The following is a 500,580-nucleotide window of genomic DNA, read 5'->3' on the forward strand; positions in this document are numbered from 1 at the left end:
GACGCCAGTATATAAAACATAAAATACGTTGGTAGCCCCCCCCCCCGCCCGCGGCCGATTCCAGCTCAGCAGCTGTCACCGGCTGCTCCCCTGTCACGGCACTGGGTGATGGTCTGAGCGGGGCGGCGCCCGCCTCCCCCGCCGCCTGCTGCGCCTTGGTACGCCCCAAGGGGCCGCGGTGCGCGCCGGGAGCGGGAACTGGGGCCGGGGCCGGGGCCGGGGCCGGGGCCGGGGCGGGCGGCTGTGGCGTGGCGGGGGGCAGCGGGGAAGGCCCGTACACCGGCACTGCCGGTGCTTCCCTCCCTCACCTTACCGCCCGCCATGGCCCTCAATAAGTCCATGCACGCGCGCAACCGGTACAAGGACAAACCGCCCGACTTTGCCTACCTGGCCGCCAAGTACCCCGCCTTCCAGCAGCACGTGCACACCACCCTTGCCGGCAGGGTGAGGTAGGGCCCGCGCGGCGGCCGGTGGAGGCGGGGGGACGGACGGACGTGTCGTGAGGTCTGGCGGGGTAGGCTAGGCCAGGCCAGGCCGCCTCCGGGGGCTGCGCGGTGGTTCCCGCCGCCTCCCGAGTGCCGTGTGCCTGTGTATCTGTGTGCGTCTGTGTCCGCCCCCGGGGTGTGGCGAGCGAGGGGGCGCTGGCACCCATAACCCTCCCTTTTACTTTTCAGCCTAAATTTCAAGGACCCTGAGGCGGTGAGAGCTCTGACGTGTACCCTCCTGAAGGAGGATTTTGGGCTTACGATTGACATCCCCGTGGAAAGGCTTATTCCTACCGTTCCCTTGAGGCTGAACTACATCCACTGGGTGGAGGATCTCATAGGCCACCAGGATGCTGAGAAGCAAGTCCTTAGGCGAGGCATCGACATAGGTACTTGGAAAGGCAAAACGTTCAATTCGGTATTTATTGTCAGTGAAACTAGCTGATAAAATTCGTTACGTGTCCATAGAGAAACGTGAAGTTTGAGAAACAAAAAAAATCTGTAATGTGCTCACCATGGTATTTCATTCGGCTTCTTGATGGGTAGGGTTTCTCTGCATCAATGCAAGAACAACTGTAGTAGGCAATAATTTGGCTTTTTTGTGGCCTTGGATTCTCTTGAGTGCAGCTCTGCGTGATATACAAAAATTTGCTGCTAGTAATGCAGGCATAAATGTCATTCTAAAGGAGATAATAAAAAAGGCATTCCTTCCCAATCTTCTAACTAACGAATTCTGATATATTAGTAGTCTGTTAATTTTGCTTTTGGATGTCTGCACAAGAGAGTTTGTGAATTGTATAGCAATATTTTCTAGCGTTCCTTTTAATAAAGTTTTTTCTGTGGTGTCAGGTGTGTTTGACGGATGGATGATCTGTCTTTTTTAAGCTTTGATTTTCATAAAGGCAGATACTTTCACAAGCTAGATTGTACAAGAGGCTTAATTAGAAGAAAAGGCCAATGCTAGCAAAGCTGCCCTTTGGTTGTAGATGGTCAAAGATTTCCTGTATATTGTCGAAAACAAAATATTTTTTAAACTGGACTAAGCATCCAGAGATTGATGATATTGTCCAGTGCATATGCCTAGGAGCATTGCAGCTTGTTCAATTTCAATATCTGGATTATTGGACAATATCTGGATAATATCTTGGTGAAGCAGTAGATTAAAGTAAACAGTTATTCAGTAGAGATGTGAATTTATAAGATGTACACTGCTGCACATAATTTGGTTTTCATTAGAAATAAAAAAGGCAATCTCTGTAGAAACAAAGAATTATATTCACATACAGATAATAAAATTGGCATTTGGATTCCAAATCTTTGGTGATTCGATATGATGATCTTTAAAAAGTACCTGTGATGGTACATTTGAATTTAGTTCACCTCTTTATTTTTGAGAATAGAATCTTCCTTTATGATTTCAAAGGCTTGCTCTGAAGATTGTTTTGTGCTGAAGCAAACTTATAATGAAATTGAGAGAAGCTGGAATTTCCTTTCTGACTTGTGTTTTAATGCTTGTCATTGAAACTTTAAAGTTACTGACTTCAAAGCTTGGGTTCGTTCGGTAGTCTCAGTTACCATGCCAGTTTTTTCACTACTGTTTTCTTGGTGTTTGCTAGCATGATTTTTTTTTTCCCAATCGAATTTTTCATCTGAAATTTACTGACTTGCATTTTTAGCTGAATATGTGATGGATACAAGGTTTATATCATCAGGAGGTATGTGCACAGCTGCTTTCATTGCGTAACGTTTAAACTTGTTAGCCAGCTTATGTGCGTTTGATATGAGATTACATTTTCAAAAACCATTTTGAAGAACTTCATCATGGTAGGTGTCTAGGTAGAAGAGACAGATCCTTTAAGTCCTCCAAATATTGAAAAACCTTCACTTCGAATTTGCAGTGAGCACTGATGTTCCAACTCTGGGAAAGCAGTAAGTCATCTAAGAGAAACATTACAGGAGTGCTGGAAATAAGTGCATGCTTTTGCATACTGGCAGACATTGTTATTTGTGTTTCAGTAAGTCAGTGTAACAGTAGACTCTCCATGTATCTCTGAATTCAAGTTTTGTGGTGGTGAGATATCTTTCCCTTTCTTGTATCCATTCACTTTAATCCTAAATTTCACTATCATTTGGTGATCTGATCACCTAGATATGCCATAATTACGAGAAAGAATTATTTTGTGCTAGCATATATTTCTCTTTGTTAGCAAGTTTTTATCCATCTGGCTATCTTTTTTAGATACCTTAACTGAAACCTCTGTTTCTGTGATCGTTTTGGGCATTAGGGAAAGACAGACTGATGGAACAGAAATGGTTTTGTTTGTGGGGTGTTTGTTTGTTTGTGGTTTTTTTTTTGTTGTTGTTGCTGTATGCGTTAAAGTAAATTATTTGTGGTAGATAAAAGACAAATGCAGGAGAAAAATATATTTGTGGTAGGGTTTTTTTTTAGTAAAACCAGAATATATTTGGCTTTCATTATATAAATTAGTCACTGTCATATGGAAAAAAAAAGCTTAAATGTTGTTAATTTACCAGAAAATGTATTCCAGATTATTAAATTCTTTATTTTATTAGAAGTCCACGTTTGACAATGCTGTATTTCAAATTAAGAAAATAAAGGTCACCTAAGAACTGAGTTGTAGATGATCAGTAATCAATGTTTTCTTGAAATTAGTTCTTTGTCTTGTAAAAAGTACATAGTTAACAGCCACACTGCTTACACTACCAGAGACTTGTTTTGCCTTTCTCATGGCTTTTCACTTCTGCAGGGACAGGGGCATCATGCATATACCCATTACTTGGAGCAACGTTGAATGGCTGGTACTTTCTTGCAACCGAAGTGGATGATATGTGCTTCAATTATGCCAAGAAGAATGTGGAACAGAATAACTTGTCTGATCTTATAAAAGGTATGAGGTAATAAGATATTTAATAGCATACAAATGTTGTGATGTATTTTTGCTATGTTCAGTGGCATATCAGAATCAGTATACCTGCCAAATACATGCTCAGTTGTTTTTACTGAAGCAGAATGTTTACTAAGGTCTGCGCATGCTAAGAACGGGATGTGTGGATAGAGGACTACTCATCTGTACAAAAATCTAAAAGTCAAACTTCCCCCGAGTTGTTTTCCTCTCTCCATTATTTTTTTTTTTTTGTCTGTTACTGAAGTTATTTCTTAGAGTTATGTCTTAGCAGCAGAAACAGCAAGAACTCTAGAAGACCTGGAGTGTTCTCAGGTAATTTGCATGACACTGCTACATATTTGTGTCTTGTACAGACAGTGTCCTTCGTCCTCATTTCTGAATTAGGTCCTAACAGTGCCTGTGTATGCCAGACTTGGTCTGTGGAGGATCTTGGAAAATTTTCTGTGGGAACTCAGTATATGCTAAAAAGCAGGTCTGTTATTCAGCTCTGAAATAAAAACTTAACTTCTGCTGGATTTTGGAAGTATCCTTTTCGCCAAAGTGGTCTGTCTTCCACATCAGTTTTGAGGATCCAGAACTTGACGTGAAGAACAATGACAGTTTTCTGTTACTCCTGTGATCGTTGGGATATTTAGTGGTGTGGTGGTGTTTCATTATACTGGAAAAACCTCTGGCAAAGGAAGATGCCTCATGTGAAACTGTAGTGCCAAATGTGATAAACTGGAGTAAATGACTGACTGCTGGTGGGCAGAGCCATGGGCAAGGGAGTACCACTTGTGGTACCTGTAGCCAGAGGCTACCTGGGAATGATCCATCCTACCACTTTTTAACTCCAGGCCTGAGTTGTTTAGCTAGAGCTGAGTATGCTCCTGTAGCTAGTAGCTTGTGTAGCAAGGCATTTTGGAGTCAGATTAGAAATCCTTCTGTACCTCTGGTTTTTTAAATTAAAAAAAAAACATTATTTTTGTTGTGGTCTAAGAGTCTGTCTTGAAATTTTTGCCAAATAGCTTCATTTGGAGATCATGTTGGAATCTAGCCTTTGTTGTTCTAACTTCAATGGAAAAACGAATCAGTAATAGTCAGCAAAAATGTGGTGATGATTTACTAATTGCATCATAGCTTCTTTCTTCCCAGAGAAAAATGAAGTAATGTTTTCTGGCTGAACGTGAAATACTGTTTGCAGTAACCTTCTTTCAAAGGGAGTCTCTTCTATATGTGCAGAACAGAAGCTGATAAACCTCGAGATTGACTGTAAATGCTAAAAAAATTACATGGTGTTCTGAGTTGTGCATCTCTCTTACTGGAATGGGAAAATGGCCAGAATTTGTCTGCTGGTATTGAAAAAAAAAATAAAAAATCAGCACCCTGATGTAATGGTAGGCTAAGAGATTTTCAACAGCTTGGGCTCTGGAAGTTTTCAAACTACTTGCAAGGTAATTTAGGATTGCTCTGTGACATGATTATTACATTGTTTGCTTCCTGTTTGTTCTATTTGCTTTCTCATTTCCAGATAAAATCACATACTGTTAATTAAACAACTTGCTATGTAGGTGGAATGCGGTTCAACAGTGCTATGTCATTTAACAAGTTCTTTGATGTCATCTTCTAAGTAACTTTACAGTAATTTTAGAAAGTATGTACAATAGACTATGTGTTACTGCTCAGATGAATATAATCTTTTTGCAGGGTTCTGCTCATCTTAGCCCCATTGTCTGCTTTCTCTACTGTAAAAACTAATTCTGTTGTTTTACCTCTTTTTTTCTTTTTTTTTTCTCCTCCATAAAATTGGAAAGGGTATTGCTAACAAGAAAGGCAGTGAGATACTCTGATAAGTGTGGGCCGGGTATTTCAAAGCATTTATATAAGTAAATGTCTCCTCTGCGTGCAATAGCAGCTGCTATGTTAGACCTCAGTGCCAGAAACATGCACGGTGCAGCTTCTGGAGATGTGATTTCTTGGAAGACTGTAACCATCAGTCCAACTTATATGATGCCTATCTGAAGAACTTTTGGCTTCGACTATGATGTGTAATTGTAATTAGTAATTTGTACTTAGTAATCTGTAGTTAGTAATTACTAATTTTATTAGTTTACCATTTTTAATGTTACAAGGGGAGCAGGGGAACAGACATCTACAGAGATAAGAAAGCATTACACTTTAATGTCAGCAATTTTAAATGTGAACAACTTAATATAAAGAGAAATGCTAAGTGTTTAATTTAGAAATTTAAGCTTACGAAACAGGGAACAATGTGTTAATATATTTTTAAAATGAACTATCTGTCTATTCTCATAACATCTAAAATTTGTTTATCTCTTGACTATAAATTTCTGTACTGTGAAATGCTTGTGACTTACAGGACTGCGGCCTTAAAGTTAGTGGGTGTTCTAGGTATTATTCTTGCTATATATAACCTGAGCTTTGGCAGTTGCCTGCTACCATAACAATTTTGTGTTCTTAGGATGATGATAAACTGTAGTAGTAAATGTTAGGAGGAGAGGCATGCCTTCTGCCTCCATTCTAATTATACCTTCATTCTATGCATTATCTGTGAATTGCAGAACTGGTAAAGTCTGCAAGAAGTCCTGCTTGTAATAAGCTTTATACATGCTTTAACTGGACTTCATCCATATTGAAGTTCCTGCTCTTGGGCTGGAGTTCCTGCGGTCCTCCAAAGATGCGTGACAGGACTTGACCACAATTTCCAAGGGAATTACATAGTCTTTGGGGAAAGACAGTGGAGATCTATGTTGAATGTTTGCCTTAATCCTTGTGATGGGTAACAATAAGTTGGTGGACCCTAGTAAGCAGAAGGCTTGTCCAGAAGGGAATTCTAATATTTTTCTTCCGTTGTGATTCTTCTAAATTGTATAAGGCTACAGTTCCTGTGCAGGATGCATAGTATTGCTAACACACAAATTCTGTTTTACTATAAGATTAGATTTAAAGCTGATCTTGGGGTAGTGTAATTTCTGTGAAGATAGATTTATCTTAGTCTTTCTCTTTCTTAGCTTTACACTCTAGAAAGGCCAAACGGTACATTTTCTTGAGTACAATTCTAGAATTCCCTATCTTTAAAAAAATTGTTTAGGCTGGGATTTCTTTTATCTCTGAGGAGCCTGTGGGGTGATTAACTGACACTTTTTTTAATTTTTGGAAGGGCTTAAAGTGAATTTGTAGTTGCATCAGGGAACTCAGTATAACTCAAGCAGTTCCTATTGTTTTAAACAGACTCATGTAATTCAACTACTGTGTATAAACATACAAGCTGTTCGTATGCTAATCCTTAACCTAAAGCTTTATGTACATGCTGATATTTGTTACTTTTTTTTGTACAAGATATTGTTTAGAAAGTACAGTTTTAATACAATATATTGTTTCAAGAAAAACTGAAATGCAAATGGCATGCTAGATAAAATACGAAGTTTCTAACTGACCAAATTCCTGTTTTCTATTAGTGGTTAAGGTACCACAGAAGACTCTGCTAATGGATGCACTGAAAGAAGAATCTGAGATAATTTACGATTTCTGCATGTGCAACCCCCCCTTTTTTGCCAACCAGTTGGAAGCGAAGGTAAGCTAATGAACTACATGTTGTATGTACTTAAGTGTTCAGTGAGTGGGAGGTTAGCAACAATTTAACCTCTTCCCTTGGGGAAGATTGAGTGGAAAATCCCAAATCATTATGCAACAGCATTTAAGTCTTGGCCCTCCCCACTCCTGGTCTTAAAGGAGTTTTTCAAAACTTAACTGTTACCCTTCCTAAAGGGGAGGATGACCTGTAGAATTTTTTCACAAGTTCTTACTATCTTAAAGAATTAGGTTGGAAGTAGACAGCAGACAAATCTGAAATCAAGTGCCCGCTGCATAACAGTGGTACAGAGGAATTAGTTTCTGGCATTGTGCCTGTATTTTTCATTTCCGTAGTGACGTAGGCAATATCATACAGCTCAGAACAGTTCTTGCAATGCCTGCTGAATGCAGTCAGAAACTTGACTCTTTAATACAGGGCAGTAGAAAAAAGACTTAAGTGTTGAAATTAAACACTGTAGATTGTAATTGTGTTGATACACGTAAACAGCATGTCTTACCACAAACTTCATATTGGCAGGATACTGATGTGTGACAAGTAACTTACCTAGGTTTGAGATTGTATGGAGTTCACTCAGTTATGCTTATTTTGAATGTATATTTTTTTATTATCCACGGTTGTGATGAGAGAGGAGAGATGAGATGATAACTAGAGGTGGTGACACTTGCTACCCACTAAAGATTGAGGCAGAAAGCAGTGTACAATTTATATTGTATATTTAAGCACATGTATATGTACAATACAAGCAGCCTAAGATTTCATTAAAAGTTAATTTCAAATGTTCTTTTTTTATCCAGGGAGTAAATTCTCGAAATCCACGGCGTCCCCCTCCCAGTTCTGTAAATACAGGGGGGATCACAGAAATCATGGCCGAGGGGGGAGAACTAGAATTTGTCAAAAGAATTATTCATGATAGTCTACAACTTAAAAAGAGGTTACGGTAAGTGATTTGTTCCAGTTAAATAAAAAAACCCCACCAACCCACCTTCTATCTTCTTTGGCAGAAATCATGTGAAATTATATTTTAAGTAAGGAATATAGCTGTGGTCCAGTAGTATCTGTTTTATTTGTTTAATGATATATACACATCAGTAGTTAGTCTCAGTTTATGTAAAATTAGTTGTTCCTGAGCATCAAACAAGTACAATTCATCGTTGGGGGTATTTAAAGGCAGAAAGCAAAAAAAGCCTGTACCAGTGACACTGCTGCTTGCAGCTAAATTAGCACACATACTGGCTAAATACAGTCAGTGTTGATTATTAAGTGGATCTCAGATGGAAATATTTATGACACTGACTAGATATCTGTTCATTATCTATAAGTTTCTCTCTTTTCCTGGCCAAATTTTGCTAACTTGCAGCTTTGCCTGCTAAAGGGCGCTGTTGTACTGAACGCTATCTTGGGTAAACGTAAGCTACAGCAAAAACCATAGCAAGACCTTTTGAGCAAGACAAACAGATGGCACATCTTCAGTTTTTTTGACTATCAGATTTACACTCCCCCAGTGCTGTATGTTATTCCTCTAGCTCTTCTGGAAGATTCCTTCAGGTTTTTTTTTTAATATCCTTCTAAATTCTAAAATACAGCTGCCAAAATTTCGTATGTGTTACTACTGCAGCTTCATCAGTGCCCTAAGCAAAGGATATACAGCCTGCCGTATGGCCTGCCTTTTATACGTTCAAGAAGTGTTTTGTTTTTGTTTTGTTTAGACCTTCTAGGCAGAGCATCGCATTAGAATCTCATCTTCATCTCTCTAATAGCAAATTTTTTATTTAGAATGTTCGTTTTCTAGTAATGGGCCTGAAAAAATGAAGAATATATTCAGTTTTTTTGAAGAATAAGACAAAGCAAAACTGCATTTGGTTCTAAAATATAGTGATTTTTCAAAACTGAACATAAGCTGAAACAGTTGTCCTAAGTTCAGTCAGTGATACAATGGATGAGGGGAGGCAAAAAAAAAAAAATAATCTAAGCAGATGTCCTTCTTTCCCCTCTATGTGACCCTAATAAACTCCTCACTAACAGAGAAGGTAAGAAGATGACTTAGCTGAGGATGCAGGTAAGGAAGTGACTGAGCTGTTTTGAAGCTTTCTTTTGAGCATCATGGCTAGCAGGTCAGAGAGGAGGTGATGGGGTATATGTTTATATTTTAAATATTCTTCCACTTGCAAATGCTTATCTTTCTGCTTTGTACGTATTCGTTCTGATTCATAGTGGTTTTACTCCACCAGTGTAGTTTCTACAGGAGCATGTGGTGTATTCTACAAAATACTGTGGTCTGGGAAGCACATGTATACAGTTCAGCACTTGGTTGGTTCTGTAAGGTGGCGGCAGAGGATGCATCTGTCATGACTTCTGGAAACACAATAGCAACATTGTTTCTGGTTCTACCTGGCATGTGTAGATCCAGGAGAATCTTGCTGTTGGTAAGCTGCTGTTTGAGGACCTTGAAAGGAGTAGCAAATGTAGTAGGGAACTGACTGATGTTACTCTCAAAGCAAGAAGTCTTTGCCTTGAAAAGGTGATGTGGAATTATGAGGAATGCATCGTTCCTGTATTGCTCCTCTTGGCAACACCACTCCTCTAGGAAGGAGGAGGGTATCTCTTGATCTGATACATTGATAGTGTAAAGCATAGAACATACCCACATGCTAACTGTGTGTCATATTTAGGAAAAATAAGCTCTGTGTGTTTGGGGGGTAGGAGTGGTCCAGTTTGTGTGTTTGAATAAACTACCACAGAGAATCTGTTACAGAAAGAACAGTTTACTTAAAACACTATTTCCTATTTTGTTAGAGATAAGGTTTGGCAACTGTACCAAAGGGTGTGAGTAATGAACCATTAGTAGATGGAGACTCCTTTGGGCCAGGAGATGATCTCAACTTATTTACCCCCCTCCCTACTTCAGTTAGGAGCCGCAGCTTCAGTATTTTATAATATTGGGAAAGGTGGGTGGTTTAGTTGTGCTAGAAACTTTGGGGTTTAATTTAAGTATTGCTGCATTAAATTCTGTATATAGTATTATGCAAGAAGTCAAATGAAGTAATCGTCCCTTAATACCACTATTGTTTGTTGTGGGTTTTTTTTTTTAGTTTACAGTATATTTAATTTGTATATGTAAGCAATTTAAAGTGCTTGCCTTCAATTTAGATGCATAGTCTTGAGGAAACTGTCCCTTGATAACTGGGAACTACCAATTTTCATGCTTCAATACGTTATATTTATGAATAACCTTTTTGGATCCAGTCATCAAAAAAGTATGGAAGAGGGAATTGTAGGGCTTGATTAGTAATTTAATTGAAGAACAGAGATGTAATGTTTGGAGATATTGAAGATGTGGAGCTGGGTGGAAGGATAAGCTCCACCAGAAGTCGGAAAATAAATTTCATTCCTTTTTTCCCCCTGTTGGTTTCTTCATGGAATACGGATTAGGTGATGGAAACCTGGATCACGAGTTACGAATGAGCAGAAGTGGTAGTCAGCAGGGCTGCTTCTGAGGCACAGATCTGTGTTAATAGTTGAATATTCCTTTTTATTCTGATGTGTTCTTGAAAGAAAGTGGAGAAATTGAAGAAAATTATTTTAAGGGGTAACATCTTCCACGTAACGGAAGTCACTCTTTGAAATGGGGTTCTTGGTTGTTTAGGCACTGTTTCAATAATAGACTTAATGTATGTCCTAAGAAGTTGAAAAGATTCCCCTGTCCAGTCTGTCTTTGGGCCTTCAGTTCCAATTCACGTTGTACTATGTCCTAGTCTCTGTTTAAGAGTGTGATTATTTTGTTGTTTTGTTTTTAAATCTATTGTTCTTGCAGGTTTCTGATCCAAGTAGTTCTTTCTGGAGGTTGCCATTTCCAGTTGACCTGCATTTGTAAAATGCTTTGTTAATGTGTTGTTTTCAGGTGGTACAGTTGCATGTTGGGGAAGAAATGCAGTTTAGCACCATTGAAAGAGGAACTTCGCATCCAGGGGGTGAGTTTGTATATAGTCCCTGTATATCCTGTATATGTTCTATATCATATGTACTATGTTCTGATGCATGTGAGTAATTATTATTGAATTATTTTACCAAGTTTTTATTTACAAGAAGAAACTGCAGTTTTCTTGTAAAAAGGGAAGCACTCAAAGCAGTTGAGATTTAATTATTGTAGATTCAAAGCTGATAGGTAAGTAGCGCATATCTTCTCCAGTTTTTTGTCTGTATCACGTGTAGAAGCATGTCTTCGTCCATTCTAGAACACACAGGGTTTCTGCTTTAAAATAGCCTTAACAGGGCGCTCTTTTAAAAAAAAAAATAGTAGTCTTCTTTCCTCTTAGCTGACATGAAATCTATCAATTTGGTTGATAAAAGAAGTTGTAAAATGAATTAAATGGCAGCATTTTTATTTTTTGTGTTCAGTTCTGGCACCAAGTAAAAATCAAACCTTGTGCTACTGTTCTCATGCAGGAAGGCTGTGCAAAGGACTTTTTTATGGCTTTCTGGAGGAAGCATAGTCGTCTTGCATTTCCATACAAAGAAAGTGATTGAGAGATCTGTCCTTGTATATAGTGGAGAGGTGAAGGAAAGAGAACGCATGGTGAAATCCGTTCCCAGAAAGATGAACTACAAGCCATAGGGAATCCTTAAACTCAATGCCAAAAGCAGATGCTAAGCTAGGCACCAAATTTCAAGTATCTGACTTTATTCCCTATCCTTGAACTGTTGCACCTCAGTCTTAAAAAGTGAGAGAAATCCTTGCAAACCTTGCATAGAAAAGCTGAGTTTTCCTTTTGTATTTTTCTTGGAGTTACCAATTTAATTTTGTTCAGGATTGTAATCTTTGTTGTAAATAGCTGGGAAGATGTTCATTGTAACCAAGCGCAGGCTGTGTTGTGGTTCAGGTTAGGATTCAGCATCAATGTTCCAAAAAGTCCACTCATTGGTCAAACTGTCTTGCTGTATTTATTGGAAATTTTTATAAAATTAGGAGTCCAAAGGCAGGAAAAGTTCTAGGACAGAGACACCTTTTCATCTCTCTTCTTGAAGGCATTTCTCAAAAGTAAGAAATTTTTTTTTTTCTTCTGTGCAGACCTGGGGCTTACGCTCTGGAGCTGATAATCCAGAACGAGGTGGGATGGTCAATATTTATCCTTGCTAGTATCTAGCACATTCTCCATACCATACATAAATGCCCTACAGCATCTATGTGTGGAAAGACTAGTTAACAGAATCACTGGATCTGAGTTTTATATCTAAAGGCAGTATAAGTTCAGACTTGATTTTTTTGGGACAAAGATAGAAAAGTGTTTCTGGGCACATTTCTGCTGTCTGCAGATAGGTGAGTGGCTTAGCTTCCCAGCCCTTTGTTGCCTTTGTTGTTTTGTGTTCCTTTGCAGTGGCAATGGGTTCAGTGTTCAAATGTGTAACAGGAGCAGGTTCTGAACAAGGAGAAAGGATGTGTGTTCTGCAGAATCTGAATGCAGCTGTGTGCTGTAGGTGTGCTGGATTGCTGCACAAAAAGGGTCACGTTGTGCATTGCTGAACTTGAAGCTCTGAAAGGGCATAGACGTGGCAGGACAGATATGGGAAATCCTAGGCATGGGGTCCAGGCTTGGCACTGACCAGCTTCAAGTGGCCCTGACATCCATGAGCCGTGTCAGAATCTCCATTTCTGTCACAAAAAAATAACTCTATGCTAACTTCGTAAAGTTTTTAAATTTGAAAACATGTGCAGTAAACCAATGTTGTTTATTAATATGAAATGAAGTTTTGTATTACTCCTTCGCATAGGTTCCTAAAGTTACTCATACTGAATTCTGTCAAGGACGCACCATGAGGTGGGCACTGGCATGGAGTTTCTATGATGATGTACAAGTACCTGTAAGTAGCTTAATTTTGGTTTACTTGCGATTATCTGTGCCTCTTGTTTGAGGAGGGGCCTAATGAGCTGTAACTGCTGTGAAACAAACTGTTCGCCTTCAGACTGGAACATGAGATGTGTGGGGCTGTATGGACAGTGGGATTTCCTAACTGGCTGCCAGTCTGTTAGCAGTTGTTCCATGTGATTCAGAAATGACCTGTGTTCAGGGAGGAAAAAAGAAGGCCGTGTAGGAACTTCCTGTGGGTTTCAGTGAAAGTAAGGGTTGCTTGTACTGTACTTCAAATAGCAATTTAGTAGTATTAAAAATATGGTAAGTTTGGGGCTAGATTTGAACTTTAAGCTTCCTACTGAGAACTTGTTTTTAATTCACCGTGTAGATTCTATTACCAAATAGATATGAACATGTCTAGCTCAGACTTGCCTATGTGAATGTATGTGGAGCTTGCTAACATTAACTAATGTGAACCAATTGATTTTTTTGATCCAGATGTAAATCTACTGTAAGATAGGTATAGTCAATAACCAGCCCTACAGAAGATGCAAGTAAACCTCCAGTGAACTTGGATCAAAATGTGGGTAACTTGTGGGCACTTGACCTCTTTTCCTAAGAGCAGCCACGCTTTCTCGGCACACAGAGAGCTAGTAGTTTGAAGGAACCAGCGAAGCTTTTTGCCTAATGTCTGAAGATAAACTCCTTCTGTCCATCAGGCTGGCACAAAGTGCATGATCCTGTCAGCTGTTTTCAGTCTACAACTCTTTGGAGTGAAGTGAAACTTGGGTCATGTCAATGACTGTTTAGTGGCTTACATTATACTCTTAACCCCTGTGTCCTCTGAGTACAAAAGTCATCCCAATAATACCGCATATCTTTGTAATTTTTTTTTCTGTCTTCTAGTCACCTCCATCTAAAAGAAGAAAATTAGAAAAACCCCGAAAACCAATTACATTTATGGTCTTGGCTTCTACAGTCAAAGAGTTAGCCACCAAAGCTACAGCTATGGGCTGGGATGCTGTAGAAGCTATTGCTGTGGTTAGAGCCTGGGTAGAGAAGATTCTTACTGATCTAAAGGTACAGTATTAAGTACTATACATTAAAACAACATCCTATTTGAAAACATAACTGTGAGAGGATAGCATGAAGTTCTGCTGTTTTCTGCAACAGGTTCAGCATAAGCGTGTTCCCTGTGGAAAGGATGAAGTTAGCCTGTTTGTCACTGCCATTGAAAACTCCTGGATTCATCTGAGGAGAAAGAAAAGAGAGAGAATAAGGCAATTAAGAGAACTTCCTCGAGCTTCTGAAGATACTCTGCAAGCAATGGAAGAGGGGAAAAACAGTCAGAAGAGTGTGAGCAACAATTCGGACTGTGAAAACCCCAAGACTGAAGACTCTGAAATGGGGTTTATGGCACCTGACGAGGATGTTCACTTGACCGCAGGTGACGAGATAACAGAAGAATCTGCTGCCAAAGAAGAACCCAGTGAGCACGTGAAGGAGGAGGAGACAGAAGCAAAGCAGGCAGAAATGTCACTTGGCAAAGGTTCCAGTAATGCAAAGAAGGAACCTTGCCCTTCAGAGGAAGCTAGCAATCTGACAGTTGAAAAAGAACAAAGTCCCAGAGAAACTAGTAGATGTTTTCTCTTCAAGTGTTTAATGAATGTGAAGAAAGAAGGAAATGATGTATTAGTAGAAATGCACTGGGTTGAAGGGCAGAACAGAGACTTGATGAACCAGCTGTGTACATACTTACGGAACCAAATTCTTCGACTGGTTGCTAGTTAGCCCTTTTTCCTACTTTTGGTAATGTTGGTCCTCAAGTTTTGTAAGCTATTTTTAATGGATTAAAATTTTCAGTCAGCAAAACCTGTTTTTTCCCTTCGAAAAAAAATGAGTGAAATGGAGATTAAAGTCCCCTTTAATATTTTAAAAAGCTTCTTCAAAGCTGCAAGGAGTACATGAAGTGTACTTCATTGGACGTCAACTGTTGGGGAAGTAATAGATTTTGTGCTGAAGTTGTAAAACTACACGTTAAAGTGAAACATGTCTATGCTGTGAACGTTTCAAATATCAACAGTGCTTATTCTGCTCTTTTTTCTGGTGCAATAGAATTATATATTGTTACTAAGTAGAAATCTTTACTGAAATATTTTCTTCAATATTTTTTCAGTACTAATGCAGGAAATGGTTAGTCTGCTGTGGGAATTCTTTTTTGCGGCAAGGAGTCTTCAACTAAAGATTTAACTATGCCTCTCTTCCCTTTGATGCATTTAGCCTTTGGTCTTCAGAGTGGCAAGATGGATACATCCTCTAAGTGTCAATTCATTAAAATAATCGCTTTAGAAAACCTGCGTATTGTACTTTTCTGGTGCTTGGGCTTTGAAACACAGAAGAGCCTCCTGTTAGCATCTGGTTTTGTTAACTTTGTTTTAACAACAAAATAAGCTTTTTTGAGCTCCTTGGTTTAAAGAGGATTTAACTGCGTTGACTGTTCCATTAGACTGTTCCTTACTGTGATTCAATTATAATTGTCTGAAATGACAGCAGTATTCTTAAAGGATTTTTCTTCCATTTAATCTCAAGAGATTGCTTTAATGACAGGATTGAGAGCACATGCTCATCTTTGTGGGCCAGAAATCCCTTATGCAGGACAAAGATGGGTAAAGAAGCTTTACAGTTGTCTTCCTTCACAACAGCCTAAAGAGGGCTGTTGCTTCCACACCTGACTCACTAGTCCTTTTTACCACCATCTGTTTCCCCAGTGTTTCTGGGCCAGTGACCTGTCCCTGTGAGAAGAGGGGCTGAGGGACACAGGTCTTGGGTGCCTCAGAGAGGGTGTGCGTATGTGTTTGAGCTTATGAGTGCTGGTAATGTTTCACAGGAAGTCAGCCTCCCAAGCTGTGATCCATTTCTCTGTAGAGATCTACAGAACATGGAGAAAAAGTTTTTCTGAGTGGAGCGTGTGTACGTGTGTTACCCAAAATAGCAGATGCACTCCTGATGGACAGAAGGAAGTACTGTGTATGTTCGTGCTACTGGAACCACTTTGAATATTCAGCCTTAGTGGTCAAGATTTCTGGAAAGATCAGTGTGTTTTCTTATGTTGAAATTAAAAGCAACTTAGAAAAGCCTTGATTTTCCCCCTCTCTTGTTCACTGTTGCGTATCATGCTTCTGAGTACTTCTGTGGGTGATGGACAAAGACTTGCCTTTTTTGAGCGTTGCAGAAATTTGCACAGAACTGCTTCCAATATTCATGCCAGTGGGGAGAGATGAGACTAGCCCTACTCTTTTAGACTCTGAAGAGGTTATTTTGGCTAGCTGAGGTATGAAAAAAAGAAAGCAAGGGCGTTTGTCCTTTTTGCGGTTCCCTGATATCATTTTAGTCCGTCTCTCTGCAAGGTCAAAGCAGCTCCACAAGGTAAGGCTGTGTGCTTGTGGCCTGCTTGTTTTGCAAAGCAGGCTGCATTACGTGTCTTCATTCATGGCCTGTCTTTCCCCTGTACAACATGAATAACAGGCGCTCCTGAGCGTTCCTTAACAGCCAGATATTTTTACAAAAACCAGTAGCCTGTGATTTGGATGACTTCTAAAAGTTCAAATGCAGTCTTGGCATTTTTATTTAAAACAAATGGTTTGACAGAGGTGAGTGTGGCACTCAGAAAGCTAATCCTGTGTCGGGAAAGAACAGCAATTGAAAATTGTGATCGGTAATTGCAGAAGCAGCAATTCCTAAAGAGCTTTCAGTCAGACGGGCATGCAGCCTGGCCGGAGGTCTCGGGCGTGTCGGGCTGTCGCGGGTATCCGCCTTGCTGTGGGAACGTCCTCCCCGCCTGGAGCACCGGGAGGCGCCACCGCCCCTGCCCTTTCTCCGGTATGGAGGCGGCTCGGGGGCGGAGAGGCGCGGAAGAGCCGCCCAGTGCCCGCTCGGGGCGGCGCCGGCCTTTGAATGGCGCGGCGGGAAGATGGCGGCGTCACCCCTAACGGTGCCGCCACAGCCTCGGCAGCGGGACTCCGCAGCGGCGGCTTGGGCGGGCCGGGAAAGGCTACCCCACTCGGCTCCGTCGCTCCTCGCCGGGCTGTGCTGAGCCCCCCGCCTGGCCTCGACCTCTCCCTCCGCGGCAGCGGGAGCCCCGGCACCGGCTCGGCAGGTACCGGCGCAGGAAAGCGCGGCCCTTTCTCCCCTCCCCTCCTCTTCCTCTTCCTCGGTCCCGCCACGCAACGCGGGGGGTCGGGGCGCGCAGGGTGAGTGGGAGCGGGGCTGCCGAGGGCGCGATGGAGCTGCCGCTGCGGCCCCTGCCTGCTGCTGACCCGGGAGGCAACATGGCGCTGAGGCGCCTCCCGCCACCGCCGGAGGGCCCAGGGTGGTGCTGGAAGGGGTCGGGTGCAGGACCTTTGCCCTGGGGACACCGGCTGCCTTCGGGCGGAGGTACCGGCTCTTGGTCCATCCCTTTCCTCTTTGGGGAAGAGTGGCTGGAAAGCTGCCCAGCGGAGAAGGACCTTGGGGGTGCTGGTTGACAGCCGGCTGAACGTGAGCCAGCAGTGTGCCCAGGTGGCCAAGAAGGCCAACAGCATCCTGGTTTCTATGAGCAATAGCATGGCCAGCAGGAGCAGGGAAGTGACTGTCCAACTGTACTTGGCACTGGTGAGGCCACACCTCAAATACTGTGTTCAGTTTTGGGCCCCTCAGTACAAGAAGGACATTGAGGTGCTGGAGCATGCCCAGAGAAGGGCAACGAAGCTGGTGAAGGGTCTGGAGAACAAGTCTTCTGAGGAGCGGCTGAGGGAACTGGGGTTGCTTCGCCTGGAGAAGAGGAGGCTGAGGGGGAGACCTTATTGCGCTCTCTCCCCAGCTACCTGAAAGGAGGTTGTAGTGAGGTGGGCGTTGGTCTCTTCTCCAGATTAACAGTGATAGGATAAGGGGAAACGGCTTCAAGCTGCATGAGGGGAGGTTTAGATTGGATATTAGGGGAAATGTCTTTACTGCAAGAGTGGTCAGGCATTGGAACAGGCTGCCCAGAGAGGTGGTGGAGTCACCATCCCTGGAGGTGTTAAAAAAATGTGTAGATGTGGCACTTCAGGGCATGGTTTAGGAGGCATGGTGGTGTTGGGTTGGTGGTTAGACTTGATGATCCTAGATGTCTTTTCCAACCTTAATGATTCTGTTATTCCCTTGAGGGCATTGACTGTAGCTGAGGTACGTGTTTATGTTGAGGGTGGTAGCGTACAAATAGGCATTGAAGGGTCTTCCTGCCCTATTCACTGTTTAGTTGAGGAAGGTAAGGAAATTTATATTCTGGGCATGCTTCTGAAGTTGGGCTTGTTTCACTGTACGCCACTGAACAGTGGGTCTTATTCTTGACTTGGCCTCTAGGTGATACCATAATACAGCAATCAGTATAGTCTGTATTCTTTGGTACATGAGGCGAGGTTTGCCTACCTTATTGAATTGTTTCAAGAATACAGTAAGCTGATAAAATGTATTGCATCTAGAGGCATGAGTTTAAGTGGTCCTGGTTGGTGCCCTGGCACCTGCAGATGCAGGGGAGTGTAGTAGTTTTTTTTAATATGACATCTTGACTCTTTCATAGATATATATTTCATGGCAAGATGTCATATAAAGTGGTCCTGCTGCCAGCTAGGACTACCTGAAGTGATGCTTCTAGGTGCAATACATTTTACCAGCTTATTGTGCTCTTGATTCAAGGGAAAAACAAAGATGTATACAGCATTAAGATGTATATAACCTCTGAAATCGAGATGTTTACATAACATCTTGTAATGTCATCTCTTTTGCAGTTTTTCTGTAACTCTTAACATTTACATCTCTCAGCCTCTTCTCTAGTCATGTTGCATCTTCTCCCTGTATTGATTATGTTCTGCAATATACAGTTTTGTCAGTTTCTGCAAATGGAGCTGAGCAAGGCAACATATGTATTTCCCCAGTACAGCTCCTCAGTGATGATTCAGTAAGTGGCACTCCTGTGTCCAACTGCCCCCATGTTCTGGAAGCATTTTCTTTCAGAGAAATCTAATGCCCAATGCTTTTAACCAACAATGTGTATCTTCGTCATTTTTACTGTTTCTTAGAATTTTTCTAGCAGGTAAAAAAGAGGTTAGTGGTGTACTTGTTTACGAAACCCTGAGGCACAAGTTTTCAAACTCATGTCCATTGTTGTTCTACAGGTATTTTTCAAGCAGCAGAATCATGTAATCCTTTATTCATTCCATCTTTTCCATGTAGTTCATTGGTTTTAACATTAGGAAAGAAGCTTGAGATCCCATTATGTAGGTTATTTTTTCTTTCTATGTTTCCAAATCCTAATTCTGCCATATTAGTTACATTTTAGGATAGACAAATATGGTGTTCTCTAAATTCCCCTTGGGAAGCCTGTTCTGCTTTGTGGCATACTGCTGTTCTCTCCTGATGGTGCTCAACTTAGTGTTTAGTATTTGGATGGTACTTTGATTATACACAGTGGAACAAATCTTTCAGAGCTATGTCACCTTTTTTATATATCTGCATGGGGGAAAATGATCTTGCACCAGTGACAGCGAGGTTGGGGTTAAGCTCAAGAGGGCAATTGGAATTTTTAGTGTATTGAGAGTAAAAATACTGGCTGCTTAGGCACACTAGTATTTGAGATCTAGGCTGCCCTTATGCTGTCAACGATGGTGGGAGATTTCTTTCAGCAGTTTTTGAATGCGCCAGTAGAAGAATGGGTACAGTAGAGTCAATACACACAATTACTTGTTTTTCATCTTGATTTGACAAGATCTTTCACAAAATGCTGTTATGGGAACTATATAGTCATGGGTGATAGGGGAGACATTACTGTGGATCAGAAACCTGTTTTCTGTCTCAGGTGAGGAAAGGGACAAAAAGTTTGAGTTTTCTTAATGATTTGGAAAAAGGGAGGAGGAGGGGAGGGAGGAGGCAATATCTGTAGCAGGCACAAAATCATTTAGGGTTACGAAGACAAGAAATATGAAGCAAGGAACTTAAGATAGAGGAAGTGGCAATGTGGTGAAGATAGTAATCAGTGTTGATAAGCTGAAGTGACATGCATTGTGCAGAGTAGCTTGAGCTGCTTGTTTGGTGTACATTGGTTTTTTTTTAATTCATCCATAAAGCAAGAAAAAAAGACTGGGCAGCTCTGTAATCTGTAAGGATTACTGAAGTCTCTGTAGCAATAATTTAAAAAAGAAATAGTCTGGATAAGGATGAGATGGCAAATAGGTTGTAATGCTGTTGTATTAATTAGTGCTGAAACTCTCTGTTTGAGTGTGTATTTGGTAATGGCACTGTGTCTCAAAAGCAAATATCAGAGCGAGAGTTTAGTGAAGAAATTATTTGGATGTGGAAAACCTTATAGGAGGAAAAATTTGAAAAGATGTCAGGAGGTAAGATGAATGGTGAAACATCTGTAGGAAGATAGTTTCTTGTTACCTTTTCTCATAATACAGGAGCTTGTAGAGAATTTCGACTTTTAGGTATGTAACCTAAGTGACCTCAGATTCAAGGACCTTGATCTTTTTTTTTTTTTTTTTAATTTTCTCCTCCCAAAGGGCAACATCAGCAGGTAAATGTTCCTGAAGATCAAGCAGACAAGTTGCTCCTTGCAAGCTGGGGTCTTCCCAAGGCAGTTCTGGAGAAATACCACAGTCTGGGAGTAGTACGGATGTTTGAATGGCAAGCAGAATGCCTAATGCTTGGACAAGTTCTGGAAGGGAAGAACCTAGTTTACTCAGGTATGCAAACATCTGACAAAATCAGTCCCCCCTAACTTTCCCAGTGCCGTTTACATGTTAGTGCTGAAGGGTGCTGATCTGGCAGATAAGAAGGTCAAGATTCTCTGTTTCTTTGGAAAGACCCAATTAAGATCCGTTGCATCACTGTACCTCAGACCTGGCTTGATAGACTCCTTTCCAGATATGAGAACAGATTTTTCCCCCCTCATTTTTTCTCCTCATGTTTGTTTAGAAACTGATCATTAGGAGTCAGTTAACGATGACTCACTTTTTTTTTTTTTTCTTCTAATTACAGACTGTGTCAATCAGGAACTGAATGATAACAGCAATGTTAGATATAAATACTTCTGAAAATTTTATTTACTATCTAATTTTTTCAGTCCCTTTATTGTTTCTCTTTACCTCGTGTATGGAAGGAGGGGTGCAGAAGGAGAAGTAGCACTGGTGGACTAGAAATCTGTAGGAAATGGCAACTTGGGTTTCTGCTCTCCATGAGCAGAAGGTCCCAGAGCAGCACTTGGAGGATGAAGAACTTAGAAGAGGGGTGGGTGATTTTCTTTGGCTTGGATTTGAGTTTTGTTTACTTGGTTCCAGAAGATTTTGGGCCTGATTGCTGGGTAATGGCTGTCCCCCGGTATGTGGCATCTCCTCCACAGTTTTCTGTAGTTGTTAGTTGGCAAACAGCAGTGCTTGTCAGTGAGGAGGGGTTAATATAGTTATGGCCTAAGTCAGTAAGGCAGTAGCTGAGGTCTCCTGTCCAACTGAGACACTATAGTGGGTTTATTTTTTGTTTTGCTGGGTTTTTTCCCCCACTTACCTCTGAGCTGTTGTTGCTTCTGGAGCAGAGAGGAGAAACAAGCCTTCGTGGCAAGACGGAGGAAGCTAGAAGAGAAATACTTTGCAGTCCTTTTGACCCTTTGGCTGTGGGAGAGGGGCATCAGCTGAAGAGTCCTGCCCCAAGATCTCCAGTAACTCTTTCCAATGGTAGCTTTATGATATTTGTTCCTTAGGTTGCTTTTTTTAAACTTCAAAAGTTATTAAAAAAAGCCCCAACTTTTTTTTTTTCAGCTCCTACCAGTGCTGGAAAGACTCTTGTTGCAGAATTGCTTATTTTGAAGCGAGTCCTGGAGACTCGTAAGAAAGCTCTTCTCATCCTTCCCTTTGTCTCCGTGGCCAAGGAGAAAAAATGTTATCTGCAGGTAAGTAGCATTCAAGGTTGTAGTTGTTGGGTCGTATTTTTTAAATGGAAGGTTTTGAATGGATTTGAGGGGGAAAAAATGCAGAGTTGTTTCAGAAAGGATTTGTATATAATTTAAAATTTCCTCTTGTTCTATGTTGGAGATAAAAAAAAGAAAGTTTTAGCCAAAAAGAAAAACTTGGAGAAAATGTAAGGAGTTGATTAAAACATTTTATTTCAGCTTTGACTTTTATAGCATTTTTACTTGCATTTATTCACACATATTATAATATACAAACTTTAAAGGAATTTTCTAATTAGAGATTTTGTCTGAAAAACTACAAAGGGAAGGCAGAAACGTTATCTGAAAGGAACTTTTTATTTTAGCTTTCCTTGGGGTGTTCCACCAGAATTTTTTGCCTTTGATTTCACTTTGACTTTGCTAAAAATATGTTCTGGCAGAATGTGGTTATGGCTTAACTTCCTCACCCTAGCTATTTAAAAACAAAATTACAGTGGGAACAGTCTTTTTAAAATAAAAACATTTTTTTCTTGAAAGACTTTCATATAAAATATTGTTTCTATTAACCAATATGTCAAAGTAACAACAATTACTAAAACCAAATTAAAAACCAGCAGGCATTTTTGTTACAGTTTCTGACATTTAAGGTGTTTTGCGTGTTAGTAAACTGAGATGGTATCTTAACATTTCCTAGCAATTTGCAAGGTTAGGAACAGAGTTCAAAAGCTACTTTGTGGTGATAGATAATGAAGATACGCTTTTGCTTTAATCTTGTAAAGCTGCTGGATTATCAATGCTGTGTTCTACTACTCCTGGCCTAAGGTTTGGCTGTAGCTGCACATACTTGAAATCATACGGTATCCCACCCATCCAGTTCAAACATTTGTACCTTTTGTGAATGCAGCGTGTAATGTGCCAAAGCTTTGGCACTGCAGTAATAAGCCATGGAAGAAAAAAAGTTGTTGCTTCTTGACTTTCACCTGGGAGATGTGATGTCTTTGTGTTTGGGTTCCCGCATTTGGCTTTTGTCCCTGCTTTCTCAGGAGCAAGGCTTCTTTGTACATAACCCGCTGGTATTATAAACTGTTGCACTGTGTGTTCTCTAACCTTCTTAATAGTAAATGTTTTCATACAAAACAGTGGTCCCCATCTCTTACTCAGTTATATATACTTTATCCTGCAATGTGTACTGTGTGGATTCTGCTGTGGACATAAAAAATGACAGTGGGGAAAAAAAAACCTAGCAGTAACTGGCTGAGCTATGGCTTTAATCTGATTAGTTGGCATTATAAGCACTAGAAATCGTGGTTGTAGGATGCAGGACTTCATGTGATTCCAGCAGGCATTGGTCAGAATTCAGAATTGTAACTTTGGCATGACATGCTGTATTCTTGAAAAACAGGCCCTGTTTCAGGAGGTGGATGTGAGAGTCGAAGGCTACATGGGAAGCGTGTCTTGTGCCGGATGTTTCTCTGCCGTGGATGTTGCTGTCTGCACCATTGAGAAAGCCAACAGTCTAATCAATAGACTAATACAAGAAAACAAAATGGACTCACTGGGTAAAATACTAAGGCTTGACCATTGTGGGGATAAGGTTTATTACACACTCTGAGTACATGTGACATTATGAGTATATGTGACATTGTATTTGTTCAGTTCTGTATATGACAGACATGCCATATAGAAAAACGGAGGAATTTTTCTTCTTTCAGAGCACCTCTGATTTGGATTTAGGCACGTAGTCAGGACTGTTCTGCATAGCTCAGCGGCTGGGGAGTGAGTAGGTAGAAGCTGCAGGTTTAGTTTGTCTGACGTGGATGACAATCCATGGACAGCGATTAACTGCAATAAGCAGTGACTCCCATAGGTAGAAAATGTTTTCCAATTAATGAAATTGAATTAAAGGTCTGGGATATGCTTGAGTTCAAGAACGTGGGTATGTACATTCGTTTGTTTGGGACAGACTGGGGCATCCATGGTTTATCTTCACTTAGCTCAAGGAAGAGGAAGAATTGTGTTTGGTGCTCATCTGGGTCCAGATAAGTGGAATAAATACATAGAGCTCCTCTGGGTAGGCATGGTGACTAGAGGAGCTGTGACATTCATTCCTCTCTTATACTTTGCTCAAAAGCCTTCTGTCCTTGTAACGTAGACTTCTAGGTCACCGTGGCCCTGATGGCCACTAGATAATGGTAGTATTCTTTTAGTGTCTGGGAGGAGATACAAAACCTGAAGAAGCCCTATGTTTCTAGTGCATACTGGGAGAGCACTGTGTTTTCCTAGTCCAGTCAGAAGTTTGTTCTTCTCTTTGTTTCCCTGCTCAGTATTTTTATTTTTTTGTCAGTTCTGTTTTATACAGTAATCCCTCCCATCTTCACTCTGGCCTGTAACATAGCTGGTTGCTATTTTAAGAATACAAAAATTGGAAAATTAGATGAGTATCAAACTGCTCTGAGACCTCCACCTATGAAACTGCTGTTCCATGTGCATCTGGTGTCATAATATTCTGCAGCATTGCATACCAGGAGAGTTTTTTTTAAAGATGAGAGATGAGAGAGAATAAGGGAAATAAAGCCTTGCAAGTTTTGTCAGTGTGAGATTGTGGGATAACACATTCACACCTAGATCAATAGGGGCTGGATCACCACGAATGCTTTGGGCTGCCAGTGGGCTGGAAGATGAGTGGATGACTGTGGTTGTGCAGCATTTTAAGCTTATTTGAATGGAGGCTTCTGCCATCCAGCCTGATTCTTGAATGTATATCTTCATCCCTTCCCTTGCAAGAGAACTGGTGGCTATGCAGTTAGTTATTTCAATATATGGCTACTTAGTTTAGGTTTTTTTTTGTTTGTTTTAAATAGGGTTAGTTTGATCCTAGGCCACCACACCGTACCAGCGTTAAGACTGTACTGGCACTGTACTGCCAGTATAAGGCAGCGAGTTGGGTTGTGGTGTCCATATTTATGTGGATGTGAGTGTCTGGGAAACCCACTCAGTATACTAAAATGTATTGTTTAATGATAACATCTTTCAGAAGCTAGAGATATGCCAAATCCCTTTGGTTGGTACCTCCATTCCATCCCGACGTTTTGTTGTGCTCTCCATGATGAATGTACCTGAGAAGAGTCATATAACAAGCCAACTGATTACAAGATTTGAGTTTGAATATGTGTCCTCAACAGTGATACCTCCTTAAAGCATGATGTTTTTCTTTCACCATTTGAAAACACCTCTGCTGCAACCTCCCATTTCCCTTGTACCCCAGTATGACCGTATAACTGAAATAAGGGTAAATATTTTTTTTCTTTAGATGCTTATTTTAAATTAATTTTTAAATTAAATTGGAATTTTAAAATGATCTTTAAAGTAATACATTGACAAATTTTCTATTTGGAGATAAATTTTCATAAAGGCTGCAAAATACAGCCACAAGCTGAAAATGCCAGTTTAACTGTCACCTAAAGCAATTTTGCCTGAAACTGCAAGATTGTACCTTGTCTTCTAATTAATTCTAAATTTAGATGAGTTTGTAACAAAGTTGTTTTATCTTTTGAAATGAGTTACTGGGAGATGACTGCAGTTCTGGCTGGATTCCATCTCAGGCTTGAGCTGTTCCTTTTGTTGATGTCAACCCCCTGCTGATAGCTCACGTTGCTTTTGGAAATTGTTGAGAGAAGCTCAAATCCTCTGTCTGGCAGAGCTCCCTTTGCTGTATGAAGCAGTTAAAAGCAGTTTTGTGTTGCTAATTATTATATAATGTATGTCAGTTTTGAACATCCAGGTACACATACACAGGAGATGATGTTCTTGTTGTTCAGCCTCCTGACACTGATGCTAAAGAAATTTTTAGGAAAGCGGATTAGAGAAGAATCTGTGGCATTCTTGAAGTGTCAGCAGGGAATGGATTTGTAATGTGCTGTTGTGATACTTAACTTCCTTCTTATGTTAATTTAAACTTTAAATTAGAAATTACTAGTTTGTGTTTTTAAAAAATAATCAAATTGTCCCTGCCTGTCATTCAGATCTTTTTAGTTTTAAACAGGATGTGGACTTAAAGCAGTCTAGTTATTCTACAGTAAACATGTATGATAGCTCTTGGGTACTTTTTATTAGTTTTTTTCAGCAGTCTTCTTGGGACACACGTAATTTGCAGAGAGAAAGAGGAGACCAAGGTTAGCCTGATTTTCAGTAGCAATGCAGTATGATGAAATTCTGTCTGCACTTAAACTCCTGAGCTTGAGGTTGAGTAGAAAATACCATTGCATGCTGGTACCTGTAGTCTTCCTTGGCTGTGATTCCATTTTAAGATGAGGATCGCTTTGTGAAAAATACTGGTTGCCTGATTGCTTCTACTGCATTATCCTAGTGGGTGTGTTTTGAGAACTGCCTGAGTAGACAAGAGAGCACCATGCATGTGTGACAGCTGGGTCTCACCAGCTTGCAGACTGCCAGGGTAACACAGTACCCAGGTTTAGCATGGGTCTCAATATTATAGCCAAGAAACAGTAGGAGGTATAGAACAAGTGGCCCATACAACAAATAGCGCCATTTCCTGTGCTTTGGCCTGTAGGTACCACTAGTGTTTTGTGCGTCACTTCAGGAAGCAAAATGTGCTGCTTCTTGGCACAAAGACTGGAAAGGCAACTATTATGCATTTTAGTTTGGTAGATACCTGATTACACTGTTCTGTCTCAGCTGCTGGAAGAATTCAGGCAGACCTTTGTATGGGGAAGCAGGAAGAAGCTGCTTCTGGTAGCTGAATAAATATCTGTTTGGTGACCAGTGAATTACCATTTTCCACAAGTGAGCGCAGAATAGAGGAAGTACAGGAAGACAGAGGAGCTGTATGGGTGGGAGTTTGTGAGAGGCTGATGAGCAGTGCAGCACTCTTTTCTAACTTAAATGGCTTGAAAGAGAAGGGGGGAGAAAACAGACGGAGAGAGAAGGAACATACGTAGGAAGGAGAGAAAAAACTGAGAGGGAAAAATAACATTGAAACAGATAATATAAGGTCACATTTGCCCTTAAGCTCCTGCTATTTTAGCTGCACCAGGAAGATATTACATAGCTGCACCAAAGATGTGAAAAAAGTTCCACAGCAGCAGAAGTAATGAAGCTTGGTGTCCTCTGTGTCCTGCTTTTTCTTCTTCTTTTTTTTTTTTTTTTTTAAACCTTCCTTCAGCCTCTTCCATGTCCCTGTGACCCTGTCAGCTGGCCAGAAGGGGTACATACTGCTGTTGGTTGGGATGCGTGCAGGAGTCGAGCTGCATGGCTGAGTTGTAGTGGCTCAGTTTTCTCCTCAGGGGAAGACCCTAATCTGGTCTGTTGTCTCCAGATGCTGATATTCAGAAAGCTTTTTAGACATCAGACATTTTTTTAGACATGTTGCAGGAAACGGTTAAAAGGCTGAGAATTATCAGTGGGCTGAGGCAAAGATAGATAGGTGGTTTCAGAATCATGTTCCTGTAGTGGACACAACTAAGAATGAGGTACCTTGGACCCTGGTGACCCACAAAAAGCAGGGCTTCACTTCAGTCTCCACCTTCCAGCGTCAATACCAACAACAAATACGAAGCTTTAACAGCTGTAGGCACGCATAAGCAAGGTCTGCAAGGTTCAATTGTACCAGCAGCAGAGTGGATATCGTAAAAAGAAGAGATGAGTGCTCATTGTGGGTGTCTCTCTGTTAAAAGGCACTGAAGTGCGTGTCTGCCAACCTGAAAGGGAGTCACGAGACATTTGCTCCCTTCTGGGAACTAAGATCTAAGATCACTGAGAGGTGCTACGCCCTGTCAAGAGCACAGGTTTACTATCCGCTGTTACTCTTCCACATGGGCACAAATGATGCTATAAGCCAGAGCCTGGGAAGAACCAAGGAAGACTATTAAGCCCTGGGGGAGCAAGTGAAAAATATTGGTGCCCAAGTCATCTTCTCCTCTATTTTACCAGTTGGAGAAAAAGGGGCAGCCAATAGCAGATGAATAATGCAAATCAACTCTTGGCTACGTGGCTGGTGCTGTCGTGAGGGTTTTGGCTTTTATGACAATGAGAGTTTCCCCAGGAACCACAGCCTGTTAGGGAGGGATGGAATCTACCTGTCTAGAAAGGGCAAGTGAATCTCTGGCAGCAGGCTGGCTCACTTGGTGAGGGGGGCTTTAAACTGAAGGACAACAGGGGGCAGGGTCCAAAGTGGCAATGCTAATGCTGTCACATCCAACGGGGGAATTAGCCAGGCTAACCAGAGCAGTGACAAAGGTGCCTCAGCTGCCTTGGGAGATGACAATCAGAAGAACAACCACCTCAAGGGTGTGCATGGGTATAGCGGGTCCTCATGCACCCCTCCAGGGGAAACCTGTGAGCTCAGTTACCTCTGAAATGCCTGTACACCAACATGCACAGCATGGGGAATAAACAAGAGGATCTAGACATCTGTGTGCAGTCTCAGGGCCACAGTCTGACTGCAGTTTAGGAAACATGGTGGGGTAGCTCGCATGACTGGAACGCTGTCATGGATGGCTATGTACTTTTTAGGAAAGACAGGCCAGCAAGTCAAGGTGGGGGAGTTGCTGTTTATGTGAGGGAGCAACTGGAATGTATTGAGCTCTGCCTAGGGGCAGAGGAAGAACGAGTCGAGAGCTTATGGGTAAAAACTAAGGACTGGGGGTAGCCTTGGCTGCAGTGATCATGAGATGGTGGAGTTCAGGATCCTGTGTGGTAGAAGCAGGGCAACAAGTAGGATTACAACCGCAGACTTCAGGAGAGCTAACTTTGGCCTACTCAAAGACCTGCTTGGAGGAATCCCACGGGTTAGGGCTTTAGAAGGTAGGGGGGCCCAAGAGAACTGGTCAATATTCAAGTACCACTTCCTCCAAGCTCAAGATGGGCACATCCCCATGAGGAAGAAGTCAAGGACAGGAGCCAGGAGACCTGCATGGATGAGCAAAGACCTAGAAAAACTCAAATGGAAGAAGGAGGTTCACAGTATGTGGAAAAGGGACTGGCTACTTGGGAGGAATACAGGAACGTTGCCAGGGTATGCAGAGATGCAACGAGGAAGACCAAGGCCCACTTGGAACTAAATCTGGCAAGGGATGTCAAGGATAATGAGAAGGGCTTCTTCAAATACATCAGCAGTAAAAGAAAGATTGGGGAAACTGTGGGCCTGCTGCTGGACGAGGTGGGTGCCCTGGTGACACAGGATGTAGAGAAGGCAGGTTTACTGAATGCCTTCTTTGCTTGAGTCTTTTCTGCTTTGGCTGGCCCTCAAGCATCCCAGCCCCCAGAGGTGAGAGAGAGAATCTGGAGAAAGGTAGACTTTCCTTTGGTTAAGGAGGATTGGGTCAGAGATCACTGGGGCAAACTGGATCTTCACAAATCCACGGGCCCCAGTGGGTCCCCCAGCACCTCATGGGTGCTGAGGGAGCTGGTGGATGCTGTTGTTAAGCCACTCTCCATCATCTTTGAAAGGTCATGGAGAAGAGGAGAGGTGAGGTGCCTGAGGACTGGAGGGTAGCCAATGTCACTCCAGTCTTCAAAAAAGGCAGGAAGGAGGACCCAGGAAACTATAGGCCAGTCAGCCTCACCTCCATCCCTGGAAAGGTGATGGAACAGTTCATTCCGGAGGTTCATCTCCAGGCATGTAGAGGAAAAGAAGGTTATCAGAAGTAGCCAACATGGATTCGCCAAAGGGAGATCGGGCCTGGCCAAGCCGATAGCCTTCTGTGATGGTGTAACTGGCTGGACCGATGAAGGGAGAGCAGTGGATGTTGTTTACCTTGACTTCAGCAAGGCTTTTGACCCCATCTCCCATAACATCCTCATAGGTAAGCTTAGGAAGTGTGGATTAGTTGAGTGGACAGTGAGGTGGATTGAGAAGTTGTGCAGTGGCAGAGCTCAGAAGGGCCATGATCAAGGGGGCAGAGTCTGTTTGGAGGCCTGTAACTAGTGGTGTCTGTGCTGGGTCCAGTCCTGCTCAACATATTCATCAATGACCTGGACCTCACCATTAATACCAAGCTGGGAGTAGTGGCTGATACTCCAGAAGGCTGTGCCTCCATTCAGCTAGACCTGGACAGATTAGATTGCTGGGCCGGGGGGAACCTAATGAAATTCAAGAAAAGCAAGTATGCGGTCCTGTACCTGGGGAGGAACAACCCCATGCACCAGGACAGGTTGGGGGTTGACCTGCTGGAAAGCAGCTCTGCTGAGAAGGACCTGGGAGTGCTGGTGGACAGCAAGGAGACTCTGAGCCAGCACTGTGCCCTTGTGGCCAAGAAGGCCAACAGTATCCTGGGGTGCATTAAAAGGAGTGTGGCCAGTAGATCGAGAGAGGTTATTCTCCCCCCCTACTCCACCCTAGTGAGGCCACATCTGGAGTACTCTGTGCAGTTCTGGGCCCCCCAGATTAAGAATAACAGGGAACTGCTCGAGCAAGTCCAGTGGGGAGCTACCAAGATGACCAGGGGACTGGAGCATCTCCCTTATGAGGAAAGGCTGAAAGACCTGGGTTTGTTCATCCTGGAGAAGAGAAGACTGAGAGGGAATCTTACCAATACTTGTAACTCTCTAAAGGGTGAGTGCCAAGAAGATGGGGCCAGACTCCTGCCCAACAACAGGACAAGGGGCAGTGGGCACAAATTGGAACATGGGAAATTCCACGTGAACATGAGGAAAAACTTCTTTCCTGTGAGGGTGACAGAGCAGTGGAACAGGCTGCCCAGAGAGGCTGTGGAGTCTCCTTCCCTGGAGACATTCAAAACCCGCCTGGACGCGTTCCTGTGTCCCTGCTCAAGCAGGGGGCTTGGACAAGATGATCTCCAGAGGTCCCTTCCAACCCCTACCATTCTGTGATTCTGTGATTATTCTTTTCAGTATTTCTACACATCTTACAAATTTGATGGCTAACAGAATAAAAAGTCATCTGCAGGAGGTAGGATGACAACAGAGCAGTCATGTAAGGATTTTTTTCATTAGAAAGTCAAAGGTCAATAGCAATGCTCATTCAGGTTTGGTTAGTGAGCAAAGATATAATAGGAAGCAGTGTGTAATTACATCTGCTCTAGGTTTTTTTCCCAGACATTTCTATATTATTATGGAATAATGTTTTTAACTAAGACAATGATATCAACAAAGCTTTTGACTAGCTCATTTGGGTGCTGGATGTGCCTTTCCAGATATTCTGAAGCCTGTTTCATTCAGTATAGATGCTGCAATACTGTTTTGTGTTGTGGCCAGACTACCACCTCAACCTATATATTTTAATTTTTTTTAAAAGCTGATTGTATGTGTGTGAGGTTGTGGGGGTGTGACATGTTATGATTTTTCTCTCTTAGAAGAATCAGTGACAGAAGGAAGCCATAGCTGTAGCTGTGTGGAAGAACAGCTGGATTTGTGAATATAAATTGCAGTTCATCATGTGGAATATGAAGGGATCAAGGCTATCTGTTCTTAGTTTGGAGTTTTGTTGGATGTAACCTGACTGCTTCTCTTTCTCAGGAGCGGTGGTTGTGGATGAGTTGCACATGCTGGGAGACTCACATCGAGGATATCTGCTGGAACTCCTTCTGACCAAAATTAGATATGTTACAGAGAAGGCTGCAAAACGGTGGGTAGACAGGATGTCTGTCTTTTAATGATAAATTATGGACGACTCTAAATATCTTGTTCTCTGGGTGATTGGAAATGTATGTTAGCTCCAGGGTTTTTATAAAAGCGTTGACCTAGACTATTTTGGTTATTAACGTCTCAACATACCACCTCTCAGGGGCCTGCCATTGCAGTCAAAACCTCTTTTCCTCATGGTTTTCAATTTGTGTGCTACCATGGGACTCATTGTCTCGGGAAAAGAAATAAGGCTGAAGTTTTCATTTACTTTTTTAGCCTATTTAAATTTTTTTATAAACTTGCTTTCTTTTAATGTTTTTTGCTAGCAGACTCTCACAGCTTAATTTTTCAGTGTTTTGTGGAACAGGGTATTTATCCTACTGAAACGTTTGGGTATTGTGAAAGAGTGGGCATGCTGTTAACTTGTCAGTGGTGAATTGATTGGAAGACTTAAGAGGATGTGCCAGTATTCTGCTTAGTTAGCATTGCTCAGGGTGATCTGTGGTTTTGCTTGTAACACGCAATAGCCTAGTGGTTGCATGGTTTCTTGCCTTTAGCAGAACTGATTGGACACAGGAACAGCTTTAGAGGCTTTTAAGAATTCAGTATCTAGATCCTCAGCACCAAACTGTCCAGCTGCTCCATAGTGCCTGGTCACAAAGGCAAATGGAGGAAACGGTGTTATCGGTTGTCTTAATCTTTACTGGTGGTGCTGAGAGAATAGTCAAAATCAACTGTTCCCTTAGCACCAAAAGCCAGATTTTGCCAGTTTTCTCTGCTGCTTCCTGACTTGTGAGTCATACCAGGGCTGGGCTAAGCACAGACTACCTATTTAGTTCTGCGGGAACTGCCATTTCTACATTGGCTCTCCACCACACATTTTAGCTAGTATTTCCCATATTCATTTCCAGGATCCAGCAATGTTCTGGGTCTTATCACCTCTGACTTTTTCTCCTACTGTCCCCATAAGTCCTGGAAGCCAGTACACTTCAGAGCAGTATGAATAGCTTTGCTACTCCTTTTACCTTGTCTTGTCATGTAGTTGCAGCACAAATGCAGGACTGCTCTTTTGCTTTCCTCCCTTGCTTTTAAGAAGAGGGAAGGAGAAAACATTCCTTAGGGAAAAAAGGACAGATGCATCAAGGAATATTCCCGGGTAGAAACATTACTTCAGTCTTCACCATATATGTACTGGGGCCCAGATCCTTAATGCCTCCATTATGGTCAAGTTGACAGAGGTTCCCCATACCACTTACTGACATGAAGGAGGTGGCCATTGTTTTTGTTGTGATTGTGATTCCTGGAGTTGAAGGCTGCTTTTTCTCTCAAACATCCTCCCAAGTCTGTGGTGCTTTTTCTTCTTTTCATTTAATGCGAGCCACTTTATCCAAATCCTTTAAAAACTATCCAGCCTGACCTATTATCAGAATAAGCAGTGCTTTTAAGAGCTTTTTAAGTGGTATGGGGGGTGTCCCACTGAAGTATAAGGCTGTGTCTTTGCATCAAGAGAATGTTCTCTGATGGCTGTTGCAAACGTGGATGCCCTTGCTTCTCCATGAGGCTTTTGCAGACCCAGCCAAAATTCTGCAGAAGATTTTTACCGTCCCCAGTCAAAGAGAGTGTTGTGGAACTGGTAGGTTTTTAATCTTTGAAGGTCAAAAGTTGCCTCAGGGAGGAAAATCTGCAACCTAGATGGGGAAGCTGTACTGGCAAATTCTTGAAGAGCTTGGATAAGAGAGTCTGCCTCTCCACAGCTTCCTTTTTTCTGTCTTGTCAATGACAGCCCTTTTTTACTCCTGGGTAGTCTTGTTTCCTCTGTGTTGTCTTTGCTGGGATTACAAGTACCTTCCAAGAAGATTCAGGCTCTTTCTGAGCTCACATTAATTTGTCAGGCCTTTCTCTTTTTTAAAGTCTCAATTTATGGCTCAGTGCAATGCAAATGAGTAGTTTTTAAATGTAGGATTAGGAGCATAAAAAAGCCCCCTATTTTGTAGATGTAAAAGCTTGAATTAAAATATACATTTGGGTATCTAAATTAATAGTTTGTGTTTTCAAGTCTGTTAAGAGTCCATTACTTCTCTCTACCTTTACTGGAGGCTGCTGTTCAGCACTTTGAGAACTGAAGCTGCTTTTTTCTTTGCTGAACTAAGGACTTTGGTTCCCGACTCTACTAAGACCTTAGTCTAGTATTATTTGTCCTGAAATTGAAACAAATGGAAGTGTTTTAATTAAGACATTTAAACTTAGAAAGATCACAGTGGAGACGTAACCATTTCTTTATTTGCATGTTTTTGTTAATGGCAAGGGAATAGTTGATTATTTGTTTTCAGTTTCTCCAAATATGCGGATTATGGCTGTGGTTACCTGAAGAAGCTTAATGTTTAGGTTCAAAATATTTAAGAAATTGAATTATCTTGTTATCAATGCATGAACTGACATTGTGTTTGCTAAAAGTAGAGTATGGCTAGTTTCTTTTTCAAGAAGTTGAAGAAAATAGCTTTGCACTTCAGACCCTGGAAGGGGGTAGATTGAGTTAGTTTTTCTGAATGCTGTTTTCCAGAACAGTAGCCTGTGTTGTCACTAACTTTCTTTTTCCTTTAACCACTTCCAGAGGAGCGAAGATGACCGGTCCCGGTTTTGGTGGGATACAGATACTAGGCATGAGTGCTACCCTCCCTAACTTGGGACTCCTAGCCTCATGGTTAGATGCAGATCTATACTGTACGGATTTTCGCCCTGTGCCCCTCAAGGAGAGGTTAAAAATTGGCAGCAACATTTATGACTCCTCCATGAATTTAGTGCGAGAATTCCAGCCCAAGCTTCAACTGAAGGTAAAAAAACTCTGAGCAGTGGCTTTGGGATAACACCTTTTGTATGGCTGAAGTTAAAAAGACAGCTACTGGTATGTTTTTGTTTGGTTTGGTGTTTTTTGTTTTTTTAATTTTTTTAATAGATTACATTCCTGACTTCGTTGTTTATTTCATAGGTTGTATGCTCAAGCTAAGGACAAATTTTTTTTTGTCTTCTACTGATTTAAACAAAACCCAAAACACTCACACTTGTGAAGTTTTTTAAGACAAAGTTGACTTTGCAGCTATCTTGTTTCTGAGCACTTGACAGATATAAAGAGTTTCATTCTCCCCTTACCCACCACCCTATCTTGTGTCCTGGAATCTACTTCACTTTCATAAATGAAGGTAAATATTTCCTGGTCAGGCCAAGGAATTTGCATTCATCATTGGGAGAATATATTCTCATTAAAATCTGGTATTGAACCTGCTTATGTTAAGCTGCTAAATTATTGCATTTTGTCAATGATTAGAAGGCAGATGCCCATCCTGATTCTTCTGAATCTGTTTCCAGCATTTAGTCCTTCTGTGCACTTGAAAAGGATATGAAAAGTTGAGACTGATGTACTGTAATGATTTGGAAGAACCAAATGGGTAGAGATGGGAAATTTGCACTTCCCACCTTGTAGGTTCCTTTTCTATGAAGTCTTTGAAGGGTGGATTCTCTCCCTGATCCTTTCAACTACTAGTGTAGTAGTTGGATAATATGGGTTGAATGCAAGCAATATTTTGGAATGTTTTCCACCCAGTTCTCGTGTGAAAATATCCTGTTGTCAGTAGCATGGTGGCACAGCAAAGTAAAAGGATCCTAGAAACAAAAGGAAATGTTTGTGATAAGAATATCTGGAAGCTTGCTTTTATGTGCTTCTATTGAGAAGGTGATTTTGCATCTTCTTTTCTGGATATTTTTTGAAGTAGGTGCGTTGGCTAGGTACTAAATTAAGTGAGAGAAAGAGCTAAACTAGGCTTATGGCTCAGCAGTTTAAGGGAGTGGCTTATTTTATAAGACCAGGTGATCCTCTTGGGCTTGAAACCTATCACTGGATCTTCAGACTTCTCTTCTGTGACTCAAACTGGACTAGAAAAGGGAACTTGATGACCTCACCACTTTTGCTGAATTTGGCTGAATCCTTACTGAGCTTTTGACATGCATATGCAGTTCCTGTCATTGCTCCCCTGTTTTCATTTGCATTTCAGTACTTTTTATTTCTCACTGTACACCTACCATTTCTCTCTTTCACCTTTGGCCTGCTTGCTGGAAGAGAATCTGGCTTAGCCAAGCAAAACAGATCAGTTGCAGGAACTCTCTTAGGATCTTAAAACCAAAAAGACAAGCTGTAAACAGTAGGGTTTTGCATGCATATCCATATAAGTATCCATAAAAGCCTTCTGCTGTGCTCTGAATGCTTGCAGTCTTTGGTCAGCAGTGCTTGCTGGGTGCACCTTATTGAGGCTGCTCAGACTACTACATCTCACGCTTTTAGTTCAGACATCCTAGCTGATAAGTCATCCTTAGTTGCTGTAGAGGGATGTTTTCCCTTGGGGCTCTTCCTAGTTCTTCCCCACTGCTGTTAGCCACAACATGGAAGTTGTGATAATTTTCTTGTGCACTGTGACCTTCGTTCAGAAACAGATTTATGAAAGCAAGATGTAAAACTTCAGATTTAGTCATGGGGAGGTCTTAGGCTGTCCTCAACAATGTGGTCATACTAGAGCTTGGACTTCTAAAGCAAGACAGAAACTAAGATAACAGTTCTTCATCTTCTTTGTTTGCTTCTCTTTCTGACTTGAAGTAGAAAATTCCTACTGTGACACAGAAGGATGACAGCATTTACAAATTTTGTCTCAATCCAGGGAGATGAAGACCATGTTGTGAGCCTGTGTTATGAGACTGTTTGTGATGGCCATTCAGTCCTGATTTTCTGTCCATCCAAGAACTGGTGTGAGAAGCTGGCAGACATCATTGCCAGGGAATTCTACAGTTTGCAACAGGCTAAGAGTAAGAGAAAAGTAGTTAATTGAAGACTGTAGCATGCACAATGCCTTTACTGAAAATTAATTTTAGTAGAAACTATAAAAATATTTTCCCTCTCAAGGTTCTGCAAAAAACTCAGCCCTTTCCCCAGTTGCTGTGGACAGAGAAGAGATCGATGAAGTCCTGGATCAGCTAAAGCGTTCTGTCTCAGGCCTGGACTCTGTGCTCCAACGTACTTTGCCATGGGGAGTAGCATTTCATCATGCAGGTATTTCTGAACATCTTGGTCTGGAATTCTGTAATGGTCAAGTCATAAAGGCTCTTTTTTGCTGTAGTTACCAGCAATTTACCAGTTGCTTTTTGAAGCCTTCTGTAGTTTATGACTGAATTAAAGTGCTTCAAGAATCTCACAGTTAGAGGTAATCTTGAAATTCTTTTATTGTGGCTGAACACTTTAATACACTAACTGTTATGATAATCTTCTCTCTATTGTGTTGGATTACAGCAACTTCTTAAATACAACTTAATTTTTTTGTGAAATGCCTGAAAAATTAGCTGATTTGCAGCCCTAGCATTTTCAAGTTATCCCCAAAGCTGTCAAAGTATTTCAGGGCAATTTTCCTCAACTTAATTCCGAAATAGATGAGTAAATAGAAGAAGTATAACAATGAAAATAAAATAAAAGGAGCTTGTGCCACGAACGCTGCTGGCTATATCTTTTATTTCTTTCCTAAGTAGGTAATAGTGTATGTCACCTGTTGATCCACTGAGAGAAAGGACTGACTCTGGAAGAGAAAACAGTAGCTATGGCATTGAATATGTAGGGGAAATAATTCCAAATCCTTATAGAGTGAGGATTTCCTTCTGAAGAATAAAATTGGCCTGAAACCCTCAAGGAAATGTAGAAAAATGCATATTATACCTTTAACCTAGAATGGAAATAATGAAGAAAGATTCCAGGGTCAGGAAGGCAAGTGACTAAATCCTGGTTCCCTACTGTGTGTGTTACATCCAGTTTTCTTCTTTTTATTTTTTTCCTTTGTTTACTTATTTACTTGCAGTGCATGTAGATCTGTAGTAAATAGCTGTTCATCTTGCCACAATGCATACAAGTGCCTTAGAAAAGCTAGTTTATTATTACTGTCAACTGAAGAATGAAAACATAATGGTGACATTTTGCTTCACTTATGGTTTGAAAAAAAAACCAAATTAACTGATGTAATGTTGCAACTCTGGTTCCTAACAGTGAATGGCGAATGTCCATTAAATTTGTTCTTCCCCTTGCTTGACAGTAATATTATTAGCTCTTAAATGCAGTCTCACCACTACTGGGTTTGCTAAAAGTCATCTCTCCTCAGGTCTTACTTTTGATGAACGGGACATCATTGAAGGAGCCTTTCGCCAGGGCTTTATTAGAGTCCTAGCAGCAACCTCCACGCTCTCATCTGGAGTGAATTTGCCTGCACGCCGAGTAATTATACGAACTCCCATGTTTGGTGGCAAACTGCTGGACATTCTCACTTACAAGCAGATGGCTGGAAGGGCTGGCAGGAAAGGAGTAGACACAGAGGGTAAGCAGAGACTTTATTAACATTCTCTAAGAATGGTGTTAACCTGATTAAATCCAGGGCAGTGCTTTGCAATTAGTGACTAATCATGATGAATTCCTTTGGTATTCAGTGTGATTAAGTTAATCAAGATGAATTTGTTTGGTATTAATGGAGTAAAAATTGTAATTCCCAGGGGATTCTTCTCTGCATGGGACTTACTTTGGTATTTACATGTCAGTTACTTCAGGAACAGGCTATTTTCTCCTTTGAACTCTTGTTAGCTTCTAGGGCTGTATTTGTTTGCCTTAATTTTGTAATCCATGGTCAGTTTTCTAAAGTGTTTACAGTTTCAGTGAGAAAATTTACAGTAAACTCTCATTGGAGAGGCCTAAAGCGTAAGAAATGCATTTGAAGTCTACAACCCTGATTTGACAAACTTCTTCTGTTGTCTGAAGTTCTGATTTGGATTTATTAAACTTCCACTAAACTTAGCCATAACTTTTATGGATCTTGAATGTAGTAATGCAACAGAGAGACAGGGAAATACAAACAGTAGTTCATAGGTAATATGTTGTCTTCATACATACAGTGGCACTGATTGATGTTCGACAAAATAATCCTGCCTGTTATTTTAATTTGCAATGAAAATTTATCTTCATGGATGATATTTGGAAAAATTGTATTATACAAGTATAAAAACAATAGCAAATAAGTTCAACAGAAGCGGGATGTGGGATTTGCCATACTGATGGTTTGATTGGTGCTTGCTGGAACCCTACGTAAGCAGACTGTTCTTACATTTAACTTTCTATTTTTGCCAGAGTAGCATAGCAACAGAGCATTTTACGACCTACATCTCTGTGAGCTATCCCTATGTGTTAAAGAAAAGGGCAGCTGCATGCTGTATTTTGAAGTTTTCCAGACTTTGTCACTTAAGTGTAGCTGGCAGGTGAAAAATTATATTATTTCTTCAAGTTTCATTTTCTTTTTTTTCCCCTCCAAGTTACAATAATTAGTACCCTTTTTTGACATTCTGATGTGACTGGTTTTTTTGCACAGTAAGCAGTTGATTTTATGCTGATGAGCTTCATGAATGTACCATTTTTTTCCACTCCACAGAGTCTTTTGGATGAGAACATAAAGCTACATTACCAGCTGCTACTTTTTCACAGAGCAGGGAGACTGGAGGACAGCAACTTCAGCTGAAAAAAAAGCCTTATGTGGATAGGAAATTCAGCTGACAGAAGATAAATGCTGTTGGGTTGATTTCCTCCCTTCCCCCTTCCCCCAACATTGCAGTGTTGGATTATCTCAGGTTTTGGTTTTTTAAATTTTTTTCCTGATTTGATGGAGATTTCAAAGCATCATTTTAGAAAATGAAATTGTATTATTCTTGCATTCATCAAAACTGTCATGTTCCCAAAGTGAAATAGGTAAAGCTGTTCAATATTGCTGAACAAAACCTAGAAATTTAATAGGGCCTTTTTTGCTTTTAGAGGAGTTTTATGCCTAGATAGCTAGAGTCTTCCGGTGTTTGTGTAGTCTGATGCTAACCTACATTTCCCCTCTCACTTAGTTCCTTTTTTTTCTTTTGGTTGTTTCCCCCCCCAGTTAGGTTGCAGTTATTGACTTTAAGTTTTCAGTGGCATCTTGGGAAAAGGTTTCCCCCAAGTCTTGAATGACTGTCAGATAATGTAGAGCCAAGTGGATACCCATCTTCTGTTAGATTTATCACACTGAAGAGTCAAAGTTTTCAGAGGGATTCGTAGGTCACATCAGAACCCAAATACAAAAATGAGTGAATGTTCTTTCCTGCTAAAATCAAAATAAGCTTTGCTTTCACAAAACAATGCTTACAGGCAGTTTATCTTCTGTACTCTCAGCTCTGGCAAAAGTACATGTTCAACAGATGCCTAAAGTTTCACACATCCTCAGAACATGTCTTTCATCTTGTAATTCATTTATGTAATCATGTTTAAGCTGTATTCAGTTACGCACCTACACTGCATTTGTAGTATTTATTCTGCTCATTAAATTTAAGTGCAGTTGGGTTTTCATTACCTCTGAATTTGCTAGTTACTCTAGCATTACCGCAGCTACAGTTTTATCATAACTTAACATTTCCAGGATCTTACTAAGATACCCACTAGAAAAATTACCTCAGTGTCCAGACTATGTGCACTTAAATCTTAACAGGTTATCATAAACCTATCATGATAGTTACTGTCCAGCTAATCCAAATCTAACGCTCTCTTAGTCAAAGGCAAGGTTGTCCTACCCATAGTTCATTTATCGTGTGTCAACTGGCAAAGCTTCTAACTAGCTAGGTCTCCCAGGGACATAGTTTCTCTGTAATGGCTGTGTTGAAAAAATCTCCTTTATGTGAGCACTGCATTTTTAATGGGTAGTCTGTACTATTATCTCAGTAAAGGAATTGGCTCATTATTTTTATTTTTGTTTCATGGCTCTGGGACCTTTTTTGTCTCCCACAGAATTTCAGTTATTAGGGCTTAACTGAAAAATGTCTGATAAAAAATTTTAAGTTAAGGTATATTTAGATGTACTTTCAGTGGAAACCATTCAGAATACTTAAGATTTTGTGTGTGTGTGTGTGTGTATGCATACGTGAAAGTTCAGAAAATGCAGTTACTTAGATTAACAACTCTGGATTCCTGAAGTACTTTGGTATCTGTGTTATTTCATTTCAGGAGTGGAAGCTGGTTGACTTAACACAAACTGCCAAAGTGCTGTGCATCCTTTAGGTTTTCTTCTTGCTTTCGAGAATCTTTTCAGCAGAAGAGAAATTGGTACCACTATATATGAAAGTTCCAGTCAATTCCAGAACAAGAAGCAAGAGTGGTTTAGCAGCAAAGCAGATGCAGAGAGGCTGTGGAAGCTCCTTAGCTGATCTGGCAAGACCCTGACCAGCTTAATGTAACTTTGAAGTTTATCCTGCTCCCAGCTTTTAGTTCTTAAGTATTATGCATCTGTGGAGTTCTTGCATAGAAAGGGATATACACTGTTCAAGGTTGCAAAGGTTTTTCTCCTTTTTATTTTTGTTTTATTCAGCTTTTCCAAAAATATACCCATGGTTTTCCATTCCAACAATATGTATGAACTGTATGTAGGTATGACAGTGCTAAGATGCAAAACTAAGGTCATTAATGGTTTTCTGTTTGTTTGTTTGTTTTCTTTTCTTATAGGTGAGAGCATTTTAGTTTGCAAGCCCTCAGAAAGATCAAAAGGAACTGCTCTACTTCAGGGATCTCTCAAGCCTGTTTGCAGTTGTTTGCTTAGAAGAGAAGGGGAGGGTGTTGCTTCTAGTATGAAAAGAGCAATACTTGAGGTACAGGACATGAGGAGAGGAATTAGAACTGTGCTTGCACTCTTGTAATTGTAGGATCGTTTCTTTTGTGACACCACCAAATGTTCTCTGTGCACTTTCTTCTGTTTCTTATCTTGTCAACTCAAGCAGCTTCAGAAGAAAATTACTTGGGTCTGCCAGCTTGCTTCAGTATTTAGCATTTTGTTTGGTATGTTTCAGTCTCTGCTTGCTGCAGATCAGGATGTGGGCACTGTCAAATAAGTGTTACAAAGCTTTGCTTTTGCATTTAGATATACTCAAACTGCAGGCATAAGTAAGACTAATTCTTCAACTTCATGTGTGACCTGACACTCTTAACTAGGAGATGCTTGTACATTACTGACTCCAGAGGGTTTGTAGACTGAATTAGGCCATAATGACATATGTAGAACCTTGTAGAGTCCCTTATTTCCCCACCTCAATTTATCGACCTCTTTTGCACAGAAATGATTGAAATTTTGTAAATACATTTTTGGTGAACAAACAGGTGTGGTACCCCATTTGCTCCTTCTAGCCTGCCCTCCTCTGTAGGGCTCCTACAGGAGTAAAAAGGACCAGAAGTGTGTTATTCCACATAGGCGAGCTTATCTCCTTTTCCAAAGTTGCTTTTCGGGTTGAACTGGGCTCAGACTTTTTAAATGCAGTTCGTTTGCTGAACTATTCCTTCTGTCATTTGTCAAAACTGCTGTGATACTTAGCACTTGGTTGTGGTTCCATAGGTTTTGAATTTTTAGCAGATCAACGGAATTTCTAAATGCATTTTCCTACATAAGAGCTATCTGAAAGATGGAGATTCCTTTCTGGTGGTGTTGCTTTATTAAATGAAAAAAAATCCATTGAAACCATGAAACAAAGTTTTAGCTAAACACCTTGCTATCTCAAGGAAGACACATGCATGGAAATGACTCACAAGGAAAAAGCAGTTATGTGAAAAACAAAACTAAAGCAAAATCCAAGGGGGAAAAAATCACAGTCAATGAGGAAAACAATGATGAGGTGTAGCATTCACATTTGTTAAGAGAAAACTTCAGTATGCTGAAGAGCCTTAGAAGAACTCCTCCTTCCTGGTTTGCTTTTTTGTCTTCGGAAAATTGCAGGTTGTGTTCTAACCTTTTAAAAGTATTTCACAATGTTGGCTAAGCAAAATGCCTAGGGCTAGTCTCTAATCTGAATTGCTGCTATGTGTATGTCCACTATCAAAACAAGATTTTAAAGTTAATTCTTTCCTGTAGCTTAGTCCTCTTACTTCTACCTGAAGTGTCTCATTTCTTGCCAAGAAAAGGCCTTAAAGGTTGGCAGTTGCTTTGCCTCATGTTCCACACTCGTACTCACTCTTTGAAACTTAGATATCTGATGGATGAGTCTCTTTGATTCTCTGATGAGATATTCCATCCTACTGCTTCTCCGGCAACATGAACAAATACTTTTCTTCAACAGATCATAGTTGGGGGAGTGGCCAACACTCCGGATGATGTGCAGACCTACGCTTCTTGCACCCTTCTTGCAGCCAGCTTGAAAGAAAGCAAGTGGGGAAATGAGAAAGCACAAGACAAAGCACAGTATGGACCCATCGAGGCTTGTGTGGCATGGCTGCTGGAAAACGAATTCATTCAGGTCTTGGACTCCAGCAATGACGTGAAAGGTAACATTGGTGTTCTTTCCAGTGATTACAGTTAGTGGTTTTGAATCAGTGAATCTTTTGCAGCTGGGTAGATGTTCAGTGTAACTTTATAATGAGGATTTCTGTGCATTTTTGTTTTTATTTTGTTTTTATTTTATCATGTGTATCAATCTTTATACCTGCTTTAGCATCTGTTGCGTGCATGTGTTCTTCTTGGAAAGCCTTTCTCTGCACATCGCTTCTAAGACTCATGCATCCTAGTCTACAAGTTCTCAAAATATATTTAAGCAAGGCATACTTTGACTACAGGATTTGTCCACATTAACTGTAGACTATGATTTTTATCTTTCTGGAGAACCACCAGTACATTCTAAGAGAGTCTCTTCTAGAACTGCTTGGTGTACATGATTGCACTTTTCCCTGATTTGGCTATTTTCTTAAAATGGCTAAGGATTGAGACTCCTACAGTAATAGCAAGAATCCCCATTATGGGTTAATTTACAGATGATAAGAGATATTTGGTGTTCCTAAGAAAGAAATATGTAAAATGATAACTCCTAGGCAGGATGGCAGATGGCATTCCAGTGTTTTTGGTTCAAATAGCTATCACAACTGTTAGTCCAAGTAGTTAGAGAGATCCAAGCTTGTGATCTGACCTCTGAAAAAGGCTAGTTTAAACTTAAGCAAGTCTAAACCTTTTATTGTTTCCATTTTCCTGTCTTCAGAATGGAGAAATATGCTATTTCTTCTTGAAAAAGCAGTTGGGAAAAGTTAGCGGAATTGATATCTATAAAATAAGTTGCAACTTGAAAATGAGATATAAGCTTGCTCTTAAATGTTTCTCTCTGTGTGTGTGTTTTTTTGTTGTTTTGTTTTTCGTTTGGGTTTTGTTTTTTTTTTTAACAGCAAAGGTTTATCATCCAACACATCTTGGCTCAGCTACCCTTTCTTCTTCTCTTTCACCAATGGAAGCCATGGAAATCTTTGCTGACCTGCAGCGAGCTATGAAAAGCTTTGTTCTGGAGAATGATCTGCATATTGTCTATTTGGTAGGTTCCTCATTCTGTGTTTTGTATTTTGTACTGCCAAAGCTAAGGAAAGGAGAGAAAGCACAGTGCAGAGTTCTTGAAGGCACCATGAATGTAGGGGGTATTTTTGTGCTTTGGTTAGCTCATCCTTCACAAAGAAAAGTTTCTAAACTGAATGTTCTTCAGAACTCATCTGTTCCCATAGTGTCTATTGTGTAGGCAGGTGCTGCATGTCCATCTAACCCCATTTTTATCACTCCTGACTTTGAAAGATTTCAGGGCTTTATTAAGTTTTGGTGGAGGATAATGGTAATTTTTCTGAGACACTTGGAGCTGATGAAACAAATTGGTTTTGTTGTGTGTTTGGGATCAGCAGGCTGAATCTCAGATTACTTTTGGAGCCTCAGAAAACTTTTGGGTGTTTACCTTCTGTTTTGCCTACAAAAAGCCTCAGAGAACTACGCTGCTTTCTTCCTATGAGTGGGACTTTGTTTGGTCCTGTAACAGAGAAATTTATCTCTGATTTACTTTACTTGCCTGGTGATACTGCCAGGGCTAAAGGGAGGAGTGTGATAAAACTTTTGTGGGGAAAGTGTCCCAAAGTTTGCCAAGATTTATGTGCACATACACTTAAAAAGCTAAGCAATGCTATTTAACACATTGGGAGAGGAAGCCATGAACCTGTGAAGACTAATGAGGAAACAAGATGGAGTTGCAGTGAACATCTTAGGATTCATGACTGCCAGAGGCCCATCATGCAATCATCATCCTAAATTTGACAGTTATCTTTAGCCTCCTTAAGTATAAAGTGTTTTCTTTTTACCAGTCTGATAAATCTAAGGCAAAATTTGGGCATCGTGCCTGAAAAAAAATGTTCACTCCAAGGAGAATATGCTTGCAGTTACAGGAGCTGTTGAGTTAAGGGACAGGGTGAGGCAAGAGATTGAGGGTGCCTGTCTCTCCTTGCTGCTGTGTTCATTAACCTAGTTATCGGCTGATACTGATAGACTTCTTTTTTGTCTGTTTGGATCTACTACTGCCTCATATGTACCCATATCTCTGTTTTAGAGGACCTTATTATATTTTGTTCTCTTTCTACTAGGCAACGTGGATGGTAGATTACACCAAATAGGGCAGGAGTGTTGATCTGCTTGAGGGTAGGAAGGGTCTACAGAGGAATATGGACAGGCTGGATCGATGGGCCGAGATCAATTGTATAAAGTTTAACAAGGCTAAGTGCCAGGTCCTGCATTTGGGTCACAACAACCCCATGCAACACTACAGGCTTGTGGAAGAGTGGCTGGAAAGCTGCCCAGCGGTGTTGGTTGACAGCCAGCTGAACATGAGCCAGCAGTGTGCCCAGGTGGCCAAGAAGGCCAACAGCATCCTGGTTTCTATGAGCAATAGCATGGCCAGCAGGAGTAGGGAAGTGATCATGGCCTTGTACTCAGCACTGGTGAGGCCACACCTCGAATACTGTGTTCAGTTTTGGGCCCCTCAGTACAAGAAGGACATTGAGGTGCTGGAGCGTGTCCAGAGAAGGGCAACGAAGCTGGTGAAGGGTCTGGAGAACAAGTCTTCTGAGGAGCGGCTGAGGGAACTGGGGTTGCTTCGCCTGGAGAAGAGGAGGCTGAGGGGGAGACCTTATTGCGCTCTCTCCCCAGCTACCTGAAAGGAGGTTGTAGTGAGGTGGGCGTTGGTCTCTTCTCCAGATTAACAGTGATAGGATAAGGGGAAATGGCTTCAAGCTGCATGAGGGGAGGTTTAGATTGGATATTAGGAAAAATGTCTGTACTGCAAGAGTGGTCAGGCACTGGAACAGGCTGCCCAAAGAGGTGGTGGAGTCACCATCCCTGGAGGTGTTCAAAAAAACGTGTAGATGTGGCACTTCAGGGCATGGTTTAGGAGGCATGGTGGTGTTGGGTTGGTGGTTAGACTTGATGATCCTAGAGGTCTTTTCCAAAGTTAATGATTCTATGATTTTGTTTTGTGTCATGCACTAGTGAATTTTTTTCCCTGTTTGAATCTCCAAAACAGGAAAAAAACAAACCCAAAAACCCAAACCAGAAAAAAAAAAAAGGACTAATTTTGTTCGTGTTCTGGGGTGAGATAATGCTTGCAATATAGTTTTTTACCCTGTACATTTTAATTGCAGCAGCTTGTCTAATGTTATTGTAACTCAAATACACTGTTGAACAAAATGTTCTTGAGATTCTCTTCTATTAAGCCACCCTAAAACACTTTCTTGCAAGTCTGTTAATTTTCAAGGCCAATGGCTTGTTTAGTTGTGTGTGTGGGTTTTTTTCGGGTTTTTTTTTTTGTTTTTGTTTTTTTTTTTTAGAAAATTGTTCTCCATGCGTTCCTTATGGGCTACAGGGAAATTACATGCTATAATGCTTTTTAATTCTCTTAGGTTTGAATCTTATTCGTACAAATACGAGCCTGAATTCTAGGACCTTGTATTTTAGGAAAGTTGATTAAAACAAATAAGTATTTTCTAGGGTAGGAAAATAGTTTTCTTTAAAGAAAAAAAAAAAACCAACCAAAAGACAATCCCCCACCTTAATAACTCTTGTTTTTCTCAGCAGATGAAGGGGGTGTGGATGATTTACAACTACGTAGGCACGTAGTATTCTGTGTTATGTTAAATGCTTCCTAACAACTGTTAGTTATTTCAAATTAATTGGTCTTGCAGTATATCGATAGAAATATAAAGACATTTTGTCTCCTCATACTGAAACTGACTCTGTGCTGACTGAATGATCACAGAATTAGTTTTCTGTCTAAAAGTGTGTGAATGCTGTGATAGCTTTTTTGTTAGTGTTAATAAAAGCTGAGATTTCTTGCACTCCAGGTAAATGAAAGCTTCAGCAAGTTCTGGCAAAATCTATGTTCCGTCCTGCTTTATCGGCTGCTGTTGCAGTGGTTAGTATAGTTGCTAGTGGTTTTAAGAGGCTGGTAGATATCTGTCAGTTTTGTTTAAAAAAAGAATAAAGTTCTGTTTTGTTAAAGGAGAATAAAGATGCAGCTTAAAAATCTTGGAGTGGCTTGGATTTAGGGAGAAATATGACAAAGACTGCAAACTGTTTAATCATTGGAGTACCTGTATGAGTCAGATCTCATCAGTACAGATATTAAAAAAACTAGGTTAGAAGAGCTTTTACTTTCTTCAGGGTACATGGTTATGACTCAGTGCCTCAGAGTAGTGTGTAGGATGCTCTAACCACATTCCCTAGGCTGTATTTTTGTTTACTCAGAGCTCTATTCTAATTGTGTCTCTGAAATAGTTTTTTTGCATTCTCTTATTTTCTTTAGGTCACCCCAGTATATGACCAGTGGACCGCAATTGATTGGTACCAGTTTTTCTGCTTATGGGAGAAGCTGCCAGCCTCAATGAAACGTGTGGCTGAGCTGGTGGGGATTGAAGAAAGCTTTCTAGCTCGCTCTGTAAAGGGCAGAATCATAGCTAAGACAGAGAAACAGCACAGACAAATGGCCATCCACAAAAGGTAGCCACAAATGGGTGTGAGTGTGTGAAGACTAGAGGCTATAACATGTGGAGGGGACAGGCTCTGTGTCTGTTTTCTGCGTCTGTCTCTCTGGAACCTGGACATGACCTACTCTGGATTGAGAACACTGCTGGCACAAGACATTTGTGCAGATTTTTTTGGAAGCCATCTTCCCTGTTTCTTTTGTGTTCTGTGCTATAGTGCCATTCTGTCCTATGCTATCACAGTGCATTTTGCCATGTACACTTACGTGTCCTGGATTATGATTTTATTTCCATGCGTACTTTTTCTACAGGTTTTTCACCAGTCTTGCCCTTGCGGATTTAATCAGTGAGGTTCCCTTGAAGGATATGACCAAGAAATATGGCTGTAGTCGTGGCCAGCTTCAGTCCTTACAGCAGGCTGCTGCCACCTATGCAGGTGAGTTGTCTGGGCTAAAAACTCCCAGGAGTCTTAGGCTAGTCTGTTTTCTTTCCTTCCTGATGTGGGGATGAGATAGCCACAGTGTGGTACTAACAACAAACAGTCTTGTAAAACCACTTCCAGCTTTATAGCTTAATCTGTGGTTGCCCTTGCTTTGAGATGGAACCACAGAGTGTGCTGTGGGAAGGGGCCAGCTGAGTGGCATCAAGCAGTGCTGTAGCATGCTGAGGTCTGTGGAAATCATCTGTGTACTGTGTAGGAATAGAGTTTGTTCAATACTAAGTATGGAAATTAAGTACAAGTCTGTTCTGAAGCTTTGCTCTATCAGAACAGAGTACCTTTCAGAGTGGGTCAAGTTTGGGGTCTCTAAGACTTAGCATGGCTTTCTCCTGATTGCTGAATTAATTGGCCAGAAAGTGTAACCAGATATTTATACCAGATAACCAGAGGTCAGATAGCTGTCACCTTTAACTTCCTTAAGAGGGCTGTGTAGGAGTAGAAGTAACAGCCCACCATGTGACTGAGGTATTTTTTTTCTATTGCCTGAGTCCTCCATTACTGCATAAGTGGATCTTCAATTTTTAAGACAGTTTTAGCTCAACTTGCAAAAACCTATGTGTGGGTTGCAGCATGAGTCAAAGCCCCAAAATGAAAAGGTCATGCCAACTGATGCAGAGTAGTTTAAATTAATTCTGGTAGTATAAATAACTTTTTGTTGTAGCAGTTTCATAATTCTCTGTTCCCAGTGTTAATAATTTTCAGCAATCAGGTAGATTAGTGCAGGAACAGAAGTAATTTGGGAAGTAAAATGAACTGTTGACATGACATATAGTTAAGAGATATGATAAAAGTTGTATTCTATAATCACTATAATAATAGTGAGGGATGCCATGTCTTTCAGTTATTTTCATATTCTGTAGATGTAGTGTGTGAGTAATAAACTATCTTTTCCGTGCTCTTTTCCTCCTCCCCTGTGCTGGGGACTGCAGTTGTAACCTTTATCACAGGCACTGCTACCTCCCATGGTACTCTCAGTAACTCAAGTTCTACAGGCCAAGTTCTGACTTTGTGGACATCAGTGTCGTCTTTCCTCAAAGACCTGTGGCTTCCCTTAGTGCCTCTCATCACTGTTTTTTCAGTTGTCTTTTCTTCAGTGTGTTTGGTTCATAGGAATCCTGTTACAGGATATGCATGTGCTTCACACTTCCAAAATTAGCATCTTCGGAAAAGCAGTTGTCATTCAGAATTTCTACCTCACTTGATAAACTAGTTAATTCTAGATTAAGCTGGGTTCTGTGAGACCAGCTCCTAATCATAATATCCATGAGTTAGTTTCTGTAAGTAAGGGGAAGGTGAGAAATGTAAAGTGAATGCCTATTCAAATGAGGGGGGAAAAATGGATCCAGCTTTGTAGAACTGGAGCTGCAGTTGAGACATTGATGTAACTTCTGTGTTACAGGAATGGTAACGATTTTCTGTAATCGACTGGGTTGGCACAACATGGAGCTGTTGCTCTCTCAGTTTCAGAGCCGCCTCACTTTTGGGGTTCATAGGGAGCTTTGTGACCTGGTACGAGTGTCTCTGCTGAATGCACAGCGTGCTAGGATGCTTTACAATGCTGGCTTTGTCACTGTGGCTGATCTTGCTAAAGCCAGTCCTGATGATGTGGCAACTGCTCTGAAGAATTCAGTACCATTCAAAAGGTGAGAAATCAGTTAGTCCAGAAGTCAAGAAAAGGATTTTGTTTGTAAGGTGAAGGATTACAGGACGAAACCTGTAATTAAATATGGCAGCCTTTTGGGACTTGGTGCAAATGTTAATTAAAAATAACTTGTAGGTTGCTGTGACTGATCACAGTCATTCAGTGATTATTTTGAAATTAATAGAAGTATCTTTTATTTGCAGCATAAGTTTGAGACACCTACATTTTCTTCTTGTTCCTCTTTTCAGTGCACTGTTTAGTCCTGAGTGAATTGTTAATGCTTTGTGCAGACCTTTTGCTGCCCCTAAAAGGCAGCTCCACCATATGATCAAATGAGTTGATGACTTATTACTGTATATCATTTGAGATTCTCTTGTGATTTTCATGTTAGTGAAATGACAAGCTTCCTAATCACATACCTATTGGACTGTGCCATGATACCTGTCTGGTTCATGCTCCTGAAGTTTCCTTTCTTTGGAAAGCAGTGCATGGAGGAAGATTGATTCAGACCTGAGTCTTGCCCTAGGAGGGAGTTGGGACTCATCTGGGGTACATGTTTGGACACAGAAACCTGGGAGTGCTTCTGGGGTATGCAGCAGCCAGTAATATCTTTCATCAACATCAATTCACATACAGAAAACTGAAACAGTTATTTCCTATTAAATGCATTGTATTTTGGATATAGTGCTTCTGTGAAGCTAGGAAGCTGTGAAGCTAATTGAAATGAGAGCAGACCAGAATAGTGCCAGCTCCTTATGTCATTTTTTATTTTCTGCATGAATATTTACATCTGTCTGTTACCTTTCCCATAGTGTTCGTAGGGCTGTGGATGAAGATGAAGAATCAGCAGAGGAGCGTCGGACTGTGCGTAGCATCTGGATGACTGGAATGAAAGGCTTAACTGAAGGAGAAGCAGCTTCCCTCATTGTGGAGGAAGCCAGGGGACTTCTCCAGCAAGACTTGGCACTGATGGGAGTGCAGTGGAACCCAGGGTCTTTTCTTGAGTCTGAAACATCCTCTATGATCAGCAGTGAGTCAGAACTGGAAGACAGATTACATAGATCTAATGGAGAGCAGTCTTCTGAGTCTTCTAGGGTGTTAAACAAAAAAGAGTGCGGAGTTCAACACCGTAATTGTTTTGGTTCTCAGACTGGAAACTTACCAAATATTAAAAAGGGATATAAAAGGCAGTTAAGCAGTAGTACAGAAAACTCCAGCTTTGAGTGTGAAGTCCCAGGCAGGAGATGGGCTCGAGCAGAGGAAGGCAATGATGATATTGTGTGCAGTGCTAGAAAACAGCCAAAGATGTCCAGAGATAATGAAAGTGTAGGAGGAGCTTCTCTGGTCAAAACCAAGATGGATTCCAGGAGAGCAGTTCCAGAGCTCCCTACTGAACAAGGAAAACCACCAACATTGAGAACAAAGTCTTCAGCCTCTAGATTGGTAAAAAGTACAGACATGCATTTAAAGCGGACTAGGAACAAAAATACTGCTTCAAAACTGCAGAGGTCACTTCTTGAAGATTCAAATATGCTTAGCATAGACATACAAAAGCCACCTGCATTTCACCCCATCATCTCTAAAGATATATCTTTTTCAGACCAAAATAATGTGGAATTTATGAAAACAGGGCCTGTAACTCATAAAGTCTCAAATTCTGTACAGATAGGGGAAATTAATCTTGGGAAGAAAGATAAAGTGGAAGGGTTATTTACAGAGTCTACCACCACTAATGAAGGTATGCCTAAGGGGAGAGCATGTTTTCAGGCACCCATTACATTGCAGGGTACTGCACGCATCAGTGTGGAGACACATAATATTGTAGAAAGTCTAGTGAGACCTGCTAGTGCTAGGACACAGGGAAATGAAAGTACTGATGATAAGCAGAATAAAATGAATAAAATGCAAACAGATGCTAGCTGTGCTGAGGTGATGATTGGTAAGAAGGTGGCTTTAGATGCAGATCACTGTAATGTAACTGCTAGCTGCTCTGGAAGTGGACATGTCCATAGTGGCAGCAGGATACGGAAGCCTGTGCATTTTTGTCCTGGTGAGGATAAATCCTGCCATATTCAAATTCAGAATGGTGGCAAAAATGGGAGTGAAAAGCCCAATGGTATGTTGTTAAAAGCTGGAGCACTACAGAAAGCCAACAGTCATCCTCAGGATTTTCTGAAAGACTCTCTAGTAAAATCTAGAGGTGTTTGCAGTGCAGATGATGTTCAGAATGGTCCATCCTCTGGTGTGTTTTCTGAATCTAGAGACTTTCAGGACAGCTTCCAGTTGGATACTCAAACTGAGATGATAATAAAACAGGAGGGAGCTGCTGGAATCACAGGACAGCAGGGAATACAGGTTTCAGAGCTGGCAGCAATACCACCACATGAAATCTCCAAGAAACCAAGCACTTCACAAACTGAGAATTCTACTGATGAGAGGCTGGCTGCAACAGTTAGGAAACTGGGCTTAGCAAGTCTTATCACAACAAATAACATTACAAAAGACACAGCTCATCACTGCAGTAATAAAGTTTTGGAGTCTGGAGGCCTTAATTTACAGCCAGTAGTGAAGGAAATAGAATCTGCACCTTGCCTTAAAGAAAGCGATTTCTCAGTGACCGACTCCCAGCTACATAGTTTTCTACAAGATTACCAGACCCAAAATTCAGTGAAAGGGGAGAGTGTGTCTAAAGAGCTTGATAAAGTAACCTCCCCTTTTGGCAGGGAGCACATTGTACAAGTAGAATGCCACCCTGACCCCGAAACAAGCCTGAATATGAGTGATAGCTTGCTGTTTGATGATAGCTTCAGTAATGTCAGTGACCTTTCAGCTGTTCACATCACAGAAGCTGACAGAAAGGACCCTGTGGAGAAGCAAGAGGCTTTGCTTCCTCCAGATGGTCTTTTGCAGAACCTAAGACCTGTTCAGAATAAATTTGTCAGTGGCAACCAGAAAGAGTGTGAGGATCCTGCGCAGCCAAATGATGTGTCTCTAGCATGCTCTGATCTAATAGCCGAAGTTTTAGATCATGCAAATTCTCCGTCTTTTCTGGAAGATCTTCCTTCCACATTTCATGGTCAGCCAGGATTAGGAAACCCAGTGATTTGTTACAGTGACTCCAGACCAAAGGATTTAGTAGGAGAACAAGGTGAAAAGCTCCAGAAAAGCCAGCAAGCTTTAGACAAGAAAACCCATCCAGTGGTGTGGACTGAACACTCGTTTGAACTAAGCCCAGGATTGCAGGATGTATTAGACAAATGGCCTAGTCCCTCAGTCATTGAACCAGTTTCAGTAAGCTCCTGTTTGAAAGGAGAGTTAGTTGCTCCTATTGTTAATCAAGATCCAGATCCAGTTTTTGAATCTGCTTGTTGTCAGTCAGAGCCTTTGCCCACTTGCCAGGATTTAAAAAGCTCTTTCAAGGTTAAAGAAAACAAAACGGAAAACTTGGGTCTTCAGAAAACAGACTGCATAATACTTCCACTCAAGGGAAGCAACAGAACATCCTCTCCTCCACCAGATAGTAATAATGAGTTTATTCCTCCAACACACCCCAAAGAGCTTTTTCCAGAGAGTTCTGCTTCTCTCACTGTGAAATCTGCAAGGAAGACACGAGTCGCCTGCTTGAATGATGGGCAGCTGATTCAGCCACAGCAGAACAGTGAGGGCAATGCAAAGCAGCAGGTAAAAGCACTCCAGGTCAACCTTGAGAGTGTAGACCCAATTGAGACTGATGAGATACAAGATGATTCCACTATAGACCAAGGCTTTTCACTGCAGCTATCTCAGGATGTTCCTTTAAGTGCTGAAAGTTTCACTATTATTGATGTAGCAAGCGACAAAGCACTTTTCCAGACTTTTGTGGCAGAATGGAATGAGAAAAGCAGATTCTCCATCTCAGTGGCATGCGAAAGAACAAAATGTCTCTTGTCTCCCAAATCAACGATTGGTGGCAAATTAAAAAAAGGTCAGTTCCATGTTCCAGCGCATTGTTTTGTGAGCAGCAGGATGGCATCTTCAGCTTAAAGCAGGAGTGGAGAAGGAAAGGGTTTGCAAAAAAGGAGGAAAATTACTGATACTGATTGAATATTGTCAGTCTCAGTAAAGCAAAGGAGCTGAGTGGTAGTAGAAGATGGAGAATTGGTGTCAAGCATTTCACTGGTAGGTCTTTGGTGATAGTAACAAAGTGTTAGCAGCTTGTTTGTATGTGAGAGCATCTAAATAGTCTTAATGTTTCATTGTGTATCTAATTTTGAAATGGATCTGTGTTGTGCAGTCCCTTTATTGTGCATATCTTTCCATGTCATAAACAAGTTTTAGCATATTTTAAAACGAATACTATATTTAACAGTAAATTGCACAGACTGTTCAGGGTCACCACTGAGCACTGTTACTTGTGGGACTACCTCTGAACTGTTGAATATTTTTGAGTTTGCAAACAATAAACTTGGTTCAGTATATGCGTGTGTGAAGTTCAGATTAGTCTTTGGATTGTTGCAATATTGCTTCATTTTGTTCCACAGAAATATTCATGTGCTGTAGTTTGCTGCTGCTGCTGCATAAACATACCTTTCCTTTAAAATAACAAGATTAAGCAGAGTTAGATTCTTTGCTGTCATATTGCCATTACAACAACAACAAAATTTCTTAACTATCAAAATACTTCTTTTGACAGACAAATGTGAAATGTTTTTCAAAGGGAAAGGAGGGGGTACATTTCTGTCTCAACTCTTGAAGAGGTTGCTAGGAAAGGCCACAGTTTTGCAGGGATGCTGTATGGGTAGTTGTTTCTGTTAAGAGAAAATTTTGCTATTCTAAACATGCTGTGGTTTTTCTTTTTTTCCAAAAGAAACAGATTTTTCTCCTTGCAGATAAAAATGGAGGTATATCTTCACTTTTAAGAAATTTAGGCTCAACTCTATGTATTAATATTTTCAGGATGCAAACTCTTCTGTATTTATGGATTCCATTTTATAACTGTAACTTAAAAATTATTCCTTTAGTAAGTTCTCCTCAGTGGATGCAAGTTAAAGATGATGGATTTCCTGTCCAAGGCTCTGAAGACATCTTGGTAGTTGGACTGGCAGTATGTTGGGGTGGAAAAGATGCCTACTATATCTCTTTGCAGCAGATACAAGACCAGACTGGTAAGTGAGTGGACAGGCTGTGCTGTGTTACATGACACTGCATTTCACGAAAGTACCTTCAGCAGATAGGTTTTTGGAAGTGTTTTGAGTGTCCCAAATCCAGCTCAGTTGTGTGATAGAGTGATTTAGCCATATTATTCAGCAGTCTTAAGTGTTGAACACCCTTGAACATGTTGATCTGGATACATCTATGCTGCTATATAATAAAGGCAGGTAGTGGGCTCCAAGCACTGGACTGCTTAGCATGCATATTGCTAAAATGTTAGCTTACTCCCATGTTCTCTTCAGCTTATTTGCTTTTATCTTTCAACTTCTTCCAGTTGCTCTCCAGAGAAATCTGACACTTGAATGCTGAACATAACCCAGTCTGTGCTATGTGGGCTTAAGCCTAGGGTTTGCTTCCTGGCTGTCCTTTGTTTAGTAGTACAGACACAGCATACTGCTTTTGGGAGCCTTGTCTGGTTTGACAAGATATATAATATTTGTATAGATTTATCGTTATTTGTTCACAGTCCAACTGTAGTTTTAGTGCTTTAGTTGACTGCATGTGAGACTTTTCTCTTGCCTTTCTTATCACACATTGGGTAGAAATATGACTTTTGCTTGTATCTCCTGTCTTAGAAATCAATGCGAGTTTGGCACCACCACCTTTGGACAAAAACCTATCTGTAACAGAGAGACTGTATCATCTGCAGCTGTACCTGCAGAAGAAGCCCAAGCAGGAGCGCTCACTTGTCATGTATAACTTCATTCAGCACTACAAGACTCTGGTGATGGCTTGTGGCATCTCCTTGGAAGGAAGTTTTGAGGACCCAAAGGTTTGCAGGATTAAGAAATTTAGCTTGGTTAAAACTACTAGTTTAAACACACCGGTGGAAAGGCAGGAGTACCTTCTGGTGCTTTCTTTCTGTTATTTAGATTTTAATACACACACCTATCGGGGGTTTAGTGAAACTTTCTTCCAGTGAGAAATGTAGAACAGTATTTAGAGGAGGCTTCTTTTGCTATGTGTGTTCATGGTGCCTGCAAGAGAAACAGCACGTTCAGTGATAGGGTAACATGCTGATCTTTCACACCTGACTGCTTGGGTGCAGAGGATGAGTTTATATTTCTCCCCTGTTCCAGTGGACAGGGCTGAACTCTTGTTGCTATAAGAAGCCTGGGACTAAAATATCCGAAGTGCTTCTGGTCAGATTATTGATTTGGAGAGAAGAAGGCTTTGTAAGCAAAAGATTTACCTGCTATGTGGATGGGCCACCTTGCTACTGCTATGTTCTAAAAACAAAACAAAGTTTACATGTAATTTTGAAAGGTTCAGGTACAATTTGTAACTCAAACAAAACACTAGAAAGAGGTAAAAGCGCCTTCTGGTCCTTGTTAGGAAAAGCTCTAGATGCATAGAAATTTCTGGTGTTGATTTTTAAAGCTTGCATCGCACCTGGGCTGAATAGCATCATGGCAATATTAAAGTCTGCAAGTAAGTAGCTGAGCTGTTCAACACAAGGACAAACTTAGTTTTTCATACCAATAACATAGTTTTAGGATAAAATTGAAGAGCAATAAAAGTAGACCCTTTCCCTGCACTGTTCCATGTATTAAATGGAGTCACACTCATATTTGTTCGTTTTAGTGATGCAATAAATATGTACATGCATACACTCACATTCTCACCCCCACACACCTGTGCATATACATGTAGTTTTTACCTTTTGCTTGCAAGGTAGGGTCAATGCAGAAACCTGTGTTTCATCCTATTTTGACACAAGAAATTGAAATATAGCTATAAGCAAAACTGCTTTGAAGACGGTGGGAGGTATGATGCTTACCAAGAATAACATTTGCCTTGCAGAATTCTTGGTACTAGTGCTGATGTGCAAAAAATAGGAGAGCTCAGCTTGACTAATACTCTAGATCAATAGCAAGTTCAGATTTTTACAAAGTCAGTTTTCAGATTAAACATGTTTTGATCCTAATTTTCAACTTTAATCCCCTTTGTGCTAGGTTTTAATAAATGAAAAAGCCTGAGGGCAGCACTTTGAGATGTATTTAGTTGATAGAGGGTAAGGTTTTCAAATGTGCAGAGTTAGCTTTGAGTGAGAATGAAACTTTTCAGTGACTTATGCCTTCTTGAAGGTTCAATCTGAAATCATGTAATTTTCCCCCAAATTATTCCAGTCTGCCTGCCAAATCAAGGAAAATAATCTGCATTATAATCTTGCATTATTAACTCCAGTTAAATATTTACATTGTATTATGACTAAAATGGAAAAAAGGTCTCATGGAGGTTTCCCTTTTTTAAGGTTGCATGTTGGCTGCTTGATTCTGGCTCTAAGGAACGTACACTTCACAACATGGTGACTAACTTTCTCCCTAGTGAGCTACCTCTACTGGAAGGGGTAGGCACTGGTCAAGGGGTACAGAGCCTGGGGCTTAGTGCCAGTGGAGATCATTCTGGGCGGTACAGAGCAGCAATAGAGTCTGTGCTCATCTTCAATGTCATGAACCAACTCCATAATGAATTACAGAAGGAAAATCTGACAGGTAAGGATAGTTCCTCCACTTGGGGGCAAAGATGGAGAGTAAAGATAGCTGTGTTACCATAGGCTGAATTATCAGTGGAGAAGAGAGGAGATTTGGAAATTCTTATCTAAGTGTATTCTGTGGCAAAATGCTGATTTGTTAAAAGAGGGAACTTCCCTTGGAGTACCTCTGTTTTGTCAAAAAAAAAAAGCCTTAAATTTTAAATGAAAATATAATTTTTATATGCCAAATATCCACCAGTTCCATTGGTTAAGGTAATAGGGAGCCTGTTTTAAGTCTCTGAATCAGGCAGACCTTTAGCTCCCAGGTGAGTACCCTGGCCTTTCTGAGGGGGCTTGTGGGTCTGTCTATGGTTTCTCATGAACATTTTCAAAAGTTTTTGTATTTCCTTGTCAGAAGCAATCCTCAGATGTTTTCTGAAGGAGTTTTCTTGCTCTTTGGCCTGCCCATGTAGCATTGTTTGCCACATATGTGTTGTGCCCATGAAACTTTTTGTGATCCCATAGTGAATGATTTGCACAAATATTTGCTGAGTGCTTGTCTCTTTAAAAACAAGCAAACAAAAAAAACAAAACCCCAAAGCATATACCTATTGGTGAGCTTTGTGATTGTTTCCCCTAAATTTTACCCAATGCTTAAGATTAAGGTCCAGCCTCACTGAAGTCTATTATTGCAAGTTTGTTTATGATTGTGAGAACTAAACCTTAGAACTTTTTTCAAAGATGTGAGTGGTGGAATGGAAGCATATGAAGTTAGAAAGCTTTACATTAAGCATCTCTGTGGTTTATAAAATGTTAATGTACAAAGACGTGTCTTTTTTAGGAAAAAAAAATTGGCAGAAGTTGTTAGTCTCTTAAATACTTTTCTGATAAAAAGTTCTGGAATAATTCTTATTATAAAATATTTCTTACTATGCAATATTCCAGAAACAAAAATATTTAAACTCTATATATGTTAAAAGATTTCAGTGTGTCAGGACATTCAGGGTTTTAAAAACTGAGGATTCCCCAGGGTTTTTTTTTATTAATCTGTTGATCTGCACTTGATCTATTTTTGATGTTATCAAATATTTTCTTGGGTTTTTTTCTTACTACAGAAGTATTTGCTAAAGTGGAGATGCCCACCCATTATTGCTTGGCTCTGCTGGAGCTGAATGGCATTGGTTTTAGCACAGCAGCATATGAAACCCAGAAACAGGTCATGCAAGCTAAACTGAGCAACATTGAGACCAAGGCATATCAGCTGGCAGGCCACAGCTTCTCCTTGACCAGCCCTGATGACATTGCAGAGGTATGTGAGGGTTACAGTGGGACGGGGAGAACGTTCTCAGATGTTAGCCTCGAGAGACTTTTGCTTAGACTTAAGGAAAAGCTGTCCTGGGCAGACTGCATATGAAGAAAACACAAATTGAACCCTGCTCAGAGTTGATTTGTCTTTACGCTCATTATGAGCTTGCTGCCCACAAGGTGCTGTGTGTGTCATGCTTGTTACTGATCATTCTGATTTCTGCTAACTGCTGCAGAAAGAAGGAAGGTAGGAGTGGAAATAAGCATGTTGGAAATAAAAATCAAGTGGAAATAAGCATGTTGTTTGTATAGGACCTTGGCTTCTCATGGTGCACAAGGCGGTCTGCCAGTACAATGGCTTTTGGAATATTTTGGATGAACAGTGTGGGACTAGAGAAGGGTTTTGCAATATGTGCAATATTCTGCAGATGAGGTGTGATGTGGTATCATGGAGTCTGTGTCTCAAAAATAGTTGTACTGAATAAGTTGCATTGTTGCCCTTGTCCCTGTACAGGCATGAAGGAAGAGGAAAGCCTGCTTTAAAAGTTTTGAATCAGCTACTGTCTGTTTTTAAGAGCCTGATAGAACAGATTTTGTTTTTTAAAGCCTAAGAAAGAGGTTTCTATGTAAATTAGCAATACTTCTATTCCTGAAGAACTTTACTATATATTTTTAATGTATGTTACATGGAATCATAGGAATAGATTATAATTGCTGTGCATACTTTTTTCCCACTTTTGTTTCCTCTCTATATACTAGTTTCTTGTTGAGGGGCTATACCTTATATGGAAGTCGTCAAAATTTGCAAGCCATCTGCAGCCATCACTAGGAGAAGTTCCACAGAAATATTCCTCCTCTTTTGCAAATGCAAAAGTTTTGCTCAGTAACAGTGGTCTGAGTTAGAACTCCTGAAATAATATGCTGCCATGGAAAAGGGGAAGGAAAGGTTTTGTTGTTTGTTTGTGGGGTTTTGTTTTGTTTTGTTTTTTTTAAATGCTCTTCTCTGAACTACAGAAGCTTGTTTCTCATGTGGAAATTTTGTTAGGAATCATTTAAAGTATCTTGTATGGGCTAGTAGAGCCTTACCTTTCTAATTTTGTGTCAGTAAAACTTTTGCACTAGATAAACGTGTGTGAGAAAAGCTTCTGTTCCCTTCTGCCAACTTTGAAATGAAACAGAATAGCTGTTCGATAGTGTGTTATGCTACATAAAAACATAAATTGAAAAATGAAGAGCTATGTTGTATCTGTCAACAAGTAAGCATACATGTACTTTTCCAGATCTTGGCAATTCTTTCAAAAAACCTAATATTCTGGCTAATCTATAAAAGCTATTTGTGACCACCTCCTGTGTCATTCATGTTGCTCTGAAGCCTGCTCCCTCATAACGTTTCTTTTTTTCACAAATGTTGTTCTCACTTTTAGTCATTTTAACATCACGTTTTATTACAGTTGACTGTCAGCAGTAACCTCACTTACTGGTTGGAGTTAATTACCTTTTCTAAAAACATACCTCTGAACTTAAACTTATAGTGTTTAGAAAATGAGATTTTTCGGTTGCATTTTGTAGTTAATTAAAATGAGGAGGGATGACTTTGATAACAGAGATCTTTAATCAGCTTTTTAATTACCTGAAGCATTTGTACTATCCTTTGGTTGGAAAAAGCTGTTTAAGTGCTCAGTCGCTTTTTGTTTTCTTCTGGGAGTAGCATGCAGAAACTAATTTGAAATGCTGGCTTTTTCAGGTTTTGTTCCTGGAGCTGAAGTTGCCACGAAATGGAGATGTGAAAGTTCAAGGGAACAAGAAAACTCTGGGTTACACCAGAAGATCAATTGCTAAAGGGGACAGGGTTAGGTTGAGCAAGCAGTTTAGTACAACCAAGGTACAGTAAAGTCTGGTTCTAGTCTGAAAGTGACTTCACACATCTGCTGCTTGGATACATTGTAGTTAGGTGTGCTGACTTAAATGAAAGTAAATTTTAACTGCCTTTTGCTCCTCCAGTTACCACTGGAAATTCATACTGGATACTGTCTTCTCTGTTAGCAGAGTTGTTAGCTCCTCCTACTCTCCTAAAGCCTGAGTGTAGTGAGGACATGACCATAAATAGCAGGCTTCAATAAGAATAAATCGGGCAGATTTTGAATTCCCAAGCCACGTATAAGACCAAAATAGCACAATAATTTTGTAATGCCAATAGTAGAATAATTTTTCAATATCAGCTTGAAAGGTACTTAAATACCATGGTGATTAAATACAATATTTTCTCTGTCTGGTACTACCATATCTGTATTTTGTGCTTCAGAGAATTTGTCTTCAGAATGGCTGATATATCAAAAGCTTGTATATATGTGAAGGCTATTGACATGCTTGCTGGTTGATAAATATTGGGGAGCTGCATTAATACCAACTGCTGCAGGCTGATGGTTGCTCTTGCCAGACAAGTGATATTAGCAGATATAGATGTTCCCTGTTTTCAGGACTCATTAATCTGTGTTATTTTACTAGTTTCCCCTCGTTCAGTGTAGTCAGTGTTTGGAAGACAAGTATTGATTTCCGAAACTCAAGCGGCAGTGAAGAATTGAGTGCAGTGGTGGTGGCAGAACAGGGAGCAAGAAGTAAAGTGAGGATTTCCTCCTTTTGTAATGTGGAAGGATGAGGCTGCAGCCACCTGCTGCATACAAAAAAATATAATTTTGAGAAACATTTGCATACCACTGTCTTTTGAAATTTGTGTTAGTCCCTTCATATTTCTGATTTAAGTGAAAGGATCTGTTTGCTAGCAATCAGTTTTGTCTTTCAAGGAGCATGGTCAAGGGAGTCATTTTATGTGTTCCTAGTGTTCGGATAGAAGAGAGCAGGGAGAAAAATATGCAAGATGATGGGGGAGGAGCATTCATGCTGGGCAAGAGGAGATAACATAGGGGACCTCTGGCAAGTGATGCTTTATTTGATCATTTCAGGTGATTTATTGGTTGGTGCAGACTAAGTGTGGTGGTGAGGATGCAAAAGACCAAAGAGAAGTGATTGCCTTCTTGTGTGTAATAAAACTGCAGCTGCGTCTCATGGTGCTTTGATTGCCCAGGTGTAGGTGGTATAAGTGGAGGGGATATCTGTTTAATTTTAAGGCAGTGACACTGGAAGCTCACTGTGGGTGGAGGAGTCACTTTTTTTTTCTGCAGAATTGCAAAAACTTTATTTATAAAGGTTTTAAGGCAGTTAACTACAGTTGTGCCCCTTTCACTCCACAAGGATGTTTTGGAGAAATTAAAGACACTTCACCCATTGCCAGGGCTGATACTGGAATGGAGGAGGATCAACAATGCCATTACTAAAGTGGTGTTTCCACTACAGAGGGAAAAGCGATTGAATTCTGCACTGGGAATGGAAAGGATATATCCAGTGTCACAGACCCACACAGCTACAGGTAAAGAAATGTGTGCAAAATCCTCAGTTCTTTTTTTTTTTTTTTTTTTTCCCCTTCTTTGTGGGGCTTTGTGTCTGCAGCTTTTCTATGGGGAAAAGATAAGAAATCAAGCCTGTGCTCTACTTCAACCAAATGAAAATACTGAAATACCTATTTCACATGAATCTGCCCTAAAAGTCTAGATGTATTAAGATAGCCTTTGTGTTCGCAGAGGAGTATTATTAATTTCTTGCACATATTAGCATGTAAATCTCTGACCCCAAAACAAGCTCTGGATTTGGGAGTTTCTTATTAGTGGTACAGAATGTCTCAAGCCCATTCAACCCAAATTAATTTTCCTTTTCTCCAGTTTTCTTGGTTCACATGTCCTGACCCACCCTCCGGCCCCTTCTTTTTTGGAGATGCAGATGTGTGTTCAGCTGTGTTAAATTAGAGAGGCTCCTTTTGGACCCTTACTTAGTTCTGCCTTCTCTTCCTTCTCAGGACGAATAACTTTCACAGACCCAAATATCCAGAATGTGCCAAGAGATTTTGAGATTGAAATGCCAACCGTGGTTGAAGAAAGCCCACCCTCCCGAGCCCATGGAAATGTTAATTCTCATGCTGTTTTGGGGGGCAGGTAGGAGGATCTTGGCAAAGCTTCCGCCTACTCTTCTGCTCTTAATGTGGTCGAGTTGTCAAATGTCTCTTTTCTGACTTCACCTGTGGCTGCTGTCATGTCAGTGGGACTTGTTACTCAGTGTTTCTCTTAGAGTTTCAGGGAAACAGATACCTAAAAATCAGTGACACATGAAAGACCTGATAATACTAACAGCAGGTGGCTCCATGTAGCTTTTTGAAATTCTTTATGGAACCCTACAGTGAGATTAGCATTGTGCTCCCAACTGTTGGATGAGTGTGAAAAGTAACTAAACTGAAGTTAGGATCTGGTTTGATTTTGAGAGCTGCTCTTAAAGAGGCTAGGATATTGTGGAAGAAGTAGAAGAAAGTTCATCTGTTTTATGCTGTGCAGCTCCCTGTGTAAGGGAACATCAGTGAACATATTTTTAATTTTTTGTTAATAAATTCATTTGTGATAATGATCCTGCAAAAGCTACCAGGTAGCAGAAAAATATTTAGAAATCTGGTTTCTGTTAATCAAATGCCCTATTTTGGCAGCATTAGGTGCCAGTGCCTAAACAGTTGCATGGAAGTCTACTGAAATATTGAGGTGGCTCTTTTAACAGCTAGCTTGTAAGCTTTGGCGGTTTTCTGTCCTTTCAGTTTCTCTTTCCATTCAGGTTCTTGTCCCACACGCGTCACCTGAGTGACTTTTATAAACTTTTTTTTCCCATAGCAAGATATGAGAACTTTCAGAAGTTTTTTGGCCCTTCCATCTGTCATTTCCTACCATCATGTGTCTAACAGCCTTGTGCCTTGAGTAGATGATGGGAAGAGAGTCCAGGAGTAGAAGGATCCTGTCCACCTCTCTTCAGGGGAAGAACCAGGCCTAGGTATGGAGGCAGAAATGTCATTCTGAGAAATAACTCTGGCAGCGCTCAGGCTTGCAGCAACTTTGCAGGACAGTTGGAGAGCGGGCTGGGTTCTTAAGAGTCTTCCTGGTAGAGAAGCAGCCCACCAAAGGAATGGAGTGTGTGCTGAACTTTGAGAGAGATCAGCTTCTCAGGCTGACTTCTGAGACTGTGTTTCTTAGTTAAGCAGCCACTGTGTTAGGAAGATGAGCAATCCTAAAGGCACAGAGATGACTGCTGGCACAAAAGAAGCTGTCATGCATTCTAAGTCTGATAGACCTTAAAAACTTCTGTCCAAACTGTCTTCTATCTTAGGTATTACTATTACTACTCCTTCCTCTTTTTGTAACAAGCTTCTGACCAAAGGATTATAGCTAAACTAGGTCATGGTATAAAGCCCTTAGTCATTCAACTAAATTGGGAACCTCTGCTGGACAATGTGATTCTCTACCGTTCCCATATGTTGTCCCTCGCCTTTACTTCTTTGGAAAATTTATTGCTGTCATTTTTGTGCTATCTTTCATCTCCTTGATCCCTACCATCCCTGAAATGACAAGTTATAAGAAGAAGAGGGAGTGCACAAGGGAAGAGAGCATGATGTCTTTTCTGTGCTTTGCTTTGCCGAAACTAGCCTTGATCTCAGAGATACCTTTTCATTCTGATAAAGAAATTGCACGGATCCCTGACCCAGACATCGAGGGCTTGTACTGTGACTGCACTTCCAGCAAAGAATCCAATGGGCTGTCTGGTAGACTGGTGCTGATGGGTGTAGGAGATGTGAAGGGTGTCACAGCTGTGCACTGTTCAGTGGGTGTGGGAACAGGAGAGCTGAGCAAGCCCTCGGAGGTTGCAGAGCACCTGGTGCCACTGTAGACTTCTGGCCTCCTGGAAAAAGAAAATCTGGTTGCTTTGAAGCAATTTTTTGCTCAGTCTATAGTGAGGAAACCTGCAGCTTCTGCAACTTCTCCGCTTTTACAGGCTTACTTGTGTGTGCACACGCAGACAAAAAGGCTGATGTTGTGGAGGAAATCTTTTCTGTCTCTACTAGGTATGGGCTGGTGTATGCATTCTGCATACGAGAGAAGACTTGGCATTCAGGGTGGGATGTTGATTGAATTTTTAGGATTCCTATAGGACTCATTTGCTATCTTTCTGGAATGCACCCATCACAGATCTGGGGCCTTTCATCTTACCTGTTTTGGAGTGGATTTATCCAATTTCTGGACCAAACCCTGGATTTACTACGAAGATTTGTCCCTAAATCTGTTCAGAGTCAGTAAATGCCTTCAGGTGTACATACGGCCTCTGTCCAATTCCCCCATTGTCAAATTTAGGTATGGATTGTCCAGAAGAGTGGAAGAGTTGCTACTATCTTACTTGTTTTTACTGATGCCATCTTTGTGGCAAAAATTATTTGCATCTTTAAATGATTTAGAAATCAGTGAAGAACAATCATTCTTCGTCTCCACAGATGCAGAAAGCGTTCCAGTATTTTGCCTAATAACCTAAAGGTTCAGGCTGAAGACAGATCCGAAGAAAGAGGAATACCATTTTCTGTTAGTATGAGGCATGCCTTTGTTCCCTTCTCAGGTAATGCCCAGATCCTGCTCTGTGCCAACTAATTGTTAAGAATATGGTTAACAAAAAATCCTAGATCTAATGAAGAGCTAATTAATGACAGTATATATCTGACTGAGCAGCCTACTTGGAGAACTAATGCAGTAGTTAGCATGCCCACAAAATTATTCACAAGACTCTAAAGGATAGTGTTTCAACTGGGGAAAGCATTCAAATTCAAGTGTTCACACCTTCATTTCCTCTTTAAGAACACATTTTTTTAGAGATCTATACTTAGGCAGCTCTTAATACAGAAATTGCACTCTATCTAGTGTTATTTCTATCCAAATGTCAGTTCTCACACTGCCTGCCCTGGCTCAGTACAAGTCTGCTGGTCTGATCTCTGTGCCAATCGTTCCTATCAGGTGCTAGACTTTTACACAGACACCGGGACAGTTACTTGTCTGTGTGTTTTCGATGGATTCTAGAGGTAGGAGCTGAATGGAAAGCAAGCAGGCCTGAGCATTGGGGAAACAGGCAAGAATTTGTCTGATTTAATTTCTACTGTTTATTGGCACAACCTTTGGCAGTGGCAGAACCAATCCCTAAAGATATTAGCAAGAAAACAGAGACTGAGATTGCATAGAAAATTGGAAAACAGTGGAAAACTTGCAGAGCAGAAGGTGCAAGGACAACTTCAGTCCTTGCTGGAATGTTGGTTGGAATGTTGTTGCAGTAATTTAAGAAATAATGATTTCTGCTACCTTGTTGACTTCAGGTGGCTTAATCTTGGCTGCTGATTACTCTCAGCTTGAACTCAGAGTCCTTGCTCATTTGTCTTGTGACCGTCGACTCGTTCAAGCCTTGAACAGGGGTACTGATGTCTTTAAGAACATTGCAGCAGAATGGAAAATGATTGATCCTGAAGCTGTTGGAGATAAGACCAGGCAACAAGCTAAACAGGTAATTTTTAGGAAAAAAAAATCAGCAGCAGCCTTCTGTGCAGGAAAGTTCAGTGTTCAAAACATCAAGGAGTCCCAATAGTGTGGTTTTCTGTTTGGGTTCGGCTGTGATCGTTCAGTAGTCAGTTTGCATGTCCTCCCGCTCTCAGTACATTTCCTCTGGAGCTGTCTGGGTTTTGGGGGATGAGCGTGGAGAAAAGCAGCATGAATGGCTCGGACTCAAAGGTAGTTTTTCCTCTTGAATGCTTGCCCTTGTTCCCATACACTTGTCTTCCAGTGAATCACATTTTGTTCTGGCTCTGCTTTCTGTGCATGACTTACCATATGGCTGCGGTTCTTCACATTGTCCTCTGGCAGATTTGCTATGGAATCATCTATGGAATAGGAGCAAAATCTTTAGGCGAGCAGATGGGGATTGAAGAAAATGAAGCTGCCAATTACATTGAATCCTTCACATCAAGATACACAGGTTTGGATATGGCTGTTTGGGAGCCGTGTGGTGGTGGTGGTTGTTGTTTTTAATCCCTCTCTCCATGTCTTTTCCAATCCTACATTTGTCTCAGCCCTCAAAGACTCCTATCTCTTTTGAAAAAGCTTTTAATTTTGAAACGTCCAGTGCATGAACACAGCAGTTTGATACTCCATAATGTTTTACTCTACACGCTGGTTTTATTCATCTTTAGGACCTTGTTTTTCGCTTATTACATTAATTATTTTGTTGGTTTTTTAATGAATCAATAAGCCCTGGGGATTCACTTTAAAGCTCCTAACTTTCTGAATGAGAAACACTATTTTCCTTATTAAAACACACAGCTTTAAAGGATATGCAAGACAACTTTAGACCACACTTCTTACAATTTTTAAATATAACCATTTCTCTCTTCTGTTCTTGCCTTCTGTTTTTATTGCATTTTAAACTGTTTTACACGTATCCCTTACATTTTTACCCAGCTGCTCAGAGCAGCTCTCCCGTATTCTGTAAAAAGGCATTGTTGCATTTCTAAGCAGCATGTTAATTTTTAGGAAAGCTGTAGAAAGAGTAGAGCTGCACGCAGAAAATGAATGGAGGGCAAATGGGGTGAGAGAGAGCTGGCTCTAATCATAAACCTTTGAAATGAGCTGGAAAATTTTGTTGTGAAGATTCAGGGTTTGTTTCTTTAGGAGACAGATGCTGAGAAATGGTGTCCTATTAAGAGTCTGTTTAGTCTCTAGTAATTTCTGGTTAGTATCTCCTTCGTGACCGTTAGAAATTACTTCTTGCTTCTTTCTTCTTGGTACACGTGCATACATACAAACTCCGCAATGTATACCTTATATTGTAACTTCACTTCTTATGAGTTTTCACTTAGAGGTAGTGCCAGGCTGGCATGTTAAATTCCATACCTAATGAATTGACTAATGTTGTCAATCTTGATCCTGAATAGCTCCTTTTATGTTTTACATTTTGTAAACCTTGGAAAAACACTGAAGTTAACTTTTCCCACTTTAGTGCAGTTGTTCCCTAACTTGTCATGAAGGGGACTCTTCCCTGTCTCACCTTTCTTTGACCTAAGTTTTTTTAACACCTTTGGTGGATTCACTTCTTCCCCTGCAAAGTGCAGGTGGGTGAGTTCCTTTCATCCTAGAATCTGAAGTGACACGGTCTGAAGTCAGGCAGCCCGAGGCATCAAGGGCTCTGACTTCTGCTTTCTACTTACTCCCTTCCTACTACTTGTCTTTCCAGTGTTGGTCCAGGTCCTGACCTCTCCATTTTCAATAATACACATATGATCCTATGTGCCTGGGCACTGTGCAGAATGGACTTCCTACCTCCTTGTGCACAGCCAGATATCCTGATACTATGCGCTCTCTTCCACTTCAAAAGTCTTAATAGGTTTCCCAGCAGAGCTGCAAATAGGCTGAGTGATCATGTGCCCTTGTACACTGACAGGGTCTAGGAAATTTAAAGAATTACCTTTGTGCTGCTTGGGTGTCCCAGACTGCTTTCTGTGACCCCAGTAAGAAATCAACATGGGACTTTAGCTGTGTTAGGGAAAACTTTTGCTTTCCTTTCACAGGGGTTCAGAAATTCTGGAGGGAGACAGTGAAGAACTGCAGGAGAGATGGGTTTGTGCAGACCATCCTGGGAAGACGGAGATACCTGCCAGCAATCAAAGATCCAAACCCCTACAGTAAAGCTCAGGTACATTAATTGCAGTTTCTGAGCCATCTTGGTCATGACCTTCCACTTCTCAGTTAGTTGCTCCCTCAGTTGTTCTCTGGATAACAGAGCTTTTGTCATGGTCTGCTTGATGTAAGTCTTCTGTGACTGGGTGTACAGCTGTTACCACTGTGCTGACGTCACTCCAGAACTCCCACGTTGGAACTGGAGTGAGTAATTTATTGAAATAAGTGGTCATGATTTTAAAAAGCCTCCACACAGTGATGTGCTTTAACTCTTCAGACCAAGTTGCTCGCACTCAGCAGTCTTTGTATATTATACACTGTCAGTACTTGAACAAGAAAGGGCATTTAAGTCCTGTATTTTGGGGTATTTGCTCTTATTTCCCCTCAAAGTAAAATAGCTTAAACTTGTTAGATAAATATTTACTTAATATATGCCTTTTTACTGGCATTATTTTTTTTTTCAAGGTCTGTGACAGATGTGTCAGAAATTACTACTTCAGTAGGAGAGAATTGATTCCCTGGGAAGATGTTGGTGCATTTCTGTGGGGAGGAAGCGTTTTACTTCTCAGTAGGAAGCTGGATCGGGTCATGTGGAATTAAAGACTAGAGTGGAAGAGGGAGGAGGTGGGGGAGTTTGCACTCGAAGTAGTTGAAAGGAAAACAAGGAGACTTTCAAAAAACTTTTTTTTTTTTAGATTATTTGCCTAATCTGAAGGATTCTTCAGCATGAAGCTTTGTAGGTGCACCTTCTGTACAACTTAAAAAAAATATTAAAGATCAGTTAATGAATTATCTTTCATTTCAGCTTCCTTATAACCTTTTGCACACATTTCAGCTCTAATCAAAGAGACAAGAACCTTTGAATACAATTTCTTGTCTGAGGAGGAGGTTAGTAGAGAGGTTGCTTATGTTGGGGAAAAAAAAATGACATTGTGTCATAGTGTGGTCCCATGTGGATTTGCATAGCTGCAATGCTCTGGCAGCAGACCAGATTATTATTCCGTAAAGTCCAGCCTCTTGCCTTTTGGTTATCTATTCCTGATGGTTTTGAAGATAGGCAGAAGTGTCTCATGATACTTGGATTAACTGTGAGATTCTTCTGCTCCTTATGAAACTGATACCATGTGTATATGCTTCTCCCTCTTGTGGCTTGTGCCTCTTGCAGGCTATTCCTCTTGATATTAATTAATTTTAAATTTGTGGAAATCCTGCTCTTCTCAGTCAACCTGGAGAAATTTCATGTCTGAAGCTGGTCTACAGTGTCTCCTTCTTTCAGGCAGATAAACTCTTTAGCTGGAGGTTTTACTATGTCTGTATTTGGCCATGTGTTTATTATTTCTAATGAAGTATGTGTGACATGCTGGATTTAATTTATTTTTTGGGTGGGTTTTGAGAACAGCTATCTCTGTTTAGGCAGAGCGACAGGCTGTGAATACAACTGTTCAGGGATCTGCTGCAGACATTGTCAAAACAGCCACAGTGAACATTCAGAGACGCCTGGAAGCTTTCCCCGCTGTGATCAAGTCCCACGGGCATCTGGAGAGCTCCCTCCAGAGAGGTAAGACTGGTATGCTCACCTCTTACTTGCACACTAGAGAAAACTTCTGCTGTTACTAATTTTTTTAAAAAAATTGCCTGTTAAAAAAAAAACAACAACAAAGTTAGGGCCTTTGGGCTAGGGATGGGGGACATTTTATTTCCTGACAGCAGTTAAGTCTGTGTTTAATGGGCAAAAGTAGTCATAAGGAAGGAGAGAGAATGTCTGCTCAATGAACAAAAAAAGCAAATGCTGTCATTAGATCAGAAACCCCAATTGCCTCAAACCAGATCTTGCAAAGGTTGCAGTGGGAGTTCATGTGATATGGTCTATGATGCCACCACAGAATCATTCAGAAGTAGGAAGGAGAAACTGAGCAGATACTCTGGCTCCGAAGGCAGTGAAAAGAGAGAGTGGAACAACTTCTAGTTTAAAAATACATTTTTTGGTTAAAACTAAGTCTGGAATTTGTTGACTGGAATTTGATGTACAGAGGCCCCACAAGACTATTATATGAAGCACTTAGCAGCGTAAATTTCTTCTGGCTGCAGAGAGCAAAGCTGTGCTGGGGTATTCATTCCCAGAGGAGTGCTATTTTTTAGCATCATGTAGACAGTGTTTTGTTCATCAGTCGTATATTTTTAGAAAGACAACTTAAGTGGAGTGCTGTATTTCTTTGATAGTTCTTATGCTTCAACCTGAAACATGAAGCTGTCTTAATATGAAGAGTCTGATTTGTAGGACTGAGAAGGAAAGCTAAATAATTAATTGCCAAACCTCTAAAAATATGTCAGGGAGTCTTATTTTAGAGAGACGAGGTTCAGAGGTCTGCTCTGAGTAGAAGGCATGTGCTTGGGAGAACTTCCCACCCCTTTCCAGGAGCAGCAGCTGCTGACCTTTGGCCAACATAATTGTAGGAAGGCGAGTAGATGCGTTTGTGATGGTGTTTCCTCTTTTGATACTGGCTGTTTCAAGAACTGCAAGAAGTTCTCTTTCAGAAAGTTATAAATGCCTGTGCCATCAGAGAAGCATCCTGCATCATGTGGCTTCTTCAGCATTGCTGCTTCAGTGTGAGGCTTGTGTGAGGAACTGGTGATGCTGTGAAACCCTTCCTGTAGTTGTGAACTGGGGTCCTCCTGCTAGCTAACCTGAGAAATAAATAACTTTTAGGTCTGTGTGTGTGAGCTTGTGTTTGATTTTTTTGTTTGTTGTTTTTTTTTTTTTTTTTTAAAAAAAAAGCTTTTACCATGGAACTGTTTGTTCTGTTTTATTTTTGTCAGGCAAGGCCTAGCAGGATCCTTTTTTTGTCAGCCGCTTACTTGTTTATTCAAAAACTGCTCTTTTTTTTCCCTTCCCTTTTTTTAATCAGGACTAGTAGCTACAGTTTCAGAAAACTGCATTTGGGAGGAGGCTTACTGCCTTTTTAGACTAGCCAATAAAATGATTTTGGAAGAGAGAATGTTGTAAACCAACTTCTGATTAAACTTGACATGGTTTTATTTAAAATTTACTTTTAAAACAGATGGTTCAGGAGATGCAACTGTCCCTTGTTTCTGTTCTGATTCATATCTTTATAACGTAAGGCTGAAATGTTTATATCTAAAATGCTTTTCATTAACGTTTTTCCCTCAGTAGCTGAACAAATATTGGTAGAATAGTAATGTTTTGTGGTTTTATCTGTAGGCATGGGCTTTTTAATTTTAAAGTTCCTCATGTTCTTTTTCTCAGTGTTAGGAATGTGTGAGGGCTTTTTAATTACAGGAAATGTGCCTTTGCGTAATGGTATCTAATGAACTGTGCTCTTCACCTCTGTAGGGAGGCTAGAGAGGAAGAGAAGCAGAGGGTTGTTACATCCCATCAGCGGAGGTTTCTTTATCCTCCAACTCCATGATGAGCTCCTTTACGAAGTTGCGGAGGATGATGCCATCCAGGTAGAGCTGTACAGTTGCGTTTTCAGCTGTCTACTGCATTGTGATGTTTCAAACAAGCCTTCCTTTCTAGGGGCTCAGCTTTTCTTCCCTGCATCCTCTCTTGCCGTGTGCTAAAAGGTCTGTGAAAACAATGTTATATTGGATGAAAAATGATGTTTATATTCTTGATCCCTTTCTTTTCAGACTCAAGCCACCCCCATGGCTGAAGTTCTTTGCTGTTTATAACAGCAGTTTGCAGAACATCTCTGCAAGACTTGATGAGTGAAAGTAGCTTAATATTGTTGACAGATGTAGGGGGAAGATTTTCCTCATTTGGAGGTGGTTTTGCCTCCTTGTTTACACTCGTGTCTTCCGGTGTTACAGCTGTGGTTTGTGCTCTGTGTAGGGAAAGGAGGATTCTGTGCTTTGGTACTTGTTTCCTCATTCCCTACCTACCTGCCTGTCTAGTAGGAGCGTTGTGGTGCTGTTTAGCAGCACGGTAGGTAGAAGAAACGTGCTGCGTGGACTTAAGGTACCTGTCATGTGCATATGTGTCTCTGTGTGTGCTTTTCCACTGCGCAGGTGCTCCCGTGTGTCTGGGCTTTGCGCTGTCTGTGCGACAGCTTTCAGTATCAAGCGTTTTAGCTGTATGTTGGCAGTGCAGTGTTTTGCCAAATCCTGAGCTCAAACGCAGGAAGGCTCCCAGGGTGTGCTTCCTGGGGATGTCTTTCTCCCACTTCTGTTCTGTGCATACACATCTTCGATGACAAAAGGACACTTCCTGCTGGCAAGCAGTAACTCCTAGTCTGAGAGAGCTTTCACCAGTACTGACAGTATTGGGGAGGGAGGGGTTTTTTCCATCTTGCTGGCACTAAAGCCATGTATTTCTTGGCTGCAACAGCAATTTTTATTCAGACAAGTTAGTTTGGTCACATGCTTGATGCTGGCTTTATCTTATTTTCAGCTGCTGAAGTGCAGAAAAGACAACTAAAAATACCTTTCCGTATACTGAGGAATCTGTGTTCCAGTCAGAGAATCCTTACAAATGATTTGTAAGAGAAACAACGCTAGTGATCATCCTGTTTGTATTTGCAGTCTATCAGTGAGCTAGCTTGCCTCTTTTAAAAGACCACTTTGTGCTAAAGGTGTGAAATGCCCGGGGCATTAAGGCTTTCCTGGTCTGTGCAGAATGTCAAAGTGAAGGTAGGGAGCTTTCAGAGCTTATCACAACAGCAAGACTGTGATAATATTGCCAAAGATGGTAGAAGGAGGCTTGACCTTTTCTCTGAAGAGCAATGAGGAGTCAGGCAGGAACATAAAGGTATGGACTAGATTAGGAATCAAAGGCTAGAGGCTTTTAAACTGCTTGCTTGTTCCCAGTGTCATTGGATTTATGTTTTTAAGATAGCCAGTATTCCTCCAAGTGAGTTTTAGCTGACCATTGAGAACCCCAGAAATGGTGCGGTTTGCTTAAGGTACAGGAAATTCAGAGCCCAAAGCCCCCAGGTCAGGGTGTCTCATCCCATCAGCTCCCCCAGGAGCCTCACGCAGGTTTTTTGTGTCTCCCCTGCAGCTGCTGTCCCTTGTTCTAGGTGCAGTGGCCCTCATCTGATGTTCCTCGCTGGTGGTGTGTGCTGGGACTGTGAGCGTTCTCGGAGAACCTGCCTCTGCACGGCTCATGTTTCTTTTGAAATACTGGGCCCCAAGCTTGATCAAGGCTGCAGTGGTTTGAACAGACTGGAAAATCAATCTGTGCCACACAAGCAACATTTTCTATGTTCCACAACTGCCTTTGCTTTCCTTCTCACAACAGTGTGCTTTGCTTAAGCCCTGTCCAGTTTTTAATCTCTGATAACCCCTTTTTTTTCTCCTGTCCAGGCAGTTATTTTTCATCCTATTTTTGAACAACAGATTATTTCTATCCTAGTTCCCCATCCTGCTTCTTTCTACTCTGTACTTGCCTGTGCTGAATTGCATCCTATTTCAAAGCGTTTTTTCTAGGTTATCAGGATCATTTTGGAATGTGGTATGTGAGGGCGTAGAATTTTGGAAGGCAAATCCCCACCTAGTTCTTGATGCTGTTGTAAACTCTTGTGCCCTCGTCTCTTCGAATTCCCTCCTCCATTCCCCAGTGAAAATCGTGGAGGAATTTCCGCTGTGGGTACCTGGGAGGGAATTAAGAAAAGGCATGGAAGGGTCAGAAAGGTTGAATAGTTCCTATGCTTGACATACTATGTCAGGCCTCTATCTGAGATGGGGGATTGCAATAATTTCAAAACCTCTTTTCATTCTGCTGTGGAAAGGTCTGTGGGATGGGTGTGGATTGAAAGATTCATTTGAATAAGCAATCAGGATGGGCTGGACTCCGTGTGGGTCTTGGGGTAGGAAAGACAGTCCTTTTATCCAGGGCAAGTATTTACAGTCAGGAAAAAAAAATCCAGTCTCTTACAATCCAAAAAGTCACTGGCAAAAATATCTTCTGGTCCCCTAACTGTGTACATAAATGAGTGTTTTCTTAGCAATACCTTTGGAGGGCAGCAGATGTTGGAGCTGCCTCAACAAAATAGTGAGGGGGGAACTTGGGCGGTATTTCTAGCACCTGCATTGAATGCGATCTGCTTTCCCAGAGGTCTGTAGTCTGTGTTTCACAGAGTGCCTCTCACGCCAACACAACAAGGAGGAACACGGTTCTTTGCCTCTGGTGTATTTGGTTCGTGTCTTGCTTTCAGTACATGGAAGTTTTCAGAACAGACTCCACAAAACAGAATTATGCAGCTGGGTGAAAGAGGAAACTCTGCAGGACTCCCAAGTGTTTAATGGAGACTTAAACTTGCCTCTTTTCTAAGTAGTCTTAAACGGTGTGGAACCAGTCACAACTCTGTGCTGCATAAAATGTTACTGGCTTTATACAGTTTCTCCATTCATAAACACTGATCAGGATTAAAATGTTTGGTCGTATTCCCATCAGCGGTAAGTTGGCGCAAATAAACGTGGGGGAGGACTCCAGGAGTCCGGCCACCCCGGCTATGGGCCGACAAGCAGAGCGCTGAAGTTATGGGTACATCTGATGTCTTGTGTTTTCTTGTAGGTCGCTCAGATTGTCAAGCACGAGATGGAAAACGCCATCAAACTCTCGGTAAAACTGAATGTTAAAGTGAAAATCGGACCTAGCTGGGGAGACCTGCGGGACCTGGAGCTCTGACGTGAAATGCGGCTTTCTCGCCGCGTTGGTGAGCTGGAAGGTGCCGTGGACGGGGCAGGGCAAGGGCCAGCATACTTGCGGGCAGCGACAGGCCTGCGCGCGGTGCGCTCCTCCCATATTGGGTTGTGGGCGGACGTCGTTGCAAACTGCCTTCTGAAACGCGTGGTGGAAGCGGGACCCAGTTCACCAAGCCAAACCCTTCAGAGGTCAAACAGCGCGGTGAAGCATGTTTACAGAACTATGAAGTTATTAATTGCTAAAAGCACAGTATTTAAATGAATTCTGTTAAAATATGCTTGATCTCATAATTTAAAGCAAAACCTCAAAGCCTAATGAATTTATTACATATGAAATGAGCTGGATTATTATTAAAACAAGGCACAAAGATAATTTGGCAGTTCTTGTGTGTAATTGTCTATAGGACAATAAAAAAGCCATCGTGTTTGCACTTAACGTTGAATGTTGCAGTCCTCTGCTAGGATTTTTCTGTACTGAATTCTGTTGATGATATCCAGGTGCCAAAATGGCTTTACAGCTGGATGGATTTCTCACTGCACAGCTGTGCAGTGTTCACAGTGGGTGGAAACGATGCTTGGTTGGCCTCTGACTTCTAGGAAAGCATTTTGGGGACCGGCTGTCATAATTCATCCTACCTTGGAAACTGGCCTTGAGGGGGAGACCATTTGGACTCTTATAGTTAACATAAAATCACCAGCAAAAACATTCCGTTTTAAAGAAAATTCAAAGAAATAAAGAAAATTGGTGTATTGGTTAGACACTTAACAACAATTCCTATTTTTGTGAAGAAAAAAAATCTCAGTCTGGCCAGCTGAAGCGACAGCCTTGCTGGGGCTTGAGGTCTGGTGCGTTAGAGAGGTGTTGCTGAATGGTGGTAGGTGTCCTGCGGCTCTTCATTCAGAGACCCAGCTCCTAGGAAAGCCTCATACCCTGCCTGTTGGTAGCCTCACTAAAAACTGCTCGGATTTCTGCTGTGCTTTGCCGCAGTGTCTTTGACTCCTTCTCTGTGATCAGGCAGGAAGTTTTTTCTGGGAGTTTGGGCTTGTCAGGCTGAGCTGGTGCTGAGACTGACTCAGGGCAGCTGCCGGGATCATACGCTTCAAAGTTGGGGGCAAGGAAGGAGCTCTCAGGGAATTAATCTGCCACTGTTTGGTGTTACTCTCCTTGCTAATACCTTCTGGACTGGCTAAACCTCACCTCACGTGGTTTTGTTTCCCTTCCAGGTGGTTGCAGTGGTCATACAGGTTCAGCTGTTTTTGTTAACTTTGTAAAATGCCTGACCTTGGATTCTGTTATTTACATCGTGTGGCTGCACGAGAGAGAGGACAGGTGCCTCCCGTCGTCTTCTTTCTGCGTCTAATTATTTTATCATGTCTTTTCTTCTGCAGTTCCTCCCTAATGTAAACATCTCCATCTTTCCGTTCTTGCTCCCTTTGGGAAATTTTCAAACCCCCAATTATTCTTTCATTCCTGAGCTTCTGCCAGATCGTTTTTAAGAAGTGCACTTTTGAAGTTGCCTTTATAGGCTGACCTGGGAGGATGCATACTCGGCTTTCAGCAGCCTGGCAGAATGTTTGAGCTTGTTAATATGAAATGCGGCGCTTTTGGCCTGGCCGTTACCCTGACATCAGAAGTACCTGGCACTGAGGTTTCCAGAACGTGGTGAGTTTTAGAAGATGTTAACGGGGCCTGTGCACGAAAGGCCGCGTCCTGGACTCTGATCCACCACCTGCCCGTTGTGCAGTGAAAGGGGCACATGGTATCGAGGCAAAGCCCTGGCCGATGGTGCCTTGACTGCCCTTCCCAGCACCGACTTGGCCTTCTTTCCTGTTTTGGGTTTCACTTTACGTTGAGACTTTTTGTTTCCTTCCTGCCCGCTCTGTGGTTTTCTTCCACATCTGTCATTTGATGGCTGAGGTCTTTATCCACAGCATTCAGCTGATGATAGACAGTCGTTTCTTTTCTTACCTTATTAAAGCTTTTGGTATTAACAGAGCTGAGCCTCGGCACCCTGGTGTCCGACCATTTGTGTGCTCTGCCTGTTAAGATGCTGGGTTGGACTCATTATCAATTCACAGGGCCTAATGATTTCCTGTCCCTTGGTGTCATGCGGTGACACACCTGTGCTGTATTTCAGGCCTCACCGGAGCTGCTGTAATTCGAGTTCCTTGTTCTTTGGCACATTACAATGTTTTCCTCCTGCGTACCGTCTTTAGAATTTCAGGAGGATGGATCGTGCGTGTATTTCCCAACAAGCCTTCCGCGCAGGGGTGATGCTAGTCAATAAAGTGATTGACACAGAACGAAACTTATTTTGCTAAACAAACTCAACGAGTTAATTTCAATTAAGCAGTAATTTGGAGCAAATGAGAAGATAAAAGGTGGCCGCTGCTCTGTGGGCGAGGCGGCTGTGGTGTTTGAGCCACGATATTAGAACTGGCTCTGAGCTGTTGCCTCATTGCAGCTATTTACATTCCTTAATTCTGACTAGGCTTTAACTATTAGTGGGACTCAGCAGGGGAAGCAGAAGGGGACTTAGGTGAGGGAAGCAGAGGCACTGCTTAGAACGGCGCGGAAGAGGGTCCAAAGTCAGTAGAAGGAGGTTGGCTGCTCGCATTACTTATGTATTTTCACCTGGGGGCCCCCTCCCTCTGCGCTGCCCTCGCCCGCTGCTGCACCAGCAGGGGGTCTCTGGCTGCCAGAGGAATTGGGTTGGGACCCACTCCTGACAAATAGCTGCGGTCATCAGGAACACAGTGTTCTCACACATGAGCCTGCGTGACCCAGCTCCTCGCAGGTGAGGAGAGCCCCTCCCCTTCGGCGGCCGAGCAGCCGTGTTCCCTTCGGTTCAGACCTCCCTTCTTGTCAAAATGACTCAGATTTCCATTCAGCCTGCTACTGGTACGGGACAGGGCTTCCCCAGACTCGGCAGCAGGAACTCCTGCCGTTGATGTTCAATATGGCTACTCAGTCCTTTTCCTCATGTGCAGAGCACAAGCTTGTTCTGCCTTGTCTTTCTGCTGCAGCTTTCCTTCTCTCCCTGCCTACTGAAAGTGCTCTGTGCGCTTTCCTGTAGCTGGGCAGCGGTGGGAGGGGGGCAGGTGACAACTGATGGCACACACCTCATCTGATCTGGTTTGGGCCTTGTGCCTTCTCCCATGCCACTTGTATTGCTTTAAGGACAGAGTTGAGATTTTCCTGCTATTATTTTCATATAAACCTGTAGCTGAAAAGAGGGAGCTGGACGCTCAGTAGCATTGGCTGATGCTTGAGCCTCTCCTGGCAGAGCAACTCAATCATGTTGTTGGTAAGTGCTCTTAAATGAGCTTGCTTCTGCCCTCCTTGAGAGTTCAGCTTGTAGGTGACTGCTTGTACCCTGAAGTGGGAGTGATGTGAAGGATGCTCTCAGCCAGCTGACAAGTCCAGGTAGCGGGGCCACGGTTCCTGGGGGGCTGCCAGCAGGAGTACAAGCACAACGCAAGCTCCCTGTAGTAAAGCAGAGGAACATTAGCTGGGGTCGAGGTTCTGTCCTCGAGTGAGCTGCCAGCGGCGGGGAGGCGGCCATCCCCCACCCTGGCAACAACCATGGCTGTGTTTTTCCGTACTCCTGAGGGAGCGAGCAGCGTGAACTCCATCCAAAGGCTTTATATAAGCTACGTGCCTTAGAAATACTATAAAGAATCTAGGAGCAGAGGTTGGGGGGAAAAAAAAATAGAGATCAACACCAAATAATATCAATTCTTTCCTTTATTTTCCTTCCCTTTTTTTTGATCTTTTTTTTTTTTTTTTTTTTTGGTTGGTACTGCGGGCTCCAAACAGCCTCGGTTAAAGATGACATCATTTTCCTTAGGCTAGTTGTGGAAACAGGCCATGGTTAGCGCAGGATCGTGTGGGTCGTCCATCCCCTCCCCCCCCCAGATTAGCCTTCATTCTGAGAGGCAGGTAATGACTCGTTAACAAACACCACACGTAGTCTGGCCACACTTCTGAATATTGGTTGCTATTTAAAAAAGTACAACGTTTGATTCTGTTGATTTAATCACAAAACAAAACACAGGAATGGAAACACTCATTTACATGACTATTGCTTATACACCTAAGATGATGAGTTGACTACAAATGGCCACACGTAGGCCCTTAATGAGAGAGAGTGTGTTCTTAGACCATACCAAGGCAAAACAACCATTCAAGGCTGAACTAACGATGCTGTGCTTGAATTCACCTTTAGGTCATGGAAAAGGACCTGGGGGGGGCTTTAAGGGGCATGATTAAATCTGGCTTTTTACCTCTGTTACAATACACAGTTTATAAATGGCGGGGGGGTGGTGGTGGTGTGTGGGGGTGTCCTGAGGCTGAACACAGCTTTTACATAAGCTGCAATGTTTTCTTCTCTTCTTAAATCGCACACTAAAAAAAACACATAACATTTTTGCATGCACGTCTTCAATACACTGCACACACGGTGGTGTGCAAGGGCTCCTGCAAAAGGCTACATAAACTCAGAGAATTTCTGTATGCTGTGACAGTTTTATATAATGTGTAGTAAATACTAGTGAAGTTCTGTTAAATATTTGTGTAAGAAGCGGTATTCTGGTAATGTAGGGGATGGCTAATTAATGTAAATAGCTGAACTGTAGAACTGTAAAAAAAAAATAATTTAGAAAACAGGTAATTATACAACCCAAAACCTGATTCTCATTTTCCTTTATCTTGTCTTTTAATTCAAGAGTTGACGCTTAAGTTAAGACTCTAGGAATGGCTTTTCTTCTGTTTTTTAATAAAATAGCTCGTACTTCATTGAAGACATGCCAACTTTGAAACTATAGAAATAATGTAATTTCATTTATTTTCTCTGCAAACTCTGTCTATCTACAGCTCCAGGCATAAGCTTAAACGCACCTGGTCAAGCCCGGGGAGGGGTGGGGGTGTTGCTGCTGGAAGTGCTGTGTGTCTGGTTTTGGACGTGGCGCGATGGAGAGGTCTCCTCTCTCTCTTGAGATAGAGTTGTTCTCCTGTAAAGAAGAAGGTGAGGGACCGGGCATCTAAGGGAACAAGAAGCATTTTTGAATTGAACAAATATTTCCAGCCAATCTGGTCTATTGTAACCGAGGACTGTGAGGGTGAGGATGCCTCTAAGTAAGTTCAGGCTTTTGCTTGAGGCGGTGCTGTCTTAGGGGGAAAGGTGAAAGCACGTGATTTCAGCATCCAGCGACAGCTGCTGTCCTCAGTTTTCTCACAGCCAGCCAGGTCAGGTGCTGTGCTCGTTGCTCGGCGTGCAGCATCTCTGTTCCTTTCGCTAACCACCTGTGGTAGCGGTCAGGTCGGGCCTTTCAGAAAAATCCCACACTCCCCCTCATTTCACAATAAATCAACCAGGCAAAAGTTCTTCCTCCCACATTGACGTTTTTAAGTGAAGGTTTGTTTTGGTTTTTTTTCCCTCCACATACATGGTAGATCTCGATAGAAAGCATTTAACAGTGTGCACTAACAAACTTATACAACATATACATTACATATATATATTTTTATATATAGAATGTTCTATATACAAACATATACAACTTTTTAGATCTCTACAGACTACAAGAAAATTGATAATTATTGTCACAAGTGGTGAACTTAACACAACAGAAAGAGTAATTTGTAACTGCCTGGAAATATGTGAAATACCTAAGAGTGGAAAGGAAGGTACAGCTGTGACCTGGTGGGGAGTCCTAGAGAAAAGTTGCTTACACGTTTAAGTATGAAAAATTGTATGTTTGAGGGATGCTAGATGCTCATTTTTGTCTTGCATAAAAATGCAACTGGAATCTACTGGCAGGCTTGGGGTTCTTCCCCCTACCCCGGTGTTAAGCTAGAGACCGCTGGCAAAGTCAGCCAGGCATTGTGTAAAAGACTTGTTGAAGCCCCTTTTCTCTCTGGGCGTGCTGGCATGATTAGCAAATAATAAAAGTTGCTCTTAAATTTTTACATTTGATCCTCAAACGAGCCAGCGGCCCGCTCCAGCTCCAGCCTGAGCACACTTTCACTGAGAGCACGGTAATGGGGATCTTTGCAGTATCAGTGACCTGCGGGAGGTACAGCAGAAAACTCAGGTGGAACTGGGTAGCTTCCGTGCCATTGGAGTGACCCAACCGCGGCCTGAGCACCACGTGCTACTGCTCACCCAGACTGTGTTCTTAAAAGGCTGACTGTGTTACACCAGTTTATAGTGGAAACCGGCCTCGCGGGTGTGCAAGCGCCACACGGGACCGGGTGATGGCCTTCCCATCTGCGCCAGGGCAAGCGTAGAGCTGGGTACAGAACAAACGCTGGTGGGGCGGCCCTGGCTTGGTGTCAGTGAAGACGGCTTAGCTTCGCTGTGAAAGCAGAGAAGGCAGGAAGAATACGGGCTAGAAAGCTGGTTGGAGCGTTTGAATGATCTGCTGCCCCAAAGGATGTTGTTGCCCAGAGACTAGTGGTTTTGGATTGGAGGCCAGAGCACAGGCAGCGTGAATATACATTTAAACAGAAGGCAGAACTGCTGTAATGTTGGTCTCGTTTATTTCTCAATCTAGATGCCTGGGTACAGCGATGCTTTCCCTCACACGCACAGGGGCTGCTGGGAGGAATTCCCCAACCCAGTTCATACTGGCATCAGAGTGGTGAGTTTGCTGTTTACACACCCAGAGAGGCAGACAGCCACTCTGGTCACAGACAACGCCGAGCCCTTAACTCTCCGCAGAACACTAGGCAGTGCTTGGGCTTTGACCTTTTGCCCAGTAACGTTCTACAGTTCTCACCATTACAGCGCAGTTTCTCCTGTGACAGAGAGGAACTTTGGGTCTCCTTCTGCAATTGAGTGACACTTGTCAGGGTGTCATTTTGATTTTGCCCACAGAGACATGTAGAAGAATGTAAAGCACAAAATTCCTGTTGTGCTACAAGGCTAATTTGAAGCTTAATGCCTCAGATCTGTTCCAACCCTTTAACTTGTGCAGCTGGGATGACAGCGCAATTTCCTGGACTCCATTTTATTATAAGAAAATGAAGGATATGGGAAAGGCATCGCTAGGAGAGATCATCAGAACACTGGGGTGAGATAAACGCCAGTGAAGTTAAGATCAAGTCAGGAGGGTGACGCTGCCGGTCTGCATCAGTGTCCGTCAGGACACCTTGAAGGGACAGAGGATGTCTCTCTTCTCATATAGAAAAGTTTTAAATGCTGTTCTTCCTCACTTTCCTTTTCTAATCTGAAATTACGTCCAGGCACATGAAAAGAAGCCTTTGGTGCCCTGTTTCCAAGCCAATCTTGGAAAAATTTCTAACTTAACAGTTGACCTGTGTGGTGTGGAGGCTCCTGCAGGCTACTGAGACTGCAGCACACCCATGGACTAGGGCTCTATTCGATAAGACAGGTAACAGGTTCTACTTACTGTTCTCTTCTGTAGCTGCAGGTTGGAGAGTTTTCTGCAGCGTTCACTGTAGAAACCAAACAAGCTGCTTTGAAGCAGAAGCAAATTACTTTTAGCAGCATGAGAGCAGAAAAATGAATTGCGACGCACCCGGGGTGCCATTTTATATATGTGCCAATTCAGCATTGTATGTTGACCCTTGTTTTTCGTGCTCCTCTCCTGGCCCATCGTTTAGTCTTGCTGCTGTGCTCTCTCTCCCCCAGCTTTAGGGGGCTACTGTGCAGTTTCCTTAGCATAATTTCAACTGACCGCTTGAGAAAAATCGTGGCTCTGCAAGCTGCTAAGCAGCTTCTGTGAGCAGAACTTGACAGGACTCCCCAACTCGTAGCCCTGGGCTTTCCCATCTTGCCTTTCCTAACTTGAAGAAGCGCTTTCCTAAGCTGGTTTTCTATTCCTGCTACTGAGAAATAAGGCAACAGAGTGATAGAGACACCACAGGGATGAAAAATGTCACAGCCCCCTTCAAGGACAACTGAGATTAATCTAGAGCACGCTTGTAAAAGTGCAGAGAAGGATGACATGTCGTGTGCTCTGAATTGGAAATAAGCCATCTATGCTCATGTTTTCATGGCATTTCAGATAGGGCCTGTCTAGCTACTTGAAAAATCTGTAAGTTTGGGGCATTTTGGGATTTTGAAGTTAGTTATTCTTCTGGTAGGAATGTAACAGCAAGGTTGTTTGAGGGAAATAAATGGCAGATAAGAAAGTGCAGCTCAACTAATTTTTATGTTGAGAACAGTAGCAAACATGCTTGAAATGTACTGGCTTTTTGTAATGTCACTTTTAAAAAATAAAGATTTTTACCATTTAAGGTTTTTTTTTTTTTTGCTCAGAATAGAAATAAATCCCATTTTTCTTCGGTCACAACATGCTTTCTTTTTCTCTTTTTTTCTTAAGATGTCAATTAGTCATGCAAAGTTTTATAAGTGCATTAACATTCGAGTTTGTACAGAATATTTTTAACCAGACGCACTCCCCACAGTTCGTACCTACAGCTTCTGAAAAACTACATGCCACAGTGATGGTTGAGTTCCTTTTGGAAAAAAAACTTGGCTACTGCATGAGCCAGCCAGTGGAGTAAGACCCACATGGTTCTAGCTTCCGTCTCACGGTCTGTAAAATTTCTCCTTGACTCCCACTGCGATGACTCCAATAACAGTAACAGGAAAACATCTTCTAGGAGAAAAAAACTGTCTCTGGCCAGTGACTGGTGGATTGGGGAATGAATGTTGCTTCCCTGAACCGTGCTCTTAACAAAGCCACAAGCAGCGGCTCCGGAAGTCTAAAACTGGTACCACTTTTTGTCCTTGTATTTCAGCATCACCTACAGAAATGGGAAACAAACAAATGGGTATAAACCACAGCTCTGCAGGTGAGGTATCGCACATGACTTAGGCCCATTAACTGTCACAAACTTTGTAAGTAAAAAAGGAGGAGCGATGCAGTGTCATCAGGTCTTGAGTCCACAGAGACCTTCTATTTAAGTTCATAATTGTTATATTAAAAAAAAAAAAGTTACCCACTATTGCTGTTCACGAAAAGATTTTTCCTGAGGATCTTTAACTACTTTTCTTCTGCAAAAAGTAGAGAGGTATGGGAATAACCAGGAACTTGGTTTTTTACTCCTACAGAAAGAAGCTTATCTATGGAGCAGAGTAGATACACCCTGAGTATATAAACCTTTTGCATTTCAGGGCATATTATTTCTGCATATTTTTGCCTCACACTTACTTACAAAAACCAGTAAAAATGTAACATTCTTGTCCAGAGATGTGGTGCATGTTAAATGAAAAACATGCATTTTTGGGGAAGCATTCTTTAATGTTTTCTCTCCAAGGAAAATCACTTTAGTTGATTCCTAGCTTTAACAGCGTGGGATGGAAGAGCTCGAAGCACAGAAGCCGTCTATTCCAGGCAAGCCCTGTTCTATATAACTATACCCCAGTGTTGTACTAGAAACGTTCTCTTCTTCCCAATAAGATCTGTAAAGGTTCCTGTATACACATCCACCTACCTGTTTCCTGCCCTACTGCATAGTGCAGCACATCTAAGTAAGTTGCTTAAAAAAAATCATAATAAATTAGCAAGAAAGGCGAGAGATGAGAAGGGCCGTGTCCTAAATTCAGCGGCTAACAACGGGTGCTCCCTTATGAAAGCATGAAAGGAAGGGGTGTGCAACCCAAGTTTACTTTCAGCATTCTCCTTGTTTGGGGGCAGGAAAAAATGGTGTGTCGGTTACCACGAGTACACCTGAAACTACATGATGGGGTGATTGGGGAGCACCGCGTTTGACTTTCCCAAAGGGAAGCAAGGGCTCAGCTGCAGCGTTGGCAGGTCCTTGCTGTGGGTGGGTGGTGACAGGGCCCCTACCTCATGTGCATGCTTGGAAAACGCCTCTGCGCTGGCCATCATGCTCGCAGTCTTCTCATCCAGCTCTCCCAGTTTCTGTCCTCTCTCATCAAGGGCAATGCGTGCACGAGTCAAGTCCCCAATGACTCCTCCTGCGGCTCCTCTCACCCCTTCGATTCCACCCGATCCAGGGATGTGCTGGGCAAGGCTGCGAGAGGCTTTTCCTGCTGTGGCCTCACCAACTGCGAAGGAGAAATGGACAAATGGACAGGAATGAGTTCCCAGCTGTGGCTCTGTCAGTGCTTCTCATCCTCAAGCTGCAGCCTCCCCGCAGTGATCCCATTTGATATGCAGGTGGCATGTGTGGAAGACTCTGGTCTGTGTGACAGAGCAGTCATGGGCCCCACCACTCAGCTGCCTCCAAGAAGCTGCCAAAGGTGAAGGAATCATGGGAAGGCAACTGAGGACCCTCCCCTCTCATGAGATGGCATCTTTATTTTTTCATCAATGATCTAAATCTTGTGTACCACTCCATTCCTAGATGGCAAGGGCAGGGGATCCCTACGAATTAATTTCTGAAAAAAAAACCCGCCCAATAAATTACTTACAAAGCTCCTCTCTGTCAAAGGCTTGCCCACTTCCTCCAAAAAGTCCTTTGAGAAAGCCTCTGTTTTGGGCTTCTGGTGTTTCCACAGGAGTAAACAAATCCCCAAGCATGTCCTAGCAAAGTCAGACAAAGTCCATATGAAAAATTAGTGAGGTAAAAGCAGTTCTATGTGTTTTCTTTATTTGCATTAACAAGCGACATGCACTGGCTCTAATCAACTTGTCTGAAAAGAGGCTGTTGGGTGAACAGTAGTCAGTACTTAACATTTGTGTTTCACGACAAGCAAATACTTGGCCTAACTAGAGTCAGTCATGCTTTCAAAGGGACTTGGTTTGTCACTGCCCAGTCTTATGTTCATTACCACAGAGAAAAGAAATTATAAGCAGTACAGAGTGAAAATGCCAATGATAAGAGACCACATTTTGCTTAGAAAAAGCAGAGGCGACACTCTAATTGAGTAAAAATTTGTTGTGAATTACATGTTTTGCTTTAGTGATTATCCAGGCAAGCAGGGCACAGTCACTCTGTTTTCTCTTTACGGCGTACCTGAGTTCAGTGCTTTCTAGCTGTTCAGAGAGTTTGGCTGGTCGTTCTTTGTTTTGTTTTTGTGGGATTTTGGTTTGGTTCGTTTTTGGTTGGTTGGTTGGTTTTTTTGTTTTGATTTTTTTTTTTTTAAGCAAAATCCCATCACCTCCCATACTACCTCCCCCTGCCCTGTTACCGAGCATGTTGGCGGTGCCATCAGTAGTGCTAAATAATCACAGCTGCTAAAGGCACTGTCATGGTGCCAGATCTTGGAGCAGTCAACCCAAACAAATGTCAGGCTCAGATTTATTTGCAGCAGTACTAGGGTAAGTGGGCTCTCCGGAATAAAACTGATAAAGAAAGCATGCCGGCCCATTAGTGTTTGAAACCAGCGAGGCTGTGTGCACCGAGAACAGCTGCTGCCCTGTTGCTCAGCTCTGTGTTTGCTCATCCAAGCCTCAACAGGCAGATACAGCTGTTGTGCTGCCCAGCGCCCTCGGCTCCTAGGAGGCTGAGTGCTAGGACAGGGCTGTGACTCACACCTCCTGCTCCTCTGCACAGTCACCTGCTCTGGGGAAAAAAATTACTGCAGCCCTTTGAGCCTAAGTGGAGGCTCTGATGCAGCCTGGCTTTGTTTTCCTAAGCAGCAGGTGATACTGGGTCATCTGCTTTTTCTACACATAGAATGACTGTGCCAGCCTTTTACTGTCTTCTTTGCATAAAAGCCAAGATATAAGCAGCCCCAGTCCGGCAGTACAGAGAAGCAAGGGCTGTATTTCCCCTTGGTTGGCTGTTGTATGATGCCATTAAGGTTAATTTTATTTAAAAAACCAAAAAAATCTAGCTTGTAACAGCCTCTCACTATAGGTCCGTATTCTAAGGTATATTGATAAAATCTTTTCATCATTTTAAAATTGGTTCCCTGTAAAATAATCTCTTCTCCAAAGTGCAAAAGCTTGCGTGCAGTGCTCACCCCTCACGGTGCTTTTTCAGACTTGAGACAGACACTGCTGTGATGGGAGTTGAGCAGCTCAGCGCATGTTCTTCCCTGGGGCATAACGATTCCCGGCAGGACCATTTCTTTCATATTTCTAGCCTAGTTCACTGCTAATTATATAACCTAGAACTTATCCCTCCTCTTTTATTCCCTTTTATTACTCATGTTTCTCCCTGTAACCTCTCACAATTTGTCCTCTTCACTAAATGACATTTTAATTTGCATTTTCATTGTAAAAAAAACCCAACCCAACCCAAATCTAACATTGTAAAGAGCTTTTGCTCAAAATAATTTATTTTAATTAAACCATTTCTATGTAGCTACTGTATTTTAATGTACAATGGGAGATTCTTTCCTTATGTGGAAGAAGGGGAGTACCAATTACAGGAGCAAAACCAATGGTAAATAATTAAAAAATGTATTAAAACAGAGCGTAGTTTTTGATACAAACCACACTGTTTTGTCTCATGCTCCCGCCTATCTACTGAAAGCTGCAGGTATTAAGGTATTTTTAGACTTAAAATAAAAAAAAACAATAAAAATAGGGAAAAGAATTAATATTTTCACTGAGGCAGTTGGACACACGCTGGCACCAACTGCTGTAGCGGCTATCCATTTTAGCTTCCCCTTCTTTCCCTTCAGTCATTTTTAACAGTTGGTCTTTCCTACGGTAGGCCTTTGAGCAAAGCAGGCTGTGCAGGGTCCCGTCTGGGCACAAACCTGCCTCTGTACGGAGCCAGCAGAGATGGCAATTACGTGCGGGCAGGCTGTAGGCTCGGGCCAGCCATTAGGGCACAGGAGCAAGGTGACAGCATCATGAAAAAGTCCAAACAGTGACAGAGCTGCTGACCTCTCTGCTACTTTGGCAGCATTCAGCCAGGGCAAGTGGAGAGGAACACAGCCGTCCTGCTCCTGCAGCACAGCCTTCGCTTCAGCTACTGAAAATCTAGCAGTGAACACGTGGCAATTTACATCTGGTGAGTCAGGCCACAGGCCCTAAGTACAAAGGCACCGAAGTAAGAGTTTAAGCCCTACCTGCAGATTGTCACACATCTCCTGGCTGTACGTCAGGCGCTGGATCTCTGTGGGAGAGCTGAGATACAAAGCTTGCCCTTCATTAGTGAAACAAAAGGTCCGCGCTATCCTCATGTCTGTGACAGGCAAATAGTTGATGTCCAGCAGTGGGCGAAGGCTGGGCAAGCTGAAGAGAAGCAGATACCCAGGTTAGTCACCAGCTGCCACACACGGTACACCTGCTCTGTGTGGCTGCATTTTAAACCAACACTTAAGTTTATGCTTTTCATAACTGGAATAGCTAAAGTGCAGCTCTAAGCTCAAAAATTCTGCCACAAGCACGTTACCTTCCCGTCATACTTTGTTTCCCTGCATGGAGAAGTTTCAGCTGCCTTGCCGCAATGACCCTTGGGCTACTGCATCTGTCTGGATTTGGGATGTGCACGTGACATGGTACGGCTTGTGCCACGTGGCTGGGCAGTTTGCAGAGTAAGGCCCGCCACCACTTATCCCATGGGCAGCTGCGGGAAATGGCATGGCAGGACCCTACTCGCACCCTACAGACAAAGGCTCCAGCATCAGCTTTGCTGTCCTCCAGCTTCTCCCAGTTCATTGTTTTGGACAGCACTTTCCAAAATTTAAATGGCCTGGCTGAGGAAAGTGGGTGTGGCAAGGCGAGGGCACGACTACAGGGCTGCTGCACAGTCAGGTCAATGGTGGAGATGACAGGGAAGGGAAACCAGGTGCTCCGAGCGGAAAATCTTCTGAAATGGCAAGAGTGGGACTTTCTGCTTCACACTGGATAAACAGTACCCTTTCTATGCCTGACGTTTCCTATACTCGTCTCTACCTGACTTACCATAACAAAGCAAAACTAGCAGGCTCTTCTTTTATGACAGTTAAAAATCAAGAGCCACCAATTGTTATGGGTGGGGATTACTATGAAATAAAGGAGTTTGCTTTGCTGTGCAGCTGCCTTAACTCCCCACGTGGAGACAGGCCAAGGCACAGGTATAGCAGTGGGCAATGCAGGGCATTAAACGCACCCACCAGGGCATTAATGCAGAGCATCAGACGCTCTGGAGCAACACAAGCGGAAGATGACGACGGCACTGTGCCACCTCTTTGCTTAGTTTTGCCACAAGATTAGTGAGATAAGTACCTCAGTGTCATGATGTGCCCATTGGCACAAAAGCACGCCAGACAGACGCTGTTACAGAGGGTGACCACATCTGCTCGCAATAAAAAGGACGTTTCGGTGATGTTGTGGACATAAAGACATGTTTGGGAAGGCAACGAGAAGACTTTGGCTTGTTTTTCTGAACAAATGACTGCAAATTGATGATCACCCATATCCTGGGAGGAAGAAGGGGAATGCATGACAAGTTTCCTTTTTCTTGTTTTTTCACTGTCGTCAGCACTGTGTGGGTCCCTCCATACTTCATACGGTGGGTGTGTCAGTGTCCCCACGCAGTCCAAGCACGCGAAGGTCAGCACGGCTCCTTTCAGTGTCAGAACTGTGCCTGCAAAATGTAATTTCCTCTCACTGGCACTGGCACCACAATGAAACTTGTTGTCAGTACTGTGAATGCGTGCAGCAGAGCTGACGTTCAGCTTTTGTGAACAGAGCGAACAGGTTAATCTAGCTAAGGTGACAAGTATTCCTTGCTCACTTCTTCCTGACTGCACAAGAAAGTGAACAAACAGGCTGCCAGTACTGAAAAGGTCTTAGGCAGCCTAAATCAAATAATCTACACAATACATGCATTGAATTCCAGAAAGACAGGCTGTTGTTTAACTCTACATTATACTAGTAGGGTATTCATTCCCCAGCAGTAAAATTGCTCTCCTCAGTCTGGTAACCTTCTGGCATTGTTTTTTTAAACAAACCGGGGGTGGGAAACCTCTACTTCTGTGCATCTTCTGACTTTTGTCACTATTTGACTTTAAACATACTAAGAGCACACTGCCTCTCCTCAGACCTGACCTCTCTCAGCCCTCTGTTCTCTCTGCTACACCATCTGTCACTCACTCGGCCAAGGATCTTTCCTGGTACATCAACCTGCCAACATTTTTGTTTCCTTTCCTGAACTTCCTTCTGCTTCACTGCAGCTTTCTGATAGTAAGACAGCCAAGCTGTTCACAGCATCCCAGATAGTATTGCTTTAGAGTAATTTCACAATACGAAGGAACTCTGCTAATTTCCCTTTCCTTACAGGAAATGTTACTTTGCCCATGACACAAGGTAATCTTCGTCAATAACACAACCAAAGCAACTCAATTCATGAAGCTGCGGGTCTCTCACAAGCATCTTCATTTACCTGTGTGCCCTCTATGTAGCGAGTGACCATTGCTCGACACATGTATTGAGAAATTTCTGCCCAAAAAGGCCATACAAAATCATGCAGTTATTGCCCGTGTTGTACCAAGACAAACAATAAACTGGAAAAGAGCTGCACTCTTACCGCTTGGTGACACCATGACTGGCTCTGACTGCCGCAAATCATCACTGGCAGGCAGATTAAGGGAGAGGATCAAGACCATACCGAGGCCTGTTCCAACCCAGAGACAGGGAGAGACAGCGGAGTCATTCTTTCGGGCAAAGGACTCCATGAAGTACAAAGCTGTAATTGCCTCCTTTGAGTCCCTGTCGATACTGGACACGCTGGAGCTTCGGGAACGGCTGAAGGAGTTTTCCCTATTTTCTGCATAAATAAATACAAGCAAACAAGCATAAGCTGGCAATCCTAGAGCAGGCACAAGCCTGCAGCAAATACAAACTTCCTGTAGAGTATAGAGAACACAGGGTTTTCGTAACCTGAGCAAATGTTCTGGTACCACCATGATACCAGCTTGCTGCCAGTGTATAAATAAGTGTGGAAAATGCTGTCAGACCTCATCAGTTAGATCTGCATTAGAAATAGCTGCTTATTATGGAGATTAGCATAGACTAATTAGAATTTACAACAGTCTTAGCTCAAAGGACTTGTTCTAAATAGCACGAAATAATTTTAGATCCATATGTTACCAATGCATTTAAAACTAACCCATGTATCTCATGGCTGCAGCACACAGAAGGAGACGCCATTACCAACTTCAGAACACGTGTTCTTTGCTCTGCTCTTGTTCCCCTCGCTGGGACGTTCTAGCACTGGGTTCACAGCCATCGTTTATTGTCAAACTATTAATAACTGCCCTCTAGGGAAAAGACACCCATTGCCAAACTGATCCCAGCATCCAAAACGTCTCAGGGTACAAATCAGCTCTGGCTTCCCAGGGAGCGAAGTGAAAAACCTGCTCTGTGCCCCTGGCAACCACCGCATAGTGAGCCGGCACTGTTCATATTTCCGCCTAAACTTTAGCAGGCAACAGTGAGAGCCAGCTGGAGACAGAGCTGTATTGTCCTCACTGCAAATGCACAGGTACAGAGACACCCTTGAGCTTTTCAGAGAGAAGTACCAATGAACAGGGCCTGACTGCTGGAGGGCTAAGGATCTCTGCTTTGCTTTGCCTAGTGCCAGGCAGGAAGCACAAAGCTGTGCAAGGGAGCTCCTGGCATTAGCAGGAACTGTCGGTGGCAACACGCTGGAGGCTACAAAGCACACTGAGGCTAAAAAGTTAGTGAAGAGTAAAGGAGCCAGAGGGAAGAAGAGAGTAGGGCTGGCTGCTAGCGCAGTCTTTGCAAAACCATTTGTGCCAGTGCTGCTGTCTACCAATCTGGAGTCAAAGATGGGGCTAGATCATTGGAAACCTCTCATGCTCTTCTGCAACAGCAACAACTAGAGGACCAGGACATTCTGGAGATGGAGAAATAGTTGAAGCTATGGTATGAAATTTTTCTTCTTATAGTTCTCAAGAAAAAGCTGTCTCTTCGGAGCCAGTAGAAATGTCGAAAAAGAGGAATACTTCCTGCCATGGTTGAAGAATAAAATTAGAAAAGGGCTTTCTCACATACTGCAACTAAAATTGGCCTAAGCCTCACGGTTGCTGCTCTCCACCAGAAGGAGCAGTTTTGCTGGTGAATCTCTTCTCCAGACAACATATTGCAGCATTGTATTCCCCTACCCAGACTCAGCGCAAACTGCTGAGTGCAAACACTCTCTTGAGGGAAAGACTGGAGAGAACCACGACAAAGTGCTGCTGGAACCACGGCAAGCATTACTACATATGCTACCTGAAAAGCTGGCACAAAGCGATGGGGGCAGATTCTCCCGCTGCTCTTTCACACTTGCCCCAGCTTCTGTCCTTTGAGGGCATCCGTAACTTGTCCAACAAGAGCTTCACAGGATAGCCATCCCTGGCACTTCAGTCCCACTCTCATGGCAGAGAAACTTACATCTACTTCACTTCCAAGCACTGCCTTTTCCTCACCCCGTTTCACCTTCTTCATGCAGGCACTGTTGCAGCTCTCTAGTTCTGGCTCAGTACTGCTAAATGTATCTGCATAAAACTGGGATTGTTTATTCATGTGCAAACACAGCTTCTAATACCTTGAGAATTAGTGCCTCCCATAACCCCAAGCACTTTGTAGTTTTGCAGTGGACTGGTTGGCCCAGCTCCTTCCTAAGCACAGTGACAGCTGCTGGGTAAAGAAGGGGAAGACAGCAGTTTCAAGACAGACATCATCAGGGCTCCACATATGTATATATAATTCCCCCCCTCCAAAGGGTACCTAATATTTAAAAAATATTTTTTAAAATGTTATTGTGTAATTAATTTTCTCTTTAACAGGTGTATCAGTATCAAAGCCACATAAAATTCAAATATGGTGGTGCTCAAACTAAGAAAGATGTTAAAAGGACAAATGCAGTTAGTGTAGGCGACATACACGGAACTTAAAATATATGATGTGCCATTTGCATGTGTCATCAAGCTTTCTCCCTCCCTAAATTAACAAGAAATGTTCCTCACTCCTGTGCAGTACAGTTAACTAATACATCTTTGCAGAACTGACACTAACAGATGTAATCTTAGGGACACTTTTGGGAACATGCTGTGCCATTTTCTATTAAACACACTGCTCAAACTGAAATTCTAAAGACCAGCATGACACATGTCAAAATTTGATGTCATTAAACAGACCTGAACAGCAAACCGAAACCTATGAAAGGCTGCGATCACCATGGGACTTTATTGACTAGCTCTAAGGAAGGTAGAAATCTCTCCTCTTCCTAGATTTTGGGATAAAATTTAGTTTAGACCTATTCCCTGGAACTCCTTTTTTGAAGAGATTATACCCCAAATTCTCTATTTAGAAATAACTCTGTTGTATCCTAGAGAAACATAAAAGCACTCTATCTGGGAAATTTTAAAAACTTGTCATATCCTTTCCCAGCATGATTGCTGTTTTAAAATGATGTCCCATCTTCTAAAAGTTGTCCTGTATGAACACTGCCAATCTGTAGTAATCCTTAACCCAACTGCCATATTTGGGGTTTTCTCTTGTATTTTCCTTTTCTTACTGCATTATGGATGTAGCAAGAATGTCAGCTACCACATCTTTCTGCATGAGTCTGAACCAGGAGCACTTGCAGGTACTCCCTGTAACCTAGGTCAAAGTTTATTTGGACTTGCTGCTTCAGTAAGAGGACAGAACGTTCATATGTGAAAGGCAGATACTCTTCTGCTCCTCAGTTCTCTTTCCCTCTTCTCCTCCTCTGCAGAACATCCTGCTATATAACACTTTCTCATAAAAGTGCTCCTGCCTCTAAATTGCGTCCTGCTTTGAGGGAGTCCAGTATTCCCTTTTCCCCGAGAGGCACATATCCAACACCCAGGATCTCTCTGCTCCCACCTAGCTGTCTCTCTGAGGCATCCATGCACTTTTTCCTCCCCTTCCTCTTGCAGACATTAATTTTTTGGCTTTCCTTTTTTCCAGATAGGTCTCCAGGCTGTTCCTGCAGCTAGTAGCAGAGGAGCTGAGAGCACCATGAGAGGGGTCCAGTGTCCTCTGAGAGGTAATGACTGACTCATTTGGGAGATGCTGCTATTACTTTAGACTATAAGCAGCTCTGAACAAAAGCATTATTATCTGCAGTCAGTGCATTTCAAAGAGCTGCATTCCATGGGTTAAGGCCACACAACATAAACATCACCATCACTACTCCCCTAAAAGCAGTCCTGCTTTCTTCAAAATGTTTTCATTTAGCTCTGTCCTATGCATGGTTTGGGTTAGTGAGATGCAGATGGACACTCAGGAACCACCTTCCTCCACAACACTGGACCGATTGTTAAATTCCAGCTATGAGCAGCAGCATACAAACAGAAGGCTCCTGATTTAAAAGTAACTGCAAAACCTCTAACTTGCTATCCACCTCACTGACAGAAACACACAGGACACTTCAACTCACATGCTAGGATAAAAACGAAGCCAGTGTTTTTGAGTCTTACCTTTGTTCATCCATGTGTGAGCAGTATAGTGACGCTCGTCGTGTGAGAATGTACTGATTCCATGTAATTGCTGAAGCATTGCCCGTCTGGAAATGTAACCTACTGCCACAAAATTGCATGCATTGCAAAAGGACAAGAACAATTGAGCCAACCGTCATCATGACATTTATATGAAAGCAGCCCTGAGCAGTTATTGTCCTAGCTCTTTTCTTGCACAACAAAGCTGTCCCGGTGCAGTGCACTGGTGTCTAGGAGAAGATTTAATTTGGAGTTTGGGGGTTTTCTGAGAATGAAAAAAGGTAATTTGAGTAAATGGTTCCATGTATTTCAACTTTCACCTTTACAAGGCACTTGCAGAGATTTTTTTTTTTAAAAAAAACTTCCTTTTGTTCAGTGAAAATAGAACTGGAATTTCCTTACTATCCCATGGAATTAAAGAAAAAAGGAGGGTGGATACTAATGAAAATATTTATGCCACTGACTTGTACATCTTCAGGGAAATGTTCTGACTTCTCTAGTCTCAGCTGCAGCAAAGGCTTTGTAAGGGGAACACATCCTCACATCTCTACCAAGAAACTGCCATTGTGATTAGTCTCAAATAATGGATTTAGCACTAACACAGAAGCATAAAGTCATTTTCTTCTTGAAGTTCGGAATCATTAAAGTATAAGGATCACTTGTTATGAGGAATGAAAGAATACTACCAGTGGCAAAGATAAACATTTTCACTGCAAGTGTTTACATTCATTACTGGAGAGTTTTGCAACTGACTGTTAGTGTCTTGGATGCTACTTATAGTCCTTTCCTGGTTTTAACGTATCAAGTAATCGATCTGCTCATGAAACATACAAAAATTGACCATTTTTGATATGGAAATTGCTATATTCTGGAAACAAAGTTAAATGGTTTATATTCTCCTCAGTTGGAGATTTCTGAAAGTTTTAATCCCAAATAAGCAGACCTAACAGAAGCTAGTGAAACTATTAAAACATTTGCCAGTTTAAGGATCATCATCTTAAAATTTTAAGAGAAATCTGTCACTTTTAAAATTATATAGTCAGGAAAGCATGCAAAGCTTGAATGCCAGTGTAAACATACAGTAAAGGAATTATACTTCAAACATGAATTTGCATACAGTAACATCGCAGAGACACAGAGACCGGACCATATTACTGGCGGCAATGCTTCAGCAACACAGAGGAGGAAGGGGCAGGAAGTAACGCTGCAGGGTTTTCACACATTTAAGAACACTGCACGATTACTTGGCTAAAAACACCTTCAAACACATTGTAATAGCACCACTCTAAAGCGGCATTCCACATAAAGCAGTTCACTAGAAAGCAGCAGAAGTTGTCTTAAGCACAAACAATGCGATAATAATCTGGAATTCTACTGTGAATGATTTCCTACCAGATCAGCTCAAACAAGTTTCCCTAAAACTATGTTGAAAAGCCCTTGAATATACTGCTTGCAGAGCACTCAAACCAGGGTGGCTATGTCGCGCTTACACGGAGCTCACGCCTGTGGGATGCTTGACCTTCCCTGGAAAAAGTTCTGAACTGTATTGCCCTGAGTTGCTACAGTTATAGCAGCGTGACCTGAATGGCTTCAGACTTATACAAGACTGATGTAAATGATGGCAAATAAAGGCCTGAAAGAGAAAATAGATTCAAGTCCCCAGACTTGGATCTTTATTTTGATATTTGCAGAATATGGAAAAGTTCAGGCTTAGGTTTTCGTTCAGCATGTTTTAAAAACAGAGGGGAACTATTAGGGCAGAACTATTCTTCATATTGAAAGCGAAGTAGAAATAAGCATTTTTATGGAAAGATAAAAATGCAAGAGGTGTTTACAGTAAGAAATCTATCAAACTCCCATATTGTTTTGTGAATCACTTCCCTTTACTTACACAAGTAAACTGTTTTCACCTTCAGATTGCTAAGAGCTCAATTTGGATTTAGGTTATAAATTTGGACATATGTTCTTGAATCAAAGATATCACAATTCTCTAATTGCCAACCTAAAATAGCCATTCTGCTGAAGCATTTTTCATAACATTGATGGTTTGGGAAAGAATGGTATGTGTGTAACTTTCATATGTGGAAGTACCCAAGAATAAGGAGGAGACAAAAGGCATTATAGAAGAAAAACCTTGGGTTCATTCAATGACAAAGTCAAAATAGTTAATGTTATAATGAAGCAAGTGAAAGCATTTTAAAGGACACTTTTTGTAGCCTCTCATAGAGCCTCTGCTTGTGTAACTGGAGTGTAGTTAGAAAAGCTTTGCGTTAAAAAAACCCTTTGGAACAGCTATTGTCACATAACTTGAACAATCTCAGAATACTCCTATACTCTCCCCTAGTTCTCTACTCACAACAGCCCACCACCTATTCCATTCTGCCACAGAAGTACCAGGAACCACCCAATGGTGTGTTCTGCTTCCAAAAATTTTCCAAAGATTATATCAGATGTAGAAACTGTAGAAATTGTTTACGTTGATCTGAAGTGATTTCTAGTGAGAAGAAAAATGCTGTAGTTGAGCATGCAGTGCAAAACACACCCTCCAAATTCAACAAGCCTGGAGAACAGTGTGAAATTAGCTTAACTTGGAATCAAATAATCATTTAAATTAGAACTGACTAGATATTCAGTGAATGCAAGAAGAATTGAATTTTCATTTAGCTGGTTGTTTTAAAAACAAGGAAAATTTCCAGCTTCTTGTTAGAAAACAAGTGGATCCTAACATCCTACTAGAACCTGACAGAAAATGTCCTCCAAGGAAAAACTGAACATGAACTCCGTCTAGCCCAATAGAGTTGGAATTTAGACACCAGCAGCTCATGTGCATCCATGCAAGGCTCTTCTCCATTTCTTCCCAGGCCTTTCCTGGTCATAAGACATGCTCTTTCACAAGGCACCTCAGTCTTTGGACCACCTCCCCCCACTGCTTTTTCCAGGGACATAGGGCATTCCAAGTTCTGTTGTGACCAGGGTTAGGTAGACACACACTTTAACTCCACTTAAACCTCTGACGGAAATGAGTGGCTAGATCCAATAAAGATTATGATTCAGTCTAAATGACAACAGCTCCATGGCTTTTTGCAGTCTGGTGACTGTAGCACTGAACAGAAAGCTGGAGGTTGTAAGCTGGTGACATGAATCAGTCTAAAAGGACTGACTCCATCCATCCATGCCTTCTGCATTTGTGGCCACAAGGTATTATGACGAACATGACTCCCCTGGAAGCTGAGCCCTTGATGGCTACAATGCTTAGCTGAGAGGCTGAGCCTAAGGCTTCTGGCCCTTCTAGTCTGGTTTTTTATTTACTGTGGACCTAATATAAAACAGGAATGTGTTCTGGGGAACTTGAACACCATTGTACGGTGTAGAAACTGGGCTCCCTCTTGCCATAACCATCTACTTTTTATGCATGTCCTCTACCAGACCTCCTGGGCAAGTGGCATGCCCCATCTATTTGGTTAGGACATCCCCTCTCAGAAGCACCCTCTCTCAGACTGCATCCTAAAGGGATGGACTGAGGCTGAATTGTCTCCTTTACTCTCAGGACCAAGTTGCCATTATTTTTGATGTGTCTGTATCACAGGTAGACTGCACTTTACCCCTTGCTTACCTTTAAAATCTCTCTACATCTCCTTTCTAAAAGGAAGTAGGAAAATAAAAGTTTTTGGTTTTATTTTATCTGCAGTAGAAAACAAGCACACACACTCTTGTCTCCACCATAACTGAAAAAGAACTTAGCACTATGGCCGAGTCACTTCTGGAAACAATTATATTCCCCATGAATAATCTATGGATCTTATAGTTCAATGTTCAAACTGGATACTTTGAAACAGATGTGAAAACCTTAGAGAAGATTATGGCATATCCTTCCTTGGAACACTTGCTTTTTTGGTGCCAAATGTTTTAGTACAGCCATTCAAAATTTGCTATTCAGAAATCTTTGAGTTTGCAGTGCCCATTAGACCAGAAGTGCTGTGATTTTGCTCAATACAGGAAAAAATAATTCCAGCTTCCTAATAACTTGTTTTTTATTTGAATAAAGCTTTCTGCAGTAAGGAACAGACTTTCTACATATAGAACAGGTCCTGTATGCAACATGCTTACCTGCTTCTCTGCACAGAAAAGAAATATGACAAACTGAGCGGTTAGTGGAGACTGTAGCTTACCATAGCGTCCTAAGTTATTTCCTATTATACTATTCTTACTGTTACTAATTACAATGATGTAAAGTAACTTAAAATTCTAACAAAATTGAAACAATTTACAAGCAGAACCCACACCAGAATCCCCTCACTGAGAAATAAAAAAATTTCAAGCCAAGGTCTTTTCCATCTGCTCTGAAAGCCTAGATGTGAAAAGCCATGGCACTTCAGGGCTTTGTGAAGTGTGGTCCCATGACTGCTGTAACAGGTCCAGCGGATCAGGTAAGTGTCAGTTGGCTGGCTGCCTGGGCAAGGAAGTTTACCAGAAATCATCCGCTCTGCAATATGGAGAGGCATGGCAAAGGGAATGTGTTGGAGAGCATAAGCTGTTCTGAAAACCTACCAGAGATGCAATAACCTCCTCAGAGAATCCATTTCTGTGGTTAACTACCCTTGTGATCAAAATGAATCCCCTACTGCCTCCCTGAAGTCCTGCCTCTGCCTTAGTAATTTATGTCCATTACAACCTGTCCTTTTCTCAGCAGACATGGACAGCAGATTATTCCCTTCCTGTCTGCAGTACCCTGCCATGCATTTGAATAATTTTGTGCTTTTTCTTCAATATTCTTCTAGATCAAGCAACCAGACTGTTTTTCTCTTTCCTTGGAGGCCTAGGAACCACTACCTTTTAAAACTGCAGTGATTGTCTTCTAGGCCATCATCAATTAGTTCACAACCACATGTGGGCTTCAGACCCAGTGGACCCAAGAAAAAAGGAGCCAATGACAAAAACAGAAATCTCCCTCTTCTCCCCCCACCTCACCACATGGGAGAAAACCTAATGGTCGCATTCACACACCTAGTCCAAAAAAATCCAATGTGCTATGCCTACAGCACTGCTGCAGACAGCATAACAGTATAGCCATAACTGACAAGGGAAAAACTGATATAAATGTTATAGAAGTTACATAGGAAAAACTGCAATGCACAGCACTACATCAGCTGAGCCTGATTCCTCAGGCTGTGGACTTTTTATAAGATAACCACTCCATATCATATTTCAAAGACCCTGATTACAGCATACTGGACTTAAGAGAGCAAAAGCCAGCCCTTTCCCATAGATTTACACACATATTTACAGGCTAATACTGATTAAGGTACAGATCGATCCCAAGGCTTTGGAAACCTTGTTATAGAAACAAGAGACCAAAGTAACAGGCTGACATACGTACACAGAAAATTCCTGTAAATTTTGCTGAATCTAAAAGCCAAACCAAAAGCCTCAAAATAACTCAACACTCCAGAACCCCAAAACCTAAACCAAAATCCAGCAGGAAAAAAATCCAGAAGCCTCTGCCAGGCTGTCTACAAAGTTTCACATGGTGATCCTCACAAATACTAAAGCAATGAAAGAAGTTTAAGGTATATAGTATATACCAAACACCACCCATCTCCAAAACCAATTGGACAAAAACATGCAAGAGACAAAGCAACTTATTCCCCAAACAGTTTTAGTTTTTCTATATGCAGATGCAAAAGAAAAACCTCAAGTATAAAAGTATACTGGGTCTATTAAAATGGAAATTGTATTGCACTTGCCATAGAATTTGCGATAAGGTTATTAAAGATAATGACTAAGTGTTCTTGAGTGGTTCGTTTTGCCAGCTCACAGTGACATTTCAATTCAAGTGCTCTATATAAAATTTTAACTACATAAAATCAAAAGAGTTAATCCAAAAGCTGAGATAAATGCTGAAACTGAATTATTTTAAAGAAAAGCTAAAGCACTTGCAAAGACTTTGCTCTTAGCATTCCTAGAAAATGACAATGCACAGCAAACCTTGTTAGGATTCCTTGTTCAGAGGCAAGTTTGTAGCACTGAGATCTAAATGGCCTTTCTAGTCAAGAGTGATTAAGCTGGACTACTAAAAAACTACATAGTGGGGAAAAAAAAGAAAATAATAATAAAAAAAAGACAGTTTTCTATCACTGCTGGTGGGAGAAAATAAATTCCCAAACACAACATTTCAAAGGAAAAACTCCACTCTGCCTTTACTTTATTCCAAAGACGTATGATATAACCACATATGGACATACATATACAGAATGCTCCAATTTCTGTGTGAATGCAGGCAAGGAGGAAAAAACTGGCAGCGTCTGCCAGCACAAGCTCTTGATGGCAACTAGCAAGTCATGGCAGAAATAACCTTTTGGAGAATGCAAAGTGGCTTTAAAAAAAGCAGAATGCTTGAAAAAAAAGCAGTAACCAAGAAGTATCAAACCTGAAAGACTTCTCAGAGTTAGTCATAATTTATTAAAGCAGAGAGGACTGCGTGCCAGCATATGTGGTTGTGCACACATCCATATACCCACCAGCTATACAAGTATAACCACACTGCGTTCCCTCCCACAACAATTTTATTTTTATTCTTTAACATCACTGCTTTCTTTAATTCAGTGTTTTCTTTAATCTAAAATTACAATTAAAAACTTGATTGAAATACAGATTTTGGTTTCCTATGCAGAAAAAGAGCAGATGTTTCGGGCCTGTTCATCTACACTGAAATTCTTGATCAGGCTGGGGTCCCTGCTGTTCTGATGGAAAGGGGGCTTTAATGGGTTTAACAACTCTGCAGTATTAGCTCTTAGACTGAGATGGACTGCTTTGGATCTGTGTAAAAATTTTCCTGAGTAAGAATAATTTGCATTCATGTATATTTTTTCTTGCTGTTGATATTTAAAAGCATAATGTTGACTTGATAATAAAAAAAAAAGTGTAGTTATACCCTGTGCAAGAAAGCTTTATCAAAGAAATGTAATCATTAACTCCTAAAATCTCAAAAAATTCTGGTCAAAATGGACTAGAAGAAGTTTGGAATTTAGAAGTTCAACAATGGAATTTTCTATATTTGTGGGTTTGTTTCTAATGCAAACAAATTCTTATATTATTGCAAAGAAGAAACAGCTTACTCAAAAGTATGTGAAAACAAGATTGTTTAGTATCAACAATATGCTATTGAGACCTTGTAAAATTCTAATTTCTTGCTAAAAATAGATTTAGAATATTGAGCAACTACAGAATTTATTAGTAGAGCTGTGAGAATACCGCATTTATGAAACCAAAAGATTCTACAGGACAGTATGTAACATTGTAAATAGCATAAATGTTATTTGAGAAGTGTTGTATTAAATGTCTGGCTAATTATTGACAAAAATATAACCGTAACAAGCTATTTGATCTAGAGACTAGTGGGTTTTTGGGGAAAAAAATACCAGGTTTTGGAACTGAAATAGCAGTAATATTCAGCTTGGAATAAAATCTACTTGAGTTTAAAAAGCTTTAGAGCTTTTCAAGTTTTTCCGTATTAGGTGAGGATACTAGGAAAGACATAGGCTAAACAGTAAGACTACCAATGCAAGCACAGAGACCATTCCTCTGCTAGCTATTTGGCTTTTGGATCATTCTTCTGTGAATGTGGAAGAAATATCAGCACTTTATGAAACTGAACAGTTTGCAATATTTTGACCAGCAGAAAACAAGACACCCCTCCTCCCTCCATTTTATTCCTATGATTCATCATTGCAAAGACATTCTTCAAAAAATGTTTTTCTATATCAGGAATCCTTCTGCACATACAAAGAGGTAAAAGTCAGCAAAATCTTGACAATCAGCTAACAGGAATGAATTCAGAAGAGTTTATTGTGTGAAAGTTGCTTGAAAATACACTTGATGAAAATGCTGAAAATACAGTTCCTTTGTACCAAAAGATCAGGTTTAAATAAGTGGATTTTGAAAGCCAATGTGAGAGGGGAAGACCGATTTATTTTTCTAATAGTTATCTTATGATGAGTCACCAAAATGTATTATCTTTTTAATCAAATCAATTAGAAGAGGTTGTAAAGAGCAGGAACTGGAAGCATTATTAAATAAATCTCCATGTGTTATCAGTGCCTCAGAGACAGGCTTAAGAAAATATAAGAACCATCAACCCACACACAAAGGCTTTTTTAAAAAAATGTTTATAAAGTGCTTAACACTACTGAGATAGCATTTCTAATCAAAATTCTACTCAGGTAGAATAATAAAATCCTACCAAATACTAACCTGAAATACTACCTCTCTAGCGAGGATATAAAATATATCTCTTGATTTACCACACAAGAATATATTTTTAAAAATAGTTTCTTGTGAATATATCTACTGTTTATTGCAGTATATACTCCTAAGTAGCCAATAAATTCTTAGCACAGAGAGGATTTTTACATTTTATTTTGCAACAGCCTAACCAGAAGGTTTTGATCAAAGCCAGTTCCACATTTTGGAGAGAATGCTTATTCTCAGTATATTCTTTCTCAAACCTTTCAATTTCTCATCTTCCTTCTCCCTCACCCACCTCCTCACCCCAAGCCTAAGAATCTTTCAAGGATCGCACCACCTTCCACCATATTATTTAGTATAAAGCCTTCAGAAATAAATCAAACCACTTGCCAAAACAGTATGTCTGGAAATTCAAGATGCATGAAGAATGGAGGAATATCAGTCATTCCAGACAGATCAGTCAGTAGAGCTAGAAGTCAAAAGACTAATACCACAAGTGTCTAAAAAAAGTTTAGACAAGTTGGGTAGATGGCTTTGTTTTAATGAGATAATATGAACAATCTGAAAATTATCTTAGTCTGTAGAGCTGCTGAAAGGTGAGTTGTACAGAAACCCACACACGCTAGGACAAACCCAAACTGTGCTCCATCATATTACATGTTAATACAGATTACTCTAAAGACTGTCTGGCTCTTTCTTGCAGCAGTCATTTCACTGGCCTTACTGAGAGTTGTAATACTATATAAAATCAATGATACTTTTAAATAGGGATTTTTAAAATGTTACTTACTTTAATGTACCCCACGTCCCTGAAAGGAAGTTAGATTACTATCTCTAGAAAGCGATACACTTCAATATTATAATATAATATAAAAATAATTATAATATTATAATTAGCTATGAACAATAGGAACTGAATCTTTCAGTACAAGGATATGCAGAAAGCATCATCATGCCAAATATCACTGTATTACTAAGTGTTTTGTACACAACAGCCAGTGGGACATTAGGGGGTAGTAGGTGCTGCCTGCCAGTGACCCTACTTACTCTGGGAGCATGGGAGGGAAAAAGAAAACAAGCAGCATAAAAGAATTAGGTAGGACCGTGGCCTGGTTACATACATGTAGTGCTAATATTGCCGCAGTATCTGCATACAAGAATTCCAAGAGAGTTTGGCACTACATAGGATGAAGAAAACCACACAGCAATAGAAACTACTGTGGCAGTGATATATTTTCTGCCATGAGTTATTATATGATAACAGTACTTACCATATTTGTGCGGCACATAGAAGTAGGTGAAAGGGTTACATTACTATAATCATCAATAACTAATCTGGAGCAAAAAATGGTGATTTTGCAAATGAAAACTGCTCAGATGTGCAGGAATTTATAAGCATCTTGGAGCTCTGTAAATCTGCTTTAGTACAATGTCCACAAAGGAGCCATTAATTAATGCAAGTTAAAAATTTATAGTAGGTTTATTATTTAAACAGGATTACTTCTTATAGCTGATCGCTGAAGATTACACTTTGTCATATGTTATAAGAAGCCTACAATGTGATTTAACAATTTTGCTGTTCAGCCTGTGACTTAACCTTTGAAGAGCCCACAATACTGTAACATTCTCCTAAAGGAGACTTGGTTGGATAGTCACTGAAGAAACAGCAGTGTCAGTTGAAATGTCACTACTTCCAAGCTTTTGACCCTGCTCCTCTGCAGAAGGTTAATACTTCTGTAGTAAAGTCAGAAAAATAGATCATGTGGGCACTTATAGTTTGCTTTAGTGCAAAGAAAGTTGGATAATGTAACCCCATATAAAAAGCTGTTGACACTAACTGTTTCTGTACTTAAGCAGAAAGGGACAACTCAAAGGATCCCTCTTCCACCAGTTCTGGTGTTATAGCCTCTGGTAATGGGAGGTGACTTCTACTGGAGACCTAATGGTGCAGCTGGAAGATGGTAACACCTTCAGTGAGCACAGTCATTCTGCAGAAAGCCTTTGAACGTATTTTGCTCTGTGTCGCATGGATGAATATAAGTAAATGCTGTTCTTAAATCAAATGGAAGGAGCTGCTAGAGGACACTGCAACAGACTTCAGGGTATCAACACCATTCCAGCTGAGAACTTAATGCTGGAACCCTCTGTGCCAAACTAGGATGTTTCCTTATAGGGCCTCACGCACGTAGACACTATTTTTCTGTTGTGTGATCCCCACGGTAGTCAGAAGAAAGGCCAAAAAAGAATTTGCTATTTTATGTTACCATAAAGAAAAAAAAAAATCAAAGATTCCAGCAATTTTCCACTAGTAGAAAAGGACTTTGCATGAAATTTGCATTTTAAAATACAAAATTAGACACTCTTGAGTGATATAATTCCCCTTGCTCTGTCTCCATTAATGATCAGCAAAATTAGGGAGTACTGCTTCCAGCTGTAAAGAACTTCTGTGGTGCAGACATCTTTGTAGGTGGGCAGGTTAGGATACAAATGCTCCTTGCAAGACAGAGGGCTAGGGTCATCCTGTTGTCAATTGCCTATCACTTATAGCATCATGGGGTGTCCAGGCCGTGCTACAGCCCAGACAATAGCCATGGGAGATTCTTATTTCCTAGACACTTAAAAAATTATTCTGCAACTTGATTAAAATCAAAACATGGATTTTTAAAAAAGTGTTAATTGTTAAAATTAATTATTTTAGTATTAAAGTATTAAACCCTATCATTTCTGCTGTTTAAATATTATTAATTTTTGCCTATTACTAAAATGGAATACAATGAACACTACGGTCCTACACCATTTATTTTATTCCTATACTTTTTCTGAAGCTTTTCTGCACGAACAATACATTGTTCTATTGCAGGAATGCAGGGGAGCTGGAAGCCTGGGAGACAAGGGTCAAAGACACCAATAGCAGAGTGGGAACACTATCAAGATTGAAGAAAAAACATGTCAGCTGAGTGCTTCTGCTTAAACGATCTGCAGTGAAATAGCTGGCACTGCTAAAATTAAAATGGGCTTATTCTGTGCTTTAAGCCGTGAGTGGTCCACTTTGTTTCTCTCAGTTTCATCGAGGCTCTGCACTCAGGTAGTTCACGATTTGAAGATTTTTTCAAGCATTAAAGCAAGAAACTTATTGTAAATACAAAAATTGATTAGATTATGGGCTATAATTTTACTGTAAATGGTAGCCAGGGGTTGTAGAATTTTGTAAAGTCTTCAGTACCAATAAATAAATATGTGCAAAGCCTGAACTCACATTCTAAAAATATCTTACTCATTTTCAGACTTCGTAAGGAGACACAATGAGGGTTTAAAATGTTAGCTGTCACATAACTATACATAAGCTGCTATGAACAATTGCTTTTCTGGAACAAAGCACCCAGTCCATACAGGCGAGGGGATGGCTTTAAGAGTTCGGCAATCCCTAGGCAGCACAGAGCTCAGGAGCAGGCTTGTTAGTAACAACACTAACACACAGGGGTTGTTCTAATTCTAAACAGTCAGATGAAGACGGCAGTTCAGGGCAATGACTAGGACAAGGATCATGCTAAACTTATTTGTTTTCACACCCAGTGAGAAATTCATGAATACCTAGCAATATATTAGTTGCCACCCACCTTCTGTGGTGACTGGGAGAGAAATCTCCATGCAGGCTGCAGACTGTGCTTTTCTGAAGGGGGGCCTCCCAGGCCCTCGGCGGTTTGCTTTTGAGACGTCTGCACTGGAAAGTCGTTTTCCTGAACTGCAGCTCTGGGACGTTGGACTTGTACAGTGACCATTCACATGATCTGGAAAGTGAATGCAAAAAGTTCTAGGTAAAGTGCCAGCTCCTGAAATGCAGAATGGAGGAGAGATGTACTTTCTGATATTTAAGAATGGGTTAAATAAAATCTGAGAATAACTACTTATTTGCTTTATCAACCCAGCATGTACATGTAAGATTACCTCACCATATCTTTAAGGCATACTTTGAAAAAAACCAAGGGCCATAGAACTGGTACATGTTCTCAACAGCTGCAGATCCCACAGCATTTTGTTGACCTATGTGAACAGGCAATTTATCAAAATACTGCTGGGAATACTGTCATCCCTGATGTTGTGTCTCCTAACAGATGCCAAATAAATTTGAAAATTATCTTTCCTTTTAGCCCTTATAAAGAACTGCAAGTGTAATTTACTACAGGGTAGGATTTAGAGCTAGACCCCTTCCCTACCTGGCTTGAAACTGCATGGAACAGGCATCTAACTGCCACTATTTGGGATAATTATAAAACAAGCCATTATATTGCTAAGGATTTTATTCTTTATATACCACACAGGTTTATTTTATAGCTAAGGAAACAGACTGCCGCACAACTGCTTTGTCTGCTACAGATCTAAAGATATGAGGCTAAGTCCTTGGACCCCTACTAGAGGCCATGGCCAATATGCACAGCACATGCTGCTGTCTGATGGGGTGAAAAATAAAACATGTCTGCTTTAAACTCTGCACACATTCATCTGTTCTTTGTTACTGGCAACAGATCTTTAAACCCCAACAACCTACTGATCAAGGCTTAGATCAGAGTTCAGAGTGGGTTGGACTGGACTATAAAACATTCATGCTATATTTTTCCTCCTCTCATGCTTCTTACGGCAACGTGAGAAGAATTACTGAACACAATTTTCTGCTCAACATACGAAAGGATACACACAGAAGTATAACTGAATTATTTTTGGTCAGCAGGTAATTCATACTTACTAATTTAAGTAAACAGGAGGTAATATGCCTAACAAAAATTCAGACTTATGCAAGCACACTGAATATTTCTATTCAAAAATATGGAAGCTCAATACTATAGGTAAGGAAAAGCTTGGGGTTTCTGCCTTCATTTTAAATGTCAGGTTATTTATATCTGAGAATTAGATTAGTCTTTAAGATTCTGTATGTCAGTATCATATTCAGTTAAATCCCTTTGATATACCAAGATGAATTTATTTCTTGGTTACTATGCCATGATAGCTCCACTGTACATGATGAAAAGCTATTTCTATATTCAGATGATAAAACAGATTTTTATACTGAATACAGCATATGTAGTGTGCTATTATATGTAGTCTTCCAATGCGTAAGTCATGTCCTTTCCACGTGAAAGCAGTTCAGTCTTAATGAATAAAATTGGAAATAATTGTTCAGAATTATAGTTTAGAAAGCAATTTAGTATCTGTACTACATAATGAGACAGCTCTGTAGGAGACACAACTTTCATGATTCTTACCATGTTTCTTAATACATGGCTATTAACTGAGCTAACAGCAGATATAAAACTGATGTGGATGATTCATTCAACTTATAGTTAGGGAATTTTCCAAAATATGCTGGAACTATTAATATATTTCAGTAGAAAGTCCTTTGAGATTGGGGCTTTGTTCAAGGGCACAGGCTGACTGTTCAACCTCAGCAACAGACACATCCCCATCCAGCTGCTTCCTTTCTTCAAAATTCAGTTTGTGTGGAGGAGTTTCAGCATGATATCATACAATTATCTCCAGGGGGATCCTAGGAAGTGGTGAGGAACATAACAAAGAATCATATTCTATAGAAACGTCAACAACACTTGAGAGTCCCATTCCCTGAACACTGTACAGAATGGGCACAATTAATCTAAACCCCTATTCACTATGCCAAATTTTAAGAGAAATGTGGCTGTTTCTCTTAGTATGCTTGCTTCTCTCAGTTACCTTCAAAGGCCCAAGTTAAACAAAAAACAATCAGTAGGATCTGGGCATCCAAATCCCATTAGTTGTTTTGACAATGCCTTTTCAAACAAGCAAAGCCATTTCTTGTGTAGAAAAAAAAATCAGGCCTCATCCTAGAAGCTGCCAGGATACTCCTTCAAGTACTGAAGTTGGTGACATGTTAATGAGTGCTACAGTAATGACCAGAAGAGGGATTTTAGTGATCAGCTACACACTTTTCTATATTTTAACACTGTTCTGTTCTTCTGATTAGACATGATTATTTTTTTAAACGTATGCAACAAAGAGCAATGCAGCTCTTCAAACCTTAGTAAAAACAAAAAGACACTGTACAGATAGTAATATAATGATGGGAAGTATGACTGCAACATTTTTGCTGAGAAGCTGATAAGAATAAAAATCTATGAGAAAATCCTATGTGTGTATTTAAAAATTAATTCTTCATGTTTTTATGGTATAAGCTCAGTGATACAAAATGTTTCTAAAGAAAGGTTATGTACTTTCTAAGAAAGGGTTCCTTACTGCATTGTCTGAAAAATATGAAGTGTGCAAGAAACCTGATAAGAAAAAAAAAATACTAGTTTCCTGGGGAGAAAGCACTGCACAAAAAGCCCCCTTCTTGTTTCTACCCTTTTCTACCACTGCATTTGCTGTTGCCTCCTATCCCTTCCCATGGGTGCTGCTGCCCGTGAGGTCAAGGGAATTTGCATTATACTCTCTAGTGCTCCTAGATTCCAGCAGCAAGTACCAGAGTTACTAACATACTAATGTCAGGCATCCTGGCTTAGCAGAGCTTAGCCTTGAAGCAGTCTCCAGACTGTGCAACAGCCATCCCGCTCTGCCAGGGCAGCAGCCTTTTCTCCTGTTTGTGGACAGTGAACTAAATAGTCAGGGCTCAGTCTGTAGCTATTCTGTTCATTAATTTAAAAATGTAAGGCTCATCCAAGCCATTGGAAGTAATCATAGCACATTACCCCATACTACAATATGTTAGCCCATTTTATACTGACTTAACACCGCTGATTTAATAAAACAGATAGTAATAAATTTTATCTAAGATGTATTAAAATATATAAAAGAGAAGTTCATGACATAAATTCTCTATCGCGTGCTGCTCCTACAGTGCAGGTCCTGGTTGTTTGCCTTTGTCTGGCCTCATGGCATTACCCATATGAATTAAAAATGTTTTAGCTATCCCTGTTACTGAACAGTAGCACCATCCAGTGCAGCGTGTACCCCAAAAACTGCTTAAAAAAAGAAACAGAACTGTGCTGGATGGAAGGCCAGTGTGTCACAAAAAATACCCGTGAGATGATGAGATTTAGAAGAACTGAAGAAGTAACATTAGTTACTGTGAACTTGTTGAAACTACTGAGATGCCTTCTGAGAGATGCAATGCGCAACATAACAGCAGCAAGCCTGCTGGAAAGCCTCAAATGTAATCTTATTTCTTCACAGAGTATTATACAGACAGGAAACATATTATATATACACAGGCTGATTTTAGTTTACACATAGTAATGTGTATGGTACACAACCTGCCTTGTCATACAACTGCTTTAAGCTACTTGGTGACCTCTGCAAAAAGCAGGAGGAACCAACAATTTACCAGCGAAAAAGCTGAACCCTTGTTAAAACAAAATGTATTAAAAATGTCAGTTAGAAGGGAGAAACATGTATTTGCAGCTGCTGTCTTGGAAGTTGTGTTACACTAGACATAACAAAAAAAACCCAACCATTTTTTTCAGTTCTAACAAAGGGATAAATTATCACAGAAAAACTAGCTAAAAACCAGTTCTTACTAATGATCTGAGAGAGGCTGAGAACAAAGAAGTTTAACTAATTAGAAGCATTATAACATCATTCTAATTTATAAGGAAATAATCAATAAAAGAGCAGGGAAGAGGACCAGAGAGAGATGCTTTAATATGGAGCAGAAAGAACCTGAAAAATTAATCCCAGAGGATCTCCTCAACAAATGTTGAGAAATAAAAACTCTGCTGTTGAAGGGAAGAAAAGTTTATCTGTTTCCACTGGGGGCTTTTTGTGTATTATCAATAAATTAGATTTGGGGTAATAATTATGGGTGTGACTAACCTCTTTACAGAGCAAAGAGGTACACATTTAAATCAAGTAAAAATGAGATCTCATAACTGTACAAATGGCCTGAAGAAGAGCCTCAGGTTTCCATGTAAATGAACCAAATTTGTGTCAAAGTAGTGTGATCATTCATCAGTGACAATATAGACTGACACCTTAAACTTTAACAAATTACTCTTAAAAGCAAATCCCTTACAAAGCCAGGAGCACAATTTTCTCTTGGTGCAGTTCTGTCAGCCAGGCAGGAGAGGAAGTGTGAGCCCTAGCAGAAGAGGTTAGTACAGATGTACTGCCAGCAAAAATGTATATTTACCATCATGTCTTCGTCAGTTTGAAGAGGAAGGATGAATTGCTCTATTGACATACGGCTAGTACATTTAGGTCCATGCTAGGAGTATAATGTGCTATTGTTTTACTATACTGACTGTGCAGTATAGTGGTATTCTTATTATGGTAATGAACTCCTATCACGCACTTGATCATAGATATAATTTTTTTGAAAGCAGGGTGAAGAGATATATTTTTCAGAGAAATCAAATACTGTAAAGTGGTTGAAAAGACTGTTGTCACTGACAGAGCCCCTTTTAAAACTGGTATTTTTTGCCTGCAATTATGAACAATGAAATCAAAATACAAAATAAACACCATCCAAAAAAAAGAACAGCAAAAGTATATTACTGTATGTCATAACATCACCTCTTCGTTATCATATCCGGAAAACCAAACCTGGCAGTGCAAATCTAAAAATAAATCTAGCTTTGTTCCTGAGAACAGTGGGACAACTTTGGACTACTTGGATCTAACTCTGCTCCTCTGATTCCCCTGCTGAATTTCTAGTGATCATATGACACCACACTACTGGAATGACTGTCTTAAAAAGTACACCGCACGCAGTGTGCCTCAACAGAATAATGTAATATAAATTGTTGTTATGCTTTGTACAATAAACAGGAAAACACTGACAGAAAACTTGATTTCATTCTGAAACATAAGCATGAAACATGACATATCCTGAGCTGCAAAGGACTACACTGAAACATCCAAGTAGAGTGGATGAACCATAAGACCACCTAGGATACTAGCAACTAGTCCTGAGCACCCCTTATTAGTAGGATTGCACCTGCATTTTCAAGATGGAATAATCTAGGTTTAATTCTCTGTTTTTGAAAATGAAAACTTCTTCAAGGAGGTTGGATTGGAGACATTTTTTCAACCTGAACATGGCAAAAATAAAGCATGACACACATGAGCTGGAGACTTTCTAAACAAAACACCTTTCCATCTGAAATAAAGGAACAAAATTTACGATAATTACAACAAAAGTGATTTTAGTCAATTCTAACCATATTCTTCCAGATATTCTTCCCGATTTTTCCTAAAATAACTGTTTTTAGCTACAGATAAGAACGTCTGAAGCAATTGAGCTAGCATCAATCCATAAATGCTAACATATAATTTGCCTGCAAATTCTCAACAGAAAAAGGCACAGACATGGTCAAATAAGGTATTCCAAATATAATAAATTTAACACGTAATTTTTATGCAGTAATCGATTATTTAAAAAATCTCTTTTTCCAAACTTGTTAGGATTATGTCTTGTAGATTTTTGACAGGTTTCATACCAGGTTATTACAATAAACAAACTAGTATCAATCGGTCATTCTTATTTTAATGCTGCAAACCCAGATTTCACAGTTGATAACTTCTAATTTAGAGTTCTTATATATCCCTCTGTTAGCAATTTGTTGTCAAAATAATTACACATGGAAGGATACATGGAGCCAAGAGAAGTTTGCTCCCTTTTGGGAGCTAAGATCCAAGACATCACTGAGAGGGTGCTACGCCCTGTCAAGAGCACAGGTTACTATCTGCTGTTACTCTTCCACATGGGCACAAATGATGCTATAAGCCAGAGCCTGGGAAGAACCAAGGAAGACTATTAAGCCCTGGGGGAGCAAGTGAAAAATATTGGTGCCCAAGTCATCTTCTCCTCTATTTTATCAGTTGGAGAAAAATGGACAGCCAATAACAGACGAATAATGCAAACTCTTGGCTATGTGGCTGGTGCCGTCGTGAGGGTTTTGGCTTTTACGACAATGGGACATTCCCCAGGAACCACAGCCTGTGAGGGAGGGATGGAATCCACCTGTCTAGAAAGGGCAATTGAATCTCTGGCAGCAGGCTGGCTCACTTGGTGAGGGGGGCTTTAAACTGAAAGACTTGTCATGGTTTTAGCTGGGATAAAGTTAATTTTCTTCACTGTAGCTGGCATAGTGCTGTGTTTTGGGCTTAGTATGAAAATAATGTTGATAACACACCGATGTTTTAGTTGTTCCTAGGTAGTGCTTGTACTAGTCAAGGACTTTTTTAGCTTCCCATACTCTGCAGGGTGCACAAGAAGCCAGGAGGGGAGGGGGTACAGCTAAGAGAGTGGCTTCAAACTGGCCAAAGGGATATTCCATGTCATGTAACACCATACCCAGTATGTTAACTAGGAGGAGCTGGCCAGGGGAGACAGGAAGCAATTGCAGCCCGGGGACCAGCAGCATGGTGAGTGGTTGTATCGTTTGTGTATTGGCTTTTTTCCCTTTTTCCCTTTTCCTTTTTATTATATTATCATTATTATTTTAATTACTAAACTGTTCTTATTTCAACCCACAAGTTTTTTTCTTTTGCTTTTGCTCTTCCGATTCTCTCCCCTGTACCACAGAGGTGGGGGGAGTGAGAGAGTGGCTGCGTGGTGTTCAGTTGCTGACTGGGGCTGAACCACGACAGGGGGCAGGGTCCAACGTGTCAACATTAATGCTATCACATCCAATGGGGGAATAAGCCAGGCCAACCAGAGCAGCAACAAAGGTGCCTTAACTGCCTCACAACAATTAGAAGACCAGCCCCCTCGAAGGTGTGCATGCCTATAGTGGGTGCTTGTACACCCCTCCAGGGAAACCTGCAAGCTCAATCACCTCTCTGAAATGCCTGTACACCAACACATGCAGCATGGGGAATAAACAGGAGGAACAAGACATGTGTGCGGTTGCAGAGCCACAATCTGATTGCTGTTTCAGAGACATGGTGGGATAGCTCACATGACTGGAATGCTGCCATGGATGGCTACAGGCTTTTCTGAAAACACAGGCCAGCAAAGCGAGATGGGGGATTTGCTCTTTATGTGAGGGAACAACTGGAACGTATCAAGCTCTGCCTAGGGGCCGAGATAAAACAAGTGGGTAAAAACGAAGGGGCAGGCAAATATGGGTGACACTGTTGTGGGCATTTGCTACAGGCCACCTGATGAGGAAGAGGAAGTCGAAAAGGCTTTCTGCAGACAGCTGGAAGTAGCCTCACAATCGCAGGCCCTGGTTCTCATGGGGGACTTCAGCCACCCTAATATTTGCTGGAAAAGCAACATGGCGAGGCATGCACAGTCTGCAGGAAGTTCCTGCAGAGCATCGAGGATAACTTTTTGACACAGGTGGTGGAAGAGCCAATGAGGCGAGATGTGCTGATGGACCTTATACTAACGAACAAAGAAGGTCTAGCTGAGGATGTGAGGGCTGGCGGTAGCCTTGGCTGCAGTGACCATGAGATGGTGGAGTTCAGGATCCTGTGTGGTAGAAGCAGGGCAACAAGTAGGATTACAACCCCGGACTTCATGAGAGCTAACTTTGGCCTCCTCAAAGACCTGCTTGGAGGAATCCCACGGGTTAGGGCTTTAGAAGGTAGGGGGGCCCAAGAGAACTGGTCAATATTCAAGTACCACTTCCTCCAAGCTCAAGATGGGCACATCCCCATGAGGAAGAAGTCAAGGACAGGAGCCAGGAGACCTGCATGGATGAGCAAAGACCTAGAAAAACTCAAATGGAAGAAGGAGGTTCACAGTATGTGGAAAAGGGCCTGGCTACTTGGGAGGAATATAGGAACATTGCCAGGGTATGCAGAGATGCAACGAGGAAGACCAAGGCCCACTTGGAACTAAATCTGGCAAGGGATGTCAAGGATAATGAGAAGGGCTTCTTCAAATACATCAGCAGTAAAAGAAAGATTGGGGAAACTGTGGGCCTGCTGCTGGACGAGGTGGGTGCCCTGGTGACGCAGGATGTAGAGAAGGCAGGTTTACTGAATACCTTCTTTGCTTGAGTCTTTTCTGCTTTGGCTGGCCCTCAAGCATCCCAGCCCCCAGAGGTGAGAGAGAAAATTTGGAGAAAGGTAGACTTTCCCTTGGTTAAGGAGGATTGGGTCAGAGATCACTGGGGCAAACTGGATCTTCACAAATCCACGGGCCCCAATGGGTCCCCCAGCACCTCATGGGTGCTGAGGGAGCTGGTGGATGCTGTTGCTAAGCCACTCTCCATCATCTTTGAAAGGTCATGGAGAAGAGGAGAGGTGAGGTGCCTGAGGACTGGAGGGTAGCCAATGTCACTCCAGTCTTCAAAAAAGGCAGGAAGGAGGACCCAGGAAACTATAGGCCAGTCAGCCTCACCTCCATCCCTGGAAAGGTGATGGAACAGTTCATTCCAGAAGTTCATCTCCAGGCATGTAGAGGAAAAGAAGGTTATCAGAAGTAGCCAACATGGATTCGCCAAAGGGAGATCGGGCCTGGCCAAGCCAATAGCCTTCTGTGATGGTGTGACTGGCTGGGCCGATGAAGGGAGAGCAGTGGATGTTGTTTACCTTGACTTCGGCAAGGCTTTTGACCCCATCTCCCATAACATCCTCATAGGTGATCTTAGGAAGAAAGTGGACAAGTGAGGTGGATTGAGAACTGGCTGAACAACAGAGCTCAGAAGGTTGCGATCAATGGCACAGAGTTTGGTTGGAGGCCTGGTAATCTTATGTGTAGCCCTAGATTTTGACTGCTGGAAAGCATTACAACTGATGAGTGTACAGAGACCACAGAATGGAATTATACTACATATGTGTTTGCATTGCTTGAAAGGAGTGGAAAAATTACTTACCTTTGAGAATCCTCAGTAAGAAACTCTTCCTGAAGTAGAGAACTTAGGAACAGTGAATATCTATTACATTGTGAGCCTAATAGTTGCATATAATTTTCTTATTATCAGCTCTTAAACATATCAATTATAAACTGCATATTTATAGTTTAATTTTGACAATTTTAAGCACTTACCTTTCCTTTAAACTACTTGCTTGTTAAATCTCCCATATAGATCAGGTGAGTTTGTGGTTGGTTTTGTGGTTGGTTTTGTGGTTCTTTGTTCTTTTTTTAATTTATTTTTAATCTGGAAGCATTAGAAGTCAGAACACAGCCCTTTTTTGCATTTGAACTATAACCACACAGCACATGCCTATTACGCTGTAATAGTTCCCAGCTGACCTGCTCATCAGCTCTTGTTGCTTTTTCTCATTCTGTTTTTTTGGACTGGCAGAGTGCTAATACATCCATTAACATAGGTTCTCTTTTTAAAATGTTTGACCATAAACCTTCTCTTATTTAATTAAGGAAGAAACCGGTGCTGTCATACACCTGACCTTCAGCAGATGTAGGAGACTTTTGTCTTGTAGGGTCCTAGCTACAGAATATCAAAATCCAAACCTGAAAATGTGAAATTGCAGAGACACAAAATGTTTAAAACCATTTCTGTAGAAGTATAAGCCTTTAGTCCAACCAATGTTTTTCATCTTAATAGTGGTCAAACTTGCAGCAAAAAAGGCAAACCACAGCCTCCACTGAGTCAGCGAGAGCACAGCCAGCAGCTTGAGGGATGTAATCCTTCCCCACTATTTGGTACTTGTCAGACTGCACCCCAAGCCCTGTGCTCAGTTTTTGGCTCTCCCCTACAAGATATTGACATACAGGTATGAGTTCAGCAGGGGTCCCACCAAGCTGGTAAGGGAGTTGGCACACATGATGTAAAAGGAGAGGCTGAGAACTGTGGGCAGGGGGGTAGGGTTGAGCCTTAAAAAGAGAAGACTCAGGGGAGACCTCATAATTGTCTGCAACTACCTGATCTGAGTATACAGAGGTGGTAGACCCAGACACTTCTCAGAGGTGCAGAGTAATTGGATGAGAGGCAAGGACACAACTTGGAACATGGAAAATTCTGGTTAGATATTAGGAAAAACATTTTTCCTGTGTGGATGATAAAATACCATAAGAGGTTGCCCTGAGAGGTTATGGACCCCTGTCCTTGTAGGTATTCAAGACTCAGCTGGACACTGCCCTGACCTACCTGGTCTAACTAGACCTGCTTTGAGCAGGGTGATGGCCTAGACAACCTCTAGAGGTCCCTTCCAACATTAATTATACTATGATTCTAGCTCCAAGCAGAGTTCAGATGATTCCTCAATTCAGATGGTATTTCCAGACTCAAAAGTGAACAGAAATTACCCTTCTGGAAGGAGACACACAATGGACAGTCTATAAAATCCTTTGCAAGTAAGAATACGTATTATTTTCAATGTGTATTGCCAAGTAATTAAAAAAAAAGCATTGTTAAAGTTGGACGTCTGAATTGTCTTTTCTAAAAATGTCAGACCAAGGAGGAAAGCAACTCACAGTTTCAAATTTCCTGAAATGTTCTTTGGCATTGTAAACAGAATTACAGATCCAGAGCCAGAAAAACTAGCACAGAACACTCCACTTAAAATCCACCTGTTTGTCCAATGCAGCAGCAACTTCAAAATTTTGCCAGTACCTAATATCTGCTATAAACAATATCTGGGCACTGTTTCATAGGCTTGGGAGCATCCAGGAAGTGACACTTGCTTTGCAATGAATTACAAAAGCATTGAATGGTGGATGTTTTCATATTATAATATGCATAAATCTTTAAGGAAAGAAAAATCAAAGATTCCACAAACCTCATACAAAATGCAATACAGAATTATAACCAAAGCTCCTTTGTCTGACCCCTACAATCATGTTTTATGAAGCCAGTTTTCAGAATTGAAGTTTTTTGGCCTCTGCATCAGAAGACATTTCTCAAATCCTTGAAAAAAATGGAGCTTATTTGGTACTTTGCCTAGTTTTTCATGGGTGTATAAAATGGGAGACATTAACTCTGACCTGGTAAAGAATTCATTCACAGCTTATAAATATTTCCAGAGAGCATAGGAAATTATATTAAACTTCTGAAGAACACAGCTTAGCAAGAGGAAACAAAAGATGTCTGTATCTATTTGCATTTTCTTCTGTTCTTTGACTAATAAAGTCTAGGTGATAGCATCAATTCATACAGTGAAACCATCTGTTCATAGGAATTAAATAGAAATTAGCAGTTACCGAGTATCTCTATCTTTAGTTAGGACTTCTGTCTGTCTCCCTGCGATCACCTGGAAACTTTGAAAGCTTTTAATGAAATAAGCAGAAATACTTCCTAAAAGAAAAATACAAACTGATGTTTAAAGTGGCTAGTGAAGTAAAGTTAGAAAACTCTCATATAAAAGTAGTTGCATATGTCTGGATATATCCCAGATTCTCCACTTGATTAAATTACAGTAGAATTACCCCCATAGTTAATTTCGCTGCAACAGTGCATGAAAATGTAGATGACCTTTTCAGAAAACTTTGGGAAACAGTATTAAGTGAAAAAATAAAGATATTGTCAGAGCTGCCTCCAAAGGGCAATGGGGAAACTGTACAGTATATGCAGTGTTACATTTTCCTTCTGGCCAACTCAAATAAACCTTGGGTTACTATGATCTGCAGTAGCCAAAACTATCAAAAAGTTTCAGTGTGTCCCCACATATGGCATATTCTCACACTTCTGTGTGGAGATATAGCATCCGCAGGTGACAAGTTCTTCAGCAAGGATGGATAATTATCACTACATCAAAATAAAAAGATGCTGAGGTCAACTACATTACCAGTCATACAGGGGTCAGAATGGAGTCCCAAAGCACCTTTAAGTCATGAAAATCCTGAGAAGGTTTAACTAGAACACCCTCAGTCATCAGATCACACATTATTCCCTTAAATGCTAGCAAACTACTCCCCAAGCAATTCTCAGTACTGGCAGCACCTCCACCTGGAATAGATTTAACTTCTATATAACCTTTGCTATTACAATTCAAAGCAAAGTGAGAGCAAGGACATTATATGAGCCAGATCCTAAGAAGGGAGCAGAACTGTAAGCTGCCAAATGCTAATGCATTTCCCAATTAGCTGCAGTTGGTGCTGAGAGTAGGCAATGGATCAGCACTCCGAAAATCTACGAGAGAGAGCCAATGGGATGGATGTACAATATCTTATCATTTGAAAGCGGTGACCTGAATATCTTCAAAAGAAGTATTGTTATCCCCTGAAGTATTGTTATCCCCTGAATATTCAGACTATGGGTACAATCTCAGGCAACAGCTGAACAGTGGCTAGATAATCTCTAAGAGCTGTGCCAGGGTATCCAGGACATTTTGGAGCAGAAGTAAATGAAATGCAGACATTATTCTTCACCTTCCCTCGGAACTCTCATTTAAATTTAGCTCCTTACTTTGAAAAAGAAAGGCTTTTTCCAGCCTGTTGTAAACTAAGCCATTATAATTCAGCACAGTTTTAATGGCTAGAATAATTAATGGCTAGAATCTTCTGCCCTTCTAAGACAGTCATGAAGGAGAACTGAAACAAGTTGTTTTGTTTTGTTTCAGGGTTGTTTGGTTTTTTTTAAACCTTCCTCTGCGGTTCATTAGCTATGAGTATCTACCAGCTTATACATTGAATGCTGCTTCCACATGCTTTATGCTTAGCAATCCACCAGGCTTCTTGGTAATATGAGCACAGAGTACCCAACACCTGTGGCAGTAACAACAAAAAGAATGCTCAAGTGACAATTTGGTAATACCTTTTGGTGTGTTTGAAGCTTTTGAAATTAATGGAGTTCCACTAGTTTCTGCAAGATGTTGAAACAGACCTTCTTAGACTTATTTTTAGTTTATACTTAACTTTTTCGACATTATTAAAGAACAATGAGTACAAGTAAATAGAGGAATGGTAGAAACATGACTGTTCTGAAATCAAGATCACAGTCAGAATTATTCATTCCATTAATCTTCAAACTTCCCTACATAAGTCATATATTTAAGATGGATCATCATGCCTTCTTCGCTTCTAGGATGAATTTAACTTCTACAGCTTTCCTTTTGTACACAGTTGTCCTGCTCCTCAGTCCTTGCGTGTTTGTGCGTGGGTTTTTTGTTGTTGTTATTAACCATAAATCTGCTGTCAATTTGTCAGTATATTCTAGGCAACACTTAGAGTATTGGCCAGCTCCCAGCATGATTACAGGAAAGCTGACAGAAAGGCAGGTTTTCTTCTCTGATATGCAACTTTTTTATATTATACAGTAAAGCCCTCACCAATTCTAGTTACATTGATTTTGTTCTTGCTTTTCTAAAAACCAGCCTTTTACACAAATCTATTTTCTTGTGTTATCATTCAAGATCTAAATCTGTTTCATGCTGCATGTCCTTCAAGATTACATATTTTTAATAATATTAGTAAAAAGTAGTCTGATCTGTAGAATATGGTTTAGCCTTAAGTCCTATCCTATGGCTATTTTGATACTCTAAGTTTTCACCTTCCCTCTTGATAGCTGCCCATTTATTTAGTGATAATTATTAATTTTACAGGTCTATAGCTGCCTACATCAGTCCTTTTACCTTTTTGGAGTATTATAAGTATTACAATTTTCCACTCCAGGTTATTTTTTGGTGTATTTCTAGTTTCTCAAACATCACTGGTAACGATGGAGCAAGTTATTTCAACTAAATCACTCTGTACGCTGAAATCTGCACAGTTTGGACTGAATTTCCAAGTGATTTTTCAACATTTATTTACTTAATCTTTATCAGGAGCTATTAGCAGCTTTCCAAGTTCCCCAGGCATTTTTAATGTGGAAGATATATTTATTCCTCTGACTTTCGCCTTGGGGAGCAGTGCTACGTTGGTTAATACGTGCACATGATTCCTAGTGACAGAAATTAAATTCAGCTGCATTATGCAAGGATGTGATCTAACTTTAATTTCTGTCTCTAAGACGACACTTGAAGTAATGAGGCATGGCTACATGGCATTTCCAGTCATCTTACACGAGAAACTTCCCATGAGAGCAAAACTAGAAAGAACTCCTTGAGACCAAGAATATTTAAAGGCTGTTATAAAAATCTTTTGTGTGGACCACGTATTCCAACCCTAATGCCAGCTGCAGTCCCCTTTATGAGGATATTTGAGAGGGTGTGATTTGCCTCAAACATTTTTAGGTCCCGCAAGATGTTGTAATTTCATTTTAGATTTTTTGAGGTAAAATTTCTGCTCTCACTACATATTTCCACTGAAATATTAAAGAAGAATTGAGAAAAAGCTTACAGCAAATTGTGTACTTAACAGTAGGCTGAAGTAAGTCTCAAGGAGAGGTCCGAGACACAAATGACTGGTTTCTGATCTGGCTTCTCAGAATTTCAAAGATACCATAAAATGTAGCTGTTCAGCCATCTTATCACTGTTGTGGCACGGAATTTGTACATCAAATGAAGAAAATATACTAGCGCATGCATTGGGTGTTATAGGCAGATACAAACATCACTGACAACCAGTTACAATGGCTCATTTGTGTAAAAAGTTCTGGAGCCTTTTCATGACAAAATATTACACACACAGTGTGTAATGACTGGCAAAATGTGTGTACATGAAATAAATGAATATTAAACAAGCAAAATGCTGAGAGGAGAGCTGCCAACAGAACTGTATGGGTTAATAGGTGGTTTTTAGAAAGCCTTTTCAGACAAAGCCTCCAAGGTTATTGTGTTATCTCATGAATCAGTTGGTAAAATGTTTTGCCAATGAATGTAAGGAAGTTTAAAGCTGTTGGCTTTCGCCTACCGTACCAAGATCAGTCTTAAGATCTGTTGGCAGACTTAACTTTCTTGATCCTTTAACTGAAACAACAGAAAAAGGAGAAAGGCAGTTGTTAATAAGTAAGAAAGAAAAAGGAGCGAGGGAAAACAACATGCCATCTTCTGGTTAATACCATGTTGCAAATTCGTAGCACTTTTAAAAATCAGCATATAAAGGCGGAATTGTGGTTTAAATATGTTCGTGTACACCATTCAGCAAAATAAATGTAACTGAACAAAGCAGCACTGGAAAAAACATTACTCCAGCTCTCAAGAAGTGAATGGTGCTTTACACAGCTTTGGCTGTGTACTGCAATATCTTACCTTGTGATGACAGGAATGATAAAAAAACCCCAAATGAGATTAAGGCAAATATTGCAAATGCTGGTTATGCAGCATATCACAAATATTTAAACACCTGGAAACCAATTCAATAAGAGGGTGCAATGAAATTATGAGTTCTGATGACATCATACCTCAAAATACCATAAGAAACAGAGAGGGCATATTGTACAGGTAATGGAGACAGAACACACTATTGTAGTATTACAGAAAAGAAGACAGTTGCACAGAAACGAAATGCAGCAGATTCAGGATATAATGTAGTGTTATCTAGACATCAAAATATTGCACTCAATTTACTGAAGATTTATCTGTTGTGGTCCGATTATGCAACAGAACCGTGATTTTGATTCTGTTAAAAAATATTTTCATTTCTTTACACATGAGCACATTTTAAACAATGAACACCAGAGAACTGAAATGAAGCATGTCTTGTAGCAGTCAAAACGGCATTGAATTTATTAAAAGAATGCTTTAAGAAATCTTTTTTTAATATTCAGAAGACTTAATTTCTACTATGGTTCTTTTGTTTTGCATTCATTCATTATTTCTTCCACATTGTTTTTGGCTTTTACCCCTTACCTATCCTGTCTGTTGCTAGAAGTGAAGAATGAAGTATTAGTCATCTGAAGTCCCATATGTTAAATGTCACAGTGACAGGAACACTGGGACATTCAAACATAAGGAACAAGTCCTTTTAATTTCTATTTAATAAGTTTTTAGGTCAGAAGGATGCCCAGAACAGCCACTTAAAATTGCAAGCCACAGAACCCCGAAAAAGAAATTCTGTTGCATTCTTTCGCAGTGTAATAAACTACAAAGCCTGGAATGTGGCAGAATAAAATATCAGCTGGCACCTACGTTAGATTTTTTCCTTTCTTTCCTCAGGGAAGAGTAGGGGAACCCTTCAGGCTCTCGAGCAACATTTTGGTATCGGCAGAACCAGCATAGCCCTCCCAGTAACCTGTTTCTAGCTGCCACTTTAACTGAATACTCTGAGGCAAGGCAAAAAGGTGTCTTGAGCTCAACCCAACACCAAAATATACATCACTAGCAGTACTACATGAAAATTCTCTAATTTGGACACCAAGTGTTACGCTCCTACATCCATTTTAGGCACTCACACAAAGGGCAGCTTGATTTGCAGAACAGCCTTTTAAAAACATTCCATTCATCTGAGCAGCTGTCATATACTCTTTCAGACTGTGAATGGAGTATATTGCTCCAGAAAATCAGTGCTTTGCTATAGAGAAAGAGAAAGAAGCATCACTTGTGATATAATCTCCTTTAAAGGAAAGGACAACATCTGGCCCAACCAGCCCTCTGAAAAAGGATTACCAATGCCTAAGGAAGACTGTAGGACACACTACTAACAGACTAGGATCTAGATTAGGATATTTTAGAGCTATAAAACCTAGCTGCATTTAACACCAAGGAGCTTCTTTAGTTCCATCATCATGGAGGCTTTGAGCTTTGCAGATTGGTGGTGTATCCTCTTCTATTTCTATGTTACAGGTGTTTCTGTATAACAGGAATGACATGTCTTGTGTTATGTGCCACAGCTGTTCCCAATTTGTGGTGTATGTGTCTGAACTGCAAGACTGCGCAGGCTCATACAGCACATGCAAAGTATGCACTTTTAGAGTGCTTCAGAGGAATTAGAACAGGCTTGATTTGAGAGCTGCTACAGCTGTTCACAGACAAAATATGTATACCATATTGAAAGCTGCAATCTAACATGGTTTCAGGATGCTGAAGGGACTGAGGATCAGAAGGAAGAGGAGTATACAGTCAATTAGTTAGTTTATGGGTACAGTGATAGAGTAGAGGACACGGTGAGTAAGGGGCTAAAGGACAAAGGAGACACACAACATGAGGAAGTGCAGTTGAGGAAGCCAGGACTTACTCCTACCACCATCTCCCACCACCAAATTTGGAAGATTTTGGTGTAGGACATTGTGCTAGGACACAGTGTGGACCACTGTCAATAGACTGCATCTTTGATGGTAAAAACAAAAGAAGGAGCTGGTTGCTTTCATGCTTTACTGTGATTAAAGCTCTCCATATTACTTTTTTTTTGGTAAAACTTTTTACTATTAAACTGATCAGAATGTGGATATTATTGTGTAACCTATTTTTAGTACCTAAATAATGTATATTTTACTATCTCTACATTTATTATAAAGGATGACTACGCATGTAAACCTATCTTGCTGAAAAAAAGCTTTTGAAAACCAGTTTAATTTAGGAATTGAGTATAAAGGTTCAAGAGGCTCGCAGAGTCGTCTGTTACCATTATTTGTTTGCACTCATGCTGGAGGCAGCCAGCAGAAACTGTGATGCCACAGTGCAAGGCAAGACAGCCCCTACCCAAAAGAGCTTAATGTGCAAACAGTCAAGTTATCCAACTGTGGGATGAGAAAGAGGCACAGACAGCATTAACAGGTATGGTCTGGCAGCTAGCTAAGCTGAGTACACAGGTCTCCTGATCTGACAATGTCCTGTCTCACAGCCATACTGTTCCTATAAGTCTTTCAATCAAAACACCAAGGCGCAACCAACAAACAAATGTGTGCTTGCAGCTATGACATTTGGTGGTGTGTTTCCCTCAGCTGTTACATTACTACAACACTGTAGTCAGAGAATCTAATATTATTTAAAATGAAGGTGACTTCATACAGCTCTTTTTCTATTAGGGAGCTTCTGCCTGCGTAACAGTTTGGAATATCCATCCCAGTTGCCCACTGCTAAAACATGGATTTAAGAGCCTAATATTTGGCCACCACAAGGTACACACTAAGGTCCTGGAGGTTTGGCTAATGAGGCTCAGAGCCAATGTAAAGACTGCCCTTTTCCTTTGGTGGCCTCAGGCAGAGCACCCAAGGCAGCACTTTTCCATGAGAGCTGATTTTAAGCTGAACCTAACTCTCACTCTGTCCTGAGCTACAGCTCCTGCCCTGTTGCTGCCACTCCTGTGCCTGGCTGTAGCCCTGCTGACCTGGACCTGGACTCACAGGCCGATATCCTCCCCTGTTCCTGGACCTGCCTGGCAACCACTAGGCTGCACTTTGTCCTGCTCCCTTGCTTAGCTCCTGTCTCCCTGGTCCATAGCAGCTGCCTGCCCCTGTTGGTGAGCCTTGAACACTGAGCCATACACTATGGGCTGCATGGGGGCTACCCCTACTGCTCCCCTGAGCCAAACACCACAGCCCAAACCCAAGTCCCCATTTTCTCCTCCCACCAGCTCATACTGCTCTCCGTTCCTTGGTAATCCCTAACATACACATCCCTTCTCAAGATTGTAATTCAACTAATGAGAAACCCCCTCACATATTGGAAAAAGTGATAAAATGCACGTTGCATTCCCAGTGTAGGAGCTAACCTCTCTTTAATGATTAATTTCCCTTCTGACCAGAAAACATTCTTTTTAATTTAAGTAGAAATGGTTATGCTGGCAGTGTTGTCAATAATCAAGTTTCAAAATAAATTATATTCTATGTTTTTCACACGCACAAAATGTTTCCAAGCATTCACTTCCTTGCTTGTTTTCCATGAGAATATAATTTTCAGACTGAGTCAAATCTCTTCAGCTGCTTTGCAGTTAGCCACGAGTTAAAAGAAGAGCAACTCTTAGAAATGTGAGTGTCTTCTTGAAACAAAGCTATTTAAATACATTTCATGTAGGGAAGTGGGAGCTTTGTATGGCATGGGCCTAATACCAGCAGATTTAACCAGATTAGTGGAATCAATCAGTTTAGCAGCACTTGGAAATCACAGTATATATAAAAACTCGTAATCTTGCCATTAGGGACCTGTTCTGAAGCTCATGGGAATCAGTTGTGGAAACTTTTACATAGCCTTCTCTAAGCTCTATAGTCTTAAAAAGCATGTTGGATGCAAGCCCCCAGTATGAAGGTGGTTTCTTAAGAAAAAATACAAACACACTTTCCTTTTCAAACACACATTTGAGAAATCACTCTCATACACAGGCCGATGAAATTTGTTCCTTCTGGTCTTTGAAAGAAGTCTGAACTGTCCATTGCATCTCACACAAAGTTAAATGACCTTCAATATGAAGCTGCATATAAATGGCTAAAGCAGTAAGGGATGAATATATCATACAACTATGTATATTATATTCCTAGGAGCCCCCAAATAAATTTTCTGAATGAGATGATAAAAATAAAGGTAAACTTTACTGGAATGGGTGCTGTTCTAAAATACATTATATAGTAACTAACTCTAGCATTGGGTGTAGTGCCATTTATGTTATGAGAGCTTACAAGGCCTCAGAGGTTTTTATTTTGTTTTAGAGCTACAGAGCTCTCAGGTGCTATTGTAGAGTGAATGAGTACAAAGCCCTAACTTTTGACCTCCAAATCACAAACAATCAAAATGCAGTTTGACTTTCTCCACTGAAAGAACATGGCATGCATGAGTAAGAATAAGGTATTCTGATGGTCCTGAAAAACCCTAATCTCCACTGTTCTTCATATGATCTGAGGGTTTTTTAAAGCCAATCAAATACCATTATATGGCAAGCCATGCTGCATCACTAGTCTCATGAAACAAGCTTTATATATGTTTCATTGGATTTGTACTGAATTAGAAACCAGCCCTGCACATAAAACAAGGAGTATTATTCAGCACTGACCCTTTTACTCAGTGCTCCAATGCTCATAACAGTGATAGAACAAAAATGCCTAATTCTGATTTGGGGCGGGGGTGAAGAGAAACAATAAAGCTGAATTACCAAGTTCACCTAGGCAGGCTCCACGGAAGCTCAGTCAGAGGTTAAAACATTGACAAGCAGTAGGATGTTGCAGGCAAAATAAATTTTTCAGGGAAACTGAGAGGGTTCAGGCAGGCTAAGCAATGTTCAGGATTAGACTAAGAGTTGAGGAGGCAGGAGATTTTTCAAGCTCTCCAAGAAGCCTTTATCAACACTGTTCTTATGGGCCTGGTTGGAACTGAGATCTGACTAAGCTACTAATGGTGGTCAGATGTAAAACTGTTTACGTCTACACTGGCAATTAGTGTGCTGGAGGGATTCTTCCTAGGCATTATCTTGGAGTCTCAAAGTATGCACATGAACACACATCAGTGTTATTCCTCAAATCATTCCCCTTCTGACAGAACAGAGGATGAAGTTGCTCACCAGTATGCCTTAATGTGTGTAGCGTTTGTCATGTAGACTAGTGTCCTCCAGCAGTTTGCACTTTGTGTACACATTGAACATACTCAGGACCAGTAACTGGCATGAACTTTGCCCGGTGAAGAACTGATGTTGATGTGGTCTGGCGATCGTAATGAATTGCAACAAATCAAACTCCATTCCTTCTGTCTTTGCAACCTCATCAGCTGATAATGTAGTCATACACAGTAGGACCTTTGTTGGGGAGCAGCTTGAATCTCCTGACTCAGCAGCCAAGTGTTCTTTCTGTTTCTGCTAAATTTCTGGAGGATAAAGTCTTGGCCTACCTTCAGCAAAGGAACGTGGTCACTGGTTTTACAGACACAGATATCATGGGACTCTACAGAGCACAGCACGCTTCCATTACAGAGCTTGAGAGCTATGAAATTTAGAGAGATCAAAGGCAAGACTGGAAGTAGAAGGATCCTGCCTGCCGAGTCTGTAACTATGCACATCAATCAGTTGTGTTCTGCAAGAAAAAAATGTTCGCCAGTACAAAGGCTGATGTAGCTATGAGGCTGTGATGATAAGCACAAGGTAGCTCCACTCCCAAGTTCTTGGAGGTTGCAATTTTGAGGTCAGTTACTCCAGATGATTAGACTGGATTTTGCCCAGTTTTAGAGCAGATATGCCAAAGCAAAATTATTTTAATTTTGCATCAATTAAAAGAAAATAATATCAGTCACAGTAAAAGTAACTCCTATTTTGAAAAGCAGTTAATTCTAATAACAGTTACTGCCTACAAAATTGTACCTGGTTTCACATTTTAGAGATTCAAATATAGCTTGGAAAACAACATGGAAGGGCTAAAATAGGAAACATTCATAAATATGCCATGTTTTCCCTGCTGAATGATCAAAACACAAAAGCAGAATAAATTTTGGAGCAAATGATCTTAAATTTACCTAAAATAGATATTTTTGGTCAAGAGCTGAATGAAAAATTGAAGCTAACTGCAGAAAAAGTAAGGTGCTATAGGAGTCATTCATCATTATACAACTAAGCATACACACATATGTTTACTAAGTCGGCTATCTCATAGTTTTCAGCATAAAGAAAAAGACTTTGTAGCTTGTTTGTGGAGACAAGATTGAAAAGATCAATCCCAGTGAGCTATACAATAAATAGTCTAATTATACTGAGTTATGTTATATTTTTAAAGCCCATATCATGAGTTTCTGAGGCCGAGCTCAAGAGTTTGAGCTCCTAGTATTATACCAATAATATTATAGCCTACTTCACTTTGATATTCTCATGTCAACAGAATTTGGGTTGCAAATAGTACACAGAAATACGTATTTCAAAACAACTATTTTATTTTAGTTCTTGATGTATCAGGGAAAGACTTCTATTAGCTTCAGCTCTTTGTAAATTACTAATTACTGGCCTCCATTCAAAATTAATGTGTTCTGTTATAATAAAGTAAAACATGTGAAATAATAATGGAGGATTTGAATAGCATATTTGTGGGAATTTGTTACTAGGGGGGGAAAAAAGGTATCAATACTTACCAAACTACAAGGAAAAGAAGTGTGATACGCATACCACAAGCAAAACGAATATATTACAGCTACACCTCCTTATTTCCTGTCACACTTAAAAGTCAGCTACTAGAAAACAGCTCTAAGTAATGATCTTTAAGACAGTGAACTCACATTAAAAGAGATCAATGCAGACTAGGCACTTGCAGAAAAAGTCTCTAGGAATGAGATGAACTCCACCTTCTGAAGGACTATGGGTAAAATGGGAAACATTTATAAATTTTTAAATGGCCAAGATTTCACTGCTGGGTCAAAGTGGTTGATAAACGAGTATTTTCATTTGAGGTTTTGCTTCCATTGTAAATTACGTAACAGGCACTGGGGGATTCTACTAGTTAACGTTTACCATCTCCATACCACTGTTTTTCAATTATTTTCTCTATGTGCATGTATGCATATGCATTATATATATATAAAATAAGGACTCCCTACTGGAGGAAAGAAGTCAGAAAGCCTTTTAAGAGAACACAGAAACAAGCCCCTACTAGGAGGATTTTGGAATATACCTGCACGATATTGTTAAATCAAGTATTTTCATACTCTCCACCTCAAAGGTGCAACACGTACATTTAATTTTTCTTTAAGTAAACAGACTTAGGATTTTATTGTGCTATGTAATATAAGCACTTTTCCAGCCTCTTTGGAACTGTAACTATGTACTTCACTTCTTAGGGATTAATGAAACACAGTGATGCATGACATGAATGGCTTATACAGACTGCAGGAAGAGAAGCCAATCACCTTTACCTGAAGTGGGAGACTTGCAACGCTCTAGCTCCAGGGAAACTGGACTGTCACTGAGTTCAGTCAGGCCTGAAAAAATGGAGTTAAAAAGTTAAGTTACAATCTAACAGGGCATGCTTCAACTTTCTTGGCTGATATTTTGCACTTTAAAGTCAATTTGGAGAGAGGAATGGTGTCAAATGTGAGGAAAATATCTATTTCAAATAACTGCAGTTATCAGGCTGTCACTGCAGAAATTCAGGTCTGGTTTAAAAATCACACCTCTAGTTAACTCATATTTGTTTTCTTGAGTGCCTCAGGGTAGACAAAGATTGACTTTACCTAACAAGAGAAAACAAGTAAGTATAGTTTAAAATTTATACGTCTGTGACATGAATCAAACTCATTCATCCCTGTCAAACTGATGTGGAAACAACTCTATACTTTCAACTGCTGCAGAACGCAGGGAGGAAACCTTAAAACAGGGAGAGAAGAGAAAAAAAGAAGACAAAATAAAAGACACTACTGGTGAAAGAAGAAAGTGAATACAAAAATATCAACACTACTATGCAATATTAGGAACTTTTATATGAATTCACACAAGATAGCTCATTTTAAAGGACACAGAGGCAATGATAATGCTGTCTGAATATAACACAGAATTTTTGGACAAGATACTTTATATGTTGTTTATACATATTTGTAAGGAACAGATTTGTAGCAGTCTACTGTGGAAGGCAGCAACAAGTAAAGTAATTTTAGTTTCTACTGCTTAAGCTTGGGCTTGTTTCTGTGATCAAACCAAGACCCATCTTTGGCACAGGTTGCATGTACAGGTTTAAACAAGCCTTTTGGCATGCTAGGGAGAGAAAGTCTGAGCTCATGCTATCCATTACCATGGGCTAACCATTGAGTAGGTGAACTGGGCATGGCCATACCTATTCAAATGTACCCCATGGTGCCTTATGGCCTATATCAAGTGGTTCACACTTGTTACAAGAGCTCTGACTCTCCATGCCATAGGCTACTCAGGACTGGCAGACAGCCCAACATCCATCTGCTAGCAATGTGGACTCACAGCACTCTGGTCATAAAGCCTACTCAACATTAGCCTACATTCAGATGTGCATTACTGTTGTAATAACACTGTGTTTACACAGACTCTGCATATGTTAGATCCTGAAAGTCAAACATCCTATAACGACCTTTCAATACACTTTAATCTGGCACCATGCCTCCTGCAACATGACACGTTTTAATTTTTATGGCTTTTGGACCCTCAGGCTCAGAGACCTCATCTCTAAAATTCAAATAGACCCTTGTTTTAGAAAAATTCTGCTACCACTTAGTCACCAGTGCTGTTCTCTTTGTATAAAAACTGGGATCTTAATGTAGGTACTGATATTTTTATTACAATGTAATTTTGAAGCACTCTGAGAAATGGGGAGAAACAAGCAGAATAAAAAGCTCCTACTGCTGACAAAGCTGCATGACTGCTAGAACAATTTTAAGAACACTTTGGAAAAACAGCAATATTGATTTGGTCTGCTAAGTCAGTAGAAATGACATATTTGCTCCTGACTTTTAAACAATAAAAGATCACAATCCAGATACTAATATTGAAAACCAAATGGTTCTTGAGAAACTTACTTGAATCTTTCTTTGATTCAACTTAGAATCTGCGAGAGAATTTTGTATTCCAATCCATTGTGAGTCCTGTTGCTTTTGACATTACAATAGAATTCAGGAACTGCAACCATTTCGGGACCCTCTCTCTATATAGCTTTGTTACAGCAAATCTTACTTCTGCCGACTCTGGGGTTTCTGTATGTACCTAGAGATTTGGGACATATTGCTGCAGAACTGTCTGCAAGGTACAGTGGGAGTAAGTTTGGCACTTTTGCATAGCATCAGAGACCTTGGATAAATAAAATGAAATATTAAACTGTTTCTTCTGCAAATGCAGTGTTGGAGATATTAAATTTTAACATTATGGTTATGATGCTGTGATTAATGAAATTCTTCTAAATGTTCTGTAGTTACTATAGGTGATAGTTACAATGTCAAATGCCAGGTCAGATTTTGCTTCTAAATAGAGTTTCTTTTTTCCTTTGTGAGTCCACAGAAACAGTATTACAGCTCAATATAAATTATGGTGCCACTGACTTAAGTAGAAAATGGACCAAACCACACCAGTGTCCTGAAAACCCAAGAGCAACCACCCTGAGAATACCACAAGCTCTTTATGTTTGTCAACAGTTTTCCAACTTAGAACAGTAAAGATACATGTCATGTTATGGTATTTAAAAATGGTGAATATGTGAACTTCTCTAGAAATCTAGACCTGTTGTCAAGCCACTAACACCTCTAACAGTGAGCATCAACAGATGCTTTAAAGAAAAAAAAAAAAGTGCAGTAAGTCCCCATGTCAAGTGTAAGTGGTACTCTGTGCCCGGCACAAGGGCATGGTCTTAATCTCAGACACTTAGATTTGCTTAAGCACCGCCCCTTGCAGATCTTCTCCTGCCATAAATCTTTATTCGTTAGAAATATAATGAGTCCTTCTCATTATCCATCCATATATCCAAAGTCTCTTTTAATCATACTAAGCCTTAAATCCCAAAGATGTTATATGGCAACGAGTCGCACCATCATCATTCACTGAAAAGAATATACATAAAAAATGACAAATTTTTATGTGTTACCTTTGATTCCATGAAATGTTGACTTTTGTTTCCCTTTGAGGTAAGGAAGGGAGCTCTCAACATTTTCTTTGCACTACTGCCATTTCCTTTTTAAGGAAACCAAGCTAAATCTTTTCAGTAATTTATCATGTGTAAGCATCTCCATGCAACTCAGCTTCCCTTGAATGTTTGGGAGACTATAACAGCTACCGAAGTTAGATTACAAAAATCCTTTCCATTTTGAGGTTCTGTAGGCCCAATCTGTGTCCCTAGATATTTTCGCTCTTTTTAGCAGAAAAAACCCCACCCTGGCAAATTATGAGTCCACATAGAGCAAGAAGAACATAGCAGCAAAACTAAAGGCAAATAACTGAGATTAGCAATGTAAACAACCACCTCTGAGATGTGCCCTTTGACATTATAAAGAAATTGGCTTTGATTTGAATGAATTATAAACATGTGAAAATAGTACAAGATGTAGATACCTCACATAAGGCATTAAAGCACTCTTTAAAGTGTATCCCATGGATACTTCTCAAAATTTACTGAGATTCCCATTTCCTCTTTATTAAAGGATCAAAAAATATACTGTCTAGTATGGAGTAACAACTTTTATGAACTCATAATTTAACTTAATTATTTTAAAATTTTAATTTTCTATCTCTATGATTAAACAATTCAGACTGATCATTTACTTAAAAGCACACAGATCCATCGCATCTTTGCTTATAAATCAATGCATTATAAAAATTATTGTAAATATTCACATGCTAATAAGTAAACCCAGTGTGATTTCAATCCATCATCTTCACGCTGAATTACTGTACTGTGTTTTCTTTATGTTTAAATATGATGCATTCTTTGGAAATGACAGTTAGTTCAGAATATAGCTGTTGACTTAAAACTCAACCTATATTAGCTTTTACTGTGTTGTCAGGTGTGATTTAAAGCATCAATTACTGATGTGTAATGACTCATAACACAGTTTTCTGTGTCCTCCTGTCAGACCAAGGTTACTTTTGCTCACACCCTCTCAAGGGACTGGCCTGAAGGAGGAACAAGGAGTTCTCACTGAAAAGTCTTCATTCTGAAAATTATTTTCCAACTATCAACATCCTTTGAACTTGCTGACTTTCTGGATGCTTGATAAAGACTATATTTTCTTGTTTTACCAACAGATGGTATGAATATCTAGTAGGAGATGCACATTGCTTTTGCAGGTTGGGATTTTTATATTCTGCTGCAAACACTATCTCTCTAGATGCAGTAATGTACTTGTTTTAATATCTGAATATATGCTAGCTGCCACTAGGTAATAACATGCATAACTTGATTTCAACTGAAGAACAACAAAAAAAAAAACCAAAAAAGAAAAAGAAAAACAACACAGTTCTGTGCTACTGCAGAGAGAGTTTATTTTATTTGGCTTGGCACATATTCTTGCTACAACGGAAGGTGGCTTCCAGCAGATGTTACAGCAAATGGAACAGGTCATCAACACCAGAAAGCTACCTCCAGCTCTGCATTTACCCTCATCTGAGCCTCTTGTTTTCCTCAAATTATTTCCCCTGATAGGAAAATTATGTTTCAGTCTCTTCCATTATGCATACCTATAACTGATTACATTTCTCCTTCTCATTTCTTCTGTTCTTGCTTCTCCCTTTCCACTTTCACCTCCCAAACCAGAGAATGTGCTGCCTTAATGCTCTAAGTCCACTCCAGATGCTTTTGAGTCTAGCTTACACATATATACATTGCTCTTATCAAGCTCTCTACAGATTTATTGGCTAAAATTCAAAACAATTATTCCATCACTGTGCTTTGCATATTGGATGCCAGTGACAGTGTTGATTATTGTCTTTCCTTTGGAAAAACTATCTTCTCCGAAGAATATCCATCCCAAAGAACGCTTTTTGCGGTTTGATTTTTTTTTTCTTCCCTCCTTTCCCTCTTCAGTTGCAAGGCATCCCAGACTAAAACATCAACACTTCTTTTATCTGTCCCAGTATTTGAGGAGATTCTTTCCTATAAACAGGGCAATAAATACCTTCTTTTGCCCTAATGATTCATAAATACACATCTCTAACTTGGATTCCTTCCATCCAAGTTAGAGTAGTAATCCTGCCTTTCTAAAATTTACTCACAAGTGTCCAGACACAAACTTAACATTGCCAAGATGAACTCTCTCTTTTTTTGTGTGATTAAGTCTTCTCTTTGCTCCTTCAGCACAGCTAACAGCACCACTGTCTTCTCTGACACTCTAATCCATAATATTGGTTTTATCCTTGGAGCATCATACTTTCAACTCTCAGATTCAGGCTGGATACTAGACTGTTTCTTCCTGCAAATCACTTCCAAAATGAACGACAAAAGTATAAGTATCCTGCTCATTGAAAATCTCTTATTTGGTTTCAGTGCCTGCAAGATTTATTCTCTCAGACTGATCATCATGAAATTATCTTCCTGTTTCATTACTTAATTGAATCAACTCCTGACATGTCTTCCCATTGACTTCCATTTTAATTTATATAACCCTAAAAACTTTAGACCTAATGCTTATGTTATCATGACTGCTCCTGCTTTTGCCTTAATAATACCAGCTTCAACTGCCTACTTTCCAAAACCAAATTATTTTTCTTTTCCCATCATCATTCCTTATGAGAAGAAATAAACTTGTAAGCAAAATCCTAAATCCATTCTCAGTACCCCTCTTAAAACTCGTATCTCAGATAAGACATGTAACAAAGCATAACTTGAGAATGACTTAGCAAGATATTTTAGTGTCTATGACACATTCCTGCCCTGTTCTTTATCTTATTGCCTGGCGCATCTTTCAGATCATACAGTACATACTCCTGTGTAAGTATCAAATAGCAAAAGCAACATCCAAGAAATTTCTGAGGAAAGAAATGAAGCTGTTAACGATCTTGCACAAGAGTCAGACTCATACTCTTCATTTATGATGTATGCTGAAAGATTTTGTGGACTTCTCTGATTTTAGGGTTGAAGATGGAAACAAGATAATACTTTCAGTATAATATACATTATACTACTACATAAGTAATAATAATTTCAGGTATGAAAAACTATGGTCTGTGTTTGTCATTTTGAATGAAAATGGTGGTCATTTTTGGTCTTAGAATTTATTAATTTTTTAGCAGGAGAAAACCCCCAAACCTTTGACTGCTGTCTATCCCTGGGGTTCTGTAACAGACCTGAAATAAGCAAGACCAGACTAATAAACTTTAAGATATTATACACCAAACCTTTTTATGGACTGCTGGATTTGTATCTGGACTAGTCTTTTAACTAAACAGGCCACCTTTTGTAAAGTATTATGAAATAAAATCATAGATATCAGTTGTTGAGTAATCAGTCTAGAGAGATGGAATGTAATTTCTGGTGCGAGTCTACGAATGTATTTCAGTAGCTACAGAACTCTGAATTTATGTGAGATAATAAAACAATTGCCACCCCTTTATCTTGCCTATACCAAGTATTTAATGTAAAATTGCCTATCCAGTTGTTCTGTGAAGACTACTTTAAAAAGATGAATAGGAGGCATCCTGGAGACCTAATTACATATAAGCACTGCAGTTAATTAAGATACATACAGCTCATCTGTTGAACAGTCATTTTTGCAAAATTAATTATAGCTTTGTTCATCGCATTCTGCAGTGATGAATACTAATATTTAAATTGCATATCGCTATAATTCAAAATCTAAAGATATTAAAAACATTAATTTTCATAGCTGTCTTTGATGCATGTATTTTTATACCCACTTTACATTCCCCATTAAAGATCAGAGGCATGGGATGGTTCCCCAAAGCCAAATATTTAAGTACCAAAGCAAGATCAAAACTTCAAATTTCACAGCACCCAATCCAACCGGTACTCTTTTAAGCCACATTGCTCTTCTGAAAATAGGGAAGAATTAATTAATAACTACAACCAGACAGTGCCATTGTGAAACAAGAAATGCTTCATATATAAGTAGATGTACACTGAAATGAATATAAAACCAAAGAAAAATAACTGTCATCAAGAATGTAGCATTGCCAAAAAATAATTTCTCAGGCAAATCTGCCCCATACTGAGTCACTGAGGTTTTCCCATTGACTCTTCCAGAAAAGAAAAACAGATCTGAAACATCTTTGCGATAAAGGTAATTATCAAAATTAAGCATGGTTGACATCACAAAATGTAATAAGTTTGCATGCATGCTGAATGTGTTTAAAAAAAACACATTACAAAGCACAAACATACAGGTTTAAGTCAGGCATAGTCCGGTCATTATCAAGCTATTTGCCTAACCTTTATAAAACTTACTCTGATAAGAAGTACGGATCCGTTTCGTTAAATCTGGATAAAAGTTAGACAGGCCACGCATGCAAAAGTTGTCTTTGGAACATGCCAGTACACCAGCATCAGCAGCAGGCAGAGGAAAGAGAGAAAAAACAGTCTAAAGTGAAAGGAAGTGATATCATAACCAGCATCTAGAACAGCCAAGGTGAAGAAATTTCTGCAGATACTTACCTTCCCATTGGGAGATATAACAAGAAAAATAATCAAGAAAGTAAAGGATGTAGGATGGATGGTGAGAAAGCAGCTGAGGCTTTTTTTAGATGCATAGTTTCTATGAGTAATCTAAGAGTATGTATTCCTTCTTATCAGTCACTTATACCTAGTAGGCTCCATACTAGCTACGCTACATAGCTGGAACATTGCCTTAAAGGACTGGTAAAGACTGTCACCAACAGAGAAATCCTACACAGAACAGTGCTGATAATAGCTATTTCTACATCAGCTACCTTGCACCTTTTGTACAGGGCTCTGCAACATATTGTTTATGGCTAGCTGCTCAAATTACTTTGGGAGCTGCTGTGAGGCTGGCTGAACCAGATAGAGAAGTTGGATGTAGCTTAAAGCTGCTTGTCTCTTGTCTCCTCAGCTGTGCCAAATTTACATCTTTAACACTTGGCACAGATGAGAACTAAGCTTGCCATGATTAAATGCCTAGAAAGTGAGATAAATGGTCTTTCAGGAACAGCAGTAGGCCTGAAGACTTACATTTTATTCTCTAAATATTACTTTCTGTTTGGAGTACAAACATATTCCCAATTAAAAAAACTTCCCCTTGACTCTATAGAGAAATAGGATTTGATGATTTAGTGCAGGGTCTGCTGATGAAAATGCAGACATGCTATAATCTGCTGCTTTTATAATTTTATGGTTAGATTTAAAACTCAGTATTTTCAAACAGATTTTTAAATCTAATTCTAAAACTCCACAGCTATGTAAAACACATTTCATAATTGTGTCTGACTCTAGTATATTACTATGGAATATGTAGAGCAAAAAGACTTCAAACATAGAATAACTTCTGACTTGTTTTTCCTCATACAAGTAAATTTTTGAGATAACCAAAAACATACGGTAAAATTTAGCTGCTTTGATAGACTAATATTTGTAACACACAATGCATAATAATAGCTATGACTTACAAATGTGATCCTCTCAACATCAAATTTTAAAATGGGGTACAGGTGGATTTAGTAAGTTTATATCAAAAGCTTCAATTCACTAACAAAGTGGCTAGTTTGAGCTAGTTGTGCTACCTACATAACATGTCTCTCACGTGTTACATTTCTCCAAACACAACTGCCTATTGAAATACCAATGAATAGCACCTGGGAGAAGATACAATTAAGTTTAAATTGAAGTCTTACCTATGGGTATGAACTTACTGAAAGCAGAAAGAAAATTGCATACGGCCTATGCTTCAAGTGGTGGCCAGAGAAACAATTTATTGCTCTGTTCATCACCATTTTTTAGAGACTCAGCTGAGGGAGTTACTTGCTAACCTCCATCCCAAAAGAATAAACTTTGTAAAACATTTTGTTTCTGAGAAAGTGTCAGTACCTAAAACATGTCAGGTTTCTTTTGTTAAGTTTTAGAAACTCCACTGGCCAGCAAATAGTCATGCATTTCAAAAGCACTATAAAAAGCCACAGGCAAAAAAACCAAAGAGCATGTCAGGCTCATAACCACAATAATTTATTTCCTACCTGCAGCAAACTGCTTGCTTTTGCGAGGTGAACGGGGTTGACGCTGGTATGGATCACTTGATCCATATAGGTCAAGGGTTCCCATGCTCAGCAGTACTGTCTTCTGCATGAAGTCCACAACAGCCAAACCATTGCAGTTTCCGAATGCCACTCTGAGGAAAGAAATTTTTCTCAAAGGTATTGGTAATATGTAATCAAGGGGGGCAAAAAAATTTTTTATTCATTATTATGAATTCTGCATGAACATTTTCTTCAGAAACTACTCAAAGCTTACTTTTTCTAACTCTTTTAGATTTGTAATCCTGAATCCTTAAAATTGTGTCCTGAAGCACAGTAATTGGCATTCCAGAAAGCAGGCTGCCCACTTCAATTAACTTTCTATGCCAAATGCATTGCAACAATGTCTAAATATAATTCTAGTAATACTGATGCAAATTAAGACTACAAATCTGGACATAGGTCTTAAAAAGTGGTTACACATAAATATGAAAAATACAAATATAAGTTAAAATATGAATACAAATAAATATACAAATATTTAAAATGCTAAATATAAATTATAAATGAAATATATTAAGCTGTATTGTGGACATGCCAGAATCTGAAAGATATTTATAAATTTTCTTTCCAAGTCTGTCAGCTTGGCTACATAATAGATACCTGCTAAATCATTTTCTACCCCTCTGAAATGCTTCCATGATTGACATTTTGATGGTGCTTTGAAACATGGGCAAGATCTCTCAACTAGTGTGAGATTGCCTAAGAACCTGACTGCAGTCTTGCTATAAGGAAAAACAGATGGAACAATTTATTTATTTTGTCCCTAGAAACTCCCTGATTCTGCTCTGTTGCTACTACAGATTCCCTTCTGACATGTATTTCAGAAAGAGGGAAGAAGTTGTATTGGACCAGAGCACTTTCTCTTCTCCCATAAAAATGCTTTCTGTTCATGATTTTCCCCCAACTTGGGAGGGATGGAGGTTGGGGTGGGGTGGGGGGTGGATTAGAAAATATGTCTATCTAAGAAGAAGGAAGAAAACAAAAAGACACTGAACATCTATATGTAAAACCTGGGAGAAAATCTGAAGTTAACCATAGAATATAGAAACCCATAGATCTCAGCAGATAAAAACTCACTAAAGCATTAAATGTATTTAAAATTTAATAGCAAAATAAATTCACAGGATCCATATGCCAAACCCTTGCACTGCATTGTTGGAGATTTCATTTAAGCAGAAATACTATATACTGAAGATTATTCTACTGAGGTCTCTCCTTTTCTATCAGACTGCAACTTTAACTTCCAGATTGAAAGGATTACAGGTAGAGCCACAAAGAAACTCAAAATTCCATACCATGCTCAATCATATTAGGTATCATTTCTGATCAAGTTCTGTTATTTTATGTAAAAAGTGAGTAAGGTGGTCAGTTCAAAGCCCTGCAAGATATTTAAGCGCTCATTTCACAGTAAAAGCGAGCTGTGCTCTCACCTCCACCTGACTCTTCTTAATATAGCTCCAAAATATTTTAAAGGAGATATATGAATTTGTGTGTGGAAAAACAATAGGGAAAGAGTGGAGTAATGAGATGGAGGAAGGGGAAGCAGGGTAGATAGAACATTTTCCTCCGTTGTACTTTTCCTTCTGCTTCCATTACAAAAAGGAGGTTACATACAGCAAATGGGAAAGGTAAAGAGTGAAAATGAGGTGAGTTTTTCTTATTTGTCAAACTGGCAAATTAAGGCACCATCTACAGCAGTGGCTCAAATTCTACCAGTTGTTACTACACCATGTTTTCTACCCTTGACTTAACACTGACTTTAGTACAGCATTTATGGAAATACTATGAACATAGTCTTTTTTTCCCCATTGACTCTTCACTGATCATTAACCGCTTAAGCAACTACTAATATACGCCAGTAAAGTGTGTACAAATACACTTTATTTGTCAATACTTTGTGCTTATGTGGAAAAATCATAAGGTGCACTGATGAATAAACTCATTGTTTTATTAATGTAGAGTAATATCTGTTTCAGAATTTACAATAGCCTGTTTTGCTTAATAGAAGAACAAAATAATTTTTAGAGAGTTTCCCTGGGACAAAAAAAGGAACTTGATCTGCCACATTTGCCCGAAGACCATTCTGTGTGAAGTTTAATATGTCTTCATGCTTCTTGATACAAAATTAGTATAAAATTATTTTGTTATTTGGGTTTTTAATTCTCGTATTTTGCTCTAAAGCATATGTCAGTAGGCATTGTCACAGAAAGGATACTAAAGTAAAAAAGATTATTAGTGTGAAGTGTGACAGCATTTCCTGTGTTCTTGAGTCCCTGCATTCTAGGTGGAGAATTAAAACTAAAGGAATTAAAATGACGAGTGTCAATGTCACCTGTTAATACTTTAGGCAACAAAAATTATAGCCATCTGCATTTTGAAAATTATTAACCTTAGATTTATGAATTTTGGGAAACATGAGTCACAAGAAGAGCTAGTGATCATTCACTTTATGGTCAGCAAATCCACAAAATGGATCATCACCTCCTGGTCTGTATTTTTCTAAACTCCTCTAAGTTCACACATGAGCATGGATATAATACTTCTTATACCTAAAAAATTTACTTTACCAAGAAAAATCAGAAATTGCTCATTAATATTATAATACTTCTGAGGAATTATAAAAGAATCTAGAAGACATTACTATTAACAAGGCTTAAGATAAATTGCTAACATCCAAGTCTTTATAAAATCAAATACAACGTAAGCACAATTAATTTCTCAATTTTGATTGATGAATAGATTAGTTGCTAGGAGATGTTCTATTCTGTGGGTATCTTTTCATTAAAATCTCATAAAATCCTCATCACACATTTCTTGACAATTAATATGTAGATTGGCTGAAAATTTTTATCACAAGCTGGTAATACATTTTCAGAGACTGCTTTCAGTCCAACAGAACATACTTTAAAACAAATTTCTTATTTGTATATTACCTTGTAGATCTTCAGTTGTAACTGAAGCATTTTGTAAATTTTTCTTTTCTACTTTCGTAGCACAAAGAAGGTTTTTGGTGATTCAACAGTAATAAAACAGGTTTTAATACTTCTGATTTGTAGCTCGGTACCGTTAAAAGTAAACAAAATACATTAAATAAAATTTTGCAATGTCTGAAGTCTGTTATCTTTGCTGGGGGTAAAGTTTTTTTATATCTTGCTTTACTCCTGTTTTTTATATCTTCTCAAGCTTTAAGCTGAAATGGCACAGTTTTTCCACATTTTGAGGCTAGATAACAGGAGAAAACAAAAGTATTAAAAATTCTGATGAAAGATAGGGTTGTACCTTGTCATGTCCAAGGAAAAAGTTGAGAGAGACAGGAGAGAGGGTGAGAGAAGAGACTTTGCAGAAGCAATTTAAAAAACCAGGCCTTTCTCGGGTAACTTTTGTAGAAAAGTTAAATTTATGTTATTGGGCTATTTTATTGATACATGCATTTATTTCTGAAATACTCATGTACTTAGTATATGGTGTTTTAAAGGAGGCTGTCCTGTTAAGCTATCACTGCACCTAGCAAAGAAAACAATTTAAAGCATTTGATTGAATCAGGTAAGTTTGAATCAATCAGGAAACCACTGTGAGTACTGCAACCTGTCAGAGTAGTTTACAAGTGAGAGAATTCCTGAGATTATTCCTGAAGTCTGATGTTGCCTTGAGATCTGCGACCTGCAAGAGAGCCAATTAGGCAAAACCCAAAAATTTGCACAAGTGACAAATGTATCTAGGTATGGTAAAACAAACGAAACTTCTAGACTCATGAACAGGAAACTGTCTGGAAATTCAGGCCAAAGGCTTGACAAAACAGCCCACAAACAACAATATATTTGCACGAACGTAAAGGCTCTGCATAAAATTTCCGAAGCCTCTGAAGAGAGTCAAGTGACTTACTGAAAATCAGTAGGAGTCAGACACCTAACACCCATTACAGTCCATAGTGTTTATTGGAGTAACACCTTCTATAGGGAAAACCATTTTAATGCATCTAGCCGACTCTCAGTGAGAGAAAACATTAAAAATTGGCAAATAAATTGAACCTGAGAAAAAAATACACACAGATACGCTTACTTGCATTTCCCTACAGAATTTAGCATTTAGCATTAGCCTTATTCCATTTTCAATTTCAGGTCACTGGTTCTTTTGCAAACAGAGATTAGCACAGAAATAAAAACTGCTCTTCTCAGAAGACAATTCCCAGCTAAGATACAATATCATGATATTTAACATTTAGCACTTAATCGCATCATTATTTTCTATGAAATATGTTTCACCTTGGTGATCCTTTCAAAATAACTTTAAAAATTACAGATTTGAAAGGTAATTAGATTTTATTTGAAAGGATGGACAGAATAATGGGAAAAGATTCAGTCTTTTAAATAGGAATAGTAAAAATACGGGCAAGACTGGCAGTTCAACATCTCATAATCGTTATGCAAGTCAAAATAATTTTTCCCCATGAATCTGGGTTATAGCACCTCTTGATTATATTTACTCTGACTTTAATTGTCTGCAGGAAACTTCAAAGTATAAATGGAAAATACATTATTTAGTGCAATATACAATAAATCAATGCAACCTTAATTTTGAGTTACTTACAGTCCATAAGCAGAGTTTACAGCAAGACTGGTAATCTGTTGTGGAGGCTCACCATCCACCCACACCAACTGAATAACAAGGTCTGCTTGGTATCCAGGAGGCATTCGCACAGGTCGAGTCTTAACGCTAAGAAGAGGAGGTATCAAATAAGAACAAATAAACAAACAGACTGGGCCATGAATAACAACTGCTTCTCTTGAGAAAATACTAGTGAAGCACAATCCCTTAATGAGTCCAGAGCAGCAGCAGCACTTGCAGCATACTGTGCGTATACCCATACATTGACACTAGGCATTCCAGCCAAACAGGGATATTTTGGAGGAATTCCAGGTTTTGACTTTCATTTCTCCTGTAGAAATAGATCTGAAAACTTCGTCATTCCCTACAAGAGAAACTCTGGAGAAGATGTAGGCGGGTGTCAATAAAAATAATTTTTGCTTAATCGTTTTGCTTTGATTTTCTTTTTTCAGAATATTTTCTTATGCTAGATAATGCATACTTAAAAACCATCATGAATATTTAACTTGAATGGAAAACCTAAAATACCTTCTCTGAAACTCTGAAGCAGGACATTTCTGTATTTTTGGAACCTTCTTGCTCTGAAGTAAAGCATGACAGAAAAATGGAAAGAGGCAAGAGAAGATGAGAAGATGTACCTTTCTATAGTGGTCCTCACCATTGTGCATTTAAAACTTATGGACCTGACAATTTTATTTGTCCATCTAGGGCAAACAAGTCCTGTTTTCTTCTTCGGAGTATAATCACTTACTGAATGCTTCCTACATAAAATCTGATATAATTATTAACACCTCTTCATATTCTGTTATGGCAAGTTCAGTGACTTGTGAAGCAGGTAGTGAAGGTGGAGTGTAAGAACTGAACACTTCCATGTGACTATTTTATGTGTGTTCTTGACTGGTAGAACTTAACTGGATGAAACATTGAAAGAAGATATTATGCAATATTAGCAATACTGTGAGGTATTCATGCTATTCATTAGCACAGTCACACTCTAGGTAGTAATTTATACTTAATGCCCCCTAGCCGGGCATTTTTACTGTAGCTGTAAATGGTGAGACTGCTTATATTGCACCCGTCTGCACACAGTCATAATAGGGCAGTTTATCACATAAAATCCTCTGTCTCTGTGAAAAATAGTACCCAAAGACAGACTAAGAATCAGGAGAGGAAGGAGAGCAGCTAGTTAACATAGACATAGACAACACATTCTGAAGAACTGCTATTTTTGGCACATAATATTTCTTTCTGCTGTAAGTGCTTCTCTATACAAATTTGTCTACCATAAATAACTTAGAGCAGTGTTATCCTATGTACTGGATCTTATAGAAAAGATCTTTCATGATTCTAAAGATGCAGACTATCTCCTGAACGTGACTATGATGTGAGTCAGCAAGCTTTCCAAGCATCCCTGGCCCAAACACCTGAAAAGATTATTGATGAGATTGTAAAAAAATCCAACTAATTTCTATTGCGAAGCTATTAAATAAGCACTTGTCTCAAAAGAGGATATTCAAACTTATCATTCTATAACCAGGGCTATCAGGTTTTTTGTAGCTATGCTGACCACATCTGTTGGGATGGAGGCCTTGGTGGTAAATAGGGCTACCGGCAATCTTAGAAAATTGAAATTAGATGCAGAAAACTGAAGTAAAATGAAGTAAAACATAACCATAGAATGACAACAGGCAAAAGTTCTGAACGAGGTAACTCCAGTAGCACAACTGACAATACACAAAGCAAATAGTGGTCTAATTCTGACGGAAGTTATGAAGAACCAGAGGACTGCATGATACATCTCAAGTTTTTATGGCTTGGTATAGAGAATGAGAAAAGCCTGGACATGGATGTAGGTTGTTGACCCAAACTGGAGGGGAATCCCATTGTGACAATGTGTAAATAGTGTAGATGAGCAGCACTTTAACTGCCTGGTAAGAGACAAGAAAGTAACCACCTTCATTTTCTTGCATAAGAAGCCTTGTTATCTATGGTGGGTGACAGACAGCAACAGATACAGCAACATACTACAAGTCTAGCATGCCAAAAAATGATGGGAGCCAGAAAGTGGTGCTGGCAGCAGTGAGGTAAGACTTTCTGAAGTGCGGCTTGACCAAGCCACAGTAAGCACATGGTGTAACAGAGTTGCACAAGACACCTTGTTAGAACTCATACGCAGTTATATCAAGCCTGAAGAGAGGAAGCAGCAGAAAACAGGAGCTGGTGCAAGTGAGGCACCAGCTGGTGCAGCTGGTGAAAGAGCTGAACAGTTCATTAAAAGATGTGTGATGTCTTTCACAATCCTCTGCAACTTTCTCAGGTCCTGCAGCCTCCTCAAACTCCATAGCCCTATCAGAGTATACCTATTATACCTGAGGATATGGGGTCACATATCTGGGTATCATGTGTCTCAATACCAGAGCAGAATATATGCAGCATTTCAAGATGAGGAATGAGATCTTTACTTGGATCTTCAAGACATAACCATCTCCTCTCCCCTTCATGACCCTGACCTGCTCCTACCTTTTTGCTCTGACTGCAGAATTATGTAAGTTGTGTAGCAAGGTTTTGATAGCGGGGGGGGTGGGGGGCTGCAGGGGTGGCCTCTGTGAGGAGAGGCCAGGGGCTGCCCTGTGCTGGACACAGCCCCATTATAGCTGGTTCCAGCTGGCTCTGCCACAGACCCATGGCAGGACACAGCTGAGCCCCCTAGCCAAGCTGGTGGCACCTCTGGGAAGACATATTTTAAGAAAGGGAAGAATATCCTGCCTGGGAGTAATGAGTGAGAAAAAAAATATGTGCGAAACAGCCCTGCAAGCACCAAGGTGAGAGAAGGAGGCGAGCCGGTGCTCCAGGTGTGGGAGCAGAGATTTCCCTGCAGCCCATGGAGAGGACCACAGTGGAGAGGACCATGGTGGAGCAGATATCCATACTGCAGCCCACGGAGGACCCTATAGTGGAGCAGGTGGATATTTCTTGAAGGAACTGCAGTGTGTAGAGAGCCCATGCTGGAGCAGGTTTATCCTGAAGGACTGTACCCCATGGGAGGGACCCCACACCAGAGCAGGGAAAAGCGTGAGGAGGAAGGATCAGCAGAGAGAGGCTGTGGACTGACCAGAACCTCCACTCCTCATCTACCCTGTGCTGCTTGGGATGAAAGAAGTGGAGAAGTTGGGAATGAAGGAGAGAAGGTGGGGAGGGGGGGAGGATGGGCACACACAGGTGCTTTAATTTTTGTTTTTGTTTCTTATCATCCAACTCTTATTTTAACTGGAAATAAACTAAATTACTTTTCCCAAGTTGAGTCTGTTTTGCCTGTGACAGTAATTGGTAAGTGATCTCCCTGTCTTTATCTAAATCCACCAGCTTTTCCACTTTATTTTCTTCCCCTTGTCCTGTTGAGGAAAGGGAGTGACAGAGAGCCTGGGTGGGCACCTGGCAGCTGGTCAAGATCAACCCTCCCACAGCTGTCAATAGCTTTGTAGTGTTGTTTTCTATTAACAGAAAACCTCTGCTCAAAGTTATGCACTTTCTTACCTGTTCTGCTGGCACTAAAGCTTCGCCCTTTCCTTTTGTTGATAAGATACATATCCATGAGCATTTCTGAAATGACACTATCCATAAGGTCAATGAAGCCCTGGATTACCCAGGAGTATTTGTGTTGAGAACAAAGGGCTGAACATCTGTGAACCCACGCTGCTAAGGGAGAGGGGTCTTTTGAGACTGGGGAAAACTGAAACTACAAACAAGAGTTGTATAGAATGAAGAGGTATTCTTTTCAAACAAACATCACAGCAAGCAGAAGCTGAATATTTTGTACATTTGTCCTCCAGAATATCTTTTGTGATGGGGCCCTTCCACTTCTTACGTTTGTGGATAAGCCTTTAAGAGGCATACTAGTGGTGGTGTTTCCATCTTGCATCCCATTTTCAGTTTTCAGTTCCTGCCCTTAAAAATGTTATAAAAAATATAAAACAGGTAAATGAGATCCAAGAAGCGAGACTTAAGTCTAATGCCCTTTCAGCTGGGCAGACATACTTTCCATCCATATTTTCTAATGGATAAGTGATGATGTGGGAGAACACAAGAGTCCAGCACACTGCTATGGTAAGTTCCAAGATATATCTCTCAAGGCGAGGTGTTTATCCTTTTGTTCTTCTAAACAAACTACATGAGATTGACAATGGCTGCAGAATTAATTCTCTTCTTCTAAAACATGTTTTTATCATGATATTACTTTTCCATAGTGTTTAAACCACATGCTGAAAAAAATTAGAGACCTTGAAGTGCCTTCTAAATTAACTTTCAGATTGTTGTTACCTGAGCAAAAAAAGCAAACACCTTTCTCTATTTTTTCACTGCAATTTTGAGGATCTTCTTTGGTAAGATGGATGTTATTTCACAGGGATTTTCTCTAAGCAGAGAATAAGTTGTAGTTGGTGAAAGACCAAAAGACTGGAGTAAAACAGTTTCAGATTTCACGATTCAGTTTGTCTTTCCCATGTTCCAGTGACAGCTTCCTCTTTAAGGATGTTTGAGCCATTTTCCTGGTCTCACTAACCATCTTGCTTGAACAGTAATGTTGATACTTAGTTCTTCACCTTGTTTTGGATTGCTTTTTTTGAAGTGTTTATACTATAAGCCTAAACAGATTGCAGGAGTATGCACAGAAGGATTGTAGATATTTCAGTGATTTCCTTGACATGCTTTTGTTACGCTACACTGAATTTGGTTGTTGCTAAGTTTTGTTTTTTAGTTTTCTTCATTATATAATCACAGACAGTTCTTTATAATTTTGGAGCTACTTGGAGATATTTCTTGATTGACCTAATTTTGGGATGATACTAAAGATCAGGGAACAGAGGCTTACATTCTGGGTACAGCTTTTTGATGACAGTATTTACATAAAAAATATTTATCTGGATAATCTCAAATATGTCAGTTTCTTATCTTATTATAGCTGCATATTTGATTATAAAATCTTCTGAAATAAGCAAGAACAATATTTATTCCACACTGCTGCTTGCCTCCCTTGGTAACATTTACTTTTGATTTCAGAAAAATGCCAAGCTTTCATTACTTCAGGCCCTTTAATCATTTGCTTTCTAGTACCTATTCACAGACACAAACATGTTCAGTCATTCTGTCTTTTGACTAGCAAAAATTGCATAGTGTGGAGTGTCACCCATTTGCTGTAACAAGATTTAGAAGCAGATATGAAATGGAGCCAAGATTAAAAGCTAGTCTGTATATAATATTTTATGTGGATTATCAACATAGATCAAGTTGTGCACTCACCCTCGTGTATAGGTGGCTGCAGCTTTACATTATCACTGCATCATAGATTCTGTACTTCTGCCCACCTGAATGACTTGCATATAAAATCAACAGCATCATCCAGGTCTCTATGGGTTTTCTGTGTTGCAGCACTACTTTCATCTTATCATCTTAATTCTGCTTATAATAGAAGTTTTTTGACAGAAAAGGAATGTGGACCCAGTTAGGGTTTGGGGGAAAAGTGTGGATACTCATATGCCTTTCCCTATTGAAAAGGATGAGTGTACACAGTATACTTTTATATAAATGTAAGAGGGAGTATGCCAGCAGTTCTTGTGGTATAATTACTTCAACTTTGAAAAATAATTTCTCTGTCAAAATAAGTTTATGTTTACTTTGTGTAAAATGGGACAAAACCCAGTTGGCCAGCTTAATGTGGAATTATATGGAGTTAAGCAAACTCCTAAAAACTAACCAGCAGAACCTCCACTAGTTCATTACAGCTTTTCTGCCTCCAAGACCAACAATTCCTCTCCTCCCCAGACCAAATCAAATAAGAATCGCTTCAGGGAAAATCTTAGCCACTGAAATAATAAATTCATTCTTGCTGATTTCAATGGCATAAATAGATTTCACATTGGGATTTTTTTAGTAACGTATCTCTGCCTCTGCTATTGATTTTCATGGTTTATGTTAATGACTAACTGAGGTCTGAGGTTCAGCTGCCTGACTGAATGAGTAAGACAAATGAACAGGATGTCAAAAAATACTGTTAATTTTGCAAGAACAATAGAATATTATTGTTTTTAAACACTAATGCTATTTTCAGGAGCTCAACAGCACAAAGAATCTGCAAAGTCAGGCAAAATTAATTTAAACTGCTTTTGATATAATTGAGACATTTAAAATATTTAATAATAATTAGACTGAAATAATGAATTCACTAAAATGAGAGGAATTGTTATCAGCAATGCACTATCATTGCTGGGAAATTACAGTTTATGGAGTTTTGTATGGAATTCTGTTTTGAACTATTAAAACCTGTGTTTTATCTGCCTTATTAGTAAGAACATATTAATCTACTCCAAATGGTAGCAATGTGTACTCTAGCAGACAACAATTTGCTTCTTTCTAAAGATTAAACATATGTACATTTCCACACAGTGCAACTGTTTCATAATTGTATATTTTATAGCTTGTTTCATGAGTTTGAACACAGTTTCTATCCCTTACACACCATAAAATGCATATACTTCTTTCACAAAGAAAGATTTTAGTGTTATACTAATTACTGAGGGAGGGAAAGCTTTGCACATGTCTGCTTTATGGAATTCTCTTCGCGAACTCAAAAAAAAAAAGGTTCCTTAGAAGTTCCTTAATTTATTCTGTGGCACTTGTGTTGCACTAAAAACTGTGGGTATGAGATTTACTCCTAGATCATACTGGAAAATTCCAGTCAAATCTTTCCTGTAACAGTTTATCTTCTCCATATTTACTTATATCCTTTTAAAATCTCTTGTTAATTATTTTGCCTTAATTCTTTTGTTTGTTCCATATTCAGGTTTCTTCTCATTTTGTGTTGCATACATGAAGATGATTAAAAATATTAACCTCTTTTTCTTGATAGTTAACTGATTGTTAATACAACAGATAGGAATGCTTTTTAGGAAGCTAAATCTTTGAACAATGGCACAGACTTACCTAAGACATGGGATACTATCCTTCATTGTTCCTTCACATGCTACAGTGTTGGTACTGCCTGAAAGGCTCTTTAAAGAAGGAGGCTGGGAGGAGGCATCTGGAAATGGAGGAATTATTTCTGGTTCAGGAGTAATGATATCTTCTACTTCATACTGAAGTCGTACCTCTAATGACTTAAATAAATAAAAAGCCAAGTTACAATTTAATAAAGCAAGCTGCTGAATGTTCTGTCACTTTCAAATAAATATCAGTAAGCCTTTTTTAAAGAATGACCCCCCACATTTATCATTATCATTTTCAGGCAAAGAATACTGTCATTTGTTATTTATACATCTTAACAGCAACATCATATAAGAACCATCTACCCTATGCTGATGGTGAAATACATAGTTATATTCTTCCAGCGCTGACTTTGATTCAAGCCTTTTACTTTAAGTGAAAGGCAAGAATACAACTTTCCAGCATTTATTATGAAAATAAAAGTTAATTTCACCCCCAAATAAATAATATTTTGGCATAAGAAGGCATCATTCAGGATAAATGTAATGAAATTTTTCTGCCTACTGTCTGATATCATTTTCCTAAGCAAATTCATTAAAAGAATGATCATCCACTCTGCTTACTTATTGCTAGTACAACAGAGCCTCTACAAGACAGGTTTTAGCTAGTATGCAGAAGCCTGACAGTGTGGGTAGTACTGATTGAACGAACTTCATTTGGCCATAGGTGGGGGTCAGGAAATCAAATATAACAGCACAGAGTTCCATATTCCTTAAACTGAACATGAGTTTGGAGGATTCTAGAAAGCAAAGTTCAAACCAGTTACCTGGTTGCCCTATCTAGATAGGGAAAAGGAGACCAATCAGGCCCAAACATTCTTCAAATTCTTTTTACTCATTCAGGAAACCTTAACTGAAGGATTCCAAAACACCAAAGAAACTGGACAGAGAGCTCAAATCTGTGTAAATAATCATCTCAAAGAATCACAGTAAATACTGGGCAATTCTTTCTACCTCATGAATTGTTCCACGAGATCCTTGTTTTGAAAAGAATAAAAAAACCAAGGCACAGCCCTCAAAGAGTTCTGGGGATTACTAGCTGAATAGTAATTTCAGTGCTGGTACCTTGAAGAGATCAGAAGCAATTGCAGATCTGGACACTGCAAACTCTGTCTTAGTGATCTCTCACTGAGACATCTGTACCAGAATCAAGGTGACAGTATTAAGAAAATACCTAAGTTTTATGCAAATTGGGAGATAAAGATCAGTACTAAATACTCTCCTATTTCTCAGCTATTGTGTAAAAATACCTACGTTTTCAGAAAGAAGTGATTCTGCTCAGTCAGAAAAGAAAGGGTACTTTCTCAAAATTTCACTTGTTTTCTCCTTGCAAAATCCATGGATACTTTTTGCCTGAATCATCTAAGAAACCTAAGGACAACATTTGCCTTCGAAGACTAATGAGTGAAATATTGAGTTCAGGGAAACCTTATCTCCTGGAAGTAATTGCTGCTGCCTGAAACAATTCATAATGCTGTTTAATCTTCATGCAGGACCGGAGTAACTGTCGGAGAGTGTTCTTCTGCTTGCCAGGTCAGAAGTGAAACATTCTTCTTTGGATGTTTTTCTTTGAGTCTTCCTTTTTCTACTAAAATTCATTTTGTTAAGTTCTAGCTATTGTCTATTTGCAGAGAGAAGGAAAAATTTAGGCTAATAACATGACTGAATTTTTTATACATTTCGGTCCCTGCTTTGACCGGACCTTGGAAGGGGTATAGACCTGTTGTACCAATTTCTTTTGACATGCAGTAAAGATCTTTTTGGAGAATCCCATCACTAGGTTCATCAATTCTCCTTTCTATATTCAAACTAGTGTGAACTTTTTTTCTATGGTTCTTCTCAAGAGCTTTGAAAAGGAACTTCACTGAGGAAAGACTGATCACTGAGAAAGTGATCATGTTTAATAGATACCTAGATATCCTTTTGAGACAGGATGGAGTAGATTCAGATGAGAAAGCAACAACAACAATAGCAAACGCTTTTTACATAATTGCATGGCAATGACTTCAAGGTTGGATATGAAGCCTTATTTGTCTCATGCACACTGCTTGCCTCCAGAATCTGATACAGAATGATGCAAATAATATTTCTACTGAGGAAATCCCAGGCACAGCCTATGCCTTTAAGGCATATTCAGCAGCACACTTCCCTGCTACATAGAGAAACCTTTGAGTAGCCTCTATCCTTCCCATTTACCACAGCAATAACATTACAAGACTGACATCAGCCAGTCAAACCAACACGGGGTACTTACAAAGCTGGGATTTGTAGACTGAACTCAAGGTGGGTTCAGGCTGGCTGCTAAAGAAGGGAAGACACTAAGTGCTAGAACTTGGGCTCACCTCAGGCTCAGGCAGGAAAGAAATCCTGAGACTGACCAGCTCAGTCTCAGTATAGACAAAACTAGACAGCCCAAAGTCAGGTATCTATTCCAACACAGACTCCCATATTTTTTATTACATCATTATTCCCCCCCACCCCAATTAAAAGTGAAGACTTGAATGCTTGCAGCAAAAATGTGGAAATCAAGACATGAGGCCCATCTCAGGGATGCACAAAACCCAGGGCAACTCAGTGACTATGCCACCAAGATCAGATAATTTGCAATTCAGCCACAAAAGACAAGAAAATAATGAAATTAAATTACAGGTAATAAAAGATAAGGTGCATTTGCTATGCAACAATCTCAAGTAAGAATTCAGTAAGAATACTGAAATGTAGTAATGTTAGCAGCATTACATATGAGCTGGTCAGTAACATGAAGTTACTGTTCATTAGTTTTAAAACTTTCCTGAAAAGACACTTTCAGCTAGCTTAATAATTGCCTCTGGGGGGAAAAAGTGAGAGGAAAACAACAGAACAGCTATAGGTAATGAATCTCCTTACCAGATGCCACATGGCTACAGGCCAAAAATGACACGTTTTTGCCAGGCTAGAACTACAGACTTTTGTAAAGTACATTAAAATAGTGTGAAAAGGAAAAGAACTGTAATCGGGGAAGGTGGAAAATGAAAGGGAAATTTTGGGTCAGCCCCTGGACTTGGTTGAGAGCTGGCAGATGCAAAGAAATACTTTCTGGCAAGAGAGTGTCCGGAGCTGCAAACTGTTCTCCAGCACCAGAGAACAGCAAGCCTGAAGGAGAGGCAATCATAGTTAGTTTAGCTTTGCCTTAAGACTAGTTTCCTGTTAAACTTCTTAGACTTAAGAAAGAAGACTTTACATTATAAATGCTCTTCAGCCACACTGTTAGCAGTGGTTGTGGCTCCTGTGCAAAATGCAAGGTTTAAACCAGTCACATTTGCTGTACAACAATAAGTACAAGGTGACTGCAGTGCAGTTAAAAGAACATGAACTGTATGATTCTACCTGAATAAAGTGACTGCTTAAGATATGAAGACAGAAAAAATGAGTATTTGAGCAGGATAGAGCAACAGAAAGCTTAGGGAAATATCAGGTGCTTAGCCATAAATAATCTGGCATTTAATATAGTGTCTCTTTTTAGGGAAATAAAGTCAGCATGAGCCAGAAAAAACCCCCAGTTCTTTATTTTGTTAAAGCCGCTGATAATTTTCAGTCTCCTTGTGATACAAACACTATGAACATAAAGAGATTAAATACCTGAATTATAAAGAGGATTATTGTGTACACGTACTATATACATTATCTGATAAAAATTTACAGCAGACAGTTATTTTTAAAGCAGACAAGTACAACAGAGATTTCTGTATCATAATGTCTTAAAAGCAAACCATGTCTGAAATCTGTGCTCTATGTTACTATTAAAGCAAAAAAGTAGAGTCATCTCCCCAAAATTCAGATTTTTGTTGCTAACTTAAGTAGGATCGAGATTCCACTCAAAAGGTTTGAAGTGGAATGTCCCTAAACCTATATTTATACGGCTTGATATTAATTTTATTCAAGCATATGAGCCCAAACACGGCAAGGCAATTTGATTTAGAAATTATGTTCTTTTATAAGAAAGTAAAATTCTGAAGGACTTACTGCAATTTCAGTATTTACTTCATGTTTGCTGAACCTGTAGACAACCACATATGCAGAAACTCCTGCCACACAGAAAATTCGGCTTTGGGGACACCAGTATATCATCTGAACAGCAAAAGGATCTTCTTCCACAATCTCAGCTGTTGCTTTTCCTTCTCCCAGTTTCTGTTTTTCAAAGACCTTTGATGTTTTTAATTTGTACAACATCTGTAGAGTAACTGGAATATATTAAAACGTATGAAAAATACTGACTAGCACAAAGCAAGTCAGTTACAAAATTCCTTGGTTCCCATTTTCTTTTCAGTTGTGGCATAACAAAAATCTTATGAAGGCCTAAGAGGAGAAGATGATGGGTATTATGCAATACAGATATTATTCTGGCACACAGTACTGGTAGAATATATATTTAATATTTCCAAACTGGATATTTGTCTGTGAAATACTTAGCACTTTCTGGGACAGGATGTCAAAGTGTGTGTTAACCATTATGTCCATAATTAGGCTTATACTCAATGTTATACAGAGGCTCTGATAATTCTGCTATTTTCCTAATGAGATGTGAAACTAAGATATCATTTGTCTGAGGTTATTGTCTTGCTAGAATGTAAAGACTGTCTGGCACTTAAAGAGAAAACATTAGGAAAGTATTCGGGTAGCCTGGGCAACACAAAAACTTTCTGAACAAACAGGAGTTCTAAAACGCTTTTAATTTCTTGACTATTAAGTATAGCTGCATTTATACCTGTATATAAAACCTTAATATCCAGAAGCCTTTGTCAAGACTAGAACTCCATTGCAGTGAATTCTGGAGGTAAAGGAGGGATTATAATCAACCTTATTTTGTTTTATTGACATTCCTCCCCGGTTTTTACTACTTTTACATAAATTTATCAGTGGCATTAATTAATGCACTGCATTAAAAAAAACTGCAGAAGGTCAGAAAATGTCTGTCAGGCCCAGCAACTATAATGGTGTGTATATACATAAAGGCAAGGCTGTTACATATGTTAGTGTAATAGTGGTAGATCAGTCTAGATAGCTCATGTAACAAGAGCAACAAAACAATGGAAGAATGGTGTTTTAGTTATGTAACCGGATGACGAACACAGCAAAATTACATTTTCATTTTGCAGTGCAGATATATTCCAGGAGTTTTAGCATATAACATTTTTTATATTTTTAAAAGTTTTAGGCTATAAAACACTAACAATTTTTCACAAATTACAGCTAGTGCTTCTGTAATGAATACATAATTCTTCCTGCCTTCTGTGGTGGTGGAAGAGGCCTCAGGATGCCCTTAGTCTCAGCAGCAAATCTAGAGTGGCACTTCAAATCAGGCATCATGGGTCCATGCGTACTAGGATTGGAAGAATTACAGAATCCCAGGGCACAACTACAAGGTGAGATTCTCTATGCTTCTGTGAATTACTAGGTACCATCTGCACAAGGGCAAGTAAGAAAAGGCAATGGATTTTGAGCAAAGATGCATTTGGAAAATGGCTTCAGTGGCTTAGCAATTCCCTGACTGCCATAAATCTGTGCTTTCAGATACAAAATTACACAATTAAAACATGTCTAAAAGCAAAGTATTTTGCACCTTCAAATACCAGTAGGATACGTTTGCTATGAAATCTCAAATGAAATTTGAAAATTATTTAAAAAGTTAAGACTTTGTAAATAATAAAACTTTGTAATAATTAATAATTTGTAAATAACGAGTACCAAATACGGTACCAGTTACACAGTAAATGCCTTGAAAAGTAGAATTAAGACCAGGACATCAGAGATGCACTGAAAGGACCATTACTGTTGAAGGGATTGAGAATATTCATGATCATTTAAGCTTTCACCTCTAAGAAGAATTCCTATTGCAGCATGTACATACTGATTAGTGGGTTATGTTTATATTCCCTACAAAAAGTTTTTTCCTTTCCCCACTCCTGTCAAAATGATAGAAGAAATGGCTAGCACAATTTATGCCTGTGCAGTGTATACACTAAATGCTTTGGGGTCTTTCAACAGTCTGTATTGTTTCACCCTAATTTTAACGCCAGTGTTTGCACATTCTTGTCAAGAGCGTATGTAATGAAATATGAACAAGACAAGGTCTAATGCCTCTCACTACTTCTCTAAAGAAAAGTAATTAACATATTTTTGCTCACATTATCATATTTTTGCTCACATTATCTGTGTCTTTACAGATAAACTCCTGTTGACCTCGTTAGAACTTTTTTCTTTTTGGTGTTCACCGTAACTTGAAAATGCTGGAAGATGTAAACTCTTAAGCAGCATGTATCTGTTTTCCCTCCATTTCCAAATAAACAAATTATAAAATATAAAACCAACTCCTGGTCATGTTCAGCTGACATGCCTATGTAAAGTTCCTTTGTGAAATGAGGCTTTGGAAATCCTCATTTTCCCCTTGTCCATCCAGACAAGTACAAGTATTTAGTTAAAAAAAAAAAGTAGGCAAAAAGAGAACTACAAAGTCATCAGGTTTAGCTGACATTAAAATCTTGTAAACATTCCATACATTTGGCTGGAAATGGTAGGTGGATTAATCATTACAATTCTGTGGCACAATGTGGAAGTAGCTATTAGTTTAACTATCTCATACTCCATATTCTTGGTGACCATTACAGACTGGTTATTAGGGTGAAATTAAATCTCTCTATGCCTAACATTTCATACAGAAGTTTCTTTCATGCTGTCTTTTCTTTAAGAGACTGATACCTCATAAAAGAGGTATTCTACCCAGACATCCCTGTACCATGGAAGAGAATACAAGGCAACTCTACTGCAACCTTTGCAGAGCACATTACTTGATCAAAAATATTTTAGCTTTCAACCAAAACATATTTATATTTTTAGTAAATATATTTTACTAGTAAGTACCATATATATGTTCTGTAAGGGAAAATACTGGCTTTTGATATGTGCAGTTATACCTAGAATGTACGGAACAAGTATTTTCTAAAGCTTTTTCCTGCTAGGATGAATGGAAGTGCTTTCCAATCATTTCCTGGAAGTTGAGACTGGACAAGAAAAGATTTAGGTCTTCTCCACCTTTGCCAGATCAGGCATGTATTAAGCTGTATTATTGTAGTTTTATATTTTATTTTTACTTAGCTGTAAAAAATACTATATTGTACTCAGCATAGAAGAGACATGACAGCTGGAACTGCATATTAGACCTAACTGAGCCCACATTTATACACACAACAAGATTATGTTCTAGGGTTTTTTTACCAATGCTTCAACCTTCACAGGTTTTGGTATGCTGGATCTAGAGTTTTTATTCCTCTTATAGACTCTCACTCTTTTCTCCCTAATATATCTCATTAGCAGTGTTTTTTTTCCCTAATTTAATAAACAATTGCTTAATTTCACCTCATTACTCCTAATTATATAATCCCAGCTATTACTACTCATGGTGTTAAATATAATGTTTTTTTAATATATGTGCATGTGTGATTTGTCAGCATTATATAAAAGTGAACTTTAGAAACTTACTGGCAGAAGCATCCCAAAACTTTACTGATCCATCTGCATGGCTTAAAAAAAAAATTATATGTGTTAAAACAAGATACAATTCTAAAATAACTTTTACTTTCAGTGAATGATAAATATAAGAAGAAAAACTCCTGTGGTAACTCTCCATACCTTACTGAGAATACATAAGGATATAAATACTAACTATAAGAAAATATTTTGTTATTAGTTTGATTAGGTTAATAAAATTCTTTTTTCCATGCATTTCCTGCAGAGAACTAAGGTCCCAATGAATTTTAAGACCTCAACAGCAAAAGCATAATTCCCATACTAATGACAAATTTAAGTTACAGCACTTTTGGCTTTGCAGTGGGCCAGCATCAAGCCTATACATGGCACTCTAAAAATGCCACGTATAACAAATTTTGAAAAGACAGAGACTTCATTTTGCTTAATACCTCACAGCTGTGTTGTTTATATCAACATAAAATCATCCCTGAAGTAAGGCTAGAGAAAGAAGACATTTCTGTTTAAAATGAGAGTAAGCCCTTCATCACCTTATTGCTACTATTGCACATATCGTATTTTTAAAAACAGGTGTTAAGTATCGTCAATAATTACAATTTATCAAATGTATTGATATCATCAGCATGGCTGAGACCAGAAGGAAACACAGAGGGTATCATAGCTGAATAGCTTCTGGTTTACAGCATGGCCCCTTGAAAATCCATCTGGCATTGTTCATGGGGCTTCTTCTGCAATATGAGCCTTTCTAAGCCTTTTTGCTACGTGCCTGTCTTTCCACTCACAAGGTGAAATTCATCCCAGTGCACCAGACCCTTACTAATGCTGGGGTATTAAAATGAATTCTCAATCTCCCCCCAGATACAAAGTCCCCAGAAGGCTGAAGGACAATAGCTACAGAAGACGAGCTGCTCCCCTTTTAAAAGCTATTCTCTATGCCCTTCAAGGCCAGAACATTCTCTTGCAATGGATTCTCCCTTCCAAAGACCCCACCTTATAAGTATATAGACATGCGGTCTAACACTGAGGCCTCAAATGGTGATTCTTAATAGTAGTTAATCCCCAAGCACAAAGTTCTATTTTCTAGAGCAAATGGGAATTTCTGTGGGCACTCTGCACAAGGGAAAAAACTACGTACCACAAATGAAGAGGCCAGGATATGCATACTCTGTGAAGGGTCAGCTCTTATATATAGCTAACCCATGGTCAAAAGCTGTAGACACTAACATTTTAAAAGTACCAATCCTCAGTTTCGTTCTCACCCTGTAATAATGATTTCAGGATATGTCTGAGCTCCAAGGTTCCATGCTCCACCACTGATAGGCCACTCCTAAACAAACAGCAAGAGTACAGAGATGACAACTAATTCTGATGAATCTTGCTTGCTTTATTTTTAAACTCAGCAGTAGAAAACATATTCCTCCAAAAAGCAATAAAAGTTATAAAAGGAATAAAAGTGTGTAACATTCAAGGCTTTTAAAGCTTATTAGCATTTTTGTTTTATTATCAATTAAGGCTTTTGAAACTTAATAACATTTTAATGTAATCAATTAAAGTTCTATGTTTTTATAATATTTCTGCACAACTAACACTCAACAATCCAAAACAGGACCTAGATGAAGGAGTAACAAACAGTTCTGCTAATCTTTTCAGATTGCTTGACTCTTGGAGTTTCTATAGGACACTGGATAGACTAAGAATCTATTTTGAGGATGAAGACTAATGAAGAAGCTAGCCCAGAAACAAATATCTGAGTGTGATGCCACAAGATATGAGATAAAGGAATGCAACTTTTACAGAACATACAGAATCATCATCTTTTCTCTGCCTTTTGTTTACTAATGGAGACTACTTCTGTCAATATTAACAGAAAACTGATGATGTCTGATTTGTTTACCCAATACTTTTTCTAATTTATTTATTATGATGAATTAGTTCTAGTGAAAACATAAACCAGATTAATGCTTGGAATTTATAAAATAATTGCATTTTCTCTTTTTATTCCTGCAGCTTGTCCTATTTCTAAAAGCATTACGTTGTTTGGTAGCTCAGTAAAATAATTATTAATATCACTATTTAATAAAAATCTCACAGACATGCTGACAACCCTCAACTTTCACTGGAGCTCTTCTGCTAACTTCTTTCAGTTATAACATTTACACTTTTTCCTTTGATAGAGATAACTTATCCATACAAATCTGAATTGTACACTGATGGCTTTCCTTTAACTCAGTCTGATCTGGCAGAACTCCAGCAGCCTAATGATTAAGTCCTATATAGTGGTCATAGTGCTTAAGTGATGGTGTTTCTGAGGGACAAATACCAGGCTGTAAGTTTACTGCTAAGCTGCTGGTTGAACCAACTTGGAAGTGATTATTAAAGAAGTACAAAGAAAATAATTTGGTAAGGTGTTACAAAAACATAGGTTGTTCATCTGCTTTCTTTTTTAAAATAAATATTGGTTTTGTTTACCTTATTGCTGTATCCTTGCTTTTTATGTTTTGCTCCTACAGAATAGAGTACAGGAATCAAATCTGGCGGACAGTCCGCAAAATATTCTGTGCAGGTAACAGGTGACTCATGAATGTCAATAGGATATGGATTTTCAAAGATTGGAAAACTAGTCAAGGAAGAGAATTTATTAGAAGCACTGTGACACACCAAGCCATAGAAAACATATTCTTATATTAAAGTGTATAACAGAATCTAAGTAAATTCATTACTAATAAAGTACATTTTCCCATATTTATTCAAACATGTATTGTTTTGAACGTCAACACTAATGGGTAGTTACTCAAATAAAGATATAAACATTCCACTGGTGTGACAAGAATCCTCTTGTAACATAAACACCCATTCATGTGAATAGCTCCTAAGGCTAATAGGACTGCTTGTGTGAATGAAGATTAGGAACTAATTTTTCCCGTCTCAAAATCTTATTTAATCAGAAGCAAGACATTTTCCAGAATCTTCAGGTTCATGGATATGATATATACTATGACTTGGAGAACTACTTATACAACTGTGGATTTTATAGTGAGCAGCTTGGCTTATTGGGTTTGTAGACTGCTGATTCTACAATGAACAATTACAATAACAGATGAAGTAGATGTCAGTCTATTTCTCTTGCATCAGTTTGGACAGTCTGATAAGAAGGAAGGCCTCACTTCTGGCGTATTACACAATGTTATTCGCAGTTCAGAAATGTAGAAAATTTGGTTCCGATTTCAGTTACATCCATTTTATATTGCTGAGATGATTTGAACTATTCTTAAAAGTAGGTGATATCAGAGTATGATTCACTTAAAATACTTCAAGACATTAAGGGCAAAATCTGTTCCTAGTTATACCAGTGTGAATGTGCATGTACATTACTGGTAGTGTTGGAGGCAGAAAAAAATAAATAAGAATTGGATTCTGCATTACATGACGTATAGTTCCTCTTTGATACAAACATTGATACTGATGTGAAAGAACTATCTGTCATTTAAACCAGCAACTGGATCATGAAATAATCCTGTAGATTCACTATAAATCAATGCCATTATTTATTAAGGTACTTAAATATATACTTAAGTGGTAGTCCCTGTGGAGACTAGTGATGTTAGGTATGCATGTAAGTAGTAGTTGAATCTGGTTTACAAAACATACATTCATGTCATAATTCAGCACATGGCCAAGTATTACTTAACTTCGCCGTTGAGTGAATGTTTGAGGGCTATGCTGAAGGGACCGCAGATCTAGATTAATTCCCAAACTTAAGAACGAATATTATCATAAGTTCCTGTTGATTAGCTGATCTTAGCTCTTAAGGTTGAGGCAAACATAAAGAGTGAATTATTACCAAGAGTGAATTATTTTGCACAGTGAAATGACATTGCATTATAACATTTGGATTTTTTCATCATTTGCTGGACAGTTAAGATATACAACTAACTGCATATAAGACTTCATACTTACTTGCTTTGTGTCAGGTCAACAACAATGAGATCTTTTTCCAAAAGCACAACTACAGCATAGGGTTCTTGAAATTCTGTAAGTAATCAAGTATAATGGAGTTGTAATATGGAGTTCTCCTATTAGTCAATTTAAACAAGCAAGCCATATTTATGTTCTCTAAACATTCACTGTATATTAAACAGAAGTTTTGAGGTACAAATCCTAGACATATCCACAAACTAGACATATCTGCAAACCAGGGCCAGACAGGAACTGAGAAATTACTTTTGGGCACTACTGCTGATCAACATACATAGCAGAAGTAGAATTGGCATATTATAGTATGCTGGCATGATGGTATATTGAAAGTAAAGAAACCAAATATTAATAAGTTGTGTGTATCACTGTGTTGCCAAATCCAATTATTATACAGAAAATATATTTTTGCTGTCCAGTAGTAATACTTCTACTGTGTACAACTGTTCTTCAAAAATGGATTGTGAACAGCTGGTCCAGTCCACCTGATGGTACACAATGCCCTCATTACCAAAGCAATTCCAAATAAATATTCCAAAGGAATACTGTAAGTCTACGGTGTTCAGCTCAGATACTGACATGCTTCTTCCTCCCGTACACTTTAGGAGATGATATAGTTTGGTTTTTTATTGAATGCTTTTTTATTTATGAAAAATAAACGATTAAAATGACAAATAAATGCTTCCCTTGATGCATAGGGTGCATTAGTTTACATAGGATAAAAGTTATTTTAAAAAATATAAAGGTGAAATAATGACTCTCTTTTAAACAGCAGCAAACCATTGCAGCACGTGCAAGCTCAGAGTACACTCTTCAGATGGCTCATGCCAAAAGGCTGAGTAAATTGACAGCAACTGATTTACTTTCCTTTCAGGCCAGCTACGAATGCACGTTATTTGTGGCCTGTTTTTATACAAGGCTATAAATAACACAGGTTAAGCAGGGGAAGGGGCTACAAAATCTTAGTACTAGGAAGTGTCACTGCATTTGACACAGTAAGGTCCAAACTAACTTTGATTACTGAAAATTTAATTTTTGCATGATGCTGAAACAAATATATATTTTATCTTTACTAAGTGTTCTAATATGTATTTGATTTAGCTACATATATAAGATTTATTTTACTTTTCTGCTTGAGGGCTTGAAATGCTAAACTTTCTTTTTGACTTACAGCTTTTCTTAATTTACTTTCTGGAGTTTTCTGTGAATGTACTTCACAATATGGCAGCCCCATAATATGCAGCAAAACACTTTTAACAGTTCAGTTCAGGCTGAAGTGTAAGAACTCTTTTGCAGATAAGTGATAGTTTAATCTTCAATAATTTAGCAACCTGTAGATTTTTGGCCTCATGAAAAATGTCAGAAAATATAAGCACGTATGTTTAGTTAATAGCAATATTTCCTCACACCAGCCCATGTGTTTCAAGCTTATATCTGGAGATTTATGCATGCTTTATTGTCCACTCATTACTTGCTTCCTATATTGAGAATGCAAACATGTTCCAGTTACTTTCAGTGATGCAGTTTTCTTGAGATGGAGACAACTGTGAGAATGGAAGTCCCTGGAATGGAATTAAGGTATGAGAGAAGATCACTTAATTTATATTTTTGATAACTATTTTGCTCAATAAACTCACCATTTGGATACGGGGTTTCACAAAGAGTTAAAAAATCAACTATAGGGTGATCCATTTCAAGAACTGTAATTGCTTTCCCATGCATGATTGTTAAACTTGGTCTTCGGCAAGCCTTATCATATGACAATCCACCAGAAAATATCACAAATGGTTCACTGTATTAAAAAACCCAACATAGTAATTATAGGTTTACATAGTATATACAAGTTTACATTATAGGTTTAGTACCCTTAAATAATAATAAATAGCTTTGCAAAAAGAAAGAGGGAAAGATTCTAAAAGGACTTTAACTCAAGAATGTAATATTGAGTTAATTACAGATTAAAAACATACCTGTTTTTACAGGTCTTGTACTCTACTTTAAGAATTGGTTTACAAGACTCAGGTTTTTTTCCATCTCTCTGAATTTTTCCTAAGGAAAGAAAGAAGATGAAGACTCTATTAAAGCATCCTGTAAAACGTACACATTGATGCAACTGTATAAGCAGTAAGAGAATAGAACTTTAAAGCTACAGGAGATTATGAGTATTAGCACCTAGTTCCGTAAAATTTGCAATTGTCTAATTTAATTGTATTTATTATGGCTTTATGTTTTTATTGCCACATACATCTAAAGAACCATAGACCACACTTCAAAGACATCTAAAAGGACATACTGAGAAGGATGACACTTAACTAATAATTAATGAATTTGACCAAACTTATATCTTTTTTCTGAACACATTATGACCATAAACAGCTTAATTTTTTCCAAAGTCATTCTTAGGTTGACTCAATTCCTTTTGTTGACAAAATGTTACATGGTCTGGAGGTAACTAGTTGACTGATAAAATTAAATGAAGCATACAATTGAAATTCATGGGTTCTTGGTTAATTATGCCTTAGTACTTTTTTTCCAGTCAGAAAAAAGTCACTTGTAAACCAAAAAAATAACAAGTTTGGTTTTGTTACTTTGGAAAGTCTATGCTTGCTTTTGACAACAGCCTGATTGGAGGATATAGTGTAGATGGAGCCAGACTGTTTTCAGAGGGGCACAGTGACATGATGGGAGTCAAAGGACTCAAGCTGTGACATCGGAAATTCTGCTTAGATAGTAGCAAAAAAAATTTTACCATGAGGGTCATTAAATACTGTAAGACATTGCTCAGAGAGGTTGTGCAATTTGTCATTGGAAGCGTTCAAGTGTCCAGTGTCAACTGATCTAACCAGGCATGTTCTGAGCTGGGGGTTAGACTAAATGACCTCTGAGAGGTCCCTTCTGACATAAACTACAATTCTATGACTAAAAAAGATAAAATAAAAGGAATTAGGAAATTTAAGAAAATGCTAAAACTTTTCTGCACTACATAGATCTTGCCTTCCCCTTCCTGCTCCCTCTCCACCCAGTCAGGCTTCTTGGTAATGTATTGATTTGCAATAGATTTAATACCTTTTAACCTCATTTATAAGAAGCAATGCAATATAAGTCCCAGCCATAAAAGATACAGCCATTTCTTACTACGGCTCCCTTGAATTCTTCATTGCAGTGACTTGGGAAGCCTTGTACCATATCTATAACAAGGAATACAGTGCCTTGTACAAAATGAATTACTTCTTGTGAAAATTGCACATACAAGCACATAAGTACAAAATATAAAAGAAAGAAGTGTGAAAATCCCATAGCCTGAGGGTGTCAAAGACTAGCAGTGGACTACTAAGATGAATTGGATGAAAGATGTCATTAGAGCAACATTACCTACTAAGAGGTATTTATGACACCAATTAAAAAAAGGTTTGATCGAAATTGCTCTCTAATTTTTATAATATTTTGCAGCTACTTTGCAGATTAAAATATTTATGCAAGAAGCAACTCTGGATCTGGGCTACAATAAAAAATGAAATAAACACAGATGTTAGCAAACAGCATGGCAAATATTGTAGTGCTTCTTAATCATACATTTTAACTATCAAAATTACCATGTGGAATTGTGGTCTGGAATGGTCTGTTAGGACTTTTCAGATTCCATAGGGTTAGGCTGCCATCAGAGTGACTGCACATGAACTGTTTCCCTTCATGATGCCAAGCAACAGAATGAATAGCCTACAGAAATGAAAGAAGAACTTGAGACTGAAATGGAATACAGCATTCACATTAATGATATTTTAATGTATGACTTTGGATAACATTAATCTAATGGTGTATCAACAGTTGGACTGTTCTTGTTTGTCTGAAGTCCATTACCAGCAATTTTTAGTAACCAATGGCTGTAATCTACTGCCAGTCAAGCAGCAAGAATTAATTATAAATGCTAACATAACACAGGAATGTAAGAAAGCCTGTACTCAATCAGGCCAAAATTGAAGGACAAAGGTATTAAGGTAGAGGTATAAGAGCAAGGGACATACAGTACAATCATAATATGTCTGATGGCTCTCCTTAGAAGTATTTCATCTGTCAGACATACAGGATATTCTGTGTGACGAGCTTTACAGGTAACATACAACACAGGCAGTCTTCCCTAGAAGACTATTTAGGAAAAGTAGAAATAGTACTCTGTTCTTGAAAAATTCTCCTCCTGCATACTTACATTTCAGAGCAAGTACACAGAAACCTGGGATGTTTAATATAAAAACAAAACCTCTAAAGAGGCCAGAGTTGTTTCACTGATATAGGAAATAAACAAAACCATGATGTAATATACTTTTGAAACAGATAGTGCTTCAGAGAAGAGGGATATCGCACTCCTATGTACACAATGCAAGTACCACATGATGAATGTTATGTATGCCAAAAAGGCACACTTCAAAAATTAGTAGACCATTCTTAGTATTTCATGCATAATTAGTGGAACTGACTGAAAATATCCATAATTATATCAAACTAGCTGAAAGGACAATGGGGTAAGTCCTCCATTTTCACTGGTATGTGCTGTAAACTAACAAAAGCCATTTTCTGGCAAAACAAAATATAGCTTCATTGTATACCACAGTTTCTCACATGCTCCCCTCAGAAGCACAAACTCACAGAATTTTCCCTTGAATCCATTTATCTTCCAGAAATGCTAGCTGCCAAATAGCAGAATATGTTTTTATGTAAATGTAAACAAAAAGAGACCTATTTTTGAATGCAGTTTAATAAATTTCCTTTTTGCAACCCAGGAAATGCTAAGGCCTTGCATGCACTTAAAATTGCATATGGCCATTTAACTGATTTATTCAAATCACTTTAAAATCGTGCCTGGGTATTCATAAGTCAGCATTGGAATTGTTCATATCAATTTTTCTTAAGCCAACATGAAATAAACCTAAGTGCTACTGGTCACTATTCAAAAATCCCTGTCAGTCTTCCTCTTTTAATAAGTGTATTGATTGTTATGGATGGTAATAGCTCATGGTCTGGAGGGAATATCAGAAAAAAAAAATATAAAAAGGCTGAGACTCTTTCCCAAAACTTCACTCAGCTCCTGAGGCTGGACAGCATAGCCACAAAGGAGCTTTTGCATTATGACGACCCAGATGCTTTAGCAGAAATCTGACCTGCCTTGTATATGAATGTTTTGCTAATGCACTAGTAAGCTAGTCATGCCAGTAAGACTCAACAAACGCAGCTGAACAAGGTGAACTCTAGACGCTTATCTTCAAGTGACATAACAAGTGTCACTCAAACTTCTACCTACCAGAGGAGGCTTGGCACATAATTCCTCTTAAAGACCCAGAAGATACCAAACTATAACTGAAGCACAGAAGACAACACAGAAAGATGGTTCATACAGAATCCAAAGCCATTGCCCTCAAGCAGCAAGAACCTTAGATCTGTGGGGAGCACTGCTTCACTCACAGTGAAGGCATGTCAATATTCGTGCACATTAATTCTGACATGAGGTCATTCATGCTTGCTATCATGCCAAATTTGAATCTGCTTTTGATGTGTTATCACACATCAAAACATTTCACATGGTTACTGTTGCTAACTGTGTCTGAGCAGGAGCTAGTTACTAGTGGCTGAAAATTGTACCAAGCTGCTTGTTAAACTGCCTCTCAGCTGCTAGGTGCCACTTGCCAGCTTAAACCTCCTGCTGAGTGGAGCTGAGGCAGAATGCTCCTGTCACAGACAGCTGGCATAGCAGAAACTCAAACTCACCTGTTAGACTTTGCCCCAAAGCCAAGAAATGCTTAGAATTGCTTTTGGAGGTCTCAGCTGGGAGTCACAACTAACTGAAAGGTGGTACTCAGTAAGTCCCTAATTTTCTCTATGCTAGCATATGTCTAGCATTCTGATCCACTTTGTTAGCATCCTCACAAAAAAGGAGCAGTTATTTGCAGAGAACAGGAGTTCATCACGGTGGATGACTCATGTGAATGTTCACACAGTGTATACACATAAAGCATATTACTCCAGATTGGGTATGTTTCTCCTTCTGCAATACCCACAGCGGTTGCTTACTTATTCCATCTTCCCTCATACTCAGCATGTACTAAAACTAAGTATGCCCAATACCATTTCAGTTCCTTCCCAAACACAAATCTTCTCCACTGAGAAGAACTCATGCGGACTCTAGGACCACTTTTAACCATATTTTGAACAAGCACCATACTCATCTCATCCTATTGCTTGAATCTTAAGAATCCTTTGTGTTAGGAGTACTGCAGGACCATTACAGCAAGGGCCACATCTGATTTGATACGTCCATAATGGCGTAGTGCTTGATAAAGGTAGGGAGATGTCATTTAGCAAATGTGTCTGAGAACTCTGCAGCTTTATTTTGGAGATGTGTTCTCATTAAAGATCATGACTATGCTTCAGGAAGCTCTGAATGTGCGTTGACACAACCTGTCAAACTTTTAAACAGTCTGTGTATGAAGACAGCTGGTTTTTGGGGTCTGCCAACTATCAGTAATAATTTGAGAATCCTTAAGGATCTGTAAGGTTTATGTGCTCTCTTTTTATATCAATTGATGGAAATAAACTGTTGAAGGAATTTATAAAAGGGCTTGCAAGGAAAGCCTTTTACAGAGGGCATCATATAGGATCACTGATTGAAAGGGCCTGAATATCTCATACATATAGCTACTGAGAAGATGAAAACCATCACACAAAGAAACAAATTTGCAGCTGACATCTTGAAGAGCAGACACAAGATTCTTTAGCAGCAGGTTCAAGCTCCACTCTGGGACCAGGTGTTTCACAAGCGAGAACATTGTAGTCTCTTGAGAAGCTTTGACATAGTAGAGAAGAAAAAGAAACTCCTTGTATCAGGAGTTGATGAACTGAGGCAGCCTCTAACTGGTCATCAGCAGGGCTATAAGAGAGACAGGACTACTTTTAGCTCCAGTGAGTAAACGGTTAAGTACCAGGGAGATGCTTTAAAGGGAAGATACAGGCTTACAAGAATACCAAGCAGAGAAGTTCCAGATAATGCAACCTGTACAGCCTTTTCTATCTTTGGTGAGAAACCCTCTCATTTGAAATGAGCAGACCTGTTTTATTTATGAAAGGTTCCCAGCCTTCAAGACATGAAGTATAGTATGACAAAGATGGAGTAAAGAATGAAACTGTAAATGCTGCAATTGCAGGTCTGTGAACAGGGGGCAGAGTCTTCAGTTCCACCACTTCTAAGTTATTGGGTTGTCTCAGTGAGCTGTTTATTCTAGGAGGAATGTGTCCATGACATTAAGCTGGATGGCAAGGAAAATGAAAGGGCATACTTCTGCAAGTATTGGACAGAACTTGCTAATATTGTAGGAAACAACTCACCTCACTATCATAACTTTAGCCATATTCTGAGATGTCTGCAACATATATTTTTTATCCATGTCTGCAAGTCTCGTGATGTGAAACATCACACTGGTATGACAATGCCATGCAGCCTAGAAAGGATAGGCAAGATTTCACAGAGGTAATGTTCGAGTTGGCTGAGAACTGTTATCTCTTGATGATCCTTTTCTTGCCTACTGTTCAAGTGTGCAAATAAAGACGACCTATGCCACCTGAGCTGAGTGTCCACTACTTCTAAGATCTCAATTAAAAAAATAGCACTTAACATAGTGAAAAAATTGAATGGAAGAGAACTTTTAATAATGGTTCTCACTGACAATGAAATGAAAGCATTTCTTGTGGCTATATGAAAAGAAATATCTTTAAATTAATGAGATATGAAACTATTCCTCTCCATAAAGTTGAATGTCAGCAGATACAGTTCCCATCTTGAAGAATATTTAGATTTGTAGAGAGACAATCAGTTACCAGACTCCTTTCCTCTTCTGTACCAAAAAACATCTGCTGTTAACTTCTCAATCTTGTGCTGCACAGTGACATGTTCTACAGATCTGAGTAACAGCAGAGAGCCTCCTTCTCAACAGCCAGTCCGGGGAGATTGAAATCCAATGCCGTCAAGGGTAACACAGGAGAAATCCAGTTGAGGCTTGATCCTGTGAAAGGATGAGTATTCAGATGGAGTCTTGAGGGTGCTGACATTTATTTTGAGTGACATTACCAAGCTGGACAGCTATCTGAAGATTACAGAGAAAAAAGAACCTGCCTCGGTAATGAATACTCACAGTCCATCAAGGACAAGAAAATAAGCTGTTCGTCACAGTAAACACCAAGTGCTAATGGAGAAGCCTGGTGTCAGAGGAATTTTTGATACTAAACAGAAGTATCTGCTCCACTGATAAGACAGAAAAGATTGTGCCATCTGACGATCCTTAAAGATCTCCGAAGAGGAAGTGGTGAGTTAGATGAGATTTTCAGTTCTTTCACTATCAAAATAGAATGACTACATTAGCTGCAAAACTCGTGCTAAAGAAAGCATAATGAGAGTAAGAAAAATGAGGCTGGATTAATCTCATTCAGACCCCATTCAAAGCAGCACTTCAGTATTCAATGAATAGACAAAACATTTACATTAATTTATCTGAGACGTCCCAGATACCCTGCAATTGCAACAGGCTGTCTCAGCGCCAGAACAACGATACCAAAAAATTGGTCAGACATCATGGGGCACAGAGGCGTTACACCCGTCCAGACAGAACGGTGAAGGGGAGCAGGAACAATGTTTTCTGGACTGTGATCTTAGGTGACCAATCTGTAAGAGGAGGTTTAGGTTTGAAAACTTGGGTTCATGCCAAATGCCAAGTGGCACATGCTGAACTAACCATTTGTGACTCACAAAAGCTGTATAACCCAGGATTTAAAAAGGAACCCTTTTTAGGGGTTCCCTAGAGGAATCCTAGCAGATCTGGAACATTATCAATCTGGAGCCTGAAAGTCTGGAATAAAGTACAATGGCTAGTCACACAACCCTTTTAAAGACAAAATAAGAATCTTGCAACTATTTCAGTAGACGATAGCAAGCTGTCACAAGTTGCATAAAGTGGAGTAATGACACAGCAAGCAACCGCTGAGGAAGAAAGCATATGACTGATAAAAAGGCCAAAAAGAGTTCTTGAGGACTGAAAAATGGGGAACTACTAAATTGTATGAAAAATTTTCAACACCCAACCACTTTGTCTCATCAAGAAAAAAACCCAAAACAAACAGTATTATGAAGATCCTGTTTTATGTAGTCTTATCCTGAGCACAAGAGAGGAGAGTGAGTGAACAGACTGCCCCCAGGAGACCTGTAAAAGGAAAAAGTTGTGGAGCCTTAAGTAATAAAACAGGTGCAATTTCGCAAGTGTTTGCACAGGCAGACAGTCACTTAGAGGCAATTCCGTGGGCATGTCTTGAGGCTTAAGTGCTTGGCCTGTTTAAACTCTGAATTACCCTGTCCTTTACAACATTTGCTATGTGGATGCTCAGAATCTTAACCTTGAAGCTCAGCATAGTGTTAATGTGTCCGTGAAAACAGGCCTGAAAGATTCAGGTATATTCAGATTACTTTTCAGAGTGAAAATAAATGTGTATACTCCTTAATTGTAATAAGGTGGCAAGATGAAGAAGGAAAGAGAACTACAGGAAACCAGTTACTGCCTGGATCACTTTAAAGGAAATGTCCTTTCTACCTTCCGTTGTAGTTGCATTGACATTCATCCACGGAGAACTTTACAAAAGGGCTGGCAGAACAAAGCATGTTTTTCCCTAGGGCTAGTGCTAAAATCATAACAACTACTAATATCTATTTTTGAAACAGCCTGTTTATTGATACAAGAACTGCATCTGTGGTTGATACAATCTGCTTGCAATTGGCAAGAGACAATTGTCTGAAGAAACTGTGAGAGTACAATTTTAAAAACCTTTTAATCAGATCTTGAGTACTAGGTAATACCAATAGCCCTGCAAAGTAATTTTTCATTCCAATTAATGTTCTAGTAATACTCGGTAAAGATAATTATGTAATTCCCAGTGTAGCTGTATGTCAGGTTAGCTTATTGCTACACTCTGTTCAGCGGAGGATCCTCAAACTGAAGCTGATGAACTTGTCAGAATCAAGGGGAAGGGACTCTCTGTTGTAGTACAGAAGAGCCCAGTGCATTAGAACTAGAGATTTCAAGTTTTGATTTCTATTGTCAATAACTTGTTCAAAAGCATAGCACAAACAGTATTTCCAGAATAAGCAATGCCTTAAGATAAATCTTATCTGCTTGATAACACATATGACAAACTGCTGAATAACAGTTTTTCTGAATTAACAGAAATTGCTTACCTCATCATAATAAGCTCTCAAATCAGCTCTTTTAGATCGTAAGTCCCAGAGTACAACAGTCCCATTTTCATAGCCTATCAATAGCTGGAGGAGGGAAAAAACCACAATTACAGTTTCAGATTCAAAAGGTATATAAAAATATTGAAGAACTCCATGGTTTCAAGAGATTAAAAAAAAAAATAAATAAGCACTACAAAAAGAAATGCCAAACTGATGAGCAAGATTGTAGCTTGCACTACATGTAATACCCTGCTTTCAAATTATCTGTCAGTATAAATTACTTCTCATTACTGACAATTTAAGATATGATATGGAAGAAAAAAATGTGAAATGTGCTTTATACACCATTTTTTCTTTGTTTTTTTTTTTTTCCTGCAAGATTATGTGCCTGGACAGTCTCCACAATTGTATATCTGCTGGGAAAATATGACTGCAGCATGCTCCTGTCAGCTCTTACCTTCCTTGCCCCTGGTTGGAGGGAAAACTGTTTGACACCTAAGGGATCACTTAAATAACTTCAAACCAAAGAGTAACTAGATTAAACTCATTCAACTACTTGTATTCCTTTAATTTCTGCTTTCTATTGCTTTAGAACCTTCTAAAGAACTCTCCCCTGCAGAGAGTAAATTGCTTGCTTTCCTAGAAATTGAAAATAAATTAACTGGTATGCCAATTTTTACTTCTTCTAGAAGTGTCATATCATCTTGCACACCTGAGAAATACCAACAAAGAAGATTTTCCAAAAGATGTTTTTCTTAACAATGCCTAGGAGAAAAATATGAATGAAAACAATCCTTTCTCCTTGTCTCTATTGAAAAGAACTGAATTATTGATCTGGCACTGTATTAAATACTCTTCATCTGAACACAGCTAATTTCAGATATTATGGAAGATGTGAAGTCTAGCCTGCTTAGGTATCCTGGAAATTGCTTCCCATAGAGCCTGTCTCCCTAAGAATCTATCCTGGACATGAAGACTGGGAATGACCAAACTGGCAGACTCACACATTTCTGCTATAGAATATATTATACAACAGGCAGTGATAAGTGGAGTTGCTCTTTGTCCATAAACACACAGATAAAAAAATGCAGGCAGGAATTTACAGTTTCTATATTAAGAATCTAAGAATGACAAGACTATCTCTTAGTCTGTGAAACCTTACCAGCATCTTTGCCATCACTCACTTTAGCTTGCACAAGTCATAAAAATGAAACTTGGCTGGATTGCTGAACAAAACATTACTTTGTTTCCAAGTTAAATATAATTGATACATCAATACTGGTATAAAAGAATCTGGGAATACTCTCAGTTCTACTAGATATGAGTCTTTATATTGTCAGGGGAATATCTGTTATGTAGAGATTAATTACCTAATCTGGTATTGATTTATAGTTAATATATTTAATACCTGAAGATGAACAATACCTGATTACTTAAGAATTCTGCTCTGAAAAAAATTCAAACTGTCCTGGAGAAATTCCAGAATATTTATCATTTTTGCTCTGGATGGGTCCATATGGGATTCTGTGGTGGAGTAAATGTAAAAAGACATCCTGTTCAGAAAGCATGTAGCTAACTGGATAGCACTTGTGGCAAGATGCCATATGGTATTCTGGGATAATAGATTGCCATTGAGAGAGTGAACAAAGAAGTGTCTTACGGCAACTGCTTTCACTGTTAGTGTAGTGATCCTAATTGGAAGACAATTGTATATCCAGGAGCTAGTGATCCACAAAGCAGTTAACCTGGGTAGGTGTGGGCCTGTGCTGTGCTATGTTGTGCTGCACATAGCACTTGGCTCTCAGGCCTGTGTTGTGCTGCACATATTCCTTGGCCACAAGATAAGCTTAGCTGACTAACTGTAAATAAGCCTGTAGGCAGCTCCCACTTGGTAAGGGCAATTACAGCACCTTTGCGTACTTGTCTTTACCTTAATATAAGGCGGTACATTCTCACATGAATATCCTTTTGCTTGACAGTAGAAATTACTAAATTAAAAACAAACAACAAAAAAAAGAAATCTTTTGAGATCTCTAAAGACCAAAATGCTGGCAAACCTCTTCACAGAGAGGACCAGCACAGTGTGATATGCCCTTATTGGAGGTCCACCCAATGCTGCACAAACCGGGGCTCCCACCATCTGAAGGAATGTAAGATTATCTTCTTTTTCCTTTTCATATTAACTCCAGTAAATGGTATTTTAATCATTAACATTATGGAGTCTGAGTGCCTTCCTTACTGTCATCATAACAAGCATTTGCACTACTGCATTACGGCCGGGTACCAAACCAGCTGAGTTCAGTTCATATCTGCCTGTGTTCTTCTCACCTCAGCTTTTGTACAAATATATTCAGGAAACTAAAGGAACAGAAGGGCATTAGTATGTGACCTTATTTCAGAATAAGCCCTTCTCACTGGTGAAGCAAGTTTGTCTTTTGATTTTTATCACTCTCTTTTGCAAAGATATCACTCTCCAAGTAATTACTAAAAGGTTAAATACCTCCTATCAGAGACAGCATTTCACCTGATCTATTGCTGAAATGCTTAATGCACGACAGCACTATGGAACTGCAAGATAGAAAGTGCTGAGATTTCAGGGAAGAAGTTGAAATATAAACAGATTTGCTGCATAGCTGCGAATCTCTCACTCTCTTTGCTCACATGGTAGCCATGCTGCTAAACTCCTAGAACTGGTATGACAGTAAAGTCAGAATTCCAACTGGGTGAACAGGATTAGTCTCATTGCCAGTATATTTATGATGCTCTGAACTCTGACCTGACTGGAAAGGTTCACACTCCTCTTGGCCACGGTAAGCACTTGAGAGATCTGTAGGACAAGCCCTATGTCTGTAATAGTCAGTGATTTAAAAAACAGAATATCCGTAAATGCAGTTGAAGGAGAAAACATAGAGAAAGAAGAAAAATATGTGTAAAAAGAGTCAAGGAAGTAAAACCCCAAAGATTTCTCTTCAACTTGTGTTTCCTGGAACCTTGTTTAATTACTCATGCTCAAATTAGGTTAAAGAATCATGCAGAAGGCTGGGCAGGATGTGAGGGAGGGAGGAGTCCTGGCAAGATCTTCCTTGTCTAGTGGAGTTGCTCCACATCTTGACATAACAAAGTATTCTTCATTAAATGCTTTTGATGATGGTATTTTAGGGAGATTTCTCCTTTACGATCAACTAATTGCATCCTGGTACATGCCAGCCAGCCCTTACTTGTCCTGGTAGCACAGAACAGCTGGGAGAAAATAAACAAGCTTGCCAAATGCACACTGTATTTAGGTGTTATTAGAAGATCTCAGAAACTCAGAGATAGGAAATTTATTCCACTAGCTAATAGTTCATAACATTAAACCTTTTCCTATTAAGCTTTCTCCAGTTGCTGGGAAACTACAGATCATTGCAGTTAACGTCTTCTCCTGTGTCAGCAAGAAAAATCATGTTTGCTACAGATCTGCCACTTACAAATGTCTGTGCTCTTCAGTCTATTCCTAATGTACACTTATTCATTGATTTGGCAGTTATATTTCATGGACTTAATCACTAGGTCCCCAAATTGTTCTTACGTGACACATTAAATGCCCAAATTCTCTTTGTCATCTCTCTTCCAGCCACAGCTTGCTAAGTTCATAAAAGAGACTGTCCTCAAAGTCAGCCTTGATTGTTTGCCTGGGGGGCACTCTGCAAAAATTTTGAACGGCAGAAGTCTTCTGGAATTACATCTGCTCTTCTGGCAGAGAAAAACTGATCAGTCACTGATATAAACTGGAAATTTTAGGAATTTAAAGAACTTTAAAAAGATTAATATACAGTCAGCACACCAATTTCCCTGGCTTTCAAAAAAGAGATCTTATGATTGTCCTAGATTTGGAAAGTTTTATCTGTGTTTTAGGACCTCAACCATGCAGTGCCCACAGGAGAATGCTACTTACTTCAGTAAAACATGCCCAGATCTGTAAACAACTTTGTGATATCCCAGAGAAGGATATACCACTGAAGAGTACAATACCCTTGTATTTGCAGAGTACAAGAATATCTGTATTTTGAGCAATGATTATGACTGATTTGTACCCACTATTTAATTCCCGAAGCATAGGTAAAGAACACTCTCATCTGCTGTTCCCCACGAAGTGATGTGCGGAGTCTGATTTCTCCCACCAACACCTTTTGGTGGTCTTTGGTTAACTTGAAGTTGAGGAGCTAAGCAGAGTATGTAGAAGTATCCTTAAAAAGGTCTATTACCTAAGAGCAGCTCTACTAAATTAAACAGAAGGTCTACCTATCACAGTATTTTGTACTTAAATGGCCAAGAGCAAATACCAAAGAACAATATGCGAGGAGGGCAAGTACTTATCATACTTTCACATATTCTCTCAGCCTAAGTAATTTTCTCATTCAAAGACAGCCAACTCTTCAGCTAGACTTGAGTCAGTTTAACCTCATCTTTAATAACCTTTTAGGAAAATTCAGCAAACCTCTTCAGTAACCCTCAAATTGATTTATCTTGTGCTAAATTTTCTAGTCTTCCTTGTGACCAATACACATTTTCAACACCCACAGCACCATTTGGAAAAAATTTATAGCTTCTACCCATTGCACATTTGAAGAATTACTTAATTGGCTTCTTTGGAATCTGACTTTTGTCAGCTTCATTTGATATCCTTTTAGTTTTTGTATTGAAAAAGACTATGAACTGTTTCTACCCTCTTCATAACAATTGAGATTTTCAAACTTGGAATCAAAATCAGCTCTTTTCCACACGGAATTTTCCTGTCTTAGTAGTGCCTCATGTAGAAAACCTCACCCCTTCTCTGAATTTCTTTTATTACAATTATGTTCTTTCTAAGATAGAAGGACAAAAACTATACTCAGTATTCAGAAGGCAAGTCAACCATGCATTTATGCAATAGTTCTGTTTTGTTCTCAATTCTTCTTCAGATAATGCCTGATTTTCTTTATTGGTCACTTCATTGTCAGCATTGAGCTAACATTTTCATTGAACTTTCAGTCATCACTCTAAGCTCTTGATACCAAAGAAGTAATGATCAGCTCAGACCCATTGCTTTATATGTAAAGTCAGAAATATCCCTCTTCACGTCACTTTCCATCATTTATGCTGAATACTTACGTAAGACAGCATTTAATCTGACATTTTACTGCTGAGTTTCTCAGCCTCCTAAAGTCCAGCAAACCCGATCACATCACTGCTTACTTTCTGTTCTAGATTGTTTATGACTATGCTAAATAGCAAAAGCCCCAGAAGTTGGGGGTTGTTGGTTCTTTTCCCCCTCATTTTTTCCCCATTCTGAAGAAAGATTGTTTTATCCTTCATTCTTTCAACCAAAGTTTAATGAGACTTAGTGGAAAAATTTATGTTTGGGGTTGGTTTTTTTTCTCTCCTCTTGGATTTTTTGATCTGGAGATGTCTTTCTATTTAGTGCTTGGATGTTGTCTTACATCTGTGTGTACCTTTTACTGATATCTTCCTGTAAACATCAAACACACTCACGTCCACATTCTGCAAATCTGCAAGTATTTTGTTAGCACCAATTTGTTCTTTACACCACCCTCAATCTATCAATGATACAAACAGCTGCACTGGGATGGTTTCAGTATGGCTTAGGTTTTCTACTCTTTCTTTCTCCCCATAGATGTCCAAAGTTTGTTTTTTATAGAGATCCATCTGATTTTGCTGTTGCTATTGTTGTTAGTATGCTAGTACTTCATCAGTGCCCAGATGTCTCCAATGTGCCCTCTGAGCAGCAAGCAATTTTATTTCCAAGCAAGTTCTCCTCTAACTCCCTTTCCTGAGATAATTTCATCTTCTCTCTTTCTGCTGAAGTAAAAATCTTTGAGGTTTCTGTTTGGACAGAGTCCATGACACTCCTGCAAGAGATGTTCACTCACAAGACCTTTTTTTCTTTTAGTATCATATCCCTGCACTGTGTGCTTTATGTAGGTCATCAGTAGCTTCTGTGTGGTCAGTGAACAAGAGTTACACCTCATCAATGAGCCTTTATTTTTATCAGGTATTTTGCCACAAGTAGTTAAATAGCATTTCTTGATGGCTTCTGGTTTGAGGCTAAAACACTATGCTTCATAGCATTTAATTACTTTATTTGCTGCATTCTGAGTTGCTTAATCTACTATGATTCTTCCAAAAAGTCTTAGAGATTCAATCTAACTTGTTGAAGGGCTAGCTGGCAAATGTGTGATTTGCACATGGTTAACCTTGAAATATGGACAAGTTCAAGGATGGATAATGCAAATGAAATTCAGATGTAGTCATCGGTGTTTTTCTAGGTATGCATATTAATTTCAGCCTAACGCCCCCCATATCAGTATCAGAAATTCAAACTGCTGCTAGTTTCCAATAACCATCAGCTGTTACATGAGGCACACTGTCAAATAGATAGACCATTTGTAAGATGCAGCCCTTTCTAAATAAACACTGAAATGCAATTGGCAAAAGTGATCAAAAATTATGAGATAGTTAAAAGTCACTTCCATACTGGCAAAATGCTCAAAAATTCAGTAGCAACACATAAATAAAAAAGCTGTAATAAAACTGGTATTCTGGTAACCAAATTTCACTTTGGAAAAGCTACAATGCAAATAAAGCCAACTCAGATTTTGCCTCCTGATGGTATCAATCACAACCTTAATGCTCTGACTACATGTTTTGCTTCCACCTGTTGACAGCTCTTTGCTATTCTCTGTTCACAAACAGCAGCAAGTTCCAAACATGCATTACTATCATTATTATTCTTGTGTATGAAAAAATTATTGTCTTATGAAAACTTACTATACTATAATGCCTTCATAATAGCATGTTTATCGAAGTATGGAAGTCATGATACAGTTTTTAGTCAATCCTTACCTAAGCAAAACTCAAGTTTATTTAATCAGGAATAATTTTAATAGGTTACAGGTTTCAAAGTACAGTATGTTGTCTGTATTGTAGATTTTTACTCATTAAAATTGCACAAAGAGGATTTTTTTCTTTAAAACTGTAAAATAGTAAGTGACCTTGCAAATATATGAAGAAAGCAGATGATAAATTAGTGAGTAAGCAAAAAGAAAGAGCTGTTAAGGCAAATAAAGGCTACGAAATGTTGCAATGTTTTATACCATTCATTGTACTCACTTTTCCCTCATCTCTTGGGCTGTCACTTAAATGTACAACTGGCCCAGGGTGAGTCTTTGTGGATCTGCAAGACAAAAATCAGTCCAAACCTGTGAGGTTTTTTGTATGAAGAGCTAGATGCTTACCTTAATTTCTAGGTGTGTTAACATGTACTTCCACTGGTTTAAAAGTCATTCTAAAAAGCCCAACAGGAGAAGATAACTATCTGAAAGTTACCCATACCTTTTAATGTTCTCCTCTATTTCCTTTTTGTTGTTATAGGCAAAGATTCCCCAATTGTTGATGAATCCTTTTTTTCTGTTTTTAAAAATGTCACTGTTCCTCCTGTTAGAGTAATTTTTATTCTTTCATTTCTAAGGCTTTTTGGCCTTTTCTGTTGTCAACTCCCTCTCTGCCCTCCCTCCTCAGTTGCTAATGGCTAATCTGCCAAGGATTTGCAAAGTCTTCACTCGATTCATTTCAATTACTCATAACTAGACTCACCAAGTTCCCACCTTATTAATGACAGGGCTTCAGTAATCTCACCTACACTGCTCTATCAGGTAGCTTCTTAGCATTACTGCAGTGGGGTTTCAGAAATGGGGTTTCTTGCCTTTGTCTATTCTGTAAAGCCTTATGACATCTTCAGACACAACTAAAACAGTTACACTCACAATGCATGTTCAGTCATGTTCCCCTGCCATATGGCTCATTGCATGAGTCTTCATAAGCCTCTGTAATGATTACTTATTGTTCTTGCTGTCCCCTTTCTTTTTGTGACATGTACCGACAATGGAGTATACAATCTAGTACAGGGACTGCTGCTTAAGTCATTGCTGACCAGCACCTGACAGCAAATGCAAACCATAGGAAACTGAATGGACAGATGAAGATTTTTCAACTGTCATTGTTTCTGACCAGACCTTTAGGTCCTGGCAGTCATACAGAGCAAGACGACAAGCACCAGCCCCAAAGCTATGAATACATACACAGAACAGGACTTTTCCTCCATCTAGGTTCTGGGGTCACAGAATCACAGAATGGTAGTTATTGAAAGGGACCTCTGGAGATCATCTTGTCCAGCCCCCCTGCTTGAGCAGGGACACCTACAGCAGGGTACACAGGACTGCGTCCAGGAAGGTTTTGAATGTCTCCAGGGAAGGAGACTTCACAGTCTCTCTGTGCAGCCTGTTCCACTGCTTTGTCACCCTCACAGTAAAGAAGTTTTTTCTCATATTCAGGTGGAATTTCCTGTGTTCCAATTTGTGCCCATTGCCCCTTGTCCTGTCACTGAGCACCACTGAAAAGAGCCCAGCCCTACCCTCCTGACACTCACCCTTTAGAAAGTTACAAGTATTGATAAGATCCCCCCTCAATCTTCTCTTCTCCGGGCTAAAAAACCCCAGGTCTCTCAGCCTTTCCATATAAGGGAGATGCTCCAGTCCCCTGATCAAATCTGAAGCTCTCCCCACTGGACTCTCTCCAGTAGTTCCACGTCTTTCTTGAACTGGGGAGCCCGGAACTGGAGACAGTTCTCCACATGTGGCCTCACTAGGGTGGAGTAGAGGGGGAGGATAACCTCTCTTGATCTGCTGGCCACAATCCTTTTAATGCACCCCAGGATACCGCTGGCCTTCTTGGCCACAAGGGCACAGTGCTGGCTCAGAGTCTCCTTGCTGTCCACCAGCACTCCCGGGTCCTTCTCAGCAGAGCTGCTTTCCAGCAGGTCAACCCCAACCTGTCCTGGTGCACGTGGTTGTTCTTCTCCAGGTGCAGGACCTTATACTTGCTTTTCTTGAATTTCATGAGGTTCACCCCAGCCAAGCTCTCCAGCCTGTCCAGGTCTCACTGAATGGCAGCACAGCCTTCTGGGGTATCAGGCAGTCCTCCCAGCTTGGTATCATCAGCGAACTTGCTGAGGGTACACTCTGTCTCTTCGTCCAGGTCATTGATAAATATGATGAACAGGACTGGTCCCAGCACAGACCCTTGGGGAACACCGCTAGTTACAGGCCTCCAGACAGACTCTGCCCCCTTGATCATGACCCTCTGAGCTCTGCCATTCATCCACTCCTGAATCCACCTCCCTTGTCCACTCATCTAACCCACACTTTCTTCCTAAGCTCACCTATGAGGATGTTATGGGAGACAGGCCTTGCTGAAGTCGAGGTAAACAACATCCACTACCATCTCTTCCTCTACCCAGCCAGTCACACCATCGTAGAAGGCTATCAGGCTGGCCAAGCCTGATCTCCCCTTGGTGAATCCATGGTGACTACTTCTGACAACCTTCTTTGAAGAATCCAAAGTTAGCTCTCGTGAAGTCCGGGGTTGTAATCCTACTTGTTGCCCTGCTTCTACCACACAGGATCCTGAACTCCACCATCTCATGGTCACTGCAGCCAAGGCTACCGCCAGCCCTCACATCCTCAGCTAGACCTTCTTTGTTCGTTAGTATAAGGCCCACCAGCACATCTCGCCTCATTGGCTCTTCCACCACCTGTGTCAAAAAGTTATCCTCGATGCTCTGCAGGAACTTCCTGCAGACTGTGCATGCCTCACCATGTTGCTTTTCCAGCAAATATTAGGGTGGCTGAAGTCCCCCATGAGAACCAGGGCCTGCGATTGTGAGGCTACTTCCAGCTGTCTGCAGAAAGCCTTTTCGACTTCCTCTTCCTCATCAGGTGGCCTGTAGCAAATGCCCACAACAGTGTCACCCATATTTGCCTGCCCCTTCGTTTTTACCCACTTGTTTTATCTCGGCCCCTAGGGAGAGCTTGATACGTTCCAGTTGTTCCCTCACATAAAGAGCAAATCCCCCATCTCGCTTTGCTGGCCTGTGTTTTCAGAAAAGCCTGTAGCCATCCATGGCAGCATTCCAGTCATGTGAGCTATCCCACCATGTCTCTGAAACAGTAATCAGATTGTGGCTCTGCGACCACACACATGTCTTGTTCCTCCTGTTTATTCCCCATGCTGCATGTGTTGGTGTACAGGCATTTCAGAGAGGTGACTGAGCTTGCAGGTTTCCCTGGAGGGGTGCACGAGGATCGACTACAGCCATGCACACCCTTGAGGTCATTGGTCTTCTAATTGTCATCTCGTCAGACCACATGTCCCTTGGAGTTCAGCTTAGGATCTAGTCTTGCATGGCTGGTCTTGGTTCACCAAGGGTCACCAAGAAAAGAAACATGGCAGAGATTGGCAGGGCCCGTAAAGCTAAGCATTTGTCTGGAAGCATACCCAAAAGCACCTAGGCTCCAAGTTGAAAACAATCTGTAAGAGAATTAAAGAAACAAACCAAAACAAGGTTCTCCAGCCAAACTGCTCAAAGGATTTTCTTAAATTATCAGTGTTCCTCTTCCTTTAGCTCAAATACTGTGCTATAGCAAAACTGGCCTCTGTGTTCTACCAGGTCAAACTCCAAATCAAGGCTGAGAGTGGTATGCAAAAATTCCCAGGCAACTCAAACATTAAAATGCTGTGAAGTAGTCCATATCCTCACAGACGACTCCTTCCCAAAGCAGTATGCTCCAACACTCTTGAAAGCATGCACACTTTCCTCTGGACTCTATTTTTTGCCCATACAATGTTTAAAATGTTTCAGCTATTTAGTTATTCACAATAGCTGAGCCAAAGCAGGGTGGAAGAGACCTTGTGTGATATTTACATCTGAGCTAAAGACACTGAAAAATTACGCCAGACATCCTTAGACCTTCCAAACTAAGTGTATTCCAGGCCAAAGAGATAGAAAACTTCAAGATGCCTAAAGGCCAGACAACCTTCCAAGACTATACCCCACTCCTCCACATATATATTAACATTACTGCTAGCTGCATACACAAAGCTAGTGGCAATGTGCCAAGCCCCTTGGTGAACCTTCTCCACGAGAAGATCCCATCTTCAGCTTTGGCAGATCATGTTTCCACAGATACTTGCAGCACGTTACTTTTCTACATGAGGTCTTGGTAAGCAAGGCTTCTGAAAGAGCATTTTGCAACATATCCCAGCACAGAAGTGAGATCAGCAGGAAAGCAGTGGACAGCCAGTTTGTACAGTAATATTCTATACAGACTGCCTTTAATGGTGCCAGCAGCAAGTACCCATTTGGGTTGAGACATGGCACACAACAATTTTTGCAGAGATGCAGTTAGCAGGAGACCTGGCTGTCATTCCTATTCAAGCCAGCTCCCCAGAGGGGACCCCTCAGGCTGAGCTGCTGTTTATGAGTAACCTGTACTGGAATAAAAAAAATCATTTCTATAGTAGCAGACCTTGGAGAAGGCAGCGTAGGCAGGTGGTGATGGGGAATTGAGGGGTGAGATGAGAGTATTTGCAAGCAGTGCTTAGAACCACACATGTCTTGTACATCTGTCCTCAGGGAGCAAATATGACATTTTGGGACATTCTAGGCTTTCAACAATAGGTTCACCTATTTGAACTGGTCAGAGTACATTGATGGAAAGAACTGGGTTTGTCTAGGATACATGCTGCCTATGCCATTGCAGGCAAAGAAGGAAGGAAAAGAGGATATCCATGAAGAGAAGAGCAGCATAAGAAATTTTAGTTTTTATCCAGATAAGAACCACTGACAGATGACAGAAGAGGGATCAGAGCCAAGCAACCATCAGGCATGACTAAGCTGGCAACAGACAAAATGGTGGAAGGAGCACATGCAGGCTGGCACGGCCTACTAGTTTGGCCAGTTACCCCAGCCCACTGAACCAACCAGTATGCAGATTGGGTTGCTTGGCCTCAGAAGTGTTGGTATTTGACCAGGAATAGTGGCAAAATCAGGTCAAATGGAAGGAGAAAGGGAAAGAGCATACTGTCTTTCTAAACTAAAGGTTGATCCTATCTTGGCTGCTCTTTGTAACAACCAATTTTAAAAGTCAGGAACGATTTAAATAAATCTGTGCAAACACCATTTTCTTTTTAAGATATATATGTCATTGCTTAACAAATAATGTATGCATTTGTCTTTGGGAAGAAGCAAACTCTTATATGAGCTGTAGTCACTCTACATTACATATAACTTTAGGCTAATTATACTTTCATTGTCACACAAACTAGTTGTTCCTCTGTAAATGATATAAAACTGTCTTTCACTACCAGTCGTATTTTCATCTGATGTTCTTGCAGGGACATAGCCTCAGATTTCCATGCTAAGACTTCAGCTAAAAGGGGTAACATTCACCAATCTTCACCAATAGCATATATTTTCCTACGCCCTCCACTTCTCTGCCTTGAATCTATTGTAAATGATAGTTGGAGGATCCTGGGACATTTGTATCCTGAAACAATGTAATAAAATTTCTTCTTGCTTTTCAGGATATTAGGCACCTTTTGTTTCTTTTTAGAAGTATTATATTTTTATTATTAGGTTCCTGGCTATTTCATTAGTTTTATTGAGTAAGAGCTTCATATACATTATCAGTAAAGTTGACACCAACCACAGCAGTCTGTGCACTAAATATATGAGATTTTGGTTTTTCTCATTCTTTTTCCTCTATATTTGATGTAAGCATTCTCTTAACATTTATGTTCTCCTTGGTATTTTAACAGTTTAGTTGTTTTGTATTATAACTGACCTGGTCAGGCTTCTTCCATTTTCTTGCAATTTTATTATTTTAGTCTGTCAGGTATGTCACTCTACCCAAAGACTCAATGAACCATTGTTTTACTTTCACACATACACTACCAGTCTTTGGTTCAATTCTTATTAGCTCTTTTATGTCAAATACTGGATGTAGGTGTCAAGGTGTTGGCAGTGGAGGGATACAGAAGGGTCTTTGTGAGGAGAGGCCAGGGCTGCCCCATGCCAGACATAGCCAGTTCCAACCAACCCCCTGCAGGGCATGGCTGAGCCCCACAGCCAAGGTGGTGGTGCCTCAGGGAAAACAAAATTAAGAAAGGGAAAAAAATGCTGCACAGGCAGTGAGGAAGAAAGTGTGAGAAACAGCCCTGCAAGCATCAAGGTCAGCAAAGGTGGAGGGGAGGAGGTGCTCCAAGCACCGGAGCAGACATTCCCCTGCTGCTCAGGTAAAGGACCATGCCAGAGGAGATATTTCCCCCTGCAGCCTGTGGAAGACCCCACAGTGGAGCAGGTTTATCCTGAAGGACAACAGCCTGTGGAAGGACCTGTGCTGTAGCAGGGGCAAAGTATGAGGAGGAAGGAGCAGCAGAGAGCAGCTGTAATGGACTGACCACAACCACCATTCCCCATCCCCTGCATTGTTCAGGGGAGAGGAGAGGGAGGAGGTAGGGGAGTTGGATTTGAAGGAGTGAAGTTGAGCCTAGGAAAAAACAGGGTTTGGGGGAAGGTGTTCCAGCTTTTATCTTTGTTTCTCACCATTCTACTCTATTTTAACTGGCAATAAATGACATTAGTTTTCTCCAAGTCAAGTTGGTTTTGCCCATTGATGGTAACTGGTACATCATCTCCCTGCCTTCATCTTGACCCATAAGCTTTTTCCATCTTATTTTCTTTTCCTCTCCTGTTGAGGAGGGGGAATAAGAGAGCAGCTGGGTAAGGGTCTCGCAACCAGCCACGGTCCACCCACCACAAACACCTTGATTGCTTAACAGCTGCCAGCTTTGATTATACATAGGTAAGAGGAAACAGAGAGTCTATAAAGTTTGGCAGTCGTAACACTAACTCTTTCAGAAAATGAGAAAGTATCTTTTTCAAATAATTGTATATCCTAAAACTAATTTAACATGTGCTATCGCAGGTAAGATCATACACAGGGTTCCTGGGGTGATGACAAAAGACATTCCTGAAGCATTTTGGAACTGTAGACCCTACTCCCTGGCAGTCCTGCACTGCCTTTCTGGGGCTTCAAGAAACATTGGGATTTTTATACATACCAAGTAAAGTATTTCCATCAAAACTGATTCCTCTTTGGACTAAACAACAACAAATATTGACAAGGTGCAGCACAAAGCTTTTGGTTTGGTTTGGGATGGGACATGCACAGTCCCATCTTGGGGGAACTGACTGGTGGAGTATATGCTGATACAAAATAACACCAGTTCAGATGGAACAGGGAAGAAAACTGCATGAAAGGGCCATAACTCTCCATTCTACATTGTCTTTCACTTGCTGCTCTGAACCTGCCCTATGGCTTGGTACAGAAGGAGAGACACGATAAATCTTCTCTGGCTTGCCTCTCCTAAAGTGATGTTATCTCTTTTCTAGTGCAGGACTGTGACTAGGAACCCAAAGATAGTCCTTTGCACCGTACTAAGACCAGGAATAGTCTGCCACAGGCAGATCGGTGCCTTAACTTCTTCCATCTGCTTGTTTCCTCAAGGAAAGTATGCATAAATACAAATAATAGCAATGTTTTTTTGAGCCCTAGAGAAGTGTTGCTTGTAAAAGGAATGTCAGGCATTGGGCTCTACAATCAATTTCTCCTGAGGGTAGACATCATGACTGCACTACAATTAGGATTAAATGAAGCAATTATTTAGTTAACTATATTATATGAATAATATTAGTTTACAGAAGTCATGAAACTATCAGAGCTACAGATACAGTAATTACTACTTTTATACAGTAAATTATACTGCATGAGGAAATGTCTACACACAAAAATATTTTGCCTCATGTAGCTTTAGTATATATAAAATGTTTTGTTTCCCCTCATTGCTGTTATAGTAGAGTTGTCAAGGAGATTAGAAAGTTGTATGCTGTCATTGTGGAACACCCTACAAAGAAAGAAAACCACTGTTGAACTACTTTAAAAGCAAAAGCAGAGATCCAACAGCTCCTGGAAAGGATGAAGAGGTGCTGGGAAACCAATCACATCTGAAGCTATTTTGAATAAAACACACTACTGTTGATGCCAGATACTTGTGTATAGGCATACCTGTGTACAGGCATTCCTTCAAGCTGGCTTTAGGAGACTGTGTAAAAAAATAACTAGATCCTATCCCCTGGGAAAGGGTAAAATAAGGAAGAATCAGAGGCAAAAATAAGGCATAAGTGATATATTTGAGCAGAGAATTCTTCATTCCCAAATACTAGCTGGGGTACAGCTGAGAATGACTGAGAAATTAAAAGCTCTGAAAAGACATGAAGAGGATAAAAACACAAAGCCAGGTCCATACACAGCAGAAAGAAAAAAAAAGAAGTGAAGGTCAAGTGAAAAAAATACCAGTAATGCTTTGCAGTAAAAGATTCCTGAAGCAAAAGCTACCTTCAAGTGAGCAAGAAGAAAGTGTGAGCTAATGACACAAAAGACTGAAACATTTCATAGCTTTCATTGACCTTAAAGCCCACAAAAACAGACTGCAGAATAATTGAAAAATGGAACAAAGGGTTCTCATGACAGCTGTACAGAACTAGAATTTTTTAAAGAAACTAGTGATTCTTTGAGCTGTTTTGCACTTCATCAGAAGTTATTCCTGACAGCAGCAGGTATTAATTATTTGGTATGGATTCATTTTGGGTGATGAGAGCGCTGTATGTGGTAAGACTTGACTAACTCAGAAGAACAGGACTGAAATGAAGAAAACATTAGCTGTAAAATAGGAGTCTTCAAAAAACTTGTAAGGATGGAAGCTTTTATTGAATTATTCTAAAATTAGAAAGCTTGAAAAGACATCTTCAGCAATGCAATAATTTGGACCCAGGAATATGTGGAAAATACACAGATAATATATTCCTCCCTCATTCTGGAAAGTTTTATGCACTCTAAGAAACAGAGTGACTTACATACTGTTCTAAGAACTTCAAATACCAAGACAATCTTTAAAGCAGGTGGAAGTAATGCATGACAAAATAGAATCAGATCAAGAGAAAACAATTTTCCTTTTGAAAAAAATTAGCCTGTACAATTACAGAAGCACTGTAATGATTTCTGAGAAGAATGAAAATCTGGTGGTAGAAAGTTGTAAAAGGAGTTAAGAGAGGAGAAAAAAAAGGAAAACATCTATATTAGTCATTGTTACAGAGTTGGAGATGACTGAATGTGACAGTGGTGAAAAAGCATGTGCATAAGCAGATACTTCTGTAGTGCCAGTAGTCAGACATCTCCCGCACTTCTGCCTTCCACAAAGGTGCAGCACACCATAGATTTTAAGAATTTCTTTTCATTGGTAGAGTCACAGAGAAATTGAAAAGAATGTGTAAGTTAGATACATCATTCACATACTGTGGATCAAAGCTGGAAATGGAGAAAGTAAGAATCAGTTCAACCTCAAGATGCAACTCTGAGTCTTAGACACAATTTCTAAAATGTCTAGAAGAAGGACGCCTTGCAACTTGCATTTTCTTTATACTAGAAACTATTTCCATTTGGGTGCAAGCACAGAGGAGGTAGTAGTTCCTCCTAGAATGCTACTTCTCTTGATTGCTGCTTTCCTTCACCACTGGGGAACTGCTGGCTCTGAGACACATCTAGGAAATGGGGCTGGTCAAGGAAACAGATAAGAAAGGAAACACTAAGTTATGGCTCTGTCATAACTGCATTCCAATTTGTCCAATTCTTTCATTCTCCAAATCCCACAAATTATGACAAGTTTCAGTTACTTATTCATTAGTTAGTGAGGCATTCAAACACTGGAATCTGCATGCTTGGGAAGGGGGCTTACAATGCAGATTTCTCATTTTTGGAGTTTAGTGGACTCATATCAAGATCCTCCTTCCCTTCTCAACACCAGATGACCTTCCAGAATGTATGATCCTGCAGGCTGAGAAAATTAATCTCACGATAGTTGAAATAAATGGAGACATGCTGGGCTCATTGACTAGTTTCTTCTTCCAGTCCTGTTTCCAAACATTTTGATGGAAAAAAAAAGAAACTGTTTGTGTGTTAGCAGAAAGCTGAACAGTATCATGAGCCCCAAACATCACTGGAAAAGGACTAGCTCTGCTACATGACAGAGACATGACAAGTGAAAAAGTTTTGAGTTATTCTTCATTCTTAGCTGAAAAGATGCTTCAGTGTGGTCTGAGGTAGTGACAGTGCATGAGATGATAGAAATGACTGAGACAAGAATTGCTGGAGAAAATGTTTCTGAAACTCCCCATATTCTAATGTTCTTTCTCAGCTCTGGACAAGGCCAGGTCCACTGAAACTTAGCGCACATGATTTATAAAGCAATTCTTCCTCTAACTTCTAGAATGATTTATACCTCTGTACTAAAAAACATCTCAAACAAAAAAATTTCATGTTTCCTTTGCATTATTTGTCTATTCAGGCCTTAATTTCTCGCTAATATTAGATACTGTTTAAGCAAAAGCTGGATGAGCACTCCCGTATCAGAAGACAATAGTCCCTGTGACAAAACAGGTATTGCAAATATCTTTTTGACATATCTCTCTACTATATGCTTCTGAACAGATCCTAATAAGAAAACCACTATCACTCCAAAATATAGTGCTCTACACCTCTTTCAGTATATTTTTGTACAAAAGTAGGCAACAAATTCGCAAGTGGTAAGAAGCTTTCAAGGAAAAAAAAAAACCAAAACCAAAACAAAAAACCAACGAAACACAAAAAATCAAACAAAAAGCAACTTTGTAAGTCAAAGTAGCCATGCAGGACAAAGTGACAGGATTTCTTGCATCATGTGCAAAGTGTAAAAATGTTACATCCAAACCTGTTTCTTCTTCAACTTTTTAAACTACTAAGCCTCTTCACCTCAGTCTTTCTCTGCAACACAATCAGTATTAGAAAAAAAATTCTTGCCATTTTTTGATGGGCCTCACTGACTGACAATGTTGGTTTTTTCCCTGAGGATGAGAGTTGCATTCTCTGGAACAAATGAATCTCAAGAAGCGTGATGAAACTCTTGTGGGGTTGAAACCTTGGTAAGTCCACAAACAGATTAAAATGAATTGTTGGAATATGTTTTCTCTGCTCTGGTTTTTTTTTTTTTCACCTATTTAATACCATTTATTATTTACTGAGCAACATCATCCCGACCTTAGAGGGACAAACTCAGTCTGTGATGAAAGTCTAGAATACAACTTGAAGGTGTTTTCCAAAGGGTAAAATGACAACACAGGTATTCAGGTTACCTTGGCCACAGTGTTAGCAATGTATATGGAGGCCCCTTTCAACCATGTTCTGAAAAATTGAGAACCAGAATTTTAGCTGGGGTTTGTTGGGGTTTTTTTGTACTCTCACAAAATGAACTGTAATCTGACTTTACAGTGATTTAGGTATGGTAATACAGAGTTTAACATTCCAAAGTTGAAGCATTGTAGGTCTTTAAAACATAACCAGCTCAATCTCCTATTGGTTTTCACTGTAAAGTTTTGAAGTCTTAATGACAACTGTGTTAAATCCACATTATGAAAATTCATGGAGATTTTATTAGAAGCAGGTACAAGTTGGTGAAAAAAATGAGGGATTTTGAAAGAAAGTCAAGTTATGTTGGTAGACTTAGTCTGCAATTTTAGAAACTGGATTAGAGTTGCACAAAGAGGGAAGAACTCTCCTTCAGGCTTGTTTGTGCATGATACACAAATCTGACACTCAAAATTCTATTTATAAACCCTCCATCTAAACTGAGGACTTGAATATAACAGCAGAGCAATCACTTCTTCTAGGCTTTCCTTGTGTGCTGGTTTTGGCTGAGAAGGGGTTAATTCTCCTCACTGTGGGGGTCGGCTACCTTTCCAGCTTCCCGCGCTCTGCCGCGTGGCGGGGGGGGGCTGGGAGGGGCAGGGCCATGGTGGGGGCGGCTGACCCCGACTGGCCAATGGCAGGTTCATTCCGTACCATGTGACACCATGACCAGTATATTGAGGTGGGGGCAGCTGCAGCGGCAGCGCGGAGGCGGCGCGGGCAGTTTGTTCCGGCGGTTCGTTCCCCCTCTCCCCTCCCTTCCCCCCCCCCCCCCCCCCCTCTCCCCGGGGCTTTGCGCCTCTCGTTGTTCTCCTTTACATTGTATTTCTACTGTTGTTTTCTTTTAATTTTAATTATTAAACTGTTCTTATCCCAACCCACGAGCGTTACCCTTCTGATTCTCTCCCCCATCTACCGGTGGGGAGTGAGCGAGCGGCTGTGTGGGGCTGAGCTGCCGCTAAACCACGACAGTCTTTTTGGCGCCCAACGTGGGGCTCAAGGGTTGGAGATAATAACAGCTGCTGGTCACAGCACCATGTTGTCCTTTTTGCAGTTGGTGTTACAGATTGGTGTTGATTTGTTGAGTCTGCTGTGTTCTGCTGTGATTAGTAATGTTTTGCCTACAAGATTTGTTATACAAACACTCGTTTTCAGCTTTATCTGGTATTTGGGGTTTTTGCTGAAACCGTTACTGTACTTCGGATACCGCCTTGTTGAGGCAATTAGCAACTATACCTCCTCCTCTGAGAGATTTTATATGGAGGAAATACAGAATAATACCTTTGCAACTTTGTTCTATGATGTCTGTGCCTTTGTTACAACAACGTCTTTGTATCTTGAACATCCTTGGGTGGTTAAGGTGCACTTATTGTTAGTTTTTGGGCAGGTTGTTTTGGTTTTGACTAAGCAACTTAAGAATATCACCCAGAAATCTGCCCCGAGGCTTGACAGTTACGAGTGGCAGGGCATGTGGGATAGCATGGGCAAATACCTAGGGCAGTGGGCACCCCCAGTGTTTTGGAGTTTCACCCCGAACAAGTGCAGAATCCTAAAAAACTAGTAGAATATTTGGAGAAAGTATGTTGTTACGCTGGGAACTCCAGAGAGACACAGATAACTGCAACATGCTGGGGCCTGGCCCATGCGTACCGAGCCCTGCTCAACAGCATTCAATGCCCCCAGGGGGAAGAGAATGTCTCTGGATTGAAATGCAAAGTGACTGGCGCTGTAGACAATCCAGCCCTGACGACAGGCGCTGCAGCCACTCAAACCCCCACAACAAGTACCGGAGCTAGCTCAGAAAATAAACCCGTACCAGTATCTGTTGCCCCCATACACAAGACAAAATATTGGAAGCGGACCTCAACTCGTTTAGAACGGGATGATGAAGCACCAGGGCCATCGCGGGGAGAGGAGGGAGAAGTAATAAATGAAATAGAGACCACCCGATCCCTGTCCTTAAGCGAGTTGCGAGATATGCGAAAAGATTATAGCCGTCGTTCAGGTGAGCACATTGTCACCTGGCTGCTCCGATGCTGGGATAATGGGGCCAGTAGCCTGGAACTAGAGGGAAAAGAAGCCAAACAATTGGGATCCCTTTCTGGGGAAGGGGGCGTTGACAAAGCAATAGGAAAAAAGCCACAAGCCCTCAGCCTCTGGAGGCGACTCCTGTCTGGAGTGAAGGAAAGGTATCCCTTTAAAGAAGATGTTACATATCGCCCAGGAAAATGGACAACTATGGAGAAAGGCATCCAGTATCTAAGGGAATTAGCTGTGTTTGAGGTGATTTATGGTGACCTGGACGATCAACGGTCATCCAAAGATCCAGATGAAGCCGAGCGCACACGACCCATGTGGCGGAAGTTTGTACGGAGCGCACCATCTTTGCATGCAAACTCATTGGCAGTGATGTCCTGGAAAGATGACGAGACACCAACGGTGGCAGAGGTGATAGATAGACTTGGAGATTACGACACAAATATCTCTTCCTCGCTTGTCTCTGCTGTGGAGAAACTATCCCAAGAGGTCCAGCAACTCAAAGAAGATCTGTCCTACTCCCCACCTCGACAGAGCAGTGTCTCAGCTGTTAGGAATAAGCGTCCTTTGGCTCAAAGAAGGGGATACACACCACGGGCCACCCTATGGTTCTACCTGCGTGACCACGGAGAGGACATGATGAGGTGGGATGGCAAGCCTACCTCGACCCTACAGGCACGAGTGCATGAACTGCAAGGAAGAACAGTCACTCAGGGAGGCTCTTCCAGGAAAGCTGCTGCTCCAATTTCCAGTGAACGAGTCCCCAGACAGAGGAGTAGAAGCGCAGATTTTATTTCTAAGTGTAATAGAGGGACTCCTGATTCACATTTGCAGGAAGTGAGTTGTGACTGCCATGATCAGGACTAGAGGGGCCCTGCCTCCAGCCGGGTGGAGGAAAGGGATAACCGGGCTTACTGGACTGTGTGGATCCGATGGCCTGGCACGTCCGACCCACAGGAGTATAAAGCTTTAGTGGACACCGGCGCACAGTGCACCTTAATGCCATCAAACTATATAGGGGCAGAACCCATCAGCATTGCTGGAGTGACAGGGGGATCCCAAGAGCTAACTGTATTGGAGGCCGAAGTGAGCCTAACTGGCAATGAGTGGCAGAAGCACCCCATTGTGACTGGCCCAGAGGCTCTGTGCATCCTTGGCATAGACTACCTCAGGAAAGGGTATTTCAAGGACCCAAAAGGTTACAAGTGGGCTTTTGGTGTAGCTGCCTTGGAGACGGAGGAAACTGAACAGCTGTCTACCTTGCCCGGTCTCTCAAAGGACCCTTCTGTGGTGGGGTTGCTGAAGGTCAAAGAACAACAGGTGCCAATCGCCACCACAACAGTGCACCGGCGGCAATATCGCACCAACAGAGACTCTCTGATCCCCATCCATAAACTCATTCACCAACTGAGGAGCCAAGGAGTCATCAGTAAGACCCACTCACCCTTTAACAGTCCCATATGGCCAGTCCGGAAGTCTAATGGAGAGTGGAGACTAACAGTAGACTATCGTGGCCTGAATGAAGTCACTCCACCGTTGAGTGCTGCTGTGCCAGACATGCTAGAACTTCAATACGAACTGGAGTCAAAGGCGGCCAAGTGGTATGCCACAATTGATATTGCTAATGCATTCTTCTCAATCCCTCTGGCAGCAGAGTGCAGGCCACAGTTTGCTTTCACATGGAGGGGCGTCCAGTATACCTGGAATCGACTGCCCCAGGGGTGGAAACACAGTCCTACCATTTGCCATGGACTGATTCAGACTGTAATGGAACAGGGAGAAGCTCCAGAACACCTTCAGTACATTGATGACATCATTGTGTGGGGCAGCACAGCGGAAGAAGTTTTTGAGAAAGGAGAGAAAATAGTCCAAATCCTTCTGAAAGCTGGTTTTGCCATAAAACAAAGTAAGGTGAAGGGACCTGCACGAGAAATCCAGTTCTTAGGAATCAAATGGCAAGATGGTCATCATCATATTCCAATGGATGTGATCAACAAAATAGCAGCCATGTCTCCACCAACTAGCAAAAAGGAAACACAAGCTTTCTTGGGCGTTGTGGGTTTTTGGAGAATGCATATTCCAAATTACAGTCTGATCGTAAGCCCTCTCTATCAAGTGACCCGGAAAAAGAATGATTTCAAATGGGGCCCTGAGCAACGACAAGCCTTTGAACAGATTAAACGAGAAATAGTCCATGCAGTAGCTCTTGGGCCAGTCCGGGCAGGACAAGATGTAAAAAATGTGCTCTACACTGCAGCCGGGGAGAATGGCCCTACCTGGAGCCTCTGGCAGAAAGCACCAGGGGAGACCCGGGGTCGACCCCTAGGGTTTTGGAGTCGGAGATACAGAGGGTCCGAAGCCCGCTATACTCCAACTGAAAAAGAGATATTGGCAGCATATGAAGGGGTTCGAGCTGCTTCAGAAGTGGTTGGTACTGAAGCACAGTTGCTCCTGGCACCCCGACTGCCAGTGCTGGGCTGGATGTTCAAAGGAAACATCCCCTCTACACACCATGCAACTGATGCTACGTGGAGTAAATGGGTTGCACTGATCACCCAGCGGGCTCGAGTAGGAAACCCCAGTCGCCCAGGAATCTTGGAAGTGATTATGGACTGGCCAGAAGGCAAAGATTTTGGATTATCACCAGAGGAGGAGGTGACACGTGCTGAAGAAGCCCCACTGTATAACCAACTGCCAGAAAATGAGAAGCAATACGCCCTGTTCACTGATGGGTCCTGTCGCCTTGTGGGAAAGCACCGGAGATGGAAGGCTGCTGTATGGAGTCCTACACGACAAGTAGCAGAAACTGCTGAAGGAGAAGGTGAATCGAGCCAGTTTGCAGAGGTAAAGGCCATCCAGCTGGGCTTAGACATCGCTGAACGGGAAAAGTGGCCAGTGCTCTATCTCTATACTGACTCCTGGATGGTGGCAAATGCCCTGTGGGGCTGGCTGCAGCAATGGAAGCAAAGCAACTGGCAGCGCAGAGGCAAACCCATCTGGGCTGCCGCACTGTGGCAAGATATTGCTGCCCGGGTAGAGAACCTGGTTGTAAAGGTACGTCATGTGGATGCTCACGTCCCCAAGAGTCGGGCCACTGAAGAACATCAGAACAACCAGCAGGTAGATCAGGCTGCCAAGATTGAAGTGGCTGAGGTGGATCTGGACTGGCAGCATAAGGGTGAACTATTTCTAGCTCGGTGGGCCCATGACACCTCAGGCCATCAAGGGAGAGATGCGACATACAGGTGGGCTCGTGATCGAGGGGTGGACTTGACCATGGATATTATTGCACAGGTTATCCACGAATGTGACACATGCGCTGCAGTCAAGCAAGCGAAGCGGGTAAAGCCTCTGTGGTATGGGGGGCGATGGCTGAAATATAAATATGGGGAGGCCTGGCAAATTGACTATATCACACTCCCACAGACCCGCCAAGGCAAGCGCCATGTGCTTACAATGGTAGAAACAACGACTGGCTGGCTGGAAACATATCCTGTCCCCCACGCCACTGCCCGGAACACTATCCTGGGTCTTGAGGAACAAGTCCTGTGGCGACATGGCACCCCAGAGAGAACTGAGTCAGACAACGGGACTCATTTCCGAAATAGCCTCATAGACACCTGGGCCAAAGAGCATGGCACTGAGTGGGTGTATCACATCCCCTATCACGCACCAGCCTCTGGGAAAATTGAACGGTACAATGGACTGTTAAAAACTACACTGAGAGCAATGGGGGGTGGAACATTTAAACACTGGGATACACATTTAGCAAAAGCCACGTGGTTAGTCAACACGAGGGGATCTGCCAACCGAGCTGGCCCTGCCCAGTCAGAATCCTTACGTACTGTGGAAGGGGATGGAGTCCCTGTAGTGCACACAAAAAGTATGCTGGGCAAAACAGTCTGGGTTCTTCCTGCCTCCGGCAAAGGCAAACCCATTCGTGGGATTGCTTTTGCTCGAGGACCTGGGTGCACTTGGTGGGTGATGCGGGAGGATGGAGAAATCCGATGTGTGCCTCAAGGGGATTTGATTTTGGGTGAAAACAGTCAATGAACTGCATGGCACAATGTGAACTGCTATATAATACTGTGTGTCACCTCTGTGTTGTACCAATGATATCAGAGTACGAGCCTCCCAACCCATGGAAGATCAACTATGAAACAAGCCGTGCAGCAGTGATGGAACGATGACTGACTCGGTATGCAGCAACCCAACGCCACACACCATCTCTCCCACCCGGAAAGACTGATACAACAGATGGAGCCCAGAGTCATGGACTGGGTGAACTCAATGGACATTTTAATGGACATTTTACAGGGAAGGTCCATGAACTAAGGGAATGATGTCTGTGTATTATGTTAAAGGATGGGAAGGGGAGGGGTGGTGGTTGGTATGGTTGTATTGCATCATGTGGGACCTGGGCATGGTGTAAATGGTATGGAATAAGGGGTGGAGAATGTGCTGGTTTTGGCTGAGAAGGGGTTAATTCTCCTCACTGTGGGGGTCGGCTACCTTTCCAGCTTCCCGCGCTCTGCCGCGTGGCGGGGGGGGCTGGGAGGGGCAGGGCCATGGTGGGGACGGCTGACCCCGACTGGCCAATGGCAGGTTCATTCCATACCATGTGACACCATGACCAATATATTGAGGTGGGGGCAGTTGCAGCGGCAGCGCGGAGGCGGCGCGGTGTCGGGTCGGCGGGCGGCGCGCGGCTGCGGCGCGGGCAGTTTGTTCCGGCGGTTCGTTCCCCCTCTCCCCTCCCTTCCCCCCCCCCCCCCCCCCCCCCCCCGGGGCTTTGCGCCTCTCGTTGTTCTCCTTTACATTGCATTTCTACTGTTGTTTTCTTTTAATTTTAATTATTAAACTGTTCTTATCCCAACCCACGAGCGTTACCCTTCTGATTCTCTCCCCCATCTACCGGTGGGGAGTGAGCGAGCGACTGTGTGGGGCTGAGCTGCCGCTAAACCACGACACCTTGGCAATAAGTTTGACACAAATATGCTTGCACAGAAGGTAAACCCTCTCCTTCCAAGCTTTACAGAGAGTATATTAACATCTTCAAAGTAATCACACACTCTGAAATGATATAATCTATCTCAGAATGAAAAACAATGTTATGAGCACTATTACCTCTTACATCATTTGTGGTAAGGCTGAAGCTGTTCCTGAAGTATTACATACATATGTTTTCCTATTTCGTTTAATTTTTGAAAGTACCTAATATCAACAGGCCCTGAATTACTTGGTCTCATAGCTGATCTTGCTGAGAGCGGGAAGTTGGTCTAGAAAATTCCAGAGGGGCCTTCCAACATGAACTATTGTATGATTCTATAACATTAAAATGTGAAAATTTTGTGAAGATTGTGTGAAAACAATGAGATTAAAAAACATAATCAAATAAGAATATACGCATTGCCCAAAATAAAACTGTTCTCTCAAAAATATGTCTCAGTACAATTGTAAAGGAAAGCCTACTACCATAAGCCCATCCTCATGAAGTACACTTAGAGTTAGTAACATCCCCTTTGAAAGCTAATCTAAGTGATATTTTTCCTGCAAGAAAGCAAAGTACTGGAAGATACATCATAGTTTGTTATTATCTTATGACATATTCCAGAGTTCAAATACTTTACTGAGAAAAGTCACCTAGTTTCAACTTCAGCAGTGCTATAGCATCTGTTAAAGGCAGCTGCTGTGGTGAACGTCACCATTATCCCCACCAATACAGAGAAATTGACCTGGAGACACACAGGATGCCCCATCTACCTGTGTAATACATGCAAAGACAACTTCCTCCATTCCATATCAAGAAGTACATGATGAGACTGAACGGAGATGATACAGCCTTCATAGGGCTAGCACACCGCTTACAGGGATCAAGTTATACTCGTAGGACTGATAGAACTAGAAGCAGCAATGAATGAACACCTGTACTCAACTGTCACCAAAAGAGTACATGGCAAACTAGCTTTTTAGAAGAAGCAGCTATTATGGTAACCATGCAGCATCTCCAAGTACTTGAGGTGACAAGGCCTACCTGTATTATGTTGTAATTACCTCTCTCAACTTATGGAAGAAAAATTTAGGAAAATCTAGGTAAACTCCTGCCTAGGCAATACAAAGAAGATAGGAGAAGGTGCTTGTTTGTTGTCTAGATACCTGCTAGGGAGGTAACTTCTTGCACAGCATCTACTCTAGCTCAACAACTCAGTACTGAAGCTTGTTAGTAAGCAGCCCTTACTTCCAACATACTTTTCATTAGAGAGAGGCATCATTCTATTCTGTTCTCTTTAGAAAGGTCTGTTGTGGCCATTAAAAAAGATTTATCCAAAATAATTTTGAAAGAATTAGGAAGTGAAACTTGGTGGAAGGCTTCCATTTCATAAAAAAATCTTTCAGATTTATTTCCATACAGCACAGAAACATCTTAATGTCTGGAGAAAATAAAATTTCAAATGCTCGCCAAATGAAAATGTGTTTTCTCAAAACCTCAAAGGTGGTATCTACTCAATATAGTAAATATATATATATATATATAGTAAATATATATATATACACATTTTAAAATATAGGAACCCTCTAATATGTCAACATCTCCAAAACAAAGTGAGAAAGATAAAATAACTAAGGTACTATCCACCTGAAGAACTCACCAAAATGAACATATGAATTCTGTTTTGATTAAACCACATTTTCCAGCAGTAATTTTTCAGTTAATACTCCTGAGTAGAGCTGAGCCTCTTACAGAGGCAGGACAAACAAACATTCCAAAATGGAGAACTGGACGAAAGATTTACCAGCCAACTGTCTGAATCCTGATTACCATTTGAATCCTTGTTTTTATCTCCTTTGATGATAAAATTAAATCTTTATGACTATGCCTATGAAGTTTGGTGGGGACAGAGGGGAGGAAAGAAAACGAGGCATCAGTTTTGTCAACCTGGGGACACAGTGATTAGTAAAAGTTACTAATAATAGCAGGGGGAAAAAAGGAAAAGGGAGAATTTTGGAGAAAAGTGGTTGCTATCAATGTCGTCTCTGCTTGGGACAGAGAATCAGATCCACCCCTGTAGGCCTGTAGCCCTATTTTAGATGCTGTCCTCTTGGTTCACTGAGCTTGGCGAATTTCAGTTTACTACCAGAGGTTACAGGTTCCTCACAACATGAAGCAGATGTCTCAGAAACTGCATGAAATACTAAATATTTGTCTGCAGCAGTTACTCTTGCTGAAACTTCACAGAGGAAACAGCAGAGAAATAATTTTTCATTTCTGTTGAGGCTTTACTTGCAGGAAGCATAGATTTATCCCAGGCAGATTTTTATGTAAGTGTCCTTCCATTTCATAACCATGACACAGGCACCTGTGTTAGCCTGTCAGAGAACTGTCATTTAACAGACCCTCATTACCTTTCCTATCACTTCATCAGGTTTTAATGAGCTTGATTTAACTTTGAAATGAGCCCTGTGATGAGCAGAAGGCTTGGTCTGGAGATTGCCAGTCCCTTCTCATCTAAATGGTTCCACAGTTCAATGAAGAAAAGTTCTCCATAGAGTCTTAGGGCCAATATACTCCATTATTCTCTTCATAGGATGTTTGGAGGAGATGGTGATCAAGCTACCCTCACAACAATAAGAAAATCTGAATCTGTTAGATTAATGTTTATCTGTATTTCATGGAACTTCACAGTTAAACAGATCGTCAAACAACTTTTTCTTTTATATAAAATGTAATTAAATGGTCTCTATCATGAATCTGAATTTCTAATGTCCTGTAACAAAACAGTTAATACTGTGCATGCACTCATTAAAATAAAAGGTTTTCAAAACATTTGTTAATATTTGTAAAAATAAATTATTCTAAAAATGAATCTTAAGACAGCTATGAAAATAACCACAGACACAGATGCAAAAAAGTCTGCACTCACAGTTCTATTGCCTTGTTCCACATGATAACATATCCAGAAAGAATGAAGGACTCGATATTTACAATGTGTGTATTTCCCCTCTCTGTTCCAACATAAAGCCATTTGCTCTGGAAAGGTAGATGGCAGAAAGTAATCCTGAAAAGTAAAAACAAAAGAAGTGACTGAATATTGTATCAACAAAATATTTTTAACACTTTTACAGATTAAATAATTGTTCTTTCCATTTTATAACTTGAGAAAAGCCTGCCCAACAGGGGCAGTGTTATGAAGAATGTGCAGATTTTAGGGGTCATCTCCAGAAAAATCATAAAACAGAACATGGAACAAAGCAAGGCCATGCTGCCTGCCTATATTAAGGGCAGGAAAAAAGAGCCGTATCACTTGAGCACTGAACTAAGTCATGTTATCTCCATGAGTATGTAAATTGCACTATGATAGTATCCAAGACTCTCAGGTCAGGTCAGGCTTTCTTATTTCCTTTCTTACAATAAGCAATTTTTCCAGTTCAATGAACAGAAGTTAATGGCAGGATTAATGTTTTGTACAACAGAAGCATAACACCATCATTCACACAAGAAAACATTCACTTTACTGGCTATCTGGGAGCATAGGACACTAGATAAGAGTATTACCAAGTACAGTTAAGTATTCTATCATAGACACACTGAATACTATTTACAGGGTGATGAACCAGTGCTGTATTAGCTTGGAAAGATGTCATGACAGTTAATCATGATAATATATAAAAGTTTTCACAGGTGATGAATGATTAGATTCAGGTTTCTTTGATATTATAGTTATTACATAGATACTACATACGTTCAAGCAAAACTAAATCTATAAGAAAAAAAACCATCTGCTGCTAAAATATAGTGGAACCCATGCTACCTACAGAGACTGAAACTTAATCTTGTCTTATGGTATAGCATCAGAAATTTTGTCAAAACCCAGGTATTTTACTTGGTATGCCATACATTATTATATTTATCATTCAGCTCCACGTCAGGCTATTTCTAGCTTTTATATATAAACTTAACAGTTACGCAATAATTTTTATCCTTAACACCTTCCTCTCCCACAAACATATAAACTATTTAAGAACATACATATTTCAATTTTTTATTCTTATGGTACAAAAATCTTTCTGAAGTAATTATAAAGGAGTGAGAGGGGTGCTGGCTATTGTCCAGCAATTTGGCCCTCTCAGTCATGTATTCCTCTGAGCAGAACATTTGCCGCCCTTTGAACTAAAGGAATTATTTAATATTTATACAAATTTCACATATTGTCTGTAATTGTTCCCTGTAAGATACTCTAAACAAACAAAAAGATTCCAAACAGATTCTACACAGTATTTGGATAGTTCTGCAGTTTTCCAAGTATCTAATCATGTGTCAGAACATTAATGTTGAATGCATTCAAGTGAGCAAAATTTTTTTTGGCCTTATTTATCACACTGGATTGAACACCGTTGAAATATGCAATCTTCACATTCTAATTTATGGGGAAAATTATCACTGAATCATGAATCCAGAATAAGCCTTACCCTCCACAGAAATCTTGCTTTGTTGATTCAAGTGAGACTTAAGTATTATATAGTCTATCCATCTGTATGAGGTTAAATTTTACCATTAGTTGTCTAATTTTGGCAATAATTCCAGTGCCTTTAGTGGAAAGAGAACCAAGCTTTTCAAGAGAATTGCTTTGAGAATGGGAATTACAGTTTAGTATGCATAACTGAGAACTCCTTCCAGCAGCAACTCAGTACTTATATTGTGGGTTCAGTCAGATCAACAAATATGTGAGAGAAAAAATTGCAGAGGCGTGTATGCCACCTGCATATTCCTCATGAATTAATTCCAGGAGTTAAAGATGTTAGCTTCATTGTTTTGTTCACAACAGATGCAAAGAACAATTTGCCCTTTTCACTTTGTAGTTTTACAAATGTGAAGATGGTTTTCACATTTTACCTGATCCTTCTCCTTACACTAAACAACTCAATTTCTTTTGCTTCAGACACACCATTTATGATGATAATCAGAGAATCACAGAATCACAGGTTGGAAGGGACCTCAGGGATCATCTAGTCCAACCTTTCCGGAAAGAGCACAGTTGAGGCAAGATGGCCCAGCACCCTGTCCAGACGACTCTTAAAGGTGTCCAATGTGGCCGAGTCAACCACTTCCCTGGGGAGACTATCTCAATGGCTGACTGTCCTCACTACGAAAAATTTTCCTCTGGTGTCCAATCGGAATCTCCCCAAAAGCAACTTGTGTCCATTGCCCCTTGTCCTCTCCATGTGACTCCGTGTAAAAAGGGAGTCTCCATCTTCTTTGTAGCTATCCCTTAAGTACTGGTACATGATGATGAGATCCCCTCTAAGCCTCCTTTTCTCAAGGCTGAACAAACCCAGCTCTCCCAGACTGTCCTCCTATGGCAGGCTTCCCAGTCCTTTGATTGTCTTGGTGGCCCTTCTCTGGACCCCTTCCAGCCTGTCCACAGCCTTTTTGTACAGAGGGGGCCAGAACTGTACACAGTACTCCAGGTCTGGCCTGAAAAGCACTGAGTAGAGTGGGATGATGACTTCTTTATGTCTGCTGCTGATGCCCTTTTTGATGCAACCCAGCATCCTGTCAGCCTTCTTGGCCACAGCAGCACACTGTTCGCTCATGTTGAGCTTCCTGTCCACCAGGACCCCCGGGTCCCTTTCCACAGAGCTGCTCTCCAGCCAGGTGGATCCCAGCCTGTGCTGCACTCCCGGATTATGTTTTCCCAGGTTCATGACCTTACAGTTCTCCTTGTTGAACTTCATAAGGTTCTTGTTGGCCCACTCTTCCAGCCTATCCAGATCTTCCTGCAGAGTGGCTCTCCCTTCTGGAGTGTCTACTTCCCCACTCCATTTGGTGTCATCTGCAAACTTCATCAGGCTACACTTGATCCCGTTATTTGCTGCACTCCTGGTTAGATTCATATTTAGTCTAATTTTGGTTTTTTATTTCTTGCATTTCTGCACTAACTGTACTTTTATTTCTTGCACTCCAAAACATACCCATGCTCTGTTAGGTCCCAGCCCTAGTCCCTGGTTGATAAATCCTCTTAACCACTTCACACTGATGTTCATTCAGCACTTGTTTGTAGTAAACTGTTAAATTACAGGAAGAGTAAATACTTGTGACTTTGAATGTGTTGAAAATATATCTGTCTGGTGACTGACAAATAACTCATGAATTACAATGTGAACCCTAGTTGACCTGAATGCTGCTACTCCAAATTCTTGCAGTTGTGTCATCAGACTAAGCACACTCGAGACCACCTAGGACCATATTAATTTTCATTACTCTGATAAGTCCATTCACAAGCCAGTATGGTGTACCACAAAAAACCTTGGTCTCCAAAGCACAAGACTGAATCCAATACTGTGATTACAAATAAAGTCTTGAAATGACCTCAGACACAATAAAAATCTGCTTCAGTCTGCTCTTTTTCCTTTTTGAAATTTGCTTCTGGGTTATGATCTTGGGCGTGTACTGTCACAACCACCATCAGACTAAATGGTTGTCTAATTTCCCAGCTACTTCACATCCTCCACTTGCCTGCCTTGGGTTTAAAATTTAACGAACATAATGTTTCAAGAGTAAGGTCCTACAGTAAGAGAAAAGTCTGGATATATAGTATGAAGGACCAGAAAAGAATTAGGTGTTGCTAAAGAATGAAGAAAATGACCACAAATTTTACTGGTTTTTAAGCTCAGCTATTTCCTCTTAAATAACTTCATTTTGTTTTGACACATTTATGGGACAGCTAGATAAAGTATTCTGCATGTTCTTTCTTCCACAATGAAAACTACCCTGTGAGTCTTCATCCTTTACCTGAACTGTTACACATGATCAAATACCACCTTTTACAGTATGTCAGCTTATAAGAAAGTGGTATTCCCTTAAAGACAATCCAGATAGGTAACAAGCCTATTAGACCATAGGGATTACTCAGCATTTTAATACAATATATTGATAGGCTTCACCAAACAAAGCCATATGATTTTCAGATTCTCAGAAAAGTATGCACTGTTCTGAAGTAGTTTTCCTTTACATTACATAAATCAAATGCAAACTGCTTCATGTATTATTGCCTTTTCACTTTTACAGAAAATATTAACATGACTTTGAGGCTTGAAAGCTTTGAAGCAAGACTCAGATTTTTAATGAACAACTTCAATTTCAGTAAATGCTGAAATTACCCAGTGATTTCTTCAAAAGAAAACAATGAAGTCTCATACTATAGTTTTCATTGTGGATGAAAGGTATTCCTCTATTAGTCATTTATCCCACAAGCAAATTAAGATGTCCTTCAATGCCTTTACAAAAAGCAGTCAATTAGCCAGAAAGAAAGACTATTTTTCTTCTTTAGAAGGTAGGGATGGCAGTGATTTATGCCAGTATGAAGTGCTTCTGCCAAAATTTAATCAGAGTGTCAACTGGATTGAGGTAACATGGAACCCAATTAAACAGAGACCTGAGAATTTCCCAGCGTTGATCACTTACAGAAAGTCAGCCAGAAACATGAATATTATACATGCTTCGCAGCAAACCACAATATGAATTTTACTGATCATTATGAGATATAGTAAAAAACATGGATTGATACCGAAAAAAGGTGTTCCTATGCTTCCAGAATGGTCTGGAACATTGTATCAGTTTTCCAATGTATTCAAAGCACTAAACAGGATATAGAATGTAATTTTTTTTAAAAAATTAATAGATGCCAAATAAAACACCTAAATCAGAATTTATTAAGGAAAAACTCTTTAGCAAAAGTCCTGAAAACCTTTCTAAAATTATGTAAGCAATATGGGAGATAATGAAATAAAGAGGCACTGTTAAAAAACTGAACCTCATCTTAGAAAGTAATATATTCTGACTACCAAATCTTGAAAAGGTGTATTTTTCAGAAAATCACAGCACACTACAAACGCTGACAAAAAAAAAAAATCACTGCATATTAGTGAACTACTACAATGTTAAAATAATTTAGATTGCTACATTCTTTGCAACTAGTAAAAACTCTCAGAGGGCTTAAAATCATCTTTATTACATTAATCATATTGTTCTAGAAAAAGAAAATAATTTTGAGAACATTTCCGTCTGCTTCTGCTTTGTTATTTTTCTTTTTCTATTTACAGTATGAAAAATTTTCCTGGAACACTATTCCTGGTGGAGGGTGAGGAGACCTGTGGAAGGGGGGAGAGTAAATTGCATTTTTGTCAAAATGATGAACAGTTTTTCCAATTTAATTATTTAATTGGTCATTCCTCGACACCAAAACTGCAACTAAACTTATATTTTCCCCTCCCCATCTCTTAACCTTTTGGTAATTTTGAACAAAAGTAATATGAAAAGTCCTCACTGACATAGAAAGAAGACCAGAGTCATCTAGTGTGCCTCCTTCTCCAGGAAGCAGGATGGCCTATCTGAGGGAGCTTCTGGCTAGCCAGTATTCCCAGAAAGTGCTGGACTGCTTTTCCGTCAGTTTGCAAGGGAATGTTATAGCTGAGTTTATTGCTTGAAGTCATGAAATGCACACAAGAACATCTAGACAGATATTCAAGCAAAGCAATTTGTAGCTGACTGAAGTGCTGAAATAGAAGTACAGGCTAAAGCTATAGACAATGAAGAACAGGTGTTGTCTCCAGCAGTACACACAAAAGATGTAAATTATGAGCTGTTTGGCCTCTGGAGGTATTCAGTCTTCTCCCTGGACTATATACAAACTTGGAGCTCATCAGCTAGGTAAGACATTCAAAAGACATGCACAACAGCAGCAATCCATGCAGTCTGCCATTCATATCAAGTGATGTTTTTGCAGCAGATGGTTGCACAGTTCCCCAGGTAGATGTGAGCTGGGCTTGTGCACAGTAATGGTAACAGTGTTTCACCTGCAACATGGACTATGTGAGTGATGATATGCCATTCAGTCCTAGGAAGGCAGAAATCTGAGATGAACTCTATTATTAGGATTTCGGTTTTAAGTTAAACTTTCAATTTAATTTACTTGAAGTATATTCACAGTCTCTAGGGCTGACATAAGAGTACAGCAAATACTTTAAATTACTAACTGGCATGACTAAGAGTCAAATGAAATATATAACAGTTCAGAACGTCTGGACAGTTTCTCCTTTCAGGGTCTTGGTGATACTATATCACAACATAAAACCTTCTCCTGTTTGAACTAGATTCTCCACATACCACATAAGATAATCCCAAAATTTATAATAGCCCCACACATGCAGACTGTATCAGACAATGAATGAACCAAACATGCCTTTGAGACTGATTCTTGTGGTCCACCTGTTTTAAAAGCGTGATTTAGTTTTCATTTAAATTAAGAAAAATCTCTGTTTCACATATATTTTCTGCTAGCATCATCAGTCGACACTTATTTTGAATCAAAATCAATTGGCCCTTCTTAATTTATGTTTTAATTACTTATATAGATGAAAGCGAAGAAGCGCTGAAAACTCATTGTACATGAACTGCATCAGATCCTGGTGACCGCATAACAAAGGCACGGGAGTATTAAACCCCATTGTTATTTAGGGATATCTGAACACAAGAGGAATATTAAGGTAAATTATATTCTTAAAATACTGCATGAACATTTCCATCTCTGGATTTTTTCCTGTTGAGTGTTATACAGACTGCTCAAATATTCTTTGTTGCTTTAAGACTATAGCGCATACACTACACTTAAAGTTTATGACAGGACTAGGTAGGTGAAGAATATCTAATGAATAGTGTAATAATTAGAACATAGATCTATTTTTCCATCAAATTTGTCAGGAGCTGAATGTGCTACTCAGTGAATCATCTCTAGCAATAAATTCTAGGTCATAAATGAAAGTCACAAACTATTTTCAACTAAACACTGTGAAACAGGTCATCGCTTACCTCATGTGATACTGTGCCTAATTCCTGACTAAACTATCAATACTCGCAAACAGTAAGACTACTTGAAAACATTACTTATGCTTAGTCCTCTTAGCCTGTAGTGATCAATGTTTTAAAGAAAGAGACAGTAAAATGAATCGCTTTACATGAGGCAATTCAGTACATGTTCCTCACAAAGGAATTAGAAAGAAATATGAAGTCAAAGTAGCGGTAACAGTTACTTTGTAGTGCTATACATCTGTTTGCTAATGTCCCTTTCAAGTTTGGTATCTCAGATTATTCAGTTTACCCAATCAGTTCACAAAACCATTTTATTTGTCTTTATTTTATATCACTTCAGCTATAAGTATTCATTATGGTCATTATTTGCACAACAGCGATAATTTAATCTGTGGATTGTAATGTAAGAAAATAAACATTTGCGGCTCCTCTCTTCTGCTTAACACAGGCCACAGGATTTCTTCAAATTAATTACTGCTTGAACTAGAACTTGAAGATGCCTGTCTTGATTTAAAGAATTCCAGCGATGGAAGATTCCCTACGAATGCCAAGGTACCACAAATCAGGATTCTACCTCTAAACTGGAATTTCAATATAAATATATCCTACGCAAAGTATTATTCTAGCTATTTGTGAACATGCTATATGTAACTGATACACACCCCTCCCCGTTTCTATAAATGTTACTTGGAAAAAACATTGAGAAAACATTTTGACTTTATAGTTTCATTTTAGGCAAATAGGCTTCAAGAGTGCTGATAGATACCTTACATAGTTATCTGTTTTGACAAGACAAAAATGCTTATGCAGCTATTTTGCAAATTATTTAGATGTGTCAGCTGTCTGGTAGTCCACTGCTGCTTGCAATGTGTTTAAAATACATGCATTTTTCATTATGTCCCTTACCTGAAACATTACACTTAAACAAGGTACAAGAATAAGAAAGAGGAACACAAGAAGCACAAAAAAAAAAAAAAAAAAAGTTAAAATTTTAAGTAATGCAGCTGAAAAACTATTTCTTTCAAATCATGTTTTGGTTTTGTCCCTAGCTGTGTTTCTTTTTTCTTTGGGTCTACTGGCACATTCTGAAGCACCCTGATTTTTAGAAATTAGGACTGATTATTAATCCTTCGAAGTGCTAAAAGCTAAAATATAAAGTGCAAAGCACTATCAGTAGGATATTTGGTTCCTTATTATCCTTCTTTCCTGTTAAAACAATCAGGAGTCAAAGCAGGCTGTTCCCCCATCTTCAAAAGCTAGAAGTTCCTGTGCAAAACTTATGGATAGGTAAAATAACCTTATAAGCCTAATGTTAGGCCCATTCTTGAATTATGACCTTACTATTTCAAAGGAATTTGCAATCACAAATGTGATTAATAGCTTACAGCATTCCATAAATACTTGTGTTAAGACACAAATGATTGTTAACTACACAAAACATTAGTGTAGCAACTATATGAGCATTTATAATGGGTGTTAACAAATTATTTACAAGCAGTTAACTCAAAAGAACCTAGAACAAATCAGAAGAAGCATGCTCAAAAACATATTAGATACATTACATTTTATTGTGTTAGTAAACCTGGAGATCTCCCTTGAATAGAGACTGAATTTATATATTTAGATAAAAGTTTATGAGGTATCATGAGCAATTTACAAGGACAGTTGAAGTATACAGCACGCAACAGGTTCTTTGGTTTTTACCAGCTTTATTTCTTATAACTAACCTTCTTACAACTCCATTAAAGGTCATCCTGGCTTGTTCAATATGCCATAGCACATACAAAAAGACAGCTGCACGATAGCTTCCTATAATACAAGATACATGCATTTGAATTCATACCCTTGGTAACTCAATGGCTATTTGCCTTAGCAGCAGCACTGCACCATGTTAACTGGCATTACTGGGACTCCAGAACAACTTGAAAATCACTCTTGAAATCCCAGTGTGCAAGGGGATGACAACTTTTGTAGCCTGTGCTACTAATGATTTGTTTAATCTTCAGGATGTCAGAAAGTTGCTTTCCTTCCTCTTGGACAAATGCACAGTAAAGAGACACCCTCTTTTGTCAACTCGCTTTTACAGTTTTGACTGTAAATTCATTGGGATGTCTTGCGTGTGGGAACAGGATGACTGACAATGGCAGTGGAATATTCTATCTGGCTAGATCTTTAGTATTACACAACAGTAATGCAGTAGATTGAACAGGTGTAACATGCAGGCTTAGACCCAAGAAAAAATGACAAGGAAATTACATGGAAACTTGCTTCCTAGAAAAGCATGTTGGAAGTAAACCAGCATACTTTTCACTGGCTTCCAATTTGTTTCTGATGCCAACTCAAGGTCAATAGACAACAAAAATGATAATAAAAGTTCCACAAAATCAGTGAAGTGAGCAAATTAATGAAAGAGGGTTGGCAAAGACTCCTGCTTTCATCTTTAGGGGAAAGATAACATACGTTGTTTTTCTCGTCTACTGGCTTGTGAAATCACTATTTCTTATTTGTAGTACTTCACTTGTTCTCCATTAATTTCTTTGAAGGTTAAGTAAAAATGCAGTTGTAATACCAAGCATAGTGACAGTGATGGGCAATACAGACCATAATAATAGCCACTGAGTTTCGTAGCAAAAAAAAAAAAAAACCCACCAAAAAACAAAGGATGGAAGAGGGAGATGATCTCAAAAGTTTATTTTTTTCTTTCACTGATTTTGTAGCAGCTGCATTAGAAGTCCAAAACAGGTAAAGGTAGAGTTTCTCTCATCATTTCACCCAACAGCTATAAGTCAAAAACACAGTTTCTACTTCCCAATCTCATAGTTCCAAAAGAGTAAATTGGGACTTAGCTCAAAGATGAAAGGTTGAAACTTGTCTTTTGCTATACAGCTTAATTCTACATAGCTGTTAGAAAAATAAAGATATGCTAGTGTTTCATCTCATTTGCTGCAACATACACAAATCTGTGTTTATATCATACATTCTTACTATAATGAGTTTAAAACCTATTTTATATCAATATCGATCAAGCTATTTTGAATGACACTGTACTACCAAGATAACACTGAAATACTGAAATTGACTTCAAAGTAAAAAAAATTGCTCTTTTACATGTGTATACTTTTCCTATGTATACACGCTTTTTTTCTTAACAGCTTCCATCAATTAAAATCATGTAGACTTATTGGAGACCAGCTGTTCTCATTTGTTATGCTTCAGTAGACAGGGAGTCTGTGATTAACGGTCCTTGTTTTTCTGCAATCTGTAGTCTCTCTTCTCTTCCTGCTCATGTACTGTTTAATGAGATAATCTCAACAGTGACATTACTAGCTCTATTTCTGATTTACTGGAATAATGCCCAGAGTTTATTGTGACAGAAGGAAAAGTATCCTAAATCATTGCATTGGATTCTGCTTGAAGCTGCCATGTGCCTGGGCAGGAAAGGGGTGGTGTGGTTTCCAAGCACCAGATGACTTACTGCAACACAATGGGTGCATATTCCTCGCTACTTTAATATATGACTGGAAATCTAATGTAACAAAGGTCAAAGGATAGATCTGAACAGGACTATTAAAGATGTCTCAAAACTCAAATTTGAAAACTTCCAAAAATAAACCCACAGAATTCCTGTAACTATACTGTAACTGGAGCAAGCTGAAAATTCCCACTGATAACGTAGACTGTTTCTGCTGTCTGAATGTATTTAAATTTTAAAAGACATCTTTTTTAGCTCTTGTCTAATATAAGTATGTATGATATGAAGTAGATGATGCATTTTTGTGGTACGGTATTTGACTTCTCATTTGTTATGACTAAGGCCGCAAAACACAGCTTGTTCAATGTATGGCTGTGTATATATTTTAAATTTTGCTATCCAAACCTGGTCTTAGATCAATTTGGCAACACAGCTGCTATGTGAAAACAACATAACATGTTACCCTATGTTTTCTCAAAAGAGCAGAAATCTACTGACAAACATGCTTTGTTTTCTACAAAGCATTAGAAACAAGAAGCACACTGCTTAGCATCTGAGCTAAAGTTTTGCAGCATATAGCAAAATTATGCCTGCTGCTAAGAGCTAAAGGATTTTTTCCTGAGGAAAGAAAGCAACACACAAGTTACTTAGGCAGACAATCAGAGGTGGCCAGGTGACATAAAAAATTAAATCATTCAGAACATGTTTTTCTTTCCTATTGAATTTAAACCAAAACTTCACAAAGATGTTTTGCAAAATGGAATTTCAAAAAGGTAACCGTTTTCTCATAGAAATAATAGAATAATAGAAGGAAGTACAGCCAGAGTGACACAGAGGAAGAGGCAAATGGGAAAAGAGGGCTTGTCGGGCCAGAGGGCCCTCTAATCCCTGTACCATTGTCAAGTCCTCAGGTAATTGTGCTACCTATGCATTTTTCTCCAGCATTTCTATGGGTCATAATGATTTCATATATGTATATCTGTATGCACACATACACACAGGCATATACATATATTTTAAAGTCTCATTGTGGAAATAGAAATTTTATATACAGAGCTGTGTAAAAATAGACCTTAAATATCTTAAATGGCTCTATTTGCCTTCAGATAAGTTGTTTAGCAAACAGGTATAAAACCAGATACCGTGGCATAATGCTCTGAAGGACATTTTAAATTGAAATAAAAATGAAAATAATAATATTGTCAGAACTCTGGTGGACTAAAAATTACTTCGGGGAAAGACTGAAAGTCACCATTAAAAAAAGAACAGATATTCTTAAATTCAAAGTTGGATCTGGATATAAACAGATATTATTTTAATATTCTAGAATGAAAAATATTACCAGGACTTCTGTAATTAGACGAGAGTTCATTGCATCATGTACAGATTAGAAAACAAGTATTGCTAATAATTGTAGGGTCTAGATATTCCTGAAAATGGCAACCAACAGATTTCTCTAGTGAACAGTCAATGAATCAATAAAAGATGATGTTATTTTAGAGTAATATCTATCCTAGTACAATTTAAGCATAGAGAAACAAAACTAGTTTTAAACTAGCCAGCTTAAGTTCTTGCAGAACTTCCTCTGCAGTGGCACCAAATCAGATGGCATTATAAAACCCACTCAAGAAGGTAAGCGTAAAAAAATTAAATCTGACAGAAATAACGTTAAACCATATTGTCCTTTACACTGTCGTGACTGTAATGTTATTACTAATTGCTCAAATATACTTAAAAATATACACTAACTAAGGTTCTGAGTTTCAAAAGGACAAATTCTGAAACGTTATGGTAAAATAGGGAAGGTAGGTTTACCAAAGGTAGACTATTCCAAAATATTAAAATCGTAGGAAATCTAGTGTCTGTCAAACACAGTATTTATAAAACCATCACTATAAAATTAGTTTTAATGTCTATTTTCCACTTTGTTTTACTGAAAAGGAAATATTTTACTGGATTTTGGGGAGATTCTCCAGTATTAGTTTTATAGCTGATCTTGTCATTTCATAAGTGATCTTGGTACTAATACTAATGAAACCTCTTCAGGACACAATATTACTCTGCACAAGTAGAGAACAATAAATGGAATGAAATTTAAAATACAAAGGGCATGGCCTCAAACTTCAAAGAATAAGGGTTGGAACTCATGGTACAGAAGTGATGGAGAAAGATGATTTCAATTTTGCTTGTCTTGCTTTGCTTCCACTCTTAAAGGATTGCACTGGAAAGCAGCACACTCTCTGCCGGATAGATATACATCAGTGAGGAAGTGCAATGGGTGTATTAGTCAATCACAGCAAGACCACAAGCACTGGTAAGATGAAGCCACATAAATGAAAGATGTTATTATGGTATGCATCAGTAAACATATTCCTGCCGAGATTACAAAAGAAAACGGTAATGCCAATGTCCACAGCACAGATTGGACCCTATCTAGAAGAATATGTTTCCTTGTCTAATCATCAGCTCAGTGAGAACTGATGAGAAGAAAGGCCAAAAGAAAGAGAATGAAGACACAAATTTATAAAGGCAAACACAGAATCTTGATTTTTGTAGTGAATTAAAAACCAAAAAAAGCAGGTTGTGAATGCATATGAATGAGCTGTTCAACTGCAAAGGAGAGAGACGAAATATTTAAAATGCATGACAATTGATACCAGAATATCCTAAAAAACGGGAGTGAAAGGGCCATAAAAATAAATTTAGTCTTGAAGCCGGAAGGTTTCTTGCCATCAGAAGGATGAAATTAGCATGGAGCAATTCTCCCTAAGAGGAGGAGGGCCATCCTCCATGTTAATCAACACAATTGAACTAGCTCAGCTTCAGAATAATAGATGAACAGTGTTCATACATGAAACTAATGCACACAGGCCTAAAGAACCTGGATTTCACACTGTAATCCTTGTTGGTTTTTCCTACCCCGGTTGCACTAATCTTAAACAGGAAAACTATGTAAACTGTTGTATATTTAAAGCTATACTTGCTGAAGTCTGCTCTGACCATATTAGAAAAAAATGAAGGCCTATAATAGTTTTCAGTGGTTTAGCTTGATCCTAATGTTCTTTGCAGCAGGTAGACACAGTGTCTAGTTCCCGTAGCCAAGTTATTTATTTTGCCTAAAATGTCTACTGAAGATGAACCCGGCATCTCCTATGACATAAAGAAGGAAAAGGAGGGACTAACATAAGGAACATCACCTTATCCTTCAAAAGTACTGAAGACTTATGGAGTGTTTCCAGAGGTTAAGAAGTTTTACCTATGCTTCCTATTTGTAAATGGAACAGCAAATCATATATTATCAACCATATGCTACTCTCAAGCATGTCTTTGATTTACCGTGTTATCATTAGAGCTCTCGGTATGGGGCCAAGCACTGAAACACATTACTTATATTTATATTTTCCTAAAGGCTCTTAATGCATTGTATTACATTCCAATTATGAAAATAGAGATTTAAGATGACAACTTTATGTTTTGATACAGGACAAAACCGTATAATTTGCTAAAAAGTCCTGGGCATTACACTGCAGAACAAAAACATCAGTTTGCCATTATGTCTCATTCTTCAGTGTTCCTTCTACGCTTGCTCCAAAGAGACACTTAAAGGAGCAATGAATTATCAGAGACAAGTTAATATTGTTAATGTTGCATCAGCATATCCTGGAATTATTGGAGCAGTGCTACCATATTCTGGAAGATACCTTGTCACCAAGAATGTACCATATAAAATCCCTCACAAAAGGCAAATTAGTTTAACAATGGGTCAGAAGAAGAAAAAAAATCCAGAGAAGTTGCAAACTGTGGCTACAAGAGTGCATTTTGTTAGTGGAGTATTATTCATAAACCATTCAGTGTCTTAATAATGAGTGCTACGTGATAACTGAAAGATAACCAGTGTGCTACAAATACAAACAAGATTCGTGTTTATATTTAAGAGTTCTTTGCTCCCATCTTTGCTTCCATCTATGTTGTTCCCAACATCTGAAGAAAAGAACAAACATAGTTTTGACTATTGTGGGAGAGAATATATGTATACCCTTGAGGAAATCTGACTCAAGTAGTTGCATAAACATATACATAAACACTGTTAAGAGCAGATTTTAGTCCATTATCCTGCATTCTTAAATGTCAAGAAACCGAAGCAAATTGCAAATTAAACAGTTCAACAGTACGAAGACTGGTGCACTGAGTAATAGCCAAAAACTTAAGTTGCATTCATCCATCTAACAGAATCTAACAGCTGTATGCATCAAATATTTTAAAAACTCAGAATAAACTGATTCTACATTAAAGTGAATTAATTGAAGTCAAATTAATCAAGAATCTGGACTAATTCAATGATCTTCCTCATCACAGGCAGGTAAATACATTAGAATTTTAAGTGGAAGTGCATCACATTGCATCACTTCATGAAGTAAATCTGCCAATTGTTCATCAAGGAGACACGTATACTGTTTTTGTAAATCCTCAAGAGAGACAGGCAAATAGGAAAATTTGAAGCAGCAAAGTGCTCTGTTTTCATAGGTGAACTTCATCTGAATAATTATGATTTTGGCTCTGTAAAAGCTGTCTAAATCTAAAACGAATTTAAGTTATAAATGGTATTCTTTTAAGAACTAGCCTTTGACTGTCTACACACTTCCCTGATTGCCTTTTTCAATACCTTACTGTTTTCTGAAGACATGCATCAGTATTTTAAAACCTAATCTCTGTCAACAAGCGTTTCTCCCTATTTAAGACATATCTAAATGAGCTCATTCATTGGGTCACCAACTTAAGACAAAAGAAACAATCTCTTTTCATTATGAATCTTGCCTCCCCTTAACCTCCCCCTGCAAGAGGAGAGGAGAGGATGAAAATAAAATTTTAACTGTTCCAAAAGTGAAGAAGACATTATTTTTTGAAACACAGACTTTTGAATTTGTTGAAGAAAATCAATTTTGATCTTATTGCCTTAGCAGCCTCCCAAATTCCCCTTAAACCCATTTTGCCATAAATTTCTTATAGCTAAGGCAACCATTATTTGCTGCTTCTCTGAGCATCACATAATTCATAACTTCTGTGCTCTAACACAAAAAGTATATTCTGAAAAAAAATGGAAGCTCTTTTTCAGACTTAACTCTGTTAGGCATATATACAGAGAAATGTTCCAAATTAAGGAGAGGGTTAATGAGGGTTTTAGCTTTATTTTTTTGCTACTTGCCCAGAGGCTTATGTTGAATTTTACATGCTAAATGTGTAATCAAGCTTAGAAAATTGAAAGTTAGATTATTTGAAATTAATTAATATGTACGTTAAATGAAAATATAGTAAAATTTAAGAAATTTCATTCTGGAGCCAAGTGCTTAAATACCAAAACCCCAAAAACTTAGGACAGTGCTAGAGAACCTGAGAAGAAAAAAACTGCGTACAAAGTTACTTCTTCATATTTATTGAAAACTGTACTACTTGGACAATATTACATAGCAGTGTATCAGGATATTTACCTCATCGCCTTTGATATGCTAATAAAAGTTATTCAAATGACAGTGATTGCAACATTTACTTAAAATATGCATAAAAGAACATAAAAGCATTTTTTTTTACTCACAACTTACTAGACTTTGATAAAAGGCAGTATAGCTAGCTGTGCATTTGTTACAAATAACTACATCCTCAGATCCTTTTTAAACCTCAGATCAAAAATGTCATTACACAAAATTTGTTTTTTTTGGAAAGGTTTCCAGGATTCCAAATAACTTGCTTCCAAATATTTTGCCTCATGTCTTAGGCTGTCAGAAGCAGAAGAAGATTTAGGTAAATATGATGACAAATGTTTTGCTCTTAGCAAAGCCCAAATGTGTGTGAGTTTATTTTATCAAGAAATTCTGATAAAATTCTGACCAAGATATCATGCTAGTCTCTCTGAAGAGAGATGGCAGGCGTACAGGTGAACAGACATTGCGTTCTTGTAAGTATTGACTCCTTAGGTTTTTATGGAAGGTTGCTTCCTGGGAGAGCTAGATCAAGATGTGCTGGAATAACTCCTACAATATTTAGATTTATCACTAAGAAATTGTAGATAATGTACATACCTGATCAGAATACCAAGATTCAAATATTTCAAAATAAAGTGGTGACTTACTGTCCAGAAGCAGCTAGCAAATTTACATATAATTTTTCTTTTTAATCTTCCCTCATGCAGTCCCAAACCACTTACATATTTTTGCTATAGGTTACAAACTCTTTGGAAATAGGATGTAAATTTTCTAAATTATTATGTAGTACTTCCCACAACAGAACTTGCAACTTGGTGACATTTAAGTGCAAACATTATATTTATCTGAATAATAAACGAAGAAAATAATAATTTTCAGATTTGCAGCAGCTAAGGCTTTGATGAGCCTGTTTACTTCATAGCTCTGGTAAAGTACTGATATCTTTCACCACTGCATAAGCAAATATATAAATATTTAAAAGAGGTTTCTGCACCTCAAGAAACATTGAATGTATATACTAAGAGTATTACAGTATCACTTAAACTTCCAGTCAAAACCATACTATGTATTATATTTATGTTTTCAAATTTAAAAAAAAATGCATCCCAAAGATGAAGTACAGAATAACTGTATTGCTCAAGGACTCACAAAAAACCAACTGCTGCATTTATGCACTGAACCTAATCCCTTAACAGAAACATGGAACTTTTTCTTAATATTAATGAAAGTGTAGCATTCAAGCATCATAATATTGTAGCAGATTTTATTTGGGTGACTAAATACAGATTAAAGTGCTCAGCTTCTGTTTGAGTTTGCAAATTACAAACACTCATTTAATCTATTTTCAATAGGGATTTCTACAATTTGGTACTGATAAAGTAAAACTCAGTAAAACAGCCTCTGATTCATTTCACATTTACCATAGTTTCCCAAATTCACAATTTATTTCTGCTAAACATCCAGTATTTAAAAAAAAATACAACCCTTTCAAGGTAGAGAAAGGAATTATTTCCATGGTACAGTCAGCAGAGGTACTCTGGCTAGTACTGAACAACGGATCAGCCTAAAGGGTCACAGTGCTTGTGTTTGGTGTTAAAAAAAAAAAAACCAGACACACTGCTATTCACACCAGTTCATGCAAATAGAATGTAAAATGAAAAACATTTTGACAAAACACAAACAGATTTTTTTCTAGTTCTGAGAAGGCTGCAGAAAGAGAAAGTGAACTTTTTGTTCTGTGGAAACAAGACTCAAACAATGGAAGAAAAAAATTTCAAGGCAAAACTATATCCCTCTTTAGAAAGGCAAACTAATAAGCATATATTATTAGAAATCCAGAAACGTAGAATTGGGGTTTTTTTTAAATGAGTTTTTTGTGTGTGTCATAGTCTTACCTTTCCCTGTTAAATTTCAGAGAATGTAGGATAGCTGGTCGTTTCTGTCGGAGATTCCACAAATGAAGTGCATCATCTGCACTTGCACTGACCAAAGCACCCTAGAGCAAACACAAAATATAGCACAAGCTATTACTTCTCTGCAGATTCTGTCTTATTCTTAAGTGATCCTCACTGTTAATGACCTACCTGTGGAAAACACTACAGTTTATGAAAAACGATTGCTTTCTTCTAGAAAAAATATATTCTACCAGAAATAATAGTCAATTTGAATTGATCTGGTAAACCTAAATATTTTAAATTATATAAGATCAGCCAAAGTTAAATTAGAACTCCATCAATTTAAAATGCGAATTAAAGCTTTGTACGAAGGTTATACAAGTGACCAGTCACGTGTTCCCACAAAGATTAATGAAGAGAAGGATTGACAACACTTACTTAAAATGGTGGGCATGAAGGATATACTAAAGGAAAAAGGGATTAGTGCACACACATACACACAAGTGACAGTGCCAAGCACAGTTCAGTAGTCATTTCAACAACATGAAGTTCCAAACCGCAACTGTGAAAAGAAGATGCAGATAAGAAAGAAGGGACAGGTAGCAGAGGAGAGAGGACCTGGGAAGAGATAAGAGGTACAGACAAAAGCACACGGTCTTTATCACAGGTCAGGACTACTCTGATGACTGGTTCTGCTTCTGGTGCCCCCAAAACGGGTATCTTCCAAGGTCCAGGCCTCCATCTGCCTGGACAGCTTGAAGTGAACTCATTCTACCTCCTCCCTATTATCTTTATCCTCACCATGCCATCCTCACCATTCTCACTGATGCCATGAGAATATGGACTGTAGAGGAAGCTCTCTACTGCTGCTGCAGCAGTTTACTACATTTACACCTCGGATCAGGTCTAGTACAAAGGATCTATCCCCATGTACTATTATGACAGAAAGGAACTAGATATTTCCCAAATGGAAGGCAATGCTTTATTCTGAGGAAGGGTGAGGATGTAACTAAAAGAGCAGTTCATACCAACTATGACTGGCGGATAAGCTTCTCTTTTTGCATCTTGGATTTCCCTCCTAATCCTAGCAACTGTTCTTTTCAATGTTGACATATGCAAATGAAATTTACAAAGGTGAGACTTCTCTAATACAATGTAATCCATGCTTTAATTTTCATCTCCCAAAGAGTTTGGACCAATGTCAGAGAGAATCTCCACCACAGAAATCAAATTAATCCTATGTATTAGGGGAACTGCTGGTCACCTAGTGAAAAGAAAGAACACTGATTGAAACCTTGGCCTCCCTGTTTTCATCCCTGCCTTCCACTAAAGAATCCCACTGGACTGTTCGTTTTTAATGCTTCATTTCTGCCTCCTCAGTGTCTATAGTTCACATACTTTCTCCAAACAGGTGTAGAATGAAATAAATACTTTCCAGGTTTAAAAAACCCCACAAAATTAAAATTCTTTCCTTGAGAAGCTCCAAGATCTCCATGCCTAGAAAAAGGACTTAAAACCATCAAAAGTGTTTCCTTATATCATGGGAGAAAATTAATTAAAACTGAACTACAACTAGCTTATAATTTGGCCAAGTTATGAGGTTCTAGAAAAAAACCCAGATTGATCTGCTCCAGTAAGTCTTCTTGCCTCTTACCATCTCCAGAGATCTTCTGCACAGAGCAAGCTATAGTCTGTCACTGTTGCTTCATGTTGTCTAAGCTTGATTTCGACACACCATTTACAAAGACTAAGCATGCTGGTTTGATTGATGACCCCTGCAACTGCTTTTCCTTGCTTCAAGTAGCATACCCCCAACTATTGAGCTTTCAGCCAATAACCATCAATATCTTTCCACAGAAAGGTTGAGCTCACTTATCAATCTTTATTTAAAATGGGACTGCACAGCATATTTAGTAATTTAATGGATTTTACATCTACCTGCACACATTTGTATATTGACTCCTTTTGTTCAGTACTTTATACTGATGCATATGAAGGTAGTACTTTTCTCCGCATGCAGTCCCATAAATAGTCTTCTAAAAGGCTGTATGGTGAATGTCCTCTGGATGTACGCCACTTGTTGGCACAATTTGTCAATGTGAGAAGTTATATCACTCAATTACAATACATGAATTGACTTATTGAACTAAATTTATACAGAAGAATCTGAATAAATATGTCCTTACCTCATTGATTAAGAACTGGAGCTGCAGGACTGCAGCACCACTTTCATGTTGGCAGTAGCAATCAACACCAGGCCTGCCCAATCTGTTGTCATCAAAGTCAAGGATTCTAGCTTTTCTGTTATCACCAGGAATAAAGAGGGGAAAAAAAAGAACTACCAATTAAACTCCAATTAACCTTTAATTAACCTCAATTCTTCTTGCTTTCTGTAAAACAAAAGAATTCATGCTGACATTCCACTGTTCTAATTAAAGTACCAACATCATCAGGCTGAAACGTGTGACTGTGAGTGATCTGTTCTTGCCCAGTTTTTTTTTTTCCCCTGTGCAATACAGTATATGAATTAACACAAAAATTCACCAGGATGCATTGTAAATTTCGTTTTACACATTATTGGTTCATATAACACATGAATGTATCAGATTTTTGTACTTATCAAGAGATTAGAAAATTAATAATTTTGGACTAAGGTCAGTAACACAGCTCTGTGTTACTCTTTTTTAAATCTGAGAAAATGCTTTTGAGTGAGTCATTTCACACTTACATAAAAGCTCACATGTAACTATTGCTCTGTCTCATCAACACAAGTACAATTCAGTGCCATGCAGAGTTACCCAAGTCTAGCTATGGACTACGTTCCCTAGTCCAATCCCCAGTCTGAGTGAAACCACAGCTACACTGCTTCTGTCAAGCCAGCAAGTTCCCTTAGAATGAACACTGACACTCTGCTTTGCAGCAGTATCTTGTTGTCCAGATATATCACAAATGTAGCCTTCTATCTGTTCTCTTTGGGTTTTTTCTCCGCATGCCGAATTGCCATCTTCCTAACTTAGATGATGGCCTTTCCCATCTAAGTCAAAGACTTTAACAAGAAACAGCTTTTCCAGAAAATTACTAAAGAGAAAAGGAAAAAAAAAAAAGAGGAGAGGAATATGAAATACATTTATTAATAACCATTTTGTATGAAACAGGTGAAACACCTCCAAATGTACAGAAAACACCAAGCTTATGACCAGAAACAAGATTTTTACAAGCCCTATCTACTTGTTACATATGATCATATGAGCATATTGTAAAATCCTTAACAAAAATGCCAACTGTCCACCTATACTCCAGGCAAATGTCAGAATCTTTACTTCCCCTTTCACAGGTGAAGACACTTGCAGCAAACTATTCTAAAATTTGCCTCAGGGAAGTGAACTCCATAGCTTACCAAATTTGAGGGTTAAAACTTCGAAGTATGAAGTAATTACTCTCCAAATTGTTAAACAACAGTTTAATGGAGACCACCGACTTTGAGAGACCTGAGCTCTACTCCTGAGTTTTCCAACTGGTCTACTGCATAACCTGGGGGGGGAGGAAATATCTTTTCTTCCCTGTACCTTCATTTTCTTATTTGTAAGTTGAAGATATGATTTTACAAAAAAATACAGTACCTCCTTTGACAGTGATCTCAGTGTACTGGTATCTACAGATGAAAAACTGTATATAAAACATTATAACTACATTATCGGACAGCCAGGTAGATGAAAAATGCAAGTAACACTGCTGCTTGTTCCCAAACTGTAGTCCTGAATACAATAATAACCAATAAAACAATGACAAACTGTGCATCACTTAAACAACCTATTTAAAAAGGACACTAAAGATATATGGTAGTCTAGATTACTTTTAAGGGTTGATGGTAATCCTTTGGTCCATTTTGAATGGCTGGTCTGTGGCACTCTTTTTTTATAGTGTTCTTCTCTACTCAGAGGAAGCAAGACTAGTGCCAAAACCAATCAACCAACCCTCCCACCGGGGATTTCAAACTGAGTGAGGTTTTAACAGATAAGTGTTTGCCCTTTAACTTGAGCTTTATATTCAGTATAAATACATGGCACTAGCTAATGAATGTCCTTAATGAAAATTACACTAGTATTGCCCTGATTAAGCGGCTGTCACCCTTCAGCATCAGTATCATGCTAAGTCAGTTTTCTAGGAAACATCCTAGCAAAGTAGATTATTTCATTCAGAATATCCCAAACAAACAAAACACTCTCCAATAATTCACATTCATTTGCATAAGTGTTCACCCCGAAATACTTCATAAATTACTAAAATAAGAGAGATATTGTGCCGTCTGTTTCAGTCTGGCCAATTGCCCTGAAGTAAGGACTGATGCTTAAATAGCAGCATTATCACTGAGTGATGGTGGTTTTCAAACATTCTGGGAGCTGTGGTGAGGTCCTTCCAGCAGAAGGAGCTGAAGAGATATGATGACTTGGCCCACGTTCTTGGCACTTTAGCCCATCTTCTGCAGCTTCTACGCTTTGCTGCCAAGCATGGTGGAGTACGTCGTCTCACCATATTTTTTCATACCAGTGTACTGTACCAGGACATACAGCAGAAGCAGCTATAGTACAGGCTTTGGACGGATTTTTTTTCTTCTACTTTTGCTTTTTTATTAAATAATGTCTCTGCTATTAGGGAGACTGGAATATCTCTGAATATATTAAAAGGGAGGACTAATACAGATACATCTGAATACCTCAAAGTAGACATCATGGGTTTCAAGGATAAAAGCCAGTCACTATTTGCTTTCTCTTATCAGAATGATGGAGCTCCCAGGGGCCTTCACAGATATACCAGATTATCCTAATTTATACATAAAAGGGAATAGGATGAAAACTAAGTCTGGATATCTGTTGGGATCCAGAGTGAAACAAGTAGAATCAGAATTATGTGCATCCAGCAGCAAAAGTATGACAGTAATAACATTCTAACAGAGAAATGTTCTTCCTAAAAACAACATTTAATCCTCATTTTAAGATCTGTATGGGTGGAATAGGATATTGCATATCCACTTGTATGCAACAGTTTTTCACAGAGTATTTTAACATCCTGTTATTCCAAAGCTTATCATTATTTTGGAGGAAAAAAAATCAGTTGTTTTGGTACCTAATTTTAAGTACTTGAATTCGTCTTCCAAGATGTAGTAGTCTTCCATAACAGCATAACACACTATCAACAAAGAATTTATACTCTCATGTTTTGGGCCATTCCACAGCAAGTTGAAGAAAATTTCCATTTCCCAATATTACAACCTGATTCAGATTTTCTCTCCAATTCCTTTTGGTCACCTGAATAAAGATCAGTTAGTATTTATATGATATATATTTATATGATATTCTCATGTCATATCCATACTCACTGTATCTTGAATGCCTGATGTCAGAGCTCATTCATACGTGGATATGTTTTACTGGAAACCAAAGTTGCCGGTGAGTAATTACATACATAGGAGATGTACCAACGCGCAAAGCTTCTCATTTGCACGATCTATGACTGAACTTTCCACAGCATCCCACAATTTTCTTATTCCATGACTCATTTTTAATATATGATACATAAAGATCTGATGCCTCTCGTTCTTCTCGGAGCTTAGCACTAATGAAATCCAAAGACTTGAAAGTCCTGTGTGTTTGCCGAGAACCAAAAGTGCAAATACTTTAGAATGGACTCCTGGAGTAGAGACCACTGTTACCTGCAGCAGGTGTTTAACTTCTTAGGATCAGAATGTCCAGAGGTAAGACATGCTTTTCTTCATTAAAAAGGGTGATTCTTTAGTAGTGTCAGATCCAAGTGTTTTCAGGTTACATCTTTCTGCAATAACAAGGATTGCAGTCTGATTCGTTCCTCCTTGCAAGGCAGAGGAACTGAAGACATGCTAGCATAAAGGAAGTCCTGCCAAGGCATGCCAAGCAGCTAACAAATATTCTGTCAAGTAAACACTGTTAAATTACATATGGCACCTTTTTCAAAACCAAAACTTTTCCACAGAAAAAAATGACACCAAGCTTTGCAAATAAACAACTCTAATTTTTTTTGACTACTTAACTTCTTCCACGACTAAAAACAATCTATGTACAGCAATGAACACTGAAGTAAGGGATTATAATTATTCAGCAAAAACCATTGTCTCACATCCACCATTTTATTAAAAGATATGCATGGAAAAGGGCAACACCCATTTCTAGCCTCCCCTTTAAAACATTTCGGAATTGTGGGGTGCTGCAGAAGTAGCATTGCTGCTTGAAGGATTCCTGTCATCTGATCTACACTGACTGGTACATGTTTGAGTAGGAATATGCAGCACCCTAAGAGCAGATGCTTGTGGGCTGGTGTTACTCCATTATATAAACCAACTGTAAAATTGATGTAGTATGTAACTTGAATATAGGGCAGCTTGTTCTTGCAGAAGACCTATTCCACTGAGTTGAGTGATTTATCAGTTTAAATAAATCATTAAGTAATAGAATGCTTGAATGTGTCAGCCACACCACTAACCACCTAAAAGAACCAGGTTAGTCGGTTGTATCTGTGTCACAGGATAGATTTTGTCAAAAGATAACAATTAAAAAACCATCATCTTCATCACCTAGATTTGCAGTTCTGAACACAGCTACTTTCAGTTCCTGGAATACATAGTTCTATACTTCCTTCATGGAATTTCTGTAAGTCTCACAAACATTAATTTTCTGCCTACTAAAGAGAGTGCATATTCTGGTACAAATAAATGCCAGAGTGTTAGGTTTTATACTTCAAATGGGCTTCAAACCAAGGGTTTTCTTCTCTTTCCATTAGATATTTATCTTCATTTAAACATTTCAAAGAGCAGAGAATCCATGATTTCTGAAGCGTATTGCTGCAGTATTTGGTTATCCTCACTATTAAAAATCTCATGCTATATGTAGAATCAATACATTTAGCTTCAGTTTCAAGCCTTTGGACCTCATTATGCCTTTCTATGCTAAAGTAAATAACTTTCTGTTGCATAAATTTCATAGAAGCTTTAAGGTTGGAAAAGATGTCTAAGATCATCAAGTCCAACCATCAACCCAACACCATCATGCCTCCTAAACCGTGCCATGTCTACACGTTTTTTTAACACCTCCAGGGATGGTGACTCCACCACCTCTCTGGGCAGCCTGTTCCAATGCCTGACCACTGTTGCAGGAAAGATTTTTCCTAATATCCAATCTAAACCTCCCCTGACGCAACCTGAGACCATTTCCTCTCATCCCATCACAAGTTACTTGGGAGAAGAGACCAACACTCACCTCACAACTACCTCAAAGGAGGTTGTAGTAAGAGAGGGATAAGGTCTCCCCTCAGCCTCCTCTTCTCCAGACTAAACAATCCCCATTCCCTCAGCTGCTCCTCATAAGACTTGACTTCCTGCTTTGAAACTGTGATCAAGCTGTATCTTATCCATCTTCTGCATAAATAAAAACAAAAAACCCTGAGCTCCTTTGTTCTCGTGTCACACAGCATTTTTATTAGCTCTTGACTAGTCCTTACGGGTGTTTTCTACGTTTTCGAATTTGTTCTCAACCTCTTTCAAGCATCAAAACCAGAGCCATGCATCATCTTGGTAATGGTTTCTTTAACAATATGGGAAAGTGTATACAGCATTTTACTATTCCTTAAATTTAATATAGTTTTTTAATACACGTGTGTGCAACACTTAATTACCTTAGCAAATCATATTTTGAGACTTCTCCATTGCTTTGCAAAAAATAAGCATCCCCCTACCAGGTTTCATTCTGCTAACTACATGTAGCTGAGCTCGTTGAATTCCTTAAAAAGGACATGCAACCTAATCTAGCTTTAAGTTCTTCTATTTGCTGTGGATTCACTGGACACCACTTCATTAAACAATGACTTTTAGTGCTTTTTACTTTAAACAGAAGGATTCAGTTTTACAGTGAGCTTCATTATGTCTTGAGTTCATTCAGCTCTTTATTTAAAGATCTCTTCTTTTTTCCCCTCTGCTATGAAAAGGTGAAGTACTGCTGCGCTTGGCTGCTCTCCTAGCATGCTAAACATTGTGTTTTATAAATACAGGCAAACTTTTTTGGCACCAATAAGCATAAGCTTTTGGTCTACAATGACTTTTGCTTGTTTATTTTTCTTGACATAGATTTCTCTATTCATGCATGCAAATTACAAAAGAGTCGATCTCAGGAACACTGAATATCCATTATGATATATACAGGCTGAAAAATTTGCTTTCGACAACTTTCTTCCAGATTAAAGCACTTGCAGATAGCTTGTATTTAATGGCAAGTCTCTGTATATATTGATATTGAATAGCTGAATGAATGCTAGGAAAAATATGACCATTCAAGTAAAATGCAAATTCACATCAACACTATTCACAATTTTTTGATTCCTGTGAATTTAGAAGCTATGTTATTCCCCAAAATATCTACAGAAACCACAAGCATTACCAACACTCATAGGCCTATATATTTTCATCTCTTTGTGAGACTGCCTTTCGAGATATTTGTCATTTTGGGAATCATGTGTTCCAGAAACAGAATACAAGTACAGTCACCATGTGATTGAACTCAATCAACCTTAAACCTGAAATAGCAAATTGTGAAAAGCAGAATCTCAGAGGTAATGACTCTAGCAACATTTCACAAGTAACATGTAGGTGAATAATTTAATATTCCATTTGTGTACACATATATATACATAATAATTAACAGACACCACCTAGCTCTGAATTCACCTCCAAAAAAGGAGCCATTTATTCAGTAGTCTGTAAAAGCTCCACATTTCCAGGCAGCCACCCTGAAAGCTCTATATTTTGAGGTTGTAGCAACAAACATTAGAAGTCTGCATGTACAGTGGCCTTCCTCTTCTTTTTCAGGTAGTCATAAACCACAGCAAGCTCACTGACACATACAGATAAAAATAAGAAAGGCAACCACGAGTGAAAACTCAAATCTGTAGAAGTGTATTGATTATATTCATAGGAGATGTTGTTTCAGAGAAATTTACAAATGCAGACACAAGCATAGTCGAAGGCATGACAAATGTGGGAATAGAAGGAGGACAATATCTATAAAGCTTGTTTACAAACACATCCTACAGAGAGAATACTCCTCTTGTCCTAATGTAAGCTGGAGGTTATGGAAAACTAAATGGAGCCACAAATGAAAGGGCTGTATATATTGGAACATCCTAAAGCCAGAAAGTTGCTTTAACATAACCAAGAGGCTGCACAACAACATACAGAGATACAGATAAAAAAACCCTGATAACACAACTGAATTTTATTCAATTTATTGCCTTTTAAGAGGACTATGCAAATTATACCATTTGCTAGCCCTCTGTATGCACTGGAAACAGATGATAGTCTAACAGACTCTCTCTTACAGGTAGCTTTAACTCAGCCATTTTTCATTTCTTTTTTCTCAGCCTTCAGATATTAATATTTAACACAGTATTTGCTCTGTGTGTATCTGTACACCCAGAACACACATAACGCATGCAGGTTATTGCATGTGCAATTACTGATAACAAATGCAACCATCTACAATGATTTTATACTAAAACCCACTGCGTTCACAAGTTAAGTGTAAATGTTGTGTTAGTATTTGTGTTATCCGTACTTGTATACTCTACCACCAATCTGTTGATAACAGGTTTAGAGAAGGTTTTTTGTGCTCCTCAAGCAAATAATGGAAGACTATCTATATAAACACTATGTAAGACCAACATTTAAGACTTCTGCATATTGCCCTACAGCAGATTTCTTTAAGTCATCATTGAATTTTTAGCAATTTGTAACAATGATCACAAGTTGCTGATTTTCTTCATAGCTGACAGTTACGTAGAACAATTGGTGACAACAGAAAAGTGGCACATAAGAAGTCAAAAAATGTGTCAAACTAAATGTATCTAAAAATAAACACACATTTTCCCAAATACTAATTCCTCCTGTAGTTGCTATGGAAAAGTTATGTAACTAAAATAATACATTAATCCTTCATCCATGCCATGACAAAGCTTGAGAATACACATTGCACTTTCTCTTTTAAAGAGAGACAGCAATTAGCCATTACTGTAAACCTTTAAAACAAGACTGCATGTTTTCCCAAATGCTGCTTCCAGACCCAACCACTGGAATAAAAATAAGGTGAAGAAGGTCCTCTGGCCAACTCCATAGTCTGTAGGAGATGAGAACAGATGATTAAATGATGTTCCCTTCTTATCTGAAAATGCTTCTCTATCTGTTTTGGCTAATACAGATAGGGGGAAGAAAGCCTTCTTTGTTCAGTAGTGAGAATAATTAACAGTTGCCCTGATTACTTCTGGCTAATTTTTAATGCCAGGTACTTCACAACAATTGGTCCCGTACAATTAAAGTTCTGTGTTTCATGAGCAATTATGGAGTTTGAAGACGAACGCTGCTGTGTACACTGTTGTCTTACTCCCAAGTTAGTCAAAGCAGAAGCAATCAGGAGCACATACGTGACTATTTAACATGGGCCATTTTGCCCTCAGTCCTGCCATAAGAATGTCCTGGATTTTACTCCTATCAGGTGCTAAGATCCCCCCAAACATATTTTGCTTAGGTGTATCAACATAGAACTGAAACAAAGAATGAAAAATTTCTACTGAAATGGTGAGATAATTCTATACTTCTCTGGAAAATTATGAGCATATTAGCAATGAGGCATTCAAAAGGCAGTACTTCAGGCCCAAAATAAATGCTTTCTATAATCAACCTGTTTTCTTTCAAAGTTAAATTCACAATTACATGCAGAGTCTAATAAGTCAACCTGCTAAAACAAATAAAAAAACTCCCAGTATTAATTTTAAGAAACTTAGTCCCTGAAAATCTCCAGACCACTAGCTATCAAGACAGTTAATCGGTTTTGAAAGTAAGGTGATTTTCCAATAACATCGTTAGTAGAGCTTGTATTCTGATTCACATATTTACTGTAAGAACTCAACTTTGTAAATCAAATTAAATCATCATTCTGGTAAGCTTTCTGATTATACTGGAATAAGCAGCAAAGCATACTGTGCAAATATAGCCCTGAGGCACTGAAGTAAAAGTGGACTGTTCGATGAATCATTTTCAGTCTTATTCAGCAATACATCAGAAAATTTCCATGCATAACATCACAGAACACGTTTAACTGAGAGATCTAAGTATAATTATGTATATCCTTGGAGAGGTATATTATGCAAGGACACTTTACTCGGAAAAAAATGCACTCATTCCAGTTTGTCTCCGGTACAACACAAAAAATACTTCACATTCAAAAAATTATTAAAAGGTGGCTCAATATGTTAAATTAGGCAGTAATTTCAATCCTGCCCCAGAAAAACAGACAAATTACATTTCTATAAATTTCAGCTACACTTTACTAATATTCAGCAGTTTTGCGAATCACTATACTTATTTTTGACACTTAAAGATGTTGATCTGGAATTTCACTTGTTAAGCAAGAATAGATGTGTTAAAAACACAGGAACTCACATGCTATCAATAGATGTCAAAACTGGCAGTGAAGCTATTCAAGTCTGAATAAATAAAATTGGAAAAAAGTAAGAATTTAATTGAAGAAAATTTAATTTAGTGTTTGACAAAATTTCAATGAACTATCTGGTGGGGCTTTTTTCCTAGGGTTAGTTCAATATAAATGATACTATAAATGCACCTACGCTAAAAAGCATTCCAAACGTCAGTCAGTCAACCTTAAATAGTTTTGTCTTCTATTATTGTAAAACTCATGTTTTTTTTAAGAAAAGTTTTCACAACAAATTACATGGAAGAGGCATTACTTTTTTTTCTAGTACAAGATTAAATGTTGTCTACACTTCATCAAATCTTACAATTCTCCTTAGCCACATAATTATTCTATCAGATTTTGAAATAAAGTACACTATAGACCACCGTTAATCAGCCCTTCCATTCAATTTACATGAAATAGGTAACCAGCAGCTGGTTAAAATGTATTTCAGGAAGCCCTTTTGGTGTAAACGAGTATGAACTATGATTTTGTAACTTTGAACAGACCCTTGTAGGTTGTGTTATACAAACTATGTTCATGTTTGAAGCCAGCTGCATTAAGCATTTATGTTTCATTTGCATTAAAATTTATAATCATTAGTTAACATGGGTTAAAACATGAATAAAGGTTTGAAAGCAGAGTTGGTGATGCTGCATAATTTCCAAGGAGCATTAGCCTTTTAAGCAAAGAATGATTACTTCTGGGAATAAAACAGGACATAGCAGAAATCTCTCAGGATCCCACTTGTTCCATGCCAATTACTGAAAGTCTGCATATATCAGTGAAGCAGGACACTTACTGAACTTAACATACTAATACAGTATTAGTTTCAGAATAACCCAGTTCTGGATCTTGTTGGACAAGAATCAAAAGGGATCAAAACTACTTTTACACTTTCTTGGCAATCCAAATTAAAAAGACTGAAAGCTCTGCCTCCCTCCAAAGGATTATTCATTGCACAATTTGAGAGAACTGAAACACTGCCATAGCTGAGGCTCTGCCAGGTAACTGACAGCAAGATGGTGGTAGTGGGGGTGGTGCCTTCCAATATTCCAAACCCCTTTCTACAGGATGAAGAGAGCCAGCAAAGACTGTTGAGGCTGGATGACTATCAATTCAGGCCAGTTTTACCATTGCTGTAATCTTTGGCAAGACCTACAGGTTTTGTTATCTGCTTCAGGAAGCAGATCTGCAGTAACAGCTGCAGACCCCGCATAGCACAGTATGAAACACCACGAGGGCCCTGGTCTCCTCTACTCAGGACAATGAGAAAAATGCCTTAAGCCCATCTGATTTGTGCTTCTGCAGTGAGATGTTAGGGAGGAAGCCTGCAGGGAAGTAAACTGAGTAGAGGAAGCAAGACATGGTGCGGGCCATCCATCCTGCCCACTGGAGAAGTCCCCATATGAATTTTAATTAAGCTAGGTTTCATCTAGGGAGGGACAGCTTTTACAGTCTAAACAGATCCTAAGAGCAATCTATCATACATGTATTATGAGCAAAGAGAAGCCTAGAGCAAAACATGGAGAAATCCAGCTTCACAGTGTGCAGACAGATCAATTGTGTTAGCTTCTCCCCACATTGATTTTCAGAAGTTGGAGGTATTATTCACATAGCCATATTGAAGTTTTAGTATATGAATTGTAGGTAGGATGAGGAAGGGTGACCACTGACTAGTTAAAGCCTTTGACTCTCACTAAGGTGAAAGCCAAAACCGAAATCTTTGGGAGATTAAACATCGATATGCACTTTTACATTTCATTTTGTTAAACCCTAACAAATATACTGAGCATTCAGTAACATAAAGTTATATCTGTTCTGTTCCATCCCACAACCAATAACCACATAAACTGTATTTCTTTAATCCTATATTGTCTGCAAGACTTGAAAAGCAGATTAAAATATAAAGAGTACCTCTGCACAGACACTGCTTCTGTATCTCTACATACCTGATTTGCTTTCTAACTAATGCAAATTTACTAATCTAAATGGGAAAAAAACCCATATTTTTATTTCTCCTAGCACTGTTGTTTCGCATTCAGCACCTAGATTAATCTTATGATAGATAAAAGACTACAAATACAAAAGGCTGCTATGGAGCAAAGTCTAGGGGAAGACAGAGATTTATCTCCATTTCACTTCAATGCACATAAGTATCACATTGCTTAGGACATCTGTCTAGGAAAACATTGGGGTGATTCTGAATTTGTAAATTGGACTGCCCTGTTTCAACTCTCGCCCCCTGCCCTGTGACTTAACTTACCAAAGCAAGCAGGAAATTTCCAATACTTGAAGTTCAAGAATCTTATCAACTTTCCAAAGGAATATATATTTATCGGAGAATCCTTTGTGGTACAGGACCACAACATATTTGCTAAATCAGCTCAAAAAACTTTATCAGATAGGAAAAGACAAGTGCGCACATGCACACACATACACACTGGTATAGAGAGAACTGTTTCAAAAGGCAGGGGGGTGGAGAATATGAAGACAGCTGATAAGTATTTGCAAGAGGCAGAAAACAGGATCATTCCTATAAGAAAATTGCTGACTCAGCACAGGACAATCACAATTTTGTAATGCAAAGAGTATTTAAAAATTAAAGAATGGCAGTGGAACAAAAAGCTTACTTTTGACATACTCCAGACAAAAAAGGAGAGAGAAGAAAAAAAAAAAAAAACAGAAAACCCTAAACAAAAATAAACCCCCCAGTTCTCTTCAACACAGACTTCTCATGGCTGTGAATTTTATACTTTGGAAGGACTCGGAATCTTCAAAGAGTAAGTAAACAGATTCAGAGTTTAGATTTGCACAAGGAAATGCCAGTATCCGTATAGATAAAGCAGGAACTGTACAAGAAGGTCTTCTGAGAATACTGATATATTAAAACAATCATTGACAATATGTATTCACAGCCACTGACAATGCTTGGAGGATTTCTTGTCCAAATTTGCTGATGGATCTCTCCTGAAGATGGGATATACTCACAGCCTAATATGCGATAAAAATGTAAGGCCATAGCTTGAATAAAGTTACGTAGTTTGCATATTTTACATCATAATGCTGAATTTGTAGCATGAAAAACTGAACTGATTAGTAAGTAAATGGATAGGGAAGAATGCCTCTGAAAGGGATGATGTCAAACTGACCATGTTTAAAGGTCAGTGTTCATTCTTACTGAGTCTCCCCCTCCTCTCTGCCAAAGACAGGCATCAGACCTTGAAAATGATAGCTGTCTACAACAACTACTTTCCTTTAAGTTAAGCTATGATTATCTAGAATATGTACGTTCAATACCTATACTCATTTTTCCACAAGAACATGAAAACCTAAAAAAATAGTCCTCTGCTCTTGTACCCCACAGTGAAACACTCCTTTCTAGATTCGGGTTTGCCAGTATGTTCAGATATATGAAAGAGATTAATTCTTAAACCAGATCTTAGCTATCCAACTCAGTGTCCCGCTTCTCTTGTGGCTTGATTTCAATTTTGTTTGTTTTAAAACAACCAACTGTTGAGAAAGAGCCCTAGCTCTAGCCGACGAACAAACATTTCCCATGCCAACCCTGTCAAGGAGAAAAGACCTGGCAATTCACCACACCAAAGCTTTCCCTGGGACTATGATCTGCATTTTCCTGACTACAAAGAGTTAGATGGCATCGGTTGTTCAACATGATTTCTATGATACCATAACAAAATCATGATTTTTTTTAAAAATTCAGGCATGCACACCAAAGCAGATTTTAAACCCAATTCACAAAGAAATTTATATTTCCCACAGCCTGTTCTAATCTTCAGCATTCATGTTCATTGCACACTAATCCTATGAAAGACTTACTATTAATGGTACTGAAAATGACAGTTATAGTATCAAAACTAAGTGGTCCCTCCGACATAAAAAAATAATTTATTCAACAATATTTATCAAATAGCAATTAAACTCTCTGAATGCTTTATCTACTTAATAACTCAAATATATACTATAGATTTAATACATTTTTATTTTTCAAATCAGTAAAAAGTTACAGTCTCTAAAGTTGAGCTTACTGCAGACAATAGAAAAGGTTGTCTGAAAGCTTTAGGAGGATTAATTGTTGCACCAGCAATCCACAGCACATTAGAATCAAGGGTTACAAGTCAAGCTATTCTTTTCTTTTACTTCCTCATGACAGTAAGTACTTGTAATTTTCTTTCATTTCTTCCAAATTACAACTCTGCAATAAGGGTACATACAATCTACCTGCTGATTCCAACTACAGCAGTGATTTTGTTTCATCTGGGAAGTACAAGCACTACTTCTGTTTGTAGAATATACACATTGCACAGTATTTCCCTGCTATAATTGTTTGTTAATGAATATGATCCAGAAATATAAATATGGTAAGAAATTGGTTTACAATGCTAAATTTCATATTTCCTCTATTCTGGCTATTCTGCCCCATTACTACTATAGTCTAAGGTGGCTGAAAGAGGAAAATAACTTTTGATACTTAAGAGGTTCATAGGGAAAGGTTTTTTTGTTGTTGCTGTTTCTTCTGGTTTTGGGAGGGATTGTTTTTAAGCAATACAGGTAATACCCCAAAATTTCTGTCACTTCAAGAGCATTATGCATCCTACTTTACCTAACAGGAAGTCCAGGATAATGACCCCAGCTTTAATGCACTGTTTTTAAGACCATTTCCTGTAACGGACATTATCTTTGGCTACAAACTACTCAGATGCTGGTCATAGTTGTCCCACAATGATATCCCCAGCAATACAGTTCCTCTAGCACAATGCAGGTGCCACAGCTAGAACCTGGTTTCACTGCTTTGCATCCTGCCGAAGAGAAGAAATTCATCAAATGAAGGAAACGGGGAACACCAAAGCTACTCTAATTGCTTACTAGCAAAGGCCTGGTAGAAATACAGGTGGCAAAGCATAAATCAGGCCATCTCCTCCTTTGTTGTAACCCTTGTTTGAGTCATATATCACAAATTCCAAGCTCTGCTCCAATGTGCTTTGCATGTCAAAGTGTCCTGCATTAATTTAGGTATGTTTTGACATTTTTTTTTGCAAGACAAATTATGAAACTTCAACCAGATTCATACTTAATTTGCCAAGATTCCCTCATTTTTTCTAGCACTGATTTAATTTTAGAGCACTGTGTAATATAACATGTTATAAAAGGTATGAGTAGTCAATTACTGATTGTCTAACCAAAGTTCTTACTATAACACCCTTTCATCATTAGCTCTCTTCTGCTTCCAGCTCTAATTTTACAAATTAAACTAGAATTGCTGGATTAGCATTAAAACAAACTGTAAGGAGAAAAAACCACTAGACAAAGTACAAAAAAAAGATTACTCTAGCTGATATTAGATTTTTAGAACTAAAATTCTCTGATAGTTAATGGAGAAAAGGCAAATTTTCTTGGTTGCTGAAGCATGAAAAGATCTAGTCAGACCTCTTGTATTATGTCCACAAATGCAATACTGTTTAACAGAAGTCTGTCTTCCAGAAAGGCAATAAAGTTTAAGATTCCAAGAAATGAAGATGCTACAACTTTCCCTGGTAATTAATTTTAAAGGCTAACTACACATGTTGCTAAAAATATTAAGGCTATCTGTCAGACTAATTTCAAGCCACTAATACAGTCCTCTGGTAGCTTAGAAAGCCTTTTAGGTAGTCATTTTATTCCTGTGAAAGGACATGTACAAAGCAGTAAAACCATCATTCAGTCTTCTTTTTAATAAACTAAATCAGTATGAGATCCTCAAGTCTCATTACAACATCTTCCAGCCAAATCATTTTTGTATCTCTCCTGTAAATCTATCAAGTTTTCTACAGTTGTATTTCACATTCACAAAAACAAAAAGACAAGGGAAGCAACACAGAGAGAAAACAGTGAAGGCTTCCCTAATAAGCGCTGGCTTCTTGTTACATGGACCTTGTCTAGTTTTCACAGTCTGGTAATTTATATCTCCACTACAAGAAATATCTCAACTGCTAATGCAGAATTAAACTAGCAATGTAGCAGTCAACTGCTAAAATGTCTGTACCAATAACACACAATAACAAGGCATAACCCTTACATTAAGGTACAGAATCATAACTGAAGATGTATATAATGTATTCACATCTCAAGAAAGTAAGGTATGCATTCTGCTTTGTCATGGGAAATAAATTCATTAATTTTATCCTTATCTAAATTACCAACTGCTTCATGAGAAGATAGCCTTGTCTCTGAAGATGAAGTAATCTACTGGCCTTCTTCTGCAGCCACTTAAGAGACATCTCCCAGTATTGTGATCATTAAGTCCATGGGCAGTGAATATGCCCCAGATCAGAAAAGGTAAACACAAACTCTTTGTACCTTCTTTTCAGGTAAGGATTAGACTGAGCTGTGACATGGCATAGCAGGTGCAAAGTCTTCAGTATGTAAACCACAGCTGCTACTACTCACAAAATACTGTCAGCTCCTGGGATGGTTTGGGCTGCCACCTATAATCAGACTTGTGTGCTTCCTAACCAGGAAGGCTGCCAGAAAAGTAATGGTCTGTGGCTAGTTGGTATAATCAAAGTCTCTGCTATTGTGCAGCAGGGGAAGAGGGACTGCCAGATAAATTTTTAGGACACTTTGAGAACATTTCTGTCTAGGAAACAGATTTCTCAATGTTAATTATTTTGCTGTCTCCTCCTCTCCCCTGCCCTGGCTTCTAAAACAACATGTGATTTAAAGGACAGGTAGGCCTTTCTAAATTACAGCCTGGTCTTGTGTGCTCTGTGGCTCAAAATAGCAGTTATGTCAGCTGTCAGGCTTCTATCACATTCAAAACTGGACTTCTAACTAGAGAAGAATCCCAGTATCATTTCCAGACTGAAGGTAACAAAAAACATTTACCCAGTCCTAAAGCAGGTTCTCAGAGTATGTTCATTAGCTACAGAATTAATCCATAAGATACAGCTTTCTACTGAAGTGTTTGATGGCATCATTAAAGGTATTGTATTCAATCTATAAAGCTTGGCTAATTTGAAAACTCATTAATGAAAATACTTTTAGCCTTATAGCGTAGTCAAGCACCAAGAAGCTGTTGAGGAATGTTTTCCTCAACTCTAATAGCACCTCTCATTTTGAGGGTTCATCTTTATGTAGTTCATGAATGTGATTGCGGTTTAGGAGTTCCCTTGTTTTTTTCCTTATTACTGAGGAACAAACACACTAACCCCACAATTATTATTGTATCATTAGAGAACTACATAAAATTCCTTTTGTTTCCAAGAAAGCACCAAAGCCTTTAAAAATAAACATTTTACTATACACTAAAAAATAAAACTCCCAAGCACAAAAGCGTGATTTTTCAAGAAGTGAAACATTACTAACCATTAACAACTGTGACTGATTTTTCATTAGACACAGAGTTCTCATCTAGTGCTGCTAGTTCCCTGGCTTTCACTAACAAATTAAGATAACATATAAAAACCCAATAAATAGTTTCTTGGTCTCCAGACAAAACACTTTTGATTCTCTAACTATATAGGCTGCCTTATAAAAAAAAAAAATCTGAGGAGAATTTCAGGTGAACAAAAAATAACACAGGTCATGTCAGGTAAGCAGCAGCATACAAGCTCTGCCTGGTATTTTGAAATTTAAGTATTTTCCATAGTCCTCCTAATTATCAGCAGCCCTCATAAGTATGCAAGTGTGTATGTATTCTGCAAGATAATGTCATTTGATTGTTGACCAGCACAAACACAGCATTCAGAAGAGACTGAAAAATTTTTTCATACCATACTTTTCACTGGCTGTTTTCTTCTCAAAAAAAAGCATGGTGATCAAGAAAGATCACTTTTTCAGAGTAAAACACTCTTAATCCAATAGCTAGTCCTTGTAATAACTTATGAAAAAGTACCTTTGAAATGACAGGTATGAAAGTTTGTCACCTCACACTTAAATTAGTTCTCCAAGCTCTGATGTCCGATACAGAATCTGTGCCAGGTGTGCATATTAAAAAGGTCAGTGAAACAGAAATTGACACAATGCTACTGGACTAATTTGTTTAAAAGTCTGAAACTGTAGGGAACTCAGGACAAGCCTGAAGACAACTTTGCAATCATGAAAGATAAGGAAGAGCAGGAGTTCTTCCGATCCTTCAGGCCACATTTGCATTTAGCAAGAAGATAAGGGAACAGAAGGAGGTAGCCACTGAGTAGGAACAGAAAATGTATTAAATCATGCAAAGCTACCCTTAGACTGCAGAAAAGACAGGCTTGCATTTGTGGAAAGCACAAAGCACTGCTTCAGACTTCTGTCCAGAATGGAGGGAGTGAAGACAACATAGTCTTGCCTCTGTTCTTGCAGATTTCCCATCCTGAACACAGGAGAAGCATTGCCCCTTGGCCCCATCATGATCACAAATTACAGCAGAACCTCCTACCCTTTTCTTCCCACGCAGGTGGCTCCCAGAGCTCTCTGAGGGCTCAGAATTGCTGATGTTAGGTCTTTTCAGGGCACAAACCAAAACAAGGGAAAGGAAGAAAACTCAGACCAGTTGGGAGTGAGGTAGCTCCAAATACAAGTTAACCAGAAGAAACCACCACACTGTACACCTGCAAAATAGGCACATTAACCCTATACAGTCCCTCTTTGGCACCTACAGAAGATCTTTGTCATCCACCAGAGCCACCTGTGCACCAAGCTCCTGGGAATCACAGATGCTTCTCCCACTCCCTACTCTTCCTGCTTCCCCTCACCCCCAGCTGGAAACTTCCCCTGGCTGAGAGGACTCAGCACCATACCAGTGACACAACCTTCCCACCAGGGATCTAGCCAGCAAGGAAGATAGATGGAACCACCACAAGGTAAGTGGAAGACCTCTCTTTCAGCTCTCCAATACAACCATTTACCAAAACACAGCCCAGCAAGCAAAAATGCCATCTGTTATAATTATATCTGTTGGCTTAGGAATAAAAACATGTATCTTAGACATTGCTGGTGCAACAGAATCAAAAGAGCAAGCAAACTACAGCATTCTGGTGGGGAAGATAAGCCAACCAACTAAAGGGCTGTGGCATTGTTGCTTTACTCCAAGAGGCCTCTCTTGAACTGTGGTCCCACAATGCTCTAAAATTTGAGCTGAATAGTTTGGGCATAGTACAGTTCCAAGTACTGCAAGTCCACATGCACTTTATCTCCTAGTGCAGCTAGACGATCTGCCTATTGCTACAACGTACTGCTGTGTTGCTGTCAGTCAGTACGTTTCCCATGAGGCTATAAAAGAGAAGCAAAGATACTTTCATGACAAAAAACCTGCTTGAAATTCTGACCTGCTGATACAGACTGTCTTCATAAGCTTACTTCTCTTGAACCTGTATGGGGTCTCGGCATATTTTGCACACGGAATAGAAGCTGTCATTAATAGAAGTGATATGGGGAACAGAACTCATCTACACTGTTCTTGGCAAATCCGTCACTGATTAATTAACGTGCTCCCACGAGGAGGAAGACCATACTACGCCCATGCTCTGTCTGCTGACTGGATATACTTACCTCTACACATTACATGTGTATATATCTATGAGGGTCTTGGCACTTACTGTTATCCAAAACACATATGGGACTTCTTAGAAAGTAATAATTTTTGCAGTTTGGGATCTGGAAAAAACTTGGGGAAGCATATGGTATATTTTTTATATTTTCAGGTATGTCATACAATAACACTTTCCTACAGTTATTTTTGTTGTCACATGATATTTGTATAGTATTGCACTATTCCCATGATGTTTAAAATACATCAACTTGTCACAGAGGTACACTAAACAAAGGACAAGCTCAAACAACTTTATTAGACAAAACAGCCAAAACCAGAAAAAAACCCAAAGAGAAACAGGGTTAAACTGAACTCAGTCAACCCTCCAATAACATTTAACACATAACAGGTTCGAGTTGTCAGTTGGGGTATTATTACTGCACATTTACACACAAGAATGATGGTCCAAAGTGTGCACTCACACACTCACAGAAGTAGCTCTCTTCCTTTTCTGGGTACCCAGGAGGTGTAATCGCTTGCCCGGGGTGGGTGTGGGGTGGGGGCTCACTCACAGATACATCCAGAGGCAATCACGCACCTTAAACAAGACGAGGGTACTCAGCCCCGGTAAGTTTCCTCAGGTGCCAACCCAGCCCAAGGGGAAGACACTTCAAACACAACACCACCACTCCAAGGGGGGGTCTCCAGTGGTGCCCTATTTATACCCGGGGTTGGATCTGAGCTGTGGTCATAATTGGTGATGATCTAGAGCTTCTCTGACCCAAGGCACCTCATTGTCTGTGGGCCCTTCCCTGCCTGGGGGCAAGGCAAAGCACAAAAGGCCCAAAAATTAGGCACCCAAAGCCCTGATGCCGGGGGGAGTGTACCTGCCACAAAGCTGTACAGCAATTTCTTATTTTTGGTTGGCTTTAATAAAATGTGATGCAGTAAAGCTCTGCAGACAGCTGTATGTAGTTGCATCATTACAATATTTGGGATATATATATATATATGTAAAAGCATGCTATATATTGTTAACATACTATTTTGATATCTTTATTTTATTCTATAGACTCAGAAGAATCAGATCTACTAAATATACTTATCCTTAAAAAACACCTCAGATAGTTATATTACTAAAAACTAGGATTTTTTTCCTGACCTCCATATTTTGAGGTTTTGTTTTCAACTGGCTGAGTTTCTTCCACAAAATTATCTTCTACCCTTCACAAATTATGTATGTGGAGGTAAAACAATAGGTTTCATCAAATTCTATGGATAACTATTTGATTTTAATTGCCCTTACATACATATAGCTTTCAATCTATCAAACCATATCTTATTCTATATGCAAAACGCTATTGATCATTAGAGCTTATATATATACACACAAATACATACGTACATGTAAATAAAATACATACATACACATGCATGTGTATAATGTGTCTATACATTAGAACCTCCAATTTTCAGTGAAAAATTACTTGTTGCCAGTTTCCTGTGAAAGGCTAAACTCTCATTCCCTTTAAGGCATTTGTGAGGCACCCAAAATCAGTAGAACAAGGTCTAACACATGAAATCCATACATAGTTACATAAACAAGGTAGTAAAACCTGCAGTATTTTGAAAGTTCAAGACTATTTTACGAAAAGGTATGTAAATCTAGAGAAGGAAAATATGGTGGTTGTTTATTGCTACGTGTCAGTTGGAATCTTTCATAGTTCGTTCTACAGTAATAATTTATAAGTTAATTAGTTATAAATTTTACATGGTTGTTACTATTGGTATTTGTACTTTAAAATGTGTGTTATCTTGTAATTTATATAATCACAGAAAATATTCATGGGGTTCTGTAACTGAATAAATACTACTTATTAACAAAGCCTGTAATTTATCTTTCACTATCAACTTGTACTTCCTTTTTATTTCAGAGTTTCAGTAAAATAGTTCACTGTGCATATTTCTTCAGATTGAAAAAGTGGTAATTAAACAGAAGTTATTCTTACACTGTGGGAAACTGCCATGGATCCCTAAATGGGAAACAGAAAGACTGTAGTAGAAGGAAAACAGAGTATTCAGACATTTGCAGCCCACAGAACAAATTAAGGCTACATAATGAGAGAAGGAACAGAAAACAGTCTAGATTCACCTTAGGCCTAGCCTCCCTAAAGACATTATGTTCACCAGATTTCCATGATTGCAACTATATCATAGTTTTCCTGTTGCACAATGGCTTCCAGCTCCTACTGTTTGCTGCCCATGCTGCATGCATTAGTGTAGATATACTTCAGCTGGGCTACTGATCCCACTACCATTTTTAGGGGAGAAGCCCGAATTGCTATGTGACCATTCCCAGGCACTTCATGGTTTCTAACATATCCATAACCCTTGCATCTTTGCTGCCACATGGATCTCCATCCCCTACCTCCACTGAGACAGCAGAACGAAGGACCTCACTGGCACACTGTCCCTCAAGCACTGGCATGCTGCTCAGGCTTATCTCTAGCAAGCCTGGTTTTATCCCCTTTCCCCTGCAAATCTAGTTTAAAGTTCTTTCAATGAGCCCTGCTAACTCCTGCAGAAAGGTTCTTTTCCCCTTTTGAGACAGACGTACCCCACTTAAGGACATTAGTGTCTGGTCTGGACATCAGTCTCCAATCTGAAGAATGGAGCATTGATAAAATAAATATACAATACTTCCTTTCTTTATGAGGCACACATCTAAAATCTACATTTAACTAAAAGGTTCCATACCCAGACCACCCTTCATTTCTCCTGGCCATGGGTTGTGCCACAGCATCTGCATGCTCCATTCTTCAGCCATAAGCCCATACACTTCTGTCAAAATTTGAGCCCTCACTGCCCACTCCCCACTTTCTAGTACTGTTCTGTCTACGTAAGAGGCACATCCTGTTTTGTCGGACATGCTGTCATGCACCATGACTCCCTATATAAGTCACATGTAAACAGAGCTGACAAGCTGAGACCTCATATGCTAACTTGCTCTTCCAAAACAGGTAGTGAACCCCAGACCACACACCTCCCCATTTCATTTTCTCATGGGTTGCTGTTCAGAAGATGTTTCTTCTACAGTTCTAGAAAACAAAACTAAAAGCCATCCAGCCTGGAAAAAAAAAAAACAGGTAAGCAAACCAAATTCAACATGTTCACTGCTGTATTTGGCACAAAGCCAATGTCTGCTCAACAAGTAAAGGCAACGCCTCAGTCACAGTGAAATTTATTCTTTTGTAGAGGATTAATGACGACCATGGAACATTTAAAGCTTTCACAGACCTTAAGTGAGGCTGCATGATGCATAATGCTTGTATAGACAATCTCTAGAGGCACAAAGTTTACCTTGAAAAAATGTCAATGTCATTCCCAATGATTACAGAAACTGTAGAAATTCCTAAAACATTTTGTGTTTCATTGTGTTTCATCTGACTCACCCTGCAGTAAGTTTCCAGTGCTGCTTCTCCACTTTGGAGATGCAGTAGTCACTCGATTTTTCAGAGACTCCAACCTGGAGAACAGTCAGAGACAAACAATGTCCGGCATATGAAATTCTATTTCTGAACTACTGAACCTCCATGTCAGACTGATATGTACATATATGTTGCCAGCATATAGAAGAATTTTACAGTGAAAATCCTTCCATTTACATCCCTGAGACCCTGGACACAGGATGGAAGTACAAAGAGAAGCCACTAGAAAATCCTAGAGGAGGACAAAGAAAGTCAAAAGACTTCTAAGCAATCCATGGATGTACAGTAGTTCATTTATCAGAGTCTAGCAAACACTGCCTATTCATCTTTTTATTTTCTCTTGCAACATGTGGAGACAGCAACTAACCTGAGGCAATAACTATGAAAACCTAAGCTGTGTAGACAGCCCGGAGAAAACAGACAAAATAAATACTGCCCTGGTTCTGGTTTTCAGATCCCACACCATAAACAAACACAAGCTTTGCTGGAAGGTGATCTCACTTTATATCTCCCTAATCCCTTTTCAATTGCTGCTGAATCCTTTCAATAAAACAAAAAACTTGGGAATTACATACATATACCTATATTTATACACACACAAATATACATATGCACACTTATATATATATATAAACATATATATATAAATTCAACTGACGGAACATGACTGCTATACTGGAAATCTGTACTTTCTTTAAACCTTATGTTACTCATATTATTTGGTTCAGCACTCAGAATTGGCTTCTTGAACTCAGTGAAATAAAACAGAAGCAACAATTTCTGCAGAAACCCCAGCTCAGTTTACAGCTGAAAGGACAATATTTACTCAGCCACCTCTAATAACAACCTGGCTCTAAGTCAGTGGCCTTTTGCTCAACCACTTTCTCTTTTTAGCAGTCAGCATGACCTTTGGTCACAAGAGGAACCAGATCAATATTATCAACATGAAATAATTCTTGCTGAAGCTTTTATTTCTTTTCTGTCCTTTGCTAAGCCAAGAAAGCAAGAATTGCCCCAACTCTCAAATTATGAGCCTAAGATGATGCATGTCAAGTTACATGCCTAGACAATTTAAAAAGTAATCTGATTTTTAAAGCTAAGCAAGCTCAGTTTCCCTTGTCTACTGATCTAAGAACTTCTGTATTCAGAAACTGTGTGCTCAAGTTTTACAGCAATAATAATTTGTAGACCAATTCACCTCTAAATGACACACTGATATAACTTTCATAGTTTGTAAAATTAAAAAACTGAGTGTATGTAAGGTAAAAGGAATACAAGTTCCCTGAATTCAATCCGAATCCACATTTATTATTTGGTCATCATTTGATGCACACAGAAAAATGTGTCAAATTCTTATTTAAGTAAAATGCCCAAAATCTTGCAAAAGAGAATTATTTTTTTTCTTTTTTAACTTGGAAAGCAAAGATATTATGAACAACGCTGACTATACTGATGATAGACATAGGTTTCTAATGTCTAACTGCATACACCATGCATGTAGGAGAGAAAAATACATTAAAGTATGTAAAGTATGTATTAATATATTACAGTAGTAAACCACACAGATGAAATATGATTTTTATTACAAATGGCTACACAGAATAGAAAAGTAGTATATACTTATATGCGAAGTTGTAGGAGAATATATTTATTGTAATTTTTCAGATTGTATGCAGCCAAGATATTCTTTGTAACATTAAAAAAAAAAGTAGAACTCAGAGAAAACAAATCAAGAGACTTTAAAAAGGCATCTAGTCCATTCTCTTATCCTGCACTCCTCTAACTGATGTCCAAAAATCATTGACTGGTATTCTTTGATTTCCTTACAGTACCTACTTACAAAACCTTTAAGTGATAAAAAATGCAAGTTCCTGCCACTTATTTTCTTCGGAGATCTGTCCACTTTCCAGTTTTTTCGCCATTTGAAGCAGTAAAGAAATAAAGACACTATTCAAAAGCAGCAGCTTAATTTTCTAGACTTTCAAGGTTCTGGAAACTTACAAAGGATCTTCATTTTCCATGTTACCACATCTTTTTCTCTGACAGTAAAAGTTACCTGTTTTGTCCCGCTAATACTGCAGCAGCCTACCTGTGTGGTGTGTAACGTTAGCATTGGTGAGAATATCTGCTGTGTACTCACCATAGTGATGTGAATATCTGATTATAAGTGGAAACACTGTCTATAGACCCATTTCTGTTGCTGCTGTGCTAAAGGATTCAACATTACAACACTATTGTAGGCAGACATTTTAAGCCCTTTAGACTTTTCAATCCTACCTTTGAGACAGGGTAATTAAATTTGGTCAACAAAAATCAGGACTGTGAAGCACAAGGAAATGATAAGAACAAATCAAAGGAAGAAAGGAGATGAGAATTCAGACCTTCTTGATTTCTGGTTTATTAAGAAAAGCAGCAGAGGGCAGACTGTTCTACAGATTTGGGATTCCTGAAATGTTGTGTTTTGAGAACTCATTCTAATAATATCAATGAGTTAAACTAAATAGACAAAACAAACTAATAAAATCTACACATTTTTCCCCTAGAAAGAGCAGCAATTAAAGAAAAGGCAATGTCTGCATGAGCTTTTTAAGAAGCCTGCCAAAATTCTATTCATTGTCATTCCTCAGCTATTTAATAATTCAGGCAGTACACTGCAGTCAGAATGCCCATTTGCCATTTCTGCATTTGTATAAAGCATTAGTGAGTGTTTTTTAATCATGCTGCCTATCTTTGGAACTGCCATTGCCTTTCTCATTTCACTACTTTGAGGAGAAAGACCAGTGATGGTAATTTCATGCCTTGAAGAGAAACATGCAATGCTACCTTTACATTTTGAAAAACTGTGAAAATATCCAATTTAATTTTCATCCACATACCTTTCCAATATGATGATTCATCCTCATGCTCCAGTGAGGTTAAGCTACTTCTAAATAGCTCTGCTAGTTCTATTCTGCTTTGTTTCCATTTGAATGGTTTTTCCCCCCCCTCTCATTCTTTTAGGATATCACTTTCAATAAATGGGCATCTAAATGTTAAGGTCACCACTATAGAATATTATAACAGGTTGCCTTTTGCACACGTAACTGTACATTTTGAAATGAAAAATACAGAAGTTTGAATTTATGATGGTTTTGCATGGACTAGATTGGAGGACACACAAGCACATGATGCCATGTCATATCCTTACAAACATTAATATTCAAGAAGGCTTGAGTCAAGAATGTTCATTTACATACAAGCCTTGATAGCGCCTTCCCCTTAGCTCCTGGACAACGTGGTCCATGCAGGAACTGTGCTACCAAGGCTTCTTGGAATATGCCTCAAAGTGTATAAAAACTCAGTGGATCAGCCATTTCTTTTTCTATTTTCTCCCAAGAGTTAGAGATCCAGGAGTTAGAAGCTAGAGAAGATATACAGTGACTAGATTATACAGAGCCAGCATACTTATTTAACTGGCAATGTCAGGAGTCTGAAGATCTCATAAGAGTTCTTATTAAAACCACTGAAAATACATTAGTGCAACGTTCTGGCCAGAAATTTCACAAACCGTTTGTGAGGGGGAGCAATACTTCCTCTTCACTGTGGGTGGCAGGGTGGGGAAATGGGAATCATAGATATTTAAGCAAACAAATGTCTATTGAATTAAAAAGACAAACAGAACAGGATGAGAACTCACGGATACCTGAGTAATTAAGATTACCACTCCCCCAAAATAATGCAGTCAAAAGTCTGTGTCAGAGTTTCCTTTACAGCTGTGGGTGGCTACTGATGTATATTACTGCTGTTCTGCTTCTCTGTGTAAACTCTCACCTCATTCCCTATGCTGGCTTCACGGAGTATAACTGCTGGGGAGATCAAACTGGGTCATGATGAGTACATAGGTGAAACTTAGCAGCTTCCCTTGCTCCCTAGTGGGTAGGAAGCTACTGTCCAGATGCTCATCTGAACATGGGCTGATTGCTTCACTCCTTATTCTTTAACAGATGTCACCAATGCCCTTCTTGTGTCCTCTCTTAAGATGTCCAAACATCAGCCAGAAGGTACTGCTAGTTAAGTCTACCCAGATAGAAAACTGCCATAACTAATCCAAGTTTTTTTGGCTGCAAGTACACCAAATGCATGCCACATCCCATGCCTTGGAAGCCATGTAGTAGCATTATGATAGCAGCAAGCTTGTACTAACATCAAGGAGCACTCTAAAAAGAAATTAAAAAAACACCAAACCCAAAAACCCCACCAGTGTATTCTTTGCAACATCTGAACACAGGAAAATTACTATGATAGAGGCAAGCAACAAAATAATGCTAAGAAAACTACTGCACGTATAGCTTATCCCAAACATAATCCATCAGCTAACCTTAATGGTGTTAAGGATCCTGCAGAAAAAATACTGTGTCTTCAGGTAATTAAAGATCACCTCTAGAGTATTTCCAGGAGAAAGAATTAAAATTATAATGGCAGATATAAGCATGACAATCTTTTAAACACTTGGCTTCCTGAGCTATGTTCTGTTCTTATTATCATAATAAAAAGTATTTTTCCAGTCTCTCTAACTTAAAATAAATACTTCACTGGATATCATATCACCATTAGGTAACAGATATATGAACAATGGTCAATTCATTGTACATAAACTCATTCAGCGAACCTTTAAATGTTCCCTTGAGTCAGTATAATTCTGAGTGATGCTCTGATTTATTGAAGCTTGTCTACAAGTTTGCATTCAGCAATTGTGCAATGGATTTCACTCTTAAAATGTAGGAACCTCAAGGAGTGATACTGGTTTTAAACTCTGAACTTTCTGGGCTACAGAAAAAGAAAAGGTCTAAACAGTATCTCAAAAAGCCATTCTGGAACTCTGAGTAAAAATAATCCAGCTTCATTTTGGACTGTGGTAATTTATAAATATCAAGTTATGGAGTATATTTTTGGTGTTATTAAATTTGATAATATCTTGCTCGGAAACATCAAAGGAAATAGTTTCACCTAATCAAATTATTTGCTAGCAGGATCTCTGGAATATTTTCAAAAGGCACAAATATGAACAAATTATTGGAAAATGGAATAGCCTTCATGATTCTGTGCGTGATGATTTGTTAACGATTACATTAAAAAGAAAGTAATTCATAATGAGCTTTTGAGGCAAAAAGGGGATTATTACAATGAGATGAGTTTTATCTTTCACATAACAAGAACGTGTGACCTGTGTTATGTGGTTATTGCATAATTGTGATTCAGTTTCAACGGGCGTAAGTCAGAAAGAGACTGAATATTGCTTTAAAAATGTGAACACTAAGCGCTGTTCCACAGTGCAGGTTGTGCATTCTCCTTTCTTATGCTAAGCTGCAGAATTGCCTTATAAAGCCACATTCAGACAAGGGCCTTGCATGAAGATGGTATCATTCCCTCAGTTGGAAAGAAATACATGCTTCCTACTGGCTCTTTCCTCTTCCCAAACCACAGATCCTGCTGTCATGCAAATCTTTGACGTGGAAGGTGGACAGCTATGTAAATGTGAAGTCACTTCCCCAAACAGAAAACACCTGCAATCAAATTATTTGTTTCCTTCTAGAGGTTTATCTGCATTTTTGCTTATGGAAAACTAGCCAACAGTATTGCATCAGATAAATTGGGGGTGGGGGGTGGGGGGTGGAATAGTTTATAGTTAAAAATGAATGAGATGACTACCAGACGAACCTTGCAAACCAAGAAGTGGAACACACTGCAGAATTTATACAGTCCTTTAGAGTGGATGTATTGCATATCACCAGCATGCATTGAGAAACGTACCTAAACCATAATATAGATCACTAACATAGCAAATCTTTTAACCAGTGAGGGTGACCTTCCTAAACAGATGTAAGGCAAGGATGCTGAAGTCCATTCCTCAGAGATCATTGGGTGGTCCCAAAATGCCTTTATTTATATGCACTGCTGAGATGCTAGAAACAAAGGTATCAGATAATTTCATTAGGTCCTTTCTGTCATCAGAGATATGATGCTTCTAGTAAGGCTCCAAAGAGTTGCTGAGTAGGGCAAGGTAATCCATACATTTCATTAGCAACCTGAAAGTTAAACCAGTGCTGGTAAAACCTGCAAGTAACACAAAGGGTGTTCTTTGAGAAAAAATAAAAAGGAGGAAAGTCAGCCCTGCTGAATTCCAGAGCCTGTAGCCCAGGCAAACAAAATGGAGGACTGAATCCTGAAAAGTAGTGACTAAGTAAGATTCAGAAATCACAACACACAAGCAACTCATTATGAACCTCTTCTAAAACCAAACACTACCATGGCCTTTGGATATATGACAATGAAATTAGAGACAATGTTAAAAGAGCTAATGGAATGTTGTGATATTCACAGACAAAAAGGGAAAATGAACAGAAAAGAACCAAGGGCAAAGAGAGTATATAAGCTATCAGTACAGTTTACCAAAAAGAAGACTGAGATGGTTTGCTTATTGTCTATAAATCTGCTTCATGAAGAAAATAAATTACTACTGAAGAGTTCATTAATTTGAGAAAGCCATAATAAGAAGCAATTCCTAAAAGCTGAATTAGAAAGATAAGCAAATTGGACATACGGAACAAAGTTACTATTTTTTAGATAACGAGGGTAAGATAGGAAACAAATGGAAAAGGGTGAATTGTGCATTTTATGTCTTCACATCAAGTTTTATGTCCTACTGATAAGGTAACAATAAATAAAGTATCATACGTTAATGTATTAATATGACACTTTATTGACAACATGGGAAGATAGGAAGGGCACCAAAGATCACGAAATGTATGCATAACAGATATTTTGTCTAATATATAAAATTAATATATTGGTGGCTTCAGTAATTCAGTGACCATAAAATAAAAAATTCATGCTGGACAACAGCAGCTGGCTGACAAGCCAGAGGAACACAGTCTTTAACTAAGGTGCCTGGTCCCAGGAAAAGACCTCAGTGGCTTTGCCGTAGTTGACATAACTCCTGGTTAATTAGGTAGGTACCTTTAAGTAGCCAGACTGCCTGATTCTGACAGCTGTCATCAAATGCATTTGCGTCTAGTGTTTAAATCCAAGGAAATATAAATGCAATAGATGAATGTGGAAGTAGTCCAAACTGTAAGGAGCACTTGGAAGGCAGATTACTGCATCTATTCTGCTAAGTAAAATAATACCCAGGAGCAAAGCTAGGAGCAGATTCCCTGATTGTCCATGTGATGTAATTGTTACTTAGCTCCCAGGCTCCGTTTTGAAGAGATGCATTTAGCTCACTCTGAGACCTAACCAGGGAGTGGCTCAGAGGGAGGAATATTCCAAGGAGCACTCTCCATAGACAATGTGAAAAGGCTGTGCCTGGTTTGGCTTCTTCTGCCCTATACAGTCTTTTAGGTCTGTCCACAAAGGTTTTTCATCCTCACATAGCACTGCATACATTCCTACCATACCCTGGAGCTTGTAAGACACATCCTTTGTCTCATGTTATGAAAACACTGTTCTGTAGGGCTGAAACACAGCTCTCATGTTATTTCAGAGGCTTTCAAGTGAAAAGAGAAAACAAAAGAAATAAATCTTAGGCCCACACTGGACCGAGGTCAAGTGTTACGCTGGGCAACGTCTCAGGAAACAGAAAGACCTGAATAGTTTTGAGGCAAGATACTCCATTCCTTGGAGTTCAACAAACATTCCCTCAGATGGACACATTTTTGCATTGCCCATAGATCCTCTGAGTCACCACTACTCACAACTAAAAGGAAAAAACTGAAAAAACTTTAGGTGAGGAAAATTCAAAACAGGTGAAGAGACCCATAAATAGTGACTGGGAAAAAAGACAATGAATAATCTTGTTCTGAACTTAATCTTGAACTTAAGTTCAGATAACAAAAATTTTTGCTTTAATATTAAAGCCTGTAGAGTGATGAAATGCAAGATGAACTACTACAAAAAAAATGGGTAGCTAAGAATGCTCTGCCTCTAGAGGTTAAAAAACCCCCCTAATTCTGAAGGATTTGCTTCTATGAATGTTAAAAGGGCTGTGGAATCCTTTTCCAAGACTGCAAAAACTCAGTGGGGGAACTATGTAGCTTGCACAAGCTTTTTGAAAATAATTATAGACAGCAAAAACTTTCTCTGACTCCAGGAAAATCCTGAAGTATGACAGATGTCTATCCTGAACGTGTTCTGATTCACCCCCATGTATCTCTTCTATCTTTACAGTCTAGAGGGCAACATCTGGCATACAAATTGTTCGAGGTCTTTTCTGCTTGTGCAACAGAAAACTGCTGCCTTACCTACACACATCCTACATTCTGAGGATGCAAGGGCATGTACTCAGCAAGCTCCCTGGCACAGTCACTTGAAGCATAAAATATAAGCACAACATAGGTAATTTAATACCTTTTGACTGTTTGAGTTTGGCAACCTTATAGTACTTAAGAAACAAGACTTGGATATTGCTTCAACATACAGCATTTTTTAATTTAAGCCAGTTTGGCAGTTAAAGGTCTCATAGTATTTTCTGCATTCCATGTATATTTTTCTCTGTAAATTGTTTTGTATAATGTACATGTATAGTGTACAACTGTTATGCACATATTGTTTGATTTCTACTCTTTGTTAAACTGCAAAATTATGCCTGACTGATGAAACTTACCTGTTCTTATATAAATTTAAAAATATTTTGATTGATGACTCTATTTATACATTAAAAATTTCCATCAGCAATAATGAAACTGCAACTTGGAAATACAAGGAACTGAAGCTCAAAGAGCAATATCTGGATATTATAAAACATTTTAAAACTCAGCCACTCACTGAAGAACAGATTGTTATGCATAAAATCATGCTCACAAGAGGAAAGTGTTCACTTAGAGATAGAGAACAGTGAAAGTAAAGAAAAAGGGAAAGAGCAAAGACAGAGTTGTAACACTCCACTATTCCGTGACTAGCTATCAGTAATACAATGAGATCCGACAAAATTAGCTAAAGAGAGTAAGATAAGGAATAAATTGATGCGAAAAAAACATTCTGACTACTTGAATGGCACATATCATTAAATTTCATTCTAAACAGCATCTGTCTCAGCCACTGATGGTGATTTTTTAAAAAGAACTGCACTTTATATTTCTAGCCTTCATGAAGATCATGCAGCAGCCTGTCAAAATTAAAGAGCAAATCTGCATGGCTTACTCTGCAGGATCTTTTTTCTACTATTATGGTCATCACCGACCACACAGAAGCTGTACACAATTTGTACACATGCAGCACTTGCCCTGTGGGAACCTGCTTTTAACTGATTCAGGAACGATATCAACAATGATTCACTTCTGGTAGTAGACTGCAAAATGTTGATGGTTCAATGTCCATGACGATTCCTCAAAGTACTGGGAAATGAAAGGGTAAAGGGAGAGGAGGATGGAAATTAAAGACTCAGGCAAATACTAAAATTATGGATTAAGAGTTATATTGGAGTTTTTGGATCACCTGTATTATCTGATGGGATTAAAACAATATCAGGCAAAAACATGATTAAAAATATTTATATAAATAACTGTCAAGGTTAGGAAGGGCACAGTCACGTTCTCCCATAACATCTGAAAGGGAAAGTTAAAGCTTACAGCTATGGTATCATTTAAAACTAATTAAGTAGGTAACTCATGCAGACATCACTCTTTTGAAGATGATGGCAAAAAGCTATCTGGAACTTTGTACTACTTGCATAGATATCTTTCTGAAATAAAAAAAAATCGTCAAGATGAGGTGTTATATGTGGAAATCCTGACTAAAAAGTCATCCTACATCCCAAGAGAAGCTACTGAAAACAGAGATGCTCCTCATAGAATTTCGCAGTTTTCAGTAACCAGCAGACATGTTAACAAAATCTAGACTGTTAGTTATATAATTGCACTCAATCTTTTGAAACATCTTGTATTTGGAACTCTGTGACCTGACTCCATCCTGCTTGTTTGTCTGATCCTTCTGATTTACCTTGTCTTTTTGATGGCAAACCATCTTTGCAAGATGCCTGACAAACTGAAAATCAATCTAGTTAATACCTGCAGTTCATCCATAATGTCAAATGTTAAATAGTAAAGGGCAAAATCCTATTGTGTGGTTTCATGATTGGTCTAAACAAATTTAAGTCAACACTATCAACGAAAGTGATGCTCCTGACTTTCTCATTGCTGACCTTGGCTGAACAGTCTGATCTTCCTTGTGCTGACACTATGGCTCATTCCACTGCGACACAAGCACAACAGTGAACTATTTGTGCTGGAAAGCAGCTCCACAACAAAAGACAAAACAACTCCTTCCCCCCAGAGTGTATTTCCCGGTTCCCAGATGTGGCTCACCAGGCAGTGAGAGGGAGGGCTGGGAATGCTGGTTGGTGGTGAAGGGTCCTCAGAGTAGGAACACATACAAATTAGTTTAAATCAATCGTGCAGCTGCAAGCTTCGAGACAATGTTAAATATTATATTCCAACGTTTTTGTCTTTTAGCCCTGAGGTCTTCAAATCTAAAAATAGATTTAAAAAAAAAAAGAGAAAAAAGACTTGATTTTTCTGGGCATCCTTAACAAAAAGACCTTATTAAAATAAATTGAATTACATTGGATTTGTTGGCTTGCTACTTAAGAAAAAAATCAACCCATTCTCATCTGCCTAAATAGACTAGAAACCTAACACAAAGTATACAGGTTCTAAAATATTGCTACAGCCCATTATACTTTGGTGGGTTTTCCCACTACTTCCTTTAGTATATTTAACTTCTCTTTGGCATTTCTGTTTCTAAGTTAAATTTGTTTCTGTAGATTTTGGAACCACGGTAGTATTAAATTACTACATGACAATCAAAAACGAAACTGTCATACTTAATATCGGTGTATATTAAAAAGCAAAAAGTCAGCAAGTAAAAGCAACCAGCAATTGATTCTATATTAATATTATTTCCTATTTCTAATGGTATTTTACAAAGGAAAAGACTGTAAATTAATACCTTGTCTAAAGGGAGAGTATGCAAACACAAAGCAACCTTTGATTTTTTCTTATTCCTTTCATTGTTTGCACCAGCACAGAAAAAAAGTTTTTTTGGTGAACATTTTCAACAAAGAGAGGTTTCAAGTCATTCACCCTACCGATAGAATAAAACTAATAATGTAATTAGAACTTCAAGTAAAGCTTTCGCTGAGCTCATGGATGATGGAGGGAGATCTGAAGCTTTAGGTAAATATATAACCAGTCATACAAATTTTATTTGCTGAAAAATCTTAAAAGAGAAAAAAATATCTTGAAGTGTTTAAGTCAAAAGCAACTTTATTTAGTGTGTGAGTTGGCTCTGAACACATTAAAGCAGCAAAACCAGGAGAACACCTTTTTTTGCTGCAAGGTTTTATTTTCTCCTACAACTTTCAGTTTAAGCTAATCCAAACAATTGGAATTCCAAATTTATATCAGGCATATCAAGTAGATATCTAGGAGGATGGTTTTAAATTTGAATATTCGCTGTGTCATAGTATGCTGTGGATTACATTTCAGAATTTCTTCTCTAAGGTTATTGTGATCCTGAGTTCTGAAATAGGTGGTATAAGGAAAATCCAGTTATAGGGCAAAGGAACCAGATCTCCACATTCTCTGCTAAAGTGAAACAATTTCATGATTTCAGTGGTTTTATCTGACCTTCCCTGTGGAGGTGCTAGAAAGAGACCCCCTCTCAAGTTCCCCCACAACACACAGTGGGGGCGGGGGGATGCGAAGAATAAAAAGAGGCAAATGGAGAGGATCTAATGAGAGAAAGCGGTGCTGGAAAGGACAGTCCCAGGAATTGCTGCACCACTCTTCCTTAGTACTTTGTTATCCAGTGCACGTATACAGCACAGCTCAGGATTTCCAGTTACCCAGGTGGCTCCTAGCCTTGGCAGGTGACCTTCTCTAGGAAGGTCAAATAATCAACCTCAGCTGCAATGTAAGAACTCACTAAGGCACAAATCCTTAAGACTTCCAAGAAGTATATCAAGTCCATACGATCACATTCTCAGATGAGAATGACTACAGATAAACAAGTAGATCTATTATCCAACTTGCTTTGAAAAAAATGTTTGCCTGTGGTCACAAGTCTAGAATTCATTCCCTTAAATGACTTTTTGATGTGGATTTTTAAAAATGAATCTGCATCAGAATTCTTCTAGTGCTGTTTGTAGTCTTGGGACTGCTTTTTCTCTCCACAAGCCACTTCAGTCTGATAGGTCATGCACAAGGGATGAATAAGAAATACACGATGACTACATCTTTGAAGGAAAAAAAACCCCACGCGTAGAAAAAGAGATTTCTAGCCCAACAGATTTTTTTCACATTTTAATAGCTGTAAAGGATTATTTGTCTTTAAGCATTACGAAACAAATTGCATTCAAGTGTAAAGTCACTTCATAAATAGGAAGCACAACTGTGGGAACCCAGTGAGCCGCTAACCAAGCTAACTCACATGTAAAGTGCTTCTTATGATGCATTAGATGTGTCAGCATATTTCCAGGCTGAGAATAGAATGGAATAAGCCATTTGTATTTTTTTCATGAAAATAGATTAGAATTCATATTGCACATTATTCATGCAACTAGAAAACGGCAATCTTACATGTTTTCAGTTTTATTGCTTTTCTTTGCCAAATAGACTGAAATCAATTAAGGTGACACATGAAAATCATTGCACATTACAAATTCATAACTTCTAGAGCAGAAGCAGCACTAATTGCTCAAAAGCTGTCAAACATTTATGAGTTACTGTAAAGTATGAAAAGAGTATAGCCTCTAGTTACAAAAGGACAATCATACAGTTGGCAGAGATATGACTACAACTCAGGCAGGTAATTCGCAAAGAGCTCACAAAGTTCAAGTTTTGTAATAATATTACCTGCAGCAGCACGACAATCAGTATGGGCTGAGCTCCCAACATGTACTCACGTACTTACATTCCCAGATAGAATGTGAGTTCATTCACTGAGTTCTTGCCTACCACAACAGTACCCCAAGCACCTAGCTTAGGTATGTTCACAGCTGATGGAGCCTGCAGTGATGCTATACTCCAAGAAGTTTCAAAGGTTTTATAAAGACTAGAAAAAAAACATACCTGAAAGCACAAGAGTATTTGTACAATCTCTGGAGACTTGCTGATGAATCAGAGAACTGTCCAAGTCAGATGATATTTATTCTCCTTCTACTTTCAACTGATCCAATTTCATTAAAAGAAGTTAAAAACTGTACTTTTATTTTTATTATTTTCCATTGTTAGAAATTGCTATAGCTCTCACTGGAATGTTCTTCAATTGCAAGTAGAAGAAGAAGTTGTCCCCTTACTTTATAACTGCCAAGTCTTCATGTTCTATATTTAACACAAATTATTTATTGACTCATTTTGTATACTTGCAAATACTTTGTGTTCAGCTACAAATATCAGTATATATGGTCAACATATCGTGCTGCAAACAATAGCAAAGGAAGGTCACAGCTCTGTGCAAAACCTGGCAGCTCTTGCAGATGAAGAAATAGGGTAAGTCTCACTGGGTATATTGAGAACTTCTGAGTGAAGGTCTGTAGAATGAAAGGCAATTATCAGAGCTGAGAAACTTGCAGAGGAGTAGTAACATGCAGGGGAGTGCTACGCAGGTAGGAGTAAAGGACTCCTGGGTTTGCTAAGACAGCTTTAATGTGGGTATCTGCTGATACTGAAAGGATGCAGGAAAGTGGCTGCGCATTTGTGAAATAGCAGAAATATCACATTATATGGAGAATAACTAGTATGAAGACAGTGGAACTGAATATTAGATTTTCCTGTAATAGCAGGACAGTATTCTACAGCAGAAGACTTTGGGAAGACTGTGTCCCCACCCTGAGATGATGTTGTTTCAGCTTCTCTCTCTCCTGGTTATCTCCCCTTGTCAAATCACAGTGGAATAGCCAGACGGACAGTACCAGGCTTCCAGTCCAGAAGGTATGACAAACACTACACGTGCAGAGCTACAGAAAAACACCTACTGGTTTCCTGAAGTTTTGCAGAACAGGAGAATGCAGCAGAACAGAAGCAGCATTTCAGGGTTGTAAGATGTGGAGTACCTGGTAGCTTCCTGTTATCACAGTGGCAGGGGAGGTTGCCCAAGTGATTGAAATTAGTAACAAAGCACAGTTGGAGACAAGAAAGAGGGAGAGGACTTGCCTGTGAAAGTTTTTCCTTTAATATGTGATTCACACTAAGTAGCTTGAGGACTCTAGACTGGCTACAGTAGTAGTAGCAATGTGCTACTGGAGACTGAGGTCTTCATGTATGCATTCGGAATTTCAGTGAATGTTCAATGGTTAACCCTGCCTCATCCTTCAGAGAGAAAAGACAGGGAAGAAGTGACAAAGGAGAACCTGGAAGCTTCCGACTCCCTGTTTGGGGGAAAGGTGGTAAGAGAAACAAACAATGGGATTCTACAGTATGGATGATAAGGTTGGTGGTTGCTTTAACCCCTAAGCACTAGTGATTAACATTTGCCACTGTGACTGAAACGAGTGTGAGAAATTTAAACAGAGGTTTTTAATATGCAGACTTATAGAACCTAAAAACATACAGATAGATATCAAGAGCCAGTTCTGTCTGCTTGAGACTTTGATAATCTGATACACAGTACAAACAATTTATTCACCCTTCTATTAGCCTGATAATAAATATTTTTTAGCCCTATTAATAAAGATCAACCCAGAACTGTTTTCCCTTACAGGGATACTACTATTTTTCTGTTCTGTATGTTTTGAATGACTAAGATCAAGACTGAAGTCAGGTGGTAATTTTCCTGACAGGTGGCCACACTACCCAGCATTTTCGCAGATTCACTCCCCCCCAAAATGCAAATGCAATCTGGAAGTATACAACTGCCAAGAATATCTTCTTTTCTTTTCTCTTTGTGTGTGTACTGTTTCCTTTTTCCTCCCTTCAGATAGGAACTAAAATAACACACAGTGACGCACATCTGGGCAATGAAATTTTTACAACCTCTTTTTACATTTGAGGAATGTGCATACTGAGTCTATTTATCCTGTGATTTTATATAGCATATCTGTATGTAACGGAACATTAAACAAATGCCTGTGTAAGCCATCAGAGTGCTCAAAACCTGACTCAGAACAATTTCCATGTATGCTATGTATGCCATCCAACGACAATAATATGGAATCTAAAACCTATGGATCAAGCCTCGGCAATAGTAAAGTATATAGGGAAAATAAAGTATAGGATGTAATTGGCTTATCCTTAACACATTACGCTGTTATGTTGCTATTGCAGCAGCACAATGCAAAACAATATGGGAATCAGTCCTGAATTCTTTATGATCTGGAAGACAACACCTAAGAGTATCATCAGAAACATGCACACAAGCTTTCAGGCTAAATGCCATTGAATTAAATAGCTTGTGACAGAAGTGCCAGCCAAGAAATCAAAGAATCTATGCTCTTTACCCACCTCTCATTAAACACTGGGTCAAATCACTTTACCATCGAGTGCCTCCGTTTCCTCATCAGTAACTGGGATAGCTCTACTGATATCCATTTTAATAATTTTGATACTTGGTGATTAAAGGTCTCCCTAAGAGATACTGCTGTTTCCACATACTATGGTGTTGGTTTTTTGCAGTTTTAGTTCATATCACCACAGATTACAAATATTGATTTAGAACCATTCTATTTGAAAGTCAGCACAAACCTGCAAATGTAAAATGGGAGCATTAAAAACTAATGAATTCTCTCTTCCTTTACATGCGATGCTTCTGAAGTGTTTAAACTTCCTTTTTAAAAAAACTGACTTTGATCCAGCAGGATTATATGACTCCCTGCACTTTGCTTGGTCTTACACCCATAGGCATTTCTTAATACGAGAAACAGTCTTAGTTTTAAAAGCCCCTGGATGCCCAAATTCACTTCAAGTAAAGGCTATGTTACCTATTAAACATACTGATGCCATTCTTCCTGCAGAAGGTAGGAAAAAATATTTACAATGGAGAGTTTATTATTACAAGAACAGTAGCTGGGCTAACAGTCCAAACCAATTTCTAATACAACTCTTTGCCCATTATCATAAAAAGCAAATATATGTTCTTGTTCAAAAAATTATTTTATTTTAATGAGAAAAATAAAACCTGGGGGAAAATGCAGTCAAGCTATGTGGAGGTGGGAAGTACAACATCCATCTGGAATAACCTCATTCAACTCAGAAGAGTTACTCCAGATTTACACTAGCGTTCAGAGTATTAAGAGAGGTAAAGGAAAAAAAAACAAATGTGAAATGTTTTGATCACATTGGAAATGGCAAGCTTACAAAACAATAATAACTACAGCAAAACCTGAGGAATCTCCTGGGTTACCCAGGGCTAAAGGAAGCAAACAAGAATATTAAAAAAACTTAACTGATTTAGCTTTTAACAGAGTGTATTGGTGAAGGAACTTTTACAAACGGTGAAAGAGCAAGATGTTGGCCATGTGCAATGTTGACAAATTCAACTTTAATTTCCACTCGAAGAAAAAATAAGTACAGTTGCTTACGCACATCAGGAGAATTTAAACTTACAGCAGGAATTCTAGGAAGGGATCTGTGAATCCCTGTAACTAACTGTATATAAATTGTTGATGGATACATTTGTTGCAACAGAAAAGCCCCGTGAGAGATCCTATACGCTTATGAGCTCGAAGCTGATATGAAGATTCACAGCTCAATTTCTCTTTAAAAGATAACTCTACAAGATTCTGTTGTTAAAAATACCCTGCCTAAATTTCCAGAATCATGTCTGAATAATAATTGCAGTGAGCAGTCACAACAAGAATCCAGGGCATATGTACTATGATTATGTAACCAAGATTGACTAGAACTGGGAAAAAAAAAAAAAGACAGCATCATTTCCACGGACAGCAGAAAAATACTCACTTAAATAACACTTGATAGTGTTGTACTTGCTCTTGCAGTTGGTTGATGAATAAGCCATTTTCTAAATACGCATTTAAGAAAGTTTGTAAGTGAGAACCGACAGGTTTTCCTATCTTTTTTAAATGAAGGACGCTTGCAAGAGTCTGCTTGTCCCAAAAGGTTCTGCTGGTTCTTCAAACAGCTTGAAAACACTTCGTATCAAATTCTCAAACTACCTAGTTGAAGTAAGCTTTTTTTGTTATCATCCAACATACTTATTTCACAAGCAGCAACATGGGCAGATTAAACTTGGTCTTCTATACCTTTGATACCAGAATACCAGCATTCATAGCTTCATGGCATACTGACAGTCTTTCCCTTATAATCACAGCTGGAACCATAGACAATATAAGTTCCTTCTACTCCCTACTAAGGAAGAAGAAGAGAAAGCAAAAATGAAAAATATTGAATTGAAACTTGGAGCTATGGGCCCAGACAGGCAGCGTGAATTTAAGAGCTACTTTGGCATTACCAAATCTATCAGGTACTATTTGATCTTCCAGTGTAAAGTATTATTTATTAAAAACTTGTATGAAACAAACACATGAATCTATTATGAATTAGATACTCAATGTGTCTTGCTACGATAACATGATCTACAAAAATGAGGATAACTTTAGATGTTATAATTATTATAATTATCTAATCACTGTTCAAAATAGAATTTACAAACAGTCCTTGAGCACAGACTAGAGTGCAAGATGCCTGCTTTAAATTATGTGACTAAACCATTAACCTATACAGACACAGTTGTTCTTGCTTTTCCTACAAAGTGGAACACTCTAAGGTGAAAAATAACTCACAGGTATATATGGTCTGGCAGTAAAAATGTTGTTGTGTGTAATGGGATGTGTAGGTTTAAACTTTTTGCTGAGAAAATTGAACTGACTCTCCCATATCTCAAGTCAGTATACCCACAGTACAAGTCAGTGGATACAGGATGAGCACAAACTCTTAGAAGTAGCACCCACCACTGCATTTTATGTGCAGTCTGATCTTGTACACTTGCTCTGAGAAGGTATGCCAGATCTTAATCCTTTAAAAGAGGTTGCTGGAGAAGTGTCTAGTTGATTAATCATATTAGTACTCTATCATGAGACAGATGCTGAGCTACCTGACCCTCTTAAAACTAAGGCACTACACAAACAACACTTAAAGCATCTGAGATGTTCAGAAGCTCGGCTTTAGTTTCAGATGCCTGAATTCCAATTAAATCTTGCTTAGGCATTCCAGTGCAGTTTTTGATATTACAGATTTCAATGGGGCTGTTCCTGTGAGTAAAGCAGTGTACTCAGTCAGGTCTCACAGCTTCGTGTTCTGTTATCTCCATATAGTGGTTTCATAAAATTCCCTCCCTTAACTTCTTAATTCTCCATGTAGGCAGATGTATCACTACGAATGTATATTGCTATCTCTCAAGTGCTCACATGATTTCTTAACCAAGCTCTCTCACACATAAATTGGATTACTTGGTTCCTTCAGGGAGTAAACAAACAAAATCTCTCACACCTTGAATGAGAAGTTAAACAACCCTCACTAAACTGCAATCAGAGAGAACAAACAAGTAGTCTAGAACATTAGCATAATGCAAAGAAAATATTCTTCAGTCTTAATGAATAAGTAACATGAGTAATTGCTGAAATATTGCAGAAGACAAGGAATAAAAGGATAAAATGAAACATGAAAGAATGGTGAATTTGTCAAATCATTTTGGCTTGAAAATATTGGGGAAAATATGTTGACATGTACAACTCAACTTAGTTTAGCGGTTCAGTTCATACCTGCTGGATAACTCTCTAAAACCAGGAAAGACAGAGAGTGCTCCTTATGCCCTATTTCTGTACTGGCAGTTAGGTTACTCTCCATAGTGGAATAAGACATAAATAAGTAATCTCTTCTCCGGATCTCCATGAAGTTACTTTTATCTTCGAGGAGCCTCTTATCAATACACTATAGGGAAATAAAACTTACTTTGCTTTCTTGGTTTCATGAATGGCACCTAAAAAATTTTCACTCTAGTACTTACTTAATTTTGTGTTTAAAAATGGCCAAATTCAAAGTTAAGTTTTAATTTAATTTTTATCTAAGAGACTGCATTCTTGTCCCTCTTGTGAATTTGACTAATAAGATAAAATGCTATGTGAATAATCTACTGATTAGCATGTATGACATCTGTAGAAGGAATATAGGACAATTCTAACAAAATCACATATTTTAAATGAAGTTCCTCAATAGATAAGAGTATTGATGTATTGTGTTAGACACTCCTTAGCTCGAAGCATTTAACTTAAAGTGAAATCTCTCAAACTACAAATTAAGATTAATACAACTGCTGCGAAAAAGAAAGCACTACTTGTTTGAACGTTAGTCTGAGAGGGACTTATCCCATAAACCTTTGCTTATTTAGTTACAGGCTGTCCAGGGAGCACTGCACTGGCCTTCAGTCTCTCTCTCTCAGATGACATTAGCACTTCATTGGCCATGTGATTGCACATGCCACCACTGCCCAGATAAAGTCTTTCTTATTTCTAATTTTCTTGCTCTTGCTTATACCATTTCTGAGTGGCACAATGGTACCCGCTTCCTGGCCTACTCCCCAGTACAAGTTTGGATGATATTACAGTATTATACTCTGTGTGGTGCTTCAAAAGATTAATGCAATTTAAACCTGCCTCTGCAGAAGCTATACTGGAAGTACATTTTAATGAGCCCATCCTCCTGGACTTCCTTTTCTGTGAAGGAAGATAGGCAGAACGATTTTGTGGGAGTCCTTGCCACCATGATCACTTCATGTATGACTGACTGGAGGTTCTGGTCTCAGAAAACAAGCTTGGATTTGTGGGACAGCATTATCCTCTGGATGTGAAATGATAAGCAGTTAATGCAAAACTTTCAGATGTGGAGCAGAATTGCGGAGCCCCTCTTCTGTAAGCTAGTAGCATGACTTCATCATCCTTTCATGTAGCTTTGGAACTGTTTTCAAGAATGTCAGTCACCCAGTGAAGCCTTGCAACTCCAACTCTTACTTTTTAGGTAGTTACCAGTTTGCAAAAAAGTACACCAGCAGTGATCGATTGCCTCAGATACTGTCCTTCAAACTATCTTTCTTCAAATAGTAATAGCAGGAGATAACAGCAAAATCATCTGTGTCTGACCTCTGTGTGTTCCTAAACCATGAAGCAGAGAGCCAGTTCATGAAATCCACACTTCTATCTAATGCACAACTCAGGGTTGCTATACCCAAACCTCGTGAACTACGTCCTCATGCTATGCAAGCGTTGGAAACCCACCATTGTAGACTTAGAAGCATCTTAACAGTCTTCATCAGAAATCATTGTCTGTGCCTTACCTAACTCTGGCCTAAGAGCTGACGAAGACTAATGCCTTATTTACCATCAGAGGCATGATCTTTAACACAGCTTGGGAGCTTGTCTACACCAGAATAGATGTTGCGTAATGTCCATGCTGCTGAGTCATGAGAATATGCCTTGACAACAATGGAGTCCATTTCTGGTTTGACTGGCCCTTAGGACATGCAGGCATGAAGTCAAAAGTGCTTGTCTGAGTGCAAGGGGTTATGTAAGAGACTGGAGGTTAATGTTCCCAGTTCTCTCCAAATCATAGGTGCCTGCTGTCCCTCATAAAACCTCTGCAAGCACTTAGGGCAGCCTTTCCATTGAGACAGGAACAGTAAGGACCAGTTCTTTTTGAAGCACTACCTGCTACATTCTGCAAATGATCCAGGCGCTGATGATGGGAGGATGGTACCCACCTACATGCTACTTGGCATGCTTATTGAGGGTTATGAACGTACTGTGTGACCAGAAGGGGACTGAGTGGGTTGGTAGAAATGTGCTTAGGTGGTGATGACTTCTACATACAAATTTCTAAACTACCTTTGACTTTCTTCGCACCAACACTAAAAAGGAATAGGGTCCCAAAATTTCTAGGTCACTTCCCCTCCGTGTACTCCCTCTGGATGAGGAAATTGATGCTATGCTTACATTCTTTGATGCCCCCTAAGACTTGGCTGATTCAGCTCTTCACTTTCTGACAGCTAGTGATCCACAACCTCTTTTGGACAACCTTGGTTTCTCCAGTGATGTTCTCTTTTTGATGAGTGGCTTTGAATGCTACTCTGAAGCACTCAGGAAACACCTTGGTTCTTGACTTGAACAGCTTCCTTAGAAAAATATGTCATTCAGAGGCTGCTTTGCACTGGTCAGGAGAAAGGTGGCGATTGAAAGAATATTGCTTGTTTGCTGCCACTAAAAAAAAGACAGGTCAGGGCTGAGGAATAGAAATATAAGAACTATGAGAACTGGAGCAAAACTAGGTCACAGTTAGGGAAAGAGAAGCTGAACTGGCCACGGACAAGGGAAAAGAACCTCATCAAGGAAACCTGATGAGGGAAAAGCAGCTTTTCAAGGAAACCTTCCCTTTCCCCTCTCCTCAGTGAGATCGTATTTTCTGTTTTGTCCGTCTCCCCATTTTTCAGAGCTCAGGAAAAATTACACATTTGTCCTAAACCTATACCTAAGCTTTTGGTTGAAATTGTGTGTAACTCTGTTCCATCTCATACCGAACCACCAACATGTGGTTCATGTTCCTTGCTGCAGAAGATCCTCACAGCTGGATCTCTTTGGTTCCAGAAACTTCCAAAGATCTTCCACATTGGTATTCCCCATGCAGAGACAATTATTCACAGTCATTGCAGTCTTTTTACCTCATAACAGGCGTTCAACCCTTCCCAGCTCTGTTTTGTCCATGACCTCCCTCCATAAAGAAAATATGTGCAAGAAAGGCACCTAACTTTAAGAAGTCAAGAATTTAAATAGAATGAGTGCCTGTAGCTAGACAGAAATAGGTCTCTTTTTTCACAAGGCAAAAAAGAAACCCAGGGTATTTATGTACTTTGTGGGGTTTGTTTTTTTTTTAAGATAGTAGTTTTCCTAAGTTATTTGGAGAAATATAACTTCTCTCTCCCATGAAGATAAAAGCAAAAGAAGAAAAGAGTCAAAATAAATAACTACGTGCATAGTATGACTACAAATTTCTGTGTTTTAAAGGATGTTTGCCAAATTTAGGTCATGGATATTTGTCTAAAAAAGATAATTAGTGGACTGGAAAGGAGGGCAAATTGATGTGCACTACTTCCTATGCATGACAACACTTCTGTTGATGACAGAAAGTTTTGAACAAAAAAGGTAGGGAAAGCTCTGAAGCTCACACAAAGTCTCATTAAGACACATCACTTTGAAATGGTTGACTATCACCACTAGTCATCATTTCAATATCACAGTAAGGTCTGGCTTTTTTTACTGAACTCAATAAAATTCTTGAAACATACATCCAGAAAGCATTTTTTTTCAGACAGTGATCATAAATGCAGTCATCAGCTCCAATTAAAATGCTGCCAGACCCATCCACCTGTATGCCATTTTTATGAGCATCTCCAAATATATGAAAACCTATTTTTAATTAGTAGATTTGCTTGCAGATGTCAGATTCCATTTTTACCTCCTAGATAAACACCAACTGAAAGTGAAGGAAGCTTACTACATATAAGTATAACATATTTAACCTGTTTACTTAAAAAGCATGAAAGAGGCTTGGGAGACACATGGACTCAATTTATGCATATATGCAGAGACCTACTGTGTATACATATGTGAGTACACATGTAACCAGATGCACAGTAATCTGAGTATAGAGTTAAAATTCACCAAACTGTCGCTCTGTCAGATTTATCTTACAGGTAAATTTGATTATTTTTACATATTTTACAATTTTTTTTCTTGTAGATTGACAATAAATTAATTTATGTAACAACCTATTTAGGCATCTAGGTATATAAAAATAAATATACATATGTGTTGATTCCCAGGGGAATTTTTAAAAGAACTTATGTTAGGAGCGCTGACTCTCAGTGAGGTTTATGTTCCTGAATCACTCAAGTGCGCTCTGGAAAAATCCCAAATACATTCCAGAATGAGATAAAGATGAAATGCATCATTGATGCTTGATGATTCTTCCAAGTCAAATAACAGAACTTTGGTTTTATGATCTTGTCTGTGCTTCCCCCATTCCATCTGCCCAATAAATCACATAGAGTAAACAGCATGGAACACAGTTGGCTTATTTTAAGGATAAAGATCTCCTAAAACCTTGTTTAGATTAAGAGACAGCAGTTCCAAGGAGAGTAATCTGTCACACTTTATATTTAGATGTTATGCCATCCTTCTCACAGACCAAAATCTCAAGTTATATTCTCTTTTTTTCTTTTAAAGTACATCCAACCTGATGTCAGACACTCTTTACCACACTTTAACTACTGTAAAATTCCATGCCTTCTCAGAACTCTGCAGGCAATGATTTAATTAGTGCTATTTGTTTTCTTTACCTGATTTTTTTCTAGAGCACACAAACAACCTCAGTTCTACCTCCCGGTAATACGGTCCTCCTGTGTGCATCAGCTGCTGAGGATCCATGCTTTTCAATAGGGCTATCTTAGGCTTAGATTTCACCTTCCCCTTTACTTGGGATAGTAACTCTAGAACCAAATATATGATTATTGGCTGTTTCACAGAAAGAACTGAGATAATCTTACAGAATCATAGAATCATTTAGGTTGGAAAAGACCTCTAGGATCATCAAGTCCAACTGCCAAATCCACCATTAAACCATGTCCCTAAGTGCCACATCTACATGTCTTTTAAATACCTCCAGGGATGGCAACTCTACCACCTCTCTGGGCAGCCTGTTCCAATGCTTGACCTCTCTTGCAGCAAAGACATTTTTCCTAATATCCAATCTAAACCTCCCCTGACACAACTTGAGGCCATTTCCTCTTGTCCTATCTCTAGTCACTTGGGAGAAGAGACCAACACCCACCTCGCTACAAACTCCTTTCAGGAGTTGTAGAGCACAATAAGTCTCCCCTCAGCCTCCTCTTCTCCAGGCTAAACAACACCATTTCCCTCAGCCACTCGGCATAAGACTAGTTCTCCAGACCCTTCACCAGCTTTGTTGCCCTTCTCTGGACATGCTCCAGCAACTCAATGTCCTTCTTGTAGTGAGGGGCCCAAAACTGAACACAGTACTCGAGGTGCGGCCTCACCAGTGCCAAGTACAGGGGCACGATCACTTCCCTACTCAGGCTGCCCACGCTATTCCTGATACAAGCCAGGATGCTGTTGGCCTTCTTGGCTGTCTTGAAGCCATGTTTTCTTTTTCACAAAATGTAATTAAAATAAGTATTGTTGTAATGTGTTTGATATTCAGAAATCACCCTTGCCATCAAAGTATGGGAAGAAACACATAAAACAGGCCAGAAAACTAATTCCAAATATGATCCAAAGGCAGAATCTATCTTTAGCAGAGCCTGTAGAATTTTTGTGATTTGCAAATGGATTTACATGAAGAAGATTTTTTTAAATGTAAGCAAAAGATAGGTTATCTTCCATACCACTCAAAATTGAAAGGCGTATTCTTCTTTTTGTAGCAAAGTTCATAGACAGCTGCATTCTGCCAAAGCTGAATTTCTGTGATACAATCTCATATAGTAAGACAAGTCAAGCTAAGCAGCTACACATGCCAAAAATTCTATTTCTCCTCTACCACCCTCTCTGTCCAGTCCCAACTGTGCACTCCTTCCAGCTTCCTTATGCATCATTCTGACTAGCACCAGAGGTAAATACCAGGTAATCTGGCAAAAAAAGTAACACAGCAAAAAAGAACTAGTATTTTGCCAGGTTGGTGAATTAGATTGCTTACAGAAATATCTGATAAGCACCAGAGTCCGAGCAAGGAAAGCATAAGGACAGTGCAGCTAAGTGAAAGATGGGGGCAGAGCAACACTTCCACTTCCATGTGCTAGTAAGTCAGAATAATTTTGTTTGCTTAGATATAAAATGGCTGCTATATTGTCTGCTAACATTGGAATACAGCAAGCTGTTATGTCTATCAGAAAGGCCTTGCATGTGTTGTGGATGGCTTACTTTTTTTTCTCAAGCAACAAACAGTGAATATGAAGGTTTGCACACCCCATAACCTGCATCCATGACAACATGAAGCCTGTAAGTCTAAAGAACATGCATTAATGACAACACCAGCCAACACTAAAACATGTCCAAAGACATATTACTAATTTAAGCCTGTTTGACGATGGATAAGCTTTCAGTGGCATGCAGGCCATTCTGGACCCAGTAAGTTGTCTTCCTTGCACTGGATTTAAGACAAATTTTCTCTCATTTCTTAATAAGCAAAGGTGGTAATAGTTATAGAAGAGCCTCTTTCAGAATTTCTTACTGCAGCTGACTGCCAAATAATCAGCAGCTGAATACAAAAATGTAGATGTTCTGTTCTATATGTTTGAAGTAGGTGGCTGTATTGTCTAAGCACATGTTTGATATGATGGAAGAAGTCCAAAGGAAAGGACTCAGTGACTCCAGAAAGTACCAATAATGAATTTTAACAAGAATTTTTGAGCTGAAAAAAATGACAATATAGAAATATACATTGTGAAATCTGAGAGCAACATGCCACTTCTTCTCATCTGATACTGGAATAATCATTGCTAACACTGATTTTAATCTATTTATTCAGATCAAGAATGTGACAAACCCCAGACTTATCTTTTTTCTTCTGACATGAGGAAGAGGCTTAAGTCTGATCAAGTCTCTTAACTTCTCACCCCCTTGTATGGTGATTCATAACCTTCTCTGACAGTAACCAGAGACTGCACACTTCATTGTATTATGTGTAATGTCAGAAGGTCCTCCAGACTGGGACTAAAGAAGAAGGATATGGAGATGATAAGAACAGGAATTCAATTTCATAGACCATCTGAATGTGTTTGCCTGAAGCAAGGATAGTCCAGGTAGAGTGGTATCAAGCAATGATCTGAGCAATGATCAAAGGTATGGGAGCTGAGAACAGGCTTCAAATAGGGAAAAAGTCCTCAGATGGGAAATAAAATTTGCCGTGTTTAGGACAAAGGAAAAGAATGACCAGATAGCATAGCAATTGTTTCAAGAGTGGATTTTTTGCCCTTTATTTGCAGATTTTGTTAGCTTGTGTTGGTAATAGGAAGATATTCGTTCATTGATGATTTGCAGCACACACTCATTCTGTGGGCAGGAGCATAGCTGTCCCTATGAGGATCCAGTACCCAGTAGTTATCAGTGTAGGTAAAACCTACATTGTTGTTTGAAGTTCCTCGAGAATCCCTCAGAGACTGCTAGGAGCAGTAGAGCATAGCAACAGCAATTCCCATTGCTATAGAAGCTATAGCAGTTGCATCTAAAGTAGCCTGAAAAGAAATCTAGGAGAAGACAAATTGACTGCTATACCAAAACGAACTTTCATTTATCTCTGTACTCCAATGACAACTTATGAATAATATACTCTATTTCAGACCAATTTAGCATAGTCAATTTCAGTACTGTTGCTGGATCATTTTAAATGATCACCTGAAGGTGTGATATTAAACATTCATTCGCAACACAGAGGTACGCACTTCATTTTCTTTAGAAGCGGTTTGCCTTTCAAGACCTGTTAACTTGTGACCAATAGAATTACCAATGCTTTGTGAATCTTTTAGAAAGACAAGGAAACAACAATGCCATTACATGACTTACGCTGGTCACTGGAAAACTTGTTCTACATCATTACATGAATACTAAACGTAAATTCTGTCTTGCTATGCCTTTGTGTTGCCCAGCACAGAGTCTGATCCAAGCTAGGCCCCCTTTTGGTGCTACCAGTAAACAAACAAATAATCTGGTGCATTTCTCTGCTGGTAGCCAAATAGTCTGTCCTTTCACTCCACCTACAGTACTGTTTAGAAGCACCAGCCAAAATCAATGTATGTGTGGAATGAATTCTCTTTCTGTTCCTTTACACATTCATGGCAAAATGAAATTGTGCAGCTCTGTTAAAAAGCATTTTTACAGGATACTGTGGAAGACATAAAGCCATTGAAATCTATACTCTTTCCAGTTTGCTTAAGAAAATTCCATTATGAATCATATTTTCAGATTTAATTCTAAATCTATTACATCTTGACTTGAATTTTATTGCCTGATTTCAACAATTACAAATGGTTACAGCAAGACTGGCTTAAATGAGTGGTGTTCTGTGTGTGGTCCCAGGCCCTCTTTCACTAATTACTGTTCAGCCTTGTGTACAAATGGGAAGTTAATAGCCCACAACCAGGCTTTTTACGTAGTATGTTCTGTGAACCTTTGACAGCCAAATGGAGAAGACTTAGTTAAAATGAATAAATAAATAATTCCTTTTATGCCACCCTCTGTCTTCAAAGTACAGCTTCCATTAACTCAGAGCTCAGTTAAGCAAACCAGGCTCTGTGTATCTAAGCTGAGAAGCATTTATGTTATGAGATGACATCTCTGTAAAAAAAAAAAATAATCCAATTCCCTGGTAATCTTGATGCTCTTGTTTGATTCAGATACTAGAAGTAGTAAAAAGTGTTCTGTGAATGAGGTAGGAGTTTGCTAGCAAAACTGGAGAAGAGATATTAAAGGGAAGCATGCTTTGAAAAACATTCTTCTCCCTTCTTCCTCTTCATAATCTGTTTCCACAGAAGATACATGGTGAGTTCTATATAAGGTATGGTGTATAGCTAATTTTCCACCTCGTGCTCCATTCCTGTGGCAGGGGACATGCAGGTTTAACTTAATTTTACACGAACCTGTATTAATTCAGGCTCTGTACCGGCATCCTCCTCAAAGGAGGGATTTATAAAGGTATAAGATGCCTAGCCAGCACTGCTCCTACAAAAGCCAGGTTGCTGAGATGGAAAGAAGAGGCGGGCTTGGGAGTCAACCTTCTGCAAGGTCTTCTTCCTACATCTACGTTTCCCATTAAGTTCCCAATACCCCCACTCACAGAAAATATCAATGAAGTTTCCAGAGACAAAGCTCCAGCTTTCTAACCTTGCATACCTCCCAAAAGAAGAAAGCCAGATTACTAGACTTGTGCATTCCCAGAACTGCACAAATTCAAGGGGGGTTTCCTCTTTGTAGTTGAACAGAATACATTCAGTCTACTTCATATAAGTAAATACTAAGAGTAGAACTATCAAAGCAAAGACTGTTACACAACTGGAGGTTTAGCTGAGTCTTGTGAGAAGTTCTGGACAGATAGAAAATGAGGCTTAGTAAAATGTAACTGTTCAGAACAAGAGCAGGCAAAAATGGAGAAGAAGTCTTAGTCATGTTCCATGAAGCACAGGCTGGTTCTCCAGGAGGATATTTTTCTTTACTTTGTAACCTGCCTTTGGGTTCATTAGGTTTATAGTTACCTTGGAAACAGTGGTAGCAAAAAAAAAACAAGAAAAAGATTAGACTGGTATTTTATACAGCACTGTCCCCTACTTTAAACCCAGAATTTATTTAACTACAAAAAGGTTGCAAAAAATATTGTTTTATTGCTTCCATATACTGTAACTTTTAAACCTTCCTTTAACAGTCTTCATTATTTTTTCCTTACTTTATATATATTTTCATCAAATTGGAATATATTTGAACCACGACAAACTAAGAAAATTATGCAGAGAAATATTTTGAAATACATCACATTTAAATATTCTCCTCAGATTTTTTTTTAAATCTCATTTTTCAAATTTTCATTACTTTTATATTAAAGTTATTCTGTGTAGACTTCTAACTTAAAAATCCTACTGTGTAAATATATACATTAAGTGCTGGCACTGATGTACCTTTATAATTAATGAACACTTTTAAAGTGTTTCATCATCTCCTCCAGGAAGAGATGAATTCTGCCCTACACTCACTTATTTCCCACCATTCACTTGGAAGAGTCTAAACAATATCTCATACACAGATATCTACAGTGAAGATGTCTACAGTTGGCTAGCTGCATTGCTGCAATTAATTTATTGCTAGCACAACATTCACAACTTGCACATTACCACTTTGTAGTCTACCTTTACATACTGAAAAATGTATACAATGTTAACATTCTGAAAAACAAAAATGAATTCTGCTTTATATTAACAAATATATGCCAAAACCATATGCCAAAAACGCAATAAAAATTTTTCTTTTTGGACAACTTAAAGACCTAAAGGTAATCCCTCAACAGCACATCCTTTTCCAGTCCATCTAAGTAAAGTAAAATCAAGTAGAATGTAACAACATACACTGTTACCTTACCTGAGCGCTTGTAGTAGATGATTCACAAATATATAGAAATGGCATAAATTCTGAATGAGAAAGGATACATTCGTATGGCTCCTGTTCTTGTTCCAATTGCCAGAATTTTCTGAACTGGGTCAAAAGCTAAGGCAGTGGGTAGATAAGGAAAACCATGGCGAACCGTCTGAAACAGAGCAAATGAGCAAAGTGAGTAAACTGTAACCACAGGTAACAGCAGGTATGTTTCATATTATGCACGTAGAAAGAAAATCTATATTTTGCTATATGTTGTAGTATTTGCAATACATTTCAAGAAAAGTATTTTAAAAGATGCAGTATTTTGAATACAGAGGTGAATTCTACTCATGCCAAATTCTAGATATGTTCTTTACTCAGTAAGATTTTAAATGGTTCTGTTGTAACAAAGCAGATTGCAAAGTATAAGCCAATATGCAACTGGTATATATTGCTTATATGGTATACTGAAAGATAACATCATATGCAAGGAAGCTGAACTGTAAAATGAGAAAAAAAAAAAAAAGGACATGTAATATGCTTTTAAAGCACTGTCACAAATAAGCCTAGCCTCAACAGAAAGAAATGGAACATGTCCAGGGGAAGAGATCCAATAAACCAATAAACCGAATTGAGTCTATGAGATAAAAATCCTTAATATCAAATTAAAAAAATACAAAGATGCCAGAGATGATGTTCTCAAAATGAGCAACTGAACCACTCAACCTTTCCTAATCTTTATTTATAATACTATGCTTTTAATTCTGATTTTTGCAGAGATACCTTGGGGAATAAGTGAACTGAGCATGACGCAACACATCCTTGAGTTTGAAGGCTGCCTCAAATAATATTTAAATTACCTTAACCTGGAGATTATGACAATATGACCTGCCTGATTCTTGTAAGGAAGAATTTTAACATAAGAAAAAGATTGAAAATAACTAGACTAGACTGTATAAATAAACATAAAAATGTACTATAATTCATTTCGGGGTGTGTGACCTCTTACCTAAAATTGGGTAACAAATAACATTTTTTTAGTATAACAGTATTATATAATATTGAACTCTAGGATTGACTCTTTTTTTAGTATATGGTTGGGAGTGGAGAGGAACTGCTTTGAATTGAATGAAATTTAAGTCTTTTATATTTTTTTCTTCCTTGACATTTTCTTGTCCATGAACAGCATCTGCTGAAGCATTCAGCAGACCCTATGGAACAAGTTCAACAAAAGGGATTCCTTAATTGCCAACCTGTTGAGTAAAAGGCAGCTGACGATTTCAACAGCTCTATCACTGCAACTCTTCCATTACAGCTGGAAACACTTGAACTGATATTCACAAGTAGTTTGGGAACAACCAAATGTATGTCTTTCAGCAAATAACCACTTCCTTAAAAAAAATATATCTTACTCATGTCATCTTAAATATTGCTGATAAAGGATGTCTTTTAAAAAATGACATTTAAGTATTAGTTTCTAGACTGCAGAAATCCAGAAACATATTCTACTTCAGTAAGTTGTAGAAAGTAACTCACTTTTTATGTTAATGTAGACATTTATCGAAGATCTCCACAACTCTGTTTCTGGGGGGGTTTTTTTTGTTTGGTTGGTTTTTTAACCTTCTGAACTTCTCAAGTGGTAGGATTACTCAAATATAAAACTTTTTTATTCCAACATCTAATTTGGAATGAGACTTAAATACTATAAAAATGGCTTTACCTCTCATGTCACAAAACAGTCAGAAATTATGAATTTTAGTATTTTCTAGTGCATTGAATGTTTGGCCTAACTGCATTACTAATTTTCCATTACATTTGAGCTTTCAGAATTCTTGTAAATAAATGTTCTTTCCTACCTAGAAAACCCCATATATTTCACAAATTATTATTTTACTATTAATTTTTAGAAATCCCCTCCATAATAAAGTTCGAATTTCTAGCTATCGAAGTCACAGTAAGTTTTTCTGATGTTTAGTTGTGACTGTAGCTTTCAGTACTACTTTTTAGATCTAAGAATGTAAAGATCAATATTTTTAAAGACTTGTTTGCATTCTTGCCTATCTGTTTAGCATCTGCTTTGTATTTTCAGTATTTCTGAAAGCTACAGTCAGACTTTTAATTTGGAAATTTTAATTGGGTCCTGTTATTGAGACAGAACTATGTTTTAGAAGCACAGTACATCTTTTCAGGGTCATAATTCAGCAAGAATTCTTAAACTCTAGGATTGACTCAAGTGTTATTTCTGTTTTGCAGCCATTTCCCAAATTTGAGTGTTTACACTACTTCCAATTGGGAAGCTCTTGTGTATGCAAAATTCTGCCATTTGTAGAATAAATAAAAAAAATTGTTGAAGTCTCAAGTAAAGTATGTATATTTATTAGGGCTCTTAAAAAAAAGAGCAAAACCAGTTTGGAAGGAGACCCAAGCTATACTGTATACAGTTAAGGCAGAAAAATATGTCTTTATGATTGAGATTTTGGCATGAATTAGAGCAGCCTCAGAAGTGATTCTGAAGATCAAATCTATTCAACAGAACAGGGACAAGCTGTAACAGTTCAGACCTCTAGACTCTCCTCATCAGTCTCGGTCCAACCATGCTTCTGTTTCCAAGGTCTGTGAGAAAAATCTATATGAAAAGCTAGCATTTGAAGTAGATTCTTCAATGCTGCATTGATAAAGCTAGTGTGAACATATGTGTAAGAATGAGTAATGACTCTAGAACTGTGCCTGGGGTTTCTTACAGCATCTACTAATAGAGGTGAAGAAGAGGGGAAGGCCACAAAATTAACTTGATTGTAGGGTGAGAAAAAAACGTACTTAAAACTTAATCTGAGTTGTGTCCAGTAGGAATAACGTAGATCAAAACTATCAACCGTGAGCAGAAAATACAAAACAAAGTAGATTTTTTTTTTCCAGAATGAAACTATCTCAATACCAGGCAGAAGTAGAAAAAAAAAGTACCCTAAAACTTCAGTCTGTGTTCAACAGAATATAGGACCTACCTACCCCAAACGCCCTAAAGAAGGAGGCAGGGGGAGAGAGAACGAGAGAGCAGACAGCAGATGGAGCCAGGACTGCTTTTCTCCACGTTATCCAGCTTTCTTTTATGTCTCCTTTTTTAGCATGCTGTCTCTAGAGGCAGTCTGTGCTCCCTAGGACATAGAGTTTATGTGCAATATTTGAAATAATTTATTTGAAAAAGACCAATTACAAATGCAGCTACAATTCCAGCATAAATCTTTGTTCAGCTTTGTTATTCTCGCTTAAATTATCTTTTAAATAATTTTAAGCAAATATTCTTATGGTGAATTGCAGGTATATATCATTAAAGTAATCTTTACACAACCAATTTACCTAAATTAATATAGGAAATTGATTATTTGGGCTTGCCAGCATTCTACCAATGAACATTTTAATATGCTGTACAGAACATAACAATCTCTTACTGTCTAAGATACCACGATACATTTCATTAGCTTAAAAAAAGAAAATCACACTAGTAATAATATGCAATATCCAGTATAATTGTTCACATGGTGTATAATGCAATTTTTCAGTATAAGAGCTTTTCTTAACTTTTGTTACATGGTAGTTTGTTAGACTGCAAAGACACCATTTTTTCAGTGATTTTTATACTCTCAAAATACTCCAGAAAATACACAACAAAATTTTAAACTGTGTCAATTAAGTAATACGGTTTATAGTCAAAACTGTTCCTGCTAATTTGCATAAAGATAAAATTGAAACTTTTCTACTAATATTTTGCAGATACCCTGTTTTGTGTAACACCTGACAACAAAACCAATTTACTTAGGTAAATAATTTTGAGAAAATGCCTATTTGTTAAAATTGAACTATGTAGTCTAAGCCTGTGACTCAGGATGTAGAATCTACTTCCAAATTGCAACCGACACGCCACATGCAAAAGTCTCATTGAAGCAAGTAATTTATTGGTTTACAGAGTAGAGGATGAAGTGTTGACTGAAACATATATAATTTCTTACTCAGCTATGTAGGAAATTTAAAAATGTCCATGATTACAGCTTTCACCAAGGTTGTAGTGGTAAAAATGGGTGCTTATAAAGATGAGCTGCCATGCATTATATTGCTATATGACCATGACATCCCTCATCTATAGGCTTCTGTGCCTGGAATCTCTGATCGTTAAGATTGCTTCCTCCTCAGGAAAGGTGGAAAGAGGACAAGATATCAGTAGGCTTCCAGCCTAAGAAAATTACACAGGAGGGATACACTTTTTTATTAGCTAAATTTTCATTTTTCAAATTAATATTTTTTGTAAAAAGCACAGCTTAGCTAAAACTTTCCAAAATTTCAGACCCACACCATGGATTCCATTTGGCTCTTACCCTTACATTAGGAGCCAGAGCTTCTGAGCATGTTCAAAGGATATTCTAAAAAATCCCCCTCCCCCTCCCTCCCTCCCCCCCTTAGGTACAGATACCCATGGACAGTTCTTTTACTGTGTGTAAAGCTGGAAACAGTCATATGGAAAAAGCCATCTACAAGAGGGACCCTGGAGCTACGGACTGGGAAGACTGATTTCCATCCCTGACAAGATGGTAAAATAAAGACTAACTGAACACATGGATAAAGATCATCTGCAGAACCCAGCAGGCTTTCTACAATGGGAAATCCTGTCTGACTAATTTTCTCTAATTCTATGAAGCTGTCAACATGCATATAAATAAAGGGGATATGAATATATGTAATTTTTCCAAAAGCCTTCCAATAATGTTCCACAATAATGTTATTAAAGAAACAAAATTGTCAGGGGACTGAAAAGAAGTTTTTTGTTTTGTGGACTGAAAGCTGATTAGATAACAGGGAAAAAAGGATAGGATTTAATGGATTTTTACCAGGGAGCAAACTCAGAAGTAGGGTACTCCATGGATGGGTGCTTGGACCAATTTTATTCATCGTCTTTAATGATCTATAAAAGGTAGTGAACACTGAAATCTCCTTTGGACAGTGAAAGTCAGTACCAATGGTGACCAATTCCTGAAAGACCTCATTAGCCTAAATAAGTGGGCAAGAAGGTGATAAATGAGCTTCAGTGTGGATAGGAGTAAGATAAGGCATCTAGATGGAGAAAAAGAATCTTAACCAGGCTTACACAATGCTGAATTTGGAACTAGCATTTACAACTCAGGAAAGTGATTTTGTGGGCATGGTTGGCATTCCTCTGAAGTCTTTGGTTTAAAGTGCAGCAGTAACCCAAAAAGCCAAGTAATGTTGGATATAATCAGGAAGAGCATAGAGAATAACACAGAGGGCATAATTTTGCTGCTATATAAAACATCTGTGAGCCCATTACTTGAATATTGTATGCAGCTCTAGTCTCCACAAGTGAAGATGTAGTCAAGTCAGAGCCAAGACAGGGAAGGCAACTCATGCTCAAGGTGATGGATACAAGCCTTATCAGGAAAGACTAAAAAGTGCTGCAACGTCAGTTTGGAGAGGAGAAGGCTGTGGGGGGATATGACTGAGATTTACAGACTCAAGAGAGTGGGTAAGCTAAACATGGAACTCTTTCTAAGTAAAACCACAGAGCCACTCAAAACAAGTAAAAGGTTAGTTTAAAATAGAAAAAAAAAAGAAAACATTTCTTCACACAACAGGTAATGAACTTCTGAAACCTGACACGATAGGAGGTCATGAAGGCTGACAGTATCAGCGAGTTCAAAAAGGCATTACAAATTCATGGACATTATTGATAAACGCATTCTAAAAGGACTGGCTAAAGACACACTCTCTGACATCTCCAATCCAGTGATGGTGGATGATGGGAGATTAGGAAGGGAATGGACTGCAGAAAGTCATCTAACTGCTCTGCCTAAATGACATATTCTATTGCCACTGTCAGAGACTGACTGCTGGGTGATAAGGACCATTGGTTTGTCTGAGCGGTGTATTTCTTACGAGCATATTATCTTCACCAGCAGCAGTGCATCCATGAGAGGGAGAAAAAGGAGATCAGTATTGGAGGAGAAAAACACATTAGAGAAAAAAACATGGAAAATGTGGATACACGAAGGAAAAAAGAAAAGTGTTACTGGAATATGGAATACAGAGGCAGGGAGAAGAGAGATGCACAGGAATCAATCAGATTAGTATAAAAGCTTCATAATATTTACATAGACAATTTTTGGCATAGAAGAATACTTTCAGCAATAGGCAAATTTGTTTTGTCTTTTAGTTTTTAAATTACAAAAGTTACTTTGTTATAAAAGGTCACTTAAGCTATGGTAGAATTTTGAGAAGATACTTGTCCTGGACATAAAGCAGACCTCAAACAGATACTGAAATTTTAACAGTTTAGTTTCACATATTTTATCCACTGATAATTGTATTTATATGAAAAAAAATCAGAGAGGTATGATGGACTATTTGAACTGAACTGACTTCTATATTTATACATTTTTGTACTATGAACATAGGAAACCTTTTTTCCTTTGAAAGCAGCTTACTGTACTTTAAAAAATGAAAGCATAAGGTTACAAAAAATCAGTATCAAGTCTATATTTTAGTATGTATTGTCTTCACTCTAGTATTTTTAAAAAGTCTATATGCAGACCACATGACTGTGTTTTTAAACCATGCTAGTTCTACCACACATTACATAATTTTTCTATTTCCTCATATTGCTTGGCCCTGAAAAAGAAAGTACATCCAAACGCATCTTCCAGACAATTAGTTTTAAAAATAACTAAAGAAGAAATCTTGCAGTTGTCACTAAAGTTCCTCTTTTCCTGACAAAAAAAAAATCTGCACAGAAACTTCAGAGGTGTGTTTTGCCACTGTGATTTTCAGTTCTGCAAACTGGATGTTAAAGACTATCACGTAAGGATGGTCCTATTCACATATGATTCATATTGATACAAATAGCCAAGTTAATTGAACCACAGGGAAAAATAAGGCCTTCTGAATTTCAAAAAGCATTCTCTTCATGCTTGTTCTTTGAAATATACTGTAGTGTACTAAAATACAAAATCAATACAATTCAGACAGAAAAATCCACAAATAAATAAAATGACATTGATGCCCATACTGCTTATTCCCAGTTCACAGCACAGGTGAGGTTGGAAGGGAACTCTGCAGACTGCCTAGTCCAACACCCCTGCTCAAAGCAGAGTGGCTAGATTTTAATCTTACTTGCTTGATCTATTTAAGACACTGTTGTGGCCAAGCAACTGCTTGACAACTACACCATCTTGCCACATCTACCACAGCATGGAGTTACATCATAGTAAGTTAATAAAACAAGTTCCAGGTATCCTGGATTCAGCTGGGATAGAGTTAATTATAATTTTCCTCCTCGTAGCTGGTATAGTGTTGTGTTTTGGATTTAGTATGAGAATAATGTTGATAACACACTGATGTTTTAGCTGTTGCTAAGTAGCGCTTATACTAGTCAAGGACTTCTCAGCCTTCCATGCTCAGCCATGTGCACAGGAAGCTGGGAGGGGTTACAGCCAGGACAGCTGACCCCAACTGGTCAAAGGGATATTCCATACCATATGACATCATGCTCAGTTTATAAGCTGAGGGGAGCTGGCATGGGGCAGCAATCACTGTTCAGGGTCAGGCTGGGCATTGGTCAGCAGGTGGCAAGCAATTGTATCATGCATCACTTGCTTTGTATATTATTATTATGGCTACTATTTTACTTTATTTTATTTCAATTATTAAACTGTTCTTATCTCAACCCACGAGTTTTCTCACATTTACTCTTCCGATTCTCTCCCCCATCCCACCAGGGTGGGTGGGAGGGAGTGAGGAAGCAGCTGTGCCCTGCTGAGTTGCTGGCTAGGGTTAAACCACAACAACAGGGTAATGCGTGAATATAATCATCTCAAGAGAGGTATTATCCCCTTTGGGGACATCCTAAGTTCAAGAGAAGACATCGTATGCAAAATGATTTCACCTCTTCCCTTTCCATTCTTTCCTAAAAGAACTCTACCAACTTAAAAAAAAAAAAAAAAAGACAAATCTACAAAAAGGGAGGAACATGGAGAATGCAATGAAGGAATTGCATCCTTTGTTCAGTAAATATGCTATAACAGACTTCTCCCTCTTGCCATTTAAACTGGTAAGAAGAAATAGGGCATCAACCTATAGAAAAATGCCACAGACTTTAATAAAACTGTATTTGGCCTTGGCTTTAATGTAAAAATATAAAAAACCCAACAAGTCTAAAACACTGATTTCAAAGCTCAGTTTGCCCTACCTACTCAAGTGAGACTTCTGTCCAAATGGAGAATCATTATAGTCAAAGTAATTCAAATAATAGTTCATATTGATTTTGTTGTTATTGCTGCATCATTTAACCATATTACTCTAGAACTTGAAATAGTTTAGTTCCGAATATCATCTGTCTGATAGAGATCTGTTTTATGGGTATTTACAAGAATTGTAAAATCATTCAACATATCATCTGATAGCCCTGAAAGTAAAATATTTTTGTCTTCACTATGACTGTGGATGCAGATAATAACATGACTTCATAACGTTAATGAGAAAGAAAAAAAAATCTGTTTTTATTAAAGTTACACCAGACCAGCATGGCAATAACTAATTAATTTTGCATGTCTTCCCATTTTCAGATTTTCTGGAACTTTTGTACTTTAGGCTGATTATGTCCTGTTCTTTTATGGCTGATTGTGGTTACTGTTCTGAAATAGATGTTTTGTTCGCTGCTTTCAGAATCTTTTAATTTCAAAAAAAAAAACAAAACACAAAACCAAACAGCCATCTTGAGAAATTAAAAAAAAATTTGCATGAAAATTCCAAGCTACTACAATAGAAGAAAATTTTGCTACTACGATAAAGTTCTTGAAGGTTTGGGGTTTTTTGGAAAAGCTATAGAAACACGGTGTTAAAACCCTATTTTGATATAGAGACAATCTATATTATTGTTGTATTCATGCGGAAATTTTTTCTTTTGCAACATAGTTTGGCATTCCCGTATACAAATACTATTGCCAGATTTCATTACTAGCATTTACAACATTGTTTACTCTTTGTTACTAAGTCATAATTAATCTTCTCCTACCTTCTTTCTGTATGCATATTGTATGCAACTTGAGGACTTTTTTCTTATGCTGCATTGAGAATTTAATCTGGAGATGTTGGCTAGCATCTCAACTCACATATGGTGAAGATATATTCCAAATGAAAGGGAAATATTTTGTGGCAGCTTTTTGCCCTCTGACAGCAGTGAGATTCAGATCTTGCACTTCAGTATCCCGCTCTGCATTGCCCATAATGCTACCAAGTGCGTAGCTCACAGACACAAATGAAGACACTCTATCCAAAGATCAGAAGGATCAGATCTCTGTTTACATAACTAAATGCCTGTTTTCCTGCCTTTACCTCATTCAGTGAGCATTTAAAGACATATGTAGGGACAAACAATGAATAAACTAGGGTTCTTTGGACCCAACACAATTAACTTTTATCCACAGCTACAATGGAATGTGTCTGTAATAGCAATGATGTTGGACAGGTCTAACTGAAAGCACATACCCATCCTTAAGGGATACAATAGATGGAATGGGATGAATGAAGGCAAGATGAGAATTCATTATTTATTTAGTATGACTTTTTGTGATGTCCAGTGGATAATGCAGAGATTCTCTCACAGGAACTGTTGCAAAGACGACACACATAATAGCATCCCCATCCTTCCCACATGTTGTGCACTGTTCAAATCAAATGTGATGGAGGACAGGAACAAAACAAGCAGACATTTCAAGAAAATAAAAAATGCCATAAACACTAGATTGCCACACATATAAATGTAACTAGTACTAGCTGAATAAGGGACCTGATTTCTGAGAGTTTGATCTCACAGCATTCTTAAATAGCAGATTTTTAAAATGAAATATAAGCAATTATTTTTCATTTATTAGATCCTAATTCTGAAAAAAAGACATGCTACCATATACACCTGTATCTGCACATACACCACTGAATTCACTAAGGCTACTTTTGAGTGCATGCATTCATCAACTCAAAGCCTTAAATATTAAGGGTCATTTTTCTTTTCTTCAGTACAGTATACAACTTAACTTCAAAGCAACCATAAAAAGCGTACTTCATCAGACTTTGACCCTAGCTACAGGCAACAGATTGTCTCTAGTATTTTTTACTATTCATAGTCTTTGCTGGTGATCTGTTAGGAATGGACACAGCACTGCACAAAGATAACATCTCATTACATTTGAGCATATTTACCAGCCATCTGTACCTAACAATATTGCTTTCTCTCTTCTCCACAGATGCACATTACTTATACTTCTAATCATAATCCTCTAACTTTCCCCTACAATGATCCTAACATACACTGTGACAAATTAATATATCCCTATAAGATGCTTTTAGAAACACTTTTTTCTTAGAATAGCCAATAGACCAGTACATTCATGTAGTTTAGGGTATATTAGTTCTCTACTGTTTATAAAGTGAACATACTAATACTGACTTCTCACAGAATTTTCCCACAAACCTCAAAAAGTGATCTGGGCATATACCATACACCAGGGAGCATCAGGTGTCTCAGAATAAGAGTCAGATATAAATGGAGATTCATCTAAACTAACCAAGTCAGAATGGGGTCTGTCTTAGATTTAGTCCACTTCCACTGAGGACAGCTGCATATTTTATACAATATATATATTTCTACTGGAAAAAAAAATCTCCCACCACTTCATATTTTTACCTGTGAACCTCCAAGTAATTTCTGTCAGTTCTTTAAAAAATTAAGTATGTCATTTTCTTTCAGAAATAAGTAGGGGAAAAAAGTTGCTTATAGAACCAATGTTTTACATGACAGCTCTCTGATTAGAACACTCCCTGAGATATGGCCCAACCAGGCTGAATTTCCTCCATCCTCCGAGAACAGATTCAAAATCGCTTTTCCCACTGCAATGGTGAGAAAATTTCTCATTAACTAACTGGTGGCCCACAGGTGAGGTACAGTATATCCAGCATGTCTAGTTCCCAGTAGTAGGGAATAATAGTTAAGAGGATAAACGTGATGGAACGCAAAATAAAGGAGAGACAACAGAAGAAAACTTGGGGATGGGAATTAACTTTGAGAAAAGCCCTGTGTCCCAGGTATAAACTCAGTACAGTTCTCACAGGGTGAGAGATGGCATCACCACACCAGATTGTAGGGGTCAGGCCTGTGCTATGTAAATGTGAAGTCACCAAGCTCCTCAATGTGTTCCATGGTTTTTTCACCATTTCCAGGATATCCAGGGATTTCCCATCATCAGCTCAGGGAAGGAAGACTAGAGTTCTGTTGTGATGGTCTGATCTCTGAACAAGTGCCTGTGAAAAAGTGACCCCTGAACAGAGAGAATATTAAGCTATCCTTAATATACACTTCCAGTGAGAAGCAACATCCTCTCTTTCTTGTGAGGAAAAAGTATGTCCTGAATTTCAATTCTTTATCCAAGGACTCCACATGATTGAAATTAATGAATCCTTAGATTAAAAAAACAACAACAAAAAATCCCACTTGAAATGGCACACAAAATTACAGTTTAACCTTTAGGTTGCCCTGTGTGGAGTCAGGAGTTGAACTCATTGATCCTCATGGGACCCTTCCAACTCAGGATATTCTATGAGTCTTATATTGCTAAAAATGCAAGGTCAACCACGAAAACCAGAAAAATTAGAACATACATAAACTATGATAATCTACACAACATGAATTTGTTCCCCTCTTGTAGTGATTAATTAAATTATCTTTTTCTGCCATAGAACTTTTGCCTTACTCCATGCATAGTACAGTCTGGTCTGTCCTATGGACAAAACAAAAGTAAACAATTAAAAAGCTACTGTCTGCCAAACTCGTCGTGGCACAAAATAGGAAGGAGCAAGGTACAATCCGGACAGAAAACTGCAGAAAGGGAATTCTATCAATGCCCTTATCACTTAGTTTTATAAATTATCAAACCAAGGACTGTGAATTAAGCTTTTCACATGTGGCTGCTAATCATGTTTCCATTTAGTGATTGACCAATTTAAGATAATGGAGGTTGATGATATTCATACATCTTAGGTACAATTCACAGGTCCGATGGGGAGTCATTATTCTACCTGTAGTCATTTGAGACAGAAAGAAAAATCAGAGCCGTTCTGACTTTCTAAGGTGAACATATAAATTGATGGTATGGATAACCAGCCTAAAGACTACTCTTTAGGTGTGCACAATACTTTCAACAGAATGTGAAAGTAATGGGAGGCATAATGGGAAGACATAAGTGGCATAAAAGTGTTAAATATGCTAAAAAAAAAACCAGATTCAAAGCAGGTCAAGCTGGAAACTCAAGACAGTGCACACTAAACAATCTGTCATTTGGGACTTTCTGTGCCTCAGTTCCTCATCTATACAGCAGGAATAATAATATCTCCATCTCACATAAATATTATGAAGGTCAATTCATTAATGTTTATAAAGCTTCCAAAACTACAGTGGTGAGCACTTCTATTCCAAAAGTCCATTGGGAGCTCAATATTCAGGTATGCTCTAAGTATGCAAAGAAATATTGAAGTGCTTTCCATTCAGCAACTGCTATTCGTTTCACTAAATTAGACCTATAGAAGAAATATGGGATCATGTAATTAAAGGTCATATGTGCAAGCAAACATAATTTAAGAAATTTGGAACTTTTGAGTGCTTTGTTTTGCAACCTTCAAAGTCTTAAATTGGCTTTGAAGCTTTAATTGCATGTGTTGGCCTTGAAGGGTCTGCATTAATCCATTTAGGATTAGTATTCGATTAACAAACAAACAGAGCAATGCAAAAAGGTAGGTATTTATAAGAAATAAAACGAGAGTCCAGTTATAGTACTATGGGTAGCTTAAAGTCTTCAAAGTTCTTAAAAAAAGAAGCTTTTAAAGTGTTATGCTCTTTACCACTGATGAGTCCTATTTCTAATTAATACAAACATTTTAAAAAGAAACATACCTTATGATCATCCCACATTTGATAAAATTACCATCATCTAACTATAGAAGTGCCATTTATAATGCTGTTGTTTTAAACAGAATAGAGTTTTGCATGTAACACTAGATCACAGGTCTGGTATATAGGAAAAACCCTTCACAACATTATCTCTTATTTGTCATTTAAGCATTGAACAAACTCTGAGCACTTGCAAGAGTTAATACTCACTTTAAAATGGGTTTTCTCTGAAATATAGCACCTCACACACTTTCTCCCCCCATCCCCAAATGACCTTACCAAGGAAACTCTACAGATCACCAAACAGCTCGAGCTAACTAAAACACTATGGACAGCTTATAACAAAGATGTTTGCATTTTTTTATTCTTCATAACAACAAATAGAAGTATGTGCTACTGCAGAATTGTTCTTAAACTGCTGTTCCAAAATTCACCTTCTCTCTATTATCATTGAAATGCTGTACTTGCAGTTAAAGTACCTACTTGACTGCTATCAGAGGGACTAAATGTTCATCTTCACAGGCTGACAAAATAAAGTATTACCATCTATAAACTCTGAGAATTAAAATTTAAGACCACCTTCTAGAAAATGTAGATAATTAAGGTATTTAAATTGGCTACTGATTGCATGCACCTTGAGGGCCTATTTTTGTCAAAGATAAGTAGGGTTAGGAAGGCACAACTGTAATCAGCCACGGGCTTCCATACCAATTTCAACAAAAACCTAAAACTATGCTGACCTCCATAGGTTTTGTATAAAGATTGGGTAATGTGCATACTGAAACTATGACTACACTATCAATATGAATAATACAGCAAGATTCAAAGGGATGTTTATTAAATAACAAGACTACCCAGTAATAACACTGAAGACTAGACTAGCTTTGGAGAGAATACGAATCTCATCCTTCAGGGTCTAAAGGAAGTCCATAACCATCAGCATTTGGCAAACAATTCTGTGAGAAGAAGATTAATTGTGCATTTCTTGAACCTCTTCTAGGGTACCCAGTTGCTGCCTACAGCTATAGAAAACATACTGGACTAGATTAATTGTATATATTATAAAGCACAACTGTTACTATGCTCTTAACTGAGGTCTTGATTTCAGACATTTTCTGCATGAAGTTGTCAACATCATGTTCTACAGATTTAACCCTATGATTGTTCTTCAAGAAAAGCTGAAGTAGTTCTCTATGGGAGACTTATTTTCATTGAGAATATCCACTCTATGTTCAAAAAGTGTACATATTCATTCTTATTCAGTTTTTTCCCAACTGCATCATCCCCTAACAATCAACCTTCTGCGAAAATAATAAAATCACTGTTTTCTCCTTTCATGTTCTTTCTGCTCAAAGTTCTACTCAAATAATTTACAACACCCTAACTGCAATCTTCTCACTTCCTATATTAATAGGAGATGTCTTCCCAGTGCTGTAGTTTAGTTTCTACTTGCTACAAACATAGGTAAGCCTTAAAAAATCCTTTCCAGGAAAAAAAAAAAAGATATATATACAGAGGAAAAATAGAAAGGAGCAAAATCGAGGAAACCAGGTCTGTACCTAGTTTTTGGCATGCTGCTGCTCTCACACACGTTCAATTAAAGTGAACTATAACCAATATTTTCACGATTTCCACTTGGATACCCAAACCCCAAGAGCAGCCCTAGATATAACATAAACTATACCTCAGCTTCATGTTGTCACAAAATACAGTTCTGACAAAATTTCACATTACTTAAATACTTTGAAGAGCATGCCACTGATTCATTAGTACAGCTACCAACATGTAAATTTATCATGCTTAAAAAAGGCTGTAGCTATTCCATATGTATTAGTTTCAAGAATATTTCATTTATAGTCTTTCAATACAGAAGATTATGTTAATGATTAAAATATAAATGTAAAGTAACTCATTGTGAACATCTCAGTGTAAAATGAAATATTCAATTTACTTCTATTAAGTTCTAATCTACATCTCAGAAAGACACTGTGGAAATAAGCATCCTAAAAATGTCACAAAATGGAGAGAGCACTTTCAGGTGTGTTACTAATGAAATCAGGCACATTACCAACAAAAACAGTGTTCTCATGAGGATGGGGTCTGTGTTATTAGTCAAGCAGACCTCCCACAGACTTCAGAAAGACAAATTATTTAAATAAAAACTGCAGGGTAAGGCCCTTTAATTCTTAAGTATGAGTCAGCTTTTATGTTTCATATCTAAATTAAGATTTTAGAACCAGCAAAGAAAGGAAAACCAGTTTGGGGTGCAAGTTAGACTGTGAGCCCATCTGCTTTGATCCTGCAGATCATAACAAACCAACTAAAACTGCCAGTAGCTTTACTCAGTTCTGTGTGCAGCAGGATCACAGATTATGAATCCTTAAATATGCAGCCTATATAATTTATGTAACTTCACATGAAAATACACAAATAAAATACCAGAAGCTTTACACAACAAAAGCTCGGGGAAGACAAGGCACAATATGTGTCTTGCTGTATTTTCAAACTAATCCCAATTGACTGAGGTATAAATTATGGCTCAGATTCTGCACCCTGAAGCATGCGGGATCAAAGCTGCGCCTGCGTCAAGTCCCACTGCCTTTGGTACACTTGCAGAGTACATAACGCAGGATTGGGGCCTGTGGGGTTTTGTCAGTTCTCTCAAACATGCTTGTAATGTTACTAAGCCGTAATATAGCTGATTAAGTAGAGCCTGTTGAATAAAATTGCAGAATTTTATGAACAGAAAATCACTGAGTATTTTGGAAGTTTGCTTTTAGCATACTTTTGTATCTTGAGAAGAGGAAGCTGGTATGTTATATACTATAGAGAAGACTTCTGCAGTACCATGCATTCATAAGCAAGTGCTGATGCAAGCAACCAAAAGCCTTCCTGTACAAATATTTACTTTGCTGAGAATGTTTTAACCCGAGAGCTAAGACAGGCAAATATTGCCTACTGAAATCTTCTCAAAATGACATATTCCCTGGGTACCAACTAGATCTATTTCCAAGGAGATCTATCAGAACACTTTACCGTCTTCCAAGTAATATCAAGCCAAGGAAGGGAAATAACAAGAGATTGGACAGAAAATTAATTTCATCTTATGTTGACTATTTTTGCAAATATACCACAAAAAATAAAAATATATCATACTAAATACAAATCTCTGGCCCTATCAAATGACTTAATCATGAAGAACCATGTTGAGTTTTAGCCTTACTGACAAGTCTCAGAATGTCAGACCTTCTATTGATATTTTAATGTATCTTGAGTATTTGCATTATCTTTTTACTGAAGTGACAAAAATGGGATATTGCTGTCCTGAATGCCTGGAGTTTCACAAAATGCTAAATTACTGTGTACACATAAGCAAAAGGAGTCAAATTCAACCCCAAGAAACAGGTATGATTCTAATGCACTGATCACTGACACTATATTAAACTACAGCATAATTTGACTCAAATGGCCTGAACCTGCTTTGGTTCAGGATGGCAAAAAGCTATAAAATAAATTAGAATTACATAGAACCTATTCCAAAGATCTCTGACTCTTTAAGTCATGGGGGCTCATCCTTCTTCCTCTGAATTCTGTAAGACTTAACACTAGCTGTAGCTGAAAACCAAATAGAATTAGAATCGTGATATCAAAGACCAGGAAACTGTGTGTTTCACAAGGACCAGATCTGCACACAAACTGTCTATAGGCTTGTCCTGTTTTTTATATTTCTTCCTTCCTCCCAAAACAAAAAAAAGAAATGAGAATGTGCTGGAGTTAGCCATAACCTAAATTTCAAATCAACTGGCATCTGGTTAATAAGATCTGGTTAATAAAAGGAAAGTATACTTAATAGGTGAAGTTCATTTGCACTTAATAATGTAAAATGCACTAATTAAAATTCTGGGTTTGCAGGTCCTAAGCAAAACAAATAAGCAAACAAAACTTCTAATAAAGCCAAAAGAATTAATGTCAAAGTTAACACCGGAGAATCACAATGTAATCTCTCCTTTAATTTTTGGTCTTCATTGCAAAAGTATGATTTTCTTATTCCAGGGTTAGTCAGAAGTACCAAATAGTTTGTACTGATTTTTTACTTGTGTATTTAAGAACACCACCGAAAGCTCCATTGCAGAAAACAGGTACAAAATATAAAACACACAGGGATATCTTATGCTTTCTACTCAAAGAAAACCCCCACTTAAGGGCCTAACCAACACATAAAGACCAATGCCAAACAAATTTGGCAACTTCTGGTATTTATGCTGTCCCACTAATTTTATTGTCATTATAATCATGATCTTCAGGACTACTGCTGAAAAAAACAGCCTGAATTTATATGCAATCCCTCACAGATAACTGAAGTGCTAGGTTCAGTAATCACTGCATTACCTTTTATGTCTAGCTTGTGCCTTTTTCTTAAAAAAGGGAAGGAAAGGAAGAGAGGACAAGAAGAGTGAGGAGAAGTAGATGTATACAATTTTGAATTTCTGATGACTTCTAAATGTAATCTGTACTAGCACCAACTCATTTGCTTTCCTGCCCACAATCTTGTTACTAGTTTGGGATCCAAGCGTCAACTTCTGATTTGACCCTGAAAGCTGAAATCAAAATTTTTATTAATTCACTGACCACCCCAACTGTGCAGCAGTAAGAAAAAAAGCATCAACGAGATCCCTGTCTTTTCATTCCGAAGTCCTTATACAACCACTGCAGTTCTCAAGTAAAAGGCTTACTGGCATCATTATTTCTGCCCCCCCAGCTTTTATTATTTCCCTAGTAAAAAAAAATTACAGCCCTTACCTTGCAAATTTGAAAATAATCTGAAGTGAGCGTCTCCTGGATCTCGTCTCTGGGAGTCCCTGCAGCACCTGCAGTCCCTCCCGGGTGCACGGAGCCACCACCAGCCCCACTTCCACCACCACTGCCACCACCACTGCTTCCACCAGGGGATGAGGCAGTTAAACCATCCAAAACTTTGCGAAAATTAAATTTCTTCATTTTGGAAGAATCTTTCGGAAGATTTGGGGGGGGAGAAAGGATGTGTCGTAACACATTCAGCTACATGTAGCAAAAGAAAAAGTCTTTAATGGTCCTCTGAGTGAGGCAGCACTTTAGTCCCTTGTACCAAACAGAATGTCAATATTAGGTGTAATTGACTGAAAAATACAAAGGCTTCATTTTGTCAGACGTCAAAGCTACCTGGAAAGATCCTTTAAAAAAAACCAACAAACCCAAGAAATTCCACAAGCAGCAAAACTAAGATTTACGTTCAAACAAGGAACAATGGAACAACCGCCTTCGGGTTCTCTCACAAAATCCACATTTAGCAGTGGTTAAAACCGAAGAGTAAATAAAAAATTCAAGCCGGCATCCAAAACGGTAGGCTCCATCTCTCTATCTTTTCTGCCTAAGATTTGCCTTCGGTACTGGATTATTTTAAGAGAACTACAAAATATTTAATTCCCTCTTCCCCTCACACCCCTTTCAGTCAGGGGTATCTCTGTCCCCGCGGTTTCGGGGCTGCGGGTTCCCTCTCCCCACAGCCGCGGATCCCGCTACCTGGTTTCCTGCCGACCCCGGCAAGCGCCGGCAACCGCTGCTGCCCTTGATCCTCCTCTCCCCCTCGGGCTCCCGGCCGGAAGGTGCGAGGCCGCCCCACGGCGGAGTGGGAGCCCCTCACTTTCCGTGAGGACCGAGCGACGGTAACGAGCGACCCCCTCAGCCCGCCCGCCCTGCCGGCCGTCCCGGGCTGACCACCTGTCCCGCCCCGTCCCTGGGGTGACGGACCCCCTCAGCCCTCTCCCGAACCGGTCACCGAGCCTGTGCCGTCGCCGTACCCCCGGGGCCGCCCCGGGGTGGGGGAAACACACCGGGCTCCCTCAGCGCCGGGGGTAACCGGGGCGACGCGCCTGGCGCGGCCACTTGCTCTGAGGCGACGGTTCCTAACGCTCCCCGAGTACGCCTGTGAGGGCGCGCGGAGGGGCGGGGCGGGAGAGTAGCGGGGCAGGGGAGCGGAGGGCAGCAGCGGCGGCGGCAGCGGCGGTCCCGGCCAGCTGCGGCGACTACCACCCGACCCGCGCGCTCGCAGCCGTTCTCCGAGGTACTGAAACCTCCGCCAGCGGCGGCGGCGGCGGCGGCGGCTCCTCCTCCTCCTCCTCCTCCCCCACGCACGCCCGCCCGGCCCCGCCCCGCCCCGCCCCGCCCGCCACTGGGCGCCTGTACCCCTTCACCTCCCTCGGCGCGCGCGGCCAGCCCCACTAGGGGGAAGAGCGGCCCAAGGGTTGGTGATTGACAGCAGCTGTTGCTTCCGATTGGCTGCCGAGGGCAAGTTGGGTGGATGTGAATGGCGGAAAGGGGAGGAGGAGGGCGGGGACTGCTCTCAACCGTGGGCTCCAGGCGGAGCCTCAGGCCGACACTTGCTACAGTAGGGACAGCATGGCTGACCGCCGCGGTGGTCCGCGGCGTCTGACTGCAAGGCTGCAAAGATGGTCACGCGCTCTCACCAATCGAAAAAGCTGTACCGCGAGTTTCCCTCCCCTATCCCCGGAGCTGTGAGGCGCGACGCCCCGCCCCTCCAGCCCAGCCAGCAGTGTGGGGCGGGGGCGGGGCCAGGCTCGGGGCGGGGCACCAGCGGGCAGCGCGGGGCGGGACCATCCCCCGACGGCCACGCCCCAATGCGGCGAGAGCGGGAGCAGGAGCGGCCGGCGGGGCGAAGGCCTGAGGGGGAGTGGGGCTGGGAGGGTCTGACCCCGCCGAGGTTCTTGTGTCGGGGGGAGGGCTGAAGTTGGTTTCTCAGCTTCAGGCTAAACAAACCCAAAATGTCAGGGGAAGTAACGGTCCGGGCGGTGACTGAACGAGGGGGAGCCTCCATCTCCTGCCAGGGTGCAGAGCGGTCTGAGCGGGTTCACGTCTAGCCCGTGTACTTGATACTGCCTGGCACCTCGGAGACAAATCCGCTTTTAATTCCCGAGAAGATTAAAATAACCCACGGTTTCCCTTCCCTTCAGTGACTGTGCGAGGCTTGCTCTTAAGTCGTGGGCAGCATGCGATGCGGGATGGTGTCTCTGGCCTCTGAAGTGCGATGCGGCACGAGAAGCATTATACTGAGCACAAGACTCTATAAAAATGTTATTCAGGTCAGAAACAAATGAGGTAGCTATTAAAAGCGACTTGTGGCGCAGCACTGTCAGTCTAGTTGGAAGCTTGAAACTGAATAAAACAGTGTAAGGAACAAACTTGTTCTGTATGGTACTAAATATGTAGCACCTCTTCTTGTGTAATAAAATCATAGAAGCGATGCACAATGGTCACCTTATTTTACAGCTTCTTCAGGAACACTTGCTATAGTTCTGATGCTCACTCTAATACCTGATGCTTTTTTTGTAAATACTACAGTTCCCTGAAGCAAAGTAATACGTGTTTATTTTAGCTTCTTACACTGAGCTCCCTACATTTTTTTTTTTTTACTTTGGCTCATCCCTATGTGTTCACAGATACTCCCCATCTGAACGATAAAAAGATTTCAGTGAAGTTCAAAGAATAACTGTAGCCTCACTTATGCCCTCATGAAAAAATAAAGGATACATTACTGATGAAACTGGAAAGGTTGATAGGTTTCTGTAGCCAAAAAAAAAAAAAGGAACAGAACTTTGTATGAGAAACAAAATATATGAGGACTATGGCTAGGAGACAAAAATTAAAAAGAGGGTGGAACTGAGTAAGCAAATCTGTAAAGATGCAAGTGCAGGGTTTTGGAGGATAAGGAAAAGTCAAAACTCAGTTGAAGCTATTTGAAGAATGCCATGTCCTACTGGTATTATGTTCACCACAGGCAATGCAAGTGAAAAGAAAAAGAAAGCTAACAAAACCCAAAAGAAAGATAACAACATGAATTGGAAAAAAGGAAAGGGAAAGATAAGGTTAAAAATGAAATAATTAGGATGAAGAAGATGTCATGAACAGACTTGCAAAAAAGAATAGACTGGGAGTCAGGGTGCTAGAGGAAGAAAATCTGATAACGTAATAGTCCCACAGTTCTAGGGAGGGCAGAGATAAGATGATTAGTTTTAAGTGAAGAAAAGGAAGGACCAAAATTAGAATGATAAAAAGGCTTTGGAAGGGGAATAAGATGCATACAGTTTTGGAATATCAACAACATTTGTCTTTCAGAGAATCAGTATGAAGAGCTGGGTACTGGGGATTAGATACTACCTCAGAGTATCCAAAAGGGCAAGGATCCTCACATTGCCAGTGTGCTGTTAGGAAAACAGACTTGTAGAAAACAAGCCCGAAAACTGGATACTGCCCAACAAAACATTGAGCAGTTCTGTTTAAAAGCACCAACTGAGAAAAAGACTTTGATTCACTACTTGTGAATGTAAGGCATGTAGTCCCTTTTGAAAATTTTGCTGTAACCTGGACACAAATCCAGAAGCAGAGACAGCAATGGAAATGAGAGTTGTGAGGTGGTGCAGAGGGAGACAGGACAGTGCAGGGCATAGGAAAACTCAGTAACAGTGATGGCATGTACAGAAAGAAGTCCCACTGAATGACCTAGCTGTTGAGTTTTGATTTTAAAAAAAAGGGGGGGGGCGGAAGGAACGAAAAAAAGGAACGATTTGGTTTTGAGACAGAAAAAGACATTTGCTTTTTGTTTAGTGGGGAAAAAAATGGTAGAAAGGTGGGGCATTCAGTTGCTGGTTTGCACTATGTTTAGATGGTACTGATGTTTAGCAGGACACGTCTGAGGCTGCGTAGTTTTGACACCAAGAGCTTTAATGATAGCTTGTAAAATGATAACATGGAAAGATTTTAGATGTTAAATTGATATATAGCAGATTAAATAAGGCATCCCAATGCATTGTGGGATATAAGTATCTGAATCTGTATTTTCGATAGTAAGGGGAGAGAATATATTCTTCAGTGTTTTCTTCTGGATAGCATCTTTTACATATATCAGTCATCTTGTTCTGCAAGGTCAAACAGAAGCCAAATGTTAAAAGGATAACTGTTTGCCAGCAAGATCTTCCTGAGAAAGAGAGCATCTTTAACAGTCTACACGATCAAAATTAGTGTGAACTCTCATTTTGATTTTTGTTTAGGGAAGGTTGTAACTACATGTAGTAATATTAAAAAGATTAATTAGAATCAAACCTGTCAAAGGAGACTAATACTAATTCAGCTGACCAAGAAAATGGAGAATCAGGAAAGATGTTCTTAGGTCAGCTGACCAGAAAGTGATAGTAGTAGAGATTGTATATATGTTGTCTATGATCATTAATGTTCTGGTCAATTCTCTTTTGGGTATTTTTGCTTACTTCTTCCAGCTTTCTTGTTTTCCTTTTCAACAGCAAACTCTGCTTCAGCCAATGGACTGGAGTTTCCTGACTTCGTAAAGCTGCACACGTATTTTAATCTCAGGCTTATATTGGTGCTAGTTTAAATAAAGACATGTACAAGTATAGAGTAAGGCTTCTTTGCCTTTTAAAGATCGTTCATAGGTGGCTCCTGATTTCACAGTTTACACTTTTTAAATGACTCACCTTTTGATAATACATGAATTAGTAGTTAAAATCAATACATGAATTAGTAGTTAAAATCAATGACCCTTGAGAGAAATCATTGTATGCCCATCAGCAGCTGACTAGACCACAGTCTTGCAACTCTACCCTGCAAGAGAACCACTGTGCTTATGCAGAACTGAAGAGAAAGGATGTAATCAAATGCCAGAAACACATGCCAATACAGGCAAAACTGTGACTTTCCATAGATGCCCCTGCCTCATTAGACTTCAGGACATTTGCCAACATCATCCATGTTTCTGTGTAATTCCAGAACGTCAAATGGCAGCAAGTGTAGTGTTCCTGCCCGCAGAGCCCCAGTAAAAATATCCCCAGTCAGTGCTGAGTATCTGGTTAGAACAGCTTGCTGAACTCTATCAATTAGCCAGATCTTAATCTATTTAATGTGTTTTATTAAGGCTATATAATGCTAATATTTTAATCAAAATGCCAAGCAGTACTAAATCGAAGTCATTAGGAAGGTCCAAGCCTATCACATCCATGTGGTTACCTTGATCAAACAAACCTGTAATCTCATCAAAAAGTGAAGTCAGGCCTGCTTGTCAAGACTTGTTTCCGTAAAGCCATGTGAACTCGCATTCATTATATTCCCACCCTTTAACTCCTTCTTGGCTGAATCACACATAGCATGATGGTTTTGTCTAGGATTACTGAGGCTGCCAGCTCTATTATTACCTGGGTCATTCTGCTTGATTCTTGAAATAACATGAGATTTCCTTTGGCCCTTTGTAGCTGTACAGAGAGCTGTTAAAAATTAACATCAGAAGGCTAGAAGTGTCCTGCTATTTTAGGATCTTTGGATACTCAGGTGCCACGAAGATTGCTGATTGAAAAACAGCAGTGCCATTTTCAGCCTCCATAGGTGTCAATGGATAGAAAAATAATTCATCATTCTCATGTAATATTAATACGTTATCCTTTTTTTTTACCTCACAAGTACACCATAGAAATATTTACCACAAAAATTAGATCTTTTATGTATGCTCAGAGACCAGATTTCTTAATGAAGAAGCTGTGACAAGGTGGATGTGTCCGTGCAAAATTGAGAATGTAATTTTGGAATAAGAACTCCATTTTGCCTAGTGGGCTAAGTACAGTGTAAACTAGCCCATGGATAGAGTTACCCATTACAGCTTGAGGTGATCCATTCTCATTGCTGTTGAAAGGGAAGGTCCTGCATCCCCTTGAGCCCTTAGGTTTTTTGCCTCTCCAGCAATAAATTAAGTTGCTAGGAAATTCAATAGTTTTCTTTTGGGCTTATGAGCTGGAGTCCCTCTGCACAGGTCAGACAAGCACCAGAGCCAGTGTAAAGAGGGGCAGAGCTATAGGCCTACACAGAAAGATGAGGGAAGTCTCCCTTTTGTTAAACTTAGTTTGGCTCAGGCATACGGTATACCTTTATTTGGACAGTGGTCTATTGAGTTATGTTCTAAGTATATGCCCTGCCCAGGAAGGGCTGCATATCTCAGTGAAGCACTATCGCAAGCCACCTAATCAGCAGTTGGGGGCATAAAATTTTGACTAGTTTTTACAGGCTGTCTTGTTGCAGTAATGTGTTTCTTGCAGAGGGTTCTCCCAAGGCTAAGGTGGGACTCAACCTATCTTTGGTTTCTCTTGAAGGAGGGGTCTTTTTCTGACAGGCTGTGGAGTACGGCCAGTAATGGAAGCTACAGAAGAGTTAAAGCCTAAGCGGTGATAAAGCACAGCAGTTAGTTGCTGTATCTTTGCTATAGCAAATATGCAAAACTCTGGGATGTCTAATCGAGATAACTTGAGTTCTAGTCGCGACAACGTGGGGCCTTTCTGGGACACAAAACTGGTCTAAGAGGCTGGGTAAACACTAGGGTAGTTCATATGTGCCATATACTGTGTCGCTGCAGATTTCTTGTCAGCCTCAGGCTGACTTTTTGGTCTTCTTTCTGCAGCCAACTTGCATTGTATTCCATGCACGGTCTTGCGTTCTTCCTCTTAAGCCCTTTTCTTAAACCCCTTCAGTAAAGATTGGACAAAACTGTCTGTCTCTCCCAGTCCTGCTGTGAGACAGGCTATTTGAACTTTTAATGACCCAGGTTTGCAATCCAGCCTGTGCACATCCAGTGTGTCTAAAGGTGTAATGGTTCATTAAAATATTTTTAGTAACTGGCACAGATTGTCAGAAACAAAAGTTGTTATTTTCTTACCCTAAAGTTTCAATTTCCACCAAACATATGTCTGACTTTTGATCAATATGTACCTTCTCTGAATTTTTTGGAAAATATTTTCATTGATGCTTTTTCCCTTCTGAACATTTTCATCTTCTTTAGTAGCTGCAAAACGGCAGGAACTGATGCCTTTTCAAAGTCGGTTGTTAATAGTTCTCAGAACAGCTTTCAAAAAAAGTTATGAAAATGTGATAGTTCTCAATAGAAGGAAAGGCTAGTGGTTCTTGACCAAATCTGTACCTATCGAGGTGGTATATAGTCAAATCCCCAAACTGACCAATCACCCTCCCAAACACGTTAGCAAGAGATCACAGATTTCCAAGTCTTCAAGGATAAGCTTTCAGATAAAGAACTTAAAGTATTAGTTGAGCATATTAGATAATCTACTGTATTTAAATCCCCTGAGAGAACTAGATCCTTTATTAAAGCAGAATCAGTAAGAGCTTTAGCAAGTCAGGAAGACTGCAACTCACAGTGAATATTCTTGTTGTCAGCTTTGCTACAAATTTGACATTTTATGCCTTTTCCCGTTATTGCTCTGAGTTTTTTGCAAATTATCAGTGGCATTTGAAGTGACAGCTAATGTATTCCAAATTGTTAGTTCATTTTACTAGATTATGCACTAACACAGGTCTCAATTAGGACTGGGCTACTTGCTTTCAAACCCACACAGTCTTGCACGTTTGAAACATAGTCTTTGAATTCATATTGCACTTAGAGAAGACTATAAAATAAGAGCATAAAGAGTTAGAAAGAAAAAAGTATACATTGAATGAGCCTACACTTGCTCTATAGAAAAGCTATCAGCACAGTTTGCATTTATGAGGGGTTTCTTCCAAAACTCACAGAAAAGACACTTCTTTTTAGGGAGGAAAATTTCAGCTACTCTTCAATATCCTTCAGTTTAAATTATAGGGTAAAAAGGTCCATTCACTCAAACTAGTTCAATGAATCATAGGAACTAAAAATACAATGTGTCAGTTCAGAAAACATCAGATATCTCACATCCTTGCTCTCTGGGCAAAAAAATCTTCATAGTAAAATCTAGACCTGCTATAACCTTGGTCCAAAAGCAGGTGACTCGGGATTCTTATAGATGGCCTTAAATGTAGATAATGGCCTTAAGTGTACATAGATGGCCTTAAGTGTAGATAATTGCATAAAAAGAAGAGTTGCAAAGATGAAGGCAGAGAGAGAAGAGGAAAAGAGCAAAGGGAAAACGGAGCTCACGTTCCAGTATTTCAATCCTTCTGTCATTAAGAGCATTCAGTTTTACGCCTGCATCTTTCATTTTAACAATTGAGAAGTCCTGTAAATACATTACTATTGACCTGCAAGACCAATATGCTTGTCTCCTCTAGACTAAGCAATACTTCATAATAAACAGCCTCATCAGAAGACTCCAGGGAAGAAATGCTACCTGCAGTCTGACTTTCAACACTTTTGTGAAGTCTGTGAAGAAAAGGTAGCTAATACTCTATAGCATCATCCCCCCAAACCATCCTCCAAACCAGGGCCATATCCTGACCACAGCCGTGCCTTAGTCCTTCATCGCAGAAGGACTGCAATCACCTAATCAGCTGTCTAAGGATGATGTCAGGCTGAGCTAGTCGGTGGGTGAATTTGATCACTGCAATGGTTTTTATGCCTTCCTTTCCCCCTCCCTCCATCATGCCTTTTTTTTTCCCTTTAATCTTGATTTAAGAACAAACTGAAGGCAAATTGGACCATTCTGTCTCCTCTGCAAGTATCAGATGAAATATTCCATCCTAGTCTCAACACTTCATTGAAAGGAAGTCTGGCAGAAATGTTAACAGTGAAAATCCAATCAGTCCTGGAAGTTAAAAAAGTTTCTTCATGCCAGGAATGACTGCTGTATTATTCCTCAGTCCTTGTTCTGTCTCTCAGTCAGGGATTTTCTTTATGCCAATGTGATATATCAAATAGGAATTTGGTATGTAGTGCCTGTATTGAATTGGACTGAGTTGTCTCAGGGGCTTTGAAACCTTGCTGTCCCATCCGCATCCTTCAGGAAGTGGATATTTGCAGAGTGCTTTTCCAGCTAAGAAGTTAGTGTTGCTGATCTGCAACACAATGCTGAACATAAAACCTGTCCCTCTGAAATTTGTGTGCTGTGTGTGGTCCTAAAAATATCAATTTCTTCAACTGCTGAAGGAAATGAGAATGCCCACTATCCACCTCAGGCCAGATTTGAGCTTAACTCTTTAGCCCAGGCCTTTCTGCTTGTATAGCTTCAGTCTCAATGGATCCCAACCAACCATTGCTATGTTTACAAGAAGGACTGAGGTGACTGGTTCCTCTAACTCATCTTGTCTCAGGTCAGGACCTCCTGACCACAACCTGCGCTAGCAACAACTAGCCATTGCTCAAGGAAGTTGTCAGACAGGACATGCCTGATAAGAGCTATTTTTTCTAGATTACTATTGAGTTGGGCAAAGCGTTTTGACCCACCTGTACTGCAGGTAGAAAAAATATCTGTATTGTTTGCTATAGTGAATTGGCCGCAGGTAGTGCTCCATATGAAGAGATCTAACATCTCTAGAGAGCAATTAAGAAATAAACCCAATATATTCTCTAACATCAGCAGGGGAATTGAAGCTGGCTTGCAGCTGGCTTCCTGGAGCAACTATCTCAGCTTATCCTTTTGTGCTGCTGAGGCAGGGTCAGAGACATCTCCCTTCTCCATCCAGCTCTGCTTTGGCACATTCCATGAGGGATTTTTCTCCTCGAAGGAGAATTAATACATGGTGCTTCCCAAAAATCCAAGCCACCTTGTCAGTAGGGTCGTCCTGGAGAGCATATATAGACTGTTCTTGAAAACACACATGGAGTCTTTCCTTTTTTACTTACATTCCAAACTGCTGAAGTCTGTTCCACTTCTTATACTGTCAGTCAGAACCTGCAGAATTTTCCTGGTGTTATGATCAATATTTTTTATTTAGGGTGATAGGAATCATTTGTTTTCCAGCTCAGAAGCTCAAAACAGTGTTAAAATATTTGTAAACACACTGTAATAAATGTCTAAATATAAATGGGAAAATGGGAAAAGTTTGCTTTGAAAATATCAAAATTATTTTTTTAAATGTAGCTTGCGTTTTATTTGTACTAGAACCATCATCTAAACCTGACATACTCCTTCAGTCTTTCTATTGACTCAGGCTAGCCCAGAATACCTGTCACTGACCTCCACTCCCATCCTTTATAAAGGATTTGCCAGTGACTCAGGTCTGTTCAACTCCAGCTTCACTTCTTTCATTTAAAAAGACCAGTTAACCTGGACTTATTACATTTTGAGGGACAGTCTGCAGCTCGGTTGTGCCAGGCTCCCTGTTCTACTGTGCTCCAAAATAAGGCATCTCAAGCAAGAGATGACCAGACAATATTTTCTTCTAAGGAAAAAGGAAGTAAGAGCCAGGATGCACTGATTCCTCACCTCATCACACTGGTGGCCATTTCCATTTCTTCTTACTGAGCAAGACTTTTAATTTCTGCTGTAGGAAAGCATATCTGTTCTCCTCACCTCACCTGCTTATGGCAATCATGTTGTTTCTGTTCCCATAGCTTCTGACCAGCCTATCATATACACCATGTATCTCTAGACCACACAAATGAGTGAGGGAAATGTGGTCCATTGGTTTTGCTGCAATACTGAATGTGGAGATGCGGAAGGGCCTGTTTGAATGAACATTTAGGGATGAGCATAAGGGCCTCTCAGTCAGAGTGACAGAAGGGAGAAGCAGAGCGCAGGAAGCAGAAGGCTGGGGCACAGGTCCTGGGATATGTAACTGCCCTGCAGAACCAAAGAACAGCGGAAGTCCCATGCTCTTGGCAGAAAAAGGGGCAGAGGTGGCCAGCAAGATGATGGTGGCCGTCACCTGATGTGAATCAAATTCTCAAGCTTGGGCAGGAGCTATGGCCACTTGGTTGGGCTGAGGGATTATACTTAATGGGTCAGCAAGTCTGTGCATGAGGAAGAACTTAATATTGGCAAGTCTGTCAGTGAAAGTCTATCCTAATCTTTGCCAGTTTGATGCCTTTGTCAGTGGAGATTTAAATGCAGCTGTCCTATGTCTCAAGCTTTGTGTGATTACCATTGAAACAAATGAGTATCCCAGGAATCTGCAGGAGGAATTTTCTGAAATATCTGGTAGAGACCATGCTCCAATATTGCAAATTCAAGTCTTTCTCAGGCAGACCCACTGCCTTCTCAGTGGGATACGCCAGACCGATGTGCTTGCTTATCCCATCTGTGTCATAAAGCCATGCTTTATTGGCCAAACCCAGGAAAATAATTCAAAAATCTTTCTCTCTGTTGTTCTACTAAGTGACTAGTGAAAATTGCATAGCCCACTCATGTACGTCACATCATTCTCGTCTCTACCTACAAGGAAAATCACAATCTTTGACTCCAGTGTTAGGAAAGTGTTCGGACTGAGAAAACATGTGGAGCATTTTTATAGTTTCTTCCTAATAGAACTCAGTTTTCTGTATTTTTGAGAATTATTTTCTTACTTCTGTAAAGTAAATCAAACTATAAATCATGGTCTAAAGGATAACACTAAGAATCTGGCAGTTATTAAGTAACACGCACCCAAACCTAAGTACACTACCTTTCATTCTTCACTTATTGTAGTCATTTGTTTCACCTGTTGGCAGGTTTGAAAGTCAATAGGTATAACAGATTAAAGTACTAATCTATTCAGTATTTAAGTCTGCATACTGGTGCTTAGACTGCAGCAGTTGGGGTGATTCATCAAAGGCTCCTTACTCTTGTCCCCCAGACAGTACAGATTCTGACCTTTTTCTTATAAGCCCAGCATTTTTTGAAAAATCAGGGCGGGGGGGGGGGGGGGGGGAGGGATGTGTCTAAACTTTCCATTCTTGGTTAACATGAACACAGCATCCCAGCCATGCTTTGCATCTGCCATGTGCTTACAGACAAATTGTAATCCCAAAGTTCTCATTCATTTTGAACATTAAGATCCCCAGATGTTTTATAGATTGTGTGCCTTCTGAAGTGTTCAGTTTTGATCAGGTGCACGTACACTTCCTTTCATTGCTCAGCAATATAACCTATGGAGAATGATTGGCATTCATACTAGATATGCATTATTCTTTCCTAACAGTATGAAGTATTGTTTTCATCTCTGAATTTACATACATTGATGCTTGTGCAGATTCTAGACACATTTGGAAGGAAATGCATTTCAAGTGACTGATAGAACAAAGAAGTTTTCTAGTTCTCATCAATCTATTCTTTAAAATATATCATATAACTGACTGACTTAGTATTTCGATGACTGCATTTAGAGTAGGCTCACCAAAACCAATTCTGTAAAAGTAGGTTTGTCTTTTCTTTCTAGGGACTTGTGCTTAAAATCAATCTGCATTGCATCTTTAGGACAAAAACGTCAACGTTTTAAGGTTTTTCTGCTCTGATGCTACTGATGCCACTATGCTTATTTAGAAGAAAAAAAAAGAGTCAAGTTCTTATGATTCCCTCTTTGCTTACATAGTTGGGATTTGAGACCACTCAAATGGTTTTTTTTTCAGTATTAGGTTGTAAATTTTTCTGTCTGTAGTTTGTTCTGACTCTGTTACATTAAAGGACACTGCAGATGGTTGCTGTAATGTACACTCACAACAGGACCCAACACATCAGTATTTACCGCTTCACAAGTGTGGGACTTGTGAAGCTGAAGGAAGTGTTCTACCTCTTCACCAATTCATAGTCTTCATCTGCCCTGTATGATTCAAGTAGGTCTTTACCCTCCCTTTATTTTACAATTCCTGGTATGAATACAGAAAAGCTTGAACTCTGGGTACATGTTGTATTTGACAGGCTAATTGACCCATTTAAATTAATTGTCCTTGGCTCACACATAAGAGATCACCTCTCCCATAAGTAGCTTTTAAGAAATCCAGTCATTAATCTTCTTAAGCAGCTATTCTGTTCTAGCTTCCTCTAAGGCATTTGCTCACACAGCCTCCACACTAGACTCATCCAGCAAGGAAGTCCCCTAAGACTGTTCGCTGAGCTCTGGGAGAATCCTACCTCAAAAAATCATTCCTGGAATAGAGGGGTCATATTTTCTTCAGATGCTCTTTTACCTCAGAAAAGGTAGATGAATTAAGCTGACCTCAACTTGCTTTTTAAGTGTCTCCCACTTCTAGGAGCAATTACACATAAAACAACAGGAGATGGGTAAGGTCCTATATCACAGTCTTTCTGATACTACATTAAAATCACTTTTGAGTACAAAACATATTTACAACCCCTTGCTATCATGCTAAGATAAAAATATTACTTGTATCAATCTTAAATAAGCTTTGACAACATAACTGAGTCTCAGTTTTTGCATGGCATAACTCACAGAATTCATGAAGCAAGATGCCTTTGTGCTTTTTTCTGGCTGCATCACAAATATTTTTTGAGACATCTTGTTTGGGCCTCACTTTCTTCTTTTGCCATGCAACTTGCCCTGGCTGGTAACTAGAAGGATACTAGTATGGTAATAATATAATAGCCAGAAGTAGCAGAATCTCTGTTCTCACTGCCTTATTAGAAGCAGGAGCTGACAATCTGGTAGCTTATGAGAGATGTAGTTGGGTCAATGAACAGGACAGGCTGGATTTTAGAATAATATATAATGGGAGCCAGCAAGACTTAAACAGTACCTGAGTGGGAGACTTGGTAGAAAACTGATTCAGAATAGATACTGATGTTAGAAGGAGGGCATAGGTTTTCAGTGTTGATTTGGGAAGAGAAGAGGGAGTAATAGAGAAGGAGGGGAAAAAACAGAAGCGGGGAAAACGGAAGGGGGAAAAAAATCAGCTTTCTGTTTTGGCCATACTGAGTTTAAGTTGGCAGCTAGCTAGCCCCAAAATTATGTCCGACAAAAGCTGAGATTTTAGTTTGGACAGGAGACTGACACCAGTCGGTACTGTGTCAGTATAGCGATGGCGGTTGAATCTGTGTTTGTGGATGAAATTACAGGGAGCCTGTAGAAGGAAAAAAAGTTCCTGCAGAAGGAAAAAAAAGAAAAAAGCCAAGGCTATGGAACCACTACAAACCATTTCAGATATAAGAGCCGCATTGGAAAGGTTGGAAAGTTTGTCATCCTAACCACATATGGCTGACGCAGAAGCACAGAGACCAGGATGCTGTGCCCTCCTTGAAGACGGCATACACCATGCCATGTTTGAAGACAGAGCTCTGTTCAGTGGACAATCAGCAGGATGAATGGATCTCTGTCCTTCCCCATGGTGGGTGCAGAGGATTCCTTAGCATATCTGTGGGCCAACAAACTTAGCACAGGGCCTAACATTTTTGTATTAATTATGGGAGTGGCACCAGGGCAACCACCTGAATTTTCAATCAATCTTCCCCTTATTTTTTATAAAGAGGAAGAAAAAAAACCAGACTACTGCACTGAGTGTCTCTAAGTTGAGTAATGGATGACCACTCAGCTGGGCTTTGTGTTGATGATAGCAGGGCAGTCCTGGCCTGACTTAATCTGACATTACTCCAGCCATCATTCCCTTGCCTCATGCTCCATCTCTTATATCAGAACTTGTGAGGTTGCTGGTATAACTCAGATCAACACGCTGAAACAATTTGCTTTTTGGCTGTGTCAGTCTTCTGAGAAATCAGCTTGTTCACTCAACTCAACCTGCAGTTGCACAACCTCTAGAGCTTAGAGCTAATGCAAAGAAAGGAGCAGGAGTACATGGCTGGGACAGGGGAGATAGCCCCTTTCAGCAGCCACTGGGCGAAGTGCATCAAAAAGAAGCACTGGAGCCAGTCTTTCTGTCATTAGGGTAGACTGAAAACATTCTTTTGAACATGAAGGAGGCTGTGCTTTAAATCCCAGTTACCAGAGTGCAAAGCTTCAGTTTTCTATTGCATTTACACGTTTTAACAGTAAAACTACTAATTGCCTTGGTTTTGATGAATTTTACTTTTTTTGCACATTCCTTTTCATCTTGTACGAAGCAAACACTGTTTAGATTCCCTTCCATAGACCCAGTTTACATTAAGGTCTGCATGTAGACATTTTTTGGATACCAAGTGTGAGCAATCACTTTTAACCTCTGAAATTAACAGATATACTCAGCAGTACTTCTCTCCACCTTTAGCTCAGTTTTTACAATAAATAAATCCAAAAGCCAAGTGCTCAGGGCAGGGTACAATTCTCAACTTTAAGACCAGTTAGTAGGTGGGAGGTGGGAATGATCTGCCAGTGTGACCTGGGGGATAATAGATGAGAGCATTCTGACACTGCATGTTTCTCTCATGTACTGTGCCTGCCTCCTCTCACCTTGATTATAAAGTTTAAAAAAATCCAATTCTTTACCACCTACACACATGCTATTAAAATCATGATTTGTATTAACAAAAAATCTTTCCCAGCTGGATGGGAAATTGCTGATAGTATTGCTAACAACAGAAGCCAGCTCTTCATTGTGCAGCCATCCACCATGATGCCATAAAACCAAAGCCTGCCAGGTTTTAGTTTTAGAAATTGTTAGTTTCTCATCTGCTCCTCCACCTTTCCTTCTGTTTGTTTTTTTTTTGTTTGTTTGTTTGTTTTGGTTTGGGTTTTTTTCACCTCCTCTCTCCCTGGATAAATATAAACTGCCAGGATCATGGGTAGCAGTGACAAAGCACAATAGAGAGGTGACCAAATACTCTTTCATGTGTTCTGTTATTTTGGGGGATGAGGTGGGAAGAAGCAAGAAGGACAGCGCAGGCAGACCTGCATACTGGGTCCTAGCTCAAGAGTGGCTGCAATTTCTGATGCACCCTCCTGACCCTCCCTCCCTGGCAAACAGGTATGGATGGGGATGATTTTTAAGGCTAAGTTATCTTTAAGAGAGTTGCAAGCTCCATTTAACAAGGAGCAGTTCTGAAGCAAGTCCCTAGGGCTACACTATCTTTTCAAATTTCAGGAGACTCAGACATAAGGTCAAACTTCACAGCTGTCCCGCTCTTATAAGGCACCACCTGACAGCTCTGGTCATGCATTTGCACGGGGGTTAGGAGGTGACATCACAAGTTAAGGCCCCTTGCCAATCTGAAGTAGCTATGCTTTATCTGTGGAAAAGATACTGGTTTACTTTACTACGTCTTAGTAACTTAGTCCCTTAGTAATTTCTATTCTTTTTCTCTGAGATTTCTTCAAGATTTACAATAGAAAATATTGGACAAGTGAAACAGAATGACAAAGCTGGTCTCCAGGAGAACAGATTTTCTCTGGAATTTGGTTTAGTAACAGCTACTGCTACTTCAGTGTATTTTTTGGGTAAAATTCAAATGCTGAATATTGCATACCTGCTTGTGCTGGCGTTTAACAGCTGTAGTCCTGAGGCTCAGTCTATGCTGGAAGGATTACTCTGTTCTTAGTAGTCCTTATTTCTGCTGCTGTCTTTGAGACACTACAAAACAAGAATGATCGACACCTGGATTGATGTACAGGGTCTAGGTAAAGTGTAGGTAATTAATTCCCATAACAAAAAGAAATGCATCAGAAAACATCAAGGTATAAATAGAAAACACATATCCCAGTCAAAACAGAACGCACAGCTGCAAACAAAAGTAATTGTATTGCTGCTGTCTTCTGAGCCCAGAGGGGAGGAAAGCAAGTAATTAATGAGATATCTTCTTGTGTCTGGGTGTTGTAGGTCCTTTTCAGCAGCCACAGAATATCTCCTCTGCTTTCATTTATCTTCTTCCAGCACTTTAACACCAAATAACAATTTGCACTTAGTAATTAAGACCTGTTTGGCAAGCATAACAGACTCCCATCTTCTGCACAGCTGTGGGATGTGTATCACACCTCCTCTCCTCAAAAGAAGCTGATCTGAAACATGTGAGGTGAGTCACTATCTAGGCCAGCAGAGCTAGGACTAGAGAGCAAAATACCTCCACCAAACTTTATGGTATGAACCCACTTAAAAACAGGTGGGCCTGCAGCACAGGTCTTTTGTTTTAATGCACATTGAACAGGAAAAGAGGAGAGGGAGAGGGAGAGGGAGAGGGAGAGGGAGAGGGAGAGGGAGAGGGAGAGGGAGAGGGAGAGGGAGAGGGAGAGGGAGAGGGAGAGGGAGAGGGAGAGGGAGAGGGAGAGGGAGAGGGAGAGGGAGAGGGAGAGGGAGAGGGAGAGGGAGAGGGAGAGGGAGAGGGAGAGGGAGAGGGAGAGCAGGAGCTCCGTGGGGAATTCAGAGGAACTAGCCCTGACCATGAGGACTACTCAACTTCATGACCTGGCTTGCAAATCAGGGCAAGCATCTCTTATGGTAGATAGCCTGTAGCAGTGTAGATGTAGCTATGGTAACTGGCCATCGGTGTCAACAAGAGTCAACAAGTTCCCAAGAGCTGAAGTTAGCCAGAGCTGAGTTATAATTTGTTTCCAGGGTCAGCTTTGCTTTGGTCTGTTGCTGTTAGATCTGCTTCAGAATGAGAAGTCAGAAGGTTTTCCTGCAATGGCTAATGTAATAAGCTAATTTTAAAATAATTAAAGAGGAAAGCTTCACCATCATGTTTACAGTGTTTATCCTTACCTGTAATGTATCCTGGTTATGTTTTAACTTATTTGTCCTTTGGGATTTTTATTTTCCTCTGCCATCCCCTTCTGTTTCTCGGCAAGGTGTTGGCCCATGCTCACCTCCACCCTAATCTAAAACTGGAGTGGATATCTCGACATCATATACCAGCTACTGCTGTGTAAATGGAAGAACAGAGACAGTTGTTGCTGCTTACTCACAGTTGTGGGTACCAGAGGCACGTAGACTTTTCTCTGTCTTCTCCAGTTCAGATAAATCTGTGCCTTCTGGTGTAGGTCATCACTATTGGTTTGGTGTGCTCTTTCTGAGTTTGGCAACACCTGTCTAAAAAGTTGAACTCACATCCATAGTGCTGGTTCAGTCAGGTATTACACATGTCACCTGTGCACCTTTGCAAATGGTCTGACTTGGACTTCACTGTGAAGTCACCTTACTGTCACCAGGCCAACCTTGGGAGGTACAAGGATTGTCCCAGAGCCTGGTCTGAATCTGGAGAGTGTGGGCTTCCTGACAGTGATTTAGAGGCTTGTAGGAAGAGCTCTCTTCCTTTTCTTAATACTTTTGCATCCCTGTCCCCAGTTCAGAAAGTTACTGCATGGCTGCGATTCATCCTTTCTAAAGCCTATATGTACGTTCTCTGTGCCTCTCAATGGGCACAGTTGCAGCAATAACATATTATTAGTTAGGGGTTGTTCCATTCATGCAAAAGAACATGGCATGTGAAGCCATGAGTAAACAAAACTGTATTTCCTGCAGATGTGGCTAATTAGAAATGTCTGATTCCATTTTCCCTCATGGAGGCAACTGATGTTCTATTCCTCTAAGCTCCAGAGTTAGGACACTTACTTGTAGCATTAAAAAAACCTTACACTGAGGGTTGGGGTTTTGTGTTTTTTTTACAAACAGTATGAGTCCAGGTTCACTGACTCTTGCATTCTTCCATCTTATTTCTATCCATTCGGCTTAGGTATTTTTTGAATTGTGCTGACCAAAACATGCTTTGATACTCTCCAGCTATGTTACTTGCTTAAAGTCATGACACCTATTAATCCCAATATCCATTTGATATAACATTTTGTGCATTCGTGCCAGCCACATCTAGCAATACCCCCTTGACTATGTTCTCATTAACCCTACGACTCTTCTGTGATCTCCCAATTTCTCTGTACTCATGTTTATTCATCCCTTCTTTTATATTTATTGGGGTTGAACTATAATTTATTGATTTCCGCTCATTCCTCTAGCTTGCACTTTGTGTATTCTCACCCTCCAGAGTTATGTACACGCTTCCATCTTTCTATCCTGCAGGTATGGTTAGGCTCTATGCAGTCTGTTCTCAAGAGGGATTGCTTGGGCATGACAGGAGACCTCCTTGCCACTAATGAACATTTATCCTGGGTGTTTGGCTGTTTTTCACCAGGCTTTGTACAAGGCAGATGTACAATTGTTTTCACATGCCACTTGACATTCCTATAGCAGACTCTCTGTTGTCATCTCCCAAAGAAACTGCTTTTCTTGTTTCCTTGTCATTCAACCAAAAGATAAGAGAGGACTCATAGAGTACTAAGGTGCAACTGAGAGCAGAAACCAGTAGGAGACAGAGAGTTCAAACACTTGCTCCACACCTTCTCAGGAGAAACAGACCAAACTGCGTTCTTGTGTGACCTCTCCTGAGATGATGGCTTTTTGTCCTCCTCCAGTAGCAAGGCCACAGTGAGGTTCATAAATTTTCTAGTGCCTCTGTGTTAGCAGATCTGATCCATGTCATCCATGCCACACCTGGCTCATGTTCTTAGCTCCTAGCAGTGATACTAAGAAAGTCCTTGTGCCAGCTATGCAATTTTTAACCACTGGATCCTATGGTGTTTATAGACCCAAAACCAGGACGCAGGGAACAGATACCTTTTAGTGTAATAATGCCAATGTACTGACCATGGCTATTGTTTCATACAGAGCTCTGCAGCCTCTTCAGGGAGAGTCTGACATGGCATGGCACTACTTGGATTTACACTGTTCTACACCCCTCCTAGTCCCCTTGCTCATTGCCTGAAAGTGTATTATAGAGATGGCCAGGGAAAGATCTCCTCCCATGCTGGCTGAAACAAGTCATGAACAATGCCACCTCCGAGCATGAGAGATCAGCAGGCAAGTGGCATCATGGGCAGCAAGGCAGAGGGAAATATGCGCCTTTGGGCAATAGCCTTCTTGATGAATTTGAAAGAGGGTGTCTGTTCACAGCTCCAATGATTTTTCCACCTCCAACAAACTCCCAACTATAATCTGATGGCAAAATAAACCAAGATTATGTGCATCACCTCTACTGGCTGTTCTAATAGCAAAACACCTGCATGGCTGTGGTTTTGAGCCCCTTTGGAATATTGAGGATTAAGATTCAAATCCTTCTTATGAAAAAAGATATGTTGTAATCGACTTTTCATTCAGTGACTTTCATAGATTTGTAGGTTGAGAAAACATTCTTAAGATAGTCATGTAGTTTAAAATTATTGTGTGTTGGCTGAAAAACACTGCATGGCCTGACATTCTTCCCTGCATTTGGCACACACTGGAAGAGGTGGAGTTTGAGAAGTACCATTCAGATTTCAGTAACCCATGTATAAGGACATCTCAGGGAACTATACAAAAAGCTACCGTGGAGTATTTTTTGTCCACTAGGCTTGTTATCCTGTCAAAGAATATAATTAAGTTGGTGTGCCAGATGTATTATAAGCCCCAGTTGCCTGCTATTTATCACCTTATTTTGCTGTAGCTCCTTACACAACAACTATTTTATTAATTCCTCTACCTATTATGTTAGCCACTGATGTAGTGTTCATTGTGTTCTAGTTCCCTGTCCTCCATTACCTGTACAGAGAGGAAAACATCTCTTTTCTTGAAGGGAAAATTTGTTTTATCCTGTTTCCCAACAGATAACATTTAGGGTCATGCTTCCCTTTCAGGAATGCTCATAAGTAATCGTCAGCAGTTGTGATTATTCAGCTGGTTACCCAGCTTACATTTTGTTGTTCTACATTGAGTAGTAGTCTATATTCAAGTTTTATGTGTCTTCAAGTTCAAAGGGTTGCTTCATAGATTTGTTTTGTGATTTGTCTTGTTGCTTCCTACCTGCTATTAGGTAAAGCTTTCTAAAGGTGTTATGCTTTTCAGTGGAAAATAGTTAAGTGTTTCAGTCTTCATACAACTACAATAAAGCAAAATATTCTGCATGTCTTCCCTGTAGTAACTGAAGGGTATCCAACTGCTTCATTAACATGAAATATATTCTCAACAGCCCCTCAGTAATAAGACAATATTGTTGCTATCTCTTAGAAAAGGCAAACTGGGGCACAGAAAGGGTGTAGGATTTTTCCAAGCTCATTGTGAGCTGCAAGCTGTGATTGAAACCTGTAACACCTTAGAGTGGCCACACTGGCACATATAGTACAAAAGCCCCTTGGAGTCAGCTTTCTTACCTCTATAAGACACTGACAACTGGTGAGATCCTGCAGAGTGCTAGAAATCCCTCCAACCCAGTTGCAGGCTAGTATCATGCCTTTGGTGGAGGTATACAGCAGCAGAGGCTATACAACAGTGGCTGCATGTCAATTAAGGTGGGAAACTTGGGTTATTCTGGTCTGACTCCATCAGTTGTTTCAGTATAGCTGAAAGTGGTCTGCAGATCTGTTGCTCAGTGTCACAGACTCTTCCTTTTGAGATCTTTTATCTGCTGTTAGCAGATAAGGTCTGTTAACCTGCTCTTGTGCAGAAGATTCATCACAGTTACAAGCTCCTACCCAGAGTATTCCTTTGCCTCTACTTAAGACCACCTGAGTGTTGGCACTTCTGTCTCGTTGCCTGTGTCGTATGTCTAATTGTCTGTTTTGCACAACAACATGTAAATATAAGAATCTGCACTCCAGCTTCAGGAACACAAAGGAGGTTTTGAAACACCTTTATTTCCCAAACTTATAGCTTGTGATCCCCCTCAATGGGGCTCTCGCTTCCCTGAGATGCTTCCTCTTCTTGCAGTAGCAAATACACACTTTGGGTGAAATGCTCCCCAAATTTCTTCTAATTGTTCTTGCCACTCACAGGAAAAAAGGTGGGTCTGGCAGTCTCCCCCACCTTACGGATGCACCCTGTAGCCTGAGCTGAAAATCCTTTTCCAGAGAGACTTCTGCGAGGAGATAAGGTGGAGGGGGATCTAGAGGTAGAGAAGACATTGTCACCTAGGATAATAGACTCTAAAGGGCAGCAAAATTATATTTTTTTTTTCAGCCTGCTTTGCCTAAGCTGTGGAAAGCCAAGTTACATGGTGCTGCTGAAAGAAGAGCCTAAGTCTTTGGAATTGGTGTGGGTCAGCAAGCCTTGGAGGTAGAAGTAGCCACTCTCTCTTCTCAGCAGCAACAAACTTGTCTCTCCAAGGGTTTCTTCTACTTCTTCCATCCAGGCCTATCCTTTTTTCTCTGTCCTTTTCCCAAGACCCTACAGACCAGAATAGTAAAATTCAGTTTTGCCAAAGTCACTGAAGCATTGAGCCATTCTTGAGCTCTAACTTCTCTGGGCAGTTCACATTTTTCATGCTCCAGCGTCTGAGGTAAAATCTTAAAGAATGTCATGAATTTTAAAGACAGTCTTGTGTTTTGAGAACTGCTGCATACTTTTTTATCATTTGGAGTTGGCAAAAGTATAAGCAGCTGGGGAAGTCTAAAATCCTGTTTACGTTACAAACACAGAACATTGCTCCCATTTCCCCACCCCGGACCAGCTATAGTGGGTTTTTAGTAAGTGCTAAGCAGAAACAGGAGCTTCCCTAAAACCATCACGTGTTCCCTCTAGAGAATTCCGCTTCACAGATGAAATTGGGTCTTGACAGAAGCGACTACTGACTTGGAGGAACTGCAAGAGGGATAAACAGCTCAGCACTGCCCTTAATCATGCAGTGATACAGGTGGTCAATGCGAGACACTTTGGTGATGAGATGGGAGAGGAAGCTGGCTCTCTGCCTGTACACAGCAGCAGCTGAGATATTAACCCTATGCTGCTATGAGCTCTTAGTTATCTCAAAATGAAAATAAGGCAGTTGTAAAGGGCAGTGGAGATGCAGGGTTAAGTATGATATCCTACGGGAGAAGATAATATTGAAGTGTCGGCAAGTGCTTTCACACACCCTGGTCATTTAATCTTTGTGTTCAACACAATGGCCAGCAAGGGAGAACAGCAGTTAAGGCTCAGAAGGGAGAGAAAGCAGGGGCAGAGGTGGCTAAAAGGCTTGGAAGTCAGAGAAGAGAAGGAAAGAAATTTCCATGTTTCTCACAGAAACTTGAGCAATAATCCTGGAACACAGACAGAGCTGCAGCCGGCAAAAAAGGTGCAAAACCAAGAGCAAAATCCCTTGGGTTTCGGAAATAGTGAGGAGCTAGACTAAAAACCAGACGCATTTCAGAATAAATTCAGTGTTTCGAAAGCAATGATGTGAAAGGCACATGAGCCACAGTAATAAAATGTGATATGAGCTGTTACCGTAAACAAGGAGGAATAATTGACAGGGAACTAAAACAGATCCACAGAGCATGCATGGCCCAAGGCTCTGCAAACCTATGGCTGAAAGAGAGGAAGAGTGGCATGGGGAGAAGTCAGAGAAAGACTAACAAATCACATGCAAAAATAAATAAATCACAAAAGAATCCTGATCCTGAGACTGAAAATTCAGCTGGAGTCACTGGGTCAGCACAAGGAACAGTCATGTGTAGAAATCACAGAGACAGTTTCTCCTCAATATAAAGAAAAAGAAATTTATTTTGGGCTGAAGGAGAGAGTCAGGGTTTGTGAAATGGTTAGCCAGTTTGTTTCATCCTTTGGACATGCATGCTATCAAAAACCTGTAGCTTAATCTTCAGGAGAAAGTGGCCAGTTTGGGTGGGGAGGTGAGAAAAGCCATGGCTGGGATCTGAGACACAGTGCTACCCACAAACGCTCCTTGGGAAATAGCCTGGTGTGCAGGTGGAGCAGCTAAGGATGCATGATAAACAGCACAGGGTGCAGAAAGTTGCAGCTGAGCAAAGGCTCTACAGATTACCTGGCAGGTTATCGCATCCTCCTGACACATACCACAGACACATGGAAGTATATGCGCAGACACCTATGAATGCATGTATGTGTATGTTTGTGGACTTCATAAACACCTGAGAATAACTCAAAGTGGTGTTTCTAAACTTCTGAACTGTTTGGCAGTAGAAAGCTGTTCCACCAGAGAAGGGAGGCATCCTTGATGCTGTTACTTCACAGTCCGGCACAGTGATGAAGCACAGCCCCTTTCATGGAAACCATATCCCAAAAATGCTCAGTGAGTTAAATAATACAGACACTGCTTTAAATAATAAATAGTAGTGTACAAAAAAAAGTATGTTAAGGGACCACAGCAAAGGAAAAACAGTGATGTTTTCACCTGATACTAGAAAAAGATGGAGGGAACAATGGGTACTTGTGACTGACGCCCTAGAAGAGAAGGCCCATGAAGCTGCTAGCTGGTGTTAGGTAAGGGAAAAAAACCTTCCAGTGGGAAGAGGGATCAAATTTTTGCTTTGTACCCCAGAGCACATGGGGAGCCAGCTACAGAAAGGGGACATAGTCATGCTACTGGACATGCACACAGACAGTTAGCAACGATCTGTGTTCACAGGTGTCAGAAAAACTAGCTTTTTACTACTGCCATTTGCTGTAGCCACAGACAAACTCACACAGATGGGTGATGATGGTATCCTGTATTCCCATCCCATTCATATTTGTGATGTTTTCTCCCTCTGCTACTGTTACAGCACCCATTGCCACCATTTCTGAAGCAGTCTCTGCAGAGGGAACTTGCAACCCCTTCCCTGCACTTTGCAAGCCACACAGTTTACACTTTAACTGGGATGTAGATTTTTCAGTGCTGCTTCTGAATAACTAAAATGTCTTTTCATACATGTGAAGAGAAGTGTGTCATCCTTTGATCATCACTTCTTTGCCAGTAACCATCCCCTACCTAATATATCAACAGCTATTGCAATGTCATTTCCTTGTATCCAGTGAATATTAGAAGAGACAGGCAGATAAAGAACAAGAATTGAAATTATATTCTGAAGATAAATACAAACTCCTGCCATTACAGCATATTCATGTTGTGTCATAAGCCAATTGAAAATGTCTGGGCATGCATACTTCATTCATTCTCCTCCCTTGCCTGCAACTCACTGCTCAGAAAACCAGACTAGAGGAAAGCAAAACAAAGCCATTGATGTCCATAGGAAAAAGAGCAGAAAAAAAAATACTTCCCACCTCACTAAACCTCGGGATTTGACACTCATGGTGCTTGATTTTCCAAAGAGGTCAATGAGAGGTAAGAGCTTTCATCACCTCAAAGAGTGCTTAGAGCTTTTTAGACTCAACCCTGTACATCTTGACAGATGTTTTGATCTGTTTTGCTGAAATATGTAGGACAGATATGTAGAGCTCTCCTATATGCTGTCTGTCTCTCACTCTGTCTGCCTTAATTCTGTGGACATTTTAGAAAAATCTACTATCATGGTACATCTAAGCCAGTCCACTTCACATTGAGGGAAACAGCCCTGTCAGTGTCTGTTCAGAGCCCCGTCACAGGTAAAAGAGGTTTCCATAGACTTCAACAGGCTTTGGATCAGATTCTGCAGAATATGCCCAACACTGATTTTGCATTAAAAGCAGACACTTCTCTATGCTAAGATTCAGCATTTTCAGAAAGGGTCAGCTATACAAGAAAAAATGTACTCGTGGCATTTATATTTCCTTCCAATGACATATGAAGAAGTCATGTAGTGTATATATATGCATTTTGTTCAAGCTACCCATTTAAGTGAGGTAAAAAGAGAATGAGCAAGCTTGTCCTTCCCCTGTTGTTATCAGCCATGGTGTGATTGGGAACAGAAGTTCCATCACTTTAACAGCAGACATGAGAGTCTGGCACCCTGACAAACTCAGATGACCCTCTGTGATGACTGGAAGGTTAAAAAAAGCTTCCCCTGTTAAGCAACTTCCCCGTAAGAAAAAGATGTGCCAATGGTAGCAATTTTTATCACGGTTTGATAACCCTAAATATTCATCTCTATTAGTCTCCTGCATACTGCATTGCGAGCATCCGTAGGTGTCTCAACATCAGCATTTTAGTTTGGATTAGGTGAGTGCTTTTGATGAGACTTTCCTGGTTGTCCCACACCTCCTGCTCTGGCTTGTGGAGTGGAGCAGCCTTGGAGCACACAAACAGATTCTTTTCATGTGAAATGGAAGCCAGAGACATGCTCCAGAAACACTCCTAACACACTCCAGCTGCTAATGGTGATTCATCCATGGGTCCAAACTAAACCTAGTCTGAACCAGCCTCCTGCCCCCCACCCCAAACAACAACTGTTTCACTCCACAGTTCTGATCTGATGCTACTTCACCACTGACTTATGGAAAGGAGCCTGAGATACCATCACCACGACTACCCCAAATTTGCCGTTTGTGCCTCTTTTTGTTTTAACAGCAGAGACCTGCTTATCCACTAAGCAGCAACCATGTGGTGCAGTGAGATCCCAAATGGCATTGGCGTCTTTGGCAGGGCCAGGATGATCTTCCTACCAGGAAACCATTCGTTCTTGTTTGGGTGTCCTGTGGGCGTTGCTGGCCAGCCAAGTCTGTCTGTTAGTTTAAACCCCTTGACCCATCATTTCATGCTTTTCAGATTGCCCCAGAAATGGTCCTTTACTGAGATTGCGTGCTTAGGGAGCTGGTTATGCAGATTCCTCCCTTCCCAAAGTAACTTCACAGAAATTGTAGTGCCAGAAGTAATGTGATATGAGCTGGAATATCTAGCCATGCAACAGATCAGATAATGAAATTCAAATGTGTATCTGCAATGTTTGCAAGCAGCTGCTTGAAAATAGCCAAGGCAACCATTTGAAAACAGTGCATGCAGGCAACAATCAGGTGATTGCTATCACAAGAGGCATCATGAATGTTTGTTTTATATCTGCCCCTGGGTTTGCTGGCTGCCCTGCACACCACCAAGAAAAAGATAGACAAAGCTTAGACACAGTGGTGGGCACTCTGAAATACCTGCTGGTGGTGCGATGCTCTTGCTGGTACTCTGCGGTCCTCTGGGAGGTGAAGAGCTTACCGGCCTGGGGAGCTCGTAATGATGCACATACTGTGGCGTGAGCTGGCAGCGCTACTGCGCACTGAGGAATTATACTGAAGTAGTTACGATGGAAAGACACCCATGCCCCTTTGCAAAATGGTAAGGCACACAGAGCTCCCTGAGTCAGACTTGCTGCCTAGTGCTGCCCACTGGCTCTCACAGGGGCTGCCTGCACAGAATTTGTCTGGGCAGAATAGCAGCCAAAGGTTTCAAACAGTGGTGAACCCACTCTTTGCCTAATGAGCTGGTCAGCTGCTCCCTGTTCAAAATATTTTCTTCTTCCTACCTGGCACCTGTGTAGCATCGGCCTTAGCTAGGCTATTTTACAAATCTAGCTTAGATAAATGATAGAGCTATCTACTGTCAGAAATTGTTGCCCCTGAATGTATTTATAGATCACAAGCAAAGCCAGTTCTTGATCTCCTCCGGAATGAACTTGAGACTCCCATGAAAACTACTTACTGAGCTCTTTCTCTTTGACAATTACTTGGACATCTGTGAACCAGTCTTTAATCTCACCAGCGTAGTACAGGCTGCACTGATTTTTTTATTGCCTTTTTTTTTTTTAATCAGAAGGACACATGAAACTGTCAGATAGGCATCTCTGATTTCCAGCGATCTATAAAGATAAGTTTAATCAGATTAATATGAAAACTCATTTTTATAAGAGGCTTCATTGATTGCTTTTAAGAAAATATGTTTTGGCATTGGCTGGCATTGACTGTGCTACTGTTCGTTAATACTTCATTCTTCTCCCATATCTGCTGAGCCATAATTTTGCCTGGGACTGGTGTCAGACTAATTGGACTTGTGAAAGCCAGGTCATCGCAACACCAGTTTTAAGTATGGACTCACAGTTTGAAGGGGCTGGCACGCTGCTGGCTGGCACATGATCAGCATGACACCAGACGTGCTGTACCAGCTTCACAGCTGTTCAGTCTGTTGCAGGAGAGACCAGGCAGACATACAACTAAGTCTTCTGGGCATGCAGGGGAGCAGTGCCCAGGACATCATGATTTCTGAGGACAACCCTGGTTCATGCTGTTAAATCGAGTATAACTTCAGCACATTTCTGGTCCGTGGTAGCTTCCCTTGTCTTTCAGTATTTTTTACAAATCACTGCCAGTGATGCAGGAAGCTCCTCAGACACTTCTTTCAATACTCTTGGTCACAAATATTCTGGTACTGCTACTGTACATTGGTACAATGGTTGCTTTTTGACGTCCTCCATTGCTACTGATGAGATAGAAAGTATTTCTTCCTTCCTGAGAAGTGAAACCCATTACTTTCCAAATACAGGACATAAATATTGAATGAATATTTCTTCTTTTTGTGTATCACAATTAGCAACTCTGCCTTCTTTAACACTGGACCTACTAACAAAGGGAAGAACTTGATGAGTGATGTTTTTTGTCAGAAATATTCAGTATGGAATGCCCGCAAATGAATTTAAGCATGAAATCACAAGGAGGTTATAACCAACCAAACTACCAGGTTCTAAAATGGTTTCTACACTCCCCCCACCCCGTGGCATCTGGAGACAAAAAGAAACTTTAAGATTAATGTCACTGCTTTAATGAAGAGGATTATTTGGTACGGCACTACAGATAGCAGGAGGATTTGATCATCCAAGAGGTCCCTTAGAATCCTCTTCTCTCCTATTCTCCCATATGATAGCAAGGATTTCATTAGGTCTCAGTATACTTAAATAATGCCTTCTTGCCCTTAATCCTTAAACCCAGGATTTTTTTTGTTAATGTTTTATCTTCTCCATCAGCTGTATCTTTCCTAGCTGGTGACTTGTTTGCACAACTATCAGACTTCCTGTTATTCATATTTGATGCATATAATAAGATTTGAAATGTAATGGGTTTATGAAAGAGAGGTCCTGCCTCACTAACCTGGTGTCCTTCTACGATAAGGTGACCTGCTTAGTGGATGAGGGGAAGGCTGTGGACCTTGTCTACTTGGACTTTAGTAAGGCCTTTGATGCTGTCTCTGACAGCATTCTCCTGGAGAAGCTGGCTGCTCACGGCTTGGACAAGTGCACTCTGTGCTGCGTTAAAAACTGGCTGGACGGCCGAGCCCAGAGAGTGGTGGTGTATTGAGTCAAATCCAGTTGGTGGCCAGTTGCGAGTGGTATTCCCCAGGGCTCAGTGTTGGAGCTGGTCCTGTTCAATATCTTCATTGACGATCTGGATGAGGGGATTGAGTGCACCCTCAGTAAGTTTGCAGATGACACCAAGCTGGGTGGAAGTGTCGATCTGCTGGAGGGCAGGACAGGCTGGATCATTTGGCCGGAGCCAACGGTATGAGATTCAACATAACCAAGTGCCAGGTCCTGCACTTGGGTCACAACAACCCCATGCAACGCTACAGGCTTGGGCAGGAGTGGCTGGAGAGCTGCCTGAAGAAAAAGGACCTGGGTGTGTTGGTTGACAGCTGGCTGAGCATGAGCCGGCAGTGTGCCCAGGCGGCCAAGAAGGCCAATGGCATCCTGGCTTGTATCAGGCATAGTGTGGCCAGTAGGAGCAGGGAGGTGATTGTGCCCCTGTACTTGGCACTGGTGAGGCCGCACCTTGAGTACTGTGTTCAGTTTTGGGCCCCTCACTGTGAGAAGGACATCGAGGTGCTGGAGCGTGTCCAGAGAAGGGCAATGAAGTTGGTGAAGAGTCTAGAGAACAAGTCTTATGAGGAGCGGCTGAGGAAGCTGGGGTTGTTCAGTCTGGAGAAGAGGAGGCTGAGGGGAGACCTTATTGTGCTCTATAACTACCTGAAAGGAGGTTGTAGCGAGGTGGGGGTCTGTCTCTTCTTCCAAGTAACAAGCGGTAGGACGAGAGGAAATGGCCTCAAGCTGCACCAGGGGAAGTTTAGGTTGGACATTAGAAAAAACTTCTTCACCAAAAGGGTTGTCAAGCATTGGAACAGGCTGCCCAGGGAAGTGCTTGAGTCTCCATCCCTGGAGGTATTTAAAAGAAGGGTAGACGTGGTGCTTGAGGATATGGTTTAGTGGTGGACTTGGCAGTGATAGGTTAGCGGTTGGACTCGATGATCTTAAGGGTCTTTTCCAACCTTAACGATTCTATGATTCTGTGATCATTATTGGTTGCCGCTTTCACTTCTTGTCTGTACTAAGATGGACCTGAAATCAAGAAGCCTCTCTCAGAATGACAGGTTGTGGGTTTTGGGGAATCTAATTAGGTTTTCTCAAAAATAATACTCTCATTTTCATGATAGCATTTTTCCTTTTAACAATTATTTGATGGTAACTGACCTCTGGAAATTGTCTTGGGAAAGTACCACACAGACTATTGCAGGCTGGGAAGTGGTCTGTCTGCACACAGCAGGCTTTGTCAGAATTTCCATGAGGGAGCCACTGGTTTCTGGCTCTCTGAGTGACTCATTTTTACCCTTTCTAAAAGAAAATCTGTCTATCATCCCCAGCAAGTATGAGATTGTTTCACTGTGCTGGCTCCAAACCTGTAGCATCCGGCTCCTCTGCTGGGACTTTGTCATTCACCCAAGCCCCAGTTACAGGGGTGGGCTGCGAGGTCCAACAGCTCCAAGTAGCCTGGGACCCAACAGCTGCCTCCCAGCCTGGAATTGCCAGTGGAGGGCCGGGACGTGAGGCGAGGTACGCAGATGGGGTTGTTTCTCACCAGGGAGCAGCTTGCAGCGCTGTCCTCGGAAGTTTTAGGTAGAGCACTGTGGGGCTTCTTGCTGTACTGAGGGTTTGATATGTGGCTTGCACGGCGAGGAAGCCTGGGCACCCCTGATGAAGAATACACAAGCTCTAATTGAATTCCTTTTGGTTTATAACCTGCTGGCAGCTTAGCTTCAGGAGTGTTAGAAAAATCCCCTGTGCACTGAAGAAATACAACAGCTCTGGACAGGCAAAGGCATTTTTCATACGTGACCTAGGGTGAATCATTACGTTATGTTCAAACTTCAATTCTTCATTAGCAGCAGGATCGCTGGCTATTCCTCCCTATGAAAACCACACAGGCAACACAAAGCACAGGAGATAAGCACGAGTAAGCACTTTTCAATTAGTGCCAAACTTTATGAAACATGAGACTGCGGCAGCAGTGCGAAAGCTCCCGTGAGGCACAGCCATGCAGCAAATACATCCCAGGTCTCCGCGTGCTTGGCTGCAGCTGGCAGTGCAACACCCAAGGGCAGTGTCAGGCACTGGGTTACACAGGGTGGGACTTGGCGCCTTCATGTGTTCATCAAGCTTGCTGCTCATTTAGTCATAAATGAAACCTTTGGCTGGGGAGGTATAAAAAACAGGTGACGGTTCAACAATGCTGGCAGCATGGTGCTGAAAGTCTTTTAGTGTTAATGAGTTATGTGAGGTCTGTGTGAATTTTGTGAGGTTTATTTGTTCTTTTTTGAGGCAATTGCCTATTTGCTTCTGAAGACAAAAGTTAAAGTAAAAACCAATCACATGCATTGAAAACAGCTTCTCAGGAGGATTTCTGATGCAGCAAAATGGCAGAGCTATAACGCTGAGTGAGTGAATACTGAAGGACAAGAGATGGCTACGAAGAGAAGCATCCTATGTGCATGTGTTGTGAGCAGTGGGTTGGGAATTGCTCCCAATAACACAGCCTTCTGGACATGGGGACTTGGCTTTAACAACAAGCTTTGTTAAAACACATTTTCTATGTTGGTGTCTGCCTCTAGGTGACCTGGGCCTCTCACATGCCTGGATCGGTTCATTAGAATAAAATGGAATATGTATATAGAATCATAGAATCATAGATTCATTAAGGTTGGAAAAGTCCTCTAGGATCATCAAGTCCAACCGTCAACCCAACACTACCATGTCTCCTAAATATATATAATAAATAATGTATACAATAAAGACATGTATGTATTATATAGTATATAATGTAGAGATTATGTATTTTATTTAAAATAATGTATTTAATAAATATATAGATGCATAATATAGCAAACCCTTCTCTAACTGCCAGCCTCTTGCTTTCTTCTAAATGGCACAATAATTAGGGTGAGTGATTTGTCACAGAAATATACAGAAAGTCTCAGCCTGATAACAAAGGGAAAAACGCCATCAGTTGCAAATATAAATAGTAAAACTACTGAAAGTCTGTACTTTAATCCAAATCTCCTTGAGAATTTTAAGCCGTTTAACAATATTTAACAAGCTGTTTCAAGCCCCATGAAGACATTACCCTGCTGCCTGCCAGCAACAGCAGCACAGCAGCATGGTGGGTGGGAGGGAGGGCTCCACAGTCCATTGCTTTTCCTTCAGTGCTGCTTTCTGCCTCCAAGCTGGCACGCTCAGTAGGTGCTTCTTAAAACCCACCATGTTAGCTCCATTCCTCCCACCTCCCCCCGCTTCTGACCCACTCAGCGCCAGAGAAGGGATCTGCTGAACTTCCATAATAGCTGAGCAAACAACCAGCCCAGAGAAAAACTGGATCCTCTGTGGCTCCCAGCTCCCTGGGTGCATCCCCGTGCCTTCCTCCTACACCTGCAGGAGCCACAGAGCATCAAAGGGTGTGCATTTATAGTCTTTAAGCTTTTGGCATTTGATGTCATTTCTCCAGGTAGCTTTACCTTGACACCCCCTTCCTGCCTTGAGTATTGTGGCAGAGTCCCATATGTGCTTCTCCTCCCACCCCGTGATCTGCTGCCACCGTGGCCATCCCACAGAAAGGGAACAAGCTGTACTCCTACACTGGCAGGACTGCTCGCAACCGGCGTGCGTCTGAACTTCTCACTCAACTGCCGCCTTTGCTACAGTGTCCAGTAACACTTGCACTTCGAAGGTTATTCAGAGCTTGGACCTGTGACAGTTTGGACTCACAGCTGATCTGACGCCTACACCTATTTCTATTTTTAATCATTGGCTGAAACTTGGGATTTTTGCAGCATTCCTGCTGAAATACCCACCTCACTCTGCACAAAATCCCCAGCCTGCTTATGGGCCTGTGTTGCCAGCAAGGGAGATGGATACTTCTTATCCTGAGACCAGGCCATGTTGCTGACACTAAATTTGGGATTTGCAGTTACAGAATCATTTTTTTCACCCATCCTAACAATACATCTGGAATATTATGTCCAGTTTGGGGCTCCCCAGTAAAGAAAGATATTAACAGAGTTCAGCGGCAGGTCGCTAAGATGGTTAGGGAACAGCAGCATATGACGTACAGGCAAAGGCTGCGAGAGCTGGGTTTGTTCAGCCATAAGATGAGAATATATGGGGAGATCTTACTGCTGTCTGCAATGGGAAGGCACAGAGAAGATGAAGCCAGACTTTTCTCAGAGATGTGCTGTAGCAGGAGAAGAGGTGCAAGGTGGAACGTGGTATGGGAAAAGCTTCTTTATCATAAGGGTAACCAAAGATTGAAATGGTGCCCAGAGAACTTACGAATTCTCCCTTCTTGGAGATATTCAGAACTCAGCTAGACAAAGCCATAAATAACCTACTTTAATTGGGCCTGCTTTGAGCAGGGGTTTGGGTTAGGTGGCCTCTGGAGCACCTTCCTGCCTTCAATTAGTTTGTGATTCTGTGAACTTCATTTACTGACTTATGCTTTTTCTTCCCCTCTGTGGCTTCTGTTAGCCAAGACCAGCCCCATTTCTCTTCTCTGTGATTTGGGAAGGCATGGCTTTTTCAGCACAGAGCAGGGGGGTTGGAAATTGTTTTCTTCCTTTGCAGTGAGCAGATCTGTGCGTCTTACCAAGCCTTTGTTCTGGGGTGGTATACAGCATGGTATATATACAGCATGCCTCTGCTGAAGAGTCACACAATTAAACTTCATTTTCACCTGGCTCAGAACGAGCAATTTTATAACAGATCCAGTGAGTCTTCCTAAAGTACTGAAGAGCGAGAAGCTTTATCTCAGCATATACTGAGCCTGGAAGCTTGGAGGTGACTGACAAAACATAACTGAAGCACAGTGAGGTTATGCTTCTAATGATTTTTGATCAGGGCGAATACTCGTGTTTGCTTGGTATTCCCTCCAGGAGTCTTTGACACCAGGACAAGAATTTGGGATTCATCTCAGCAAATGTGACTCCCCGAAATATTTTCCTAAACATCCAGGGAAATAAACATCTGTCCATTTCTGAAGATTTGTTTTGCCCAGTAGTCATCCTTGCTGTTAATTATGGCTTGTGCAGAGCTTGACTTTTCCGTGACCGTGAACTCTCTTCAAAATGAAAAAAATACCTCTTTGATGTGGAGATAATATACTTGTTATAAACCCTATCCCCTAGCATCTCTCAGAACTGGACAACTAATGCACTGAATATATGCACTGCCACTCAGAGCTGGTATTATATTGCCAGTACTTCAGAGTTAATTATTTTTGCTTTCAAAGGAGGAAAAGTAATTTTTAAATTGGTTTAATATCAGTCTCACACCAAAGGTGTTTCTTACTCCATTTCTTCCATAAACCATCACTAGCATTAATTAAAATATTTTTTTTGTTTTTTTTTTTCCCCAGCTCCTTCTTTCACTGTGAAGACTGGATCTTTAAATGTAATAAGTAAATAGCTGTCATCTCAGTAGCAGGTCTTCCAGATTCAAGGTTGGAATTTGTAGGATGAGACCCACATCTTTGCTCTTGAGGAGAGGGGCGGGGTGGTGTCAGAGTTACAGATGCTCAGTAACCAGCAGAGACAAATACCCACCTTTACACTGGGGAAAAACCAGACTCTGTTGGAAGTCATGGTCCACAGTCCCCAGAGCAGTCTAGTGCTCAAAGCTACCTCACCAAGGATCTTACTAGCTCCCAAGAAGACAAGACTGGAAAGGACAGAGCCTCATATCTCCTCATTTTAAACTTAAAAAATTAAACTTAAAAAATTGAAAAAATATTGTGTGAGAGGAAGAGACCACTGGGACCAGATGCTGGTCTAATGAGTGGAAGAAGCTTAGGAAGGAGTGAAAAACCAGGGCTGGGGTGGGGGCAGGGCAGGAGACATTCCTAAATAGCCTATTGCTTTATCAGAAATTACATCTTGTCTAACACCAGACTTCATCTGCTGATTTTTTCCAAGTCTGTTTGAACATGTTTATGGTTTCTGCCCCCACAACTTCCCACAGTGATTAATTCCACAGTGCACAGGGTGCGTTGTGGAAAAAGCCCTTCCTGGTTGTTGCAAAGATGCTGCCTGATAACCCAAGAACTAGAGGCTTCCAGTGAAATCACATAAGTGAATAATGCTTCCTCTGGGGGGTTCATCATCTTTTTTTCCTGGACAATTGTCTTAATCTATTCAGTCTCTCCTCATAGAGAAACTGTTTCCTATCTTCCCCCTGTCTAACACTAGGACCTGGCAGTGCTGCTGAGCTGCTGAGGTCTGGGTTCTCCCAACTCCATCGCTGCTCCTCAGCAAGGAAGGGCGGGTTAACTCAGAACATACCACTCACCTAAAATGCCCTGGTTTTGGAGCTGCAAATGGACTGGGCACGTCCTTTCATGAGAATTGGGAATACCAGACATTGAAGTGACAGTAGTCTTGTGGGTTTTGTCACCCTGTAGTGCTAATATATCTCTTTGAGGATGCTATAACTGAGCGGACAGCAGCCCATATTCCAAGATATGGGCGTACCCATCTATTGCAGGGTCCTGCTCTTCACCTTGCTCCTTACCAGGTAATTGCCAGACTTCTGTGTCCCTTTATGATCACTTCTGGATTTTGTTCAGTCTTCCTGGCGCAGCACCAGGCTCAGCAGCGACTTTTCCAGAACATCCTATCTCCAGTGGGAGAGCTGAACTTTTCTTCCTACCTGTGCTTCCAATCTCATCCTTCATTCATTTTGAGCATCTGATATGAGATGGTTGGAGAAAGTGTGGGATACAGCAGGATTTCCCTTCTTTGCACACTTGGTGACTCCTTTAAGAGCACTTAGAGTGGGAAAATGCATCTTCTGCATAAGAACTTCTACTGACACTGTCAGTAGAGCTCATTAATTCTATTTATTCCAGTTTCCACTATCTGATGAGCATGGAAATCACATCCTGTAAAGGAATTGGACACACTTGCCTCCTGCTGCTGCTCTAGTACCCAGGCTGTAAGTTTGTGCTACATTGCCAAGAGCAAGATCGCAGGCTTTCTGCTCCCCACCTCTACCTTCAGACTTTGCAGGCAGAGAGCTGCACCAAACAGAAATGCACTGACCACTTTCCAAGGTTGCCTGTTAATCAAGCAATGAGGACAAGAAATTAAAATGTGCTCATTTCCATGCAGAACAGGTGAACCATTTCTGTCAGCAAGTACTAGCAGCATCATATATTTCAGCATGAAATCCCAGAAAAATTACTTAGACTCAAGATGGCACATAGATTCCAGTGCTGTCAAGTCACAGTTACAAAGCCGTAGTATTGTGCCTGACAGCTTTGTACAAGGTTTAAAATCAGGTAAGCCTTGAGTTAACTTAGTTGTACATAAATATGGGAGCTAAGACAACCTCATATAAGGGCACTGTATTCCACACCTCTCCTCTTGTGCAAAGGAGATCATCTTAGAGGCCAGACATGGATTTATTTCTGGTACAAGTCATTTAATAGTCTCTCTATATAAATGTGTATACACAGAAACACAGGCACACATACTTACAGCCTCACCTTCAGCCTGAGAGTGTTTTTCCTGGGATTTGCCATTGACACCGCACTAGTGTGAGTGCAAACAAAATGAGAGATAGTATTTTCAATTTGCTCTACTCAAAGATATCCTCTACGTGTAGGATATACAGAAAGAGTTACTCCTTAAGCTTTCAAGGTGCGGTGATTGCTGTCAATATCTAGCTTTTCCCAGCAGGGACAAATGTGGCAAGTTCTCTAAAAAGCTTACTTAGAAGAAAAACCCATCAGAAGCAGTGACAGACCAGGGCATCCTGCAGGTCAGGTGGAGGTGAGGCAAAGGTATTTAGTCTTATGTTCACCAGAAAAGAAGTCAGGTTGCATTTTTTAGGTTGTCTGATATTGCAGCTCCTTACAACATGGGAAGTGAAGGGACTGGGTTTGTCAGACTTATGCCATCCTTTCTAAGCCATCCTTCAAGTGACCGGGCTCAGAGGCGTTTCATACTTGTATTTAGCTGCCATTATTTCTCCCACTTGTTTAGTTGCAAATCTATTTGTTCCTCTTCAGATGATGTTTGATATCCCACTGTAAATAGTCTGGGTTATAAACATCTCAACTGTCAAAGTCTGAGCCATTCTGGTTTGCATCTCTTTCTTGTCCTGCCTGTTGAGTAGCTGTGACCTTGCTGACAACTGTGTTTGAACTTGGAATCTGATTTAGACGCGGGTTGGGTATTAACCAGTTAGTAGATCTGGATGGAAGATGAATATTCAGCTTCAAAACAGGAAAAATTACTCCAGAAGGGCTGACAAGGAGCAGGGGACCTGGAGGCCACAAAGCACGTGGCTGCTGAGAAGACACAGGGCTGGGAACCAGGACACACATCCCACAGCAGTTGAAGTCACTTGATGAACCAGGTACATCCTCACTCCTGCCTACTTCTGGTAGGGTTTCAGAATGGCCAGGTTCCTGCAAAGCATTTCCTACCACTTTTGGTCAGAAGTTCAGCATAGTCCGGGCAGGTGAGGGCCACTTTTCACATGGGAGATCTTTACGAGTCAATCTCAGTATGATACTGCAGACCCAGGCAACCTGCAGTAGATTGAAGACTGGCCAGCAGTAAGTATATGATCCAGCAATAACTATGGGGCCAAAATTCTCAAAAGCACATCAACTTACATCATTATTTTATAGGATTTAAATGAAAACAGTAATCCGTATGTAAGGAAGTGACTCTCTATCCAATACACATTCTTCCCATATTAAAAGAGACACAGAAGCAATTATCTTCATATGCCTTTTCCTATGCAAGTGGATTAGTATCATGCCTCCGTCTCAGAAGATATTCAAATGTGACTTGGGATTAATTAAATGGCAAGGCACCTGGAGGGGAAGTCAGAAACATGCACACTTTCTACTCCAGAAATTTTAAAGTGAGGAAAGAGGAATATTTTACCAGGAAGACCTTTCGATCTTGATGGGCAAAAGGAACTGAAGACCAGCTTGGGAATTTCAGGGCAGAGAGTGCAGAACAACCCAAACCATGAAAATGTATGTGCTTGTAATTGTAGCTACCACCTCGTGCAGCTAATGGTCTCTAGTGTCCAGCAGCAGTTGAAGGGCTCATGAGAGGTTCCCACAGGCGCTGCACATTGTGCATGCAAATATTTAAATGTGGGTTACCTATAAATCAACAGCAGACCCCTACTAGTGACAAGTCTAGTGATGGCAGCAGTTAGAGTGACACTGCTTTCAGTTGCTTCCAATTCATCACGAGTATCAAGGCTGCAGCTTTCCACCCCCTGCCACCAGTGAGAGGTGAGTGACACACTGGAGGAAGGAAGGCTAGGACTGAAAAAGCTTAGGCAGTCTGAGCTAGGATGATGGTATGAACTCAAGAAGACATAAGGAAATAGATGCTGGGCAACCAGTAAGAGGGGAATAAATAGTTGGTTATACAAGGAGGTTGGGAGCAGGTGAAAGATGGGGAATGGAGCTCAGGATTGCCGTAGGAAATTTGTGGATCAAAACTCTGGGAGTTGCTAGCCGTAGATGTTGCTCTTGATTGTTACAGACAGGTCCCAGGCTCCTTCCAGCTCCAGCCCAGCTGCAGCTGAAGCTACAGCTACAGCTTCAGGAGGCTGCACAGCATGCATCCAGGCACAGCAATGCATACTTCCCTGAAGAGCTGCCACAGCATTTTCTCAGTGTTGGTGTGTATTCAAGCCTCGTTCCTGTGCCAGGTAAGCTGCCTCTCTTATCAGCAGCCACCACCCTTCCTCTGGCATCTCCCAGAGAGCTGAGGAAGGACCAGTAGCCCCTGCTTTCTTCTTGAAACCTCTCTTTGGTTGGACTATGTCTGTTAGCTGTGGCCCCTTGCGGAGCTACCCAAACCACAGCATTGCTTTAACTCTTTCACCTGGTTGCAGGAGAATGACATGGCCCCCTTGCAGCAGCCAGCCAGCATGCACTATGTCCAAAGAAGAGGGGAGGCTGCAGAGGCACTAAAGAAGCAAGAGCAGAAAGCACTTCTCCCTGCAAGGCAAAAAGGGAAATCCAGCACCTACAGCCGTGGCACAAGGCACTGGATGACAGTCAGGCCAACACTGAGTGGAAGGAGGCTTTGGTGTCACAGTGACAGGTGACAATGTTACAGCAGACCACCACGCTTATCTTCCCTTCCTTCATGGCTCATAGCAAGGTGGGTTGGTCCCATCTATCCATGCAGGTTTTCCAGTATGTTGACCAGGAGTACCTCTGCCAACCCTGTTCCCCAGCTGTGTCACCTGCTGCCTTTGCTTCATTTCCAGTGGATCATTGCTGAATATAGAGCTGAGCCCCCATCTCACCTTCTGCAGAGAGGCTCAAGGTTGCCCCACTCTCCTCACCATCTTGTTCCAGCCATTCAGGCAAGGAGAGCTGGGTAGTGTCCTCCACCTCTGTGCAGGAAGCCCCTGACGCTGATTTCTCCATCATACATGAGCTCACACGTGTCAGAGTCTCTGAGAATAAAATCACCTGAGACAAAGAGGAAATGAAGCCCCAGTGTCTCTTGACTCCAGCTCAACACCTTTCTTGAGCTTTCCCACCATACCAGCCAGTAGCTCCCCAGTACAACATTGCTTGAATGTAATTTCCCAATTGTTAGTGACTATTTCCTGAAGGATTAGAAACTGGGGAAAGCTTTAGTAGAATGCAAAGAAGTTAAGAGAAAGAAAAGAGCTGACACCATCTTCACGGAAAAGCAAGAGAGCAAACACATCACCATGCATCAGCCAGAGCAGAGTAGCTGTCCATCTGCCTCCTACTACCCTGTGTAGGAAAGCAGGTATCGCAGCAAAGCTGCAAGCCCTGATGGAAAATTAGTACCATAATCCATGTTACTGTGGGCTTGCCCAGGGGCAAGAGCACGGTTACACAGAGGTGTTGGTGCTTGGTTCATGCAAGGTGCCTTCCTACCCAAGATGTTTTGTTTGTGTGCCTGAGCCTCTAGTGCTTTTAAATTGAACTCCAGAGCCATTTCACAACCTGCATCAGCTGCAGGAACTCTGGCTGCTGCCCCTGCTCTTTTTGTTCACAAGCTTGTCTCTCTGCGGGAAATAATTCTCACACAGATCTTTCCGCTCCCCATCCCTCCTTCCCCCAACTCCCACTCACTGGAGACAGGATGGGATCCAACGGTGCTCTGCCAAGTTACAGGGGCTGCCTGACAGCCACAGTGAGGGAGCACTTTTATTTCAGAGCTCTGCGCAATGATTGCCTAATTAATCCCCATCCCCCACCACTACATCCAGTACAGAGTGAGGATGTCTCGATTTCTTGGTCTCCCGAGGCGGGAAAGCTGCAGCACGGCAGACTTCAATGATTCACTCCCGGTCAGCATGAGAAGGAACCTGGAGAGAGGACGCTAATGCCAAGACCCTCCCACCCCCAAAGTAAAATACAGGGAAATAAAGAAGCCACCTCATGGGCAGGACGCCTCCTCGCCAGCATCCCTCTCCACCTCGCTGTGCTCAGAGGACAATTAAATTACTCTCCCACTTCCCTTTCATTGTGATCCGATTAATGGGGGAATTAATGGGGGCAGAGGAAGAAGCCGCCTTTTCTTTTGCAGGCCTGCATGAAGCCAAAGGCCGGGCAACTGGCTATGAGCCTTATTGAAAAACATGATGCTCGCCAGGATGCCTTTATTAGAGAGAAGGGGGAGAGGGGACAGGGCTGCTGTAGGAATGAAGGGCAGATACAGACATCAGCCTTGTTTACAGCAGGGTTTTGCACCAGTGCAGCTAAACCCTTCAGTTCAAATACCCCCCCAAAGGCATCTGCCACCAGCATAGACTGGAAAAAAGAATCACAGCTGAGACTTTTTGGTGGCTGCACAAAGAAGCAAGTCTGCGATGCAAGAAGGGTGTTTGGTTTGCTTGATCATGCAGCTCCAGAGCTCATGCAACACCTCTGAGTGATGGTTTCCCACTCCTCCCCTGAGCTCACAGCATCACCATCCCCATGGTGCAGCCCACATTGTCCTCTTCCCCGCTGACAGTGCCACCCTGATGGGTGACCGAACATGCCATGGTGTCTGTCATCTAAGTGGGACAGCAGGTTGCTGAACACTGTTGTGGAGACACATGTGCTTGAAAATATAATAAAATCCCAGCTTCTCACAGGTCATTTGTCCAGGCTGTGGGTTTGCTGTGCTGCAGATGGAGGCTTGGGAGCCAGCTCTTGTAGTATCATTTCAAGTCCATGGTGGTGTCATGTCTTGGATGCACTACTCTGCAAGCCCAGCTATTGCTGCAATTGCCAGCTGTGGTCCAGAAGCACTTTGGCAGCTTTTGCACAGCATGGAGCCACAGCGATTAAACCATGGGGCCAGTGGGCTCTGCACAGGGTGCACATGAGGATGTTTTATGAAACAATTCTTTGTGTAAAGCCAGATGGACTCCAAAGGCAAATGGTTTCATGGCACTCCTGCTACTCCAGATCAACCTGTGTATCTCTGTGCCACATTGCTTTATGCCATGGGAGCAGCACTGTGAGGGAACTGGGGAGTGCAGGAACCAGTGGGAGCAAGAGGAACAGGGAGGAAATATTCCTAGGTCCACGCTCCCCCTCTGCAGAGCCCCTGTGGTGCCTTTGCTCTTTGTTCTCCATTATATTCCATGTTATTGAGGTTTTTTCTGCTCACCTGAGTGTCCCAGCCCTCGGATGATCTCCAGGATTTTGGAGAGAAGAGAGTTGATTGCTCATATCCATCTTCCAGTGTCCAGACTGAGGCAAGAGAGGGGGGACCTGATGTCTCTGGGAAGCCATAGCTCAGGTAGTTGCATATGCTATGTCCTTATAATTTACATCTCCAGTGTGTCTGGTGCTGGAATGGCATGGTAATATTTTTTGTACTGTTTGAAAGGTCATATACATTCAAACTGTTGAGACGTGCTCGAATCCCTCAGCTCATGTTAACTCCCCTCTGTGTGTGGGATAGTCTCTCCAGATGGCAGATCACATAACAGACGAGCAACTTCATTGTCATTTCTCTCAGAGCTGGGGAAGAGCAACGCAGGTTGATGGAGAGTTTCTGAAGAAGCTTCCTGTGCGTGGACTTCTCCCTGAAACCAGGGCAGTGGAGGTGGTGGCACAGCAAAGGACCAAAGGAAAGGGCTAATGCCCTGCTGGGGCTCTGGGGGATAAAAACAGTCCAGAGCCAAAGCAGTGGGTTGAAAACAGTTTTGGAGTCTGGAGACTCCTGGGCAGGAAGAAGGTTGTGGCAGAAGTCAAGGCAGGTAGATCACCCACGCACAAAACTGTGAGACGGTTAAAAAAGCCCAAACGGTAGCCTGAGTGAGGAAGAAAATGGGACTAAGCACCTGGCTGAGTTACGTACCTTGGCACATGCCAACTATCATAGTTGTACAAAGGTGTAACTGCTTCTCAGGAGCACAAACAGAAGGAAATGATGATTTTTGATTTCAGAAATAAAATGACAAAAGGAGGCAAATTAGTAGTGAGTTAAACATTACTTGAATTCAATAGAATCCAAGGACCTAAAATTGCATAGCGAGTGCAATGTGTGTTACAACCTAATGAGGAGACAGCAATGCCTGCGTGTATTTGATGAATGAATTAGCTGTTAATTTTTAACTTCCATGCCTATCTCCCTCCATTCCGTTTTCACATGGGACTGCCTCTTGAGCAGGCACAGTACTGATACAGCCTTGTCAGTGGGACCAGTAGGCTGAGTTAGCTCAGGGGTCTGAGAGCGGACATGCTCTTAAGGCAGGTTTATTATCCAAATAATACCCTGCTGCTCTGTTTTAATTACTGTTGCTTGAATTATGACATTAGGTCCTTCCAGCAAGGTCAGCTTTGTTGTGCTGTCACTGTCTCCCACGGTCCCACAACTACCCAGCGCGGCTCCTTGCAGACGTGATCTTGACCCACGCTTGGCTACACCTCATCCACCTGGTCTTTCCCACGTTCAGAGCAACGTGGTTTTGTCTAAAATCTAAGGGAGGGGCGGGTCTGTACTCACAGTAATGCTCAGGCAACCTCTAATGACAATTTGGCACCTAATGCTTGCATCAGACAACTAGGTATTAATGGTGTGTATTAATGAAGCATGACTTCTGCTGAGGTTTTATTTAGGTGGTGATGGCAATGAGGATTGTGGGAGACAGACACCCTAGCAAGTGACCCTCTGAAAGCAAGGGGAAAGAAAGTAAAGGGAGCTGGAACTGGAGAAACTAATAATGTCACTGACTTCAAAGATGAAGGATTCTCTTTATACTCCATTGAAATTGACTGAATAAAATGACTGGCATCATTACTTAGCAAGATAGGATCTTCTACTGGTGTCAGATTATTTTAAACATCAGTTTGATTAGCCTGATTGCTGTTGATTTGTCCCTAAGAAGTGTATCACATTAGTTTAACCTTTTATCAAGAAAATACTTTGAATTATGATACCATTTACTAACATTATTTGCTTTTTCCCAGCAGACATGTTAGCTTTGCCCACAGCCCTTGAAGGTTAGTTTTTGGAGATGAGTTCACAGTGTTAGTTTCAGCCATGGGCAGAGCTGCCCTCTCCACAAACACTTGCAAGCCACCTGGCCATAAAGGGGCTCCAACCAGCCCATCCACTTAGTACAAGAGAAAGCAGATGAGCCCTCATACCCAGCTGCACTACAGTCACCTGAGGGGCAGAGCTAGTTCACACATTCTGGATAAGACCCAGAAATGATGAAAAACATTTCCTAATGTTTTTAAGGAGGAGGAGTTCCCAGAAGAGGAAGGAGGAGGAAAGCTTACTGCATCCTTGCTGAAAGCACCACCAAAGGTGAGATTCTATGGCCTGGGAATGTAGCCAGCATTTAAACCCATTGCACTAAGGTACATTATTAACAATACATTGTTCTGCCTCCACTTCCTAGTTCTGAACCGTGCTTTTACTCACTGAGACCTTCCTGGTGAGCTCCCATCTGCTTATGGGACCATGACAGAGATCAGTCCTCATCTTTGTCCACATATTTTGAAGCTTTCCTTCGGCCTAAAGGGCACCTATGGACCCAAACAAGCATTTTAAGGACACCCCTGCATAATTTTATGCAGTTTTTATCAATAACTGATGAAGGCATCTCTTAGGATGCTGCTGTAGTCTTTGGCTGCAAAAGAGCTGCATCTTTTTGCTCATGGGGCCCAGCCCTGGAGGTGGTCAAGCAGTGCAGCAAGTACTCACAGCAAAATAAAACACAGACTGACCTCCTCCTCAGGTTAAAAGCAACTTGAGAAGGAGCACTGTGTTGAGTCCATCTGGAACTGCTGAAGGACATACACAGGGAATTTTAGGGTTGGTCTTGGCACCACAGAGAAAACCCAGGTTATTAAATCCCATGGCTGACTACGAGTGGCTGCGGCCCTCGCTCATTTGGCTGCCTCTTACAGCCCAGACGCACTGGGAGCGCTCCCTCGTATTATCAGCCTCTCGGTCCTGCCAGGTGAAGGAAACGTTTCCAAGATTTCATTTAATACCTGTATTTAATCCATTAGCTCTCCCTGCAGACCTCCTGAAGGCTGGGCTGTGATTAAGGAAGAGATAAGTGCCCTGTTTATTGCTCTCCTGATACTTCTTCACTTTCCACTTCCATGGGCAGCTTTTACCTGGCAGTCATGCAGTGCCTCAGAAATGCGTGTGGGACCTCCTCACCCTGTCCCTTCAGGATGGGTTGAAGGGGGGGAGACCCCCCAGCTCCAGCAATACAGCTCTCACTCTCCTGTCCCTGCACCAGAGCAAAATGCTCCACTCATCACAGAGAGGGAAGCTTCGCAGGCTGCGACACCAGGCAGCAAGGGGTCAGAACTGAGAGCAAAACCCTTGCCCCAAGCATCCCTACCTCTCAGAAGGCATCCATATCATCAGGAGTAGCCAGCATGGATTAACTAAGGGGAATTCATGCTGGACCAACCTGATAACCTTCTGTGAAGACGTGACTGGCCTGATAGATGAGGGGAGGGCAGTGGATATTGTCTGCCTGGGCTTCAGGAAGTGCTTTGACACTGTCTCCCATAAGATCTTCATAGAAAAGCTGATGAAGTACAGGCTGGAGGAGCAGACAGTGAGGTGGATTGAAAAGTGGCTGAAGAGCTTGGCCCAAAGGGTGGTGATCAGTGGCACAAAGTCTAGTAGGATGCCTGTAACTAGTGGTGTACCCCAGGGGTCAATGCTGGGTCCAAACCTGTTCAATGTCATTAATGATCTGGGTGACATGGCAGAGTGTACCCTTGGCAAGTTTGCTGATGACACCAAACTGGGATGAGTGGCTGATATGCCAGAGGGTCATGCTGCCATCCAGAAGAACCTCAACAAGCTGGAGAAATGGGCTGACAGGGACCTCATGAAGTTCGACAAGGGGAAGTGCAAAGCCCTCCACCCAGGGAAGAACACCCCCATGCACTAGTGCATGCTGGGGCCACCCAGCCGGAAAGCAGCTTGGCAGAAAAGGATCTGAGGTGTCCTGGTGGACACCAAGTTGAACATGAGCCATCAATGTGCTCTTGCTGCAAGGAAGGCACATTTTATCCAGGGCTGCATTAGGTAAAGTATTGCCAGCAGGTCGAGGGAGGTGATCCCTCCCCTTTATTCAGCACCAGTGAGGCCACACTTGGGAGTCCTGTGTCCACTTCTGGGCTCCCCAGTACAAGAGAGACATGGACATACTGGAGAGAGTCTAACGAAGGGCCACAAAGATGATGGACTGGAGCATCTCTCCTATGAGGAGAGGCTGAAAAAGCTGGGACTGTTTGGGCTAGAGCAGAGAAGGCTCAGGGGGGATCTTATTAATGTATGTGTCTGAAAGGAGGACGTAAAGAGGATGGAGCCAGGCTCTTCTCTAGTGACAGAACAAGAGGCAATGGGCACACACAGGAACACATGAGACCTGAATATCAGGAAATGCTTTTTTACTGTGAGGGTGACCCAGCACTAGCACAGGCTGCCCAGTAATGTTGTGGAGTCTCCATCCTTGAAGATATTCAGAAGGCATCTGGACATGGTCCTGGCTGCAGCCTGCTTGAGGTGGCCCTGCCTGAGCAGGGCGGGGCTGGACCAGATGACCTCCAGAGTTCCCTTCCAACCTCAACCATTCTGTGATTCTATGATTTTTGTATAGTTACAGCCCTTGGTGTGAGGAAGAGCTACCAGCAAGACAGGCCAAGAGTCACCTGCAACCATCTGTTTTCCTTGATTCCTTGCCATTAAGCTATCAGGTTAAGTATCATCTGTTTCTTTCTCCCAGTTTAAAGGGCAAATTAATTTTTTCATATTTTCTCTTTTCAAAATACAAGGGGAGGGTTGGGGGAAGGCAGGGGCAAAGTGGCCAGGCCAGGAAGGAATGAGAGTACCATCTCCAGCAGACCACACTCCGCGTATGGATCTTTCCACTAACATGCTCCATGAATCCTGCAGCACAGCCACAGCTCCTGTAAAAACAGCGGGGACGAGCACGAGTATCTGAATCACAGCACCTCTCTGTGCTTTTGCAGCTGTCGCTGCTACAGCAGACTGCATCGGTCTGACTGAATGTTTGGCTCCTTCTAGCACTAAAAAATGCTGGATTTCCTGGTCAGAGCAATCCATTGGCAGCCGTGGGGTCAGAGCAGTTCCCATTTCTGCCTTGTTATTACATCCCCAAGTGCCAAAGGGTGTTTCAAATGGGGCAGGGAAAGGTTCTGGATCACTGCCCCTTTCTACTCAACAAACATTATAAATAAAACCTTAGTAATGCATGATTTATTTCCCTTCCAACATGGATTTCCAGCGTTGATGGTCTTTTCATTACTGAGATAGACATGAGGCAGTTTTTGTGTCCACTGCAGACCTGAAGTGCACTAGACACTTTCTGCAAACAGGGAGCCATTCATCTCCCGTTCATTGGTTTTGACCACCTGAACAAATGTGCTTCCACGAACAGTATTCATTTGGCTTGTTTTTGGTATTTCTAATGGCTTGACTCACACCTTTCCTGGGGAAGACTCCATTACCATGTGAAATAGCAATCCCACAAGGAGCTCATTAGTACAGTGCCAAGCCAGAGATCTTTAGTTCACGGAAGCACCTGGTCCATTGGTGCACCGAAGATGCTAGTGCCTGCTGCATGAGGAGGAAAAAAGGCAAAGAGTTTAAACAAAACCCCAAACAAACATTGAAAGGGCTTAAAATACGCATTTTGACACCTGTCCAACTGGAAGAATCCATGTTTACCATCTATGAAGATAAGCTTTTTTATTCCAGTCCTCAGACGGGCTGCAATGACATGACTGTCTAGATAACAAAAACTTCAAATGTTATTTGCTGCTCTTGGCTGTAGCTCCTACCTAACCATATAAAATTCTTTATCAGTTACTATTCCCGAAGGGAGACATGTTTCAGGTGGGCTGGGCCACCCCCTACATGACTCTACCTACTTCTTTCTCATACACAGACATACCAGCACACTCAGATGAAATACTGAAAGAGGTATTTTATAATGTAACACCGAACTCATTTTTGCCACTCATTGCTGTGACGTATTCTTGCACCAGACCTTCCAGCATGGTGAACGTAGGAGTCAGATCATTCAAATGGACCTGCAGCTCCTGCTGGAGTTGATTGCTAACTTGTGACCTTCCTGATGCCTTTGTATAACATCCAAGAGATTGGCACACTCGGAGAATATTACTCTTCCTAATGGGCTCTGAGGCAAGGGAATACACCAGGATAAATGCACCATGAACCAAGTCCCTCTTCAGCATATTGTATTTTTCTTTGCTTGGATATGGCACGCACGTGGCCAGGGAGAGTATGTGAAAGTGAAATTTCTCTCAAGAGGTGTCATTTTCTAAAGGCCGTATTTCCCTCTAACCCTATTTCTCTCCATTCTTCCCTGTTGTAATGGGGATAGTTTTCATCTCCTGTGATCACTAGAAGGGCTGAGAGATGTTGAAAGCACTTCCTGGAAGAAAGCATTGTCTGGCAAAGGAAGATTAATTGTGGTGACAGTGTGGGGCGAGCAGATATGTCTCCCTAAAAAGATCTTACAGCCTCATTTGCATTTTTAAAAAAAGTTTTTTTGTTAGAAGCAGCAGGGAAACATCATGAGAAATTAAGCAACTCAAAATATTTCTAAGGGACAAAAAGAACATGGCTTAAAAAAAAAAAAAGATCAAATCCAGTCCTACCAAATCACATCTAGTTCAAGCAGCAAAGATTGCCTGTAAGGGAGTGACCAGCCTGGGGCTGACACCACTTCCTCTCCACTGTAGGAAATTAGCCCAGCCAAAGGCTCATTTCTGGAGAAGGCGTAGACCTACCCCATCCTTCATTAAGCCTCTCTGCTGGGACGTGGTACAGCCACAGGCAGCCATGGCTGAGACCTGCATGGTGGACCTCAGCATGACAGTGCCATGTGCCTCAAAGTGAATGTGGCACAAGCCAGGGCTGCTTCTGGTGGTCGTGGTGAAGGGATTGAAACTTCATCTTAAATCGACACCTGTGTGTGATCACAGAGGGTTTGAGTTTATGAGAGCCCGTCAGCTCTGACCGGGAGAAGGAGAACCACCAGCACGTTTGCAAAGAGCTGGGATGGATAATCTGACTAAAATGACCCAATCTATCGTTTCCCCATACAGGACAGGGCTGGTTCAGATGCTGCAACCTAAGCATACCCAGGTCAGCTGGCAGCAACCATTAAATAGTGCTCGGCATACTGCTCTCCTTCTTCCCCCTCCATGTATGTTAAGAGGACATAGGAAAAGCATGGACTCTGCTAACCATGCCCGGCAAATCTGGCATTGGATCAGGCAGATTTCCATTGTCAGAAGCGCAGAAAAAAGAAATGTTTAAGAATAGGAGGATCCCTTTACCATGTGGAACTGCGCCAAGCTTCTCAGCTCTATGCACAATTTTAGCTCACTGCAAAATTACCTCTGCTCACCCGCCTTCTTCCAGCAAGTGATGGGATGGCAGAGGCTGGTGGTATGGATTCCAGGTGAAAAATAAGCAGAAGCAATACGTCAGGGCTTTAATCACATCTGTATGAAATGTGATTTTTCCTCCTTGCCAGACGTACCTCTTTTTTTTTTTTTTTTGTATACAGACATTAATGCTCGTGGAACAATATTTGATCATCCCTAATTTTCAGGCTGGATCCCTGCCTGTTTCTCTGGCTGAGCAGCCCAAGGTTTCCTCCTGCTGCTGTGGCCAGCTCTCGGCAGGATTTGCGCATTCGCTGCTGCGTGCAGCCGGGGTGAAGCACACACAGGATCTCTAACGCACTGCAGTGGAGCCGAGCCGCTTCTGATGCAGCTGGCTCAGCCTCCTCTCTGCCATCCCTGGCTGGTTCATTAGCATCAAACTATTCAAAGGGATGTAAATTAAATTATATTTAGGTCAGAAACATATTTTAAGCAAAAATACCTATTATATTTAAAGTATCTTGTTCAGAGACTCCCTGTCTGCTGCTTCCAGGATGGCTGCACAAACACTCACTGTCCTTAATGTTTTTTTAATGATACAGCAGGCGCTTCCAAAATCTGATTTTTGTTTAAATATAAATTAGGTTCATTCTCTCTCTCAATCCAGTTAATACTGGTAAATAAGAAACCACCTTCTGGCAGCTCATTTAGGTATCCCAAACAGGCAAAAGGCCAGATGTCCCTGGGTAACTTTGAAAGAGAGAGAAAATAGCTCTGCTATAGAGAGTGAGGGGTTGTAGTCCTGGACAGCCCGGTGCTGCCGGTGCTCTGCTCTCTGCTAGGAGGGAGAATGCAGGCAGGCAGCTTTCCAGGAGCACCAGCAGTCAGACATCGCTCCCCATGCTTTGGGCTGCCGCTTCTTTTAGGCAGCGGCCTCTCCATGGCTCTCTGCGCGATCACATCTTAAACAGCTTCAAACACCTGGTGATGTTGACTCACAGTCAATACACTTTAAACTGGAGCGTATTGTGTTGCTTCGGGATCCTTGGCTGTCTGTGGTTACTTAGATCAATGCTCCAAGGCCTCCTGTAAACCACCCAGGGACATGGTTACCTTGCCCAGGGCTTCCAATGGCACACAGCAATACCCGTCCCGGAGCAGCCCAGAGCAGTTTTTTGCAGCGCTGCATAATACCCCCGTCCTCCAAGGGACCGAGTCCACAGTCTCACTTGTTTATGCTGATGCATACCAGGGCAGAGGAACAGCGCTGCTGCCGCCTCTCCTCCACAACCCACCCAGGAAAGCATACTGGGCAGCCCCACTGGCTTACCCCGCTCAGACAGGCCTCATGTTCTTCTACCTGCTCCTAAACTTTCAGTTTTCATGAAGGCTTTGTCATACATTTGATTCCTGAGACAATTTTCTCTCTCCTCTTACAGGGTGCAGCAGAAGAGAGTTACCCAAGCACAGCTGGCTACTCCCTCTCTGGGCCTGTCAAACTTCTCAGCAGCATGCCCCGGTGCTGCAGGCATCACCAAGGCAGGGCTTCTTAGATGTGTGGAATCTCACGGAGCAAGTCTGTTTAATCTGAGCCTGTTTGAAGGAGGCAGCAACACAGGAAAAGAAGAGTTGGATGGACAGGCATTCCCTGATAGAGGAAGCCAATTTTCAGGAGCTTAGTGAAAAAGATTGAAACATTCCCGTTTTCCAGTGTTGACAGTGATCTTCCCCACCATCAGTAGCTTCACTGATCTGCTTTGGCCTGCTCTCTGCTGGGCCAGGGAGGATGCCACTCTATTGCAGTTTCCCTGACCCACAACAGGAGCAGGGACAGAGGCAGCTCTTGCACAGCTGGGAGAGATACCGGGCATCTCTGACCTTTGGGGAGAAGAGCATGAGCAGCCCGAGAAATGCATTTTTCTTTCCAGCCTGAGCTGCAGCATCCTGGCCTCAAGTGCATCATCAGATAAAATGCACTTTAGGCTGAAAGCAGACACAGAAACTGGTTTGAATGGGGTTAGACAGAGCATTCACCCAGGAAGGCTTCAGCACTCGACCACGCTTATGGTGTTATTGGGTTAGCGTTAATGCAGCACATGTGGTCCAGCAGCCAGAGGAAATGGCTGGGGCCTTCCCCAGAATTGATGGCTTTATCCCTTGCATTAGCACCAACCTGCTGGCAGTGGCTGGCTTTGCTTGCAGCAGCAGCCATTCTTCCTCTTCTGGCATGTGTGCAGAGCCCTGCTTCAGTTGCAGAAGAAAACAAAAAAAAGGTGCTGCCGATTGTACATGTTCATTCAAGCAGTGCTTGTCATGACAGGGCAGTAGCAGGATATAGCTGTCCTTTGACAACAGCCCTAACTGGCTGGCGCAGAGCAGCCATCCTTTCCAAGAGGCAGAAGCTGTTAGAGAGGGCAGGAAACAATGACAGCATCTGCTCGTGTATCGTGACCTCGCCAGTCCTCCTGAGGGCTGCGTGTGGTGGATGAGACGGAAGGCATGCCCTACAAACCACCGCACCGATTCCCTCATGTGCAGGACGTGCCCTGCTGAATGCCAAAAATTACAACCACCCTACAAACCACAATTAAATGTGTTTATTAAGTAAAACCACTAATTTAGAGATTATTATTGTAGATATAGATGCAATATCAATGCTTTATTAAAGCTTAATAAAGCTTTAATAAACCTTCAGCTTGATTTTGCAGGCTAAAAGCTCAGTTATAAACTACTGGTGAGTTACAAGCATGAGCAGCTGTACTGTATTCAGGTTTAGTTCTCATTTTCTGTCTTTGGCTCCTTGTAAATCTACCTGCTTTTCTCCAGTGCTAACTTTTAATTCAACCAAACTAAATCTAGACAGAATTGGTACAGCACTTTTTTTCTGTTAGCTGATCACTGAGTCTAACTTATCAGCTCTGTGGCTTGATATCTAGAAGCTTAATACCAGGTCTTGGAAGCCTGTCTATGCAAGACTACCATCTTAACTAGCAATACGATATCTGTGAGACCTCCACCATCAGCATACGCTTCCCTCAAGGAAGGACGAAAGGAATGGAAGTGCTGATCAAGAAGGGCCTCCCACAGCACCAGTGTAATAAAACAGCCTTCCTCGAAGTGTGGGAGATTCCAGGAGGCATTCAAGGAAGCTCTGGTGAGGAGAAACAATATGCAGTGGGATTTCAAATAGTCCTTCTCTCCAGGGAGAGCCTCAAATTGGGTTTTTTTTTCTTGAAGTGAGAAAATCAAAATGATAAGCAAACAACATTCCCAACTAGGCACTTGACAAATTGGAAGATGACCAAGGGGAGAAGTTTGTTTATTTATTCCTCTTTAAAATGACTTAAAAGCAAATTTAAAATACTATTTAAAAAAAGAAGGGATTCAAAATATCAGGAAGCTGAAAATAAAACCACAAAGGAGCCATTACAAGGTTAGCAGAACATAGAAAGCATAGTTAGTATAAAACAGATTTACAGTCTCAGCGAACAGCAAATTCATGCTGCACATGTAAATGGAACAGCACGTAATACTGCCCTTACCCTCTTGGAACACAAAATTCTTTCATCATTTTGTTTTATTTCAGTACTGGATAGGAAAACACAACAATTTTAAAAAACAACATTTTCAACTGAAGAACATTAAAAACATGGTATTGCTCTGTAGGCACCGATAAATGTTTTTCTATGGTAAAAGAGTGTGCCAAAGCGGAATTCAAAATTGCATAATTCCTCTTAAAATGATACAGCCCTGGTGTGACTGCAAATAAAAACTAGCTATGCTATTTCTCTGGTGCTGCCTCACTGTGGCCCTGCCCACTATGAACTGTCTGCAACACTGGAGTTCGGACAGGGCTAGGCAGAAGCAACAGGCAGGAATACTGGAAAATGAAGGTATCTCAGAGCACTCTGGCAGCTTGGATCCACAGAGAGCTGACAAAGAGTCACTGTGTGTGCTTGCCAAGGCTTTCACTCTGTGTGTTTCAAGTTACACCTGACCTTGAGTTGCTGAGACCTAGCAAGGAGCAAATGGGAGCAAGAAAAGGCTGCTGCCTACAGGCCTGCTTAGAAATAACCACTCTGGTGGCCGGTGGCTGCTGGCAGGTCAGATACAAGCCCTGCCCAAGCTTGCCATCAGCAGAGTGCTTCCCTTTTCTCTCCCTTCACTGAGCACAAGCAGCTCTAACACCCTCCTCTGCAGCACACTCTGATCAGACTATGGAACCCTTATGTCCTCTGAGGGCAGGGATGCAGACTTCACCAGGATCTGCAACAAAAATCAAACCAAAGCAATCGAGGGGAAGCAGCTGCTGGGGCCTTGGAGAGGGTTAAAGTAGTGCCTGTGCAGGGCACCATGAAGCAGATTTTTACCTTGCAAGCATCCTCGCTTCTGAGAATTGTCCTCCCCTACCTGTTTTGGCACATGCTGCCTTCCTGTTCCCCCTTTCTGGCAGGCAATCTTGCCTGAGATTAGCAATCCCTAGCCCCAGTGTCCCTGCACACAGGGGAGGAAAGATGCCCTTCAAACTTCTGTTTTACTAGGGAGTCTCTGGCTTTAAAAGTCACTTTTAAAAAAAATGCCATGGCAGGAAGCAGTTAATCAAACATATCCTCAAACATGCGTCGCCCCATGGCTATGTAAACCTCTTTTTCTTCTGGTGTCATCTGGGCCACCAGCTCAGGGCGCTGGCTCACTTGGCTGTAAGAGTGTGGACGCCCAGCCACTGTGACAGTGGGGTCCTCTGCCACCACCTCAAACTCTTCATCCTCCTCCTCATCCTCCAGCCCATATGTTGTGGTGGCTGTGGCAGGAGGGCGGGGAGGGGATTCCTCCTCCGACTCACTTGTCTCGCTCTCGGAGTCACTAGCGTTGGCACCGGAGAGAGGAGCAGCACCTCCGACAGTGACTGTTGAAGCAGAAGGTGTCTTCTTCTCGTGGATAAGCAGGGCACGCATCACCTCCTCATTATCATCCAGAGCTGCCCGGCCCTCCTCACGGTCTTGGAAGGCATCCAGATCCCGGCCCCCTGCAAAGAGACACAAGGGAATGTTTATTTCCTCATAGAGATCTAGGTGACAGCCCCAAAGGCTTTCTGGACCCGTATAAATTACTGCCACTAAGCATGCTCGGCCAAGTCACATCCTTTCTCTACATCAGCTCCTCCTCTCCCTTAAAAGATAGAGATTGTTATGTATTCTCTCATAACAGCAGAGCAAGTATTGACATTTCTTAGGAGCTGGGAAACTTGGGAGTCATTGTGGCTCCCAGCTGGGACCCTGGCCAGGAGCACACTGCAAGAGAAGACAAATACATGATGGGCAGGCACCTAGAAAAAGCCATCCAGGGAGGTGTCCAACTCAGGCGCTTCTCAGCTAGGCTGATGCACTTCCTTACTCTGGAGCAGTCCCTTACCTTGGGACCTAAACCTGGGCTTCCAGACACCCAGACTGGTGTCTGGAATGACATAATGATGACACTCATCAGAGATACAGCAAGTATCTTGGTGCTGTTTCACAGGTGAACAAGCACAGGTTGTTTCCTTTTTGTCCCTTTGTTTCCAGGTTGTATGACCACAGCCTGGAGAACTTGCAGTGATGACTGAGGTCACGGGGTGTTGCCAGCCCAGACCATGAACACAGACCCAAAAGCAGGCCCTGCCCTGTTGAGCTCCCCATCCATAAGGATTAAGACAAAGCAGCAAATGAATCCAGGCAGACAGGGAGCATGTGGAAACCATGTGTTATAAAACAACATTCAAAGCAGCTGTGTCTGGCAAGCTCAGAGGTGCACCTACCAGGCAGGAAGGGAAAAACTCATTACTGGAAAATGGTGGTAGTGAGCAGTATCTATCTCGTGAAGCAGATGCAGTTTACAGCCTGCAGCCAAGCTGCGCAGCGCAGCGTTGAAGGCTGCGTTAAAACAGCTCCTGCTCTCCAAGCTGAAACGCAGCCCAGCCAGTCTCTCTGGCTCCCTATCCGGACCTCTTTTTTGAAGGGGACTGCAGTTTCCCAGCTGCCAGACACACGGCCTGTGCTCCTCTTTCAGTAAGCTTGGCTGTACAATATCTGGGATGGTTTGACATGGCTTGGGTAGGCTGGGTGTCTGCAGTTCATGATTCAAAAGATAAAATTCCATTCAAAAAGTGTCATTCTGCAGAACACTTCTAATCCTATATTTGATGAGAGGACTGTGAGTCTTCCCAGCACCAATAAACCCACAGGCAGTATGGAGAATGAAAAAAACCAACAATAAGAAAAAAACCCAGAACAAAAAATGAAATACAGAAAACCTTTTGTAAAAACAAGGCCTAAAAGTAGGACAGACTCCCCATGGCAAACTTTCTCTTTCCCTCTTGCACCTAAAGACACTGCCTATGAACAACTGCTAGAGCTGAGGTAACAGCATTTTGCCTTAATACATTAACGCCGCTTGCCTGCTTCTCCGAGACCTGGGCCCTCGTGGTTTCAGCACCACATCTAGACAGTTGGCGCCCAAGCCTTTTCCCAGCATCAAAAATGCACTGGTTATTTTTTTCAACTTGACATGAAAAAAACAGGTGAACCGAGGAAGTTTGTCTTGCATGTAGCAACTAGAAGTCAGGGGCGGGCGTGGTCACTCCTGTGATAAAATAAAAGCCAAAAGGCCCACCCCTAACTTCACTGGACTCATGTTTTTATTGTAAATGAAGTTGTAGTAATGGGTGATGGCTGCATCTACTATTAGTAATGCACTGGCAAAATTCTTGAAAGAAAGGAAGAATGAAGGCATTGTGCTGGCAGCCTTGTGCTCAGCTTGTTGCTTGTCACTGCAGAGCATAAGAGGCTATTAGAGAACATCTCTGTGAGATAATATCGTAGCTCATCACACTGAGAGCTGTGAAGCGACCACAGTCTGGGGTAGCTCCACAAAGTCTGACTTTGTGGCTCAGGAGCAGAACTGTCTCTTGCTTGAGAGAACTGTTCCTGCCAGATCCAAACAGTGAATCTTTTCTGTCAACAGTCCCAAGTTTCCTTCCTCTCTGCTTCTATCATCCAATAGCTATAGAAATGTGTTGCAGCAGCAATTTCAGGCTATTTCCACATTCCCCTCTTTGATCTGCAGTAGTGGTGGAGGTTAAGCAGTGATGCCATTGTGCTGTAAGGATATACACTCCCCTTCCATGTCCTTCAGTGGCATCTGAGAAACGTTCACATTCACAATCACATGAAACATTCAAGGAGCCAATTTAAAACAACAGGTGAACTGAATGTCTAGCAGAAAAATGGGGTGAGAACTCATCATGGCTGGTGAGTAACAACAACATCTGCTACAGACTGCAGGAGGAGGTTGTTTCAATCACCTCGCTTTAATCTATTTGGAAAAAGTTTTGGGATCTGTATGCTTGAAAGGCATTACATGCAAATGAGATCATTAGATATCTTCTGACCATTATTTCACATGCATTTTCTTCACTTCTGCCATATCTACATAATCCACTCCTCTCCTGAACGTTGCACTGGTTCCAGGGTCTTATTCTTACACACACTGTTCCCTTTTGCCATCTTCACTTCCTAGGGCATCAACAGTTTCCCTCAATAATCCTCAAATTACTGGGAAGATTGCATCTATTGATTCACTCTTTTAAAAATCATAGGAGGACTCTATTTCCTATTTTTAGTGCGCAAGCTTAAATAACACACCAAAGCAGAACGTTTCCAATAGTGGCTACAAGATTTTGACTACTGTCTACGGACAACCTTACCACAACATGAATGAAAATAAAAGCAAAGATAATGAGAAACAAACAGAAAGCAATGAAGACTCACCTGCCATGGCGACAGACCTTCCTACTGTACTTCCAGAAGCTTTATTTCTGACATATTCTTCATATAAAACACATTTTGAAAAACAGTTGGCAGGAAGGTGGCTTGGAGCAATAAAACCACTGCTGGTAGATTTGGTAGGCTTGAGAGTGACTGGATGTTAATAAATGTTATTTTTCAGCAGTGACCTATTAGGGGGGCAGCCTTCTAGATGAGCCTGAATGTCCTTCATTCAAAAGCAATAAACTCTCAAGGTGGAAGACGTAACAGATTATTAACATTTTAGAAGCACAAACAATTTTATTGGTAACTCAGCTCTACCAACCTAGATTTGAATCCTGGATCTAGCAAACCAGGATTTTTTACATCTACCTACGCACAGGTGCTTTGCACAGCAGAGGGGAGCAGACAAAAACTGGAGTGTAGGGAGTAGCAGCTGTACACACACAGGGGAACATATTTTTGACAGCACTCTAAGAGCATCACATAAAAGCACAGCAGTACTTCTGCTCTGTGAATTTTCTTACCATCTTTGATTTCGTCAGGGTCATAAGCCCCCTGCACCGTGCTCTCCCGTAGCCAGATTGGTCTCTCTCTGGCCGTCTTTCCTTCACTTGCAGACCGGTTAAGATCCTCCTGGTCCTCCATGCTGATGACAACATTCTGGGTATACAAGTCCTCATATGACGGTCCTTTTGTAGTCCATGCTTCCCGATGGTGTCCACCTGCAAGGCCAGCTGCTGTCCCTGAACCAGTACCAGCTGCACGCTCCTTGCTACGTAAAAGTCAGAGAGAAAAACAGAGCAGTCAGAACAAGCCCTTCCTCAGCCAGCACTGCAACCTTAAACTATGATTCCATCATACATGGAGCTCCCATGATCTGCGCTGAGAACCTGCATTCTGATTTCTAACATGGCGCCAGGAATTTCTACACCAGCTTGCTGGTTTGGGAAACTTGGGGGTCTCTACTGGGAAACCCTATGTGAGTTCAAGGCAATTTCCACAACAGACACTGAAAAGAAGAGAGAGCACTAAAGCTGCTCATGCACTCATCTGAAAATAAACATAAAATACCAGAATACTCTGAAATAACTGTCATGGCAGCAAAACATAGCCGAACAGTAATCTGGTATTTGGAAAAGACTCTTTTTGGCCTTTTCACAGCAATCCTATACTGCATTAAAAAAAATGGCACTGAAGTTTAACTAAGTCAGATGACAGGCCCAAAGACCCAGCATGCTCAGATCTGTGAACCATTATTAACCACACGACTCATGAAGGGGTTAACTCACCATGAAAAATACAGTTCAAACCTTTGCTTGACTTGTGAGTGACAATGGCCCGTGGTAAGTCACATGTCCTGTGTTACACAGGACATCTGTACTATCCACAGACACAGCCCTGGGAGGACTGGGGAGTCCAGGCAGAAGAAAAGAAGAGCTGAGAGGGTACCTTCAAACCAGAGGAACAGAGTTGGGCAAAGGGCTTTGTGTGGTGATGGCATGCGTGAGGGGGCAAGACAGAACTGTATTCATCGTGGAAAAGCTGGAGAAAGGCAGGCGATGACTAATGAGAAGGGTATGGCAGTCAAAGCCTAGATCTCCTTTGTTTTCTGAGAGGAGCTGCAGCCAGCACATTTCCTCCAGGCTCCTTTCTAGCTCAGGAGACTGATAGAGAAAAGAAACATTCCTGCTTGGATCTGATGGAAAGAGGACATCAGGTGGAGTACTTTCTGCATAGTGATGGCAATAAGCCTAAAATACTGTCTCTGGCCCATGCTGCTACATATGCATTGATCAGGGAAAGCAGCTGAATGGAAACTGACTGCCGCCTGGGTGGGGAAAGCCAAAAGTGACCGTTCCTCTACTTCAAAATTGTATTTCATCTTCTCAGCGAAACAGATCCGCTGCAGATTGCATTCACCCTCAGCCATATGATTTCAGTCATCTGACTGCCAGTGGTACCTATGGCTTTTCACAGGTAGCAGACTTGCCTGGACGACTCCTCTTCTCCAGAGCAAATCCAACAAGGATACTCATGGTCTCCCTGCTCTGCTGCCAGCTGAGTTGACAGAAGTTGTCAGTAAGCACAGTTCACTCACTGCTATCTACCCAACGACCCTTCCTCTGACCAAGAAGCTCAAAATAAGGTTGCAGTTGGAGAAGACCCGAGTAATACGCAATTTTTTAAATTCAGCAAGGACTTAACAACTGCTTGATGAACTAATTCTGCTGGATTTCGAGGGGTAAATAGTAAGGGGAAAATATGCAGGTCAGTGATCATCAGTCTTCCCCAGATAAAAAATATTGGTGTGTTCAGCCGCAGTTTGGATGGAGGGCTACTCACAGCCTCCCAACAGGGCGTTTGCTGGGGACTGTTAGAAAAATACTTCACAGCATCTGTGTTAGCCTGTGTCCACACACTAACCGGTTCTCTCCTGCAGCCAACCCCTCCAGGAGAGAGTCACAGTAGCCTTGAATTTTGGGGCAGGAGGCTCATGCACATGTATTGCTTATATAACCTAAGGAAGCACACAGAGGCCTTCTTCCCAATGCGTTATTTCAAGCGTTGGTACCTTTCAGCTCTCCAAGACTGGCGTGTGTTCTGTGAAAAGCACCACTCTGCTTCCCACACAATAGAAATCTCTAACCAGTGTTTCCCTGATGATTTTATGTAATCCACTTTCCTCACAAGATACACAATGCAGCTCTCCCTCAAGCTTTCTCCTCCCCACAACTGCAGCGTGACAGCTAAATACTCAGTAGTGCCAGGAACTGCCTAATAATAGTTTTGCACAGAGGTCCCTGTAAGTGTCCCTGAAATTGACTTTTTTTCCTACCTGGCATCATTTAACAGCAAAACGTACTTCATGATGTCAGGAACATTTCAAAAATGAAAGTAATAAGTCTAAGAGACACCTACAATACTAATTACTTTAAGCCATCTACTGCAATGTCCCACACCTAAGTGGAACCATCTAGACACTTCCTGTCTCCTTTTGGTCCCTGGTGAGCTTTGCAAACGTGTCTCAATTTACTTCCTTGTTTGTGGAACTGCATCTTCAGCAGCACTGTTGATAGGAGTCAGCGGCCCCTCAAGACTGTGTGACCAGGAGAATAGTCCTTACTGCCAGAAGAGATCTTAATGTTCAGCAACCCTGTCCCAAAGTACAGGATTAAACACCACGGGTCAGGCACCAGCAAAAGGCCAGATGTGTGAGTTGCCTTATGGGCAGCACAGAGCAGATGAAGGGAGCATACTCTTAAATCCCTCTCTCTTAGATCCAAGATCTGCTTTCTCCCCACCTAGGTTTAGACTTTGCATGGCCATCCTGCAGGCAGGACTGTGGCAGCTCAGTGGCCCAGATGCGGCTACATTTGTTCTGTTACCCATCGGCTGTCTTACCCTGATGGAAATCCCTTAATGAGTGGTTAGCTGCCTTTAAAGGTGACATCAATAATCCTTGACATAGCTGAGGTATGGCCCACAGAAACCGCATTGTGCAATGGGAAAACAACTTGAAATTTTCATCTCAACCCTGCCCAGACAATTAAGAAAAGGTCTTACATAATGGGGATAACTCTTCTTGTGCCGTGTTTGAAATAAAGCACTTTTTCACTTAGCTGCTCTTAAGAGCTTCAACTTCACAACAGACAACCCATGGTCCTTGATAGCATGACCACAGAAATTAATTCTGTGAACATTTTTGTTATATAAAATCACACAATTTTGACATAAGAAAATGGAGGGGATATTAAAATCCATCTGTTTTAGAAAACCACAGAGAACGGTGGTTTCACAGAGAAGGTGAAGCAGGTTTATTTCAAAACCTGTGGGACTAATTCATGCTCTGCCATGATTAAGAAAATTAATGGCCTCCTAGAAAGATATAAAGATCTGCCCAGTTTCCCACAGCAGGTGAATGACAGTTGCGCAATGTCAGTGTGGTCACTTAGAGCTATAACTCCCCTGAAAACACATGAAGTTGCCTGCGTCAGTGCAAAGAGATGATACAGGCACTTCGTGACCTCTTCTCTTTGTTTCAGAATCACCAATTGTCTATTTTGTCAATGATTTCAGACACTTGAGACTCCACAAAAACAGACGGAATAAATAACCCATGGTTTGGCACTTAAAAAAATATAAATCTCACAGCAGCGCTTTCATGCGATTAGCTGCTTTGAATTAATAAGTTAATAAATAATTTAATCATTGTATGTGCTGAAGCAAGTTGTGTTCAAGTAAGCATTTAAATAGCTGCCTATTTATTTTGTCATTCCTTGCACAAAGTAATTATTCATTTACAGTGTTTTAAAAGTATTTAAGAGTCAAGTAAGTGGGTGCTGCTATTTAATCATGGGACTGCACCAGGCTTCTGCTCTGATAATTTCCTGTGCCCAAAAGGGGAAGACTGAGAAATGACTCTCTCTTTGGTGGGGTTATCCCAGTTCTACTACTCAAACTACAGAAAAGGGTTTTTAAAGCAAAGCCTAGGGATTCAGCTTGGACATAAAGGCTTCAAAGACTCCCCATATCACCAAAGACATGTTGAGTGACCTTGGAAAAATCTCCTCCCCTCTCTATATTGCTTCTGTTTTTCTATCAGAATGATTAAGAAAATCAGCTACCTTCTTGGCTAGAAAAAGACTATGAATAGACAAAGAATCTTTATTATATTAATTAGAAACTGTCTAGCATGAATATATGGGGAACATTGTCTCTCAAGGTTAGCCTGAGAAAAAAAAACCCAGAGTATCCTGCTTGCTCTCCCATTAACTAAAGCCAAGCACCCCAGGGCAGTGTGGGAACACTTTCTCTCATGGTACATTCCGCCCCCCCGCCCCAGTGTGTTTCATTAATTTTTTTTTAAACACAGAAGTGCATCACATTTCACCATAGCTGACAAAACTGACAGCTCCCCACATCTTTCTGCATTATTTAAACATCATCTGTTTTTGTACAGCTAGGAATGTTCTGAAAGAAAGTGTCATTTCCCATGGGTAGGAACATTCTTTAAAGAGTTTTTGACTATAACATGGTCTCCTCCTGAAAAGAAGAGGTGCGTAACAAGTAGGAGAAAATCAGAATAAAAAATACCCTTATTACAAGTAATGTCTTCGAACTGGAACACAAAGTGTAGAATGCAGATAGCTTAGTTTCAAAAGCTGGGTAGAAGCAAAAGGAATAGATGAAAGATAAGGGTTTGAGAGAAAGACCGCAGTGTAGATGACATCCTCAGAGCTTTGCCAAATGGCTGCAGTTTGCATTTCTTAAATACTGGGGCAAGGGCTTGGTATACCTACCAGCTGCAGCACAGCAAGCAGCAGGTAATTCCAGCACCCCACCTCACAGGAAACTACATGCAAGAGGCTCAGCAGAAGAATAGTCATCTGCCTTACTTAGTAAAAAATGGTTACGGCCCTTTGCCTCTTTATAAACCACACATTCCTTGGGGAATCTGTCAGTTGCTTGCATAGTTGGTGCTGAACAAGTGCGTCCTCAATGCAGCCTTTGGGAAAGCCTCACAGAGCAGATGAACACACTACAAAGAAGCAGCACAGTGAGAGAAGACCAGGCACGTTCCCACCTCTGCTTCAGGGCAGGAATCTCTGTGGGTTCTGGCTCGAGGATTTCATAGGCTAAGTTAACATCTTCTGTCTCACGAAGCAGCGCATAGATGGGCTCAATCTGCTCATTAAATCTTGCCACAAGTGTCCTTGCATCCTTTTTGGGCATCGCCGACTCATCTTCTTCCACTTCAGTCTCACAGAAAGTACAGCGGAAAGTTCCTGAAATGAAAGAAGTTGGTAAGCATTGGAAGGAAAGCATCAGGTCCAGCTCTTTATACAACCTTTTAAACAGCAGTGCTTTGCTGTTTTCTTAGCTTGATGCCAAATAGCTTTTCTCCCCCTGACAATCCCTTCCCACACACAGCGTACCTGACTATTATTTAAGCAGACAACAAAGCAAGCATTTTGATGCCATCCAGTGATACCCAGTTGGGTACAGCTTCTCACTCTGAAAATCCCAGATGGGCTGCAGTACCTCTACTGAGACATCTCCTAATCTCACTCCCTCTTTCTTGCTGCACATTTTAAATGTCAGCTACAACTGGGCTGTGATAAAAAGCTTCACAATATACTCTTCAGAGTTCACATATTTTCTGTTTCAGGTGCTTGCACTGGTATCTCCCAGGCCACATGAACAGGCTAATTTCACAATGAAGCAGGGTGTAGTTTTACACTGCACCAGCCGCTCTGCAGTAACTGCTATTATAACCATTTTCACTCTGTGACTGATTCAAAAAAGATGGCTGCTCTTTCTGTTTCAGGGCCAAAACACACAAAATAGTCATTACTGCAAAGCAGCAGATACAAAAATTTATCCCACCTAACCCCCATATTAACCTCTTGAAATTAAGAACGGCAAGATAAGAAGTGTATGAATGGCAATTAAGAATAAGCTCATTTTTCAGACCTCATCAGGATCTATAAAAACAGGTCGAACATAAAGGCAACTGAAATGGTTGCATGGCAGTGCAGTTACAAAAAACCTACTGAACTCCTGCACAGCAGGCTTTTCAGTTTCATCACTCCATCTGTGAGTAGGACCCTTAGGGCAGTACGGGCACAGTAGGACCTTACCATATGGTCCACTACGAGGGGAGCAGCACAGTGTAATGAGTTATCCTTGCAAGTGCTGGACTAAGAACATACCTCTGCCTCCTCAGAATGCTTACATCCAGAGCGATGCTCACAGGCTTCTCAATTTTTTTTTGTCCCTGTGTGACTTTATTAATTTTTCCATTCTGTGACACCTATACACATCTAGCGTCATCTCTCAATACCCCAACAAAGAAAGGAAAAGATCTGTTTACTAATAGGGAGCCTGAGGATAGGTAATATCAGGGAAATTATAAGCTTATGTCTAAAAATCAGTATTAGAATCAGTGTTGAAGCCTGCTATATCACCAATGCTACGTACGAACACAGTCAAAAGAATGGGGTTTGCCTAGGGCACATGGGCATGATGTAATGAGACAGGCTGGCAAGCCAGGGCTTCTGGTATCTTGTTTTGCTGCTTACACAGATTTACTAGTCTTGTCACTTCATTTTTCAGTGTACCTCTTTCTCTGCCTGTAAGACAGCGATAAAAACAAACCTAACTTCTTCACTGATGGCTGTGAGGGCTAGACAATGCTCGCACTCTTCTTGGAAGATACACAAAAGCACTGTTTATGACAGGAGGCAGATCTGTTGCCTCTCACAACAGCCTGTGGAGATGCAGTTTTCTACCTCGGCACCATCTGAAGTAGGTTTTGCTAATCATTACTCATAAATTAATGTGTGTTGTACACGTGGCCTGTGGCCTGTACACATTTCTTGCAATAAACTCTCTCTTTAGAAAGTTTGGCTTATCTACATGTAAAAAGCTGGAGCACCCAACAACAGTGGTATGCAAAGTAAAGGATAAGTGGATAAAGTGCTCTTCTCTCCCACCCAAGCATGAAACACTCTGCTTATTTTTTCAGGCTGTAAAAATTCCCCCTACTTATTCAAAAATTGTACATTATATAAGCTGTCAGGCCGGCAAAAACTGAAGCCAAAGTTTGGTCTCCTTATCCCACATCTGAGGCTATTGGCTTGACAAACTGGCAAACAAGCTGAACCAATTTAAAATAATTAGCACATCTCAGTTCTCATAATGGACCAAGTGAACAAACACAGGTTAATGAGGAAAACTCTTCTCTTTTACACCACCCCAAGTCCTGTTACATGTTCCTGAGACAGCTCAGACTTTCCACACTTCCATCTGTGAACCCCATGAGTATTTGCAAAAGATTAAGATAGTGGGGAGAATGGTTCCAATTCAGAGTACCAAAAAATCAGAAAGTAAATACAGCTCTAATGAAACAGAACTCCTAAAGCTATCATGGATTTGCTGCAACTTCCACCCCTCAGGGTTCTTAGTAAGCAAAAAAAGTTAATAGATGAACTATGTAAAGAATCTGGGAATGATTGAAATGACAAGCTTCCTCCATTAATATGCTGATTTTTTTTGAGGTGATGCAGCATTTCACAAGAGGCATATGTGATTATAGAACTGGGAAGTTGCTTTGCCATGGCAGATGGCATTTATACACTGCAAACCTCTTTTGTTAGACTTTAAGAGGTCACAAAATGTCACCAGAGCTTTTATGACATGGCACATCACATCAGCAGTGACACATGTTCCTTACAGATATGTATTGCATGTGACAAACATGAAGTGGAGGCCATCCAAAGGCTGAGAATAGCAATGTTCCCACTCTGACAAGGGATTTCTTCCTTCAGCCCTTACACAACTGATAGTTTTCCATTTGAATATGCTGCATAAACCAGAACAAGTAGATATCCTGGAGTGAAAAGACCTGAGGCTTTCCTGCATCTTGCAAATGCAAGATGGGATACAACCCCTCCTTTCCACACATGCTCAGGCACTCATAGACCTCTCTGGCTGCACGTTAAAAAACAGCCATCTGAAAGTGATCTCTTCATTTGCTCCCAGACTCTCCAAGGCAGATAGCTGGTAATCTGGCTCCCCATGCCTTAAGATTAAAGCAGCTCAAGTTCTGAAGTGTAAGGCCAGAATATTTAGAGATAGTTCCTGATGACTTGATTTCACTTGAGAGAAGGAAAAGGTTAACTGCCCACGCACATTGCATGCACAATATCCAAGCATGCATGCTGCATCTGCTATAATTAACACATTTAACTGGCTACAGCCTCCTGAGCCTGAGCCCAGGTCCTGCTCACTCCCTTCTCAAAGGGTTCAAGCCTCATCTCCAGCCCAACAAGGTGTCTTCCTTCCAGTCTATCCATTGGGATGCTGCCCCAGACTCTCACTACTCCTGGACTTACAAACTGCTTCATTTTCAACTTAAACTTATTTCCATTAATTTCAAACCTATTTACTGTTGTGCCAAAAACCGTACCTCAGCTCAGCTAGCTTCCATCTTGCTGTTGATCCTTCAGGTATATTTATGAACTGCTGTCTTACTCATCCCTCCATCTTCACTTTGCAAGGCTCAGTGAAGTCACACATTTTTCTTTGCTTTTTAAAACTAGCCACCCATTCCTCCGTCCATGCTATCAGCCTCATTGGGCACTTTCATCAGTTTGCTCTCCTCTTTCTGCTGTAAAGCTGGAAGTATATACAAATGTTCAGATGAGTCTTCCCAAAAGCCCAACAGCATTAGTGTGTCTGAGACCTTTTAAGATCAGGGTAACACATCATCGAAGTGCTGCCTCAATTATCACAAGACCTAGCAATGCTCCCAGACCTTTCTTCCTCCTTTGCCGTTTCCAGTTGATGAGCTCTACATTTATAGGAGACATTTGCATTAGAAGCTAGGTGCATGACACTGTAATTTAAACTATAATCTTTCAGCTCCTTTTTATTCCTCCAGCCTTCACCCTCATTTAATTCTCTATTCTTGACTGCATCACAAAACATTAAGCTAATTTATTTTCAAAATCTCCCACAACCTTCTTTTAGAAATAGCATTATTACCATTACATGGAGAGTGAGCTAAGGCACAGATGGCACTATTTCAGAAGTATCTCCTGATTTGAGCAGTACTTGATTCGAGATGCCTAAGAAACACTTTTCTGAAACTTCTGTTTCAGCAAACAGCATGCAGTACTTTTACCAATCTTCTTCCAGGCTCTAGAATTTGGCATCTCAGACGAGTTAGGTACAACCTGGACAGGCTGGAGAGCTGGGCCAGGGTGAACCTCATGAAATTCAAGAAAAGGAAGTGTAAGGTCCTGCACCTGGGGAGGAACAATCCATGCACCAGGACAGGTTGGGGTTGACCTGCTGGAAAGCAGCTCTGCTGAGAAGGACCTGGGAGTGCTGGTGGACAGCAAGGAGACTCTGAGCCAGCACTGTGCCCTTGTGGCCAAGAAGGCCAATGGTATCCTGGGGTGCATAAAAAGGAGTGTAGCCAGCAGGTTGAGGAAGGTTACCCTCCCCCTCTACTCCACCCTAGTGAGGCCACATCTGGAGTACTGCATCCAGTTCTGGGCCCCCCAGTTTAAGGAGGACAGGTAACTACTAGAGAGAGTCCAGTGGGGAGCTGCCAAGATGACCAGGGGACTGGAGCATCTCCCTTATATGGAAAGGCTGAGACACCTGGGTTTGTTTAGCCTGGAGAAGACAAGACTGAGGGGGGATCTTGTCAATACTTGTAAATATCTGATGGGGGAATGTCAAGAGGATGGGGCCAGACTCTTTTCAGTGGTGGCCAATAACAGGAGGGGCAATGGGCACAAATATGAACACAGAAAGTTCCACCTAAACATGAGGAAAAACTTATTTCCTGTGAGGGTGACAGAGCAGTGGAACAGGCTACCCAGGGAGGTTGTGGAGTCTCCTTCCCTAGAGACATTCAAAACCTACCTGGACACGGTCCTGGTGCCCCCTGCTTTAGGTGTCCCTGCTCAAGCAGGAGGGGTGGACAAGATGATCTCCAAAGGTCCCTTCCAATCCCTACCATTCTGTCATTCTGTGAGCAGCTGATGATAGCCTTTGATAAATTTAGCTCAAAATGACTAGTCCAACACTGCACAGAAACTCAGCTGGCCTGGAGGATCAGATCATGTTCCTGTGGCTACTACATCCATTTTCTTCAAGGAATTCTCTGACTCTCACACTGCACATTTCTTCCTTCTTCTGCAGCAAGCCAGAAAAAAAAGTGCATTATCTACACACAGCTTCTCTCTGTTACTGAGCAAAGCATACATTCTGTGGGGGGAAAAAATTTATGTGGTGGAAAAAATGTTACAGGGTGTGTAAGCAACTTTAATTTAAACACTCTCTACCCCTGAGTGCTTCATTTGATGTTAAAAAGAGAGTATTAAGACCCTGAGGTAAGGACAGGAGTTCCTAGGTTCCTACCAACAGGAAGCCGGACAGTTGCCTCCCACCATGTGATGATGTGCCGACAGCCATATTGTTAATCTGCAGGCCTGGAGCCCTCAGTTCTGCACAGGCCTCTGCCATTTAACTGAATGAAATAGCAGAGAAGATGACAACCTGCTAGTGCTGTGCGGAATGGCTGCAGGGGGAGCAGGATGCCTTGCCAGCTTGATTCCTGGCAACAAAGGGAGGATAAGAAACACCTCAACCTCAGGTCCTACTCTAGATTCTTGGAAGAGATGTGCTTTTGTGGGAACCTGCTATCCTACCTGCTAGCTCCAAGCCTGAGGCTTCCTACCCAGCTCTTCAATCCGCTCCCACCCCTCTTCCTGGCTTTTCCCCACCAGGATGGTCCTGTTCTCCTTGTTAGCAAGTCCTGGTCTATCTAGTCCTCCTTTCTCAGCCTGGGCTCCTCTCACTTCTCACTTCCCTGTTCATTCTTCTTTTCACCCTTCTTTTCCTGGGCTGCTTTTTCCAATCTCAGCCTCTCCTCACTCCCACGCCTCTCTGCCCCACACTCTCTGATCAGCTAATTCTGCTTCTTAATTAGAGTACTGATCATCAGATTAATTTCCTGTTTCAAGTCAGAGAGATGGAAGATCTTTTCACAGCACAGCCTGTCATTCAGAACAATATAACACAGGCAAAGGAATATGCATTTCTCTGGTCTCCTCTTACATTTTCTCATCAGCCCTTTCTTCAAAATGGCCAAACTGTTTTTTGATTAAATTTTCCTAAGCAATTTAAACTTAGTTGGATGCATAGAATGGGGAAAACTCAGCATAAAGTAGGTGTTTGACAAAGTTTTGAACAGAATAAAAAACACAGAGCAACTCCTATGCTCGCCCTCCGCAAATGATCCAGGCTCATGTAATGGAAATACTCAGCAACCTAAATAATAGGCAGCACTGTCAGTACAAATTATAATTAACTTCCTTTCATTTCTCATTGATTTTCGAGATTTAGAGGACTGTTTATGACAGCTCCTAAAGGCATTTCTCTCCTGAATCATTAAAGATACAAACAGTAGGATGAGTGGCTACAACAGACCTGGATCATTAGTTACCATAACATACTCCACATTAGGATATAAGGATAGTCACCACTAGAAGTAGCAACCTGAGGGGTTAAATTGAAGGAAAGAGAGTTTTAATGACCTTAATATACCAAGCTAGTAACAGAGCTAATTGTTAAAACAGTTGATTGTTAACTGGATTAATGATAATGCAGATCAGATGTAGGAGCTGTTGATCTTTAGTGACGTCCAGACTTACACAGACTTCTCAGCCCTCATTAAACTGTCCTTATCTCAATGAGAAAGCAATCCAGTGTGTCTGAGTGGGAAGCATGCTCCCGCCCCGAGGAACAACGAGTCTCCTCTCAATTTTATAGGGTAGCCTTCCCAGTCCCCATCTCTCTTTTCTCCCCATCTTGGAGACCTACAGTCCCAGTACACTTGTATTCACATTTAGACTTCCAAAACCCCAGCTGTTTTAGACAAAAAAATAGAGAAACCCACCAATAAAATCCATCTCTTGAACACCACAGCAATACCATTCTCTCTTGCAAGTAATTCAGTGTTTCTGCACATGCATTAAAAGAGCCAGTTACAGAGCACAGTGTGTTACATAAAATGTAATGCCACATCTCATCTTCCTGAGACAGCTTTCATGGTTCACTGGATCTCAAGCTCTTGAGGACACTCCACAGCCCAGGGCCGACTGCAGTACTCTATCTTGAAATGTGACAGAGAAAGTGTATGTTTTTATATTAGTCCTGTGCAGACACTGTTGTCAGAGGTTCTTGCACTACAGGAACAAACATAGGACCGTATGTAGGACATGTCAGCATTTTGGGAAGATTTGCTAACCCCACTTCTGGAATAAAACGCCCATTCAGCTTTGCCACTGAAACCCAAAATGCATCAGGCTTTGTCCCAACAGTCTGAAAAGGCTCGCTTTAAGATTTCTAACTATAGAGAAGGTAAGATATATTGCAACTGAGATACGTAATGTTGGGCAGAGACAGTGACAGAGCAAATCTAGAACATGAGGGTGATATCTGAAAGCAGAGAACTGAGAAGTACACAGGATACTGCTGCCCAGAGATGGTCAGTGCAGTGGCTGTAGTTTGAAGCTGAGTATGCAACACCCCTGCAAACTGCACTGCAACCAAATTGTGACACTCGCCAGATGAGGCCTGAGCAGGCGCCAGCATGGACCACTAAATACAGCATCCTGCCCCCAGAACTGGCAGCTCTCTTTGTACAGGCCAAGAAAGTACAGCATCTCCTCTATCCCTCTCTGCCTTTCCTGAAGAGGTACTACCAAGTACACACAATTCGGATTATGGGCAGGAAGGATAGCAACAACCAATACTAAAGGCTGCCTGACACATCCTATTATCAGATCCTACACTGAAATTTGCTAAAACGTCTTTTACATCACAACTCTGTCTCAGATAAGTGAGGAAGCATGTGGAGTGCACATTTATAAAATGTCAAGCGCAGCAGTTCAGCTAGAAATGGGGCTAGGAAGAAATAATGTAACTAATACTGTTATCCAAAGAGAGATTTTAATCTCGTTATGAATTTTTCTATGGTATCTGAATTCCTAAGAAAGCTGTTGTACACAGTTTACGAATGAGATCGAGAACCTAAAATGGAGAAAACAAAAAGTTCCTTTTAACTTTATATGCCCCAAATCGAGACCCAGTTTCTCTCAGGTACATACATATTCTAGTACAAATCCTACTGAGTTAACAGCTATGAGATTAATACTTCTCAGTACCAGACTATAAGGTTTTAAGACAGTTTTCTGTGAATTAGAGAACAAGCAAGGGTCATCCACCTGCAAATGGCTTGTTTTCACTGACCTGCTCAACATGATATGGGACTCTATGGTGGAGGCAGGAGGACAAAACACAGTTCAGGAGCAGCATTCCACTGCTCAGCCCACATGTATAACAGGTTTGGGAAAGAGTATTACATACTTACACCCTCCAAATCAGCCTTCAAAAAAGGTTTATTCTTTGAATTCAGCAGGTGCAAAAACCGGTATTTGATCATACGACTCAACACCTTTTCATAATATGCACACCAATATACAGCTCTGACTTTTGAGTACCTGATTTCAAGCCTTAATAATGCTGCTTAAATATTTTTCTTGTTTAATACAGATTCAGAGTACTGAATTGCCCACCAGGTATTAAACCAAGAGTAAACATTTCATTTGGGATTAAATGTCAATCAATGTTCTTTTCAAAGCTTCTATTATTGTAATATAGATGTAGCAGACACAGTATTTAAGGGCAATTTTGCATTAGCACTATTTTTAATTCAGATGAGGTAATTCTGCCAGAAATGTGCTCAAGAAGGTTCAAAACTGCAACTTGCCAACATATGAAAAATTATCAAAACAAATTGTTGAAAAATAAAAACAAGATGGCAACTTAAAAAAAAAAAAAGAGATAAAGGCATACTCTCAAACACACAGCATGAGTAGCAAAAGGTGAAAGAAATATATTTTCTGATTGCCATCAACCAGTGTCTCACTATAATCAGAAGGAAATTTCACTTAGCTGGTGCATATGTTCATGTATTATTTATTCTCCCTGAGAGCAGTGTGTAAATGTATAAAAATTGAGGGACTGATGGTCCTGGAAACAGAAGGTCTCCCTGTTAAGCTGCAGAGCGGATTTTACTCAGGCAGTTATGTTATCCTAGGCATAATTTGGAAAAATGGTGGTGCTGGAATGTTATTACAGATGGCCAAGAATAGCGTCCAGCATTTGTTCTGGACCCTGTCGGCACAAAATGAACCCTGCTGTTAACAATGAAAATAGGAATTGCTGAAATAAGGCACCCTTGGCAACACCTTTGAATAGATAAGGACAGCGTTTTTCTTCCCTGAAAATCTCAAGCATTTAGGGACAGGGAAACAGAAGTAGAAAAACATTCAGAGACTCTCTCCAGATCCCCCTGTTTCAGACAATGGCAAACATGAACTTCCCATGCCTGAGATCCATTTGTTAAACCACACCAGCACTTCTGATTTTTCTGGAAGAGATCTACCCTTCCATGTTTGTTGTCACCACTGAACCCCTTCAGTAACAGAACAGACTCCCTGAGGAGAGAGATTTACAACTCTGGCACACATCCGATGCTACTTGTAGTCAAAAAGGGCTTCAAATTCAATAGAAGGTGGCTCAGAAATGCCAACAACTGAAACCCTTTACTTTCAAATTCTCTTAATGTGTGGCAAGAAAAATTCCCTACTGCATGAGCTTCCTCCACAAAGCTACTAGGGCCTCCAACAAACAATAATAAGATTAATTAAAAATATTTTAGAATGTCATTTTTTCCTCATTATAATAAACACCAGTCAAAAAGAAGGGTAGCCAAAGGAACATGACATAGATGCTGAGACTTTGCATTTCATGCAAATCTGCTCATTTATCTATCTATATCTAAGAAAACTATTCAAGAACAAAGAGCAAGAACAAACTCCTCAAACTATCATCCCAAGGCAGTATTTGAAAGGCTAACGGGGCCAATGCCAGAAACATGCATTTCCATACCAGTACATCAAGCAGTGGGATGGCAGCAGCTGCCAATGGCAAGAAGAAGAAAGCAAGGCTGTGAGCTCAAGCCAGCGCATTGTCTCCAGCCTTACTTTCAATGGTATCGCATGCTGGACCAACATCAAGAGGACAAGCTTCAGCCTACTTTTCCCTTTTTGTTTTCTGAGAGGCTCTGGAGGCCCTTCACAGTGAACAAAGCAGGTTTTTCAGATGCTGGTTACTTAAGAACAAAAGACGGTCTATTATCAGAGCAGACACGATATTACCCTCCTTCCTGAAGGTCTGGAATAGCTTGTGGGCAACACTCACCAGCTATTCGTGGGTGTAAGAGACCATACTCCTAGCCTGCAGTTTTTGAAACGCGCCCAGCACTGCAAAAATATACAATAGCATGTGATAAGAATGGGTGTCGCCCTCCAATTGAGTTTTTGCAATTCATTTTTTGCTGGGAATATGCAAGCTAGCATTTTCCACTCAACTAACTTCTATTCTCATCTATACAAAAGGTAACAGATGCCCTTCTGAGACCTATGCGCACACCCTCTGCCTGGAAGTCCCACCTTTTAACTGCTGCCTTACACAGTATTTTTATAAATCTATTGATTCTTTTAATATTTCTCACATTTTATCACATGAAGCCTCACTTGTTACCTGACATCAAGAAAACTGGAATATCCATGTATTCTTTTTTGTACTTTTATTAGATACTCTTCTGGACAGTCATGCCACCCCCTGTTCTCTTTTCTTTTAATGCTGTGCCTTTTAAAAACTCCTTCGTGGCTTTACTCTCAAAGGAAATATCTTTCTCCCCTTCCATGTGAAAACTGGGCATGCCAAATGAGACACCCCAAACTGGTCCAAGCAATGCTGCACGAAGGGCCACCCTTCTCATGGCTGGGAAAGGGCTATAGCTGAGCCAGATCCCACCTGCAGGACCCCCTGTATGTAACCGGGTGCTCAGCATGCGGCCAGAGCCAGCAGAAGGCAGTGAAGTCAAAAGCAGCACAATGATAAAGCTTCCTCCACTCAGTGCCTGACCGCTCTCCTTCCCTCTCTGTCCATACAGAGCTATTAGAGTGATGGGAGCAGCACTGAAAGCCTGGACAGCACCTCATGGCTGAGACACTGGCTGACAGGAAGGATCCCATTTTCTCACTAAGTAGAAAAGAAAGGGCAAATGGAAAGACAGGAGCCTGAGTCCCCAGGACTCAGCTGAGCTCCAAACTGTGGGAAGGTGCCAGAATTGCCATGGAGAGAAAAAAGTTGGCAGTTTCTAAGTGGCAGAATCACACACATGCCAGGAGGTAACCTGGAACAGAAAGGGAAGCTAACACACAAGGCTGGAAAAAAGAAATTACGGGTGGGGGAGGGGGGGAAATAACAGGGCACCAAGCAAAACATGCAGGAGGAACTGCTGAGGCTGCTCAAATCCTTGCCCATAACACTGGGCAGGATCTCTTGTGAAGCTGGGACTGAGGTCTAGGTAGCTCTCTCCCACATTGCCTCAGAGAAAGAAGCAACAGGGGAGATGTATTTTTTACCTTCCCAAAGAACAACCTTATCTACCCCTTTTCTGTGACTCATGCAGTGGGAACCACATGGGCCTATGTAGGTGAGAGGGACTAAAATGACAGTGTGGTTTAGTGAGACAGTTGCAAGTGCCATGGGCACATGTTAAAAAACAAGATTTCTACTAACAACCCTTGAAAGACCAAATTCCCAGTGCTCTCACCTCTACTACTTGCTTGGAAAGGAGGTGCTGTTTTCAATGGCTGCTCTTTTCAGAGGAAAAATATCTTCTACAGCTAAGGGCAATTTTTGCCTTCTGTACTGCAGTCTCTCATCACAGGTTTAATGGTAAAACTGAGTAACACTCACCGATGGAGCCAGGCACACCTGCACTGCAGGGTTTGTACATCTTACCAGCATCCAACCACTTAAAATGATTTAAAGAGCAAGCCATCCCAGGCGCACATAACTTTCTTTAAACTGTCCTTTCATTCCAGCGACTTGTGTACCAAAAGAAGCAGTCTGGAAGGGCAAGGACAATGAAGTAAACTGGTTCCTGAGATTCTTTCACTTATTAAAAAAAATAAGTAAGACAGGATGTTTCAGGTGCTAGAGATGCAGAATACTAAGAGTCTGGCCTTCCTGCAGTGGCACACAGGAGAACCGATCAGAAACAAAACCAGTGAGACTACCTTTCCAGTTCAGCCTGACCTATGCATAACAAGAAACAAGCCGGTAACTTATTTCCATTCCAATCATTTGCAACACCAGCAAGAGAAAAGGACTTATTAGTATGAGGTGTATTTTAACAGTGTTTCTGACCTAAAGATCACTGCTGTAGCAGATAACCAGCTAGCGATTTGCCATTTCATGGAACTGTTAAAGAGTGATATTGATGAAAACTTATAGTAATGCCAAACAAAGCAATAAAGAGCCTCCTTGATATCTGCAAATTCTGAGAGTCCAGAAAAGACCACCTCTCTTTATGTCATTCTATCTTATTTCTGCTCTAAGTTAATTTCTTCTTACTGCTAACATCTCAAATTAGATCACCTGAAAAATAAGAGCTGAAAAAGGTTAATTCAGCCTTGCCTTCCACTCACTGTTACAGACAAAGCCCTCTGATTATTTTGCACAGGAAATACCTCTTTAACAACCTAAAACAGCACTACAATTTAAGAATAAAATAAAAAAGAAGAGTGGTTAAAAAGTAATATATGTATTTACTATATTTTATATAATATGAAAATAATTATGTAATAATATAAAGAAATACCATATGGCCTCCCACCTTTTGCATTTTACAATGTATGTTTGGGGAAAATGTGCTATTTAAGGTAGACTGTACAGACCTAACAGTCATAGATAAAGAGTATTTAATTTATCACCTGAAATATCTTCCAAAACAAAAATGTAAGTTTCCCATAAATTACACCCCAGCAAAATGTATCTTTGGACATCAGACTGAATGTACACTGAAAGGAGATGCCATGATAGATAGCAACACAAAATAAGAAATTCAGTTTAATAAATGTTACTAGGCTAACAAAATAGACTGACAGTTTTTCTAAGTGGACTAAGTGATCAAAATTTACTGTTGATTTCCATTACAAAACAATAACAAAAAATGTACTCCCTATTTTCTTAATTTGATCAAACAAAACATCTGCTAATTCTTACACCATTTCATTAGCCTCTTTAGTCAAACAGAAAAAACACCCCCAAAGGCAACATGGATAAACTACCCTTCAGATCACTAAAGCATCAAAGCTCTGGAGTTATACCTCTGATACTGCCTTTCAGCTCAATGGGTTGAGTCAGATTTTGCCTAGTGAGTTTTGTGAGTGTATAGAGAATTAATGTTTGTGAAGTGTTTTGAGCACAGCAAGTGTCAGGTCCTTTCCCCTGACACAGACCACAAATCCAAAACAGGCACATCCATGGTTAATGTTTCATACACCCATATAGATAGTGCTCATAAAGGTCCTATAAGCCTCTTAAATATTCTTATTTCTGATGATCTACAATTCCACTGAAACAAAAGCAAGAAGAAAGTGACTAAGTTTTCCCACTTGCTTTTGAGGAGCTAGGCAGACCTGCAGATACATAAAAGAGTGAGAATACATTAAAAAAAACCAAACCCCAAACCCCTAAGAACAGTCTCGATTTCTTTTAATATAGTCTTTTCTCATCAGAAACTTCTCATATCTTCAAAAACAAGTGCTTCTCCAATAACTCATTTTACAGAGCTGCTTCTCTGCTCTTCATTCCCTTTTCCCAGGGGGAGCAGTGGCTTCACTGATCATGTACCACAACAGCTCCTGATTAATTCTGATAGACAACCAGCAGTTCGCTGGCACATCATCATCATCGCCGTAGGATGAACAATAATCTGCCTAGCCATCTGCTCCCAAATTTATTTTTAACCAGCCATCGCTCCCTTCAGTGCGGTGAGTGTGGCAGGAATGGCACCCTTCCCCCTGGAAGTGTTGTGCTCCAAGGCAGTGGCAGGGGGGAAATGTCCAGTTGTGTGCCCCTGAGCATCACAGTGGATAGGAAACAGATGGATAAATGCAGGATGAGAGGAAAGAAAAATTGCTTCTTCACCATAGGGGCAGGAAAGTGCCTGTTCTCCTCCAGCAGATAGAGTGCCCACTGGTTTTTTCAGGTCTTTGGGCAAGTTTGATAAGATTAAATGGTGCAAGGTGGTAGGAGAAGCAGGGGGAGGTAGGTTGTTAACCATTTACTGATAGGAATATGCATCCCTGCATTTACTGAGGCCCATGAAAATTTTCAGCATAAAAACTTTTTTGATCACCTCGGTTCACCTCTGAAAGTTAAACCTATGCAACGTTCGCAGGCAGACACTGTCCCAAGCAAGCTGTCCTGTTGTGCCAGTTAGTCTCAACCTAAGACACCCCTTGTGAAGCGCAGACTTGATTCATTAACTTCCTTTGAAGAGGAGCACCAAGATGTTACATCAGCATGGGAAGCTAGCTGGGAGCTGTGGGAAGGACAGGAGTACAGGCTGGATGAAGTCGTACAGCAGTGAGGAGGTTTATTTTTCCAACTTCATGGCCCTGCTTGCTGTTTTCACACTTACCTTCAGGTACAATAGTACAGTCCAGGGGGTGACAATTACAGCACCACTGCGGCTATGCCATGGCTGAGAAGCGCTGCTGACACCAGCAGACTGCAGTTAGACAATAGCATATGTAGAAACTGATGTCATGTTACAACGGAGACTTAGAAAGAAATCTGGTGGAGAGTAAAGCTTTGTACAGCTGGTAAAATGAGCTACACATCTTTACTGTCAGCAAGATCTGATGATCTGATTACTCCATGGAGAACAGGGAACTGTTGAAAGCAGTCTCTGGGATATGAAGAATTGTCAAAACCCCAGAAGGGCAAAAAAGATCAGAGAAAGAATAGAAACAGAGGGACCTTAACAGGTCTCCAGTCCAGCCTCCTGCTCAAACCAGGGCAATCAGACCCAACTGCTCATGACTTTATCTGGGCATTTCTTGAAACCTTCCAAGGGTGGAGACTACACAACCTCTCTCAGCAACCTGCTGCACTTGCTTGACCACCTCCATGGTGAAAAGGTCTTATATCAGGTTGGAACCTCTTGTTTCAATTTATATCCATCACCTCTTGTTCTCCTCCCATGCACCACTGGGAAGATCCTGGCTTTGTCTTCCTGGTAATCTCTTGTAAGTGGCACATGTTAGATGGCACGCATGCTCATAAACAAACCAGGGAGACAGGCTAAAGATTAATTGACAATAAGGAATATGCACAGATGAAAAAAATATTCTTAGTGAGTAGGTATCAATCATTGGGCATCAGCTGGGATAGTCCTATGAAGTGAGGCCCTGATGACAATCTTTTCTAGTGACTGGCAGATAACTAAATTCTGTGAATTTAATTCACAGTTTGGAGGGCAGAAGGGGTTATATATGCTTTGGGAGACAGGACTGCAATTCCAAGTGGAGAAATGCTTGCAATAAGTATTACGAAATTCAGTAGAGACAGGTGGTGGGGTGGCCAGAAGGGGAGAATTGCTTCAGCAATTCACGGCAAAAAAACTCAGGTTTTATTAGAGGCCAAAACAAGGAACCAACAGTGTTGTGCTGCAAAAAAGTAAAAGAAAATCTGGCTGCTATGTATATTAATAACTATGTCATGCAAAGCACGAGACAATAGTATATTATCCTGCTTTATTCTGCCCTATGAATATCTGCTGATAAACTGGGTGTAGCTTCAAATCCCATACTTGAAGGCGGGGACTGACTGTAATGATTCCAAAAGAACAAAATGACACAGCTTAACACATGTTTCATTGGAGAAAAACTGGAAAGACAGACTTGTTTAGTTTTAAGGTGGCAGTGGTAGGGAACAGCAAATTTTGGATATTTATTATGTTACAGGAACGAAAATGGTGACAAACTGTTCTTCTATTTCACACATACAAAAGATTACTCACAGCTTTAATTTGGGGTAAAAATCCTTTAGGTTAGGGTATTAAGAAAAACTAAGGATAAGCAGCGCTGGAATATGCTAGCCATGGATGTTAAATTATCTTGCTTCAGAACAGGATAATGGGCTCTGTCTTCTAGCCCTGCACTGTATCTGAAAATGGCTTTCAGCATATTCTGAAATGCAGGTATCTTTTATTGTATACTCATTCCCTAGTTTATACCTACTTTTCAAAGCAGAAACAAATGTAACATTTTTAAAGCTGCAAACATAAAATTGTCAACCAAGTAAGAAAAATCCAAACAGAACTTCCCTCCCACCACTGAGGGCTGTTTAATAAATAGAATTGCTAACAACAGCTCTCCTTGGAAAAGTTGATTCTCCATCATCCTTCTGGTTCACAAACAAATGCTTTATCTCTTCTTTTAGGCTTTCTTCTGTACATTTTTAATCAACAGATTGCCAATTTTAAGATACGTTTTTCCACTATGCTTATGCTACAAGCCAGTAAGCCAGGGTCACAGTAACTGAAGGGTACCAAACTGCACACCACTTCTGGAACCCTGCACTCCTTACAGAAACTAACCCATTCATGGTATGAAAACAGTGTCCGGAAAGAACTGCTTCAATATGCAAACTCCATGCAACAGATGCAACAGTGCACATACAGACAGAAAGTCTGGCCCTTTTAGAAGACACCAGAATCACTGCAACTGATCAGGTCAACTGCCCTTTTGCAAGCGTAGCAGTCATTTGAGGGCTGTCAGACACACCTTTCCCTTGCTGCAGGAAAGAACAATGCAGGCTGCCCCACCCAAATGGTTACATACTGTAGTGACCCCAACCCGCTGGCTACTGCACACAGGGTCAGTGATCCACAGAACAGTTTGCCTGAGTAGCTGCACATCTGTGCTGTGCTATGCTGTGCTGCATGTAGAACTTGGCCTTCAGGTCTGTGCTGCACCTATACCCTGGCCGCAGGATAAACTTGTCCAGTTAATTATAGCAAGAGTCTGTAGGCAGCTCTCACACCAGCAATTTCACTACTATGTCATTATCTTGAAGCGAAGCAGCAGGCTCTCATGCAAACTTTCTTTTGCTCAACAGCATAAAAGTATTATTAAAATTTTCTTCTAAGAAACTCCTGAAAACGCTGAAGACCATCATGCATGTGGTTCTGCACATTGTGCTGTGTGCCCTGACTGGAGATCTGTCTGATGCTGGGGATTCCCAGCATCGGAAGGGACCTAAGATTATATGTTCTCCCTTTCCTTCTTGTTAGTTCCAATAAATTATGTTTTTTTTAATCAATACCTCAGTCTGAGTGCCTTTCTTACTGGGACCATAGCAAACACTTGTACCAGTGCCTTACACATGTGTCTGGCACAGACCCTCTGCTAACCTGTTTAAGTGAAAGTCACAACAGTGTTTTTTACTTTAACAGTATTTCATGTCTGATTGGGCACTAAACATCTTGTGACTCTCTTATCCTGTTTTCTGAGCCTCCAACACATGCAGGCTGAAAGAAGAGTATAGAATTGTAGGTTGATTCCTATGAGAAATTCATCATCCTCACATTCTTTTCTATTGCTCCTAGCACACTCACTTACAGGGGGCTGTATGCTGTAAGACTCACACTCACCCTTTGGGAGACTCTGGATAGAGTGAACTTGCCAATTTGAAGGTGGGCTGGAAGACAGTTTAATCCAGCTTGAATTAATTTAAGCAATCACCACTAAAAAAAAAAAAACCAAACCAGTAACATTCTTAATCCTTTGCACTTTTAAACAGTTTCAGGGGTGAAGACAAAGATGTACAGGTGAGGAATGTAACCAAAAGCTACCTTCACACTCAAAACACTGTCCTGAACCTCAGCCAAGATATTAGTGATCTTAGTTTGCTATAGGTGGTTTTAAGAGATCAAAATAAAGCACATTTGAATAATAATGACTAGCATTAAAACTGTTTTAAGATCAAGTGACAGAGACTGTTTTTATAAATAAAAAATAAAAAGTTTTTAAAATTATTTCCTTAATGAAAACTAAACCCTGTTATTTTTGTAGGACAGCTTCCCCTGGATTGGACAGTTCTATACAAAAGAGAAGTTTAACAAACACCAGAACATATGTGAGCTCAATTCTAACATGTGCCAGTTTGGTAGGTCTTCCAGAGTCACAGAATGAAACTGACATTCATATGGTACACACCACAGCAAGAGAGGGCTTTTCCCACTGGACTTGAGACACTTAAACTCAGACATGAACATAGGGTCTACTAGTCAGCAAGCAGCAGAGAGAAAGAAGCTCCATTACAGACCACTTCTTCCTCGGGTGCCCGTGTCTGGTTTGTAAATGCATTAAGTTAGGAAAGATTAATACCTTGCCTAGTATCAATGCCCAATGCTCGGGACGAATCTCTCTCCCCCTCTCTCCCATTTATCCAGTTGTGTTACTGGAACATTTTCTAAGGTCCTGCAAATACCTTTTTAAACAAAACCAGTGTTGAGGCTAATTTTGGCTTCCTTCCAAAATCTTCAGAGGAGTAGAAAAGTTATCTGCATCAGCTTCCTGACCGGCATTTTATTTTTATTTGAGCAGTATTAACTAATGAAGGAATACCACCCTACATTTGATATTTTGCAGCACAGGCAGATGAAAGGTTTTACAGTTTCAAACTGTGACTTGAGAAAGAAAATAACTTCAGGTTTTCTCTAAGGATGATAGTTTGGAAGTCTGAACTCAAGTCTATTCCTAAGTTTGTTACCACGTTATTTCCAGTTAGGAACACATTGTATACATATATCCATGCAACTTATGTTTACATATGTATATAACTTTGCAAGACCTCACTGTAACACTGTCAGTTATCACCATTAGAGAACAGTATTCCACAGTTTTTAATAAGCCAACTTTGCTGCCTGTGCCAGCATATTTTAATATTATATGTGAAAATAGTTTAATGCAAGCATACACTGTCTGATACAGCACACACGGCAGCAAACTCATTTGCAGAAAAACAATATATTGCATTTCTTTTGAGAAGAAAGGGCTTTTGCATATTGTGTCAGATGCATATGTACAAGAGGAAGAAATAAAATTGCAAATCTACCTTAACATTGCTATTTTACTGATGTTTGAGTATCAGTTATCCACTCCTTCAATCAAAGCCAGAAAGCTCCAGTAATGTTCTGTTCAGATCTTTTACAGCGATCACTGCAGTAACTTCTAGAGTCCAATGTCAATAAATTTTATGTTCTGCTCTGGCTTGCCTCCTGGAATGTACACTTTTTTGAAAAATCTAATAGAAACTGCATTCTGAGTACTTTTCTATTTCTGTATTAAATATACTTGTTTTACAGAACGACTTTCCATCAAAAATTTCTCTTCCCACTCAGATCAAGGGTCCTTATTTACAGTCCAAAATCCTCTCTATCACTTTTGCATCAGCTTCCCTTTTAACAAAAACCCCTGGCTTTCCTAAATATTTTCAAATTAATTTTGCCTCATTCACAACAATTTAGGGAATGAAGCAATTTATTCCGGTTCCATTTGAACACACAGGGCCAAGGGATGTTTTGCCTTAGAGCTACAACTAAATGAGGTGAACAGAGGATGAAAAAGAAAGCAAAACACCAAACCACATAACCTTGCTCTGCCAGCACCTGCACCAATCACTTGCTGCACTAGGAAAAGCAGAGCTTTTAATGGGAAGCAGGAACAAAAGCAAATCACTTGTTTCACTGCAACCCCAAATGAGAATACTCTCAATTCTCCTTGGTACAAGATGAAGAACAGCACTACAAAGTTAGTGGCATTCTCTTCTGTGTGCTCCAAGGACTACCTTTCTGCTAGTTTCAGCTAGTTCATCACGTAAAAGTCACAGCCATCTCCATTTAATCTGTTCATTGTCTGCCTGATGCACATCCAAAAGATTCACAAAAACACAGCAATACAGGTCAAAGATGCAATAGAAATCTCTCTCCATTTCACAACAAAGTATTCAGTACTTATGAAGGATTTACTTCAGGGTCAAGGAAAGCCAGACATAAGATTTCAGTTGAAGCAAGAAGAAACATTCAGATTTTTGACAAAAGCAGTCATCAGGAGATCAAGGTACTTCATTAAAATCCATGCAAGTCTTCTCGAGAGCACAAAACACTGCCTTTTAAATTTATAAACAAATCCGGAGTCTGATTTAACCCTTTAATAACAAAATGACAATGGTCTGGATTTAAAAAAAAAAAATCCAAGACAAAATCCAGATACTGGTCAAGGGACTGGAAGTTATATTTGGACAGGAAGGGAAGAAATTTGAAGCTCCAGATCACTGGTCTCCAAACTTTTTTGATTGCACACCCCATCAGAAAATTTTTTTTTGAGCACACACCCTCAATATAAGAATATTTACTTATAAATTACATACTTGTACTACTGTACTAATATATTACATACATTATAAAACATACACAAAAATAGAAATAGGATGAGAACGATAAACATTGGTTTACAAGTTTATTTTATTAATGGTACAAAAAATATTTTCTTCATACACCCCAATGAATGGTTTTGCATGCACCCCATTTCAGAGACTGCTGCAGATGGGCTTTTCTCCTCCTTCGTACTCCCAAGAAGCAGGGCTCTACTCTCTTGCAGTCCAGTGAGGAACAGCATTTACCTTGAGCTAATGCAGAGACAAGCAAATATGACAGCAGCAAGCCCTGCAGCTGGCATTCAGTGTTCAGGGAAAGGTGGAGGAGAGCTGAAATTCACAGCTCGTTTTGTTAGGGCTTACACTTTGTAACACACTCAAGGAAAACTGGAAGTTGGTGGAGGCCAAAGCATGGAAGAGTATTCACTTGTATGGAGGGTACTGAGTAGGAATACGAGATATTACAGAAAAAAAAGTGTGCCCAGTCTTAAGTTTTGGAAAAGCTAAAGGATAATGGGAAAAATGGGAAGCAATCTGTTTTGATTGGAGGAAGAGACGAGTTTCAACTGTTTTGTATGCTCATCAGCAAACTAAAGAAACATAGTCCAGACAAATTCATCAGAAAATGATTGCATAACTGGTGGAAAACAACACTTTTAGAAAAAAAATCATGATTCACTGTCAGCCTTAGGAGTGTGTTTCAAGGGTCTGTCCTAGTTCACTTCTATTCCATACCTTCTACTAAAGATTTTGATTGTAGAATTGTAGCATATACAATGTACTAATGAGACAAAATTGGAAACGGCAGCAAATCCTTGGTAGAAGACAACTGGAATGAAAAACTGTCTTTATAAACCACAGAAATTGTCAGCAGTCAACAAGCTGTTTACTAAAGTCCAAAGCATCATGGTTTTTATATTATTCACCCATACTAACCTTACCTTCTACACTGCCTACAGGAGATTGTTGTGAGCCTTATGGCTCAAGGTACCTTTGGATTGGAAGAATAGGTATGAAAACGAGATGTCATATCACTGTTCAGACATTGCAATATTGGGGCGCTTACAAGGACCTACACAGACAAGATCAAAGTGAGTGCCTATGCTTGAGACTACCAGTAGGATTATCATCAAAAAAGGTAACTTCTGAGTAAGATACTAATTCCAAGCTTTAACCGCTATAACCCAAAAAGAAAAAACATATCACAAAATATATTAAAAGATTTTGCATCACAGCTGACAGCAGTTCCTAAATGAAGAGTCATCACATGTTGAGGAATCAATGCTTTGACACTGAGAATTGTACAGCATACCTGCAAGCAAACATCGCCATTACATTAAAGTGACTACAGCCTTCCAAAAAAAAAAAAAAACCAAACAAACAAACAGCAAACGCATGTTTGAAATTTTTCGTCACACAAATTCTGATGCAGGCAGTGATCTGAGAAGAAAAAAAAAAAAGGAAAAACAACTACGTAAATGAATTGTCAGAGATCTCCAAAACCAATTTCCTGTCTCTCAGCATTTAGAAGCTTACAGGGTCTTAATGCTCCTTTCAAAACTGATTACAAACAAACATATGGACACTAATTGCAAATCTCTCGGCTCTCACAGGGAGTTTCAAATAGAAGGCCCGCCGTGCTGTTTACTTGCTTTTGCTTTCCCTCTCCTTAAGTACACACTCATGCTTGCTACCACAAATACTTCTATCAGAGCAAGCAGAATTGGCATAACTCCAAGGTAAATTGCTGTCTTGCTGTTAGAAATGTATTGTGCACAGATTTAACTTGTATTTTACCAGATTTGAGGTAAGTGAGCTGATAAATTAAAATTCAAATAAAAAGAGGTTAAAAGAAACAAGCTTTTATGCCTTTCCTTCATAGGTGGAAGAGCAGCAGCGTACCAATGAACTTGAATCTGATATAACTCATCACCTGTTCTCTGAAGGGAGAGAAGCATGGTATCAAAGATTAATTTTTGCCAGTCCCTTTAAATCTAAGAGACAAAAGACAGAAGAACCTAAGAAATTCGTAAACACCAGTTTATAATTTTGTCATTTCGTTAAATATAAAGATGAAATTTTGGAGTAGTGCTGAAGACTATCAGAGACTCGTTGGTATATCTGAGGCATCAGTCCTACTCACATGGGATACAGACACTCAAAGTTGCATAGAATTGGAGACCTGCAAAAAATACTTGGTAAGAAAAACTGTGCTTCTAAAGCTGTCGGTCTAACCAGACAAATCAAGCATGCATGAATGGGTACACATTTCTCATTTTGAAGATGGAGAACCTTGGTCACAGAACCACACAAGTATGTGGTAGAAGGGGGATCCTCTGGAGCTCATGCCCAGTATGTCAACCTGCAAGTTTCTGCTGTGGAATCTAAGTGACAGAGAAATCCAGTGAACATTTAGGAGGATCCAGAAGTTGCATGCTGTTGTGGGCATGGGTCAAGCTCAGGCTTAGCCACATCTTCTCTGGTTCCACAACTGAAGCTGTTTGTCCCTGCATTAGACTATAACCACTGCAGTCTCGACAAGACAAAGCAGCAAATCCTCAACACTCAAATTCCTGAATGTACACTACAGATTCAGATGATGATTAGGATCACATTTTGGAAGCAAATATTAAACTGTTGAGGAGCACAGCAGCCTTCATTGCTTGAAAGCAATAAGTTCCTGTCTGCTTTACAAGTTACTGCTTTTGTGCGTCATTAACTCTCAGCTCTAGGCAGATTAAGATGAAACACTAAAGCATTTAGTGGCAAGACTCTTGGCCAAAAGAAAGGACTACAGGCAGGACTAAGGAATTCATTCCTCAGCAAAAACACTCCAGTCTGGACACCAAATGTTCAGTTGTCACAAAAATATTTGGGTGACAGTGAACAGCTCCACTGTGTGTTGAGCATACACAGATCTCCTTGAGTTAAATACTTTAAAATCCCAAAAGGTATCATATCAAGCACAGAACTAGCCCCAAGTTTCAGCTGATAGAACATCACATACAGCAGGTGAGGATTATTTCCCTCTTCCTTCACCAGCTTCACTGATATTTTTAAGATTTTACATCAATATTTTTATACACACATACATATCAGCCAATTTAATTATGACTGTTACTGACTTCTCATATTAAAAAAACGTGGGGTTTTTTTGTTTGTTTTTGAAATTGATGTGGTCTGTTACCAACAATAATCAGATATTCCTGTGATCTTGTTCACAAAGCAGGGAGAACCACCAAGACTGCATCTCTCCATTTCAGCTTGAGTGAAGCATCACAAATCACCTAATCCTTTGTCTTTTATGGTCAGGTTACATCCTTGTCCTCCACTCACTGTAAGAGCCTACATCTCCTTCTTTTCAGGCTTGAGGATAGACAAGCAAACCCCTTTTTAATCAGTTTCACCAGCTCAGTGCAATTATTACGGAAATTAAAAAGCAGGTGGCTCTTCTCTCAACTCCAGTGAATTACATTCAGAAGTTACTAATCTTCTCTTTGCAACTTAAAACTACAGTATTCAAGTAGTCCCATAATCACAGGCATTAGAGTTTATATACTCAAGTCGTGCAGTAAAACTGCTAAATGCATTTACATGCTTGTCAATAGGATTGTTTTCAGAAGCAGAGTACTTCAACCCTTTTGCTCAGCCTGAACTCAGTAAACTGGATCATACCATTCCAGACTAACAGCAAAAGTAATCCAGAAAAGAGAGCCTGCCTTAGCTCTGCCTGTAAGCACAACCAAAGAACTCGTATTAGCCACAGTTAATTCCCCACGAACAAGTAGGAGAGTAAGAATAGAACTATTAAACAGCCCAGGAGGAATAAATTTTTTTACTGCAAAGAGGGAAAATTCTTCCATGATGCAATTTTAGGCTGGCATTATCAGAGCGACTTTGTATTATTGAGCTTTCTCCTGTTCTGCCAAAGCAGCTGCCTATTTCCTTCCTACACCCAGATTTCCTTTAATCATTGAAGACAGGATGCTGTGTTCTGACGAAAATACCTTTCCTGGCCATCCCTGGTGGAGGGAATTAAAAGCCTTGCCAATCCTTTTGAAATGCAAATCTTCGCCAAGTAGGTTTCATGCCTCTTGCTATTGTTGCCTTTCCCTGAAGAGCACGTTAGGTGGAACACTGAATAGTGGTCTGTTACTTATCTTCTAAAATTAATGTTGTCTTGCACTTGCGATCCCTTAATCTCTCCATTTTCATTTTCTTCTTTCCTCCTCCCTAAATCTCACATTTTTCAAGCAAAAAAAGCTTGTTACCTCAAGGTGGCAAAAAAGCTTGATGCTCCTGCAGCAAAATCATTAATTCTTTTATCTGCATAGGCAATATAGCTCAACAGAATTTCTTTCTTCAAATATTAACTCTTTCTGTTACCTGTTGAGACCTTAACAGAATAAACATTCAGCATTCAGCCCAAATGCTTCTTTTTGAAGACCAAGGGCAGGGGAACAGCATTTTAATTAAAAAAAAAGAGTTAGAATGAACAAGAAGCATACAGACCAATAACCTAATGCGTGACAGGAGAAAAGATGATACTGAACCTGACCCTCCCAGGGAGCAAGGTGGTGTCAATATGAAGACTGCTAGCATAGTTTTGTTCTTTTGGTTCAATTTCAGCCCACAGTTGTGGGGGACAATGCAGAGAGATGGATAATTACTTCCAAAAGTGAAAGATAAAAGTTTTGTGCAAAGTTCTCCATATAAAATCTTCTACACTGCAAAATATCTTCCTGAAGTCAGTGATGAGGGCTGTATTGAAACACTAGAATGACTAAAGCAAGACTGAAAAACACAGTGAAAGTACATATTTATGAGCAACTTTATCCTGATGGAAGTGGAATTCAGAGGGTTTTCCCCCCCCCCCCCTTATTTTAGGAACAGAAATTAAGAATTTTACACTATTTGACAATGATAGATCAGTATCAGTAAGGCCCAACAGATTCTAATATCAAACTTTCAACAAATTCAGACAGAAATGCTAATGTTCATAGCTGATAACTTATGAGCAGCATGCTTAACAAAACAAACCCCACCTTATTTTTGGCTTTATTTTCTAATGGGACCCAAGAAAAAAAAGAAACCAATTAATATATTACCCACACGCATTCACAGTTGCACCTATTCCTCAGAAAACATTGTTAGCAAGAAACAGAGTGAGCACTACTCCTTGTGGAACACCTTTGTCCCTTCAAATATTTTAAATACAAATCTATTCAACACTGGCATAGAATCATTAAGGTTGGAAAAGACCTCTAGAATCAAGTCCAACCATCAAACCAAACACTACCATGTCTCCTAAATCATGCCTGAAGCACCATATCTACATGCTTTTTGAACACCTCCAGGGATGGTGACTCCACCACCTCTCTAGGCAGCCCGTTCCAATGCCTGACCACTCTTGCAGTAAAGACATTTTTCTTAATATCCAATCTAAATATACTGTGCATTCTCCATTTCAGTTGTGCAAGTTTTAGATGTACACCAGACTGCCTGAATTTCTGAATAAAGAAAGGAGTGACATCCAACATACAGTCTGTGGGCAAGGAAGGAAGGACTTCCTGTAAGAATTTGCACTTGTGTTCCTCCTGCTGTCTTTTTTCAAGAGTCACGTTGCCACAAACGTGCGTATCAGGCCATGTTTAAATGGAACCACCAAAGTGTAGATCCCTTTAATTGGGTGCCTTGTAGGCCATGTGTCCAGGTTCAGAAAGAGTATTTCTGAGACAATATTCTAATTTATACGCCTAACCTTTTTGAAATGTGCAATAGCTTCAGTCACAGTGGAAGATCAAGCTCTCTTGTAGCTCAGCAGAAGGCTAACAGGAGGAAAGAACACTTGCTTCTCTTCCTAACCTTGTAAACCACCCAAAGTTCTAGAAAATTCTCCCAAATGCTGTACCTACATTTCTCCATATACTATAGTGACATTACCTTTATCTACAATACTGATGTGCACACAGCTTCACAGCAGTCTGCCACTCTTGGAAAAACAGCTGTCGAATTTCTTACCCCAAAATGTCACACAAGATGGGCAGAACCAGCAACTTCCTGTTAAAATGAACTTCAATACTGCATTGAGATTGAGACTGCTGTTGGTAACCTCAAACCCATCCACCACATTTAAGAACCAGGTTGAATCTGGCAGGGACACAAATTGTTCTTATTTTTGCAAATGAAAAAATGCCGATCTTGTGGGCTGGCAGGTCACATGTGGATGGCAACTGCAAAAAGTATGCTTGGCATGTAGGGGGATGGCATTACTGTCAGCTGCCAAGCATTTCCATTAGGGCACCTGCTGCAGTTTAATTTGGCATGCTCCTGCAAGCAACTTCATCCTCACAATACTCGGCTATTGTGAAAACTGGCTAGCAGAAACCATCCTCACTGGAGCCCCTGCAACACAATTCATCAGCTCACTATAGAAACCCCATGTTTCTCACTCATTCATACAACTGATATTTCTTGGTAAGCTGGGAAACCAGTCTGAACTGACATGATAACAGAAAGAACAGCTTGAATGTTGCCAGAGGGAAGTTGATAATTTTTCAGATGATGTAACAGATTAGTGGAAAAGGGTATTTGTCCAAACTCACAGATCAAGGTTAAATGTATAACTCTTTAGTACAGAATTAAGTGGCAATAGAGACCAACTTTGACCGTCTTTGCAACACATGACAATGCATTCACGGCTTTAAAGTGTGTAAAACTAAATACAAAAAAAAAACCCACCCAACCCCAAAAGTCCAAACCCAGCAAAAAAATCCCAAACCAAAAATGCGCCCCCCACCCTCAAAAACAATAGCCCACACCAACCTAAAAGCACTTTAGCAGACTGGCAAGAGAAAGACTCTCTTCCCTTGTCTTCCCATCCCTCAAGAGTAAGAGATTTCACTTTTTGGCCACAACCGCTTTTCATCAGGTTATTCTCAAACTCAGGCATTGGAGAACAGATCAAAGAACAGAAGATTACTTCACTAGCATACTGAAAATTAGGCCCACCTGAGAAGGCATCTTCCTTTAACAAGATGCAGCTGAACTTGGAACACTATCTCGCAAGGTACTGTATAACATCTTACCTTGCAAATTGTTACAGTTTCTACTTCTGTCTGTGAAGGACCAATTTTTCATCCTCAAAAAATACTATAAAGCTCAAAACACTCAAACCAAGTCAGCCAGAACTCCTCTAACCATGGAACTGGCTTCAGCAAACCATTCTGGGCACCTTTCATTTGTCTTCTAGAGTTTGTGTACAGCTTAGCAATGTTTTTAAGACTTCTACATCTACTTGTTTAAATCACATTTTGGTCAGGGTTCCCAAAGAACTCCTTCAGAGGGGCAAGAAATTTTTGCTGTGTGGAGGCACACAGCAGAAAGATAAGATGTATCTCTGGTGCATCTGAGAGGTACATAAAGAAAACAGGGCAGGGAGGAGGGATCCTTAAGTAGAATACTTCCTTTTGAAGAAATACCAGATGACCACAGATACTTACCTTTCCACTTCACCGTCCAGAACTTTTGAATAGTTGAAGTAAAGATGATCGAATGTACCTGATGAAGCATTTCACAGTAAAGCTCCTGTTACCTCTAATCTTACAAAACATACTTACAGACTCATGAAGAATTTTTACAGATGCCTATTACCTTTTACTGTTACTTCATCATGACTTACCATTTTTGACTGCCATAATTACAGTAATAGTATGCTATCTCTCTGCCCATCAGGCAACACTGACAGCACATCAGCACCATGCCTGACCTGCAGCATGCACTGGAAGATGCATTTCAGTACAGGACGGACACACCTGGGCCTCTTAACTTCTATCCTGATAGCACTTTGGGAGAAAAACACACCATGCTGTATTACTCTGATCTTAAATCTGAAAAATGAAAAGACACTAGCTTTTCCTGGCCAAGGACCAAGTACAGCTATACAAAGACAGTCCAGGAGCCCAGTCAGCAGTTTAAAATACATTTCTCTAGAGCACTGTATGGGATACAAGCTAATAAGATCTGCCAAGGAGCCACAGCAGGTTATCAGTGGAGAATGAGGCATGCAAGGTGCTCTAAGGGCATAGCAGTGTGGTAACTCAGTTGTGAAATAGCAACTTGATCACAGCCTGCAATGTATATGTGGAATTGCCTATATTTATTTATTTATTGGGCATAGTTTAGGTAGCAAACTCCAGAAAATTCAAAAGATATCAACCGAATTTGCTTCTTCATTTCACAACAACATTAACCTGCATTTCGTGCTACAGTTTCCCCTTTCTGCCAACCTGGGTTTGCAATTAAAGAAGGGGAGCAATTTAACATTTCATGTCTTAGAAAAAAGAAGCACCTTCAGAAACACTTTATATCATCTAGAAGAACATGGAGTTGCTCATTCATCTCAGTTTGCAGACCATTTTTAGCCCAACTAAATTAAAAATACTGTAACAGAATCTTTGAGCGTTCAAAGACATTCCTCTTGAAAAGGTAAATTAAACATTCAGAAAAAGGACTGCATGAGGCACATGTCAAATTATTGATCACGCAGAAGTGCCAGATGATTTAATACATATTCAGTATAAAACTGGAAAAGAAAGGAATCCTTTCCTCTTCTCAGTTAAGGCTATTTCTGTTCCAGCTCACATGCACAACCTCAGCAGCTCTGAGCTGACAGAGTTCTTCCTTCTGTCCTACTGTGGATAAATCAAGCCAGACAGTAAGCAGAGGAAGACGCAACTGGACAGAGGAAATATCCAAAGAAGCTCATTAGGAATTAAAGAACCTTTTTGAACTTCAACCAAGAAAACTATGCTAAAACTGAGCCAACATACTAAATACTGTTGGATGCAATTTGAGTGGAGAGGCTGCAACACAAGTAACAGAAGTCTCCGTGAGCTCCTGATCTGACTTGCAGATACTCATGCTTAAAACGATGACACACTTTGCAGATAATATTACCAAGGATGCAGCTTCCAAAGAACAGCAAGTTACTAGAGTAAAAGATAGGAATGCTGCAGTCCAGCTTTCATCACTGCAAATGGCTTAGCAATATTCTCAGATTTCAGGGAGATCTTCTTGCTATTAGTTATTTCAATTTGCAAAGCCAAGAGAAAAGCTGAAGTGATAACCTTTACTTGAAGGGCAATTATTTCCTGTGCTTCTAATAATAAAATGTCTTTTGCAGACAAAAAAAAAACGGTATCAATAGTGTAAGTCAGGGCATGTGTTCATCAGATAACTTCTTTTTAATCTCAGAGACGCAGCATACCAGCCAGAGGCCAATGTGGAATACAGAGAAGTGACCAGCCAGCACTCTATAGGCAACAGCTTTTCTGAGTTACTCCAGTGACTTACAATCCTCTGGTCTGATGTTCTGCATAACACAGGCTCTAACGCTACCTTCACCTATTTCCCCACCAAGCTGAGAGAACTGTGGTTAGACTACACATCTTTTAGACAGGGTGCCCACCCAGCACGGAATGAGTTCAATTTACAGATGTAGCCTACACATCCCTTTTAAGTCATTCTAAAGAGTATTCTCACTTTTAGAAAAACATGCATTAATTCTGATATGTTTTTCTCAGTTTTCCCTTCTCTGTGGCTCCAGGCCTTATCAAGCTGAAGCAGAGTAAAGCTGACAGGAATACTCTGGGAGATTTTGCCAGAAATTTGAATAGAAACAGAGAAACTAAGTAGAGCATGGGCAGTTTCCTTCTGTTGGTGTTTGCCAAAAGCTCTCAGTGGCAGCACAGACAAACAAAATGTGCCTGTAAAGTCAAGAAAAAAAAAAAAAAAAATCACACTGAGGGGTTTACATACACTTGGGAAGCTAACAACAATAAAAAAAACTATTCACAGAACTTGAAGTTGTTCAAAACAGAATTGCCCTGAGTCCTTTCTTTTTCAAGGGAAGTTTCTGGTATGCCAATTTACAAAAAGACTTTTTAAGTCCTGATTTTGGCTGGTAAAAAGCTGTAATCTGTTGTAGTAGTAATAACATACAGCACATGCACAGCAGTACATGGCAGACAAAGCTATCCAGAATGCCTGTTCTGAAAATCATTAAGCCTAAAGGACAAGAATCAACAGCATGAAGATCAAATAGGATTGACTCCATAGTGTAAATATATAAATAGCTTTAAGTGATTTTTTTTTTTTCCTAATGGCTGGAAGGGACAGAACACAAAAAGAGATGTACCAGAAATGGACACAAGAGCTCCACAAGAAAAGGCAAGGCAGAATACAAGCAGAAGAGGAAGCATATGAAAAAATTAACAAAATAGATAGGACAGGCTCAAAAGTAATTTGAGTCAGATGAGGAAAATTTGAAGCTAGTGTAGAACTTGCCTGAGGAAGTAGAAATTCAAAACGAGAAGACAGATGTGTTCTGAATAGCTCACTGGCGAGGAAGTGAGAAGCTGAGCACTCAGAAGAAAACACAGTAGCTCTAGAAGTCAACATGTAAGACTAAAGCAAAAAATCAAAGACTAGTTTAAATTTCTTATCTCAGTAACAGGGACCAAACCATATAAACACTCAGCTGCATACAAGCTGCCTTTATGTGAGATAAGGTGCCTTGTGACAGGTACAGAAAACCAGCCTCTGAACATGTTATGTGCAATTCTGTTCTGAAGTACACAAATGACATGAGGCGCTGACAGTAAAACAAGTGGGGTGAAAATTAAATTCAAGGTGTTGTTTTCCCTTCCATAAAACTGATATTGCCACCTTCAATATATTCTTCCCAAATTAAATTTCATATCAGCATACAGAATAAGAAAGGGATCCAGATACACAGCATGTTACTATTACAGTGCATTTTCAGGAACAGTAAGATAGCTATATCCAGAATCGTTCACCAAACCAAGAGCAAACTGCGGGAGGGCAAATAGTAGACAAGTAATTAGCTGCTATGATTTCCAATAACAACAACAGACTCCAGTGATTACAACTGCAATTAAGAACATCCCAACAGCATCATCTTCCTGATTTGCATTATCCACTTATCTTCCATCCTTTTCTTTCCACTATTGTTCACGTCTTATCTAACTGAATGTTAGAGGGAGGACACTTAATGTATACATGTACATAAGAGAGACCAACTGTCATTACAATTTACTGTTAACATCAAGATATTTCTTCACAGTAAGAGAAGCAAAAGAAACACATGACTGGATAAAAATTATATTGTAAAGGTAGAAGAGAACAAAGGAAAAACCACTTCATCTAGCCTTATATTTTCTTTCTAACACCAAATTCACCTGCTGCACTGGAGAATATCATGGTACAGTTTGGTACTTAAAATACCTAAGGAAATCCAGGGCTGAATAAGAGTGGGATGCACTGGGGGATTTCTGTTACTCCTTTACTTGAACCCCACTCTCCCTTTTGCAGTTTCTAGTCACATACTTTCCTTCAAATTGACCTTGAATTTGACAGTCAACTCCAACACCACACTAGATTCACAAATACGAATTTATGAAGAACAGGATACATCAGAGGGACCTCCCCAACCAGATCCAGTTAATCATGTTATAGGACACATATCCATGAACATAATTTCCAGCTTTGCGACATTGAATAAATTAATCAACCCAAGCCTGCACGTATAGAGAAAAGAAGACAGCTCCCTCTACTGGGTGAGACGATGCAGATCCTCCTGTCCTTCCCCCCACACTCCACAGAACAGACTCGGGCATATTTAATTCTCCAAGGGTTTTTTTAAAAAATCCAATCCACAAGATAGTATCAAGTTGTTTAGATTACGCTGCAATTTCAGGAACTGGCCTACAGAAACCAAATTTCTGTAGCTTCTACATTTAAAAGCACAGAGAAGAAAATTCCTCCCATAGGTCTCTGTAAGAGCATGACGAAGGAAGATCCTATCTCTAGGTAAAACACTTGAAAACTCAGTGCCCACTGTCAGCCCCGATCTGGGAATAGACCTGAGTTCAGAGACTCAGAGACCGAGTTCAGCAGTGTTATTCACAGTATGCATTTAACATCTGGCTTTTCTTACTGCTACTCAATTTAGCTTTTTCTTGTACATCCCTTCCTCAAGGGGTAACCCTTACCTTCTTTAAGGGAACAGCTGCGGCTTTCCACATGCATGAGGCTTCATCACAACGGCAACTGCATGCAATTGCTAGCATGCAGAATTGCTAGAGTGACAAAATATCACAGCACACAACAGCACAAGTGAAAGGCAATGATCTGTATTTCAGGTGCTTATATTAGGATCTTCTAGGAAAACTACAATCTTCCTTTCTCAGTCAGCCCATCTGAAACACAAGGCTAGAACTAGCACTCTTCATTCATACAGCATTAGAGTTTTTCCTTCTGTAGATATTAAAGCACTCACAAAGGTGGGTAAGAACTGTCCACTCAGCCTGTAACAACACAGCTGCACCAGTTCCCAGCAAAGGTACTGCCAGGTCAACAGCCAAACAGCAGATCTGTGACCTCTTGAATCAGAAAGTTCTTCTGAGCTTTGCTAGAAGTTTCTACAGTAAACTTTTATTTTGAAAAAGCATGCTGTGCCCAAGCTGTTTGCCTCTAAAAGCAGAAGTTACTAATACTGCTTCTTTGGAGGCAACAGTAAAAATTGCCACCGAGGAGAAAGCGTGACATCTGGGGATCTGTTCAAGCTCTTCATTTAGAACAGATGGGGCTAAAACTCATGACCGGGGCACACCATGCTTAGAGCTAGCAGGCACTCACTGCTCTTACAACCAAGTGACTCCTCCAACACCACACACGTTTCTTTTCTTTTCACTTTTGAAAAGATCACTTTGTGAGTTGAAGAGCAGCAAAACTAATTTTTTTGTCACCTTGACTTTCACTACCTGACAGATCCTTTTACGTTACGTGATTCCTGTCCTTGAGCTTCCTACAAGTACCAGACAATATTGGTTCAACCTTTGACAGCATAGTAAGTATTTGGAGCTTTTTTGGGCTGAAAAAGTGGCAGAAAGGGGGGGGGAGAAAAATCATACAATACTTTCAAAAACAGAGAGATCGCACTATGAAAGTAACATTTATACCATTTTAAAACCTACATTTAAAATCACCTTAGTGGCAAATTTGCTATTCTGTTAAAAAATATTTTTCCATATTAATTGGATAAACAGCAACCAAAGCACATCTATACCTATGTGCCCTGAAAACATACCCTTCTTACTATCAATTATTTTCTCTCTCAGCAGACACATTTCCACCTTCCAAAAACACCAATAATCACATCTTCTGATGAAAAAAAGACCTCCATTTATTTCAAAGTTATTTACAAATGGAGTAAAGCACAGAGCTAAAAAAGCCTCTATTTGACAGCTGGTAACCTATAAGAACAGACCTCTGCTAAAGCCAAGAGACAGACACAGATGCCATGGTAAAAATTAAAGAGCACTACAGATCCAACTTGTGGACAGGCTCTTCACAAGCACTCTTAATTCACAAATTGCAATAGAATGACTACAGTCATGGAGAGATTCTGGAAACCTCCTCACCACCACTGCTAAGGAAGAGCAAGAGCAATAACCTCCTCTTCTAACTCATTCTACAACAAATGCTCAGACTTTGCATTTCAGTTGTAACTAGGGAAGAGGAAAGCGAAGCAGAAGAAAACACAGGTCACCTAAACCATCCCCATCTCTGAGTAACAAGGACAAAAAGCAGACAGTTAAACGGGATATCTTTTAACAACAGATCACTCATTTAAGCGCAGCTTTGCCTGGACTAGGCCAGAGGATGCCCTCCATGCTCTGCCTGCTCCATGGACTAACACACTTCGGCCCTGCAAGCAATTCACAAAATTTTATCAACATGGCTGCAGCCCAGGAGCAGCTAGGTCAACCGTCACTGAAATTCATGTGGCTTTCAGCTACCCTTCAGCCATTGTACTGCTGTGAGTTTCAATGACTGTGAGAAGTTTATGTATAGTGCTGATAACAGCTAAAGACATCCTTGGAAAAGGATGGCTATTCACTGTCTAATAAACCTTGCTCCTCTACACATCTTGTCCTCCTGAGCTCCCTCTGCCAGAGGGCCAAAGGTGTCTCAGTTCTTTTCTAATTTCTTTGACAGCCACTTCTTTGTTCTTGGAACTCACCACCCACACAGGCTGGGAGGATTCACCTGCAAAGTGTTACAGGTCCCCTTGGCATAAGTGTTCCACACTCCTCACTATGTCTGTTCTCTGCACAGGTTCTCTACTCTCTCCTTACTGAAGCAAACTGCAAAAGCACTATTCACCTTCAGCCTGACACCCACAACTGTAGCTGCCACAGATGACCATTACTGTAGAGAGCACGTGTAGTTTCTATACTCAGTGGTTGTTCAAGTAAAAGGAGCTTCACAGCTCTTGATCTTTGGAGGCAGGGAAGAGGGAAATGATAGACCGAACATTTGTTGAGTGCTTGCCCTTCTCCAAAGCAGATTAGACATCAGTAACCCTAGATTAAAAGCTTCAATACCACTAAACAACAAATTTTTACAATTTCTCACTATGATAACTGACACAAAGCACCATACTCCAATGTTTCCGAGAGCTCTCCTGACTTCTACTTTTTCATTTTTGTAGAAAAGTAAGATCAGGACAAAGAATTCAAAAGGTAAAATTAAAAGTAAAGAAACTAATTCAGAAGGTGGAAGCCTGACACCCAACTCCTGCTCCCTGTCCTCCCCCCAAAATAATACCAGATTATATTAGACTAGCAAAATAGGATCTCATCAGGTGCCGGTGTTCTTCCTATTCTTCCCTGGCACAGAAGCACAAAGAATTTGGACCACCCCTGTAGACAATGACACCCCGAAAAGATTATTATTTCATATGCATGAGACAGGCATGCACATCCACCAAGACACACACTTGAAAAAGAATCTTGTTTACTCCCAACCACAGACAAGTCTGTAATTAATTTCTTTTAACTTTCATAAGACTGCTTTACACTGGGGAAACAAGGTTGTGCAGTATAATCAACTGGCTAGAAGAAAATTAAACATTAACAACTCATTCCTTGCATGACCATCTCTAAATTAAAAACTTCCTGCAGACCTCTCTGCAAACTACCAGTATGTCATATAGTTTACAGGCAAGATCAGGTTATACTGAAAAACCATGAGATTCCAAGAAGGACAGACTGCCTTATTCACCCTTGAATTCAATTGCAATGAGACCTCCATTTCTCTACTGCTTGTCACTCAAGCATTTTACCAACACTGCTATTTGCCTGTCCAGAATGTATAAGTCTGTATACATTACTTCTGTATTTTGTTCATTTACCACCTGCAGAAACAGAGTGCCCTCTAGCTCCAGATGAACTCAAGAGAATTTTCCTAAGACTGTTTCCTTAATGTCCAGCACCTACAGACAAAGGAGAGAGCAAGAGCATTGTTACCTGTACTCCTTCTTACCTGTCCTGGGGTCAAACAGCTGGTTGGCCTCTAAGTCTGTGAAAGTGCTGAAGCAAATGGGGCATTTAAAAGAGGCGCGATTAGTGGAGTCTCTTTCATCCGTCTCAATCCTCCTTCGCATGTGGTCCAGCTTGTACTTCACCACATTAACCAGAAGGCGGTAGTTGATGAAGTAGTAGTTATGACGGGTGGTTTTGCCATCTGGAGCAGTCTCTACCCTCATCCTGCATTTGATGAACTTGTCACCCTTGAGGGTGTTGAGGACAGCCCGCAACTGCTTCCTATCAAACTTAAGGAGCTCTAACATGTCCTCTTCCTTCACACAGGGATTCCTGATGAGAATGTCCAGAGCCAAAGCATGTTCAATGCCATAAAAGCCACGCACCACGTATTTGGCAAGGCGTTTCAGAGCTGCTGGGACCTCAGTGAGAACGTCTGGGTCAGTCATAGCAGGTTCAGATCTTGAGCTTCATGTATACTGCAATGAAAAAAGGCATATGGATTCTTAGCTAGCCTGACTTCAGAAGTTTTGATTTACCTCACTTAGAGCTAAGAAAAGGTTGGGTGTTTTCCATTTCTCTTTCCCAAGCCCTGTACTGTCTCCTTAGGTGTTAATACTGCCAACACTACAGAATTAGAATTAGGAAATGGAACCTCTCATTCAAAACAAAATGGTGGAAAACTTGAAAAAAGCACAGAAGAAATTAGTACCATAACACACAGAAGATTTCACTTCTACTCAGTCACAGCCAACAGAGGTGCAATAAGAAATCTGTCTTGAAGCTGAGCTCCAGCAGACAGCTTCATGATCAGCTGAAACTTGTAGCTTAAGAGAAGCAGAAAAAGGCTACAGCAGGAAAGGTCCTGAGTCAGCCCAAGAGTGTAGTAATCTTATGGCCCCAGTTGACATCACTTGATCACACTGTAAGCAGCCCTGCCTGCTTCTACTCCTCAGACACCACTGGGCAGAGATATTATATGAGGACAGCTTGCTAGGACAGACTGGTATGCATTCAAGCAAAAGCTCCCAGCTGCATAATGAGAACAGATAGAGTTCTTCCTTACTTTCTGATAAACTGACTTTAGTCAACCGTCTGTAGCATGAAAACTGTTGAGCACTACCAATTCCTACATTACAGACTGCTTCAGCCTTAATCTTAGATGAGCAAATAGGTCTTTCCAAAGGACTGATCCTTTAAATAAAGTGTCTCACATTCAGGCCTTAGAAGCCCATAGGTAATATAGCACAATAAATGAAGTAAAAAACAAGATTTAGTGAACATGAAAAGACGATGTGCTTAAAAAGAAAAAAGTATTCATGAAGTATCCTTTGAGTTATTTATCACAACTTAGAATCATAGACTCAAAGAATCGTTAAGGTTGGAAAAGACCCTTAAGATAATTGAGTCCAACTGCTAACCTATCACTGCCAATTCCACCGCTAAACCATATCCTCAAGCACCACATCTACCCTTCTTTTAAATACCTCCAGGGATGGCGACTCTACCACCTCCCTGGACAGCCTGGTCCAATGCCTGACCACTCTTTCAGCAAAGACTTTTTTCCTAATGTCCAACCTAAACTTCCCCTGGTGCAACCTGAGGCCATTTCCTTTTGTCCTATCTCTAGTTACCTGGGAGAAGAGACCAACACCCACCACACTACAACCTCCTTTCAGGCAGTTACAGAGCACGATAAGGTCTCCCCTCAGCCTCCTCTTCTCCAGGCTAAACCACCCCAGCTCCCTCAACTGCTCCTCAGAAGACATGTTCTCTAGACCCTTCACCAACTTCATTGCCTTTCTCTGGACATGCTCCATCAACTCAATGTCCCTCTTCTAGTGAGGGGCCCAGAACTGAACACAGTGCTCGAGGTACAGCCTCACCAGTGCCAAGTACAGGGGCACTACCATTTCCCTGCTCCTACTGGCCACACTATTCCTCATACAAGCCAGGATGCCATTGACCTTCTTAGCCACCCGGGCACACTGCTGGCTCACGTTCAGCTAACTGCCAACCAGCACTCCAAGCTCCTTCTCCACCAGGCATCCTTCCAGCCACTCCTCCCCAAGCCTGTAGCGTTGCATGGGGTTGTTGTGACCCAAGTGTAGGACCCAGCACTTGGCCTTTTTCAACCCCATACAATTAACCTCAGCCCATCGATCCAGCCTGTCCAGATTCCTCTGCAGAGCCTTCCTACCCTCAAGCAGATCAACACTCCCACCCAATTTGGTGTCACCTGCAAACTTACTGAGGGGGCACTCAGTCCCTTCATCCAGATCATTTATAAAGATATTAAACAACACTGAGCCCAAAAACTGAGCCTTGGGGAACACTGGTTGTGATCGGCTGCCAACTGGATTTAGCTCCATTCACCACCACTCTCTGGCCTCGGCCATCCAGACAGTTTATTACCCAGCAAAGAGTACATCTGTCTAAGCCAAGAACCACCAGCTTCTCTAGAAGAATGCTGGGGGAGACAGTAAAGGTTTTACTAAAGTCCAGGTAGACAACATCCACAGCCTTTCCCTCAGCCACTAGGCGGGTCACCTGGTCACAGAAGGAGATCAGGTTTGTCAGGCAGGACCTGCCTTTCATGAACTGGCTGGGCCTGATCCCCTGGTTGTCCTACACATGCCTGGTGAGCTCACTCAAGATAAACCGCTCCATAGTCTTCCCCAGTCTAACAATCTTTTCCCTCCACTCCTTCAAGTCTATACATCTGCAGGCAATAACAGAATTCCCCTCCACTCATAATGCACTTGGATTTCCATGTATGATAAGTTCAAGATGAGCATGAAGTATTATAGGTGCTTTTGAAATATCCATTCAGGGGGTTGTACTTCCAGTTAACTTCAAATATAACTTTGAATAGTCTTTTTCAATATGAGACTACTATGCTAGTATAGGACATGGACAACCATTTCTTAAGCAAAAGGTTCCTTCAACCGAAGAAAATCCCCTCACCTTGTTTGTCATTGCTACACAATTTTTACCTGTGAACTAATGCCATAAATAGAAAAACTCTGCCAATCTCAATTTTCACTTCCATTAGATGTTTCACACACTGTATATATACCTTCCCAGCATTCAAGTCTCAAAGGAAGGAGAGTGACAGCATAAGAAAGTATCTGGATTGGTATTCTATTTTCTTCATCATTATCATAAAACCTGTAACAGCCTTTTTGACAAACACCATTACAGAACTTTTCTATACTCCCCACACTAAAACATCCCCCTGAAATCACCAAGCTCTACATGTAACCAAGCAGCTGATGACTTACTTCCATCAGCTAAGAGTACTCAAAAATATCTGTAATCATTCATCACAGTAGCCTGCCTAGGTTTTTTTTGTTTTGTTTTTTTTTTTCCTTCTTTTAACAAGAAACACTGCCCTCTCAAAAAAAACTTTAAGCAACATTACCCATTGAAGCTTTACTTCTCCCCAACACCTACACTCTTCCACAACTGAGGAGGTTTGCTCCTTTCAAGAGTTACAGCCAGTGCAACTCCATAGCAGTTAGGCTGTAGATTGTGGAGCTTAACAGTAAGTAAATTAAGATTGTCCTGTCTTTTCTGCCTTTTGGGTAAGAAAAAAAACCCCACTTTCAATCTTCTTTTCTAAAATGCTTCCCTGCTTGAGCTTTTGTTTTTCTCTAACTTGGGGCCAATGGTATTCACAGGGATCAAACTGAAATGAACTGAACGTTTGTTGACCAGCTGGTGTGCAGGCTGAGAATAGCTTACAGAAAGCAACACTTGAATGTCCCGCTCCAGCTTCCCTTCAAGGAAATTGAATTAAAATGTTTATTATGGCATGATTTAACCGTGAAACAAGTAATTCTAGTCAGTTAGCTTTCTTTTGCATGTCAGAGACATAATGATTTATCTAAGAAAAAGGATAATTTTATAGAGCTTTGTGTTGAAGGTAAAAGCATTAGCAATAAAGGATGCTCCATTATGAGCTAGCCATGCAGTATTTTTGAATCTCTAAGCCAGACCCAATCTGAACACTGTCACAGGACATTGTCCTTGAAAATCAGTTTCATTCCATTGGTATTTTTACAGTCTTTCACTGAAAGATAAATCTTGCTTTTGACTGAATCTGTCAGCAACATACTGATACTATAAAACAATGTCAATGCAGAAGCTGGCCAGAAGCCTTTATTTATTCAAATTGATTAAATCTTATTCAGTGTTTAAGCACAGTATAACAATAATGTAAAGATAAATTTTAAATAAAACCTGGCACCCAGAAGAGATTTTAAAAGGCAAATTTTGAAAGTCAAAAGGTTTTTCTCAAAAACAAACATACAAAAACTTCTCTCCTTACCAATTCCCTGTCCCCTAAAAATTCCTTGCAGAAAAACTTGGTAACACAATTTGCAAATGCACAGTGACCTTCAGAACATCAGTTGCAATAAAAAGGGAGAAAAGTGTTTTTAAATAAACACATCTCGCTCTGCATACCTCACCTGAGAGCTGGTGGAAAGCATTTTCTGTGCAAGAATCTCATTGATAAGACAGCTGCAGATTTCCACAGCTGCTTTCAAAACAGGCTTAAGGTAGAGTTTCCCAGATAATACCCTCAAGCAGCTTAAACTGAGACCTACAATGGACCAATAAATACAACCACCTCTAGGAGTATATACTTTTCCCTTGGTTTTCAGCAATAGTTAGAGATTTAATTATATTTCTTAGTGTCAATCACTAGAAAGCAGTGTAATCAGGCAGCCAAGGCCAATGGCATCCTGGCTTGTATCAGGAATAGTGTGGCCAGCAGGAGCAGGGAGGTGATCGTGCCCCTGTACTCGGCACTGGTGAGGCCGCACCTCGAGTACTGTGTTCAGTTTTGGGCCCCTCAGTACAAGGACATCGAGTTGATGGAGCATGTCCAGAGAAGGGCAATGAAGTTGGTGAAGGGTCTGGAGAACAATCTTATGAGGAACGGCTGAGGAAGCTGGGGTTGTTCAGTCTGGAGAAGAGGAGGCTGAGGGGAGACCTTATCGCTCTCTATAACTACCTGAAAGGAGGTTGTAGCGAGATGGGGGTCTGTCTCTTCTCCCTAGTAACAAGCGATAGGACAAGAGGAAATGGCCTCAAGCTGCACCAGGGGAAGTTTAGGTTGGACATTAGAAAAAAAACTTCTTCACCGAAAGGGTTGTCAAGCATTGGAACAGGCTGCCCAGGGAAGTGCTTGAGTCTCCATCCCTGGAGGTATTTAAAAGAAGGGTAGACGTGGTGCTTGAGGATATGGTTTAGTGGTAGACTTGGCAGTGATAGGTTAGCAGTTGGACTTGATGATCTTAAGGGTCTTTTCCAACCTTAACGATTCTGTGATTCTAAAGTATTTTTTCATCTAGTGGGACCAGGAGTTTTTACACAATTACTACTTCTCCTCTACTGAAGATTTTTAGTGATGTCTAAATCTTCCGTGTCCTCAGGTAATAGTGGGCATCTTGAGTGTAACAGTGGTTTTCTTCCAGGTGTGGATACAGATACATGGAAATACAAGCATTTTGAAGACACTACAAACCCTTCTTTTTCCATCAATCTCCACTTGGAAAAGTTGATTAACCCTGATTCAATTCTAAATTCTGCAGAAGACAGCCTTTGGGTGACATAACCAAGTGACTAGGGTCAGCTTTAAGAAAGAAAAAAAAGGAAAAAGCCAAAGAGCACCCTTGTCAAGCTCTGCTACAAGAAAGTCAATAATGCTGAACACAACTAACTTAGCTCTAAAAATGTGCATGGATGCATGTTCAGCCAACACCAGATTTTATATTACTTTGAGGCCTAATGCCAAACTGATCAAAAGCAAGGGCTTGAACAAGATCTGTATGGTTGGATGAAGGACATATTTGACAACATCCTTCTTGATAATCATGTTCTTGTGTAAGCTACATGATACAGAACAATGCCACAAGAGTGAGCATATACCACTGCCAGAACTCACCAGGCCAGGGTCTAACATTGTTTCTCTAGAAGCTGACATCTGGCCCACAAGGAATCCCAGCCTACAGCATGTGAGCTCCAAATCTTTAGTACCTTTCACCAGGCAAGAAAGACAGTGATCCAGCTCACAGGTTGTAATCCAGTGCCACAAGAATACCAATTCAAAATTCAAAAGCAGGGGGCTTTACCATTGCATCCTTGAGCAGTGATTTCACCTTCTATCAAAGCAGTAAATCAAGCCTGAATTAATTATGCGTGCAAGGAAATGTGATAACATCTCCTAACAAGGTTTTAATGGACGTGCATCTATTTCATAATAATGTCTGTACTGACCTTAATAATGTATGAACATCAAAGGAAATCACCAGGAAAAAAAAAAAAAAACCCAAAAAAGAAAAAAACAGCCAAGATACACTACTATGCAGTAAGCACCTACAGCACCAATAATAAAGCATGCTGGACAGGATAATATTCAGAAACACCCAAAAGAAAAATTTCAAAATATAAACATGAGCTTTATTAAAAGAGCCAGCTGTTGGGGAATTGTTCTGGGCAATTACATGAATACAACTCAGTATTACAGGTATAGGAGGAAAGGAGATCTGTCTATGTTATCACAGAGGACAGCAACCCTAAATACACATTTGGGTTTTTCAAAAAACTGCTCTAAATAAAAGAATAAATATTGACATAGCTATAAGAGACAAGACTGGGAAGAAAGGCCTACAGTTACAAAATACAATCAGATCTGTTGGGTGAAGAAACTCAGGGTACATTCTGCAAAACAGAGATCATACCTCAGGTGGAGTAAAATGCATGAGGTGTAGGTCTTGAGCATAACTAGAGATGTCAGAAAGGAAACTGAGAGGAGAACAAGTGACTGCAAGAAATCATTCAGTAGTATGATGGAGCCAAAGACCATACAGAAGCCAGAAATTCAACAGAGCAAGCATCTCCACTGATCAGGACTTTCTTGATGCATCATCAAAGCAACTGAACTTGTCTTCTCTATGTACAAAGATTTCAAGAATTCTTTTGCAAACTCATACAGGAATTGTGCTAAGGATGTTGGATCTGCTTTTCTTCCTGCTTTTCCTGACTCAAGCTGAGAAAAAAAAAGACAAAACATCCTAAAAGGTGATACCTAGAAGCCACAATGTAGATGAAACAAGAACTACAAGTTATGAAAACTTAAGTCAGCCAATGAATTAACCTGAATTTTTATCTAATACTGCAAATGAGCATTGCCTTGGTTTAACATGTAACTTTGAGGCTTAAATGAATTCCACTAGCAATTTTATATCGAAAACTTAATGAAGTCTCCTCACTGTTTGTGTATTTGACAAGGTGAACATTTTAAACGCAGGATCTTGAAAAAGGAAGCAGACTGCTTTCAACTCATTTGGCTATACAAACCCTTTTCAACACCCCAGATCTCTTTTGGAGGAAAACTTGGAGTTGCAGGGTTGGCTGGGAACCTAGGTCTATCAGACATATTGTTCACACTTGAAAAGGTCCTTCCTGTGTTTCCCCACATCTAATTTAAATTGTTAGTGCTCTTTTTAACTAAATCTTTAAGACCAGGTTTTGCTGATTTGTTTGGAAAAAAGTTTCTGCAGGCTTCTGCCACAACATTTCAAAAAAAGACCAAATAAAAGGACTTGCTTACACTACTGACACAGTTTCTTCAGGAAAAATCAAAATCAGATTTTAAGAGAGTCCCTCACCTGTAAATGTGGCAAGTACATCAGGCTTCTGGGAACCAGTGCATACCATAACCCACTCCAGCAGTCACTTGCAAACACCAGATCCTAGTTTTATAGTCTCTCACTCTAATAAAATTTAAAATTCTGTCTTCCAGAAGATGATGAGGTTAAGCTGAGAGGAATGATTCTGACTCTTCCTGAGTACAGGGAGAGATGGCACAAATTTCAGAACTACAGTAGGAAAACATGCTACCAAGATTTTAAATGTCTGTACAAGGTAACATCAGACACTACTTATCCTTTCCAGAAATTGGAGAATGACACAGAATCTTCCATTTTCAAGTCGGCTTTTTTTTTGCCTTTCTCTGTAATGAGCAGATGATCTGTGCAACATGTCCCTGTCATCCAGGGATAAAGTCTTCTGGCATTTTAGCAAAAGCTTATTGAATTCCGTTCCCTGAAGACTTCAGGAACACTGCTGCCCAGCCTTCCTCCTGTACTACATCTGATGAGAAATTGTGTATTTTCATTGCAAGACCTGCCCTGAAGTATTAAAGGAGAAAAGAACAATCTGCTTTCACTCAAATCCTACCTTCTTGTTTGCATTCCATGAATCGTAACCAAGAGGCCACATGTATCCAAGGGGTTTCTTCACTAAAAATGAAAAGTTGTGCTGCAGCTGCACACAGAAAAGCTGAAGGTCCTGGCTGAAATTAGGACATTTTCACCTAATTTCACAAATAAAAATATATGAAACCACACATAAGGACACAAGATCTGACCATGCAAGGCAGAAACTGAACAATGGAGGCTCAGGATGTAATTCTCAATCACATTCATAACCTGAAACTGACATAAAAAATAGCAAGATGTCAGTAAATTAAAGGGCTACCTATGTGCCTGTATACAAACAGATGTAATATTCAGAAGTACTTCAAAGGCACATTAGCATTAACAAACCATTTACAGTTGTAGCTGTAAGAAAAAATAGAGTGCACTATTTATGGGAGGCCAAACTTAGTGGCTAGAATATTGAAGGTACCGTTTCCTGTTACAGCTTAAGTCAAATCATACCTTCCCTCCCACAAAGAAGTCTTTCTTTTCCTTCCCAGCTTTCAGCCACAAGCCCACCATTCTGTGCTAATTTTGATAGTTGCCTGTTCAAGGTGAATCAAGTCAATAAAAAGTTAAAAACTAGCATGTCAAAAAAAAGTAGGGTATTTTAGAGGGTGGGCAAGGGGGAAGAGTTCAAGAACTGAATCATTTATGTTACCAGACTAGAACCTATGCAAAGCAAAGAGAAGAAAGCATGGCTAGGGATGTACAAGAGTGAACTTTCCCCATAGAGTAGCAAAGATGTTAAATCGACTCAAATGTAATGTAAAGCCACTAGAACATTTTAATCACAAACATCAGAAACTTACAATTTACACTTCAATCTAAACATGTACCAGCAGAAGAATAACCGTTATTTTAGAAACATCTCAGCATGGGCCCTCACATAATGAAGTTATAAGGTTTGGGGTGTTTTTAAAGGAAAAGAAGTAAGAGCATTTCTCACAAATATCAAGCCTAAGAAGTCATGGTTACACTGAAGTACAGTGGGCTTAACCCCAGGATTCCTTGTTAAGTTTCTGACAGGAATAAAGCAGTAATTGTTTTTTATATCCTGGATTCAATGACACCTGGAACACCACACTTCAAGTCATGATAGATAAATTTCAGGAATCTCATAAAGAAGTAAGACAAAGATTTATGAAAGTATTCGGTTCAGAAAAGTTTTAGTGCATCAGGGTGCAGCAAACAAGTGTACATATACTGTGGATTTAAGCAACAAAGGAACAGAGAAACTAAATAACAAGATGCCAGGTTAGTTTTAATTCATGTAGTTTTTGCTTAGAATCCCTAAAGCATTCTGTGTGAAAGCAAGCTGTAAACAGTATCTTAAAGGAAGCGGAAGGTATGAAGGAGAACGAAACTCTCATCATCCCTTATTGCCGCCAAAAGGGTAATTTCTCCTCTCCCGAGCACATGGCTCTGCTCTCTCCCTTGCCAGCTCTGGCACTCACAAGACCTTCCTATGCACCAATCTGCATCACTAAAAGGCAGAAAAATACCTCCTCCCTCCCCTTTACTAGGCTTTTTGACAGTTTAATCAGCTAGTAGAAAAGTCTGTTGAGCAACAGAACGAGCAGATGTGAGAGGATGCCAGCACAGGGCAAGAGATGAAAGAATAAACTCCACCTTTTGCGGCTGAAAAATATTAAACCACCTATATTTCATGAAAATGTACCTTAACTGTGCACTGCTGAACACCCTTTTCAGAATGTTGATCCTCCTTATTCATCCTGAGCCACCTGTAATGATACAAGTTCGACAGCTAGGCCCATTTAACAGCTTAGTGCCATTATGAGATGTCATGTTCATCTGCTTCTCAGGGAGCCAGCAAGCTCTTGAATCCAGAAGAAAATTAATGTGCAAAAAGAAAATATTCTGCTGACCTGGAGAACTGAACGATTTCACTGTAAGGGCTCAGCCAGTGGCCAAACACAGCACAAAGGAATGAGCTTAAAGACGTCCTTTTTGACAGCAGCACGCTGCTGAATGACTCCATACACCCAGCTCATTTCACTGTACCCTAGATTTGTTATAGTGTCAGTTACTCCAGAGTCCCATAAACTCATGGCTTTCTTCAGATTACAAATTGCACAGGCTTCCTGGACTCTAGTAGCAGACTAAGCTTTAAAGCCACGTGAAGTAGACAGCCCTTTATGGTACTTGCATGGCTTCCTATTCCCTACCTGCTCTTAATCATAGAATCATTATGGTTGGAAAAAGACCTCTAGGATCATCAAGTCCAACTGCCAAACCAACACTGCCATATCTCCTAAACCGTGCCCTGAAGTGCCACATCTACACGTATTTTAAATACCTCCAGGGATGGCGACTCTACCACCTCCCTGGACAGCCTGGTCCAGTGCGTGACCACTCTTGCAGCAAAGACTTTTTTCCTAATGTCCAACCTAAACTTCCCCTGGTGCAACCTGAGGCCGTTTCCTTTTGTCCTATCTCTAGTTACTAGGGAGAAGAGAACAACACCCACCACACTACAACCTCCTTTCAGGTAGTTACAGAGCACGATAAGGTCTCCCCTCAGCCTCCTCTTCTCCAGGCTAAACCACCCCAGCTCCCTCAACTGCTCCTCAGAAGACATGTTCTCCAGACCCTTCACCAACTTCATTGCCTTTCTCTGGACATGCTCCATCAACTCAATGTCCCTCTTCTAGTGAGGGGCCCAGAACTGAACACAGTGCTCGAGGTGTGGCCTCACCAGTGCCCAGTACAGGGGCACGATCACTTCCCTGCTCCTGCTGGCCACACTATTCCTGATAGTGTGGAGTTTCAATACACTCATATGTATTGAGTTTTAATCATCTGATTGTGTAGGCTCCTATAGGAGAGGAAACTTGAGGGGCTCAGCAATATCTCTTAACAACAAACATGAAACCCCCCATAAAGAGCACACGGTGGTTTGGAGCCAGAGGCAAAACAGGGCCGCCAGGCAGAGGGCGGACCCCGCGGGCGACGCCGGCCCCTCAGCAGCACCCAAACCAGCCGGGGGGCCGGAGCGCCAGGCCGGGGGGGACCTCCGGTATCCGCCGCTCACCGAGCCAAGGGCCTCGGGACGCCTCCCCGCTTGCGGCAACGCCCGAGTCCCGGCCCAGGGCGGCCCTTGGAGGCTCCAGGAGGGCGGAGGGAGACCGGTGGGCCCACCCCGGCGTCGCAGGACGGGGACGGGCACGGCCGGGGCCGGCACTGACCTGCTCCCCGCTCCGGGCGGCGCTTTCGGCAGCTCCGCGAGGGGACGACAGAGCCGCCCGCGCGCACCTGTGGCGTCACAAGGCGCCAGGCACCTTGCCCAACGGCGCTCCCCGGGAGGCGCATGCGCAAGATGATCCCACCCACCGTCCCATACGCAGCGCGCATTCCGCCTCGGGACCGAATGATGAGCGACGGAAAAACGAGCCAGTCATATCCTCATAATGCCCCAAGCGTTCCCGCCCCCTCATGAGTTGAACCAGTCAAAAGTGAAAGCGACGCCAGTAGCTGGAAGTTGAGGTAGCCAATAGGCTGAGTGAAGCGGAAGGAGCGTGCGCCGCCATTGGCGGCGCTGGGGAGGGAGCGGTGGTTTCGGGGGTTGTTGCTAGGTAGAGTAAGATGGCGGCTTTGGACAGGGTCAAGGTGCTGGTGTTGGGCGACTCCGGTGAGTGTGTGTGTGTCCCCGTCCCCCCGCGCCCCGCCCAACACGCGCGTGCAGAGCGCGGGCGGGGGGCGTCCTAGTACCCCCCCCACTGGAGGTGCCGGGCGGCGCATGCGTACCGCGCCGCTCCCTCGCCCTACCCCTCATCCCGCCCGCCGCCTGGCAGGGAACCGGTGGGTGGGGTGGTCTTGCTCATTTCCGGCTTTCCGGCCCGGGGCCGGCGGTGCTGACGTCCCTGCTGGGCTCTGGAGCCTTGCCCCATGCCTCCCATCCCCCTTTGCCCCGGCCGTTGGGCACTCACTGGTAGCCGTTACTCGCTACTGCTGGGTAACTGTCCGCGGTTAGTCAGTGCCTCTGCTCGTGGCCTCTCGCCTCACACACCTGCCCGTATGTGATCTCCCAGGAGATGTCATCTCTCTGTGTGCACTTGCAGGTGTTGGAAAATCTTCACTTGTTCACCTCTTATGCCAAAACCAGGTCTTGGGAAACCCGTCCTGGACAGTGGGCTGCTCGGTGGATGTTCGAGTAGGTGACGTGCCCGACCTCTTCATAGCTGTGTCTTAACATGGAGGGGAAAGACCTTGCCTTCTTTTTTTTTTCTCTTTTAATTACTTCCTCCCCCTCCCTCCTTGGGAAAGAAGTGTGCTTCAGTGTTCTGTTTGTCCGAGAGCTTAATCTTTAGAAGCAAATAGTGTTAAACATGAGATGGGCGCTTATGTGAGACAGTTTTGACCTTACAAGGTTGTCAGAAGCAGACAAGATACTTGTCATTTGTCTCTCCTCACTGCAGTGGCCACTGGTGTGTTACAAGTCATGGAGCAGCTAGTTCAAGACAGAAGGCTCAGAGCTTAAAGTTCACTTCCCTTTATCACTTCACTTTATCACCACTTAATGTGTAACTATATTGTCAGCCAAACATACTGGGGAAAAAACAATTTTCTTGTTTAATTTGAGGGTACTGAGCGTGACCGTAGGGTTACTTCTCTTCCTCTCTGCTTATTGCAGGACCTGCTGTTAGAGGAATGATGATATTTGTCTAATAGTTTTTCGGCCTAACCTACAGACCTCATGGGGTGGTGATAAATGCTTTCTTCCTTTATCACTCCTTGCTGCATTCTCCTTGAAATATGTTGCATGGGTTAGGAATGATCCTGTTTTACTGTCTATGCTGAAATATATTTCCAAGATTTGGGGAAAGAAACATGGCAATCCTGGTTGACTGTGGAGCAAAAATACCTAGCAGATACTGGGGCAAAAATTGTTGTTTAATTCAGTTGAGGTGTCAATGAGAATTTGGAGAGGCAAAAGGTAGTCATTTGGAACCGGATGTGTGGTCACCTGTGTTAATATTCTTGCCACACTACCATGTGGGTTTTAACAACTGTAAGAAGCTATGACCTTACTTTTTCATCTGCTTTAGCAACATGCTACTTCTAAGCACATCATGAGGCATTAAGTTTGTTAATATTGAGGTAGAAAGGAGACTCCCTGCTGACTCACCAAGGTGGACCTCATGAAGAGCTGTGGTATCCAGTGGCCACTGCTTGACTCATTCCATCTTTCTTCTACTTGAGAGATTTGAAAGGGTGTCAACATGAGAATTTACAAATTTCTATCCAAGTACAATAATCCTTTCAGCTGAATGTATAAGTGATGTGTGGATTAACTCCTGTGAGCTGGTGCTGTGGTTATGTATGATGTGAATTTTTCTTCAGATCCATGACTACAAAGAAGGGACTCCAGAAGAGAAGACCTACTACATTGAGCTATGGGATGTTGGAGGTTCAGTGGGTAGTGCCACTAGTGTGAAAAGCACACGAGCAGTGTTTTATAACTTGCTGAATGGTAAGTTTGCTTGCTGTAAATCTGGTTTTATCACTGTTTCTGTCATGAGCTGTCTCTTGGTTCTGCAGCAGGATTCCTTTAAGTCTGGCTGAGGGATATATTGTTCTCTTTTCTGATTCCAGGACATTTATACAGGAAAAAACCTGATACCATTTGTAGGCAGAATTTTATGGATTCAGTTCTGAACAGGAAAGCTATTTTTGGCAAACCTGTGCAATTGAGCTTCATCAGCTTTTCACTTCAGTCTTGTGCAGCTGGGCAGCAGGGAGTCTTTGAAGTTGCAGTGGGGTCCCTTCCAGCTACACTTGCAGATGTAAAGGTTGCCTTCATCTTTCCAGGCCTCAAATACGTGCAGAATTATGATTTATATTTTCTCATCGGTTCAGTTCCAAAACCTGCAGCATGGAAATAATTATTTGCATTTGTATGAACTTTCATAGTTATAGCCTACCCTGGCAAATTTGAACTGTTCTCCATAAAATTGCAGTATGCTGATAACCATCTTGCCTCTGCTCACTTAATTTGCCAAATTATTTTTAATAATTGAATCTTGCTGTAGACAGAAAGTGGTATTTTATGCCTTCTGTTGAGGGACTGACTTAAAGGCCTAATAGTTCATCTGTACCACTAATAAGAGCAAATAAGAGATTATAAACTTAGTAACACAGTATTTCAATTGTTACTTTTTGGCATCCAAGGATAGTTCACTAAAAATAGGTGCACAAAAGATTAACAGCTGCTTCTAAAATCAGTCTCAAATGCTCTGTTTGATTCTCATTTCTTGTCCTCAGTTTTTTGAGGGCCTTTCAATAATGTGTTTAGCCATACAATAAACATTCTTGCTCTGTGATTATTTAACTAGTTATTTCTTCCTCCTCTCCCAGAAAGAAAACTGTATAGGTACCTCTTGCTTATATTGTTAACCAGACCTCTGTAAGCAAGGTTTGAGTTGAGCTGTGCCCTCAAAGCAAGCCTCTTTGGTATATGAAAAAAATGTATTTCTTTTTGACACCAAATCCACAGTATGCCAGTGAGTGGGGGTCAGACTTGGAAATGTCTTAGAACAGCCCATTAGGAGATTAAATCTTGAACTTATGTGTCTGAATTATAGTTGATGATATTATTAAAACAGTTATTTTTCTCCACTGCCCAAAAGATATTATTAGGCAGCTTGCATATGAAAACTGTTGACTTTGGTAGTTAGCCTTGGCTCTGGTTTCTTTCATTAGATTAATTCCTTCATTAGAGCTTGTGTCACAAATTGTCTCTGTTTGACCTGATTTGACAGGGGAAGATGAATGTGTTCCTTCTGCCTGACCGCTTGTGTTTTCTGGGCTTGTAGTGGTCTGAAAACCTGAGATCAAAAGGCAGTTAATGTTTGGTTGTGGCAGCATCTATGTAGGCTGTCAGCGAGACCTGGTTGTTGACCAGGTTAGGTACAGTTTGCCTTTGGTTTGACTGCAGGTGGTCTGCTTTGGTGTCTCTGCATCTGGTGTGTGGACTGTGATGGTCTAGGACAGCGACTAGGCAGTAAGGCTGTGGCTTGCAGAGCTTAACAGGAGAGGAACACTTCCTTCAGTAGTCATTGGTCCTGCCTGCCCTTTTTTGGTGTTGACATAGTCTTTTTCTGCTGGTGCAACTAACTGTGTAGGTTTTTGACAAAGCAGGTAAGGGAACTGACCAGTCAAAACCATAACTGAGGGAGGGTGTCTGGAGGTGGAGTGCATTTCCTGCATATGATGCAGCAGTGCCTCTGAATCTGTTGCTGCAGTCCAAGGTATGTTGTATCAGGCTTCTTCTCCCAGCGCTGGGGGTGGGCACACAGTTGAGTTGCCTTTTTATGCTGTTACTGAGATAAATTGTTTCAAATAGGACTATGGTTGTCATATGCTGGGAACTCTCACAGGAGAGTGCACAGTCTTGTGGGGTAGTGGAGAATATTTGTGGAAATGTGGTTTGTTCGTGGCATGTACAGTAGATGGCACCTTTGGGAGTTAAGGTGAAAGATTATATTAATAAGTTTTCTCCACCTGTGGGCTGTGAAATGTGTTGAGAACAAATCCTGATGAAGCTAAGGGGTATAATTCATTTTGTCCTTGAACTAATGATGGTTTGAAGTCTGGAGGAAGTAGGAATGTTCCACAGGTTGCAAAAGGTGTGAATAAATAGAAGAAATTTGCTAGCAGGAGTTGGTAATTGAGTTAGGAAATGTGGTTATCAGAAGCGGGTGTCTGTTAATAGCACAGCTAGGAAGTTTGTGTGGCTGTTTTTCTATCTCAGAATTTACATTTTGAAGGATCATGGTAATGAGTAATGCTAGAATCTTAAATACATGAAATCTTATTAATTCGTGTTTCTTTCAGCCAGTTGGTGGACTGTGAAAGTTTATCAGAGTCTGTTTCCCCTTTGGATACCTCCCCAAGTATGTAGCATTAGTTCTGGAAAATGCAGGAAAGCAATAGTGCTCTCTAAAAGCTTTGAAACAAAGAAACAGCCTTTCAACTTCTTAGATGGTGTGACAAAAAGATAGTTATGTTTACCAATTAGGTAAAACAGAGAAAGGCTAAATTCTCTGCTGCAGTAGTACAGAGTTTCAGTATCATTAGGACTAGACAGAGCGTAATCAGGGAATGTCTGCAAGTGTCTTGCAGATTAAGCCCTGAGGCAGCTGTTTGCTTCCTCCTTTCATGAGATTTTTCTCTTAGCTCTTATCCAATTCCTGATAAGCAGCTTTAAAAAACCTGTTGCATCCTGATATTTTTCGGCTTTGCTTATTCACTGTAACTGAACTAGTTATATTTCCCTTTCTTCATTCTCAGATATCTGGGAACCTGCAGATGTCATTTTAGTAAGATAAGGAAAAATATATACATATCATTAAATAGCATCTTGCTGCTATCTCTTTCACTTTAGGGATAATTTTAGTGCATGACTTAACCAACAAGAAATCATCCCAGAATTTGTATCGCTGGTCTTTGGAAGCACTCAACAGAGATGTCGCTCCAACAGGAGTTCTCGTGACAAATGGGTGAGTGAAAAACATACATGCAGAGTGAAGACACAATAATTCCAAGCTGTTATGGAAGTTTGTGTTCATCCCTAAGGCTACTTGAAGTCCACATGAAATGCGATGTGTCTAGACTTTTAAGAAAGAAAGAAAAAAATAGGGGGTATCACAGAAAATTGCTGTTCTTTCTGTTTCGCACTGCCAGTCAGGCCATTCTGCCGGTAGATTCCCAAACTGTAGGGCAGAGAACCTTGCTTTAAGGGAAAAGATGTTTAGTGTCCTTCATTTGCCTGAGGCCTCTGTGAGAGTGCATCCAGTCCCTGATACCTGAAGACTTGTGTTTCTGTACTGAGACATGCAAAGCCCTTGTACAGGAGTGTCATGGGATAGCACGTCTCTGTTCCAAAAGGCTTTCCCTCAATGCACCAAGACTGAGGAATTTCACTTAATTATGTTTGTTGTTTTGGGTGGTTGGGGAATTATTTCAGGAGTGTGGCTTAAACAGCATGTTCATAATTAGCTTTCCAACATCTTGTCAAGAGTTTCCTCCTGTATCTCCATGCTCCTGTTATACCTGTCATGAAGGAGTTTTCAAGTTCATTGATAAACCTCACACATGAGCAGGAAATCAATAGTAAGGGGTAGCTTTTTGTGGGAAGAATGTTTATCTGCCTGTGCTGGTACATAGGTGTTTCTGTAGAAACATGGGAGAAGGGAAAGAGGGTTTGCACTATATAAACTGCAGATTTTTCCAGTTTTCCGCATATAGGTTCTTCACAATTGTTTTACTTTTCAAAAGCTTAACACTGTCAGGGACAGATGTTTGGTCAAGTTGTTGCTGGTGGTTGTAAAACTGTCTTTGATCATTATTCATATCTGAATCAAAGCTTGTTGGAATTCAGCTTGTAGTGGCTACCTTTACTTGAACATAGAATAAGTAGTAGCTTGCCACAACAGAACTGTTATTCCAACCCTCATTGATCTAAGGTGGAACTGGGTAGTGTTTCACAGTTGCAATTTACTCCATTGTCCCTCCTTAAAATGGGTATATATGTAGGAACTTTAGATATTCAGAGATGCCAGCCCCAGCTCTGGTGGCTGCATACACTTGGAACAATACTGGAATTCCTGTTTCTTTCCTGCTTCTCTTCTTCCCTAACATTTCTTCTGCAGTTCTTTTAAGCTGAGAAGAAATCCAACTCGTGGTTTCTTTTCTCTTTCCTTTCAGTCCCTCTGTTGTGACGGAGATGCAGAAGCCCCTCCTTAATTTACAGATACAGCACATTCTCACTTAGTTAAAAAATGACCCTTAATAAATATTATTTGAAAGGGACAGGGGAGCTGATGGTGCCCCTGTGTGCAATTACATGACCATCACTTCATTCAGAATTGTATTTGTTCCCCTCATCAGTGACTATGACCGTGAACAGTTTGCTGATAACCAGATTCCGCTGCTGGTAATAGGAACTAAGCTGGATCAGATCCCAGAAACTAAGCGGAATGAAGTTCTGACCAGAACAGCTTTCTTGGCTGAGGATTTCAATGCTGAAGAGATAAATTTGGTTAGTATCCTTGTCACCAGTGTTGGTTTTATTTTATACAGGAGTGATTCTGATTTTTAGAAAGTAAAGATGTTGTTTAAAAAATTAGGCTTTTGGAGGTTTTCTCATTTTGATTGGCTGCCGTCCTTGCTTGATGAAATGATCATCTTTGTTTCACCATAGGCAGTTATAAGGGGTGTTAGATAAGGTCACTGAAACTTAAAATTGATGGTTGGAAGTTTTCTGTTCCCTGTTCTTAGTTTTGACACAGACTATCTTTAAATGAAAGCTCAAGATTACTTTATATACACTCTGTGTGTGTATATATGTATGTATGTATGTATAAAAACATACATATGCTGTGTGAGTGCTTGTATATACACACACATGCATACAGACTCATGCACTACCTCATGTGGAGCCGGTAAAAATTATTAGCTGGCTGTATAAATGGTGGCAGAAGGAAAACGTGGAGTGCATAGGGGGGCACTTAGAATTCTCCGGTTGATTCACAGAACAGAAGTTGGCCTTTTCTCTTAAATGACTGTGGAGCAGAAATCAGCAGACATACAGTGTTTTCCCTAGATGATTGCATGTGTGTGTGTCAAGGGGAAGGGTATGTTGATTTCCATGTGTATGGCTTCCTTGCATTGATTTCCTTGTGCTTGGTTGTCTTTTGTGTGTTCTAGGATTGCACCAATCCTCGTTACCTGGCTGCGGGTTCATCCAATGCTGTCAAGCTAAGCAGGTTTTTTGATAAGGTAACTCAAGTCAGTTAAGTTATGTTTTATTGTTCTATGTATTGAACACCGTCTGTGGTGTGAGCGTGGAACAACAGTTAGCTGCTCCTTTCAAGTTCCATTTTTCGAGTTGGCTCAAGCCAGGTGTGGGGAGGCCAAAGATTTTGGAAACCTCCAGAAAATAGCTGATATCCTTGAAGGCTTCATTCTTTATCTGCATAGAGCAATGAAAAAGAACTCACAAATGTGCAAAGAAACTCTGCATATGCTTTTGGAGTCCTTGGGCATGCCAGAGGGTTTGCAGTGTGCTAATGTAGTTATGCGGGGAGTTACAAGACTATGGTTAGCTCTGTTGCTCCCAGTTAAAGCAAACTTCAGGAATTAAGAAATTCGGTGTATTACTCTCCCTTACTGCACAAGAGAGTTTCAAGGCCTACTGTGAAAGTGACAGAAGGATTGCTCTGGTTTAAGAGATTGGATGAAGAGATCATAGTAGAGTGGATCACCTTCTGTAATAGATCATGCTTTAGAGGAAATTTGGCCTGAATTTTCGTTGGAGGAGAGTGTAGATTTTACAGGGTGATAAAAATCACTTTTTGATTCTCAGATTGACGGTAGTGCCTCCATAGGTATCCTTCAGCACAGATAATTTGTGCATCATTCTCGGAGAGCGAGTCAGGCTACCTCTTCTCAAGCATCACCTATGCCCAGGGACTGTTCAGAACGACTGGAGTTATTACGCACCTGCAGCATGAGCTTTTGCTAGTGCTCAGAACTGCTGCACCTGCAGAGTGGGTTGGGAATAACTGATGCAGTAAGGATGATGAAACCATCACCTCCATTACTAAAGAGGCCTAACTAAATTAGATGTGTAGAAGTTGAGGATAACACAACTTTACTAAGAATGGCTGAAGGTAGCAACTCCTGTGTGTAACAGAGCTTTGTGCTTAATGCAGTGGTCCTGGAGCAGGGACCTTCAGAGCTTGTTGCAGTTAGCCGTGAGTTTCAGTGCCCACATGTGAAGTGTTGACTGGAATCTGAGGTTATGCATACACCATGCCAGCTAAGATCATTCTCTGTTTTCCCCAGGTCATAGAGAAGAGATACTTCTTAAGAGATGGCAATCAGGTTTGTCATTTTTCCTCCTTTTTTGTTTTGTTTCTCCCTGTGTAATGTGAACTGCTGAGAGAGTCCTCTTTAAAACACTGGCTTCATGTGACTTAAATGATAATCTATGCTGGTAATTGAGGTTTTAAATCTGTGGTATCACAGCTGTTTTGGATAGACAGAAAAATGGCTGACTCTTGCCATCTGAAGTCTTTGTAATGTGATTGGCAGTGAAATAATTAAGTATGCTAAAATAGTACAAGTTGCAAGAGTAAGGTAAAAAGGGCAGATATGATCTCTCTGAGATCTGTCAGCTTCAGGCTGTTTGGTTGCAGATTTAGGCCAGAGATGCTGTCCTGAAGGTCAATGAAAAGGCTTTTTTTGCACAGCTGGGACTAGCATTTTGTGTTTTGTACAGGTGTTTTTCATAGAACCAGTGGAGCCACAGGGAAAATGGCAGTACGATACCAGCTTGTAATTCATTCCTAAATGGCTGAATTAAACTGTTTTCAGTACAGTTGGTGAAGAACTAGCAAAATTACTCTCCTGGTTTGGGCAGGCCACTTCAACTTTTTGTGCCCCCCACCTTCCCACATGCAGTCCACTATGCAGGGGGTAGCGAGGTTCCACTTACTGTATCTGTGAGGTGCTTGCAAATTACCCTGAATAGCACTGCTGAAATACAATCAAATCTATCGTTAGATGTAGCTGTGCTGAAAGCCCCTTAGGGAGAGTGTGGAAAAAATAGTCACAAATTACAAAATGCTTACTTTCTTTGAGCATTTTTTTAATGCCTTTTAAAAAAAATTTTGCTTTTCTTCTTTTAGTTCTGTATGATGCCTTTTTTCCTCCCTTCTCCCGTTTTCCCACATTCTACTGAAAGGAAGTCTCCCTTTCATGGGGATAATAGCTTAATGCAGATATCTGCTTGTGTGCTGGTTGTCTTTGATGCATGATGTAAGATTTTTATTTTTCTTACTTGATCATTTTTAGTGGCTAGCCAGGGATTAACTTTATATTCCTTATGGCTATGAGCCGAAGATTACAGCCTTCTGATGACTACTTTCATCTGCGTCACTGAAAATAGCTCAAAAGCTTAAAACAAATCTTAAGTAGTGGACAGTCATGTTGAAAGAGGCAAAATCCAACTGGGAACGGGAGATTTCATTATAACCTCTTAATGTTATTATTTGAAAAGATCTACTTAATGTAAATCTTACAAGTGTGTTTGTGGGTTTTCTACAATAGGTCTCTTCGATCACTCGTATTTTGAGGTATTTCTATTATAGACTTCTTCAGGATGAAAAGAATGATAAGTTTCAAATTGTAGCTATGACTTCACTCAGATCTCTGATAAATAATTGTTACTCTTAATTAGTGACTTTGATATTAAAAATGCTCAAGCAGATAAGATTTTAACTATGGTATCCTGCTACTTTTTAGTTACAATGATTGCATTTTTCCTTTTCGAATTCCCAAAGCAGTTTTGATGAGACAAACCTTTGTGCAAAATCTGCCTGATTTTTCCTTTAGAGATGATTGCTTTTCAGAGATGAACAAAACAATTCCTGAATAAATACCTTGCATATCTGTTTGAGTTTTGGGTCTGAAAACCCTAACTACATCGAAATTGTGGGGGTTTTAGTGGACTTTTATTTTGGGTAAGCTCTTCAGCTTTCTCAGTTTACCAATGAAGTGTGCAACCTAAGCAATCTACTTTGCATTGTAAATTACATTTTTGTCCCATACCATCGGTACATGCCTGTGTTCTCCTGGTGTGATTTATTTTGTTTGCTTGGTTGACACCTTCCATTTTAATATAATCTATTTCCTACGAGAGTGTGGAATTGTTTTGGGAGGTCATTTTTATTGGGTCTGCTGGTTTTGCTTGTATGCAGTTAGATATCTAAAAGTTATTCTGGATTGTAATCAAATAGATTTATGATGCCACCAATAGGATAGACATACAGTATTAGAGAGCGGTGCATCTCTTTCTTTTAGGAGATTCATAGGTCCATTGGATTGCAAATCTCTTTGAAATACCCTTAAGCCAGAGAAGCTTCTGATGGTTTCAAGTAGATTTTCTTTGTAAGCTCTCATTGTCACGGTGTAAGCGGTGTCTACAGATTGGCTGCAAAAGCAGGAGCGCTAATCCTTTGTGTTGCTGCAGCCATTTCTATTCTGATGGTTTTCTTAAAGCTTCCAGCAATTGATAAAACTGTACTTTCAACTACCAGTGAAGTGCTGCTGTCTCAGGTTAGAAATCATAAAGTCTCAACAGCTGTTTAATAGAACTTGTTAATACTATTTAATAGTTTTACAAATTACTTGGTAATACTATTTAATAGTTTTAAAAATGAATGGAAGATAAATTCTTGTATGCATTTGAATCTGGGGGGAAATATGGACATTGAAATCTGTAATTAACTCGTTTAGGATTTGTGCAAGAAATTAAGGCTTTCATTGTAACCTTTGCCAAAAAGCCTTAAGGAATTCCATGGAACAAATGAGCCATACTCAAGTTCTGCATCTTGTTTCATCGATGGTGCCCCTTTAGCACTATGCTGAAGCATTTTAGTCCTGATTCTGGAGACAGCGTGGAAGAGGAAAGCATTGTGACAGTTGGCTTGGTAACAGGCACTCGAGTGTGGGCTAGAGGGAGCTCATGCCGATTCTGACATGAGGACTTATCTTTCCTGTCTCTAGATTCCTGGCTTCTCTGAAAGGAAAAGGTTTGGGGGAGGAACACTGAAAAGCCTTCATTATGACTGAACACTGAAGAAGTGGAAGATGACTTCTCTGAGTTCCTAACAACATTCCCATTCCGGCTGGATGCTTAAAGACAATAATGCTTATGTCAAGCAGAGTAAAATGATATTATGTTTTGGCCAGGTAGACTGCTGAAGCTACTTTTGCTGCAAAAGACTTGGGGAAGAACTTCCAAAAATGTAATCTGAAGCCTAGAGTGTTTCTTAGGATTGCTGGCTGTTGGGATATATGGGAACATTTGGGGAAAGTGTGCAATAAATTGAACGCCTCTCACAAAGCTGTGGGAAACTTTATCATACAAAGCACGTATATGTGACATCCTTGTCTCCATTTTGGAAAACTTACGGACAGTCTTTGCAATGAATTACATTCATCTTACCTCTGAAGGAAAAATGACACTGAGTGGGCTTCTCATTCACAGTAAAGTGAACAAAACAAGTGAGCAAAATGTAAGAATGGGTAAGGAATGGTCTGGAAAATAATAGAATGCCTTCATTAAATGAATGGTGTTGTCTCACCTGGAACACACTGTTCAGCCCTATTCAAAAGGAATAAAAGATTTGAAACCTTGAAAAGAAAATGATGACTAGAAAACAAGTGGTATTAATTCTGCTACTTAAATTAAAATTGTTTACTTTGGGGAGAACAAATTGAATCGGGTACTCCTGTTTATCTTTTCATAATTGAGTGTGGTCTTGTTCTTAATATTAAATTAAAAGGCAATGCACTGAAAGCTGATGGAAAAAGTATGTTTTTATGCAGTGCTTATTTGGAACAAATGTGATATGGTCTTACTGAGCCTGAGAGCTTAGTGGATTCAGAAAACATGAAATGTAAGAACATCCTCTGAATTAGAATGGATAGAACTTTAAAAGGGATATAAAGTCCTGTAAAAAGTAGGAGCTGAGCATGATTAGAAGGAAAGTTCTGTGATAGGGATGTTTCCTTTTCATATTTAGTACTAAGGATAAAGGAGACTTGACCTGGTCTGATCTACTGTGCAAGCTGTTGTTTTCATAAATAGCCCAAACTTTTGCACAGTTTTCTCACCTTCCCATAATTATATGGAGTGGTAAAAGCCTGATTTATGGCAGTTTCTTCTTTTCCCTCCTTCCTCACAGTTATCTCTAATGGCTAAGCCTCTGGCAAAGACTAACTAAGAGCAGGAGTTAGATATAAATACAGATTAATAATAAATGGGGATAGAAGAAAGTAAAATGCTGGTGTGAAATTGACAACGAGCAGAGTTCTGCAGTCTGCAGATTACATCTGCCTGCAGCTCTTCTCTAGCAGCTACTTGGAAATGAATGGAAAACTGCCTATTGCCACTAATCAGGCACAAAAATGACAGCTAGGTGCGCTAGTCAAACTTATTAAAAAGGTGGTTACTTTTCTTTTCCTTAGGCCATTTCCAGAAAGGTCGTGGAGCATTTGCAAACAGGAGCACAGTGAGTTTTCAGATGCCTATATGAAATGGGTTATCGGTTTACATTTACTTTACAACCAGGGAAAATAAGGTACTGAAATATTTGTAGCAGATAACCCACGCCTGAGCTGTGCAGCTCATGACAGCACCAATGTCCCTTTCTGCTCATTTGACAGTGAAAGCTGGAATTATTTTCTCAAGGTCAGGTGCTGTCTTAGGGTAATCAGACCTGGGCTCCCTGCAGTTACCAAGGAACTGCAGAGGAGAACAAGAAAGCTAGAGCTATTGCTTCCATCACTCTGTGGCTTCTTTAGGAGAATTGCAAATGTTGTAGAGTCAGGGAGGCCATTTACTTCAAGATGCTATGTGACGCAATGGTTGTATGGGTCTTTGTTTTGGAGGAAGCAACTGTCCCAAGTAGCCCTCTTCAATTGATCAAAAAAGGAACGTTGCTCAGCATGCTGTAGGGTGACCGAAGCCCTAGCTGCAGCTTACCTGTATTTGTGCATTTCACTCCTGAGGCTCCACAAAGGAGAAACATCTTCATATGAGAAACCTTGTGAAGGTCAGTTCACACCCCAGAAGAGGAGAGAATGCATAGTTCCTATGCATCAGTGGGACTGAAGGTGCTGGCAGTCTAGATTCAGGAGCAAATTAGAAAAAGATAACAGTGGCAATAGGAGAGAGACAAGATGAAGGGAATAGTATCAAGGAAAAGTAGAGCATGTGGGCAAGCAGTAGAAGGTTAGCAGATTGAGAGAGAAGTTTGCTTGAGGCTGTGGCTCCTGCTCTAGGCTCTGCTAAGTCTGCCTGGACTCAGTCATCCAGCTGTAAGCCATAGAACCCCTCCCAGGATATCTCCATCCGCTCTTGAATTGACCCGCTGCGTGGTCTGACAAGTGACTACGTGGTCAGTCTCACTGTCCCATCTGCAAAGTAAAGGAGGCTTCCCTGGAGGCAAGGCTCTGATGTATCTGTTTATCAAATTGGAGTGCTTTCAATACATTGGGAACTAAAGAGTTTACCCTTCTTAATTTTAGTCTGGATGTTTAACTTGAAGAAAATGAGTACCAGAGTTGTTCCAAGCTGTTTGTGTTGTTACAGTATTTATTCTGATGTCACCAGCCTTCACTAGCCTACATAAACAAATCATTTAACTTCAGTCGTTAGTTTTAATGCACTGAAGTCCTTTAGGTAGCTGTCATTTGGTTATAATTCTAAAGGGTAAAGGCTAAATTTCTGTGCTGTTCCATCAGAAGCCCTGAAAAAAGGTTGCAGAGCCGTCTGACCAGGATTACAGTGCTTCAGCATTTGTGTTCCCTGATCAGAATAGATTGTTTTGTAAAACACCCGTGTGGCATTTTCCATGTATTTTACCTACTTTACTTCTTTTAGTATGTCATCAGGGCCGAGTTAAGGCTATTAGCATATTCAAGTTATGTTTAAATATAATCCTGAAACCTCATGGTTTTTCCATGCTTGGGTTTGGATAATTGCAGTGTCCCTGTTTTGTAGTTTTCACGCCCCCATGGCTGGCACACACTGCTACAGTGAAAGAGCTCCATATGATATCGTTTGGAGTAGTAGCTTCTGTTTTCCTAAATGTAATGCAGAGGCAGAACGCACTGATAATTAGAAATAAGATGAACCATGGGAACTGGCAGAAGCTGTTGCAAGCACCATTAACCTCCTGGCTAGGTGTAGTGTGGGATTAGGTACATCTTCCTCTTTATTTTAATCAGAGATAGAGGCTCCATACACAAGTGCCACCAGTTAAGCACCATACCTTGGTTGTACCTATATTGTACAGAGCAAGTGTGTCTCACACCTGCTGTGGTGTGTATCAAATACCAGGATGCAGCTGGCGATGCGGAATGACCATCCCAGTTCTTTTCATTGGCTTTACCTTTACTCACTGCCCCATCCCTTCCATGCTCCTGCTTCACTTCTATCTTGGAATGTCTGAACATCAGTTTTAGACTGTCATTAAAAAACCCAGTGTTGATCTTTCTCCCAAATATTCATTGTCCAGCGAAACCCTGTTTATTTCTTGGACCACAGGCTTGAATGTAGTGGTTGTCTTACACCTGTGTTAATGTAATGCTGTGAATCCAAAATCTTAGCTGTTTTAATGCAAATAGGTCTCCAGTCCAAATTAAGTATCTTACTTGTTTAAATCTCAGCAGGTAACCACAATTATGTATAATTTTTCCCCTTAGGACAGGGTGATGCATAATGGAGTCATGTACATTGATGAAGTTACATTTATTCTTAAAAGAAGTGCTAGCTTCTCACCAGAACCAGGAGTACATAAGCAGCCAGAGGCAGTTGCATTGCTGTTTGCACCTCACCTATTTCAGCTGCCCAGAAAAGGCTCACCCCAATTTTGGGGCTGTGGCACCAAACACTTCCTCTGTGCCCCACTTCACTCCTTGGTCTGTGTGGTTCACCTTTATTTCTCTGCTCCCTGCCATGCCCTCTATGACCCTTCTGCCTGTCTTGCCTGTGTCCACCAATGCCCCCCTTTCTCTGTCCTTCCAGCTCCCTGTCTCCCAATTTCTACCCCCTTTCTCTCCCCAGTTCCCATGTCTCACCTGTCTGAGCCCCTGGTGTCACCGGGGTCACAAAGAGCCCTCCCTTTGTGCTCACCCGCTCCACCCTCTGGTTCCCCCTTTCTTCCTGTTTTTCTCTCTGTTTCTCTCCACCGTGCTTTGTCTCTCTTGCTGTACCACTTGATTTCTCTGTCTGTCTCTCCGTTTACCTCTCTGTGCATATGTCTGTCTCTCTGTTTTCCTACATCTCTCCTTCTTCCGTCTGTCTCAGGCAGACGCATTTAACATCAAAGCACTTTTAACCAGTTCCTTTAAAGTGAAACTACTCAATCTCTCTGTGTTATTTCCCAGGCAGAAATATATGCCCAGGTGCTGTGTACCAGAGGTGTCAGTGAAGATGGCTCATGCAGGTACATTTGAGATGTGTTAGACTTCCCGTGCACACCCAGGTCAAATGTATAGCAACCAATCAGCCTCCCCTTTTCCCAAGGGGTTTAGCAGAGCTTGCTGGTTGATTTATGACCAGTTTGATGACTGAGGACATAGTCAGAAACATGAATATGTCCTGAATTTGGGATATCCCCCAAATCTGCCCCTCTTGATTTCCACATGGAGAAGTAGGAAAACCATGTATACAGTGACCTTAAATTCTTGAGGATACGTTTTTGTTCTTGTAGCAACAGGATTGCCTGCTCCTTGCAGCAGGCTTTAGCAAAGGTGTCTCTGGCTTTAAGCATGTGAAACCAATCCAATAATGGGGTTTTGGGTGCATCCTTAATACAAATTTTCATTATTAATAATATTTGCAGAGGCAGCTGCAGTATGTTCTCATTTACCACAAATGAGATATGAACTGCTGTGTAGTAGCCTGCAGTCAATAGATTTTTCAGTGAGGTATAGTGAAGTCGGGGCTTGAATCCTCATTTCTCAGTTGATAAGGAGGTGACAGACTTTGCTGATCGAAAACCTGCTTTTGCTTTTCAGCAAAAGGAGCTTAATCCTTCTATTTATTTTGTTAGTCAGCTCTTCCCATTAGAAGTCATGTTCCTGTCTCACTTTCCTTACGAGGAAGCCAGTGACTTTAATTCCTTCATAGGGTTGAACAAGTCTGTGGCTTAGCACACTAGTTTTTTTTGACAAAAAGCCACTATCATTATTGATAAACCTGTCACTGGCTGGCAAGTTACCAGAAAGTGCTCAGAGGTAAAGCTTTCCTTAGTCTGTGCTTTGCTGCAGCACTGTGCATGGTCCTCAGATAGACACTGGTTTTGCAGAAAACATCAGGGAAGTGTCAGGCAGGAGAGTGAAAGGAGAAGAAAATCAGTCCCAGTCCTCTTTAATTTCAGACATCCAACTGCAAAGCTCTCCTACCTAGCGAGGGCCTGATAACGTAGCCAAAAGTATTGTTCTAAATATTACCCACTTGCGCTACTGTGGGTTTATTCTAACATCTGATCAGTAGATGGGGAAAATGTTTCTTTATGATACATGACAATACCCACTGAAGAAGTTAAGAAGAGTCTTCATGGCTAACCATGGGTGTATGAGCAGTGTAAAGGCTTTCCAACTGTGCAGGCAAAGCTGCAATAAACCGATTCTCAGGAACTGAGTCTAAATGGATCTTGAAATTAGATGTAGTTCCCGAACAGTGAGAGTAATGACACCTGAAATGGTTAATCGAAGAAAGCAGACCTGTCATTGTTTGGGGTTTTTCAGGGTAGAATTAGTGGGTTTCTGAAAGACGTGCTTTAACAGAGCTTTGAAGAAAAGTACCCCAGTATGTGTGTAAGGAAGTTGGTTTAAATGATCAGAGCTATCTGTGGCACCAAAGAGACTGTGAAATCTAGCTTTGGCAATTTAGCTGCTTAGCCAACCCCTGCTGCAAATACTATTAAGTACAGAAATGTGCTTTCTCTTTCCTGCTTTGTCATTATATCACTGAGATACAGCTTGTTGTGCCCCTTGGGCTTATCAACGCACAGAAACTCTGATTCCATACCTACTGAAATCGCATGGGGAAATTCCTTCTCAGCATACCACCATGGACTCCTCTCAAAAAGATGTGGAATGAAAGACAAGCTCATAAATAAAAACACACTCTCTTTCTTGACTAGATCAACCAAATGAAAGGCTGGGCTGTGTGGGCAATCCAACTCGAAGTTCAGTCATTTCTTTTGACTAGCAGAAGGAGCACAAAGTGAAATAGTGTGTGATTAACCCATGCACATCTATGTTCCCTTTGACCTGAAAGTTAACATTTACAAAGTGCAAACACACTGCTGGCTTTGGGTTAAAGATTTATCAAAGGACAAGGAGGCCCAGTAGCTTTGTAGGCTAGGACTGCGTTCAGAGTTTTTATCTTGCTGTCTGAGATCATCCTCTCTTCCTGAGGCTTGTTCTGCTGTGGCTTACATGGGTGTGATGGGCTGTCCTACCCTTGATGAATAAAAGGTCAGATCGCAAAATTCAGTGACTGTCCAAAATTAACACACACCCCACTTAGCTGTTGCTTGAAAGTAGGGAAGGACAGGACAGGGCAAGGTGACTAAATTTTCTCCTGACTCCTAGGAGTGGTTCTTCTAGCCTGAAAGCAGAAGCCTCACATCAAGGTGAACAGGTGGCTTCTCCAGCCTCTTTTCATGCAGCATCTGCTTTTTGGCAACAAGGAGTGTGTTCTTTCCACTGCAGACAACTTTGATGACCTTTCCTACAAAATAAGTTATAATGATTAACCTGTCTGTCATCTGCTGCTGAATGGCCCCAGAAAAATGACAAGGACATATTTCATAAGACCCACTCTACAAAAGAGTACACGTTATTAAAAAGACCATCTTTTGCCACAAAGCCATTGGCAGTGATAAAAAAGTATAAATATTATTGCTTTATTGTCTTATATTATGAGGAAAGGTTCAAAAAAGAGATTAAATCCTCTGGTACTAAGTAGTACACTAGCAGATAAACAAAGACAGCTGCTCTAGAGAGCTCCTGCCCGATTTGGCAGTGTGCAAAGGGTTAACAAACAGAGAAGAAACGCCAGTTGGGGAAGCTGAGGTCATAGAGACGAGAGTGAATGAATACATTAATAAATATGTACATCAGTGAATGCATTTTAGCTGGACAAGGGTAGTTAGGAGAAGATGTTGGTCCTTTTAGAAACAAGAAACTGTGAAAAGCAGTGGGACGCTGCCACAGCCGGTCCACAGCTACATCAGAAAGGATCTGTCTCTCTCAGTTGCCTCTTACATACGTTGTGCACACATGCCACATCTGGCAGTTTACCAGAGTAAAATTCCGGATGTTTCAAATCATTCACTCCAAGCTGACATCTGTTGTGGTTCTGACTGTTCTGTGACATCTAGCTGAAGACATCATGCCAGCTTTCTGGTAGGGCTTGTTGCCTTCACCAGTGGCAAAACCCATCAGTGTCGCTCTGTGCTGCTGCGTCAACGTGTGGCTGGCTCGTTCTGTTGGTTCCCTTTTCCAAGCCTTATGAACATGTTCAGATCAAAACACACAGAACAGAAGAGCTGTACTTTTGGGATTGGACAACCACCCTCTACATGAAGTGATGGTGAGCTGCGATCCGGGAACTGTACTCATCATAGCAGCACTGGCAGACTATAGTCCATGCTGGGAAGCGCTGTGTAGGGAAGCTCAGAGTAGAAATTTATCAAGATGTAGGCTCTGCTCTGGAAAGCGTATACCCTAACAGATAAGTATTAAGGTAAAGGGAGAGGGAAGAATATACAGCCTTGCCTCTGCCTCGTGGCATGAAACACGCATTGCATAGGAAAATGCCAACGGAGAACATTGGGAAGCAAAGGGACTACTGTCCCTTGTCTCTCCCTTTCCTCTCAGGAACCCAGGTCATTCACCCATGCAGCGGCCCACCACCTGAACTTTTAAATTATTTGGCAGGAACTGAAAGGCCTTTTAATGCACGTGCTCTGAAGTTGAATTATTTGAGTCCCCTTTGTCTGTTGGATCAAATATAAGCTGCTTCATCTTCTATTTGAAAGGCTTCTTCCATTTTTCTCCTCATCTTTCATTCACCACTAAGAGGTTGAACACCGGATGCCATTTTCAAGCTGTTCAATTTTCAAGTAAGCTCCTTCATACTTTCTTTCATTCTGCCTCTCTGACTTAGATGAGCTCCTTGCATATCTCCATCATGATGCCTGTGAGAACAGTTTACATCTAATAAGCTGCTGGTATGTAGGTACCATAGAGTTGCATATCCATCATGTGGTAGCAAATACTGTTGCATTGATGTCTTGTGCTTTTCTGTATATCTCTTTTGGGTCTTGTTATGTATTTCAGCTGTAATCTCTTTGGAGTAAAGGCCACGTGAAACCATAAACTGATATTATAAACCCAGAAAGATAGCTGAGAAGACAATGCTTTTAATGCTCATGCTTCCACTCCTAATTCACTGTGTTTATGAATCGTGTTCATGTGATAAAAATTCATTGTGCTTCTGAATCATATTTATGTGATAATGAAGACAGTTGCTAAAATATTAATGAAGCACATCAATACTTAATGTCTCATAAGATATATATTTCAGAGCTGCTGCAACTAACTAAATGGATTGTTTAAGCAAATCACAGAATCAATGAGGTTGGAAGTGACCTCTGGAGATCACCTAGTCCAACCCCCCTGTTCAAGCAGGGTCAGCTGGAGTAGGTTGCCTAGGACCATGTCCAGTTGGATTTCGAATACCTTCACAGCTGGACAATACACAACCTCTCTGGGCAACCTATTCCAGTGTTTGACCACCACTGAATACTGACGTTTAAGGACAAAAAGGAAAGCCCACAGAACTACAGGCCTGTCAGCCTCACCTCCATCCCTGAGAAAGGATGCTCCATCCCTCCAAGGCAACTAATCCTGGAAACCATTTCCAGACACATGAAGGACATGAAGATGATCCAAAGTAGTCAGCATGGATTTATGATTTCTCTCTTAAATGGGATGGGCTAGGTCAGAAATGCCACAGAAGTGTTAAGAAATGTTCTTTTCTGTATTTCATATAATTTGGAGGTCAATAAATCAAATGTCAGTTCAACAGTGTCCCATTAAATAATGTTTTCCCTGTTCGGAATGGAAAAGCAAGGTTAGGCAGCCTAATAAGCTTTCAAACATTTACATAGCTGTCAAGTGAGTAAAGTGATAATACTTCATCCTTTCTTAGGAAACAAGAACAAGCAGGAAGTAGGTCTGCGCATAATTAAAATGAAACACCTTTATTTTTACCTGTCCCACAAGAAGAAAACAAGAGAGCAGGGCCAGTAAGGAGGTGTGAGCAAGATGAAATGTAGGTTCTCAAAGGGGAATGTAAGCTAAAATGTGATGTTATCCCTCCTGCTCCATGGCTCAGGGGAAGGGAATCTTGGAAACTCCCAAAACTTCGCAAGTTCAGTTTCCAAACTGTTGTCAAACAGAAAACAAGTGAGATGAACTTTTTACTCTTAAATCTTGTCTGGTAGGAAAGGAGTCTCAAGGGTAGGTGGCAGGTGCTGGGTACTTTATTTCTTTGGCAATGATGAATCACTCCTTCAGGGTGAGCTAACATATTCGCAATCTCTGCCTTGAGCTGGAGAATTTCTCATTGCTGGTGCAATGGCAAAGGTGGAAGAGGCCAGGGTATGGAGAAAGCCTTCATGGGCAAATGGAAAGATGGCAAGCAGTAACAGAGACCTAAAGAAGGCTTATAACTCAGAGATTACTCAGTCTATATTCTTCTATAGCCTAACACAAGGGAGTCCAGGTCTACAGTTCAAGACTCTCAAGTACTGCTGTAATAAAATGATGGAATTTCCCAGATGTACTCATCCTCAGCCCACCTACATTGTAATGGGGCTAAGTTTTGATCTGTTTTAGAGAAAACATTACCTAATACTGTATAGCCAGGTTAGCTGAATCTGTTCCTGGTAACTCTGTGATAAAATCATTAGTGTCACAAAATCAGAGGAGTCCAGCTCAGTGCCTGAAGTGCCCCTAAGCTGGGGGAGTTGGAGGCAGTGGATCAAGGTGGCTCCCAAGAAGGCAAAAAGTCCCAGTAGAGTTTAGGAAAGGACAGGACACTTGCTTTCCTAGGTCATCTCTCTGCAACACTCTTGCTTGTTGGCTGTGGGGCACCAGCTCCAGTGGTGCTGCCAATAAATAAATCTTGATACTTTCCAGACAAGCCTTCACCTGCAGCTCTCTATCTCCATTTCCAAGCAATTCCCCTGCATGTCATGTCTCCAGGGCTGTATCTGTGCTTCATTCAATTCAAGACAAGACTGGATAAAGTCCTGAGCAACCTGGGCTGATCTCAGAGCTGGCCCTGCTTTGAGCTGAAGCTTGGACTAGTGACCTTTTGAAGACCTTTCTGATCTGAATTATCTTATGACCCTGTGACCCTGAGATCAGGGGGGACAGCTAAAGAAAACTAGCTCTCCCTCTTCCCCACCAATAACCACTGCCTCTTCATACACCCCATCTTCTCCCTTGTAGCAGCCAGCCTTGTTTGCTAGACCTTAAAAAGTGGCAGCTTTTGGTGGCTCTGACGTATTACTCAAGGTGGTGTAAGGAGGTACCAGTTTTAGAGAAGACAAAACAATTAAGACCTCCTTAGGTCTCCTCCTGCAGCCTGAGCACTCACTGGCTGCTGTGGGGGCCACGCGAACTGGTAACTGCTTTGGGGAGGGAAGGCTTCCAGGATGCTCTAGGAGAGGAGGAGACATTAACTCCAGGGTCATGTTTAAATTTCAATGTGTGCCTCCTAGAGATTTCTTCCTGGCAGGACTTATAGTAGAGCAGGTCACAGAAAGGGGGAAAATATATTGCCTTTTCTTTGTGTGTGTGTGTGTGTGTGTGTGTGTGTGTGTGTGTGTGTGAGGAGGATTGATGAGAATTCAAAGTCAAAAAGATCAAATAAAATAAATTGATTTTTTTTCTGCAACTTCTGAAAATGCAGAGCTACTTTCATTAGTATTCTGTAGCTAAATGTTTGCTGCTGCTCCTTCCTCAGCAACAGCTTTCTTGAAAAATATTAATATTTCAGAATTTATAAGTTCTCCTCACTAGCTCTAATCACAGGAATAAAAAATCCTCCCCAACTTTTGGCCCCAAACTGCTGTGTAATGTTGCCACACGGTGTTTCACAAATACCACTACCTTCACTAAGATGGGATGTGATCCTTTCTATCCCCAATGTAACACAGCTCAGAAACATAATGAACAAACATCTGTTACACATTTAGAGGGTTGTATATGAAAATTGCTAGAAGTATAATTCATGAAAGAAGCTTATAAAATAGTTGCAAAAATAGCTTTTCTTTGGTTTTAAACACCTTGTTCTTTTTTCCCCCCGTATGTGGGAACTACGACCCCTTTTCTGACATCTGAGGAGGAAAAGGAGCCATGAGGAAACTCAGTCCCCATCACCCCGCATTTATTATCTTCAAATCGATCCTGGGGTTGGTACTGCAGAGAAGGGCTGGTGTTTGGTTAAACACAGACTGGGCTGAGCAAACAGGTTGAAAATTCCCTTGGACTTTCTCACTTCCAGCACTGTCAGCCTGCCACCAGCCCGGCTCGGTCAACCAGCTAGCAGGCTCTGCTTGGCAGGCCTCTTCAGCCAGATACTTGCTTGGGGTTTGAGTCTGCTCCAAGAGCAGGAGGACCAGGAGGAGTATGATGAGCTTGCAGGTAAGGGGTTGGGTGCTACAACCCACCAGTACTGGCTGTGGGCACCCTGTTTCTGCTGACACCATTTTTTGGGTGTCTGTTTCATTTTAGAGTGACCCTCTTTTGTATTTCAAGGTGTGTTTTTAAAGGTCTATTGGGTTAAAGGTTTTTGCTGCATTTCATCTATAAATAGGCTTTTCTCTCCCTCTTCTCCTCCTTTGGAAATCATTCTTGGTCAGGCTGTCCCAGCACAGGACCTCTTCATCGCAGGATTTGTCCTTCCCCTGCCCTCTGCATGCACCCCTCCTCCTGCCCTGGCTGCCAGAGGGGTGTTTCCTCCTCAGCCTATGAAATCTGGCTGGTAACATCTGCCCAGATGTTGCAAGCCTGGCTGCCATCTTCCCTGGCAGCCCAGGGGAGCAGTGGCTCCAGCCTGGGGCAGTTTCTCAGTCCCCCACACAAGGCACGCTGACACACAGGGACTCTGGCCAGGCTCTCCTCTCTGAACCCCAGCAGTGCAGCCAGCGGGAGCTTTCCCCACCACCATTTGTCAGAGCATGGGGAGTTTGGGGAGAAGGGTGGGATGTGGTGGGTTTATGGCTCATGAGTAGGAATGTGAGGGTCACAACCCTGAGCCTCATTGGCACCTCGCCGCGGCAGCGAGGGGCCAGCCACCCTGGGGCCATCGGGGCACGTGAGTAATGCTGCAGCAGGCAGGAGCAGCAAGGGCTCACCCCAGGACCACTGTGGGTGTCAAGGGCTTGTGCAGGACCATCGTGTTTCTCCCCAGACTTTGGGGCTGTCATTGTTACTAAGCTTTTTCCTAGCTCTGGGTATGCCTGAGATACATGTGTACGTTCTTTCACCACCTTCTGCGATGTTCATTATTTTACCTAGTGGTTTTACATGTCTTCTTATTCATCTCTGAAGAGTCCTGTCTCCTCTTAGAGTAAAATTCCACCATACTTCTTCCCAGCTTGTCCCTGACCTCCCTCACCTTTCACTATCCTCTTTCAGCAGCGTGGCAGTCTAGCCCCAATACAACTGCAGATGAGTGGCCTGACAGTATCTTCTGTCTCCGACTCATTCCAGGCAGACCCTAACACCTTGTTGGCCTGTGGCTGCAGGCTGAGCACAGGTCTGCCCAGAGCTGGCCACGGGAGCGGGCTGCTCTGCCAGTGCCTCCTCTCCAAGAGGTTATATACATCCATACCCTGTCATCACCTCTCCCCAGCCCAACTTCTCTTTGCATCTTTCCTCCAAAAGTGTTGCTTTACCCTTCCTCTCTGCTCCTCCCAGCATCCGTCCTTCTCCTCCCTCCTCCACCAAATGCCCTGACCCACCTTGGAGCTGGGCAGGTCCTTTTAAGAAGGATCTGGTCCTGGACCATCCACAGGACTTTTGGAGGAGAGGGCTATGGAGACATCAGGAAGATGGCAGCTCCTGCCAGGAATGTTGGCCTTGGGGTAGAGCTCCGGTTTGGGCGCTCTGGTTTTACCCCGCAAGGAGGCTGTGGAGCCCTGTGCAGAGGGTGAAAGGCCTGCCCTACTCGTTGCCCCGAATGCTCACGTCCCTGTTTCTGCAGGTTTGTGTTAGACACTCCCGTGTGGATTGGTCTGAGCTGATGCAAAAAGTGCCATGGCTTTTGTCTAGAGATGAATGTTATTTTCCTGTGTCCTGCAGCAGGAGCTGATAGAGATATGTATTATGCAGCATTTGAAGAAGGACCTTAATTATTTTGCAGTCTATGTGTTCAGACTTCAAATGCGTTTTTCCCATGCCTGCTGTCTAATCCAGTGAACAAAAGGTTATGGTTTATAGGTCAGAGCACGACACCCATTGCGAGCACTCTGCTTTGCATCCCAGTTATTCCAATCAATGAGCTTTGCTGAATTTTTTATGCTCTGCTGGGCTTTTATCTCACTCATTTTATTGAAAAACAACAAAACAAAAAACAAAGTGGAGTCAGATGAATTCCTAAGATTCCATTTGCATGAAAAGCTACAGGATCTCGGGCAAAATAACAACAGGAATTAAAGTAGAAGTGAAAACAAAGGACCTCAGAGAACTTTCTGTTTTACAGAGAAACCACCTGCCCAATTACCAGAATAGTGCCCTTCAACCTACCCAACCTGGCTAGGAACTATGGAGGCCAGGCAGAGACCTAGACGGAGGTCACTTTGGACTAAAAACACGGTGCCGTTTCATGGAGAAGGGTTGGTTTCCATCTTTCCAGGTTTTTTTTTTTGCCTAGAAAAGATGCTCTGGTGCAGGTGCTGGGCAGGCAGAAAGGGGTTATTTCCCCTGGCTTGGGCCACCCTGTGCAACACAAACCGAGAGGTGGGAGGTGGGCTCAGAGGGTCGGTAGGGAGAAGGGCCATGGTGTGCCTGGCCCTTGCACTGCTGCTCCCCACCGACCTGCATCGGCAGGGTCCCCACGTCGTGCTCCAGAGCCCTGGAGCATGACACCTCTGACGCATGTGGGGAGCTGGTGTGGTACGGCTTTTTTTGGCAGCCCAAGTAGTGTTGGACACTGACCCTTAAGGGTGTGGAGAGGAGAGAAGCGTCTCTGAGGTCTGCCACAGGGGAAGACAAAACAAGATGAGCAAATGAGAAAAGCCATACTGAACACTCAGGCAGTCTTGGAGCTACACTCAGGGTGATAAATCACCGGTAGCACAATCTCCCCTCCTGCAGCTGCAGTCCCGCCAATGTCTTTTTTTCAGCCCTCGATGCAGTTACCTGAGGATTAATTTTATTTTTTTTTTTTTGCAAGGAATAATTGATTTGACCAAACAATGATGCAGCATCTTCTGCTCCCACTCTCAGGGCAGTGGGGCGATGTCACCCTTTTCCAAACACCGCCTCTTCCCTGACTCAGCTCCCCTGTCCCAGACCCCCCAGCCTCCTACATCTCTGGGTGATGACCAGCCACTCTGCAGCCCCCAGTCAAGGAACCGGCTCTCAGTCCATCCCAGTGGGAAGCTGCCCACATTGCTGCATTCCAGAGCGAGCTGCCCGCACGGGGCCGGGCGAGGTGCAGTACAGCACCAACATGGACATGGAGCAGCTGCTGGCATGAGATGCTTGCTGCTGAGTTGGTCTTCTTTCTTTCCCCTGGCCCAGCAAGCAGAAGCAAAGGGGCTTTTGGCAATGTGGATGGGCAGGCCAGCTGTGCAGGTCACCAGCTTTTTAGCCTGAAGGTCAGGGGATGGATTTCTCACAGCAAAATCTCTGTGCCTTTTTCCCTCCTTGCCCCAGCAGTGCGACAGGGGGCTGCTGGGGAGCACATACTGGTTATCAGATATGCAAACCCACCAAAGAACCACAGAATGTCCCCTCCCAGCTGTCCACTGAGCATTTTGCAGGTGGTGCTCAGCAAAGCAGCCTGTATATTGCATTAACCTGCTGGGCTTTGCTGGCTATGCCTCCAGAAAATCAACATGTCCCCCCCATCCTCCTCCTCTTCCCCCTTTCCTTCCCATTTCATCAAGGCTGCCCGGCAGGAAAAATGCTCCCACCACCTTTACAGTTGCTGGTAGAGGAGGATGCAGTGCGGAGGTCTCAGTTAATTCTGGAACTGCTGCAGTCCCTTCAGATATTGCTGCATTTCCGTTTAAAAGAGGGGAGGGGAGAAAAAAAAAAAGAAAATTAAAAAAAAAAGAAAAAAAAAGAAAAAAAAAGAAAGAAATGCTCTAGTACAATACATTTGCCAAGGCTGCTTAGGTGACCTGCTGCTTTGCATATCAATATGCTTCTTGCAGAACCCAGTGGAGAGCAGAGTCCTAGCAATGTATGTTTGTTTGTAAGAAGGAGAGAAATATCCTCCCTGAACTGATGCAAACCGAGATGTTTTCAGGTTCAGATTAAGCAGGGCTTCCAGCCAGCCTGGCTCCCCCTGGGAATGGACTTTTCTTTCAGGTCGCTGAAAGGTGCCTGAGGAAAGCAGACAGTTTTTCAGAAGATTTCAGGTTTGCTCTCTGAGTGTGTGCTACACTGGGAGGTTTTGGGGTGGGGGACAACTGCAAATTGTACAAGGCTGAGAACCGCTGGGGAAATAATCCAGGCACTATAATAATAAAATAAACCAGGTGTAGGGGCTTTGCCGCTCACCTTCCTGTCAGACCTCTGCCTCCCGGGGTGTCACCCTGTACCGAGGGAGGCTGCCTGCCGCTTTCTGGGGTTCCCCAGCACTGGGGCCCCCAGGCAGCTGCTGAGGCACAGCAGCATTGCAGTGCTGCAGCCACCCCATCGCAGCAAGCATGCATGTGTCAGCCAAGTGTTGGGACTCCTGGGCTTTGCCATCCCAGCACCACTGTGTGAAGGCAGATGAGTAGCCCAGCTACTCTTGCAGTTGATAGAGGGGAGCATTAATATTTAACTCTCTCCCCAGGCCATAGAGCCGAACCATTGATCGCTGCCAAAACACCTCTGCATTCACACAGAGTTCAACAGAGTCGCTTCATGCCTTTCTATAGCATCTGAAGGGACTGTATTTACATTTCTATCAGTGGAAAGCTAAGGTCTCTGTTATACCTGCTTCCCTGTGTGTCTCAGGTTTACTGTGGGGCTTTTCTTAGTCCCACAAAGCTCTTAGCTGCACCCTCTGGGGTCCTGCAACTTTTAGCCGTGCTCTCTCTCAGACCACAGCAGCTGTAGGAAGAGCAGGCATGGAAGAAGTTCTCCTCAACCATGGGTCTCTCAGGTATACATCACCCTAGAAAACCAGATTATCACCTGGTAATAGATTAATTCTTGCTTACTACCATGGTGGACACCCAACTGGGTGATACTCATTTAGGGCAAATCAGTGACACAGTTTAAGTCCCAGCCAAGTTTCCTTTCCTCCCCCATCCTAACTACATCCTGACCTTTTTCTTGAGGGTCACAGGGATGTATCACAAGAACCTGACAACCAAATGACTCCCAGTTTCAATCCCTGAGCATCTGAGGGCCATGGCTCAGTGCTTGAATTTTCAAGGCAGTCTGCAGATTTTGGAACATCCATGATTCAAGTGAAGTCAGATTTAACTTGGATGGTGCTAGCACACTTCCATAATGTTGGTGCACAGTTCTTCTTCCTATACATCACTCTGTTGTTCTTGAGTCAGACTGTATATGTGACATTTGGCTTTTTTCTCAAGTGCCTGCACGGTGCAGAAGGTGGTCAAAATGTACATGCAAATTTAGCAGAAGAGCAAATCCTGTCTGTGCTTCCCAGTCCACTACACGGTTAGCTCATGAAGCAAAGCCAGGAGCTATGAAAATGGTCTGTGGCAATATGCTTGAGAAAGTCTTAATGCATACCAAAGAGCCTGGAAAAAAAAGCATGGGAAGAAATGTACGGGTTTTCTGGAGAGATTTTGCTCATGTTCTCAAAACACTGATGAGTTGTGTGGTTTATTTTACAGTACATGTCGGGATTTGGAAACGAACATGTTTCTGAGGACCCACGCTGTCCAGGAGCTTTACCGGAGGGACAGGTACTGAGTTTTTTAAAGTGCTTTATTAAAATTACATGAAATAGAGTGAATATCTGTTCCCTGGGCTTCTTTTCATCTTAACATGTTTCCTTTCTCTCTGCCACCACAAAAGTCTCCAGGAGCCTTCTTTATGCAGGACTGGAATAATAAGATGCTGGCAAAAATTGGAATTAAAGATTTCCATTCATATTTCTATTTTTAAGTTACTTGTGAGCTTCCAAGTTTCACCTAGGGGGTTAAGACTTGCCTAAATTAGCTCTGCTCAACATAATTTTTTCCAAAAGGAATTTGCAATAGAAGTGGCTCAGCCACACTGAGAAGGAGCACGTCGGCTCTGGAATAAACTGAAGCAGAAGTTTGAAGCTTGGCAGAGAGATATGGTCATGCAGGAGAGGTGGCTTTTGGGATTTCTGTAGGAACTGGGTTCAATGAAGCCATAAAGCGACAAAGCCTTTGGCAGGAGGGCAGCTCCTTTGTAGGGAGGGGACAAGAACACCTGTAGTAGTAAACTGACAAGATTAATTCTTAAAAGTAAGTAACTTCTGAGCATGTTAGATCAAAATAAATTACGTGGGTCTTTCTGTTTTAAAGAAAGGAATCATGACCCATGTGATGCTAGCCACTTTGTCCGCAGAGGCAAGAACAAAACCCTGAGGAATTAATGCGCTCTCATCTCCTTTACACTGGTCTCCTTCACACGAGCACACATTTTGAGGCTGACTGTGACCTCCCTTGGATGCCCTGTAATCCCTTGGACTTGGATGGCAGCATTTTATGCTCAGTGAATTACATCCCTTGGTGCAAGTCAGCTCCTCTTCATCCTGTGTGCAAAGAGGCCCGCAGAATTAAGGTCAAACAGTGAACTTCACCCTTTGTTTTTCCTGAGTTTTCTGGATCTCCCCAGTTCTGTAGTTTTACACATTGTGTGCAAGTGTGGGTAGTAACACAACACTAGGACATGTTAAATGACTATATATGTCCCCTAGGTCTGCATTGCAGCCTATGGTGTGCCCACAAGAAGGAAAAGCTGCTGTACTGGATCACACTGGTGGCTCAGCTGGTGCAGTGTCTTGTTTCTGAGACTGGCTATAGCAGATGGGAGGAGAAAAAGATGTATGAAAAAGGCACCTTAAAACTGGTCTGAACAGGCAGTGGCTGTGGTGAATGTGCTTCTCGTAATTTCCCAGAGCAGCACCACTTTCCAGGCGAGAAGACCCCTCCAGCTTCTGGTGGAGGTACCCTCATCTGGACAGAGTTTGGACTCAGTGTCAAAAGAGTTAATAGAAAAATCTGAAAACAAATTAGACAAAAAAATCTCCAGTCCCAGGGGTGGATCTTTTCTCCTCTGCAGTATTTATAAGACTGGCTTCTGCAGTTGTGCTGGCTAAGATAAAAATGACAAGGGCTATTGATCCCCCTGCTTCACTGCATACCCATACTGACAAGATGGAGTTTGAGGGCTGGAAGCTACGTGCATTATGAGAGCTTTACCTCTTCCTTCTGCCCACCTGTCAGGGCAGTGTCTGATACCGTATGGATGGCTGACACGCTCAGCCGCAGCAGGATGACAGGATACTAAACTATACCTTGCAGGAGGGAGATGGGATAGCAAATGGTGTATGACTGTCCCATCAGGGTATTTCCTGCAGTTCTTGGATGCCTTTGCTTCTTGCTGATCTCAAACAAATAGATGCTGGCCTACTTAGATCCAAATGTTTAGCTTCTGTTCTCTGAAAAGAAGGAATCTGTCCTTCAGTTATGAACTCACAAGGGCTGCTAAACCTGTGCTAGTCATTAACCATGGTTCTGCAAAGGAGAAAGTGTCCCCTTTGTACTCCAAAGGAGGACTGTCACCATGCAGAAGCCCTGCAGAAAAGCAAAGGTTCCCACACAAGTCACTCCCACCCTTGGGCAGCAAAGAGCACTGGCGGGAGGAAGCAGCACACCACCCAAATGCCTGCTCAGGGCACCCCTGCCAGAGGGCAGGAGAAGAAGGGGGCATTTAGTGCATAGAAGGGAAGAAGCAAAGGTGCAGCTGCTGTGCATCTTTATCAGCCATCTGGAAAGCCAGCCAGACACAATGGTCTGGGGCAACCCATCTGAACACTTGGTCTCAAAATTTTTGTGCATAATAATGGTCTGCTTTGCAGTCTGTAAGTGTTGCGAATAATCCTCTTTTCCCTGATGCTCCTGTTGCTGACTCTAACGAGCGCTGCCCTGTACCGCTTGCTCTAGCAGCAGGCATGTTGCCCCAATGGCTGTGCAAACTCCTTAGTGTACTTCTGTAGCCTCTTGCATGTGGGAATGGGTTTTGGGGTCTGGTTGGTACCCACAGGGGATCCAGTCTCACAGGAGCAAGAAGATACAACCACTGGGCTAATGGACAGACTCAGGAGTACAATCCAGTCTATGGCATCAGGGTGCTGGGTTCCTGCTGTGGCCCTCTGCCAGGGGCTCCAGAGCTAAATCCCGTGCTGCTGCCTCTCACTCCTTATTTTTCCTTCTCCCATTCAGAATAACCCGCAAGTCTGCCCATACGGCCTGTACGCTGAACAGCTCTCGGGCTCTGCCTTCACCTGTCCCCGGCCCACGAATAAGCGAAGGTATCATGACCCTGGCAGTGGGCGGGTGATAAGGGGCGCTGGGGGTGAGTGGCGAGCAGCAATGGAAAGGCTACCTCTGTGCCACCAGTGCTTTCTGCAAGCCAGGGTGGATGAGATGGGAAAGCATGCATCCGAAAACCTCCACCATATGCTGGCAGAGGAGCAAGGGCAGAAAACCACAGAAGAGGGAGAGGATGGTCAGGTGGGGTGAGTGGGTTGTGAAAACGCTGAGAAAGAGGGTGTCTGGATGGGGAAGAAAATGGTTTTCTGAGCAAGGAGAATAAGGAGAAGGGATGTTCACAGGTGCCAGATGGTCCCAAGAGGGCTGTGTGAAACAACCTCAGTGTCTCAGCCCTGATGCCACTGCAAAAACATCACCGCTGCAACTGGCACTGGTGAACGTCTGATGGACAATGTCAAAACCAAACCTCTGAGCAGGACTCTTCTCTCCTTGTAAGGGACACTCCTGCATGCCGGCTGGGGCTGGTGAGGCACTAGTTCAGGCTGTACCTCTTTTGGGGCTGGCCAGGGGCCCAGACCAGTGTCAGGCACCCAGCACGCTGCTTACTCCCTGCGTCCCTAGCAGTGCTGGGGACAGCTTGTTCCAGCCAGCAGCAAATGTCCCAGAGCTCTGTCCTAGTCATCATGCTCCAGCCATGACCAGTTTGCAGAAGATGGGTTTCTCATTTTGCTTCTCCCACGGTGGCTTTTCTGTCCCTTCTGTTCTTCGTTCAAATGAAAGGCAAATGTATCATCTGAGCTGCCTAGCAGAGCTCTGCTCTCCAGGCTGGTGCCAGTTTGCGGTGTGCGTGGGAAAGGGATGAATCATTGTTTGCTGCATGAAGATGTCCTTGATGGAAATTTTCCAGCTCTCAAGGGGGAGCTCCCTCCTCCCCACTCCCACCCACCCAAACTGCAACCACTGCTGTTAACACATGAAAGGCATTGGCAGCCCTGCCTAGTTCAGGCTTTCCTGATTACCTCTGCTCTCCTCCCTGATTAAAAGCCCAGCTTCGGGCTTGGCTGTGCCTGTGCACGGCGTGCGGATACTGGCAATGGCTGCCGGAGCAGTGGGGGCGGCAGGGGCTGCAGCCATGGACACAGCAGGCAGCAAGGAAGGAGAGTGAACGGTCCCAGGCAGTGATGGAGGCATGGGAGACCTCCTACAGCAGTACAAAGCATCATGCCACATAAAACTCTGGTCTTCGCTGCGTGGGCTTGCTGGTGGTCCTATGGGCATGGCCAGCCAGGCATAGCATGCTACTTTCAGTAATCCATCCAAATTCAGATAATGGCTGTGACCTTCTGTCTCCTGAAAGCTCTTCTGTACTTTCAGTCAGATAGCGTGCTTGCCCCTGTCTTGCCTGAGTTGCGTTGTAGCTGTGTTTAAATAGGCTTTTTTCCACCTCAAAGATTGCTGTATTTCAGACACATATAAAGCTGTGTCTTTATTTTTATATGAATATATATCCATGTGTGTGAATGTAAATGTATGTAATTATATGTAAAAACACATATAGACATTTACCTATATGTAACAGCATGTATTTTTATTGCATTATATGCCTATAATAAACAACTATCTCTCTGGAAGCCTCTGGCTGTGAGCTGGTGCTTGATATTTAATACACCTTTTGCCCAGTTGCCACCAATGTAAATGTTATACATGCCTTTAGAAGCTCAACCAGCCAACAGCCACCCAGAGGGTTTAACCTCTTCCCCAGGCTAATCCAGGTCCTTTCCTTCTTTGTAGCTGGCTGTATCGGATCCTACCTTCAGTCTGCCACAAACCCTTCAAGCCTCTCAAGGAAGGCCATTTGACACACAACTGGGATGAAATTGAGCCTGACCCTAACCAGGTAAACGTGCTGGAAAGAGCCCTGGTCCTGCCAGGAGGACAGTCAGACATTAAACTAACCAGGGTGCAAAGGCACTGAACTGCAAGAGGTTGGAGAAGAGTTTTTTGGGGATCTGGGGGTCTGGCCAACACAGGAGCCAGGTTCTGACTGCCACCCGTTGTTCCTCACCTATGGATCATCCAAGGAAGGACAGCTCTCAATCGGATGCTTGTTGCTTCCCACCTCAATGGATGCTTGTGCTGCTTCCCAGCACGGCTGCAGTGCCACAGGGTTTGGTCTGTGCTATCCAGCACCTCCCTTGGGGGCTCCTGTTGGCCACCTCTCGGGCTGCTCTCTCTTCCTCTTCAGTTTCCCCCATCAAAGGCTCATCACACCCCAGCCCAGCAGGCAGAGCAGCAGCATGTCTTTGCCATCCATCCCCTCCTTTCCTGTGCTTTCGGAGAGGCTGCTGGCTGCCAGCCTGTTTCTCTGCAGTCCTCATGGGAAATCAAGCTTAATTCTGGAGAGTCACACAGAGACATGGCATTTGTCTTCCACTGTTACGGCCTTGCCATCATCTTTAATCATGATTTCTTCCCTGCCAGCCCCAGAACATTTGGCTTTGCTAATCTGACTCTTTCCTCCTGCCATTCTCCTCCCAACATCATCTCACGGTCATCGGTTTTCACTCCACTCAGGTTTTGCCCTTTGATGCATCATCCTTAGCTAATTTCCAGCCTCCCAGCAGCCTTGCCATTTTTCTAAATACTTTCATAGTTCTGCTGGAATACATTTTCCAGCCACTGACCAAGGAGCAGTGAGAAGCTCGTATTTAGGTGCCTTTTGTGCCCCTTCCCAAATGAAACTCCAATGACTTCTGTTACCACCTCATCCATCCCTGGTGCCCTTTCTCAGCCTGCATCTACCATTACAGTTATTTATGATTACAGTAATTCCAAGATGCCCGGCTATCAAGCACCTCAAGCCATTTACGTGGTTGTTCCCTTTTACCTAAGGGAACAACAACAAAGATCCTGCCCACTCTCTCTGTCACAGTTTTCAACAGCAATCACCAAAACCAGAGGGGTTATTTCCTGTCAGTTAGTGGGAGCCATCTTCCTGCTTTCCTTTGCATCCTCTCTGAAGCAGAGCCAGAGACCAGGTTTAGTCTGTTGGACAAGTCTGACGCTTTCCTGCAGTGCTTTGTGTTTTGCCCAGCTCACTTAAGGAGCTTTCCCAATTGTCATCCATCTAAAAGGCTGGCCATATGGAGCTACCTTATGCAAAGATCATTGAATTCAATGGGAAAAAATATCCTTTAAGGCTGCCCAAAGGCAATGGCAGAATTATAAAAGGCACAGGGGACAATAGAGAAACAGGGACAAAGGTGATAAAAAAATATGGGGTGGCATCCATGCTGAAATAGAAGAAAGTTCTCTCCAGCCTGGAACAGAAATGACCAAGGGAAGCTATGATTGAGAGGCAGGGAGAAAATTAATACCAATAACAAATGTCATGTTAAAAAAAAAGAAATAAATGCATACACAGTGAAATTTCTTGCCAGAGGATCCAAGTGGCTTCAAAAAGTGACTCAACAAACCTTGGAGAGAGAAAACCTCTAAATTAATAGTAAACACAGAGGTGACATATCTCAGGAAGCTCATGGATCATACAGCAGGGAAGCAACACTAAAAGCTTCCCCATTTTAAACACCTGGTGCTGGCTGCCTCTGGCTGCCTTGAACTTCTCTTCTGGCTCAGGGTGGTCATTCTTCTCTTCTTGTATCGGTGAAACCCAAATGCCGCAGAGATGCACCAGACAAACAGCACGCAGAGCCAGGCCGTGGCTTTGCAGTTTGCAGGCATTTCAGAGGAGAGGGGCCAGGCACCATTTTCAGTTGCAATCAATGGGCTGGATGCCAAACTGATTTCCTGATCTCCTTGTCCCACAAGAATGACAACTCCACAAGGACCAAAGTGAAAACGAAGCTGTTATGCAGGAACTGCACTATACTTATTACTTCATCTGTAGGCTTACTGTCACCTTTCATATTCCTCAGTTAGAAAATTTGCTTCCCTTTAGACCTCTTTATACCTGATATTTATTTCTCTTCTCTGGCCTGTTCTCCCTCCCTCTCTCTCTCCCCCGCCGGCCTTCAAGGTCTTCTCCCTTTATCCCTCTGTTTGTTCTTTCTTTCTGTATTTCCCAATGGTTTCTGTCAACTGGGTTCCAATTTCCAACCCTGAAGGCTTAAAACAATAATTAGAGGAACAGTTCACATTGGATGCCTCTGCTAGCCTTCACAGCTGCCTTGAAATTAATAGGAGCCAGGGAAGGCTCCTATTGCTGGAGGTGGCAGCAGGCTCTGGAGCACCTTCTGACCACACTTTGCATTGGCTCTGGCTCATGTCTGGGAAACCAAAGGAAAACATGCTTTAAAGAAGTCCAAAAGCAAAACCTGAGGTTCAGCACTATCTTACTGGCTCATCTGTGAGGTGTCAATACCTTGCAAGGGTCACACCTGATCTGCTGGCAGGTGTGTTTGGTATCCATCCAGAATACACAGCTTCTGCAGCAGCCTCTTCCCCTTCACCTGGCACACCAGCAGTGCGACCCTGAGCAGGCACCACCAGCACGGAGCTGCCTACAACTCCTGAGGAGGAAAATGTGCCTCTGCCCAGCAGCAAATGGGATAGGGGGAGGAAGGGACAAGGGATGGATCCAAGCCAGGTGACCCAGGGCTGCTGCAAGGCTGCGGTGGTGGGATGCCTTTGGGAAGCAGATGGCTCTGGAGAGCAGAGCAGAGAGGGCCACGCTGCAGGGCCAGGCCTGGGGTGCAGCTGATTAATTAGCGATGAGCCCCTGCTTCACTCAGCTTTACTCACAGATGCACTCGCTGGGTGCAGTTGCCTGATTCCTCCTGAGGCCGGCTCTCCAGGAGAGCCTGACAAGTTACCTGGGCACCCACATTTTGATTTGGGTCATGAAAACTTCCATGAGGCTTGGGGGAATTTAGTATCTTTGCATCCCTTTCCAATTTAGCTGAAATTTCACGTAGTTCAAATTTTTGTGGGGTGGTAGGCACGGACACAGAGTCCCAGAAGCTTTGTTTTCTCAGGGCACCAGCCTAAAAACATGTCAAGAACTGCTAGGTCAGCTAGCTAAAAGCAAGAAAATGTTCTCATGCATGCCCAGAGTCACAGGCACTTTTATCTGGGGTCAAGTGTATCGATGCAGGGGATATATCTGGCAGCTGACCATGTCAACATCCTCCTAATTTTGGGTGTTTGGGTTGGTCTGCGCTGACCCCTCCCCAGTGAGGGGCTCTCAGCCACAGCACCTCATCCCCAAGAGCTGCAATACCCTTAATATGGTATTAGTGGTAATAAATACTTCGGACTCCTCTGGCATCTTCTGCCTGAGGATCTTGACAGGCTTTGCAAGAAGTAATTACTGCTGCTCACAGCTCCCACTCACGCAGGTAGAGATATTTCTGCTTCAGATGTGGGGAAAATGAGGTGATGCAAACAGGAGTGTTATGCTCAGGTCATGAAGGGAGTGAATCACCCAGTGCAGAGTGGAACACAGGACCATGAAAATTTGGCTGTGGAAAGCCAGCTGATCTGAATTTCTTTGCTCTCAGGTGTTGTTACTGATAGAGGAAAAGACAGCTTTTAAACAGGATTTTTTTTTAACCTTGGCACTACACAGGTCTGCCAATTATTTTACAAAATAATGATTTAAAGGGAAAAAAGCTCCATTACTCAAAAGAAATCTGTAAGCTAAATGAAGCAAGGCAAAGAGAAAAACGAAAGCTACCTCAGCTGGCAGAGGGCAGGCAAGCAGGGGCAGTACAGGGGTCTGCTTTCTTTTGAATTGCCACTGTTTGCATCATAACCACTGGCACTGCTTTCTTGCTTTTCATTTGCTGCAATCTAGCTGCGATGGAAGCCTTTCGAGATCCCGAAAGCCCCTCAGAATAAGCTGGACTTTGTGAGCGTAAGTTGGGGGACCAGGGCATCCAGGCATCCTTCATCTCTGCTTCCCCTCAGGGGGTAGAAGAGCACATGGGGTGCTCAGCACTGGGCTAGCCACAGTGGTTTTGACACCTCTGGGCATCTGTGGGAGGGGAGAGGATCCCAGTTTTCAACCACCTGCCAGTAGACTTGATTTTCATCATTGTCTTTCAAGGAACTCTTCAAAAAAGACCCAAGCCCCAGCTCTCCTCAGTCCCTCGGCTGGAAAACACCAGCTTACATGGATTGCGAAGCAACCCATAAGATATTAAAGTAAAGCTAACATGTTTGGCCAAAGGCCATAAGTAGACAGGCTGGTAGTGGTACAGGAAGCAGGGAGAGGGGGTGAGCCCCAGCAAGGGGTTGGAATGAGGGGAGGAAAGGGGGCTGGCCCCTGTCTGCTGCTCACTCCCAGTGCTTTGGGTTTGCCTGTAGGGACTGCACACCTTGTGTGGTGCTGGCGACCCCAGAGGACGCAATGGAATCGCCGTCCATATTTTCGTCTGCAACACCTCCATGCTCGACAGGTCAGTGACTGCTGTGCTGGAGGCTCAGGTTGCCCCGGGCTGGCTGCTTGCGTGTGCATGTCTTTTGGCTCTGTGCTCAAGTCCAGTTGCTCCCAGAGGTGCTGTCTCTATGTTCCTTTGTTCCTGTGTGCATGGGCAAAGGTGTTCATGGTGTCCATGGAGGGTGTTTGTGAAGCAGGTTGTGCTCCATGGGGGAGTAGGTGGGGAGCCACCAAGAGGAGGGAGCTGGGCATGGGAATGCAGCAAGAGAGGATGTATTGGATCCAGATGCTCTCATCCCAGGGACCAGAGCTGCTCCTCAGAGGTCATCACGCATGCAGCCTCTGATGGGCATCACTACCCTCTGCAGCAGCTCATGGGCGAAGTCAGCCCTGCCACCCAGTTTACAGTGCCTGATGCACCCATGGCCATAAAGGCAGGGACCTGGCAGAGGTTGGAGGAGATCCTGCTTCCAGGCCATGCACATTAAACCTCCCTGCCTCCTTGGCACCAGCCCGTATATCGCATTCACTGACCTGCAAATAGCATTTCTGGTGCAGAAGGGGACATCTCTGCCACGTCAACCTCCCAGCTCAAAATTCCCCAGCTGTGGTCATGGTGTGTGCCTGGGGCTGACAGCACCTTGACCTTCCTGTTGTCCTTTTTCTTTAGATGCCTTTATAATTCAGATGGCGACTTCCTAATTGGTGAGTTGATGCTTCAGCTTTTCCTTTCCCCACAAGGGTCTACCTGGGGTGCCACATGCCTGTCTCTTATTCTCCAGAGCCTGGGCCCTACAGCCAAGATTTGGAGGGGAGGGTTGGCTTCACCCTCAGGTCATCCAGATTTGGTGGGCTGTTGGGCTGGTTACACTACCCCTGTGCAGCTCAGAGAGAGCACATCTCTGCCAGACCTCAACTTTGGTTTTCAGCAGTGACCCAGCACTCCCAGCACTTTCCAGCACTCCCCAGATTGGTATTAGGCACACCACAGGTAGAGGTTTTCTGGAAAACATAAGCCTCAGGATTTCTGAACAGTTTACAGCTAGATGCCTTCATTGTTTCAGTCCAAGAGTATTTGGCATGGCAATTTAGCTCACATTCTCTGCCAGCCTCAGGCAACTAGACTGCCATGAATAGTGTTGAGGTTGGCACATAAAGTGTGCACATGCCAAAAATTATTCCGAGTGGTATAAGAAGCTTGATATTTGCTTGTGTCTTTCTTGACCAAGGGACAGAAATGCCTTGGGGTAACCAACAGAAACAATTCTCCCATAAAATAGCTAATAAATTGTTCTCACTCACTTCCCTCAGTGCTGTGAAAAGTGCTAGGATAGGTTTTGTAAGTCTGCTAGATTTTCAAGTCAAAATGTGAGCTCTCCTGTGCCAGGACACTCCAGGAAAATAAGGCAGAATCAGTATACATTACTTCTACCCTCAGGAAGCAGGGAGAATTAGCTTGTCCCAGACATCTCACACTGCTGGTGGCATGGCAAGGATGGGTATGTGCATTGTTTTACATGAAGATCATGATATGGACAGGTATGGCCCTGAATATATCAGGACCCATTTATCTAGACTTAGTGTCTGTGGCACAAACCCTGTGTCAAAGGAACACAAGCTGATGATGGATGGCTTAACCTCATGCAGGCACCTGCTATGACACAGGGGCCATGGGGCTGGTCTGGAAGCTCTCCCTCCTGTGCAGACACCTCTGCTGCAAGTCTCTGCATGGGAGAGGGAGCCCGGTCCCGCAGTGAAGCAGGGTCAGAAAGGGCCCATTCCTCTTCCTTGGAGCCCAGGTGCTCTTCGTGTACAGAGAGGAAGGCATTCACCACATTGCTTCAGCTCCTCTGCCTGTATTTTTTTTTCACAGTGCCTCAGCAAGGGAAACTGCTCATCACAACCGAGTTTGGGAAGATGCTAGTGGAGCCCAATGAAATCTGTGTCATCCAGGTAAGGGCTGCCTGTGGCTCAGAGCCTGACATTAGAGGAAGCCAGCTCCTGCATTCAGCTCTTCGTGGTTTCTCAGGGAAGTCCTGGGAGGATCCTATTATCTTCCTTTATTTTCCAGCAAGGAATGCGTTTTAGTGTGGAGGTGTTTGGAGAGACCAGAGGCTACATCCTGGAGGTGTACGGGGCACACTTTGAGCTGCCTGACCTGGGACCCATTGGTAACAATCTCCATCAGACCTACAGTGAATTTCATAGAGACAGCCAGGAATTACAAACCCCAGTCCATCCTTTTATCTCCTACATAATAAATCCTCCCGTGCACACACTCCTTCCCAAAAATGCTTTCCATCCCAGCACCGTTATTCCCCAGCAGAGCAAGCATCCTCCTTAAAAAATGTGACAGCTCAGTTGTCCCAAGATTCCCTTGGGACTGAAGGGACCATTTCTCTTCCCCTTTTCCCTTTCTCTTTACCCTTCTGATCTGGAAGTCTCCATCTGCTGGCTCTGAATCTGTTCCTACCAAAATAAACTCAACAGGCCACCACCACTGGTATCCCTTACAGATATGGCATAAATTAGAGTAATAGGAGATAATTTACCTGGTAAAAGGAAAGGCAGATTTCAGAGGCAACTGATATTCCTGAAGCCCCATTTTAGATTTAATCAAGTATTTTCCCTCCCACCTCTGTGAATAGAGGTGTTCTAGAGAGCCTAGAGTGCCTTAGTGTCAGAAGCTGTTCTCCTTGGAGAATTCAAAATCAATCAATTGAGCAGCCCAGGACTAGGATCAGCAACACATTCACATCTCCATGTTGTGCTGCCAGGGTGGATCTGCCTTCACTGAGCACAGCTCTAGCTTTCTCATAAATCACAGATCCTCTCTTCCAGCTGCCTCCTGGTCTGTGCAGTGTCACAGATCATGAAGGCACAGCCTCTTGCTGCCATGACAAAGATGTTGCAGGGGTGAACAGCATGTGAAGCCCTGCTGTCCCCACTGCGACTTCCCAGCCAGCTTCCCAGAGGTGCTCAGCTCAAGTTATTTCACCTTCCTTATCCCTGGACTACTCACCTCCAAACTTTTCTTGCTGAGAAAAACACCTCCTGGTTACTGCTACTAAGATTGTCTCAGGGAAAGGAAGTGAAATTTCCCTTGTAACAGCTAAAATAACTACAAAACCGGTACCAATAGTTCTCCACTTTCAGACTGGTGTTTTGGGCTTGGTTCATTTTCATTTTAGGTTGGGTTTGGTTTTTTCCCCCACTAGACTGGGCTTGTTTTATAGCTCTCAGTGAGATCTAAAAGACTGGCCATGTCTGAAGCAAACTGACTAGGTATTATCAATCAGTAACAAGCTTGGCATGGCCCGTCTGCATGCAGAGGGCCTTTGCAAACACCTCATGGCCATAGTGAAACTGAAGCCAGTAGCTCTTGCAGTGGGGAGCCAACCCAATTTGCAGCCATTTAATGGGACCTTGCTCGAGCATCTTTCCTGTGTGATGTGCTGGGCACATCTCTCTCCTCACTGAGCCTACAGTGATTTTTTAGCAGCTTTTCTTTCATCCAGCTGAGGTTACCTGCCTTCACCCACTTCTTACGCTTTGTGCCTGCTCCACTTGATTATTGATATTGTTGCTCCAGCCTGTTTGTAACAAGTTTTCCCATTAGCTAGCTTTTCAGACACTGCTGGACTGGGTTTGGGGGATTATTTTTTTTAATATCTCTAGAAGGTAGGAATCTATTATAAGGTTTACTTTCTGAAGAAAAGAAAATTAGTGCACTTGCCTGTAAACCTTTTCAGGAGGTGGTAATTACAAGAGCTCCTCTTCTCACCACCCACCTGCCTTCCCCTCAGAGACCAAGATCCTTTGTATTCCAGTCTTACTTTATTCTAACCTCACTTTTCACTTGAAAAATGACAGCTGGAGAAAAGCAATACTGCAGCAGGTAGTAATGTCTGCATTTTTATCTAAGAAATTCAAAACCACTTTGTAACAATAATACTAATGAGAAGAATAATAATACTGCAGCACCCGTATGGTGCTTTGCACTTTGAAAATGTACCCCTCACGCTAACCAACCCCTCAGCATGACCCAACTCTGTAGGTATCACTAGCCCTTATTTTATTACTCTTTTTGCAAGCATTCAGAAATGTATTTGCCCCCCTCATGACATGCCTCATAACTTCTGCATGGCTAAGTGTCCAACCAGCAGGACATCCAGGAACACAAAGCAATTCACCCTCTGTTTTTTGCTTAATTCCTAATTTTTACATGCCCTTAATTGGGGATAGAATATTAATCTTGTTCAGAAGGGAACCAGGGGAGACCTGTCTTAGTCACATAAGGGGAGCATGGACTTAAATGCTACGAGGTACTACAATTGCCCGCTCATAGGAGCACAAGAAGTACATGACTATTTCAGGCTTCGCGGTGGGCCAAGAAGCAGTAAGGCCATTCAAAATGCAGAAAGGCACTCATAAAGCCAGGAAATTGCACCAGCCTCCTGCTTTGCTTGCAGGTTGCCCAAAGGGCTCTGGCATCTCTTTCTTTCGCAGGAGCCAATGGCCTGGCCAACCCACGTGACTTCTTGGTACCCACCGCGTGGTATGAGGACCGCCAAGTGCCAGGAGGCTACACGGTGATCAGCAAGTACCAGGGCAAGCTGTTTGCAGCCCAGCAGGTGAGGATACTCCTGGAGAACAGGTAACACTGAAGCACAGTGATTGCCAGTGCATGGCCTGGGATATGCAACTCAGTAGCATGCATGTAGTCTTAGGAGATCCTACTGGGTTAAGTGGAGCAGGACTGAGCCCTTGCCTTATTGGGTCATTCATCTTCCCAGGTAAGGCTCCTCAGTCTAGAAAGAAGTGTTTGTGAAGACTTGGTTGCCCAAAGACTCAATGATGGTCTTTGCCTCACTGTTTCCAGAGGTTTATAATAACAGAGTAGAAAAGAGGAGCTGGGGCTGCTGAGAAAAGCCAGGGTTTCCCTACCAGAGAGCCAGTGGTGCAGCTGGCCTTGTTCAAACACTGCCTGGGCACTGCCTGGGCAGTTCAAGCCACTGAGAGAGGGCTGAGGTTCACTAAGTGGAAATGCTGAGGAAACTCATGTCCTCGCAATGCCAGGCTGTGCCTAAAGGGCTTTTGTGCTCTAGGCTGCTGGTGTACCTCTCACCAGCATTAAACCCATTCCTAATTTGGCAAAAAGCCAAATTAGAAATTTGCATATGTGCCGCAAGCTGGAAGGCTGTGTATGGTAATGCTCTGTCTCTTTGCTTTGGTAGGATTTCTCCCCTTTCAATGTTGTAGCCTGGCATGGGAACTACACGCCATATAAATACCATCTGGAAAAATTCATGGTCATTAATGCTGTTGCTTTTGACCATGCGGTAAGTTCTGGAGCTGGGCAAGGCAGAGCAATGCTGTATGGATACCGTACCATCCAAACTCACCCTGAGCTCCAGGGGCTCAGTACCTGTTAAAAAATATGTTGTGCTGTAAGAAACAGTACGGAATCTCTTGTGCTTCTTTCCCTGGGCCCAAACCAAGCTCTTGTAGAGAAAGATAACCTCCTTTGTGGTACAAAGACATAACTGGAAGTGGACCAGCTTCTTAAACAGCTTTATGCAGCTTAGCGTAGAATTTCTGCACCCTGGAGGTGAGCTGAATACTGAAGCCAACACACACCATACAACTCAGCAAAAAGACTTTTGCTACAGATTGTTGCCTTGATTTATTTCTTGCAATTGCGCAGACTCCTTCGGCTGGTTCCTCTGAGCCCAGCGCTGAAACTCATTCAAAGAGCTGGCAGTTTTCATTGCAATAATTTATAGATGTTATGGAAAATATCTAAAGCTGAAACTAATGTGAGCAGCTCTTCTAAAAAGGAAGCCAGCCCAGTGGGAGAGGTGCCCGCAGCCATCTCTTGGCACTGCTTCTGCAAGTGGGTGTGCAAGGAGACTGGAGCGTTTCTAGTGAGACAACCAACAGAAAGAATTTTTTAAACTCCAGAACAACCTGCCAGAAGAAGGCTGGTTTGGGGATCAAAGCCCAGAAAATCACTTTACTGAACTAGAGATTTCAAAAATCCTTGAAACAAGACACAATTTCTCTGCACTTTGTTCTCCCTGTTTGTAAACTAACAGTGCTGTGAGGCTAGATGTCTCCAGCAGGATGTTCCTGTCCTCTGTAACCAGCTAAGGAAGAGGTATGGTTTCATGTTAGGAGGAGTGCTGGAGACTGCTCCTGGAATGACAGTACCCCATCTTGCAGGGCTGTCCCTCCCCTGCGACTGTGCCACTGGCTCCAAGGGCATCATTGCTGGGGCAGGGAAGGCTCTCCAAGGCTGCCTAATGGAAGAACAATCCAGTCCCCATCACTTGTCTCCCATGTTCAGCATGGGATCAAGATGCTGGGTGCTGTCACACAGGCTTACAACTCTCACCCACACCACCAGGCACAGGTGGTAAAGGTATTTTGGCAAGGGAGAGGCTGTATCAATCAGGTTTACTGGGTGGATGACCTGAGCAGATAGTTCTGAGCCCTGCTCTGTTTCATGCTTTTTGCTTTGCTTTTTTCAGGATCCTTCTATCTTCACTGTCCTGACAGCCAAGTCGACCCGTCCTGGAGTGGCACTTGCTGACTTTGTCATATTCCCCCCACGATGGGGTGTAGCTAACAACACCTTCCGTCCACCATACTACCACCGTACGTCTGCCCTTTGTTAGTTGTGCTTGAGCACAGCACTGCAGGAAAAAAACCAAACTTCCATTTATTTGAGCGCACATGCAAGGAAGAAGCAGTATGGTTTGTTGCCCTTGGCACAGTTAGAGTTAGCTTCTTGGAGTCAGTTGGTCTTCCCTGGAAAACCAACAAACCCAAAGACGTTCTTATTTAGAGCATCTCAGGAAAACTCAGAGGTGATAGGGCTGGTAGTGTCTGCATAGATGGATGCATCTGTACTCAAGGGGCTTCCACTGAGACCGGACGCATATTGGACTTGGCATTGCACAAATGCATCAGAAATTGTCCTGTCATCCAGCCATGAATTGCTTAATATATCATTAGACTACCTAGATAAAGAACAGGAGAAAGGAAAATACGACATCAGATGGTGAGAAGCAGAGAGATGTAGAGCTGCCCAAGGTTACTCACAGGGTGAGATCAAAGTTACAGCAAAGGATTGAATTGGCTTTCCTCAGCCCTTCTTCACCACCTGCACAGTGATGGAGGTACCTCTGGTGTTTAAGAAGCCAGAGATCAGGAACTGGGCTCCTTCTCAGGCTGTTGGTTGATTTTGGAGGGATTTGGTTGCCATCACCAGACCCGGTTTCTGTTTGGCAGTTTTTTGGTTTTATCTTGGCAAACCATGGCCACATGTTGCATTGAATGGATGCTAGAAATCCAGTTACACACATAGGATTGCTCTTCCAGGGTAGGGGTGAGGCAACCTGCTCTATGAGACTAAGGGAAAAAGCTTGCCCGTGCTGCACTCCTTTCTGTTAACAGCTAAAAGAACCCATCTCAGAAGCTATCAAGGTCACACTATGGTCACTCTGAAGCGCTGAGAGGCTTTCTGCACACTTACTAACCACTGTTTAATAGCCAGCTCCTCCTGCTACTCAGACATATTTCCAAGCATCTTGGGGGCTAGCAGAATTAGTGGCGCTTGCAAGCACAATAGGCAGCTGTGCCACCATCTGAGTAAGTCCCACAGGCAAAGTCCTTCCTTTTCATTCTGCTTTCATTCCCAATAATGAGTGTGACATGGAAACATGTCTCCTGACCAGTTGGGATCATGCCAGATCACAATTACTTCTTTTATTAGGCCCAAAAATTTGAGACACATGGCAGGTTTACCACGATTCAGTTGCTGCGCATCAGCAGAGCTGTGCTAACTTTCCAAAGACACATTGTGTTGAACAACATGAAGTTGTTCAGCCTTGCTTAGTCTGTTCTAAAAGGTGGCTGAAATAACTCTCATGCTCTTGTCCGTGTTGTGAGCTAAGAGTACCCATGCAGACAGCTACCACAGCTACTCAGTTGACCACAGTACCTTGGCCATAGGCTTGAGCTCTAAACTCATGATGAGGAGTTTGGTTGTCTACTCTCATCCAGCCACAGAGGGGCAGAGCTTGAGTAGGTAAGGCAGACATTGCAACAGCCAATAATCAAGACACTACACATTAATTCCTTCTGAAATTAGTGTGGTGATGAGAATCTTGTACCGTTAGAGAGGCATAACAGGATGGAGCAACTCTCTGGTTTCATAAGTTCAGTGCTGCTGGACTTTCCTTCTCCAAATATTTTACAAGAGGCCTATTTCATTTGCCAGAAATCCCGTTGCCTCCTCTCCTCAAGTGGAAAGCCTCTGTTCACAGAACTTTGGTACATGCAGAGTCATGGTTTTCATCTTGCCTTAACTTTAACCCAGTATAAATATAGCAATGGTGGTCCAAAAATTTCCCCCTAGACACTGTAAGAATTTCACATTCAAAGGTGGTTGTGCAGCTCATAAATACTGTCTTCCCTTGGCTATCTTTCTACATAGCTGGGGGCTGTGAATTATGCCTAGGGTCTTTGGACCATGGGTTGAAAAATGTGTCTGACACAGCTTTTATACCATATATTGCATCTGTGTCTGAGAGAGTACTTGTGTGATTCTCATTACAGTGGGACCTAATATCTAATAGCTACTAATGGATTTTAGCTTCACAGCATCCTTCTTGTAGAGGACAATGCTATTTTACCAATAGAGAATGGAGGCGCACCTGAGTTCTTGGGGTGACATAGGAAATCTGTGAATGAATAAGAAACTGGACTCAGCTCATCTCTTAAGTCCTAGCCTGGTTTCCTACTCACCAGCCCATTCTTCGTAAGCAATAGTATAAGTCCGGTTGCAGACACATTGGCAATCCAGCTCTTAGGGTCTGTACAGAAGTCTGAGTGCCCCAGGCACAGTACATGAATGAGTTCAATGAAAAGCCTATAACAATCCAGTCTTACAGGAGATACTGACAACTTGGGATGAAAATTAATAAATGTTTTCATACATATATAGGCCAACTCTGCTTTGAGCTAAATTAGTTTTGCTGTTAAACATTTCAGACCCTTAACAAAGGCCGAACTAGTGGTTAAAAGGGTTATATATAACATAGCTACAGAAGCGTGTCCTGGTTTTGCAAAAACTGACTGCTAAGCAGAAAGTTGCCATATTGTTTCATCACACGAGGTCTAGTAAAGCTGAAAGTTTGGGATGGCAGTTGTTAAACTATTTCCCTTACAGAGAGCATATCTCAGTAAGTACTGGATGATTAGATATTGCCATCTTTACCTTAGTTAGTGGTATATTCCTCCATGAGATTCAGAAGATTGAAAGTATACTTCCTTGGGGAATGAGGAATTTGGCTGCTTGTCCTTGGGCATGTGGTGGCTCTTGAGAAATAAGTAAATAATGCACGAATCAAAAGCATAAGGTACTGAAGCACCTGGCTGGACTAGAGGTGATAGAAGTATATCAAACAAAATTATTTCAAGCTTATAACCTGGGACAGCATACTAGGCTTTCTCACCAGATTGACAGCCAGCCATTTTGTGCCTCAGTGCCCATAAGACAGGGATGATTATACTGAATTTTCTTTCCAGTGCTTTAAGATCTCTAATCCAGTCCTGTAATTATCTGGTTACACCATGCAGTCCATATGCAGATGTAGTACTTATACAGCTTGAGGTGATAGGAAAAGCACAGGTCTACCAACATCAATGTACCTTCATTAGGGAGCTCTCAATTTCTGAATCCAGATAATTAAGAGTGGAATAAAACCTCTACAGCTTTATAAGCATCACCCATAGGATCCCTGATGTCCTCTCTTGTGATGCCCTGCTTAGGAACCTCCACACCACCTACTGCCTGGTGCAGCTTAGCTCGTGGATTTCAAGAAGCTCACAGCACAGGTGGGATGCTGCCTAATCACACTGTGTTGCAACCTCTTCTCTATGCCTCCTGCAGGGAACTGCATGAGTGAGTTCATGGGACTCATCAAAGGCCACTACGAAGCAAAGGAGGAAGGCTTCCAGCCTGGAGGCGCCAGCTTGCACAGCATGATGACTCCTCATGGGCCGGATGCCGACTGTTTTGAGAAGGCGAGCAAAGCCAAGCTGGAGCCTGAGAGGGTGGCAGAAGGGACCATGGTAAGGAGCCAAGGGACCCAGTAAGATTTCGAATACAGTATGGCATGCTGCGGCTGTGCCACTGTCAAAGTACAGCCTAGCTTCTTGCTGATAAGTTGGAAAAGTACTTGGACAAAAATGGCTGTAGCATTCACCTCCTTTACCTGATCAGCACCATTCAACTCCCAAAAGCTCCCCTGGAGGCATGTGATGCCAGGCAGCTTCGATCATCTGCTCACATAAAGTGTTGCCTGAGCAGGAAGCTGGGAATTTTCATCCTGATTAATTTATTTTTTGTCTTAGCCTATGGACAAAGAAATGAAACCACTGATTGTCCTCCTTTCTCCACCCCCTAAATTCTAATGGTGATGATCAACAGACCTTGAACTAGAGCTTTTGGAAAAACCTGGCCTTCCTGGGTATGCAGGGAATCCAAAGTAACTCCTGAGACCTGGTTAATACCAACATTGCAATGCCATCTCTGAAGGGCTTTCTCCCCCTGGGTTGATCAGGCTGGAGGTAGAATTTGTCAGGGTTGAACCATGTGTGCAACTCCTCTTTGTGGTAGAGTAGAGCTACCTTGCTGGATGCATACTCTCACTCTCTTGCCCTAACCTACCTTCCCTCTTGCCAACAGGCCTTCATGTTTGAATCGTCCCTCAGTCTGGCTGTCACCAAATGGGGCCTCCAGACCTCCAACCGCCTAGATAAAAACTACCACAAGTGCTGGGAACCTCTGAAAAGCCATTTCAACCCTAAATGCAAGTAAAATATTTCTTGCTTGTAATACATGAATGAAGACATGGAAATCCAGCATACCTACCCGTGGTGGCACAGTCGATCCAGGCAATGCAGAGTGCTCCAGCAGAGAATGGTATTTCCAGCAGCCACCAAGATGCAAAAATGATCGTCCCTATGTAACTTGGGAATGCAGTAAAAAACCCACCATTATTGTTAACTTTCAAGTATCCAATTAAAGCTTTCCTGGTGACACACTGAAGCTGAAGTACTTGAGTTGCTCTCACTATGTGTCGTTGGAGTGAACGCTGTACCTGGTGCAGATACGAGGCAACAGCCAGCCCTGTTCACAGGGCCTCCTGCAAACACAACCCAGTGCATTTTTCACAGAGAGAAACTAGGGATCAACAAAGCATTTTATACTCTCTGTTTTCCAAACAGAGCTGAAGACTCTAGCAGACCTAAGCCTCCTGTTAGACCAGGCCATTTCAACCTGCTGCTTTGTGGAGGGTTGCCAAGGAGAGACTTGATTGTCAGAAAAGCAGACTTCAAATTAGAAAAGGTTGGAGAATCCAAAACACTTCACTGCTAAGTGAGGGAAAGTTTCCTTTCCAACCCCATGCTCTGGCCATCCTTCAACATTGACTTGTCAGCATTTGACAAATTCTGTCCCTAGTTAAGTGCTAATTTGCAGCACAGCAAATGTGAAAGGGCTTGTCTGGCCAGTCCAGGCATTTGCTCCTGGGAAGGTACCTGGAAGTAAGCTCAAGTGCAGACAACATCGTGAAAGACCTCAAAATTCATTGGAGTATGCAAGCCTTATCCCCAGGTGGTGAGTTCCACAGGGTGGGGCAGAAAGCAAAACCCCAAGTAGGCTGGAAACCAGGAGCATGGTCCAGGCACCCCAAACCTCAGGACTGTGCTTTAGCATGTACTGCTGTGAAACAGTTACTAAGCTTGCTGCCACGAGGATCTAAGTTTCTTCCTTCTCAAGAGAAGCAATCCTCAATTTTCCAAGAGAGAAGGAAATGTAGCACTGCAAGATGTAGCTTCACTCAGTTACATTCGTCATCAGTTTTGGATCTGCACCAGATCCTTGGGGGGAAAAAAGGCATCAGCTTTGAGCAAAGTATTACATTTTAAAACCTACAGGGAGATGTTTACTCTAAAATAGCCAGCTCAGAAAAGGACATTCAGGAGAATCAATTTGCCAGAGAAGCTGATTTAATCACACTGATCCAGGGATAAATGAGGTCTAAATGTTTCATAGGCTGAGAGGAAAAGCTTGTTTTCTGTTTGGGACTTAAATTAGCATCCAGTGACCTGCAGGCTTGAGTTTCTTTTGCTATAGACTCATCACTGAAGCAGACATGGGTGGCAACACATCAGTCACGGGTAAAGTTCCATTGACTCTCCAGTCTTCACCCTACATTTCTGAAGGGAAACTCCCCTTTCTTTCCTCTATGCACCACTGCCTCAAACCAATCCCACCTCTAGTAGCATAGCACCTTCATCCCTTGCAAGAAAACAGCTTGGAGAATTCTGCAAATAACGAGAGAGAAAAGTAGGGCAGCCCTTCCCCAAGCACCACACTCAAATCTGCAGGGATGTGGCATCAGACACACTCATCCGGAAAGGAAAGGGCTGTGGCAGGTGCCGCAAGCATCAATCTGAGGCTGGCCTAAAAGACTAGAGGCACTGCACTCATCCACAACCCACCCTGAACCATTTGCTCAACTGGCTTGAAAAAAGTGCAGCTTCAAGGGAGAATTTACATGTGTGGCAACTCAGGTTCCAATTAGCTGAGGAAATGGGTCCTGGGAGATCAAATTAGTTTGTGGCAGCAAGAAGATAGTTAATTTAGCATGCTCAGACAAGCAATTATTACTTTCCCTAAATACCACTTTCTCCATGCATTGATGCCTCTTTGCACTGACCCACAGCCATATCTTGTAGTATCATTTGTGACAGTCTTTTAGCTGCTCCACAGAGAATAATCTGGGTTTGCTTTAGTTAAGCTAGCAGAACAAGGCGCAGAGACAGGTGCAAGAGGGTTGTTGAGAGCACATATGGGATAGCAAAAGCAGGCCACGGCCTTGCTCAGCTGCTGCACACAACCTTAGTGGCAGGGCACCACTGCCTCAACATTTCATGACCCCAGCAGAAAAGGGAAGAGCTACAACAGGAAACACTTTTTTTAAAATAAAAATTAAATTTTAAAAAAATCAGGAAACACATTTTTACTGTGAGAACATCTGAGCACTAGTACAGGTTGCCCAGACAGGTTGTAGAGTCTCCATCCTTGGAGATACTCAAACACCATCTGGACATGGTCCTGGGCAGCCTGTTCAAGGTGGCCCTGCTTGAGCAGGGGGGTTGGACCAGATGACCTCCAGTACTCCCTTCCAACCTCAGCCATTCTGTGAAAAAGCTCATCAACTCACTCTCATGAAGGGTAACAGCCCACACTTACATCCCAGTGAGGCAGGACAGGGACTTAGCAGAGCTGCTCTTGCTGACTTCACTGTGAAGTCCACTTCTTTCCCAGCAGGCAGACAGCAGTTTTCTACTTTTGCATCAGACTGAGTGTTTGACATTGACCTCAACATTTGGGAAGAAACTGCTCTTGTGTAATGCCTGAAGACTGACAGCTGTTCAGATCACAATGGCACCTACAGGCCATGTGAAAATTCAAGTCTGAACTCAAAAAATCTTTCCCTTGCCCTCACATTCCAGTACTTTGACAGTAACAATTCCAGGGCCCCCTATACCAGTTGACCTCTCAGCAGAAGAGACTTGGGTTCTAAGATTAAGCAGAGAAGACATCCTTGCAGCAACAAGGTTGTTATACTTTTGTGAGTTTATTTTTTCAATCATGGCCCACTTGCAGGGCTGAAATGCAATTCTCCTAAGGGAACTGGTGTCAAAAATAAAAATCCTTAGCTTTTTACTTCTTGTCTCCCACTCACGGGAATCACAAAAACTAGTGGAAATGCTAGTCACATGTAGCATGACAGCATTCAGCCCACTATTTCCAAGTCTAGTATGGTAATTTTATCCAGAAGTTTATTGCAATAAGCAAATGCATGGTTTAGGCTTGTATTTTATTAGGGAAAAAGAAAAATTAACTCAACTTATTGAGAGCAGTCAGGCAGGCTCTTAAAGTTGTTAAAAATGTATTGTGGAACTTGCCTATTATCCCATTAGAGCAACCTACACAGCCAAACTGACACCAGGAAGAAATACCTGGTAGGCAACGGGAAGTCCTTTAGCAAAGTGCTTTGGGCTTGCTTAACATTTTAGCTGGCTACACATTTTTAACTTCAGTCTGTGCTGCTCCAACAGCAGCAACTTCCACATTTTAAAAGGAACCTCTGCATGTAGACCGAAGCACTACACTGGCTGAGTTCAGGACATCTTCTCCCTATCTATCTACATTAGATATAAAGATCCTGCATTTTTACACTTTCCATAATTGTTAAAGATGCAAGACAACGAAGGGCAATTAAGATTTATTCTTATGAACAAGAAACGTCAACACATGATACATCTGATTTTATTTATATCCCATGAACAGCACCGACATTCCAGGTACTTAAAACACACTGAATGGCCACTCGTATTTCCCCTCTTGGATAAGCTTCTCTCTACGATCCTGTGGAAGAAAGAGAACGTTCATCATTATCCTATTATAGAGAAGTTTCAATCAGCCTTGGATGAGAGAAAAGCAGTCCTAGTATTTCAGCATGGACTATAGGAAGACAGCACCAGGTATGATCTTAAGGGTCTTTTCCAACCTAAATGATTCCATAAGCACAAACTCTGCTAAAAGCCATTGTGATTAAAAAAGAACAAGGCATTTAGCTTCACCTACCATCTACGGAAGATGTGCTCAGATTGACCTCCCTGTATATCCATCTACTCTCACAGGCCAGCAGAGACCAACTCCTGTGATATATTTTTCACCGAACTACTCGAGTCACAGTTAATTTATACATTTCGTTTCTACCTCCTCCTTCTGGCTGAATAATCCAGTTTAGAGATCCAATTACAGATAAACTTAATCACTTGCCTAAATGTGTCTATATTCGCTTTCAGCCTGTTTCTGTCTCACCCTCTAGTAATGTACCTTTCTGACAGGTATTGTTGGAGTACACAGGCACTGCAAGCATTGCCCAGATTCCTGCTGCTGGATAAAACCAGAAGGACTTGCTTAAGACTTGGCAATTTATCTTTTGCTTTCCTAGACACACAACAAACATTCCTCAGAGAAAGGCAGTATAACAGTTTTATATACTGTTATATATATATATATATATATATACACACAGTATAACAGCTTTATATACTACCAGAAAACAAAGAAAAATCACAAACATCAGTAAAAGAACCAGAATAAAGGAAGACAAGTTGTCCTGGAGACTACATTGAAGACTTCTGCTTAAATATTCCCAGGCAAGTACATCTAGATTTCACTCACACAGGTTTATTTCCAAGCACTCGCAGGCTAAGCCCAAGTGTGGTTTTACATACAAAACAAAACCAGCGTGACAAAATACTGCAGAGATACTGAAGTCTCAAATATATTTATATCAACATGCTCAGCATGTTTCCTAAAACTTGTGTTTTCAATTTATCCTGCTGAACACCATTCCTACAAATATTCTATTAATTTTAATTAATGTTTGTGCTTCCTGGTTTATGACTTGATCTAAAAATGCTACTTTTGTACAAAAGAATGACGTGTTTTCCAATAGCCACAGATTCATAGTGAAAACAGCCACTGTCTGGCAGTCACCTAGCATTTTCTTATATATTTATATAGCTGAATATTTTCAGAACGATGTACCATTGCTCAGATTCTGACACCCACATTTCAGGGAACAGAAGCAAGATAAACCTTCCAAAATCTTAAAAATCCAGCTGAGATCAGGCACTGTAATCAGTATAAGCGTTCCTCCCCAACTGCTTCATGAGATTAGAGAAACAGTTAAGCAATTCACAGAGACCTTGCTATGTCCGTCACCCATAAGCTCCCTATTTACTTATTTTAGAAAGCACAGTTACTGCATGTCAACAGCTGAAAATAATAGTATTTTATGATTAATTTATTCTGTCAGTGCTAGAGAGAGCTTTATTATAGCAAAATATGCTGATCAGGGAAACTGTGACTGGCCATACCCAGGGGTATAATATGAGGCTCTCAGCACAGAACTTTGCAAACAGTTACGAGGCTTTGAGATAGCAGGCTCAGTATCAGCCTTCCTTCCCTCATTGATTTAATGGTATTAATCATTCTTACGTGCAAGAGGGTCACACCAAGCAGATCTACATTTTACAATTTGGTGTTCGCTGACGTTCAGTGTTGCCAGCTGACTTACCCTGTCAACTTTGAAGACAAAACCCCAGAAGAGGAGAGGGCCTAGAGCACAGAGAGCCCCTAGAAGGGACGTCTTAGGTGTCGGGCGGAAAGTAGGGTAGACGTTCAGCGTCCTAGCGTGGGCCCAGCGGACCAAGGCAGGATCTTCCTGGGTTGGAAGAAAAACCACAGTGAGGCTCCAAGGACCCTGCGACGCCCACCCGAGGGGGCGTAGCGTCCTTCGCCCGGAAAGCCCCCGCCTGCCTCCCGGCCCACGCCGCGCAGGGCGCCAAGGTCACGGGGAGGACAGCGCCCCTCTCGCACGGACCCACGCCCGGGCCCCGCTCCGGGAGGCCGGGCGAGGCGAGAAGACCCCGCCGCCGCCCTCCTCCCTCTTTCCCTCCCTCCCTCTCCCCACTCACGATGACGGCGGGTGGGTTGGGGTTGTTGAGCTGCAGCTGGTACTGCCGCTTGAGCCGGGCGCGGATGGCCAAACGCTCGGCTTCGGCACGGCGCTTCTCCGGAGACGCATCGTAGGTGTTGGGGTCGAGCTCGGCCGGCAGCGAGACGAAGCTGTTGGGGCGGTAGGCCTCGGCGGCAGAGGGGGGCGGCCCGGCCACCATCTTGCGGAGCTGGGAGGCGGTGCCGAGCCGGGCCTGGCGGTGCCGGAGGAGCCCCGCGCCCCCTGGCGGCCGGCGCCGCTGGGAGCAGCCCAACATGGCGGGAGGGGACGGGGGCCTCGGGGCGGTCACGCCAAGGGAAGAAAGGTCCCTTGTTGACAACGGCCCCAGCAGGTTATTTAACGTGTCCCCTTCACCCGGGACAAAAAGGACCCGCAGAGCGGAGGCGTAGGGGATTTTATGCTTTTGAATTTCATGCACGCCCAGGGGATAAGGGGCTCGCTCTTTTGCAGCCCTGGGCTGCACACATTTAAACAAAAATGTTCAAAATTACCGAAGTGATGTATAACGGGCAGGGTGGAAGTTGCAAAATCCTGCTGTCAATGATTTTCGGCTTCAAACCGTCTCTGGTCCTTTAACCAAAGCCAAGCCAGGCTGGTTGGATAAGCTGCCAGATAACCTTGAGGTGGTGACTCACTGCCCTGATAAACTTCACTGATGGGCTCACAAATCTCCCTCTGCTAATTAACATGAGGGGAAGAAAGCAAGCTCTGGCCTGAAGGTTTTGACTTCAGGATGTTTCTGGCTTATTGGTATTAAAAGCATGGTTCTTCAGAGATGTAAAAAACATATGCAAATTGCCTTTCTGGAAATAAACTTGCCAGTAAACAACTTTTCTGCTGGTTTTTCTTCTTTTGGTATAGAAAGCAATGATGGCAGTTATGCTGATTGGAACCAAGTAAGTTAATGGCTGTGTATATATAGTTATGGCCTCATTTACACAGGGGTAACTCTACAGACTCAGATAATGTTGGATGAGGGATTACAGTTTGCTCCTAAACGCATACAAAATACTATTGCTGACTTTATTTAAAGATGCTGTGCTTTGGCAATAACAGAGCAGAAGTGCTACCGCACATGTTATGATTTCACTCTTCTTTTACCTAAGCACTTGGAAAATAGATCATCTCCTCTTGGTCTGAGCAGCTAATTAGGAGTTGAGGCTTTGTGACTTGCTTCCAGCAGGATGAAATACAAGTTGGATATTCAAGCATTTTGTGTATCTTGAGCACACCAGCATGGCAGGAGGTACTTTTCCCTCTCTTCAGTACAAGCCTGCAGTCTTCTCACAAACTCTCTTTTGGTGTTTCTCCAGCTTTTTGACCCTCATTTGTTTCACAAACTCGCAGCTGCAAATCCAAGTGAAAACTTCAGCTGCTTCAATTGCAGCCAGCTCCCAAGGAAGTACTTCTTATGTGCCCTGCAGCTTTGTTTCCCAGGGCTTTCAGCTTTGGACGGTATTTACTCCCTTTACTTTCCAATTTATATGACCACCAGATTTAGTGAGCTCTGTGTCTCCAGCTCCACAACTGTCTCCATAACTGGCATGTGGAGGGCTACATTAGCAGCACGGTATGTATACCAGCAGCACTGCCATGTGGCACTCCTGTGCTACTTTCATCTCCAAACGTTCCTGGACACTTAGTGCTGTATTTCCCTGTTGTGCACGGCCTGCTTCTTTAAAAGCTGTTCCTTCCTGCTCTCTCTTATTTCTTAATAAATGACACATGCAGCCTTGAAATTGAGAGATTCTGGGCAGGAATGGGGGTGCAGGTTGGATTGGTTTACTGGGAAGGGATAGCTGCTCCATGGGAAATGGTGGGTGGTTTTTTCCCTCTTTGCTGCATCACGGAATAGGACAGAAAACTCCCTATCCCTGTGGATCTGCCAAAGGACTTTGAAACAGATGGATGCTTTTCCCCCAATCTGCTGGCTCCTGAGGTCTGTCTGTAATGGTGTGGGACAGTTCCTGTGGGCAGGAGCAAAGATGATCTTGTGGTGAAGTCACTTGGCAAAGGCAGTGGGTTCAGCTCCCAGCCCTCTTGCAGACTTTTTGCGATCTTATCTGTGCAGGTCCAAGCTGTGCCTTCCTCTGCTCCCCAGAGCTCACAGCTGTGAGTGTGCATGCTTGGCATGCAAACAGTGTTGAAATTAATTCTACTGGGAGAAAAACAGAAGGTGCAAAGCTACATTTCCATTAACAATGTAATGTACTGTATTAGAAAATTGAGCAAGCAGACGCTATGCTGAAAACACCTTTGCATTTCATCGCTAATCACTAACTCATCCTCCCTCCCAAAGGATCAAGTTCTCCACAGGGAGTCTTTTTTGAGAGATGTCATTTGTTTTACGGGGTAAGAAAATAACTAAATCCCCTCTAGAGAAGCATATTCTCTGACACTCTATCCTGTGCATTGCAGTTTGTTGTTTTTACTCCTCCAGAGGTGATTTTGTGCATTTTCTTCATTTCATGTCAGCCATGTCTCTAACCCTAGCTCAGCAAAAGCCTGAGACGCCAATAGTAAGTGTCTGAACCTTGCATAAAACAATGCAGGACAAACACAGAAATACTGCATTTGACTGAAATCAGTGATTGTTTTTTTTTTCCTGCTGACAGGAACTGCTGGGCATAGTGAGAAATGCTGTGGTGACAAACTGGACTCCTGTGGAGACCTCTGCATCATCTGCTCCTTCTGGGCTACCCTATGGGAGACTCTGAACACAGCCTGGCTGCTACTGCAAACCACCTTTGAAAAAAAGGATTTTGCAAGAATCAACAAGACCCTTCTTGTCCCTGTTTTTGTCAGCCAGGTCATAAAGCTCATTTGACTCTCCTCCTGACTGTTAGTGTTGCCCTAAGACAAGCAGCAGGAGTATAAAACAGGCACTAGTGAGAGTGGGGCACTCTGAGTAGGGCAACACAGGCTTGAACTAGAATACGCTGGTCATAATACCATGTCCTGTGGGCTCAAACACCAAGACTTCAAAAGTAAGACCCCAAGTGGTTTTTTCCTTTTTAATCAGGACTGTTGACTATTGAATGTTTGAGGTTGGCAGTATTGAATCAAATCGACAATTCTCATACGAAAATGCCTTTAGAAGTTTATGTCATCTGTTTTCTCTGTGATCAGCAGTAACCAAAATGGAGAGAACCAGTCAAGCAAATTAATCTTCTTCCAGAACCCCGTGGTAGGTTGATCTTGACTGGCTGCCAGACACCCACCCAGCTGCTCTCTCACTCTCCCTTCTCAACAGGACTGGAGGAGAAAATAAGACAGGAAAGCTCATGGGTTGAGATAAATACAATTGTTAAGAAAAGCAAATGCTGGGCACAGAAGCAAAACAAAAAGAGGAATGAATTCCCTCCGTCCCATTGGCAGGCAGATGTCCAGCCACATCCTGGGAGGCAGGGCCTCAGTACATGTAGTGGTTTTTTTGGAAAGACAAATGTCATAACCATGAATGACCCCCTATCATCTTCCCTTCCCTCAGCTTTTATTGCTGAGCATGATGTCATATGGTATGGGATATCCATTTGGTTGTTTGGGTCAGCTGTTGTAGCCATGTCCTCTCCCAACCTCTTGCCCACCTCCAACCTACTGATCTTTGAGGTTGTTGGTGGTGGGGGGGGTTGGAGAGAAAGCCTTGACTCTGTGCAAGCACTGCTCAGTAATAGCCAAAACATTGGTGTGTAACCAACGCGGTTTTAGCCACGGATGCAAGGCGCAGCACCATATGGGCTGCTGTGAAGAAAGTTAACTCCATCCCAGCCAGACCCAGGACAAGGCTGTCTTGAATACTGTCCTACACAGAGCTTAATTCCTGAGAGCATTCTCTCCCAATCAGAAGTCTGAAATCAGGCGTGCTTCTGTATCAGAATCTTTGGTTGAAGCTGCAAATAACTTCCAGCTTGAGTTTAAAGTAACCCAAGATACTGACCTTCCTTTTGGACCTATGTGATTTTGTTGGTGACTTTTCAGTCATGATCCAAAATATACAGAAGCTGAATTTGTTTGACTGTAGACACAAAGTCACATTATGTCAGAGTGGCCAGGCTAAGTGACACTGTGCTTCAAGTGAATGAAAGGAAAATTAACCTAAATCACAGACCTGTCTACCTGTCTCTGAGGTGACTGTGCATGATGCTTTCAGAAGAGGCAGGTTAAATATGCTGTCATTTCAAAAAATACTTGTGTCTGTCAAACTTGTGCTGAGTGCTTGTGGTTGTCCTGTTTGCATCAGTTGTCAGGATGGGTCAATATGTTGCTGGGCTCTGTTTTGAATTCTTGTTGACCTTCTGCAAAGAAAGCAAGCTGGAAAACAGGGCAGAAGCTGACAAGATCACTCATATCACAAGAAGGTTCTTGAACAGCGGCCCCCTACTTCTAATTCCCACCTGTAGTGGGCAAAAAGGGTCTTTTGGCTCCAGTTCCCATTCTATGCAAGTGAATGAATATTGATGTGTGTGCTGCTGACCTTCTTCTAAGAGGAACTGGTATCAGTCATCCATCTGCACAGATACATCCATGGTAGAAAGTGTAGTAGATACAGAAGAGGAGCATTGTAAAAGTTATTAGGACACAGCATCGTTTATCTAGGCTCAGGACAAGTGTGTCTCATTGCAGCGCATAGCTGTGCTAATAAATTGTCCAGATAAATGTAATTCATTCTGTGCTAAGAACTGAAGCCTCCAGTATCCGTATCTTACAGCTGTTTAAAGGAAACCTGGCACGCAAAGGAAGGAGTTAACATGGTTAGGGGAATTATGAATAGTTCAATCGTTATTACAGCCAACGGGCCACCCATAAATGTGTATCAAATGTTGAGCTCAGCAGGAGTTAGTTACAAAACTAGGACATTTAATGAGTCATAAAGTGCCAGGAATAATGAGCGACAGCATTAAACAAACCATTTCTGCCTCTCCTGAGCTTGTCCAGAGATGGTGACAAGAAGCCCTCTGCTGTTTCAGCTTTTCCTGCCAAAATAAAATTCTTGACTCACACTGAATTATAGCTGTGGCTGAGCTGCCTGAGCCAGGGAGCTGATGCTGCCTGGGAAGCTCTGGTGGGAGAAGGAGAAGCTGGCAGTGAGCATCTCTTCTCCACTCCTTTGCAGGGCATCAACTGTAGCATTTCATAGTATAATTAATTTTCTTAGCTCTCCCTCCCTTAGCTCCTTATGGGAGAAGCTATTAATAGTGATGTAATTATGAAGAGTGGGAGAGGAAGAGGTCTTAGAATAAAGTATGGTGGCAATTAAAAAGCTAGATGTCTGAGGGTAAGTCCTGTTATGGGTTGAGTGTTAGAAGTGCTTAACCAGCCAAGGGGTAACATTATTCCTCAGCTTCCCCTTGTGATGACTGTCACCAGCAAGCTGTCATTGCCCCAGCCAGCCTCCTCTAGACCCTCCATCACCCACTGCCCAGGGGTGGCATTGAAGCCCAGTCCCTTGGCCTTCTCTCTTGCCTGGATTGCCTCGAGACTGTGTTGGGTCTAGCCTTGGACCGTGGTGACTCGACTTCCCAGCTTGACCACAGAACTTTCTTGTCACTTTGGCTTTGCCTGGACATCACTGGGCTGTGGCTGATCATGGTTATTGCCACTGGACCTGCCCTCATCACCTTGTTTGGCTCCCAGCTCACCTTCCCCTGTGGAGCAGCCCAGTCTTGCCTTCCCTGCACTGCATAGTCACTTATGGAGCGGTGCTAAACCTCATGGCCATAGGGAGTGCATGTGGCACCAAGGGTTGTCTCATGTTGATGCCAGTAAAAATTCAAAAAGTGGTTGCAGTAAGAGTCAGTGAAAAGAAACTCCAGTGTTGCAGGAAATGTCTCATGCAGGGCAAGGGGAGGCATCTTTTCTGGCATGTTGCTCCTGACACAGATCACCTCCAGCAGCTGACATTTCTTTTATTCCCCATTTCTCCTCAGGTGTTTTGCTCTGTCCACAAGAGAAAGGATACTTTCTCGACTCTCGTTGAGACTGCCTCAGTCAGTCTATCAGAAAAGTAGCGATGCCCACTGTGAACTCTGCCTGCATCTCTCTGACATGACAGAGGAAGCTCTGGCTGGTGAGTCCTCCTATCCTGAGACATGTCTGAGAGGCTGTGAACCATCCCCTGGAGATCCTGTCTTTCCCAATGGGCTGTGGAAAGAGTCTAGTTTAGCCCAGATACTTCCCAGCCCCAGGAGTATTCAGTGCATGTCAGAATGCCAAAGGTTACACAGTCTATCGTACATACAGGATGCTCCTGTAAGTTCTGCCCAGATCCATGGGTGAAACCCTGGACTTGCTGACAGCAGAGAAGAGCTGTACAAGATGTGGCTCTGGCCTACAAAGCCATCAGATTCCCTGCAACACCTTACTTGAAGTCACTTCATGGGTTTAGCTGGATTTCCTTTCACAAACAAAATCAGAGTGTGAGGAAAAGGCTGCTGTGCAAAGATCCAACCAAGAAGGGCCAGTGAGACTTTAATCCCCAACATATATGGCCACTCCTGCTCCTCAAGACGGAAGTACAGTGCTCCAAGGGTTGGTTTGGTGCCCAAAATTAATTTTTAACTGGAGAAGGAGCAGGACTTTATGGACAATAACTCTTTAAGAAGTCACAAATTTCTCCTTTGTACAAGAAGACACTCAAGCCCTGCATGGGTCAAAAAACCCAGCGTGAAATCTGCAATAGATCAGCCTTGAAGGAGAGGCAACTCCATTGTACAGCTATGTAGAAAAAGATACTCACTCTATTTTGCTTTATGTATTTTGTTGGAAGTCTGGAGCTTAAATTTTAAAGCAAGTCTTTGGGAACACACTGTGAAGCAGACTATCAGTATGAATAAAATATGTTAGCAGGGACATGTTGAATTTAGTGTGACTGTTTGGCAACAGTCTCTGTATCGCAGTGGGGAAGTACTTAGTTGTGGCAATGCAGAGTGGGTATTTTTGCTCAAGTAAAAGACAGAATACAAATGAGGCTGTTGCTGCAGAATGCCAGCTAGTGGGAAAGATATACGGTGTCCAGCCTGGGTATTTCAATGTTTAAAAAAAACTGATAGCAATACTAAAACCTTAAACTTCTGACCTATAGAGATAGAATGGCAGAACAGTGCTTTCCCTGGGCTCTTGTTATCATAGTATAAATCAGGAATATTAACTAAACAAGAAATACCCCTTAGCATTGCAGAACCCTGTATCCATCAGGTTTTATCTGCCTTGTTGGGGAGACTGGGTAAGGCAGCTGACAAGGTTAAAAATTGCCTCCTAAATTAATGTCTCCCTATTTCTCTAGATAACATCTTACCAGAGAGGTTTGCTCTCTGGATGAACCACTTCTGTTTACAGTGGCATGGCCCCCTAATCTAGCCAATGTAATTGTGATTTGCAACCCCTAAAGGGAAGATTTCTACCTCTGGTGTGACCCTTGCAGGGGCCTTTAGACACAGTGCTTTCCCTGTTCTCCTACTGCCCCTCACTCCATCCCCTTACATGCATCTGCTTCCCCGCTACTTACCAGCAGATGTTTCCTCTCCTCCCACACTGCCACTGAGGGGCTCTTTACTCTTTGAACATACTCTGACTTCCTCTGCCTCCTTCACTTGTTGCTCAGTCTTCTCCCTGCTCTCCCCTGGCCATATCTCGCTCACTTTCTTCCAAGCATCTTCACAAGAAGCTCCAGTCATGGTGGCAACCACTTGCAAAATGCTTAGCAGATAGCAATTGCCAACCTTGTGGCACTCTGCTCTCTGTTTCCTCCTGTCATCTCTGTGTCCAGCAACCTGGAGCAGGGGCATTCATGTTCTTCCTGCTTTGCTTTCATTTAGTTTAGAGTCTTCCTGTGGCCTGAAGCCAAGGGAAGTGCAAGCAGCCATCATGCTGCTTGCTGGTTCTCCTCAACACGTGATCACACTCAGTTTCTGCAACTAGCCTTTTAGTTTTACAGACCAGTGACATGGTGAAGGCTATGGAGAAGGAGCCATCCATCTCTGTACAAATGCCTTGCATGGTTAATTCTTCTTTTCTTGATGTGTCGTTGTACTGTCAGGAGTGAGCTTGTCTTTGCTCAGACACAGGCATGGTATCTCCACTTTCTGTTGCTGTGTTGGTCTTGCTGCAAGCTGCTCCAGGGAGGCAGCCCCCTCTTGCTCATGCAATGGTCCACCAGTCACTGCAGTGACTGGACCTGCCCACAGCGCATGCTTACAACCTGAATGAGTCCAAGGGAAATGGCAAAGCCTAATGCTGTTATGTCTGTATCCGTCTTTCACAGCTGGCTGGGATGCCTCTTCTGTTGGACCCATTAATAGGGTGGTTGAATTTCTCCGTAATTTCCCTGGGGACTGAACACATCCCATCATCTGAAGGAAGAAGGGCAGTGACTCACCCCTCAATCTGCCTAATTCTTTCCAGGATAGTCCTTCCCACTAAGGATTGAGAATGTCTGGGATATACCCACAGGAGAAGCTAATATGCCAAAATCTGTTTGTCTCAAATCCAAACAAAAATTTTAAATATGATAAATCACTCACTCTGCACTACAGTCACCAAAATCAAAGTGCTTTTTCTTTACCGTTATATAACTCCTCCCCAGCAAGACCCCATTTCCCATGCCTTTGCTTTGCCCTGTGGGACTACATCAACTCCTCATTTTACTTCACTGTAGAAAGACCTTGGACAAAGCAGGAAAATTGAGCCCATAATCTTAAAAATCTCCTGTGTATTTTTTAAGACCAGTGACATTACAAAGCTGAAACCTTTGGTTTCCTTGTTTCTTAGATAGTTTTTGCAGATGGCTTACAGGGGTGAGATCTGCTCCTGACAGCAATGCTGCCCTTTTGTCAGACAATAATGGAAAAGGTCTTTCTGGCCTGCAGAGCAGACTCAGAGCAGAGATACCTCTATCTGTACCCTCCCTCTCTGACAGTAGTTGAGCAAATCACTTTAGTTGACAGCTTATGGATTTTTATCATATTTTCTCACAGCACAATGTCTTCCAAATACCAGCATCTCTATCTTGTCTGAGTGGACCTATATTGCATCTGGCACCAGCTTTATCAAACATTGGGTAAACCTGTCCAGCAGGTACGTCTAGATTTGTGAAAAGATTTGGGACAAATTCTTCTGTCTTACTGATCACGTATCATACTGCTCATACAAAGTTCTTAGATGCCCTGTGCATGATGTACAGGTATGCAACTGCAAGATGTGGTGCTGTGGTGAGAGGTTGTTGCATTAATGGTAGGAGTCTGAGGAGTGGCTAGGGAGAGACCCTGCTGTTGAGTCACGAGGTTCAGACAGGACTCCCTTGCTTTCTAGACTCCTCTCAGAGAGGAGTCTAGGTGTGGCTAAGTCCAGTCTTAGTCTCAGACTTGGTCAACGGTTTATTTTCTAAGGGTTGTAGAAGTAACCACTCATCAGAGTATTTGTTGTTAGTAACTAATTTGCCAGATGCCCTGGCCGGTGGCGTTCAATGAGAACAATCACGGCTAGATTAATGAATAGTACAATTTATTAAAGCAACAGATATAGAGGTTCTCTGGATTACTGGTGATAAGATTGCTGGTTACAAGACACACACAAATACCAAGAAGATGAATAACACTGCTAGGCTACAAATGCATTTAGCAGATATGAATCATTGGAGATTTAAAGTGAAGCTATAGAGAGGTTTCTAAGTTTTCCCGGGGAAACAGTTGGTATAACCAGATGTTTTGATCTTACCCAAAGGCATCCGTCCCAGTGGGGGGAAGAGAGGCTCAGCCCGTTGACTGCTCCCAGAAGTCAGAGTGGTACGCGATGGTATCTTCCCCAACACCCTCTTTCTCTTCACACATTTTATACTATTTTTTGTCTTTCAGGTGGAGCTTGAGTGACTCTAGTCATACATATCTTTATTATGATTGGTGTAGAATTTCCTTGCTTTACTTTTAAAAACATAGGCTAGAAGGAATTCAAAGCGCATGCCCAGTGAGGGGTGGTTGCACCTTAGAGGCGGGTAACTTTTGGGACGGGAGGTGTGTTTTGGTATTATAATGACATTATAATGAGCAACGTTCACCAAAAGGACAGCATTTTGTCAAAAGTATGACGGACTGTTGGCCCAGGGTAACTAATATACAGCGTACCAGCTCCATGGTACCTTGAGTTCCCATTTATCACAGAGCCTGGCCGCGATGCCTCCACACCGCTCCACCCTCCAGACAACTCCTCTTAGAGTCAGTACGCCAAGTTCTCCTGACATTGCCGATGTCTAAAGTTACTAGGGAACTTCCATGGAGTGGATTCCTCACATAGCAGCTGCGCTTCACCCTGACAGCTTCTTCAATGCTGTACCATTTCTAAAAATCTAAGTTTAATTTCTAAGTCACCTCCAGCGATTATTCCACAGAGGTCTCTTCCCTGGAATCTCGTGGAGGCAGAAGCTGTCACAGTGTGTTATCTTGATCTTGTTCAGAAGCAAAGATGCGCAAGCATTTCTTGGTCCTAGAGTCTAGACAGTCTAGATTTTGGTCAGTACTGAGTTTAAGCAGTTTCCTCCAGAGGATACTGGCCTTTATCCACTGACCTAAGGAGACCTTGGGGCACTGTACGCAGCCCAGCTTCCTGCAGGGGAATGTCCCTAGCAGTTTAGGGCTGATGATGTTGTTAGCATTGGCTTGTCCTTGTCTGATACCTTCTTCCTGAAGAAAAGGAAAAGTCAGGGATTGGGTGAGATCTCCCTTCGTCAGAACATTAGTTGGTCAGAGCACAGATATTTTGAGATGACTTCTTCTGGCAAAGGATTACTTTTTTGCTTGAGAGTTGCCGGTTGTTTGTGCTCTGTGGCAGTGAAAGATCAAGATGTGCCGAGGAAAAGGTGGTCATTAGTCCAGGGATGGGAGCAGTGCATCACCAGTTCCACAGCTGGAATTGCCCTTGCAACATTGCTTGATACCCTCCTGCTTTTACGACCTCACCCTGTCTCAGGAATTGAGGTCTTTGGTTCCACTCCAAGACTTCTGAAGAAATCATCATCTTTCCTAGCAGTGAGAGGCAGCACTGAAAGCATAGTGGGTTAATGATGGTGGTGATAAAATACCTATAAAAATAGTCTGAAAAAACTTATCCCAACAACCACTTTCACAGATTTTCTGGTTTGATGCAACATTTCTGTTTTGTTTGGCAGAAACAGAAGCAGCCTCTCTCCCTTCTATTAAAAAAAATATTTTTGTTTTTACTTACTTTTCTCCTCCTTATACCAGTTGCTAAGGTAAACAGAGGAGTAAACATGAGGGAAAAGTGAGAGGGATCAAGGAGAAGAAAACAATTCAGGTTTGGTTATTTTGAATACATTTTTCCAACCAAAACCAGAAATACCATCATGATAAAAATAGGAGAAGACTCCTTTCAGCAAAAGCTTTCGGTTCTCCTTGCTTCCTCAGATCAATTCCTGCTGCGTTGTGTGTCCCTAAGTGTAGCAAAGGCAGGCTAGCATGAGGCATCCAGAAAATGTTGGCTCCTGACAACATCCCTGGTTCAGTTTTACAGCTGCAAAAAGCGATGGTAAACAGCAAATCCTATTTATTTTCTTAACAATTTTCCATAACTGGCGCTTCACTTTACAAAGTAACTTTAGGTTGCTCCTTTCTGCACTAGTGATCAAAGCCTCCTGAGACTCCACATAGGCTGGTCTGGTAGGTGTGCCACAGTCTGTCCAGGTTTGCTGAAGTGTGCTTAAGTCCTGCTCCAAGAGGATTATTATTGATGTGAAACTTCAGCTGCCTTTCCTGAGATGAAATCAGTGAAGCTCTGCAGAAAGCAAGAGGTGAATAGCAGTGACGCAGCAAAACTGTTTCCTGGAAAATTAGATCTTTTCTACAAGGGTTCACGCTACCCTGCAGAGACCAAAAGAGAGTTGAAACGAGCTCTGTACTCCTATAGGTGGTATCAAACATCTTGTAGCAAAACTATGGTTCTTTATTAAGCCCTAGAATACTTTTCCATTAGGTAGTCAACAATTATGCATAGCTGAATGGAGAAGGGGGTTTGAGCAATGCAGTCCCAAACTAGTAAAACAGTGGAAGTGTTCAAAAAGGAAGGGATCTCTGATCTAATTTAAAACTTAATATATGTTTTCAAGTTGTGTCTCAGCTGCAGCAGTAAAAGCAATAAGGATCAATAGTAATTCTGCCCAGTATGCTGGGTTTCAGCCCAAAGAAAAATTCCTAGAGGGAAAAAAAATGGTTTATAATAGAAGCACTGACCAGACTGGAGCTGTGATCAGTAATGCTTCTTCTACACCTTAGTTCTTAACCCTGAGCTGCAGGTGAAAATAGCTGCTGCCAAAATACTAATTATTTTAAAGAAGCTGCAGTGCCATTTCTTCCAGAGGAACTTCCTATTGTTTCTGTGTACAGCGTTAAAATAAGCATCTGGTTCAGAAAATAATATTGGCGTTGCAATAGAGGTCTTCCAGCTACTGTTTAACTTTCCCAAAAAAAACAATGTAGGGGAAAAATGAAAATACAAAAGCCTTACACAGAGCCCTCTCTTCACTGTAGGCAACGCCAAATACATAAGATCTCGAGCTGAGCTGAGACAGAGCTCTGGGAATCCATCCAGAGGGGTCGCTGGCAGGAGATTTTGGGGCATGTCAGTGGCAAAGGGAGGCTGGCCTCTCATTGTAAGTGCAGTGAAGCTGAGGACTCTTCACCAGAAAGGACAAGCTGGTGTGTTGGCCCTGCAAAAAGACACAAAGGAAGAACAACAAAACTAACCTCCCTCCTCTTGGTCTGGTAGCCAATGCCTGTCATAAAGATGCAGTGCGTGGGAGGGCTGGAAAAAGAAGAAAATACACTGCCAGGCCCCAGTCTTGGTGGATTATTAAATGTCAAAACACCTTGCCATCTGATGATGGGTCAAAACTCATTCTTAGCACTGCTTTGAGAGGCCCATGCATGACATGCCATGCTACAACAGGATGAGCAGGAGCTCTGTACCATTTCTTTGAGGCAGAAGAGCTCTTGACAGGGCAGAGCCGTGCAGCCCTGCTGCCTGCTGGGGAATGACAAGAGGCTTTGTACATGACGGGGGATTTACCATCAACCTGCACGATGGGCTTTGCCCGTGACATGTGGTCCAGTCCAGTCCATGGCCCCCATCACCATTATCAGCGGGACAGCCAGGTTCAGAAATGTCCATTGTTCTTACCCATTAAACCAATGTGACTGATGAGCATTTCCAGTGGTGGCTGCCCATCTCCTTTGTGGGAAGTGCTCATTTACCCTTCACCACTACCAGCTGCAGCCTAGTGGGTTGTGTCTAACAGCAAGCAGTGGGAGGCCTGATTTTGCTCTTGGCTCTCTTGCTGACCTTGGAAAATCTCTCCCCCTGCCTGCTTGAGTTTCCCTGCCTGTACAGTGGTAATAATATCTTTTATCCGTTTTTGTTGACAGTTTTGGGAATTACAAGCAGACCATATCCCATACGCTGGAACTTCTTATTGGAGATTGCGTGCTCAGTTTTCTAAGGAACCCAGGAGTACATATGAGTGTCATGGTTGCTACATAATCATCCTGAAGCATGACCCGACTATCACAAGGGAGGCATAGCGCAATGTCTAAGAGCTGAAGCAAAAATTTATCCATGGGAATCTCAATGAAGAATTCCCTCTGTTCACTGCAAAAGGACCATTACAGCAGATCCTCCCAGGCTAAAAGGCTGGGTAGAAGGAGAATTCAACATCTGAGTTATCTAGGTGCTTAGTGCACGAGGTCAGGAAATAGTCCATCTTCTTCTGAGTTCATAATTCAGAATTTTTGCTTAGGGACATTGCAGATTACTCACATCACCTAATATTTGGAAATACATATAGAGCCATTTATAGCACCAGACATTTTCTTCCAAGATTAATGCAGTGGGACTGCAGTGCTGCCAGAACAAAGTCCCTCAGTACCATCTGTATCGTGCCTTTGGCAGAGAAGACTAAGAGGCATTTGGCAACTGGAGGATTAGGTTTAAAAGGGGACAGAGCAAATGGTTTTAGTTGCCTCATGTTGGGCAGGGCATACCGAAAGAAATTAAGGGTCACATCACAGGGATTTTTAACCATGATAATGATGATGGGTTCTCATTGCTACTGCTTCTGGTGGTTAGACTACAGCTCCCAGGCTGAAGATCAAGCATGGAGTAGTAGTAGCAGCCATGTAGCATCATGCACATCTGCCCCCCATGGCCTTGGGACCCTACCTTGGGCTTTTGCAGTGCTTCTGCAGCCCACAGTTTTAGCGCCCAAATTTCACGCATCCTTTGGGATGAACTCCACCAATCACCCAGGAAGGCATCCCTCAGTCATGTTGTGCTTCTCTTTGCTGGTGATAATTGCCTTTTCCTTGCTGAGTGTCCAGGGCTGGCTGCCTGGCAGCTCCACAGCCTTGGGGGCATCTGGTGCATGTAGACAGACAACCTGTCAGGGAGAGAGGATGAAAACAGAGGCTTAAGACACCCATTAAAGGCCTGCTGATACCTGATGGAGACCTTCATGAAATGATGATTTGTATACATTTCTGCTTATATAAAGAGGATTCTTTCAATCTCCTGGTACATTTAGTAGCTCAATCATTTGCATGGGAATACAACCTTGCTTGCTTGGGAAACCTGTATGTCCTAAGCCGCTGCTTGCAGACTCCTAATCTTTCCCAGCACAACAGGCTTTGATACCTGGCACTTGGACATAGCAGTATATTAGAGTGTCTTTATTTTTGCTTTTAATACTGAATTGCTAAATTCCAATTCATATCCATTGTATCTGCTATCTGCAAAAAAAACGTTATTGCTATTCCTTATTATTAAATTACTGTTTTAGTAAGATCATGTTTACCTATTTTGCACGGATCTTTGCTAATATGGATGGAAAATTACAGTTATTTGTAACTCTATACATATTTGTATTGGAACAATCGTATTCATCATGATCAAAATTAGTAGTAATTAAGGATAAATGAAATCTTAGTTCATCAAACTGAAACAAAAAGTTTCACTAATCCAGTGTTTTTTTTTTTCCGACTTCTAATATTTAAAACAAATTTTCATTATTCTAATCAGCAAACCAAAAAAATGACAATGCCACTATTGGAGACCAGTCATATGTGTCTTATCAGGAACAGCAAACAAGTTCCCAGCACCTCACAACCTGAAATGCATTTGCGTAAATTCTTGGATTAACACTCATCAGTGAGAAGTACATCTGGGAAGTTAGTTCTGGGTCCTCACACAGCATCAAAAAGCCCCTGCTGGTTTGGAAATCCATTTGCTAGAGAAAAGGTGGCCGTTTTTGCTGCAAGCTAAAATTTTTTGCTGTTGGAAAGTCTCACTGTAACCTGAGTGGGACTGAGCCTCGGGCTAGTGCAAATTACCATGCACACAGTGTTTCTTCTTTGTTTCACTGTCAGTGTTCCTGAACTCACCTCATTCTGACCTCCCAAAGGCATCACTAACATCCTATATTTTAGCCTGTATTCTATTTATGGTTAAAAAAAAGAGTAAGACAAAAATGGTTCAAATCTGAGGTTGCTCATTTCTATTGTCACCTCAAAGCAGAGGATATGCTGGCTGTCACACTGTGCTGGCAGTGGCTGCTTAAGAACAGAACAAAACAAAACAAAACATGCTGTTTATCAAATGCTCTTTGCAGAAAAAGGTCACTGTCCTACTACTCTCTGCCCTGCATGCCACGGTTCTGAAATGGCGCCGAAGGAGGGGTGAGCATCTGGTTGGGTACCCAGCTCGCTTCCCACCAGGTCAAGAGCTGCAGCAAGCTTCACCTACCTGTGCCCCAGTCTTTGTCTGATGGTGGGGTGTTTGTCCTGGGGGATGTGGCAGAGGGTTATGACATCAACCAGAAAATAATCTGCAAAATGGCTGGTGCTGTACAAGCCCATATCCAAGAGCTCTGGGAGACAAAGAGGGAGATCCACTGCCAGGGACTCTTTATTCTTCATCCTGCTATAATAAAGCTTTTCAGACATAGGGTGGCATCTCTCCCTTGCCTTAGAAAGAGACAGTCCCTGATGTTGAAAACAAGGCAGTACAGGCTTGCACAGCTTGTCCTGCAGCACCAGGAAACATCACTGGCATGAGGCAGGGCTCACAAACCATGGGGTCCACATACGATCAAGCCATAACGGATGCTCTCCCAAGCCACACAAAGTGGCAGCCGGCTGCCTCCTCTTTCACCTCGGCAAAGGTTCTCAGGAGCTTTCTTCTTCTCAGACAGGGCTTTAGGTCCAGCCAAGAGCCCAAAAAGCAGGTATAGGGGCAGGCGGGAGAAAAAAGATGTGAAACTTATCCAGCAGTCAATCCCAGCCTTTGCTGGCTGTGCTTCCCCTAGCGGGGAAGGGAGCCGTGCCCTCTGGTGGCAGAACAGGGGAGAAGTAAGTTTAAAACCATTCCAAATCTCCAGTCCAAGGCACCAAGGCAGGATCTGTACACCCTGACCCCGGCCGAAATATTTGGCCTCTGATTAGGTTCGTACTACCCTTGAAATTCAAGTGACTCCCAGGCCAAGGGCGGTGGGCTCCCCTGCTGCGGTCAGGGTTTCCTTGCTGCAGCCAGAGGCTCGCCTGTCCTGGGACCGCTGTCGCCCAGCCAGGACGGCAGATTTCAGAGGAGTCCTACAGCGACTCACTGAGAACGTGCCCCGCTGCCCAACTCAGCTCTTGCAGCTCCAGAGTACGCAGCCAGGGTTATCAACATTTGAGGGCTTCAATAGCAGCTCTGCCTCTCAGAGCTTTATAACAAGCCTGTTGTGCAGCACGGTTAGGAAGCTTTTAACAGTTCATGCTGAAAGATTAGATTGACTCAGACACATATGCATGTGAAAAGCAAGCAAAAGAGTTTTGCTGCCCAGACCAAATGGATTTTAGTAACAACACCTGTGATTAGGGTGAACGAGCTGTTTATCAAACTGCAAAGCTTTTGTTTCCTATGCACAATGTCTTTATGCTTCCAGAGCAATCTTCTGCACAGTGGCCACATTGCTCTTGGCATTGGTGGTACCCATCCCGCATGGGACTGTGGCTTCACACCTTCCTGGTTGCTTTCCTTTCATGCTCACTTGTTTTTTTGGGTGTGAACTGCAAGTCACTGAAGAACGAGTCTCTTATGGTTGCTTTTCACCTAAAGGAACGTGCCGAAAACATCATGTGTGAGCTCTCCCTCAGCGCAGCATCTGAATGTTGCTTGAGCAACTGACCATCCCCTTCCATCATGCTATAGCTGCAGCTCGGCACAGCGCAGGCAGGAGCCACTGCTGTTGCATCCACTCCTGCTGACGTGACCTTGTAACCTAAGTCTGGAGATCCTCAGTTTGCAGACTGCTTGACTCTGAATGAAATTACATTGTTGATCCTAGGAACTCAGAGCCTCCAAAAAGACTCTTCATTCCCATTAGCTTTGCCATGAGAGGAGGTCAGCAACGCCCTTTCTGCTGCAAAGCCTTGGCTGCTGAATGCTTCCCCCATGTCTTTCTTTGCACAGACGTTTGTGTGCAGACCACACAGGGTCATGTCAGGAGCCAGTGAGATTAGGGAGGGTGATATGGGGAGTTGGGAAGGGATATGGAGGGGGAAGTAATTCCTGAGCATATGGTCCCTGGATCTGTTTCCTCATCAGTACAGTGATAAGTTATCACTAGCTGTAGTTGAACACACTAGACCTGCTGACTTTAAAAGGACTTTCCAAGTGAAAACTACCCTGCCTCCCGCTTTCTGCCTCATCCTCAGCATTTCAGCAGTATGGAGCAGTAGAGCAAGGACAGCTCTCATCACAGGGGTCCTCTGTATCTTTGTTTCGATTTTCTGCTTAAGCATGCCCAGGGCTTGGTGCTTGGCGTAACTCTTGTTACTGATGCTGGAGGGACATGGAACATGTTCATAGATACCTGAAAAGGTTTGTGTGTCACTGTGGTTGCAAAGGTATCTCATCAAGCAGAGCTGTCTGTGCTTGGATATTATATTTTGGTGGTTATTAGGAGAGCTTAAGTATGTGTACAGCAATCTTTGAAATTATTGAAATAGTATATGTGAGAAGACTATATGGTCAGTCACACCTAAAATTAATTGGCAAGGAGGGCTGGTGCAATAGTCTGTTAGCTGAGAAGTTATTTCTGTAACTCCATGCACAGTGGGCTGCTCAGTTCGCTAAACCCAGTGGACCGGGGAAGACTGGTTTAAAATGATAAGAGTAGATTGAGATTTATCTTTAAAAGCATCCCATAACCAGGACCAGAGTGCACAAATGTAGGCTTTATATTTCTTCACAAAATGTGTTAAGAGCTTAAAACTGTTGGCTTGTTGTTTTAATATATTTTTCTGCTTAATTTTTGCTTTCCCGTGGGAATGCAAAGCCTGAAATTTCATTACCTTTGTCGAGGTTTTGCTGAAGCTTCAGTAGTGAAATAAGGATGTTGTCAGACCTGAACTGAAAGGCTAGAAAACATATCTATTCCCCTAATTGTTTGTTCACCATTTGAGCTAAACTTTTTAGCATAATGCAAACAAAAACCATTTTAACAGATTAATAGCAGCAGAAATTACTTCTCAATTAAAATTTGCACTCACTAGTATATTATTTTTGTGATAATACTGCTAATTTTTCTGTTGCCCATAGAAAGTTCAAGAAAACAAAAAGTAGGAAATTCAGAATTCATAATATAAGCAACCAGCAGGACAAAATTGTTGTTTGGAAGAGGACTTTCAGCTTCTCTTTTTGTACAAGAAGCAAAAACTATTCTTGCCATTTGGAAGCAATTTTTAAGGACTCTGAATTACCAGAAAGAATACTTTCAATTTCCATTCTACTCTTCAGTTTTGCATAAATTTTTTTCTTGTTTGGGGACTGTATTTTTGTCACATGCACTCAGTATGTTAATCCCTACAATTATTTATATGTTTCATGATAGATTTAGAGCCAGCCTTTTCCACCCAAGTAGACATCTGGCCTATGTATTTTCAGCTTGCAGAGGGATTTTTTCTAACTAGATATTAAAATACTGTCTCGGTTCACTGGTCCCCGTAGAATCATAGCAACAGTGCAGTAGAAAAACATATGGAAAGTCTGTGTCTCCTTGCAGCTGATAGGGAAACAGGATTTTGTAGAAGATGCTCCTTTTTTATGCAGTGGAGGACTGCAGGCAGCAGCTTGCTGCTGGGAGGGTTTTTTTCTGTCTAAGAGGTAACATGGCTGATGGTTCTGATCACTTACAATTCATTTACTTGTAATGCCTGCTTCAGCCACACAAAAACACACCTTCTAGTGCCAGTCTAGTCACCCATGCGCAATCTGTTGTATATGAGGTGTTAGAAAGTGGGTTAATAAACAACATCAGCCCTCCAGGGAAGACTCCTCTATTTCCTATAGTGTCCTATAGACTACAGGCTCTTACATTTCATTGTGTCCACACTACCTACACCCAGATGGCAAGAACAAAATGCAAAAATCTTCATCTCAGGCAGGTTTAAATCCATGTTATTTAGCCCATGTTGCAACGTTGTCTCATCTTCTCACTCTTGAAGAACACCCTCAACTTTTGAAAGAAATTTCATACTTCTTTCTGGCTTTTTTCACATGCTATTAGCTGTGAAAAGGCAAAGATTAGGCTGGAAACACCAAGTTCAGTCCCTTGCCCTGCTGTAAATTTCCTTGGTGGTCCTTGGCAAATTGTTTGCTCTTGCTGTGACTTGGTTGCTGATCTGTAATAGAGAATCAGCATATTACTAAACAGTGTCCTGGCGTGTGGGGAGCAAAACTACGTAGCTCAGTTACTATAGCAAATGAGACCCTGAGTTCTGGTGTGTATTTGCATGGGCACAGTGCTAGACATCCAGAGCAGTCCTCAGTGGTCTGCAAAGCCCTGCGCAGCCTCTGCTGCTGCCTTTCACATCTCACCTGGCCTCATTTCACCTCTCTCTCTTGGCAGATATGTGTGCAGTGCATCCAGCTGCATTTGAAGCACATCATGTTCTGCAAGAGCAAGGCTGGCCAAGCTCCTGCTGCACCATACATGCAGGACAGGGTGGGACAAGGTGGAGGAGAGGCAGGGAATGACTTTGGTCTGTGGGAGAAAAAGAAGGGTTTTCTCAGTTTATTGTGTGTTGTAGCAAAAAGCTTAAAAGAGAGAGAACAGGAGGAGGTCTAAGAAGAAGGTAACAAAGAAATGTACTGAAGAAGGTTTATTTCTGAAGCAAAGCTGGGCTAGCCCACACACCCAGGAGTTGATTCCCATTGCACACTGCGCTCTGGCGGGGATGTCCCTAGGCTTCTGCAAGAGGGGCTGGCAGTAGAAAGTCCCCACCAGGCTTGACTGTGAGTTTAGTATTACCACCCCAGTCTCTTGGCTCCTCTGCCACTTGCATCCTGAATATTTCCCTTCTCTGCCTCATGCCAGCTCTGGCACAGGGACCTCGTGGGAGCAGGCAGCTGGACTGTCACATCCACACAGGCAGGCAGGCAGGCTTGTCTCCAAGGGTAAAGCAATTCTTCCAAGGCTCCCTTTTGCAGGGTAACAGGATGATGAGGGGAAGTGTACAATGCCTAGAGAGCCCCACCTGCAAGCACCTCCACTTCCCAGGCTGCTTGGCTGGATGAAAGGTAAAAGATGCATCTGCTCTGCTGGTGTCAGTCTCAGCAGTACCAGTGTGCTCCCACCTCGCATCTGCCTCTACACTGGAAGGGTGGACTTAGTGAGGGATGGGATGAAGTGCATCAGCAGAGGTTGATGAAGGAGCCTGCAAAAGGTCTGCCTCTCCTATGCCTCTCTGTGAGCAGCTCTTCACCTCCCTGAGAGGAGCGCTGCTCCCCAGCATGACAGAAGCACTTATTTTGTTTCAACAGCCTGCACTGGCTGGGAGGGAAAAGATAAAATTTGAAAGAAAAAGGAATGTTTTTGGAACTGTTCCTTATTTCAAATGTGCCAGCCTGCTTCCAGTTTTAAACGATCCCTTTGTTCACAAGGCTGAGACATTTCCCTTGGCCAGGAGGGAGCCGAGACGCTTCAATCTGCAGCTAGGACTTTGCATATGGCTTTGCTGTTGCACGCAGAAGAATGAATGAATTGCGCTTTGGGCTTCCAGGAGACCTCATGGCATCACAGCCAGGGATATTTATTATGCCTTCCCTGTGCTAAGCGATCCTGGTTGGTACGCATGCCGCCCTATATTTCAGGTTTTAAGACAAGTTAGTATTCTTTTAAGTGTGTTGCAAGAAAAAAAATCTGCTTATTGTTACAGCCTTCTGTCAGGGTCATGGTTTGCCCTTGGCTGATTGTACTGGGCTACCATTCAGTCAGAGCCCCTGCAGAAGTGCACCAGTTTGGCCAGCTGGGTTAGCAGAGGCTTCATCTGTACTAGTAAATCTAAACATCTTACGGTTTAATTGTTAGCATGCTCCCTGGCCACATTTTGGTTTATGCCAACCAGCTCCATCCCAGAAAAGGCCCAAACACTGTTTGAGTGAGATCTTGTGCAGAGACTCTTCCCATTTATTTCTTTATGAACTGGTTAAGAGTCTGGTCTCAGTTTCTGTTCACATCAGAGCCCCCTGGACGGGCCTGGGATAAAGCCTGGGATCCACTTTTAAGGCTCTGAGGAAGGTATTACCTGAATCCAGGTAGCACCTTTCCTGTTGTTTGACAGCATCTCTAGGTCTACAGACATATCTGCAGGCAAGAAGATTTTGGACACATGCCTCCTGTTTTGGTGGAGAATTTAAGTGGCTTGACATGACTCATGCCATGTTCCTCAGTCCTTGGACCTCTCATCCTTATTTATTTAATACCTAGATGCAACCACATGTGGAGCAGTCCATCACTTGGCTAGAGCAGTGGTGAGGACAACACCTCCCAGGTAGTCCTGCTTCTGCCCTCTGATCCATGATCCACGGAGGGATGGCAATGGCCTTTGGTCATCAACATGCTGGGGCCAACACAGGCAACTTGTCTGCCTGCCGGCAGCAGCTTTCTGCAAGTCTTGTTTCACTCTGTAATGCCAGGCTGGCAACTTTTGTGATGTTTTTTGGAAGATACTTCTTTCTCAGTTCCCATTTGGCCTCTCCAATGCAGATGCAAGTCTCCATGAACCAGCCTCTGCATTGCCTGGATGGAGATAAGTTTACACAGGTGAGATTTTAACACAAACAAAATCTGTGGGAGGTTATAGGGTTAACATTCATCTTGAAGGCAACAGGAGCTGCTGAGCCTCTCAGTGAGAAAAAGGGAAAAAAATGGGAAAAGGGAGAAGATCCGGTTAAGAAAACCAACTCTGCTTCACCCAATTAGAAAAATTAAGCTGGGCAAGCCTGTGAGGATGGTAGAGGGTTTAAGCATAGCAAATGTTCTTGCTATTGACTGACCCCAGCTCATCTACATCCTTAATAAATAGCTCAGCCTGGAGAAGAGGCTGGTGACAAGGAGCAGAAGCAGGTGCCATAGTCAGTAGCATGCTAGCCCCAGCACCGAAGTTGGATGTCCCCAGCTGCAGTAGGAAGGCAGGCAGGAGGGGAGCCGGGGGTGAACTACTGCTGTAAGACGGCTCTGTCTTTCTCCTGCCGCTGTCTTTTTTGGATTCACTGATGAGCAGAGCTGATGTTTCATCTGCACTTCACAGAGCTTTCAGTAGCAAATCCAGCTATGGGAGCCTGATATTGATTCACAAGATTAGCCCTCAGAAGCCTCTGGGACAGCTGCTGAAGGGAGAGTCCCACCTCAGAGTCTGCCAAGAAATGGGACGGGATTGCTATGCATCCGTGACATATGGACACATTGGCCATAGGCTTCCTTGACACAGAGTGGATCCAGTCAGCTCTCTGCTCCCTGCAGAAACCCATAGCAGGGGTTATGACCTCTGGGAAGCATCCAGCCCAACAGGATCCTGGTTCTTAACTGGGTTTCTGAAATATTGGTGACGTATAACCAGAGCTTCCTTTATCTCTGTCTCCTATGAAATGATGTGTTTTAAAGATCCCTTGCCACCTACAACAGGCATTACTGGCTTCTCCTCTCACATCCTGCCCATGGCATGGTCCAGTGGTCTGCTCTCCACCTGCACAATAGAAACACAGATGCACATAGCTTTGCTGTGGTGTCCTCCACAGGAGCATGGCACTCTGCCCATTCATACCTCCAGATGCCTCCTCAATCAAGCTAAGCATTGTATTAAAACCTGGGTGCCCCAAGAGAGCTGCTATTTGTCTGTTATTTCAGCAAGCTCTAAAAGAGCTGGTTTGTTTTCATTTTACAAGGGTGCCAATACCAATCGGCTCCTCATATGAGCCTTTGGGGATTTCGGTGAACAACTTGGATTCCTCTCCTTCTGGATGCCTTTAGAGATAAAAAGTCTCCTTTCCTCATCATACTTTGCCCTGGTTTTATTTTGTAGCTGGATGATGGTTCACCTTCCTTTTTGTTGAAATCGTCCTTACAATGAAAATGCTTTATTCTGCTTAATGCCCACACTTCTTCCAACACACCTCCTAAAGTCTTACAGTTTCTGTGAGGGTGATATCCATTGCAGATGATGCCTTCAGATGAGAAACAAACACCCCTCTGTTATTCACTTAACAAAGAATAGATGCAGCAAATTCCCCTCATGCTCCTGTTTCCCTTTTGGAGGCAAGGTCAGATACAAGAGAACATCTCTTTGGGGATGAGCAGATGCTTCCCAGCAGATCAGGATGGTGTACCTAGGCTGCGCAGCACCTGTACAGTGCCCAGCCCATACTGCAGATGCCACCTCCCGGAGCTCCTGCTCTGAAAGGCAAGGAAGGGATCCCTGCCTGTCTGTTGGTGTAGACCTGCTGTCAACCCCTGTCCACGCTCTTATACTCAGCCCCAGGTCAGAGATACTTTCCGCAGCCCCAGCCAGTCTCTGCGGTGCAGGATCTGTGCAGCAACAGTTCCCCTGTCACCCCGTGGCTGCTACAGCCCCAGTGACTTTTGGCAATGTCTCTGGGATGGACGTGGTGTGCTGCTGGCCATCCCACCTCCACTCTGGACAGTTTTCATCTACTACCAGGAGATTTCTACCCTTCTGCTCTACCTGCATGGAGAATTGGGAAATCTGTCTGTTGGTAAGCCAGGCTGTTTTCCGCTAGGAATAAGTAAGTACTATTGGCAGAGTTACTGGTGGGCAGGCATCTTATTCTTTAACATAAACCTAGACAAAATAGGAAATCAAAGATTTGCTATGCCTCTACTACAACCTACTGCAAGAACACCCCACCTCTACCTACTAGATCCTCTCTAAGCATCTTTTATAAGTATTCCTCCAGTTCTTCCAACCTAGGGATGATGGCTGAATTTAAGCAAGCAGACTGTGTCATGTCACAAAAAAAGCCTTTGCTCTTAAACTGGTTTGGAGGTACAGCAAGCCAGACAACTTTCACAACCCACATACTTTTCAGATAGCTATTTGTCTTCCATTGGCTATCAAATGAATGTATTGAAGCAGATGAGATTGTCCCAGATGTAGACAGTAGGAATGAAAACATCTTGCCTGCAACTTTCAGATGACTAAAGTGACTTTGTGTTTTCAGAGCAATCTGCTGGAGAGTGACAGATGCAGTGGAGAGAAGGCAAATTTCTTACTAGGATGTCACTACACAAATCAACTGAACTCAGATTATAAGAGCAAATGAGATGAAAGGAGTTTGGGAAGGGGAAGTAAGGGTAAGTCATCTCTTCAGACTGTATACAGACTTCTTTTCATGTGGTATTCCAGAGAAGTGCTATTCTGCCCCTCCCTTTGCAGTGTCCTTTGCACAAACCTTAAGGAAAAATTTCTTTGGCTCTCTCAACAAGGAAATTGCTGCTACTTTTGCTCAGCATCAGCTCTGGTGGCACTGGGCACTCTAGGTTTCTTGCCCCATGTCTGTCCAGTCCTACTGCACATACTGGCTGTCTGGGTCCTCAGTTCCCTCTCGAGACCCAAAAGGAGACCTGCACAGGTACCCACGGTGATACAGAGGTGTAGGTGATAGTAAATGAGCCTCCTCCTATTGTGGCCTTGCTGTGGAAAAAGCTGCTCAGTGGCAGAAGTGGTCTGCTGGACCAGGCCAGGGAGTGCCAGAAGCTTTTCTCGCTGCAGTCTTTGAATGCCACCTCCATCTAGCTGTACCAGCCTTGTCCTGCCTGGGGCACAATTCGATCAGCAGGAGTGCTTTGGCGCATACAGGTTAGGCTGTTTCCCCAAAGGGAGCTCAGCTCTCTGGCCAAAAGGATTTTGTGGCCAGCATAAACACATTTACATGAAGGCTTTTGCCAGCTTTGCTATATTGGTCAGGGGTACAGAGCAGGCTGAAGGTAAATGACACTCTTAGAGACAAAGGTTTGCCAGAAAAACTTTTAATGTGGCTTAGTCTTAACAGCTGCTGTTCTGGTGCTATATCTCTGGTTATTTTTAGGTTGCCTTTGCAATAGACAGACCCGTACCTTTCTCATGAATAATGTGGAACTTGCCAAGTTCAGAGTGCACATTTTGATTAACTCAGTGTTTGCTCAAACAAAAATGATATTGCTGCATTTTCATTTGATAACTCAAGTAATACTCACTGGGTGTTCACTCCTGACCTGCAAGCCCTCATATTTAAAACAAGCTGGGGGGCGGTGGGGGAAGAAAGGCATTTTTTGGCAAGGAAACTGCTGCCCTCAGGCTCTTAATGCATCTTAATCCTGAGCAGAAAATGAAATCAATTTGGGCAGGTGCCAAGCAATACAATGACTTTCCTCTGATTTCAGTGAGTTCTTCCTGAACAGCCTTTCCCACATGAAATAAGAGCCATACTCCTAAGGCTTCGTTCTGCTCTGACTTTACACCCATTTTATACCCCTACCAAGGCAGTGTCCCAGCAGAGTTTCCCCAGATTAACAGAAAAGCAGACCACATTGGTGCTTTTATTTATTATTTGTATTATGGCTCATGGCCCGTATTTACTGTTGCTGACACTGAACTTCATACCCATGGACCAAGAGGGCACATTTTTTCTTCTGATTGTGCTTTTGAGCATAATTACACCTAAACTGCATCATTTGCTGGTCCCCTGATAGTGTTACTCATAAAAAAAAAGATGTCTGAACCTCTCCCTGTGGAGCAGAAGACCTGTGATAGTCATCGGGCTGCTCAAAGAATCCAAATAGCATCCCCTTGTTGCTGATTTGGCCCAGGGTGCGGTGCGTGGTCTTGTTTAGCTACCCTGATGCTGCAGTGCTGACAAAAGGGGCTGACCCACTCCTCTTCTCCTGCTCCCCTGGGGGCTTCTGGCCACCTCTTATCCCACCACATGGACCTGGCGTAAGAGGCTGCAGGGTGAATCAGATCAGCTCACTTATTCAGCTGGAAATTAACCCAAGGAAAATGTCCATGGGGTGAGTGTGCTGGTCTGAGTGGCTGCCCAGCACTGCAATGATGAGGAGAGGTGCAGGAGCAGGATGGCTTCGGTTGCTGCCAACCCACACTTAAATGCCCTCTGAGTAGTAGTCGGTAACACGTTGGCTCCCTCCTTGACATGGGCACAAATGCAGGCATCGTGTGACAGGGGTGCAGGAGGTGAGGGGAAGGAGCAGAGCAGAGCATGGGGGATTTCTGGAAAGACAGCAAAAGAGGTGGGCTGGAGCTGAACACTTTGTGGTCATTGGGGAGTGGTGAGGAATTCAGAGCAAATGGATGGGAGACAAAGCAAGCTCAGAGGGAAGGGAGCAAAACACAGGCTGGGGGGGTGTCTGGTGGGAAACAGTGCAAAAGAAGGTGTCCAGAGCATAACAAAGTGTGAACAGAGGGATATGGTGGAGAGTGGACACTACTGACCCCAGACCTGATCCTGATCCTGACCCTGACCCTGACTTGCTGACTCCCCTCCGCAGCTGTCCCTGCTGCTCCCTGCCGCAGAGTGAGCAAGGCTGGAGCACACGGGAGCTTGGATGGGTGCTCCTGAAGAGGGGCGAGCACAAACTGGGGGTGTCTGCAAGGGCAGAGGGTGAGAGCAGGGGCCTGGGGGGAACATAGTGTGCCAGGGGTCTGGAGGGAAACAGCGCACATACAGAAGCTCTCCAAAGGAAAACATTTCTGCGCAAACACTAATTATCCAGGCAATAAGGCTATACAAAATCTCTGCTTGAACAGGCAGGAACAGTGTGCTGCAGAAGAATGTCTTAACAAGGTCAAACCAGAAAGGGGCGCAAAGAAAATTAGTGGTGAAGAGCCATTTAGCACTTGAACAGAGAGGCCTCAGAGAGTGCAGGCATCTAGAAGATGGGGTGGTGGTACCTTATAAAACAGAGAGCCAAGGACAGCAGTGTGCCATAGGCATTGCTGAGAGAAGAGGGAGGAAGCAGAGGGCTTGAGCTACATCCAGCAATTAAAGAGAAGCATGCAGCAGAGGTACGTCAGCAGGACGTCAGCGCGATGCATTACACTGCACAAAACCACAAGCAGACCTGGCTCTCAGGAGTCCAGGTGAGAGCTTGTCATTCAAGCCGATGGAAAGGTACCTGGCCCTACCCACACGTATGACTGCAGAGCACCTCTGAGGACAGCAATTCAGCAGCAGTGACATTGCACTCTTCCTGACACGGCACAGAGCAGGAAAAAAGTGGTGAGGCAACTCTAATTCTGGTAACGGAGCCTAGGACGTGCTGGTGACATTGTATCTTCTCATGGGGGAACAGGCCAGAGGCCATACTGGGACAGAGTAAAGGAGAAGCACAGCCACCCCATAAACACCAGCATGAGACTGGCAGGATACAGAGACCTCCATTTGGCACAGCAGGGAAATGCAGTGTTTCATGCAGGTGTACATCGATGTGTCAAGCATCCTCAGTTCTGTGCTAGAGAAATGCCAGAAGACCAGTCCTGGGACCAAAAGCCTTCAGTCCCTGAAATCTGATAAAAAGTCTTAAAGTCTGCCTTACAGCAGAGAAAACCAAATGCTTTCCTGGATTTTGAAGGCACGGGACAGAGTGACAAGCACACACCTCACGGACAGTTTGTAAGGGCCCTGAGTGCACTCTTCCCCTTCTTGGATTTTGGCTGGCAGCTCTAGACCAGCTGGATGGTCAGATCTGGTGAGGAAAAAAAGAACTGGACGAAGCTTTTGTGGAGGATCCCCTGCATAGCTGTGCTGAGATGGTTTGGGGGAGGGGTCCCCCTCCTTAGCTCAGGAACTGCTTTTAAGTCATGGCTGAGCTGCGCCCCAGCCGTGTTCATGCCAGGTTGGTACCCTGCTGATGGGGAGCCCTGACCCTGCCTTGGGGTCTCAACTCCGAAGCTGAACCTCAGGCTTGCCTCATCACTTTGGGCGTTGCTGCCCCTGCTATGGTTTTATTGCAGCTGCCGGGCCAGGGCAGGGGCACTTTTCCAGCAACGGAGATGTGCTGCAGTGGGGGATGATGGATGGTTTCTCCTCTGCTGCAGGGGAATTGAATTGGCAGGAATCATTGAGGGTGACATCCCAGGCTGCCTTGGGATTTCCTCACCAGCACAACCCCTCCCTGCAAGAGAGCAGTGGCTGCCTAAAATTATGAACACAGCAGCACATGCACTGTGGCATCCGCCACCAGCAAGACTCGGAAAGGACTGGGGAGCAGAGCCTGTGCTGCAGCTAAAGGCAATTGAGCGAGTAGAGTAAGCACTGGAATGATTTTGCACAATAATCACAGGGAAGGAGAGAAACATCATTATAATCTATAGCTGCATAAACTATTGAGACACAAAGAAAGCAATAAGAGAAAGCATTGCTCTTTACACACCCAAGATGAGATCACCTGTCTCCTCTCCACAGCAAATATACTCCATGTATTAAATGCTCCATCTGGGCACTAGCAGTTCAGGTCAGGCCAAGAAAGCAGGATGTTAATGACTTTAAGAAGACAGCATTTCAAGTGGCTGCCTCTTAAAATACTGCATATCCTGGGGATATGCCCCAAAATATTCATGAAATAACGCAAAGCCGGTGAAGAGCGGGAGTCACTCTTGTTGACATTCTTATGCATGACAGACCCAGAGAAAAACATGACAAAAAAACCTAATAGCATTACCTACAAACAGCAGAGAGTGCAGCCTAAAATTGAGTCACAGCAAAATGCAAATCTACGCAGAGGAACTGAATTATTTTGTGTACGCTGCAGAAAGAGGAGGCATCAGATTTGATGCAAATAAAGAAAGCAGCTAATGAACAGCAACTTCCCTTTACAAGTCAGCAACCGCACAGGAATATTGACATAGCTATCAAGATTTATACCATGAGCAGCATAAATGTACAGTTTATGAACTGGGGAAGGGTATAAATGAGGAAGACTAAGAAGGAGTAGTGGCAAGGAAACCTTGGAGAAGACCTCCAAAGCAGTTGCTTTGAAATCAGGCTAAATCAGCAAAAGCAATGAAAATATCATGTCAGACAGTTAAAGTAGTAGAAAGGAGTTCTGGTAGCGTGTGGATGAGGTAAAGTCAATGCTGCAAAACTAAGTTCCTAGAAAAACACTTGTTTGCCGCTGTCTGGATGTTAAGAGTTCTAGTCTGGCACATACTGGACCACAGGCTAACATTGCAAGTGTTTCACAGTCCCCTAGGGGATGTTCTTCACAAGACTTGTGCTCCTGTACCACCAAGTCATTAGCACGCAATTCTAAAACTAGAAAGATTCAAATTGAAAGGGAAAATATAATCAGGGGAAAACACATTACAGAATAGGAAAAAAAGAGGAGGAAAGGTTTGACGAAGGAATCTATAGTGATAGTCCAACACTTAACAGTGTCTACAAATAAGTTATCAGAAATGGCAAGAGAAGCAGAGTGTGGGATGTGCTGGATTTTAAAAAGAAGCAAAGAGAGCAGAGTGACCCACACAAGAATAACAAGCTCCCTTGGCTATTGCAGACTTTTGGAATGAGAAAAACATTGTCTGCAGAGAAAAGACTGAGGCTGAAAGGTGAGGAGAAACAGTGATTCCTAGCAAAATGGATACAGAAAAAAAAAGATGGATAAAGGGCATTTTTCTATAGTGCTTTATGAAAAGAAAGTAAAAGAAAATATAATTTTTTGTCATGGTGTGAAAGCTTGGGTAGAAGGAAATATTGGACATCGCTGCTCAGGCAGAAACAGTAGTGCAGGAGATTTGTGTTATTGCATGGTTTGTGTTATTGGCAGCAACTGACAATGGATGCATTCAGCAGAAGAGATACCACAGCCTACTTATCACAAATCAGTGGTAGAAGGTAGGCTTTGTTTAGCTACGCCATTAGCTAACAAATTTTCCAGCACGGTGTCGAAACCCACGAAGGCAATATTCACTCAGCATACAATGATGCCTGCAGTTCTTCAGATAAAGACAGCGGGGTGAGATGGTTCAGGAGAAGTCCCTGGGATGTCAAGTGCTGTCTGTGTGATTAATGTGTCGTGTGTAGGGCCTGTGAGGAGCTGGGAGCCAGTTATCAATGGAGCATGTACATAGTTGTTGTACCATTAACACTTGTTATCTATAATTTCTGAGATGGCCTTAGAAATGTTGTCACCAGCAGGGAGGCCATTTACACCACAAGCGATGTGGTCACTAAATGACACGGTAGAGTTCAAATGCAATGGCAAGCTCTTCCTCTTCTGTCCACTACCTCCTCCAGCTGCCCCTTATTTGAATCAAATGGCAGCGTATGTCATGCTCTGAGCTTTCTTCCGTTTGTAGATGGATATAAAGATGGGGAGGTGAATTTTAAGAGAGACTCAGCAAGTTATTCTGGGATCCTGTTTCCTCTTGTTTGTGTGCCCGTGTGTGAGTGGAGATGAACTGAGCCTTGGGGTAGGAGGGAGGCTTGAAAAGTTGACTTAATTCAATGCTGATCACTGTTTGCTGAGGGCAGTTGCATCTAAGACAGTGCAAGACTTTGGGTGTTTGATATGGTATCAAAAGTGAGACTGACTCCTGCTATTTAGGGCCATGGTTTAGTGGACTTGGCAGTGTCAGCTTTATGGTTGGACTCGATGATCTTAAAGGTCTTTTCCAACCAAAATTATTCTATGATTCTGTGAATTTTGACATTTATTAATTCAAAGAAGAAACCTGTGGTTTCAGACCAAAAAATGGAAAATGTGACCCAGCTAGAACAAAAGACTGAAAGCCCAGCATGAAGCCCCCAAATTTCCCACACCTTCACAAGGGGACAAAACAAGCACCGAAGCGAGAATGGCGCTTCATCTGCAACAGGTCTCAGAAGAAAGAGGTATGGTTTTATCTTCCCTTTGAACACCAAACTATTTTGCATTGGTCCCAGCTGTGATCTAATTTTCAACCCATCTCAACAGAAATGCAACAATTTTGCAAGGGGAGGGAGATGGCCAGCAGGACTGCACAATCTCAGTCCCCAACCTGAGCATGCAGGGAGGAGAAAAGAGAGCTTATTTTAAAGGTGGGCTAACCAACATCACATCCACTATGCATTTGCAAAAGACAAGTCAGTCCTGACCCATCCTGAAGTGCCAGGCTGACCAAAAATATCCATGCCTCATGGGGCTTTTGTTGTTTTCAAAGGTCTGTAATTTGAGCATTTTAGAACATTGAGGAATGTAAGCTGGTTTAGTGAGATTAAGGAATTCCATTGTGAAACTTGTGTTGCTTTCAGTCTGGCTGCACTGCCTTTGAAGGGTTTAGCCAACAGGTATCTACAGCCTGAGCTCCCAGAGAGTGGGGTTACTTAACTGAGAAGACTCAGATGTCTCAGGTACTAGTTTTAGGGTACCAAGTTGGTGGGCAAGGGAGTCCGCATCACCAGAATGGATGCCACACAAGGGGTACGGGTCTGGGAATATGTACTTACCACCCCAGGTTATAAACCATGAGGTGACTGTTCAGCTCCCTTTGGCAAGAATAGTTTTGAGACCCAGTGACCAGATCTGTTCACAGCAGACAGGTGACCATGCAGTGCAGTACTGGTCCAGGCTGTAGCACAGACTAGCAGCTGAAGGAAAGAATGCTCTACATTTACTGTCTGCAAATCAAGGTGCTGTAATCAAGTACAAATTAAATGCTTAGGACAGCAGGACCTGAGTGAAGTTTTGTGGCTTTGAGTTATGGATTATCCAACTGTAGCCATGTGCCAATCTCCCATCCTGGCCAAACCTCAGGTATAAAACTTGGGCTGTTTAAGCAAATCTCAGTCCTGTTGTTTGTGAGGCCCTACGGTTGCATGTATTCAGAGTCAGAGAACTACGTGGGTGGGAGGAGACCTTTGGAAGTTTCTAATCCAAACCTCCACTTGCAGCAGTGCTAATTCTAAAATTATATAAAGTTGCTCAGGGCCAGATGAGTCCTAAAATCTCCAAGGGAGGAGATTCCCCAGTCTCTCTAGACACCTATTCCAGTGCTGAACCATGCTGCTCTGCCAAAAAAGCATTGGGATTTTTTTGTTAAATCTAGTTGGAATTTCCATTGCTGCAACCTATGTCCATTGCCTCTCAGCCTTTCAGCTTAGAACTCTGTGAAGAGTCTGACTCTCTCATAACCCTCCCTTTAGTCAAAGACAGCAAGCAGGCCCCCCACAACCTTCTCTTCTCCAGGATAAACAAACCCACATCCCTCAGCTTCTCCTTATACATTATGTGCCCCAGATCCCTGGTCTTCTTGGTGGACCTCGTTCAGTGTATCAATATCACTCATGCCTGGGGAAGACCAGGGCTGGAAACAGTGCAGCTAGATGCAGCCTCCTGAGTGTTGAATAAAGGGAAATAAACCCTTCCCTTGGCTTGCTCTCTTGCTTCTGCAGTCCAGCATGCATTTGGCCTCCATGGCTGCTGCAGTGCACTTCTGAGTCTTGCTCATCTAGTAGTCTTCTGGGAACCTAAAGCCTTTTTCTGCAAAGGTGTTTTCTAGGCAGTCAGGAGCCAGCCTGCACTGGGGATGGGGGCTTTGCAAGCAGTGCAAAACTTTGCATTTGTCATTGCTGAACTTCATGAGGTTTCTGCCAGCCCACTTCTCTAGCTTACTTAGGTCCTTCTGAATGGCAGTGCTGCCCTGCAGCATACCCACCACTTCTCTGAGTTTTATATCATCCCTGAACAATTTAAGGTGTTCTCTGCCTCCTTTTCATCCTGTAGATGAGAATGTTAAATGGTATTGGTCCCAGTATTGACACCCTGAGGACTGTTACTCATAACTGGTTTCCTATTAGACCTTAGAATGTTGACCTCTACACTTCGAGCTCACCTCCCCAGCCTGTTTTTCACTCACTTTGTAGTCCACTCATCCAGTCCATACCACCCCGTTGTGGCTACAAGGATACTATGGGCCAACATTATAGTAATACAACGCTTCATTTTGGTGAGGGAGAAATACACGTGCACCTGGACATCAACCATCAAAGAGTTTTCCCGTATCACATTTGGCCACATCTCTGCTGGCAATAGATTAGCTGAACCAAAGCTCTCTGGAAAGTGGTAGAGTGGGACACAGGGACAGAACTTGCACATGGCAGTAAAACTGTCAGGGAATTTTGGCAAGTGGCCAGAACCACAAGCTGTGCTATGCCAGTCACAGATGGGAAACGGAAATTTGTGACATTTTGTACTTCAGCCCAAAATCTGAACAGATTTTCATGAGACCACATCAAAAAGAAAAAAAAAGTTATCTTTCCGTCCCTGACTTATGTACCCTGCCAGATTTCATAGCCTTGCTGCAGCACTGCAAGTATCGCAAGAAAAAGGCAAGTCACAAAAGGGTGGGGGAGGAGCCTTTTCATCTTAAGGAATGTGCCAGACTGCCAGGATTCAGGAGTGTGAACTCCTCTGTAAAATCAAAGGGATAAGGATCCGATCTTCAGTCAGGGTCCACTGGTTATTCCTACCAGTTGGCCACAGCAACCAGTTAGCTGTAGCCGAGAAAGATTGGTATTTGTGCTGATACATCTAAACACTGTTTCCTGAGGGGTCTGATATGGTCAGATGAGGATCTAAAAGAAAAAAAGTGAAGAGGATGTCTCCTCTCTCTCATCTGAAGTTCTTGCTTCACGTCCCTGAACTTCTAATCCTTTCTGGAATGGTTGGAAAAACAAGTCTGCACTGTTAAAACTATTCTTTTCCCAAGCCCCTTTTCAGAAAGCAAAGATGCTATTTCTGTAAGAACTTAAAAGGAAATACATGTCTGAGACAGAGAGCAAGAATGGAAAATTTCAGTACAAACAAACGGTAAATGTTTGGCAGCCAGGAGCCGACAGGGTTTTGTAATATGCTGTAAGAGAGGGGTTGTCTTGTTGGCTCTACCAACAGTCAGATTTCTAAGGAAAGACAAAAATGTGCCTGTTGGAATGCTTTTTCTCTGACCAGGGATATGTAGGACAGGAACAGTAGGATCTGGGCTACTGGGGGAGATCAGATGGGGAGGGGGGAGATGCAGACAGAAGCAGATGAGTTGGAGGGGCTATGGGGAGCCTGAGGAAAGAGACTGGGAGGTGGGTGACTGGACAAGGAGCTGGAGGAGGGAGCCTGGGAGTGGGAGATGGATGTTTGGTGGAATGCTGGAGAGAAGAGGAAGGAGACTGAGCCTCAAAGCTGAAGGTAGGCAGGTGCTTTGGGGTCTGAGTGGAGAATGCAACCACAGAGTGATTTTGAGGAGGGGAGGCAGTGACTACAGAGAAAGAGGACAGGGATGAGAAACCAGCCCTGGGTACAGGAAGGACCGGGGCAAGATAGGAATGAAGGAATCAGACTGGGAAGCTAGGGCTGGGTCACACTGTCACCATGAGTGGCTGGGCAGCAGCCACCCATCCGCTGCCCAACAGCCTCGGTGGGAGGTGCTGTCGGCACACAGGCAGCATCCTCTCCTCCTCCTGGTCTGTTTACAGGGGCTGTCACTCCCCGTTGGTAAAGGCTTCAGCTCCACTGTTATTCTGGGTGGGTATCGATTGGGTACCACAGCGTGGGGGTTTGTTGTTTTTGCTGTTGGCTTTGGAGTTTTTATACTTTATTGTTTTGGAATATGGGACAGCAGAGAGTCTTGCCAAGTTGAAATGCTTTGAACCATCAGGACATGGAAGGTTATTTCAGATCATCCCTTGCATTGCAGGGAAACCCCAAGTGACACCCTCACATCCTTTGCTCTTCGGGAACTCCATACGTGGCCTCTGCCATCCTGTGTGCTGTCACCTCAGCTAGGACACCCTTGCTCCCCACATCCCTTTCTCTTCCTTTCCCTTTTATGTGGGTTGAAGTCTGCCTCCTCTGGGTGACACACTCATCTTCTTCCCTGAACAGGTAGATCAGGACACATCTGTGTGTGCTTACTGTGTGGTCTAACCATGGGCTGCTCCTGAGCCAACCTGTACCTGCAGTGATTGCAGTGTGCCCTCTACTGTCTTGCTGTCCACGTAGTCCAGCGTTTCTGAGATTTACAGAAGCTGAGCCTCTACCCAGAAGCAAAAGCATCTGTGACCCCCTGCTCTCATACTGCCTCAGCAATATGTTGTCAGAGGTGTCCTCCCAAAATGAGGGAGGCAATTCCTAGCTCAGAGCTGCTGTGGAAGGTGCTCTGCAAATAGCTTTGCAAAGGCTGGACCTCCAGGCTATGCCTTACAGAGCTCAGACAGTATCATTGTGGCTCTCTTGTATGTGCACTGTGCAACCAGTGATTAGAGACACTGAAATGTAAAGAAACACATTTTTTTAAAAAAGAAATATATCCCATGCGGGCAGGTCATGTAATCTAGCTCTGTTAACTACCCTCTTACTTCACTAGGTATCACCCTCCCACTGACAGACATTTTTTTTTTTTTTTTTGCAATTCTTTCCTTCCTTGGCTTTTACCACCTGTCCTGTCTTCACACTCTCTGATGCATCCCTCCAGATCTGAATTCTCCCAGTTTATCTGATTCAGTTCTGTCATGTTTGTTGTTTGGTTTTTTTTTTTTTCAAACATCAGTATTTCCTTTTGGGTTTCCCCTTGTTTCCTATTGCCTGTTCTTGCTTCTCAGTTGCGAAAGCTGATATCTCTCCTTGGGCATCCTGTATCATTGCTTAAACATGTGTGAACTGACAAATGATCTATCACCTTCTTACCAGAGTCTCTCATCTGTTCAGAACAGATTTCACTTGGGCAGAATTTCTTGGCAGCCAAGGAAAAATCACCGTTGCTTTGGGGAAAATGTCTGATCTTTGCTCTGACTGAGCAATGTAACTAAGTTGTTTTTAATTTTGTTTACCTACGATTGCAGTATTATGTTTGCAAGAAAAGGAAGAACAAGTTATGACCCCCAAAGGGGAGAGTAATTCAGCTAGGTGAAGCAGTATACCGTTAGTCTTAACTAAATTTTCCAGGTTTTCCTACTGTTGGTGTATCTGTGCTCAAAAAAAAAAAAGAGGCCTTTAACCAACCTTATGCATGATCAGATCAGATGAACAGAAGCAGGAGCTGGCTTTGTGCAGTCCAATGCATATTTACCCACTATTAATGAAAGAAATGCAAGTGGAGGAATTTGTAGAAAAGAAATAATGTAGTTAGCTATGTATTTCCAGCCATCATTTTAGGCTATTTTTAGGTTTGTAGCAAGTTTACACTAATAATGCTTGAATACAAAACTATATAATGACCATAACTCTTAATTTGGAGCCATAGCCTAAATTCAGTCTAATTCCTTATGTAGAGTAGACTGTAGTGTCAGAGTTTCCAGCAGTGACTCAGGTCATCTGTGGCCAAGATCCATTCAGGTCCAGGAAATTTCTCAGATCAGTCAACAGCTCCATTTCAGATCACTGATCTCCTACGTATGGAGACTCCTAAAGATCCTAAGGAACCCCCATGCTGGGGACATAGGAGGGGTTGAGAGTAAGTTTAGGGACAACAGGAAAACACTAAACGCTTCACTGGGACAGTGATGCGGCACTGGAAGAGGTGTCCAGGCAAGTGGTGGAGTCCCAATCTGCAGAGATTTTCAAGATTTGGCTAGGCAGAGGCATGGCCGACCAAATGCGTGTCGGCAATAGTCCTGCTTCAGGTAGGAGGCTGACCTACACGACCACTGAGGTTCCTTCCAAGCCAGCATTTCTGTGATTCTGCAGGACTGTCCAAATCCCCATGGAGGCCCAGCCTGGCAGAGGTGGTCATAGCCCCTTCACTTTGATAGTTTAGCTCTGCAAACAGCTGCCAGGGAAGTAGTTGATCTCCATCTTTCACCGTCTAACCAGGTGCTTGGAGCATTTCTCCAGAGTTGGTGAGACATGCTGCTAAGCTTTGGGTGGTGAAAAGGGAAAGACAAGCAATTTTCCATCATTTTTGTTGAAATCATGGGGCTTGCGAGTGAGAATAAATCAAACTTATCAAGCCGGTTGAAATGAGGTCTGGTCCAGGGAGTAGGGGTCATGAGCTCTGACCCTAGAAACCAGGCCTGCCTATGCCTTTTGCTTCCCAGAACAGCCTGATAAAATGTAAAATATAGCACTGGGAATAGCATACCTATGCCCAGGCACCCCTTGTCCTAGGGCAGCCCTTGCTCATGCAGCAAGAGAGCTCCGCTCCTTCCTAGGTAGGGTGCTGACAGAGGAGTCCTGGCAGATCTTCCTGGAGCAATATAAGATGTGGTTGTGAGTATCTGTTTTACATCTTTGCTGTAGCTTTATTTCAGTTCCTAGAGCTGAGCTGGCTGGAAGGGACCCTAAGTATGTGCTGTAGGGAACCTAATTTCATTTCTGGATGATTCTTATCTAGTGGCTCCTTAACTTTCTTGCAAACATGGAATAAGGCATTGCAGACTTTCCTTCTCAAGGCAGATGAGATCATGATGTTTGGAGAAACTTCAGCAGAAAACTCCGAGGACCAGAATGGCAAAGTTATGTGAGGATGCAGAAAGGGGCTTTGTGGGTTCTTTAGATGGGCCCTCCCATCTTGGTGACTTCCTCTGCAGCTGAGCTTGATGGGACGGGGAGTCTACAGAGCAGAGCCTAATGCCATTCCAGTAGCTGGTTTCTGTTTGCAGGAAGGGAGTTGCTTGAGTCTGTGCAGTAAGTAGGTGGTCCAGCTCCAAGCTACATACATGTGGTTCCCCCCAGCTGAGGATGGTGCATGACGGGGCGGGGGGAGGGAAGGAATCCAAACAGAAAGCTTCACGAGTTTTCCTTTCCTTCCTCCAACCCCCTTTGGTAGTTTTCTACAGCAGGGGCAGTTTGATCCCCAGACAGGGGGATCTTACAAAATATGAGTAGGACTCAAGGGTGTGACGCAAAGGCCCTTTGTGCCATATGCTGCAGAGTTAATCATCAGTCACAGTTGCCTACCACCAGTCTCTATAGCCAATTCCACAGTGTGATTATACCTCCTCAAAGTTAATTTACCAAGCTGTTTAAAAGTCTGTACAGTACAGTGAGCCTCCTCCCACCACTAGCATCTTTTTCAGCTGCTCCCCTGCTGAGGATGCTTCAGGCTGGGTGGTCCAAGCAACGTCCCACAGCATTTTTCAGTCTTGTCAGCAGCCTGGAATAGGGTCCGTCCTTTTGAGCTCTTGGCTTCATTTCCCAGCCTAAGTTACAGGAGTCCTGTGGAAAATGATTTGGAGGACAAGAGGCAGCTCTGATAATGGGAAACGTCTGTGAGGGATTGGAACATTGGCTTGTAATCCCTGGACAAAACTGCCTCATTCAGAAAAAGGAGGGGGGGAAGCATGCAGAACAAAGATCTTATTTCACTTCATGAAACTAACACGTGATGTTTTCTCTGGAATGCCTCGCTGACAAACGGGCCCAAATTTTCCAGGGACCATGGCTTTTATTTAGGCACAGACAAGGCCATAAATGGCTGAAAAGTATGTAAATTCACAGTTTATGTTAATTTGTCATTTCCAGGCTCAACACTAACTCAGAGCTAGGCCGTTGCAAGGTTTGCATTTCCTGGGGAGTGGGATGGTGGGAGAGGCCTCTAACACTCCCGCCCCTGAGCTTCTGGCCAGATCTTGTGTGCATCATGTATAGCTTTGCATGAGGACAGAGTTGCAAAGCGTGGCTCCATCCAGACATGCTGTGTCACCTGTCTGTCAAGCATCTCCCACCAAACTGGGACTCAGAACCAGGACGGGTACCGACAGGAGTCAAAACTGCCGAAAGCCAAGTGTTTTGTCTGGAGCAGATGATCTTATACCTGGCTAAATGGAGACACACACAAGCTTGTGAAAGATATTGGATGTCTGGATTCAGCAGAAATATTTTATTCAGCATTTTGAGCTCTAACATAGCTGTTGCTAAATGGCTGCACCTCTTGCTATGGGAACTTATGGACACTTCCACCGCGAATCTCTCCCCTCCCTCAGCCTCCCAGTGCCGGGCAGGCCCCTCTGAATCTGTGTCATTCAGCTGGAACCTGCCCATCCCCTTTTCCAAGCCCTCTGATGGTGCTTTTATCCTTTCCTTTTGCTCATGGCTTGCTTTTCTCATCTCTTCCAGCCTGTTGTGCTGCTAGAAAGGTGTCTCTCACATCCCTTACCTTGCCATCTAAGGTAGTTCAGTGGTCTCTGCAGCACTGCACTGGCCCAGAGTGCTCCCCGGCCCCGCTCTTCCAGTTTCCATTCTCCTGGGACAGCTTGTCTGGTTTGCAACCACAGCTTCTTATCCACTTTGCCTCCTGTCATTAACACTTCCAATCCAAAAGTTTTCTCTCACACGGGTTGAAAGCAGTGATCTTTTCCTTTGCATTGGCTTTGCTTACAGTTATTTATCCTCTTTTCACACGTAAAATGTCTGGCATAAATCCTGACCCACTGGGGCAGTTTGGCTACAGCAATTAAAGGCCAACATGTTCAAATATGGATGTCTAAGGTCAGACACTTTCTCCGTACTTAGAACCTAATCCAACAGCCTGATTTGCAGGTGCTCAGCAACAGCACTTGCCAGCTTCTGTGGTGGAGTTGAGGGTGCTTAGCATCTCTTCAGGGAATGATAGCTCTGGGCGAAGAAAGGCATTGCACCTCTGTATGGGGGAAAACTAAAAGCCCTTGATTTCCACCACCTAGCCTGGGGCTGGGAGGGGAGCCTATGATTTCATAGCATTGCTAAGCAATGACAAGAGCTAGTCTCTAGGGTGAGCCGTGTTTACTAACACTTTGCACATTTTCTTGTTTAACAGCGCAGTTTCTCATTTTATAAGAGCCCCTGTGAGCTAATGTTTGTGTCCTAGATCAGCTGTCCAAACTTACATTGCCAACTTCCAAGCTTTCTCATAGACCACCAGAACAGCCATCCTGGATTTGTGTACCGAACATCACAACATCAGTTAAGTAAGGCTGTGTGGACCTCTCGTCCTGGTCTCACAGACCCCCAGTGACTCACAGAGCCGCTGTTCCACACCCAGCCCCCACTGACCCAGCCACAACTCACACAACTCAAACAAATTTTGGGCAGCAAAATTCCTGAATGCCTTCTAGCAAGCATCCCAGGGTCTGCCAAGGGCTGGGACAAATAGCTAAGCATGTCTGAATGTGTTCTCTGTTAGTGGGTTCCCCATCCTTGGAGGATGAGAAATATGAGAAATAGCTAGCAAAATTATCCAGAGTGTGGGCGGGACAGCCCAGGAACTTCTGTCCTCTGAACCATATGCCTGACCTGCACAGTCCATGAGAGGTTTTTATATATATATAATGTAAGGGTAAGGAGTAGGTAGCTATAGGAAGTGAGTTTGAGATACACTCTGACAGTCCTGTAACAGTGTCAAGAGCCAGGATCTGCTGTGGCAATTGTTTGAATTGGTGGTATCTTGAGGTGCACTCAGTTTCCATCATCGCACAGCTGTGGACAGACTACTGCACAAAGATCAACAAGGCCAAGTGCAAGGTCCTGCACATGGGTCAGGGCAATCCCAGGGACAAATACAGGCTTGGCAGAGAATGGATTGAGAGCAGTCCTACTGAGGACTTGGAGGTGTCAGTTGATGAGAAGCTCAACATGACCCAGCAATGTACGCTTGCAGCCCAGAAAGCCAACCGTATTCTGGGCAGCATCAAAAGCAGTGTGGCCAGCAGGTTGAGGGAGGTGATTCTGCCCCTTTACTCCGCTCTCGTGAGACCCTACCTGCAGTGCTGCGTCCAGCTCTGGGGGCCCAACACAAGAAGGACATGAAACTGTTGGAGCGAGTCCAGAGGAGGGCCACAAAATGATTAGAGGGCTGGAGCACCTCTCCTGTGAAGACAGGCTGAGAGAGCTGGGGTTGTTCAGCCTGGAGAAGAGAAGGCTCCAGTACAACCTTATAGCAGCCTTCCAGTACCGGAAGGGGGCCTACAAGAAAGCTGGAGAGGGAGTTTTTACAAGTGCATGTAGTGATAGAACAAGGGGTAATGGCTTTAAACTGAAAGACCTATAGGGATTAGCTATAAGGAAGACATTTTTTATGATAAGGATGGTGAGGTACTGGAACAAGTTTCCCAGAGAAGTTGTGGAGGCCCCATCCCTGAAAGTCTTCAAGGCTAGGCTGGATGGGGCTTTGAGCAACCTGGTCTAGCAGCAACCTGCCTGACCATGGCAGGGAGGTTGGAAGTAGGTGATCTTTAAGGCCCCTTCCAACCCAAAACATTCTATGATTCTACAATTATGCAGGTTAGGAGACATCTCCAGACAGAGGGTCTGGGGATCCCGTCTACAGAGGGTCACCTCAGAGGTCTCTGAGCTCCCATCTGTCATACATGAATTGTGTGGTGCTGAGGCACACAAAAGCCTCTACATGAAATCCCCCACCCATCTCACCAGGCTTACTAGCTCTGTGTCCATGCCCTCCCTTCCCAAAAAGGGGGTGGCTCCACATACCCCAGCATCTCCTGTGATGCTCATATTGATCCAGGTGCAACCCAGCCCGGTTGCCTCAGCTGTTGGAGATCTGACAGACCTTTATTGCCAGTATGCTTGGTTTGAAGAAGCTGATTTCCTGACCAATCTGACCCCACCAGGAGATGTGTTTTCAGCATGCTGTAAAGCATCCTCCTCCAGGGGCTCTTCCACAGCACCTCATCTGCCCAGCACTGGAACAATTCTTCAGCTTTGGCTGCAAGCAGTGCTTGAGGAGGGTTCAAATGCTGCAGAGAGGGGAGAAAGGCATGGCTGAGAAAGCATGGAAAGGGAGCTAATCAACAAACACACCCCATTGAAATGCCCTCTGGCTCTTCTGGCACTTGGCTCTCTGACTTGGTAGTCAAGAGCTGTGGGTCCCACAGCCAAGCTGCAAGTGATGACCATTGGTTGGTGAAGAGAAAGAGACCCTGCTTCTTTACAGCAGGATGTCAGGCATTAGCACCCCCCTGGGGAATTTTGCTGAGTATTTCAGTCAAATGTTAAGCTTGCCCCTGTGTGACAGCAGCGATTGAGGGTTGAGACAAGTGAGTGGCATGTGGAACACTTGTGTTTTGTTGCAAGCTGCAATATAATTAGTAGATTGTGATGGCCTGTGCCTGAGCTCAAGACATCCTGGGTTGATTTCCTGCTACATTCATGAGTACAAACCCCTTACTGTTTCAGCTAATGGAGAAAGTGCTCTTAATTGTGTGAATCGGGATTTGCCAGTGGCGGACAACCACACGCTCCGCAGCAATAGCGTGTTGGGAATAGGGTGCCTAGGCTTATTGTATGGAACATGGCAGAGTCAAGTATATCACTGTAGCTCAATGATGCAGAAAGACAAAGTAGCTGAAATTTCACCCTGCCACAGGAAAGTCCTGCATTTGGCTCTGTGCTCTACCAGAAGTGACCATAGCAACTTCTTGATGAACACATCTGCAAAATGAGGGAGATAGTGGGGAAGGAAGTGGAAAGAAGTGATGATTGTTTCCTAACTTATGGAGGAGAATAATGTCATATTTAACAGTATGTGCTGTGAACTGCATGCAACGTTAGGAGGTGTGGAGGCAAGCTGAGACTCCACCTAGAAGTGTATCTCCACGGCAGGATGTACCTGTGTGCTGGTTTGTGATGTAGTGTTAGAAAAACTAGAAAATCCATGCTAGAAAATCCATCTTAAGAACTATATGGGCCCATTCAACTGCCTGTACAATCGACAACTCACCTTACCTTGAAGCTTGCCCCAAGGCTTGTTCTGCCAGATTCCTGCAGTTGCCTGTTGCGTTATCAGACCTCTCTGAGGGGCTTTCTGAGGTCAAACTCCAAGAAGCTGTGGCAGTAGCATATAAGCGAGGACCCCACAAAATAAATGTAGGTACAGGTGCCTTGCTAGTGACTGTCTTGTTTGGATGGAATAAGGTTCTGGCTAAGCCAATAAGCCACATCTCCTCTGCACCAGTGTAGATGTGCCAGGCAGTTTCTATGAACCAATCTCTGTGACCAACCAGCATCTACACAATGGAGGAGCTGGGAGAGCCCTTATTCCACGTGAGGGTGGAGGATGGCCCTGTAGGTGCCAGCGGGGCCCATGGGACTGCCTGGGAACCCTGTTTCCTTCATGCCAGTTATTGCTCCAGGTGCATGAGCTGTGTTCATTGTGGGTAAGGAATCACAGTCATTCTCATAGGAGTGTATCCCCAGAGCACAGCTAATGGGTTTGTCAACTCTGAGCTGTTTGGCCATGGGCTAGGAGCAACCTGGGGAGCTCTTTCAGGGGACAGTATCTGTCTGCTTTTGGCTGGGTAGGATTTCTCTTCTGAGAGCGCTTTTAGTTTGAAGGCTATAGCAAACTTATAGGATCAAAAATGTTCATTGGGTAATTCAGATTGGAAAGGACAACAGCAAATCAGTAGTCCATCCCTCTGCTCCAAACAGGGTCTGGCTGAACAAGCCCAGTGTCCTCAGCCTCTTTACAAAGGGCACGTGCAATAGCAGAGTCAAAAGCAGAAGCATTTCACTTACCTGTACCGCATCATGGCCTGGCAGCAGCTGCAGTGAACTGGCTTGAGGAACATGCTGAGACAGAAGCACGTGACTCTGTTCAGGAGAGAGGGACTGAGGTTTTGACTTGGATCTGAGCATAGTTCAAAGCTACGACACAGTGGCAAGTTACCCTTGGCCAGGTTGTGGCAAATGCAAAGTGGATATGGTTACGCAGGCTGGACACGGGTGCAGTTCTGTGCTTTGGACACTGCTGGTGGGCATGGCTTACCCAGGTTACCATACCTGGGTGCTGGGGCTGGATGAAGTCTGGGAGGAAATGATGCCTTGGGAACTTGTCTGAAGTTAGCAAACCTAAAAATCTCACCTTGAATAAGGGATACCAAGGGCAAAGTTTAAGGGCCAGGCTGTCAAAGGTATTTAGGCATTTTACTGCTCTAGCTAATGGAAAATCCAAAAGCCCATCAAATGTATTAACCATTAAAGAATGCATTTTATACAAACCACATAGCCTGCCGGTGCCAGACTTGTGTGCCCTTTGGTTAGCAATGTCCCCAGTAAAACCCGCAAAATAATGACATCTGCTGGTGGGGAGGAAAGGGGAAAGGTACAACACTTTACTATATCAGGTCTGAAATAAAGCTTTAAGCAATCGTGATTAGTACAAATGCCGCAGCTGGAGCAGGAGCAAGGAATGGAGAAAGCACAGTGAGAAAGAAAATTACAAGAGCAAGGAAATGAAGCAAAAAGCAAGGCTAGAAGAATATAAAAAATGGCTGTATTTAACAAAAGCACAGGCTGGAAGGTGACCAAACTACAGGAAAGTGATATGGATGGGAGAAATAACTGCACTGTAAAAAAAGGAGATTTAAGTTATCTGCATGTTATGTGTGTATCCTCACATCACGGTTAACCATAGTTACCTCTTACCTGAATTTGAATTTGGTTAGAAAAGTAACTCCCTGACTTACTGTCCCTGAGCCAGAGAAGCCTTAGACCTGAGTTACTTCACCCAGCTGCATATGTAAGCTAGAAGCCCATCCTCTTTCAGCTTAAGAGTTAGAGTGGTGCACTGCAGGTAGGAAGCTGGGATAATCAGAGTCATCCAGCATCTTCCAAAAATTCAGGGTAGGAAGCTGCCTCCTTACTTACACACCATTCACTCCTACCAACCTGCTACTCCCCGCTCACAGGCTGAGAGCAAGGTCCTGGTAAAGCTCCCTGGGGGAGTCAGGACATGTCACGCTCTGGGGGCGATGTGAAGTCAGCACCACCACATCAGGGGGACACCTGGAGAGGGTTGCTGCAGGCTTGACTTCCACCCGAGGTGGTCAGGTGTCTGCATGATCCACGCATGACAGGCTGGGGACTCTCACACCAACCTTGCGGTCATCTCAGCATTCATTCAGGCCTGATGCCTGTGCCTTTGCTTGTGTAACCCTGCTGTATGCTTCCCCCTCATGTCTTGCGGTCCTGGCCTGTTTCTGCTGGGAAATCCCAGGTGTCCCCTGGCCCTTCCTCAGGCTCTAGTGCAGAGCTGCAGACTGGTCCTTGAGGAGGCACTGCTCACGTGGCTGAAGACAATGCAGATGCCTCCAGTCTCATACGAGCTGAGCCTTCTCATCTACAACTGTATGCACCTGCTATTCAAAAATAATACCTTGCTTCCTAATTCCACCAAATAACGCTGCTGCAAATTTCTTACTCTTCAGCAGGATAGGCTACTGCTCCATCACAAAGGCCACTTGCCAAGCAACTTGATTTCTTGAATTGTCACCTAAAATGCAGTGCAGGACAATGCTGCAATCACAACCCCATCCCTTAGGGTTGATGTTTCATACAGCAGGGGGGGAAGGAGGAGACATGAAGGATGTGGGTGGTGGATAGGCGTGAGGTAATGTGGAGACAGTGATATCATGGTATAGCCACAAGGGCTGGGTGAGGGTTTAAGAAGTAATTTATTGGCACAGGTTTAGCTTAGTTTCCCTAGGAAATGAGGCTTATACAATCACTTTGGGTGTGTATGTGTGCACATGCTGTAATAAGGGAGAGGCTGCGGCAACAGAGTAACCCTCATGAGACACCAGAGAGTCCAGGGGAGTGATGTTGACAGTGCCCCAAGAATGGAGAAAGCTTCAGTTGGGGCCTGCACTTTATTAAACACAGGAGAACGTATCCACCCATGAGATGTATACTTGCATGAGTCCAGGCTTCGTTTGCTGTGGTTCTCAGGCAACAGCTTGTTACTGAATTTTGGTTCCATGGCCGCTTGGGCTATGTGTGTGGGTATCTCAAAATTTGTGATCCCATATGTATAACAAACTGTTTGTTTTAGAAGTAGCAGTGACTGGAAAGTAAGCATCAGCAGAAATGAAGTACTGGTGTATAATAGAATAACATCTTCCCTATAGAGCAATGATTCCCAATTTCTTTGGCCCACCAGAGCATTGCAACCTTCAAATTTTCAGGCAAGCATCGTTCACCCTTACAATGAAGCATTTAGCTGAAAGTGTTTTTATGATACTACTTTGGTTGTGTAGCCAGCAATGATGAATTACCATATCCATTATGGCCACAGCTTGAAACCACAACTGTAAATGTATTTGCATCCCCCTTATTCTAGTGCTTCTGATTCAAGCTCCTTGTTACAGGTCCATCACGAAAGAGCAAAGATTCCTGGCAGACTTATTTCTTACGCAATCAAGTGGTACACACTGCTCCTTTCCAGTTTACAGTTTTAAATGGTGAAAGTTTGGAATGAATAAAAGTGAGCAGTTTGTCAGACATGTATTTGGTTATAAAATGTTTGCCTTTGTAACAGCATTAAGGCTCTGGTGTCTGTGCTGAGGCTGTTTTGTGCTGCCTGTGACAGAAGAGATTACACACCTTTTCCCTCCCTCGGTAAGTTTCCTGATGTGAGAGACCTCCATGCTGCCACAAACAACCCCAGCTCTATCACCGTCATCATCTTTGCAGCAAAGGGCTAAAGACTGTTCCCCTACAGTACACCAGAGATACTCAGGCCTTGTCTGCACACAAAAGTTTCATCTGATTTAAGGGGGTAGCTGTACAAATGCTTGTCTCCCCTCATGGGTACCTGTCCTCCTGTGGTAACACTCTGACGTTAGATTAGAGATGCTTCTTGGTTTTTACCTCTACCCATTTCCACATGATAAAAACTAACTTGAAGAAATATACTTTCATGCACATGAATGCCCACACAGAATGGAGGATTAATCCTTTACCTTGTGTTTCCTATTCAATCCTTTGATTACACAATAAAAAAAACCATGCTCATGGTGGCATATATAATCCAGCACAGTGGCTAACCACACTTGCATGAGGTGACTGCCCATGGTACCGGGGGGGAACCATGGGAGCTGGGAGACCCCTCCTAGTGTTCTGTTCTCAAGAGTGGTATGAGTCACTTTTACCCTTTGGAAATAGAGAGCCTCCTTGTGTAGCACCGCTTGCGCAGAGCCAAGCGTCAAGAGGCCAGAAATCGATGAATCTTTTCAAACGTATTTATCATTTGCCACTCATTTTTTTCTTACTGTGGCACTCGCATCAGGGTTACTCAGGGTGAAGCTGATCCTATGATGCTTCTGCAAACTAGAGGCCCGCTGAGTTCAGCCATAACTCTGCCTGCGCTGTGTCGTGAGGCAAGGCAATCAATGACTACAAAACAAAAAGGTACATTGTGAAAGGTGAGGTTAAAAAAAAAAAAAGAAAACCACATCGCTTAGCATCAGCAGTGGAATAATTAGACATATCTTCCAGACATATTTATGGGCTAGTACCACTCACAGAAGCAGAACTTGCTGGGGAGGATGCTTTGTAAGTATAAAATTAGTAACAGTAGTCCTAAAACCAAAACAGAGTGAGGGAGCAGAGCCTGAGGAAGCACAGCTAAAAGGCACAGCTTTCGTGAACACTCCAGGTGTGGGCTGATCCAGGAGAACTCTTTTCCAGAGTTTACTCCTTCCAGCAGGATGCTGGAACAATATTTGCTCTTGGTGAACGCTGAGGGGACACACACCAGCATCTCCCATGGCACCCATTTGTGCTGACGGCACAGAATAAAGCAGGGCAAGAAGACAGATGGCTTTGTGGGGAAGCTTGATTAGGGTACGAGACAGGCTTTCAAAGCCAGTGGTGTCATTTTCGGTTGCAACCAACCTCAAAACTCGAGGAAAAGCCTGTGACAACTGGTGTCATGGTGTTGCTTGCTGTAACAGAGATTTCTATATGTGCCCAGGACACCCTCTGCGTTGTCAGATCCTGCCTTCTAGTTACCAGAGGCTTCTGATATTCAGCAATGAAGCGATTGAACAAGAGGCTCACAGCTATTTATATGCAAATTAGAACCACCAGGCATTTCAAGGTGGGATTTCAGCCCCTTGTGTATGGCAAAACACCCTGGATGCCCGCTCCACTCAGCCAGCACCATTTGGATTCTAAAACATACAGAATCACAGACTGGTAGGGATTGGAAGGGACCTCTGGAGATCACCTCGTCCAACCCCCCTGCTTGAGCAGGTACACCCAGAGCAGGGGGCACAGGACCATGTCCAGGCGGGTTTGAGTATCTCCAGGGAAGGAGACTCCACAACCTCTCTGGGCAGCCTGTTCCACTGCTCTGTCACCCTCACAGGAAAGAAGTTTTTTCTCATATTTAAG

General features: G+C 41.4%; 7 protein-coding genes and 1 long non-coding RNA gene across 15 annotated transcripts; 5 read left to right on the forward strand and 3 right to left on the reverse strand.

The window, feature by feature from the left end:
- Positions 1–209: 209 nt before the first annotated feature.
- On the forward strand, positions 210–15,206 carry METTL16 (methyltransferase 16, RNA N6-adenosine). 2 transcript variants are annotated; one of them, XM_064465541.1, is made up of 9 exons: positions 210–449; positions 675–874; positions 3,254–3,394; positions 6,871–6,986; positions 7,802–7,944; positions 10,906–10,975; positions 12,774–12,863; positions 13,760–13,933; positions 14,027–15,206. In XM_064465541.1, the coding sequence occupies exons 1-9, from the start codon at positions 322–324 to the stop codon at positions 14,642–14,644; spliced, it is 1,680 nt and encodes a 559-aa protein (XP_064321611.1). In that variant the 5' UTR covers positions 210–321; the 3' UTR covers positions 14,645–15,206. The 2 variants fall into 2 exon arrangements, with proteins under 2 accessions (XP_064321611.1, XP_064321619.1); XM_064465549.1 differs by having other exon boundaries at positions 359–444.
- Positions 15,207–16,774: 1,568 nt separating this feature from the next.
- On the forward strand, positions 16,775–75,126 carry POLQ (DNA polymerase theta). 3 transcript variants are annotated; one of them, XM_064465563.1, is made up of 30 exons: positions 16,775–17,009; positions 20,428–20,610; positions 21,679–21,809; positions 23,212–23,368; positions 31,305–31,413; positions 34,024–34,243; positions 36,116–36,260; positions 36,358–36,504; positions 37,595–37,807; positions 40,990–41,132; positions 42,588–42,792; positions 43,678–43,820; positions 47,115–47,308; positions 47,604–47,728; positions 49,191–49,434; positions 50,246–53,397; positions 54,434–54,577; positions 55,199–55,395; positions 56,878–57,118; positions 58,215–58,408; positions 60,149–60,286; positions 61,654–61,828; positions 62,312–62,447; positions 64,811–64,924; positions 65,670–65,859; positions 66,216–66,327; positions 67,916–68,040; positions 69,438–69,582; positions 71,377–71,492; positions 74,560–75,126. In XM_064465563.1, exons 1-30 carry the CDS (start codon positions 16,808–16,810, stop codon positions 74,671–74,673), a joined length of 7,854 nt encoding a protein of 2,617 aa, XP_064321633.1. In that variant the 5' UTR covers positions 16,775–16,807; the 3' UTR covers positions 74,674–75,126. The 3 variants fall into 3 exon arrangements, with proteins under 3 accessions (XP_064321633.1, XP_064321642.1, XP_064321650.1); XM_064465572.1 differs by having other exon boundaries at positions 61,756–61,828; XM_064465580.1 differs by having other exon boundaries at positions 16,778–17,009; positions 50,246–50,463.
- A 4,325-nt stretch (positions 75,127–79,451) lies between these two features.
- Positions 79,452–289,583, reverse strand: STXBP5L (syntaxin binding protein 5L). Of its 2 annotated transcripts, XM_064465593.1 has the most exons (27): positions 288,447–289,583; positions 270,721–270,818; positions 219,127–219,208; positions 216,941–217,041; positions 199,153–199,287; positions 178,131–178,194; positions 170,982–171,065; positions 164,314–164,437; positions 162,691–162,769; positions 162,358–162,512; positions 160,706–160,778; positions 159,218–159,365; positions 158,008–158,075; positions 156,743–156,783; positions 153,230–153,447; positions 149,169–149,341; positions 142,176–142,301; positions 137,529–137,680; positions 135,790–135,861; positions 128,798–128,863; positions 105,907–106,077; positions 90,103–90,342; positions 88,800–89,160; positions 87,659–87,824; positions 85,103–85,214; positions 84,516–84,736; positions 79,452–83,469 (listed from the first exon to the last, which is right to left on the reverse strand). In XM_064465593.1, exons 1-27 carry the CDS (start codon positions 288,642–288,644, stop codon positions 83,428–83,430), a joined length of 3,570 nt encoding a protein of 1,189 aa, XP_064321663.1. In that variant the 5' UTR covers positions 288,645–289,583; the 3' UTR covers positions 79,452–83,427. The 2 variants fall into 2 exon arrangements, with proteins under 2 accessions (XP_064321663.1, XP_064321670.1); XM_064465600.1 differs by lacking the exon at positions 135,790–135,861.
- A 24-nt stretch (positions 289,584–289,607) lies between these two features.
- Positions 289,608–340,510, forward strand: LOC135315735 (uncharacterized). 2 transcript variants are annotated; one of them, XR_010375225.1, is made up of 4 exons: positions 289,608–289,746; positions 332,045–332,113; positions 334,443–334,539; positions 338,664–340,510. It is a non-coding gene; the product is annotated as an uncharacterized LOC135315735 (long non-coding RNA). The 2 variants fall into 2 exon arrangements; XR_010375226.1 differs by lacking the exon at positions 334,443–334,539 and having other exon boundaries at positions 289,620–289,746.
- Positions 340,511–340,534: 24 nt separating this feature from the next.
- On the reverse strand, positions 340,535–398,032 carry GTF2E1 (general transcription factor IIE subunit 1). 2 transcript variants are annotated; one of them, XM_064465610.1, is made up of 5 exons: positions 397,878–398,032; positions 386,397–386,874; positions 350,614–350,815; positions 345,554–345,801; positions 340,535–342,250 (listed from the first exon to the last, which is right to left on the reverse strand). In XM_064465610.1, exons 2-5 carry the CDS (start codon positions 386,842–386,844, stop codon positions 341,820–341,822), a joined length of 1,329 nt encoding a protein of 442 aa, XP_064321680.1. In that variant the 5' UTR covers positions 386,845–386,874; positions 397,878–398,032; the 3' UTR covers positions 340,535–341,819. The 2 variants fall into 2 exon arrangements, with proteins under 2 accessions (XP_064321680.1, XP_064321688.1); XM_064465618.1 differs by lacking the exon at positions 397,878–398,032 and adding an exon at positions 394,649–394,741.
- A 183-nt stretch (positions 398,033–398,215) lies between these two features.
- On the forward strand, positions 398,216–410,064 carry RABL3 (RAB, member of RAS oncogene family like 3). Of its 2 annotated transcripts, none has more exons than XM_064465655.1 (8): positions 398,216–398,320; positions 398,751–398,842; positions 400,033–400,162; positions 403,076–403,190; positions 404,581–404,731; positions 405,400–405,471; positions 406,540–406,578; positions 409,264–410,064. In XM_064465655.1, the coding sequence occupies exons 1-8, from the start codon at positions 398,275–398,277 to the stop codon at positions 409,327–409,329; spliced, it is 711 nt and encodes a 236-aa protein (XP_064321725.1). In that variant the 5' UTR covers positions 398,216–398,274; the 3' UTR covers positions 409,330–410,064. The 2 variants fall into 2 exon arrangements, with proteins under 2 accessions (XP_064321725.1, XP_064321715.1); XM_064465645.1 differs by lacking the exon at positions 398,216–398,320 and adding an exon at positions 398,414–398,657.
- A 10,782-nt stretch (positions 410,065–420,846) lies between these two features.
- On the forward strand, positions 420,847–446,551 carry HGD (homogentisate 1,2-dioxygenase). The gene is made up of 14 exons (XM_009506399.2): positions 420,847–421,002; positions 426,393–426,464; positions 428,979–429,067; positions 430,821–430,926; positions 434,845–434,904; positions 435,357–435,448; positions 436,100–436,134; positions 437,303–437,382; positions 437,501–437,600; positions 439,939–440,063; positions 440,667–440,771; positions 441,963–442,089; positions 445,391–445,572; positions 446,189–446,551. The coding sequence occupies exons 1-14, from the start codon at positions 420,988–420,990 to the stop codon at positions 446,318–446,320; spliced, it is 1,320 nt and encodes a 439-aa protein (XP_009504694.1). The 5' UTR covers positions 420,847–420,987; the 3' UTR covers positions 446,321–446,551.
- A 3,234-nt stretch (positions 446,552–449,785) lies between these two features.
- On the reverse strand, positions 449,786–452,382 carry NDUFB4 (NADH:ubiquinone oxidoreductase subunit B4). The gene is made up of 3 exons (XM_064465677.1): positions 452,071–452,382; positions 451,671–451,817; positions 449,786–449,944 (listed from the first exon to the last, which is right to left on the reverse strand). Exons 1-3 carry the CDS (start codon positions 452,365–452,367, stop codon positions 449,885–449,887), a joined length of 504 nt encoding a protein of 167 aa, XP_064321747.1. The 5' UTR covers positions 452,368–452,382; the 3' UTR covers positions 449,786–449,884.
- Positions 452,383–500,580: the final 48,198 nt, after the last annotated feature.

This window comes from Phalacrocorax carbo, chromosome 1 (genome assembly GCF_963921805.1).
Source record: "Phalacrocorax carbo chromosome 1, bPhaCar2.1, whole genome shotgun sequence".
NCBI classification, from domain to species: Eukaryota; Metazoa; Chordata; class Aves; order Suliformes; family Phalacrocoracidae; genus Phalacrocorax; species Phalacrocorax carbo.

Bases quoted from the DNA above. Each gene is read 5' to 3' on its own strand.
- POLQ (XM_064465563.1), top strand. From the start codon at position 16,808: ATGGCGCGGCGGGAAGATGGCGGCGTCACCCCTAACGGTGCCGCCACA. The intron at 55,396-56,877 runs GTTTGCAGGATT...CCCTTTTTTAAG, and splicing joins GAAGTTTTGAGGACCCAAAG to GTTGCATGTTGGCTGCTTGA. The intron at 60,287-61,653 runs GTACAGTAAAGT...TCACTCCACAAG, and splicing joins AGCAGTTTAGTACAACCAAG to GATGTTTTGGAGAAATTAAA.
- METTL16 (XM_064465541.1), top strand. From the start codon at position 322: ATGGCCCTCAATAAGTCCATGCACGCGCGCAACCGGTACAAGGACAAA. The intron at 3,395-6,870 runs GTATGAGGTAAT...GTTTTCTATTAG, and splicing joins CTTGTCTGATCTTATAAAAG to TGGTTAAGGTACCACAGAAG. The intron at 12,864-13,759 runs GTAAGTAGCTTA...TCTGTCTTCTAG, and splicing joins ATGATGATGTACAAGTACCT to TCACCTCCATCTAAAAGAAG.
- NDUFB4 (XM_064465677.1), bottom strand. From the start codon at position 452,367: ATGTTGGGCTGCTCCCAGCGGCGCCGGCCGCCAGGGGGCGCGGGGCTC. The intron at 451,818-452,070 runs GTGAGTGGGGAG...CTTCCAACCCAG, and splicing joins CCAACCCACCCGCCGTCATC to GAAGATCCTGCCTTGGTCCG. The intron at 449,945-451,670 runs GTAAGTCAGCTG...TTTCTTCCACAG, and splicing joins TTGTCTTCAAAGTTGACAGG to GATCGTAGAGAGAAGCTTAT.
- GTF2E1 (XM_064465610.1), bottom strand. From the start codon at position 386,844: ATGACTGACCCAGACGTTCTCACTGAGGTCCCAGCAGCTCTGAAACGC. The intron at 350,816-386,396 runs GTAAGAAGGAGT...CTTTCATTTCAG, and splicing joins GCTGTTTGACCCCAGGACAG to GAACTTTCCGCTGTACTTTC. The intron at 345,802-350,613 runs GTGGGAACGTGC...ACTTTTACGTAG, and splicing joins ATTCCTGCCCTGAAGCAGAG to CAAGGAGCGTGCAGCTGGTA.
- STXBP5L (XM_064465593.1), bottom strand. From the start codon at position 288,644: ATGAAGAAATTTAATTTTCGCAAAGTTTTGGATGGTTTAACTGCCTCA. The intron at 156,784-158,007 runs GTGAGAACGAAA...TTTTTTTTTAAG, and splicing joins CCTGAAATCATTATTACAGG to CCATGCAGATGGATCAGTAA. The intron at 137,681-142,175 runs GTAAGTAACTCA...TTCTTTCCTCAG, and splicing joins GTAAACTCTGCTTATGGACT to AGTGGCATTCGGAAACTGCA.
- HGD (XM_009506399.2), top strand. The intron at 426,465-428,978 runs GTACTGAGTTTT...TCTCCCATTCAG, and splicing joins GAGCTTTACCGGAGGGACAG to AATAACCCGCAAGTCTGCCC. The intron at 434,905-435,356 runs GTAAGTTGGGGG...GTTTGCCTGTAG, and splicing joins ATAAGCTGGACTTTGTGAGC to GGACTGCACACCTTGTGTGG.
- RABL3 (XM_064465645.1), top strand. From the start codon at position 398,429: ATGCGTACCGCGCCGCTCCCTCGCCCTACCCCTCATCCCGCCCGCCGC. The intron at 398,658-398,750 runs GTTAGTCAGTGC...GTGCACTTGCAG, and splicing joins CTGCTGGGTAACTGTCCGCG to GTGTTGGAAAATCTTCACTT. The intron at 406,579-409,263 runs GTTTGTCATTTT...TCCTGTCTCTAG, and splicing joins TCTTAAGAGATGGCAATCAG to ATTCCTGGCTTCTCTGAAAG.